At 37.6% G+C, this 576,716-nt stretch overlaps 5 protein-coding genes across 5 annotated transcripts in view; 2 read left to right on the top strand and 3 right to left on the bottom strand.

Annotated features, from left to right (window-relative positions):
* Positions 1 to 1,575, bottom strand: part of Gyg (glycogenin 1) — a 153,231-nt gene extending 151,656 nt beyond the window's left edge. The window contains exon 1 of the mRNA XM_090381883.1: positions 1,476 to 1,575. Coding sequence (XP_090238009.1) covers positions 1,476 to 1,485 — 10 coding nt within the window. The 5' untranslated portion in view covers positions 1,486 to 1,575. The remainder of the gene's footprint in view (positions 1 to 1,475) is intronic.
* Positions 1,576 to 13,688: 12,113 nt separating this feature from the next.
* Positions 13,689 to 149,556, top strand: LOC150080829 (dehydrogenase/reductase SDR family member 12-like). Its single transcript, XM_090380836.1, has 10 exons — positions 13,689 to 13,744; positions 30,781 to 30,914; positions 35,257 to 35,339; positions 42,754 to 42,849; positions 50,606 to 50,687; positions 70,204 to 70,265; positions 89,577 to 89,779; positions 105,545 to 105,555; positions 120,353 to 120,475; positions 149,444 to 149,556. Exons 1-10 carry the CDS (start codon positions 13,689 to 13,691, stop codon positions 149,554 to 149,556), a joined length of 963 nt encoding a protein of 320 aa, XP_090236962.1.
* A 39,252-nt stretch (positions 149,557 to 188,808) lies between these two features.
* On the bottom strand, positions 188,809 to 242,478 carry LOC150080828 (uncharacterized). Its single transcript, XM_090380835.1, has 3 exons — positions 242,420 to 242,478; positions 209,659 to 209,734; positions 188,809 to 190,971 (listed from the first exon to the last, which is right to left on the bottom strand). Exons 1-3 carry the CDS (start codon positions 242,476 to 242,478, stop codon positions 188,809 to 188,811), a joined length of 2,298 nt encoding a protein of 765 aa, XP_090236961.1.
* A 48,435-nt stretch (positions 242,479 to 290,913) lies between these two features.
* On the bottom strand, positions 290,914 to 529,624 carry LOC150080827 (amine oxidase [flavin-containing]-like). The gene is made up of 16 exons (XM_090380834.1): positions 529,547 to 529,624; positions 520,099 to 520,192; positions 506,108 to 506,422; positions 418,011 to 418,202; positions 415,044 to 415,138; positions 403,240 to 403,377; positions 395,840 to 395,950; positions 388,003 to 388,094; positions 381,422 to 381,563; positions 363,059 to 363,119; positions 344,299 to 344,387; positions 329,567 to 329,726; positions 319,738 to 319,834; positions 307,238 to 307,349; positions 295,337 to 295,434; positions 290,914 to 291,052 (listed from the first exon to the last, which is right to left on the bottom strand). Exons 1-16 carry the CDS (start codon positions 529,622 to 529,624, stop codon positions 290,914 to 290,916), a joined length of 2,013 nt encoding a protein of 670 aa, XP_090236960.1.
* A 779-nt stretch (positions 529,625 to 530,403) lies between these two features.
* LOC150080826 (cuticlin-5-like) lies at positions 530,404 to 576,386 on the top strand. The gene is made up of 2 exons (XM_090380833.1): positions 530,404 to 530,460; positions 574,786 to 576,386. The coding sequence occupies exons 1-2, from the start codon at positions 530,404 to 530,406 to the stop codon at positions 576,343 to 576,345; spliced, it is 1,617 nt and encodes a 538-aa protein (XP_090236959.1). The 3' UTR covers positions 576,346 to 576,386.
* Positions 576,387 to 576,716: the final 330 nt, after the last annotated feature.

Genomic DNA, 576,716 nt, shown 5'->3' with positions numbered 1-576,716 from the left:
CACGAATTCGAACGCACACATATAAATACGAGAGTTGGAATACAAATTCTTGTATATGTGTGCAGCTCATGCACAGTCAAGTTGAATTTTGTTCATCTTTCGCTCTCATTCTCCGCCGTCGCACCGTATATCGATAACATATGAAAAACGACCTTGAAGATAGTGGGCGGCAGTGCTGCCAAACGAAAAAATCAAAACCGCGTAACTCCGAGTTCGCGTAAGTCGGGGTATTACTGTAAAAAAAAAAAAACAACAACAACAAAACACTGATCCTTCTCACATTGTATTTATAATGGTAATAATTCTCCAGGCAAAATTGACTAATTTAACCTGCTGAATTCCACTCCCCCTCAAAAACACCTATGTGTAAATGTTTGATATGGGCAATATACTAGGTGGTAGATGACTCTCTCATCAGCCGGTGCAGTACCATCACTTTGCTTATTGGAGGCTTGAAGTGGCGAAACCCATGTTTAATCTCCAGAGCAAAGTTTCCGGCATCCTCTCCATCCACAGTACTAAGTACTATAGGTTTTGATACCTTTCATGTTTAGGGGTTTCATAAAAAAAAAAAAAAAAATATATATATATATATATATATATATATACACACACACACACACATATACACTCTCAAGGAAGAATTACTATGTTATTTAATTGAGTGATGTATCATCACGATTTTCGGTATTGGTGGAACATTCTTCTCTTGTCCTACAAAGTCACCTTTTTATTTGGGGTCAGCAATATGCTCACAGACCTAGTACATGCCCCCCCACACACACACACGGGATGATACACCAGTTTTAACTAATTGATAAAAACGAGGTTAAATCTTCAACTCGATAAAGGAATACCCGTTTTCACTTTGCCAGACACTGAAGTTATTTTGTCGGTAATTACAAGTGTCGCGCGGCAGCGAGAAAAGTTTACTACTTCCAACAAGCACTTGACATCTACCCAACTGAGGAAGCCCAAACACGAAGGATGCTACTGCCTCCTGCTCTCGTGGGTAGCACAGTTGGTAGAATCGCCGTCCTCCCCACGCCGGATGGAAAAGACCCGAATTCGAGTTCCATCAATGACGGAAGGAATGTTTTGAGTCTTTTTCACAACGTGGCTGAGTGAGTCGGTCTCAGTAGGAAACTCGGTTTTTCTCCCAGTAACAGAAAATCGACCACAGAATACACAGACAGTATATACGGGGCAATATGGCCTTAGTTGCTGATGCTCCTAAAACAGCCTTCTCAGCAATACGCGATCGCAGAATGCATTTTTCTATCAGCTTATTTCAAATTATGCGTATTATGTATACCTTAAATACTCCTACGATACAAATTCGAAAAATATCTTGAAGAAAACGGAACTAATCCGGCAAGTATTATTATAAGGATGAATAAGGTATTAGAAATTTTTAAAAAACAGAATTAAGAGCAATCATCATTAAAATAATAATAGCAATAATTAAAACTTACTGCTTCCCATTTTAACACTTTTTTCCCACTACTTCGATTCAAATGACACAGCTACTGCGCTGAAAAAGAGCGAAACCAACGAACACACACGGAATGAAAATGTAAGCAGACAGCTAAGTTTATTTCGGAGCAGTGATGTCAGCTCCACTGGAAGAAATGTAACACACACACACAAAAAAAATAATAATAATAAAATTATAAAGCAGCCTAAATCCGCCGGCAATATAAGTGGTTTTATACACATATGGACAAAAATTGGTTTATCTACACACGGAAACTAGAACGACTGCAAGACTTTCGACGTTGCAGTTGTTCCAAAGCTACAACTTCTATTAGAATAAGTAGCAACCTGGAGCGAGGGGTGTTAGGGTTTAAGGGACGGATGCAGTCATCGTGAAATAGGTGGATATATGGGATGTGTTAGGGTAACTAGAAATAAGAATAGGTGCATGTATACGAATGCTAGAAGTATAGTAAATAAATTTTATGAATTTGAAGTGTTGGTCAATACATCAAAGGCGGATATTGTTGGGATAGCAGAGACGTGGTGTCACCCAGATATAAGGAAAGCATAGTTGGAATTTGGGGAGTACAATGTGTACAGAAAGGATAGACAGGATAGAAAGGGAGGAGCTGTTATGCTGTTAATTAAGAAAAACATAAAATCAAAAGAAGTGCACCCAGTTGATATAGATGAACAGTGCACTGTTGAGTCGGTTTGTGTGACATAACCACTGCGAAAGCAAAAATAAGAATAGGAGTGTGTTATAGGCCTAATGACTCGAATGAGTACAATGTACAATTGTACAGAGGAAATAGCGTGGGCTAGTAAATCAGAATGTCTTATAATGGGGGATTTTAACTTCCCAGATATTGACTGGAACTTGTGGGTTGGTCACTCACACACTAGTCAGACTTTTGTGGATTTATTGGATGATTGTTTTCTGCAGCAGCATGTTCGAGAGGCAACCAGAGAGAGTAATACTCTTGATCTGGTTATCAGAAGTGATCATTCGTGTATTAAGAATTTGCAGATAAAGGAACCACTGGGTGGCAGTGATCACAATGTACTGATGTGGGATTTACTTAAAGATTTAATTACCATCAGGGGTAAAGGAAAGGGTTTTTGCTTCCGTAAAGGCGAGTACAGTGGTCTCAGACAGTTTTAAATTCTGTACAGTGGGTTCAACTGACGATGTTACTAACAGTAAATTCTAAGTGGGAAGCATTCAAGGAATTAATCGTGGATGCTACTAAAAGATTCATACCTATTAAGAAATAATGTTCCAGGTTTAGGCCTAAATGGTTATCAAATGAACTAATGAGACTCTTAACAGAGAAGAAAAATGCATGGGACGCATATAAATTATCAAGCGACTCAGAATCCTATGGCAGATATAAGCTAGTCTGTAATCAGGTCACAAAGGTGGTTAGGCAGGCGAAGGCAGATTACGAGAAATCCTTGGCAAAAAATACTAAGAAAAACAGCAAGGATTTTTTTACTTATATAAACTCTAAAAGGAAGGGAATGAATCTGATTGGTCCACTTGACATCGATGGTTCGACTGTTGTTGATCCTGCTCAGATAGCAAACACACTGAATGAGTATTTTGCATCTACATTCACACATGAGGAATTATTAAGGTTTGAAAATGGCAGAAGGTTATCAAATTGTAGAAGGGTACTTAATGTTTTTGTAATAACTGAGAGCAAAGTGGAGGAGAAATTGTTGAAGTTAAACATAAGAAAAGCACCTGGGGTGGATGGTATCTATTCTGTTATATTAAAGGAGGCGGCAAAGCAACTAAGGAAACCCTTAGCCATAATTACGAGAGCATGCCTGGACTCAGGGATGCTCTCGTAATTATGGCTAAGGTTCCCACGGACTGGAGATGTGCAAATGTTTCCCCAATTCACAAAGGGGGATCGAAGGGTAACACGAGTAATTACAGACCAGTTAGTTTAACTTCTGTTCCGGGTAAAATAATGGAGTCACTGGTTAAAGATGCATTGCAGGATCATATAGACAAGACTGCAGCAATCATTCAGACACAGCATGTGGGTTTGTTAAGGGAAAGACTTGTCTGACAAATTTGATTGGTTATTATGATGTGCTTACAAAGGAACTGGATGCAAAAGTAATTTTGATATCATACATTTGGATTTCAGGAAAGCTTTTGACACAGTTGTGCATGGAAGACTATTGTACGAATTGGAGCAGAATGGTATTAAGAGTAAGTTGCTACAATGGATAAAAGGATGCTCTTTGTGGGTGCTGCTCTTTGTGGACTAATGTTATTAGTGGAGTCCCACAGGGTTCGGTGCTGGGTCCACTGTTGTTTTGTATATTTATCAATGATATTGATGAAGGTACATCAGGCTTAATATCGAAGTTTGCAGATGATACAAAGGTTGGCAGGGTTGTTAATGACAGTAATGGCAGTGTGCTACTGCAACAGGATCTAGATAATTTTGGAAGATGGGCTAAGAAGTGGCAAATGAAGTTGAACCTTGACAAATGCAAAGTACTGCATATGGGTAGAAGTAACCCAAGAGAAAAAATACCAACTGTGTGGTACTACACTTAAGGTGGTAGAAAATGAAAAAGACCTGGGAGTAATTGTGCAGTCAGATATGAAGTTTTCTGAGCAATGCAGACAGGCTGCCAGGGCTGGTCATGGGGTTTTGTCAATGATATATTGGAATTTTGCTAGCAGGGAAAAGGAGGTGATTGTCGCTCGGTATAAGGCAGTGGTCAAGTCACGCCTTGAGTACTGCGTACAGGTCTGGAGGCCTCATTTTATTATTATTATTATTATTATTAGCCATATGGTGCAAGGAAGGCTGAGGCTTATGCTGCACCAGCCAAAAAGTATTTCCCAAGTTACCCTGAGAGAGAGAGAGAGAGAGAGAGAGAGAGAGAGAGAGAGAGAGAGAGAGAGAGAGAGAGAGAGAGAGAGAGAGAGAGAGGAATCACCATATCCAGCTCGGGACCCTGGGTGTGCCAAGCCCATACTCACCAAACGTGAGCCCCTGGGGAATGGATGTCGATTTTCTTGAGCGTGTACAGAGAAGGGGAATGAAGGGATCCCCTTACCAAGAGAGGCTTAAATTCTGCAAATGGCAGTGGCTGGAGAGTAGGCACCTGCGCGGTGATCTGATTGAGGTGTACAAGCACGTGGAATTCTGATGGGATCCTTGCACTTGTTCAGATTACGAACCGAAGTGGTATAAATTCAAATTAAGAAAAGACAGATGTAGAACAGATGTGCGGAAATTTGCCTTTAGCCAGCGTGTGGTTAATTGCTGGAACAATCTTTCATCTCTCATTGTGGAAGTTGATAAGTTGAATAAATTTAAGGAGGAACTGGACATGCATTTGGGGGAATGGCGTGATTTTTTTTTTTTTTTTTTGTCTGATGCTGCATAAGCTCATACATTTGCTTTCTTGCATCACATGCCACTACTACTACCGAAAAGGACTGGAGCACCACTTCCTGGACATTGAGGATGAATATAGGGCACTCTCCCAGTATGCGCAAGACGTATTCACCAGGAGAAAAACACTAATAGCTATCTACAGCAACGTACACAGAGATTGACAAAAATCGGCGCCAAATGTGACAAAAAAAACTGAAACCCTGCAGAGGACCAGTACTTGGACAAGAAGAGTGCTGATCACACGGAAGAGAAAAGCAAGGACGGGGGAATGCAGCACAGACAGTAGAGAACAGACTAAACGCAGCACAGTTGCAAACAGCGTGATGGCGATCTGAAGAGGACACCCTCGCCCTCTTCACCTATTATTCCCACTTCCTTGGGGGGAGGGAACATTTTTTGTTCCTTCTCCTCCACCCCCAAACTTCTACTCTGGTGGGGCATTGGCATGCCCCACTGAAAACTGGGGCTATCTACTCTATTGGCCCCATATTTCTGTCTTTTCCCCCCAATCTTCGGTCTCCCTCCCCTCTCTACCTTCATCATAGCGAAAGCCCCACACGTCAAAAACTTAATATGATAAAATTACCTTACGCCCAAAACTCGGCCTTGCAAACCAAAGCGATATTACCCCAGCGCAGATTTTTTATTTACTTATATATATATATTTTTTTATTTGTTTTTTATTATTATTATTATTTTTTTTTAATTTTATTTTATTTTATTTTATTTATTTATTTATTATTTTTTTTTAAGGTCCTAGCCACCGAAATCCCAGGAAATTAAGCGGCAGGACCTGCCAGAGTGAATCTACAGCTACTGGGTTCCTGGTCTGCCTCCACGGGGCGTAAGTGGGACAACGTTGGGCCTCAATAGGGGTCCAACGGCTAAATGACCAGATGAACAACGGTACAGAACACAACACATGAACAATTCCCACACACTTTTAAATCTCTGGCATTTCCCAGTGAACTGGTTCACCACAATGAAAGCAACGCGGAGATGGGGGAAACCCCTGGTGCCGTAAGACAACAACACACACTTACACTTACTACTTCTACTACTAGAAAGATGTGGAGGTCTATCTTCTTCAGGATAATACCATTATTGTCGGCCATGAATAAGGAATGTGTTTTAACTCCGGATATCACCGGATCCATCAGGGAAGGTCTGGACTCATGGTAACAAGTAGTGGATGACTATAAACGGAGATTGAGTCATGCACTACCACACTAACTGAATATCTTTGGTGTTCTTTTGTTATCAGATACTGGGGAAACTTAGCTGATACGATATATTGTCATCTGCCATTCGCTTGGAGACGAAAATCGAAGACGTGTGTCTTCGATTTTGGTTTCCATTGAAGACGAAAAAATTCGCTAAGGTCCTCTTCGCCTACCTATAAATTCGGTAACTTCAACCGCAGGTCCTCTTCGCCTACCTACAACTTCGCTAACTTCAGCCGAAGTTGAAGCTATTGAACTTCAATTTCGCTAAAATTGAAGTTAGCCAATTTTGGCAGTAGCAGCAGAGCTCACACTAATATAATATTACCTGATATACAGGGTGTCTCGAAAATATTGGTACAAACGTTTAGGGGAGGTAGGTAACATCCAAAGGAATGTGAATTGCATAGGAACCCATAACCGGAAACGTGGCTTAAGGCTTTTTTTTTGGCTGATGCTGCACAACCTCATTCATTTGCTTTCTTTCATGACATGCCACTACTACTACCACAACGACGACACGGGAAAGTAGTAAGAGAGGCACCAGAAGCAGAAATGACACAAGACAGTAATTAGTGGCAAACATTTATTTGACATAATTTTAACAATGGAGTACGAGATGGATGCATTTCATGTTACAACAGATGTTCGAAGGTTCCACCATGAGATGCGATGCATACGTGACACCGACGCAGAATGGATTGGCGGACACGGTCGAACACACCTGGAGTTTCTCTGACAGTAGCAGCAGCGCTGACGAGTCTCGCCACGAGATCCATTTCCGTCTCCACAGGCAATTCATACACTATTTGTTTGAGGGTCCCCCCACAGAAAGAAATCAAGGCTTGATAAATCAGGTGAGCGTGGGGGTCAGGCAATGGGTCCACCACGGCCAATCCATCGACGCCCAAAACGCCTGTTCAAATGGTCACGAACACACCTTCCATAATGGGCAGGCGCCCGTCATGATGAAAACAAATGTTGCATCTCACATTTGCTGGAACATTGCCAAGTAACCTTGGTAGAACTTGTTCAAGAAAGATCCGATATTTAGCGGAGTTCATGCGGGATGGTAACAGGTATGGGCCGACTAAGCAGTCACCGACCATACCTGCCCACACATTTATTGCGAAGCGATGCTGTGTCGCATGAGGGGCGCACACCGTGTGGGTTGTCGTGAGCCCACAAATGAGCATTATGCTGATTGAATAAGCCTTACCGAGTGAAATAAGCCTTATCCGTTAACAAAACATGGGCTGGAAAATTCAAGTATTGACCATTTTCTTGGAGAAACCACTGCGCAAAAGCCACACGTGCAGGATGATCTTCGGGGAGCAATAACTGAACCTTTTGGAGATGAAAGTGGTGCAAGGAATCGTCGTGCCACGCTGTACACTGCAACAAGGCACTCGTTGCAGTGTACAGAGGCAGAGGCACGTGTGCTGGTAATAGGATTATTCTGGACGGCATTCAACACACTTTGTTCCATGGCTGGAGTTCGCGTCGAACGTGGTCTGCCTGCACTACTCCTGTTACCTAAATGACCCACAATCGCACAAATTTTGATGCACACGCGCAACCAAACGGCGGTCCGGTACATGTCTGTCTGGGAAGCGTTCTCATAAATTCCTTGAGCGGCTCGTCCATTGCCCTCTGCTAATCCATACACTAGATGCATGCTCACAGTTCGTACATCGATGCATGCTCTTTGTGCAGCGACTACTGCTTGAATGAGTAAACCAGAAATTTTCCCTCTCGCGAAGGGATGAACAGCGCCGTGTACCGACTTACGGTGACGTTAACTGTTATGGGTTCCTATTCGATTCACATTCCTTTAGTTGCTACCTACCTCCCCTAAACGTTTGTACCAATATTTTTGAGACACCCTGTATAATGAGGACGAAGACACAGTTCACATAGAATGAACCCTGAAAAGTACAGGGAAAGAAACATCTCAGCAGCAATTTCGGCAAAAAAACATGGATTCTTGAAATTAAGAAATAATTAATGAAATCTTAGAGAGGCTACATTATTTTTGCAGAGTAAAGAGTTAATGCCACTTCACTACAGTGCTCGAAAAAATTTACATAACAAGTAGAAAACGTTGTGTAGCTCGTGCGGTTTGAATAAAGCGGGACAAAATTTGTTATAGTGGTGTACCATAGAATAACAAGGAAATGAGACAGTACGAAACTTCAAACAGGTATAAGGGACATTATAGGGATTGTATAAGAATTACCAAAAAGGTAACATTGCAGAAATCGATACAAGATGCTCGAAAATACCCCTTCCAACGGCTAAACAGACCTGACAGCGGTGAACCATGCTCGATATAAGGTGGCTATAAGATTCTGTCTCTATAGTCGAGGGGTCAGGAGCGTGAGTGCAGTAGCACACGCTCCTCACAGACCTTGTCTACGGACCTGGTCTGCGCGTGTAGCACAGTGGTATCGTCACTGTCCTGCCCACACCGGGTGGAAAAGGCCCTGGTTCGAATCATATCGATGACGCGAGGAACTTTAATGGGCTTTTTTTATTCCATGGCTGAGTTAGTCGGTATCAGGCGTAGATAGCAAGGTCCTCCCCTCCAGAAATTGTATTGTGGTTTTTCGTCCAGCAAACAGACAAATCGACCATAGAATACACGCAATTAACAGACAACAGGCACAGCACGGCATATGAATTTAATTATTCGGTGGCCTAAATATAATAGTTTGGTTTTCTTTGATTAGACCGGAGTTCAAACCCCTGACTGCTAAATACGGTCGATCTGCCAACCCACACTGGATCAGCGTGGCAGATTATACAGTGGCTGCAGTTTATTTATTTGTAAGATTCTGTGGCAACAAATCCCATTCTTTCACCAACGCAGACCTTATCTCAACGCCATTGAGAAATTAGCTGTCAGCGTGCAATGCAAAGCCCAAGAGCGTCCTTGAGGTGCCGCCTAGGGTTCTGACCTCAGAGGGGTGCAGTACTGACCTTTGATGGGCACAGTTTTATACAGATTAATTATTTAACCCAAAAAATGCAACTGACAATTTATATTTTTTAATATAAGATAAATATCACAAGAGTGCTAGGAATTATAATTAATTTTAAAGTCTTATAAAAAAATTCTACACTGCTTTTTTTATTTATCCTTTTTATACGTTATTCTATTTTTCTTTCTGAAATTTAGTGATTTTTGGCTACAAAAAAAACCTGTTATTCTTATTTGGAACATGTGTTGTTTACAGCTAGATACGTTACGTCATCGAAAGTTGCACAAACACGCTGTTAGCGTGTTTGTGCAACTTTCTTGTAATTTTGTTCTACCTTATAAATTTCTGATAATATTTTACTTTTATTTTATATTTCGAAGAATTTTATCATTGTTGAAGGTAATATCAAATGAACATGCCGAAGCTTCAGCACTTGAGCTGAAGGAATTGATGACAAAATTTGTGAAGGAAAAGCAAAGTGAGATTTTGATGTGCCTGAAACTGAAACTTTTAAGAGACTTAAAATTTAACATCACAATTCACAAAATTATTCAAAATCATTTGTGCTAAAACATTTTCTTTTGTATTTGAGAAAGATAATCAAAGATTGTTGTTTTACTTATTCTTGCAATTTAAAATAAATTCAGCGGTTTCAAGTTTTCTGCTTTTCATTTTTTTCTACAAGACACCTGTTTTTAAAAATTGAAGTTGGCAATTTTTTTTGTGGGGTGCCAGTAGCCTTGCCAAGGGAAAAAATAGCCTGGCACCCGCACTGACTGCATAACACATTAAGCCAACATGCCACTTCTGCCTGAGATTGCCCGGCTTCAAGTGGTCCATTGTTCATTGTATGCCTATCTCCAAATCTATTTAGTACCCTAGGGTGAGGCAAAACAACTGCTTTTGTATTCCTTAAGTTGTGGGAAACATTCCTTTGAAGATTCAACTCTTCATAAATAGTGTTAAGATTTTTCAAGAATAAATCTAAAAATAATAATAATACAATACAATACGAATTTATTTATCATTTGAATTTGTTTACAATAATAATAATAATAATAATAATAATAATAATAATAATAATAATAATACAATACAATTTTAATTTATCAAGAGAATTTGTTTACAATAATAATAATAATAATAATAATAATAATAATAATAATAATAATAATAATAATTTAACCCCAGGGGCTCATATCTGGTGAGTATGTGTTTGGCACACCCAGGGTCCTGAGCTGGATATCATCATCATTCTTCTCTTTCTTGGTGATTCCCTTTTACTTATCTCTCTCTCTCTCTCTGTCTCTCCAGGGTAATTCTCAGAATTTTTTTTTGGCTGGTGCAGCATAAGCCTCAGGCTTTCTTGCACATTATAGCTAATAATAACAAATAATAATAATAATAATACAATACAATTCAATACAAATAATAATAATAATAATACAATACAATTCAATACAAATACAATACAAATAATAATAATAATACAATACAATTCATTTGTTTACAATAAATGAACTTGTTAAGAAAAGTAAATTTCTTGACAAGTTGTAATTCTTCATTTACAACAGTTTTTGCATGCAAATTTGTTACGTAACAGAAAAGATAATGAAAGCACAACTCACAGTACATTCTGCACTGCAAACAGAGATAGTAATTTATCTGCATAGCAATTCTAATCTACTGTATCACTGAGTATCAAAATTTCTCTTATTAAAAATTTTAATTTGGGACTAGAATAACTTCTACTGAGCCTGAAATCTACACTAGCCAACAATTTGTTTATTATATTCATCGTATGTCTATCACCAAATCTATTTAGTACCCTAAGGTGAGGGAAAACAATTGCTTTTGGGTTCCTTAAATAATGTGAGACATTTCTTTGCAGATTCGACTCTTCAAAAATAGTGTTAAGATTTTTCAAGATTAAATTTAACTTCAGTTTTTGACTTTGATAAAGTATTTAATATTTCGACAAAATTTGCCTTCTTTTATTCAGTCATTCCAAAAGTTTGTCCCCATTAAAAGTCTCAAAATCCTGTTAATTAAGTTGTTTTTTACCGTTATTTCAGTTATATTTGCTCGTATCCATACATTTACTAAATAATTGAGTTAGAAGTCCACTAATGCATAATATAAGATAACTTTTGTTCTAAGATTTAACTTAGTTTTAATGTAGTAAAAAAAGTTATTATTATTATTATTATTAATAATGATATCTCTGAGTGTGTATGGCACAGCGGCATTTATGATATTGTTCTTGCATTCCCCATATTGTATTGCGATGTCAACTGTTGCAGTGACCTGCCGTTTGATCCCGTACAATGGTTGCATCCTTTGCTCACCAGGAACAACCGTCTTGCGTAATACTTTACATTTCTGAGGGTGGGAAATGGTTTGACCCGTTCGACACCATTTTTTGTACACCTTAACCACAGTGGGCCGTAAGAGAAAACGGACAAGATATGCTATTTCCGATATGGAAGCATTCATGCCTTTTGAAACTCCACGATGTCTTTACTACGTTTTATCACTTTGACTTGCACCAGCAGATGCAAATAACCTCTGCTCTAGCGTAGGAAGCTGTTCGGTTTTTTATGCTTTATACAGCAAGCTTTGCGGCAGTTTTGATTATCAGGGAAAATTTATTTTCCAACACACCTCAGGTAATCGGTCGTATTTAAAGTGTGGCATTTAACACCGAGGCAACTCTTTGGGAAATCTAATGTTAGCTTGATTCTCATAGTAGTAGTAGTAGTAGTAGTAGTAGTAGTAGTAGTAGTAGTGGCAGGTGATGCAAGAAAGCAAGTGTATGAGCTTATGCAGCATCAGCCAAAAAAAAAAAAAAAAAAAAATCACACCATTCCCTCCAAATTCCTGTCCAGTTCCTTCTTAAATTTATTCAACCTATCAACTTCCACAACGACAGATGGAAGTTTGTTTCAGCAATTAACCACCCGCTGGCTAAAGGCAAATTTCCGCACATCTATTCTACATCTGTCCTTTCTTAATTTGAATTTATTTATTTATTTCGTATGATGTGATCAATACACGAAGGAACCAGTTTTTTCTTGCTTCCTTCGTGTATCGTGGCCGGGATATCCAACCAACCGGTTGGTTCGGCACCATCGTGATATCCAGCCCGAGGCGGGAATCGAACCCGCGACCTTTAGGTTGCCAGGCAGGCACTTTACCTACCCGGCTAGCCCGGTCGGCATTTGAATTTATGCCCCCTTAGGTTCGTAATCTGAACAAATGGAAGGATCCCATTAGAATTTAGCGTGCTCAACCCATTCAAGGCCTTATACACCTCAATCAGATGTCTAGTCTCCAGCGCAGGTGTCTAGTCTCCAGCCACTGCAATTTGCAGAATTTAAGCCTCTCTTGATAAGAGGATCCCTTCATTCCCCTCACCAATCTTGTTGCCCTTCTCTGTACACGCTCAAGTAAATCTACATCCTTCCTAAAATAAGGCCTCCTGACCTGTACGCAGTACTCAAGGCGTGGCCTGACCATTGCCTTGTACAGAGGGATAATCACCTCCTTTTCCCTGCAAGCAAAATTCCTATATATCATTGACAAAACCCCATGACCTGCCCTGGCAGCCTGTCTGCATTGCTCAGAAAGCTTCATATCTGCCTGCACAATTACTCTCAGGTCTTTTTCATTTTCTACCACCTTACGTGTAGTGCCACACAATTGGTACGTTTCTCTGGGGTTACTTCTACCCATATACAGTACTTTGCATTTGTCAAGGTTAAACTTTAGTTGCCACTTCTTAGCCTATCTGCCCAAATATCTAGATCCTGTTGCAGTAGCACACTGCCATTACTGTCATTAACAACCCTGCCAACCTTTGTATCATCTGCAAACTTCGACATTAAGCCTGATATACCCTCATTAATATCATTGATAAATATACAAAACAACAGTGGACCTAACACCGAACCCTGTGGACCCCACTAATAGTTTGCTGACTTGCTACGTACCGATTTGTAGAATTATGTCTTAGTCTAATACGTGATTGTACAAGTATTAATCATATATTATAAAGTCCACTGAGCGTTTGGAATCGATCGGAGCACTTCAACGCCGCTCCGTTTCGCTTATGCGTCGGTAATGTCAGGTACATACGTACTTGATTATTAAAAATAAAATAGTCTGTTTTAAGAAGTGTTACTTTTGTAAAAATTCCATTTCGTTTCCCGACTTGAATGGAGCTTTAAATAATTTTCTTAGAAATACAACTTTTTTTTTTAAAGAAGATGGCGTCTTTATAAATACAGTACAGTACTGGGTATTTGAGGCATTTATGTTTACGATTGGACGTTGAAACGTGAGTTTGGGTGGGAGGGTTCTGTGTTAACAGGTGGCGTACTGTATGTTTATATTTCGGATGTTGAAACGTGCGTTACGGTGGGAGTGTTTTGCCTTACTCGTGCGTTATAGTTATTCGCTCTTCATGCTTTTACACAATAATATTGTTTAATTTCAGTATATTATTGCTCACATTTCTTTTGGTAGAATAACAATTTCATAACTTAAAAAGAAACAAACAGAACATGTCATTTTATAGAAATGCGGTGTTGTTTGTTAAAGGAATGCAAGAATATACAAAGTAGGTATAAAAAACTTTACTTCAAATGTCATTTATTGTTTTTTATTTTAGAAAGAATAAAAAAGAAGTATCAATTCTTTATAACAAAAGTTTTTTTAAACAACGTTTAAAAAAGATTCGTGATGACCAGTCCGATCGACAGCTGTCTCATGGTAAACACCTATAAGAACAATATTTTCAAGTCCATTGGACAAGGACGTTCTCTTCCCAATCGTGAATTCTCTACCACTTCATCAAATCGCAGCAATGAATCTCTTACATACAATTTTAACACGGGCCAAGAACGAATCGAAAAGGAAATGCCAGTGCACCAGAAAAATATTGTCTTGCCTGGTGTCCTTCCTATTTCAGAAAATTCCATATCGTTGAAAACGGAGGAACATATAACATCTGAAGATGTCAATTTTGACAAGAGAATGGCCAACGATTACCCAAAGATGATTACTAACTTCGTTACCGGATCAGGAGAAGTTCAGCATTGGAAATTAGGAAGAAGTCGAAAAAATAATTTTTCTCCAGAAAGGCAAGCTACCAACAAATATTTATCGAAAAATATGACTAAAGGTTATCAAAATGAAACAACGCGTTCACGTTGGTATTATATGATGGGTGTTTAATAAATTATCTACCTAAGGTACTTCGCATAGTTATATTTCAATGATTCATGATTTATCATGTGTATATCTCAACTTGAATCATACTAATTTTGATCCCGCTATGTTTTGAAGTCATGCCGCTGTAACAGAAAGACTGAGACACATGTATCAAATTATGGATTTGCTGAAATTGGAGCCTCGTTCAGTCATGAAGTTTCTAACCAAAGAAGTAAATGGGCCAAAGGCTATTCATGAAAGGATGGTGGCTGTGTATGGCAACAACGTACCTTCAGAGTAATAGGCGAAATTTTGGTCAGAACAATTAATTCAAGTGGGGTAGAGAGTCCATCAAAGGTGATCCACATCCAGGAGGGCCTTTGGCAGTGACCATTCCAGAAATGTGCAGAGCTGTGGAAACCCTTGTGCTGAATAACGTTTAAAGGTGTCCAAAATCTCTAGGGAATGTCACGTATTTGAAGGAACAGTTATTAGTATTAGCAGAGGCATATGATGCAAGAAAGCAAGCTTATGCAGCATCAGCCAAAAAAAAAAAAAAACCACTCCCATTTTACCCCTCTGTTCGTTCCAAATACCTGTCCAGCTCAGCATCAAATTTATTTAGGCTGTCAACTTCCACAACAAAGGATGGAAGTCTGTTCCACCAACCAACTACCCGATGGCTAAAGTCAAACTTCTGCACATCTATCCTACATCTGTCTTTCCTCAATTTGAATTTATGCCCTTTCAGGTGATTATTCTGAGCAAGAGGAAGAATCCCATCAGCATTGAGCATGCTCAAACCATTCAAGGCTTTATACAACTCAATCCGATCACCTCGCAGGCGCCTAGTCTCCAAACACTGTAATTTGCAAAACTTCAGCCTTTCTTTGTAAGAGCAACCCTTTGTTCCATTCACTAATCTTGTTGCCTTTCTCTGTACTCGTTCCAACAGCTCTACATCCTTCTTAAAATGAGGCCTCCAGACCTGTATACAGTACTCAAGGTGTGGCATGACCATTGCCTTATACAAGGGGATAATCACCTCCTTATCCCTGCTAGAAAAATTCCTGTATATCATTGACAACATACTATGAGCTACTCTTGCAGACCATCTGCACTGCTCAGAAAACTTCGTATCTGCCTGCACAATTACCCCGAGGTCCTTTTCATTCTCTACCACTGTCAGTGTAGTACCTCACAGTTGAAACATCCCTCTGGGGGTTACTGCTTCCCATATGTAGTACTTTACATTTGTCAATGTTAAACTTCATTTGCCACCTCTCAGCCCATCTGCTCAACTTTTCTAGATCCTGTTGCAGCAGTGTACTGTCATTAGTGTCCTTAACAAGCCTGCCAACCTTTGTATCGTCTGCAAACTTGGACATTATGCTTAATATACCACCATCAATATCATTTATAAATACAGAAAACAACAATGGATCCAACACTGAACCCTGAGGGACTCCACGACGAGCAGTGTCTATTGATTACCACTCTGTCTTCTCCCGCTCAACCATACCTTTATTCAATGCACCAATACCACACTGCTCCAATTTGTTCAGCAGTCTTCCATGTGCAACAGTATCAAAAGCCTTTCTAAGATCCAAATATATAATATCAAAGTTATTCCCTGCCTCCAAGTTCTTTTGTGACTGCATCATAGTATCCAATCAGATTGGTCAGGCAAGACTTTCCCTTAACAAAACCATATCGTGTCCAAGCTATAACTGAAGTCTTGTCTAGATGATCCTGCAGTGCTTCTTTAACCAGTGCCTCCATTAATTTTCCTGGATCAGAAGTTAAACTAACAGGTCTATAATTACTTGTGTCGCCCTTTGATCTTCCTTTGTGAATTGGGGTCACACATTTGCACATATCCATGTGTACCTCCCCTGAGTCCAAAGAAGCTCTCATAATTATGGCTAAGGGTTTGCTTACCTCCTTTGCTGCCTCCTTTAATATAACTGGATAGATCCCATCCACCCCGGGTGCCTTTTTTATGCTTATCTTCAACAATTTCTCCTCCACTTTCCTCTTAGTTATTACAAAATCATCTAGCTCACTGCCAGAGTTTCTGACCTCTGGCATTCCCCTCCCTGAATAACTCCACCTGGGTGAATGTAGATGCAAAATACTCATTTGGTTTGTTAGCCACCTGAGCAGGATTATCAACAGTTGAACTATCAATATCCAGTGGACCAATCGTATTCATCCCTTTCCTTCTAGAGTTTACATAGGTAAAGAACTTTGTTGTTTTTCTTTGCATCCTTTGCCAAAGATTTCTCATAATCTTCCTTTGTCTGCCTAATCTCCTTTGTGACTTGGTTACAGACCAGCTTATACAAAGGGTACTAGGAAAGTTTTGCAATACAGCTTTGTTTATTTAATTTTTTCAAAGTAATTTCCTCTACATTCAATACACCTCTCCATCCTCCGAAACCAATCTTTAAACCAGTTCTGCCAAGTTTCACTAGGGAGTAAAGCACACTCGTTGTCCCAAGCCCATAGAAGGTCCTCATCACTGGAAAACTGCCTCCCTTTTAGCTTCATTTTCACATGCGGGAACAGTGCAAAGTCGCAGGGAGCAAGGTCTGGACTGTAGGGAGGGTGCTCGAAGTTTCAGTCCTGTCGTGGTCAAATATTCGGTGCAGGCTTTGGCACGGTGAGCTGGAGCATTATCGTGATGGAGGTACCAGGTGTCCATTCTTGACTTTGGCCGCAGGTTCTTCATAGATCCAATGACTTTAGGCAGGCATTGTTCAGTATACCACTTAGCTGTGACTGTCTTCTGCGTGTCCAAAATGACACGTTCCACAATTCCACTCGATTTGAAAAATACAGCTATCATTTTCTTCTTTACAGATCGGGATTTTCTGACAATTACGGATGTGTCGTCATCATCAAAGACCCAAACTTTGTTTTGAGCCTTGGTCGGCAGATCGTAATAGTACAGCCAAGTCTCGTCACCTGTCACGATGTTGTTCACATACCGAGATTGTCCCTTATCAAACTTTTTTAACATCTCCCGGCACCAAGTCACACGTCGTGTCATCTGCTCTTCAGTCAGTTGATGCGGCACCCAGAGAGAACAAAGTTTCTTCACGTGCAAATGATCTTGCAGAATCGAACGAATTGCTGGTGCATTTAGGCCCAAAGTATCCTCTATCTGTTGGTAGGTCACTCGCCTGTTTTCGTCAAGCATTTTCCTCACAGCAGTAACGTTTTCCTCCGGAACTGATGTTCGTGGCCTTCCCGGCCTCTCAGAATCCTCCAGAGTGAAATTTCCCCTTTGGAATTCTCTATACCACCTGAATATCGTTGTACGATGTGGACAATCATCATCTAGTGCAAGAGTCATTTCTTCTAAGCACTGGTCTATGGTTAAACCACGCACAAAATTATACCGCAAAACTGTCCTTATCTCATTTCGTGACCACGATGCCATCGCAAGCACTTTACACTCTCACTACTAATGAATAACTGAGCCCATCGACTTGGCGCGGCGGCTACTATGCACGTATGAACATGTCTCAACATGCAGCAACAAGCAGCTTCCTGTGATTCATTGTTGCATCATATTGCAAAACTTTCCTAGTACCCTTTGTATCTATCACAGGCTTCCATGTCGCCCATTAATTTATATGTATCCCATGCATTTTTCTTCTCTGCCATATGTTCCATTAGTTCATCTGATATCCATTTAAGCCTAAACCTTGAAATACCTGTTATAACCATGCTACATGAACATTTGGGGATGACTAAAGTCAGTGCAAGATGGGTCCTCAGATTTCTGATTCCTGTACAGAAGTAATTCAGAGTATGGTGTTGTGAGGAGAATTTAGAGCTTTTTGGAAGGGATCCTGATACTTTCATCTCCAGAATTGTTACAGGTGATGAAACATGGGCTCATTACTGGCATCCTCTGACCAAGCAAGAATCAGTGCTTGTGGAAGCACAATGGTTCTCACCAAACCCAAAAACTTTTGGACACAATCTTCAGCTGGCAAGATTATGGCCACCATTTTTTGGGATGCCGAAGGATTTTTGTGCATTCACTGCTTGGAACATGTGCATCCCTACTGTACAGCCTAAGAGATGTCAAAGGAAAAATGCCGTGGAAAACTTTGCAGAGGTGTGCTGCTTCTTCAGGACAATGCACAGGTCATATGCTGTTACTGCTGTTTTAAGAGACTGAGTTTACAGAACTTACCCATCCACCTTGTCTGGATCTGGCCCCAGTGACTGTTTCCTGTTTTGACACCTCAAGAAAAGCGTACATGGACATTACTTTGTTAATGATAATAAATTGAAGTGTGCTGTTTCTACATTCTTTGATGGACAGGGAAAAAAATTTTATTTGTTTAGTATTTCTTCATTGTCTACAAAATGGAACAAATGTATTGTAGGGCACTTGCATTTAAAAATAAAAGCACATTTTTGCATCTATCTCATTTCTTTCATAGGTAGGTAATTTATTGAATGCCCCTCGTACATATAGTGTGCTTGGTGTATACCAAATACATGTTATGTGCCTAGCTCAAGTGGTTTATATGCCTCCTTTTTTTTTTTTTTTTTTATGAAAACCCCAAACACGAAAGGTATCAAAACCTATAGTACTTAGTACCGTGCATGGGTTGAAGGAGAAGTATGGGGAAAGGGGGATGCCGGAAACTTTGCTCTAGAGACTAAACATGGGTTTCACCACTTCAAGCCTCCAATAAGCAAAGTGGTGGTATTTCACCGGTTGATGAAAGTCATCTACCACCTCTAACTGAGGCATGACCATGAAATGCAGTCTTATATTGCAACACAGACCTATGCACTATTGACAAAAAGATAGCAATATTTTGTTACATTTTTAACAGCTGGTTTTGCTATAGATTTTTGAAAATCATGTGCAGACTGTTTGGATGATTTTCCTCCAAATCCATCCTTTATTTGAGACTAAACGACTTGACCACATAGTGAAAAAGAGCCCATACAATTAAAATAAAAATAAATAACAATAAAAATGCTAAAGAAAAAAAAATCTCCCTCTCCTACAAAATTTTGGGTCTTGATCTCAGGCTTGAGTATACTGAAATTGATTTACATTCCAACAGGGTGCAAGCCAGTGTCTTTTTTTTTTTTTTTTTCCTTGTATCCTGTAACTCAAGAATTTCTCTGAGCTTATTTCAAGTTTTTCTCTTTGGTACCAGGAGGTAGGATAGTTTGAATAAATTAGGGAAGAATTAGATGTACAGTTAAACTACTCCTAACGGATACCTCTCTACAACGGACATTTTCAAATTCCCCAACTCACCTCTATTGGTTTTAACGTGTTTTCAGCTTCTGTCTAGCGGATATTCTCTGTAACGGACGCAGACAGGCAATCTGCACTGTTTCGTTTAGATTAGCACTTAATTTGATCTCCCCATAACGGACAGCAGGCGAGCTTACGGCCCTTTTTCTAGGAACTTTTCTTCCATGTATTGCCTCAATCGTGTGTTTATTTTCTATTTCCGTTTCTCTGAATTTTATCAAGGTTTATGTCGCGGTTCTAAACCCGTTTTCAAGAATTTTAAGGCACGTGTAAAACTTCTGATGAATTTGGTGTGTGCGGAGGGGGGATTTTGTCGGCCTTTCGTCGTTTGAGTTTAAGTTTTCAGTTTTGTTCAGTGTCGTGTGAAGCGCACAGTGTCTTCTCGTAAACATTTAACTTTAAAAGATAAAGTCGAACTCATTAATGCGTATGATCGGCAAAAAAATAGTGTTCGCAATCTCGCTGCAAAATTCAAAATCGGGAAGATGCAGGTAAGCGACATCCTAAAGAAATAAAAATGAACTGCTCAAACAATTTTGGCAACACGGAAATGATCGGGTTCAAAAATCATTCCCAAAAACTGTTGGACTTCAAATTGACAATGTTATGTATGAGTGGTTTTGTCGCGCACGTGCTAAAAATATTCCCATTAATGGGCCTATTATTAGGGAAAAGGCTTTGGAGGTTGCGAAATCTATGGGAGTAAATGAGTTCAAAGCTTCTGTGGGATGGCTAGACAAGTTCAAAACTTGGTATAAAATTTCTTGGAAAACCGTAAGTGGTGAAGGTGGATTTGTTGATACTGGGGTTGTAACAGAGTGGACTGTCAAATTGGAAGATTTATGTCATGATTTTGAAGCTAAGGATATTTACAACTGTGATGAAACAGGGTTGTTTTTTAAAGCTCTTCCTGAAAAAACAATGAGTCTAAAAAACGAAAAGTGCCAGGGCGGAAAAATTTCTAAGGAACGCTTGACTGTACTATTGTGTTCAAATATGCTGGGAGACTTTGAACAACCTCTTGTTATAGGAAAACCACAAAATCCTCGTTGTTTCAAGGGCATAAAGTTGAATCTTTTGAATGTTGACTGGAAGTCTAATAAAAATCGTGGATGACACGAGAAAACATGAGCGAATGGATAAGTCACTTTAATCAAAACATGATTCGTCAAAACAGAAAAATTATTCTTTTCATGGATAATGCTGCATCTGACCAGCACATTGAATTGTCCAACATTCAAATCGTTTTTCTGCCACCAAAGACATCTGCAGAGTGTCAGCCCTTGGATCAAGGGATAATAAAAAATTTTAAACTTCACTACAGAAAACGTGTTTTAAGACATCTCATTGCAAACATGAACGATGTAACATGTGCGAGTGACCTTGCAAAGAAAATCAGCATCCTAGATACGATTCACTGGATTTCCTCTTCAGTAAATGCAATTAGAAAACGAACTGTCGTGAACTGTTTTGTAAAGTCTGGCTTCTCAAACGCAAAAATTGAAGTTGTGAACAGCAATGTGGAGCACCAAGAAGAACAAGAACTTCAACATCTATTGATAATGTACGATACTTCAGCTACAAGTGACCCTGGCTACAAAGATGGACTCGAACCGCACTACAGAAGATGGTGCTCTAGATATCAATGACATTATCATCGATATTTTTCAAGAATTTCCTCACGAGGATGAAGAAATGGAAGGAGGTCATTCTGTCGAAGAACATATTAACGACGAACCACCGATGAAAATAGAAGAAGCGCTCATACAAATCAATCGTTTAAAAATGTTTTTCGCCGCTGAAGAAGATACTGAAGGACTTTCGATGGTTTCTTCACTCCAAACAAATGTTGAAAACAAAATTATCAGCCGGAAGAAGGTGCAGAAGAAAATAAGTGATTACTGTATGTATTTTACTTAAGATAAAGTCATAATATGCATAGCACAATTGTATGTATATTATTTACAAAAATATTGTGCAAAATCTGTATATCATTTAATTTAATTTTACATTAAACGTTTAACGATTTTTCTTTCTTTCTTTTTTGTTTTTTCTCCCTCAGACTTCTTGTTAGCAGACACTTCTCTCTAACTTCTCTCTAAGAGGGTTTGAAATTTAAATTTTTTAAATTTCAAACCCTCTCCCTCATCTTAATGGGTCAGAATTCATCCTTTTTTTAAACTTCTCTCTAACGGACAAATTTTCGTTCCCCATGGCTGTCCGTTAAAGGGAAGTTTCACTGTATTATTAGATGGGATGGACAGATGAGGTTAGTAGTGTTTTTGTTTTTTTTAGCTGATGCTGTATAAGCTTTGCTTCCTTGCAGAATTTGCCAGTACTACTACTAATAATAATTTATTCATAACGAAACCTCTCTAAAGCAGACACCACCACCATTAGGTTAGAAGAAAATGTCTACTATAGGGAGGTGTTCGCAAAGTGAAGAAGGGAGGTGTTTACTTTGCCGAGGTCAGTGTAGCCAGTTTCAGTAATTCAGAAAAATGAAATTCACTGCAATTAGTTGCTTATTCAGTTTTCTTTTTTTTTTTATTAATTGTGTGTGTGGGATTTTCAATTAATTAACATTTAGTAAAAATGAATATAAAGAGCTTTGTTTAGACCATTTCAAATTGGCAGTATTTTGTGTATCGAAAATTATACTTACTAGTTTTAGTCTATATTCATCATTTTTACTCATAGAATTTTTATTTTTAGTAATAGGCTACACCTCACACCTTCATGTGCCATTTCTATCTTGGAGGTTGGTGGCCATCAAGCACCAGTAATCGCTTTCTCTCTACTCCTGTGAATGATTTCTTCTGTGGAAAGTCTCATCCAGTCTTTTACATCATCCATCCAGTATATTCTTTTCCTTCCTCCGGATCTTTTGCTGGGAATTTTTCCTTCTAAGGTCAGTTTAGGTATTTCAAATACCTAAACTGACTTTGAAATACCTCTTATGATATGGCCACAGTAGCCTATTTTGGATTTCCAGATTTTGTTTACTAGTTCTCTTTTGGTGCCACTGATTTGAAGGACTGTTTTATTGGGTATTTTGTCTCCATTTGATTTTCATCATTCTTCTCAAACCCTCTCCCTCATCTTAATGGGTCAGAATTCATCCTTTTTTTAAATTTCTGTATACAGCCTTGCTGCAAACACAAAACGTTTAATTTCTTAAAAAATTAGCACACAATGTAATGCCTAGGAAAATTTTGACATATATTCAAAGGGAAAATCGACATACGTGAACAAACTTTCACATGTAGTTATTTAAACTACCATTATTTCTCACTGCCAAGTGAAAGAGGTATGTAATGGCACAGGAAAACTGTCATTGTCCCCCTGGACATTGCTATTGCTAAAGCAGTTATGAAAGTAATTTCAAACATTCACATATTGTTTTTATTGAACATACAGGAATGTCGAATGTACAGGGTGTCCACAAATACCTCCTTTACAAAACTAAAATGTTAGTGTGAATGGGATACATGATACAAATCTGAAACCACTTCTAAGCGATAGAGGATTCTTCAAGTTTTTATTCCCTGATCAGAAAGTGCACTTGCTATAGTAGATGGCAGCATATTCACAAAACTGTAATTATGGAGAAAATTACTGACAAAATTCTATCCTCTAGGCTTTGCCATCCATCAACAGCTTCTATACAATGGTTTCATTCTTGGATTGCAATGTAACATGTTTACACTGTTGTCTTTTGCATATTAAGCTCACAACTGGTACATTGTATGGATTTCCCAGGGCTTTGCATAAACTTTCTTGATTTGCATCCGCTGTGTCCTCACTGGCTTTTGTTTGGCTACATCTTCTAAGATATTTGCACAAGCAAGCATACTTTATGAATTTTGCATACCATTGCCACCAGCGGCTTCTTTTAAAACCGTGTTTGAAATTTGCACATAATAGCGGTGGCAGACTGTATCTCATTGAACTAAAGCATGCACTGAACCATGGTTACAGTTTTGCAATTATGCTGTCATTTATTGCACATTTTCAGGTTTGCAAATAAAATTTTAATGTTCTCCTGTATCACTGGAAAGTGGTTTCAGATTTGTATCATGTATCCTATTCACACAATAATGTTTTAGTTTTATATAGGGAGTTTGTGTTATTCTATATTTACTTGTAGATGTGGTAAATCCCCATGGGCTACTTGGTCAAAATTATCTATGCAGTCTGTTGGTAAAAGTTTTTTATTTTTAAGAAATGTATTATAGCTCTATTCCCACAGTTTTTTATTATTTTTTTTTTTATGTACGTGCCACAAATTGAATCCTGTATACTGACTTGCAACAATAGTGTCTGTTCTCATTAATTATCATTCTGGAAACAGCATATAGTCTTGCCAAGTGATGCACAACAGTGGAACTGCATGAGATGTAAGTTTGTAAACATTCTTTACTAGCATTTGTGAGTGCATTAAAGACATTGTGCCATCTGCTTTGTGAGTAATTCATGGCCATCACAAGTCTAATTTGTCATTATTGCTAATGACCTTGATCTCTACTTGTCTTTATTGCAAATGCTTATTGACCAACAAAAATGTGTCAGTTACCCTTGAAAGTGTACCATATAAGGAGGTTGAAAATAGCAGAAGGACACCCATTAAAGTGTCCACATCTGCATTAGAGAGCCTCTCTTTTAGAGAGGTTGTTTAACATGTCATTTCTAATACTTCTGGCTGGGACCCAAACCTGAGTGTCCACAACAAGAGATGTCTCTTTCAAAGAAGTGTCCATTAAGAGAGGTTTTGCAGTGTATATATAAATTATTTTATTTTATTTTTTAAGAAAACCTTAAACATGAGGTGTTAGAACTTATAGTGCTATATATGAATTGATGCTATTTTAGCAATGAAATGCACTCGGTATGAGTGCATTGCATCACTTCCTCTCCCTTAATAATCTCTCATTAAGCAGTTTTAGGTCCCAGCAGGCTAAAGGTTTTGGGCCCAATTGGGCTATCATGGAGCCACTCGAATCTCATCCTTGCTACTCCTAAGGCATATTCATGATGACATCTCTGTACACTTTGTACATGTATGTTATGCATTGGCTGTGTTTGAAATCATTGATTGGTGTCTGTTTACTCCAGGTGGGTAGTTTATTTTCCTTATATTAAAGTATTCTCACAACAGGTCAAACTTTACCATGCTACTTTTTTTGAAATTACCACCTGAAGCTGCTGCCTTACATTTTCACCTCTGGCAGTGGCTCTCTTTATATGGATATTCTTAATTATCAGTTAATTGGTACTTTATGGACATTTCCCAGTATCTGTGAAAGTGTTAATTTATTTATGGCTAGTGGAAGTTCATGTTGCATAAATGCACAAATTCTCCATTTTGTATTTACGATTTTCATTTAATTCAGACTTAAGATAAGTGCACTCTAGTTACATGAGCTTGGTATCAACTTTTTTATGGTTTATGTTCTGATAAATTAGAGGTAGTTAGTGTGGTTAACAATTGGAACCAGGTTATGCTGATTCAGAATCACTCAATTTGGCTATACATAGTTTGACAGGTGGCAACTGAAATTTAAGGTGCCTCCGTAGTCAGGTGGGCAGGAGCAGCAGTGCATAGCACACGCTTCTTGATTAGACCAGGGTTCGAGCCCGTGACCACCAAATACGGAGGATGCGGAAAGGTCAAGGAATGACCACTGCATATCCCTGGAGCAATATGGCCTTAGTTGCTAATGCTTCTGAAAACCAAATAACAAACAGAAATTTAATCTTGTTAAATGAAGGGTTTTACATTTGGGAAAAAGAAATCCAGTGATGATATAGAGATTAGGGGACTTTGAATTAAAGCTGGTTGAGGATAAGAGTGGTTTAGCAGGTTACAAGTAGATATGAAGTTTGTCTTGCAGTGTAAGCAAGTAGTTAGGAAGGCTGAGAGTGTATTATCAGTGGTCAGTATGATCTTGCTAACAAGGAGATGTTTTTATTCCTCTTTATAAAATTATGGTGAGACCTCACCTGGAATATCATATTCAGGTCTGGAGGCCTCACCTAAAAAAAAAGTACTTCTAAGAGAGGATCCAAAGAGGAGCAACTGTTGTAGTTATTGTAATAGGATTAGGAGCATCAGTGACCAAAGTCATAAAGAAGAAAATAATACAGTATATATCCAGTAATTAGAATTTTCATGACAAAAAAAATGAAGATATGAGGGCAAACGTATACAGATTATAAAAGAATATGGACGTTATAGATAAAATTTCAATAGATATACACCGAGAAATACGACTTTAGTCGTATTGCTCAGTGTATATTGTCTGTAAATTGCATGTTTGCGTGTGTTCTGATGTCAATTTTCTGTTTGCTGAACAAAAAACCCGAGTTTCCAGGAGGGAAAACTATGCTACCCTCACCTGAGACTGACTAACTCAGCCACATTGTGAAAAAGGTCCATAAAAATTTCTCCCATTATCGACAGGGCTTGAACTCAGGTCTTTTCCACCAGATGTGAGGAGGGTGGTGAAGAGCAACTAGATTGATCAGAAGTGCCATGGGTTGCCTCTGAGGAATGTCTTATACGACCTGGGCTGCAGGGCTTAGACTAGAAAAGGAAAGCTTTTGATACTGTTGCACATGGAAGACTACTGTACAAATTGGAGCAGTATGGCATAAAGGCAAATTGCAACAATGGATAAAAGGATGGTTGAGTGGGAGAAGACAGAGTGGTAATCAATGGAAACTGCTCTTCGTGGACTAATGTTATTAATGGAGTCCCTTAGGGTTCGGTGTTGGGCCCATTGTTGCTTTCTATTTTTATCAATGATATTGATGAAGTTATATCACAGTTAATGTCTAAGTTTGCAGACGATATGAAAGTTCACAGGGTTGTTAAGGACACTAATGATAGTATGCTACTGGAACAGGATCTGGAAAAGTTTAGATGGGCTTTGAGGTGGCAACTGAAGTTTAACATTGACAAATGTAAAGTACTGCATATGGGTAGCAGTAACCCCAGAGTAACATACCAACTGGGTGGTACTACTCAAGGTAGTGAAGAATGAAAAGGACCTGGGTAATTGTGCAATCAAAATTGAAGTTTTTTGAGCAGTGCAGGCAGGGTGCAAGAGTAGCTCATGGTGTCTTGTCAATGATATACAGGAATTTGCTAGCAGGGATAAGGAGTTGATTGTCCCCTTGTATAAGGCAATGGTCACACCTTGAGTACTGCAAGGCAACTGACAATGGCCACACCTTGAGTACTGGATACAGGTCTGTAGGCCTCATTTTAGGAAGGATGTAGAGCTGCTGGAATGAATACAAAGAAGGGCAACAAGATTGGTGAGTGAAACAAAGGGTTGTTGTTACCAAGAAAGGCTTAAGTTCTGCAACTTGCAGCATCTGGAGACTAGGCACCTGTGAGGTGATCTGATTGAGATGTATAAGGCCTTGAATGGCTTGAGCAAGCTCAGTGCTTTATGGATTTTTCCTCTTGCAACTCCACCTGTCAACATATACTTTGATTTTAGTAGAACTTGTCACTAATAGCAGCACTTGCTGCATGAAATGTGAGCTTTAAACAGTTTGCTTCCAGACAATGCACGAATGTCACTAAGCCAGAGAATTACCAGTTGAAGGAAAGCATGTGGCAGTAAAGTAAAGAATTTTCTGCAAACAATTCAAAGAAAACCATTTTTGGTAACAGGAAGTTTAAGCTGTATGATTGAGTAGATGATGCACAACACTGTTAGTCGCATGGGGTTGAATTGACCCTGTTTGACTGATTCTGTTTTAATAAAATGGTTTGATGTTTGATTGTTCTGTTGTGTTATTTTCCCAAAAATGTTGGGGTGCAAGAATGGCTAGTTATAGTACTGGTTTAACCTAGGGCAGAACTTGGAGGTAATGCTGGGAATCATTTTCTGGAAGTTTCTTTAGAGAAGTAAATTTTTATACTTCCGAGCAATCAATTCTTGTCAGTCTAGAGCTATGTAGATTAGAGCTGATTGGCATCCTGTAGATTAGGGGTCCCCAAACTACGGTCCGTGGGCCGGATCTGACCTGTGAAAGAATTTTATCCGGCCTGTTGATATTTCAATTAGATTTTTAAAAATTAATGTTTATATTAGATCACAATAAAATTTATGAAAAACACATTTTACAGATTATTTTAGCATTTGTCAGTTGATTAATAGTGTTGATGTTTCTGCGTTGGTGTCAGCTTAGTCTGTTAGATTCTGTTATATTCTGTTATTTCCAATCAAAGCCATTCTTTGAAATATTGTTAAAATAATCCGTTAATCTTGATCCTGTCATTAAATAGCAATAGACGTTAGAGACAGTAAATAGGGATTTCCTAATCCCTTTCCAGCCTGCATACCAGCCCTGATGTCCAGAGTATGGGAGCAAAGGTTGCCCTGGGCTTCCACTACACAAGAAGCCGGATCCATGATAAAACCTTTCACCAGCAGCAATGTCTGATGATTAGTATTTGTAAGATCCTGAACCAGCCTGAACATGAACCCTGATGGTCAGAGTATGGGATCAAAGGTCACCTCTGGCTTCTGCTGCAGAAGAATCCTGCATCCAGAATAAAAACTTGACACTATCTTATTTGGTTAATGGAGTTAATCCCCCTGCTATAAATTAACTACTGGCAGCCTGTATGCACATAAAGTTTCTGGTAGCATCGGCAAGAGGAGGCTGTCGGCACGTATGAATTTAATCTCTTTGTATTACCTTAGAGTTCTTGTTTTCTATTGTAACAGCAATTCAAAACTTAATACTTTAGAATCGTAATTTGCAAATTGTAATACAGTATTGGTAATTGTTATATTGGTAATTTTAACTGTAATATCCTAAAATATTCAAATTTGTAGCCCTTTCTGTTCTCCCTACAGCATGGTCTGATGCTGGGTATCAGTAAGATACCTGAAACGTCACCCTTATTAAACTATATTATAATTAATAATGTAGTTTTATATTATAATAATGTAGTTTATTAGGCAAACAGCCTAATAAACTATATTATTAATTCCACCTGTTATAAGATGCTTACTGCAATATTCACGAGCATTTTTTTTTTTTTATTCCAGTGACCCCCATAAAAACCATGTCGAAGTTGATGTCGAAAAAAAGAAAAGTAGATGATGAGAGTTGCATTTTTAATGAGTAGTGGCCAATTAATTACTTTTTTGCACTGCTCAGTGATACTTGAACATGTCTTATTTGCAATGAGCCTTATCGGTGTTCAAGTAATATAATGTGAAACATCACTACACCCCAAAACATGCTTCAAATTACGATAAATTTCAAGGAGCTTTGTGGCAGAAAAAACTCCAAGAGCTAACCCAAACTTTTCAACGTCAACAACAGAAGATTAGAACTTTTACGCGTCAAAATTTATCTGCAGTTAGAACTAGTTTTTGAGCCTCTCAAATCATTGCCGAAGAAGGATGGAGAATTTGTTTGGCAACTGCAGAAGTATATCCTGAGAAAGTAAAGAATTTTTTGTCTGTAAGTTTACCTTCATCAACTGTAACGAGAAGAATTGAAGATTTAGGAGCCGATGTTCAAAATCAACTCGTAGAAAAGTTTGTAAATTCACACAATTTTTCAATAGCAATTGGTGAGAGTGAAGATACAAGTTATATAGTTCAATTACTAATTTATATCGGTGTAAATCAAAATTTTACAGTAACTGAAGAGCTAGTTGCATTAAAAAGCTTGAAAAATACAACAGCAGGTGAAAATATATTTTTTTGAGTGTGTCAAAAGCAATCGATGGCCTCAAATTGAATTGGGATTTGCTATCAGCGGTTTCGATGGATGGCTGTAAAATATGGTCGGTACTAAAATTGGGTTCATAAATATCTTGAGAGTAAAAATATTTTAAAAAAATCAGCGTGTATACTCTGTATACACAAAAGATATTTTATTTTATGTGAAAACATCTATGGCAGTGATGGTATCTATGGCAGTGATGGTAACAGGTATAAATATCTTCGGTAAAAATATCCCATTTTCTAATTATCATTATAATACTTAACACACATTACTGACAATAATCACAGTTTAATTATATCAAAATCACAGATTAAAATTTGCAAAAAATTGTACAAATTATAATCAAACGTTTAAGTATTATAATTATCTTAATAAACTTAAACAATCTTAATAATAATATTTAAAGGCTAAATCCATTATTTGGGTAACACTTGTCTCTGTGTAGTTTGCGTTGTCGTAGAATGGGTTGATTGTACGGTCGAATTCTGTGATTGGGTGATTATTGTGAAGGCATTTTCTTTCTGATCGTTTTGTGTTGAGGAGGGTGCTTAGCTGAGATACGGCGTTTTCCCCCCCATCCCGCTGTTTTAAAATCGGTAAACAAGTTCGCGATTTAAAAACAGTGTCGAGTGAGGGGATAAACATCCTAGGCATATCAACCTAGGAGGACAGTGGGCGGGGAAAGCAGTATCAAATTTTGCAATTTTTTTAACTATTTAATATTAGAAGTAACCAATTAGGTTACTAGGAGCACAACGTCTTCCAAAATTATACATTATACATTGTGAAAAAAAAAATAACAATGAAATATGAAGGGTTGGGGGATGAGCTACCAAAAAGTTAGTCAAAAACAAAAGGAAGTATCAGAATGAAAAAAAAAAAAAAAATATATATATATATATATATATATTTGAATAAATTTGATTTGATTATTATAAAGTTTTATACAAATTTTCTCTCTTACAAAAGATAATTGAAAAAATCTTATTTTGTTCTCTAGCATTTTTTCTTTCTTTCTTTCTTTCTTTCATGGAACATGTGTTGATAAATTCTAACCTACATACATACATACAAACAATGAAATTGAGGTCAATATGTTTTTGTTGGGATTTTAGCTTGTGCACTAGAGCTATTCTTACTTATACCACAGGTTCCAACAGAAATTGGAACATTTGCAATATCAAACAAGCAAACATTCAAAACTATGGATTATGAAATTTATGCCAAGTTTATAACTTTATTATTCTTAGGCATTTATCATCAGTGATAGATAAGGAGACTTTTGAAGGTGAAAAATTTACCCTTCATAGTTCTTTTATAGATTTAAAATATCCTTAAAGTTTTTGCACTGATTTTTACTTTCATTATAGAGAAGGATATCAACATGCTAGTAAATTTTACAACCAGACAGATTTAGAAGTAGACTGTACAGGACAAGTGTTTTTGGTAACTGGAGCTAATAGTGGAATTGGTAAAGAAGTTTCACTGCAATTAGCCAAAAAAGGTAATTGAAAATAGATACAGTTATTTGTGATGAGTTCAGTGAGTGCTTTTGAATAAGTAATTGTTTACTGTACACAATGTGCCTCATTATCTGAACAACCTCTAAGTTCCTCTTAGTACGAAATTACACTTCATTTATGCCTGTGAGCTCTCTGGAAAACAGTGATGCCTAAATCTAATCATTTTTGAGACAGACTTGCTCAGCAAATCTTGAATATTCAATTAAATCCATGTAGGTTTCAATATGTAACGTAGGGCTGAATTTATGTTAGGAAAGTTTTGTAGGGCCCATGATAACTCCCATGATAACTCTCAACACAGGTTCTGTAACATCAGTTGGGTTATATTTTTGAATTCGGCACATACAAGCAACTGCTTTAGACTGCATTATGTGCTGCAGCATTATACTATTTTTTAAATAAAAAATAGCTTCAAATTGTTGTTTTGCATATCATTATATGAAAAATTTTCTCTAGGAACCATCTCTAGAGGAAGTTCATATGCAGATATTTTGTCCAGGATTCACAATCTCACCTTCATACATTTTACTAACCCCTCTCAGAGCCTTATAAACCTTAATCAGGTCACTTCTGAGGTGCCTGGTTGCCAAGCTCTGTAGCCCACATAATCAGTCTTTCCTTGTATGATCATCCTTTTGCCGTTCTCTCCATGTGAGTTACCCGTCTTTGGATCCTTTCAAGAAGCTGTCTTTTTCAGATGAGGTCACCGTACTCAAATATTCAGATGAGGTCTCAACACGACATATGAACTGCATAATAATTGATTGTGTTGTCTTACCAAGCTCATTAAAATTAAATTACAGTATCCCAATAAAATTGTCATACAGTTACCAAATTGTTATGGTTATTCCAATAATGATAATCATCAGCAGAGGTCATCCGAAGACTCCAACTGGAAGAAAATTTTCTAAATCAACAACTCGTAAAACCAAAGTTCTGAGTTTGATGTACAAATGATATTCTCCTCCTCATAGGCGCCTCCGTAGCCAGGTGGGAAGGAGCAGCAGTGCGTAGCACACGCTTCTTGATTAAACCGGGGTTCGAGCCCGTCACCACCAAATACGGAGGATGCGGAAAGGTTAGGGAATGACTACCGCATATCCCCGGAGCAATATGGCCTTAGTTGCTAATGCTCCTAAAAACCAAATAACTAACTAACTCCTCCTCAAATGGAATCAAGGTAAAAAGCCAACTCAACAACTTACACCAAAACTTCAGTGGCTTTCACCACAAAATCAAATTTAAGGTAGAAACAAAATAAAATGGACAACTCCCATTCCTGGACATCCTCATCTCAAGAAACTCTGACAACTTACAGATGATAGTATAGGAGAAACCCATGGCCACAGGATGCATCCTAAAGTACAAGTCTTCAAATCATTTCTCCACCAAAATAGCTATCATTAGAATCTACATCGACAGAGCCATAAAAGTTTGCAACCAACTGGAATTACTAGGACAGGAAATCTCAACCATTAAAACAATAGCTTTAAAGAACCATCATCTTCCAGCATTAATATGACAGCATCATCCACAAAACTCTAAACTATAGTTCCAGATGCTTCCACAGACGAAAGAAGGCAAACTTAAGACCAAGCTCATTATTCCATATATTCCAGGAATTAGCAGTATCATTGCAATAGCAGCAAAAACCTACAACATATCCACATTCTATGCAGAAACCCAACCTCTGAAACAAAAACTATCCAGGAACCAACATCAGCCATTAACCCTAGAGGTCCTGTGTACCTTATCCAATGCCCGTGCAACTCAACCCACATTGTAGAAACATATAGAAGACTCGACAAAAGTATACGAGAACATAAAAAAGACACTCCACATGGCAGAATCAAAAAGTCCGAAACAGTTGCACATGCCCTTTCCCTAGCAGAGGCACATGGGATTTCTCCAACACCATAGTTCCGAAAATAGATTCATTGTATTCTACAAGAACCTTCAAAGAAGCCTACTTCATAAAATGCTTCAGAAGCTCTGCAATCAACAAGAAGCAAGGCGTTACTTCTGATGCTTAATACAACCTATTCCATGCAGATATCCTGAAGAAGTTCCCAGCAAAAAGATCCTAAACCTTTTAATAGGAAAAGTAACTCCAGGGAGTCTCAGACAAAATTATTATTATCATTATTGTGATAATCATAACAATTTGGCAACTGTAATATTGTAATTTAATTTACTTTAATTTTAATGGGTTTTGCAGTACAACACAATAAGTTTTTATATAGTTCATTTATCCATCTATCAGATCACATTTAATAATCTATAATAGGTTAGAAAGTTTAGAAAGAGCCATAGATACACTCAAGTCGGTCCTCATCCCCCCCCCCCAAGTAATTCTTCTAAGTAATCAGGGTATAGAGTGTTTATATTACGTTGGGTATACTGAAGTCAATATCATGTTCATATTACTTTATTAATATTACTTTTGAATAAATTGTTCAAATTGTTTTTAGTAATTTACTTTGGTAAATTGCATCTCTTCTCAGTAAATGATATATGGCCCTCTCTGCATAGCTTGTTCTATTGTGTGTACTGTGACCATTGCATTCCTTAATGCTGTTGAATTCTGCCAGCTGCTAAAAATAAGATTAAGCTAGATAGTTCTTATGCTTTACAAAAGATTTATTGATGTGAAACATCCTTGGGACACTTACAAAACTTCAACTGAGTAAATCCGAGTTAATCACAAAAAATGCATCATGGAAGAAGTGATTGCATCATCTGCGGCCTCTGCCAGAGGCACTTCCCACCACTAGTCTGTGCTGAGCACTTGATGCAGGAGTAGTACGATTAGAGCACATGGTGCATTTGTCGTGACGGGTATAATATCTCGAGTTCTAGTGAACTGATTTACAAAATTGAAATGTCATTCGTTTGAATTTTGTTGAACTGCATTAGAAAAACACAATAAAACAAATAATTTTTGAAAATAAAATTTGAGTGTTCAGTGATGCCGAAGTCAAGTGCAGAGCATTCTCGAGAGTATCAAGCAAGAATGAAAGGGACAAGACCTAAGAAACCTAAGAAAATAAAGATGAAGGTAAAGACTAAGGTCTCCTAATAGTGATATACAGGTTATAATTTATTTTATTCATTTCATTTTGCTGCCGTACTCAATTCAAGGTGTAGCGCTGTTAAAGAAAGATTTGCCTAAAATACCCATGATCACGAGTGATGATTTCAACATTAACTTCAGATTGGAAAAAACTAAACTGCTAATTACTTTCCCGCAAGAAATGTTTGATCTAACTCTAAACACTAATTCCTCAATTTCATCTACAAGATTGGGTACCTCAGTTGACACTGTTTTTCAGAGACATTCAACTATAATAAATCCATTTTATCTTGTCTTCCAGCTGAAATTATGGAATTTTGTGAATAATCATCTCATTTATAAAAATATAAATTATAAAAACGATGAAAACTTATGATTAAATTATATAATCATTATGTACATATGATGGTATTATAAAAACTTGGAAAAGGTGTGTATGTGCTGAGCGTGCATGGTTTTATGTGAAACATCCTTCGTGTTTCTTTTAGCTATTTTGATTTGTATATATTTATTACGAAATGGAAGGGCTCACATCTGGTGAGTATGGGCTTGGCACATCCAGGGTCCTGAGCTGGATGTTATGATTTTTCTCTTCTTGGTGATTCCTTTCTACTCTCTCTCTCTCTCACCCCCCCTCCCCAAGGGTAACTCAGAAATTTTTTTTTGGCTGGTGCAACGTAAGCCTTGCACCATATGGCTAATAATAAATTTCAATAATTTCAGCTGGAAGAAAGATACAATGGATTTATGATAGCTGAATGTCTCTGGAAAACAGCATCGATTGAGGTACCCAATCTTGTAGTTGAAATTGAGGGATTAGTGTTTAGAGTTAGATCAAATGTTTCTTGCAGGAAAGTGATTAATGGTTTAGTTTCTTCCAATCTGAAGTTAATGTTGAAATCGCTGCTCATGATTAATGATTATATAATTATGATTAAAACTAATGAAAATTTAACTTATTATATATGTATGTACATATATAATCATTTGTTTTCCAGGACATTTTAGCTATCACAAATCCATTACAAAATTTATAATGGCTTTGTGATAGCTAAAATGATTACGAAATAAAACACTGAGCTGTTTTATTTTGTAATCAATATATACAAATCAAAATACCTAAAAGAAATGCTAAGGATGTTTCACATAAAACAATCTACAGCACTTGCTGAGTATGCATATCTTTTTTTTTTTTTTTTTTCCTCATTGTGGGGGCATAAGAGTTTAGTTTTCATGGCTTCATTTTTCAGGTGGAACTGTTCATATGGTGTGTAGAAATAGGGAAAAGGCTAAGGAAGCAAAAGAAGATATTATTAATGCTACTGGTAATCAGGTTGGTGGATTTAAATTACTGTTAGCTGTTTCTAATTTTAAGTTATTTCTTACTTGCTAGAAAATTTTTTGTACATTCTGTTACTTATTATTATTTTATTTTTTTCAATTAGATCTGTTGGTTAAATCACTTTTATAATAATTATTTAGAAGCATCACAGTTCCATATTTTTTCTTATTATGCACACCATATTTTGACTATTAATTGCAAAGGTAAAAAAATGGTCTATTTACTATTGTAAAATGGGCCATTTTTTTCAAATTATAGCTATAATAAATTCCATAAAGAATCTGTATTGATCTACAAAATGGGATGCATGCTTACATTGTAATTTTTTCATGTAGAGATTTGGTTTTAGGTGATTTCAAGTTATGTAGGCAAGTGGAACAGATGAGTATATGCATGTGTTGTCATAGTGGACTTAAATTTTCCAGAGATAGACTGGGACTTGACGAGTTGCTTATATGTCAACAATATATTTCTTGATTAGTTGATTTACTATTAGGGTAATAATTTTCTTGACCTCATTTTTGTTAACTATTTAACTGATATTGAGAATATGATGCCAACTCTCAGAGAATCCATTTGACTCCTCCTCTGACTATTGTAACATATTTTTTCTCTCTTTCTTTTAAAAAAAAATAATAAAAACTATGCTAAAATCAAAATTTTTGAAAAATTCTGAAAATTTCTGTTTATTATCATTAACAAATTGACAATCAAGTATTGCTAGTCTATATTGAAAAATAGAAATGTGAAATAATAGCATTGTTCTCTGTAATGTGGGACTATTTCATCGTCAATATCTTTCAGTAAGGTGCCAACAGAATGCAGTGTAAAATTTCAGAAAATATACACAAGGTGTGATCAGAAATTCCTATAGGCTTCTCCTGGAATTGCTAATAGTTCCTGTGTCATGTCCAGAAAACTTTCCTCAGTCATTAAAAATCTGTGACCTTTGAAGAGAGATTTAAGCTTGGGGAAATAAAAAATAATAATAAAAATCACATGGAACTAAATCCAATGAGTATGGTCGATGGGGGGCACAGTGTTGGAGTGCTTTGTAGAACTGTTCTACGTCCAAACAGTTTTACATCCAATGTAGAACTATTTGTAGTATTCTGGTTCACTATTTAATCACTTGGAATAAATCCATAATGAACAATGCCCTGAGGAATTTTATTGTTGCTTAAACACAGAGCGTACAGATAAAGCAGAAATATATGAGCTTTCGGCTATATGGTAGCCTTCGTCAGAATTAAAATACATGAATGGCAGTTGGAATGAAGATGTGCACATCTTCATTCCAACTGCCATTCATGTATTTTAATTCTGACGAAGGCTACCATATAGCCGAAAGCTCATATATTTCTGCTTTATCTGTACGCTCTGTGTTTAAGCCACAATAAAATTCCTCAATGAATCCAGAGCGCGTAGGCCTGTTTCGTTATGAACAATGCCCTGTGAGTTAGCAAATGTGATAAGCATGATCTTTACTTTTGAACGAGATTGTCTTGCTTTTTTTTGGGTCTTGGAGAAGACAGAGCCTTCCATTGAGAAGACTGGGCCTTTGTTTCTGGATCATAGCCATACACTTTGCCACCAGTAATGATGGAAGAAACAAAATGTTGGTCAGCAGATGCTTGTTGACAAAGATCCTTGCATGCAAGAACTCAACTCTTTGTGCTCTCAGATCATCAGCAAGGGTATGAGGCACAAACTTGGCTGAGGCACATCGAATTCTCAAACCTTGTTTTAAAATTGATTGCCATATCCCATAAGAAATAATAATAATAATAATAAACAGGGACTTTGCAGATGGTGAAACACTAATTACTCTTGATCAGATCACGAACATGAGTGATTGAAACATTTGTTTTTTTGAAGTGGAATAGTGTCCAGAGCAAGAATCGTCTTCAGTGAACATGCAGCCCTATTCACCGAAGATGATCTGTTCACAGAAACTTAAACTTAAGTTTCAAATGACACAGAGTTTGAGTTTCTATTGCATTTTTCCTTAGTTTAGAATCAGCTAGTTAAATTGTATTTGATACATATTTGCTGCTTAATAAAATCACTCATTTTAAAAATGCAGTGAAACACATAAGCCATCTATTCAACAAGGTCTAATTAAGACCACCTGCAGATAAGCAGGTGATGCATGCATTTACTGTGTCTAGATGAGGTACCAAACATGTAAGTTGCAGCTCACTGTAATGCTCCATTTCAAGATAAAAAGTCAGTCCCCAAACTTATCTTTTCTTATAGATTCAAGTTAAGGAAAGATAATTGTGAACTGGTCAAAACCTAATGAACTATAACAGAAAAACACAATCACCTCTGTGTGTTAATTAATGCAGATTTATTGTATAATAGGTTTTTAATAGGATTGGATTTTCTTTGGTCAAAAGCTAAAGAATTATAATAGAAAAATGCTATCCATCTGTGTATTAATAGTTTTATTGTATAACAGGTATGATAGGATTGAAATTGACACCTTCAGAAATAAAAGTATAAATGGTTGGCCATAAATACTCTGAGTGCATCATATTTCATTAGCTCTTCATTACATAGAATTAGCATTAGTAGAGGCATATGATGCAAGAAAGCAAGCTTATACATCATCAGCCAAAAAAAAAAAAAAAAAAAAAAGAAGAAACCTTCCCATGTCACTATCAACTTCCACAATAACAGATGGAAGTTTGTTCCACCAATCAACCACCTGCTGGCTAAAGGCAAATTTCTGCACATCTATTCTACAACTGTCTTTCCTCGATTTGAATTTATGCCCCCTCAGGTGCATAATCTGAGCAAGAGGAAGAATCCCATCAGCATTGAGCTTGCTTGAACCATTCAAGGCTTTATACACCTCAATCAGATCACCTTGCAGGTGTTCTGATATCATACTGATCATCATAGATTTCATGCTGTAATGTAAATATTCACATATTTAAAAAATGACATTGAAATTTATATTAATATAATTCTGCAGTGCAAACAAGAGGATGAAGAGACCAATCTCGAGCTAACTGTGGAAGTGAAATGAAACAAATGCATTGGTTAGTATTGTTGGAAGTTATATTTCTGGTGTCTGTAGAAGGCTGTCTTGATTCTACAGGGTTTAACACTCCACTAAAATCAATTGGTCACTTCTCGGGGCTGCTTTCTGTTACCATGAGTTGTTCGTAGCTATTTTTTGAGTTTGGTACCTATTGTGTGGTAGTGAAATGTTAATTTTGATATTAATATTAAAATTTATTATATTTTGAAAGCTGGTGAAGTATTTTCAAGGATTAAATATTGCGATCTAAAAGGTAAGCTATGCATTTTTGAACTGCCAAACTCATTATCTTTAATTTTTGAACTTAAAACTAATTGTATAGGTCTAATATAAGGAAATAGACAAAACAAAGCAAATTTTGCTCATTATTATAACCTGACATAATGCAGAAAATAGATAAAATCTAATAAATATCCATTGTATAACTTCAAATAATGCTTCAATAGTTAATCAATATGTTATATATGTATACTTACATACATACATACATACACCCTAGGGGGGGTTGATGCAGATCAACCCCCCCTAGGGGAATGAGAAAACTGTCATTATATTGGATGTTATATCGATCGCTCATAAAATCGGCAACAAAACAAGTAAAATTGGCGCCTCCGTAGCCAGGTGGGCAGGAGCAGCAATGCGTAACACATGCTTCTTGATTAGACCAGGGTTTGAGCCTATGATCCACCAAATATGGAGGAGGCGGAAAGGTCAGGGAATGGCCACCGCATATCCCCAGAGCAATATGGCTTTAGTTGCTAATGCTCCTAAAAACCAAATAACAACAAGTAAAATTTAAGGTAATTCTACTAATACAATATAGTATAATCTTATTTTTAACATGTACTACAGTATTAAACAAGAAAATTTTGATTGTAAATTTTGCATTGCTTTGTAGAGTGCAAAAAGAGCAAAGTTTCCGGCATCCCCATCCCCCCATACTTCTCCTTCAACCCTTGCACGGTACTAAGTACTATAGGTTTTGATACCTTTTGTGTTTGGGGGTTTTCATAAAAAAAAAAAAAAAAAAGTTACAATTAAATTGTAAATTTCACTACATAGGTCTATCAGCATCTAATAAAAGAATTGTTTCATACTTTAAAATCTGTCAAAAGATGCTGTTTCAATGGTAGAGCATGATAGCAGATATTTCACTTTTGCAGTTAGGCTGTGTTTGAAAAAATCAACGTACAAGTTCTAATCCTTGATTGGCATCTTTCACTGAAATTTCTTGTTCAACCACAGTAGGTTCTGCCTCTTCACTATAAATTTCAGAAGATTTCATTACAATGAGTTTCTCTTCTTTTGTGCATATACTGAAACATTCAATGCCCCCATCCACTTCTGCGTAATCTTTGAAGCTTAAGCTTTCCTATAAGTTTAGGTGATGATGCACGCGCTCAAATATTTCTTCCCTATTATTGGACTATTCTTCACAATTAATAAAAGAAGAAGCATGCATAAATTCACACATTGCATCATTCAAGTTGGTATATCTAGCCTCTTTGATGCAATTGGTGATCACTTTTTCATTAACTTCATCCCATGCTGAAACCTAAATACGCCTGCAGGATGTCAATTTGGCATTGAATTTTTCTTTCAAGACAGCACAATTTTGCTTAATAGCATTCTTCAGTAGTTTTTCTTAAAACACTGGTTTACACCTTGATCAAGTGGCTGAAGAACTGATGTCATATTTAGTGGTAGGTACTTAACAGTGATTGCATGTTGTTTACTTGACAATGAGGGGTTGAGTTATCCACAAACAGCAAAATTTTTTTATTCTTCTCACTCATCCTGTGAGCCGGGTCTCTGATCCATTCTTCATAGATTTGTAATGTCATCCATGCCTTTTGGTTTACTCGATACATAGTGGGTAATGCTTTCACACCTTTAAAGTATCAGGGCTTCTTTGCTTTCCCAATGATTAAAAGAGGAAGCTTCTCTGTGCCAGACATGTTTGCTGCTAGCAGAATGGTAATCTATTGTTTGGCCTTTTTTTTCCAGCACTGCTTTCTCACCTTTAAATGTAAGTGCTTTATCTGGTAGCAATTTAAAGAACAGTCCAATTTCATCAGCATTGAAGATGTCATTGTGGTCGCATGTCAGCAAAACATTTAAAACTATTTTCCTTCCATTCCCTTGTAGCTTCAATATCCACGGCTGCACTTTCACCACACACTTTTTTGAATGACAGGCCAATGACGAGTCTTAAATTTCCAGAACCGTCCATCTGAACTTTTAAATTCTTTAATATCCATTCAATGCACCTTTTTAATCTTTTAAAAGCCTTGGCTTTTAAAAGATTACCATTTATGGGAACGTTTTTTGCATAAATCATCATTAGCAATTTAAAAAGTACCTTTTCAAATCCGGATACTTCCCCTTTTGTGCTCGAATCCTACCCGGTGCAGCAGATTTCTCCAGACTTTCTATCTTTTCCAATCTTTCAGAATAGTGAACAGAGTACTCTTAGAAATGCCAAATGTTTGGTGATGTCAGTCTTAGAATGCACACCATTATCTACAGCTTTAAAAATCCAAATTTTATATGCAAAGCTATTGGTTGGCAAAGCCAACCAATAGCTTTGCATATAAAATTTGGATTTTTAAAGCTTAACAAATGATTTTGTTAAGGGAAATCTTAACAAAATGATTTCTCACGGTCAGACTGCAAGCTTGTTAATTACTTCAATATATTTGAGGCATTCTCTCATTATTAAACAAGAATAATGTAATAAAAAAATAAATTCAGATTAAGAGAGAAATTTATGGTCGTTATAGAGAAATCATTTTATATTTATTGATTATAAAATAGCATTAGGTTAATGAGAGATTGGCAGAGACCAATTTCTTATTAACCACATTGGATGTTAGAGGGTCACTATAAAGAGCTTTGACTGTACTATGTATAGTGTTTAAATAAATAAATATTAAATAAATAATTGTGTAAACATTGTCATACATTTTTAGTGTAGGCCTGCTCAAAAAAAAAATTAGAATGAAAGAAATATTAGAGAGTTTAAATAAAAAAACAGCTATGATACTCAATGAGTTCTGCATTTGTACTTTGATAATATTAATGTAAAATTTTAGGGAAATGATATTCTGTAAGTGATGCTACATATTAGCATTAGTTGAGGCATATGATGCAAGAAAGCAAGCTTATGCAGCATCAGCCAAAAAAAAAAAAAAAAAAACCTTCCCATTTCACCTATCCTGTCACTTCAAATGTTTATCTAGTTCAGCCTTAAATTTATTTAAGCTATCAACTTGCTAACAACAGGTGGAAGTCTGTTCCAGCAATCAACTACCTGCTGTCTAAAGGCAAACTTCTGCACATCTAGTCTACAACTGTCTTTCCTCAGTTTGAATCTATGCCCCCCCAGGTTCTTAATCTGAGCAAACGGAAGTATCCCATTAGCATTGAGCCTGCTCAAACCATTCACGGCCATATACACCTTGCAGGTGCCTAGTCTCCAGAAGCTGCAACTTGCAGAACTTAAGCCTTTTTTCATAAGTGCACCCCATTGTTCCACTCACCAATCTTGTTGCCATTATCTATAATTGTTCTAGTAACTCTACATCCTTCCTAAAATGATGCCTCCAGACCTGTACGCAGTACTCGAGGTGTGGCCTGACCATTGCCTTATACAAAGGGATAATCACCTCCTTGTCTCTGCCAGCAAAATTCCTATACATCATTGATAAAACTCCATGACCTGCTCTGGCAGTCCATCTGCACTGCTCAGAGAACTTCATATCTGACTGCACAATTACCCCTGAGGTCTTTTTCATTCTCCACCTCCCTGAGTGTAGTACCACACAGTTGGTACGTTTCTCTTGAGTTACTGCTACCCGTATGCAGTACTTTGCATTTGTCAATGTTAAACTTCAGTTGCTACTTCTCAGCCCACCTTCCACGTAGAGCCGTGTCCATTTTATTTAAAAGTAGTGCATCATTCAAAATTCTCATGTGGTGCTCCACAACTTGTTATACCTCTGACTAAGATCATTATGCTTTCTTATAGCAGTCAAAAATCTGTTAGCTACCAAACAAGAACAATGAGTCCTCAGCCTACAGAAATTGATTTCTAAAACTATATAGTTTTTGCTATATTAATGTAGGAAATTACTTGTTTGCGGAAACTTGATGAAAAATTACATTATTACTACAGTTTAAAGCATTTCTAATAGTAAAAAAAGTTTCATTTAGTTCACCTTTTATTATCATAGGATTTCCCAATATTTAATTTTATTAAATTGATGGTACATTAAATAATACTTTTTATGGTGTGCCTTTTGTTATTGGCCACACTCATAACAGTTAACTTTTTCCATATTTCTTTTGTAGAAAATTCATGTTCACATACTTGATATGTCTGAGCCCCGACATGTTTATGGATTTGCAAGATATTTTGCAAAGACTGAAGAAACTCTAAATGTTTTGGTAAGTTTACATATATTTTTTTATTTTATTTCTAAGTAGTGTCTGTCCTCTCTTTCTTTCTTTTTTTTTTTTTTTTTATAAATTTAAATTTTCATTTTGTTGGATATCATTTTATGGAGTGCTGTTTTCAGCTTTTTTCTTTTCTTTTTTTTTTAAAACAGTCATCAAGGCAGGGGGGGGGGGGCATTTTTTTTCTGTAACTGAATCTTAAATTATTTGCTTATTATAAAAAAAATTTAACCCAATAAAATAAACATGGAAAATTAAAATAATTTGTAATTGACCTGAGTGGATATGAACTTAATGCAATGAGATAGATGTGTAAAAACTATCTGTTATTTTTCCTTTAGTTAGCTGACAGCAGAGCCATGCCGAGGGTTAGGCGAACAAGGCTCTTGCCTCATATGAAAAGCTGAAAGGGGCACCAAAAGAAAGATTAAATAATTGCTAAGGTTGCCATCATTAACAGTAGGGCACAATTTTTCATTCTTGTCTCAGGTGCTAAAATGGCTCGGCACTGTCCTGGCTGACAGTATAATACCAAACAGTGGTGTTTTTCCAATCATTTTTGGACTCCAGAAGCAATTTATATGTTCTGGAGATATTATAAAAATTTCACTGTATACCATACTGGGAACAGAATTATTGTGACATTAAAGAACTATTGTTGTACATGGCACATTACAATACAAGGCCCAGGTTTCCAGATTGGTTTGACAATCTAGAGATTTGGTGTCAGCCTGACTGTTATTAGCAACCTTTTTTTTTTTTTTGCAGTTCCTTTGCAGAAGTTAGACAGCAATATAGACAATATTTTGAGACACAAGGAGTAATAACCAAGTAAGCCCAACACATAATAGTATTATACAAACGTATATTGGGCTTACTTGGGAAATAATATTATGTTGGGAAAGAAAATAAATGTCAGTGATAAAAGAAGTAATGCAATAAAGAAGCAATCTTCTACTAGGACAGGAATGCAGTTTATACGGCAGTCACAGTATGGATTTGTTAAGGGGTGATCTTGTCTGACTAATCTGATTGGATGCTTTGACACCGTAACAAAAGAACTGTATGCAAAAAGTTATTTTAACATCATATACTTCATTTGGTTTTTGCTAAGGTTTAGTCTTGAATTAGTTAAAAAATAGTTTTTAGCAAACATAAGGTAAAGATTAAATTTTAATAGTTTTAAATAATTGTACATTAATTATTTAGTTTAATAATTAAAATTAAATAAGCTAACATTAAGTAAATGAGTAACTGAAATTAGGTCTGACGTAGCCCAGTGGTCAGGAGCGAGAGTGCATAGCACACATTCCTTGAGTGGACCGGGATTCAAGCCCGTGACTACTAAATACGATAAATATTTGTATTGACAATTTATTGTAAACTCTACTGATTTGGTTGTCGTGCCGGAGTATAAACAGTAAATTTATTATTATTACTTACATTCTTGTAATGCTGTCCTTATGACACTATCAGCCTCACATACCAAGATAGTGGTTTACAATTTATTATATTTATATGTTCTGTACTGCACTCTTAAACTAAGAATGTTTTAAATTACAGAACATATGAATTATAAACCATCCTCATGGTATGTGAGGCTGATGGTGTCATAAGGACAGCATTACAAAAGTGTAGCCTTAGCAAATAAGAAATGTGTAATTAAATGAACAACTTTATGTAAATCAAGTCACCACAATTTAGCAGTTCTGCTGTCTTTACAGTTACTAAAGAAGTGGTGCTATGAAACATCTGAGAATATTCAGTAATTCTTTAAGAAATTAAAGACAGATTATTCCATTCAGGTTTAAGTGCTCATTATTTCACCAATTTCCTGTGCAATGTGCTGCTAAGAGAATATTTAAAGTCCTAATGACATTACTCATTTGAGTTGTGAACTGTAACCTTGTTAAGTGCCTGCATTGTAGTAGTTATGCTGTTCTCTTGTAACCATTCAGTTAAATGCACATAGCATTTGTACATGGTTTAATAATGTCTTTCTTTACATTAACAGATTTAATAATATTCAGTTGGATAGTCATCCAACTGTTAGCAGTTATTCCCAGCCACAGTGTGTCTTTCTAAAGAAGAGGGGGGAAAAAAAACCCTCTGTGACAAATTTTTTGACTGAAGTGCTAATAATATGCATATTATACATAATGACAATGTTGCCAGTTAGTGCTGAGACTCAGTTGACATTTACTGGCTGTCGGAATTTTGAATAGCAGCATTTTGACATGGTCTTTTGATTTTTGTCATCTGAATTAAACCCGTAATACAAGACCAAGTCAAAAAGCATTTCACTGTTACATTCCTTTTTTTTTTTTTTTTTCTCATTATTTATATTCCTTAACAATGCCTGCAACCTGTAGGCATTGTTACCCTTTTTAGCAATTATGATTTCCCTTCCATGATGTTTTTGTGTCCTCTTTGTTTTTCATGTTTTTATCTGTTTTCCAATTTTCAGGTAATACTATTGTATTTTAAACTCAAGTAAATTTATAAAAAGGCCTCGTGCTATGAGAGCTATTTTGCTACAAAATCCATCAATCTCATATTGTGGAGGCATTTGAGTATAAGTTCTTTGGTATTGTACAGTAGACAATACCAAAAATTCAGAATAGCGGCACCTTCAGGGATTCAAGGTGCTGTTATTTTGATTTTTTCATTATCTAGAAAGTTTTATTTTTAATATATTTAATGCAGAAATAATGAGGCTAAATAAGAAATAGTGAGATTAAGAATGCAGTTTTATTAACTGCACATAAAAAAACAAACATGTTAATGATCCAAAGTTATATATTCTGCCATTAATACACTCCTACTTACTCCCCGTTCTATTTTCTTTATTGTATCAAGTTTAGTCTGCCCGGTAACAAAATGGTATTGTCACCGTCCTCCCCACACCTGGTGGAAATGGCCCTGGTTCACCTGAAAGGTTCTATACAAAATTTTCATATTAGAATATGTCATATTTTGAAATCTAAGGTCGACATTTAGAATTATAAGAAGATATTATGAAGGGTGTCACGATTTAATGCCGTTTTGATCTGAGTAGCTGTGCACTAAAGTTGCACTGGACGTTATGTGTCTGCAAAAAAGACCTGCAACCTGTAGGCATTGTCATTATGGAGCCTTTCCAGTTCAATCCCTGGTTGATTGTGTTTGCTGGAAAAAAGCAACCAAGGCTGTCCAGGTTTTTTAAGTTGCTTTGGAGAGGAGGTCTTGTATCAGCATACCTCGAGGCTTCTTGATGAGAATGAAACAGACCGTCGATCCTGGGAATCCTAATCTTCCTGTTAGCAGTTTGACTAATGTGAACATGTTTCTTGTGTTAATTGTCTGTTTCCAGGGAGGAATACTGAGATATGAAAGTAGGATAGCTCTAGAGATAGTAAATGGGTGATTAGAGATCCTGTTCAGCCTGCTGAGAAAAGCTTTCAGGTTGCTCGGTGGGGCAGAAGACCAAATATGTGAAGCATACAGTGGGATGAGAAGTATACATTTCGGTATATATTTTTTTTTTACAAGGTCTGGTTTCTAATGCCAATTAATTTTTGTTTAGTAGCCCAGCCGCATATGTTTTTGCTTTGATTTAATCAGAGTGCTCAGAGAATGTTAGTCCTTGATCTCATTTTAGGCCAAGGTCTGCATGCGATTTAACCTTTCATACTTCGCATCCGCTTACCAGTATAGAGATATTGTTCATGCTCTTTTTCTTTGTAATTGTCATCTGGGCAGATTTTCTTGGGTTTAAATGTAGTCCTATGCAGTCCAGGTAATACTCCAGTTCATTTATTGTGTTATTAGCTTTTTGATTTGTTTGTTGTTTTTTATTTTTAGATGTGATGAAGAATTTCAGGTCATCAGCATATGTTATGAAGTTATCTTTATGGGATATAAAAAAGGGTTTGAAAGCTGCAGCAAATAATATTGAGGAGAGAACCCCCTCCTCAAGGCATTCCCTGTGAAATGGAGTAATGAGCAATAAAATCGTCATGAGAGATTGAGTCATCTTTTCTTCGGTTTGTTACATAAAATCTTCAGGAGATTGCCTTGTATTTTGAAATAGCAAGGTAGAATTTGTTCTAGAGCTGTTATGGAGATATTGTAAAAATCTGCAGAGCTGTTCCTTATTGTTAAGAGCTTTCTGCATCCAGAAAGGGGTCTCTTGAGGAGATTTGTGACAGTTGTTCTTCCAGTTAAAATGGAGTGCAGGTGCAGCGGATGATGCCAAAAGCAGTTTTGGGTGAGGGCTGAGAGGAAGGGTCTTCTCAAAAATCTTCAGGAGGGTACAGCTTATGGCTACGGGTCTGTAGCCTTTGGAATTTTAGTTTCCTTTATTTTGGGAATGGGCCTGACTGTGTAGCTGTTCCATAAACAGGAGAGAGTACCTTTTTGAAGGATTTCATTGAAGGTATGCTGCAAGACCTAAATAATGCAAGGGCTACTGATTTTTGCCACGAACAGAGGGAAGTTATCAGGGCCAGTATTCTCCCCAGGGCCTACGAATGGGTGAATCGTCTGGTGAATTTAACTGACCGCCTGGCTAAAATTTAAGCGATTCTTGCAGTACCATATGGTATTGCTCACTGATATTGATCAATATTGATTCGAACATACTATGCGATCAAGGTCAATGTGATAGGAGCATATAATGTTAAATTATGCAATTAATTTTTGCTCTGAATCGCATGTCACATTTATAAATAACAGAAAATTTTATAATATTTCAAAGTATTACACTTCCCTACTTTATAATGCCACTTGGCTGTCAAAATTTTCTGGGGAGAACACTGAGGACAAACAGTTGCTTTATTAGAAGTTCATTTATGGCTTTCATGAGGTTTTCTTTGGTAACTGTGACGATTGTTAAAGGTGTCTTTCTTAATAAGTTTGAGATGGATTCTTTTTTTTTTCTGTGATTCAATAAAGGAGGTCAGTTATTTTCTCCCTGTTTTCTTTGGTTGCTAATCGGTTGGGTATAGGAGGTTGTCCAAATGACTTGGACCATTCACTAAAGACCTTGGCACTCATGAGACCCTTTTTTCTCTTATCACCAACAGTCCTTTTTTTTTCTGTTTGAGCTTTGAAAAAACAGCTGCATAATGTGCTTGTCTTTTGAGCTTTATGAAGTGAGCACACTCTTTTTTGCACTGAATGTGATCATTAGGATGGCAAGTCTTTAGCCACTTCCCGTAGAGTCTTTGTTTTTTATGAGAGTGAAATTTTATCCGTGGATTAAACCAGTTTTTGGATTTTCCAGTTATCCTAATGACCTTGATGCACCTTCATAGGCAATATTTGTGAGTTTTAGGGCCAGAAGCTGGAGAGCTTTGTCTGCTGGCTTCATGTTTAATTCTTGCCATTTGTATTCACAGAGTTTGAGGATGATGATTGTTTGATATATTTTACAGAAAAGGTCGTTCTGTGAATGCCGTTAAAATTTCTGTCATCTCCCTAATTAGCTCCAGCTACATTGAGTGTGATCTCTACAGCAATGGGATTGTGTTCTGACTTAAAGTGAAACAAGTTGTTGACTAATCCAATCCTAAGAGTATTGTAATAGACAACATCCAACCATTGATTCCCTCTAGTTGCTAAGGTAACCAGCTGTTTCAGATTGAGTTGTGAAAGAAGAGAATCAAGATTTGTTTTTGTGTCTGTATGTGCTGTGTCTGTATTGGCATGTTGAAGTCTCCTAACAGGATTGTATCAACAGCAAGATTGAAGTTAATGGCAAGCCATGCAAAAAGCTCATTTCTCGAATCTCTGGTGTGCTCAGGAGGTAAATATATAAGGCAGATTTGTAATTTTATCTTCCCATTGAAAAGGTAGCCAGGTGGCTTCAAAATTATCTGAGTTGGTGAGGTGTTCTTTAGTAGACTGATATTCATCTTTATACAGAGTCATGGTTACTCCACCTCGTTTTTCAGTTCTTCAGTGCCTACACATTTATATCCAAGCAGACTAGCAAGAATATATAATTGTCTGTTATCACGTAACCACATTTCAACAAGGCAAATGTGGTCAGTCAGCCATCATCATGCAGGTTTGTAGCACTGGAAGCTTGTTGGAAATGCTTCAAACATTCTGGAAAAAACACTCACACTGCCTCAGAGAGGAGGGAGGAGTTAGTTGCTACTGTGATGTTTCAGATGGGTTATTTGATCTCGATGTCTTCATCCATCTCTCCCTGTATGGTTTAATCAGCCACCCTGTCGGCCAGTCCTGGAAATTTAGTAGCAACGAGGACTGTCCCCTTGGGCACACGACAACAAATGAGGCATAAGCAGGATGCCTCGTTTTTAATTGTTTAACTTGTACTGTTAATCCAAACTCAGTTTTACATGTCTTTAATGTTGCTGGGCTGCATTGCAGATCCTAATCTGGAGATAGAGATCTCTTGTGTAGGAACAGCTGTTTAGTAGCTGGCCAAATATTATATTTGGCCAGCCTATTCAAATCTTAGTCAGGTGAGCCATGAAAGTCAGTAATCGGACCATTGCCATTGGAAAAGCAAGGTGCTGTACCCTGCCAGACATTTGTACTAGCAGTGCAGGTCCCATTCAAAGTGTTGCCACTTGTTTATAGCAAAGATGAATGCGAAATACTATTCATCCTGGAGACTGTGTAGAATTTTCGCTATCTTGTTTTTCTCTCTTAAGATTTTGCTGGTGATTTGTTCAGCAGTGATTGAAATAAAAGCAGGTTGGGGGGGATATATGATGGGGTCATGAAGAATCTCTGGACATGAGTGGCACGGAGCTTCAAAGGTAGAAGACCTCTTATAGTTGTCCACAGCATCTTCCTGTGTAATAAGCGAGGCTCTTGAACTTGCCAGACTGGTGGACTGAGAATCGCTTTGTTTTTCGTGGTGGGAGTGCAATTGACCTCGCGATGCAGGGAGAAATCCACTTCTTTGCTAAGCATCACACCTGGTTGATCAGTAGACGAAAGAGAAGGGGGGGGGGCCTGTAGCCCTTATTCATCTTGCAGGTGGTATTTTCCAGTCTATCGGTCTTCTCCACCAGTCACTTAATACTGTGTAGCTTAATGTGTATTATGATTTTATTATGAAATTGTATACTTACAGAAAGAAAGTATTTATAATATAGTTTATACAGGATTCAGATTATACAAGATTCTGAAAATGTATTTTTACAATCCTGTATAATTTGAATCACTTCAGAATGAGGTTCCAAAATTACAGAAGTGACAGGGAGTATCAAATGGCCCAACCATAAACTAATGTTTATTTTTTATGTTTGGGAATGAAGATTCTAGTTTATTCTCAAAATTGTTATCACTGGACATTACTGTGTGGAAATGATATGTAATATAAGCAGGTGCTGTAAATGAAGAAAATTGGCTTATTGCAGCTGAATACAAGTACATAGTTGAGCTTATGACATATAGTCAAAGTATCCACTATCACACAAATGCATTCTCCCACATTATGTAGATATAACTGTATCTGAGTGGTCACTGTGGGAATACAGTAGTGTGCTTATTTGGGTTGACCACAAAATATCGTTAATAAGATTCTTGTTAAATGCCTAATTATAAACTTCTCATGCTGGAGAGTATAAATAGAATGTTATGGTATGATCACTGAACATTTTCTCTCTCTTTTTTTGGCACCCCATCACCCCTGAAATTTTGTTAACTTATTTCAGGATTCAGATTATACATTTTCAAAATACTCTGTAATACACTGTATACAGTATTATAATTTAATTTGTAGGTAAACAACGCTGGATGCATGATGGGTATCAAAGAACAAAACTCTGAAGGTCTGGATGTAACTTTTGCTGTAAATACATTAGGTAAATTTTTTTGTTCTTTAATTCTCAGTACTATCAGATCAGGATTAACAGTATTTACAGAATCTGATTATATATTTACTTATATAATAGACAGGTTAAATATCTTGCAAGTTACATAATTTTGTATAAACTTCTGACACTTTTGTATCTTCATTTCTATATTTTTGATTAGTTTGCTTCATTGCATGCCCAACATGATTTAATAAACATTCTGAAGTTATTTCAGTGCAGATACTGAAATAATTTAAATTGCATGCACTTCTTCATTCAGAATCTATCTGCCTTACGTGCACTTGGATTACTCCAGTTGAAGAGACTTCCGTTCAACCTTCAGGGTAGAAACAACAATGTTACCCACAAATTGACTTAACTTGCTAATACCATCTAATATAAATAGCATTGCAAGTTTCATTTAAAATTAAGGGCACCATTATGACAGTTGTTTCTAGACTTGGTCTCTCATCACACAAAAGGTGGCTTCTGTTAGCAATTTATGCCATCCGGTGAATAATGTGTCAAGTCAGAGGGAACAGCCCAGTGGTATATGGAAGAAATATTTTCAGTTAAACATGTAATACAATTTATGTGTACTTTTTTAACTGTTGATACTTAGGCACATTTTCCCTGCAGAGCAAGGTAGTATAAAAGTTGCAGTCATATTTCAATTCTTGTATCGAATATAATAATATGAATAAAACCCAGCAATCTTTACTATTTTGCTGTATATGGAAAATACGATCCATTAAGGATTCGCTGTACACATAGTTGTCTTATGTGTGTGTAACCCCGGCTATTCACTCAGATTTGATACTTTATTCATAGATTGGGACAAGTTTTCTAATAGAGGCCACCCATCATCTGATGACAGATTAGTACATCGTCTAGCTAATGTCTGGAGTGCTAAGTTTTAAATAGTGGACTTGCCTTTTTGGTGATGCTATTTATATTAAAATGATACTCCAATTTAGGTTTATTCACAGTTGTCTCTAATTTAAGTCCAAGCGTTGAAGGCCTGCAAGTTTTCTTTGTTACTGGTGGGCCCAAGTTCAGCTGAAAAATATAAATTGAACGCAGAAGTGCATTACAGATTTCAGATGTAATTTGTTCAAAAGGAAAAACTGTTTGTTCTTCAGCATTGTGGCCCCAGATCCAAGCGATTTATTGGTGACTAAGCTATTCCCAGCGATTTATAGTGTTCTGAAAAATATACCAGTTTCTTTAATTTTCATCTTAAATTCCTTTTATTTTTGTGAAACAGCTCTTTGTCTTACAATCAGTAAGTAAAGACACAGAAAGGAAACTCACCTTTCTTATTTTTGCCTCTTATTCTCACTTTTACTAATCTAACTTACACAGCTGCTTGGTTATTAAGTGGCACTGCTCTTGCCTCCACGTGGTGGGGCTGGTAACCTAGGAGAGGAAAGTAACACTCCCAGGGCTAAAAGAGCAAACATGAGTAGTAAAATAACTACTAGTACTACAGGGCTTCAAGAGAAAGCCCTACCAAGTAGTGATACAGAAAACACAAAATCAAAGAGACAGAAGACAGATATGGATCCACCAAAAATACTGACATACATTGTCATACATGCGACAGGAGATCAGACATTAGGACGTATGTCTCCGTTTATTATTCAGGAAACGTTAGAGGGTCTAGTAGGATCTCCCAAGTCAGTTCGATGCCTGAGATCCGGAGACGTACTAGTGGAAACAGAAAATCCCAAACACTTCCAGAAGTTGCTATCAACAACAATTTTTGGAAGAATGCCAATAGTTGTATTCTGCTAGACAGATGATCTCAGAGTGGGACTTCTTAAATGTGTCAGAGGAAGAGCTCACAGAAGAATTAAGAAGCCAAGGAGTAACAGGGGTGAAGAGAATCAATATCCAAAGGGATGGGAATATAATTCCAACAAGAACCCTTATCATAACCTTTAATACTCCAAAACCTCCAACAACAGTCAAAGCAGGATATCTGAACTGCCAAGTACAACAATACATACCAAATCCGCTGAGTCGTTACAAATGTCAGAAATTTGGACATTCGCAAATGGCATGCAGAAACTCAGCAATCTGTGCAAAATGTGATTCTAAAGAACACGAGACTATGGTTTGCTCTGCCAACATCTCGAAATGTACAAACCCAGCCTACTCAAAAACGTGCGAAAAATGGAAACAAGAGAAACTAATTCAGAAATACAAAACAGAATACAACACAACATACCAAGAAGCAAGGAGAATAATACAGTCATGGCCTACAAACAAGCCAACATATGCACAAGCAGTAATCCAATATAAATCAGAAGTTCAAACCGAAATTTCCATGCTGCCAAAAGAATCACTTGCTGGATTGAATGCACAAAAACAGGAGAAAACAGTGAATACTTCAATTTCTATTCACACAGAACAGATATCCACAAATCCGCATCATGACGAAGACCGACCCAAACTTACAAACACCGAAGCAACCAAACAGATGGAAATAGAAAAAATAAACACATCTGAAGAACCAGTACTAGAAATTTTCACAGAAGAAGATATGGACATGGGCCAGCCAAACTGTCCTAAAAAAGATGAGACAAAGCATAAGAATGCTCCATTTCGGAAGCAACCCGAAAGCCCTAGGAAAACCAAATAATGGATCAGTTCATCCAGTGGAACTGTAGAGGACCACAAGCCAATTATGATGATGTCCAGCATCTAATAACACACAATATGCTTTTTTCTACAAGAGATGTACTTTAGACAACAGGACATCCTTTCAGTAAAAAATTATAGAATGTATAAGAAAGACAGAATAAGAGAAAGGTCAAAAATGAAAGAGTAGCCATCTTGGTCCATAACCACATTCCTTTAAACAGCAATATAGAAGCGATAGCAGTAAGAATACCACAGATTTAGAGTAACCATCTGTTCAGTGTACCTTCCACCAAGACCAGCTATACCATTTGAAGAAATAGACCAACTAATCTCCCAACTCCCATCACCTTTCTGTATAATGGGAGACCTGAATGGGCATAGTCATCTGTGGGGAAACACTGACATCAACAGACAAGGATGAATAATAGAAAGAATAATAAACCATCATAACCTTTCTCTACTCAATAATGGCAAACATACATACTTTCACTTTCCTAGTCGTACAACCTCAGCAGTAGATCTAACTATATGCACACCTTCCCTTCTACCAGAATTAAAGTGGCAAGTAATAGAAACCCATACAGCAGTGACCACTACCCAGTAATCACCATACTGAGCAGAAACCCTCCTTGCCATCCCAACAGACCACCCCACTGGAAAATAGAAAAAGACAATTGGGAAAAATTTAGAGAACTGGCAATATTTAATCCACAAATCATCCAAAAAACATTGGTTGATGAAGCTCTGCAGCATGTCACAGATACCTTAATACAAGCAGCCAAAAAAACAATACCCACAACTTCAACTTGTTTTCCGTTGCACCCAAAATCCTGGTGGAACGAAGATTGCATGAAAACAAGAAGACAACAAAACAAAGCTTGGAATAAGTTTCGGAGAAATCCTACAATGGATAATCTGATAAAATTTAAACAAGCATGAGCACTAGCTAGGTATACACAGAAACAAGCCAGAAAAACTTCCTGGATCCAGTTTACTTCCTCATTAAATAGAACAACAAACACAAAAATAATATGGAATAAAATAGGAAAAATGAATGGGAAGTATAAAAACCAACCATCACTAGTATTACACTGGAGAAAGCATTACCGAACCATCAGAGATAGCTAATATATTAGGAGACACGTTTGCTAAAGTATTGTCAAAACAATCCTACACTACAGAATTTTTGACCTATAAAGAGAAAACTGAGAAAAACAGAATCAATTTTAATACCAAAAGGATTGAACCCTATAACCAACCATGAAAATACATGAATTATGCCAAGCAGTATCACAAACAAAACCAAGTGCAGTTGGACCAGACAATATACACTATGATATGCTTAAACACCTAAAGCAGAAAGAGGTAGAAAACCTCCTTCAACTGTACAACTGCATTTTTCTAGAAAATCAATATCCTGAAGCGTGGCATCATGCAATAGTTATTAGCTTTCCAAAAACCCAATAAAGATCAGAAGGACCCAAACAACTATCGACTGATAGCCCTCACTAGTTGCTTAAGCAAAGTGCTAGAGAAGATAATCAACAAAATATTAGTCTGGTATTTTGAGACAACTAACTGGTTCACCAGTATGCAGTGTGGATTTAGACATAATCGATCCACATTAGATCACCTTGTACGAATAGAAGCAGATATAAGAGATGCATTTATAACCTCAAAGCATATGGTTGCTGTATTTTTTGATATAGAAAAGGCCTATGATGCAGCATGGAGACACGGTATATTACAAGACATCCATGATGCAGGACTCAGAGGACATTTACCACTATTCATCCAAAATTTCATGAAAAATAGAACATTTCAAGTTAGAGTACAAAACACAATGTCAAAATCATATAAACAAGAAGAAGGAGTTCCCCAAGGAGGTCTGTCCTGAGTGCCATACTATTCTCCATAAAAATAAATAGCATCACAAAACAACTACCACCCACAATGTCATATGCGCTGTATGTAGATGACTTCAGTATTTCGTATCAAGCACAGAACATGGGAACAATAGAAAGACAACTACATTGCGCAATTAACAATATCAGTCATTGGGCCCAGAAAAATGGGTTTAGAATATCAAAACAAAAAACAGTCTGCATACATCCCTGTAGAAAACGAAATTTGCACCCTGAACCTGAACTAACATTGCAAGGTAACATAATACCAGTTAAACAAAGTGTAAAATTTCTTGGACTCATTCTAGACATCAAGTTGACCTTTGTAGAACATATAAAACAACTATAAATAAAATGTATGACTTAATATTCTTAAAGTCTTAACAACAGCATCTTGGGGGGCAGACCGTTATACCCTGCTCAACCTGTACAAAGCACTAGTAAGGTCAAAAATAGATTATGTAGCACCGGTTTATGCATCAGCAAAAAAGAGTGCCCTCAGATGGTTAGATCTGATTCACCATAGTGCTATGTGAATAGCAACAGGAGCTTTCTCCACATCTCCTACATACAATCTCTATACAGAGACTAATGAATCACCACTGTTCCTGAGGAGACAACAGTTGGCATTGCTGTATGCTTACAGGATAAGACCCATAAGAGAACATCCAACTTGGACAACTTTATTCTCATTTATTCTCACCAAAATGGGAAACATATGTAGGAACCCAAAAAAGAGCAAACCAGCCTCTAGGCATCAAACTACAGGAGCTACTGATAACACATGATCTCAAAATAGATAATGTTGCAGACCTAGAAGGACATATAATTCCTTGGTGCACTATGGTCATAGTTGCCGATGCGCCCAATAAATCCCAAAACAAACAAACAAACATATAATTCCACCATGGATAAACCATCCCACAGCTTATGAACTCTTCACACAAAACTGGAATAAAAGTACTTTACCAAGACAGCAACTTTCAACAGCTTCATGCAGCACATAGAATGTAATGTCCCAATCACATACCAATATATACAGACGGATCAAAATCGGAGAACCATGTAGGAGCATTATCAGTATTCCCAGAAGCTACACTGTCATGCCAACTCCCAAAAGAATGCAGTGTCTACACTGCAGAATTAGTAGCATTTTAAAACCATCTACCACTTGAGAACAGTAATATACTGCGACTCATTAAGTGTAATCCAAGCCATACAAAACACAAGCAATATAACCCATCCAGTACTCTGGCAAATTAAACAGATACTAACAGACTTCACAAATAAAAAACAAGAGATACTTTTCTGCTGGATACCAGGACACAAAGGGATAAAAGGAAATGAAGAAGCAGACAGAATTGCAAAATCAACCACTAACCTTTAAGAACAATATTTCACAGTTCCACATAAGGACTACAAGCCAATCATTAAAAATCGCTGTCTAACCCAATGGCAAGAACTCTGGCAAAAACAAACATGGAATAAATTATATGAAATAAAACCAAAAGTTGAGCACTGGAAAACGAGCATAAGGAAATCAACGAGGAAGAAATGTTCTGACCAGATTGCAGATAGGTCATACGCATTTCACAAATGGTTATCTATTACGTGCAGAAGAACCCCCCAAGATGCCAAGTATGCAATACTATCCAAACAGTTAAACATATACTTATAGAATGCCCAACATATGAAAATGATCAACAACGAATTTTTTCATCATTATATAAAGGACAAAACATCACCCTTAAAGATCTTTTAGGTGACAAGGAACACATATCAAATATTTTTAGATTCATACAGAAACAATCAACGTATACCATCTGCTGTAAATAATATAATACCACAGAAATATTTATCCTTCTTACATTTGAACAAGATTTATATACAAAGAACATACTATAACAAATGAACTGGCACACTATGATCCTGTTGTCAATGCGCCAATAAACACCAAAACAACAACAACAACTTCGGCATTGTTTCTTAAAATTTTTTTAAGAAAAAAATTTTTTCTTGAGATAATGACACTTATTTTTTTAACCTAAAAATAGTTTTATGAACATAATATGTATATTTTCTTTTAAGAATATCCTAACAGGATGAAATGAATGCATTTATTCCATCTGTACAATCAGTAAGATAACAAATAAATTTAAATATAGATTTCTAATTATTTAATAAGGATAAAAATATAAAAAAGCTATTGAACCACTAAGCAACAGTGATCATAATGTACCGATGTGTGAATTATTCAAAGAAATAACTGCTGTTGAGGGTAAAAGTAAAGAGATTTAGTTTTTGCAAAGGTGATTAATATAGCATTTTTAAAATTATTTTCACTATGACCAACTGATGTTAACAAATCAAAATTAGAAATGTCTAGGGAAATAATGTTAGATGCTATAAGCTTTTTGTAAGTTTAGATATTGTTCAAAGTTTAGACCAAAATGAATGTCAGCTGAGCTGACATCCATTCATTTCTTCTCTGTTAAACTCATCAGCTTGGCTGATGAGTTTAACAGAGAAGAAAACGCATGGGATGATTATAAATTTGCAGGGAACCCAAAACCTACAGTAAGTTTAAACGAGTCTGTTCTCAAGCTGCTCATGGTGTTAGCTGAACACAAAGAAAAGAATTCTTGCATATGTTAACACTAGAAGGACGGAAACAAACCACATTGGTTGACTTGACATGAATGGCAGAAGTATCAATAATTGCATGCAGGGTGCTAACAAACAATAAATATTTTGTATTTACAGTTTGCACATGAAGACACCTTTGGAGATGGGAATACCGGAAGCCTGTTTATTACCAGATTGGGAGTTAAATAATTTTATGATAACTGAAAGGGATTGCTGCATTTAAAAGGAAACAAGTCACCTAGAACTTTTGGAATCTATCCAAGTATATTAAAAGAAGCAGAAAAAAATGAGTGTATCCATGGATTTAGAGAGAATCCACGATCCTACATAAATTGAAGATGTGCAAATATCTCTCCTATTGCCAAGGATGGTTCAAAAGGTGAAGTGAGTAACTGCAGACCTAAGCTTGGCTTCTCAGGCAAGGAAAATGATACTGAAAATACTGACATTAATTATAGCCCATTGGCTGCAGATCTTCTGCTTGCACCTTCAGAATGGTGGGCCTGTTGGTAACCCTGGATATAACCTCATGTGCAAGTCCTGAAATATGGACTTGCACATGGGGCAAGCACATTGTGGGTGACCACCCAGGGGTGAACCAATGTAAGCAGTGGTCAAGGTGTGGCGCCCACACCACATGGAGGATTGCCACTCCTCTATGTTATCAGGCAATACTAGGTGATAGATGACTCATCAAGCGGTGCAATACCACGACTTTGTTTATTGGAGGCTCGAATAGTGGAACCAGTGTTTGGTCTCCAAAGAAAAACTCTGGTAACCCCTCTCTCCATCTCTTCCATCATGCAGTATTACTGATGTCTTTTGTTATGATGGACATCATGGCAAGACCTAATCTTCCTTACATTTCAAGGGTAAAGTGGTGTTCGCAGGCCAGCCACTAGGTACTACACCAGACCAAACCATAACTCTTTAGGAGGCTTCTGGATCAGCTAGTGTATAATCTCGCTGCCTTTACTCTGCCAGACAGTGACTGGAGCAAGTTACGAGTAGTGTTTATGTGGGGGGGGGCATTGTCGAGGCCACTTTATGTCAAGGAGCTGGGTATATTCTTGCCATGTGTACGGCATATCCAAAATTTCATTACTTCATACAATGTGTCCTCCACACCTTTTCTTACTACTGAATGCACCATGAATTGTCAAACTAATAGAGCAAACTTATCTGCAAAATGATCTAAACCTCCCAAACACTTCATCATTCATTTCACAAATATACATGGTCCCAGTTCTAATCTAAATGATGTTCATTTCCACTTCATCATCAGCCATTTTCAATCCACTGCAGGATGAAGGCCTCTCCAGCAACTTTCCAGTTCCTTCTGTTTTGAACACTGGCCATCCATTTACTACCCACAAACTCATGAATTTCATCTATCCATCTCCGCCTTTGTCTTCCAAGTTTTCTTCTAGCTCCTCTTGGGTACCATTCGTCCATCTGTCATCATGTCTTTGAGCTATGTGTCCTGCCCAAGACCATTTTAGTTTAGTTTTGATAAGAATGTCCTTTACTTGAGTTTGCTGCCTAATCCATATGTTTCTCTTCTTATCTAACAGTCTGATTCCCAAAGTAATTCGTTCCATTATTCGCTGTGTAGTTCTCAGCTTCTCCATTCTTTTGGTGAGTGCCCAAGTATCACTTCCATAAGTCATGGTGGCAAGTATACATTGGTTCATTATTTTACGTTTCAGACAAACTGGGATATTGCTCTTAGGAATGTGACTATATTTCCTGAATGCTATCCATCCAAAATTTATTCTTCTCTTGACTTCCAGCCATTTATCATTATTACAGCTAATAACTTGTCCCAGATAAGTATATGACTCCACCTTTTCAATTACTCTGCTCCTTCAATCATTATTTGACTTTCTGTGGCATACTTGTTCATCATTACTTTTGTTTTAGCCATATTCATCTTTAGTCCAAAATCCTTACTAACTGTGCATAACTGATTAAGATTTTCCTCTAATTCTTTGGGATTGTGGCTTATGACCACAATGTCATCTGCAAATCGTAAATGGTTTAGATACTCTCTGTTCACATTGACTCCTTTCTGCAACCAGTCTAATCTTCTGAAAGCTTCCTCAAGGGCAGCAGTAAACAGCTTTGGAGATAGTGTCTCCTTGTCGAACTCCATTCTCAATTTTAAATTTCCTACAGTATTTGTCTAGTCTAATAAAGGAGGTAGCATTCTCATATATTTTCATCAAAATCATAATATGTGGGGTATCTATGCCTTGTCTTTCCAGTGCCCGAAACATTGCCTTATGCTGTATGGAGTCGAATGTTTTTTCATAATCCACAAATGCCAGGCATAATGGTAGCTGACGATGACTTATGTTAGGAGGTTGACTTTTTATCTTGTCAAGAATAGCAATTTTTTCTGAAAGTGGCAAATCTTTATGTGGTATCTTGACAAGGGTCTTAAATGTACTGAAAAAAAGGGGAGGGGGAAACCAAAATCAGTGCACTGTTTGGTACAGTTTTTAATCTAAAAACTGTACTAAATTCTAACCCACAAGATGTATACATATGTACCTAGTGTGGTCGTAAACAACTGCAAGCAAAATTTCTTTAGAATCCGATTACCACGACACAGAACAAACAACCACTGTACGGCCTGACTTTGCAATAACTGACTCGGCTGCTGCCCGCATGATCTCTTTGTTACGAACCATCTAAAATTACTTTATTGTTCAATAAACTATATTTAGATGTTTGTGCGTGCCCATCTAAATATAGTTTATTGTTCAATCACAACCTTCATTGCCCCAATTAAGCGGCTACCCCGTTAACCGGTGCCTCAATTAACCGGAGTGCTCTGTATTTGGATCTTAGAAAGGCCTTTGATACTGTTGCACATGGAAGAGTGCTGTACAAATTGGAGCAGTGTGGCATTGGAGGCAAATTGCGGCTATGGATAAAGGGATGGTTGAGTGGGAGAAGACAGAGTGGTAATCAACGGACACTGCTCTTCATGGACTAATGTTATTAGTGGAGTCGCCCAGGGTTCAGTGTTGGGTCCATTGTTGTTTTCTGTATTTATAAATGATATTGATGATGGTATATCAGACTTAATGTCCAAGTTTGCAGATGATACAAAGGTTGGCAGGGTTGTTAATGACAATAATGACGGTACACTTCTACAACAGGATCTAGAAAAGTTGAGCAGATGGGTTGAGAGGTGGCAAATGAAGTTTAACAATGACAAATATAAAGTACTACATATGGGAAGCAGTAATTCCAGAGTAACATATCAACTCTGTGGTACCACACCGACAAGGGTAGAGAATGAAAAGGACCTGGGGGTAATTGTGCAGGCAGATGTGAAGTTTTCTGAGCAATGCAGATGGTCTGCAAGAGTAACTCATGGTGTCTTGTCAATGATATACAGGAATATTTCTAGCAGTGATAAGGTGATTATCCCCTTGTATAAGGCAATGGTCAGGCCACACTTTGAGTACTGTATACAGGTCTGGAGGCCTCATTTTAAGAAGGATGTAGAGCTGTTGGAACGAGTACAGAGAAGGGCAACAAGATTAGGGAACAGAATAAAGGGTTTCTCTAACGTAACCCTTAAGTTTTGCAAATTACAGTGTCTGGAGACTAAGCACCTGCGAGGTCGAGGTGATCTGATTGAGGTGTATAAAGCCTTGAATGATTTGAGCATGCTCAGTGCTGATGGGATTCTTCCTCTTGCTCAGAATAATCACCTGAGAGGGCATAAATTCAAATTGAGGAAAGATGGTTGTAGGATAGATGTGTGGAAGTTTGCCTTTAGCCAGCATTATAATTTATATAATGTGATGTAAAAGTTAGGCAAAAGTAATAAAATATTCATATTTATTTATTTTTATTACTTTTGCCTAACTTTTACACATTATATAAATTAGTGGGTAGTAGTGGGTTGATATGCTAAATAAGCAGCGCCTGTGCCGCCATCTGTTCTTCTCCTTTCTATTATATAAGCTGGTTAAACTTGCATTATGTCAGTGGTGTGGCTCTGATCAAGAGTGCTGTCTGTTCTATAGATTATTTCTCGCTGCATAAGGACCACCGCCATGCAAATCCTCTGCATTGATTGATCTATTGGAGAATGGAAGGGTGGTTCGGTTCTTTGATATTTCCGCCTTTGCGATGATTTGTATGACGATTGAAATGCAGCGATTCCATGACCATTATTGGCCTCGTGGTCCTCTGTCGATATGGGGCATAATGGTCAGTCTATTATTTTGATATTTTAGTTTTTGTAGTTTCTTTAATCCCTTTTTGGTGATATTTCACGTCTTTTGGAACTGGTACCTTCGAGGGAGGTACCGCTAAATTATATATAATTGGCCTTATTTTAAATTTACATCATTTTTATTAATTGGGTTTAATTACTAAATTATACAGGGGATTATCGACTACCTTTTTGTCTTATCTTTACTTTCCCTTCCCTGTTTGTTTATTTTATATTATTTTGCGTTTCGTTTCGCTCTGCATTTTTGCCGTACTACTGGCTGATGTTTTTATTTTAAATATCATATTTATTTTAATTATCAGATATATATATAATAACTTAAACTTGCTAGCATGATATGTATTATTGCTGCATAATCTGTAATTAGAGACGGTATTCTCAAATTAAATTGAGAAAAGCATGCCTCAGTCTAGAGCAATATAGCAACGGGTTGAAAATAGTGCAAGTGCTGTGGCTCAGGGAAGAACTGGAAAATCACTTCTCTACTTAATTGTGGCATCAAAAATGTGCTACTTGTTTGATGTTTGCAGATTATCTAAAATGGGACATGATTCTGCCAAGAGGATGTCTGTCTGTCTGTCTGCTCAGTGCAAAATATGATGTAAAAGTTAGCATTCTGGTGGGGCTTTTACCTGCAGATTCTTAATGTATGAAGAATCACTGCTGATAACCTGATGAAGAGTATTGCTTCCTCTTGTTGCCTCTCTAACACGCTGCTGTAGAAAACAATCATCCAAGAAATCCACAAAAGTCTTGCTAGTGTGTGAGTGAGAGTGACCAACCCACAGATTCCAGTCAACATCCAGAAAGTTAAAATCCCCCATTATAGTAGTAGTAGTAGTAGTGGTATGTGATGCAAGAAAGCAAGTGTATGAGCTTATGCAGCATCAGCCAAAAAAAAAAAAAAAAAAAAAACACACCATTCCCTCCAAATGCCTGTCCAGTTCCTCCTTAAATTTATTCAACCTATCAACTTCCACAACGACAGATGGAAGTTTGTTCCAGCAATTAACCACACGCTGGCTAAAGGCAAATTTCCGCACATCTATTCTACATCTGTCCTTTCTTAAGGACAGATGTAGAATAGATGTGCGGATCCTTCCACTTGTTCAGATTATGGGCTCCCGTAATCTGAACAAGTGGAAGGATCCCATCAGAATTCAGCGTGCTGAACCCATTCAAGGCCCTATACACCTCAATCAGATCACCGCGCAGGTGCCTAGTCTCCAGCCACTGCAATTTGCAGAACTTAAGCCTCTCTTGATAAGAGGATCCCTTCATTCCCCTCACCAATCTTGTTGCCCTTCTCTGTACATGCTCAAGTAAATCTACATCCTTCCTAAAATGAGGCCTCATTCAAAATGCAAAAGCCATTCCCTTTACCTTTGACACAGTTATATCTTTAAGTAAATCCCACATCAGCACACTCACTGTGATCACTGCCACCCAGAGGGTATTTTGCCAACTAGTTCTTAATGCTTAAAGAATTGCTGCTGATAATCAGATCAAGACTATTGCTTCCTCTTATTGCTACTCTGACATGCTGCTACTGATGTAGAAAACTGTCATCCAATAAATCCACAAATGTCTTTCTAGTGTGTGTGTGTGTGTGTGTGTGACCAATCCACAAGTTCCAGTCAATATCCGGAAAATTAAAATCCCCAATTATAATTACATGGCAATCACAGCAGAGCTTTGTGAAGGAATACCCAATCTTATGAGCTACCATGATGTAGTTGCAAAAAATAATTTGGATATCATATATAAATTTCAGTAAAGCTTTGCATACTGTTCCACATAAAAGACTGCTATACAGATGAAAGCAGAATGGCATTAGGAGGAAGTTATTGGTGTGCTTAAAGGGAGCGTTATTGGGGAAACAAAGTGGTTTTAATTATCACTGTTTTTTGTGGTTTAACATCATTAGCGGAGCTTGTCCACTTGCTGATTTCTATCCACTTTCTTGTCCACTTACTAATTTGTAGTAGTAATAGTGGCATGTGATGCAAGAAAGCAAGTGTATGAGCTTATGCAGCATCAGCCAAAAAAAAATTTTTTTTTAAATTTACACGACAATTCCCTCCAAATCAACTTCCACAACGACAGATGGAAGTTTGTTCCAGCAATTAACCACCCGCTGGCTAAAGGCAAATTTCCGCACATCTATTCTACATCTGTCTTTCCTCAATTTGAATTTGTGCCTCCTTAGGTTCGTAATCTGAACAAGTGGAAGAATCCTATCAGAATTCAGTGTGCTCAACCCATTCAAGGCTCATACACCTCAATCAGATCACCTCGCAGGTGCCTAGTCTCCAGCCACTGCAATTTGCAGAACTTAAGCCTCTCTTGGTAAAAGGATCCCTTCATTCCTCTCACCAATCTTGTTGCCCTTCTCTGTACACACTCAAGCAAATCTACATCCTTCCTAAAATGAGGCCTCCAGACCTGTACACAGTACTCAAGGAGTGGCCTGACCATTGCCTTATACAGAGGGACAATCACCTCCTTTTCCCTGCTATCAAAATTCCTGTATATCATTGAAAAAACTGCATGAACTGCTCTTGCAGCCTGTCTGCATTGTTCGGAAAACTTCATATCTGCCTAAACAATTACTCCCAGGTCTTTTTCATTTTCTAACCCTCTAAGTGTAGTACTACACAGTTGGTATGTACCTCTGGGGTTACTTCTACCCATATGCAGTACTTTGCATTTGTAATGTTAAACTTCACTTGCACTTCTCAGCCTATCTTCCCAAATTTTCTAGATCCTCTTGCAGTAGCACACTGTCATTAACAATCCTGCCAACCTTTGTATCATCTGCAAACTTCGACATTAAGCCCAATATATCTTCATCAATATCATTGATAAATATACAGAACAACAGTGGACCTAATACCAAACCCTTTGGGACTCCACTAATAACATTAGTCCATGAAGAGCAGCACCCATTGATTACCACCCTCTGTCTTCTCCCACTCAACCATCCTTTTATCCATTGTAGCAACTTACCCTTAATACCATTCTGCTCTAATTTGTACAGTAGTCTTCCATGTGCAACAGTGTCAAAAGCTTTCCTGAAATCCAAGTATGTGATATCAAAATTATTTTTTGCATCCAGTTCCTTTGTAACCACATAATAATGTGGTTAATAATATTAGTCCATGAGCAGCCACGCTGTACAGAAAAATGACCTAAATGGTGTAGCTGTTAAAATGACCAAAGTTACTTCAATGTAAATTGCATGTTTAATTCATTACTGGTTTGATTTTCAGTCTCTAGCATTAACTGTTTTGTTTTTGAAGGAGTTTGACCATAAAAAAATAAAAAATCATGTTTTTTTTTAAGTATAAAATAAAACAACAATTTAAAATTATCAGCATCTTGCCTACAGTTGTTGAAGCACTGCCTTTTCATTTTCTAGCTGGTGCTCCAATTATTTAGATGCTCTGGCTTTACAATTTAGTGCAGTCTCTATCCAGAATACAATTGTATGCTGGACAGAAACTTAGACTTTTTGTTGTAGTTTACACAATGCGAGCAGTGCTACACATAGTAAGGTGTTCTCTGCACAGCAAGAGTAAAGAGATTGTGGGCAGCAGTATGGATCACAGGTGGACATGTGTGCACATGTCTGAAGCATGCCACAGGGGATATTTTGTTTTAAAAAATGAATTAATATATATTTTGTGAAGAAAAATTGAATTTTTCACACCTAATATTTGTAGTGGCAAGTGATGCAAGGAAGCAGGCTTATACAGTATCAGTAAAAAAAAAAAACCCTACTCACCTGTTTTGTACACCCCCTCTAATAATTTTTTTTTATACTTTAAATTTATTCAAGCTATCCACTATTTGCAGTACCAGATGAATGTCCACTCCAGCAGTTGCTCTCTGGCTAAAAGCAAAATTTTGCACACCCAGTTTGCACACCCATTGACTAATCTTGTTGCTCTTCTCTGCACCCAGTTTACCCATTTCATTTAAAGCCTTGCACACTTCAAGTCTCCCCACAGGTGCCTATTTCCAAGCACTACAATTTGCTGAAGTGAAGTCTCATTGTGAGAGTACACTTTTGTGTGCCACTGACTAATCTTGTTGCTCTTCTCTGCACCCATTCCAGCAGGTCTGTATCCTTCCCAAATGAAGCTTTCAGACATGTATGCAATTCTTAAGGCACAGCCTAACCATTGCCTTGTATATCTAGATAATCACCTGCTTTTCTCTGCTGGCAAAATAATAGCAGTTCACTGACAGAGCTGCTCTTGCATCCTGTCTGCATTGTTCTGAAAACTTCATTTCTGACTGTACAATTAACCCTAAAATGGAAAAGACTTAGTACCCCCAGGTCTTTATGTTTTCCACCACCTTGATTGTGGTACCACCCAGTTGGTGTTCTCTGTCGCATTGAGTGTGGTACTAGCCAATTAGTATGTTATTCTGGGATTACTGCTATGCATTTATCAATGTTAAATCCTAATTGCCCCTTCTCAGCCCATCTGCCTAATTTTTCTAGGTCTTGTTGCATTAGTACACCTTGATTTCTGTCATTAACCACCCTGCCAATGTTTATATTAACAAAACAGTATGGCACCCAGTACTGAACCCTTAGGAACTTCACTGGGTTAATCACGTGGGTTAATAATGTTAACCCATGAAGTTCGATAGCCACTAATAAACATTCTCTTAATGCTCTACTGTTCCTTTATCCATAGCAGTCACTTGCCCTTAATGCCACACTGATACAATTTGTATAACAGTCTTTCATGCAGAGCAGTCTAAAGCTTTCCTGAAATCTGTGTATAAAATGTTAAAATTATTATTTACCCACTTCCTTTTGTTACTTTATGCCAGTAGCTAATTAAATTGGTTAGGCAAGGTGACCAATATAATGGACCACACAACATGGATCAGTTAAGGTGACCCTTATCTTATCCATGCTGTGTGGTTTCTGTATAGCTGCATTCCTGTCAAAATGATCTTGCAATGCTTCTTTGTAGAAACCTGTAACTTATGCTTACAGGTTTATAATTACCCACTCTATCCTTTAATTCCCCTTTGTGAATAGGTGAGACAACAATACATTTACAATCCATAAGAACCCCCCTCCTTGAATCCAAGGATGCTCTTGTTATTATGACCAAAGGTTTGTGGTGCCTCCGTAGCCAGGTGGGAAGGAGCCGCAGTGCGTAGCATATGCTTCTTGATTAGATCGGGGTTCGAGCCCGTCACCACCAAATGCGGAGGATGCAGAAAGGTCAGGGAATGACCACCGCATATTCCCAGAGCAATATGGCCTTAGTTGCTAATGCTCCTAAAAAAAAAAAAAAAAAAACCAAAGATTTGCCTGTCTCTTTTTTCATAATTGAATAAAATCTATAAGACTCAGGTTCCTTGTTTACTTTTAGCTTCAACAATTTCCCTTCCATTTTCTTCTTAGTTATCACAAAACAATTATGCTCTTTCTATTCTTAAAAACTCATGCATATAAAATTTAGATGCAAAATATTTATTCTGTTTGTCATCAGCCTGAACAGGATCATCAGTGGTTATGCCAATGTATAATCTAGTGAGCAAATGTGGTTTATCCCTTTCCATATAATATTAAAATAAGAAAATAATATTTTTTTTCCTTGCCTTTTTAGCCAAATGCTTCTCATAATCTGCCTTAGTGACTTTATTACAGTTTAGTTTGTTTTTTTCTGCTTTCCTTGATAATTTAAAATCATTCCATGCATTTTTATTTTCTGCAATTAGGCTCATCAATTCATCTGATATCCATTTAGGTTTGAACTTTGAATGATATATCTTAGTTAGTACAAAAAGCTTTGTAGTTTCAATGATTACTTCCCCGAATACTTCCCATTTATAATTCACAGTTGGTACCATAATCAGTTGGTTCCTCATAGGTTGGTTCCAAAACAGTGTAAGACAATTTTAATTATTTTCAGAATTTAAAACTGGTCAAGACCATTATAGCCACCTTTATGAAAGCAAACTCCCCTTCCCTTTATCTTTAACAGTAATTTATATCTTTAAGTGACTCCCACATCAATAGATTATGATCCCTGCCACTTAAGATTCTTAATGCACGTGATCTGATTAGGAGCAGTGACTTAAGATTCTTAAGTCACTGCTCCTAATCAGATCAAGGGTATTGCTATCTTTTGTCTCTCTGACTTGTTGGTGCAGAAAATGGTAATCCAATTCATCCAAAAAAAAAAACTTAATTGTGTGAGGTGAGTGACTAGCTCACAAGTTTCAGTCATAATATGGAAAGTTTAAATCCCCATTATAAGACATTCTAATTTACTGATGTATTTTGTTCTGCTATGGAAACTCACTTGTGTCCAAAATAAATTTAAAAATAATGGGTGGCATAAAAAAACAAAATAAAACAAATGATTTTAAATTAATTTTTGCCAATTTTGCACTTCATAAAATGGAGTTATTTTTTTCCTTGTGTGTGATTGTTTGTTGGAAAAAGTTCCAAATCATGTTTTTCCAAGTGTCGTCTTAGAATTGCCTTCTTGTCTCTATAAGCAAATGTTTGATAAATTACTGATAGGATAGGATAGGATACTATGGGCCTCCCTTGCCACATATCTGCATTATTTGGAGAACTTTGTCTGACTGTATCATAACTTCCTAATCCCTTTCTTTCTCTACTATTTTTAATTCAACTTCACTAAGTGTATAAATTATTTTAAAACATGAACTAAAAATAGCTTCCACTCTTCTGACCATCAATACTCAGCGCCTCTGTAGCCAGGTGGGCAGGAGCAGCAGTGCGTAGCACACGCTTCTTGATTAGACCTGGGTTCGATCCCGTGACCACCAAATACGGAGGCTGCAGAAAGGTCAGGGAATGACCACCACATATCGCCGGAACAATATAGCCTTAGTTGTTAATGCTCCTAAAAACCAAATAACAAACAAACAAACAAACAAACAAACAATTAATTACTCGCCTGATCTTTACATCAACTGGAAATTTTGACATTGTGCCCTCTATGATAGAGGGCCAAAGGAATAGAGGCTCTATCCCTTTGTCAAGGCCATTTATGAAAATCAACAACAACAGCAGTCATCTCAGAACCAATCCTTGTGGACTCCACTTCTAATGTTAAACCAATCTGAAGAATAACCATTAATTACAACCCTTTGCCTCCTGCCCTTCAGTTGCCCTGTGACCCATCTTAGAATCTTATCCATGATTCCAACAAGTTCCAGCTTTGTACAGTAATCTGGATTGAAGAAAGGAAAAAATAGATAAATTGAGTGAGTGAGATGGTAGTATGTTTTTTATTTTTTGCAATTCTATACAAGCTTGTTTACTTGTATCATTATTTTGCTAATTTTGCATCCAAAAACTTGTCTTTTCTTGTGAACTGTTAATCTGAGATTGAGAGCAATTTAGGGCGATTTCTAAAATGCTTTCAAAATTCTCAATTTGTCCAAATGCAAATAGTAAGATTAATCACTGATCTCTTTCTTACAAACTCATTGTACTCTCACAGATATTCAGTTTTTTACTTCTTTCCTTTTGCTTCTTTTGAACTGTCTTCCATAATTTTCTAACTTTTCTGCCAAACTAGTCAGGTCACATGTGGGGTGCCATTCACAATTTAATTCAAACTCACAGTTTCACTCTGACTAGTTTTTATTTCTCATTAATTCATTTCCTTTACAACCATTTTTTAATCTTTGTTATGTATTTGTGGAAAATTTCAGCAAAAATTGAAGTCCAATCCAATTCCTGCAGGTTACAGTTATCATTGTTTAGTACCCTGAATCCATTCTTGGTTGTTAAAGTATTACTGTAAAAAAATAAATAGCTGTTTAAAAATTTGTTGCATGCACAGGAGTTTATTGTGGGCCAAGTATAGTGCTATAAAAGAACAAAAAACTTAATAATAAGTACATAATTACATTTAGCACAGACAGTTTGTTTATAGAATAATTACTTACATAAGCTTTACTGAATTTAACTCTTACATGGTTTTAGAGTTATTTATTTAGGTACTATAACTGATAGTTCTTTGATATTTAGTAATTTACTTCACAGGTATCCACATTCTCACATCACTTCTGATTCCAATTTTGAATAAAAGCATGGAACCTCGTGTGGTAAATGGCTTTTTTTTTTTAAAATCATTTGCTACTTTATCGTATTTTTAACGTTTCTAACAGTGTATTTTATATATTTTTTTTTAAATTTAGGTGAAAACATAAGAACTTACCTTAATTTGTTTCTGTGTCAATTTTGCCAGTCTTTAGAAACACTGGCAAAACTGATCTACCCATCTTCAAATATTTGATTATAAAAACTTGGAATTATTTTAGAAATCAATTCAGTTATGTATTAAAAGCACACTTAATTTTTAATCTTTCAGAGGAAATATTTTATCAGCTACTGCAGATGGAAGATTTAAAGGAATTACTATTACTCTTTTTGTTTTAGTAATATAAATGTATATATTAAAGATACTTGTAATACATATGTGATATTTTGTTTATTAACTTCACGTATGAGGTGGCTTAAATTTGACACAGGTAAATGTGGTAGACAGTATTAGAAACACTTTGAAACAGTAGTGTTAGGTAGGTGAGATTTTGGAGTGCTTATGGTAAATCAGAGAGCTCCCTTGTAGAGAATTGTAAGATAGCAGCTGCAGGGATACTAAAGTTTATACAGTAATGGTCATTATCAAATTCCTTTGAAGAAAAGGAGTCTGATTTTATCACTGCATGAATGCTCAATTCCAGGAGTACACTATGTCATAGAAAAAAACAAGAAACTTGAATATTAATCAAAAAAGAACAAAAGAAGCTGTTGAACATAATAAGATTGGTTCTGTAGTCATAGTCTGTCAGCTCGCAAAGATTTGGGTCGAATTTGCCCTCATACATGACCACTTTTCAGGAAACTATTCTTTGTTACTGATCTTTAGAATTATATTTCTTATTTTATTCACATTTCTTTTTCTCTGTCATACTCAATTTAAACATTGTAAAATGCATAGTGAATTGAGAACTACCTAGTCTCTCATCAGAAATTTGCAAATTGAGACTGTCTGCCCTATCTGATGAGCATTGATAAGTATCAAAACTTGTTGTCATATGAATGTCTAATTATGAAATAGATACTTATGTCAGTCAAAAAATATGGAAAGACATATGGAAAGAAAAGACAAGAAGGGCCTTAATTTGGAGGGTGCTGACTCTCTTTAAAAATTACAGCTGTGAACTACAGGCTCCAAAAAAGCAATGTGTTTGCTGTTTTATTTACCTAATTGTTTTTATATTGTACTTTATAAGTAGTCTTATATTTCTAGTTACACTGGTTATTTTTATTTTTAATTAAGATAGAGTTATTGTAGGTTACTACTTAATATACATAAACCGTTGTTTCATTCGAATCTTGCAGCCATTGTTTTCATATAGAGAATGGTAGGGAATTGAAATTTTTAATTCTGGTAAATAGGTAGTTCTAATGTAAAATTATATAGCATAATATGCATCCCTGCATTTAGGATTCTATTAGATAGTGTATTATTGATAATTAATTAATTAAATTTATTGATCTTATTAATTTTAAATATCATTCCCCAGACCAGAGTAGCAAAGCAAAGGGCACAAAATGGCAGGAGTGCTATGATTCTGAGGAAAACTGAGGGGGAGGGGGCAATTCTCCAATGAATCACAGCCTAAAAAAAAGTTCAACTTTTGAAATATTTGCCAAACTCTCTGGAACAGAACATGATCTACTCAAGGAGGATGTCTTTGTGTGTGCTAGGTGCAGAGTGTGTCTAGAAATTAGGCATCAGCTCTGCGTTCTGATGGATGTCTATGAGAGCTTGAGGTGCAGGGTAGATGCCCTTGAAGAAATTAATGAGGGGCCATTCTCTGCTCAAGTTCTGCTCAAGGCGTCAAGTTCTCTGCTGCCCAACTCCACGCCAGAACTCACTCTTGTGCATTAGGCAACACAGCAGCAATCTCCAAGGCAGAATGTGCTGGTCCCACAGGAAGTAATTATTGTTGGTGACTCTACAATGACAATAACTCTGTCAGGAAGACAGGTAAGATGAAAAGGATACATGGAATAGGACCAGGGTATGTCTTCCAGGAACAAAAGTTGATGATATTGTGGAGCAGATATCATCTTTTAAGGGCACAAAGGGTGATATTGTTGTACACGTTGGCACCAATGACATTAAGAGTAGGAGATCTGCAGATTTGCTTAACAAGTACAGGTCAATGTTGAAAAAAAGTCATGAGTTAGGGTTAAATTTGAAAGTGTCTGCAATTCTGCCCAAACATGATAGCAGGGAGTATATGATGAGAGCCTTGTCAGTAAATTCAGCCCTGGAGGGATTGTGCAAGGCTCATGGGGTAAGATTTTTTTCAGCGTGGTCTGTGCTTGTTAACAGGAAAGACTGCTTCTACAGGGATGGGATACACTTAAATAGAAAGGGTGCAAGGATGTTTGCTGATGCTATCGAGGCAGCATTAGGTGGGTCGGAAAAATGCTAGCTTGGGGGGGGATTCACAGACTAAAAGGTTTAAATTTGTCGCAAGCAGATGTGAAAGTGATTCTTGCATTACTTCTGTTAGAATGAGCAGCGGCTGGAGCAAGGGGTGCTGGGGATTTCAGCGACTAATTGCAGTCATCGTGAGACAAATAAATACATGGGCTGTGTTAATACAGGCCTCACATCGACGTCTCATGGACTCACGAAGACTATGCCAAATTCCTGGCATGTTTTGTATTGTCTCACAACATACCACAATTCAATTGTGGAAAGTTTTCACATCAGCTACAAGAGTCGAATACACCAATGACTTTAAATGGCCCCACAAGAAGAAATCTAGTGGGGCCATTTAAAGTTATTGGTGTATTAAATCAGTGAACGTGGAGGCCAGGCAGTTGGTCCACCTCTACCTATCCACTGACCAGGAAACCTTTGATTCAGGTAATTGCGGGCTAGGTGGCTGAAATGTGCGGGAGCGCCATCGTGCTTGAGTGTGCTTGTTGACGAATGATCAGTGGCGTGTCGTCCAAGAAATCAGACATGTTGTTTTCCAGTGAGTTTGTTTGGAAGTACATGGGGCCCAAATAAATTATCCCAAGAAACACCCGCCCAGATGTTCAGGCTGAACTGCTATTGGTGATGTGATGGAAGAATTACATGTGGGTTTTCCTCAGCCGATACATACTGATTGTGAAAGTTTTGGATTCCATCTGTGAATGAACTCTGCTTTGGATTCCAAAGCAGTACAGTTCATTCACAGATGAACTGTACTTCATCTGTGAATATCACTAAGGCAGGAAAGTGAGGAGTTATACCATGCTGCTGCAAGAACCACTGGCAGAACATTACTCACGTAGGGTAATCTGCTGGTGACAAGACCTGTACCTGTTGCAGATGGTAAGGATACAGTTGGTGTTCTTGCACCGCTCTTCAAATAGTTGAACGTTGAACAGCCAGTTGCATTGCTATTCTGCATGTGCTGATTCTAGGAGTGGCATACACAATATCCAAAATCTCTTCCTCTACTTCAAGAGTCGTAGATCTTGGTCATCCTCTGTTGGCAGCACAAGTTCTAAAGGTCCCATGTTCACAAAGGCAGCATTGGATACCTTCAAACATTTTCCTGTCTGAACATCTTCATTCTGGGAACCTTTCGTGGTACAAACGACAAGCCTCCAGAGCATTGCTGTCTGCCAAACCGTACATAAAGTGCATATCTGCTTGCTCCTGATTTGAGTACATGGTTGGAATGGAAAACCACCAGATTCTGTCAGTACCGTGTGATGGTCTGTGTTGGGGTTCGCAGAGACTGGACTGGTGTGAGTATGTACTGAATGTATGATCAAATTGTATGATCAATTTTGTATTTTGAAAGATCAATTCTGTTATTATTTAGTCTGAGAGGTGTCAGACAATGTTTTACTAGATAGGGCAACCTACCTCCTCGTGGTGGCGGCGGAGACGTCGTCTCCGCCGCGAGGCTAAAGGTTGTGCTTTCTTTTAATTTATAGTCATAAGTCAAGTTAGACTTTGTAATTGTTGTTTTGTTAATGTTGTTGACCAAGGAATTGTAACAAATAAAACAGTTATGAAATATTGGCAGATGGGCAAATTGCCCAGGTGGCCAGTTAGGAATAGCTTGACATATAAAGTACCTTGTGATGAAGGAAATCACCTGCGGGAGATAAGACATTCTGGTTAATAACCCAGGAACTAAGCATTTCCGGAACTATGTTGATATAAAATATTTTTATTGTCTTTTTTTTTTATGTAAACCCCAAACACGAGAGGTATTAGAACCTATAGTACTTAGTACTCTGCTTGGGTTGGAGGTTGAAAGAAGATATTTGTTGACATTAGACTGTAATTTTCAGGAAATATGTATGAAGGAAGGTTATTTCAGAAAACGGCAGTTGAATAAATAAATGAGGAAGATGAAAAGTTGGTTCTGTGAGTTTGAAATTGGACAGTAAATGGATGTTGGCTGGTGGCAGCACATGTTTGGACTGTTTTGAAAGAGAGAGCGGGAATTATAGAAGCCAATTCAGAAGAACAGTGCCCATGGAAGTATCTGTAGAAGAGGCATGCAGCAGAAACTGTACGTCTATGAGAAAGTGAGTGGAGAAACTCTGTTAGAGATGAATCATTAATTAACTGCCCTCTTCTGCATGGAATCAAGAAGCCTGAGAGAGGTTTTGGGGGCACCACCCCAGATGTGGGAACCATATTCCATGGCAGGGCGGATTTGCAATTTATACAGAGTGAGCAGCTGTTTGGAAGAAAAGTAACACCAACAGTGAAAGAGAAAACCAAGTTTTTTAGATGCAGAGGAAGCAATATTTGTAATGTGCTTGTGCCAAGAGAGATTAGAAGTCAGAGTAATCCCCAAAAGAGATATATCATTTTGTCTAGAAATCGGAGTGTCACTAAACATAAGCATAAGAGCAGAAGAATCCTTTTTGCAAGATATAAGACAAGACTGAGTTTTAGAAGGGTTGAAATCAACTAAGTTGTCTTTGCCCCACTGGAGAATTACCTGAAGATCGGCATTTAAGGAATTGGTAGCAGATTTTTGAGAAGTTGAAGCTGATTGAGCAGGACAAGGTTTCTCAAAATGGAAAGTTGAATGCAATGTGCTATCATCGGCAAAACTATGGATAGGATTTCCAGTCAATGGAAGAAGGTCATTGATATACAAGAGGAAAAGAGTGGGGGAAAGAACTGAACCTTGGGGGACACCGGCATTAGTGGAGCAGTTAGAAGACAGAGAGCCATCTACCATCACTCTCAGTGAGCGATCACAGAGAAAACTGGATAAACAGTTACTAAAAACAGTTGGCAAACCATAACATGGAAGCTTGTTTAGACCTTTATGCCAAACACGATCAAAAGCCTTTGAGATGTCAAGAGCAACTACTTGTGTTTCACCGAACCTTTCCATTGAATTAGTCCATAAATGGGTAACATAAGCCAGAATATCACCAGTGGATCGACACTGACGGAATCCATACTGGCGATCATTGATCAGACGGAAGGTTTCTAGGTAGTTTAAGAGTTGGCGGTTAATTGATTTCTCCATTACTTTAGAAAGAGTAGAGGTAATTGCAATGGGACAATAATTGGATGGAAGGGATTTGTCACCCTTTTCAGGAACTGGCTGGATATGAGCAAATTTCCAAGCAGAAGGAAAAACACCTTTGGAATAAGAAAGTGAAAAAAGGCGGCAAAGAATAGGAGTAAGTTCGGGAACACAGGTTTTTAGAACAAGTGGAGAAATGCCATCAGGAAGTGGAGCTTTCTTAGCATCAAGATTCATCAAAATCCTTCTGATATCCTTTTGATGGAAGACCACAGGAGGCATTGAATGAAGCGTGTTGGGAATGGTGGGAGGTGTTTTACCAAGATCATTAATACATGAGCTGGAAGAAAAATGGGATGCTAGCAGGTCAGCTTTATCCTTGGCTGAAGTGACAACAGAACCATCTGGTTTCTACAGAGGTGGAAGCAGAGATGGGTGAAAGTTGCGGGCAATAGCTTTGGCAAGAGACCAGAATACTCGGCTACCATTAGGGCAAGAAGCAAGTTTTCTACTCTTAGCCTGGTCAAACTCTAGTTTGGACTGATTAATAACTGCTTTACAATTGTTGCGAGCTTTGGTGTAAGCAGAAAATGAAACTGAAGAATTAGAAACAAGCCAATTACGATATGCAGTTGCTTTAAAGTACCTTTGCAGTAAATTTCCTGGTTTACCTGACGCAAAACTTAAGGAAGGAGGGTATCTTCATTGGTCCCCAAATTAGAAAATTGGTTTTAGACAATCAGTTTGAAACTGCTATGACTGAAGTTGAAAGGGAAGCCTGGATTGCTTTTAAAAGTGTAATGGAAAACTTTCTAGGAAATCATAAATCACAGGATTGTGAGAAAATTGTTCAAAATATGCTCGAAAAGCTTTGCAATTTAGATTTAAATATGAGCAGCAAAATTCACTTTTTGCATGCCCATCTTGATTTTTTCCTCGAAAATCTTGCACAGATGAGTGAAGAACAAGGGGAGAGATTCCATCAGGACAAAGGAAACGGAGCAGAGGTACCAGGGAAGGTGGAATACAAGCAGGATGGCCGACTAATGCTAGTGTTTAAAAAGAGAGAAACCTGGCACTGTACATAAAAGAAAAATGATTAAACTTTCTATTCAAACAAAGAGACGAAGGTCTGATTAATGAAAGTTTCAGAATTTTGATTAATACTTGTTGGTATTTACGTATTTTTTGATATATGAAAATGTAATCCTATCAATTTGTCATTACTAAATACAATAAAGTTATATACTTTTGTAAAAAAAACAATACTTTTTTATTTCTTAAATTGTGATGTATCTGGATGTGATAGAAAAAAAGCAGAGATGGGCAAAAGTTGCAGCCAATAGCTTTGGCAAGAGACCAGAATGTTCGGCTACCATTAGAGCAAGAAGCAAGTTTTCTACTCTTAGTCTGTTCAAACTCTGGTTTGGACTGATTAATAACTGCTTTACAATTGTTGCGATCTTTGGTGTAGGTAGAAAATGAAACTGAAGAATTAGAAACAAGCCAATTACGATATGCTACATTCTTCTCTTGAACAGCCTTAGCACATTTATTGGAAAACCAAGGTTTAGATAAAAGATGAGATTTTAAAGTGGAGTGTGGGATAAAGGATTCCATTCCTGCAAGAATAATTTCACTGACACGATCACAGTAATCCGACCAAGGAAAAGAAGAAAAGAAGTCTCGCAGGTCATCCTATTTTGCATTCTTGTAATGCCAAACAACACGAGGTTGGGAATAGCCACGAGATAAAGGTTCCATTGGAGAAGAGACAATCACCAAGTTGTGATCTGAAGTGCCTAAAGGACCTCTCACTTTGACCGTGTACTTAGAAGGGTTGTTTGTGAGAAAAAGATCAAGCGTATTGGCTGTATGATTAGGATTGTCCGGTATTCTTATAGGTAAATGAGCAATCCGTGCAAGGTCATTAGTAATTGCAAAAGCCTCAGCATCTTGACCTGCTGAGTCGGTGTGACTAGAAAACGGAAGCCAGCTGGAGTTATGAACATTAAAATCACCAAGAAAAATTACCTTACTGTTAGGAAAGTTGTACTGGAGAAAGTCAAGTTGCAAAGAGAGGGAGAACGGCAGAGACAACAGATGAATTTTTACACAATGAGGTAGAGATATTTTAAGCCAGAGAAGATCAAAGAGAGGAGATGCCAAATCTCTGACAGGGAATATCAGAACGGACATATCATATGCACAAGTACCACCATTGAGGCAAAAGGAATCATACAGCGAATAATTTGGGCATCTGAGATGAGCAGTAGTTGACTCAACCGATAACTGAGATTCTGTCAGAAAAAGTACATGGGGTTTGGCAGACTGCAAGTGGAAATGGACATTGCTGAGTTTACAATTGAGACCACGTATATTTGTGAAATGAATTAGGAAGTGCTTGGGAGGTTTAGATCTTTTCGCAGATAAGCTTGCTCTATTAGTTATACAATTCATGGTGTATTCAATAGTAAGAAAAAGTTGGTGGGACATGCTGTATGAAGTAATGAATTTTTTGGATATGGCGTACACATGGTAAGAATATACCCAGGTCCTTGACATATGAGAAACTCATATGAGATACGAGTGTTGGCATTCGAGATGAGCGGATGCGCTTCGTCAGGGCTCCTCAGTTAAGTGGATTGGATTACTGTTGATTAGTGCTTTTAAATATTTGATTTATTTAGATATTGTTGGATTATTTTGTTATAGGATTTCCTGTAGCAGTTTGATTTTAATAATATTATGGATATAGTTTTTTAAAGTTAATTTTCATTGAAATTTAGGTAATTTTATAATGGTAGTTACTAGATCTGCCTCAAACACAGGGTATCGTGACTCACACAGAAATAGCCGATGGTGATTTACGGGCGAGTCATGATTTAATCCGTTGCAGAACTTGTGGAATGTTTTCCAAGGTCGACCTGGTGACTAATCATAGCTCACCTTGGGATTCTTTTCTTTGTGATCAATGTAATGAGTGCACCAATCTTAAATTACAATTTGGTGCACTGATGGAACAATTTGAGTTCCTAAAAAAATGGGTGCTTGCCCTCGAACAATGCATCTGGGAGCTCGTCAGGGACTCGAGACTCCAGCAATCTACCAAGTGATGCACACCCGATTCGGGCCTCAAAATAGAAAAACCAAGTGCAAACTACTCTTGTTAAAAAGGACATTGTTTTATTAGAAGACTCCATTGTCAGGAAAACGGGGAATATTTTTTGTAATAAGGATAGGTGGAGTAGAACCAGGGTATGTCTGCCGGGAGCAACTATTAATGATGTCACCAACAGATTGTCAGATTTTAAGGGGGGGGGGGGTAAAGAGAATATATTATTCATGTGGGGACTAATGACATTAAACGTACACGATCTGACGATTTGTTGGAAAAATACAGGACCATGCTGAGGAAATGCTGCGAGCTAAGCCACAATGTCTGTGTCTGCAATTCTGCCCCGATATGATAGGAGGGATTATATGTTAAAAGCCTTGTGGATTAACTCAAGACTTGAAGGACTCTGCAAGGCTTTAGGGGGGAGATTTCTATCAGCATGGCCCACACTTGTAGGTAGAAGGAATTTGTTTTGTAGAGACGGGATACACTTAAACGAAGGTGGTTCAAACGTTTTTGCCAGTATTATTGAGGATACCTTAAAGATTCAGGGAAACTGCTAGTTAGGGGGGATGTGGGTAATACTGACATGCGTTTATCTTATAATATTGGTCAAAGTAACTCTTGCACATACCTCAAGAGTTATTATCTGTTTCCCCAACTGGACATATTATCTAGATGTTCTGGGGGCAGAAACATTTCAAGTGAGCAGGTAGCTAATGCCAGGGAAGAGAGCCTAAAAAACTTCAAGGGTTGTGTTAGGGTTGTTAAATATACAAGAACAGTAAGTCTCAATTGTTTATATAGTAATGTTATGTGTCGTCAATAAAATGAGCGCATTCGAACTGCTGGTTAAAACAAGTAACGCGGACATAATAGGGCTTACGGAGACGTAAGCCCTATTATGATATGATTGCAGACCATGCCACCCGGAAATTGGGGATGATGAGTTTCAGTACGGCTTGTATAATGTATTTAGGAAGGATAGGGTAGATAGAAGGGGTGATGGGGTAATGCTTCTTATCAGAAGCAGCCTCAGTGCGATGATAGCTTTCCCGGATTCAGATGTTTCACATGCTAGTATAGAATCTGTATGGAAACAAAGGTATAATAAGAGTAGGAATAATCTACAGACCAGGTGATTGTGAAGATTATGACGAACGCCTCTACATGCAAATGTAATGGGCAAGTAAGCGTCAATGTCTTATTATCGGGGATTTCAATTTGCCTCTAATTGATTGGAGTAAATGGGAAGGAAACTCGACATGGGGAACAATTTTTAAATCAACTAGATGACTGTTATTTGTATGAACATGTCAGGGAAAATATTAGAGAAAAGAATATCCTAGACCTCATCATCACCGATGAATCAGAGCTGACAGTAGAGGAACATAACAGGGCTGACAGTAGAGGAACCAGTAGCAGGAAGTGATCACGGAGTTCTACGGTGGATGATGACGAGAGAGGTAGCAGCAGTAAAAGGCAAAGGAATGGGTTTTAATTTCAGAAAAGGAAATTACGATGCCTTAAGGTACTACATGGTCTCTATTAACTGGGTAGATATAGCACAGCGAATGAATACATTTGAACTGTGGTATGCTTTTAAAATATTAATCACAGATGCCTTGAATGCGTATTTACCATTAAAAAAATACTCCATGAGGAGGCTTCCAAGTTGAATGAATAGTGAAGTTGCCACATTACTTGAGCAGAAAAAGGTGGCATGGAAAGGTTACAGAGCAATAAAAAGTATTAAAGCCTATAACAGCTACAAGATGATCTGTAATAGAGCCACAGGCAAAGGCAGTTTATGAGAAATCACTAGCAAATAGAGCAAAGGGGGGGATAAGGAATTCTTCACATATATAAATGCCAAGAAGAGCAGGACAAATCAGATCGGACCTTTACGCAAGGAAAAGGGGATAGTATTAAATACACCAGCTCCTGTTGCAGATGAACTCAACAGTTATTTTGCATCGATATTTACAAACGAAAAACTTTTTGTGGCAATGGGAAATTGTGGGAGCGAAGTTGAAAAATATGTAATTAATGATATCGAAATTTCGCAAGATTATTTAATGAAAAAACATTCGAGCGTACAGGCCAGTAAGGCTCCTGGAGTTGATGGAATATACCCTATAATCTTAAGGGAGGTGGCAAGTGAGTGCTTTAAACCATTGAGGCTAATTATGTGATCATCACTAGACTCTGGGGAGATTCTCTTCGATTGGAAAAGTGCCAATGTATCTCCCATACATAAGGGTGGTTCTAAGAGTGAAGTGGGAAATTATCGACCTGTCAGTCTGACTTCAGTGGTAAGGAAAATCATGGAGGCAATGATCAAGGGTGGAATTCAGGATAATTTGGATCGAATTGAAATTCTCAAGGGCACTTAGCATGGTTTTGTAAAGGGAAAATCATGTTTAACAAATCTGGTTCGCTGTTTTGAAAGGGTCACTCACGAGCTGGATTTAGGGAATAATTTTGACATTGTTTATTTAGATTTCAGCAAAGCTTTTGACTCAGTCCCACATGAACGTTTGTTTTATAAGCTGGAACAGGTTGGAATCACTGGGAAAATCCTTAGATGGATAGCAGGATGGCAGAAGGCAGAGGGTTGTAATAAATGGCTATTCCTCAGATTGGGTTGATGTAAGAAGTGGGGTTTCATAAATGACATCAATGAAGGGATAGAGGGTGTGATGTCTAAATTTGCAGATGTTAAAATTGGTAGAGTAGCTAATGATCACTGTCAAGCTGAGCTTCTTCAGAGATACCTAGATAGGCTTCAGGAATGGTCAGAAAAATGACAGCTATGCTTTAATCCAACAAAGTGTAAGGTATTACACCTGGGAAACAGTAATCCCAAAATAACATATTCACTTGGTGGAGTTCAACTAAACCTAGTTATGGAGGAAAGGGATTTGGGTGTTACGATACGGACAGACATGAAATTCTCTGAGCATTGTAAACAGGTTGCAAGGAGGGCCATGGTGTCCTGTCGATGATCTATCGAACTTTTGCAAGTAGTGATAGGGATGTGATAATCCCATTGTATAAGGCTTTTGTTAGACCACACTTGGAATACAGTGTTCAAGTATGGAGATCGCACCTAAAGAAAGACATCGAGCTTCTTGAAAGGGTGCAAAGACGGGTAACTCACCTGGTGAGATCAGAAAAGGGCGTCCTTATGAAGAAGGACTTCGAATACGTGGGTTGCAGAGTTTGGAAACTAGACACCTTAGAGGAGATTTGATTGAGGCATCAGTAAAATGAATGAGGATGAAATTTTCAAGATTATAAATGATGCTAGAACTAGGGGACATAGGGGGGGGGAATGTTTAGATTGGACTGCAGGAAATTTTATTTTAGCCAGCGAGTTATAAATTACTATAATAAGTTGCCTACATGGGTGGTAGAGGCTGACAGTTTGGGGAAATTCAAAGGTTATCTGGATAGTACCTTTGGGTCAGGGAAGCACATAGGATGATAGGTTTAATTTTCTTTTCTTTTATTAATTATTATTTAAATTTTTTTATTTATTATTATTTTTAAAAAAATTTTTTTATCATTGTTTTATTTGGGGGGTTTTTTTTTTTTTTTTTTTTTTTTTTTTGGCTGGTGCAGCATAAGCCATAGGCTTTCTTGCACCATGCGGACATTACTAATACTAACCCATTCCTGAAGTTATGCCGTGTATTTTTGAGACACCCTGTATTATTGAATTCTTTTGCTGATTTATTGTTGTTTTATTTGCAGTCTGATTCATATAAGTTATGTGCTTAAGTGCAGAAATTCAGTGAAGTGTAGGAAAGCAGAATCAATTCTGACTGTCAAATTTGTTAATTGTTTTTAACATTTTTTAAAATTTTTAAAAATATATTTTTAAAAAGCATGTAATGAAAAACTTAAGACTTTTAATGAAAGTTTTTATTCTTGAAGGTTTATTCTTAAATTTTTATTTTAAAACTTTAAAATAAGTTTAAAAATATATTTTTGCTATATATGCTTAAAAGATAATTTACAGGCAGTGCCGTGCCAGTCTATTTTGCACCCAGCAATGCCCTAGGCAAGGCTAACTTTATTAACTTAAAATTTTATATCATTTTCTTCATTTATTTATTTGCACCCCCCAAAAAATTACGTACTTCAATTTTCAAAAACAGATGTCTTGTAGAAAAAATGAAAAGCACAAAACTTGAAATTGCTAAATTTATTTTAAATTGCCAGAATAAGTAATACAACAATCTTTCTTTGATCATCTTTCTCAAATACAAAAGAAAATGTTTTAGCACAAATCATTTTGAATAATCTTGTGAATTGTGATTTTAAAATTTAAGTCTCTTAAAAGGTTCAATTTCATGTGCGAAAAAATTGTGAAAATTGCACAAACACACTGTTACTCGAAGACAACATGATGTATTGTATTCAGCTGTAAACAACGCGTTACCAACTAAGATGAATAAGAGATTTTTTTTAGCCAAAAATATCACTGAATTTCAAAAAGAAAAATAGAACAACATATAAAAAGGATAAATAAAAAACAGAGTATAGAAATTTTTTATAAGATTCTATAATTAATTATAATTCATAGCACCCTTGTGGTATTTATTTTAAAATAAAAAATATAAATTGTCGATTGTATTTTTTACATGGGTTAAAAAAACTAATCTGTATGAAAGCTCTCAAAGGTCAGTACTGCACCCCTCTGAGGGCTGCAAAATAGGCAGCTGCCTAGTTTGCCTAACGATAGCACCAGGCCTGTTTACAGGATACCTCTCTCTGTGCATTTATATGCTTATGAAAATATCTATTAGCTATTTTGATGATTTTTAGTCCTGGTTTAATGTTAATTTATAAAAAAAATAATTAATTTAAAAAATTTTATATCATTTTCTTATGTCCACTATAATAAAACATTAAGAATTGAGCGCGTCTTAATGAATACATTAAGAAATGCTCAATTTTTGAATCATTTATTGCCTTTTTTCGAAACATTCCACAGTATCATGAAAGATGATACCGTGGAAATGTGCCACATGTGCCAGATGGTGACTTTTAGGAATGCATCAGCTAGTCTGTGTAAACAAAGCTGTAATACACATTACATTCCATTAGAAGTAATTTGACTTCATTCAGTTCTATTTGGCACTCTGAGCTGATTACCAACATCAGTTTTAACATGCGATCTTCATACACTGGAATCTTTGTGTTACAGATTAATCAGCTTGTACAAATCTTAATTAAATTATATTCACTGATTATAAATTAGTCTGAACCTTTAACCATTGCATGGCTAGAAATATTCTGACATTCTTAATGTTTATCTGCTCACCAAGTCATCCCAAATATAGGAGGCAAATCAGGGTTTCCACAGTCCTTGCACAAACTGAATACATTTTAGGCCATGTGACATTTTCTTTCTTTTAAACTTCATTACATGTCTCATAATAATTTATTATCAGTTGAATATGGCATTCGAAATCCAGTTGTCCAGAGATGCTGGCAAGCTCCTGAGAGTCACCAGAAGAACTGGGGTCTGAAGGAGCAAACCTTGACTACTATGAATGTATCTTTCTCCCAGTAGCCACCTATGGGGCTGCTGGGAGAAAGATGCCTGGGGCCATAGAGCTGACTGCACCATAGTAAAATGATAGCTAGACCAAGCACATTGCACCATTCTCCTGATGACCTCTAGAGCCTGCAGAAGTTTCTACTTCTGTGCCGCAAGTCCTATCTGGCAAGTTACCTCTTCATCTTGAGGTGGCATACCATTATCTAATATACCAATATACCATAAGAGATGGAACTTCCCATGCAGTGGCAACAACATAGTATTGGACCTGAACAACACCATCCAAGAAGAGAAGAAAAGAATTAGATGTGAACTGTTCTGGCAGAATTCCTGGTCTGCCAACCCACTTGGAAGAACCACCCATAATTACATGCCAACAGTGCAGGAGCACCCCAAACAGTTCAACAAATGGTTCAAACCCCTACCTGCACTTGTGGAATGCCAGGGATGGCCCACCACATTACTTTCACCTGTCCAATTTACCAAGAACACCTCTTCAAATTCTCATGGAAGCATGTGCACCAGAACAGACACCTCTACTCATACAAATAAAGGAAACTTTGCAGCATTCAATGAATTCACAGAACATGTATTCAAGCGACAATGGCATCTAATGGCTCACCTGAACTTGTTTAAGTTAGTTAAACATGTCTGGGTCCTACCCAGACATGACCAGCCTGTGGGCTCCACCCATATCCTAGCAGAATTCCCGACAATAGGAACTCACTGACAATGATTACCGAACTCAGAAGACACTCCAGATCATGACAGCTAACCCCATAATGGGGCGGTATTACATAATCTGACTCTATCGTGCTGAGTGGGGAACAAGCCTTGGCCTAGTAGGCTTCCTACTAGAGAACCTCTTGTTAACCCTTAGAGCAGGGGTTCTTATAACCTGGTACTTATGAGCACCATTGTACTCTTTACAAAATAAATTTTGTTCCCAACCGATCCTAAAATGGGTGCCCTCAAGCATCTTCGTTTAAGCTAAAATTTATATATAAATCTTTGTATTTAAGAAAGGTGCTTTCTATTTCTCAACTTTCTGCAATATTCTACAAAAATCCAATCTTTGCTAGAAAATCCTTTCTTTTGTTAGTGATTGGAGGGAAAATATATATTTCACAACGTTTTAATCTCAAAAACGGTAAAAGTTTGACACTTTGACGGTATTCTTAAAATTTTTTCGTATTAATTATTGTTAATTTGATATTTATTTAGTAAGAACTTTTGGCCAAATCAGAGGATGAATTACATATATTATCACACCATTTAAATATGATAGCAAAGAACTATAATTTAAAAATATCAGCTTTAAAAACAAAATCAATGGTAATGTGTGGTAATGATAGTGAGTAAAGATAGCAATAGATGGAAATATCATTGAACAAGTAACCGAATTTAAATATTTGAGAAATAGGATTTCAGAATTTAAAAAGGATATGGAATACAAATTAAAAACTTACAATAGAATGAATGGAATAATAAAAAGAAATTTTGGCAAACAAATGACAATACAGATGAAATTACGAATACATAATATAACATCAAAGGCAGCACTTAAATATGGTAGTGAAGTATGGACGCTTGGAAAGAGGGATAAACAATGTCTGGAAGCAGCCCAAATGAAATTTCTCAGGCTGCTATTGGGATTAACATGACTAGATCACCAAAGAAACACAGATATAAGAGAAAGACTAAACACTTCCAACATAATAGAAGGAATACAAAATTATCAGTTAAAATGGAAAGAACACATAGAGAGAATGAGTAGGAAGAGACTATCAAAATTGGCAATAAACTATAAATCTATTGGAAAAAGAAACAGAGGATGTCCCAGAAAGAGGTGAATCGAACAGTTCTTTGAAGAGAGAGATAATGGTACAGGCTTCATAAGCCTAAAATCCACTAAGTGCGAGAAGAAGATTTAGTAAGAAAAATTTTTACAAAATACTTTGTTGTGAGTATGATCATTGTTGCCGTTGTATCGCTACAGACAGAGGATACTGCCTCATGCGATTCTCAGTTTCTGGTTTTAACAAGTTAGAACAGGTTTCGCTCAGTTGCACTGCTGCAATAGGTACAGTATGTGCATAGTGCTGACTTTAAAGGTGGTGAAAGTGTTATAGTAAGAAATCTTTTGATTTTGTGTGCAAATTCTCAAATGTATTTTCTTTTAACAAATTTATCTAAAGTTACTAAACACTTCTAAAATGGATAAGTTTTTTAAAAAGAAACCAAAACGGACGTGACAATAAAAAAAAATGATGCATTAACACTACCTTTGCAGTCGTCTGATTTAGACATACATTTCAGTCCTCTTGGGAATATGATTATTTGGTAATAATAATAGTGGAACTGGTGTAATTTGCTTATTATGTCAGGCTTGTTTGGCTGGCTATTGGAAGTAAAATTGTGGAAGACTTACAAAACATGCCATAGGAATTTTCATTAAGCTTTTCCCAAATTTAGTGATATTAGAAAAGCTAAACTTCAAGAAGAAAAAAAGAAACTTGAAAGACAGAAAAATATTTTAAATTTAGGTCAAGCTAATAGTAGTAAAGTGTTAGTGAATGAAGTTTCATTTATTTTATCATATATAATTAATTGCAAAGAATTCATTGCCTTACACTAGTGGTGAAATAATAAAAAATTGTGTAGTGTCATCATTAGAAGTGCTTGCTAGCATCTTACTAGAAAAACAAAGCTACCTCAATTAGCTCTGCCAAAAATATTCCTTTGAGTAATGATATGCGTTTCAAATCTAGTTCATAAAATGGCAGATGTAATATTCAATGAATTATTATGTGGAATCGAAAGTTTTTTAAATGGCTGAAGTTGTCAACCATGAATGAAATTTTTTTGCTGGCACTTGATAAGTCAACTGATGTTTCAGGCATATCACAACTCATGTGCTTTGTATATTTGATTCAACATGATGGCAGCTATGAAAAAGATTTTTTGGCTATTTTGCCACTTACTGGTCATACAACTGGAAAAGATGTGTATGACTCACTCATGAAATTCCTCACACTACACAAAATTGATCTGAGTAAACTTGTATCAAGTGTTACCGATGGTGCGCCTTCCTTTTTTTACCTATCATGGAAGGTGCACCATCGGTAACAACTTAATAGAGATGAAAGGATACCTAATTTTGTGTATTATCACTGTTTGATTTATATTGAGGCCTTCTGTTCACAAATGAAAGATCAAAAAGAAATTATAGGATGTCGTGTAGTCATTGTTAAAGTTATCAACCATTTTATTTCTAAATCCTTAAATAAGCGACTTCTAAAAATATTTTAGGAAGATCTTCAAGCACCATATTCTAATCTTATTATCCATATAGAGGTTCATTAGCTCAGTTGTGGAAAGGCACTCTCCAGAATTTGGGTGGTTTTTGAAGAAGTAAAAGCTTTTCTAATAGAAAGCAATAAAGAAAACTTTTTTAATGAAATTTTTACTGAAGATTACACTTTCATTCATGGTTGACATCTTCAGCCATTTAAAATGAGTTAAATTTGAGGCTACAAGGAAAAGATAAATTTGTGGTAGTTTTATATGAAGAGATTATTGCATTTGAGAAAAAACTTCAAGTATTTCAGAATTAAGTTTTAAAAGGAAATTTACTTCATTTTCCTTCTCTTAAAAAATGTCTGGAGGAAACTTCTGGGGAGTGCCCATCATTTGTAATGAATGTAATCAAAGACCTTAGTAACCAATTCCAAGAAAGATTTGAATACTTGAAAGAGCACCTCCCAAAATATGAATTAACAATAAATTATAGAAATTTTGAAATCAGTAACTTGGAACAAATTTTCAATCAAAATGAAGTAGTAGCTGCCAAGTTAGAACTTGTTGATATGCAGTCATCTTTAGCTCTGAAATGTCTTTTCCAACACAAAACTATTTTAAAATTCTTGGATTCTTCCAACTGCAAAAATTTTCCTTTATTACAGAGAAAAGCGTTCAAAGTACTCTATGTTCGGATCAACATTCACGTGTGAAACTTCTTTTTCATTAATGAATAATATCTATCAAAAAAAGAACAAGATTGTTGACATCACATTTGGAAGAAAATTTTAAAGGTTTGGTATCATATCTTCAAAGTCAAGGTTCACACTAATAAGGTAATAAATATTAGCACCCAAAATTTTTAATTGAGAAATATAATTCTTGTATGCATAATACAGCTAAAAATTAATTAAAAAATGCATTTTTAATGTTTAAGCAAAAAAAAAATATATTTTTTAATATATGGTGCTCGCACGTATTGTAAGCTGTAAAATCTTGCTTGCTTAAAGCAAAAGTTAAGAACCCCTGCTCTTAAAATATCCCAGGAAGGATTGATATCTTAGGATATCGACCCTTCTGGGAACCCACTACTTGGTGGACTTGCTGACCCCTTTCCAGCGTGGGATCGACTCACTGTCCAAACTGTAATCTGTTACTACTCTCATCACTTGGTTTACTATCCTCTTATCCCCCAGAGATAGTAAGGATATTTGGGATGTTTGCATCCCATCTGCTGTCACCAACTCCTTTTATATACTACTTGGGTCCCTCCCCCACAACCCTGGGACCCCAGTAAAGAAGCATTGATAGTAGAACCAGGTGTGCTTCCACACAGCTAGGGATGGGGGGGCACTAGACCCAGTGTCTGGTGCACTCTGGCTGCTATACGCCTGTTGGGTCCAGCCAACAGCAGAACAAATAATTCTTGTTCTGTTGTTGGCCAGAAGTAATGGTTTGGGCTATTCCCAGTACAGAGGACAGCGACGAATAGGGGGGGAACCCTGGAGTCTGCAGCAGAGATACTAGACACATCTAACATCTGTCCAGGCTCCCCAGTTTTAATTTCATCATCTTAATGAACTGATATGTAGGATACACTCAGTTTTTCACAATGGGTATGCTGCTTTTTAATTGCTTCACATTTGATTTTGTCACATTTGCATGTGAAAAAACCATATGGGTTAAAGAACAGAGGTATGGTATTTATTATTGTTCCTGTATAAATTATAAACATATGTGGCTTATGTGGCTTGAGATACTTAGATGTAATTTTAAATGTTGTGGCTTAAGAAAAGTGTAAATGTAATATTTTTTGTTCTTCTTCTTCACAAAGATTACAGTTTCATCAGGTGGGATGCTAGTTCAGCGGCTTAATATCAGCGATCTGCAGTTTGAAAGAATGACACCGTATGAAGGATCAGTAGCATATGCTCAGACAAAGCGTCAGCAAGTGATTATGACTGAGAAATATGCTGAACTTTATCCTGGAATTCATTTCTCTTGTATGCATCCTGGATGGGCAGATACACCAGGAAAGTAGTAATTTTGAACTGATTTTGAAATTTAAGTTCTTTTCAAAGTAATCATACAGCAACTTTGTTTCTTTATTATGTTTTAATTAGTTATGAGTGCTATCGTAAAAAAAGAAAAATGTCTGAATAAATTTGCATATATGAGGTGTGGCTATTAAATAATGAGACTGCCTGTGCAGCCACTACACACCTAGCATCACTGTGAAATAAAGTCCAGCAGTTGACCTTGAACCTTCCCCTAGTTGACTGCAAAGTAATATTCCATCACACTCATTCACTTTGCAGTAAGAGAGGTTTTTATTACCTGATTTTGTAGATTACTGGAAAAATGACAAAAGAATTGAACAATGAATCATAACAAAATTAAGGAAAACACCAACTGAAAGCTATGAGTTGTGAGTAATTATACAGCACATAATTGGGGAAGATAATATGTCGAGAGCTTGAATGTTTGGATGGCATTAAACATTTTTAGAAGGAAGAGAGAATGTAGAAGACTATGAACAACCAGGCCATCCGGTATCCATGAAAACTGATGAAAATGTGGACCGGGTAAATACATCAATTATAAGTAATCATCGTTTAAGCCAGTGTTTCCCAAACTACTGAGATCTACGGACTCTTTAAAAACTCAAATAAAAAAATAAATAAATAAAAAAAATGAAAATGAGGTCCCCTTTAAAAATAAAAAAGTTTGCGGACCCCTACATATGTGTTTCTCTGTATCTGAACACTGTATTTTCTGAAAAGAAAATTCAAAGTTTTATGTTTAAAACAACTCAACTTTATTCTTATTTTTACATAAATATATAATGTTTGGTTTTTAGGAGCATTAGCAACTAAGGCTATATTGCTCCGGGGATATACGGTAGTCATTCCCTGACCTTTCCACATCTTCTGTATTTGGTGCTCGAACCCTGGTCTAATCAAGAAGCATGTGCTATGCACTGCTGCTCCTGGCTACAGAGGCACCAATATATAAATATATAATAATATATATGTAGTTATCATCAATTTGCTATGCATAGAACAAATAATATGACTAGTTCCAGAGGGTCCAGGTATATTTTGTGGACCCCTCGAGAACTGGTCTATGAATCCCCAGGGGTCCGGCGACTACAGTTTGGGAAATGCTGGTTTAAGCATTAGAATGATTGCATCAGAACCCAGTATGGACAGAGAAATAGACAAATTCTAACCGAAAATTCTGGCATGAGAAAAGTATGTGCCAACATGGTGCCAAAAATATTGAATGAAGAACAAAGAATGAGAATATTAATAGTAATAGCCATATAGTGCAAGGAATCCACAGACTTTTGTTGCACTGGTTGGGGGGAGGAAGAGTAGATAAGAAAATACAAATTATTTGCTTCCCTCTTCACATGGGTAACTATCCAGTTGACCTTTGGATTTATTCAAACAGTCAGCCTCAACTACCTGTGAAGGCCACCTGTTCCAGCAATCAATGACTTGCTGGCTAAAAGAAAACTTTCTGTAGTCTAGTTTAAACCTCTTCTCCTGTAATTTGCATTTATGCCTCCAAGTTCTAGAATTCTCTATAACAGTGAAAATTCCACCTTCATTCCTTTTACTAGCCCCTCTTAGAGCTGTATAAACCTCAATCAGGTCACCTCTGAGATGCCTCTTTGCCAAGCTCTGTAGCCCACATAATCCAAGTCTTTTCTCATATGGCTGCATTTTTGCTGAACTCACCATGTAAGTTGCCAGTCTTTGGACCTTTTCAAGAAGTTCAATTTCTTTTTCTTTTCGGTTGAGTTCTGCATAGTTGAACATAGTATTCCAAATGTGGTTTTACAATTGCCTTATACAGTGGGACTATGACTTCCATATCTCTACAAGATAATATTCAGTAAATCATCAATTGGAATCATACGCTTTTCTAACTGCTTGTTTATACTGCTCAGAAAACTTCATATCTATCAATATTGTAACTCCCAGATCCATTTTTTCTTTACTGTTTTTAATTGAACCCTGCCAAGTGTATAATTTATTTTGGGGTTGCTATTCCCCAAGTGTAAGACCTTGCATTTTGCTGCATTAAAACATAGCTGCCACTTTTCTGACCATTCTTGCAGCCTGTTCAAGTCATTCTCAAGGAACACTGCTTGGTACTGATTATTAACTACTGTGCCACTCCGGTAGACATATCCTGGTGGAATAGGACCAGGATATGTCTATCAGTGGCAAAAGATCATGACATTGTAGAGCAGATATCTTTTAAGAGCACAAAAGGTGATATTGCCCTACATGTTGGTACTAACGACATTATAAGAGTAGGAGATCTGCAGACTTACTTAACAAGTAGAGGGCAATGTTGAAAAAAGTTGCAAGTCAGGGTTAAATTTTAAAGTGTGTGCAATTCTGGCCAGACACGATAGGAGGGAGTATATTGCAAGAGCCTTGTCAATCATTTCATGTGAATCATGAGGATTGTGTGCAATGCTCGTGGGGTAGAATTTTTCTCAGTGTGGGCTCTGCTCATTAACAGAAGAGACTGCTTCTGCACAGATGGGATACACTTAAATGGAAAGGGTGCAAGAATATATGCTAATGCTATAGAGACAGTGTAAGGTGGGTTGGAAAACTGCTAGCTTGGAGGGATACACAGACTAATAGATTAACAGTAGCTGCTGGCAGAGGTGAAAATGATTCTTGCACTGCTTCTATTGGAATGAGCAGCAGCCTGGAAAACAAGGTGCTGGAGATTTCAGAGACTGTTGGGAGTCAGTGGAATACACGAGCAGTGTTAGGATGGCTAAGAATAAGAACACATGCATGTATACTTGCATGTACACCAATTCTAGAAATTTAGTAAATAAATTTGATCAATTTGAAGTGCTGGTCAAGACATTGAATGCAGACATTGTTGGGATTTAAGAGACGTGGTGTCACAAAGATATAAGGGATGCAGAATTTGAATATGGGGAGTACAATGTATACAGAAAGGAAAACAGAATGGGGAGGATTATGCTCTTAGTTAAAGAAGCACATAAAAATATAAGTCAATGCATCCAGTTGTCATGGGTGGCCAGTGCAATGTAGTGTCAGTTTGGTGTGACATAAGCACTGGGAAAGCAAAAATGAGAGTAGGAGTGTGTAATAGGCCTAACGACTCTGATGAGTACAGTGAACAGCTGTACACAGAAATAGTGGGCCATTAAATCAATGTCTTATAATGGGGGATTTTAACTTTACAGATATTGACTGGAACTTATGAGTTGGTCACTCACAGACTTTTGTGGATTTACTGACTGACTGTTTCCTACAGCAGCATGTTATAGAGGTAACAAGAGAGAGTATACTCTTAATCTGATTATTGGATGAACAGTAGTAATCTGCAAATAAAAGAACCTCTACTCTAGGTGGCAGTGATCACAATGTATTGATTTGGAATTTATTTAAAAAATCTTACTAGCATCAGGGTAAAGGTGACTACAGTGGTCTCAGACAGTTTTTGAATTCTATACAGTGGGACCAACTGATTATGTTACCAACAGCAAATTCTAAATGGGGAGTATTCAAGTATCTTGGAAGCTACTAGGCTTTTTATACCAACTAAGAAATACTGTTTAAGGTTTAGGCCTAAATAGATGTCAGATGAACTAATGAGACTCATGTCAGAGAAGAAATATGCACGGGATGCACATAAATTATCAGGTGACACAGAAACCTATGGTAGATTTCAAGTCACAAAGGAGGTTAAGCAAGTGAAGGCAGATTACAAAAATCTTTGGCAAAGGATGTTAAGAAAAACAGCAATGACTTTACATATATGAACTCTAGAAGAAAGGGGATGAATCAGATTGGTCTACTTGATATCGATGGTTCGACTGTTGATGATCTTGCTCAGATAGCTGACAAACTGAATGAGTATTTTGCATCTACATTCACACAAGGAATTCTGTAGGGAAGGAGATGCCGGAAATTTATCAAACTCTAACAGGGAGCTAAATGATTTTGTAATAACTGAGAGGAAGGCAGAAGAGAAATCATTGAAGTTAAACATAACAAAGGGAGCTGTCGTGGATGGGATCTATCCAATTATATTAAGGGAGGCAGTCGAGGAAGTAAGTAAACACTTAGCCATAATTATGAGAGTATCCTTGAAGGCCTCCGTAGCCGAGTGGGCAGGAGCGGGAGTGCAGTAGCACACGCTCTTTGAGTAGACCGGGGTTCAAGCCCCTGACTGCTGAATATGGTTGATCTGCCAGCCCGCACTGGACCAGCGTGGCAGATTATGGTCCATTTCCCTCAGCATGAATTGTTGAGGAGGCTTCCATCCTGCAGTGGGTTGATAATGGCTGCACTTTACTTTACCTTGGATTCAAGGTACATCCCTGCAGACTAGAGATGTGCCAATCTATCCCCAATTGACAAAGGGGGATCAAAGAGTGACAAGAGTAATTACAAACTGTTAGTTTAACTTCTGTTCCAGGGAAGATAATGGAATCAGTGTTGAAAGAAGTAATACGGGATCATTTAGACAAGGCCACGATCATATACAGTATATACAGGCTTCAGATACAGTATGAGTTTGTTAAGGGGAAAACCTTGTTTGACCAATTTTATTGGATACTGTGATGTGCTCACAAAGGCACTGAATGTAGAAATTAATTTTTATATCATATACTTTGACTTCAAGTATTTGATACTGTTGCACATAAAAGAATACTCCACAAATTGGAGCAGTGTGGCATAAAGGGCAAGTTGCTGCTATGGATAAAGGGATGGTTCAGTGTGAGAAGACAGAGAGTAGTAATCAATGGACATTGCTCTTCATGGAGTAATGTTATTACTGGAGCCCCTCCTGGGGTTAGTGTTGGGTCCATTGTTGTTTTCTATATTTATCAACGATATTGATGAATATCGTTGATGAAATTAAGACATATCAGTCTTAATTTGCAGATGATACAAAGGTTGGCAAGGTGACAGTATGCTACTGCAACAATATATAGAAAAGTTAGGCAGATGACTGAAAAATTAAATCGAAGTTTAACATTGATAAATGCAAAGTACTGCATATGGGAAGCAGTAACCCTAAGGTAACAGTACCAACTGTGTGGTACTGCACTCAGGTTAGTGGAAAATGAAAATGACCTAGAGCTAATTGTGCAGTCAGATATGACATTAGGCAATTGCAAGGTGATCTGAAATAGGTGTTTAGGATTTTGGATGGATTGAGCAAGCTCCATGCTGAGAGGATTCTTCCACTTACTCAGACCACACACGAGGGGATGCATTCGAATTGCGGATGGTTGTTTGTACAACAGATGTGCGGAAGTTTGCCTTTGGCCAGCAATTTTTTGATTGTTGGAACAAACTTCCATCTGTTGTTGTGGAAGTGGATAGCTTAAACAAATTCAGGGAAGAACTAGACAAACTATTGGATAGAAGGAATAGGTGAAATGGGAGCTGTCTTTTTTTTTTTTTTTTTTTTGGCCGATGCAGTATAAGCTTGCTTTCTTGCATCATTTGCCAATGCTAATGCTAATTCACACTTGCTTGCCCATTCCATATGCATATAAAGACCCTAGTCATACTATTCACAATCTCCAGTCTGTAGATTACTTCCACTTTCATTATACCTTTGCTTCCAACAAACTCACACCACACAGATTCTAAGCTGGTTGATGTAATTTCAGACTCAGGAAAAGCTCTTTTCACACTCAGGCTGCTTTTGATAAGAAGCATGACACTACCACTCTTTCGGTCCACCCTATCTTTCCTAAATACATTACACATACCATAGTGGAACTCTTCATTCCCAATTTCTTTGTGGCCCCACATTTCTGTAAGTCCTTTTTATGTCGGGACTAGTTGTCTTAACAAAGAGTTCAAATTCAGCCATTTTATTGAGAACACTCCTGGGATTACTGTAGACACAGTAAACACTTAAGTGTTCTTCAATAGTTTACGACACTGACACACCCTTTGAAGTTATTTAGGCTTTTTTCCCCTAACTTTCCCATCACACTCATTTGAAATGTTGCTACCCTCCAAACATCTTGCCAATATCCACTATTGTGGCAACAAATCAACAAACAAAAATTCTTGAGTTGAGTGAGTGCAAGCATTACTTTGACGTGTACCATATGACAGACACGAATCTATGTTACCCTTCTCCCTCCCAACTAGCAGTTTCTCTGAACCCTTAAGGTAGTCTTAATGACACTGACAAAAATCCTTGCACCACTTTTGTTCAAATGAATACCATCTCTACAAAATAGATTCCTTCTACCTACAAGTGCAGGCCACACTGCTAAAAATTTCCTCCCTAGAGTCTTGAGTTAGTCCACAAGGCTTTCAGCATATAATCACGTCTGGGCAGAATTGCAGAAGCATACACGTGTTCTGGCCTAACTCGTGGCATTTTTCAGCATGGTCCTATATTTATCTAACAAATGGTCAGGTCATGTTCGTTTAATATTGTTAGTTCTCACATGAATAATAATGCTCTCTTTACCCCTCTTAAAATCTGATAATATGTTGGTAGCATCAGTTGTTGCTCCGGCAAACATGCACTAGTTCTGGTCCACCTATCTTTGTTACAAAAATATTACCTGTTTCTCTGACGGTAATCTGCCAATAAAACTAGATCCCCCTTCAACCAGAGTGGTATGCCCTTAACTATTCATATCTTTGACCCAAATCGGGGGTGCATCACTTGACAGGTCAGGAGATACTTGAGTCCTTGACGAGCTCCCAGTTATATTTGTTTCTAGGGCAAGTGCTCATTTCTTTAGTGACTTAAATTCTTCTCGTAATGCACCAGGTTCTAATTTGAGATTAGTACACTCCTTACATCGGTTGCAAATAAAACAATTGTCAGTTGAGCTAGGTTTGTCCACTAGATCAACCTTAGAATGCATGCCACAGGCTACACAAATGACAGACTCATGACTTGCACCTGAAATGCCCGCAGACATTTCTGTCTAGATCAGAATATCCTTGGACTTTGTATTATAAGCGGATCTTTTAGCAATCATTATTAGGGTAAAATTTGAACTTTAGAAAGATTACAAAATTTAAATTTTCAATACATTACAGAATTTAAATTACCAAAATATTACAGAAATGAAACTGTTAACAAAACTTTAATTACTAGAGAAGTTAAATTTAAGCTACCAAAGGAAAGTTGCACAGTTCCTGCCAAAATATCGATAACTCCAAGTTTGTGAGGATGTTTTGAAAAAAAAAAACTGAAACAAATCAGACTTTGATTACTGTAATTTCTTGTGAGGTTCAAAGACATTCAGTGCAATGATAGATAAAACAATCCCCCCCCCCCGGACATAAAAAAAAAAAAAAAAAAGGGAAGAATGTCAAAATCAAAAATGAAAATCTGGCTTCTTTTTCTTTGATATCAAAAGAATTATTTTGACTGAATATGTGCCACTGAATCAGATTGTCGATGAAACATACTGCATTAAAATTCTCACAAGGCTGCATGAAAAAATTCAAAGGAAGAAACCTGAATCGTAGAATGATAGTTGGATGCTCCATAAAGACAATGTTCCAGCACACACGGTGCTCTCTGTTCCCAGTTTCTCTCCAAAAAGCAAAACCCTGTGTGTGAACAGCACATTGTACTAGCCAGACCTAGGACCTTGTGACTTTTTTCTCTTCTCTAAACTGAAAATTGTACTTAAGCGAACTCATTTTCAATCCATTGAAGGCATTAAAAAAAAAAAAAAAAAAAAAAGGAAGAAATATGGCACTTCTCATTATCTAATAGCCACACCTTGTATGGTACCAACTGGTTAAACAAAGAAAATTAATTTATTTTATTCACAATTAATTTTACGAAAATGAACTTAAAAAAAAAAAACTTATGAGATTGACAGTGGTAGTAGCTCTTATTAACATTAATTTACATGAGCTATAAGTTTGCAGCTTAGTAATGATGACATTTGTGTTAACTAGTTTTGCCACATGAGAGTTTTTTTTTTTTTTTATAGTGAAGTGGGAAAATCTCATGTTAGTTCTTCCTTTTTCAACAATATGTTTCTACTTTTATAATGATAAAATTTTTTAACTTAAAAGTTATTGAATATAAAGATCATGTTAATGAGATATTCTCAGGGAAAAACCCCCTTCCCACTTCATGTGTCTGCCCCTCCAGTAACACTGAACAACAAATTTTGGGTCATATCTTGTTTTTTTTTTTTTTTTTTTTATGAGAACCCCAAACACGAGAGGTATTAGAACCTATAGTACTTAGTACCGTGCTTGGGTTGGAGATTGAGAAGATGAAAGAAGATATTTGTTGACATTGGACTTGAACTTCTGTAGATTGTAATTTTCAGGAAATACGTATGAAGGAGGGTTGTTCCAGAAAACGGCAGTTGAATGAATAAATGAGGAAGATGAAAAGTTGGTTCTGTGGGTTTGAAGTTGGACAGTAAATGGATGTTGGCTGGTAGCGGCACGTGTTCGGACTGTTTTGAAAGAGAGAGAGCAGGAATTATAGAAGCCAGTTCAGAAGAACAGTGACCATGGAAGTATCTGTAGAAGAGGCATGTAGCAGAAACAGTACGTCTATGAGAAAGCGAGTGGAGAGACTCTGTTAGAGAGGAATCATTAATTAACCTAACTGCCCTCTTCTGAATGGAATCAAGAAGCCTGAGAGAGGTTTTGGGGGCACCACCCCAGATGTGGGAACAATATTCCATGGCAGGACGGATTTGCGATTTATACAGAGTGAGCAGCTGTTTGGAAGAAAAATAACGCTGAGAGCGAAAGAGAAAACCAAATTTTTTAGATGCAGAGGAAGCAATATTTGTAATGTGCTTGTGCCAAGAGAGATTAGAAGTCAGGGTAATCCCCAAAAGAGATATATCATTTTGTCTAGAAATCGGAGTGTCACTAAACATAAGCATAGGAACAGAAGACTCCTTTTTACGAGATATAAGACAAGACTGAGTTTTAGAAGGGTTGAAATCAACTAAGTTGTCTTTGCCCCACTGGAGAATTACCTGAAGATCAGCATTTAAGGAATTGGTAGGAAATTTTCGAAAAATTGAAGCTGATTGAGCAGGACAAGGTTTCTCAAAATGGAAAGTGGAATGCAATGTGATATCATCGGCAAAACTATGGATAGGATTTCCTGTCAATGGAAGAAGGTCATTAATATACAAGAGGAAAAGAGTGGGGAAAGAACTGAACCTTGGGGGACACCGGCATTAGTGGAGAAGTTAGAAGACAGAGAGCCGTCTACCATCACCCTCAGTAAGCGATCAGAGAGTAAACTGGATAACCAATTACTAAAAACAGTTGGCAAACCATGAGATGGAAGCTTGTTTAGAAGACCTTTATGCCAAACACGATCAAAAGCCTTTGAGATGTCAAGAGCAACTACTTGTGTTTCACCGAACCTTTCCATTGAATTAGTCCATAAATGGGTAACATAAGCCAGAATATCACCAGTGGATCGACACTGACGGAATCTATACTGGCGATCGTTGATCAGACGGCTGGTTTCAAGGTAGTTTTAGAGTTGGCGGTTAATTGATTTCTCCATTACTTTAGAAAGAGTAGAAGTAATTGCAATGGGATGATAATTGGATGGGAGGGATTTGTCACCCTTTTTAGGAACTGGCTGGATATGAGCAAATTTCCAAGCAGAAGGAAAAACACCTTTGGAATAAGAAAGTGAAAAAAGCAGCAAAGAATAGGAGTAAGTTCAGGAGCACAGGTTTTGAGAACAAGTGGAGAAATACCATCAGGACCTGGAGCTTTCTTAGCATCAAGATTTGTCAAAATCCTTCTGACATCCTTTTGACGGAAGACCACAGGAGGCATTGAATGGAGCGTGTTGGGAATGGCGGGAGGTGTTTTTCCAAAATCATTAATACGTGAGTTGGAAGAAAAATGGAATGCTAGCAGGTTAGCTTTATCCTTGGCTGAAGTGACAACAGAACCATCTGGTTTGGATAGAGGTGGGAGCAGAGATGGGCAAAAGTTGCGGCCAATAGCTTTGGCAAGAAACCAGAATGCTCGGCTACCATTAGGGAAAGAAGCAAGTTTTCTACTCATAGCCTGTTCAAACTCTAGTTTGGACTGATTGATAACTGCTTTGCAATTGTTGGGAGCTTTGGTGTAGGCAGAAAATGAAACTGAAGAATTAGAAACAAGCCAATTACGATATGCAACATTCTTCTCTTGAACAGCCTTAGCACATTTATTGGAAAACCAAGGTTTAGATAAAAGACGAGATTTTAAAGTGGAGTGTGGGATAAAGGATTCCATTCCTGCAAGAATAATTTCACTGCCACGATCTGAGCAAACGTTGACATCAGAAGTTTTGAAACAGTAATCCGACCAAGGAAAAGAAGAAAAGAAGTCTCGCAGGTCATCCCATTTTGCATTCTTGTAATGCCAAACAACACGAGGTTTTGAATAGCCATGAGATAAAGGTTCCATTGGAGAAGAGACAATCACCAAGTTGTGATCTGAAGTGCCTAAAGGACCTCTCACTTCGACTGTGTACTTAGAAGGGTTGTTTGTGAGAAAAAGATCAAGCGTATTGGCTGTATGATTAGGATTGTCCGGTATTCTTGTAGGTAAATGAACAATCTGTGCTAGATCATTAGTAATTGTAAAAGCCTCAGCATCTCGACCTGCTGGGTCGGTGTGACTAGAAAACGGAAGCCAGCTGGAGTTGTGAACATTAAAATCACCAAGGAAAATTACCTCCCTGTTAGGAAAGTTGGACTGGAGAAAGTCAAGTTGCAAAGAGAAGAAGTCAAAGAGCTCCAAGTGGTTAGTGGAGTTGGGAGAATGGTAGAGAGAAAAGATGAATTTGTCATAATTTCAGGCATGAAAGTATATCTACTTTATAGATTTTGCGCTGCTAAACATGGAAATAGTGCTTTTAAAATGGCAAATTGGCTTTGTTTTTGAAACAAGTAGTTTTTTTATATTTATACAAGGTAAAGGTGAAGAGGCCTCTTGTTCATGGTTCCATACTAATAAAGTAAATGTATTGTCTGTCCGTAAAATTGTAATGAAGGTTTATTGAAAACTGAAAATGGAGTAATACAGGCAAAATACAATAAAATAAAATAAAAACAAAATAAAATGAGCACAGTAGCTTTCAAGACTGTGGGTCTTTTCCTCAGCTCTAAAACACATAAAAATGTTACAATAAAAGCTTCTGTGCTCATTTTATTTTGTTTTCATTTTATTTTATTGTATTTTGCCTGTATTATCCCATTTTCAGTTTTCAATAAACCTTCATTAAAGTTTTCTGGAAGGACAATACATTTACTTTATTTATACAAGGTATTTTTTATTTATATGGCAGTAAGATGTAGCTATGAACATACCTGTATCAAACACGGGACCTTTTCACCTTTTGCTTGTATTCAGCTTCAGGAGCATCACTTTTCACCATCCAACAATAATTGTCTACATGGCGGCACTCCATTTGATTTGTATCTTTGTCCATCGCTGCGATGTCTCGATGAAGCGCTCACCACGTTCATCTCTAATGGCAGCACAGTTTGGTGGGAAAAAATCCACATGTGAGTGCAAGAAATACACTTCAATGACATGTTGCACCAGAGTTTTTTGTAACAAGTAGTGAGATCATCTTCCACAAGTTGCCTGTAGTTGCCAGCTTTAACATTTCCTAGAAAACCAGTTGACACATTTTGAAAGGCTTTCCATACTGACTTCTCGCTATCACTAAGGGCACATTCGAACTGTTCATCTTTAAAAAGTTGCCTTATTTATGGACCAATGCAAACACCTGCCTTAACCTTCTCTGTACTAAGTCTTGGGAATTTCTCTTGCAAACATGTAGAATGCAGTGCCATTCACTTCCAAAGCCTTCACAAAAATTTTTCATGAGCCCCAGTTTGTGAAGTAATGGAAGCAAAGCTTTATTTGGATCTACTAGAGGTTCCAATGCTACATTCTTTATTCTAGGTGTTAATAATGATATTCGTTAAGGCCAACTCCTCTTCTCGCAGTGCATGTCCTTGGCACGACTATCCCACTCACAGAGAAAGCAACAATATTTAGTGTAAACCTTTTGTAGTCCTAATAAAATGGCGATTACTTTTAAATCACCACATATCTGCCACTCATATTTCTGATAGTGTACACCTAAAAGGACGTTCTCCATGTTTGCATATATTTCTTTTTTGTGGATGGCATATGCAAAGAGTTATTGAAGGCAGCATATTTCCTTTGTGTAATAACACAGCCTTAAGGCTAACCTTAAAGGTATTTATAAATAGTTGCCATTCTTTGGAACTTACCTCATGTTCATTGCTGCCATTAGACCAACAGCATCCTTACAAACAGCGAGTTCACCTTCTGTTTGATAGAATTTACCATAGTCTTTATTTTGAGTGTGACATGTTGTCACTTTCACAGAATGATCTAGAAGATTCCACTGTTGTTGCCTTCAGGCCAAAAGGTCTTCCTTATTCTTCAGCAGTTAGAGATCCCTGATGAGGTCATTAAGCTCACTTTCTGTGATCTTTATGTGGTTCAGAAGGATCAAGGTTTGTACAAAATGGTGGATCCCTTGATGTAGACAGCTACTGTACTTCTTTGTGTACATCAAGTTGATGTTCATCGGTATCTTCATCTTCATCAGAGTGTACAGAAAAATGGTAAGGTGTTTCAGGAATAGGTAGTACGGTTCGAGCCCGTCACCACCAAATACGGAAAGGTCAGGGGATGACCACCAGCATATCCTGGAGCAATATGGCCTTAGTTGCTATGCTCCTAAAAACCAAATAACAACAATAGGTAGTACTTCGCTGTGAGGCACAGGATGATTGCAGATAGTATATTTGGGTATGTCATTATCCACTTTTTCTTCATTGTCGTCCCTTTCTTTTCTAATAGGAGGCACCATACAGAAGTAACAGTCTCTGATGTGATTTGTTGGCTATCTCCATATCATGGGCACTGTGAAAAGCATAAATGCCCCCTTCGATTCACCCACGCATTGAGTTTTGATGAACACATAGTGCAGCTTGTATGTGGAGCTCAGTCCTTGTCCTGGTCTCCTACTTTACACCCAAAGTCTAGAAGTACGCCTCTTTATGGCTCAAGTTAAGGGACGCTTTCTTGAAGCTAACGTGACTTCACATACGTAACAGAAATCATTCAGACTATTCACACAATTACAGGGCATATTAATCTTACGCAACACAAATACTGCGCAAAATTAGGAATCTCACAGAGAACAACCCGTTAACTGAGAACAAATCACCCAGTACCTAGCCGCATTCGAGGATTACTGCAACAGAGTTAAAGACGCATTTGAGGTGACAACAACTTATCACATGATGCAGAGTGAGGCGGACAGTTGCTGATCACGTGATAAGAGCTTGGTGGTACTGAAACTGCTGTGTTTCCATGCGTTTTGCCAAGAGCCATAGTTGATAATATAGAGTAACTCACTAATATGAGACCCCAACTGTAATTCGGAAACAAGAGCCAATCAACAAAATTTTAATGTGATTTTCATGTTCAGCAGCATAAAATTAATCAAGCTTGGGTGTTTTGTTTCATAACACTAGTAATTTGTCTAGTTCTTGTGGAATTTATTCAAACTACTCACTTCCATAACAACTGATGGTAATTTTTTCCAATGATCAACCACTTACTGGCTGAAGGCAAACCTCTACACATCTATACTGCATCCATCCATCCTCAATTTGAATTTGTGCCCTCATGTTTAGTCTGAGCAAGAGATAGATGCTATCAGCATTGAGCTTGCTCAATCCATTCAAAGCTTTAAACACCTCAGTCAGATCACCTCGCAGGTGCCTAGTCTCCAGATACTGCAATTTGCAGAACGGAAGCTTTTCTTGGTAAGACCACACTTCACTCTCTTCACTAGTCTCGTTGTCTTTCTTTGCACCCGTTCAGCAGATCTACATCCTTCCTGAACTGAGGCCTCCAAACCTATATGTAGAACTAAAGGTGTGGCCTAACAATGCCTTGTACAATGGGATAATGCTTCCTCATCCCTGCTTGCAAAGTTCCTGTATATCATTGACAAAACCCCATGAGCTGTCTGGCACCCTGTCTGCATTGCTCAGAGAACTTCATATCTGACTGCACAATTATCCCAGGTCTTTTCATTTTCCACTATCCTAAGATTATTGCTATCCATTTCTAGTATCTTACATTTGTCAATGTTAAACTTCAACTACTATTTCCCAACTCAGCTGCCTAATTTTTTTAGATCTTTTTTTTTTGCAGTAGCCATAGCTTACCTTGATTACTGTCATTAACCACCCTTCCAACCGTTGTATCATCTGCAAACTTAGACATTAAGCCTGATATACTTTCATCAATATTATTAATAAATATAGAAAACAACAATTGGCCCAGTACTGAACCCTAGGGATTGCACTAATAACATTAGTCCATGAAGAAAGCAGTGTTCATGAATAACCACTCTCTGACTTCTCCAACTCAACCATTCCTTTATCCAAAGTAGTAATTTTCCCTTAATGCCACGCTGCTCCAACTTGTACAGCAGTCTTTTATGGACAACAGTAACAGAATATTTCCTGAAATTAAAGTATATGCTGACAAATTTTTTTTTTTGCATGCAGTTTCTTTGTTACTGCATCATTGTATCTAATCAGATTGGTTAAACAAGACCACCTGTTAATAATTCCATGCTCTGACTGGTAAATTGCATTCCTGTTTAGGTGGTACTGCATTACTTCTTTAACCAGTGGCTGCATTATTTTCCCTGGAACAGAAGTTAAACTAACAGGTTGGTACTTGCTTGTGTCACCATTTGATTCTCTTTGTGAATTGGGAATACATTCCATACATTCCCACACCTCCAATCTTTAGGAATTTCCCCTGAATCCACAGATGCTCTCATAATTGTGGCCAATTGGTTGCTTACCTCCTTTGCTGCCTCTCGTAATATAAATTGATAGATCCCATCATGTCCGGGCACCTTTTTTATGCTAAGCTTCAACAGTTTTTTCATATCAGTTATTACAAAATCATTTAGTTCCATGCTAGATTTTGATGAACTTAGGCATTTCCCTCCCTAAAGAGTGCATGAATGTAAATGCCAAATACTTATTCAGTTTGTCCAGCAACCCGAGCAGGATCATTAACATATCAAGAGGATCAATGTGATTCAAACCCTCCTTTCTACTGTTAATATAAGTAATGATGTCTTTGCTACTTTTTCAGCATTCTTTGCCATACTGTTCTTGTAATATACTTTAGCTTGCCTAGGCTAACCTCCTTTGTGATCTTATTTACAGACTTGTTTATATCTATCCTCAGTTTCTATATCATCTGATAATTTATGTACATCCCGTGCATTTTTCTTTTCAGCCACAATTCTCATCAGTTCATGACATCCATTTAGGTCTAAGCCTGGAACAGTATTCCTTAGTTGGTGTGAAAAGCCTAGTAGTTTCTACAGTTACTCCCCAGAATGCTTCCCATTTAGAATTTGTTGCTGATAACATCATCTAATTTTAAAATTAGATGATGTTATAGAATTGAATAGAATTTTAAAACTGTCTGACACCACTGCAGTCTGTTATGAACACGAAAGCTCTTCCCTTTATCCTTGACATTAGTTGTCTTTAAGTAAATCCCACATCGGCACACTGTGATCACTGCCACCCAGAGGGTCTTTTACATGCAGATTCTTAATGCTTGAAGAATTGCTGCCAATAATCAGATCAAGAGTATTGCTTCTTCTTGTTGCCTCTCTGATGTACTGCTTTAGAAGACGGTCATCCAGTAAATCTACAAGTGTGTGTGTGTGTGTGTGACCCACAAGTACCAGTCAATATATAGAAAGTTAAAATCTATTATATGTCATTCTGATTTTAGTGGCCCGTTCTTTCTCTGTATAGGTGTTTATTATACTCGTCGGAGGCATTAGGCCTATACACTCACCGGCTGCCAATGTTGACTGGATGCACTGCCTTAGAATTAATATGCTTCCCGACTTAGAGCATAACCCACCTCCCTCCTGTCCTGTCTATCATTTCTGTACACATTGTACTCCCTATGTTCAAATTCTGAATTCTGTATGCCTGAGTGACACCATGTCTCAGATATCCTCACAATGTCTGCATTTGATGACTTAATCAATACTTCTTCAAATTCATCAAATTTATTTACCATGCTCCTAACATTAGTGTAGAGGCAAGTATACATGTACCTGTTCTTAATCTTAGTTGCCCTAATATACACCCCATGCATTTACTTTTTCCATGGTGATTCACAGCAAGGCTTGAAATATCCAACTGCTTGCTTTCCAGGTTGCTTCCATTTTCCAATAGAGGCAGTGCTAGAATCACTTTCATTTCTACCTGTACTGTAGTTATATTGTTAGTCTGTATATCTTCCCAGCTATCAGTTTTTTGGCTCAACTTAACACTGCCTCTATAGCAACAATGAATATAATTGCACTACTTCTATTTAAGTATATCCCATCCCTGTAAAAACAGTTTCTCCTATTAAGAAGCACAGACCATGCTGGGAAAAAATTCTACCCAGTGAGCCTTCCACAGTCTCTCCAAGGTCAAATTGATTGACAAGGCTACCAGCATGTACTTCCTCCTTTTTTCAAAGAAAGTAGCTAAAAATTATTCACAAGGTTGATAGCTTTATGGGGATAGAATATTTGTAATGTGACATGTTGAACATTCATGGAAATAGTTTGACTGTAACTGCACAGATGTTCACAGAGTGGCATCTGTCGTTGGCACATGGAGGAGAGGTTGAGAAATATTGAACAGTTTAGGTAGATAGGCTGAGAAGTGGCAATTGAAATTTAACATTGATAAATGCAGTATACTACATATGGGAAGCAATAATCTCATAATAACATACCAACTGTGTGTTACTACACTGAGGGTAGTGGAGAATGAAAATGATGTGGGGGTAATTGTGCAGTCAGATATGAAGTTCTGTGAGTAGTGCAGACAGGCTACCAGGATGGCTCGTGGGGGTTTGTCAGTGATATATAGGAATTTTGCCAGTAGATATAAGTCGGTGATTATCCTATTGTATGAAGCAATGGTCAGCCCACATCTTGAGTACTGCACACGGGTTGGAGGCTTCATTTTTGGAAGGACTTAGATCTGTTGGAACAAGTGCAGAGAAGAGCAGCAAGATTAATGAGAGCAACGAAAGGGAACAATGAGAGAAACAAAAGCTGATAAAGGCTTCAGTTCTGCAAACTGCAGCACCTGGAGACTAGGCTGGGCCGTTTTAATGCATGGGTGCACCTGGCAGATGCCAGGGGCCTTGGCCTACTGTGGGCCTCACTTAGGGTTAGGAATGCGACTAAGAGAGACCCAGAAAAAAATTAAAACAAAATTTAAACTGAATAGGGGCCACATTTGGAAATTTGCCGGGGGCCTGAGAGTTCTTAAAATGGCCCTGAGACTAGGCATCTGCATGGAGATCTGATTGGAGTTTTTAAGGCTTTGAATGGATTAAGTAATCTCAATGCAGATGAAATCTTTCCTCTTGCTCTGACTACTTCCACATTAGGGACATAAATGTAAACTGAGGAAGGAATAATGGTTGCAGGGAACCATCATTACTTCCTCAAATTTCAGGAAGTTTGGAAATTTATCTTTAGCCAGCCAGTTGTCGATTTTTGTAACAAACTCTCTAGACAAATTGTTAGAAGGAATAAACAGATGATATTAGAAGTGGTGTTTTTTTTTTGTGTATGTGTGTGTGTAATGCTGTATAAGCTTTTCTTTCTAGCATCATTTGCCACTATTAATACTGATACTAACTATCAGGCAAAGTTGCATAAATTTTTATGTGCTGTCAGCACGTAATAAATGTAGCATTACCTAACTTGCTTGTTTTTTTTCAACATGCTCGTAAGTCATTTTGCTTGTAAGTCCTAACTGCAAAAAGCAAACAAATTAGATAAAACTAGCATTACCTAACTTGTTTGCTTTTTGCAGTTAAAAGGACTTACAAGCAAAAGGACTTACGTAATTAAGCTTAAGAGTCAGAATTAATGATTGTGCTTTCTGTATTGTCAAATTAAAGACAGATAGTAAAAATTTTGTACAAAAATTTTTTCATTAAATGTGACTTTTTGCCTAAGTTATTTAGCACGTTTACTGTTACTGACTCATGTATGCTAAGCAGCACCTAAGTGACTTATTTGCATGTCAGACTGATGTGCCCTGATGCACATATGCAGTTATTCTTAAACAGTCAGTAAGCTAGTGCTGTAAAAGTAAAAGCTCATGAAATTAATATCTGTGCAGTATTGCTACACTAATTGAATTGGGCACAGTTTGCAGTAATTCTTCTTCTTATTATTTTTTTTATTGCAAAGATAAAGTTTATGCCCTTAATGCCCTTAATTCCATATAAATGCAGTCACAATGAATTTGTAAACTCTTCTGGTCTCAGCTGTCTAGAGAATAAATGCAAATTTATTTATACTTTACACACTTGTTTGTCATATGCAACCACTTTTTCATTATTTAATATAGGAATAAACTTTTGATGATTTTGAAACCTAAAATTTAATCAAAAGTTTTTTTTTTTTTTTTTTTTTTTCAATGTATATAAAACTCACATCAACAGAAGCTAAGAACAAATAAAACTCTGTACCAAGTTTTTATAGTATACAGTTCATGAATAAAAAGAAAAAAAGCATTGCTGCAAATAGCACAGAGTTCAGTCATTGTGCCAATATCAAGCATTTGTTAATTTCTTATGTTTTTACTATCTTGTTTATTTGACTGCTTAAGACTGTGTGACACATCACTTTTGTGCATATCTGCATTGTGGCACATTACTTCGATATGCGTAACCATTAGGAAATATGTTAAAGTAATTGCATCATAAGCCTAAGCAACAATACTTCCTGAAGCATACTCACGATGAAACTTGATACACATTGTGAATCTTCTCATTTAAAACCCTGTGTTTGTGAGGAGCCGGTTCAACCACAAGAACAATTAATAATAGCATAGCTGTCAGCTCTCCAGATTTATGATGGAGAATTGGTCTTTTTTTTACTTGATTTGACTCTCTCCAACTCACCATTAAAATTTAGTTGGTGACAAATAGTTTGTCCATCTTTTTTTACAAAAACTGTGATTTTTTTTCCATCTTTTTCTTTTTGCATAAAAATAATAAAGCTATGTTAAAATGGATTTTTTTTAATTTTGCTAATTTCTTAAACAGAAATTTTAACATTAAAAAAAATAAGCAATTTTGTTACAAATTGCACATTACTACATAGAAACAGTAGTAGTAGTAATGGCAAATGATGCAAGAAAGCAAGCTTATATAGCATCACCCAAAAAAAAAAAAAAACAGTTCACTCATCTGTACCCCCTCCAGTATTTGTTTAGTTCTTCCTTGAATTTATTCAACCCATCCACTTCCATAACAACAGATGGAAGCCTGTTCTAACACATCCACTAATAGCATTGTTCTCTGTTATCAAAAATAATTTCATAGTACCTGTGTAATGCAATTCACCACCATTGTGGTGACTTTTTGTAATAAAAACAATTGTCAGATTGAAAGCACCTTGCTTTTGGTGTGAGCATTGTAAAGTGTCTCTACGGGGTACATACAAGATTGGACATCTTCTGAAGATGTCCAATGAAACCAGGCACCTCCGTATCCAGGTAGGAAGGAGCAGCAGTGCGTAGCACACGCTTCTTGATTAGACCAGGGTTCGAGCCCGTCACCACCAAATATGGAGGATGCAGAAAGGTCAGGGAATGACCACCGCATATCCCGGAGCAATATGGCCTTAGTTGCTAATGCTCCTAAAAACTAACTAACTCAACAACTCAACTCCTGTGAAACCTGAAAGCATGTAGGATTCCTTCAAAAAAGCTGTCTGGTACTTAGTGTTGATAATGCACCTGTTATGGCATGCCTGAAAACTGGAGTAGCATGGATATTAAAAGAGGAGATTGAGCACTTCATGGGCATTTGCTGTCCTTCTCATCTTATTAATCTGAATTCAAGACAAAATTTCTGAACTGTAAACTTCTGATAAAACTAATCCTAAACAGGCCAAGCATGCTGGTAACTCTAGGCATGTTATCCTCACTCATGCAGAAAGTCTGTTCGTGTCTCTTTCTCTACCAGCTTGAATAAAGCAACCTGCTTGTTTCTTTTAAATGTTATGCTAACATTTGAAAATCCAAACAGTCACAATTATATTGTTTATTTAGCTGTGAGTTACATAAACAGTGTAATTTACATCCATGTATTGAGGTCATTACTCCTAGATATCTTGAAGAATGTTCTGTGAAAATTTATTTTAATGGCAGTTTCAAATTTTCCATTTCCATTTTGGAAACTGATTACCATAGCAGACTAAACCAGAAGAATTATTCTGATATAGTCATAGGCATTTCTGTTGCCAAGGTCATGGAGAACTAAAACAAGGGATTTTGTTCTTTTGCTCATTGAGGAAGTAATTTATGGTTGCATGTGCCTATTTGGTGCTTAAGTTCCTATTGAAAAATTATGTTCTTACAAATGCTGAAGTAGAACAAATATGATCAACTAGTAATGCATTGATTTCAAATTTGAAATTTTTTGTGGCAGAGTTTCCAGTACTAATTTGGTGTCATTAAAGATAAAGAAATAGATGAATCGATAGATGTTTTGCAGTTCTCATACTGCAACTGAAAGTTGCAGTATGAGAACTGCAAAAGGAAGAAGAATTGATGTAAGAATTATGATGAAGATTGAAAAAGAAAGATGAATTGGTGGTCCTGGGTTGGAGAACTGACAAAGTGCCCAAGAAAGCCTGGAATAATTGAACTGTTAAGTGAATTGAATAATTGAAGTACCACCTTTGAAGTGAAAGGAATCATATAATGAATAATTTGGACAACTGAAATGAGCAGTGGTGAATTAACTAATAACTGGGTTTCTGTCAGAAAAAATACATGGGGTTTGGCAGACTAAGTGGAAATTGACATCATCGAGATTAGAACTGGGATCACGTATATTTGAGAAATGAATGAGGAATTATTTATAACAAATTATTACAAGTTATGCTTGGCATTTTAACAATTCCCCACAGCAGTGCCGAGTGTGAAAAAAATATTTGGCCAAGTTAGAAAAACGAAAACTAATTCAGATCTTCTATTTCTGGTAAAGCTTTTGAAATGCTCCTGGAATTCAAGTCTAGACAACAGGGCCATTGTTATGAACTATTTTTGATTCAGCATTTTTGAAGAGAGCAAAGTCTGCAAGAGTATCTGTCTTGAAAAAGCAAAATCAGTTGATGTCTAATAGAATTTCCAAAGAGAAATCCACAGACAGAAAAATGTTAGGCATGCAAATTTTAAAGCATACAATGGTAAACAATCCTATGGCTGTATTTTAATGTAAAATGTGTATTTTGCCAGTGAAATTTAATTTAATTTCTAATGCATCTTTCAGCTGTTCCCTAGAGTTCTTTGCTAATTTCCTCTTCTATGCATGTTTTAAATCTTTGATATTTTGGGAGATAGGGACAACAACTACCAAAATCCTCTTACCAAGAGAGGCTTAAGTTCTGCAAATTGCAGTGGCTGGAGACTAGGCACCTGCATGGTGATCTGATTGAGGTGTATAAGGTCTTGAATGGGTTGAGCACGCTGAGAATTCTGATGGGATTCTTCCACTTGTTCATATTACGAACCTAAAGGGGCATAAATTCAAATTAAGAAAAGACAGATGTAGAATAGATGTGTGGAAATTTGCCTTTAGCCAGCGGGTGGTTAATTGCTGGAACAACTTCCATCTGTTGTTGTGGAAGTTGATAGGTTAAATAAATTTAAGGAGGAACTAGACAGGCATTGGAGGGAATGGTGTGTTTTTTTTTTTTTTTTTTTTTGCTGATGCTACATAAGCTCATACACTTGCTTTCTTGCATCACATGTCACTACTACTACTACAATCTGCATTAGTAATTGAAAAAGCCTCAGCATCTTGACCAGCTGGATCGGTGTGACTAGGAAACAGAAGCCACCTGGAGTTGTGAACATTAAAATCGCCAAGGAAAATTACCTTACTGTTTAGGAAAGTTGGACTGGAGAAAGTCAAGTTTCAAAGAGATGAAGTCAAAGAGTTCCAAGTGATTAATGGAGTTAGGAGAATGATAGAGGCAACAGATGAATTTGATAGAATGTTGTAAACATATTGTAAGTCAGAGAAGATCGAAAAGAGGAGATTCCAAATTACCAAGTCTCTTGCAGGGAATATCAGAATGGACATATGCACAAGTGCCACCTTTGAGGCAAAAAGAATCATACAGTGAATAATTTAGACAACTGAAATGAGTAGTGGTGAATTAACTGATAACTGGGATTCTGTCAGAAAAAATACATGGGTTTTAGCAGACTGTAAGTGGAAATTGACATCATCGAGATTAAAACTGATACCACGTATATTTGAGAAATGAATGAGGAAGTGTTTGGGAGATTTAGATCTTTTCGCAAATAAGTTTGTTCTATACTGTGGTCCAGTGGTTAGTATGTGTGATCACAAGTAAGGAAATTGCAGGTTCAAGCCTTTACAGTGCCACAAAAAATGTGCAACCATTGTGACTGTGATGCTGAAAATTTAACTGACATTAATAATTTCATATAGGGCAGTCACAATGAATTTGTAAACTCTTGTGGCCTCAACTGTCTGGAGAATAAATTGGAAGTTATTTTATTTATTTATTTTTAATACATTCACTTGATTGTCACATGCAACCACTTGGTCATTATATATTCTTGGCTTCTGCAGGCGTGGCACAGTGTTTATAATCATTGTCCTACCCTCATTAGGTGGGAAGCTCCTCACATCAATGATGTGAGGAGCTTTTATGGACTCTTTTCATTCAGTGGCTGAGTTAGTCAGTCAGTTTCAGGTGTGTACAGCAAAGGTTTTTCCCTAGAAAATGGTTTTTCGTTCAGGAAAATAGGCAAATTGACCAAAGAACACACAAAATTTACATACATAATGCAACATAGACAGATGAGAGTTCTGGGGTGGCCCTAAGATGACAATTATATAATCCAGGCACTAAGTGTTGTTGATTGTCATTTCTACAAACTAAAAAAAAAAAAGCAGAATTTTGCTAGAGTTGAGAGAAGAGCAGAGGATAAATGTGTGAATGATTATAATAATAGTTGAGAACTACACTGTTCCCAAACTAATATTTTATAAATGCTGTATGGTAATAATCTGTAAAAAACCTTCCTTACAATTATGGAAGTAAGTATCGATTCTGTAATAGTGGAAAGTCATTTTTAAGAAGTTACCTTTGTTATTGTTTGTTATTTGGTTTTTAGGAGCATTAGCAACTAAGGCCATATTGCTCCGGGATATGCGGTGGCCATTCCCTGACCTTTCCGCATCCTCTGTATTTGGTGGTGATGGGCTCGAACCCCGGTCTAATCAAGAAGCATGTGCTACGCACTGCTGCTCCTTCCCACCTGGCTACGGAGGCGCCTGTTACCTTTGTGAGTTAAATGCTATTTTGACAAGGTAAGGTCTAGACCATTCATAATAGCAAGTATGTTTAAATTAGATCACTTACCAGCAAAAGATAATAAAATGATTTATGAATAACACATATACTCAAAAGTTGATATCTGTACACAAGAATTTCAAGCTAAGCCCTTTTGGATTTATATCACCAATATGGAAAGAAATCTGCTCAATTAAAAAATTGCTACCTTTTCTATTTGGAACGTTGAAGTTGGAATGAAAGAGGAATCCCAGATTTATATGTGGCATGAGTTGCAAAGAGAGAATAAGTTTTGATATGAAATGCTTTTATTTTCTGGAAATCTGTCAAAAAAAATTTTAGATTTTTTTTTTTTTTTTTTTTTTTTTTTTTTGTAGGCCACCTAATTTAGTTATAGTCATACAAATACAAAATACAAAATGTAAGTTTTCGTGTGGCACTCTCCAGGATACCCCACATACACCGCTGAGTCTTCTGTACTGGGCTAAGGCACATCTTTTTCTACTATCAATAGCTCTTACTGGCTTCCACAGAGAGTATCTGTGGGTGCTGAGTAGTGTTGAAAGGAGAGGATAGATAGTGGGAGAAGTTTAGGGTGGGGGTTTGGCTGGGGAAAGAGTAGAGTCATAGAAGGGATGAAAGTAAGAGGCATCCCCTGCAACAGAAAGAAATTGAGTCATACAAAAGAAGATTTGTGGACAGTGGGTTGATCCCATCCCGAAAAGGGGTCAGCAACTCCACCTCGTGGTGGGTACCTAGAGCGGTTGAAATTCTAACCTCAACGAGTTACCAAGTGGCTTCCTGGTAGGGAGCTTACTAGGCGAGGCCTGATTCCACTAAGCTTGGTTGAGTCAGCTTATATAATCCCACCCCATCACGGGGTCAGCAGTCGTGATCTGGAATGTCTTCCAAGTTCGGTTGTTGTCATCATCTGTGGCTTCATTCTGTTTGGAGTTTTGCTAAGCTATAGGTGGAGCCCACATGCAGGTTATGTCTGGGTAGGGTCCTGTTTTGGGTGCGCCATCAGGCGTCATCATCGCTTAAAAACACGTTCTGCAAAGTCGTTAAAAGTTATAAAGTTTTCCTTTGTTTGTATGAGCAGTGGTGCCTGTTCCTGTGCATTATCCCCATCTGGTGAGTGTGGGCTTGGCACACCCAAGGTCCCGAGTTGGATATCATCATTCTTCTCTTTCTTGGTGATTCCCTTCTACTTCTGACTCTCTCTCTCTCTCTCTCTCTCTCAGGGTAATTCAGAAATTTTTTTTGGCTGGTGCCAAAAAATAATTACTGGCTTCCACAGAGAGTATCTGTATGTGCTGAGTGGTGTTGAAAGGAGAGGATAGATAGTGGGAGAAGTTTAGGATAGGGGTTTGGCTGGGGAAAGAGTAGAGTCATAGAAGGGATGAAAGTAAGAGGCATCCCCTGCAACAGAAATAAATTGTGAGTCATACAAAAGATTTGTGGACAGTGGGTTGATCCCACTCCGAAAAGGGGTCAGCAACTCCACCTCGTGGTGGGTACCTAGAGCGGTTGAAATCCTAACCTCAACGAGTTACCAAGTGGCTTCCTGGTAGGGAGCTTGTGTATTGGCTGGTGCAGCATAAGTCTCAGGCTTCCTTGCGCCATAGTGCTAATAATAATAATAAATAATATACTTCTGTGAGAATTTGAAGAGGCATTCGCAGATCCTGGTAGATTGGACAGGTGAAGGTAATATGGTGGGCTGTCTCCAGCATCCCACAGGTACAATGCTGGAGGAGTTTGGCATTCAGGCTCTCATGTCCAGTTAGTAAGAAAGTTGAAAATAGACTTGGTATGAACCATTTGTTAACCTGTTTGGAGTGTTCCTGTACTGTTGGCATATAATTATGGGTAGTTCTATCCAGTGGGTTGGTGGCCTAAGCAGTCTGCCAGATGGAGATCAGTTCACCTTTGATTCTTTTCTTCTCTTCTTGGATAGTATTGTTCAAGTCCAGAATTATGTTACTGCTGCATGGGAGGTTCCGTCTTTTGTGGTATATTAAATAATGGTATTCCACCACCTCGGGGTGAATTGGTAACTTGCCAGATAGGACCTGCAGCACAGGAATAGAAACTGTTTTGCAGGCCCTGGAGGTCATAAGGAGAATGTTGTGTTGTGCTAGTTGTAGTTTTACTGCTATGTAGCCATCTCTATGGCCCCAGACACCAGCCTCATCAGTGGCTATTGGGAGGAAGGTGCACTCATGGTAGAGCTTTAAGGTTTGCTCCTTCAAGCCCCAGAACTTTCTGGGGACCCTCAGGAGCCTGCTGGTGCACTTCTTGATCTTCTCCTCTATGTAGTTCGCATGTTCTCTGAAGGATAGCTTTTCATCCAGCAGGACTCCAAGATATATGTAAGTAGAAACGAGTTTTATAGGTTGATGCCAATATTTAATCTGGGGGGAGGTCTGTTTGGGTTCAGGCAGTGGCGGATCCAGAAAAAGGTGGCACCATTTTGTGCACTAGAATGGCGATCACATTAGAATCAGTGCTGGTTGACAACTGTAATCAGTTCAAAATAGCTGAGACACAATGCAAAAATAGATATAATCCTATGTTAACAATGAAAAAGAATTGAATTTTTTTTGTAGCTAAAGGGAATTTAAACGATTGGTGTAAAAATGACAGGGGGAGGCATGTGCCTTGGTGCTCCTACCCTGAATCCGCCACTGGGTTCAAGTGTCCTTTGAGGAGCATCTGTCGAGTTTTTACAGCTGAGACTGTGAGCTTGTGATTTTCACACCACTGTGAGAGATCTTCTAGAACATTGTTGGCCGCTTCTTCCAGTTGTTGCCTGGAATCCCCTTGCAGGACCATGGACAAATCATTGGCATAGGCTACCTTTGTGATGTTAGGGTTGTGCTTTGATAGCCAGGTGTCGAACACTACATTCCATGCAAGGGGTTCAGTATGGATCCTTGTGGGCAACCTCTAGTTGTTTGTCTGGTAACTTCCTTGGTAGGTGTTTTGACCACAAGATGGCGGTTGTTCAGGTAACTGGACACTAGGCGATACATTGGTGCAAACACCCCTGGCCTCTTGGAACCTCTCCAGGACACTTTGCCATCAAAGGGTGTCATAGACCCTTTGAAGTCCACAAAGTGGCCAAGGGCGTATTTCCTCTGTGTTACTGGCTAGTATCACAGCCTGGATGGCATTTTCAGTGCATTTTCCTTTTGTGAAGCCGTATTGCTGGTCTGAGTGGAGGTCCTTTGAATGGTAGAGTGTGAGGAATCTTCTGGTTATGAGTTTTTACAGTACTTTCTTATAATGGGTAGAAGGGCAATCAGCCTATGAGTCTTGGTTGGGTGGCTTTTCTGAGTTTTTGATGATTATCTTGAGAAGGGTTCTTTTCCAGATGCAAGCATTTAGAAGGTTCTCTGTGACCCTTGGTCTCGTGGTCCATATTCTTTTCATGACTTCAGCTTCAAGCATGTCTAGGTCGGGGCATTTTCCATATTTGGTTGACTGGATGGCCTCCCCAATTTTCTCTCTGGTGAGGGGTTCCTCTTGTGGTGTGCTTGCATGAGCTAGGCGATCAAGTCTTAGCTTAGTCTGGAAAGTGTTTTCTTGTGCAGTGGTACCTTGATGGACCTGAATGGTTTTACAGATTCTGCCGAGGCTGTTGGCTCTGTCTGATTGGGAAGTCTGGTAGAGTAGTATACATCTCCCTGGATAACTTTTAATCAGACCCCATGAGTCTTCATTCCCAGTTTGCTCTACAAATTTTTCCCACAATTCCTGCTTCTCGTGGTAAATGGCTGTATGGAACACTCTTCTGGCTCCTTTATATGCTTCCTGTAATCTTTCCACACCTCTGGCCATTATTCTATCCCTTCTGGCCCATTGAAATTGTCTCCTGGCTGTTCTCATTGCATTCCTAAGGTTGGTGAGATGTGCTGCCCACCAAGGTACGTGATGTGCTTTCCTCTTATGTCAGGACATAGAGGTGATGTAGGCTGAAAATGCCATGAGTTGGAAAGTAGTGGCTTGTTCTTCTGCTGGAAGGCTGCTCATTCTTTCCAGATTATCTGGAGTTGTACAATCCTTGATATGTTTTTCAAAGGCATATCAGTCTGCTCTCTTGGCATTGAATCTACTAGCTTCGTATTGGGACCACTGTCTGATATTGGTGGTAAGTTTGACTGTGAAGGTGATCACTGATTGTCCAGGAAGTATCTGCCAGTTTCCAATGGAGTTACGGAGTTTGTTATTAGTGAGTGTCTATGTATGGGCTTCCAAGAGAGGGTTACACAGGCAGGAGGGTTGCTGGGAATGTTGTGGATTTGGAGATAATTTGAAGGGAAGACAAGTTTCCCTTTATGGTCTGTAAAAGGGCTATTCCTTAGCTGGCAGTGAGCATTTGCATCTGCTGCTATCAAGATGTTATGTTGTTGTAGATTGTTGATTGCGTTGTCCAGGTAGTGCAAGAATGGGCTGCGTGTCCATTGGCTGCTTGTGCTGGGAGCACTGCATGCATCTATATACATAGAGATAACATGGAGCTTTCCAAAGGGATCCTCGATCTAAGCTGCTATGGTTGTGCACCCTTCATGTGAAGGGTGCATAACCCTGTTAATTTGGTAACTGTGATGTTTGGAACAAAGACCACAATTGAAGCCCAGCAGGGCATCACAGTGTTTTCTTCTTGGCCAGTGGTTGTAGCAGTGGATGACAGCACCCTGCCCCTAGTGGGCAGGCCCATAATGGATCCTCTATATGTGTATGGTTCTTGTAGCAATAGAATTTGTATTTTCTTTTCTTCCAGAATTCTGGAGACCTGATTCATAACTGTGAGAGATTTGACAATTTAGTTGCATCACTATGAAAGTATTACTGCTTGCCAGTTGTTTCTGTTACCTTTGTTATCCATAGTTGGTTTTGGATTTAACAGATTCCTTGGCTCTCAAGTACTCTGGACATCCAGGGTCTTTAAATGAGTGGTTGGAGTCCTTCTTATGTAACTTGCAGCTGGGTCACTGAGAGGGGACTGTCGTTTTTAGGTCATTCTGAGTATGTCTCCTGTGGAGGCACAGTGTCCACAGGTGTTGGCTTCCTGTTTACAGGTTTTCACCGAGTGGCCGTATCCTAGACATCTAAAGCATCTGGAAGAAAATTCTGTTGTTTTGGTTTATGATTCGCTTTCTTATGGGGGCTCAGTTACTTCAATCACCCAGTTCATCAAGCCTTTGTTCTTTGACTTGGTAGGAAATCTGAATTTAATAGCATTCTGTGCCTCCTGTGTGGTCTTGTCAAAGCTCCTCAAGTTTTTGTTATATATCTCATCTAGGATGTTGCCCTTGGTCAGGTCTTTAGGAATGTCATAAATTATGGTTAGTCCCAACCTTTTTGGGACACCCACGTTTGGATTGAGGTCTTTCAGTTTGGATGATGTCAATATCTTGTCTGCTTCATACGAGGTGGCTGTTTCTATCAGCATTCCATTTTCCCTAATACGTTGTATGCTATTTATTCTGATTTCTTTCAGATCCTCTTTTGTTTGTGTCATTATACTCTTCTTGTTTTTTTTGCTTTGATCAGAATGATGTTATTTCCTGAGTTTTTCTTTCTTCCTTGAGTTTTATCCATTGTTGGGTCATTGGTTGCCTTTGAGGCCATGCTGTCTTCTCCTTTTCTTGTAGTGTTGCCTTCAGATAGGCATTCTCCACTTGATAGTGGATCTTTTCCATTTTTGCCCAGATATTGTCAATGTCGAGGACCATTTTCCTCCGACACTCTGGCCTTCCTTCAGTGCATTTAGGGGGGCCAGTCTGAAGTTAGTCATAAGTGTTTTTTTGCAAGCAATCTATCAGAATATTATGTATATCTTTTTTATTGTTTTTTTAAACACATTATAATTGTTTTAGCTTACAGCCAGTGTTGAGTGAGTTTTTTCCCAAAGTTATTTAGAGTAGACAAAATCGTTTAAATTCCAGTAGATACAAGAACTTAACCTCTGTATTAAAAGGGAATCCAGTACATGGAAAAATATAAAATAAATACTTGTTCTTTTGATTTTGGGATTTTTGACGCATGAGATGACTTGATTGATTGTGATTAGGGTGATTTTCACTCTCCGCCTATCTAATTACTAATTTCCTGCCTTCAAAAATGCAATATATTTGAGAGAAAGTGATCAGCTGCATGACTTCCTATAGTATATCAAATTAACAGTGTTTGCTATACAAACACCATTATGTAGTTTTGTAGTGGAGAGGGCTTTCAGCTGGTTTAGAATTGTGGCATTTTTGTTTCTTCTGCTTATCTGGAGGACCAGCATGCTCTTATATGATTTTGGAGAAAAGAGATTCATCACAGGGTGCAAGCAGTTTTTTGCTTCATGTTTCCAAAATAACTTCAACAAATGAGTGCAGGCAGTTTTGTGAAGGTTACCAATCAGCTGTGGATGTGCTGTGCCCTGACCCATTGTATGCTGCCACAATGTCCAGCAGTATTGCCACTATGGAAAGAGCAATGCATGCTAACAGACATACATCCATAATAATCATTGTAATTGACCTAAACTTTACTGTAGAAATCATTTAGATTATTATGTGTCTAGTAGCTACTGCACTTAGTCAGGAACAAAATGCTACACAGAAAACTATTTTTGGAATATGTGATATGATAAAATAGAAAGATTTCCTGCACAAAACTGTAGTTAGTGACAAAATATGTTGTCATCACTTTGAGCCTGAATCAAAGAGATTGAGCATGATTTAACTCCACTCATTCTTATTAAAATCCTGATTGTACCGTACGATAAGTTGATTTTTTTCTGATAGAAATAACTCATACTCAGTTTAACATATCTTTTCAATGTTTAATTATCTTTTCTGAAAACATTCTTTGGAAAGATTTGTAGCCCTCTCTGTAATATATATATGTTATGTGAAAATATTATTGTATTTAATTACTGAAATAACTAAGCATTTAGCACCTTTCCTCCCTCTTTATACTTTGCTAGTTTTAATGTAAATATAATTTTGAATTTAAGTTTTTATTTATTATTTTTTTTAACAGGAGTAAGATCAGCAGTGCCTAATTTTTTCCAAAAGATGCAGAATCATCTACGAACAGCCCAAGAAGGTGCAGATACAATAGTATGGTTAGCAGTAGCACACACAGCCTTAAAGTACCCAAGTGGACTTTTTTTCCTAGGTAAACTTCTAGCTGTTAAAAGATATAATATTTTGATAAAAAGTCATGAATTATGAATAAATTCATATCTTTCATTTATGTGTAGCTTACATTTTATTTTGAGCCCTGGAGCCACAATAAGGTCAGCTGATTTCTTTAAATTAGCAAGCTTTTCTAACAGAAATAAAATATAATAAGTAATGAATATTGTTGAAATGTACCATGTGCAATTACAATGTGGAGGTGCTAGATGCACCACATATATATTAGATTTAAGTTTATAAAGATTTGTGTGTACAGTACAATTAAAATTTTGCTGAAGTTGAGAAATCTAGGTATTTAAAATCAACCAAAGATTTTTACAAAGTTAGAGTGAGAGAAAGGTAATTTCAATAATGGAAATCTTTTGAGAGAAAGACAAAAATAAAATGCATATTAAGCTGGTTAGAACAGAACTTTCTGTACGTATACTACTTTCTATATCCATGCAAGTTGATTAGAAGGAACTACTTTTACACAAATAACCATCAATATCCTGTTATTTGTTTAAACTACCAGACACCACTGACAGCCTATTTTCAGAATTACTAATCCATCATCAGATAATGGGTGGTCTCAATTAGCACAACCCTGACAACTGGCGAATAATGAAGCAATTCTGTGTGCTTTCATGCACTATGAAGAAATTAAAATTTTAACTACAGTAGAACCTCATAAATTCAGCAAGGAATGGGACTTAATACTTGACCAGTTTTTGAGAATTACATGACTCTGTTGGTCATGAAGTGTACAAAATTATCAACTACTGTAAAAAGATTATGCAATTTTATGATAGAGAGTCAAAGCAGTGTTAGTACTGGGGCAGTTATAGCTATCTCCCACTTGAGGATACTTTCCTTGAGCATCACATTCTAAGTTTATAAATTAAAATAGTGATTTTAAAATAAAAACAGACCAACAGAAATCCGACAGTTATTTCTTTGTCCATCTGTCGACATGTAATAACTCAACTCTTAATGGGTGGATAGATTTTTATGAAATGTATATTTGGGTCTTTTAAAAAGATTTCTTGAACCAACCCAGATTTCATTAAACTCAGAACAATATAAATATGACAATAATTATTTCTTTGTTGTCCATTTGCATGTAATAACTCAACTCTCAGTTGATGGGTTTCATGAAATTCTGTATTTGGCTTGTTTAGAAAATTTATCAAGATAAAATTTGAAAACAAGCCAAAAATTAAATCAGCCAATCCAATATAAACCTGGCAATTATTATTTCTTTTTTTTTTTTTTTTTTAATACTTATCATATAGGCCAGGGGTGGCCAACGAGTCGATCGTGATCTACCAGTCAATCGCAGATTTAATTTCGGTCGATCATGATGAATTCTAAATATACAGTCATCCCTCGATTTGTGCACCTTGTTGAGATGGTAGATCGTGGCACATTTTGAATGAAAAAAAATAGATCACATCACAAATTAAGTAGGCCCCTCCTGATATAGGCTATCCATATACTGTATATTGTAGCTGAAGTATTGGATGTTAGGTTTGTTGCTATGTATTGGCTGGAGGAAGAATAAATGGACAAGTGTGGGAACAAAATTTTCTTGGTTCGTGCTTACCTTAGCAATGGGAAAGTTTCACAGTTTTCAGTAACAATAGCTGCCTGTCAATTAGGAGTAACTAGAGTAACTATTGAGAGAGACACATACCATGAAATTTGATTTACTCCAGGAAACCTACTACATATAGGAAAATTAATTTGATAATATATAATTATAATAACTGAAGAATAACTAAAATAAAAAAAAGAATTAGAATAGAAATAGAATAAAAAGAATTTATAATGAAATAGAGCTGTAAAGCAAAGAACTTTAAAATGCTGTTATTGCAATTCTTGGCAAAATGCATAATTTACCCATTGTAGCATATGAGGTGCATTAATTAATTATCATTAATTTGGGGGAAAAGGCCTCCGTAGCCAAGTGGTCAGGAGTGGGAGTGCAGTAGCACACGCTCTTTGAGTAGACCGGGATTCAAGCCTCTGACTGCTAAATACGGTCATTCTGCCAACCTGCACTGGACCGGTGTGGCAGATTGTGGTCCATTTCCCTCAGCATGAATTGTTGAGTAGGCTTCCACCCTGTAGTGCAGTGCTTCTCAAAGTGGGTGATGTCGTTTGAATTATCCATGGAGGTGTTAGGCATGAAAGGGGATGACAGGGGGTGGATGGAGCACCATCAATGATTGGCCATTACAAGAGTTTTATGGCTTATTTAAAAAATGCTGTGCCAAATATTATTACTGTTCATTGTGTCATTCACCGCCAGCATTTAGTTGCAAAAAAACTTGGTGATTTTCTCAACTTTCTCAACAGATTTTATGAACTCTTTGATATTGTTGTTGAGTTTTTTGAAGATAGGAACAATGACCTCAAGAAAATGAAAACTGATATTGCTTATCTTGCAGATTTATTTACTGGATTCAACTCAATGAACTTACATTTACAAGGACAAGATGTAACTCTTATTAAGGCAAAAACTCAAATTTCAGCATTTATTTCAAAATTAAAGCTTTTTTATAGTAGGATGACATGAATTGTATCAATTTCCAAATCTGTAGGAAATAGAGAAAAAAGAAAAAATAGCTGATGAAACTCTAACTTTTTGTAATCATCTAGAAATGTTGCACAGAGATATGCAGAAAGGTTCGATGATTTCCTTAATTTGAAAATTCCAGATTGGGTTATAAATCCTTTTTTAAATAATGACAATGGTGAACGTTTTGTAGAAGAAGAATTGATTGAGTTACAAAATGAAGTTGAACTGAAGCCAAAATTTCAAAATTCATATCAGGAATTTTGGTTACAAAAGAAAATCCCTGACTATTATCCTGCATTGTGGGGAATTGTAAAAAAAATTACCTATTTCTTTTCCAATATCATATCTAGTCGAAACCGGTTTCAGTGCTGTATCTCAATTGCTGACAAAACAAAGAAATTGTCTGGATGTTGTTAAACGTGGCGATTTATGACTTCTACTTACAGATATTAAACCTAATATTGATAAGCTAATAAATCTCCACCAAGCTCATCCATTGCATTAAATATTAAAATATAATTAACTATTTCCATTAATATCATGACTTATTTATGTAATTAACTTTCATTTTTATGACTTAATTTAAGTGATAACTGACTTTATTTATGTAGTTGTAATTTTTTACAAAGAAGGAATAAAGTGCAGTAAATAGTTTTCTTTATAATTCGCACACATACATGCAGGGCTGCATTTACATTTTTGGAGGCAAACAGACAAATATTCATTTCAGTTATTTAGCTTCACTTTATATTGGTGGGCTAAAAAAAAAGACCCTTAAAAAAAGCCCTGTTGAGGGTTTTTTTTAGGGGGTGGCGATCCAACCAGGGGGTGGGGGGCGATGATCCAAAAAAGTTTGAGAAGCACTGCTGTAGTGGGTTGATAATGGTTGCAGTTTACCTTTTTTTTTTTTTGGAGGAAAAGTCACAGTTCCAAATAAAGCTGGATCATTTAAAAATAACTGTTCTACATTGTTAGGACTCTCAAAACTATTTATTTACTATAGTTTAAAACATTACAATTGACTACTGTGATTTTTTACATGGCAGTTCACTAGTTATTAGATATAATGTTCCCGCCAAAATTTCCAATAAAAAAAAGCTCTGAGAATATTGAGTTGGAACTTGCTTAGCTAAATCCTTAGCTAAATACAAAAATAGGCTAACCTATGTGATTAAAATAATTCTAACTATTTTTTAACCACAGTTTAGTAATTAATTAAAACCTCAAAATTATTTCTAAAACTAACTTAATTTCAGCAACTTCCAAATTCGGCAGCTACGCAGTATAGCTTGATCCCAGAATTATAGAAAAGAATCACAAAGAACTAGTCAAAGATATAAGGATTTGAAATTGGAAGAGGCCATCATCTTGTATTGAGAAATGAACAAGTATTGAGCAAGTTACCAGGCACATTGGTGGTGAATGTCAACTCCAAAGCAGTTTAAATTTGAAAATAAACATATCTATTTGAGTGACTCTGTGTGAATTTTAGTATTCCTTCATTATTGGTTTAACTTTTGACTGTATCATTAATTCTTTTGTTATAGGATAAGTTTAGCCATAAAAAATAATAAAAGGAAAGGTTTTTTTTTTTTTTAGGCTTGCAGTTACAGTTCTTGCATATGATTATCAAGCACTCTATAGCAAGAATTTAAAATTAGTAGTATCCAATAAAAGATGAGAATTAGCATAACCTTTGATCTGAAGCCAGCAAACAGAAACACTTGCTAGCGTTAGAGGTTGTTTGTGTCTCAGTCACTGAGGCATATGGGAGTTTCAATTATTTGTTTCTTTCAAGTTTGGTAATGGGCAATTGTGAGTGTTAAAAAACATGTTATAAAATGCGCATGTGGTCCTGATTATCTTTTAATCAATAAAGGGCGACAAAAAACATGTTATAAAAAGCACATGTGGTCCTGATTATCTTTTAAACCAATAAAGGGTTAAAAGATAATTAGTGCCAAAAAGAACAGATATAACAAAGTATTAAAACTATAAAACTCAAAAAGATCTCAGATTTGCTAACAGTTACACTAGTCAACACGATTTTTACCTCCAAGAACTTAAATGCTGTTTTTAACCAATTTTTATGTATAGATTTTGAAAATCACCATTATAGTTTCACATCACATCACAGTTATTAAATATAGAGGGAATTGCGTTTTACCAAAATATGCCAATTTCGCATAATTTAGCCAATAATGTATGACGTACTGATTCATTTTAACAGATATAAGCTCATTCTCTTAATTTTAGCAATCGATTCTGGCCTCGGTTTTCTTGTGATAAACACGATCACACTTCTACTTATGGTTCTTAGGTTCAAATTCCAATGAAACAATTTAAAATTTGAAGAGAACACACTTAGCATTTTTGGTGAGAATTTTGTAGGCCGTGCCAAGATTTTACAAGTATTAACTGATCATGACATGTTCTCGGAGTTGTAAATCTAAAGTTAAATGAGTTATAGAGAACGTATAATTTTTTTTTGCACATATTACAAACTTGAATTATACGTATAAATCCCTTTATTTAAACATTAAACGTTGGTACATCTTTTGATGTAGATGTGATAGACTTTTTATGATGATTTTCGGAATCAGCATGTTTATTTCCTCCAGAATCACATATTTTCATTGCAGAGGTATGACAAAAAATATTTTTTGTTGGCTAGTGTTATTAAATATAGAGTTGCCTCCGTAGCCAGGTGGGCGGGAGTGGCAGTGCGTAGCACACACTTCTTGATTAGACCGCGGTTCCAGCCCGTGATCGCCAAATACGGAGGATGCGGAAAGGTCAGGGAATGACCACTGCATAACCCCGGAGCAATATGGCCTTAGTTGCTAATGCTCCTAAAAACCAAATAACAAACAAACAAACAAACATTAAATATAGAAATTTTTTTGCCCAAAAGTTAAATACCTTATGTTGCATTAGATGAAGAATGGCAAAAATTTAAGAGAACTTGAGTGGAAGTTGCCAAAGAGGCATGTTGGGAGGTCTGTAAAGACAAGAAATTCAGAACCATTATGTTCTGAATTTCTTGTCTTTAGAAATTCAGAACCATTATGAATTTCTCTTTTTCATTTTCTCTACCTTTTTCATTTCCCAAGAAATGAAAAAGGTAGAGAAAAGAAAAAATATAAGAAAGTTTTGACAAATAAAGCTAATAATTCCTTATTAGAATATAAAGAAAAGTGCAAGAGGACTAAGATATATATGCGAAACAGGTAAAAGAAAATTTGTTGGGAAGATTTTGGGATGGATATGGGATAATAAGTATTGGGGAGGGAGAATGTTCTGGGATTTAATTAAAAATCTCAAAATAGTGGGGAAACCATAGCTAAGATAAATGAAATCATAATGGTGAAGACTTTTTTTAGAAGTATGGAGTAAATATTTTCATGATTTGCTAAATGAAGGAACTTAATCCTCACAAAACACTCAAAAATTATATTAAACTTTTGAATGTTTGTTTTAAATTGTTGTTTTAATTCAGTTCATTTCTCAAAATATTGTATTCTGACATATCCAAATTTATCATGCTAAATTACAATAGAATCGAATTTCACAATTTACAAAAGTTAAAATAGGGTAGATAATTCAAGCATGTATATGAACATTTTTACAAATGGATGTATGCATATATAAGCTTTACTTTATGTATATGTAGTGAATCAGTATTTGCATAATTTACCTACAATATTATTGATATATTTATGAGTTTGTTAAAATTATATAGTTTTAGGCTTGCGTTAAAATTTGTAATTATATACATAATGACTTTACCATACAAACAAAAGGATAATAGCTTTGACTGTTATTAAATGGTATTTTAAAATATTGTCTTCAGTTATAATAAATTTATGTTTATTGTATTGTATGCACATTTCTGCTAATTGTTAATTCAAATTATTTGCATTATCTCACTACACTATATGCTGTGGACATAATTGAATAACTATTAAGTATTCAAATAAAACTGTATTTTGTAAAAACAGTACTGTTCTTATAGCTGTATCAGACTGGCACTACTAAAGTAAATTTGTACTGATTAAGCTTGATATATACTTTAGTTATTTATGGCATCATAAACTTTTTTTTTCTTTTTTTTTTTTTTGGCTGATACCGTATAAGCTTGCTTTCTTGCATCATATATCTCTGCTAATGCTAATGGTTCTAAGTTTTTTCTTTATCAGACCACAACATTTAATTTATTTAGGTGTGCATGTGTGGAGAGAGAGAGAGAGAGAGAGAGAGAGAGAGAGAGAGAGAGAGAGAGAGAGAGAGAGAGAGAGAGAGAGCATGAAAAAATTTGAATATATTTGAATTTTTCTTAGATTTAAAATTTTAAACATTTTTCAACCAGCCATTAAATTCTTAAACTTCTTAAACTTTGTGACTGGAAATCTAATACTTATAAATTATGGATTATTTATTGGGTCCAAATGAACTAATATATAAAACTGCAAAACATCTTAAAATGCCAGAACAACAGTTTCTTCTGCCATTTTCTAGATTTTTGGGTAACTGCATCACTGGCACAGTAATGTAGGTCAGCTGCCTACATGATCTTTGCCATCTCTAGTTTCTTCTACAGTCTCCACACAATACATTGCCATCAGTAATTTTTTCTTCACTATTGCTATATTAAACAGAAAACATGTCATTATTGTCAGTAATGATGCAACACTTCTAATAGTTTCTGAATTCTTTATCAGAAAGGCCTTTAGGAGAAGTTGACATGTTTGATCATTTCTCATCTTGAATAAAGAGAGCTGCCATCTGCTGTTGAAAATTGAATTTAAATGCCATTGAACGTCCACGTATTGCTCATAGTTGTTTTATTGTACTCCCAAGAGATGGCATAACAGAATGTCAGCAGAGCTGGAGAATAAATCTTATAGTTAGCAACAATGAGTGGTCTGATTACTGTAGCAATGGACAGGGAATGAAAGTTTATAATGTTACAGTAGATTGAACCAGACTGAAAAGGTTTAAATTAATTTAAAAATTGTTATTTAAACTGCTTAGGGGTTCAGTTTGAACCCACTGTTTTTTAATTGATTTATGCCTTTCGACTGCTGTATTCATCCAGCTGTAACTTACAGTACCTGTCAAGAAAAGTGTTTTCTTTAGTATCTCTTAAACATTTGAGAAAGTTCTGTTAAATTTCCAGCAAGCAGTTAAAAACATGGGACTAAGTGTGAAATACAATGCTAAACCTCAAATTTAGGTGGTCTGATTTTTTTTTTTTTTTTTTGCTTTAATGTTTTCAATTGTAAAAAGACATTCCTCACAAGAAGAATGTGCTTTTATGGACATTTTTTAAGCTGTGGCTGAGTTTGTCAGTCTTGGGGAAGAGTAACATGGGTTCTTCTCCTGTAAACTTTTTCATCCCACAGAATGGAACAAAATTTCATCATAATAAATGGCATGTGTTTTTAGAGACAAACAAACCTCAGAAATATATACAATTTGTAGATATGATATATTGAATTTGCTTTGACTTACTGCACAATTTGAGGACTGTCTATGTTTCAAGCTGCTATACCACAAGGAGCTTTCATATTTTGAATGTTGTCAATTAGGTAAGTCATTTGTGGTTGGCATTTGGTGATTTAGCTCTTGTTTTAGGGCTCAAGTTATTCTTATTACAATGGAAAATGAAGCAAGAGCTAAATCACCAAATACCAAGCACAAATGACTTGTCTAATTGAATGATTTGTCTATATTCTTATGGCTGTTTTGTGAAATGAAAAATGTCTTGGGGTATATGATTTGGGTGGGGGGGGGAATATATCAAGTTTCTGCCATTACCTGGTTGGGCAGAAGGAACTTTTTTTTTTACATTTCTACACAAAGAATCACAAACTGTTGGTACACAGATGGCAAGCCTCTGTGTACCTAGTTATTTTACATGGGTAATTGGCATGCACTTCAGATAAATAGCAATAGATATACTTCTCTATCGAGTAGAGCTTTTTAGTTGGTGTGAATAGTGAATTAGCAATTTCACCCTTGAGAGAATCAAGGTGTCCAAGATTTGGCTAGTGCAGCATAAGCCTCAGGCTTCCTTGCACCATATGGCTAATAATAATAATAATAATAAAATAATACCAAGTTCTCTGACATTTCATGTATTCATTATATTCTCCTACCTGCCCATGCCCCTTTCAGATTTCTTCTGCTTTTCATATTTGAAGCTTTTTTTTTTTTTTTTTTTTCCCCATATTTAAATAATTAGCACAACTAATTGTCCACATTGATAAAAAAAAATTAAAATACAATGAAACCTCTTTAATGAACACTTCTCTTTGTGAAATTATGCTTGCATCCTGGCTAGAAGTATTATAATATTTCAGCTTTCGCATACTTGGACACCTTGATTCTCTCAATGCTGAAATTGCTAATTCACTATTCACCCCAACTAAAAGGCTCTGCTCCATAGAGAGAAGTATATTTATTGCTATTTATTTGAAGTCCATGCCAATTACCCATGTAAAATAACTAGCAATATACTTCTCCCTGTGCGGCAGTGCTTTTTATTTGAGGCACATAGTGCAATACAGAAGCAACTCATGGTGAATTTCTTCCACAGTTTTACTCCTAGCTATGTATAAAGTTGTAGTCTTTATCCTAAATTTACTTGAGTTTTTAGACTTAGTTGTTTTAACAATAGTGGTATCTCATCTTCTGAGTGAGTAATAGCAAGCAGTTTTCCTGTGCACATGCATGCACTTGGCAGTGATAAATTGAAATCATTAAAGCAGCACATGAAAGTTTTTATCAAAGTTTAGCATTGCATTAGCTGTGTGTTAATTTTTTAAGAAAGGAAATTTATTGCTATTTGCAGACTTTGGTCAAAATTTACTGTTGTACACTAAATTTTGACCAAATATGATATATTCACAGTGGTGTTAAATCAATAAGCAGCATATTCCCACTGTGATATAAAAGTCTAACATTTTGTACCCACATACACATACACCTGTATTTTTTATTTTATTTTTTCTGTGTAAATAAGTTAAATCCTGTGTACAGCCTCACTTATTTTTCTCAAGGTCAGGTATAAGGTATAAGGTATGTTCGTGTCAGACGGCACCTGGGATTTCTCCCATCTCCGCGTGTGTTTCGCTGTATCGAGGACAGTACACTGTCAAGCCAGAGACTTGAAAGTGTGTGGGTCGTGTCTGTGCAGTGTGATATGTTGTGCCCATTGTTTATCCGGCTTATTGGCCGCCAGGCCCCTAGTGGGGCCCGACGTTGCCCATACCCTGCCACGTGGAGGCTAGCCGGGTGTATCCAGTATCACAACAACTTGCTCTGGCAGGTCCTGCCACCTAGTTTCCTGGGATTTCAGTGGCTAGGGCCTATTTAAAAAAAAAAAAAAAAAAAAAAAATATTAAAAAATAAAAAATAAATAAAATAAAATAAAAGTTTATGCATTTGACATTAATGCTTAATGGGATTGCTGCTAGGAAATCGCTGGTTAGGGTTGAACACTAAAGAGATGTGTTAAAGGCCAAATAGGTCGGGCAAAATTTTGATGTTATTAAATTTAGACATGTAACGCTAGATAAAAGCTGATAGTGTTAAATATCTTAGAGATTTGCACAAAACCGGTAGAATTTAGACGTTGGTTATAATTTGGCGGCATTGTTAAGGGGTGTACTCGGTCGATTTAGTGAGAGAGAGGGGGGGGAGATTGAAGACTGGGGAGGAAACAGATAGAAGAATAGGGACGGATAGAGTAGGCATCCCCAAAGAGGTCAGTGGAGACGAGCCCCACCAGGCAAAATATGGGGGGGTAGGCAGGGAGGAGAGGAGACAGAGGTCCGTCTCCTCCATTCCCTGCCTGGGGATGGGGTTTTAAAGGGAACCAGGTTAGAGTACCCAGTTCGGATCGCCAATGGCGTGTTGGCAGCAAAGACGCAGAATGTCTTCGTCGGTGTCTTGTCCAAGGAGTGTCGAATCCGGTATGAAGGTCCAGCTGCCCATCCCGCTCTGGGGGTGGGATATGTTAGCTGGCAGTGGGGAACCTACCAGGTGAAGGGGGGGAGACGCACACATTTACTTCATTCGGAATGTGCATTCTCACTCTACTTGCATTCTTTTTTTTTTTTTTTTTTTATTATTTTTTTTTTATACTTTTTTCTTATTTTATAATTTTTTTTTATTTATTTATTTTTTTTTTTATACTTTTTTCTTATTTTATAATTTTTTTTTTTTTATACTTTTTTCTTTTTTTTTTTTTTTTTTTTTCACTCAACTCATTCATCTTTTTCTCACACACCAGGAGGGGATGCAGTGATGGGTAGCGTAAATTTAAATACTAATTAAAACCAGGGTTAGTGTGTACTTAACTTAGCATTTGTGTTCTTTTCTCTCACGCTTGCACTTTTATTCATTCTTCTAGTTCTCATCTCATTTATTTGACTCTTTCTTTCTGCACTGCACTCTCTGGGCACCGCAACTCTTACTGTTATTCTTCAGTTGTGGTGCAGGCCTAGCTGCAAGGTTTTTTTTTTTTTTTTTTTTTGCAGGCCAGGGGAGAATGCAGTGATAGTGTTTATGTGATTTGTAAATGTTTGTTGGTACAGTATATATAAAGTAATGTAAGTTATTTTTAACTTTGTATTCTTTCGGCCAATTACATTTGCTCTTCTGCTCACTCCCATTCACTTTCTCTGCATGCATTCCCATCCCCCTCCCCTACATTGGTTTGGGGCCCCAGGTTCCAGTTTACACATGGCATGGTAGTCATGGGGAGTTTTGTTATGTCAGGTTTCTGTCAGGGTGCAGAATACTGCTATCCTAACAGTTTTTAAGTCATCATCTGGGCGCGGTGGGAAACTTGGGCAATTTTACTATTGATTATTGTTTAATTGCTGGGGGGCTGAAATTGCTCTGCGCATTTCGAAAACTTTCTGTGTGAAAGATGTAAAAGCTTTATAATTTTGCTCTTCTATGATGAAGAGATGTTCTTCTCCCCTGGGAAGGGGACCAATCTGTGCTATTAGCTCTGTTCTGGGGATGTCATATATTATACATTCATAGAGAATGTGTGCCCAGTCTTCACTTTCGCCACAGGTGCAGTTTGGGTCATCGGTCAGGCCTAAGGAGGTTAGTTTCGCCTTTAGGGAGCTGTGCCCTGTCAATATAAATGTTGTAAAAAGTCCAGGGGCATACCACTTAGGTGGCTTTGGGCTAACCATTGACACCAGTGGCAGAAACCGTTTGGTGACCAGACCTCTGGTTTCCTGCTCCCACTTTGTTTGCCATAGCTCGTGGAGCTTTGTGGCTATTCTTTTTCTTTCATCATTGAAGGTATTGGTTGTATCAAGGGCTATCCCCAGAAATTCTGTGGGTATGCCCTTTTTAAATCTATAATATAAGCCTCTTTTGGCTACTTCCAGGTAAAGTGGGAGAGTTCCGGCCAGCAACTGTAGTGCAGGTGTGCTTACTGTGCGACATGCTCTGGTAATAGTGAGTAGTATTGTCCTTTGTATCGATTCTAATTTATTCCTATTTCTTACTATGGCCGAGCGGATGAACCACGCACCGGCTCCATAGGTGATAACAGGCAGGAACATTGCACGGTATATGATTGCCAAGGTCTTTCTTTTGAGTCCCCAGTCTGCTCGACTGATCCTGGCAATCATACCTGCATAATTTCGCACTTTCTTCGCCAAGTAGATCAAATGGGGGTAAAAAGTTAATTTTGAATCAAAGACCACTCCAAGATATTTTAGTTCTGTTACCATTTTTATAGTGATTGTGTTAATTTTGATTTGTGGACGTCTTCTCATGTCCAAATTACCTTTTAGAAGTATTTGTTTGGTTTTTTCAGGCGATATTTTGAGCATGTGCATTTGATCTTTGCTCTACAACCACTCGTGAGTTGCCTTTTACAAGGAAAATCATGTCATCTGCAAAGGCCAGGCTTTCCACGGGGCCCAGATCCAAGGCCAGAAATTCATCCAGAACAATGTTCCAAAAGAAAGGGCCAAGGATTGATCCCTGCGGGCAGCCTTTATTCACAGGGCGTGTCAATTCCTGGAACCTTGTGCGTACTGAGACACTTCTGTCTGTAAGGTAGCTGTTTATTACCTTATAGAGGTTTTGTGGGGCATTTGCCTGGCGAAGTCTCCTAAGGACACTAGGCCACCACAGTGAGTCAAATGCCCCAGCAAAGTCAATGGAGATTGCCAGCATATATTTCTCCTCTGTGTTTTTAACTGTTGTCAGTAGGTGGTGCATGGCATCGTCCGTAGAATTGCCCTGCTTAAAACCATACTGATTGTTGGAATGCAAGCCTGCTTCTGTGTAATATTGAGCTAATCTGCTGTATATTAATCTTTCGTATATTTTCCCTAGTACAGGGAGTAGGGCTATTGGTCTATATGATTTGGGATCAGTAGGGAGTTTTTCAGGGTTTTTCAGGATTAACCTTAGCACAGCTTGTTTCCATATTTTTGGGAATATACCTTCTGTCATACAGTTATTATATAGTGCTATTAATTTATCTGGTGCTATTTCTGCTAATTTTTTGATAATCTCAACCTCTAAGAGGTCAAAACCTGGGCATTTATTGTTTTTGGTTTTAGATAGTGCTATTTCTAAGTCTTGTATTTTCTCAAGGTCAGTGATAACTTCTAGTTTTCATTGGCAATGAACAGATTCATTTCCATGATAAGTGTTACATATTAATCAGTGAGAGTTTGATGCTAACCTCTTCAAAGAAAGCTCTCTAGATTTAGTGGACACTTCATTCTGACTCACTGCTGTTTGCTACAGAAAAGGTTTCGTTACAATACCTTAGTAATGATGATTTAAAACTGTAAAGCCAGATTAAAAGTGTTAAAATAAATGATGCATTTAATCCTGTAACTTTCCAAAACTTAAGCTCGATTCATCAGTGAACAAATAAAATTGCAAAATGCAATAACTACTCCATGGGGTCAGGTACCACAGTGATGATGTATGGCTATCAGTTGATCCTGCTATAGCACCAGAAATGTCTCTATATTTAGATGGCTTCCAACAAATCAATGGTTTAGTGTCTAACAACCTTAACTACTAAACAGCATTTTTTGAGATAACTTTAGTTTTACTTTATACAAATAACAATGCATATTATGTGCAAGAGCTATATAATTAGATATATACAGATATATCTAATTATACAAATACTGTATTTGTATAATTAGATATATACAAATACTTGTATATATCTAATTATACAAATTAGATATATACAAGTTAGCTTGGGCTGTAAGTTAATTTCCTGTAAACCCCACGAAAATGTCAAATGTCTTTATGTATACATAAAGTTTTTTGACCCTCAACATTTCAAATGCAAACTACTGGGAAAAGACGCTATCTGTAGTTAACGTTCTTTGACATTAATCGTGCTGGCAAGGATTACACGAATTTAAGAGTCATCCTGCATGATGTGTTTTGAACATGTAGAAACAGGCAAGTGAATACATGTTCACTTGTATTCTCTTACCAAGCGTGTCTGTTTTATTTTCATAATGAGCATACGCAAGAACAAGTTAGTAGGGGTTAATAAATCGCTTAGCATTAGGGGAAAAGTAATGCTTGATCTAAGCTTTGAGTGTTTGAGAAAATAAAATGGCTACATGTGTGACTAGTGAATTGAATTTCCATGCTTCTGCTTCTCCCTCTTCAAAATTCGATATGGCTGCTGCCACTTCTGTTTCAGATGGCAACTGCCCCAGCAACGAGCTCACTAATGAAGTAAGTAACAATAATTCTGTCAAGTTATTGCTGTTGATATTTGCATAAGTCCAATTAAAAATTTTCTTTCTAGCTTGGATCGACATCATTAGTCGGGGAAGATGATTTTTTCAATGACTCTGATACAGACCCACACTAGCATTAGCATTAGCAGAGGCATATGATGCAAGAAAGCAAGCTTATTCAGCATCAGCCAAAAAAAAAAAAAAAAAAAAACCCCACTCCCATTTCACCCCTCCGTTCGTTCGAAATACCTGTCCAGTTGAGCTTTAAATTTGTTTAGGCTATCAACTTCAACAACAAGTGATGGAAGTCGGTTCCACCAACCAACCACCCGCTGGCCAAAGGCAAATTTCCGCACATCTATCCGACCTCCGTCCTTCCTCAATTTGAATTTATGCCCTCTGAGGTGATTATTCTGAGCAAGATGAAGAATCCCATTGGCATTGAGCATGCTCAAACCATTCAAAGCCTTATACACCTCTATCAGATCATCTCGCCGGTGCCTAGTTCCAGACTCTGTAATTTGCAAAACTTAAGCCTTTCTTCGTAAGAGCAACCCTTTGTTCCATTTACTAATCTTGTTGCCCTTTTCTGTACCCGTTCCAGCAGCTCTACATCCTTCTTGAAATGAGGCCTCCAGACCTGTATACAGTACTCAAGATGTGGCCTTACCATTGCCTTATACAAGGGAATAATCACCTCCTTATCCCTGCTAGAAAAATTCCTGTATATCATTGACAAGACACCATGAGCTACTCTTGCAGCTCGTCTGCACTGCTCAGAGAACTTCATATCTGCCTGCACAATTACCCCCAGGTCTTTTTCATTCTCCACCACTGTCAGTGTAGTACCGCAGAGTTGATATGTTGCTCTGGGGTTACTGTTTCCCATATGCAGCACTTTACATTTGTCGATGTTAAACCTCATTTGCCACCTCTCAGCCCATCTGTTCAACCTTTCCAGATCCTGTTGCAGCAGCATAGCGTCAGTATTGTCCTTAACGACCCTGCCAACCTTTGTATCATCTGCAAACTTGGACATTAAACTTGATATCCCATCATCAATATCATTCATAAACACCGAAAACAACAACGGACCCAACACTGAACCTTGAGGAACTCCACTAATAACATTAGTCCACGTTGAGCAGTGTCCATTGATTACCACTCTCTGTCTTCTGCCACTCAACCATCCCCTTATCCATAGCAGCAATTTGCCTCCAATGCCACACTGCTCCAATTTGTGCAGCAGTCTTCCATGTGCAACAGTATCAAAAGCCTTTCTAAGATCCAAATATATAATATCAAAGTTATTCCCTGCATCTAGTTCTTTTGTGACTACATCATAGTATCCAATCAAATTGGTCAGGCAAGACCTGCCCTTAACAAAACCATGCTGCGTCTGAGCTATAACTGAATTCTTGTCTAGATGATCCTGCAGTGCTTCTTTAACCAGTACCTCCATTAATTTACCTGGAACAGAAGTTAAACTAACAGGTCTATAATTACTTGTGTCAGCCTTTGATCCTCCTTTGTGAATTGGGGTTACATTTGCACATCTCCAGTCTATGGGTACCTCCCCTGAGTCCAAAGAAGCTCTCATAATTATGGCTAGGGGTTTGAATACTTCCTTTGCTGCCTCCTTTAATATAACTGGATAGATCCCATCCACCCCAGGTGCCTTTTTTATGTTTATCCTCAACAATCTCTCCTCCACTTTCCTCTCAGTTATTACAAAATCATCCAGCTCACTGCCAATGTTTACTTTACCTACATCATTCTCCTTCCTGAATAACTCCTCATGCGTGAATGTAGATGCAAAATACTCGTTTAGATTGTTAGCCACCTGAGCAGGATCCTCAACTGTTGAACCATCAATATCCAGTGGACCAATCTGATTCATCCCTTTCCTTTTCGAGTTCAAGTATGTAAAGAACTCTTTTCTGTTTTTCTTTGCATCCTTTGCCAAGGATTTTTCATAGTCTGCCTTTGCCTGCCTAATCTCCTTTGTGACTTGGTTACAGACCAACTTATATCTATCATAGGCTTCCATGTCACCCATTAATTTGTATGTATCCCATGCATTTTTCTTCTCTGCCACATGTCTCATTAGTTCATCTGACAACCATTTAGGCCTAAACCTTGAACAATATTTCTTAGTTGGTATGTAAAGCCTGGTAGCCTCCAAGATTAGTTCTTGAATGCTTCCCATTTTGAGTTTGCTGTTGGTAACATCATCAGTTGGTCCCACTGTATAGAATTTAAATACTGTCTCAGACCATCATAGTCGCCTTTACGAAAACAAAAACCCTTCCCTTTACCTCTGATGGTAGTTACCTCCTTGAGTAAATCCCACTTCAACACACTGTGATCACTGCCACCTAGTGGTTCATTTATCTGCAGGTTCTTAATGCATGAAGAATCACTACTGATAATCAGATCAAGAGTATTGCTCCCTCTTGTTGCCTCACGAACATGCTGATGTAGAAAACAATCATCCAATAAATCCACAAAAGCCTTGCTAGTGTGCGAGTGACCAACCCACAAATTCCAGTCAATATCTGGGAAATTAAAGTCCCCCATTATAAGACTCTCTGATTTACTGGCCCACTCTATTTCCCTGTACAATATCTTATTATACTCATCAGAGTCATTAGGCCTATTGCACACTCCTACTCTCAATTTTGATTTCCCTATGCTTATGTCACACCAAACTGACTCGACACTGCCCTGTCCATCGATGTCGACTGGCTTCACTTCCTTGGACTTTGTGTTTCTTAATTAATAGCATAACCCCTCCTCCCCTCCCCTCCTGTCCTGTCTATCCTTTCTATACACATTGTATTCCCCAAATTCCAGTTCCGCATTACTTATATCTGTTCTGATATCCCAACAATATCTGCCTTTGATGTTTTGAGCAACTACCTCAAATTCATCAAATTTATTTACCAAACTCCTAGCATTGGTGTACAATCAGGTATACATGCACCTGTTTCTATTCTTAGCTACTCTAACACAACCCATGTGTTTACTTGTACCGCCAATGACTACCAGCAGTCTCTGAAATATCCTGCATCTTGTTTTTCAGACTTCTGCTCATTTCAATAGAAGCAGTGCAAGAATCACTCTCACCTCTGCCACTGGCTACATGTTTAATCTATTAGTCCTTGTATCCCCCCCAACTAGCCAGTTTTCCGACCCCCACCTAACACTGCCTCGACAGCATCAGCAAAAGTTCTTGCACCCTTTCTATTTAAGTGTATCCCCAATCCCTGTAGAAAGCAAATCTCTCCTGTTAACAAGTACAGTCCAGGCTGAAAAAAAATTCTACCCCTTGAGCCTTGCACAATCCCTCCAGGGCTGAATTGATCGACAAGGCTCTCATCATATACTCCCTCCTATCGTGTCTGGGCAGAATTGCAGACACTTTCAAGTTCAACCCTAATTCACGGGCTTTTTTTCAACAGTGACCTGTACTTGCTAAGTAATTCCCGCCGGTCTCCTACATTCCCAAGTCAGAAGAAAACATTTCTTCTTCTGTCTCTTCCAATGATGAAGTAGAAATAACTCAAAGAAGAAAGTTTATGCCATTTTAACAAACATAAATCCACAAAGAGAAGGCAGTGATACTCTTTCAGGTGCTCCTAATCCAGGACATTGCACCACAAAAGGGGTCCCTGCAACATTAGATGGGAAGTCTGTATGCAAAAGAAGGAAGATCTCCAGGCCCTGATACATGGAAAAGGAATGTGATCAAAAGAAGATACAAAGGGGAGAGGCTCATTTTTCCATCATCAATGGCAAAGCAATAGCTACGAAATATGTTTTAACAAAAGACTATGCCGTAGAAAATGCCAGTCTGTTAAATGAAAGGCAAAAGGGCTTAAAGAATACTGGAACCTAGTGGAAAGAAGTCAGCCAGGAAGAGGTATTAAACTTCAAAGAAACAAGTGGCACTGTAATCAAAAACAGAAAGATAGACTCTACTGGGAACCAGTAAAATGGCTTCAAATAGTCTGTTGAAGTATTCACCAATATTCTGCAGTACTGGAAGGAAGATCCAGAAATGTTTATTTCATGTACAGCTACACTCAGGTGAAAATTTCAAATGCTTAAAATTCAAACTGATTCTTCATTGGCTTCACCCTTCTCAAATATGAAATTAAAAGAAGAAATACAATACTTAATGGCCCTCTGCCGATCCATGTTGAGAATCATAAATACTTCATGGACTTATGCCGAGAAAAACATTATTCCCAACACTATCATGGGTTCTACGAGGGTCTTAGTAAAGGTCCCAGTGAAGCCGATGATGATGATGATGGTAACGATACAGAAGAACAACAACATGGATGTCAGATGAACTAATGAGGCATATGGCAGAAGAAGAAAAATGCATGGGATACTTACAAATTAACACATGACACAGAAGCCTATGATAGATACAAGTTGATATGCAACCAGGTTACAAAGGAGGTTAGGCAGGCGAAGGCAGATTACGAGAAATCCTTGGCAAGGGATGCAAAGAAAAACAGCAAAGAGTTCTTTACTTATGTAAACTCTAGAAGGAGAGGGATGAATCAGATTGGTCCTCTTGATATTGATGGGTCAAGTGTTGATGATCCTGCTCAGGTAGCTAACAAACTAAATGAATATTTTGCATCGACATTCACACATGAGGAGTTATTCAGCGAGGGGAATGCCAGAGGTGTATTCAACTCTAGCAGTAAGTTACAGAATCTTGAAATAACTGGGAGTAAAGTGAGGAGAAACTGTTGAAGATAAACACAAGAAAGGCACCCGGGGTGGATGGGATCTATCCAGTTATATTAAAGGAGGCAGCAAAGGAAGTAAGCAAACCCTTAGCCATAATTATGAGAACTTCCTTGGACTCAGGGGAGGTACCCATAGACTGGAAATGTGCAAATGTGACCCCAATTCACAAAGGAGGATCAAGGCTGACACAAAGTAATTATAGACCTGTGAGCTTAAACTTCTGTTCCAGGAAAATTAATGGAGGCACTGGTTAAAGAAGCACAGGATCATTTAGACAAGACTTCAGTTAGAGCTCAGACACAGCATGGTTTTGTTAAGGGGGAAGTCTTGCCTGACCAACTTGATTGGATACTATGATGCAGTCACAAAAGAACTGGATGCAGGGAATAACTTTGATATTATATACTTGGATCTTAGAAAGGCTTTTGATACTGTTGCACATGGAAGACTGCTACACAAATTGGAGCAGTGTGACATTGGAGGCAAATTACTGCTATGGATAAAGGGGTGGTTGAGGGGGAGAAGACAGAGAGTGGTAATCAATGGACACTGCTCATCGTGGACTGATGTTATTAGTGGAGTCCCTCAGGGCTCAGTGTTGGGTCCATTATTGTTTTCTGTATTTATAAATGATATTGATGATGGTATATCGGGATTAATGTCCAAGTTTGCAGACGATACAAAGGTTGGCAGGGTTGTCAAGGACACTACTGACACTATGCTGCTGCAACAGGATCTGGAAAGGTTGAGCAGATGGGCTGAGAGGGTGGCAAATGAAGTTTAACATTGACAAATGTAAAGTACTACACATGGGGAAACAGCAACCCCAGAGCAACGTATCAACTCTGTGGTACAACACTGACAGTGGTAGAGAATGAAAGGGACTTGGGGGTGGTTGTGCAGGCAGATATGAAGGTCTCTGAGCAGTGCAGACGGGCTGCAAGAGTAGCTCATGGAGTATTGTCAATGATATACAGGAATTTTTCCAGCAGGGATAAGGAGGTGATTATTCCATTGTATAAGGCGATGGTCAGGCCACACCTAGAGTACTGTATACAGGTCTGGAGGCCTCATTTCAAGAAGGATGTAGAGCTGCTGGAACGAGTACAGAGAAGGGCAACAAGATTAGTGAATGGAACAAAGGGGTGCTCTTACGAAGAACGGCTTAAGTTTTGCAAATTACAGTGTCTGGAGACTAGGCACCAGCGAGGTGATCTGATAGAGGTGTATAAAGCCTTGAATGGTTTAAGCATGCTCAATGCTGATGGGATTCTTCCTCTAGCTCAGAATAATCACCTGAGAGGGCATAAATTCAAATTGAGGAAAGACAGATGTAGGATAGACGTGCGGAAATTTGCCTTTAGCCAACGGGTGGTTGGTTGGTGGAACAGACTTCCATCCCTTGTGGTGGAGGTTGATAGCCTAAATAAGTTTAAGGCTCAGCTGGACAGGTATTTTGAACGAACGGAGGGGTGAAGTGGAAGTGGTTTTTTTTTTTTTTTTGGCTGATGCTGCATAAGCTTGCTTTCTTGCATCAAATGCCTCTACTAATGCTAATGCTAATGCTAACATGGGAATGAATAAATTTAATGTACGATTGAATTTATTGTGAACAAAAGTGACATATATTTCAATAAAAATTTAATTAATACAAAAATGTAAAGTACCTTTCTCTAAACTGTTTTTAAAGTCAAAAAGCATTATCGACAACACCATAGTATTAATTAATTTATTAGTGAACTATTAAACATCATCATGGAAATCAATGTTGATATATATCATGCTATAAGTAACTATTTCTCATTTTGTATGGTTTTTTAGAAAGTGAAGGAAAACGTGATTTTGTAGTTATGTTTTTTTGACACTAAACCCTCGAAATGATCCCAATGCAAGAAGCCATTTTCAGTAATATTCTTATGAGGACTTCATGATTTTGGAGACTGATATTTTCAATGACAACCAGAAATGCATTATAAAATTTGTCTGTGGAAGTGTATCCATCAGAGACAGAAATGAGTGTATGGCTGGTGGATATGTAGATAAAGGACTAATAAATCTGCTAAGTTTCCATCTTTTGTCACAAGAGTTTTAGGTGGGTGTGAATTTTTACTGATCTACTCTTGCATAAGAGGCTTAAGTGTGGCTAGGTGTATAAATCTGTCCCTGATGATAACCATAAAATAGTGATTTTATTATTATTATAAAAAGTTTTTCTCCTTTATGGGGGTTTTCCCCACCCTCATGATGGGTACTGTTACCAAGTGTATAGGGTAGTTGATTGTGTCGTGTTACTATTATTATTATTTTATTATCTTACAGGTGTTCAGGATCGTGGCTTACTTGTGTTCCATGTAAGTGTTCTCTGGAAGGCCTATTGCTGCTAGGTTCTTATGGAGGCTCTTTGGCACCATGCCGGTGGTTGACCTGGTGATCAGGATGGTCATTACTTGTTCATATGCCACATATCTTTAACTTCCTGTCATAGATCTGAGTACTTCCTGATCTTTTCCTCATATGTTTTCTGGAAATTGCTAGTGTTGGACACCACTATGTTGATAAGGTAGATAGCCATTTACATCTTGCCAATGAGGGTTATGTCTGGTCTGTTGAGCTGGATTGTCTTATCTGTTATTATGGCACGGTACCAGTATACCATGCCATAATAACAATGTTTTGTTGATCGGTTGGTATTTTTGCTAGCTTATGATGTATTATTCTAGCCACCTGGTCGTGTCTGTAAGTGTACTCTGTCTGGTTGATCACTCTACAATTGGTGCTTCCGTGGCCAGGTGGGAAGGAGCAGTAGTGCGTATCACATGCTTCTTGATTAGACCGGGGTTCGAGCCCGTCACCACCAAATACGGAAGATGCGGAAAGGTCAGGAGATGACCACCGCATATCCCGTAGCAATATGGCCTTAGTTGCTAATGCTCCTAAAAACCAAAAACAACAACATCACTCTACATCCTGTAGTGATGTACTTGGATTTTTTCTGGGGCCAGGTGGCATCAATGACATGTCTTCTATTGCTTCAGGGTTCTTGGCGATGAATTTCCTGTGGTTCCTGGCATTGATTACCTGATCTTGGATGGCAAGCATGACTCCTTCAGTCTTGGGGAAGAGCTTTCCTTTCATTTCCTTGTGTAGGTGCATTATAGCCATAGTAGCTTATGTGCCATTAAACCCCCATAACAACAACAAATAGTCTCCTTGTTGACGTTGAATGTTGAGTGCCATTTGTCTATCTTTCTTATGGCTTGGTAGATTGGTGCTGTATTTTCCTAGAAGTAATCCCGCAGGTTCTTAATTGCCTTCTTCCCTTGTTCAGTGAGGTCAGCCAATTTCCTCCCTCCTTCTCTATAGGCTATGGTCAGTCTCTCGGTGGCCAACTTCAAGTGGTGTTGGTGCAGTCTACAATCCTGAAGGAATATGTTACTATTGAGACTGCATGAGTGTTTTTGGCTGTGACCATGTTCCCACCATTCAGCTTTGAATTTAGCAGGCTTCTCAGTCTCTGGTGGTATTCCTCAGTCAGGTGGGCGTTGATCTCCTTGTGTTCTAACTGGTGGGCCTGCATCGTTCTCAGATATTTGTACGTCATGGATTCAGTCTCTTCATACCAGTATTCTGCTGGTAATTTTGTCCAACTAGATGTCCTTGATGTAATCCATGAGTCTTGCATTTGTCTAGTCCAAATTGCATCCTGATGTCAGTGCTGAACTCTTCGGTGCTCTGGAATAGCTGTTTGAGTTGATTCTCAGTTGCAGAATACAGTTTGATGTCATCCATGTACATCAGGTGAGAGAGGATGTACAGATTCTTCCTCCCTTCTTTTAGGGTATATCCGTACTTGCTGTTATTGAGCACGGTGGGCAGTGGGTTGAGTGCTAGACAGAACCATAGTGGCTCAGGGCACCTCCCTGGAAGATTCCTCTCCTGATGGGTATTGGTCTTGTCGTGATGTTCTTGACCTTGATGGTGGTCCTCCATTTAGCCATGGTTGCTTCTAGGAAGTGTGTCAGTGTTGTGTTGACTTTGTAGATCTTCAGTGTCTCTATCAGCCAGCTATGGGGACATGGAGTCGAAGGCCTTGGGTAGTTGGTGTAGGTACAGGTTGTGGTGCTTCTTGTAGGCTTGCTCCATCAGTAGTCAGTTGCTCCTTACATCCTTTGCTTGTCTGCTTACATCCCTTTTGCTGCTTGGCCATGATGATATCCAAGTGGTCTGATATCTTCTCAGTTATGCAGCTGGTTAGGACCTTGAACATTGTTGAGAGACGAGTAATTGGTCTGTACTTTGCTGGATTTGTGGTATCTTTGTCCTTAGCCTCCAGGTAGGTGACCCTTGAGTCAGAGACTCGTGAATTGTGTCAGGGTGCCTTATTATCTGGGTGAACTGCTCCACTATGCATTTGTGTGCACAGCTGAATTTCTTGTGCCAGTAATTGTGAATGTTATCTATTCCTGAGGTTTGCCAGTTGTGGGGCTTCTTGATTGACTGTTGCACTTCCTCCCAAATCTCCCCTTCTGTTATCTATTGTACATTCTTGGTTTTCTTTCTTTATAGATCGCTCCAGGGGCACGGCCATTATGGCTAACTTTGCTGCTCCACAGGTTACCCCAGAATTCCCTGAGTGCCTTCTAGTTTGGGGGAGGAGGTCCATTGCCTTCCTTCTCCTCTTATCTGATTTTCCTATAGATGCCACTCTGGTTTCATTAAATATCCTGTTGTCTGTTTTCCTCTGGGCACTTTCCCCTTAATGGCAAAGTCTCTTGCTGAATGCCAGGAGTTTCTGCTTGAGGGTGTCAAGGTATTTTTGACGTTAAAAACGTTTTTACCAGCGTTATTTGGAAAAAAGCATTACATTACCTAGAAATCGTCACGAAACCCGATGTGCATGCGTTGTACTTGTTGCGTGCAGTGACACAACAAGTACAATGCATGCACCCAAGAAAACTCAATTGTATGTAACAATTGCAGTGACACAACAAGTACAATTGAGCAGTGACATGCTATGTTATACCATTATATCAGCATAATGATTAATACTTGAGTGACTGTGCCAAAATCTAAAGCCCAGCATTCAAAGGAATATCGTGAAAGAAAGGGAAGTTGGACATAAATGCGAATCCAGATGAAATTCAACAAGAGTGTTTCGTTATGCCTGGGAGTTCTCAAACTGCACCCAAAAAAACTCGAGCTGAAATAATGAAGGAATATCGTGAAAGGAAGAAAAGGAAATTAGAAATTCAAACTATTCCGAATCATAATGAAATTCAACCACAGAGTTCTACTATGCCTGATACTTATCAGGAATCTAAAACTACAGCAGAACGAATGAAGGAATATTGTTCACGAAAAAAAGTGAAATTAGAAATGTGTAATAATGAGATTCCTGATTATGTCCCTTTAGTGTCTACATGAGTTGACAGTGAGTTTGTAAAACTAGTGTACAAAAACCCATTTGGATTTAGTTGTAATGTTTGCGATCGTTTATGGTTTCAATTAGATTTGAAACCATTTCCAACAACTTCATATGAATTACTTGAAAATGAATTTCCTTTACAAGAAGTGAGTACTTTCATGACGTGTAATACATGTCATACTTCATTAAGAGGGACGGATACCAACTATGACCACGTCAAATGAATTTATATATCCAACATATCCTACTCATTTGCCTCCACTGGATGTTGTAATTGAGTGTTTGATATCACCACGATAACCCTTTATGCAAATTCACCATACATTATGAACTTGGACAATATGGGATCATTGGACAAGTAATAAATGTACCAGTTAACATAAATATGATGGTTTATCAATTACCTAGAGAATTAGATGACGATTATGCCATTAATGTACATATAAAATGAAGACTCATACATAAATCATATCTACAAGGATGTGTGCAGAAGAAAATAGTGAAAATATGGTTACGGTATTTGATAAATTCACCTTTGTATAAATTCCACGGCATAAAAGTGAGTGACGATTTCTTGGGGACAAATGATGATGATAGTGAACAGGAACATTCAGATGAAATTGTGCAACCTGTCAACAATGAAGATGAACTATTGTTAATTCAACAACAAACATTATTATGGTCTGAAGATAAATATTTATGTATAGCACCGGGTCAGAAATCATTTCCAACAAGTTTCATATTTGATATACATGCAGAAGAACTTTTTTTTCCCGGTGCCTCTGTAGCCAGGTGGGCAGGAGCAGCAGTGCATAGTACACACTTCTTGATTAGACTGGGGTTCGAGCCTGTGACCACCAAATATAGAGGATGCGGAAAGGTCAGGGAATGACCACTGCATATCCCCGGAAGCAATATGGCCTTAGTTGCTATTTTTTTTTTTTTTTTAATGAAAACCCCAAATACGAAAGGTATCAAAACCTATAGTACTTAGTACCGTGCATGGGTTGAAGGAGAAGTATGGGGGGAGGGGAATGCCGGAAACTTTGCTGTAGAGACTAAATATGGGTTTCACCACTTCAAGCCTCCAATAAGCAAAGTGGTGGTATTTCACCGGTTGATGAAAGTCATCTACCACCTAATGAATGCTCCTAAAAACCAAATAACAACAACAGCAGCCTCAGCTGTGACTTCGACCTTGGGGAATGTAGGCTTGGTGAAGCGAGCTGTACTGCCAATATCATGGACCCGGGTTTAAACCTCCCCCCCCCCCATGGTGCAATTTGAACCCAGGTCCATGATGAAGAAAAAAAAAATTGATATCAAATAGAAACTGCATGGGCCACCTCTTATGCAAAAAAAAAAAAAAAAAAAAAAAAAGAAGAAACTTACTTGTAAGAGGTTGGGGGAGGGGGGAGGAATATTTTTAGTCTATCTTCACTACATATTTGATCAGAGGAGATAAAATTTAATGGAAAATTATCTGTTGGTGGCAGCATTATAAACATTCCAAATTTTCCACTCATAAAAACTTCACAACTACCTTGGGTTGTGAACTCAAAAATGTGTACCTATCCATAATGGGTCCTTTTTTTTTTTTTATTTGCTATAGCCTCTGTTTATTTCATTAGAAAAAAAAATTAGTGTACATTACATGTAATAAACTTTGAAACTTGGTGTCAAACAGAAAACTTCATAGCAACCTTATGACCAACCACTTAGTTTAAGAAAGTATTTTTAAAAAATAACCACTCTGAGTATATTTTAAACTAGATAGTACTGCAGATTATCTGAGCAGGAAAAAAGTCTTGAGGAATCGTTTTGATTTATGCATGATCGGTTACAAGATTTACAGCAATTGGGGTAAGACTGCTGATGGCTTAAACTTTTGTAACAAAAGTAAATAAGACAGGAAGCAATTCAGACTCATATAATTACACCAAGGATGGCAACCTCTGCCCCCAAATTCTACAACCCCATTTCCAAATCAGAAAAACTTCTACGGTCACTGTTAAAAATCTCAAGCTAAGTTACAGAATAGAATATTTTTTGGTTACACAAGTACATCAGAAACCCTCTTTCTGATGATACTTCTTTTGTCTGCCTCCACAAAACAAATATATAAAATACTGAATATGCACAACAGAATTCTGGACAATTTGTGGTTCAAATTTCACTTAATATCCAATGATCTGCTCTTATATCTGCTCTATCCACCAAAAAAAGTTCAAAATATGAAAAAAACTGAACACTTTTTTTTTTTTTTTTTATATAATCCCATTATAATGAATATGAATACTGTTTTAATAAAACTTTCACTATAATGAAACTATTTCCAAGCCCTTGATGACTTCATTTGTTATTAATGCTTTGTAAGTTTCATTTGAATAAATTAATTTTGACAAAAAAATTTCAGTTCAGTGAATTATTTTCATAGTCCACCTATTGGTTTGCAACATATTGGTTTTCATAGTCCAAAATGCATTGGTTTGCAAATAAAAATTTTATATGAAAATTATGAATGACTATACCCATACACTGTCATTCATAATTCAATAAATATGGCTATTGAAGGATTTGCCTTAAGAAAAAATAGAAATTATAAAAAATTTGGAAAAATAATTCGGTATAATATCCCTTATTGTTTTCCATATTTTTGGAATGATTATGCCCAAATCCATCTCCCTCTGCAGTGAAACATATATACTGTCCTGTATGATGTACAACTGGCAACTTTTACCTTAAAAAAAAAAAGCAGTTAATGTATGATGACCTTTAGTTACTCCTCCCCCCTTTCTTTTATAAAGAAATTTTTTTAAAAAGTTCAAATCAAAGAAAATGTACGAAAAGCAGATGTAACACCACAAAATGAAATAGGTTCCACAAGAGAATCTAGAATCAAGAGCATCTATAAAACTTGGTTTTCTCTCTCTCTCTCTCTCGGTGTTACTTTTCTTCCAAACAGCTGTTTATTCTGTACAAATCACAAATCCAGGCTTCTAGAAGCTTCTTCTGAATGGAATCTAGAAGCCTCTCTCTCGGGCTTCTAGATTCCATTCAGAAGAGGGGCAGTTAGATTAATTAATGACTCATCTCTAACAGCATCTCTCCACTTGCTGTCTCATAGACGTACTGTTTCTGCTGCATACCTTTTCTACAGATACTTCCATGGGCACTGTTCTTCTGAATCAGCTTCTATAATTCCTACTCTCTCTTTCAAAACATTCTGAACATGTGCCGCCACCAGCCAACATCCATTTACTGTCCAACTTCAAACTCACAGAACCAACTTTTCATCTTCCTTGTTTATTCATTCAGCTACTGTTTTCTGGAACAACCTTCCTTCATATGTATTTCCTGAAAATTACAGTCTACAGAAGTTCAAGTCTAATGTCAACAAATATCTTTTCTCGTCTTCTCAACCTCCAAGCACGGTACTAAGTACTATAGGTTCTATACCTCTCGTGTTTGGGGTTTTCATAAAAAAAAAAGAAAGAAAGAAAGATCCTCATGTTTTCGTTATTTTTAGTTTTTTCTCTAGAAACATTCCCATAAACAGTTTTCACTCTTTTGACAAAAAAATGCATTAGAATTAATATAATTCAAGCAATCTTAACCTGTATATTGCACTTACAGTTACTATTTTTATTAATACAAGAAAAAAAAGTTAAACATTAAAACAAAAATTAATAATTAATATGTAAAAATTAACAGTGAGTTATATTTACTTTTCTGAACATGAGGTTTATTTAAATTTTATATGGTACTGGGCTTCTAATAACTAATTTTGTAACAAATATTTTCTTTCATAGTATGCATTTTTTTATTATTAATTTTAAAGTTTATATTTAAGTAAAATAAAGTGGAAGCTACAATTTTATGAGAAAATGGAAGCAGAACTTATTTAATTAGTTTTTTAAAAGTAATTTTTAGCAGTAATTCATTAGAATGAAATATCAGTACAACAGAATTATTCATACACCTGTGAAGTTTGTTTTACTATATGTCAGTTTTTCCCCATTTCTCAATTCAATAAAGCTAAGGCAGTGAGAGAATTAATACAGCAATTAATATTACCCTATAAAACGCACTAAATGATTACTTTCTCTTTGTATTTCTCTTTGTTTAATTTTATCTGAAGCCTTTAATCTCTGTTGTAATGAGTAAGTGTGAATAACAGTATATTTATAATACACGTTCCTCCACTCCTCTCTCTCTCTCTCACGTGTGTCTGTGTGCATGTGCATGCACACACTGCTGTAGTACTCATTTATAGTGTTTTTCTTTTTTGTATAGAAAGAGTTGCAAAATTAATGATAGTTATAATTAGATACAGTTACTATTATTCTCCAATAATTCATAAAAGACTAAAAACAAACAACGATCCAAATTGCAGTTTTATTTAATTTTTAGATCGTAAACCAGTTCCTTCTCATCTTCCTCTTGCCCAAACAAGGTCAAGTGTTGCCGAAGAAGATTCATTTATGCATATGCTAGATGAAATGATGGAAAAATTCAAAGTTTGAACATCTTGAAACAACTGTATATTAGATGCCAGTAGATATAGTTGCATCTCTAATGAGGATTTGCAGAACCATTGTATTTATCTAGATAACAGGGGAAAAAAATGTTCTATATATCCGGGAGATGTATGTTATTATTGTTCAGTTGCCATTTAGAATTTAGCATTGAGATATTATTCTATCTTGTAGCATAATTGAATACTGGAATGCATTTTAGAATCTTTACTTAAAGAAAATTGTAAAAAATGTTTTTATATGTTGCTCTTATCTTACAGCACTGTTTTAAAGAATACTTTAGAAAGATTTTTAGTTGTAAATAATATATAAAATGATTTATTTTTGAAAAGTGCAATGTTTATTTTTAAATATATACTATCCTCCATCATATATCGGGTTGCCATGCCCTAGAAAACAATGATTAATTCCAGACATCACATGACAGGTATGTGACAGACCTAGTTATAAAATAGGATATAAAACGCTTACACCCATTGACAAGCAGATAAAATTAATGGGATGAGAAAAGGACTGGATTTTTGTGAAGAGATCCATGAAGACAGGTGATAGTACTCTGGGGCATGTCCATTTGACATAGCAAAAAGAGTAGGATGCTCAAAATCAGCCATTGGAAACATTGTATGCCAGCAGGCAGGGGTGTATTCAGGGGGCAGAGGGACATATGCCCCCTTAACCATGCTTATAAGCATTCCTAGATCATCTAAAAAAAAACACTCAAAAACCTGGTCGTTATGCTCCCCCTTATGATGATACCTGGATACGATAATGCCAGGAGGAGAAGATAATGCAGCCATTCATCCCAAGCTAGGCAGACTACCATTAATGATCATTATCACTTGTTGACATGAAACAGAAGAGGAGGAACTCTAGGGATCATTGAACATATTAGTGAAAGGAAATTGCAGAGGCACCATTTATGTGCTGACTCAAGAGGCATTTGGCAGAACTCAGTTAAATGTGATGCAGACAACCAGAAATCATTTCATAGAACTGGTTACTGTGGTTGTCCAGCCACTGGTAAACCAAAGCTCTCTCAGTAATATGTCACTGCCTATCCTGGTGCAGAGAACATAATCAGTAGACATTATAGCAATGATAGAACGGAGGAAGCTATGCAGTATGATGAAATGGACCTGTTTTACATGGTTTAGACCACTGGGTGTCTAGGAAACCATGAATACAGCCATCTGTTATGACACTCTGAACAATTCTGTCTTACCTTTATTGTCGAAGTTCTTGGGAGAGGGGCCATATTTATATCAGCATGAGAATCTCCATATCATAAAGCATTGTCAGTATATCAGTGATTTGATGAGAAGACTACAGTGAACTGTCATTCTCAGGCAAGATCTGAAAATCCAATTAAACACCTATGAGTTATTTTGGAATAGTTGTTGAGAGCCATCTTAGTTCTAGCAGATTACTAGTTGCAGCCTTATTGGTGGAGTGCAGCAAGTTTCCAGTCTCCATGTACCAAAATCTTTTGGAAAATGCCCCCCCCCCCAAAAAAGGGATTATTGATATCATTAAAACCCATAGAATTCTGTTGCTTATTAAAAATTTGTTTTTTTGGGACATATGGTTTGTTTTTTTTTTTCTTTAATTTAGTATTCCATTGGAGGGTAGTGTATATGTAAATTTATGTTATTCTCTTATTTAAATGTGTATGCAGACTTCTGATATTAATTAGTGAAAAACGTCAAATTGAAAATTGGCAGAAATAACGTGTTTGAGTACTAAGTTTTACAAAAAAAATTTTTCCTGTTTAGATCTATTCAAAGCATAGAATATTGCATTTGTTATTTGGAACTATTGAGAAAAAGCCAACTGTTTTAATAGTTCTGACTTTTTTTTGTTGAAAGATTTACAGAAGTAGTATGTCCTTTAAAAAATTTTACTGGATTTCAAACAGTATATTTTTTTAATAGTTATGTTTTTCAAATATGATCGTACCAAATTTATTGATATTGATATATCTCAGCTGCTATTACAGTATTAGTATTAGTAGTGGAAAATAAAGCAAAGAAGCAAGCTTATATAGCAACAGCCAAAAAAATAAAAAATCCCATTTCACCTATCCATCCCCCTCCAATAGTTTATCTAGTTCTTTCTTGAATTTATTCAAACTAACCACTTCCACAACAACAGATGGAAGCTTGTTCCACCCATTAGCATTAGCAGTGGCAATTGATGCAAGAAAGCAAGCTTATACAGCATCAACTAAAAAAAAAAAAAAATTGGCTGAAGGCAAATTTCTGCACATTTATTCTGCAACCATCCTTTCTCAGTTTGAATTTTTGTCCCCTCATGTGCATAGTCTGAGCAAGAGGATGAATTCCATCAGCATTGAGTTTGCTCAAGCCATTCAAAACCTTACCTCAATCAGACCAACCAGGCTAGCCAGGTGGGTAAAGTGCCTGCCTGGCAACCCAAAGGTCGCGGGTTCGAATTCCGCCTCGGGCTTGGATCAGAGTAAAATGCAAAAACTTTGGGAGGTGCATTATGGCCACAGAAGCCGATGCACCAATAAGTTAAAAAAAAAAAAAAAAAAAACTCAATCAGATCAGATCACCTCACAGGTCCAGACACTGAAAATTGCAAAACTAAAGTTTTTCTTGGTAAGACATCCCTTTTTTCCCCTCACCAGTCTCCTTGCTCTTCTCTGTACCCATTCCAGCAACTCTACATCTTTCCTAAAATGAGGCCTCCAGACCTCTGGATATAGAGCTGCTAGAATGGGTACATAGAAGGTGCTACAAATTGCAGCACCTAGAGACTAGGCACCTGTGAGGGGATCTGATTGAGGTGTTTAAGACTTGAGTAAACTCAATGCTGATAAGATTGTTCCTGTTGCTCAGACTATGCACATATGGGGATATAATTCAAATTGAGGAAGGATGGTTGCAGAATAGATGTGCAGAAGTTTTCCATCTGTTCTGGCTCTGCTCGTATTTTGCAAACAGAACAGCATATATCTTAACAATCAAACAAATTCAATATCAAAACATTGATTTTGTTTTGTCTATTGAATAGTAGCAGCATCTTTGTTTTCTCTGACTCATATGTGCCACCTGTACTTGTTTAATTTTTCTAAATTGTTTTCAAGTTAATTCTCCTAATTTTTTGCATTTGAAGAAACTATTGGGAGTATGCAGCTTACCTGTAATTGAGGTATTTCCTCTGAATATTGCTTTCTCTAAGTGTATTGGGTATCAGATAACTACTCTATTATAAAAAAAATTCTGTTTTTTACATGGGTGAAAGTTTTTTTTCATCCTAAGTGGCTTTTATTCATGCCATACCAAATTTGTTCAAATCATTCATTAAGAGTATTTTTGTGTTATTGTGAAAAAGTGAGGTGATAGTTGCATTACTTAAATTGCAAACAGTGATTCAAAGCGATAAAGACATAAGCACTGGGAAAAAAGAAATTAGAGTATTCTTTGTTATAGACAAAATGATTGTAGTGACTATAATGAACAACTATACAGACAAATAGAATGGATGAGCAAATCAGAATGTCTTAATATAATGGATGATTTTAACTTTCCAGATATCTACTGGAATTTGTGGGCTGGTCACTCACACAGTAGCAGAGCCTTTCTGGATATATTGAATGTCTGATTTCTGCACCAGCACGTTAGAGGTGCAGCAAGATAAATCAATACCCTTGATTTAATTATCAGCAGTGACTCATTGTGCATTAAGAATCTCCAGGTAAAGAGATAACTAGGTGACAGTGATCATAATATATTGATGTGGGAAATACTTAGATATAATTACTGTCAATGATAAAGGGAAGGGAATTTAGTATTATTATTAGCAATGGCTACATGGTGCAAGGAAACCTATGGCTTATGCTGCACCAGCCAAAAAAATAATAATAATAACAAAAAAAAAATAAAATAAAATAATAGTAATAAAGGAAATAGACAACTTATGCATTTCCCTCCTACCGTAGGTAATTTTCCAGCTGACCTTTGAATTTCCCCCAGCTGTCAGCCTCTACCACCCGTGTAGATAACTTATTCCAGTAATTTATAACTCACTGGCTAAAATAAAACCTCCTGCAATCCAGTCTAAACATCTCCCCCCCCCCCCGTAACTTGAAAGTATTGCCCCTCGTTCTTGAATCATTTATAACCGTGAAAATTTCATCCTCGTTCATTTTGTTTATGCCTCTCAGAGCCTTAAACACCCCAATGAAGTCTCCTCTAAAGTGCCTAGTTTTCAGGCTCTTCAACCCACATATTCGAAGTCTTTCCTCATATGGATGCCCTCTTGCCTCACCAGGCAAGTTACTCATCTTTGGACCCTTTCAAGAAGAACAATGTCTCAAACAGTGCCCTTTAAGTGCGGTCTCCATACTAGAACACATTATTTTCCAAGTGTTAAATTCTAGGGACCAACTAATGATGATACCAACTGCAAATGGGAAGCATTCAAGAAAATAATAATAGAAGCTACTAACATTTTATACCAACTCAGAGATATTGTTCAAGGCTTAGACCTAAATGGATATCAGATGAACTGACGAAACTAGTGGCAGAGAAGAAAAATGCATGGGATGATTATAAATTATCAGGGGATACAGAAACCTATAGTAAACACAAACTAGTCTGAAATCAAATCACTGAGGAGGTTAAGCAGATTATAGCTAAGAATGCAAAGAATTCTTTGCTAATGCTGACACTGAATGGAAGGAAATGAACCACATTGGACCACTGGATGTAAATGGTATAGCTATCGATGATTTTATTCAGATTGTTGACAAACTGAATAAATGCATTGTATCTATATTCATGCACAAAGAAGATTTTGGGATGGAAATTAAGGTTGTTCTCTAATAAAGCCCCTTGAAGTAATTTTGAAACTGGCTAAATCTTAAGGTTCATCTTCATAAAAAAAAAATATTTGCACATTCTCTTATAGCAATGAAGGAATTAGAACCAAGAAGAGAACTGTAGATAACATATCTCCCTGTGTAAATCCTGAATATAGCTTTCCAAATGTTTTACTGTTTCCCATATCCAAAATAAATATGGTCCTATTGAACAAAGGACTGCCTAATGAAATATGTAAGTTCACTTGAGCCACTATAAAAGTTTCCTAGTAAATTTAAGATCGCATCTAGCCCAGTAGAGTTAAAAAGTGACTGAAAGGTCTAAATTAACTAAATCAGACAGATTAATGGACAGCATTTGTGGCTTAGAATGAGGTTGAAAGGAGGTTGGTTATTATGGATTTTTTTTTCCCATAATGGATTTAAGATATATATTAAGACAGTATTTAAGAAGAGTAAAAAAAAAGGATAACTTTTGGAGAAAGTTAAGTTGAAAAGAGGAATTGGTGATCAGCTTCCAGTCCTTGATAAGCGAATGTAAAGTAAGATTAAATAAATTCTGTTATAATGTATTAAAGTAAAAGAAAAAGATATTAAATAGCATGAAAAAAAATTATTTAATTTAAAAAATATAATAATAACTTATACATACATAAAATTTCACATATTATATGTATGTATATCCAAATAGGTATTTTACTACAAATTTTATGTGGAAAACAATTTAAAGTAATTTTTTAAAATAATGTTGGATCGTTTTTTGTTTCGTTTGTTGGGACCTTTTTTTGTTGCTAAATCTCTCAAGTTCCTTAACAATATCAATTTGGTTATATCGTATTCTTCCTGGTTTCTTACCCATTTCAGTACTGTTTCTAATGTCATAATAGCTTCGCTACTTGTTGGCCCTGGGATTTTCTTCGATGGGAATTTCTTCTTCATTATAATCCCCAGAAGTTTCTTCTTTCAAATGAGCCGAGACAATGTCATCATCTGATAACATTTGAAATCCTTGATCGGGAGCATCCGATAAAAGCCATTCGTCAATGTGTTTTTCGTCACAATCCTCGCATCCAGGAATGACGGAAAGAATTTTAACAAATTCTTCCCTCGGGAGTGAGTTCGGTCAAATATTTCTGCTACATGTTTTTACCTGAATCAGCCTCTGTCCAGAGTTTTCTCATTCCACGGGCAGGTGTTAATTAGGAATCATTGTTCCACACCTCAGCAATCATAAAAACTGATTTCAAATGTTCAAATTTTTATAAAACAAAATTATACCTTCTGAATCTTTGTAGAAAAGAAGCAAACATTGTAATAACCTTTTTCTGCAAAACCTTTGAAAAGTCTGTGCTTAGATCTAAAGGCTGAATGAGAGAAGGCATGATTTGGATCAGTGTTAATATCATTCTCACATGGATGGGAAGGTGCATTATTTAATGGAAGTAAAACTTTGGCAGTTTTTTTTTTTTTTGTGTGGTTTTCTTGTCTTTTTTTAACTTTAGGAATAAAAAAAATTTATAAGCCAGTTTTGGAAAACCAAAACATCCATCCAGGCATTTTTTCAATTTTTATACAAAACAGGAAAATTATAGACTTAAATGCCCTTGGTTTTTCAACTTACCGATAATGAACACAGGCAATCTGTGCACCCCAGTAGCATTTGCACACATAGCAATTGTAACATGCTCTGTTCTCATCTTAAAACCTGGTGCAGATTTCTCTTTCAGTGTCTAGGGTTTTTCTTGGTAATCCTTTCCATAATAAGCCCGTCTCATTAACATTATAAACAGTTTCTTTCTCATAATTTACTATAACTGAAGCGAACTTACTTTTAAAAAATGCCGCTGCCGATTCATCTGCAGAAAGTTTCTTACCTTGAATATCTAATTCACATATACCATGTCTCAATTTAAAGTTTTTTAAAAGACTTTTTTAAAGTTTTTAAAGTTTTTCCATGTGAGAACCTGTGCTTACCTTAAAATCTTCATTACCTCTTAATTTTCAATTAAAATCTAATGCTTTTTCACACAGCATTGGTCCAGACACTGGCTCACCTAAACTTCTCTTCTGAAGAAACCAGAAATAAAGTTCACTCTCTAAAGCAGTATTTACAGGTTTCGACAAAGTCTTTTTTTCTGCTAGATCCTCCTTCACTATCCATAATCAACACGATATAGCATTGGAATTTTTCTTGATGTCGAAAATTGTTGAAGTCCCCCACATTAAACTCTTTGGAGAGATTTCCTAAATTTTCACCTTTTTTAATTCTTTTAATAATTTCCATTTCTTGTTGCAATGTCAAAACTATGCGTTTTCTTTTCGTTAACATTTTACTGTAAAAAAACTGAGAAAAATAATAAATCGCACAGTTTCAGGAAGATATTACTGTATTCTTACAAAATCTGGACCTAAAGTAAACATAATATGAAACGAAGAGAACAAAATGTAATGGAAAATTGGGTTCATGGAAGCAAATGAATAAACTCGATCATTCATAATTTCCGAGAAAGTCCATTAGTCCTAATCTATCATTTCACCAGATATAAGACGTAAAAAAACAGACAGAAATACTCTCGTAACATAATAAACATTTGTCTCAAATATCTCTCAAATAAACAAAAAAAAAAAAAAGAAGAAAAATCAGCCTTTCAAATTATTCTGGATAATCTATGTAGATACCCAAAATAATTTTAAACAAATGTTGGTATCTGGTCAGTGCCTGTTGTATTTGATAGAGGTAAGGTATTAATTACATCAGTGACAACAGAATCAAGTGGTTCTGTTGTAAATATTCCATTATAAGTATCGTTATCATTGTACTGTTAAAGTAAATAATATGAGGCCTGTCAGAAAAGTAATGAGATTAAATCAATAAAAAATTTTATTTTGAATTTTATGCAGAATAACAATGATTACCCTCGAAATAACTTCCCTCTGCAGCTACACAACATCTCCAATGGCATTTCTAGTCATTAAAGCAAGACTTGTAGCTTTCATCCATCAACTCCTTTATAGTGTCGGTTACAGCCTTTTGAATTGTCTCTATCAACTCACGATGATTTCCTTTTAGTTTCTTTTACAGTTTTGAGAACAAAAAGTAATCACATGGAGCGAGTTCCGGTTAATATTGGTGGTTGTAAGAGGACTAGAATGTTCTTCTGCACCAGAAATTCTGTAATGGAGAAGGCAGAATGGGATGGTGCATTGTTGTGGTGGAGGATCCAATTTTGACTGCTCTCTGGTCACACACAAAGGATTCTTTTCCATAACCGTTCAAGAATTTCTCCGTAATAATTTTGGTTCACTGTTTGTTGTCCCTCTGGCAGAAACTCTTTGTGAATGATGCCTTGATAATCAAAAAAAAAAAAAAGCATGCAATCATTCTTTTCACTTGATTTGGCCATTCAAGATTTCTTCAGACGTGGAGATGTTTTATGTTTTCATGTGCCACTCCTGACTTTGGTGTTTGGTTTCTGGATCGTACAGGAAAAACCAGCTCTTGTCACCAGTAACAACTCATTTTAACATGTCTGGATTGATTTCTTACCTTTTCTAGCAAATCAAGAAACACGTTCATGCAATTTTGTTTTTGTCCATCACTCAAAACCCATGGAACCACTACACTTAAAATTTTGTGAACAGCATCTCTGTTTAAATTCAGTTCGTCAGCTATCATTCTGATTGTTAAACTTTGATGTAGATGAATTAATGCTCTCACTCTTTGGACATTGTCATCAGTTCGAGTGGATGCTGGCTGTCCGGTACGTGTCTAATCTTCCACCGTTTCACATCCCTCTGAAAACATCTTGTAACAACGGAATACTTGAGATTGTGACATGGCATCCTCTCCATGTGCTGTTTTCAATTTTTCATACACGTCAGTTGCACTTTCTTTCTTTCAGTTTCACACAAAACTTGATCACATTTTGTTGTTTAATATTTCACTGTTCCATAATTGTAACACACTTAACAAACATGCAATTACTATAACTGCTCTAGCATCAGACGGACTTCCTCTAATGAGTGAAACACACAGTGAGGTTAGGGGAAGGGCCATGCTACATGTTGTTGTATGTCACTTGTTTCCAGTGTTCTCACTATACTTGTTACAAAATTAATCTCATTACTTTTCTGACAGGCTTTGTATACCCAATGCACTTTGTCAGATTAGTGAAATCTATAAATGGAAAAGCTGTTCCAAACTACACTGCAAACAGGGGATTTGCACATCTTACACAATATTTCAATCTGCTCAAAGGGTTTATCTATGAACAGTGTGCCCGTACGCGAAAAAGGAAAAAGAAAGAAAATAATATACTAGTATATACCAGTTATACTTTTAAAATTGATATCAAAATAGATGGAAGGCAGATTCCGTTGTAAATACATAGTTATTTTCTTTATAATCTTAAATTAAAGAATGACAAATTATTGGATGGCCTACAAAATGTGTTATGCACTTGGACATTTAAAATTTTTAGATAAGTTTGATGGAGAGCTAAGCAAAAGGCCAGTTATTCAAATTTTATCTAAAATGAAATAGGTACCAGTATTCAAGAAATCCAGATGGTAAAAGGCCAGATGAATGAGAGTTTACTATATTATTGATTACGAAGAAATACTGGGTAACATTCCGATCTGTTTCCTGCTGGAAGACAGAACTATATTAACAGTTTTCCAGATTGCAGTTAAAAGTTGATAGATATGAAGTCAATGATCATATGCATACTATTGTTCTATCATGCATCTCTTTCTGATTTTCTGATCTTGTTATAAATTTGTTTTACTAATGAATTTTTTTATTATTTTTATTATTTTTTTTTTTCAGATGTTAGGAAATGAATTCTTCATAAGGATTCAAAAGTCCAAATATGACCCTCTCATGCAAGGCAAATGGCATTCCTTCATCATTACTAATAACCATTTCTTGTCTATAGTTTGCTCTTTCAGTACCTTCATTATTTTCTGAATTCTGCTCTTGTTCTGATATTTATACTGCAAGAAGATTTGTAAATTGACTGTTGTCTGTTTGTTGTGAATGATATACTCTCAGGATTTTTTCCATTTAGCTAGTTTCTAGAGAGTATGATTTTCAAGTTCATGTAGAACTTTTGACTGCTTTTATATGTGTACTTTATGAGTGCAGATATCCTTGTATATATAGTAATGTTTTTTTACTAAGCTCAAGTAGTCACTACTTGAGCTTAGTAAATAGTGCAAGTTTTTGATGGTTTATGAGGAAGCATAAATGTGTGACTTTCATTTTCAGATTTTTCTGCAAATGAAAAATTGATACACTATGCAAATTGAAAAAAATTGAATTATGAAATGCAAGCACAATGTTAAAAATTGGTTGTTAAACCCCCTTATTCCTGAGAGATTTGTTTCACTTCCTTATTTGTCAAGTTTAGGTAATGGAAGGCTGTGATGAGTGCCTTTAGCATTAGCATTAGCATTAGTAGAGGCATATGATGCAAGAAAGCAAGCTTATTCAGCATCAGCCAAAAAAAAAAAAAAAAAAACAACCACTACTCCCATTTCACCCCTCAATTCGTTCGAAATACCTGTCCAGCTGAGCCTTAAATTTGTTTAGGCTATCAACTTCAACAACAAGCGATGGAAGTCTATTCCACAAACCAACTGCCCGCTGGCTAAAGGCGAATTTCCGCACATCTATCCGACATCCGTCCTTCCTCAATTTGAATTTATGCCCTCTCAGGTGATTATTCTGAGCAAGAGGAAGAATCCCATCGGCATTGAGCATGCTCAAGCCATTCAAAGCCTTGTACACCTCTATCAGATCACCTCGGCGATGCCTAGTCTCCAGGCTCTGTAATTTGCAAAACTTAAGCCTTTCTTCGTAAGAGCAACCCTTTGTTCCATTCACTAATCTTGTTGCCCTTCTCTGTACTCGTTCCATCAGCTCTACATCCTTCTTGAAATGAGGCCTCCAGACCTGTATACAGTACTCAAGGTGTGGCCTGACCAATGCCTTATACAAGGGAATAATCACATCCCTGGCCCTGCTAGAAAAATTCCTGTATATCATTGACAAGACACCATGAGCTACCCTTGCAGCTCGTCTGCACTGCTCAGAGAACTTCATATCTGCCTGCACAATTACCCCCAGGTCCTTTTCATTCTCTACCACTGTCAGCGTAGTACCACAGAGTTGATACGTTGATCTGGGGTTACTGTTTCCCATATGTAGTACTTTACATTTGTCAATGTTAAACTTCATTTGCCACCTCTCAGCCCATCTGCTCAACCTTTCCAGATCCTGTTGCAGCAGCATAGTATCAGTAGTGTCCTTAACAACCCTCCCAACCTTTGTATCGTCTGCAAACTTGGACATTAAGCCTGATACACCATCATCAATATCATTTATAAATACAGAAAACAACAATGGACCCAACACTGAACCCTGAGGAACTCCACTAATAACATTAGTCCACGTTGAGCAGTGTCCATTGATTACCACTCTCTGTCTTCTGCCACTCAACCATCCCTTTATCCATAGCAGCAATTTGCCTCGAATGCCACACTTCTCCAATTTGTGCAGCAGTCTTCCATGCGCAACAGTATCAAAAGCCTTTCTAAGATCCAAATATATAATATCAAAGTTATTCCCTGCATCCAGTTCTTTTGTGACTACATCATAGTATCCAATCAAATTGGTCAGACAAGACCTGCCCTTAACAAACCCATGCTGTGTCTGAGCTATAACTGAATTCTTGTCCAGATGATCCTGCAGTGCTTCTTTAACCAGTGCCTCCATTAATTTTCCTGGAACCGAAGTTAAACTAACAGGTCTATAATTACTTGTGTCAGCCTTTGATCCTCCTTTGTGAATTGGGGTTACATTTGCACATCTCCAGTCCATGGGTACCTCCCCTGAGTCCAAAGAAGCTCTCATAATTATGGCTAGGGGTTTGCTTACTTCCTTTGCTGCCTCCTTTAATATAACTGGATAGATCCCATCCACCCCGGGTGCCTTTTTTATGTTTATCCTCAACAATTTCTCCTCCACTTTCCTCTCAGTTATTAGAAAATCATCTAGCTCACTGCCAATGTTTACTTCACCTACGACATTCCCCTTCCTGAATAACTCCTCATGTGTGAATGTAGATGCAAAATACTCGTTTAGATTGTTAGCCACCTGAGCTGGATCCTCAACTGTTGAACCATCAACATCCAGTGGACCAATCTGATTCATCCCTTTCCTTCTTGAGTTTAAATAGGTAAAGAACTCTTTTCTGTTTTTCTTTGCATCCTTTGCCAAGGATTTCTCATAATCTGCCTTTGCCTGCCTAATCTCCTTTGTGACTTGGTTACAGACCAACTTATATCTATCATAGGCTTCCACGTCACCCATTAATTTGTATGTATCCCATGCATTTTTCATCTCTGCCATATGTCTCATTAGTTCATCTGACAACCATTTAGGCCTGAACCTTGAACAATATTTCTTGGTTGGTATGTAAAGCCTGGTAGCTTCCAAGATTAGTTCCTTGAATGCTTCCCATTTTGAATTTGCTGTTGGTAACATCATCAGTTGGTCCCACTGTATAGAATTTAAATACTGTCTCAGACCATCATAGTCGCCTTTACGAAAGCAAAAACCCTTCCCTTTACCTCTGATGGTAGTTACCTCCTTGAGTAAATCCCACTTCAGCACACTGTGATCACTGCCACCCAGTGGTTCATTTATCTGCAGATTCCTAATGCATGAAGAATCACTACTGATAATCAGATCAAGAGTATTGCTCCCTCTTGTTGCCTCACGAACATGCTGGTGTAGAAAACAATCATCCAATAAATCCACAAAAGCCTTGCTAGTGTGTGAGTGACCAACCCACAAATTCCAGTCAATATCTGGGAAATTAAAATCCCCCATTATAAGACTCTCTGATTTACTGGCCCATTCTATTTCCCTGTACAGTGTCTTATTATACTCATCAGAGTCATTAGGCCTATAGCACACTCCTACTCTCAATTTTGATTTACCTATGCTTATGTCACACCAAACTGACTCAACACTGCACTGTCCAGCGATGTCAACTGGCTTCACTTCCTTGGATTTTATGTGTTTTTTAACTAATAGCATAACCCCTCCTCCCTTCCTATCCTGTCTATCCTTTCTGTAGATGTTGTACTCCCCAAATTCCAGTTCTGCATTCCTTATATCTGTGTGACACCACGTCTCTGATATCCCAACAATATCTGCCTTTGATGTTTTGAGTAATACCTCAAATTCATCAAATTTATTTACTAAACTCCTAGCATTAGTGTACACGCAAGTATACATGCACCTGTTTCTATTCTTAGCTACCCTAACACAACCCATGTGTTTACTTGTACCGCAATGACTTCCAGCAGTCTCTGAAATATCCTGCATCTTGTTTTTCAGGCTTTTGCTCATTCCAATAGAAGCAGTGCAAGAATCTCTTTCACCTCTGCCAGTGGCTACTGTTAATCCATTAGTCTTTGTCTCCCCCCAAGCTAGCAGTTTTCCGACCCACCTAACACTGCCTCGATAGCATCAGCAAATATTCTTGCACCCTTTCTATTTAAGTGTATCCCATCCCTGTAGAAGCAATCTCTCCTGTTAACAAGTACAGTCCAGGCTGAAAAAAATTCTACCCCTTCAGCCTTGCACAATCTTTCCAGGGCCGAATTGATCGACAAGGCTCTCATCATATACTCCCTCCTATCGTGTCTGGGCAGAATTGCAGACACTTTCAAATTCAACCCTACTTCACGGCTTTTTTTCAACAGTGACCTGTACTTGTTAAGTAATTCCGCTGGTCTCCTACTCTTAATATCATTAGTGCCAACGTGTACAACTATATCACCTTTTGTGCCCTTAAAAGATGATATCTGCTCTACAACGTCATCAACCTTTGCCCCTGGCAGACATACCCTGGTCCTGTTCCACCTATTCTTTTTACAAAGCATGTTCCCCGTTTCCCTGACAATTGAGTCACCAACAACTACTAGTTCCTGTTGGACCAGCGCATTCTGCCTTGGGGGCTGCCTCTGTGTTGCAAGATGACCAAGTCCAAGCTCTGGTGTTGATGTGGGCAGCTGAGAGCTTGATGGGCCCCTCAATTTATTTCCTTCGAGGGCATCCACCCTGTCCTTCAAGGTCTCATATAGGCCCATAACAACGCCGAGTTGTCGCCTAATTTCCTTGCACTCCTTGCATCGTGCACACACAAAGACATCCCCCATGGCAGTATCATGTCCCGTACCCGATTGCTCCGCAAACATCAAGCAAACAGTGCATCTTAAAAGGCCGTGATTCAGGGGGCAACCGCCCCCCTCAGTTCTCCCCTGAGTCACAGCACTCCCATTAGCTTGAGCCTTTTGCTTTGCTGCTCTGGTCAGAGTCATGATTTCGATTTAAATGTCAATAAAATTACAATTTCAGAACAAAATTAAAACCTTAAACTTGTATCTTAACACAGTTATAACGCTATATTTATTTTTCGGTATCGAGTGTTATCTACGAGTTCCCTTTATATAACTTCCGTATCAAGTATGTATTAATTATTTGTGACGTTTGTACTCTAAGTCGTTATATATATATATAGTTAAAAGTACAATTTAATTGACAATGAAGTTTAACAAGATTAATAGATGTACTGATTAATTGACAATATTATATTATGCACTATACTATACAAAGCTAATGCTATCGAATTCCGGATATGCTGTATCGCGCTTCAGTAACGAGTGTTATCTACGAAATCCCTTTTTATAACTTCTGTATCAAGTTATGTATTAATTATTTATTTTTACTAATTATTTATGTTCCGTAACCTAAGTGGTTATATGTATAGTTAAAATTACAATTTAATTGCCAATGAAGTCGACAAGATTAATAGATTTTACTGATTAATTTTCACGTAACAATGGCGGCCGTTTATGAACGGTAAACACGTGGATTTGATACCCTTTCCGATACTAAGTAATACCTACAAAATCTCTATCTAAGTTATTTTAACTTTAAGTACCGTAAATAGGAATATAAAGCTACTCTAGAAATAAGTTAATATGTCAATTTAAACTAATAAAGCACAAAATAAATCAGAAAAAACTTCTCTATTCCAAGAGCGGCAGAAGGGCACGTCCGCACAGGAAACCCTCGACCTCAGACTTTCATTGCAGAAGAGCAGTCTGCTAGTCTTTAAGTGCCCGCTTAAACTAATAAACTAAACAATTAGAAAAGAAGTATGAAGGAAGAAGAAACAATACACCAACAGGGCAGATTTATAAACAGGTGCATGAGGTATTAGCTGGGAATCCCCATCAAAGTGGGCCCAGGAAATTGGTTGGAGGGTTCCCTCCTTTTTGTGGAGATGCTTGTAAGAGGGTGACCCACATAATTACTTTGTCTTGGACCTTTAAGAGCTTAAACTTGTCCCTGTACACCAATTAAGGTAAAGGATACCAATTTCATTAGTCCTGCACATAAAATAACTGAGGTGATTGATTGAAATTTGTTATAACCATGAAAGAAGATAATTAAAAAACAAAAATTTAGTAGTATCAAAAAATTAATATTTATTTTCTCTTATAATTTTTACATCAATCTATCAGTCTGTCATCTTATATATATAAGATTTTCTCCCTTTAAAAAAAAAATATATATATATATATTTTTTTTTTATTTATTTATTTATTTATTTTTTTGTATTTGCATAATTGGTTCTAATTTTCTTTAAATATAAAAAAAAAAAAAAAACATATACATTTCTACTCTGTGTGGAAAATCATTGTTTTCTACAGCTTACCAACACTTTTTTACTACCATTTCAATGAAAAGGATCACATGGAGTAGTAGAGACAAATTTGTGCATTGTGGTCCCGTGGCATATTTGATTTATAAATAGTGTACTGTAATCTCAGTTTTCCCTTTATGGCCAAACAGTAGAAATTACAGTACAAAATAATAAGATAAAAAGCTAAAATAATATTTAAATTATAAAATAAAAGAAGGTGCTGCATGATAATGAAATGCATAGTTGATCAGATCACAGAAAATCAGGGTACCACTGTAAATTATGTTTGTCAAAGATCTAGTCCGGTCATTTTAGGGAAAACAGGTATTACCTTTAAAAAATTCACCAACAGGCCAAACTTAGCACATGAGTAATCCTAGGCGTTACTGAAAACATATCAAATTTGAGATCTGCAGAAGTTTTACTGGCTATCATTTTCAGAAACAGTATTTATTTTTTACTTTTTGTGACGTTGTAGCTCTACTGACATGTTAGGAAAACAAGCAAAGGAAATTAACCAATTATTTATATAACTCTACTTTGGTTTGATGTATATTTTAATATTTTCATGCTTCTTCGCGCCTCCGTAGCCAGGTGGGAAGGAGCAGCAGTGCGTAGTACACGCTTCTTGATTAGACCGGGGTTCGAGCCCGTCACCACTAAATACGGAGGATGCGGAAAGGTCAGGGAATGACTACCGCATATTCCCGGAGCAATATGGCCTTAGTTGCTAATGCTCCTAAAAAAAAACCAAATAACAAAATTCATGCTTCTTCCACCCCCCCCTCCTTTCTGCCACCACCACCTTAAATTCCCATAATGTTTTGAAGTTATTTAGGTTGAAAAATAAAATTAGTGCTGACCCTTTATTTACTACATTATATTCTAATTACAGTGAAACAGCAACTTTAACTGAAGTTGCTCTTTCACTGATTAATTAGATTATATGGCAAGTATCAGTATTCATAAAATTTGCTAAGAGAGAAACTAGGTGAAAAATGTTTCGTTGACAAATGAAAGAAAGTGGAAATGAAAAAAATTTAATACCATACATATTAATACATTTATATCCCTAAATAGCTAAGATTATTACAGTGCATCATAGTCGGATTCCTGTAAATTACAAGAGGTGAATTTTCACATGTTTTTAGCAGCTACCACGCATTGAACATTGGAATCCTGTTGCTCTACATTCATAATTCTGACAGGAAACCATACAGTTGCAAGATAAGATGTAACAATTCTTCATGTGCCAGTGGGTATAAGGCAAAGAGAAGAACATTCAACTTTCCATCCTAATTCTTTCACGGGGCCTCCGTAGCCAGGTGGGCAGGAGCAGCAGTGCATAGCACACGCTTCTTGATTAGACCAGGGTTTGAGCCCATGACCACCAAATACGGAGGATGCAGAAAGGTCGTGGAATGACCACCGCCATATCCCCTGAGCAATATGGCCTTAGTTGCTGATGCTCCTAAAAACCAAATAACAAACAAACAATTCTTTCAAGCTACATTGTGTCCTAGCTATTGAACCTGAAGAAATAGCAGTGCTAAGCAACTACAACTGTTGTAGGCAGAAGTGTGGCCAAGTCATACTTTGACTGAAGTTGCTGTTTCACTAATTAGATTATAATAAAAAAGTATCAGCACACATTAAGAGACTTTGATTTTTGTTCCAGACAATGAAAGGAGACATTTCTCACCAACTGCATCTAATTCAATTTTGGATGCAGTGCTGTAGTTAAATTTTTTTATGCTATTTTGTAATTTTTCATTCTTTTCTGTGATAGTCTCATCTTTTCTGAAAATCACAGATGTGATGTCACATCGGGCATGTGCAAAAAAGAGGACTTCCCAGCTATTTCTGAAGCTTGCTCTTTGCTGGACTACTTTAAAAATGCTCTCCTAATTGTTAGCTGTATGTGATTTTGAGAAGAAAAATGAGGTTAGCAGTACCAGAAGTTGAGTGTCTTGACCAATGACAATTAAAAAATGAACAGAAATGCCACTTTTCATAAAATATAGCATAAGGGCACTAATATGAAATTTTTCATTAGTTTTGATTGCCAGATATGTTGATTGTAAGCTACTTCAGTATTTTTGGAGAACTAAATTATGACTGGTTTGTTTTGACAGAATGATGGTTCTATTCCTCTCATTTTGTTGTCAGAAAGTTAGGGGATATGTCAAAGATAACTCATTTTTCATTAAAAGGCTGTTTTACATGAGACATGGTCTCCGTTCAGGGTGCGAGAGAGGTTGAGAAAAAAGTCACAAATTATGAACTCAAGTAGTCCAGTTAATATGTATGTTACTTTATCTTCTTCTTTTAGAATTTATTCTGTTATTACAATGGTTTTCCTCAACCTAACATCGAAAAGTCATTCTTTATTCTTTTTTTTCCATTTTCATCTATCTTCTCAATCTCCATCCACCAGTCCTCTTCTATTCATAGCTTCTCTCAGACCCTCTATCCACATTCTTCTTGGTCTTCCTCTCTTTTTCCTTCTCCATGGGGCGCCTCCGTAGCCAGGTGGGCAGGAGCACCAGTGCGTAGCACACGCTTCTTGATTAGACCGGGGTTCGAGCCCGTCACCACCAAATACGGAGGATGTGGAAAGGTCAGGGAATGACTACCGCATGTCCCAGAGCAATATGGCCCTAGTTGCTGATGCTCGTAAAAACCAAATAACAATCACCTCCATGGCATCCATGGCTCCTCTGGCTAATCTGTCATCCTCCATTCTCTTCACATGGCCAAATCACTCCAATCTTTTCTCCTCTATTTTATCAATGATAGTTTTTTGGTAGTCATTGTATTCCTTATCACATAATTTCTATCTTTTTCAGTCCTAGACTTTCTTGCAGATCTTTGCCAGAAATCCATCTCAACAGCCAATAGTTTATTTTTTGTTTCATTTAAGATCCAAGATCCATATAATAAAACACTTTGTAATATTGCATTATATACTGTAGTTGGTTAAGTTTTGTTAATAATATTTTTATTCCATAGCACAGAATTGAGTATTCCTAACATTTCTACCTTCACCCATTCTCTCAATTTCCTGCGCAGATGATCTGTCAGCCTGAATAACTGCACCCAAGTATTTAAATTGCTGTACAGTTTTCATCTGTATTCCAACTAAATCCAGAACATCCTCACCTCAATTCATGTACTCTGTCTTATTAAAATTTACTGTCAGTCCCCATGTTTTATATTCTTCTAGTAACTTTCTGCCCATGTAATTTGCATCATCATCATTGTCCTGTGCTGCCACAACTTTGTCGTCTGCAAACAGTAGATTGTAAAGGTACTTATTTTGACCAAAGGGAATACCCATTCAACTACACTTCTGTGACTGTGGTCTTAGAACAACTTCCAGGTACAGCTTAAACAAAGTAGATGACAAACAGCAGCCTTGAAGTAGTCCTTTTGAAGTTTTAACTTTTCTTGATAATTTTGAACCAATTTTGATACAGCATGTATTGTTCTTGTAAATTCTTCCAATTATATCAGTTAATTGCTGGCTTATTGACATTTTTTACCTAGCCTTTCACAGAAGATTTCTTGGCACATTGTCATTCGCTTTCTCTAAGGCTATGAACAGCATACCTACATCTTGGTTTGTAGCCTGACGTTTTTCCAGAATTTGCTTAACAGTGAATAAATGGTCTATACATGAGCGTCCAGTCGAAAAGCCACACTGCTCCTCAGAAATTATAACCTCTTTTTCTAGTTTTGCTTTTATCACTTTCCCAAATAGTTTAGCAATAGAGCTCATAACGCAAATTCCTCTATAGTTGAAGCATCTTCTTCTGTCGCCTTTCTTATCTTAAATATTGATGTAATATATCCGATTGTCATCTCATCTGGTATTTTGTCGTCATCACATAATTTGTTGAACAGTCAAGTTAGTAGATTTTATAACTTTTTAACCTCCATATTTAAGCCCCTCCGTGTTAATTCCACCTGGACCTGGTGCTTTTCCATTTTTGCCGATTTTATTTCAAGTCCCACTTCCTTAATTCGGGTGTTCAATCCTCTTTTCATGACAACTGTCTCTGTTTCAGTTTCTCTAAATTCCTCTCTTCTTTCATTCAATAGCTGTTCATAATAATTTACCCATTCCTCTAGATCTATCATTTCCAGTTTAGCATTTTGTTTTCCCTAAGATTTCCCTAAACTCTTCAGTATTCTCCACGTCTGTGCAGATCTTGTGCATCCCGGTTTGCTGTTCACCTTGGCACATGCTCTATTCCAGGACTCGTTCTTTGTCTTGATGACCTCTGCTTTCACTTCTTTATTTTTTTCTTTATATATTTTTCTATGAATTTCACTTTTTGAGCTCAGCCATCTTTGGTATGTTCCTTTTTTTTCCTTTATTAATTCCTTAATTTCCATGTTCAGCCAATCATTTTGTTTCATCTTTTGAGATTTTCCTATTGCCTCTCCAGCAATTCATTCCTCTCAAAGTCTTTCTTCCTTTTTTTGGCATACCCATGGGAATGACAAAGTATTCTTCACCAAAAAGTTATCAGAACCACAATTTTCTCCTCTCTTTGTTTCTTGGACCCATGTGAACTTATGAATTTATGAATATCTCTATGTTGGAAGAAAGTGTTACTAATCCTCAGCTTATATTGAGAGCAAAGTTCTATCAGTCTCTCTCTCTCTCTCTCTCTCTCTGTTATCATTCTTTGCAATTTCTCCATCTTCCCACCACTTCATTGTCTGCAGCTTGTCCCACTCTGGAGTTCAAATCCCCCTTTATAACTATCTCTCTGCAACATTGAGTTGCTTCTATTACTTCTGTCTTGTTTCCCCAAACATTTTCTTTAATATCTGTAGGCGACTAATTATTAGGAGCATATACCCCAGTAATAGTAATTTCTCTTCCATATATTTTAATTTCAAGTGTCATGATTTGCTCATTAACAAAGTCCATTTTTCAATAAACTTTCTGAGATTCTTTTGAATAAGAACAGCCACCCCTTGCCTTAGCTCTGACATGTCGGTCAACACTAGACCAAAGGAAAATATATTCTCCAGTCATGTTACTTTATTGACAAACTAAAAGAAATTATTAAATACATTTGGAGTCTATGTGTGTGCATAAGCAAGAATGGGTAAAGACAGCAGTAGAAAAAATAATGTTATGACAATATTTGTCATTTAAATATCTTCCCTCTAAAAATCTAGAGGGAAGCGTAGAATTTGAACCACATCTGTCAGAGGCTGATCTAATGAACATGAAGATCATAGGATTTGTGGGGAGTTTAAATTGCTGATAGTGGGGTAGTGGATAACAAGCTTGTAAGTGATGAAACAACTATTCTGCCACTGCTGGGGGAATGGCTGGTTTGGCATGGTTTTTAAGATTGCTTGGAGCCCATTTTTTTTGTTTTGCCTCTGTTGCTTGGTTTTCCAGTTTGAATTTGGATGGTTAAAAATTCTAGAAATTGAGCTCAAGAAGTGGAGTTCCATGAAATGTTAAATGGTGAAAATCAAAATAATGAATTTATAAATTAAAAATGAGTTAATAAAATAAACTGAAAATTAACCAATGTGGGCAACACCATGACAAAACCTCTGATCAGATGTCATGATTTTGCACATCAAGATTACTGGATGCCAGTAATCTTGAAGCTGTCAATTCAGTGAAAATCGACATCAACAAAATACAGGCAGACATAAGGTACAGAATAATGCTGAGCACTTAAAGTGCTTCATGCCAGCATAGGTTTATAATGTTTTTTTTTTGTTTTTCATACTGGGCAGCTAGGAACTTTTTTTTTTTAGAATTTCAGTTTCATTTCAAGCCAAGAGAAAGTAATCCATCAGAAAGTATTGGAATAAGTATATGCAGTATTATGTTTGAGTGATGTTTTGAGTATGTTATTATTTTTGTGTAATAGGCTACAAAAGAGTGAAAATTCAGATGATATCCTTGAGTTTCTTCTTATAATATGAATGAGTAGTTTTCTGAAAAAATTAGAAAACAAGTAAAAATTCACCACCTTGCAGCTTTAATTTCAAGTTTCTCTGAAAGTTGAGTGTTGTGTTACTGTGAAAGAATGGCATAGCAGTGATTTCAATTTTTCACTAAAAAGAATATGGCAATTTATCCAGTAACCAAGTTATAGTTTCAGGGAACATTCAGTCAGCAGGCGTTCGTTGTTTGATGAAGGTAGTACAATCAATTTAATTTCTCAATTTAATATTTCGTTGTTATTATTATTTAATAGTTCGTTGTTTGATGAAGGTAGTACGATCAATTTAATAATATAGAGGGATGGGAGGGGGTGTTAGTGCTATGCAGTGTTTGTGTGGATAGGAAATTCATCACAAACAGTCAGTGGTGGTAGCACACATCCATATGCATATTTGGGAAAATTTATTTGTGGGTTTTTGTCTTTAACCCACAAATAAATTATACACTTGGTGGGCTTGAATTAAAAACAGTGGAAGAGGAAAGGGATCTGAGAGTTACATTACAGGCAGATATGAATTTTTCTGAACAGTGTAAACAGGCAGCCAGGAAAGCCCATGGTGTCCTATTGATAATTTATCGAATGGTCATAATCCCACTGTAAGAGGCAATTGTAAGACCACATTTGGAATACTGTGTTCAAGTATGGAGACATTTGAAAAAAAGATGTTGGGCTTCTTGAAAGGGTCCAAAGAGTGGCAACTCGAATGGTGAGATCGGCAGGAGGACAGCCATATGAGGAAAGACTCCAATTATGTGAGCTACAGAACTTGGCAACCAGGCACCTCAGAAGTGACCTACTTGAGGTTTACAAGGCTCTGAAAGGAATTAGTAAAATGAATGAAGGTGGAATTTTCACTGTTATAAATAATTCCAGGACTAGGGGTCATAAATTCAAGCTACAGGGCTTGAGGTTTAGATTAGATTGTAGGAAGTTTTCTTTTAGCCAGTGAGTCATTGATTGCTGGAACAAGTTGCCCTCGAAGGTAGTTGAGGCTGATAGTTTGAATAAATTCAAAGGTCAACTGGATAGTTACCTGTGTGAGGAAGGAAGCACATAATTTGTATTTTCTTATCTACTTGGGGTTTTTTTGTTTTTTTTTTTTTTTGCCAGTGCAGCAAATGCCTGTGTCTTTCTTGCACTATATGCCAAATACTATTACTAATATGCATATCTAGATCAGATGATTCTAGTATACACATAAGGTATAGTTGAGCATGTTTTGATGATTATACAAATAAAATTCAGCTTATATTTTCTCTTTTCCCATTAGAACATGTAAAAATTGAACTTTGAGAAGTTATAAACAAGTTACATAATCATGATAACTTAGAATAACAATAAATAATTCTCACTGTATTATACTAATTCTCTATTATAATTGTCCTGTAGCCTCTAGTATAATATAGAATATCTACAATATTCTCTATTGTAATTGTCCTATGGTGCAGTTCCAAAAATGTGGCCTTGAGAGACTGTCTGAGTGACAAAAGTCACTCAGACAGTGTGTGCATATTACTTATATCATTGGGTGAAATTAGCTGTGGAATTATTAAAATTCAAATTTTTACTTCTGATAACTTCATTCACAGTATTAACCAGACTTTCATCAGCTGATAATTGACAAGTAATTATAAGCAAGCATTCTTTTACAAATACAATTATAGACATGACACACAATGATTGCATTGATCTTGAGCAATGATATCCTGAGTAGTATCTATTTGAAATTTTATCATCCAGATTCTTGTACCTCTTTGGTGATATGGTTTAATATTTTTTGCAATAATTTATATCATATCATATAATAGATTATTGTTTTCAATATCAAACTTAAAAGAATTTCTGTGACCTCAGCCTTTATTTATTGACATTTCTTGAAAGTTCATCTCTTTACTTTTCAGTATAAAAAAAATGTACTTGCTTTTTTGTAAAGCTTTATCGTATACATTTAATAATATTACAGTTTATACAATTTACTCTAAAAAAATGTAAAATGACTCATTACACTTCGGTAAATGATGTATATATTTTTTTTTTCTGACATTCTATATATTCATTAACATAAAATTCCAAAAATCCTACCATAAATATGTTTTTGTTCTTACTACCTCCATATGCAAAGCATATACTTATTAGTATATACTAAAGAATAGCCAGTTTTGAGGTTTACATTGATTATTTTTGAACTGAATGTATATTATTTTTGGTTTATTTGGATGATATTGAAAAAATGCTTTTATATATTTATATAATGGCTTAAGTTCTGCAAATTGCAGCACCTGGAGAGTAGACACCTGCAGGGTGATCTGATAAGGCCTTGAATGGGTTGAGCAAGCTGAATGCTGATGGGATTCTTCCTCTTGCTCAGACTAAGAACCTGAGGGGGCACAGTTTCAAATTGAGGAAAGATAGTTGTAGAACAGATGTGCGGAAATTTGCCTTTAGCCAGCGGGTAGTTGATTGGTGGAACAGGCTTCCATCTTTTGTTGTGGAAGCTAATAGCTTAAATAAATTTAAGGCTGAGCTGGCATTTGGAACAAATGGAGGGGTGAAATGGGAGGTTTTTTTTTTTTTTTTGGCTGATGCTGCATAAGCTTGCTTTTCTTGCATCGTATGCCTCTACTAATGCTAATATGCAGGTTTTACAAAATAAATGTCATTTGTCTCATCTTTATTTTCACTCTTACAGGAATATTCATATTATTATCTCACAAAACTTCTATTTTTTTTCTTGCTTGATTATTACTATCCAGTTCCTTATCTCTCTCTTCAGAATTTCACCAAGAATTACACTACCATTTCATTTCCTTTTTTTTTTCTAATTTCTTATCAACAAATGACCGCTTTCTTCTGTTCTTCAGTGCTATTAGGCCGTTAAGCTTTATTTTCATTGTTACCAGATCCTTTTCGAATATTTCTTTTATATTTTACAAGTTTTTGCATCAATAAGTTTTCGTCTTTTAATTTGTAGTTTGTCTTTATCTTTTTTTTTTTTTTTTTTACTTTTCTTCCAACCCATATTAATAACTAAATAAAAATTTAAAGTTGAAAAGGTTAAACATTTTAAAATTTGAGTGAGAATAATATAAATATATTTATATTATTTATTATTCTCACTCTAAATATATCAAAACTGTTTTTCTAATATACAAAAAAATTAAAGATATTTTAAATATTTAAAAAATCTAGAGCCTGTATAAAAGCTAATAACATTTACATGTTGGTTTGGTTTTTTTTTTTTTTTTTTAGGAGCATTAGCAACTAAGGCCATATTGCTCCTGGATATGCGGTGGTCATTCCCTGACCTTTCCGCATCCTCCGTATTTGGTGGTGACGGGCTCGAACCTCGGTCTAATCAAGAAGCGTGTGCTACACACTGCTGCTCCTTTCCACCTGGCTACGGAGGTGCCGATTTTTTTTTTTTTTACATGTTGGTAAAAGATATTAAATCCTCAGAATAAATCACAGGGTAAATCCCTGCTCCTCTCTCCATCTAAGATCAGTTGACTAGCCCTGATTGAAGATGCCGTTTAGAAATTTTTTCAGTCTTTGGCAGGATTTAAACCTAGTCCTCTCCAAAAATGTTCAAAATAAATGAAATTAACTTTATTATAAAATAAAGAGAATAAAGTTAACAATTTCTGATATACAAATTATAAGTGCAATATTCAGTGACCTACAATGGAACCAGCCAGTGCAGAAATGTCTGCACTCTCCAAATGGCCAGAAAAGAACTTACGTCTTTCTTGGATTGCTGTTACCAAGAAAGACTTACGTTTTGCAAATTTCAGCATCTGGAGATTAGGCACCTGCGAGGTGATCTAATTGAGGTGTATAAGGCCTTGAATGGTTTGAGCAAGCTCAATGCTGATGGGATTGTTCCTCTTGCTCAGGATTACTCACCTGAGGGAAGATAAATTCAAATTGAGGAAAGACAATTGTAGAATAGATGTGCAGAAATTTGCCTTTAGCCAGCGAGTGGTTGATAGTTGGTACAAACTTCCATCTGTCTTAGTGGAGCTCAAAAACTTAAATAAGTTCAAGGCAGAATTAGACAAGCATTTGGAGAGAATGGATGGGTGAAATGGGAAGGTTTTTGGGGGTTTTTTCGGCTGATGCTATATAAGCTTGCTTTCTTCTATCATATGCCTCTACTAATGCCTAATACCCTGTTTGATGACAGATTCTTCACTACGTTTTTTCACTTTGTCACTATTTTCATCATATTTCTGATTGTTTTTGTCTGAGGAGAACTCCACTTTAGTTTTAAACAAATACCGAAGTTTTAAAAATAACTTTTGTAGGTCTAGTGCTACTTCAAATGACCTTGAAATTAAAAATTTTTTTTTTTTTCTTTTCTTTTCTTTTCTGTCTTGATTATATTCATCTGTACCTTATAAATAGCTTAAAATTTGTATAAACTATAAGTTCTGTTTCTTAATTAAGAGAGAATGAAATATGCAGATTTTAACCTTCATTAAATTCCATTCTGTTTCACTCAGGGAGCTATAATTTGGAACGCATACGTATGTCGTATATGTTCCTAACAAACTTACCAAATTCATAATAATTTAAGGGGATTAGGTTGAAAATGGCCACTTTACTAGTTGATTTGATATGGAATTATCCTATGTTATTAGTAATGCTAGGATTAATCATGTGCAAAATTTAATTTTCTAGTAAAATTTCAAAAAAATCCTAAAATGACTGGGATAATGATATTTAATTATTATAACCATATAATAGACAGAGGGATCCCTAACTAACACTTAGACCACAAACTTAACCATCATTCTTTATATATTACAGTACATTTAAAATTGCAACCAAAAGTCAGATTTGTAGCACTGCAAAGATGGAAAAATGCAGACTAGCTGGCTTTTTAAATACTTTACAAACATATCAATAAGATAGCCTGTGCATCACTCGAGACATTTTCAGTTTGACAAACTGGATCACTACTGAACATGCAAAAAACACAATATTTCTTTTATCTGGGATTTTCAGGATACCTCAAAGGGTAAATTTTTCGGCAGTGTATGTAACATAGTAGTGGCAATGTTATTTGCCATCTGTAATATGAGTAACCTGCTGAGGTTACTCAAATGGCTGATGGATTCAAACCCATCAATGGCATGTAAAACTTACTAAGGTCTGTCCAGCTTCTCCAAAATTCCTCTCTTCAGTGACTGTAATCCATCCTTATGCAAATGTATATAATTAAATTTTTTTTGGTGTGTCTGCCTGTACAGTTGTAAATATTTTTTTTAAAAAAATGTCTACAACTATACTGCCAAATTTAGGCAGCAGTGGTGAATGATTTCAAACAGGAAATTCCACCAACCAGAAATTATCAAAATTCATACCATCTCTACCAAGTAATGCACTTCATTTTCAGGACATTTTTTTTTTTTTTTTTTTTTTTTTTGTTAGTTGTTAGCACATCAGTTTCTGTGGCCATATTGCACCTCCCCAGGTTTTTGCATTTTGTACTATGATCCAAGCACGAGGTGGGATTCAAACCTGCGACCTTTGGGTTGCCAGGCAGGCACTTTACCCACCCGGCTAGCTTAGTCAGCTTCAGGACATTAAACATATAGGAGATTCCCACCTTGCATGTAGTGGAAATGCTCATTGATTGTTCTGCAAATTGCAGCAGCTGGAGATTAGGCACCTGCAAGATGATCTGATTGAGGTGTATAAGGCCTTGAATGGGTTGAGCATACTGAATTCTGATGGGATTCTTCCACTTGCTCAGATTACGAACCTGAGGGGACATAAATTCAAATTGAGAAAAGACAGTTGTAGACAGTTGTAGATAGATGTGCGGAAATTTTCCTTTAGCCAGCAGGTGGTTAATTGCTGGAACAAACTTCCATCTGTCATTGTGGAAGTTGATAGCTTAAATAAATTCAGGGAGGAACTGGACAAATTTTTAGAGGGAATGGTTGTGTGAAATTGTTTTTTTTTTTTTTTTTGGCTGATGCTACATAAGCCCATACACTCGCTTTCTTGCTTCACATTACCTCTATTACTACTACTGCTATTGGCAACAGTGATTGTCTGTTCTGAGTACAGTTTCTGTTTTTAGCAGTGAGTCTTGTTACTTTTTTGAAAATCTAATTCAAAAAAAAAAATTCTATATGGTTTGTAACTATTTCCACCAACAGAAAACACATATTTACAGATGACAAACTTTGGCAGCTGTCCAAAGGTCATTGCCAAAGTTTGCTATCTGTGAGTATGTGTCTGCAGAGTGGTTATGATCAAGAAAAGGCATGGGTTCCAATCCCATCAATGAAATGAACAATTTTTATGTGCTGTTTTCACACTTTGGCTGAGTTAGTTGCTCTCGGGCATTTTTTTTTTTTTTGTCCAGCAAAACAGAAAATCATCCGGAGAACACGTGCAATTTATGGACTTATACACATGGACAGATCAAACATTCTTGGGTAGACATAAATGACAGGGTTTTTATATATATATATATATATATATATATATATATATATATATATGTATTAAATCTGTGAATTTGTCAAACCCAAATTCAAGGTTTATATGTGTAAATGATTGATTGACAAGTTATCCATAAAAGTGCTTGATGAATAAATTTGTCTCTAACACCATCCTTAACTGGTGATCATGACATCTTTGTGCCTCATTTAACTTATTAACAAACACTACCATGCATTGCTCAGCAGTAAGTTATATCAGTTTTGTTAATATACAGCCTGTTGAAGCTAGCTAACCACTGTCAGATTTATTGCAGTTTGAAATAGAGTATCAGGACTTTTCATTTCTGATTCCCTTAATTTCCCTGAGAAATCATGTTTCAGAATGCAATATTTCATGGGCGCCTCTGTAGCCAGGTGGGAAGGAGCAGCAGTGCGTAGCACATGCTTCTTGATTAGACTGGGGTTCGAGCCCGTCACCACCAAATACAGAGGATGCGGAAAGGTCAGGGAATGACCACCGCATATCCCGGAGCAATATGGCCTTAGTTGCTAATGCTCATAAAAACCAAATAACACAACAACATCACTAGTTCATAATACTGTTTTCCGTATACTGAGCTCCAACATCCAGTGATGCATTGGCAACAAATTTTTGCTACAAAAATGTGCAACCAGCGAAGTGAAACTAACAAAGTAAGTATAACAAAAGTGGGTGCCTGTTTATGTTATGGATATTTTGATAGCTTTGCATCATATCATTTTTGAACCTCACTGTCTTACAGGAATTGCCACTACTTAAGTGTTGTTTAAAAAAATAATTATATTGAAATGCTCTCTTGTCAGTGTATAATATTCTTTTTAGAAATAAAGCCTCATCAGCTACTATTTGGCCACCCCAGGTTTAAAAGATTATTTACTTAGATTTTAAACATTGTTTCTCCCAATATTGTTATTTTTTTCTGTAGTTTATTCTTTGTTTTTTCCAGTATTGTTTGTTTTTCATTTATAGATTAAAATGGCTATTCATAATGGGAGAAGAAATATGTTTAAAAAAAATAATTACATTGAAATACACTCTTATCAGTTTATAATATTCATTTTAAAAATAGTCTCATCAGTCACTAATTGGCCACCCCCATGTTTAAGAGATTCTTTAGTTAGGTTCTAAACACAGTTTCTCCCAATATTGTTACTTTTTCTGTAGCCTTTAATAAATTGAAATGACTATTCATAGTGGGAGAAGAAATATGCAGTATAATTAAGACATAATTCTATTCATACTTTTGATTAGAAATTAGTAATCTGATTCTGTCATTATATATTTCACTCAGCAGAGAATACTAGAAGCATGTTTTTAATCTTTAGCTACTTTGTATGGTTAAAGTTTTGGCATATTTATAATGGTATGTTTATAACTATCAAAAATTCTAAAAATATATTCTATTTCTGTACTTGATTTTTTTTTTTTTATCTTTGTTTGTCATAAAATTTTTCAGATTGAAAATTAAAATAATGAGAATACTATTTCTTCCTCAGAAATGTTAATTCACTGAAAACAATCTGTAGCATAGCTGACACATTACTGTACAAAACAAAATTTAGTTTTCCTTTCTTTCACTGTAAAAGGAATTGTTCCTGTTAGAAAATTTTGAAATAGTTTTGAAATCATGTACTGTATATAAAATAACTACTTCTGTTTTTTTCTCCATGTAAATTTCAATCAAGAAAGATTCATATGAGAACGTTTTTCACCTTCTAAATTCCCCAAATGTAAAAAGTGCCTTTTATTTATATTGTTTTTACATATTTGTACAAAAAAATAAATAAATAAAAAAATTATTGCAATTTTCTAGTTAAATTTTTGATGTGTTTATGTACAGCATTAACTTAATAAGGACATTCATAATGTACTATAATGCAATGGTGTAATGTTAAGCAAAAATCTCATATTTTTGTCTAACAAAGTTTATCAAAAAAAAAATTTTTTTATGTATAAGTCATCATCATTCATTAAAGACTTCCTTAGTTTTCTACTTCCTCCTGCTCAAATTCTTCTTTCTTCTTCTTAGGATTTGTTCCATTATTACAACAGTTCTCCTCAACCTAGCATCAAAAAGTCATTCCATATTCTTTTTTCAATTTTCATCTATCTTCCCAATCCCCATCCACCAGACCTCTTCTATTCATATCTGCTCTCACACTCTCTATCCACAACCTTCTTGGTCTTCCTCTCTTTTTCCTTCTCCGTGCCTCCTCTGGCCAATATGTTGTCCTCCATTCTCACATGACCAAACCACTCCAATTGTTTCTCCTGTTTTTTATCAATGATGGTTTTTTGGGCATTCATTGTATCATGTCATTTCTAACTTTTTCAGTCCTACATTTTCTTGCAGATCTCCAAAAATCCATTCAACAGCCAATAGTTTTTTTTTTTTTCCTTTCATTTAAAGTTTGTCTCACATCCATATAATAAAACAATTTGTAATATTGCATTATATATTTGATGTTTATTTGTTAATAATATTTTTATATCATAGTACAGAATAGTGTTCCTATGCCCTTTCTACCTTCACCCAGTCTTCCTGTGCAGATGATCCATCAGCCTGAATAATTGCACCCAGGTATTTAAAGTATTTAAATTGCTGTACAGTTTTCACCTGTATTCCATCTAAATCCAGAACATCCTAACCTTGATTCACGTACTCATGTATGTTACTACTCTGTGGTGGTACCCTTAAGCCTTATGCAGCCACATATCGAGAAGTCGCTAGTCAACTGCTTTTCATATCTATTTGTGTTCCCGACATGGATAATAGCCTCTGGTCATCATGTGTTGTGGTCCCAATTAATAAGCAGATTGATAAAAAATCTCCAAGAAATACAGGAAAGTGAATTTTGAGATATTTTCGGCTGTGTTGCTACCACATCAGAAAAAATGGATGCACCAGCTACATTTCCAGATGAAAGAAGAAGAAATAAAAAACGACACTACGAATCTTTGGACGATTTCAGTTTGTCTGCCGAACAATTTTGTATTGAAATTAAATACGTTTTGGATGTTCTTATGAATGACTTAAGCACTAGATTTGAAAAAAAATACTATTCAGATTTTGATTTTTTATTTGGAACTTCACTCTCATTAATTAATTAATTTGACTTGCAGAAGGCTGCTTCCACAAAGATTTAAATGTGTCAGATATTTCAACAGAAATTGAAAGTTTCAAAGATCGTGTTTTATCAATTTTGCAGGATACAAAATCTGTGACCCCTTTTAAACTTCTCCAATTAATTCATGAGTATGTTTAATAGAATCTTATCCAAGCATAGAAATAATGTTACAAATTTTTCTTATCCTGCCTGTAACAGTAGCTTCTTGTGAAAGGTCCTTCAGTAAACTAAATTGATTAAAAATCACCTTAGATCAACAACATATCTATATCCATTGAAAAACATGTTGCACAAAACAAATTATGATAAAAGTATTGACTTTGCTTCAGAAAAAGTGAGAAAAATTTAATTAAAATAATACATCTTGATTGCATATTTTTTGTTTATGTTGTAATGTTAAAAGTTGTATGATTTTACTCTAGATATTTAAACAAACTCTGATTTTTTATTCCTTTGTAATATGTATTTTCTTTTTAGTTTATATGGAAACAGTCTAGATATAAATGAATAATTGTTGGTTTCTTTGATTTTTTGCTTTGTTATATTCATTGTATTATTAATAAATACTAGGGGGCTTCCACTCGCTTCTCTTGCCAACTCTGTGTCTACTGCGCTAGCTACCTGCTTCCTCTCACTTGCTCTGTGGTCATTGAACTTATTCCCTGATTAGTTCATAACCTTTTGGCATGTTTCTCTCAATATTCCTTGCAGACTCCTGACAGTGAGGTTTTCTCTCGGAATTGGTGGTTGTCCATCTAGGTTTCAGCATTATGTTAATTACTACGTTAGCAAATCAAGCATCACGGATTCCAAAAAACTGTCGAAACGCACTGATATATCTCATCAGGAAATGATCTATGTAATTATTTGCCTGTGCATTTGTAGTGACGTAATTGCCTCACCGACTTGGACCACATAACCCGCATCCCTTTTCCCATTAGCTACCCCACGAGATAGCATCCTCAAGGTCGAATAAATATCACCAGCAGGAAAACTTTTAATGTATAGAAATATACAAATCATAGATCATTGCCAGTAGTAACTTTTATAAATTCACAAATATTGACTATATGCATGTACTGGGGGTGTACTGATATTACTTTTTCTCCAGGTGTAGGATTGTCTAGTTCCATCTCTGGGTGAAGAACTTTTGAAAACCTTTTCTGGTGGGTACACACCCTACAAACATCCGATGCACTCAGCAGACTATTGAGAAAATTCTTGACTCCCTTGCACGCTCTATGATTCAAATCTTATAATGGGTGCAGGACGGACATATGACTGGTTTTGTTTACAATTTCTTCACAACAGCAAGAGCTAAAGATGACTCATGTATACCATTTATTATTATTAGCTATATAGTGCAAGGAAGCCTGAGGCTTATGTTGCACAAGCCAAAAAAAAAAAAAAATTTCATAGTTACCCAGAGAAACAGAGGGAGGGAGGGGGGAGAGAAAAAGAGTCAGAAGTAGAATGATGATATCCATTTAAACAAGTTACTTCAATTGTAATGAGAACAAAAATACTTTATACAGTATTGGTTTTTCTGTCTGGTAATCTCACACTTTGATAAATGAAAACAGGGCCAGTCTCAGTTGTGAATTAAATTTGCCTTATTGCTAATTAAAATATTCTAACTGATGGTAAATACTGTCAGACAAGTTGCTGTTGAAGTAGGGGTTTAGGAGCATCGGCGACTAAGACCATATTGCTCCGTAAAATTGTAAGTTGTGTGTTTTGTGGTCGACTTTCCGTTTGCTGGATGAAAAATCCAAGTTTCTGGGAGGAAAAGCCTTGCTGAGACGACTAACTTGCCTCAGTGAGGCTTTTCCTCACATCAACAGGATTCGAACTTGGGTCTTTTCCACCCAGTGTGAGGAGGATGGCAATTCTACAAACTATGTTACCCACGAGGCTTGTCAAGCAGGCATTGGGCTCTGTGTGGGTGTAAAGTCTGGTTCAACATATTGCTGTCTATTATTTCTGAAGTCAATTAAATTGAGGATTTGCTGTACATAATATGCAGTAAAATAGTTACCAAAGTACATTTTAATATCATAAAACAGATAGTATTTATTCCAATTTGGCCAGACTTTTTAGGGAGGACTAATCACCCCTCCTGGACATATCCTCTGGTTTTGATGATAAAAACATATAGAGACACCTGGACAAAAACTTAGTCCTGGGTAATTTTTCAGTTAATGTGTAACCCCCTCCTTTATCATGAATGATTTCATGACTATTGGTGTTGATATAGATTCAAACCCATTTAAAAGTGGTAGGTCCTGTTTCATAACAGTTTTGAGTCTAATGTAAAAACAAAGTATCCCTTATACGAGGTGGTGCCTCCGTAGCCAGTTGGGCAGGATCAGCAGTGCGTAGCACACGCTTCTTCATTAGATCTGGATTCGATCCCGTGACCAAATATGAAGGATGTGGGGAGGTCAGGGAATGACCACTGCATATCCCTGGAGCAATATGGCCTTAGTTGCTAATGCTCCTAAAAACCAAATAACAAACGTACAAGGTATGGCAATGAAGTTCCGGACTGGTGCTGTTGTTTCACTCTCGATAAGTTTGAAAATAAGCAGAAGTGGTTTCTTTTAGTTCACACTCCCTCCAGTGGGTGGTCGTACAGAGCCAATAGATGGCTCTGTACGACCATCTGACTGGATGTTACTTACACGTTGCAAGTAACATCCAGTTTTGTTAGTAGCATTGACGTTCCATGTCACAATTTTGCAATGGAGCAACAAATGAATGTGAAATTTTGATAAACATGAAATGTTAAAACTTCATGCCGATGATATATTCATTCATAACAGTGTATTTGAATGGTATAAGCGGTTCCAAGACAAACATGAAGATGTTCATGGTAATCCATGAATAGGGCATCCGTCAACCTCTTGAAATGAGGACAGAGTTGCAGTCGGGAAATTAGGACCAGGGATCATCGTTTGACCTTGAGAATGATGACTGATGAATTGGATATAAATAAGGAGACGATTCATCATATTCTGCATAACGATTAGGGAAAAGGAAGGTCTGGGCAATTTTTTTGTCACCCAGCCTCACGGATGAGCAGAGGAAACGACGAGTGTCATCATATGACGCTCGTCGCTGGAGATGAGCGTTGGTCTTTCAGTACACTTCCGAGATGAAGTGTCAGAGCATGCAGTGGACTTCAAAATCATCGCCAAAACCCAAAACGTTTCGTTTATTGAAGTTCAGGATCAGGCATGACTGATTATTTTATTTTATTTTTTTAATAAACTGTGATTCTGTTGAAGCGCATTTCCTGGATAAGGCCGCAATTTCGAGAGAAAGGCAGCTGGTTCCTGTTGCATGACAATTTTGAGTTAGCACCAACAGCCAAAATACTTTTTCCTCTTTCTGCACTTTTATTCGTTTAATCTAACGATTTAATCCATTATCAGTCATCAAGTGATATGACTTAAACACCAAATGCAAATTAAGGACCATCAAACCTTAGCAGTGAGCATCCACTTAATGCAAATTATAATTATACACTCGTAGCCAAGAGCTGCTGTTGTTGATTTACCATCCCCCCCCCCACTTTTTATGGTGCACTGACTACTTTGATTTACGATACATCAGTTGCTTACGTGTGCAAACCCATTTGGCAAGTGTATTAAGTGCGTTTTTCAAAAAGATAGTAATAATGACTTTGAAACATGATAGAAAATTTTCTTGGAGCATTTTGGCGAATAGCTTGAAGAGCATTGTTTGTGCTTCCTGGCTACTTTACTCGGACCATGGAAGTTCGGGCTATATCCAACGAACAATTTGCTCAAACTATTTAAATCAAAATGGTCTGGTGTGTGACAAATGCAGGAAATCACTAAGAAGCTGTGTGACCTGATTAGTGTCCAAATCAATTCACCGGCAATGGGGAACTGACAGGATTTTGCAGACTTCCAAAAAAGTATGATTGCCAGTGATCAAATACAGCTGACTGTGCTGCATCTTATCACTATGGGCAGGGGCAGAGCCGTGCCGACGGTGAGGCGAGCGACGCTCTTATTATTATTATTATAATTAGCCATATGGTGTAAGGAAGCCTGAGGCTTTTGCTGCACCGGGCAAAAAAAAAATTCTGAGTTACCCTGAAAGAGAGAGAAAACAAGAGTCAGAAGTAGAAAGGAATCACAAAGAAAGAGAGCTTCAGGTTAAGAGCTGAAAGGGGCGCCAAAAGAAAGATTAAATAATTGCCAACGTTTTCGATTTTATGTTTTGATTATTCCAATCCGTTTATTATCTTGCTTTTAGACAAGTTAGTGCAAACGCATCCTATTAATACGCAGCTAAACTCTGAATTAGCAAAAATATGCAAAGGCGGCATCGTTTAAGTTATATTTCATATTGTGAATACCTTCGCACCGAGTTGTCATGATATTGCACTATTTCGAATAAGTAACGCTTTCGAATAAGTAACCGAAGGAGAAGACTGTTGTTACTTATTCTTAGCGTATACTACCACCAGACGGCACCGTTTCAGGGATCTATTTGGCCCTTCTTCGGTGGGTGGGTAGGTACCCTAGTGATGCAATGATGACAAAACAGTTAACATGCAATATCGTGACAACTCGTGAAGGTATTCACAATATGAGATATAACTTAAACGATGCCGCCTTTGCATATTTTTGCTAATTCAGAGTTTAGCTGCGTACTAATATGATGCGTTTGCACTAACTTGTACGTTGTCTAAATCTCTCGCAGCCTGAGGCTAAAGCCCTTAACGTATTTCAGTTTTATCTTGCTTTTGCAAGACGAAAATCTTTGTCCACCACTGTACAGATATCGAGCTCTGCGCAAAAGCGCTATCTAGGTCGCCACCATGGTTGTCATTTTTATAACCACAATTTTAATTTTTTATTCAAACGTATACCAGAAATGTGTTTTAAATAGGTCATATTTTTTAATTAATTTTTTTTTAAAAATATTTTAGGGGAGGGCGCAATTTTTCATTCTTTCCTCAGGTACTAAAATGCCTGGGCAGGGATACTTTCAGGATGAAAATGTAACCTTTTACAAGGCCAAATGTGGGAAAGAGTGGATTGAGGGCGATATCAAGCATCTGTCCTGCCAGTTCAATCCACAAATCAGTCTCATGGAGCATCATTGAAACGAACTGGAAGTATCGTCACCATTTTTACCATTCAAATCCGTGGACAAAATACCTCAACTTAATGAAAATGGAATATAAAGATGGACCATATTTGTATTTCTATAGACGGAATAATAATATTTTATAATTTTAACTAATACAGACAAATTATTCAGATCATTAAAAAATATAATTTATTAATAAAAACAAATGAATAGACTATGAATTTAATAAATAAATGACAATATCCTATATGGTTAAAATTAATAATATCAATTGCTAAAAATAAAGCAATTAAGCTGGATCTTCTTTAGAAGTGGCAAATTATGCAAGGCACAAGCTTTATAGAGCATCAGTCAAAAAAAAATTCTTATGTCCCACATCACCTATCCAGCCTCCTCTAATAATTTGCTCGGTTCTTCCTTAAATTTATTCAAATTATCCACTTCCATAATACTAGATGAAAGTTTGTTCCAACAATCAATTACCTGCTGGCTAAATAAAATAAAATAAAAAAAAGGAGTCAAGACATTAGGAGTTGTACAGAAGTAGGACTGTCCTGTCCTCATGTTTTTTAGTAGCCAATTGGATTTTTAAAATGGCTAGTCAATACAATGGGCTGAATGCTTACAGCAGAACCAACTTTGCCTTCATGAGTTCCCCTGATATTGTACTACTTTCAAATAAATGACATCTCTAAAAGATTACTCTGCCGTTTACTGAAAGAGTGAGACAATTGTTAAATGACAGATTAACCTTTTGGTAATGTTACCTCACCAAAAGGCTAATCTGGCTATACTTTCAAACAAATATGTTTGAAAGTAGTGCAGTGCCAGTGCAACTCATTGTGAAACCAAAATTTGTTTTGCTGTGAGAACTAAGACCATTTCGTTAATAAAGAAGTATAAATCCAACTGGCAGTAATATGAATACGATCTGGTATGTGATCATTAACCGTTTCAATAAATGAAATATTTAATACTATTGAACCGGAAAAGAATAATCTCAAGTACCCAATGATTTCCAGATCTTGAGTGTTACCTTTTCTGGACCCATTCTAAACATTGGGGACATTCTGCAGACTGCTGGAAATCGGCGATGTCTAGTAACCATACTAGAAAAGCATTGGCAGTACATTCTTCTACCTATGTCGCTTTGGAAATTGAGGACAGTTTTTTATAATATCAATGGTTCAGTGTTCCTCGTGTCACTTTTCAACACAGTTGACTCATGTCAAGTTATGTTAGAGTGTTGATTCAGGAAAACTGGTTCAACATGATATTAGTTCATGGTCCTAACGAAGAAGTGATACCTGGTAGAGAGAGATTGAACATTCACAGACCCATCTCCATTCCCATAAACTGGATACATCAATGATCTGCTATATTATATATATAAAAGATCCTTTGAACTGTAATTGCTGGTCATGTAATTAATTTGCATATGGTCTTGCTAGGTTTAAACTTGGTTTTCCAAAACTAGAACACCAGCCCTCCATATCATAGTATCAATGTAAGAAATTTTCTGTTTATACTCTAGGATGGCCACATAGTCAGAGGAGTTCACAAGATAGTGAGAGCAGCACTATCTTGTATCAAGATAGTAAAAAGCACACATATTTAGTAGTCATGTACCTTGAACTATGGTCACTCAAAGCATGTGTACTTATGCAACTGTTGCCTGACCACTTGACTATGACATGCGTTGTGAAAGTTATGCACTTTAGACATAGTTCCTTCTACTGGTGACATTTCAAGCTTCCATAACTAGAAAGCGCTTAATATATTTTTTTAACATTAGCTAAAGACAGTAACATCAATTATTAGGTGGGTTTCTAATTTTTAGTTGACAAATATTTTCATAACAGTTACATGACTTGTGATTCTTCAGAAATGCATATTACAAATTTCACTTTATCACATTTTTATCCCTATTTCCTTCACATCTGTGTTTTATTTTACCATAATTCAGAAAAATAATCAGGTTCTTTTGAATTATGGAAAGATAAATGAATCTCTCATTCGATTAGTATGTATACCTTATAAATAATTCACGTATGATAAATAACAGTTAATGTAATTTTCTCATTTTTATTGCCACTGAAAAAGTTCATAGTTCTCTTTTGCATTTAACAACAGATATCAGTGAGATTTCTAAAATGAAGTTAATCTGTTGATTTATGTCAGTGGTTCTTAACCAGAGATGTTTCACATTTCTGGGACTGTTGCAAAGGGTATAAGAATGCTTGACCTAAACACGTAACCCTAGTAGACCCATAATCATAAATTTAAAGTGGAGTTGCTAAAGGACGTCATTCGAGCTTTGGATGCATGGGGGGGAGGGGGTTCATTGGGGGAAGAGGGTTAAGAACCAATGATTAAGTATTTACATTAGATGATGATAATGTTAACAAGAAACAAAAAAAAAAATAGTAAATAAATAAAAATTTGAAAAAAAAAAACTGTAATATAAAGATAAAGCTCCAAAAGGAAAACTGTCCCTTAATATGAGCGATCAAAGTAAATTTATAAAATATATTCACATGGTTCTACTCCTGGTCTTAGGAAATGGAAAAGTTTCAGGTTAATAATGCATTTGGTCACTTAATATCGATCGTGAAATATAGATGATTCAATGTAGTGGAAATAATGCTTACAATTCTTAATGTCACATCTCATAAACTCATGATTTTCTTGTTATTGATGAAGTGAATCTATTAAAAAATGCTAAAAACGGTAGTAAAACGAATTGTGTGCAGGGAAATTTAGTCTGACGTGACTTCTTTTTTTTTTTTTTTTCCGGTGGGGATGTGGGGTAACACAAAGGTGCAAAGTTAAACGTGTTCCTAACAGAAGTGTTTTTAATGTTTGCTCTTCTTAAAGACAGGTAAGTCATAAGGAAAAGATGGAAAATTGGGTGCAGTCCTGTAACGGAGACACATAAAAGCTGAGAGAAGGCAGGCAATAATAAGTATTGCTAAAAGAACAACCAAAGTAGCTGCAAATCCGGGAGTAGACATGCAAATAATTCCGCTTTCATTTCTTTCGGAATTATAGTAGACGGGAACACTGTCATTAGTGTGAAATGAGAAGGCCAAGTCTCCAGGGGATACTACTCTGATGACACGATTCACTCCAATTTCTGTAATGTCTTGTAAAGATGGTTCTTTCTGCAAAGACAAATCACGCTCTTCTCGAGGTTGTCCTACTGGCGAGTAACTTTCTGTGGCGACATAATTATCGTGATTTGCCGAGTGAGAACTTTCCGGATGAGTACATTGTTCCTGGCATTGAAAACGACAGATCTGGATAGTGCACTGGAAATGGACGTCCATAGAATCGGGAAATTTAAACGCCTGGAAGTGGGCATATGAAAGGACCGTAGCACTGGATCCAAAGTTCTTTACTTTAGTAAAGCGACTCATTAACTTTGGTCTAACAATGCAGCCTGCACTATCAACCAACTCAATCGGTGCCCTTTTGCCGTCATGAGCAATACAATTTCTTACCAACATGTCAAATTTATTCTCCTCATCCTTGATGGCCAATACAATCGTCATAGTCTGACCGATCTTGACGATTCCAGCTACTTCGCTAGCCCAAGGACCCTTCCCTGCTTGAATCTGCATCCAACATCCCACATTATCACCAGCGAAGTCTGCCCTGACGACATCCAACATATCGACTGGGAAAGGACGAAAAGTTACTGCTTTTTCATATTGATCATGCCATGTGCAACGCAGCTTTCTAGCTTGATCCCAAACTTCCTGAACATGCGGGTCATACTGAACTATGATTGTATTTTCAAAGAAGGAACCAGTGCCGCTCTGAACATTGTAGCCATATACGCCGTTTTGTGCATTGCCCATTGTACCACAACTGTTGACTGAAATGCCAAAATAAACGCTTCGATGACCTGAGCCAGCAGGCAAATGTACACAATTGCCAAAACTGTAATGACCTTTGCTGAAGATCACACCATGAAATGGCTTATCAAAATCGACAGCTACTTTCATCAGATTCTTCTCACATTTTACGTCAATATGGACGATTTTTGGCATTTCTGGCATTGGTAGTGGCCATGAATCACTGCTGACTAGGTTAGGAAATCCTGGAAAATTACTGTTGTCAACGTTTTGGTCATACCAACTGTTTTCTTCAATTATAGCTTGTGAATTCGGTCCTGAATACACTGGATAATTAATTAACTGTGGATGAACTTGAAGAACAGCAGCCTCTTGAGATCCAGCGCCACTCAAATGCTGACCAGAGTCTTTCATGACTTGTTTAGGAGGTTGGATAACACCCATTTGAATTGATGGATCAGGTTCAACCAGACCTGGGAGAACATGATGAAGAACTCCATGAACTATTCGATGTTGAGTGTGAACAGCAGGAAATTCTCCATTTGCTACTTTCCGAAGGTTATCAGTTATAATCTTTGAAGGCAGAGGCGGTGGCTGATTTGGTGGGTTTTGCAAGACACCTTGATGATGTCCCTGTGGGATATCTGGAACTCTCACACGTGCCAAAGCAATTGCCTGAGCTTGAGAATGATGGTCTTGTCTTTCGGGTGCTAATCTTTGACTGTTTCCAAATAGGGTTGGTGCTCCTTGGATTTGCCCATGTTGTATAAATCGTGATGGTGGTAGGTCGTGGACTTGTCCCTGCTGTCCATTAAGAACACCATGGAGCAGCACCACGGGCTGGCCTTGTATGTAAGCAGTAGATGATTGGGACTGCTCATTGCCAACCCGCTGCAATGAATTGAAATGCATTTGCCCTAATGAGGGCACAATCACATGACCAGGATGAAATGGTATTGGTAAAGGAACAGGGAAAGGAATAGGCTCGTGCTTGACTGGAAGATGTTCTGGCAGCTGGGGTGGAGGAGGTATTTGATTGGCATATCCTTTTTCCTGAAGTTCATGATCCTTTTGGTCAGAATTTGGAGTTATTGTTTTTTCCTGAAAGTGTTCGACTGTGCCTTCTGTGTTATGCAAATTAACCACATGTTCATCTCCCTGAAAGTAAAAGAGAAAAATATCAGATGAATACAACAGAGTGAATTTCATGAATTCATACTACTAATTTATACTTTGTTAAAATCTAGAATGGCTGGTTTTTTTTTCTTCTTTTATCATTAAGTGGTTGTCATTCCATGCTATCAGAATCGAATATTTCAGTACGTAGTTCATAACTACAGTCAAAACTCATGTCGGACCTTGAATGAATGGCAAAAGTCGAATTAATCAGCACATATACAAGTAGAATGCTGACTGTTTAACTCTAACCGGTACATCTTTTCTTTTTTTTTTCTTTTTTTTTTTCACTTTACTAAGTCTATGGGGAGTCATTGTGAGGTGACAGCCTAGGATCAAATCAGCCGAGATGAGTAATTTTATTTTATTTATTTATTTGTTTCACACTAATAGATTGAGTCTATTTCTGGGAGTTTGCACGGTTTCCAACCACCCACAGAATCTTTTTTTTCATTGGAAAAATAGACAAGCCGATCGTAAAATCCATGCATTTTAACAGACACGGCGATCGTAATGAAATGGAGCACCACAAAGATGTCCAATTTGGCAGAACCAGAAATCAACTATACATCCCGTAAGGTATGCAGATATTCATACTCTATGAAGGATACTACTATTTCTTCGGTTGCATATCTGTATACTCTATGTTAGTGGGAAACGAAGGATGATAGCACTTCGTTTGCCACCAACCATTGACCAGATGGAGCTGAGATTGTAAAGTTCGACATGTGAAAACCAGTGAAATAATGAGCTCTTCAATCTCATTGGGGTATAATGTGCCTTTAATTTCTTAAATAATTACAGATTATTCTCAGATGTTTCATGATACTTCTTATACCACTTCTTCAATGAATTTCTGCCATGCCGTCCTTATGACACCATCAGCCTCACATAATGAGACATTAGTTTATCATTAATTATGCACTTCTCAACAAAATTAACAGAACAAAATGTTTTTCGTGAATACTTCGTTATCAATAGTGTCGCCGAAGGCGAATATTTGATGTAGTACGCATCCTGACATGCAGTTTTCAAGTATCCAATAGAAATTGATCTACCACCTTACAGAGCTGCACATTATGCAAAATTTATGACTATGAAAAATATGGGTTGCGACATCACTTCATTCCTGTTTTTTTTATTTTTTTTATTTTAAGATAAATACCACAACAGTGCTATGAATTATAGTTAATTATAATGTTTTATAAAATTCTGTACTGTCAAGGATGTTGTGCATGGTAGAACATCCTTTTTGAAGTCAATTTTACAAAATAAGGAAGCTGATTTAAATTCAGCTATAAGTCAATTACAAGTTACCAAGAATTAAATTGTGGGCTGAAGGTGTGATGATGGGTTTCAACAAGTTTTGATAGATGCTATTGAGCTAGAGATACTACCAAAGTTTGAGTCAGAACAAGTTAGAAAGAGGAGAAAGAAACAGAAGTGAGCATGAGGCCCAAGAAGAGGCAACACAAGATCCAAAGCAGATTTTCAAAGTAGGTTTCGCTTATAGTGAGGGATTCCAACAGTTACAACAGTATAATTCCCTATTTGGCTTCCTGTATGATATATACAGTATCAACAAAAAATCTACTGAAGATGTACTTAAGGCTTGCAAGAATTTGGAAAAATCATTGATGCACAATGTAAACAAAGATATTGGTGCTGAAGATCTGTGCTATGAATTTATAGCGATAGCTCGAAGACCTCCAAAGTCTATGCCGCCACAAGGATTACCTCTTCATACTACAACAAAAACTCTTGGATAATATGCCTAATGTTTCTGTTGCTCTAAGGATGCTTCTCACACTTTAGTGGCAAGTGGTGAATGCAGTTTCTCAAAGCTAAAACTTATAAAAACTTACATATGCTCAACAATGTTGCAAAAGAGACTAGTTGGCTTGGCATCAATATCAATTGAACATGCCCACTTGACCTGAAGGAATTGGTGACAAAATTTGCAAAGGAAAAGGCACTCAAAGTGACATTTTGATGTGCCTGAAATTGAAACTTTTAAGAGACAGAGACTTAAATTTTAACATCACAATTCACAAGATTATTCAAAATGATTTGTGTGCTAAAACATTTTATTTTGTATTTGAGAAAGATAATCAAAGATTGTTGTATTACTTATGCCTGCAATTTAAAATAAATTTAGCAGTTTCAAGTTTGTGCTTTTCGTTTTCTCTACAAGACATCGTTTTTGAAAATTGAAGTTGACAATTTTTTTGGAATGTGCAAGTTTTTTGGTTGGCATTTTTTTGGGGTGTATCTTGTCTAGGGCGCGAAATAGCCTGGCACCGGCACTGCACGCAGTGTCGTCTCAGCACTATGGAAGCAGTTTCAGGAGACAGGAACCATTACAAGAAGAGCTGCCCAAGGGCTGCGTCAACCAGAACAGATTACTATTTGGCTCTAAGAGCAAGATGGAACCCTACGATTTCAACTGTCTCTTGAGGTTGCTGCTGCCACAGGTGAAACTATTTCAAACCAGACTGTTAAGACGGCTCAATTCAAGTGGACTCCATGTATGGAAGCAGTGCTTTGTATCCCATTAACCCCAAACCACTGCAGAGCGTGTCGAAACTAGACTTGGAGCCCTAACAAATGGGGTACAGTTCTGTTCTCTGATGAGTCCCGTTTAGCCTACAAACAGATTCTAGATGTTATTTCATATGGAGACAATGAGGAATGCAGTCCCATCCCTCCAACATCAGAGAAAGTGACACTTAAGTTGGAGGTAGTGTTCTCGTCTGGGGCGGAATAATAATCAACAGCCGCACCTCTCTCTTCATGTTTTTGATAGGAGTGCTGCAACCGCGCAGATGTACAAAGAACAGCTCTTCGAACCCTGTCTATGATTTTTAGGGGTACAGTTGGCCCAGATTTTCTTTTCATGCACGACAATGTCACTGCACATAGAACTTAAGTGGTGGAGAAATATCTTGAAACTGAAGATATGCAACAACTGCCATGGCCAGCACAATCATCAGACTTAAATCCGGTTGAACATATGTGGGATGCCCTTGGGCGTTGCATTGCACACCGACAGCCAGCTCCTCAGTCACTTGGTGAGCTAAGGTTTATGCTGGTGGAAGAATGGGATTTGTAATTCTTATACAATCCCTGTCTGAAGTTTCTCGCTGTCTTCTCATTCCATCGTTGTTATTATTATTATTATTATTAGCCATATGGTGCAAGGAAGCCCGAGGCTTATGCTGCACCGACCAAAAAAAAAAAAAAAAAATTCCCGAGTTACCCTCAGAGAGAGAGAGAGAGAAGTAGAAAGGAATCACCAAGAAAGAGAAGAATGATGATATCCAGCTCAGGACCCTGGGTGGGTTTGCCAAGCCCATACTCACCGAATGTGAGTCCCTGGGGTAGTTCTATTGTATACCACCATACAGGACCGTACTTATAAACAGGCCCATGAGGCGCTGGCCTAGGGCTTCAACATAAAGGTTTCGCATGGCCTCTGTAATCTCAAAATTTTAAAGCGATCATTGTATTGCGACGTTTGTGTTTAAACAGATAGGTAAAATGATTGTTTTTTTCTTATTATATTTATATATGCAAGTTTTTTTTCTTTTTGGAATCTGGACCTCTGGTATCTTTAAAGGGGGTTCCGTTCATTTATCTCTTTATCCGGTCCAGCAGCTCCACATCCTTCCTAAAATGAGGCCTCCACACCTGTATGCAGGGCAGCCGCAAGTAAGTATCGCTTACGGCCGGCAGTTCAGGAGGGCACCAAAAAAAAAATTGACATATATAAGGGGGACCTCTGTTTAACGAACTTCTTTATAGATAAATTTTCTATTTAGCGATTTTTTTTTAAAATTCCCCTGGGAAATTACATTTATAATAGTTTCAGTAGAACGAAGAAAATATCCATATAACGAACGGATTGCGAGAGACTACTGGGAACACATTGTTCGCACCTCTGGCCTTCAGGCAATTGAGTCAATCAGTGCTGCTGCTAAGCACGAATCAAGAGCCAAAGGGATTACCATTCTGCAACTTAGTGTTACGCTTAAAACCTAACCAAACGCCTGTCCCATATACCCAGAAATCGCGCTGGTCATCTGATTGGTTTTGTACAATCAGATGCCCAACGCGACTTCCATCGTTTACCAGTATTCAACATGGCAGGCAAATAATTCATTTGAAATAAATACAGTACATGAAATTGCAGGCACGCTAAGTTTCTTATCTAGATCTGTGTTTTATATTTATATGTTGCAGTTGTAAAATTGTCTTTTTTTTCAAGTTCTTTGCCCTCAGGCAGGTCCATTGGCACCATGCTTCTCTATCTTGTGCTATACTTTTAATTCCTGCATAATTTCCTCTTATCATCCAATCCATCATTCCAATTCTTCTTCTCCCAACAATTCTCTTGCCACATATATACCCTTCAATCCCTTTCCTGTACATGCTTTCTCTTCTCCATACATGTCCTATAAAGCTATTTTGTCTCTTTCTTAATTCTTTACTAACGTTCTCTCTTCTACTTTCCTCAAAATCTCATTACTCACTCTATCCACCCATTTCACCCTTTCCATTCTCTTCCACACCCACATCTCGAAAGCTTCTAGGCGTCTAATTTCCTCTTTTCCAGTGTCCATGTTTCGGAGCCATACAGTCCATATTAATGTTTTCGCCATTTGCTTTCTTAATTCCTTCTTGAAATTTCTTCTCAATAGTTCTTTTCTATTACTAAATGCCTCTTTGCCCATTGTATTGTCTTTATCTTCTCCTCTCCTACTTTTATACCTCCTTTCAGCCCTTCTTTGAATTCTTTCATCAGTGTTTTTGTGTATGAATCAAAAAGTATGGAGGACATGGAACATCCTTGCCTTACACCCATACCAATGGGAAATCACAGAATAATTTCAAGAAAACAGAACAGAGGAAGCATTCCAAAAAATTCTCGATTCGACTAATAATATGACTACTATCATTGGCATTGTCGCTTAGTTTCCAGAAGTAAGCATTGTAAGGAAAAGATTGAAAAGACGTCATTTCGATTATGAGGAAACTATTCAGGGTCCGCAAAAAAATTTCAAAATTATTTTTCTTTAAAATTATGGGCACAAAAATTTTCTTGTTAACTGAAAGGTTTAGAAATATGAAAGAACATGTAGAAATACTAAAAATATTTTATAATATTTCTGAATTTAAAAAAAATGGTCATATAACGATTTTTTAATCTTTGCAAAGATTTACATATTAAATTAAGTGACATTAATCGTAATGAGTCTGATATTGATAGTTTAGCATTACTGAAGAACTTCAGAGTACTTCAAATTTATATTAAAGACAATATTACTCCATCCGAAGTGTTATAATATATTTTTAAAAACAATTTTAAAGATACTTTTCCAAATGTAGCAGGTGCATTAAGAATTTATGCTAATGAGAGGAACAAAGGGGTACTCTTACCAAGAAAGGCTTAAGTTTTGCAAATTGCACCGTCTGGATGTTGTTGTTTGGTTTTTTTTTTAGGAGCATTAGCAACTAAGGCCATATTGCTCCGGAATATGCGTGGTCATTCCCTGACCTTTCCGTATTTGGTGGTGACGGGCTCGAACCCCGGTCTAATCAAGAAGCGTGTGGTACTCACTGCTACTCCTTCCCACCTGGCTACGGGGGTACCCACCGTCTGGCGACTAGACGCCTTCGATGTGATCTGATTGAGGTGTATAAGGCATTGAATGGGTTGAGCAGGTTCAATGCTGTTGGGATTTTTCTCTTGCTCAGATTACGAACCTGATTCAAATTGAGGAAAGACAGATGTAGAACAGATGTTCGAAATTTGCATTTAGCCAGCGGGTAGTTGATTGCTGGAACAAACTTCCATCTGTCGTTGTAGAAGTTGATAACTTAAATAAATTCAAGGAAGAACTGGACAAACTTTTTCAGCTAATGGAGAGGTGAATGGGAAATGGGTTTTATTCCTTTTTTTTTTTTTTTTTGGTTGATGCTGTATGAGCTTGCTTTCTTGCCTCATATGCCACTACTAATGCTAATGCCTATTCTGAGTTTATCAGTTTCAGTTGCCTCAGGTGAACAGAGTTTTTTCAAAATTAAAATTAATCAAAAATTATTTACGATTGACATATTTCTCAACAATGACTCTCTAATTTGGCAATACAGCCAATAGAAAATGATCTTAGGATACAAATAAACAATAATTAATAAATCCGCATCTCTTAAAGCAAGGAAACAAATCTGTATAATTTTTTTTAACATTATAATTTTTCATTTATTTTATTATTGCGATAGAATAAGATTACTGTGATCTAGAATTTAAAGTTTATTTCCAGAATTTCAGAATGATTTTGTTATTTTTGTTTGTTATTTAATTATATTATATATGTGAGATATGATTCTTTTTTTTTTACAATAAATTAATAATAATTATTTACGCCTTATTTTATTTTTTAATTGAAATATTTTGGGGCGGCAAATTTGATTTCGCTTACTGGCGGCACATCGGGTTGCAGCGTCCAGCCTGTATGCGGCACTCAAGATGTGGCTTGATTATTGCCTTATACAATAGGATAATCACCTCCTTATCCATGCTGGTAAAATTCCTATATATCATTAACAAAATCCCCGTATTGCTCCGTATCACGGTTGATACACAGAGGATGCCCACAGGGTTCCGTTCTGGGCCATCTTCTTTGGAATGTCGTCCTAGACGGCTTCCTAAATCTCAACCTTGGAAACGTCACATCCCAGGCTTATGCAGACGATCTTATTCTGATGCTTGCTGAGGACTCCAGAGCACAATTAGAGAACTCCGCAAATAGAGCAGTCACTATCCTGCAAGACTGGGCTGACAACAACAAACTCACAATTTCTCCAACCAAGACATGTTCAGTCCTACTCAAGGGGAACCTAGATATTAGGAGGCCTCCCCAAATCAAAGTACAGGGGAAAACCGTCAAACTCGCAACGGAATTAAAACATTTGGGAGTCATGCTCGATAGAAATCTATCCTTCACACCACATCTGACATACATCAGGAATAAAATCAGAAACTATTCTGCACTCTTTGCAAGAGTCACCCGTAAGGACTGGAGCTTGAGGAAAAGGACCCTCGCCCTCTTCTATACGACAGTATTCCTGCCAGCCATTTCATATGCCTCCGGAGTCTGGTACCACAAAGCGACCACCGCGGTCAACAGGAGAAAACTCGAGACGATACAAAAATATACCCTGCTAACGATCTCCAGAGCCTGCAGGACGGGAGTACTCACGCGCTGCAGGTCCTTATGGGTGCCCTCCCCCTGGACCTGGAGATCGTTCGTCGCGGAATCCTACACCACCTCAGCAAAGGAAAAACGTCCACCTGCCTGAACTACACGATTGACTTAGCCAATGACCCTAAAATGGAAAAGAAGCGACTCACACTGCATCTCCAACAGACCTGGCAAACCCGCTGGGAAAATTCAATAAAAGGTGAAATCACCCGGAAATTCGTGCCGACAATTCAGACGGTATACCCATAATATCCCCACTGGCTGTCTCCAGGACTCCTGGTCACATACCTACTCACCGGACACGGTGCATTCAGACACAAGTTGTCAGGCTTCCGACTCAGTGACACTCCTCTCTGCCACTGTGGCCAAACCGAAACATGGGAACACCTCATGTATCACTGTCACCTGTATCAAGATCTACGCTGCCGGCTCATCACGGAAATTCGATTCACACTGCAAAACCAGGAACACCTCATCCTAGAAGAAGAAGACAGCTACAAAGCGCTAACAAAATTCGCTCAGGGCCTCTTCAGCAGAAGACGGACCTTCCCCCAGCCGCAACCACTGCAATGAAGAGAATGCAAGTACCCATCAAAGCTGCCCATAATCTGAAAAACAATTCGACACCACTAAGGACCACCAGAACAAATCAAACCCGCAGGGATCCGACTTCATAACAGAAGGAACAAAATGAAATCGCAAATTCACATCCAAGCTGACTGGACTAAATAACCTCGGATGGGACCTTAACCAATGAATGGCTACAAAATAAACTGGACTTTGTAAACCTCGGATGGGACAATGTCCCAAAAATGACATTCCACCGACTCAAGAAACTGCAGAGCCTCTCTGCACACTAGCCTTATTGGCGATCTGACCTGGCGCCCTTGCCTGGTCCACTTTTCTTCCCTTTCCCTGGCCGGGGGGGAGGTGATGGTCCCTCTGTCTCCTTCCCTCATTGCCACCCACACTTTACCTTCTGGTGGGGCATGCCCCACCAAATCTTGGAGTCACCCTCCCTATCGACTCCATTCTTCTGTCTGTCGTCCCCCCCAGCCTTCAGTCTCCCTCCCACTCTACCTGCACCCAAGCGAAAGCCCCACACATCCAAACTTAATTACAGACAAATTTGATTCGCCCACAATTTTCGGCCTCACAATTCTAGCACAACCACCACGCGATAAGCTCTCAAATTTTTTTTTTTTTTACTTAGTTATTTTTATTATTTATTTATTATTTTTTTATTTTTAAAATTTTTTTTTTTTTTAGGTCCTAGCCACTGAAATCTCAGGAAACTAGGTGGCAGGACCTGCCAGAGTACTTATTTAAAATATTGGTGTACCTGGTCTGCCTCCACGGGGCAAAGTGTGGGCAACGTCTGGCCTCAGCAGAGGCCTGGCGGCTAAATGGCCAGAAGAACAACGGTACACAACACTAATCATGTACAATATCCATACACTTTTAAATCTCTGGCCTTTACAGTGTACTGTATCACACGACAATGTAAACTACGCGGAGATGGGGGAAACCCCTGGTGCCGTTTGACCCCAAACACACTTTACACTTTACTTTACTAACAAAATCCCATGAGCTGTCCTGGCAGCCTTTCTGCATTACTCAGAGAACTTCATATGTGACTGCACAATTACCCACAGGTCTTTTTTCATTTTCCACTACGAAGAGCATAGTACACAGGTGTGCAAAACTTAAGGACCAACACTATTTCTAAAGGTTACCAACACAAAATCAAACGAAACAGGCTGTGGCTATTTGCATAACTGTGGCCTTTCAGTAGAAAGCTGGAGCACACGCAAAAATTTGAATCGTGATGAGAGGACTCACATAAACAGATGAAAGCAGCAGTTCAGCAGTTTGGCTGAACTGCTGAACTGCGTAACAATCGTGCTCACCATTACCGCGAATGGTGAGCACGATTGTTACACAAGTCCGATCGGTTTTATACAGTGCTACAGACAACGAAATGGCCAATAGACAACATCTGCATGACTTTATCCAGGGTCGAATATTCGGAAGCTCGAGAAAGGTCGAAGTGCGAGGAGCGTGGCTGCAGAGTTCGGTATCGCCCATAGCATCGTCTCAGTGCGTGGGCGGCCTTCAGAACGACAGGTACAACTGTTGGAAGGACCAGTGGTGGTCGTCCACTAAAAACAACGCTCAATGATGACCGCTATATACTCCTACAAGCCAAGAGGAACGGACACCAGACAGCTGAATCCATTGCAAACCAACTGCATAGGACGCAGGATTTCGCGGTTTACTGTGGCCAGGCGACTCCACAAAGGTGGGCTCTTTGCCCGACGGCCAGTACGCTGTGTCCCTTTAACACCTACCCATCGGAGACACTGTTTAGAGTGGTGCATCTAACACAAGGACCGGACAGCAGCGCAATAGGGTAAGGTACTCTTTACTAATGAGAGTAAATTCAGTCTCAGCAACGATTCTGGACGTCAGCTAATCTGGTGAGAGGTTGGCACACGGTATTGGTATTAGTATTAGTATTAGTATTAGTAATGGCCGCATGGTGCAAGAAAGCCTATGGCTTGTGCTGCACCGGCCAAACAAAAAAAAAAAAAAAACGAATAAAACAATGATAAAAAATAAATAAAATAAAATAAATAAATACAGTAATAATAATTAGTAAAAGAAAAGGAAATTTAACCTATCATCCTATGCGCTTCGCTGACCCGAAGGTACTATCCAGATGACCTTTGAATTTCCCCAAACTGTCAGCCTCTACCACCTATGTAGGCAACTTATTCCAATTTATAACTCGTTGGCTAAAATAAAACTTCCTGCAGTCCAATTTAAACATTCCCCCCCGTAACTTGAATTTATGTCCCCTAGTTCTAGCATCCTTTATAACCTTGAAAATTCCGTCCTCATTCATTTTACTGATGCCTCTCTCAGCCTTAAACACCTCAATCAAATCTCCTCTAAGGTGTCTAGTTTCCAAACTCTGCAACCCACATATTCGAAGTCTTTCTTCATATGGACACCCTTTTGCCGATCTCACCAGGCGAGTTACTCGCCTTTGCACCCTTTCAAGAAGCTCGATGTCTTTCTTTAGGTGCGGTCTCCATACTTGAACACAGTATTCCAAGTGTGGTCTAACAAAAGCCTTATATAATGGAATTATCACGTCCCTATCTCTACGTGCAAAAGTTCGATAGATCATCGATAGGATACTATGGGCCTCCCTTGCGACTTGTTTACAATGCTCAGAGAATTTCATGTCTGATCGTATCGTAACACCCAAGTCCCTTTCCTCCAGTACTGAGTTTAGTTGAACTCCACCAAGTGAATAAGTTATTTTGGGATTACTCTTTGCCAGGTGTAATACCTTACACTTTGTTGGATTAAAGCATAGCTGCCATTTTTCTGACCATTCCTGAAGTCTATCTAGGTCTCTCTGAAGAAGCTCAGCTTGACAGTGATCATTAACTACTCTACCAATTTTAACATCATCTGCAAATTTAGACATCACGCCCTCTATCCCTTCATCGATGTTGTTTATGAAAATTAAAAACAACAGTGGTCCTAATACTGATCCTTGGGGAACCCCACTTCTTACATCAACCCAATCTGAGGAATTGCCATTTATCACAACCCTCTGCCTCCTGTCCTGAAGCCATCCTGCTATCCATCTAAGGATTTTCCCAGTGATTCCAACCTGTTCCAGCTTATAAAGCAACCGCTCATGTGGGACTGAGTCAAAAGCTTTGCTGAAATCTAAATAAACAATGTCGAAATTATTCCCTAAATCCAGCTCGTGAGTGACCCTTTCAAAATAGCGAACCAGATTTGTTAAACATGATTTTCCCTTTACAAAACCATGCTGAGTATCCTTGAGAATTTTAATTTGATCCAAATGATCCTGAATTCCACCCTTGAACATTTCCTCCATGATTTTGCCTACCACTGAAGTCAGACTGGCAGGTCGATAATTTCCCACTTCACTGTTAGAGCCACCCCGTATCACCCCGCAAACATCACTGAAAGGGATCAATATGGCGGTCGAGGTGTTCTCGTCTGGGGAGGCGTTATCTTGGATGGACGTACAGAACTCCAGATACTGTAACCAGTGCACGCTACTGAACTGAGGTAATCCTTCCCCATGTGTGTCTGTTCCGAGGTGCCATTGGCCCCGAGTTCGTGTTTATGGATGATAAAGCCACACCCCATCGCACTGCAGCTGTTGATATGCTTTTGGAAAGTGAGGACATTGTTCGTATGGATTGGCCTGCCCGTTACACCGATCTAAATACCAACGAATACATATGGGACGCTCTGGAGAGACGCCTAGCGGCACGTCCACACCCACGAGAAAATGTTCACCAGCATGTCGCTGACAGAAGAATGGACGATGTTACCGCAAGAACTTATCAACAATCTAAGTATGAACAGGCCGTGCTAAACCTGCATCGACATTATGGGAGGCCATATGGGAGGCCTTCTACTGAGGACCACCTCTTCCCTTTATTCCATCTTTGGCAGTGATGCATCTGTATCATGGCAGCCAGTGCTCTGTTGCCATTTTTGAATAAAGTCCCTCTGTACCGTTTTGTTTCCGTTGTTGTGTCGGTTTTGTTTCCTTCATCATTTCTGTACCTCGAGGTCCCTTTGGTATGCTTTTCCTATATCCAGGCCACTCCTATGCGAAGCTACAGGTGAAAACCTGACTGGTCCTTAAGTTTTGCACACCAGTGTACCACACAGTTGGTACTTTACTCTGCAAATGCTACCAATTTGCAATACTGTACTGTCCTTTATGAATGTTAAACTTCAATTGACATTTCTCAGTTCATCTGCCTAACTTTTCTAGATCCTGTTGCAGTAGCATACTGTCATTAACCATCCTGCCAACCTTTGTATCATCTGCAAACTTGGACATTAAGTGTGATAAATATTGAAAACAACGGACCCAACATCAAACCCTCAGTGACTCCACTAACAACATTTGTCCACGAAGAACAATGTTCACTGATTACTATTCTTTGTCTTCTCCCACTCAACCATCCCTTTATCCATAGCAGCAACTTGCCCTTAATAACACACTCCTCCAGTTTGTACAGCAGTCTTATGTGCAACAGTATGAAAAGCTTTTCTGAAATCCAAGTATATGGTATTAAAATTATTTTTTTGCATCCAGTTCCTTTGTGACCACATCGTAGTGTCCAGTTCTAATTGGTCAAACAAGATTTCCCCTTTAGAAACCCATACTCTGTTTTTTGAAGTTTAATTGCTGCCTTGTCTAAATGATCCTGCATTACTTTTAGACAAGACCGCAATTATACTTCAAACACATTCTGAATTATAATTTCAGTCTGAATTATTATTATTAGTCGGTAGTATTGATACTGTTTTGTTATATCTTTTGCGATCTTAAACTGAATGAATACAGATTAAAACTTTTAAAGTTCTGTAAACTTTGATCCCAGTCAACTAAAATAAGTCTAACTGTTAATGTGTGGATTTCTTTTAGCCATTATTAATTTTGATATCTGGACTGAAGCTGAGAGCTTTCAACCTGTGTTTTACTTTCGGTAACCCAAGTGGCCATCACCAATTTTGCCAAGCGACGAAACAGTTAAAGGTTCTTTTTTTTTTTTTTTTTTTTTACTCTTAACTCTAAAGATGTAAATTGGGGGGGGGGGGGTTGTGTCTAACCGATTTTACTGTTTATTGCACTATTGTCTAACAATTCGAACAATGGTAAGACTTTTGTTTCAGAAAAGGATGTAGACAATATTTTCAATAATGTTAACGTATCTGTGAATTAGTGTTAATGCTTTAATGAAGAAAGGAGTAACGGTAAGTAGCAAGCTAACTTTCCTATTTAAAAGATGAGTTAATTGAAATATTTTTGAAATATCCAGGCATTCGTACTTCACATTGTTTAGCAGGACAAAAGAATCGACATCGTGAAAGACTAAGTTGTTTTATTGAAAATATTACAATTACATTGAAAGCAGCACAATGGAAATACTTAAGCAATTTGGCCACTTTTGGCGATTTCGCTGTGTTGGAGAGGCTTGGAATTTGTTTTTAAAATATCAATGTTTTTAAATAAAACACGGTGCTTAATAGACGTCACATGGGACACAAAAAAGGTTATCCTTAAAAATTTTATATGTTATTTGAAATTATGACTCCACCAATCCCAATAAACAATAATTGATAGGCAATTACAAAAAAAAAAAAAAAAAAGTTAGTAGCACTCTTAAGTTTTCTAAACACCGATGTTTATTTCTTGATTTTGTTTCTAATTCTGTACCATTGTCCTATACAAGTTTTTCTGTCTCTTGACCTATGTCTCTCATAGTCTAATGGGAGTTCGCAGAAGGGAAACCAGTTTGAGAGATTTAACATTGCTACCTAAGGGTTACATCATCCTAAAACAGATGGCCTACAGTGGATGGGAAAAGATTTAATGGACTAGAGGATAAAATGTGAGACTTCAGAACAGTCAATTTCTCATCGCCACCTATCCCATTTACGTTCCAGTGTCAGGAAGGCGGAGATGATCCATGCAAGTAACGGCGAACACTGTCCAACATCTCACTGCTCGTCAGGGCATTATGGCAATAGCCGTGGGCGCAGGCGTGAGGCAGCGTGCGTGCACGCAGCACATACCGTGCAGTGGAACAGGAAGTATTTTAGGTGAAGGGACGGACCCAAGGTCATCTCACGGAAGCCCTATAGGCTAAATGTAAGGTGCGTGTGCCTTCGTTCCGTATCATAGCGGGTTTCCCGGGGTAGCTTAGCTCACATACTTACACACCTTTCTCTGTCGGTGCTGTTAAACTCGAAAAAGCGGGAAATGGCACCCAGTACTGGAAGGTTTAAAATTGCAACCCGCGTCTTCCCAACAGACGTCACCTGGCCAACGAGTCAGGCTACCGGATGTCGGTTACCTGTCTAACCAGGGAAGTCGGTTTCCAAGGAAAGTAAACAGAGAACGGTTGCTAAGGCTATCTCTTCGTATCAGTATACAGTACTAAGTTATATTTCACAGCCTGCGTGTAATCTTTACCCGTTCGGACAAGGATGGCAGCAAGTAATGCAGCCAGAAGTCTACTCGATTATAAAGAAAACTTTTTGGACCCAGTAACACAAGAGTATTTCCAGTATTCACCACTCAAGTTTCCGCCTGATGGTTAAGTGCAAATGCACAGTTATGGACATCGCAACCTTGCATCCCAAGTGATGCAAGGTTGTTCAGTTCTTGGGTTTGGGCGGCCCAAGGCTGGACAGCTGGCACTCAACAGTCTAGCACTCTCTCTGTTGAGTGTTTAATTGCGCTTTGGCGCTTCAGCTTTTAAAGACAGAACCAGGTCCGGCTCCACGTGCCAGGGACGGGCATCAGATTGCAGTTGAAGAGTTCAGCTGCTTTCTGATGGCAAAGTGACCTGACATAAACAACATACTACACTCACAGACATCTCTCTTATATTTACTTTTATTCTTTCCTATTGTTAACATCTTTCCTATTGTTAACATTTTCTCCGCTATTCGGAATATAGAGTGCAGTTTATTAGAACAGGTGGAAAGTATTGCACAAATTTCAAACTTTCCGTTTGTTTTGCCATTCGGAATTATACCAAACAAACCTGCGGTGAGGTATAATAAGGCTTTTAACAGCATTAAAGTGTTGATTCATTTAGCACACTCACACAGTGGTCACTTTATTCGGTAATAATGAGCAGGTCCTACTTTATCCCCCAAAACAGTCTGGAGATGTATCGTGGCTAGAACTCAAAGAGTAGTTGAAAGAATGTCACAGAGATGCTAGTCGAAGTTGAGTCAAGTGCTTCCCACAGACTATGTATAAATTAAGTGCAAATGCATCATTAATACACAGCCAATTCTAAATTAGCAAAATATTTGCAAAGGCGGCATCGTTTTAAGTTATATCTCATATTGTGAATACCTTCACAACGAGTTGCCATGATATTGCACTACTTCCAATAAGTAACGCTTCACCTGAAGGAGAAGACTAATGTTACTTATTCTCAGCGGATACCACCACCCAGACGGCACCGTTTCAGGGCTATTTGGCCCTTCTTGTGGGTGGGTAGGTACCCAAGTGATGCAATGATGGCAAAAACAGTTGTGAAGTATAACTCCACAATATGAGAGATGCCTGATAGTGTATGATGTATTAAGACTATAATGCGTTTAGGGCCGATAATAACTGTGCTTTCCACGGTTATTGCAAATTGAATGGTTGCAGATTTCTGCCCTCTTGGTAGCACAGTTGGTAGAATCGCCGTCCTACCCACATCAGGGCTTGGGAGCTTCAGACCTGGAAGCTTTTGGTCGGGTCTGGGGCTCCTGGGCATGGACCACTTCAGTGGTTTTTTTTTTTTTTTTTTTTGTTCGGCTGTTGTTCAGTTCTTGGGTTTGGGCGGCCCAAGGCTGGACAGCTGGCACTCAACAGTCTAGCACTCTCTCTGTTGAGTGTTTAATTGCGCTTTGGCGCTTCAGCTTTTAAAGACAGAACCAGGTCCGGCTCCACGTGCCAGGGACGGGCATCAGATTGCAGTTGAAGAGTTCAGCTGCTTTCTGATGGCAAAGTGACCTGACATAAACAACATACTACACTCACAGACATCTCTCTTATATTTACTTTTATTCTTTCCTATTCAAAATTTCTTGTTTATACACTTAACTTAGCTTAGATTATGAACTTAACTTAACTTAAAATTTTTTTTTTTTTTTTACTTTACTTCTTTTTCCAAAAATATGTTTTGTCTTCTTATTTCTTAGCTATCTTTTTATTTATCAGGTCCACTTTACAGATTTTCTGTTTTAAATGATTTAGGTGGAGATGGGCATTTGCCTGGGAACCACCCTGAACCAGTATACACACACGTCCTACCCACACCGGGTGTAAAAGACCCGAGTTCGAGTCCCGTCGATCACAGGAGGAATTTTTCTGGACCTCTTTTCGCAATGTGGCTGAGTTATTCGGTCTCGGGCGAGAGTAGCATGGTTTTTCTCCCGGAAACTCCGGTGTTTCGTCCGGAAAACAGAAAATCGACCACAGAACACACGCAATTTACAGATAGCATACACAGAGCGATATGACCTTAGTAGCTGATATTCCTAAAACCCCAATTCAACTGAATTGCAGACTTCTACTTCGATGAGCTCGTTCCACTTCTTCCCACAGATGCTCAATTGGATTGAAATTTGATGACTGGGGAAGTCAAAGTAGTAAGCTCAAATCAGTCTCATCTTCTTGGGACTCAGTTCAGTCTCATCTTCAGTTCCGTAGAATTCTGGCCTTGTGGCATGCTGCATTATGCTGTTGGAGGAACTCATTTGCACATTGGTACACCACAGTCAAAAAGAGATGTGCCTGATTTAATATTACACAGGCGTGCAAAACTTAAGGACCAACACTATTTCTAAAGGTTACAACCACAAAATCAAACGAAACAGTCTGTGGCGATTTGCATAACTGTGGCCGTTCAGTAGAAAGCTGGTGCATATGTAAAAATTTGAATCGTGATGAGAGGGCTCACATAAACAGATAAAAGCAGCAGTTCAGCAGTTATGTGCAAAGTACCGACGTCCGATTGGTTTCATACAGAGCTACAGACAACGAAATCGCCAGTAGAAAACATCTGGATGACTTTACCCGGGGTCGAATAATTGGGAAGCTCGAAGTGCAAGGAGTGTGGCTGCAGAGTTCGGTATCGCCCATAGCATCGTCTCACGTGCGTGAGACGATGCTATGGGCGATACCGGTCGACCTTCAAAACGACAGGTACAGCTGTTCGAAGGACCTGTGGTGGTCGTCCACGAAAAACAACTCCCAATGATGACCGCTATTTAATCCTACAGGCTAAGAGGGCCCGACACCAGACAGCTGGATCCATTGCAAACCAGCTACATAGGACGCAAGATATCGCGGTTTACTGTGGCCAGGCAATTCCACAAAGTGGACTGTTTGCCCGACGGCCAGTACGCTGTGTCCCTTTCACACCTACCCATCGGAGACACCGTTTACAGTGGTGCATCGAACACAAGGATTGGACAGCAGCGCAATGGGGTAAGGTACTCTTTACTGATCAGAGTAGATTCGGTCTCAGCAGCGATTCTGGATGTCAGCTAATCTGGCGGAAGGTTTGCACACGGTATCATCCCGCAAACATCACTGAAAGGGATCAATATGGCGGTCTAGGTGTTCTCGTCTGGGGAGGCGTTATCTTGGATGGATGTACAGAACTCCAGATACTAGAAGGCGGTACTGTAACCGGTGCACGCTACTGTACTGAGGTAATCCTTCCCGATGTGCATCTGTTGCGAGGTGCCATTGGTCCCGAGTTCGTGTTTATGGGTGATAACGCCACACCTCATTGCACTGCAGCTGTTGATATGCTTTTGGAAAGTGAGGATATTGTTCGTATGGATTGGCCTGCTCGTTACACCGATCTAAGTCTCAACGAATACATATGGGACGCTCTGTGGAGACGCCTAGCGGCACGTCCACACCCACCAGAAAATGACCAGCCGAAGATGGCGCTGGCAGAGGAATGGACGATGTTACCGCAAGAACTTATCAACAGCATTGTTCTAATTATGGACAGGCGGTGCAAAACCTGCATCGACATTAGGGATGGCCATATCTCCTACTGAGGACCACCACCTCTTCCCTTTGTTCCATCTTTGGCAGTGATGCATCTGTATCATGATAGCCAGTGCTATGTTGCCATTTTTGAATAAAGTCCCTCTGTAACGTTTTGTTTCCGTTATTGTGTTGTTTCCTTCATAATTTCTGTACCTCATGAGGTTCCTCGGTATGCTTTTCCCATATCCAGGCCACTCCTATGGGAAGCTACAGGTGAAAACCCGACTGGTCCTTAAGTTTTACACACCAGTGTATTTCCAGATAATCCATGGTACCCAAATGTTACCCTGGTGGTATATAAAACCACTCTCCACGCCATTAAACTACCACCACCAACCTGCATTGTTGACACCAGAGTAGACGAATCCATGCACTTATACTGCTTTTGCTATATTTCGGTCATTTTATTAGAATGAAAAGGGGAACCAGGTTTCGTCGGACCAACCTTAATGAGTAGCACAGTGGATATAATCACTATCCTGCACACACTGGGTGCAAAAAGGCAAGAATCCTTAATGAAGCAAGGAATTTTTTTCCCACAATGTGGCTGAGTTATTTAGTCTCAGGAGAGTATCATATGGTTTTTATCTCACATAAGCTGGACTTTTCCGTCCCTCAAACGGGCAAATCGACCAAGGAGTACATCCAATTAACAGATACAATATAATGTTGCCTCATAGCCCTAGTAGCAAAATTTAATTCCAACCTTTGATAGGAAAATTCCATGGAAATGGAGATACTTACCTTGGCAAAAACTAGTAGTAGAAGGAAAAGTGCAGACGTTCTGCACAACCTCTGCAAACAGCTCATGCTCAAATCACTATAAAGAGAAATAAATCACATTTAGTTCGAGGTTTTTTTCAGTGTTAAAACTGTAGTTGTGTGGAAGCATTTTAAATATAAACTAATAATTACGTGTATGCAGGAGCACATTCGGGGGGCATATGCCCCCTCCTTAACCATGCGTATAAGTGTTCCTTGGTCTGTCTAAAAAAACACTCAAAAACCTGATCGTCATGCTCTCTGATGATTATGCAGCGCGTATGCACCTATCATATTTCCTCACATGCTAATGATCTGAATTTTCGACGTTTGACTTCATTCAAATGCTCAACAAAATCACAAGATATTAATATTCAGGAACTACAATATTTATAAACGGCGTTTTGTTTCGTTGGCTCTCATTAACCATGCAAATTAAAAATTACATGAAAATAAATATAAACAATAGCGGGGAATATGATGAAGTTAGAATTTACAATACACATAATTTAAAAAAACAAATTAAAAAATCCTCTGTAGCAACAAATCTTCTAAAACATTTAAAAAATCTGAAGAAAAAGTGCTGAGCTTAGATTTGATTCATCTTTGAAACGACTGGAACCGTTCTTTTAATAATTAACGGCTAAAAACCGGAATGGCTGTTTTCAATATTAACTAGCTAATCGCCACGTTATTCAACACAACAGGATAAAATTCAAAGTAATACATTTCAAATATTTTCCGGATAATCTTGACATAGCCAAATGAGTTCGCAGTTATCCCGACAGAAAGTCCTTGGTGTCAATAAAAAAGTTTTAGTACTTTATCAAATTGCTACATTTTGTTTCAAGTAACATTGACTATTATTAGATTCATAAGACAAATAACCAGCAGAGTTTTGCTTATGAAAACAGTTATTTTTCCGGTTTGCAGAGGATTATGTTTTTAAATGACAGCACATTATTTGAAGGAGACAAAAGAAACTGTTTATGATTCCTAGATAACTGGAATATATTTTTTTTAATTTCAGGGGAACCTTTGAATTTTTGGACTTCAGGGTTCAAATCTATTCAGTCTTAAAGCGAATAGACCTATTACATATTAGTGACAAATAAACTTAAACTTTTTTCGACACGTATTATGCCTTGTATGTGCATATTTTTTTTTTTTTTGCCTTTGACCTCCAGAAAGTAGCGAATTCTATCTGGCAAAGTGATTTCGCTTCCTTTAATATTTCATCGGTGAAAACAAGCTTTTTTACTAACGCTCGAGGAAGAATTTGTATGTGTTTCCGAATTAAAACCATTCATGTTCAACAGAAAAACAATTTAATGTTCCGAGGGTAAATTCTGGTCGGCCGATAGAGGGACTTTTATTATGTGATAAAGTTTTGTAGCAAGTAATGATTTGTTTGTGTTAAGCTTCTGTCTTTTTAGCTTGAATAGTCTAGCATTCTCCAGACAGGTTATTGTTTCCGGAAATAAAGCTGAGTGACCTAGCACAAGATTTCATATGTACATGTGTTTTGACTGACCGTGGTTCAAGCCTGCACGATTGATAAACACGGTGCTGTTTCTTGAAGTCCTTCTCTTGTGAACACGTCTGGGCATTCCAGAGTATAAACAGAAATTTTGTCTTTTCTTTATAAATGAAGTGCATGTAATGGTAACCTATTCGTTAATTTTAATTTCTCCGATTTTTCTTGCCACGGGAGACTTGCCACGCCGTGAATAATAATAATTGCTATTATATTTAGTAAGAATTATTATTCATGGCGCGTGAATATACATCTTTTAACGTCAAGTGTGACTTAAGTGTCAAAAGATTGAGGATCACCGGGTAATATCATCAAATGAGGATATTATAAGGGTATCACAAACACGATACCACTAAGACATAAGGGACAGGGAATTTGAATATGGTCAGTACGTGTGGAAAGGACAGACAGGAGAACAGGAATTGGGGGGGGGGGGGAGCTATATTTTTAGTTCAAAAACATGAAACCTAAGGCAGGGCACCCAATCGACAGAGATGGCCAATGCAATGTTGACTCGGTTTGGTGTGACATAAGCACTTAGAAAACAAGTTAGTTATACTGTGCATTACATTTCATACGTATCATTTGATTAATAGGAGTCAAAAGTAAACATATTATTTCTTATCAATTAATTTCTAGGATTATAACTTTAAAGAATACTTAAAAAAACTCTATACTTTTACGTTCCCTAAACTTCGCTGTTTATAGTCCTTTAGAGAATAAACTTTTTAACTGTTTAGAGAGTAAGCGTTTTAGCCGTTAGAGTAAAGGTGACTACAATGGTTTCAGATAGTTTTTTTAAATCCATTCAAGGGAACCAAGTGGTGATGTTATAAATTCTAGAGTAAGTGCGAAAGCATTTAGGAAAGTAATTGTAGAAACTACAAGGCTTTTATACTTATTATGAGATACTGTTCAAGGTTTACACATAAATGGATGTCAGATGAACTGATGAGACTAGTGGCAAAGAATCAAAATACATAGAATGGTCATAAATTATCAGAAGATACAAAAACCTACAGTAGTTATAGTCTAAAACCAAGCCAGAAAATAGGTTAGGCAAGTTAAGGTAGGTAACAGGAAGTCTCTGGCAAAGAATGCAAAAAAAAAAAAAAATTATTTACTTATGTAAACACTAGAAGGAAAGGGATAAACCACACATTGGCCGCTAGATACCACTGGCAGCAGTTCATTCTGCTCAATTGCTCAAAAACGATATTTTGCATCTACCTTTACGAATGAAGAATATTTTAGGGATGGATATGTAAGAAGTACAAAAAATTACAGGGATCAAAATGATTTTGTGATAACTCAAAGGGAAGTGGAAGAGAACTAGTAAAAGGGAACCTGCTCAATTAAATAAATAAGGTACATCAGTCTGATGATATGTATCCAATTATATTAAGAGAGGCAGCAAAAGTGATTCAGTACATACCTTTAAGAAGTGAGTAATTACATACCTTTAAGGTCAGTTTCTGTTTCAGGGAAATGGTGGTGTTACTGTTTAAAGAAGCAATGCAGGGCCATCTAGACGGAAATTCACTTATGCAGTTATATAGTAGTTTCAGCATGGATTTGTTACGATGCAATCTTGTCTGACCAATCTTGATTGGATATTATGACGCAATAACAAAGGAACTGCAATCAAAAATAAATTTTTAGCATCATATACTTAGACTTCAGAAAAGCTTTTGATACTGTTTCACATAAAAGACTGCTTATAAATTGGAGCAGTGTGGCATTAAATTAAACTATTGAAGAAAGAGAATGGTTATCAATGAGCACTGTTCTTAGTGGAGTCCTTGAGGGTTCATTATTGAGCCCGCTGTTTTCAATATTTATTAATATTTATTGTTTTCAATATTTATTAATATTGAAAACAACGGGCTCAATATTTATTAATAATATTGGTGAACGCATATCAAGATTAATATCTGAGAAGTGAAGAGTATTTCCAGATGATACGAAGGTTGGCAGAGTGGTTAATAACTCCAATCAGCGTATGCTACTGCAATAAAGCAGAAAAATTGCGCAGATAGTGGAAATTGAAGTTCCACATTGACAAATGCGAGGTACTGCATATGGGTAGCAGTAATCCTAGCTTAACATGTAGGCTCTCAGTGTGGCACGCACTGAGTGTCATGGTGAACGAAAAAGCCCTGGGGGTAACATGCAGTCAGATATGGAGTTCTCTAGGACAGACATGTCTAACCATACACGAATGGCTGCGAAGGCCATTTGTTTTGTCATGGGGTTTTGTCAATATATGTAAGAATTTTGGCTGTTGTATAAGGAAATGGTTAGGCTGTATCTTGATTACTGCATACATATCTGGGAGATTCATTTTAGGAAGGATATGGATCTGTGGAATAGTTGTAGAGAAGGGCTACGAGATTAGTGAAGGAAACAAAAGGATACTCTTAGCAAGAAACGCTATGTTTCTGAAAATTGCAACGCCTGGCAACTAGGCACCTGGGAAGTGATCCGATTGAAATGTTTAAGGCGTTGTATGGATTGAGTAAGCTAAATGTTAATGGCAGCCTTCCTCTTGCTCAGACAACACACATCGAACAAACTTCCACCTGGAGTTGTGGAAGTTAGTAGTTAATAGTATATTTAATGGTAGTTAATAAATGTAAGGAAGAACTAGACAAATTATTAGAGGGTTCGACAGGTAATTTTTTTTCCGTCTTTTTACGGCTGATACTGCACAAATTTCTTTCTTGCGTCATTTGCCACTACCAAACTACTCTATACATTTCAAATTACTTATATCTCTTTATTAGCAAATTCTCTTTAGTTATTTGACTGCAGTATGGCAGGCGTACTGAAGATACAAAAAGAATCGTTCTTGTTGATATTCCGGCACGACCACCAGGTCAGAGGAGTTTACAATATGAATCGTGAATACAATCCAGTGCTGGATATGGCACGGGCTGACAGGGCCCCTTGCCCGTGGCGCCAAATTTTTAAATCATGAAACATATATATATATATATCCTTAGTAAAGGGGGCGCCGAAAAATTAATACAATCATTAATCGTATTTAGCAGTTATATGCTAAAATCACAGTCCACTCAAAGAGCGTGTGTCACTGCATTCTTGCTCCATTCGGCTACCGCAGACGGCAAGCAGTTGCTTAGCTACTTCCTCTGCTCGTTTTGATGTTATTAGCTTTATCTGGACAACAATGGCCAAATGACCTCGACGAAAATGACGAAATCCAACATTGCAAAAACCTATTAAACTGGTACAGAAAAAAAAAAAAAAAAAACTTACCGGGGAACATATTAGTGAGTTTCGACATAGAGTCCATGTTCACTTATATACCTCCAAAAATTCCAAAACCCCTTCAGACTGTTTGACAACGACAAACACATCGACTATTATCTACCGTTTATCGAAGATATGTATTTATATAGACAAAAAGTAATCGAAGACAGATTTTATAAGTGATCGGCTTTACGGCTAGTCAAGCCTATTTCCAATTTGGGGATCAATTTTACTACAAAATAAGGGACTCACCTCCGTAGCCGAGTGGGCAGGAGCGGGAGTGCAGTAGCACACGCTCTTTGAGTAGACCGGGGTTCAAGCCCCTGACTGCTGAATACGGTCGATCTGCCAACCCGCACTGGACCAGCGTGGCAGATTATGGTCCATTTCCCTCAGCATGAATTGTTGAGGAGGCTTCCACCCTGCAGTGGGTTGATAATGGCTGCACTTTACTTTTACTTTTTTTTAAGGGACTCACATAGGTAGCCCGTAATCTACCCTCCACCCCACCCCCCGCAGCGGAGGTCTGTAATGGCCAGGCTTTATTCGAAGATACATGTACTAGTTAACCACTCGGTAACCATAGACTTGGTGTAGTTATGGCCGAGTGGTCAGTGCATGCATTTAGTAGTCCCATTCTCATGTGACTGCTAAATACATTTGAGCAAACACATTTACGATTTTTCTCTTAGATTCGAGTACTCAATTAAAAGGTAACATCAAATTTACCTTATAAGGTAATAAAATTTATCTAAATTTACCTTACTAGGCGGTATAGTTATACCGCCTAGTACAAACGATGCGCGAACATTTTAGAAATTATTATTATTATTATATTTTTTTTTTCCTACAAAAATAATAGGTGAAGGTTCTGTCATTCTGAAAAGGTTACACTTAAAAGCTTAACTTTATATTCTATCATGGCCCTTTTGGGCATTACAGCAGATGTGTATATGTACACATTTACTGTTATCTTGCATCTATAGGACTTTTTTAAAAAATGCTCAGAGTAGTTTGCTATTTTTCTCTATAGTGCATTCATTCTCACTTTCTCTCTTTGTGTTCCTAATGGAAATTTTAGGGCTCTGACCGAGATCCTCACTAATTCTGTATTCTTCTAAAACATCTTTCTGTGGGCAATGAGGAAAACATAAAAAGAACAAATTTGCAACTTTTCTGGCTTGTTTTCTATCTCTCACTTTCACTTTCTTTAGCAAATGCTTTTAAAGGCGACGGGATCTCCAGCGGATGGAAAAGAGCATCGGCTCTGATTTCCAAAATTTCTTCCAAGAAGCTGCTAGTGATTTAAACAGAAATCGCGCGCAGCTTCTTGCTAAGGAGTAAGGATCCTAGTTGACTAGTTTGCATTGATGGAATTTCCCTAACTTTTTTTTCATTTCTTTTTAGTGTGCCGTCTCTTTGCAGAGGTTGGCTGTCATCTTCGCAATGGACGAACTTGAGGTAGAAGCTCTAAACAAACCCTCGTTACTCTGATCATGCCACTTTCTGAGGTCTGCTAACCAAGATTTCCTTCTTTTTCCATTGATCTTGCCCTAGATTATCAATTGCAACACCTTATATTTGTCATTCCTTATCAAATGTCTGAAATATTTTAGTTTCCTCTTCTTAATGGTGTTGGTTATTTCTGTCTTTTCCTTCATTAGTCTCATGATCTCATCATTCTTTATCTTATCAGTCCATGACACTCTTAACATTCGTCTATAACACCACATCTCAAAAGCATTTAACTTATTCTGGGTCTTCTTTGTCAGTGTCCAGGCCTCAGCTCCATAAAGGAGGACAGAAAAGACAAAATATCTCAATATTCTTGTTCATAAAGGAAGCTTAAGATCAATGTAGCATAAAAGATTCTTCATTTTAAGGAAGGCTGCACGTGCTTGTTCAATCCTTGAACATACTTCAATAGAATGGTCTTAGTCCTCGCTCAGCATACAACCAAGATAGCGATAACTTTTAATCCTTTCAATTTCTTAATTACTGATTGTAATTTTTGTTTACACTTCTTTCTTATTGATCACTATAAGTTTTATTTTCTTGATGTTTAACTTCAGACAAATTTCAATTATTCTATTAACTCTAACCATTAATGCTTGTAAATCCTTCTCAGAGCTAGCCAGCAATATAGTGTCATCTGCATATCTGATCATATTTATTGTATTGCCATTAATCTTTATACCTTCTGTACATCCCTCTAAAGCTTCTTTACAAATTTCTTCAGCATACACGTTGAACAATATAGCTAATATAATACAACCGTAATCGGGCGGGACACATTACGTACAGTCCCAAGTGTGACAGCCTTGCCAGACTCTGAAAAAGAAGACAAGATGGGACTGTACCTTCGTCCCAGTTATGACAATCCAAAGCACATCTCAGCTGCTGCCATTAAGCTTCCTTTGCCACGCTCCCTTGCGTGGTTCTTTTTCTCCACCACCCAGGCAGGGGGAAGTTACCCTTGGTCGCCTTCCACCTCACCATCCCTCTTTTCCCTCTGGTGGGGCATGGGCCTGCTCCACTGATTTGGGGGTCATCTTCTCTATGGACCCCATATCTCTGTCTTTTCCCCCAGCCTTCAGTCTCCCTCCCCCTTCTCTAACTCATAACCAGCGTCTGAACCATCTCTAAATTGCCTGAGCCCTACACCCAAAAACTTAATAACAACATCAGTTGCATAATCAGTAATCCTTTTGGCTGACCCCTATCTGTAGCGTTTTTTATTTATTTTTTTATTTTTTTAGGTCCTAGCCACTGAAATCTCAGGAAATTAGGTGGCAGGATCTGCCAGAGTAAATATCTATAATACTGGTGTACCTGGTCTGCCTCCACGGGGCAGAGTGTGGACAGCGTTGGAACCCATTAGGGGCCCAGCGGCTAAATGACCAGAGGAACAACGGTACACGACACTACACATATACAAAACCCATACACTTTTAAACCTCTGGCATTGACAGTGTTCTGTTCCACACCTACAATGTATACTACGCGGAGATGCGAGAAACCCCTAGTGCCGTTTGACACTAAACACACTCTACACTCTACACTCTAATACAACCTTAACGAACTCCTCTCTTAATTTCTGTCTCTTCCGATTCTTCTCCTTCTATGCATACCTTTGCTGATTGTCTCCAATAAAAATTCGCCATTATTCTAATGTCTTTGCTATCAGTTCCAATCTTCTAAAGATTTGAAACAGTTTGTCACGTCTTACCCAATCGAAGGCGTTTTCATAATCCAAGAAGCAGATGAATACCTCTTGGTTCACATTTCAACATCTTTCTATTAGAGTCCGAAATGCAAACAGGGCTTCCCAGTCCTTGTCGGAAGCCAAATTGAGAATCTCTAAGTGTTTCCTCACATCGTTTATAAATTCGGTTGTGTATAATCCTTAGAAGTAATAAGAAGCATAATCCTTCAATGCATGGCTCATCAAATTAATTGTTCTAAATTGAGAACAACTATTTTGCATTTACATATTTCGTTATGAGGTGGAGGTGGAGGTGTTTTTTGGTCTACTCCAGTGTCATAAACCTTTTTTGAGCAGACCAACAAACACCTCCACCTTTATTATCTTTAATAGTTCTGTAGGAATTTCGTGAGGACCACTTGCCTTTTTGAGTTTAGCGTATTTAACAGTTAAAATCGCTTCTTCATTTATGATACTCGGTTCTTCCACATTTTCGGATATGTCAAACTTTTCATTTCTGTTGTCATCAAACAGTTCTCTGATATATTCTTGCCAGCACTCAATTTTTTTTTTATAAATTGAAACTGTATTCTTTCTGTTCTTCTTTTTTAGTATTCCGCTACCAGTTTTGTAGTGTAGTTCTAACTCCTCTTTCAAGACTTTGTGCATGTTGAACTTTCACTACTTTTTTCACTATAAATTTCTATTATTAAGAATTGCAGCACAACCCATTTTTCCCGAACAAAGCGAATTCCTATTCCAAATTTTTTAAAATAAATGTTCACTCGCGATTGCAGTCAGAGCCTCCCTAAATTAATATCTCCTCCATTGATTGCGAATCAACATCCTCTTAATGGCCAATTGATATTTTTGAATAAGTTCTGCTTCCCTTTTATGATCACCGTAATCCCTGCTATTGACCGCATTCTATTTATTTTGAACAATTATTTGTCTTTTATAATTTAACTGCGATTAAATTACAGCTTAGATAATTATTTAACTTAGTTATTCTTCCTTTTTTAGTTCTCTGTATTTGATTTTATTACATATACATAAATATCAAGTTAAAAGCCCTATATACATATAAACATTAGTTTCATCCCCAATTTAGAGAACACAATTCATTGCCTTTCCTTGTGGTGCGTGCAAGGCACTCTGGCACCCTTACCTCCACTGCATACAGAAAGAAAAATGATTCTGCTCCCATTCCAAACTACAAGTCAAAGCATCCACCATTCATCAAAACTGATATAGCCAAAGGACCTGACCCTGAATGCCTTAAAGAATTCAATTCTCCAAGCTAATACTACAAATGAACCAGGCGAGGCAAAGCTTGGCTTGCAGTGACCATCCATGTGACTCAAGATAAATAATGGCTGGAACCATAACAAGTGTGAGAATATCCTGTTTCTTTTGTTGCTATACGCAACCAAAGAAGCTTCAACGTACCACTTTGGAATAGGGAAATATTTTCTAGAATCGCTAAACGTCATGTTATCCGATTCTGTTTTAAAAGCAACAGAACTTATACAACAAATATTGAGACCTACATCTCTCATCTCCAGGAAGGCTAGGACACAGTTTGTATGGTGGACTACTAGTGTAGAAAGCATTATATGCGGCAGTTCTACTGTAAACTGCAGGCCTGTCTGTACCAAAGGTTCCCAAAGCGTGGAGCATGCACCCTGAGGGAACACCTGGTTTTATGCGGGACGCTTGTTGTTTTCGCGAAGCACTTTTTTTTTTTTTTTTTTTTAACGAAATATGGACCATCCCACTAATAAGGTACGAAGTCTGCGCGGGTAACGCAGTGGTATTGTCACAGTCCTCCCCACATTGGATGGAAAAGGCCCGAATTCAAATCCCATCGATGACGCGAGGAACTTTTATGGGCTTTTTGCACAGTGGCTGAGTTAGTCGGTCTTAGACGTAGATAGCAAGGTTCTCCCTTCTCCAGAAACGCGGGTATTTCGTCCAGCAAAACAGGCAAATCGACCAGAGAACACACGCAATTTACAGACACAGTATACATGGGTAGATGAAAAAGGCTCACATCTGTTGAGTATGGGCTTGGCACACCCAGGATCCTAAGCTGGATATCATCATTCTTCTCTTTCTTGGTGATTCCTCTCTCTCTCTCAGGGTAACTTGGAAATTTTTTTTTTTTTTTTTGACTGGTGCAACATAAGTCTCAGGCTTCCTTGCACCTTATGGTTAATAATAATAATAATAATAATAATAATAATAAATAACTTTCCGGGTGGTTCTAAGGAAATAGTTTTTTTTCAATCCAGATACGAAGCGATTTTTATTTATTCCTATTATTCTTATTTTATTTCTTTGAGATTAAATGTATTGAAGTACATATTAATTTATAAAAGTACAGTAAACCCTCGATATAAAGGATTTTGGATTTAACGGACCGGACAAATAATAATACAATAATGTGCATATTAATCTCGACCATATTATTTTTTAGGTTATACAAACTTCAGTGTTATTATTAATTAAAAATTAATATTTTTAATTAATAATAAAATTAATTAAAAATTGCCTACTTTTATTTTTATAATCAAATTCAGAAAATTGTTTTTTATTCTTTCTGAAAACGTATTCAAATAGCTATTTTCCCAGATAACAGATAAGAGCAGGCGGTGACTTACTAGCTGAATGTGACTCGGAATACTGTACTAAACTGCAGGTCTATCCACTCACTTTGTTTCGGTTTCAGTCTGCCTCAAGCTATCGTGCGGTCAGGATGTATACAGAGTGTTTCTGTGATTTCTGAATTGTGACTTTATTTATTAAATAAATTTGCGTCCTTACAATTTAAAATGACATCAAGTGAGAGAAGAGTTAAAAGAAAGCGTGAGAACTTAAATGTGGCACAGAAATTAGAGCTAATTGAGAAATTAGAACGAGGCACCTCAGTAGCATGTGTTTGTGAAATTTACCGCGTAAAAAAACAAACTGTTTCTGATATCTGTAAATCAAAGGCCAAATTGCAACATTTTATATTTACAACAGAATATTACATATTCTTTATTATAATTTAATAATTTTATATCGTACAGTACAGTATATTGTATAAAAGCTTTTTTTTTAAATTAAGAACAATAAAAAATGCCCCCCCCCCCCGGTTACATTCGATTCAACGGACTTTCGGCATTAACGGACACCCCTTCTACCCTATTAGTCCGTTAAATCGAGGGTTTACTGTATGTATATTCATAGCTAAATTGCAGGTCAAAATCACCCCCGAGGATTCACATCTGGTGAGTATGAGCTTGGCACACCCAGGGTCCTGAGCTGGATATCATCATTCTTCTCTTCCCTATATAAAAAAATGAATAGGCGCATTATAGCCATAGTAGCTTATGCGCCATTAAACTCCCATAACAACAACAACAAATCATTCTTCTCTTTCTTGGTGATTCCTTTCTAATTTTGTTTCTCTCTCTCTCTCTCTCTCAGGGTAACTTGGGAATTTTTTTTCGCTGGTGCAGCATAAGCCTCAGGCTTCCTTTCACCATATAGCTAATAATAATAATAATAATAATAATAATAAATCTGTTTATTTGCACTTGTTCTGGAACTTGGGGGCACACTTAAATTTTATGAAAAATTTTAAGGGGACTCAAGGTATAAAAAGTTTGGGAATCTTGTTTTTACGAACATTTCATTATGCTAGGAAATATAGTTGGGCGAAAGGGATCGACTTGGTTTTTCACAATAATTCAAAGAATATGACCTCCAGGGGCTCACATCTGGTGAGTATGGGTTTGGCACACCCAGGGTCCTGAGCTGGATATCATCATTCTTCTCTTTCTTGGTGATTCTCTTCTCTCTCTCTCTCTCTCTCTCTCTCCTTGGGTAACTCGGCAATTTTTTTTTTTTTTTTTTTTTGGCTGGTGCAGCATAAGCCTCAGGCTTCCTTGCACTATGTGGATAGTAATAATAATAAATAATAATAATAATAATATTTTCGCCTAAGATCATCACACTACACTTAAGGAATTTAAGAAAGCCGGGTACATTCAGCGTGACAAAGTGAAGAACACAGTACACATTTTGTTGGGAATAAACTTTTAATGCATTCACCCTTCGGGAATTTTAAAATAAGTTCTCATTGTAGAAAGACTGACTGGACGCTGTTTCTTTAGTATTTTATTTTTTATTTGTTTATTCTAGTCATTCTAAACATGCGAATTTGTATTTAGTTCTAGAATTGTGAATGCACTAAAATTTGTGTATTCTGCGTAATTTTTTATTGTTTTAATTTTTAGTTTATTATAAAATTCTTAGTTGTTTATTTTGAAGCCGGTAGGAGACACAAGATTCTGAAAAAACTGCTGCAATCTGCTGATAAATATTGTAAGCGATGCTGTCTTAAAAAAGTGCCATATTGTTTCTGCTTGTGAGGACTTACGAAGAAAGTGTTTCCGACTTTTTTTTCTTATTAAAATTTCTTATTTCTTCATTAATCAAGTCACGATGAGTGCATCGTGTTATTTACTTTGTTTTCAAACCCATCCAACAAAGGTATGTAACCTAAAATTTATTCCGAGCTTCATTTAAAAATAATCATATTCATATGTTCCTTGTGAGATATGCACATTATATAACAGCATTTGGAAAATAAAGGCGCAACTGAGCATCATTACCCGACATTATTTTATACGTCTGCCATGAAGTATTATATGTCTGCAACGAAAATATTACGTAATGGAATGAATAATAAAATATCTTATTTTTAATAAGTATTTGCACGACATTACTGAAGCGCATGATGAACAAGGGCGTTTCTACGTGCTTCTGCCCATTCCAATCCCTGAACATATCTATCAGTAAATAAATATGCATCCATTGAGTTCTAAGAAGCATATATAGTTCTATTACTTGCATTAATTAGAAATTGTTAATTAATTTAATTTACTTGATTAACTATTAATTTACGTTTCATTTAATCAATTTATTTATTATTGATTGTTCTATTACGTTTTATTTTTATATTATTATTTTTGAGTTGGTAAACTGCAAAATAGTGATATACAAAAATGAAACGTAAATTAATAAGTAATTAATAAAAAGCTAATTAATTGTACAAATTATAATTAAATAAGATTTAAAGTATATTAAATTTATATTATATTTAATTTATAAAATATTAATTTATTGTAATATAATTTTATAATTAAATAAGTTATAAATAAATTATACATATTAAATGACTAACAAAGCCATTCACACACTGAGGGAAATATAGCTCATGATTATTATTTTATATTATTTTATTTAAATAAATACTTAAGCAGTTCAATAATGAAAAATAGTTAAATTGTCAAACAATGCGTTATTGCAAAGAGAACTATATGGAGAGCTAGGGCTGGTTCATACACATATGCTGTTAATTAAGAGGAAGAGAACAAAATCAGAGGAAGTGCATCCAGTTGACATAGATGGACAGTGTTGAGTTGACATAGTTGAGTCAGTTTGGTGTGACATAAGCACTGGGAAAGCAAAAATAAGAGTAGGAGTGTGTTATAGGCCTAATGACTCGAATGAATACAATGAACAGCTATACAGAGAAATAGAGTGGGCTGGTAAATCAGAATGTCTTATAATGGGGGATTTTAACTCCCCAGATATTGACTGGAACTTGTGGATTGGTCACTCACACACTAGCAAGACTTTTTTGGATTTATTGGATGATTGTTTTCTGCAGCAGCAGCAGCAGCAGCATGTTCGAGGGGCAACCAGAGAGAGTAATACTCTGGATCTGGTTATCAGCAGTGATCATTCGTGTATATTATTAAGAATTTGCAAATAAAGGAACCACTAGGTGGCAGTGATTACAGTGTACTGATGTGCACTGTTTTACCTAAAGATATAATTACCATCAGAAGTAAAGGAAAGGGTTTTTGCCTCTGTACAGGTGACTACAGTGGTCTCATACAGTTTTTATATTCTATACAGTGGAATCAACTCATGATGTTACCAACAGCAAATTCTAAGTGGGAAGCATTCACGGAATTAATTGTAGAAGCTACTAGACTTTTCATACCTATTAAGAAATATCGTTCAAGGTTTAGGCCTAAATGGTTGTCAAATGAACTAATGAGACTCGTGGCAGAGAAGAAAAATGCATGGGATGCATATAAATTATCGGGTGACACAGAAGCCTATAGCAGATATAAAACTAGTCTGTAATCAACTCACAAAGGAGATTAGGCAAGCGAAGGCAGATTACGAGAAATCTTTGGCAAAGGATGCTAAGAAAAACAGCAAGATTTCTTTACTTATATAAACTCTAAAAGGAAGGGGATGAATCAGATTGGTCCACTTCACATCAATGGTTTGACTGTTGGTGATCCTGCTCAGATAGCAAACAAACTGCATGAGTATTTTGCACCTACATTCACACGAGGAGTGATTAAGGAAGGAAAATGCAAGAAGTTTATCAAATTGTAACAGGGTACTTAATTATTTTGTAATAACTGAGAGCAAAGTGGAGGAGAAGTTAAACTTATGTTGAAGTTAAACATAAGAAAGGCACCTGGGTGGATGGGATCTATCCAGTTATATTAAAGGAGGTGGCAAAGGAACTAAACAAACTCTTAGCCATAATTATGAGAGCATCCTTGGACTCAGGGGAAGTCCCCATGGACTGGAGATGTGCAAATGTATCCCCAATTCACAAAGGGAGATCGAAGGATGACACGAGTAATTACAGACCAGTTAGTTTAACTTCTGTTCCAGGTAAAATAATGAAGTCACTGGTTAAAGATGCATTGCAGGATCATCTAGACAAGACTGCAGCAATAATTCAGACACAGCATGGGTTTTTTAAGGAAAGTCTTGTCTGACAAATTTTATTGGATGCTATGATGTGGTTACAAAGGAACTGGATGCAAAAAATAATTTTGATATCATATACTTGGATATCAGGAAAGCTTTTGGCACTGTTGTGCATAGAAGACTACTGTACAAATTGGAGCAGAATTGGTATTAAGGATAAGTTGCCATGACCGTTAAAAGGGTGGTTGAGGGCGAGAAGACAGAGGGTGGTAATCAATGGACGCTCTCTTCGTGGACTAATAACATTAGTCCACGAAGGGTTTGGTGTTGGGCCCACTGTTGTTTTGTATATTTATCAATGATAATGATGAAGGTATATCAGGCTTAGGGCGCCTCCGTAGCCAGGTGGGCAGGAGCAGCAGTGCGTAGCACATGCTTCTTGATTAGACCGGGGTTCGAGTCCGTGAGCCACCAAATACGGAGGATGTGGAAAGGTCAGGGAATGACCACCGCATATCCCCGGAGCAATATGGCCTTAGTTGCTAATGCTCCTAAAAACCAAACAACAACAACAACAGCCGACCGGGCTAGCCGGGTGGGTTAAGTGCCTGCCTGGCAACCCAAAGGTCGCGGGTTCGATTCCCGCCTCGGGCTTGGATCAAAAGTACTGCAAAAACCTTGGGAGGTGCATTATGGTCACAGAAGCCTATGCGCCAACAACTACCAAAAAAAAAAAAAAAAAAAAAAAAAAACAACAACAACAATCAGGCTTAGTGTCAAAGTTTTCAGATGATACAAAGGTTGGCAGGGTTGTTAATGACAGTGTGCTACTACAACAGGATCTGAAAAATTTGGACAGATGAGCTGAGAAGTGGCAACTGAAGTTTAACATTACAAATGCAAAGTACTGCATATGGGTAGAAGTAACCCCAGAGGAACATACCGACTGTGTGGTACATTCACACTTAGGGCAGTAGAAAATGCAAAAGACCTTGGGAGTAATTATGCAGTCAGATATGAAATTTTATGAGCAATGCAGACAGGCTGCAAGAGCAGGTCATTGGGTCCTTTTTCTAAGAAAGGCTTAAGTTCTTCAAATTGCGTGTGGAGACTAGGCACCTGCGAGATGATCTGATTGAGTTGTATAAGGCCTTGAATAGGTTGAACAGGTTTAATGCTGACAGGATTCTTCCGCTTGCTCAGATTACAAATCTCAGGGGGCAGAATTCCAAATTGAGGAAACACAGTTGTAGAATAGATGTGTAGAAATTTGCCTTTAGCCAGCGGGTAACTGATTGCTGGAACAAACCTCCATCTGTTTTTGTGGAAGTTGATAGGTTAAACAAATTGAAGGAAAAACTGGACAAGCGTTTAGAGGGAATGGAAGAGTGAAATTGTTTTTTTTTTTTTTTTGGCCGATGCTACATAAGCTCATACGCTTGCTTTCTTGCATCACATGCTACTACTACTGTCCAAAGGTGGCAGACAGGTAAAATTCTACCTGAGACCGGCTGGAGAGAAATATAGCCTGGGGTAAAAAAAAACAAATTGAATTCTGTACCAGGTACATGTGTGCCCTCTAGCTTATTTAAGAGTAATTGGCAGGCATTAAAAACGTTTTAATTTTCAGATATTAATAAAATTCATGGATAATAATATAACAATGTTTATATTTCATTAATAATAACTAGAGGGGACCCGCTCAAAATGCACTGATCGATATCTAATCTATTATACAAAAGAAAATAGAACGTGTAAGAAAAACCTATAAAAAGTAAAATTTTGTGAATGTTATTAATTGTGTGTTCTACCTTAGCCTCTTCACTGGACAGACTGATGGCTATGCAGGCCCTAAGGGGCCTCGTGGTTATCCAAGCTGACACCATGCTATAGCTTTTCCTAGCAGGGTAATCCCTCCAGGCCAGTGTGGGATAGAGCTGCAAAAAGCACACTCCACCATAGGAATCTCTTTCCCCATGTTCTTTTATTCCTACCACCTGGGGTGGTTGAGTCTCCTTCCCCAATCCCTTACCCCATTTTGCCTGGTGGCTCACTCTACCACCCAATTTCAACTCCCACTCTCTGGACTAGGATGGGCGTCCTGTACCAGGGGTCCCCTTACTGTCTCCCATTTTAAATCAGGCGAGTGTCTCAAAAACTGCCCCATCTGTTCTCTACCCCTTTTATCCCACCCACTTCCCATCTCCGCACTATCTTCTTTCCAATAAAAAATATTTTTTATTTTCGGCTCTCCTTGGATGCCTAGGCTCCCCAGGCATCCAAGGAGACACTCTGCCTTTACACTGCCAGAGCTTTCTTCTGTGTCCTGGCCCACCTCCTCGTGGTGGTGACGGTAACTGGGATTTTAGTGGCTCTCCACAGCCTCCTAGGCTAAGTGGCCAGAGGAACAATACAACCCACACTAATACTTCACAAAGCACACACCCTGGCCTAATGCAGAGTATTGTATTGGGAAACACTCCCGTTGCCACCACACAAAAAACAATGTCACTGTGATCGACATCTAATCAGGAAATGACCTATGTAATTATTTACCTGTGCATTTGTAGTGCGCGGCATTTTCAAGGTCGAATGAATATCACTATGTAATTATTTACCTGCGTTCACTTCACATAGGTCACTTAAGAAAAGGCCTTTCGCTCCTGGTTCCCATAATGCATGAGGATTATTGTTGCATCCGAAAGAGCAGGACTAAAATATTTACAAACTATACAAATGTTTAAAATATTTACAAATAACTAAACTATTTACAAATATAGTATATTCATTAATATACAAAAAAGGTTGCAATGGAACATCAAATGTTAGACAAGTAAGCAACGAGGTTGGTAAACGTTATGGAGGCAGTTGTTAATAATTAATTGCATTTGTAGTGACATAATTGCCTCGCTCTCTTCTTCCATTGGCTCCAATAAATATCACTAGGAGAAAACCTTTTTAATGTATAGAGAGAGATTACATATCGGTTACTGAAAGTATTGGTTTGTAATGACTAAAGTAGAATATTTAATTTTTACATTGAAGAGTTCATAACTAAATACACCATCTATAGTTGTTCCTTTACGTGTAGTATTAATCGAAAGATCTGATGACATGTCCTAGTTGAAGAATGTTTTCATAAATGTGCACAACTCTTTTCCAGCCTCAGAGTTTAATTGTAAAGAAAAAAAAAAAAAAAAAAATTACATTCAATCTGAAAACACCACTTGACTTGAAACCAGATGCGTTTTCGAATTAACACATTTTCCAGTTTTCGAAAGTTTTTTTTTTTTTTTTTTTTTTTTGTATCTTATAATCTTAATATTTCTGTTTCTAAATTCCTTAGCTTTCCAACGATATGCTATACGTCCACATTAACCAGTTTATTACGTGTGAAAATTTCATTGATCACACGTTCATATTTTCCACTATCCTGGAAAAAAAAAAAAAAAACTACTGCCATTTTCAGAGGTTTGAAAGTTTTCCCTCTAGTATAGAGCTAAGATGAAGCTCCGTGCAAAATTTCATTAAATTTGGTCCAGTAGATAATAAATTAAACTGGAATAAATTTTCGTAACGGTTTTTCGTTACAAAATTTTTGGAATAACGCCAGTAAAAACGTTTTTAACGTCAAAAAAACCTTTATGGAATTCTCCAAATTGGAGACTGCTGTGAAAGTCTGAGCCAAGCCACCAAGAGCTCTTCTGACTCCTGGCATCTCCGTAGCCAGGTGGGAAGGAGCAGCAGTGCGTAGCACACGCTTCTTGATTAGACCGGGGTTCGAGCCCGTCACCACCAAATACGGAGGATGCGGAAATATCAGGGAATGACCACCGCATATCCCCGGAGCAATATGGCCTTAGTTGCTAATGCTCCTAAAAACCAAAAAATAACAATCTTCTGACTCCCTAGGAATAAACAGAAAGCAGAGTCGTCCCTAGGAATAAACAGAAAATTTATTTATTTTATATCGTGTATGTCTTTGCATTCTTTGTTTGATTTTCCTGTTTTGCAAAATGGAAAACCTTGCACCCTTCCCCTGCCGACTAACTCATTGTGCAAATATATATATATATATATATATATATAAAAAAGTCCATAAAAGTGCTTTCTATTCTAACTAGCTGGCGACAGGCGTCCTAGAAACAGCGTGAGCACAGCAGCAACGCTATCCATTTGCTATCCGCTTGGTTTTAAGGAGCCCATTTGAATTTAAGGTTTTAAGGAGCCCATTTGAATTTAAACTGGGATGTGTCAACCCACAACACCTATTTCTTTTCAGCCCTCTACAGACCGATCATGTCGATTGAAACACCGCTGTAGTGTTGGATCTTCGTGTCCGTTTTGGCTGAAACTAGTGGTTTCGGGATGGCGGAGAACCACATTGTTCGGACAGATGCGAATGATCTAGGCCTAGATTGAAAGCGTCATGCAGTTCCTCCACAATAGATGGTGATTCGACCTTAGTCCTACATAAGACTTACGCCTCCCCCATGTAGTATCTTCTTTCTGTTGCAATTACGTTTTCTGGAAGTGGATGCTTTTTGCACACTTCTTACACAATATAGATATTTCAACTTGGAAATCCTGCGATTTTTATAGTTCTTGCTACTGTAATCGCAGCTTCAACAGGTCCTTTTTGAAAAAAGTCGGTTATCATGAGTTTCCTTCATGTCTATGTTAATTTTTTTGTGGTGATGGCGTTTAAAGCATCAAGGTAGACACGTGATCATTCTTGTGACTCCCTAATTTGACTATACAGGTGTATTTTATTTTCACCATTTCAGTGGTTTTTAAAATTAGGCCAGGCAGTGTATAAACTTTACCAGTACTACAGTGACGGTATATTTGTATTAATAGTAAATGACTGGATATTGCAATTAGCAATTGGTAAAGCTGCAAATTGACAGAGTATATTTTGTAAAGGAGACTTTTGGACATCCACAAAACAACTTTACAAAACTAGAGTGAGCATGGTATAACCCCGAAACCACTTTTTTTTCTTTTTTTTTTATATGTAAACCTCAAATACGAGAGGTATTAGAACCTATAGTAGACATGAACTTCTGTAGACTAATTTTCAGGAAATACGCATGAAGGAAGGTTGTTCCAGAAAACGGCAGTTGAATGAATAAACGAGGAAGATGAAAAGTTGGTTCTGTGAGTTTGAAGTTGGACAGTAAATGGGTGTTGGCTGGTAGTGGAACGTGTTTGGAATGTTTTGAAAGAGAGAGAGAGAGCGGGAATTATAGAAGCCAATTCAGAAGAACAGTGCCCATGGAAGTATCTGTAGAAAAGGCATGCAGCAGAAATGAATCATTAATTAACCTAACTGCCCTCTTCTGAACGGAATCAAGAAGCCTGAAGAGGTTTTGGGGGCACCACCCCAGATTTATGAACAATATTCCATGGTAGGACGTATTTGCGATTTGTAAAGAATGAACAGTTGTTTGGAAGAAAAGTAACGCCGAGTGCGAAAGAGAAAACCAAGTTTTTTAGATGCAGAGGAAGCAATATTTGTAATGTGCTTGTGCCAAGAGAGATTAGAAGTCATGGTAATCCCCAAAAGAGATATCGTTTTGCCTAGAAATCGGAGTGTCACCAAAGATAAAGCATAGGAGCAGAAGAATCCTTTTTGCGAAATATAAGACAAGACTAAGTTTAAGGAGGATTGAAATTAACTAAGTTGTCTTTGCCCCACTGGAGAATTATCTGGAGATCGGCATTTAAGGAATTGGTAGCAGATTTTCGAGAAGTTGAAGCTGATTGAGCAGGACAAGGTTTCTCAAAATGGAAAGTGGAATGCAATGTGCTATCATTGGCAAAACTATGGATAGGATTTTCTGTGAAGAAGGTCATTAATATACAAGAGGAAAAGAGTGAGGGAAAGAACTGAAACTTGGGGGACATTGGCATTAGTGGAGAAGTTAGAAGACAGAGAGCCATCTACCTTCACCCTCAGTAAGCGATTGGAGAGAAAACGATAACCAATTACAAAAAACAGTTGGCAAACCATAAGATGGGAGCTTGTTTAGAATACCTTTATGCCAAATACGATCGAAAGCCTTTGAGATGTCAAGAGCAACTGCTTGTGTTTCACCGAACTTTTCCATTGAATTAGTCCATAAATGGGTAACATAAGCTATAATATGACCAGTGGATCGACACTGACGGAATCCATACTGGCGATCGTTGATCAGATGGAAGGTTTCTAGGTAGTTTAAAAGTTGGCGGTTAATTGATGTCTCCATTACTTTAGAAAGAGTAGAAGTAATTGCAGTGGGACGATAATTGGATGAGAGGGATTTGTCACCCTTTTTAGGAACTAGCTTGATATGAGCAAATTTCCAAGCAGAAGATTTTATTCACCAACCGGAAAATATGCGCGCTTCAGTAGAGACAGCATAATCGCATAACTGTAATCATGGCGACTTTATAAACCTCCAGAAGGAGCAGTATGCATTTTGGTTCAACCAGCTGCAGTCTTCCACCAATGTTATCGGTAAATTTCTAACAGGGTTTAAAAAGAATTCACCTATATTTCTGCAATGCAAGATCACAATGATGGCGACTTGATTTTCCAGACGGTGCTCTGCTACATTACCGCACAGAAGTTTGTGCATACTTGAATGCAGTGTTTTCTTGGAGATAGATTGGAAGAGAAAGACCCATTTTATGGCCCCAATGATCCGCCGATCTAACCCTTTTAGATCATATTCTATGGGAATTCGTGAAAGACCATATTGGCATAGTGTTTTGCGAAAGGCGTCACCCTTGGTTTCCCACATTTTCTCCATGGTACTTTGTGAAGTACAGAATCTCTGTAAAAGCCATAAAAAGTGTAATGTCTGGTTTCTGTCAGAGTAGTGTTATGTTTTGTTGTTGTGTCTCTGGCTGCTTGGTCACAGAGCGCCTAGTGGGACCCCACGTTTCCGCCACCACCACTGGGAAGTAAGCCAGGCTGCCCATCATACTCTGGCTGGCCTTTGCCAGGGTTGTCTGAGTTTCCTGACAGAGGCCAAGTTCAAAAAAAAAAAAGAAAAAAAAAAGAAACATAGAACAGGGGTACAGGTTAGAAGGAACAGAAAGAGGGGAAAGGAGGATGGACTGAAAGTTGAGGAGAAGCCCGCTCTTTGTGAGGCGAAAATAGGGGTCTGGGATTAAGAGTTAAAGTTGCAGGGAACAGGTGCCCTTGCATGATTACCAGAGGCCAGCAGACTCTGTATCCCGCACACAAAGAGTGACAGCAATCCAGCACTTGTACAGTGCCAGCAGTATCCAACCCTTGTGGGTTGGGGTCTAATTCCCGCACTCAGGAGTTTTCCAGAGTGCTAGCAATCCCACACCAGAATGGCGCCAGCGGCGTTCGTACTCTTAAAGGATTTGCAAAATGTCAGGGCAGTGTCCTCTAGCAGAGGAGCTAACCCATGCCTGTCTGATTCAGGCCTTGGGAAGCATGATCCAATGTTGTTCTCATTTCAGCAACCTTGGCTCGCGTCAGTGCGAAGATTTCCTCGCATACACGGTTAGTGCCTTGTACTTGTTTTCATCAAGCAGCAGCGAGGACTCCTGATTACGTGGATTCCTTTGAATTGCGGTAAAAAATTTGAGTCTATGTTCGTAAAAGACCCGGGTAAGTTCCACCTACTTACACACCTACATACGTACACTTGCCGGCCTTGGCCTTTTGCCATTTCAGAAGCTACTGTGGTATATAGGGGAAACCCTGCAGACCGCAATTAAACAAATACACCTTGACCTTGTGCCAAGGACCATCTGCGCGCAGTGATATCGTCACCGTCCTCCCCACACCGGGTGGAAAAGGCCCTGGTTCGATTCCCGTTGATGACCTTTACTGGGCTTTTTTCCACTCCGTGGCTGATCGGTCTCAGGCGTAGATAGCAAGGGTTTTCTTCCAGCAAAACAGACAAATCGACCGTAGAACACACGCAATTTACAGAAATAATACAGAATGCTTGGCAGATGAATTTAAATAATACAGTAGAGAGGACAACATCCAAAATCTCCTCCTCTATTTCAGGAGTCGTAGATCTTGGTCGTCCTCTGTTGGCAGCACGAGGTGTAAAGGTCCCATGTTCACAAAAGCGGCGATGGATACCTTCAAACGTTTTCCTGTCTGGACATCATCATTTGTGGTAAAAACGACGAGCCTCCAGAGCATTGCCGTCCGCCAAACCGTATATAAAGTGCATATCCACTTGCCCCTGATTTGAGTACTGTACATGGTCGGAATGGAAAACCACCAGATTCTGTCAGTACCTTGTGATGAAGGAAATCACCTGCGGGAGATAAGACATTCCGGTTAATAACTCGGGAACCAAGCATTTCCGGAACTATGTTGATATAAAATATTTTTATTGTCTACATATGAGGAACTCATTACTAAAGTTATGCCGTGTATTTTTGGGACACCCTGTATACTGTACAGTATCATTAATCTCCTTTATACGAAGGTTTCGAGCTTTGTGGATGTAATTTTACTCCGTTACTTGTATGTTTCTCTGGTGCTTCCAATACTGGAATACAGAGTACCTATTTGGTCTCCAGGTGATACTGCCAACATTTAAGTCCTGGAGAAAATACAACAAACATTTATTTGAGTCCTACCGGAAGACCAGCAGAGGCCCTGTCTTTTCATAGAAGATTTTATGTAATTTATTTACAAAGATTTTCGTTATCATTATTACACAACAAAAGTGTGTTTAACATTCCCACAAAAAATAAATAAATAAAATAAAATAAATAAAAAATAATCGTTATTTTAATCTGTTGTCATCTGTCTAATTTGTTGAAAAACGTAAAGCGGAATTAAAGAAAAGAAAAAAAGAGCTTGTTTTTAAGTTCATTAACTAATAAATAAATTAAATTTTGACATGTTTCTTGACCAGGTAGGTTTCACCCAGAGAAGTAAGTCTACGAATTGTTTTAATATAATCGGAACAGCTAATATTGGTGATTTTTAATTCCTGTCAAATAATGGACTTCACAGAGACTGCATGTGCCTTAACCCTTAGGATAGGGGATACCGAGTGGTCAACGCAAGGTGCAGCAGCACACGCGTTTGAGTGGATTATTGTTCAAACCACGCATGACTGCCAACACGTTAACGATTGTATTGGTTTTCGCAATGATTAATTGTGAACTCTGACTAAACGGTCGTGTCGGAGTATAAGCAACACTTAAGTATGACGCAAGAGCAATATTGGGTATATTCAATAGTAAAAGGCTTTTAAAGGAGGAGTTTTATAAATTATATAATAAAAAATTATTACTCTAAAAGACAATACTTCATGTTATCATAGAACTAAATCTGAATGCCTGAGAACAGTGGAGGATTATCTGGGTTTAAAATAAATATATAAAGTTGTAAATATGTAACACTATTTTAAAAAAAATAACGAACTGCTTCTTTTCATTTTTTATAATAGTCTCTCACAAAATTGTAAGAACACACAGATTATTTCATTCGATTTTTCCAACCGACTATGAACGTAATAGTCCTTATCTACAGATGTATAAATTTATTGGATACTAATAATATGGATCCATTTTTACTATACAAGATTCACTGATTTTTAAAAATCAGTGAAATCACTGTCCAATATAAATATTCTCAGAAATTAGTTTTTATTACTGTTTTAAAATTATTTGATATTAATGTTATGTTTTATAAAGAGAATTTAATTATTTAGAATACTTTGCATTGTATGATTTGCTTACAAGATAAGAATTGAATAAATTAAATTGAATACACGAAGAAAAGTAAATAAAAAAATTTTAAGAAACTACCCCCAGAATAATTTTTATTTTTTTCAAAATATATTTCGAATAAGTATTAGCTTCAATAATTTGTAACTGCTTATTGGGTCGCAGATTTTTTTTTAATCTTCTTTTTTACCAATTAACTTAGTTATAAATTACATTTTTTTTTTCTTTACATCAGACATGGTTTTGTGATAAGAACATCGCTATTGGGCAGTGAGCAACTCATCAAAAATGGAAGTTGAATCTGTTTAGTTGCCACAAATTCATGCGATTCTATGTAGTAGTAGAAGAGGCATGTGATGCAAGAAAGCAAGCTTATGTATGTAGCACAGCCAAAAAAAAAAAAAAAAACATTTCACACGTCCATTCCCTCTAAAGGTTTATCGAGATCCTCCTTGAATTTATTTAAACGATCAACTTCTACAACGACAGATGGAAGTTTGTTCCAGCAATCAACCACCCGCTGGCTAAAGGCAAATTCCGCACATCTGTTCTATGTAAAAAAAGCTAGATCTGTTTTTGGTAAAAGTAGAAACTGTTAAGTGCCAAAGCAGCTAAGGCTCTGAGGCATCTTATATGTCATTAACTTTTATAAGAATAAAACAATATAAATAGCCAAATATTACAATTTATAAAAAAGTATCAAAAGACCTGAATTAGCTAAATAGAATATTTATATTCCACTAATTTCACAGTATATTTCCGTCTGCCCTCTAGTGATTTTAATAAGCAAGCCTACTTGCGTACATCAAAGTCAGCCAATGACGAAAAGGTAGGTTAAATAACACAACACATACTAAAATGTGTATTGAAAGTGTGCTTACCTGTCTGTCTACTTTCCAGTATTTCAAAAATATCAGTAGATCCACAGTGTTTTCCGTCAGAATGAATATATCACCGGAACATGATGTGCAGTTTATTTTACAACTGTAAATACCAAATAACAACAATTCCTCTGATTTTATCCACACTTTTACAACTGTGTGTTACAAGGTTACTCGCACTATTCAAGGTTTACCATACATTATGGATATGTATTTCCTCTCAATCCGACTAGCAATGCTAGGTCACAATGGCGATGCAAACCTGACCTTACGTTTTATACGAGAGTCCGGGAAGTGCGACCTTAACATTGCTACTTTTCCGCTGAGGGGCATAACGGGACTGACAAGGTGGGTTAGCCAACGGCTGTTGGTAAGTGCTGGGTATCTTACACTTGCTCTTCTCTCATTCACAACTTCCGTTTGTGCCGACTTGAGATGTCTGATTGGCCTTTAACTCGCGGCTATTTCATTTATTTTGTGACGTTAAAAGAGATAGGCCAGTTTTAGACGCGCCTTTATCCGGGTTTAGGAATTCATTAAACTCTCCATTTGATCTTTTCTCCTCTCTCTCTCTCTCTCTCTCTCTCTCTCTCTCTCTCTCTCTCTCTCTCTCTTCATGCTGGAGTCTGTTTTCCAGACATGAACGTCTTATCGCATCTTCACTTTAACTGTGAAAATAAAGGCAGTGATATGACAGTCCCCACCTCTGTATAAATATAAGTGATGACCACAGTTATCACTTAAACTCTTAAAGCAATGGACGGCTCTAGGGTTTATGGAATTAGGCGCAATACAACTGCACAGGGTCGACGATTAATCTTCTAAACGATCTCCCCCCTCCCTAAAAAATAAAAAAAAAGTTCGTTATAGGACCAACGTGGGACCGGGTGTTGCCTGTTTAGAGCTGACTTGCTTGTAAGAGTAATTTCCAGTTTTGAATATAATAAAATTACTTCCTTTTTTTTTTTTTTTTTTTTTTCGTGAAAAGGAACGAGATAATTTATCCATATACGAGAAAAATAGATTGCATCATGAATAAGTGAACGGTTTATATATATTTTATCTATCTTTATGTCAAGTACAATTGACTTCTGTCTTAATTTTTGAGTACCACACTGTAAGAAGTTTCAAGCAAGGATCGATTCTGCGAAGTCACTGCGGAATTGCCACTGCGAAAATGTTGGGAGTGGCTGCAGTGGAGGGAAGCAGGGTTAGTTGTTGATGAATGCTCATTGGAGTTGACCGTGGTTCGAGGACACGTTACTGCCAAATAAAAGATATGCAGCAGGCCCCCGTTATAACTCGGTTCGCTTTACGCTGTTCTTATATTATAACCCGTATCTGACTATAACGCTGTCACAGATCACTATAACGCTCTTTTACAGATTGCCTTTTTGCATATCGAAATCGTTTCATTTGATGGAGTCGATAGCCTGAAAATGAATAGCAAAACAGCATTAAAACGTTTCCCACGCCGACTTGAGAAATTTTCTCGCACGTTAAATTAATTGCAGTACAGTGACTTGTTACGTAGTTCTGAGATCAACATTTTAAAAAATGATCAATTATATTGCTTGTAATATTTGCGTTATATGCATTTATCCGAAGTCTAGTCATCACTCAGTACAGTATTAAACATCGTGCGTAATGGACAGTTTACTTGAACATTGTATCATAATTGATGCAACCAACGCAGTTACATTTACGAAGAGCTAATAATGGCCGATAAGAATGAAAAAGCAACAACGTCTGAGCGCAGTACGAAGACTAGAAATGTAAGAAAAAGACTGAATTTGAAAATTAAATTAGACGTTTTGAAGCGAATCGATCCCGGTCGACGACAAGCGGATGTGTGCCATAATTTAGGAGTTGCAAGTTTAACTGTAAGAACAATTATAAAAAAATAAAGAATTAATTTTAGCAGCGGGAAAGATAGCTGTTCCACTGCAAGCAACTAAGCCTAGGCCGGCTATTAGGATTGAAATGGAAAGACTTTAACTAATTTTATTGAAGATAATATCCAAATGCAGAATTCAGTTAAGTTAAATATTATAAAAAAAAAAAAAAAAGAGAGAGAGAGAAAGAGAGAGAGATTGGCCAATATGATTATCTGAAGAAAACTCACCTAAATATAAAAATAAAAATGTGGAACCATTTAAAACTGGTAAGGGCTGGTTGAATAGATTTAAAATCCAGGGAGAAGCCGCAAGTCGGTTGACTTTATTGTTGGGTGGTAACGCTGCGGGAGATTTAAAACGAATACCCCTTTTAGTTTATTTGGAAGAGGGCCAAAGTTCAACCCAAAATCGACACATTTTTCATGATTAAATTCATCAATTAAATTAAATCAATTAAAATCAATTTAGATTAATTAAATTCATGATTTTAATTGGAATTTTAAGTTTAATTTTGATAAATAAGTAGTTACCACATAATCATATACGTATGTAATGCAGAATATTTTATATGTACAAATATTTGAATATTAAATATTTTGACCGACATTTGTGCATCTTTTCACTACCGTTTATTATTGATTAGGAAATATCCTATGGCACCGACCGCAACTCACAAATACATATGTTACCTTATGGGAATACGGGGCTCGCTTAGCGGGGATTCACTTAGCGCTGTTTTTCCGGAACGAATTATCAGCGTTAAGCGGGGGTCACCTGTATTCAACATGGAAGGATAATTCTGGACTGGATATAAGAAAGTTCTTTTTTTAAAATGAGTGGTTAGTTTTGGAATGAATCGTCACCTAATCGTGTGTAGCTGGAGAAATTATATGGGTTGTATTTGTATGGAACCTGTTGATTTAGTTTTCCATTTTTATTTATTTTTAAAGACATGTTGAATAAGCCTAGCTCCTGGGAACCTATTTGCCCTTATTATTAATATTTATTATTATTATTATTATATAAATATTTATTGCTAAGTTCCTTTATTACTCATGTTATCCATTTTTTTTCCTGTTTTTTTTTTTTTTTTTAGGCGCATTAGCATATTTGTGGCAGTGCGCCTATTGTCTTCATGTCCGTTCATCCGCTCGATGGCATGTAATAATTCACCTCCCAGTGAATGGATTTTCATGAAATGTTATTTTTGGGCCTTTGAGAAAGATTTGTCCAGCCTTAGCAAATTTAATTAAAAAGAGACCAATAAAAATCTGGAAATTATTATTTCTTTGTCCGTTCGTTTGTATCTAATAACTTGATTCCCAGTGGATGAATTTTCAAGAAATTTTATATTTCGCTCTGTTTGAAAGATTTGTCGAGGCCTTCCAAATTTCACTGGAATTTGGAAAGTATCGGCATTTATTATTTCTTTCTTTCTTTTCTTCTTTTTTTTCCCCCCAAAACATATCACACAGGCTATCCATATACCTTATATCGAAGCCAAGGCACTGTACTGGGTGAGCTTAAACTTCAGTGATGTCCATCCAGACAGTGACGCTTAGATAGTAATCAGCATTCAAATTCCACCAGAGGCATAGCCACTATGATGTAAGAATTAGCAAAGTGTAAAGGCCCTACGAAGACTTGAGATCCCACAGGGTTTGTTCCGATAATTTTTTTTTTTTTTTTTTATAAATATTAGAGAAAACTACGTTATATCAAATATTACGTATTATATAATAGTAGAGAGAGCCGCCATATGTTTTATTTATTTATTTTGTAAATTAAAAATAATAAAAGCATACAAAAGAAATTCTATAGGGTAAACGAGATTAAATGATCTCTCCGATACTAGCTCTTGAACACATAAAAACAGCCAGGGAAGAAAAATTTTTAAATAAAAACTAAATTTATAAATTAAGTTATAGATCTATATTAAAAATTATTTAAAAAGCTATAAATATGCATTATAGTTACAAAATCAACGATATATTTCGCCATCGTTTATTATTCTGTTTGCTGCATTTATATTCCAATTATTGCTAGTTCTCAGTGACACTATAGTAGGTTTTACCACTTATTACTTGTTTTTAGAGGTCTGGGTTCGAGTCCGGACTTAGTCTGGAAGTTTACCTACTTTTTTATTAGTTATATTTAGTTATATCCTGAATTTCTCTCTTCAGTAAACTTTGTAACTCGGCGCTAACTGTTCTTGCAAATCACAGCTGTGCGGCTTGTCATAGTGTTTGCATGTGCTACTGTCCATTTGACGTCACATTAGAGCAGCTGAAAGCAAAGAGAGATTGAAAAATGCCCATTGTGGGTACAACTGGATCATTATGTGTTTCATTAAATCTATGGTTAATCGCTTTCATAAACAGCAACTTGCTGACGGGCACAAACAATGGATTTTATTTCACACAACCAAAGATTTTTGCTGTAATTATAACTAGTCATACAGCTTGTCAGTGCATGACAAAAGCAGGGAGAAAAGTAATAAGCGTCTCAGGGTCATTCCTAACTTCCCCTCTACTGATGCTATGGAAGAGAAGGCCTAGTGACCTTGACCGCCTGTTTTTCTCTGAGCTATAGTTATATAATGGTGGCGAAAGCGAAACTTAGAGCGATTTTTGTTATTACTTGTGATGAGAAATTGATAGAATTTCATTACAGTAAATTATTAAAAACAAAATGTCATGTAAATTGGTTGATTGCCTCGTTGTAATAATTATTCTTCAGGAAGAATAGTTTTTTTTTTCTTATTCTCCATTGCGACCGTATTTTTCTTGCGTACAGCCACTGATATTCTGACAACATTAGCTGTATTGTGTACTCTTATTATAATTTGTTCATATTTAACAAATTGAACTGATATTTATATTTTGACCATTAGTAGCGGGGCGTGCTTAGCGTTCGTCCCTTAAAGTAATCTGCCTTTATTAGATTATTTTAACTAGGGACGGATAAAATTTATTTATCAAACTAATTTTTTGATAAGCTTCTCGGGTAATTCACAAAAATTTAACAAGGGAATCGCGCGAGCCTCTCCTCCTGCACATCCCTAACTAGTATTATCTTTTAGTTTGATACGTAAAAAAAAAAAAAAAAATACAACACTAGTAGCCTCATCTGTTCATTCATCTATTCATAAATTACCCACTTCCACAACACCAGATTATAGTTTGTTCCAACAATCACTTACTTTCCGGCAGAAAGCAAATTTGTTCACATCTATCCTGCATCTACCCGTTTTTATTTTTTGACCACTGATGTGTATTTTCCGAGAAAGAGTAAGAATATCATCATTATTAAATTTACCTACTCCATTTAAAGCTTTGGTAAAATCTCCTTGCAAGTGCTTAGTTTCCAAGTGCTACAGTTGGCAGCCCAAGTTTTTTGTGGTAAGAGTGCCCTTTTGTGTTTTTGACTAACCTGGTTGCTCTTCTTTGCACCCGTTCCAAGATAGCCACAGCTTTCTTAAAATTGAAATGCAGAGAATTTTAAAATCCGGTATCTTTCAATCCCGGAAGGTGCCAGATTTTAAAGTTTGTTCCAAATCTATCACTACTGTCAGTGATAGATTTCGCCATTCTGGGGCTCTTAAGCGTAGCATTTAAGTTTTTTTTTTTTTTTTTTTTTTTCAAATGACATATTTTTAGAATAAAAAAATTAGCATTAAATAGACTATTGCTGATTATAATTTGGGTCGTAATATGTAGTTCGTATGGCGCATTATTATTTTTTCGTCAATAAATATGCTGTTGTGAAGAATTTCGAATAATCATAATTAAACCGCATGACTTTTACTGTGTGCAAATCGTTACGGTTTGCGTAAAGTGATAAAATCCCAACCCAATACAATTACGTAGGCCGCCGTAGCCTAGTGGTCAGGCGCGCGGGTGCATAAGTACACGTGCCTTGAGTGACCGTGACTGCTGAATACGGTGCTGTTTCTTGTATTCTGTCTATCTTGTGAACTCCTCTGACCGTTTGGTCATCCCGGAGTATAAACAGAAAAAAAAAAAAAAAAAAAAACGTACTTGTAAAGAGGTGGCATTTATAAATTCCATGTTGAATCAGTTCATCAGATCCAATCAAGAAACAGTGAAAGCTGGAACTTATACAGGGAAAAAATCTGAGGAGTGCGATCTGTACAGGGGGTGAAAAGTGCATTGGACATGTTTATAAGCTCAGCCCTCTACCTTGGACGCGCTTATGATCTGGTTCAATTCTTTATTTATGGAACTTGATCATAAGTATGTCAACGGGGGAGAGACGAGAGATTAAAGTTTTTCCCGAAAACCTTTTGTTTTATATTACATTAATTGTACTGTTAATTTGTTGATTTCATTTGGGGGGGAGGAGCCCCAAATGAAATTTTTGAGTGTGCTCTAGTGAATAGATAATTATTAAGTAGTATTGTGTATATGGAGGATATTGTTGGGAATTTCTGCTACCGGGGCGCTGTGCCAGATGGCACTGTTTATTTATTTAGGGGTGTATATATATTTTGCATTACCCCCAGGAAATGCAATATATTTGCGTTTTTGTGGGAGTTTTAGCGTACTTATAGTAAACTATCTTTTGTGCACAATAAAATTCACTTAATAAATTGACTTAATCACATTGTTTAGTTAGTGCCATTCGTATTTCACATTAATCTTTTATGAACAACGACGTAATGACTTTCTCTAAATGCAGCACATTAATTTGCAATTTTAATTTTGCGATCCAGGATAATAAGCATCGCTGCAGTGTCAAGGTCATGGTTAAACCAATGATAAATTGTGCAAATTCGCTGGTTTCCACTGTTTCTGTTATTTCGGTACACTGTTAATTTTTAAGAGTGAGCCGCTCTTCCTCCATATTTGATGCTTATAAACAATGAGCTGTCAGTGATTTGCTCTACTAGCCCACTACTCCTTTTCTTAGGTAGGCTACATGAAGAGCAACAGCATCCCCAAAGAAACTTGTTTCTTTTCCCAAATCTCATCACTTCTCTCCTACGATATTTGTTGGTTTCTACTAGTAACCTGTTATCCTCGGTTGTTTGACAAACGCATTCTTTTTCTTTAATGTTTAAAAGCTTCACCTATGAATATTTCCTCCAACTAAAGGCGCCCTGCCTCTAAGACATTTCCAAAAACAAGTTAGTTGCCTTCCCCTGTTCCCTCCGCTTATTCTGATACCTTTCCTACCCTGAATGCATAGTTCCTCATACCACGTAATATTGTTTCAGACATCCAACCGGTTTGGACACGGTTGAACAACAAGTTTCGATGGCTCCTCATAAAGAGGCGAAAACAGTGTCACGTGTACCAGTATACATTCTGTGTGTAGCGCAGAAACTGAGTGCTCGAGGCAAATGCAGGTCAAAAACTCCTTCCAGACCTAACTAGCCTTGTAGAAACTGCAAACAAACCACTTGCCTGGAGAAAGCTGACCAGGTAGTGTTGTACCAGGTACTACCTGGATATCCATGTCCTACAGCAATGAAGCCTGGAAAAATTTAGATATCTGCGCCATCTGGTGTGAAATTTATAGCACCAGATTGTTTGAAATAAATTTCCCCTTGGGCGCCGTAAATCCATTCAAGTGCATAAACCACTGTAGGTATTTAATTAAACAACGTGAACTGTTTATTACTATGGGTATAACCTTCAACGTTGGTAATCCTGTACTTTAGTGTCGTGAGTCACGATCAGCCAGCAAGTCACCGCCAGCTCCAACCTGTGGTGAATCGTATTCTGACGGGAGTAGTTCCGACTTGCTGAGCATGCACGACACTGCATATTCTGACGGGGCAGTTCCGACTTGACTGAGCATGTTCGACACTCACTGTATGTACTGCCGGTCTGTATCCTTGTAATGTACTACGTACTCGTAGTAATTTTTTTTGTTTTCAGAAAGAATAAAAATAATTTTCTGACTACATAAGAATTTGATAATAAAAATAGTGTTATAAAAACAATAATGGACAAACCTATATACTTTTTTTTTTTTTTTTCGTTTTCACAAATAATAATAAAAAAAAAAATTTCCTGACAACATAAGAATTTGATTATAAAAATAAAAGTACAGTATATATATATATATAAAACACCAATAATTTTATCTTAATTTATGTTTCCTGCAACGTGAGTTTCAATGGATACAATTCATATATTGGTTAGTCGTTCTTGTCCAGTTTTTGAGTTGAAATTGATTTTTGATCAATTTCAGTTTACTCGAGAACCTTTCACAAGAAGCTACTATTGCAGGCAGGGTAAGAAAAATTCGTAACGCTATTTCTGTGTTTGGATAAGTTTTGATAACACAATAATACTCCTGAATCAATTGGGGAAGATATATATAGATAGAAAGTTAAAATCACTGGATCTATAGCATTAAGTACTATATGCATTTTTATTTAATTCATCTTTTCACAAATTATACCCATATTACTATTTTCAGGCAATACAAAATATATTACCTGAAAATAATAATTACCTATTTCCATTATCGTTTTTATAATTATCTACTTTTATTTTTATAATCAGATTCTTATGTAGTCAGAAATTGTTTTTTATTCTTTCTGAAAACGAAAAAAAAAATACTGCACGTACGTAGTACATTGCCAGTACTGTACGTATATAGTCAGTGACGCTCATCCTTATTTTGGCGTGAACCGTATTCTGACGGGCAATTCCGACTTCAAGTCGGAATTGCCCGTCAGAATACGATTCACGCCAGGTTGGAGCTGGCGGTGACTTGCCGGCTAACCATGACTCACGACACTAAAGTGCAGGATTACCCTTCATGTTTAGGAAAGTAGCAGCATGGGCAAATTATTCAAAGGTTTTCTAAAAAGAACGAACATGCAAAATACTGCACGTACGTAGTACATTGCCAGTACTGTACGTATATAGTCAGTGTCGCTCATCCTTAGTCAAGTCGGAATTGCCCGTCAGAATACGATTCACGCCAGGTTGGAGCTGGCGGTGACTTGCCGGCTAACCATGACTCACGACACTAAAGTGCAGGATTACCCTTCATGTTTAGGAAAGTAACAGCATGGGCAAATTATTCAAAGGTTTTCTAAAAAAACGAGCATGCAAAAACGGCAGTTACCTTCGTATCTCTCCCCCACTCCGCTCTCCTAACGGGATTAGTCGTTGCAGACACCGTCGCCAGAGTAGTTTAGATCTTGGTTATAACTGTTTCACGCAAACCATATACCTGCGTAAGAGTGAGTTGTGCGTTTTCCGTTGGGGTTTACGGACTTAATCTCCCAAACTGCAAGACTAAGTTGGTATACTGCCATAAGTACTCACCTCTGACAGCTTAAGGAAACTTTATTAAAAATATTTTTAATATATATATTTTAAAAAATAAAAAAAATTAAAATTATTAAAATATTTACTGAAAATTGAAAAATAAATTTTATTTATTTGAATTTAATTCTTAGGCATAGTGTGCATAGTATTAGGGTCAGGCGCCACCTGTGGTTTCCCACATCTGTGCCATATGTTTGCTGTGAAGGAATACAGTACTACTGTAAATGCCAGAAAAGTGTTGTGTGTTGTATATGACATATTGTGTTAGGTTCTGTTGTGTATTCTGGCAGGCGCCTCCGTAGCCAGGTGGGAAGGAGCAGCAGTGTGTAGCACAAGCGCTTCTTGATTAGACCGGGGTTCGAGCCCGTCACCACCAAATACGGAGGATGCGGAAAGGTCAGGGAATGACCACCGCACCGGAGCAATATGGCCTTAGTTGCTAATGCTCCTTAAAACCAAAATAACAATATCCTGGCATTTGGCTGCAGGGCCCCCTGGTGGGACTCCATGTTGCCCGCACACACCACTAGGAGGTAGCCAGTCTGCCCATTATTCTCTGGCTTGTCTCCGCCAGGGTCACCAGAGCTTCCTGGACGGAGACAAAAAAAAAGGTAGAGTCGGGGAAGTACAGAGTGTACGCAAGAAAGGAGGTATAGCTAGAAATATGGAGGATGTAGGCGAAGGCATCCTCCAGGTTATCAATGGAGCAATAAGCGCCATCAGTTGAAAGGGGAACCAAGGAAGGACGATAAATAAGACACAGCAAGAGAGCTGCGTGTAAGTTGCCACTGAGGAATGAGGTGGCCCGTATGCCAGTTGATCCTATCCAGGTTAAGATCGGTTGGCCAGTTAGATAAGGATCAGATGTTTGTGTTGGCAATAGGGTGCTCCGTCTTGTGAAGAGGCCTTGTGCAAACTTGGTAAACTCATAGTAGTAGTTTTCTTCTGTGACGAATAAGTGTTCATTTCTTTGAGGGCTATCTTGTATACGAGTAAACAGGATGCTGCGGAGGTCCTCATAGTGTCGACAGGTATATACTAGATGGTTCCAGTCTTCTATTTCACCACATGCACAGTAGGGGTTGTCAATGATTCCCATGGATGTTAGTTTATGGTTTATTGATCCGTGTCCAGTAATGAGGTAGGTGATATAAAGACCAGGAGAAAACCAATTTGGAGATTTGGGAAATACGGCATTCACATGAGGTATAAATTTCTTGGTGATTGGGCCTTTGTCGGTAGCAGTCCATCTGTCCTGCCAGGTCTGAAGTAGTAGGATGGCAATTTGTTTCTTTTCCTGTCTGATTTCATTCAGGTTATTGATGGAGTATCCAAGGATAGTTGCTGATATACTCCTGGATAGACAGTAGTGGAAGCCCCTTCGAATAACCTCCAGATCAAGCGGAAGGATGCCTGCAAGAACCTGAAGGGCTGGGTTGCTAACTGTGCAACATGCCCTTGTAATAGTAAGGATGGTGTGCTGGATGGTTCCCAGTTTATGTTTGTTGTAAAGAGTTGCCCTGCAAAACCAGACCCCTGATCCATATGTTATGAAGGGAAGGAAGATTGATTTGTACAGAACCTTAAGGGTGCGTTGGTTCAATCCCCAATCACGACAACTCACCCGTGCAATGAGAGCAGTGTAGTTTCTCACTTTCGCGTGGAGGTGTGCAAGATGCGGAAAGTGAGCTTAGGGTCAAGTACTATTCCCAGTAGTTTTAACGTAGAAACTAGCTTGATAGTGTGGCCTTGAAGTTTGATAGTGGGGTTTCTAGTAGGCTGCAGTGATCCCTTCAGGAGAATGGATTGTTTCTTTTGGGGTGAGAGTCTTAGTTTGTGTAGGGCTGCCCAGTTCTGAAGAGGCGCCTCCGTAGCCAGGTGGGAAGGAGCAGCAGTGCACCACACGCTTCTTGATTAGACCGGGGTTTGAGCCCGTCACCACTAAATATGGAGGATGCGGAAAGGTCAGGGAATGACCACCGCATATTCCGGAGCAATATGGCCTTAGTTGCTAATGCTCCTAAAAACCAAACAACAACAACAGTTCTGAAGGATTTGAAGTGCCTGGTTTCCTCTGGCTTCCAGAGAAGCTCTGCTGTCAGCCTCAATCGAGATGGTCACATCATCAGCAAAGGCTTGTATAGCTACAGGACCTAGGTCCAGTCCAAGGAGCTCATCCAGGACAATGTTCCACAGAAAAGGACCAAGGACTGAACCCTGGGGGCAACCTCTGTAGATAGACCGGGTGATTCTTCGGTACGTTGAGGAGATTATAATTTTCCTATTTGATAAGTAGTTTTCGATGCATTTGTATAAATTTAATGGAATATTTGCTTGCCTAAGTCTGCGAAGGATACTTGCCCACCAGAGCCTGTCAAAGGCTCCTGTGAAATCTATTGCTACTAGTAGGTAGTATTTGAAGGTAAAAGGTGAGACTGCAGAGATGATCCTTTGCAGTGTGTCTTCTGTGCAACGCCCCGGTCGAAATCCAAACTGGAAGTTGGACTGGAGTCCAGCTTTGGTGTAATGGTCTTGGAGCCATACTAGGAGTAGACGTTCAAACAGTTTACTGACCATGGATAAAAGGGCAATGGGTCGATATGACTCTGGTTGTTGGAGCGGTTTAGATGGATTTTTTCTGATCAGTTTTACATTTGCGTTTTTCCATTCTTCTGGGAAAGATCCATGGGACAAGCACTTATTGAAGAGGTCGAGTAGAAACTGGATGTTGATTTGGGCGGTCTTTTTAAGGACTTTGGGTTCAATGAGGTCTGGTCCGGGACATTTCCTCTCCATTTTGGTAAGAGCCTGCTGCAGTTCATCGGTGGTAAATTGGTCTTCTACAGCATTGTTGAAGTAGGTGTTGTTTGCCTGGCATATTTCTTGCTGTTGTACTGTCAGAGGATCAGTATCTGTGCCAAAAAGTGTGTCCAGAATATTGGCCATAGATTGCTCTAACGATGTAGTCATAGTACCCTGTGGTGTGAGAGTGGATTGGATAACTTGGCCCCTGGGGAGCTTGTTGGTGGTGATGCGGTACACCCCCCCACCAGGGTTCAGTATTGCCAGTCGTTTTCACGAGTTGTTCCCAAGATGATCTTTTACGCTGCCTTATAAGGGAGGTGTAGTCGTTTTCACGAGTCGTTCCCAAGATGATCTTTTACGCTGCCTTATAAGGGAGGTGTAGTCGTTTCTGACTCTTCGATATTCTTTACGGAGGGTGTTGACCTTGTTTGGGAGCCAAGAGGTATAAGCTCTCTGAAAGACTTTTCTTTTGGAGTGCACAATTCGGCGAAGGTGCTTCAGCTCTGGGGACTACCATGGGAAGGCATTAGTCATTGGACTTTTCTTTCTAATTGATTGATTGCAGGCCTGGATGATGATTTCTGTTGTGAGCTTTTGATGTTGGTTGGGGTCCAGTGCTGGAAGATCAGAAGAGTTGTGGTCCTGGATCATGGTCTGCAGCGTGGAGCAAAAGATTTCCCAATTGGCCTTGTTAATGGCATAGCGACTAATATTGTAGTGAGGTGGTGGAGTTGGATCAATGGATCTTGTGAGTTGAAATGTAATAGCTCTGTGATCTGAGGTGGTCCAGGCCTCACTGACCCTCCACCCAGAAATTTTGCTGGAAATGGATCGTGTGGCTATGGAGATATCTATTGTGGATTCTCAGAGAGTGCTGGAATAGGTAGGCAGGTTATTGGGCTTGTTCAGAACCAGGAAGGGAGAAGTGGCCAGGAAATCTTCAAGAAGCTGCCCATTGTGACACCTAGAGTGATCAGTGGTCAGGCTGTACCAGGTAGAAGAGCGGCAATTTACATCTGCCCCAAGGATAATCTTGCTGTTGGGAAGTGTAGCAAGGACTGTACGTAGATAATTTATTGTTGGAGTGATATCTTGGCCAGGTCTGCAGTAGAGAGAGAGATGAGGTAGAAGGTTCCCAACGGGCAAATTACATGGGCACACGCCGCCCATGCAGTGCATAGGGAGGAAATCCTTGTAACCATGATGTTAGGGTTACGCACAGCTATGGCAGCCCAGGGCGTGTCTTCATCTGTATGTATAATTTTGAAAGTCAGGGGGTATCCCTTGACTAGCTTTGAATTGGTATATGGCTCCTGTAGAATTAATGTCAGCATTTTCCTCTGGCCCTGATTCTAATCTGGGCACTTACTGCACGGGCTCGCTGGGCATTTAATTGGATAACTTTATGATATTGCTGTTGAATGATTTAGGGCGTGCTGCTATAATCGGTTTTTATTTGTTGGTTCCTCTTAGCTTTTAGATAAACAGGGCACTTACTGTCCCTGAGAGAATGTGCTGCATCAAGCTTTGCTGCTTTGCAGTTTGCACAAACTGCATCTGTGGATCTGTTTGGGCAAGAATTATAGTCATGCCCTTTTTGGGCACAGTGCCCACAGGTAGACACGGTTTGCATGCATGTGTGGGTGGTGTGCCCAAAACGGCAGCATCAGAAGCACTTTGGAACAGGCACGTGCACCTTGAAGCAGTGACTGCTCCAACCCATAAAGACTCTGTCCTGTAGTTTGAGGATGTTCCATGCCTGTGGAGAAAGCTCCAACACCCAATTGTATAGCTGGGGAGACTTGGAGCTAGTGTGATACTTTGGTTTGATGTGTTCCTTGGCATTACTTATGTCAATTAATTCTTGGAAGTTTCTGTTGAAGAGTTCCTCTGTGATGTTCTCTGGAGTGATATCCTTGCCCACATCAAATATACGTATGGATGGGCCTCTCTTTTTAGGGATTTCTGCTGTGAGACCTAGGGTGCTGACTGTTGGATTGGTGATGATAGAGTGAGCCTCTTGCTTGGTTGATGTTTCAATGATTACTCCAACATTTCTTGTTTTTCGGATGGGCTTTATTCTTGTGGTTTTAAAGTCCTTGGCCAGTTTCTGGACAACAGTAGTTTTTACTGCTTCGCTACTGTCTATAGTCGAGTTTTCCACTGGCTTTATTATAACCAGATGTGGTGTGCTGAATAGTGTTTTCTTCTTTGTTGATGGTGGTTTGATGCTTGCGGTTGTATCTGGAGTTGTCCTCAGTGCTTGGATGTAGGATAGGGGGCGCTGTGGCATTTCTTTTCCCCTTCCTTCAAGGTAAGCTTCTAGCTTAGTCTTGATTCTCTCATGTTCTACATGAAGATTTACCAGAACATGCTCCATTCGTGACCATACTTCTATGATTTCTTCTCTGACAATGGTAGTGATTTGGTTGCTCTGTTCTGCCATTATCGCCTCCAGGTTTAGGTGCAGTGAATGAATTTGTTCTGTTATAGATCCAGCTAGTGACTGTATGGTGTTAGCATCTGTATTCAGTGATGTAGAGTCTTTGGGGGCGTCATTCTGCTCTGGCAGCACATTAGCTTCTGTGGCAGCCCTTGGGGCAGGTTTGCACTGGCATTGGGCACAAACATAATGCTCTTTAGCTACTATTGTCATTTTAGAAATTAGTGACCGTCCTGAGCAATTTCCGCATAGGGGTCGGCCGCAGTCGCCATTGCAGATTATTACGTGTTTTACCTTCTTCAGACAGGCCTGACAGGTGTGTAAAAAATCTTCTGACAACATATTGCTCATAGAGTGGTCCGACCAATGAGAGGTGTTGCTGATGGTCACATGACCAAAATAACGGAAACAATACCCTTTGATTTTAGTGGTTGGGGAAGAAGTTATGGCTGCCGCCGATGTACGTAATTATTTCAACAAAATCTTCATGAATACCTATTTCATTAATGACAAGCAGTACTTCGTTTTATTTTTAATACTTTTTTAATTATTATTATTAGCCATATGGTGCAAGGAAGCCTGAGGCTTATGCTGCACCAGCGAAAAAAAAATTTCTGTATTACCCTGAGAGAGAGAGAGAGAGTCAGAAGTAGAAAGGAATCACCAAGAAAGAGAATGATGATATCCAGCTCAGGATCCTGGGTGTGCCAAGCACATACTTACCAGATGTGAGCCCCTGGAGTTATATAGGGTGTCCATATTAGTACACAAAACCAGAATACTTACCTTATAGCATTGTTATCTGGGGGGGGGGTCATCTCCGAAATAAATGTGCAGCATTTTTTTCATTTTTGTTTTCAAAATATAGAATTAACAAAAAAGCATAAAATTCTTAGATTTGAACAACAAAATTCATGCAATAAATATGAAAACTATTTTTTATTAATATATATAGCAGAACTCTTCACTGCACCTAACAGTTCTTTATTTTTTAATTTTATTCTTTAAATCTGTGCTGTTTAGTTCCCTCAAATTAAAAACCCAGGTAATAATTGCATTAACTGTACTTATCTAGACAAGACTGAAGTTATAGTTCGGGCACAGCATGGGGAAGTTTTGTCTGACAAATTTGATTGGATACTATGATATACAGTGCTGAATCTAGGGGGGGATGAATGGGGGTGAGTTTCACACCCAGTAGAATAAAATTCCCCCTGGTGAAAAATAGTAATTTTTATTTTATAAAATATGAATTCAATAAATATGTCAAATGAATACAACATGAGACATGAAATTTTCAAAATAATTAAATGGGCAATATTTCTGGCTGCACAAATTGTAACTAAAAGCCACTATTTTAAGTAATGGCATTTTCATTTTATGGTTTTCAGGTTCTCTTTATTTTCACTCAAACCATAGTGTTTCATACAAACAGTCTACTTGTGACTAATTCTTTGTGACTATTTTGCAAACAAGATCGCAGGCCACCAATAGGTTCACCAGAATTGTTTCCTGACAGATGCTATTGTAATTATAAAGTGTCCCACGGCTTTCAGCAAAGTCTACTGCAGCCACTAATTGAATCTTCAACAGTTTCGCTTTATGGTTTTCACATCCCCTTTATTTGTTTTTTTTCACAGAAAGCATATACATGTGGCTAATTCTTCCTTTGTATACCCCAAACAAGACATTTGGTCGCAGCCTATAAACAATACATTTTATAACCCTTTTTTTTTATTATATATGCATCTGTAATGTAATATTGCAAGATTGCATGAAGACAAGCTTAGAGGGTCCAAATGAGTTAGTGGAAAAATTAATAAAGGACGTGATTGATACACATGCAAAGAAAAAGCAAAGAAGAATAAGATTATTACAATACAGTACTTGCGTGTTTGATTATAATTTGTATAATTTTTTTTTGCAGATTTTAATCGGTGATTTTCATATTATTAAATGTGATTATTGTCAGTAATGTGGTTTTTGTGAACTGACTATTAGTATTTAGATGTTAAATAATATTTCCTTTTGTTTTCTCATATTCTCTTATTATAACATTCATAAATATGCATAAATATAAATATACAGATTTGTTTGTAACATATATATATGTTGTAAATATTAAATAATAATAAAAAAATATACATGTATACCCCAAGGTTTACATTCTTCCACCCCTGGTGCACGTACCCCCAAAGTTTCCATTTTTCCCCCACGGTGCAAACGCTCCTGGATTCAACACTGATGATATAGTCATAAAGGAACTGGATGCAAAAAAAACTTTGATATATATACTTGGATTTCAGGAAAGCTTTTGATACTCTTGCACACAGAAGACTACTGTACAAATTGGAGCAGTATGACATTAAGGGTAAGTTGCTACATGGATGAAAGGATGGTCGGGTGAGAGAAGGCAGAGAGTGGTTATCAATGGACGCTGTTAGTAGTGGAGTCCCCCAGGGTTTGGTGTTGGGCCCATTGTTGTTTCCGTATTTATCAATGATATTGATGAAGGTATATCAGGGTTAATGTCTAAGTTTGCAGACGATACGAAGGTTGGCAGGGTTGTTAATGACAGTAATGATAGTACATCACTGTAATAGGATCTGAAAAAGTTGAGCAGATTGGCTGAGAGGTGGCAGCTGAAGTTTCACATTGACAAATGTAAAGTACTACGTATGGGTTGGGTAGCAATAACCCCAGAGTAATGTATCAACGGGGTGGTACTACACTCAGGGTAGTGGAAAATGAAAAGGACCTGGGGGTAATTGTGCAGTCAGCTGTGAAGTTTTCTGAGCAGGGCAGACAGGCTGCAAGAGTAGCTCATGGTGTCTTGTCAATGATATACAGCAATTTTGCTAGCAGGGATAAGGAGGGTGATTGTCCCCTTGTATAAGGCAATGGTCAGGCCACACCTTGAGTACTATACAAGGTGATTCACTACCAGTGCGACAAACTTGCAGGAGGTGTAGGGGGCACAAAGACGAATCGGAATCACATAGCATTGCAGGGTCCGAAATGCCTTCATCATGTGGTGGACATTGAACGGGAGGTCTCGTGAACAGCGATCCCGCTGGAAGTCAGCATTTGCGAACCGTTTCTGTTGAAGAAACCAAGTAGCAAAAATCCTCCGGAGTGGATAATCCGCAGGCTCCAATGATTGGACGTGTTGCAGATGGTACAAACTCATTTGGTTTGTTGACAGTATCCTCCATACAGTGGATTGGGAAATACCCAATTGTTGGCCTGTCGCTCGAGTACTCGTACTCGGATTGCCTTCTGCAAGACGTAGGACATTCGCCTCATTGTCTGACGTCCTCGTCGTTCACTCTCGATTCATGGTACCTCTCGTGAAACAACCAGTCTCACGTAACCTTCTGTGCACACATGCAAAAATCGTATGGTGAGGAGCACGCCTGTGCGGGAAACATTCTTGGTACAAGCGCAGAGCGGTGCGCCCATTACAGTCTGCAGCTCCGTACATGAGGTGCATGTCGGCCAGTTCAACGTTTGAATACTCGTCCATCCTACTGCCTCGGGAACCAGTTCGCAAATGCTGACTTCCAGCGGGATCGCTGTTCACGCAACCTCCCGTTCAACATCCTCTACCGCATGACGAAGGCATTTCGGATCCCGCAATGCTATGTGATTCCGATTCGTCTTTGTGCCCCCCTACACCTCCTGCAAGTTTGTCGCACTGGTAGTGAATCACCCTGTATACAGGTGTGGAGGCCTCATTTTAGGAAAGATGTGGAGCTGCTGGAACGAGTACAGAAAAGGGCAACAAGATTGGTGAGTGCAACGAAGGGTTGCTGTTACCAAGAAAGGCTTAAATTTTGCAAATTGCAGCTTCTGGAGACTAGGCACCTGTGGGGTGATCTAATCATCATTCTTCTCTCTCAGGGTAACTTGGGAATTTTTTTTTTTTGGCTTGTGCAGCTTAAGACTCAGGCTTCCTTGCACCATATAGCTAATAATAATAATAAATAATAATAATTAAACATTTTGGTAAGAAATGGAAGTCCAGAGATAACAGAACTGCTGATTACAGAATTAACGTGTCTTGAAATATTGGTCACCTCATCTCTCTCTGTCATATCCTATACAGTATCAGTTTGCAGCTGGGAGTGGCCACAGGCAAATCCTGAAGTGTTTCTACAAAAACAAATACACACCTTGATAGGTAAAAATAAATAAAGTAAAATATTAATTTTGCTTTATTCATGAGACCACTGAGGCCCGAATGGGGCAAGGCTAAGGTCAGAGGTGCAGTTGTTCTAAAGCCTCAAGGTCACAGGAGATTCAGGACCAACTCAATTACTATTTGTCTGGAATCCTCTAAAAATATGTGCCAAGTCCCCAGACTGTCTAAATTTGGTAATGAGCAAGGCACACTGAACTTGGACTGTGGATCAATGGAAATTGGTAGAAAAATTTGGCAGTACAGTGGTACCTTGGTTTGCGAGCATAATTTGTTCCAGAAACGTGTTCGTAATCCAAAGCACTCGTATATCAAAGCGAATTTTCCCGTAAGAAATAATGGAAACCCAGATGATTTATTCCAAAACTCAAAAATATTCATATACTGAATATTTTTATTTTGGAAAGTTTAAAAATGATTAATACAAAATACATACATACCTTTTCATATTTTTAATATTTAAATTTAATATACATAAAGCAATTTGATTTATGGTAGGACGGCTTTTACTGTCACTAACGGAATCACTGCTATCTGTTGACTCTTTCTTTTTGTGCGACTTTAACAAGGAACCTCTCCAATGACACTTGCCTCCTCTTGAGGATTTCACGGAAATATTACATTGCATTGTCGTTAAACAGATTCATCGCTTGCACTATTACAAAATGAGGGGGCACACTTGATACACATACACAAAGCTGCGCGCGTGTAGCAATTGAATAAACAACACCGTAAAGGCAGAGATACACTATTAACACCTCACATTTTACTAAAGCACATTTCTAGGGGTTACTACCATAAAACAATAAAAACAATTTCCAGTTGCGTTTCTGCTAGTGGAATCTGTTATAAACTGGTAGTAAACTCGATCTAATTGCATTTGCAATTATTCCGATAGCTGGAATTGTGTGGGTTTTTACGTTATTATGGCAAAATGTTTTTCCCCTTCACTGATATAAAAAACATAAATACATTTTCAGAATCTCTTCATTCCTATTGTGTTGCGTTCGGTTGGGGTGATTCTGCGTTCGACTGCCATTTCTTGTAAACACAAAGGCGAATCGTGCACAAGCGAATTCGGTTCGTGTTATATAAGCTATCGTTTGCGTATTTATAAATCGTGTATGATCGAATTCGTGTAGTGTAAACACGTGTTGTACGAGGACTGACTGTACTCGTATTGCAAGACCTCGCTCGTTTATCAAGTTAATATTTATTAAAAATTTTTGCTCGTCTTGCAAAACACTCGTAGACCAAGTTACTCGCAATCCAAGGTACCACTGTACCTTCCTGCACATTTAAAAATGCATATAGCTTAATTTAGTGGTGGCCCAGTATTTTCTAAAGGAGGGGACTAAAGCATGGAAGGCAAAAGCTGTGCTCCTTGGAATCATTAAGCTTTAATCATCATGTAGCAGTGAAATAATCCACATTATTTTGTAACAAGGGTGTCTTTTCACTCCTGCCTAGGATTGTCCCCTTGCTTAATTTAACATTTAAAATGTCTCAATACCATTCTGTGTATTTAAAATGCAAACAGTTTAACACTTTTGCTGCTGGCCTTTCCAGTGACCTTTTAAATCCAGGATTGGAAACTACAGGATTGAGTTAACCTGGATTGAAGAGTGTAGAGACATCTTTGGGCTTTCTTCTCACAATGACTGAGTTAGGCATTAGCTTCATTAGTTCATCTGACATCCATTGAGGCCTAAATCTTGAACAGTATTTCTTAGTTGGTATGAAAAGCGTAGTAGATTCCAAGATTAATTCTTTGAAGGCTTCCCATTTGGAATTCACTGTTTTTAACATCATCAGTTGATTCCAGTGTATAGAATTTAAAAACTGCCTGAGACCACTGTAGTCACCTTTAAGAAAACAAAAATCCTTTCCTTTACCCTTGATGGTAGTTACATCTTTAAGTAAATGCCACATCAGTAGATTTTGATCACTGTCATCTTGTGGTTCCTTTATCTGCAAATTTCTAATGCATGAATCATCACTGCTGATAATCAAATCAAAAGTATTACCCCCTCTGGTTGCCCCTTGAACATGTTGTAAATATTGTTGTAAAAGTAAATGTTGCTGTAGAAAAGAATCCTCTAATAAATCCACAAAAGTCTTGCTGGCATGCAAGTGACCAACTCACAAGTTTCAGTCAATATCTGGAAAGTTAAAATCTTCCATTACAAGACATTGATTTTCTGGTTCACTCTATTTCTCTGCATAATTGTTCGTTGTACTCATTGTGACATAAGCACTGGGAAAGGGAAAATGAGAGTAAGAGTGTGTTACAGGCTTAATGACTCGAATGAGTACAATGAATAATTGTGCAGAGAAATAGAGTGGGCCAGTAAATCAGAATGTCTTGTAGTGGGGGATTTTAACTTTCCAGATATTGACTGGAACTTGTGGATTGGTCACTCGCATTCTAGCAAGATTTTTGTGGATTTATTAGAGGATTCTTTTCTACAGCAACATATTCAAGGGGCAACCAGAGTGGGTAATACTCTTGATCTGATTATCAACAGTGATGACTCATGCGCTAGAAATTTGCAGATAAAGGAACCATTAGGTGACAGTGATCACAGTCTACTGATGTGGCATTTACTTAAAGATGTAACTACCATCAAGGGATTTCGTTTTCGTAAAGGTGACTACAGTGGTCTCGTGCAGTTTAAATTCTATACAGTGGGATCAACTGATGACGTTAAATATAGGAAGCCTTTAAGATAAATTAATATACCAATTTAAGTCAATAAAATGGCAAAAATTTAAGAAAAACTTCTCCATTAGCTGGAGCCATAAAAATTTTGCCCACATGAAGCTACTCTCATTCCCCTAATTTGTCTAGTTCTCCCTTGAATTTATTCAACCCATTCACTTCCACAACAACAGATGAAAGCCTGTTCCAACATTCAACCACTCGCTGGCTGAAGGCAAACTTCCTTACATCTATCCCACAAGCATCCTTCCTCAGCTTGAATTTATGCCCCCTCATGTGTGTAATTTCAGCAAGTAAAAGAATACCATTAACATTCAGCTTACTCAATCCATTCAAGACTTTAAACACCTCAGTCAGATCTTCCCGCAGGTGCATATTCTTGACACACTGCAGTTTGCAGAACTCAAGCCTTTTTAAGAGCACCCTTTTGTTCCCTTCATTAATCTGGTTGTCCTTCTGTGCAACTGTTCCAGCAGATCTAAATCCTTCCTAAAGTGAGGCCTCCAGACCCAGTGCCGGACCAAGGTATTTTTGCACTCTGGGCCCCTTTACTAAGGATATATATATATATCATGGGCTAGCAGGGCCCTTGAAGAATGGTGTCCTGGGCAAGGGCCCTGCTAGCCCATGCCTTAATCCGGCACTGTCCAGACCTGTATACAGTACTCAAGATGCAGTCTAATCATGACCTTATACAAAGGGATAATCACCTTCTTATTCTTGCTAGCAAAGTTTTCATATATCATTGACAAAACCTCATGAGTTGTCCTGGCAGCATGTTTGCACTGTCAGGGAATTTCATGGATATCAGGCAGTTACCCCCAGGTCTTTTTTATTCACTACTACCCCGAGTGTAGTACCACATAGTCGATAAGTTACTCTGGGGTTACTTTACCCATGTGCAGTACCTTGCATTTGTCAATGTTAAACTTAAACTGCCATTTCTCAGCCCATCAATCCAATTTTCTACATCCTTGTTGCAGTAACTCACCCTGATGACTGTCTTTAACTACCCTGCCAACCTTTGTATCATATGCAAACTTAGACATTAAGCCTGATATATCTTCATCAATATCACTGATAAATATTGAAAACAACAATGGACCCAGCACTGAATCCTCGGGAACTCCACTAATAATATTAGTCCATGAAGAGTCATTCTCATTGATTACCACTCTGTCTTCTTGCACTTAATCATCCCAATAGCAGTAACTTGCCTTTCATGCCACATTGCTCCTGTTTGTATAGCACTCTTTTATGTGCAACAGTATCAAAAGCTTTCTTGAAATCCAAGTATATGATGTCAGAATTATTTTTTGCATCCAGTTCCTTGGTCACTGCATCATAGTAACCTGTCAGTTTGGTTAGACAAGGCTGCCCTTCACAAATCCATGCTGTGATTACAGTATAATTGCATGCCTGTCCAAATGGTCCTGGATTACTTCTTTATTCAGTGATTTCATTATTTTCCCTGGAAAAGACATTAAGCTAATAGGTTTGTAATTACTCATGTTGCCTTTTGATCCGCCTTTATGAATTGTGCTAATATATTAGCACATCTCCTGTCCATAGGGACCTCCCCTGAATCTGAGCATGCTCTCATAATTTTGGCTAAGGGTTTGGTTATCTCGTTTGCTACCTCCTTTAATATAATTGAATAGATTCCATTTTCCCCTGGTGTGTTTTTTATGTCCATCCTCAACAATTTCTCCCCTACTTTCCTCTCTCATCACAATGTCATTTAGCTCCTTGTTATATAGAGTTTGATGAACTTCTGGCATCCCCTTCTCTAAAGAATTCCTCGCTATTCGTACAATGTCTACAATGTGAGTGTAGTTGCAAAATACCTATTCAGTTTGTCTGCAACTTGAGCAGGGTCATCAACCCCAGCGGCTGACATCTGGTATGGGCTTAGCACATCCAAGATCCTTAGCTGGATGTCATCATTCTTCTCTTTCTTGGTGATTCCCTTCTACTTCTCTCTCTCTCTCTCTCTCTCTCTCTCTCTCTCTCTCTCTCTCTCAGGGTAACTCAATTTTTTTTGGCTGGTGCAGCAAAAGCCTCAGGCATCCTTGCACCATATGGATAATATAATAACATAGATATCAAATAGCCTAATGTGATTCAACTCCTTCCTTCTACTGTTAATATAACCAGAAGCATAGAAGTTTTACTGTTTTTCTTTGCTTTCTCTGCAAAGAAAAGACTTCTCTTAATATGTCTTAGATTACCTAACCTCCTCTGTGATTATTACAGATTAATTTATACCTGCCATAGGCTTCTGTATTACCTCATAATTTATATGTATCCTATGCACATTCTTCTCTGCCACATGTCTCAGTAGTTCATCTGACATCCATTTAGGTATGTCTTGAACAGTATTTATTTGTTGGTATGAAAAGCATAGTAGCTTCTTTGATTACTTCTGAATACTTCCCATTTAGAATCTGCTTTTGGTAACACTAGTTGGGCCCACTGCACACAATTAAAAACTACCTGAAACCTCTGTAATCACTCTTAAGAAAGCAAAAACCTTTACCTTCGACAGTTGTTATATCCTCAATTAAATTCCATATTAGTACACTGTGATTGCTGCCACCAGTAGGTTTTTTACCTGCAGATTCTTAATGTATCGAGAATTACTGCTGATAACTAGGTCAAGAGTATTGCTTCCTCTTGTTGCTTCTATAACATGCTGCTGTAAAAAACAGTCATCAAGAAATCCACAAACGTCTTGCTAGTGTGTGTGTGTGTGTGTGTGTGTGTGTGACCAATCCACAAATTCCAGTCAACATCTCCCCCATTATGAGACATTCTGATTTGCTGTCTCACTCTATCTCTCTGTATAGCTGTTTGGTATACATTGCACTCATCCCCCGAGTCAACTGGATGCACTCCCTTAGATATAATATTCTTCTTAAAGAGTATAACCCCTGCACTACTCCTGTCCTTCCTGTATATATTGTACTTCCCATATTCAAATTGAGCATCATTTAAGTCTGAGTGACACCATGTCTTCACTATTCCTACAATGTCTGCATTTGATGACTTAATCAGTACTTCAAATTCATCAAATTTATTTTCAGTGCTCCTAGTATTAGTATACATGCACATGTTCTTACTCTTAGTTACCCTGATACAGCCCATGTATTCTTTTGTTCCATCATGACTCACAGCAGGGCCTGAAATCCAAGACACCTTGCTCTCCAGGCTGCTGCATGAACCAATAGTAGCAATGAAAGAATCGCTTTCACCTCTGCCTGTGGCTCTAGTTAAGCCAGCAGTTCCCAAACTGTGTACCACGGCACCCAAGGACACTGCAATGACACGGCACCCAAGGACACTCAATGAACTCACAGGGGTGCCACAGGATATTTTAAATTTTTCAGGGAAACACAGCAATACTCGACATCTGTTCGACAACCCACGAACCAGTAGCTCAAAGTAGTTCACAGTTTAAACATTACTTGTTAAATTGTTTGGACCTAACTATTTAATGAACAGAACTGTTTGGCCTATGAGTACCGTGAAAAAATTACTGAGACACTAAGGGTGCCGTGAACCAAGAAAGTTTGGGAACCTCTGAGTTAAGCTATTAGTCTGTGTATCCTCCCAAGCTAGCAGTTTTTCGACCCACCTATCACTACCTCAATAGCATCAGCAAATATGCTTGCACCCCCCTTCTATTCAAGTGTATCCCATCCCTGTAAAAACAGGCTCTTCTCTTAATTCAAATTCTTGCTTCATGTGGTGTTGGATGTTTCAGAAGTTTTCTTGTTTGGCATGATTCTTGCACTGTTGGTTTCTCTTGCCATAATTGTGCTGTTCTGGCATAGTAAGTTTGGTTGTGAGACCTTAGCAACCCTGATTGGATTGTAAGGTCTGTCACAATTATTTTTATTTACATAACATAACCATGCAAAGGTTCTTCTAATGAGGACCCCTGGGGGACACCACTAATAACATTAGTCCACAAAGAGCAGTGTCCATTGATTACCACTCTCTACCGTCTCCCACTGAACTATCCCTTTTTCTATAGCAGCAACTTGCCTTTAATACCATACCGCTCCAACTTGTACAGTAGTTTTCCATGTAAAATAGTATTAAAAGTTTTCCTGAAATCCAACTATGTGATATACTTGTGGGTTGCAGAGTTTGGAAACTAGACACCTTAGAGGAGATTTGTTTGAGGTGTTTAAGGCTCTGAGAGGCATCAGTAAAATGAATGAGGACGAAATTTTCAAGATTATAAATGATGCTAGAACTAGGAGATAATTCAAGTTACGGGGGGGAAATGTTTAGATTGGACTTCAGGAAGTTTTATTTTAGCCAGCGAGTTATAAATTACTGGAATAAGTTGCCTGCATGGGTGGTAGAGGCTGACAGTTTGGGGAAATTTAAAGGTCATCTGGATAGTACCTTCGGGTCAGGGAAGTGCATAGGATGATAGGTTTAATTTCCTTTTTTTTTATTAATTATTATTATTTATTTATTATTTTTTTATTTATCATTGTTTTGTTCGTTTTTTTTTTTTTTTTTTATGGCTGGCGCAGCATAAGCCATAGGCTTTCTTGCACCATGTGGCCATTACTAATACTAACATCAAAATTATTTTTTGCATCCAGTTGCTTTGTGACCTCATTGTAGTATCCAATTAAATTGGTCAGACAACTTTTCCTTAACAAACCCATGCTGTGTCTGAACTATAACTGCAGTCTTGTCTAGATGATCTTGCAGTGCTTCTTTAACCAGTGACTCCATTATTTTCCCCGGAACAGAAGTTAAACTAACAGTCTGTAATTACTCGTGTCACCCTTTGAACCCCTTTTGTGAATTTGGGATGCATTTGCACATCTCCAGTTTGTGGGATCTCCCCTGAGTGCAAGGATGGTCTCATAATTATGGCTAAGTGTTTGCTTACTTCTTTTGATGCTTCCTTTAATATAATTGGATAGATCCCATCCACCCCAGGTGCCTTTATTATGTTTAACTTCAACAATTTCTTCTCCATTTTGCTCTCAGTTATTACAAAATCATTTAGCTCCCTGCCAGTTTGATAAACTTCTGGCATTCTCCTCCTTGAATAACTCCTCATGTATGAATGTAGATGCAAAATACTCATTCAGTTAGTCAGATACCTGAGTGTTGCTTGGTCTTTCAACATTTTTTTGACATGGAGACGTTTTATAGAGAATTTCCTTGGACTGTCTCTTGTTTTCCAGAGTGTAGTAGTGAATTCAGAATTCATTTACAATCACATTAACATTTAATGCTCCATTTTTGCTTATGAAATGGGAGGGGGGCAAATGGGGAACAAAAATTGCCAGTGATCTTTCATTCATTTTTTTTTTTTTACTGTATGTTCAAAGATGCTTTCATTTAAAACTGTGTAATTTGCAAATGGATTTCCACAGAGAATTGCTACTGTGCATGTATTAAATAGAAACTATTAGCTACATGGAGAAACTTGCTGTGTTATCTAGGGCTGAGTTTATGGATTAAGAGGCATTACTTTTTAGCCCAGCCCTGCAGTTATGTTTACAAATACATCAGTTTTTGGAGCAAATATAAGTAATCTTTTCTTTTATTTATAGTATGTATATAATTTCAGTCAACTGTGAAAAACAGTGGTACATAAGCTTCATATTGTTAAATAGCTATATGTAAGACAAAGTATTGACTGTCAGCTGCTTTTAAATGGATGGATTATTTTTAAAAATTCCTCTAGTAACCTTTTGGTTTCTATTCCTGTTAGTTACATCAAAAATTAAGTATTAGATTACACTTTGTAATAAACTAAATACTGATCTCTATATCACAGTATTCTTTATTTGTGTATGTGAGTAATATAGGAAAATACACACCTAGCAAAAATATCACTTTAATATTCTTTTGGAAAATGGAGATTCTACCATATTTACAAGTTGAAATGGAAAGATAAGGATGAGATGTTTGATAATCAATTTTTTTGATTTGCACAAAAGAGATGTTTCATATGAGGAACAGTGTATCATAAATAACAGGCATATAAAGTTTTGTTAATTCTCATTAACAGCTAATGATATCATACCACCTCAGTTGTTCACTGAGTGTGGTATGATATTATTAGCTGTTACTTTTCTCATTAATTTTAATTAAAAAAACTAAAAAAAACCGTGATTATTTTGGTGAAATACACAGTAATGTCACACACGGTAATAGGAATAACCAAGAAAACCAAGACTGCCAATGATAGATGCTGTAGCCAGACTACCCAATGTTAAAATTGTCCCAACAGAGGGAGGATGACGTTCAAGAAAAGACTTTTTGAAAGGTAAAGCAGGTACCTCCTGGAATGCATTAGAAAAAAAACACTTTATTGAGTATTTAACTAACCTGACCAAGTATATCAGAAAAGAAAATTCAAATTAAAAAAAAATAGAATTAAAAAAAAAATTCAAATAAAATAACTCTTAAAAACTTACATAAAGATTAACGAACTTGTAATAAATTTCCAGCACATATAACAAAATTATTTACTTTATTTATGCAGTAACAGATTCTTTTGGTGTGTGTATCATGAATCTCATTAAGAAAAGGTATATTAAATATATTAAAATGCACAAAATAAAATATAAGAAGAAATAAATTCTAACTAGAAATGACGGCATTTTGCCTTTCACTTCTTTCAATATGGTGACTGATGGAGAGTTTGTTTTGTTTCAAGGTAATCCAAGGAGCATAAGATTCGAACTGTGCAGTGGATGTTCCAAAGAATCTTCCACCCATACTATTCGAAATACTCGTGGGTTGTGCATAGCCGCATATAATATTAACTAAGGATGCACCAATTAATCGGTACGTAATCAGTAATCGGCTTCTTGGCCGATTAACTGTTAATCGGTTTTATTAATCGCCCATTTCCTGTGAAATTTAAGCCAGTTAATCATTACCAAGAGATTCATCAGATAGCTTTAATAAACTGAAATAGATTAAGTAAACATTTTCTGAGTTTGGCTGCTGTTATAGCCAATTTATTTTTATTAATACAGAGAATACAATAAAATATATGCAATTTAACAGGTATTTAAATCAAATTTATTACCTTTTTTTAACACAGGAAAAACAAATTAAAAGGTAGTTTTACGCAGAGTAACCAAAAAGGAATACTCTTAAATTGTAATGCAAAAACATCAGTTTCCCCATTTTAAGGACATAGTCTACTTCTTACATGTTCATACAAATTACCACCAGTACTAAATATTCTTTCACTTTCAACTGATGAAGCTGGTGCACTTAAATATTTAAAAGCCAGTTTACTTATAAGAGGTAATTTGTGTTATGTTTTTCCACCACATAAATGGGCTATTATTTGTAGGCAGTAATGGCAAATTTAAATACTGATTCAATTCAGTGCAACACTGAATAATGCTTGTTCCTTTTTTTTGAGGATTGATTCTCTTTTGAAATGTCTGGGTGACATTTCTTCTGTTCCTTCATTTTGAACACTATCTGTCTTAGCAGAAGCTAATTCATCAAACAAATTTGAAAAATCATAGTAAAGCCTGGGGTATCTTGATCTTCAGTAAAACTGGTTGAAGCATAATCTGTTGAAGTATCATCAAGAGAATCTCCTCTTACCTCCATTTGATCTTGTTCCAGAGCTTCTGCAACTCATTCCTTTATTTTATTTTTCATGTCACTTCTTTGAAATTTCATCTTAAAGAAATGTTGGTGGCTTTATCAAGGGATGTTTGAAAAGTTTGTTTTTACCTTCTGAAATGTCTGGAATGATTTTATTAGTGAAATATTTTCTACTTGGAATATTGTAATTTGGGCAAATTTTTTTTAATAGCTTTTGAAATCCAATGTCATGTGTTACAGAATATGGTTGAAGGTCAACAACTATCATTTTCTCCAATTAAATAATGGATCTCTTTGGCCTTGTGGTCATTAATATCCCAAAGCTTCTTTGTTAATACTGCTTCTATATTAGTTTGCACTTTAGCAGGAGGTTCAATGGTGCTGCTATTTCCTTAACATTCAGCATATGTCCTTTTCAACTTATCTGATGCTTCTATTTCTTTTGCCATTTCTTCTGGATGGACTTTTTGAGATGATTCATCATATTTGTGGTTGTAAACCTTTTGACTGTTTTAAAATTACATATGCAAACAGTTTTGTCCTTTGGATTTATCGAAAATATTTCCCTGCAATACTTGGTGCCATAATGGTGGGGGCCTCTGTAGCCAGGTGGGCAGGAGCAGCAGTGTGTAGCACACACTTCCTGATTAGACCGGGGTTCGAGCCCATGACCACCAAATATGGAGGATGCGGAAGGTCAGGGAATGACCAACGCATATCCCCAGCCTGGATAAAGGGTGAGGGTTGACGTTAGGAAGGGCATCTGGCCGTAAAAATGTCATGCCAAAACAGTAAAAATGCTGACCTCATATACAGGGTTATTCAAAATGAAGTCCGGGGTTTCAAACAGTTCCTGTACACACATGAGCAGACATAGGAAGAAAGAATATTTCCAGAATGCAAGTATACTAATGAAGTTTTTTTACATACCTCATAAATGTTCAATATGAGAGCCTTTAGTGAAATTGCACTGAAATCGCCCAAAATCACACATTCTGCTTATTCACTTTCCCTGACAAATGGAAGGTTGATTCATCAGAAAAAATCACTCTGTCAGCAAAGTGGCATTGCACAACGGTAACAGATTTACTTACATGAAACTCCAACACAGTAAAAGCTTTCTCATTACATTCCGAAGCCATGCCGCAACAGAGCAGGACTAGCGTCATAGGCAAACGGACGACTGCACGGCGGTATGCGTCCAATGCCATCTGGTGGTTAGCCATGCAGCACACTGAACATCGCGAGCGTGGGGACGAGACTTGAGATTTTTTTTATTTTTTTTTTTTTTGGTAGTTGTTGGCGCATAGGCTTCTGTGGCCATAATGCACCCCCCAAGGTTTTTTTTGCAGTACATTGATCCAAGCCCGAGGCGGGAATCAAACCCGCAACCTTTGGGTTGCCAGGCAGGCACTTTACCCACCCGGCTAGCCCGCTCGGCTTTGAGATATTATGCGTTCTTTCAAGATAGCTACAAATTATTATGACACATGTGCTTTCCCAAAAAAAAATTCTGAAACTCCGGACTTCATTTTGAATAACCCTGTATATAATGGGAAAAAGGCGAGGACAAAAAAAAAAAAAAAAACTTGATGCCATAATGGTCACCTTTTGACAATTACTTAAATCCAAGGCTGTATTGGAGGGTATATGCAGTATACCTGTGAATTTTTTTAGGTGAATAGCATATACCTTCTGGGTTTTGAAAGCCTTGAAAAAAACAAATATCATTAAAATATTTATTGAAAATTAAAAAATAAATTTATTAGAATTTGATTTTTAGGCAATACTTATAGTTTTATGCAACTTCTATGTGACTGAGCGAATTTGATTAATAAGCCTAATATGCACAGCATACTTTCTCCTTTTCGTAACATTCACAGAGTATACCTTCTGCTAATTTTACGACTATAATATTGCTTAAATCTTAATAAAATTTAATCTGAAAAAATATATTAAGAGGATTAGAAACACATTATGGATTAATCAGGTGCACAAACAAACTGAATACAACATGGGGCGAAGGTAAAGAAACTCGACATTAGAACCATGGGAAACTAACTGATAACAAGCATAGTTTCCCAAGAATGCAGTGAGAAACTGCAGTAGCAGCAAAGCAGTTTGTTGGACAAGTTCCCATAATTTGCCATGGTTCGCATGCTTATGTTGGCTTTTGTTACAGATTCCCCCTAGTGAACGACTTTTCAAGTTCCAAGTTTGACAAAAATAAACATCAATATGTATTCTAACACCATTATTAATACTGCAAATAACAAAATATCACTTCAATTTACCTCTAAAACCATTAAAAATCATTAAACTCATTGGAGTTGAGTAGAACTGTCAAAGTCCCCAGTGTTGTCAAAAGTCCAGAACAGTAGCAACGTAGAAAAAAAAAAAATTTTTTTCATCCACAAGTTGCAGTTAACTGGTTCAAGTGAGATGGGCAGACTATCGAAGTAGGAGTCACGTGACTGGCATTTAACTGTTTGTGTGTATCAAGGAAGTGCTTCTGAGATGCAAATGATGTATCGGTGTTGCTGGGATGCAAAAAATGCCTGCCAGAATGTGATCTAAAAGAACTAGTTATAGATACTTATAAAACTAGTTACAGATTTGTAACTAATTCTGTAATTGCACACTCTTAAGACACTGAATCATTGCAATATGCATTATATTAGTATTGTTTAGTTGATATTTGACTGTATATACAATACTGTAATTAAGCAGTAGGCTACTTTTTCAGTGGGCTGCTGACTTTCAGTGAGGTGGGAAAACATTGTAATGGCTAATCAGCTGATTAATTGGTAATCAGCCGATTAACAGAAGCTGATTAATCAGTAATCTGGAAATTTTCTTATTGGTACATCCCTAATATTAATGTTGTGTAATGGTATTGTCGTGGAGAAAGATCACTCATTTTAACAAGAGTCCTGCTCTCTTGACAAACAGCTTGCTAAACTTTTTATGGATTTGATATTTTTTGCATGAAGAAAGTAAAAGGTGTTTCACACTAAATGTTTGTATTTTTATCATCACTGCCTTATTTGCATGAAATGACATGTATTATGAATAGGTGAAGCAACTTTCTGACTCCTACTGCATGTTCAAGTGAAGAAATGATGTTCTCTATTAAGCATATTCATTGTTGGTACAGGTGCAAGGCCCAAAACCAGAAGAGGTTGCTGGTTTTGGAATTTTTTTTACAATTTTCAGACAATAAATCATTGTAATCTACCGAAGCATGAATTCTCCATGCTTGATTAGATTAACTCTATGCTTGGTTAGATTATTGTGATATAGGATGTATATAGCTTGAAAAAAAGGAAAAAAAATGTATAACTAAGATGCAAAAATATTTAGTTTCTAAAACATGTTTTTCTTCTTATATTTGCTTATATACAAGTCATAAAGTAGTTAAAAAAAATATCTGGGAAATTAAGCGTATACAATTGCTGCATTCGAGTGGAAATAGAATGAATTGTGTATATAATGGACAGCTATATATTTTATTCATAGCTCCCCTACATAATACACAATATTGTATTATAATAGCAAATTTGGAAATTACCATATTATCATTACATGCTGCAGTACTTAGTCTAACTTATCCATCATATGATCATGCATTTGGTTAAGGAGAATGTTATTTTGATTACTAGCAATTATTTTACTTTTATAACTGTACTTTCAAAACTCTGTTCTGGACAAAAGTAAAGAAGAAAGAGACTATGCAAAATGTGGGAACCATTATCAGAAGACTACTTTCCTCTTAAGCACTGATTGATCTGAATTACTAAGGCAGTCAATTACTTAAACCTGTGATGTTATGGTCTGTTATAGCCATATGTCAATATGGCTATAACAGACAGAGAGGTGCATAATCTTATTCACTATTGTGATATAGGATGTTAATTTATGCTGCTTGTCTGTGAATTATGTATATTACCAATTGTGTTTGTTTTACCATCAGGGTATTTCTTCAAACAGCTGTTTGAACATTCCCATTGGATTGCTCATTATATCAGTCGTTGAACACTGTCAAATGTTAACAACTTAAAATATACCTAGCTTTTAACTTTGTGTTCAGCAGAAATTTTTATATGAGCTATAAGAGACTTTTTAATTTAAACATCATTAGTTTATCGTATCATGTTTAATTTATAATTTTAACCTTTGTTCCTCTGTGCTGGATATTATGCCATCGTTAAAAAATTCTCAAGTGGTACATGACTTTCAAATTTCGATAAGAGCTGTTTTTCATGTGAAAGTTAGGTCTAATGCTGTAAAATTTTAATCAGTAGCATAAAAGGATATCTAATATTTTCTCCTTTATTTGGCATACTCATACTGTTGTTAAAAAATTTCCAGAAGTACATGACTTTTTAATTTCTGTTGGAGCTCCTTTACATGTGAACGTTGCATATGTTTGCTAGTGGAAAAATATGAACAAATTGTCATCATGGTAATTACACTTACTAACAGCATAAGAAGATGCCTTAGCTATTATATAAAGTATGATGCTGTAATTTTACACTGAGTGGCTACTTTATTAGGTACACCTACCTAATAGTGAGTAGGTTCCCAGCCCACAGAACAGCCTGGATTCATTGTGTCGTGGATTCAATGAGGTGTCAAAAGCATGCCACAGGGATACTGGCCACAATTTGCAGAACTTAAGCCTTTCTTGGTAAGAGTGCCCCCTTCGTTCCCATTAACCAATCTTGTTGCCCTTCTCTGTACACACTCAGCCAACCCAACATCCTTCCTAAAATGAGGCCTCCAGGCCTGTATGCAGTACTCAAGGTGGGGACTGACCATTGCCTTATACAAAGGGATAATCACCTCCATTTCCCTACTATCAAAATTCCTGTATATCATTGACAATACCCCATGACCTTCTCTGGCAGACTGTCTGCATTGCTCAGAAAACTTCATATTTGACTGCACAATCACTCCTGGGTCTTTTTCATTTTCTACCACCATAAGTGTAGTACTACACAGATGGTACGTTCCTCTAGGGTTACTTCTACCCATATGCGGTACTTTGCATTTGTCAATGTTAAACTTCAGTTGCCACTTCTCAGCCCACTGCCCAAATTTTCTAGATCCTGTTGCAGTAGCACACTGCCATTACTGTCACTAACAACCCTGCTAACCTTTGTATCATCTGCAAACTTCGACATTAAGCCTAATATACCTTCATCAATAGCATTGATAAATATACAAAACAGTGGTTGCAACACACCAAACCCTGGTGGACTCCACTAATAACATTAGTCCACGAAGAGCAGCGTACATTGATTACCACTCTCTGTCTTCTCCCACTCAACCCCCCTTTTATCCATTATAGCAACTTACCCTTAATACCATACTGGTCCAATTTGTACCGTAGTCATCCATGTGCAACAGTGTCAAAAACTTTCATGAAATCGAAGTACACTATATATGATATCAAAATTATTTTTTGCATCCAGTTCCTTTGTAACCACATCATAGTATCCAATCAGATTTGTCAGACAAGACTTTCCCTGAAAAAACCCATGCTGTGTCTGAATTATTATTGCATTCTTGTCTAGATGATTCTGCAATGCATCTTTAACCAGTGTCTACATTATTTCTCCGATCTGTAATTACTTGTCACCATTAGATCTGCCTTTGTGAATTGGGGATACATTTGCACATCTCCAGTCTGTGGGAATTTCCCCTGAGTCCAAGGATACTCTCATAATTGTGGCTAACCTCCTTTGCCACTTCCTGTAATATAACTGGATAGATACCATCCACACCAGTTGCCTTTCTTATGTTTAACTTCAAATTCTCCTCCAATTTGCTCTCAGTTATTTCAAAATCATTAAGCACCCTGTTACAGTTTGATAAACTTCTGGCATTTTCCTCTCTTAATAGCTCCTCACGTGTGAATGTATATTCAAAATACTCATTCAGTTTATCAGCTACTTGAGCAGGATCATCGATAGTCGAACCATCTATGTTCAGTGGACCAATCTGATTTATCCTCTTCCTTCTAGAGTTTACATATGCAAACTCTAGAAGGAACCCTTTGCTGTTTTTCTTTGCATCCTTTGCCAAATATTTCTCGTAATCTGCCTTCGTTGCCTAATCTCCTTTCTGTCTCAATTACACACAAGCTTACATCTGCCATAGGCTTCTGTGTCTCCTGATAATTTATATGCATCCCATACATTTTTGTTCTCTGCCATGAGTGTCATTAGTTCATCTGACATCCATTTAGGCCTAAACCTTGAACACTATTTCTTAATTGGTACAAAAAGCCTAATAGCTTCCACGATTAGTTCCTTGATTGCTTCCCACTTAGAAAATTTGCTGTTGGTAACATCATCAGTTGGTCCACTATACAGAATTTAAAACTGTCTGAGACCACTGTAGTCACCTTTATGGAAGCAAAAACCCTTCCCTAATGGTAATTATATCTTTGAGTAAATCGCACAACAGTACACTGTGATCACTGCCATCTAGTGGTTCCTTCTTCTGAAAATTCTTAATGCACAAATAAACACTGATGATAATCAGATTAAGAGTATTATTATTATTATTATTATTAGCCATATGGTGCAAGGAAGCCTGAGGCTTATGCTGCACCAGCAAAAAAAAATTTTCTGAACTACCCCGAGAGAGAGAGATAAAAGGAATCACCAAGGAAGAGAAGTATGATGATGTCCAGCTCAGGGCCCTGGGTATGCCAAGTCCATACTCACCAGATGTGAGTCTGTGGTTGCCTCTCGAGCATGCTGCTGCAGAAAACAATCATCCAATAAATCCACAAAAGTCTTGCTAGTGTGCAAGTGACCAACCTACAAGTTCCAGTCAATATATGGTTAGTTAAAATCCCCCATTATAACACAATCTGATTTACTGGCCCATTCTATTTTTCTGTACAACTGTTCGTTTTACTCATTAGACATAACACACTCCCACTCTCATTTTCACTTTCCCAGTGCTTATGTAACAACAAACTGACTCAACGTTGCACTGTCCATCTATGTCAACTGGATGCACTTCCTTAGATTTTATGTTTTTCTTAATTAACAGCATAACCTCTCCTCCCTTCCTATCCTGTCTATCCTTTATGTAGACATTGTACTCCCCAAATTCTAATTCTGCATTCCTAATATCTTTGACACCACTACTCTGATATTCCAACAATATCCACCTTTGATGTCTTGACCAGCACTTCAAATTCATCAAATTTATTTACTATTCGTCTAGCATTGGTGTACATGCAAGTATACATGCACCTATTCTTATTCTTAGTTACCCTAACACAGTCCATGTATTTATTTGTTTCGTGGTGACTCCCAACAGTCCCTGAAACCCCCCAGTAGCCCACCCTCCAGGCTGCTGCTTATTCTAATAGAAGCAGTGCAAGAATAACTTTAATCTCCGCCTGCGGCTACTTTTAACCTTTTAGTCTGTGAATCCCCCCAAGCTAGCAGTTTTTCGACCCACCTAATGCTGCCTCAATAGCATCATAAAATACTCTTGCTCCCCTTCTATTTAAGCGTATCCCATTACTGTAGAAGCAGTCTCTCCTGGTAACAAGCACAGACCACGCTGAGAAAAATTCTAACCCATGAGCCTTGCACAGTTCCTCCAGGGCCGAATTTATTGACAAGGTTCTCATTATTTACTCCCTCCTATCATGTCTGTGCAGAATTGCCGACACTTTCAAATTTAACCCTAACTCATAGCTTTTTTTTCAACATTGATCTGTACTTTTTAAGTAAATCTGCAGATCTACTCTTAATGCCATTAGTGACAACGTGTACAACAGTATCATCCTTTATGCCCTTAAAAGATGATATCTGTTTACAACATCAACTCTTGTCTCTGGCAGACATACCCTGGTCCTATTCCACCTATCATTTTTACACAATATATTAATTGTCTCCCTGACAATAACTCCTGTGGGGCCAGCACATTCTGCCTTGGAGATTGCCACTGTGTTGCCTGATGCACAAGAGTGAGCTCTGGCATTGAGTTGGGCAGCTGAGAGCTCGATGTGTTCCCCATTTTATACTTTCAAGGTCATCTACCCATCTCTTCAAAATCTCATAATTAGGCACCATCAGAATACTGGGTAGGTGCCTAATTTCTTGACACTCTCTGCATCTTGCACACAAAGTGACATCCTCTTTGGCAAGATCATGTCCTGGTCCAGAGGGTTCTGCAGACATTTCACAAGTTGCACTTTTTTTTAGGCTGTGATGCGTTGGAGAATCGTCCCCCTTGTTTCTTCCCTGAGTGACAGCTCTCCTGCCTAATTTGTGCTCATTGCTTTTCTCTCTAGTCTGGGTATGATATTGAAATTAACAATGAAAATGAATAAGATTAATAAATTTAATTAATTATCAATACTACACTATCTAATGGATTCCTAAATGTAGTGATATGTTTTATGCTATCTAGTTTTATGTTAGAGCTACCTATTTACCACAATTAAAAATTTGAATTCTCTACCACTCACTCTATATGAAAACAATGGCTGCAAGAACTATATTAAGTAGTAACCTACAAAAACTCTTATCTAAATTAACAATAAAAATTGCGAGCATAACTAGAACTATAAAGCTACTTATAAAGTAAAATATAATATGACAATTAAGTAAATAAAATAGTAAAAGACATGCTTTTTTGGAGCTTGTAATTCACAGCTGTAGCTTGCAAAGCAGCTTGAATACTCTGAGGAATGTCAGAGTCAGTCAGATTGCTATAAATTAAGATAATGATTTCAGAGAAACATTTATTAAAAAAGCTATTGAGTTTAAAGAAAGGCGTACTGTATGTATGCAGTTTTAATTTAAAAAATTCTGCAATAACTGTAATAAAACCGTTGGAAATGTTAACGAGAGTGTCATTAGACTCCAGGAAGATCTCTTTGGACTAGAGAAGTGATAATATCTTACCACTCCACAGAGGTAGTGCTAAAGGGGAGTTGGAAGAAGCTCTTGCTGGATTACAGTCTGGTTAAAGGATAGTCGACAGAGGGCTATCACAAATGGTCATCCTTCAGGATAGGCTAATGTAACAAGAAAGGTCCCTTCCTATTTCTAATTTTCAGGATAATATTGATGAGGGTATCCAGGGGAAGATGTCCAAGTGTGCTGATAATTTGAAGGTGGGGGAGGTGGTTAACAATTAGAACCAGGAAATGTTTCTTCAAAAAGACTCAGATCAGTTGCATTATGGTCTGAAAAATGGCAACTAAGGTTTAATGCTTCTAAATGTAAGGTTATGCATTTGGGAGGATCAGAAATCCTGAAGACCTGCATAAGCTGTGGGTGGGGAGTTAAAGGTGGTGTGGAATGAACAAGATTTAGGTGTTACGATTCACTCTGACATGAAATTTTCCATGCAGTGTAATCATGTGACAAGGAAGGCACATGGTGCCCTCTCTAAGATTTAAATGGCTTTTGCTAGAAGGAAGAAGGTCATCCTTATCCCTCTTTACATGGTGATTGTTAGACCACATTTGGAATATTGCATTCAAGTCTCGTGACCATGTCTGAAAAAAGACAAATAACTTCTGGAGGGGGTTCAGAGAAAGTGATCAGATTAGTGATGAGCGCAAAGCAATGCACATATGAAGAATGTGTGTACTGCAAAGTCTGACAAGTAGATTGGTTGCCGTAGCACCAATCTACTTGTCAGACGTGCCTTGAGTGACCAGGATTCAAGTCTGTGACTGCTAAATACGGTGCTGTTTATTGTATTCTGTCTATCTTGTGAACTCATCTGACCATTTGGTTGTTGTTGTTGTTGTTGTTGAGTTTAACGACACATAGGCTGCTAGGGCCATATTGTGTCTTTCTAATGGTGAATAAAATCTTAGCTTAATTGTGATAACTATATTTTATAATATATTCCTATATGGTTTAGGAAAGTAAATAGTTCTTTTTCATTAGAATCATCTCCCAGAATCTGTAATAAATTTATTGATGATTGTGTATTAGCTATTGATTTAAAGATTTTTAAGTGGATATTTTGAAAGTGGGGACAATCCACTAACAAATGGTGAATGGTCAGTTGTACTTGACATGATGTACATTGGGGAGCACTGTCATTAGTTAATAGATACAGGTGAGTGAGGTGAGTATGCCCAATCCTTAGCCTTCCTAAAATTATTTCATCTCACCTGTTTTTTTCGGAAGCTGGAGTGCCACAGCTTTGGTTCCAGTTTTATTTGGTAGAATTTATTTTCTGGATAACCTTTCCAGATTAATGACCAGCTGTTATAACATGCTTTACGGATAATGTGTTTGTAATCTGTATATGGAACTTAAAAAGTCTGTGAAATAGTGGTTTCTGGTTGTTTGGCTGCAATCTGCTCTTTCATTGCCAGCTATTCCAGAATGTTCTAGGATCCTGCAGAATGCCACAGTTTTGTTCAGTTCCTTACAGGCAAGTAACTTAGAATGAATCTGTTTTATTACAGGGTGAGAGGAGTTGGTATTAGTATTTATGGCAGCGACGGCACTGAGTGAGTCAGTGTATATTAAAGCAGACGGCATTAGATGTTCAATAATGTGATCCAGAGCTAAGTTTATAGCATAGAGCTCGACCATTTGGTTGTCCCAGAGTATAAACAGACAATGTATTATTTATTTAGATTGAGGTGTGTAAGGCTGAAGGGACTGAGTAATGAGGAGGATCTCTTCTTCCTTGTAGGTGAGATATGAACCAGGGGACATAAATATAAAATCTCAATTTGATCTCATGAAGTTCACCTACAGGTAGTGGGTTGTTGAACATTCAAATAAATTGAACCCAGCTAAGTTTAAAGCAGAATCGGAGGAATACTTTGTGGGAATGGGAACATTATGAATATTCTGTTTTATTTTAATTTTTATTATTATTTTATTTATTTTTTGACTGAAGCAGAAAGTTTGCTTCCTTGCATTATTTGGTCTTTCTGTTAATAATACTATATAACATCCCTCTGTATTTGCTTTGCCATGTTTACGTCACATGGCACAATTGTGATGCTATTTCCGAAGGCATGTTCCATTTCTGGAAAAGTTGGTGAAACGAATAAAGTGGCCACTTGGTGTATGTTATAGACCTCTGAATGCGAAAATTACTGAAACCGAGCACATTTATTTGCTACCGTAGTTTTCTTCATTTAATGCAAGTTTTCAGATAGCTGTATGAAGATTCTCGCTAGGCGGATGGTTATTTTGGCTGCCATTAAACATTTCTGATAAGGTCAGGGAATAACCACCGCATATCCCCGGAGCAATATGGCCTTAGCTGCTAATGCTCCTAAAAACCAAATAATAACAACAAAAACAACATTTCTGGCATAAAATGAAATGTTTTAAAAATAAAGCATTATATTAAAATAGGTTAGATAAATTTGTGAAATGGTCAATTATTAGAATATATTTGAATTTCATATGAATAAGCAGGTTTTTCACTGCTGATATTACAATATTCTTACTGCTCCCTAATTTTTAATTAATCACTCTGTGTTGTTTTTTAGCATGTTATTTTGCTAGCCAAGCATTGTGTTCTTCATTTATTTTGCTGTAGCAGATGCTGGAATGCTATCAACCACCTGCACATGCTCTCCATTTACTGAGTGTATAGAGAGGAAAACTTGTATATAGAGGGCTCACTGGGTACATTCTATATTAACTGAGTGCACAGTGGGAAAGTTATATATAGATTTTGTAATCTTTTTCTTTACTCTTGCCCTCTTCTGTGCTTTTCAGAAGCAGATGTCTGGACTCCTGCTGAATTTTCTTAAAAATGTTAGATATTTGTTTCCAAACAGGCCTATGAGGTTGGGAAAATTCATGTTGAAAAATTATACTTCACACCAACCAGAAATAGTAAGTTTTACTGCAAACTAAAATACGTGAATTAGATAAAACTGGTGAAAACAGATGTATTTACAATAAATATGAAATGACGCTTAAAATATGACTAAAATGGAAGTTGAAATTCCAGTGTGCAGGTTGGAATTTCCCACCTGCACACTGGAACCGGAAATGGCTCGGGAGCGCACCGATAAAAACCAATCATCTCATTCAAGAACGATGCATACAGACACCCCTATCCCTGTTGATGGTGTTACCGCTAGCCGCCCCGATGCGCAGGCTCTCAAGCCATTTGTCAGATATTTGTAGTTTTGGGATGTTGCACCGATACCTCAGTTTCTAGATCCTCCAGATAACTGAAATCTCCAAAATAATACTCTGTGAGCTGCTAATATACAAATAACTTCTTATTTGTGTGTTAAAAGCCCATGTAGTGTTTATTAAAAACATTAAAATATACAATTTATATTATAAATTTTATATTTTAGTGTCTAAATTCTTATATTTAAAATTTGAAAATAACAGCTGTGATTAACTTAGTCATTGTTAAATGCAATTTAACAATTTATCTTTGATGGATTTTTAACAGACAGCTCTTTTCAAGAAATAGCTTTCCCTTGGAAATCGGAGTGGTTAACTCAAGTAGATTTCAGTGTACCACAATTTTAGGATGTGATATTCATAATACAAGGAGTGATTAGAACATTCAGGAACTGAACTAATATTTAAGAAATGATAAAGCTTACCAACTATTCTGATAGATCTCCTTCGAAGCAGTCTCCTTGACCTGTCATTGCAAATTTGTGACCTTCTATGAATGCTTTAAGTTTGGGAAACCAAAATCACAGGGAACTATATCTAGTGAGTATGGTGGATGGGCAACCAAAGTGGTGGAATGTATCACAAGAAATTCTTGAATGGAAAGTACTGAGTGTACAGGGGTCTTGTCATGATGCAAGCACTTGATTCCTCGACACTCACTTAATTTTCCCTTCGCTTTCTGTGAATAGTGTCATGCAATCTCTGTAGAACTGTTCTGTAGTATCCATGTTTCGCTGTTCAACCATGTGAGACAAATTTGTAATGAACATATCTCTGTGAGTCAAAGAAATATGACATGCACAATCTTCACATTGATTGAGAATGCATTGCTTTTGTGTGCCTTGGAAAACACAGAGCTTTCCATTGAAAGGACATCCATGATATGTGACCGATAATGATGGAAGAAACAAAGTGTGGTCAGGAGCAGCAGCAACATGTGGAAAATCCTGGCTTGCAAGAATTTTCTGTGATCATCAGTGAGGATGTGAGGCACAAACTGGACTGAAATGTGTTGCATTCTCAAATCCTGTGTTAAAATTGACTTGCATATCTTATAAGAAATACTAGTATCATGAGCAACTTCATGGATAGTTAAATGCAGATCACTCCTGATTAGTCAATGATTCCACTGACTATGTTTGTGATCACTCCTGATCACAAACACAGTCAGTGGAATCATTGATTTTTGAAGTTGAAGGGAAGCTAGAGTGAGGATTGCCTTCGATGGACAAGCAATTTTTAACTTTGTGAACTCTTTAAACTTTGTGAATGAATGAAAAGTCTTTGAATGACATGCAGCATCTTCTCTGAAAGCTGTTTTTAACATTTTGTGAGCTTCTCTTGAACCTTTCCTTAATTTGAAACAAAATTTTATGGAAATTTGCTGCTTAGTACAATCACTCATTTAAAAATGTGGCTGAACACAGAAAACACCTATTGAGCATGTTAGATAGGAAAAACTGCAGATAAACAGGTGATTCATGCATTACTATGTCTGGACCAGTCACAGAACATGTTGCAACAAGTTGCAACTCATTCTTACACCTCAATTTGAAGATACAGAGTCAGTTTCTGAATTATTTGATCACATCTTTTGTGATCACATCTTTGATCAAAGTTATGTACCTTTTAGTGTGAAACGTATTAGCATACTTTAAAGTGTTAGTACTAAAGTCATGAATATTTAGCTCATCACCGGGCATACTAAGTTAAATATTCAGTTCACCAGTCCCATTTAAATATTAAAATGTCTATTGTAATTATGTCAATGTAAATTTCAGTATGTTTCCAATATGGTTTCCATTTTGATTTGCATCACTGATTATTTTTTAATTAGAGGAATATGAGGGTCACTCAAAACATTTCTACTTTCGGTAATAAAGAAGCAACAGTTTCCCCCCCCCCCTCATTATATACCCTCTTGAATTCAATGCATACCCTCCATTTTGAGGATAAAGAGGGCAGATGTCTAAAAGAAAAAAGTCTCTGAAACGAGCCATTTGCATCATTCTTGAGATTGCCATTACTTGAAAATCAATGCCCACGTAAGCGTTTCTTTAGATTTATAAAGAGGAAGTAATCTATGGGGACCAGGTCTGGACTGTAGGATGAGTGGCTTAACTCTTGGGATATGTAATCACTGAGAGCAGCAATTCATCATCATCATCATCAGCCATTTTAAATCCACTGCAGGATGAAGGCCTCTCCAGCAACTTTCCAGTTCATTCTGTTTTGTGCAATGGCCATCCATTTATTACCCACAAACTCTTGAATTTCATCTATCCATCTCCGCGTTGTCTTCCAGGTTTTCTTCTAGCTCCTCTTGGGTACTATTCTGTTATTTTCTTAGTCCATCTGTCATCATGTCTTTGAGCTATGTGTCCTGCCCAAGACCATTTTAGTTCTTTAGTTTTGATAAGAATGTCCTTTACTTGAGTTTGCTGCCTAATCCATGTGTTTCTCTTCTTATCTAACAGTCTTATTCCCAATATAATTCGTTCCATTCTTCGCTGTGTAGTTCTCAGCTTCTCTTTCATTCTTTTGGTGAGTGCCCAAGTTTCACTTCCATAAGTCATGGTGGGGAGTATACATTGGTTCATTATTTTACGTTTCAGACAAACTGGGATATTGCTCTTCAGTATGCGACTATATTTCCTGAATGCTATCCATCCAAAATTTATTCTTCTCTTGACTTCCAGCCATTTATCATTATTACAGTTAATAACTTGTCCCAGATAAGTATATGAATCCATCTTTTCAATTACTGCTCCTTCAATCATTATGTCCCTTTCTGTGGCATACTTGTTCATCATTACTTTTGTTTTAGCCATATTCATCTTTAGTCCAAAATCTTTACTAACTGTGCATAACTGATTAAGATTTTCCTCTAATTCTTTGGGATCGTGGCTTATGACCACAATCTCATCTGCAAATCGTAAATGGTTTAGGTACTCTCTGTTCACATTGACTCCTTTCTGCAACCAGTCTAATCTTCTGAAAGCTTCCTCAAGGGCAGCAGTAAACAACTTCGGAGATATTGTGTCTCCTTGTCGAACTCCTTTCTCAATTTTAAATTTGCTACTGTCTTTGTCTAGTCTAATAAAGAGGTAGCGTTCTCATATATTTTCTTCAAAATCATAATATATGGGGTATCTATGCCTTGTCTTTCCAGTGCCCGAAACATTGCCTTATGCTGTATGGAGTCAAATGCCTTTTCATAATCCACAAATGCCAGGCATAGTGGTTTTTATATTCATTTGCTTTCTCCATTAGCTGTGATATTACGTGAAGGTGATCCATTGAGAATCCTGTCCTAAAGCCAGCTTGCTCTTTCGGTTGATTCTCATCAAGTATTCTTTCTAATCTGTTAGTAATGACCCTTGTGAACAACTTGTAGATGTTGGATAACAAGCTAATTGGTCTATAATTTCCAATTTCTGATTTATCTCCTTTCTTATGCAGCAAAACTATGATCGCATTATTCCACTGCTTAGGCGTCACACCTTTCCGAATGCACTTTGTTAAGAGCCTTTCCAGTTTTTGTGTTATGTCTCTTCCTCCCAATTTTAACAATCTACAGTAACATCATCTTCCCCCGGGGCTTTCTGATTCTTCATTTTCTTCAATGCATGTTCTCCCTCATCAGGAATATCGGGTATGTCGTATGTGTTGCTACTTTGCAATCCATCTTCCCCACTGCTGGTATCATTCACTCGCTCCTTGTATAATTCTCTATAGTAGTCTTCTGCTATTTGAATTATGCCCTCTCTGCTGTTTATAAGTACACCATTGCTATTCTTCAGTTTCAGTATCATTTGTCTTTCTGTATTACTGCTCATGGCTGCTGATTCAAGTCCTTTGTTTTCCCTTAATGCTTGTTCTACTTTTCTTGTGTTAAATCTTCTTATGTACTCTCTGAGTCTCTTTCTAATGGCTTTGCATAACTCAGTATACTCAATTTTCTCCTTGTCAATGTTTGTCTTGCTCTTCATTTGTTGCCTTCGGTTCATTATAACAAGTGTTTCTTGACTAATTTTTTCTTCTTTGGATTTCTTTTTCCCTATAGGTTTCTTGGGCTTTATCACTTTCAGAAAGTTGTAATATTCCTCATTGATATCTTGGTCCTGAGCAGTCTGCAGAAGCTCAAACTTGTTCTTAAGTTCCAGTACATACTGTTTTTTTCTCCTCTTCTGTTATCTCAAAGAACTTCATATTATTTACCCGAGTCAGTTTTTTTCCTTTCCTACATCTATATCAAGTGTGCATCTTACCATTCTGTGATCACTTCCAACGTCTATCTTATTCAGGACGGTAACATCATTCACGATATATCTTCTGTTAGCGAGGATGAAGTCGATATCATTAGTTGTTAATCCATTTGGACTCTTCCATGTCCACTTTCTGTTCACCCTTTTCTTGAAAAAAAGTGTTCATTACTGACAATCCTTGAGATTCTGCAAATTCCACAAGTCTTTCACCAATTCCAAAATTTCCTATAGTTCCCCTTTCTGTGCTGTTTTGTCTTTTTCCAACCTTAGCATTGAAGTACCCCATAATAATAGTGTAGTGGGTTTTCTGCTCATTTAGAAGACTCTCAATTTCTTCAACATGATGGCTCGATGTTGGTGCATAAATCATTATAACCTTTAGCTTATACTTCTTAGAAATCTTGAGTATTAGTCTTGACACCCTTGGTGATGTACTTTTGAATTCCAAAATGTTGTTTTTTATATCTTTATGGACCAGAAACCCAACTCCACCTTTGCTCTTTTCACTGTTTCCATTGGTGTACAGCTGATTTCCACTTGATAAACTTATAAGTGATTCATTTCTTCTTCTTGTTTCAGCCAAACCGATGATATTCCAATTCACATGTTTTAGTTCCTTTTCCAGCTCTAATATCCTGTCTTCACCGATGAGCGATCTTACGTTGTAACAGGCCAAGTTCAGTTTCCATGTGTGGCAGCCTGGTTGTACCCAGAGATTCTTAGCACCCTCTGCTTCCACTCTGATCTTCTTGCTGCCATAAGAGGGGGAGTGAAAGCCACTGGGGACTGAGGGCCATTGGTTTTGTCATGCTGTCATATGCTGGAGGGTTTGGTCTTTTCCTCTTCACGCTGACCAGGTGTCTTGAAGAGAACCACTCTACACGTTCGTTGCCACCTAAAGTGGCATAACAGGGCTTACCATCAAGAAGGTGCGCATGAGTGGATTTTAGGGAAGCAGGCCAACCGGACTTCTCCTAAATCTTCTGTAATAGAAAGATATTTGATCCATCAGTGTTTTAGACTGAGTGTCTGATAACACACAGAATACCTGTTCCCTCTAAGCCTTTGAGAGCAGCAATTATCTCTATATAATTATGAGACATATACAGAAGCATTGTCATTAAGAAGCAGGACACCTTATGTCAACCTCTCTGCTGACCAGGCTAGGCGGGCGAGTAAAGTGCTTGCCTGGCAACCCAAAGGTCGCAGGTTCGAATCTCGCCTTGGGCTTGGATCAGAGTAGAAAATGCAAAAACTTTGGGAGGTGTATTATGGCCATAGAAGCTGATGCGCCAATAACTAAACAAAAAAAAAAAAAAAAAAAAATCAACCCCTCTGTTCCTCTTTTGACCTCTCTCTTAAATTTTTGAGAACAGTATAAGCATCTTCAGTGATTGTTTTCTTATGAGATATGTAGTCTATCAGAGGAATTCCTTCAATAATGGAAGGAAGATAGCTATGATTCTCCTTGCAGAGAGTTGGGTTTTGATTTTTGGGTGATGGTGGTTGACCCATATGGAGGTGCCTCCGTAGCCAGGTGGGCAGGAGCAGCAGCAGCAGTGCATAGCACACGCTTCTTGATTAGACCGGGGTTCGAGCCCGTGACCACCAAATACGTAGGATGCGGAAAGGTCAGGGAATGACCACCGCATATCCCCGGAGCAATATGGCCTTAGTTGCTAGTGCTCCTAAAACCCAAATAACAACAACAACAACGACCCATACGGAATCAAATCAAGGATGTATTACATGGACTCTTGTTTTGATTCTGTATCCAAGTGATGAAGCCACATTTCATCACAAGTTACAGTTCTTGAAAGAAACCCTTGTAGATCAGTGTCATGCATGTTTAAATTTTTTTTGTGGATTTGTGCTCTCACTGTTTCTGAAGAAGTGTGAGCATTCTTAGCACCCTGCAAGAACTGATCTTTGACATGGCCAAGTGATCATGAAGGATGGTCATTACCGGCCTCTCAGAAATATCACATTCTCTGCCTCTCAGAAATATTGCATTCTCTGCCTATCATAGACACCTCAATACATATATGTTGCATAATGAGGTCTTCAACTTTGTGGCACAATACTGGAATTGTTACTTCTGTTGGTTGTCCTGGGCAGGGGTTCCATAAATAACTTTTGGTCAATTCCCTTCTTTTATCAAAAATTTGATGATGATCTGATGCCCCAGAGTCATAATAACCATGTTTTCTTTTGTGCTCGAAATCATTTCATTGAGCTGAACCCGAGTGAATAAATTTTTTAAAAATTTTCATTTAAATCATTGAGCTGGACCAGAGTGATTTATGAGAGTATGATACAACTATACAGGGTGTCTCAAAAATATTGGTACAAACGTTTAGGGGAGGTAGGTAACATCTAAAGGAATGTGAATCGCATAGGAACCAATAACCGGAAACGTCACGGGAAAGTAGTAGCGGTGGCACAAGAAGCAGAACTGACATAAGACAGTAATTAGTGGCAAACCTTTATTTGTCATAATATTAACAATGAGTACGAGATGGATGCATTTCATGATGTTACAACAGATGCTCGAAGGTTCCACCATGAGATGCGATGCATGTGTGACACCGACACAGCATGGATTGGCGGACACGGTCGAACACACCTGGAGTTTCTTACAGTAGCAGCAGTGCATATGAGTCTCGCCACGAGATCCATTTCTGTCTCCACAGGCGATTCATACACAATAGATTTGAGGCCCCCCCACAGAAAGAAATCAAGGCTCGATCAATCAGGTGAGCATGGGGGCCAAGCAACGGGTCCACCATGGCCAATCCATTGATGCCCAAAACGCCTGTTCAAATGGTCACAAACACACCTTCCATAATGGGCAGGCGCCCCGTCATGTTGAAACCAAATGTTGCATCTCGCATTTGCTGGAACATAGTCAAGTAACCCTGGTAGAACTTGTTCAAGAAAGATCTGATATTTAACGGAGTTCATGCGGGATGGTAACAGGTATGGGCTGACTAAGCAGTCACCGACCATACCTGCCCACACATTCATTGCGAAGCGATGTTGTGCCGCACGGGGCCACGCACCGTGTGGGTTGTCGTGAGCCCACCCATGAGCATTGTGCTGATTGAATAAGCCTTCCCGAGTGAAATAAGCCTCATCCATTAACAAAACATAGGTTGGAAAATTCAAGTCTTGAACACTTTCTTGGAGAAACTACTACGCGAAAGCCACATGCAGGATGATCTTGGGGGAGCAGTAACTGAACCCTTTGGAGATGAAAGGGGTGTAAGGAATCGTCGTGCCAGACACGCTGTGCACTGCAACGAGACACTCTTAAGGCAGAGGCAACGGCACATGTGCTGGTAGTAGGATTATTCTGGACGGCATTCAACAGACTTTCTTCCATGGCCGAAGTTCATGTCGAACGTGGTCTGCCCGCACTACTCCTGTTTCCTCTAAATGACCCATAATTGCACAAATTTTGATGCACACGCGCAAACAAATGGTGGTCCAGTACATGTCTCTCTGGGAAGCGTTCTCCATAAATTCGTTGAGTGGCTCGTCCATTGCCCTCTGCTAATCCATACATTAGGTGCATGTCTGCCAGCTCACAGTTCATATATCAATGCATGCTCTTCGTGCGGCGACTACTGCCCGAATGAGTAAACCAGAAAGTTTCCCTCTCGCAAACTGATGAACAGCGCTGTCTACTGACTTACGGTGACGTTTCCGGTTATGGGTTCCTATGCGATTCACATTCCTTTAGATGTTACCTACCTCCCCTAAATGTTTGTACCAATATTTTTGAGACACCCTGTAGTTATTTTATATATTAAGCATATTTATAGTCAAGGTAGATAACTTATCACATGCTCTGCATATAGCTGTAAAAAAATTCAGTGTTGGTGTACAAAATGGACGTTGGATCTGTTCATACGTAATTTTCATATAGAGTTTTGGTTTCACCTTTCTCTTAGTTCATGTTTCTATATGTTGAAGTTACACAGTCGAGAATTTTTTTTGGATAAGAACTTGATGCTACTGAAGATATTACTTGTTCTTATTATTTGATATAGTGTCAGAATAAAGAATGAATTATAAAGTGTGTGATTTTAAACAGAATATTGGAGGTAAAGGGCAATTTTCCACATGCAAGTAACACGATATACCAAGAATGAAAGGTAGAACTCTACTCTCTGTGAATAAGAAATAATTTTTGATGTACAGGCTAAATAATATTAAAAATGGGGTATTTGAAAAGAAATCCGTCACACTGTTTTGGATTTCTTTTCAAATACCCCATCATCCCCACCAACAACAAGGCTGGATTAGTTAAGGACCTGATCCCAAGGGTCCAAATCTTTGTAGTCCCCAAGACTTAGCCCCCAAACTTGACAGGGTTAAAAGATGTTCTTTGCCTTAACAATTAATTCCCAAAGTTCACTAACCATATTATCAAGACATATATCCAACTTTTTAGGCACCCCTCACATCAAGAAATCCCTGTGAATCCTCCCCATTTCATATTCTTTTACTGAGTGGGGGAATCATCAAAATAGCTAAATAGTGCAACATAAAAGTATATTTTACAGGCAACTCTAAGTTTTGGTCAGATACTGAGAGCATCTGCCCCCTCCCCATCTGCTTTGAATGTGTGCAATTCTGTCTACCAAGTGGATTGCTAGTGCGGTAAATGCTATATCGAGAAATTATACTGCATGCTGGGTGCTCACACAGCTGAACATTCTGAGACAAATCCATGGGGTGGCTTGGTGGGGGTAACATGGTATTTCCCAGCACCTGTGAGAACCATACTATTAACCTTAAAGAGTCCCGAGGTCCACCAGATCTCACAAAATTGTTGCTGGATGGAGTTCATAAAATCCATCCAACAGAGCCCAGGTCCAATATCAACAGAAATATTGGCAGGTTCACCTGTCCTCTTGGATTGCCCTCTTCCCTGACCTCAGATGTCACTCCAGGAGATACCTCAGATCCCCTTCAATAATCCTCTCCCCATCTCTAGGGTCACCCAGAGGTCTCAAAGAATTCAAGCCAGATTTTCCAGACAGCTTACAGCTCGTCAGCTGAATCAAGCACCATCCATTCGATCCCCCAGTCATCCTACATAGATCACTACATATTTAAAACAGACAAGCTAGAGCCAATCATCATTGAGCAACTTTCTATTGAGCTACAAATGCCATCACATGAAATAGTTACTGTGAAAGTATGCAGATTTCACAGGTGTTCAGCTTGGACCAATCACAATCTTCCTCCATTTGTAGCCACCTTAGTTGTTCTATGGAGGTTAAAACACCCTATGGAGTTTTTTCTCCAGTCTAAAACTCCAAAACCTGCTGTTGAAGGCCATGGCACTTCAGCCAAAATGGCCCTACTCATTCTACCCTTACCTTTTCAATTTTATTTCAGGTTTTTACCTGATGTTTGTTTAGCTTAGTATTATTCTGCCTGTATATTACAAAGCAGCAACCGCTTCAATAAATTATATTTCTTATTCATTCCAAGTAGTGTTCTACCTTTCATCCTTAGTGTATTATTTGAAACTTTTTCTTACTTTTATCCCCAAAATGAGTACTCATTGTGACTTCTTTGGCACACCCAGTGGAGTTAAAATTCTTAATTTTTTCCATACTTACTGATTATGCAGTGGATAATTTCTACAGTTTAAGTAACTGAAATTATCTTCAGCTGTAGGGAGCAAATCCTTATAAAACTTTTAGGAAATTATTAAGGAAACTTATTAGTCTCTATCTCATTTATATACTTACCTCACACTCTTTCTCCTTCAACAGTATAGCAGATTCAGGAATCAGACCAAGTTTATGCATTATCTGCAAGAAACCAATCTTTATATAAAGATCTGAAATTTTGATTTCTAGAAATACATATTACTGATTTTTTTTTTGTTTTTTTTGTTTGTTGTTGTTGTTGTTAGATAAAATCGCTTTTAGTTGAACACTGCTTCTTTCAGTTTGTTAAATAATCAGATAAAATCAAAATGCACCAACTGAACATGTGCATTACTTGGAAATAAATACAAAATTTAAAACTGTTGTATAGCCGAACATCCAGTATGTTAATTTATCAAAATTTTCAGCTAAAATTTAATCATGGATCTTCCACCAAGTAGATACACCGATAAGCTTTTTATACAGAAAATCCCATCAGTTCTGTTGCATGAGTATCTCTCAAGAAATGCATGGGTATCTCTCAGGAAACATGCCAAGAAATAATTTTATTTAAAACTACTGCTGATAGTTTGCTTTCATGCAATATTATCAAACAGATTAGTGATATCACCTAATTTAAATCACAGTATAATTTAATCATTATTAGTAGTAGCATATGATGCAAGAAAACAAACTTATAGCATCAGCAAAAAAAAAAAAAAAAAAAACCACATCACCTGTCCATCCTCTCTAATAATATCCACAACAACAGATGGAAGTTTGTTCAACAATCAACCGCCCGCTGGCTGAAGGCAAACCTCTGCACATCTTATATTAAATGGTCAGTTTATTAGAATATATCAACCTAATAGTGAGTAGTACCATTGTTAGCCTGCAGAACAGTCTGGTTATTGGGGCGGGGAACAATGATCTTTGCCTTGTGAGATAGCATATTATCCTGCTGGAATTAACTGTTACCAGATGGATAAACTGTGAGCTTGAAGGGACATACCAAATTGGCAAGAATGTTCAAGTAGTTTGTGGCACTCAGACATTGATTTCCAGCATCAGGGGACATCAAGTGTGCCACAAAAACACTTTCCCCACCATCACACTTCAACCACACAGTGTTCATACCTGACATAATGGGTCTAGATTAATGTGCTGTCACCATAGCATGGTCCTGCTGGAACAACTAAAAACCAATGTTGGTATTCCTTTGCCGCTGTATCTGTAGCAGCTTGTTTAACTTACAAGAATGGAGCTCCATCAATCTCTTTCTATGCCCTATTCATGACAAGATCCAATGCATTCTGATAATATATCTTGTATTGCAGTCTAACAGATAGGCAACAACTGGTCAAATGTCGCCTATCTGTTATACTGCACAATTCTTTTTACCATCTGTCAACTTCTCACATGAAAAAGCTGTCTCCACTCACAGGAATGCTGCTGCCTGGATGTTTTCTGGTTGTTGGATCATTCTTAGTACACCCTAAACACTTTTGTGTGTGAACACCTCATCAGGGTGGCAGTGTCTCTATGATACTTGCAACAATAACTCTGGAACCGACTGTCATGCCACACTCAGTCACTTAGGTCAAGCAGTGGCCCATTCTTTCACTGAATTGGAAACACCCCCCCCCCACCTCACTAACTGGCTATCTGATTTATATAACCTAGTATGGACACAATAAAAAACTGTCTCTGATGGACCAGTCAGCTCCCTGGATGATGAAGATGTATTTAATAAACTGTCCACTCGATGTATGTATAATCCTTTACATTTTGGTTGCATGTGCAGCTAGATGATAGCAGAGTAATAATGTAAATTACAATTTTATTGGAAAAAATCTTTATTGCGATAGCAGTTATTACTTTGTATATGCAGTATGGCCTTTCATGGCTAGAAGGCCAGGGATTCAGCCTCAGTCAGGTTATATTTATATTCATTGAAGTGGGGCCCCAAAAAAGTTTTAAGATTTATTACTCTAAAATATTTTAATTGATATTATGTAAACCCACTTATGTTTATAACGTTTAAATAAATTATATATTTTTGCCAAGAATTACATTGTCATATTAACATATTTATACTTGTCTGGTTTTTGTTCATGTGTTTGAAGTGATATCTCTAATTAGAGTAGCTGTTGGGGTGAGAGGGATCCCTTTTCTCACATATTATATTTTTCATTATTTAATTTATAATTTAAAACACCCACTATTGTTTAATCCAGACTATTAATGTGAGTTATCCCAAAAGTAATGCACACACACTGCATATGCTCCTCACTCCATATGTTTGTGTAACTGACATTTGTCAGGGTAATAATCTGAAGTTTAACCCTAACATTAGTGTGCTTTAAACAGAGTTCCCTGCATTGAATGTTTGTGTAGAGAGACCTTTAAAAATGGATGGTGTTATTGCTTTGGATTAGATTGCAGTTTCAGATCAAAGATCTTTTATCAAAACTGAAACTTTACATGGTAGGTTGAATGCAAAAATTTGTGAATTGTTATGGGAAGTGTGTGGCGAGTCAGGTAGATTGTAGTACAATCTATTGTTGATTCACCACACTTCCTGAATATTGCTTGTCTTCAAGGTCAGTACAGTACTGAAGACAAGCAACACTCAGGCAGAGAAGAATCCTACAGACATCACATCAGCACTTATTATTACCACCATTTAAAAAAAAAATAGAGGACGACAGAAACTCTCCCTTCTCCAAAATGGTGAAGAAATAGATAACAAATTTGAAATACTAAAATCATCTGTTCACTGAATTTTAACTGAGGTGTTACAAAAATGAAAGGTCACTCCTCGATGGGTCCCACATTTGCTGCCAGATAAACAATAAGAAAAGAGTAAAGAAATTGTAATGCAATTACTTGCACATTACCAACAAGGTGAAGATTTTTTAAAAATGCATTGTTGCTATTGATGAGACACAGATGTGCAACTTTCAACCTTAACTGAAGTCACTATGAGTTCAGTGGAAGCAACCATTGTTGCCACACCCCTCTAAATGTTGCAGGCAACAATTGAAGGTGAAGGAAATAGTCATCCTAGTCTATGATCATGAGGGCATTATTACTGCTTATCATGTGTTACTTGGAGAATCAGTAACTGGATGAGAATATGCAATATTTCGTCATCAGAAATTATGCCCCAAAATTCGTCAGAAATGGCCACAGATGTTGGAAGCTAGCAGAGGCGGCTCATTTAGTAGGCACTGTGGAACTGTAGCACCCCAAGCTTTTTAAATCTAAATATACAGTCAATGAAGTAATATGAAGTTTTGTGAAGAACAATGCAGCGCAATGAATATTTTTATTAACAGGTCCTGCATATAGTATACTCATCCTCTATTTCCAATAATCAAAAAATAAATAAATAAATAAAATAATAATAATAATAAATAAATAAATAATTGCTTTATTTAACACGGGTATTAAACAGAGCCTGGGCCATCCAGGCTCAACCATAGACTAATAAGGCCTTTAGTTCATGGAAAAACAACTGTTTCTAATAATCATTTCAATAATAAAAAGAATAAAATCACAAAATCCTTTTCAACTTTGAAGTTTAACTGTAGATGGAACTGTGCACTAGACAGTTCCACATTTTGCATTTGGTGGTTGAGGCAATGTCTATTTGGCAGGTTGCCAATATGCATTTTTTTAGAGGTGACAACACGAGTTAAAGGAACTGCAGAGTGAACGGTGCTGATTTGGTCAACAGTGCACCAAACTTGAATGAAAAAGTTATTAATCTATTTTCAACAAATAAAAACCGAAGAATAGATTTTATTTTTAAATAAAATTTCAAGATTACCCACGTCTATTAATGGTAAGTGTCCAGTTAATGTTTTGTAGTATTATTAACTTGCTTATTATTAATACTGTCTATGTCTACATGTCTTATAACCAAGGCAATTTAATATAACTTTAAGAAGCAGCACCCCATACATCAGAGTCACGAGTTGCCACTGGACGCTAGTGTGCTCATATGCCATGGTAATGTAAGGCCTCATATCATATGGTATGTACAGCTTGTTTTCACTGATTACAAGTGAGATCACTACGTCACCCTCCCCACAGTCCTGATTTGAGTTCTTGTGATTATGATTTATTCCTCAAGCTCAAGTAACTGTTATGTGGACAAAAACCTCTCTTTAGGAAATATTAAGTACAACCATGACCAAACACATCAGGCATCTAACTCCAGAAGACAGTTAAAGCATTCAAAAATTACCTGAATGTTGGGAAGCAGTCATAAGGTGTAAAGGAAGATTTTTAACGTAAATTATGTTATAAAATAAATTCATCTTAAATTAACCGCTTTTGTGCATTCCTTTTGGGATAACCCTTATATTTAGGATACATCTTCAAGTGTTATTTGGGTGGCTTACAGAACGTTAAAATTTACATTCTGTAACAACTTTTTATGATTACTTTTATAATCATAAAATGGTAAAACAAAATCAAGTTATATTCACGTTAGCAGTGAACTTTAGATTTCCAGCAGTAAAGGTAATTACATTATTAGTAATAAAAGATACTTTGATAAATAGTTAACAGTAGAAGCAAACATCATTTGCAACTATATACTAAAGGATCCTCAAATGAAATATATGTAGGAAAATAAATAACGTAATTCCAAAAAAACATTTAATAGAGCGTTTTAAATTTTGAGAACTTTTTTTTTTACCTCTTGAGCTGCTCGTTCCCCTGCTTGGACAGCACCATTCATATAACCTGGCCATGAAGTAGCAGTTTCTGTACCTGCAAAATGAATCCTGTGGAATGGTTCCTTTAGAATTCTGAAAGGTAGAGAATTTCACATTAGGTTTAATATTTGTAGTCAAGTCTTTTGAGCAATCTTTTACAGTGTTTCACTCATGGGCTGTGAAGGAATCTGAAATGGGCCCCAAAAATGTTTTTAAGATTACTCCAAAATATATTAATTTATATTATGTCAATAACCCTATTATTTTTATATATATATTTTTTTTCCAATAATTAATAAGTGGGCTGTGAGAAGCTTACAAAAGTTTAGGGGAGCTAGATAATTAAAAAAAAAAAGTTGAGAAATTTAATGAGTGTGTTGCATAATGCAGGTTTGGGAGAAAAACCTTAACACCCACATTGTAAGATAACTCTGTTATAACTGAAAATATAATTTACCCAGTTTTTTCAAATGAATATTAGTAATGGCCATATGGTGCAAGGAAGCCTAAGGCTTATGCTGCACCAGCCAAAAAAAAAAGAAAGAAAAAAAGTAAAATAATAATAATAAATAAATTAAATAAATAATTGATAAATAATAAAAGAAAAGGAAATAGACAACCTATGTGTTTCATTCCTCCTGTAGATACATATCCAGCTGACCTTTGAATTTTACCAAACTGTCAGCTTTTACCACCCATGTAGGTAACTTATTCCAGTAATTTATAACTCAAAAATAAAACTTCTTGCAATCCAGTCTAAACTTCTCTCCTGTAACTTGAATATGGCCCCCTGTTCTAAAATCATTTATGACTGTGAAAATTTCATCCTCATTCATTTTTACTTTTGCCTCTCAGAGCCTTAAACACCTCAATCACGTCTCCTCTAAGGTGCCTAGTTTCCAAGTGACACCCACATATTCAAAGTCTCTCGTCATATGGATGCCCTTTTGCCGATCTCACCAGAGTTACCTGTCTTTGGATTCTTTCAAGAAGTTCGATGTCTATTTTTTCTAAAATTTTTAAGCCCTTTACAATTGAGCCCTTTTCAATTTTCAACCTGTCAAGTTTGCAATTGTCATGTGCTCTTCGCCGTTGCTTCGTTTAGGCCTGTAGCACGTGCAATATCACATGGTCTTTCATTTCGCTCAAAGCATTTCACAATTTTATATTTTTTCTCTATCGACAGCGGACTGGCCATAAGCCTTACCGGGGAAGCCCTGGTGGGCCAGTGTGATTTTGGCCATAAACCACTATAAATTATAAGCCACTATAAATTTTCCCCGGATAAGAATTTTTGATCCAGTCCGCCTCTGTTTATCGATAATTGCTTTTCTTTTTCTCTCTGAATCTGCAGTGTCTTCACCAGGACGCTTCCTTTTCACACCTTTTAATTAAGTATTTTACTCATTTTTAGGGAATAAAGCACAATTACAAAACGAGGAGGCACGCTTGATATGCATAAACAAAGCTGCGCGCATGTAGCAACTGAATAAACAACACCATAAAGGCAGAGATACACTATTAACACCTCACATTTTTAGGGGTTACTACCATAAAACAATAAAAATCCAGTTGCATTTCTGCTAGTGAAATCTGTTATAAACTGGTAGTAAACTCGATCTAATTGCATTTGCGATTATACCGATAGCTGGAACTGTGTTGGTTTTTACGTTATTATGGTGAAATGTGTTTCCCCTTCACTGATATAAAAAACATAAAAGCAGCAAAGTTGAATTTTGTTCATCTTTCGCTCTCATTCTCCGCCGTCGCACCGTATATCGATAACATATGAAAAACGACCTTGAAGATAGTGGGCGGCAGCGTTGCCAAACGAAAAAATCAAGAACAGCGTAAGTCGGGGTATTACTGTACTTAAAATTAAAATTTTCAGTTTCGTATAACGATTCCATGCTTCCAAATGAGACAAGGAATACACTTTACAATATAGCATATAAATAAGAAATAAGGACTCAGCTACATAATTGTAACTTCACATATGCATATTTAGCATTAGAATGATGTCACGTGGTTGGGGTTCTGTAAGTTTTGGATTCCATGAGTTTTGTAAAGGTAACAGTAACTTCATTACACTTACTACCCTTTTATGTAGGGTGATATTCTAACTTTGTGCTAACATGAATTGTTTACATTTACTAGTGTAAAAATTTAATCTTCCTTTCTGGTCACTGTTCAATGCCACGAAGCTTAGAATTAATACTGTATATCAAATTCAATACTGAAATTATTTTCAGAAAGACAATTGTTAAAAACTTTTAGAAAACAAATTGTATGGCACAAACAAGTTTGTGTGGATTAATGCTAAGCAGAGTTGAACAGTAGTGATTCCTTCTGAAATCTCTTTCAAAGCTCAAGAATACAGAGCTGTATAAAATTTAATCAGCAATCGCAATGTAATTTAAACTACTTCAGAAGAAGACCTATACTTTCCCATACCCATAGAGGTTGTGGGATCTATATTATGTGGGTAAGCAGTACCCACAATAATATACTATATGCAGTACCCTGCATTTGTGAATGTTAAACTTCACTTGCCACTTCTCAGCTCATCTGTTAATTTTTCTAGATCCTGTTAGTAGCATACTCTGATTACTATCATTATCCACCCTGTAAACCTTTATATTACTGCAGACTTAGACATTAAAGTGATATGCCTTTATCAGTATTATTAATAAATATTGAATATAACAATGGGCTCAACACTGAACTCTGAGGGACTCTACCAATAACATTAGTCCAATAATAGCAGTGTCCATTGATAACCACTCTGTTTTTTCTCACTTAACTATCCCTTTAATCATAGCAGTAAATTGCCCTTAAGGCCACACTGCTACAATTTGTACAGCAGTATTTTATGCAACAATATCAAAGGCTTTCCTGAAATCCAAGTATGTCATAACAAAATTACTTTTTTGCATACTTTTCCTTTGTTACTGCATCATAGTACCCAATAAAATTATTCAACAAGATCGCTCTTTAACAAAACCATGCTGTGTTTAAATAACTGCACTCCTGTCTAGATGGTTCTGCATTCCTTCTTTGATCAGTGACTCCATTATTTTCCCTTGAGCAGAAGTTAAGATAATTGGGTTGAAATTACTCACTTTGTTCTTTGATCCCTCCTCCCTTTATGAAGTGGAAGATATTTGCACATCTTCAATCCATAGGCACCTCTCCAGAATTCAAGGATGCTCTCATAATTATGGCTACAGGTTTGCTTACCTCTTTTGCTGCCTCTCTTAATATAATTGAATAGAGCTCATCTGCTCTGTGTGCCTTATTTACTTTTAGCTTCAACAGTATAGTCAGAATATGTTACCCCTATCTCTACAAGCAAATGTTCAATAAATTATTAGATATATATATATATGTGTCTAATGATAGGGTTATGATAACCTATATCATAACCCTAAACCTCTTTTCTACTTTTTTTTAATTCAACCTCACCAAATGTATAAGTTATTTTGGATTTGCTGTTATCCAAGTGTAAGAACTTGCATTTTGCTGCATTAAAACATAGCTGCCACTTTTTCTACCATATCTGAAGCCTATTGAATGTCATCCTTAGAAGTGCTGCTCTGCAGTGGTCATTAACCACTCTCTCAATCTTTACATCATCTGCAAATTTTAACATCACACCCTCTATTCCTTCATACTACTCCTCTACAAGATCCTTGGCTACCCAACATACAAGATGATATATTCATACAAGATCCTTGGCTACTCAACTTCTGATATTAGCCCAATACAAAGAGTAACCATTAATACCATTCCTCTGCCTCTTTCCCTTCACCTACCCTGTCATCCATCTTAGAATCTTACCTGTGATCCCTACATGTTCTAAATTATATAGACACCTCTCATGAGGTGGTTAATCAATGCTTTTCTAAAATCCAAGTACACTATGTTGAAATTATTTCCTACATCTGGCTCATGAGTGGCTGCATCAAAATAGCTATTCAGATTAGTAAGCATGGTTCCCCCTTAACAAATTAAGTTAACAGTGTTGTGTGGTGCACTTTATGTAAAGTGCACCACACAACTTTATGTAAAGTGCACCCTACTGGTCTAAATTTTTTGGACATGAGGTTAATTTAATACTTGAAATTAACCTGAGGTAACTTGTTGTAAATTAGGGTTTTAACTTGAAATTTTTAATACCTGAGGTTAATTTAATACTTGAAAAACAACATATATATGCAGTTTAATTTCACAATATAACACTGTTTCGAAAAAGCTTCTCAATTTTCTAAATGGACATTTATAACAATAAACAGGAACTATTTTGAGCACAGAAATAAGCATAAAATTAATTATCATAAGGATTAAATGAAATACAAAATAAATCTGGTAACTTACTTTCCATAACGGCTAAGGACTCCAGGTGGAAAAGTTGATACATAGCACCCACCTGAATATTGTTCTGATAACCAGTTTTTTTCTTCATAATGCACAGGCTACAGGGAAAGAGTAAGCAATAAATAACATAAATCAATAGTGATTATTATTCTAAAATATGGATTAAACATGTTTGTAAGTCACTGAATGAGTTGTCTTCTGAGAACAGTGTTATTGCAGTGTCAAGAAAAGTAACCATCAGAGAAGAGCACTGTTTGACGAATTTCACAAATTAACACTCTTCTTACATAGAAAAATCTGATGCATCGTTCTGTATTTTATATTCAAATTTAAATGCTCTCTGAGGATTGTTGTTATTAATCCTTAGTTATATCTCCCCTCCTCAGTTGCAAGGTCTATAACATTATATATTCCTAATAAAATGGAGATTTGAACAAGAGCACATTTATAAATTTATGGAGACTCTAAACTACTGTTTTGTAAAGAACTGTGATAGAGTTTTTTGTTAAACTGAGGATGGGAACCAATCAGGAGACATATAAGATGTTTCAGGGAGCCTACAACCAATTCTTTCAAAAGTTCAACATTATTTAAGTTGTGGAAATATTTTAACGTGGTAAAGTTGCAGTGATGGACCACCAAATAAGTGACTGATGAGCACTACTGTAACAGACGCATTTGTTGTAGAGAGGAACAGGTGTCAAAGGGAGACCAAAGACTATCATTACAAGAAATAGCAGTAAAGCTGAGTGTTTCATTTTAGTGATGTCACAATATTGTGATCGTGTCATTAAACCTATCCCACTTTGTGCCTGATGGTTCTGTATGCCCTTAATGGTGAGCAAAAACAAATGCAAGTTGAAATTTATTCGCTGAATTTATGCCATGGGGCGAACAAAACCCATATTTTTTTTAATCCACAGTTTTCACTTGTGATAAATCATGTATGACATTATAATCCAAAGACTAAGCAGCAAATCAGCATTTGGAAGTATAAAGACTGTCTGCAAAAAATTCCATACTGTTCAGTCTGCCAAAAAATTGATATCAGTGCTGTTTTTTGATAGTAAAGGAATAATAGGCACTTTGTAGCAGAAAATCAAGTGTAAGTCTTGATTTGGAGTCAAAGATACCATGTTAAAGGTATCTCTCTAATAATAGGTACTCCAAATAATAGGTACAATCTTTTTTTGTATGATTATGGCTACAGTAGATTCCAGGTGAATTAGTGAAGTCTGTTAGTTTTATTTCCACTCCTTTGTTCTGGTAAGTATCATCTTATTCAAACCAGTACTTTTTCAAACCAGTATTTTTAACTATAATATTATTGTAATTGTAATCTAGGGCAGAGATATTTTAAACTGACATTGTGACTTGTTCCCTTGCGCATAAGCAAATGGATTCATAACTCTGTTCAACAAAAAAAAAAAAAAAAAAAAATTTTTTTTGTACCTAGGCAGCAAAGAAAGTAAGCAAACCCTTAGCTATAATTATGAGAGGCTTTTTTGGATTCAGGGGAGGACCCTGTGAAATGCAGATGTACAAATGTATCCTCAATTCATAAAGGGGGATCAAAAGGTCACACGAGTAATTACACTGGTTGGCAAAAAAAATCCCATTTTTTTTTTCACTACCTGTTAAAATTCAGGTGATTCTTGTAGATTTGATGTTGCTAAATTGAAATATGGCAGCCATATTGCTCTAACACCCACCAATTTTAAGGGAGAAGGGATTAAAGTCAAAAACTAAGTTTATAGTAAAAATGATTTCATATATTTTAAGAAAATGTTACATCATCATCATGAACTTGGTCTGGCTTAGGTCTTTTAAGACCTGTTCCATTGTAGCTCTTGGAGGTGGCCTTGATCTCGACATCATTATCTTGGTTGATCCACATCTCTCTTGCCTAAAGGTTTGTAGTTAAAGGCTAATTTTGGGATCCGGTCTGGGTTCATTCTTTCTATGTGGTTGATCCATTTTTTCTGATACCATTTTATGTCATTTACTATGTTATCTACTTTTAATTTCTCACGAATATCTAAATTTATTTGGTGGTCTAGCCTTGTAAAGCCTAATAATAGTCTTAAAAATCTCATTTGTGCTGCTTCTAGTTTGTGTGCATCTTTCTTATTTATGACCCAAGTCTCATAGCTGTAGAAGAGGGCTGATTTTGAAGTGATGTTGTGCAGTCGTAATTTTGTTTCAGTTGTCATTTGTTTTCCGAAGTGACATTTAATTGTTCTGTTCATTTTATTATATTTTTGTAGTTTAGTGTGGATGTCTTTCCCTTCATTTGATATTAAATTTCCCAAATAGGTGAAATCAAATACTTGTTCTATTATTTTGTCATCAATAACAATTTTGACTCTGTATGTTTTTTCCACATAATCTCATTGATTTTGTTTTTGAGGTGGAGATTTTCATCTCATACTTTTTACCTATTTTATTCAGTTCATTTGCTGTTATCTGTAGTTCATCTTCGGATTTTACAATTATAACTTGATCATCAGCATATAATATAGTTTGAATTTTATTCCTGTTATTCGACTGTATTCTGTTGACATTTAGATAAGTTATAGAATTTCTTATCTAATTAGAAATCTTTGCTATTCGAAATTGAGTCTGTATTCTGTTGTTAATTGTTTGTTTCCATTCTTTAATAATTTTATTGATGTAGATATTAAATAAATTTGGTGATAGTCCACATCCTTGTTTGACTACTTTATTAGTGTTAATTGGGTCTGATAGTTGGCCATTAAAATATTTTATGCAGACTTTTGAGTTTTTATATAGGCTTTGCATCGCTTTCTGGAGTTGGGTTGGGATATTTTTTTCATATAGAATCTGCCAAAGTTTTTAGCATTAGCATTAGTAGAGGCATATGATGTAAGAAAGCAAACTTATGCAGCATCAGCCAAAAAAAAAAAAAAAAAAACCCCTTCCACTTCACCCCTCCGTTCGTTCGAAATACCTGTCCAGCTGAGCCTTAAATTTATTTAGGCTATCAACTTCCACAACAAAGGATGGAAGTCTGTTCCACCCCATCCAACTACCCGCTTGCTAAAGGCAAATTTCCGCACATCTATCCTACATCTGTCTTTCCTCAATTTGAATTTATGCCCTCTCAGGTGATTATTCTGAGCAAGAGGCAGTATCCCATCAGCATTGAGCATGCTCAACCCATTCAAGGTTTTGTACACCTCTATCAGATCATCTTGCCGGTGCCTAGTCTCCAGACACTGTAATTTGCAAAACTTAAGCCTTTCTTCGTAAGAGCAACCCTTCGTTCCGTTCACTAATCTTGTTGCCCTTCTCTGACTCGTTCCAGCAGCTCTACATCCTTCTTGAAATCAGGCCTCCAGACCTGTATACAGTACTCAAGGTGCGGCCTGACCATTGCCTTATACAAGGGAATAATCACCTCCCTATCCCTGCTAGAAAAATTCCTGTATATCATTGATAAGACACCATGAGCTACTCTTGCAGCACGTCTGCACTGCTCAGAGAACTTCATATCTGCCTGCACAATTACCCCCAGGTCCTTTTCATTCTCTACCACTGTCAGTGCAGTACCACAGAGTTGATACATTGCTCTGGGGTTGCTGTTTCCCATATGTAGTACTTTACAATTGTCAATGTTAAACTTCATTTGCCACCCACCTCTCAGCCCATCTGCTCAACCTTTCCAGATCCTGTTGCAGCAGCATAGCGTCAGTAGCGTCCTTAACAATCCTGCCAACTTTTGTATCGTCTGCAAACTTGGACATTAAGCTTGATATACCATCATCAATATTATTTATAAATACAGAAAACAATAATGGACCCAACACTGAACCCTGAGGGACTCCACTAATAACATTAGTCCATGATGAGCAGTGTCCATTAATTACCACTCTCTGTCTTCTGCCACTCAACCATCCCTTTATCCATAGCAACAATTTGCCACCAATGCCACACTGCTCCAATTTGTGCAGCAGTCTTCCGTGTGCAACAGTATCAAAAGCCTTTCTAAGATCCAAATATATAATATCAAAGTTATTCCCTGCATCCAATTATTTTGTGACTACATCATAGTATCCAATCAAATTGGTCAGGCAAGACCTTCCCTTAACAAAACCATGCTGTGTCTGAGCTATAACTGAATTCTTGTCAAGATGATCCTGCAGTGCTTCTTTAACCAGTGCTTCCATTAATTTTCCTGGAACAGAAGTTAAACTCACAGGTCTATAATTACTTGTGTCAGCCTTTGATCCTCCTTTGTGAATTGGGGTGACATTTGCACATCTCCAGTCTGTGGGTACCTCCCCTGAGTCCAAGGAAGCTCTAATAATTATGGCTAACGGATTGCTTACTTCCTTTGCTGCCTCCTTTAATATAACTGGATAGATCCCATCCACCCCAGATGCCTTTCTTGTATTTATCTTCAACAATTTCTCCTCCAATTTACTCTCAATTATTACAATATCATCTAGCTCACTGCCAGTGTTTACTTCATCTATGGCATTCCCCTTCCTGAATAACTCCTCATGTGTGAATGTAGATGCAAAATATTCATTTAGTTTGTTAGCTACCTGAGCAGGATCACGAACAGTTGAACCATCAATATCAAGTGGACCAATCTGATTCAGCCCCTTCCTTCTAGAGTTTACATAAGTAAAGAACTCCTTGCTGTTTTTCTTTGCATCCCCTGCCAAAGATTTCTCGTAATCTGCCTTTGCCTGCCTAACCTCCTTTGTAACTTGGTTACAGATCAACTTATATCGATCATAGGCTTCTGTGTCACATGTTAATTTATATGTATCCCATGCATTTTTCTTCTCTGCCATATGTCTCATTAGTTCATCTGACATCCATTTAGGCCTGAACCTTGAACAATATTTCTTAGTTGGTATGTAAAGCCTAGTAGCTTCCAAGATAAGTTCTTTGAATGCTTCCCATTTTGAGTTTGCTGTTGGTAGCATCATCAGTTGGTCCCATTGTATAGAATTTAAATACTGTCTCAGACCATCGTAGTCGCCTTTACGAAAGCAATAACCCTTCCCTTTACCCCTGATGGTAGTTACCTCCTTGAGTAAATCCCACTTCAGCACACTGTGATCACTGCCACCTAGTGGTTCCTGTATCTGCAGATTCTTAAGGCATGAAGAATCACTACTGATAATCAAATCAAGAGTATTGCTCCCTCTAGTTGCCTCCCGAACATGCTGATTTAGAAAACAATCATCCAATAAATCCACAAAAGCCTTGCTAGTATGTGAGTGACCAACCCACAAATTCCAGTCAATATCTGGGAAATTAAAATCCCCCATTATAAGACTCTCTGATTTACTGGCCCACTCTATTTCCTTGTACAGTTTCTTATTATACTCATCAGAGTCATTAGGCCTATAGCACACTCCTACTCTCAATTTCGATCTCCCAATGCTTATGTCACACCAAACTGACTCGACTCTGCACTGCCCAGCGATGTCGACTGGCTTCACTTCCTTGGATTTTATGTGTTTCTTAACTAATAGCATAACCCCTCCTCCCTTCCTATCCTGTCTATCCTTTCTGTAGACGTACTCCCCAAATTCCAGTTCTGCATTACTTATATCTGTGTGACACCACGTCTCTGATATCCCAAAAATATCCGCCTTTGATGCTTTGAGCAATACCTCAAATTCATCAAATTTATTTACCTTAGGTTATGTTAGGTTTTTCCTGGTTTACATTGTCATATGCTTTTTCATAATCAATAAACAGCAGAAATGTTGGTAGGTATTCAACCTACCAACTTCTTTTCTTCTTTTCTCCAAAAATTTGTTGTAATGAGAAAATGGCATCTATTGTGCTTCTCCCTTTTCTGAACCCACATTGTTCTTCTTCTAAGAATTGTTCACTGTATTTATTAAGTTTATTCTTTAGTATATTATACTATAGCTTTGAAGCAGTTGATAGCAGTGTTACCCTCTTTGTAGTCGCTAGGGTTATTTCTGGAGCCTTTTTTGTGTAAATTGATTACTATTCCTGTTTCCCAATCTTTGGGTATCTGTTGCTTATGCCATATGATGTTAAATAATTTTAGTAGTGTGTTTTTTAATAAGGTGCCACCATATTTAAATAGTTCTACATTCAAATTGTCTATGCCTGGGCTTTTTTTGGTTTTTTGATTTTTGTAATATTAACTTTAGTTCTTCCATTGTTATATTTTATTCATATTCGGTTACCATTCATCTTCCAATTCTGTAGTGCCAGGGTTATACCATAGTTTGGAATAGTGTTGCTTCCATTCTGCTTGAGAGATGGAGTTGGTTTTTATTTGATCATTTGTGTCTAGTTGTAATTTCTTAAAAATTTTAAAACCTCTTCTCTGTGGGCCTGTGATATCATGTTCTAAGGATTTAACAAATTTATCCCAGTCATCTCGTCGGATTCTTCTGGTTAGTTTTCTGACTTCTGCTCTAAGCTTTTTATATTTTATGTATAGATGTAGGTCTTTAGTGTGTAGGAACAGTTTATAGATCTTTTTTTCTCATTGATTGTTTGTTTCAATTCTTCATTTCAAGTTCTTAGCCAGTTTTTATATTTTATAGGTTTATATCCAAGACTTTCTTCAGCAGCTCCCAGAATTGATTTTTTCAATTCTGGGAGATTTCCTGAACATTATCACTTTCATCTGATTTCAGTTTATCTTTCAATCGATTTTCATACAGGAATTTAGTGCTTCCATCTTCCAACAAATGTATTTTTAATTTTTTAGTATTTGTTGGTATTTTCTTCTTTTTAGCATTAGCATTAGCATTAGTAGAGGCATTTGATGCAAGAAAGCAAGCTTATGCAGCATCAGCCAAAAAAAAAAAAAAAACCCACTTCCACTTCACCCCTCTGTTCGTTCAAAATACCTGTCCAGCTGAGCCTTAAACTTATTTAGGCTATCAACCTCCACCACAAGGGATGGCAGTCTGTTCCACCAACCAACCACCCGCTGGCTAAAGGCAAATTTCCGCACGTCTATCCTACATCTGTCTTTCCTCAATTTGAATTTATGCCCTCTCAGGTGATTTTTCTGAGCTAGAGGAAGAATCCCATCAGCATTGAGCATGCTTAAACCATTCAAGGCTTTATACACCTCTATCAGATCACCTCGCTGGTGCCTAGTCTCCAGACACTGTAATTTGCAAAACTTAAGCCTTTCCTCGTAAGAGCACCCCTTTGTTCCATTCACTAATCTTGTTGCCCTTCTCTGTACTCGTTCCAGCAGCTCTACATCCTATTTATTACATCCTTTTTATTAAGATAATTTCTTTTTATTTTGAAAGTGCTTTCTACTAGGTAGTGATCACTGTCAATTTCACTGCCTCTGAGTACTCTAGTGTCTCTAAATTTTGTCATTTAAATTTTCATTAATGATAATAATATAATCTTTTATAGACTTTGTGTTTCTTGCTTCCCCTGTGAATTTATGGATATTCTTGTGTCTGAAAAAAGTATTTGTAATTTTAAGTTTATTAAAAATGCAGAAGTCTATCAAGCATCTTCCATTACTGTTGACCATGGGTTTGCCTTCTGATCCTATACATTTGTTTATTGATTGAGCACCAACTCTTGCATTAAAATCTCCTGCTAGTATGAGATATTTGTTTTTGTTAGTTTGATCTATGATCTCTTGTAATTTGTCATAAAATTCTACGGTTTCATCAATGTTGTTTCTACTGGTGTGTAGATGCCAATGATTGTTATTGTATAAGATAGAATTTTTAGTCTTAATTTCAATATTCTGCGTGATATCCAAGAGTAGTCTAATATTTTGTTTTCCCATTCTTTCTTTATTATAACGGCAACTCCCGATGATGCCCACATTTCACTTGGTACACCTGAGTATATCATTATGAAGTTACGTATTTCTTTGGCTCCTTTGTTCTTCTTTTTTGTTTTGGTAATGACTGCTATTTCAATATTCCTATTTTCCTAGTTCCATGGTCAATTCATCTAATTTATGATTTATTCCCCTAACTTTCCAAGTTGCTACTGTAATGTCCCTAATTGTACAAAATTTGTAGTCCTATATCCATTGCCTAGGTCGTTATCCTTGAGATCCATCCAGTTTTTTCCTTTGAACTTATTTCGAGTATTCAGAATGTCCTCCTTACCAGCCTTTCACGGGGTAAGTCTGGTGGAGGGGATTTGAACTTAGATCTTTTCCACCCAGAACACTAAATGTTAGGGAAAATAAGATAATGGGATTATCAGCATTAGCATCAACATTAGTAGTGGAAAATGATTCAAGAAAGCAAGCTTATACAGTGTCAGTCCAAAAAAAAAAAAAAACCACTTCCCATTTCATCTATCCATTTCCTCCAAGAGTTTGTCTAGTTCTTCCTCGAATTTATTTAAGCTATCAACTTCCACAATAACAGATAGAAGTTTGTACCAGCAATCAACCACCTGCTGGCTAAAGGCAAGCTTCCATGCATCTATTCTGCAACTGACCTTCCTCAGTTTGAATTTATGCCCACTCATGTGCATAGTCTGAGCAAGAGGAAGAATCCCATCAGCATTGAGCTTGCTTGGATATTTTCAACATGAATCTTTGAGGAGGTTTCCATCCTGCAGTGGATTGATAATGGCTGCAGTCTACCTCTTTTTTTTTTTTACTCTATTCAAAGTCTTAAACACCTCAGTTAGATAATCTTGCAGGTGCCTATTCTCCAAATGCAGCAATTTGCAGAACTGAAGCCTTTCTTGGTAAGAGCACCCCTTTGTTCCTCTCACAGATCTCATTGTCCTTCTCTGCACTCATCCAGCAGCTCTACATCCTTCCTAAAATGAGGCCTCCAAACCTGTATGCAGTACTCAAGATGTGGCCTGGCCATTGCCTTATGCAATGGGATAGTCACTTCCTTATCCCTACTAGCAAAATTCCTGTATATCATTAAAAAAAATCCCATGAGCTGTCATTGCAGCCTGTCTGCACTGCTCAGAGAACTTCATATCTGACTGCACAATTACCCCACAGGTTCTTTTCATTTTCCACTACTCTGAGTGTAGGGCTACTTTTTTTTTTTTTTTTTTTATGAAAACCCCAAACACGACAGGTATTAGAACCTATAGTACTTAGTACCATGCTTGGGTTGGAGGTTGAGAAGATGAAAGAAGATATTTGTTGAAATTAGACATGAACTTCTGTAGACTGTAATTTTCAGGAAATACGTATGAAGGAAGGTTGTTTCAGAAAACGGCAGTTGAATGAATAAACGAGGAAGATAAAAAGTTGGTTCTGTGAGTTTGAAGTTGGACAGTAAATGGATGTTTGCTGGTGGCGGCATGTGTTCGGACTGTTTTGAAAGAGAGAGCAGGAATTACAGAAGCCACTTCAGAAGAACAGTGCCCTTGGAAGTATCTGTAGAAAAGGCATGCACCAGAAACAGTACATCTATGAGACAGAGAGTGGAGAGACTCTGTTAGAGAGGAGTCATTAATTAACCTAACTGCCCTCTTCTGAATGGAATATAGAAGCCTGAGAGAGGTTTGGGGGAACAATATTCCATGATAGGGCAGATTTGTGATTTCTACAGAGTGAACAGCTGTTTGGAAGAAAAGTAACGCCGAGAGCGAAAGAGAAAACCAAATTTTTTAGATGCAGAGGAAGCAATATTTGTAATGTGCTTGTGCTAAGAGAGATTAGAAGTCAGGGTAATCCCCAAAAGAGATACATCATTTTGCCTAGACATCGGAGTGTCACCAAAGATAAGCATAGGAGCAGAAGAATCCTTTTTTGCGAGATATAAGACAAGACTGAGTTTTAGAGGATTGAAATTAACTAAGTTGTCTTTGCCCTACTGGAGAATTACCTGGAGATCGGCATTTAAGGAATTGGTAGCAGATATTTGAGACATTGAAGCTGATTGGGCAGGGCAAGGTTTTTCAAAATGGAAAGTGGAATGCAATGTGCTATCATCAGCAAAACTATGGATAGGATTTCCAGTCAATGGAAGAAATGTCATTAATATACAAGAGGAAATGAGTGGGGGAAAGAACTGAACCTTGGGAGACACCAGCATTTGTGGAGAAGACAGACTGCCATCACCCTCACTGAGCGATCAGAGAGAAAACTGGATAACCAGTTACAGAAAACAATTGGCAAACCATAAGATGGAAGCTTGTTTAGAATGGTACGTTACTCTGGGGTTACTGCTACTCATATGCTGTACTTTGCATTTGTTAATGTTAAACTTCAACTGCCATTTCTCAGCCTACCTGCATAACTTTTCTAGATCCTGTTGCAGTAGCACACCATCATTACTGTCATTAACTACCCTGCCAACCTTTTTATTATCTGCAAACTTGGACTTTAAGCCTGATATGCCTTCATCAATATTTATAAAAATAGAAAACAAGAATGGGCCTGCCCAACACTGAACCCTAGGGGAGGGGGGGGGGCTCCACTAATAACATTAGTCCACAAAGAGCAGTTTCCATTAATTACCACTCTCTGCCTTCTTTCACTCAACTGCACTTTTATCCATAGCAGCAACTTGGCCTTAATGCCACACTGTTCCAATTTGTACAGCAATCTTTTATGTGCAACAACATCAAAAGCTTTCCTGAAATCCAAGTATATGATATCAAAATTAATTTTTGCAACCAGTTCCTTTGTGACCACATCATAATATCCAATAAAATTGGTCAAACAAGATTTTCCCTTAAAAAATCTATGCTGTGTCTGAAGTATAACTAGCCTTTTCGAGATAGTTCAGCATTACCTCTTTAATCAGTAACTCCATTATTTTCCCTGGAACAGAAGTTAAACTAACAAGTCTGTAATTACTCATGTCACTCTTTGATCCCTCTTTGTAAATTGGGGATACATTGGCACATCTTTTGTCCACAGGGACCTTCCCTGAATCCAAGGATGCTCTTGTAATTATGGTTAACGGTTTGCTACTTACTTTGCTGCTTCCCCTAAACATAACTGGATAGTTCCAATCCATCCCCAGGTGCCTTCCATATGTTTAACTTCAATAATTTCTCTTTTATTTTCCTTTCAGTTCTTGCAAAATCATTCAGCTCTCTGTTAGAATTTGATAAATGTCTTGCATCCACTGCCCTAAAGAATTCCTGATTCTTGCCTGAGTCTGATTATCTCAGCCACAGATTGAAAAAAAAAAAAACCATAAAAGTTCTTTGTGTCGTTGACACAATTTTAATTTAGACCTTTTCCACCTGGAACACTACATGTTAGGACAAATAAAATAATGTGATTTATAGTGCAACAAAAAATAAAATTAGAATTTTGTTACTCTTAAACTACTGTTTGTAATTTTAAATTGTTACAAGGTACAGTATTAATAAATTTAAAAATACTATACGTAAATATATTTTGTTGGCTTTTATTTCCTATGCTTAATTTATTTTATTTAACAAAATTTATTTATTTAGCAAAATTTATTTAACATTTTTTTTATTATTATCGTGTTATAATTTATGTAGTAATGTAATGGTGTGATAAACATTCTGATAAAAAGAAATTTTTTTGTTAAGTGTTAGAATATAGTTTTTTTTTTTTTTTTTAATTCCAAAATGTATTTTGTTATGTATTCATTGTTAATTACAAAATATATTACATTAACTGGCTTCAATTATTTATTAGTCTCATTGTGGATTGAGAGGTGGGGAAGGCTCCAATAAGACTACTACACAAAGGCAGCTTGTTGGCACATGGCAGTCCTGGGCCTGATGACAGGATTCAATAAGGAATGCTGAAGCATTGCCAATTATGAAGTAGTTCTGTTGTGTAGGAGTTTAACTTTATGCAATAGTTATTTTTTTACACAATAAGATGCACTTAAACAGATCATACAGTTTAATTAGTGTTATTCACCTTACTTAATTCACTTCAATATTGTTTATAATGCTTACATAGAGAGCTTCATCTGACCCATAGGCTTTGGCAAGGTCATTTACTATGGTTTCTTCCCTTTCTTCTCTAGACATTTCTTGCAGTCTGATCACATGATCAGCAAATATAAAACTGAAATAGAAAAATTTATATGGTTAAAATTCTTTAATTGTGGAACTTATACTGGATCATAGAACTTATAATTATTATATATTCAACAAAGACAAGTCTTAAGAAATGTAAGCAGCATTAATTGTTCACTGCTTCATATGTTGATATATTAATTATTACAGATATACAAAAAAAAAAATTTTAGCTAAATTAGTTGTTAAACAGCAAAAATGAAATATGTACTAAAATGCTATTACATGAGTAATAGCATTTTAGTAATAGCATATTTGTACATACTTTTTATGAGGCATATGAAGAATTCCTTCATATTCTTCACATAACAGAGGTGCTGCTCCTCCAATATCTTAATTCATTGCCATCCTATATTCAGTTTACCATAGGTAAAGAAAAAAGGGTAAACTGCAGCCATTATCAACCCACTGCAGGATGGAAGCCTCCTCAACAATTCATGTTGAGGGAAATGGACCATAATCTGCCATGCTGGTCTAGTGTATGTTGGCAGATCGACCGTATTTAGCTGTCAGGGAGGGGAATGCCAGAGGTGAGTTAAACTCTGGCAGTGAGCTGGATAATTTTGTAATAACTGAGAGGAAAGTGGAGGAGAAATTGTTGAAGATAAACATAAAAAAACCACACGGGGTGAACGGGATCTATCCAGTTATATTAAAGGAGGCAGCAAAGGAAGTAAGCAAACCCTTAGCCATAATTATGAAAGTCTTTGGACTCAGGGGAGGTACCCATGGAATGGAGATGTGCAAATGTGACCCCAATTCACAAAGGAGGATCAAAGGCTGACACAAGTAATTATAGACCTGTTAGTTTAACTTCTGTTCCAGGAAAATTAATGGAGGCACTAGTTAAAGAAGCACTGCAGGATCATCTAGACAAGACTTCAGTTATAGCTCAGACACAGCATGGTTTTGTTAAGGGACGGTCTTGCCTGACCAATTTGATTGGATACTGTGATGTGGTCAGGGAACTGGATGCAGGGAATAACTTTGATATCATATATTTGGATCTTAGAAAGGCTTTTGATACTGTTGCACATGGAAGACTGCTGCACAAATTGGAGCAGTGTGGCATTGGAGGCAAGTTGCTGCTATGGATAAAGGGATGGTTGAGTGGGAGAAGACAGAGAGTGATAATCAATGGACACTGCTCATCGTGGACTAATGTTATTAGTGGACTCCCTCAGGGTTCAGTATTGGGTCCATTGTTGTTTTCTGTATTTATAAATGATATTGATGATGGTATATCAAGCTTAATGCGCAAGTTTGCAGATGATACAAAAGTTGGCAGGGTTGTTAAGGACACTAATGACAGTATGCTGCTGCAACAGGATCTAGAAAAGTTGAGCAGATGGGCTGAGAGGTGGGTGGCAAATGAAGTTTAACGTTGACAAATGTAAAGTACTACATATGGGAAGCAGCAACCCCAGAGTGACATATCAATTCTGTGGTACTACACTGACAGTGGTAGAGAACGAAAAGGACCTGAGTGTAATTATGCAGGCAGATATGAAGTTTTCTGAGCAGTGCAGACATGTCTTGTCAATGATATACAGGAATTTTTCTAGCAGGGATAAGGAGGTGATTATCCCCTTATATAAGGCAATGGTCAGGCCACACCTTGAGTACTGTATACAGGTCTGGAGGCCTCATTTTAATTAGAGTGTAGAATGCTCTTACGAAGAAAGGCTTAAATTTTGAAAATTACAGTGTCTAGAGACTATGCACCTGCGAGGTGATCTGATTGAGGTGTATAAAGCCTGGAATGGTTTGAGCATGCTCAATGCTGATGGAATTCTTCCTCTTGCTCAGGTGACTGAGAGGGCATAAATTCAAATTGAGGAAAGACATGTAGGATAGATGTGCGGAAGTTTGCCTTTAGCCAGCGGGTAGTTGATTGATGGAAAAAACGTCCATCTGTTGTGAAGTTGATTGCTTAAATAAAATCAAGGCAGAACTAGACAAACACAATTGGAATGAATGGATCAGTGAAATGGGAAGTTTTTTTTTTTTTTTTTTTTTTTTGCTGATGCTGCATAAGCTTGCTTTCTTGCATCGAATGCCTCTACTAATGCTAACTTACCGGACAAACCAGTTTCCTGCTACCGCAGTTTCTCCTGCATTCTCGGTAAACAGACTGTGCATGTTATCGGTAGTGGTAGTTGAACTTGATAATGATGTATTGATTAGTTTTTTCTCATTATTAAATGCAGATTATTGGTGTTTATCCTTCCTTCCTGCTGTTTTAAAATAGGAAAACTGACTTCTACAGTTGGTGTGTTATTGGTAGCGGTAGTAAAAGTCGTTTTCCTATTTTTCAGCTGTGAAAACAATCATGAATTCCAATAATCTGCTTATGAGAACAAACTAATCAATACATTGTTAATAAACTTCTACTGCCACTATCGATAACACACACTGTCTGTTTACCGAGAATGCAGGGAGAAACTGCGGTAGTGGGAAACCAGTTGGTCCAGTAAGTTACCCGAAGTTTGCCACGATTCTCGTTTTGGCATTCTTTAGCTTAGCTGAAATATTCTATTTAATTAAGCTTCTGATTTAAGCTAATTATATTACCTTTCAGGGCAAGATTTATAAGCAAATTTTTGGTCTTCCTTGAGAAGCCTGATATCGGAGATTTATCTGGCTAACATCAGACACACACACACGCTTAATGCCGTTTCTTTCCCATATTACTTATTATGAGAGATATCTAGACAATGCGCTCATTATCATCGATGATAGTATCACTCAAGACATTTTACAGACATTCAATAATATTCACACAAGGCTACATTTTACACTGGAAAAAGAACATGATGAAATGAAGTCTTTAAATTTCACACTTACACATGGGATATGAATAAAATACAATCTGACATTAATCGTAAACCTACAAATACCAGTATGTTTTTTCACTATAATAGTTATCACCCATTTGCTTACAAAATGTCCATCATATTCAAACAATTCCTTAATGCTTATAAATATTCCACAGCAGAGCCCGCCTTTGACTCAGAGATTGAGGTATTAACGAACAGGTTTTTAAATAAGAGATTATCCTTTCACCACTGTTAACCAAATCAAACTACAAGCAAAAAACAGGTAAAAAAATATCACACCAATTAATAAAACCAATAATAAAAAATACTTCATTCCATTCCATTCCGTATATTGAACAATGGCACAAGCAACTTAGTAGACTCTTTAAAGATACAAAATTTAAAATTGTAGTAAGACCAATGCAGAAACTATATACTATACTGAAAAATCACACAGTCCTTTCTTCTTTTTCGGTACAAGTAAATGACCTCATATATAATATTTTGTGTAGTGAATGCGACTCATCTTATCAAGGCCCAACTCGGTGTACCCCAGATTTGAGAGTGAAGCAGCATGCTGCTTCTCTCCATACTTTGCATGCAGCTGTGTCAGAATTGGCTTTTCATGTCGTGAATGAAAGTCTTACATTTCTATTTAATGAGGCAAAAATTCTGAACATCCAACACAACCACACAAAGTTATTAATTTCTGAAACCCTTGAAATTATGTTGCATGAAAATTCTATCAACATGAATTGTCACTACCTCATTTCAGATTCATGATCTTTTATATGCATGCACCAAGACAAATAACCTCTTCATTTAAAATCTTGACACACACTTTGCATTATTTCCAACCTGTGATCAAGACAGTCTGTTGAAAAGCCAAGTCAAATTAAGGAGGGAAAGTTTCTTAAAATTGTTTTAATCTTAATGTATTTCATCGCCGTGATCTTAATTTATTTCATCTGCGAGATCTTAATTTATTTCTTCTGCGTGATCAATTCTTTCATTTTAATTCATTTTTACATAATGCCTTCTCTCACTCAGAGTTTCTGGGGGTGATTTGATGTGTTTTTGGGTTGGATTGGGGTCCTTGGCCTTCAGTCCTGGGGTGTGTCGAATCATTCATTGCTATGAGTGCAAGAATTCATTAAAATTATTTTATCCATTTATATTTGCAGAACGTCATCCTGAAGTTATTCTACAGACCACATTTTTTTATTTTTTTTATGAAAACCTCAAACACGAGAGGTATTAGAACCTATAGTACTTAGTACCATGCTTGGGTTGGAAGTTGAGAAGACGAAAGAAGATATTTGTAGATATTACACTTGAACTTCTGTAGACTGTAATTTTCAGGAAATATGCATGAAGGAAGGTTGTTCCAGAAAATGGCAGTTGAATGAATAAACGAGGAAGATGAAAAATTGGTTCTGTGAGTTTCAAGTTGGACAGTAAATGGATGTTGGCTGGTGGGGGCACATGTTCAGAATGTTTTGAAAGAGAGAGTGGGAATTATAGAAGCCAATTCAGAAGAACAGTGCCCATGGAAGTATCTGTAGAAAAAGGCATGCAGCAGAAACAGTACATCTATGAGACAGCAAGTGGAGAGACCCTTTTGGAGATGAGTCATTAATTAGCCTAACTGCCCTCTTCTGAATAGAATCTAGAAGCCTGAGAGAGGTTTTGGGGGCACCGCCCCAGATGCCGGAACACTATTCCATGGCGCACAGTATCTTCAGTGGCCTGGGAAGCTGACAGGTCTACATTATTACTATTATATAAAACTTTGATTAGATCTCGTTTGGATTATGGATCTCCTATATATGCTTCAGCAAGAAGGAGCATCTTACGTCGCCTAGATACCATTCACCATAATGCTCTCCGCATAGCTCTAGGAGCATTTAGAACTTCACAAATTTACAGCCTGTATGCGGATGCATCGGAACCCCCGCTGCACCTTCGACGAGATTATCTACTGTGCATGTATGCGGCAAAAATATACAGTCAGCCATCACATCCAAATTGGTCCATTATTCACGATCCACCATGGACAAGGAATTATGATTCCAAGCCAAACGAAAATAAACCAGTAGGACTGCGTCTCAGACACTTAGCTCAATTTTGGGAAATACATTTCCAGCACATTTCTGCAGTAGATATAACCCCAGAACCTCCTTGGATTCCGACTGTGCCTTTGTCCATATCACATTTTACAAACAGGAATAAAAAAGAGATCTCTCCAGTCGTTATACAGAAGCTTCATGCACTGCACAGTGTTTTTTGAAAATAGAAACAGTCATCAGATTTACACGGATGGTTAAAAATCGAACAACTCGGTAGGTGCTGCAGTAGTTTTACCGGAATATATTATATCTGTCTCCTTGCCTCATGTTTGCAGTATTTTCACAGCAGAATTATATGCTATTAAACTAGTACTGGATGATATTACAAGCATCAACTTCTACCTGCTCTAATCTATACTGACTCCCTTAGTGCAGTAGCAGCTTTACAGAACAGCAAATATTCCCCAAATTCTTTGATTCAGCATATCAAAAAACAACTCGGAGTTTTGCATAAAGCAAGAAAACAAGCGTCTGTTGGATTCCCAGCCATGCTGGAATCCCAGGAAATAATCATGCAGACCAAGCCGCCAAAAATCCAGATCTTAATATACAAGATAACTTTCAGTTTGTACCATTTACAGATTATAGGGATGTATTTCGTACCAAATATACTTCCATCTGGAAACAACTTTGGAGGGACCAATCGTGCAATAAACTTCGCATAATAAGTTTATTGTTAATCTCCACCCGGAAATTGGGGATGATAATAAGTTAATCTCCACCCGGAAATTGGGGATGATGAGTTTCAGTACGGCTTGTATAATGTACTTAGGAAGGATAGGTTAGATAGAAGGGGTGGTGGGGTAATGCTTCTTATCAGAAGCAGCCTGAGTGCGACGATAGCTTTCCCGGATTCAGACGTCTCACATGCTAGTATAGAGTCCGTATGGTGTGAGATAGTTGGAAACAAAGGTATAATGCGAGTAGGAGTAATCTACAGACCAGGTGATTGTGAAGATTATGACAAAAGCCTCTACATGCAAATGGAATGGGCAAGTAAGCGTCAATGCCTTATTATGGGTGATTTCAATCTGCCTCTAATTGATTGGAGTAAATGGGAAGGAAACTCGACATGGGGAACAAAATTTTTAAATCAACTAGATGACTGTTATTTGTATCAACAAGTCAGGGAAAATACTAGAGAAAAGAATATCCTAGACCTCATCATCACACATGAATCAGATGACATAACAGGGCTGACAGTAGAGGAACCAGTAGCAGGAAGTGATCACGGAGTTCTACGGTGGATGATGACGAGAGAGGTAGCAGAAGTAAAAGGCAAAGGAATGGGTTTTAATTTCAGAAAAGGAAATTACGATGCCTTAAGGTACTACATGGCCTCTATTAACTGGGTAGATATCGCGCAGAGAATGAATACAATTGAACTGTGGTACGCTTTTAAAACATTAATCACAGATGCCTTGAATGCGTATATACCATTAAAAAAATACTCCACGAGAAGGGTTCCAAGTTGGATGAATAGTGAAGTTGCCACATTACTTGAGCAGAAAAAGGTGGCATGGAAAGGTTACAGAACAATAAAAAGTACTGAAGCCTATAACAGCTACAAGGTGATGTGTAATAGAGCCACAGAAAAGGTTCGACAGGCAAAGGCAGTTTATGAGAAATCACTAGCAAACAGAGCAAAGAGGGGGGATAAAGAATTCTTCACATATATAAATGCCAAGAAGAGCAGGACAAACCAGATCGGACCTTTATGTAAGGGAAAGGGGATAGTAATAAATACACCAGCTGCCGTTGCAGATGAACTCAACAGTTATTTTGCATCGATATTTACAAATGAAAAGCCTTTTGTGGCAAAGGGAAATTGTGGGAGCGAAGTTAAAAAATATGTAATTAATGATATTGAAATTTCGCAAGATTATTTAATGAAAAAACTTTCGAGCCTACAGACCAGTAAGGCTCCTGGAGTTGATGGAATATACCCTATAATCTTAAGAGAGGCAGCAAGCGAGTGCATTGAACCATTGAGGCTAATTATGCGAGCATCATTAGACTCTGGGGAGATTCCCTTGGATTGGAAAAGTGCAAATGTATCTCCCATACATAAGGGTGGCTCTAAAAGTGAAGTTGGAAATTATCGACCTGTCAGTCTGACTTCGGTAGTAGGGAAAATCATGGAGGCAATGATCAAGGGTGGAATTCAGGATCATTTGGATCGAATTGAAATTCTCAAGGATACTCAGCATGGTTTCGTAAAGGGAAAATCATGTTTAACAAATCTGGTTCGCTATTTCGAAAGGGTCACTCACGAGCTGGATTTAGGGAATAATTTCGACATTGTTTATTTAGATTTCAGCAAAGCTTTTGACTCAGTCCCACATGAGCGGTTGCTTTATAAGCTGGAACAGGTTGGAATCACTGGGAAAATCCTTAGATGGATAGAAGGATGGCTTCAGGGCAGGAGGCAGAGGGTTGTGATAAATGGCTATTCCTCAGATTGGGTTGATGTAAGAAGTGGGGTTCCCCAAGGATCAGTATTAGGACCACTGTTGTTTTTAATTTTCATAAACGAAATTGATGAAGGGATAGAGGGCGTGATGTCTAAATTTGCAGATGATGTTAAAATTGGGAGAGTAGTTAATGATGACTGTCAAGCTGAGCTTCTTCAGAGAGACCTAGATAGACTTCAGGAATGGTCAGAAAAATGGCAGCTGTGCTTTAATCCAACAAAGTGTAAGGTATTACACCTGGGAAACAGTAATCCCAAAAAAACGTATTCACTTGGTGGAGTTCAACTAAAGCCAGTACTGGAGGAAAGGGACTTGGGTGTTACGATACGGTCAGACATGAAATTCTCTGAGCATTGTAAACAGGTTGCAAGGAAGGCCCATGGTGTCCTATCGATAATCTATCGAACTTTTGCAAGTAGAGATAGGGACGTGATAATCCCATTATATAAGGCTTATGTTAGACCACACTTGGAATACTGTGTTCAAGTATGGAGACCGCACCTGAAGAAAGACATCGAGCTTCTTGAAAGGGTGCAAAGAAGGGTAACTCGCCTGGTGAGATCGGCAAAAGGGCGTCCTTATGAAGAAAGACTTCGAATATGTGGGTTGCAGAGTTTGGAAACTAGACACCTTAGAGGAGATTTGATTGAGGTGTTTAAGGCTCTGAGAGGCATCAGTAAAATGAATGAGGACAAAATTTTCAAGATTATAAATGATGCTAGAACTAGGGGACATAAATTCAAGTTACGGGGGGAAATGTTTAGATTGGATTGCAGGAAGTTCTATTTTAGCCAGCGAGTTATAAATTACTGGAATAAGTTGCCTTCATGGGTGGTAGAGGCCGACAGTTTGGGGAAATTCAAAGGTCATCTGGATAGTACTTTCGGGTAAGGGAAGCACATAGGATGATAGGTTTAATTTCCTTTTTATTTTATTTTTTTTTTATTTATTAATTATTATTATTTAGTTATTTATTTATTATTTTTTTTTTTTTTTTTATCATTGTTTTGTTCGGATTTTTTTTTTTTTTTTTTTGGCTGGTGCAGCATAAGCCATAGGCTTTCTTGCACCATGCGGCCGTTACTAATACTAATACTAATACTAATAAAAAAAAACTATGTTCGTGCCGTTCTAGCTCATGTACAAATAGACAAGAGGAAGTTATATTAACAAGACTGCGCATTGGGCATACCTTCCTCACTCACAAATATTTTCTTTTAAGAGAAGATGCCCCGCTCTGCTCTGTCTGTCAGATACAACTTACAGTAAGGCACATTCTGATTGATTGTCCAACCTATTCAGCTGTTCGTACCACATCCTTCCAATCATTAGCAAACTTGTAAGCTCCTCTAACCCTCTCTCATCCAGTGATCCAGATCCGGTGATCCAGTCACAAATCAAATCTAAGTGAGCTCTTTATATATATTAAACATCTAGAAATAATAAATACACTCTGATATATCCATCCTAAATCATTAAAATGAACGTAATGAAGCTGACAGACACATATTGGCCACAGTTGCCCTTGTGTCGTGAAACTTTCATACCAACAACAACAACTATTCCATGGTAGGGCAGATTTGCAATTTGTTCAGAGTGAACAGCTGTTTGTAAGAAAAGTAACGCCGAGAGCGAAAGAGAAAACCAAGTTTTTTAGATGCAGAGGAAGCAATATTTGTAATGTGCCAAGAGAGATTAGAAGTCAGGGTAATCCCCAAAAGAGATATATCATCTTGCCTAGAAATCGGAGTGTCACCAAAGATAAGCATAGAAGCAGAAGAATCCTTTTTGCGAGATATAAGACAAGACTGAGTTTTAGAAGGATTGAAATCAACTAAGTTGTCTTTGCCCCACTAGAGAATTACCTGGAGATCGGCATTTAAGGAATTGGTAGCGGATATTTGAGAAGTTGAAGCTGATTGAGCAGGGCAAGGTTTCTCAAAATGGAAAGTGGTATGCAATGTGCTATCATCAGCAAAACTATGGATAGGATTTCCAGTCAATGGAAGAAGGCCATTAATATACAAGAGGAAAAGAGTAGGGAAAAGAACTGGACCTAGGGGGGACACCAGCATTAGTGGGGAAGTTGGAAGACAGAGAACCATCTACCACCACCCTCAGTGAGCAATCAGAGAGAAAATTGGATAACCAATTACAAAAAAACAATTGGCAGACCTTAAGATGGAAGCTTGTTTAGAAGACCTTTATGCCAAACACGACTGAAAGCGTTTGAGATGTCAAGAGCAACTGCTTGTGTTTCACCGAACTTTTCCATTGAATTAGTCCATAAATGAGTAACATAAGCTAGAATATCACCAGTGGATCGACACTGACGAAATCCATATTGGCAATCGTTGATCAGACGAAAGGTTTCTAGGTAGTTTAAGAGTTGGCGGTTAATTGATTTCTCCATTGCTTTACAAAGAGTAGAAGTAATTGCAATAGGACGATAATTGGATGAGAGGGATTTGTCACCCTTTTTAGGAACTGACTGGATATGAGCAAATTTCCAAGCAGAAGGAAAAACACCTTTTGGAATAAGAAAATGAAAAAAGGCGGCAAAGAACAGGAGTAAGTTCAGAAGCACAGGTTTTGAGAACAAGTGGAGAAATACCATCAGGACCTGGAGCTTTCTTTGCATCAAGATTCGTAAAAATCCTTCGGACATCCTTTTGACGGAAGACTACAGGAGGCATTGAATGGAGTGTGTTGGGAATGGTGGGAGGTGTTTTACCAAGATCATTAATAAATGAGTTGGAAGGAAAATGGGATGCTAGCAGGTCAGCTTTATCCTTGGCTGAAGTGACAATAGAATGTTCTGGTTTTGACAAAGGTGGGAGCAGAGTTGGGCAAAAGTTGCAGCCAATAGCTTTGTCAAGAGACCAGAATGCTCGGCTACCATTAGGGCAAGAAGCAAGTTTTCTACTCTTAGCCTGTTCAAAATCTAGTTTGGACTGATTAATAACTGCTTTACAGTTGTTGCGAGCTTTGATATAGGCAGAAAATGAAACTGATGAATTGGAAACAAGCCAATTACGATATGCAACATTCTTCTCTTGAACAGCCTTAGCATTTATTGGAAAACCAAGGTTTACATAAAGGACAAGATTTTAAAATGGAGTGTGGAATAAAGGATTCCATTCCTACAAGAATAATTTCACTGACACGATCTGAGCAAACGTTGACATCAGAAGTTTTGAAACAGTAATCTGGCCAAGAAAAAAAGAAAAAGAAAAGAAATCTCGCTGGTCATCCCATTTTGCATTCCTGTAATGCCAAACAACACGAGGTTGGGAATAGCCATGAGATAAAGGCTCCATTGGAGAAGAGACAATCACCAAGTTGTGATCTGAAGTGCCTAGAGGACCAATCACTTCACCGTGTAATTAGAAGAGTTGTTTGGTATTCTTGTAGGTAAATGAACAATCTGTGCTAGGTCATTAGTAATTGCAAAAGCCTCAGCATCTCGACCAGCTGGGTTGGTGCGAATAAAAAACAGAAGCCAGCTGGAGTTGTGAACATTAAAATCACCAAGGAAAATTACCTCACTGTTAGGAAAGTTGGACTGGAGAAAGTCAAGTTTCAAAGAGAGGAAGTCAAAGAGCTCCAAGTGATTAGTGGAGTTGGGAATATGATAGAGACAACAGATGAATTTGGTAGAGAGATTTTTAGCCAGAGAAGATTGAAAAGAGGAGATTCCAAATTAATAAGTCTCTTACAGGGAATATTGGATATATGCACAAGTACCACCTTTGAGGTGAAAGGAATCATACAGCAAATTATTTGGACAACTGAGATTAGCAGTAGTTGAATCAACCGATAACCGAGATTCTGTCAGAAAAAGTACACGGGGTTAGTGGAAATGGACATTGTTGAGATTAGAATTGAGACCACATATATTTGTGAAATGAACTAGGAAGATTGAGGTGATTTCTTCTATTCTTTTAAATAATGTAAGGCTATGTGAGTCATACATGGATCATACTTGGCTTACTATATGGAAGGCCAAGTAAGGAGAAATAAAAATAAACTAGTACATAATTATATTAAAAAGGAGAGGATTAATCAGGATAAGGGTGTTGCAGAAGGAATGCACTGCTGAAATAATTTAGAAGTGCCAATTAACAAAACATACCAATTAATATAAATTTATTATAAGAAATATTAATATAATTATTAATATAAAAATACTATTTACTACTAATTAATGAGTTTCTACCAATCTACTAAATTGCATGAAATATCTCTATAAATGGAAAAGAAAACCATCCACAACAGTGATGATCATTATTGAAGCAAAACTAAATAAGAAATAGACTGGCCATTGAGCCCCATATTGTTAGAAGGCCTTAGAAGGCCACAAGGCTAACAGTGGTCATGGAATCACTGCATTTCAAGCATCAAAGAAATCCATGCATCAACAACTTGACAAAGATACTAATCAACCCACTGTTGTAGTTGGTTTTTGTTTCCTTTTATAGTGATATTTCATGCAATTTTGACCTGATGCTATCAAGGCTGTGTCACTAAATTTATAATAATTTGCATTTCTTATAAAGTTATGTTATTTGGCATGTTTTATTGATTGGTATTTCATCTAAATTACTTCAGGAATGCATTCCTTTTGTTACACCCTTATCTTAATTCATTTCTCCCCATTCTTCTTTATATACTGGTTTATTTTTTATTTCTACTTAACTTGGCTTACTATATGAATGGCATATTCTTATTTTATATATATACATATATCATCTTCATTAAACAGCAATCCTTCAAAGTGTGTGTGTGTGTGTGTGTGTGTGTGTGTGTGTGTGCGCGCGCGCGCGTGCGCACGCACGCATGCACATATATGCTTTTAGAAAGATGGTTGAGGCAATCCTTCCTCAATAAAACAGTTAAAAGACAGTATAAAGACAATAACACATAAATACACAAAGACAGTAATTGCTACTTACACAGTTAAAGCTGCTAAACCGAATCCTGGACGACAGTCATCTACTACATTTCCTAATACAAGCTGTCCATCGCCACAACTCAAAAATCCATTGTATCCTATAGATAAATGACTATTTAGTATACAAAATACTAATGCATAGATAAACACATGAAATCAAAAATTATCTTAATGGGGTAACAAAAGGATGTTCTTAACCTAGAAAAGCTTCAGTTCTCCAAATTTCAGTGTCTAGAGATTAGGCAACTGTGCAGAGATCTGATTGAGGTGTTTAAGGCTCCAAATGGATTAAGTAAGCTGAGTGTTGATGGCATCCTTCCTCTTGCTCAGACAACTCACATGAGGAGGCATAAATTAAAATTGGGGAAGAATAGTTGCAGGATAGATGTGTGGAAATTTGCCTTCAGCCAGTGGGTAGTTGATTGTTAGTTTGTTGTTTGTTTGTTATTTGGTTTTTAGGAGCATTAGCAACTAAGACCATATTGCTCCGGGGATATGCAGTGGTCATTCCCTGACCTTTCCGCATCCTCCGTATTTGGTGGTGACGGGCTCGAACCCCGGTCTAATCAAGAAGTGTGTGCTACACACTGCTGCTCCTGCTCACCTGGCTACTGAGGTGCCCAGTTGATTGTTAGAACAAAATACCATCTGTTGTAGAAGTGGGTGGTTTGAATAAATTCAGAGCAGAACTAGACAAACTAGTGAGGTGGGGGGGGAATTTCCTTTTTTTTTTTTTTTCTTTTTAGGCTAGTGCTATATAAGCTTTCTGTCTTTCATCATTTGCTACTACTAATTAATTAATATTAAATAATAACTGAAGCAATATTACTTATTTCCCAAGTGGACTGATAATTGAAAATTCATAAACTGATGAAACATATCTGGAATGTATATTTATGGTTATACTGCAGGATAAGTAAAAGCTTAAATATATTTAACGCTGATTTAGACAAACATTTGGAGTGACTGGATGGGCAAAATGGGAAAAGATTTTTTTTTTTTTTTTTTTTTTTTTTTGGCTAATGCTGTATAAGCTTGCTTATTTGCATCACATGCCTCAACTAATGCTAATACCTAAAACGCAGGAGCATAATATTTTTTTCATTTTTCAATGATAAATGTTTCCAACTGGATTACAAAGTTTATTTTTGCAAAATCACAAAATATCAGGAAACTAATATGGATCTTGTTTATTCAACAGTATGGTGCCTGTTCACAGAAATGCAAACGGCTATTCAAAAATTAATAAGTCTGTGAACAGAACTATCGTAGCTATTTTAGAGGAAAGAAATGGCAACATTGCACAGAAGGAGTTCTGTTAACAATTGGGCTAACTTGTGCTATAACATCACCTATTTAAGTATCATTAATTGATGGGTTGCAGATGTATTGATTTGCACTATGAAGTGTGATTAAAAAAGTCAGGGGCGTGAAATAATATACGAGAAATTAGCATTAGCAGAGGCATATGATGCTAGAAAGCAAGCTTATACCGCATCAGCCAGGAAAAAAAAAAAAAACCCTTCACATTTCACCCATCCATTCGTTCCAAATGTTTGTCTAGTTCTGCCTTGAATCTATTTAAGCTATCTACTTCTAACAACAGATGGAAGTTTGTTCCAGCAAACAACCACCCGCTGGCTAAAGGAAAATGTCTGCACATCTACCCTATAACTGTTTTTCCTTAATTTAATTTATGCTCTCTCAGGTGATTATTCTGAGCAAGAGGAAGAATCCCATCAGCAATGAGCATGCTCAACCCATTCAAGGCTTTATATGCCTCGATCAGATCACCTCGCAGGTGACTAGTCTCCAGACACTGTAGTTTGCAAAACTTAAGCCTTTCTTCGTAAGAGCAACCCTTTGTTCCATTCGCTAATCTTGTTGCCCTTCTCTGTATTCATTCCAGCAGCTCTACATCTTTCTTAAAATGATGCTTCTACACCTGTATACAGTACTCAAGGTGTGGCCTGACCATTGCGTTATACAAAGGGATAACACCTCCTTATCCCTGCTAAAAAATTCTTTTATATCATTGAAAGGAAACCATGAGCTATCCTTGCAGACCACCTACACTCTCAGAAAACTTCATATCTGCCTGCACAATTACCCCCAAGGTCCTTTTCATTCTCTACCACTGTCAGTGTAGTATAACACAGTTGATATGTTACTCTGGGGTTAATGCTTCCCATATGCAGTACTTTAGATCCTGTTTCAGCAGCGTACTGTCATTAGTGTCATTATCAACCCTGCCGACCTTTGTATCGCCTGCAAACTTGGATGATATACCATCATCAATATCATTAATAAATACAGAAAACAACAATTGACCCAACACTGAATCATGGGGGACTCCACTAATAACATTAGTCCACGTAGAACAGTGTCCATGATTACCACTCTGTCTTCTCCCACTCAACCTTCCCTTTATCCATAGCAGCAATTTGCCTCCAAGGCCACAGTGCTGCAATTTGTGCAGCAGTCTTCCATGTGCGACAGTATCAAAAGCCTTTCTAAGATCCAAATATATGATATCAAAATTATTTTTTGCATCCAGTTCCTTTGTGACCACATCACAGTATCCAATCAAATTGGTCAGACAAGTCTTCCCCTTAACAAACCCATGCTGTGTTCAAGCTATAACTGAAGTCACTACAGGATCATCTAGATGTCTAGATGATCCTGTAGTGCTTCTTTAACCAGTGCTTCCATTAATTTCCCTGGAACAGAAGTTAAACTTACAGGTCTGTAATTACTTGTGTCGCACTTTGATTCTCCTTTGTGAATTGGGGTCACATTTGCACATCTCCAGTCCATGGGTACCTGCTCTAAGTCCAAGGAAGCTCTCATAATTATGGTTAAGGGTTTGCTTACTTCCTTTGGTGTGTCCTTTAATATAACTGGATAAATCCTATCCACCCAAGGTGCCTTTCTTATGTTTATCTTCAACAATTTCTCCTCCACTTTGCTCTCAGTTATTACAAAATCATCTAGCTCACTGCTACAGTTTAATTCACCTCTGGCATTCCCTTCCCCAAATAACTCCTCATGTGTGAATGCAGATGCACAATACTCATTTAGTTTCTTAGCTTCCTGAACAGGATCATCAACAGTTGAACCATCGATATCAAGTGGACCAATCTGATTCATTCCCTTCCTTCTAGAGTTTACATAAGTAAAGAACTGTTTACTGTTCTTTACTTATTACGAGAAATCTTTGCCAAAGATTCCTCATAATCTGCCTTTGCCTGCCTAACTTCCTTTGTGACTTGGTTACAGACCAGCTTACATCTCTCATAGGCTTCCATGTCACCCATTAATTTATATGTATCCCATGCATTTTTCTTCTCAGCCGCATGTCTCATTATTTCATCTGACATCCATTTAGGGCTAAACCTTGAACAATATTTCTTAGTTGGTATGAAAAGCCTAGTACCTTCCAAGATTAATTCTTTGAATGCTTCCCATTTTGAATTTGCTGTTAGTAACATCATCAGTTGGTCCCACCATATAGAATTTAAACACTATCTCAGACCACTGTAGTCACCTTTATGAAAGCAAAACTCTTCACTTTACCCCTGATGGTAGTTACCTCTGAGTAAATCCGTCCCCTTCAGCACACTTTGATCACTGCCACCTAGTGGTTCCTTTATCTGCAGATTCTTAATGCATGAAGAATCACTACTGATAATCAGATCAAGTGTATTATTCCCTCTAGTTGCCTCCCGAACATGCTGCTGTAGTAAACAATTATCCAATAAATCTACAAAAGCCTTGCTAGTGTGTGAGCGACCAACCCACAAATTCCAGTCAATATCTGGTAAATTAAAATCTCCCATTATAAGACACTCTGATTTACTGGCCCACTCTATTTCTCTGTACAGTTGGTTATTATACTCATCAGAGTCATTAGGCCTATAACACCCTCATACTCTCAATTTTGCTTTTCAAGTGCGTATGTCACAGCAAACTGATTCGACACTGCACTATCCAGCCATGTTGACTCTCTACACTTCCTTGGATTTTGTGTTTCTTAACTAATAGCATAACTCCTCCTCCCTTACTATCCTGTCTATCCTTCCTATACACATTGTACTCCCCAAATTCCAGTTCTGCATTCCTTATATCTGTGTGACACCATGTCTCTGATATCCCAACAACATCTGCCTTTGATGTTTTGACCAACACGTCAAATTCATCAAATTTATTTAGCAAACTCGTAGCATTGGTGTACATCAAGTATACACGAACCTGTTCCTATATACAGCCCATGTATTTACTTGTTCTGCAGTGACTCCCAGCAGTCTCTAGAATCCCCTGCACCTTGTTTTCCAGGCTACTGTTCATTCCAATATAAGCAGTGCAAGAATCACTTTCACCTCTGCCAGCGGCTACTGTTAATCTATTAGTCTGTGTATCCCCCCCCCAAGTTAGCAGTTTTCCGACCCACCTAATACCGCCTCGATAGCATCAGCAAATATTCTTGCACCCTTTATATTTAATTTTATCCCATCCCTGTAGAAGCAGTTTCTCCTGTTAACAAGCACAGACCAGACTCAGTCCTGTCTAGGGGTAGAAAAATTCTACCCCTTGAGCCCTGCACAATCTCTCAGGGCAGAATTGATTGACAAGGCTCTCATCATATACTCCCTCCTATCATGTCTGGGCAGAATTGCAGACACTTTCAAAAATCAACCCTAACTCAACGCTTTTTTTCAACATTGACCTGTATGTGTTAAGTAATTCCGCCGGTCTTCTACTCATGTGTACAATGTGTACAACAATATCAACTTTTTTGCCCTTAAAAGATGATATCTGCTCTACATCATCAACCTTTGCCTTGGGCAGACATACCCTGGTCCTGTTGCACCTATCCTTTTTGCACAATATGCAAAATAGGATAAGCATAATCTCATATTTGATTGAAAATGTTTTGCTTTTTTCGGTCTTGGAGAAGGCCCAAATGGAGTCTTCCACTGAGTGGATTTATTTTTTCCTATATAATAGCCGTATACCAATGAGTTGGCACCAGTAATGATGGGAGAATAAAAAAATGTGGGTCAGCAGCAACCACATGTAATTTAAGATCCTGACTTGTGAAAACTTGCTGCTCACTGTGATCATCAGTGAGGATGCAAGGTACAAACTTGGCTGAAATACATCACATTCCCAAATCTTGTGATGAAATTGATTGATATATCTCATAAGAAATACTAATTTCTCCAGAAACTTCAGGGATATTTAAACATCGATCACTCCTGTTCAAATCATGAACATGAGCAACTGAACCTTGGTGTTTGAAGTTTGAAAAGTGGCCAGGTGTGGATTTTGACACTCAAGCAGCAGTTCTGTTTAAACCTTGTGAACCACTGAAAAGCCTTTGAATTATGCACAGAATCTTCTCTGAAAGCTATTTTTAATATTTCTCATGTTTCTGTTCCAAATTACCCTATTTTGAAAAAAATATTTGAATAGCATTGCACAATAAAATCAATCATTTAAAATGTTTCAAAACATGTAAAACATCATCTGTGAAATGTATGTTAATTCAGCGATGCAGATAAATAAGTGACTTGTGCATTATTATTATTATATTTAAATGAGTCACCAAATATGTTGAAACTCAATACACTGCTGTGATTTCAAGACACAAAATCGGTCCCTAGACCTTTTTGATTACACCTCCTTCATGAATACAAATAGAATAAATTTAGGAACAATGTTGCATAATTAAGTTTTTTGCTTGCTTTTATACGTTCTAATTTTCAACCCTACAGTCAAGTAAAGCTTCTAGAGTCAATGGCATATACTCAGTGATTTTGAGGGCATCATTGGACTCAAGAAATTCCTTTGAATTGAGAAGAATAATTGTATTGCCTTATGTAAAAGTGGTTCTAAGAATGAAGTGGATAACTACAGACTGATCAGTCTGACTTCAGTGGTAGGGAAAGTTACGGAATTGGTGATCAAGAGGGCAGAATCATTTGGATAGAAATATAATTCTGAAGGATACACAGCACGGTTTTATAAAGGAAAAATCATGTTTAACCAACCTGTTAAACTATTTTGATAGAGTTACTCATCAGCTGGATGTAGGAAATAATTTTGACTCAGTCCTTCAGGAGAGGTTACTGTATAAGCTGCAACATGTTGGAGATCATGGGTAAGATTCTAAAATTCTAAGCTGCAGGGCAGGAAGTTGAGGGTTGTAATTAATGGTTACTCTTCATATTGGGCCAACTTAAGAATTGGAATTTCCTAATGATTTGTACTAGGACATAGTTGTTTATGATTTTCTTAAATGATAATGATGAAGGAATACTGGGTATGATGTCAAAATTTCCAGATAATGTCAAGATTGGTAGAATAGTTAAAGCACTCCTTCAGAAATGATTGGGAAAGTGGCAGCTAAGTTTCAATGCAAGGTCTTACACCTGGGGAATATCAACTCCAAAATAAGTTATACAATTGGTGGGGTTGAATTAAAAACAGTAGAGGGGGAAGGAAGGGATTTAGGAGTTATGATACAGTTGGACATGAAGTTCTCTGAGTAGTGTCGACAGACAGCAAGAAAGGTCCATGATGTTCTATCAGTAGAGATAGGGACATCATAATCCCACTCTATAAGGTAGTTTTATGACCACTTAGAGTACTGCGTTCAATTATCACTGCATCTAAGGAAAGACAACAGGCTTCTTTAAAGGACCAAAGACAGGCAACATTGCCTGGTGAGATTTGCAAAGGGATGTCCATATCAGGAAAGACTTCGAATATTTGTGCTGCAGAGTTTGGTAACTAGGCAACTTAAAGGAGGCCTGATTGAGTTGTATGAGGTACTGAGGGGAGAAAGTAAAATCAATGAAGGTGAAATTTTCACTGTTATAAATGACCCCAGAACTAGGGGGGGGTCATAAATTCAAAGTCTTTCCTGATATTGGATAGGTACCTATGTGATGAGGCAGTCATATAGTTGGCTTGTTTGTTTTATTTAATTTTATTTTATTTTATTATTACTTTTTTTTTTTTTTTTTGGTAGCTGGGTAAGCAAAAGACTCACACCACATGGCTAATATTGATACTAATACTAAAAATTTATGATGATATGAAATGAATTAAGGCAGTTAATTCCTTGGTTGAGATCTTTCACTGTCCACATTATGGGCATTTCTCAGTGACATATACTAAAACAAAGTATGCAATCCTTATTAATGAAACTACAACCTCATATAATCAGAATCCTATGGGTAGTTATTTTTAACTGATTTTTAGCTGTCGTAAGTTGTTCATTAATATGATCATAATTTTAATTAATAACTGTTAAATAAACCTACAATAATGTCACTTCCATATTTCCCCCTATCCCCCATATAAAAGAATAAAAAAAGTTCAGTAAACTAAAATACCGATTAAACTAAATTTTTACAGTTGTGTCACTCTTCCTGGCACTAAATCCTGCTGTTAATGTTGGTGTTCTAAACACCAGTATTCATCAAGCTTTTCTTATGCAATACTACTTTAAAATGGAAAGAAACAGTATTGGCACTTCATCTGTGAATGGTATTGGTGATTGCATTATTTTTTTACCCTAATTTCTCTGTAAACACGGGCTTTAGTACAGTTTTTCTGGATGATATTCATTCTAAAAATAAATTGCAGATTAAAATGGATTTTTAAAAATCCATAATTAGCCTAGAAAAGAATACCAATAAAATATAAAACAATCACAAATTTTACATTATGCCACAAGAAACAGTGGCAGAGGTTTCCTAATTGCAAAAACTTTCTTATAACCATAGTCAACTACTGTTGTCACGGTTGGTTGATTTCCTTCAGTTGGTTTTTACTAATCCTGCCTGAAAAAAAACTCTGTTAATCAAATTATATATCACATAAACATTGGGATAGTGCACACCAAGCTTTTTTTAAAGAAGTATCTTCATCATAAAAAGCACTGACAAATCTATGATACCTCTGAGACCATATCATGAAAATATATTGTCTCAGATATCTTTTTTGTATTCATTATACACTGGCTTTGGTTGTTGCTGAAGCTGATATATATATATATATGGGAATCAGTTCAAGTGGGGAAAAGAAGTGTTGCATGTCAAATTGTGATCAAAAACCTTTGGGGATATTGTACATTTCGGAATAAAATTACATTTTTTTTTTTAATTTATGCTCCTAAATGCCTAGTATCCCATTCACTCATTGGTTAACAACTAGCTGTTAAATTTTTTAGATCATCACATTCAACTAATCGTAGCATAAAAAATCAGGAACAAATATCATGCAATTTGATTGGCCAGTCATGTGACAGCAGTAGTCAGCTAAGGGAAAGTCCACAGTTTCCAAAAGGACTTTGAGCTAGAAAAGTCCTCTGGAAACTATGTTTTTGTTGAAACAACTGGCAAGCCAAGAACAGTAAAAAGAAACTGGCACTGTCGGAAACTGGCATATGGACTTGGTGGAATTGAAAGCAAAGGGAAGCAATGCATCACTAGCAGCATATTTCAGAAGGCCATAACAGCTAATGAATATTTTAACTGAAATGTTCCTCGTCATCGTCATCATCATTTGTATTTTCAAATTTCAACTGTCAAATGAAATTTGAAAATATGACATGATGGAAATATAACATGATTGCTGTAACTCTGTTATAGAAGTTATGTGATCAAATTCTGTTTAAGAGCATGTAGCACATACTTTGCATTCATTGAAAATGAGCATCCTGACATTACTACTTTATATAACTTGCTGAATCAACTTCTTCACCGTTGAATAACCTATTGGAATTTATAAGTGTGTTTTTTTTTTATCTGCACAAGATTAAATAATCTCACAAGCAATGAACTAATGCAAGTTTCCTGGTTTTACATTCATGAAAAACTTCATCTTAATTTTTCTACTAATATTTACTATGAGCAAAAGATAATTACTGCACAGCAACCTCATGGATCCTGCAATAACAGATTTGGGGGTCGGCATACAAGATTTTGAGAAACCCTAAAAATAAGGTTGGGGAAGGCTTCTATACCAAAAGTAATTTTTTCCTATTACTTCACTATTACCACTCAGTTGCTATTCTTTTCCTCCTTGGATGGCACCTGTACCTCTGTATATACCCAAAGAACTTTTCTGAAGAGCCTCAAATATTTCTCAAAAGAAATGCACTGGAATGTTCTGGAATCTCTTGTTGTTGTTGTTGTTATTTGGTTTTTAGGAGCATTAGCAACTAAGGCCATATTGCTCCGGGATATGCGGTGGTCATTCCCTGAATGACCTTTCCGCATCCTCCGTATTTGGTGGTGACGGGCTCGAACCCCGGTTTAATCAAGAAGCGTGTGCTACGCACTGCTGCTCCTTCCCACCTGGCTACGGAGGCGCCAAGGAATCTCTTGTGACATTGCCTCATTAATCCCTTCCATGTATATATAACACATGGAAGGGATATACCACACACACACCCCACCCACCCACCCACCCACCTTATTCACAGGATATTCACAAACATTTTGAAATTATTCTAACATTAACTGATTTAAACATTCCTAATTAGAAACTTTTTTTTTTTTTTTTTTTTAACAAAATCTCCATGGAATGGTCTAACAAGCAAGGCAGATGCCTATTTTTGACAGTACTCTTAAAAATCTGTCAATGATGCCATAACCTTGAAAAAAATTGGAATAAACATTATTCTTGCACAGAGCTAGAATGGAAAATTTCATGAGATATTCATCAGGGTAATACATGCAGAAGGGCAGCTAATGCAACAAAATACATGCAGTATTGAGTTAATTCAGAAGTTAATACATAACATAGAAGCTTACCTTTTGATCTCCAGAAGGGTTTTTTATAATAGACATTTGCTTTGATAACACATCCAACTGGTGTCCTCTGAATTAACTGGTTTCGCAGTGGAGGTAAAGGTGGATCATAATGAATCTTTAATTGCATAGGAAGAGGGATTGCCATTATGACATAGTCTGCCTGAAATCAAGTTTGTAAAAAGGGAAAATATTACTGTTTTTTTGTTTTTTTTAAATTCTAGACTAAATTTTTCTTTATTGTAAATCAGATTCTAAATACATGAAAAGTTACACCTTATTTGGAAACTGATTAAGACACGTACACTATTTTTTTTTTATTATATTTAATAAGATACTACATAAATTGTCTTCTTTGCATCATTTTTGTCAGTTTTAATACTAATTTATAGTACTTTAATGTATAATTACACATTTTAAGAATTTGTTGTTTAAGCAAAATATTCTAGAGAGTATACCTGAACTTCAATTTTATGAGAAATTTTAATATAAAACCATAAAATGTTTATAAAATGAAGCTTGAAAATATAATTTTAATAATATTTTGAATAATTTTATGTAAGCCAGCCAAGTATCATTAAGTATCCTTGCGATAATCCTGCTATTTTAACATAAGAAATGATTAATTTTTATACTACTCAATACTTATCTTACATGGTAAATTTTAAGGTGAGTAATAATTAGGGTTAATATTAAGGTATTTCTGACAAAATACCAAAGAATATTAATAGATTATGAGATTTGATAAAATATTGATATTTAACAAGATTATAAAAAAAAAAAAGAAAAAAAAAAAAGGGGAAATTATTTCTTTTCCAAAAACAATAAAAGTTGATTCCTGATAGCATTTTTGTTTGTAACTACATGAAAACTTTGTCTTGCAATATGCTTATAAAATAAGAAATTGACTTAAAAAACAAAAGCTGAAAGGAATATTTGGTTTTCTAATTCTACCTTAGAAATACTGCCTTAATTTCAAGGCTATTCTAACTTATCACCTACAAAGGGTACTAGGAAAGTTTTGCAATACAGCTTTGTTTATTTAATTTTTTCAAAGTAATTTCCTCTACATTCAATACACCTCTCCATCCTCCGAAACCAATCTTTAAACCAGTTCTGCCAAGTTTCACTAGGGAGTAAAGCACACTCGTTGTCCCATGCCCGTAGAAGGTCCTCATCACTGGAAAACCGCCTCCCTTTTAGCTTCATTTTCACATGCGGGAACAGTGCAAAGTCGCAGGGAGCAAGGTCTGGACTGTAGGGAGGGTGCTCGAGAAGTTTCAGTCCTGTCATGGTCAAATATTCGGTGCAGGCTTTGGCGCGGTGAGCTGGAGCATTTTTGTGATGGAGGTACCAGGTGTCCATTCTTGACTTTGGCCGCAGGTTCTTCATAGATCCAATGACTTTAGGCAGGCATTGTTCAGTATACCACTTAGCTGTGACTGTCTTCTGCGTGTCCAAAACGACACGTTCCACAATTCAACTCGATTTGAAAAATACAGCTATCATTTTCTTCTTTACATATCGGGATTTTCTGACAATTACGGGTGTGTCGTCATCATCAAAGACCCAAACTTTGTTTTGAGCCTTGGTCGGCAGATCGTAATAGTACAGCCAAGTCTCGTCACCTGTCACGATATTGTTCACATACCGAGGTTGTCCCTTATCAAACTTTTTTAACATCTCCCGGCACCAAGTCACACGTCGTGTCATCTGCTCTTCAGTCAATTGATGCGGCACCCAGAGAGAACAAAGTTTCTTCACGTGCAAATGATCTTGCAGAATCAAACGAATTGCTGGTGCATTTAGGCCCAAAGTATCCTCTATCTGTTGGTAGGTCACTCGCCTGTTTTCGTCAAGCATTTTCCTCACAGCAGTAACGTTTTCCTCCGTAACTGACGTTCGTGGCCTTCCCGGCCTCTCAGAATCCTCCAGAGTGAAATTTCCCCTTTGGAATTCTCTATACCACCTGAATATCATTGTACGATGTGGACAATCATCATCTAGTGCAAGAGTCATTTCTTCTAAGCACTGGTCTATGGTTAAACCACGCACGAAATTATACCGCAAAACTGTCCTTATCTCATTTCGTGACCACGATGCCATCGCAAGCACTTTATACTCTCACTACTAATGAATAACTGAGCCCATCGACTTGGCGCGGCGGCTACTATGCACGTATGAACATGTCTCAACATGCTGCAACAAGCAGCTTCCTGTGATTCTTTGTTGCGTCATTTTGCAAAACTTTCCTAGTACCCTTTGTATACAAACAAACTTTAAAAACTGCCTCAAGTCTATCAGCTGCTGATGTTGAAGTTAAATATTTCAATTTTAACATCTGTAGTAGACAAAAATAAGCTATTCATTTTTATCTCAAGCTTAGTTGATCATTTCATTAAATCACCTTATTTTCACTTCATGCTTTGAAGGTCACTAAAAGTCAATCACAATCTTATGATTATTTATTTACTATAAATTTGAGGTTTAAAGCCTCATATTTGAGGGGGGGGGGAATTGCCTTCAATAAATTTTAAAACAGACTATTACAGCATAACTTATAAGATCTTTAATTTTCTGTAACTTTTATATTTTTAGTACTTTTAATAAAAAAAAATGTAGCACAACACTGCATTAAAAAAATTCTGATTGCTTATATAGCTAGTCACTTGTGTATACATAAAAGGCAAAGGTTAGGGCGAAGACAAATACAGCTAGGCCTCGCATAATGCGAGTTCGATTAACGCGATATTCAGCTAACGCTATTTTAAAAATGATACCACTTTTCACTTTACACGATGCAAATTTCCAGTTAACGCGATCTTTTTTTTTTATGCAATAAGATTTTAATCGCGCGTTAAGCTTACCGCGAGTCATACGGTCAATAAACAAACGTTTGCCTGCTGCCCGCCTCTGTGTGTTCCATCAACCATCGGAAGAAGACGTGTTTGTCTCCTGCTAATAAAGCCAATGCAGACTTGCATTTAAAAATTCAAATTTTTAAATGAGCCAGATGAAAATGTTACCGCGAAGGAGATAACGGTAAAAGAATTAGATGAAATCTTTCGTATTGCATAGAACCTCAAACAAAAGGTTTGATGTTCTCTGCAATATTTATTTCGCCAGGGCCCAGAGAAGATTGTTGTCGGCTATCGGAAATTGATTGATGAAAAAAGAAAGTCAACACTGTTCAAATATTTCCGCAACAGTAATTTCTTCATTGTGTATTTTATGTCAGAGGTTCCCAAAGTTTCTCGGTTCACGGTGCCTTTAATGTCCCAGTAATTTTTTCAAGGCGCACCCAGACCAAAAGAAATACCTAACAGTTTCGTTTAGTAGTTAGGTCAAAACAACTTAATAAGAAATGCTGAAACAGTGAACTACCTCGAGCTAGTAGTTCACGCGGTGTCCAACAGATGTCGAGTATCGCTGTGTTTCCCTCGAAAATTTAAAAATATTCCACGGCGCACAGTTTAAGAACCGCTGTTTTATGCAATAAACATTTAATTCCATAATTATTTTCATTATCTTTTACATTATATACAGTTAAAAAGTTATTTCAAAGGTATTTTTAAAATTCTTTATGGACATTCCAGAAGGTCAAGGACCAATTATAATTTTTCCTATTGGTTATTATATTCAATTAACGCGTTTCCGTTTTGCGCGATGCGCTCGCGGGACGAATTAATTGCGTTAATCGAGGCTCGCCTGTACCAACTTATTATAATACAACATGCCATAAATTAAAAATTTAACAAGTTGTAAAAAAACAAAAAAAAGAAAAAAGAAAGCAAGTTATGATCCATCTTTTTTCCTTCATATGGTTGCCATGGCTGAGTTTTCCGCATGCATGTACAGAGTTCCGTGTCGTGTATTTGAGAATACACAGTCTGTTGTTTAACAGACTGTTGTATCTAGGTGAGCTCTTCTAAACCCATATGGCCATTGCAGTTTATAAACAGAAAACTTGTTAAATTAGAAAGTAATAGGATATTCTAAATAAAATATGGAAACAGGGAAGAACAAAACACAAATGGAAAACAGTAATAACAATTAATACCTTTAAAAAAGAAAATAAGAAATACTACATTAACTATAGAGGACTATCTTTATTAATAAAGAATATATCTTAACATCCTGAAAAATAAAATCTCCCCACAGACAGAAGAAGTAAAAGAGAGGTATGAAGGAAAAAAATCATATATTTATCCTACTTTCAAATTAAAAACAAATAATGGGAAAAGAGAACAGAATTTAATCTTCCAATCTATATTGGGAGATTAAATTCTGGGTAACACCAAAAGTAATGTCCCATAATTTTTTTTTTTTTTTTACAAAACTCTCTTAATTCAAAAGCATTGTAGGAACATTCTATTTTTATATATAAACACCATCATGCTCTGCACTATCTTGAGACAATAACCGGCTTGCCTTTGCTGTAAAAAGCCTTGCCTTTTGCCCTTCATTCACTGTTTCAGAGGTTTTCACAATGAAGTCATCATCTACAAATTCATTGCCACAAATTCTCTTCATCTTACTGAAGAGATGAAGGGCATTTGTAGTCTGATGGCACTAGACTGGGACTATAAGATTTTTAACTTTCCTTTGAATATCTGTGCAATAAAGAATGCTTTGTATGAAAGCTATATAAAAATTAGAACAAATAAGTTATACAAGAAAAATCAGGACTAATAAAGAGCCCATGCAAGTAAATAGATGTTTATTTATTCTTTTTAACCCTTAACCAATTGTGCAAGGATAAAATATCAAGAATGGAAAGAAAAAAAAATGTAAACTGAATCAACATCAGTGACAGATGTTTAATACACCTGCTATACACTGATAACAGTTAATAGAGCTGAGAGAGAGAATCTTTTATTGTACCACCTTCAATTGTAACAGTTACAAGATTGGTTAGTGTTACAATGTCCCTTCATGGCCAAAAGGCTAGGGGTTAATACTTACAGAGATGATGACAACCAGATATATTACAGAAATAAATAAATTCACATTAAGTGATATAGGACATTAAACAATTAAATGAAATAACATAAGACATTAAATGAAATAAGATGATACAACAAGGTACATAAAGGTACGTAAAATAAGATGATACAACAAGGTACAATGATGACATTAAGCCAAATTACATAAAAAACTGGCGTAACCTAACATTAAAATTAAATAAAGAAAATGACACTTGATACACTTGAAAGTCCCAATTTTTGTCTTTGCAGTGCATGGGAGAGAACAGCAGGAACAGAGGCAGTTGATGCACATACCACTGGCTCCTATCCCAGTATGCTGAGTAATAAACTGGAGCATTAAAGTGGTGAATGTAGGGCACATTGGTTTGGATGCAATGAAGAGAAGATTTTTCATTTTGCAGACTGTTCAGACTTTCGCTGACTTCTCTTTACTGGAGGGAACCTGGGATGAATTTGTATGTGACTAGATGGTTTCGACGATGCCCTCTGTCTATGCTGAGTGATTGGGGGACGTGGGATGTGTGGGGCCCAAAATCCCGTGTCTGTAGCATCGGTTAACAGCAAATTTCTTTAAGTTGGCATCAATGTCCTGGATTCGTCTGAGCATCTCGTAGGGTAGGAAGAAATCTGATAAGTGGAGGCATGAGTGAAGAGGGCAAATTGTTGGGGTGGCTCTGAGCTGAGCAGGTGGAATCCTCCAGCCACAGTGATCCAGAATGAAGGAGATGTGACGAGACTGGCAAGCATCTTTATCATGATTACCAGTCTTTCTTCAATGAGAGAGGGCAGCTTGGGAATTCCCAGGGCCATTTCAGTTGTATAGGCTTGGGGTGGTATCCTGTGTTTGTAGGTTATCCACTTAAGGAGCCAGTACTCTGCTGCCCAGATGGGTTTTGTGTTCATGGGTGCTGCTGAATCCCAGATTTCTGCTGCATAACGTAGTGGGGGGTATATGCTAGTCCTGACATATTTTGTTGCTGTAATCATGTCTGAGATGTAGTAGTAGTGGTATGTGATGCAAGAAAGCAAGTGTATGAGATTATGCAGCTTCAGTCAAAAAAAAAAAAAAAAAAAAAAAAATTTACAAAACAATTCCCTCTAAATGTTTGTCCAGTTCCTCCTTAAATTTATTTAACCTATCAACTTCCACAACGACAGATGGAAATTTGTTCCAGCAATTAACCACCCGCTGGCTAAAGTCAAATTTCCGCACATCTATTCTACATCTGTCTTTCCTTAATTTGAATTTATGCCCCTTCCCCCTAGGTTCGTAATCTGAACAAGTGGAAGAATCCCATCAGAATTCAGCGAGCTCAACCCTTTCAAGGCCTTATACACCTCAATCAGTTCACCGCACAGGTGCCTAGTCTCCAGCCATTGCAATTTGCAGAACGTAAGCCTCTCTTGGTAAGAGGATCCCTTCATTCCACTCATCAATCTTGTTGCCCTTCTCTATACACGCCCAAGCAAATCTACATCCTTCCTAAAATGAGGCCTCCAGACCTGTGCACAGTACTCAAGGCATGGCCTGACCATTGCCTTATACAGAGGGACAATCACCTCCTTTTCCCTGCTAGAAAAATTCCTATATATCATTGACAAAACCCCATGACCTGCCCTGGCAGTCTGTCTGCATTGCTCAGAAAACTTCATATCTGACAGCACAATTACTCCCAGGTCTTTTTCATTTTCTACCACCTTAAGTGTAGTACCACACAGTTGGTACGTTTCTCTGGGGTTATATCTACCCATATGCAGTACTTTGCATTTGTCAATGTTAAACTTCAGTTGCCATTTCTCAGCCCATCTGCCCAAATTTTCTAGATCCTGTTGCAGTAGCACACTGCCATTACTGACATTAACAACCCTTCCAACATTTGTATCATCTGCCATCAATATCATTGATAAATATACAAAACAACAGTGGACCCACTAATAACATTAGTCCATGAAGAACAGCACCCATTGATTACCACTCTCTGTCTTCTCTCACTCAACTATCCTTTTATCCATTGTAGCAACTTACCCTTAATACCATTCTGCTCCAATTTGTACAGTAGTCTTCAAAGTATATGATATCAAAATTATTTTTTGCACCCAGTTCCTTTGTAACCACATCATAATATCCAATCAAATTTGTCAGACAAGACTTTCCCTTAACAAACCCATGCTGTGTCTGAATCATTGCTGCAGTCTTGTCTAGATGATCCTGCAATGCATCTTTAACCAGTGACTCCATTATTTTACCTTGAACAGAAGTTAAACTAACTGGTCTGTAATTACTCGTGTCACCTTTCGATCCCCTTTGTGATTTGGGGATACATTTGCACATCTCCAGTTGGTGGGGACCTCCCCTGAGTTCAAGGATGCTCTCATAATTATGGCTAAGTTTGCTTACTTCCTTTGCCGCCTCCTTTAATATAACTAGATAGATCCCATCCACCCCAGGTGTTTAACTTATGTTTAACTTAAACAATTTCTCATCCAATTTGTTCTCAGTTATTTCAAAATCATTAAGCTCTCTGCTACAATTTGATAACCTTCTGGCATTTTCAAACCTCAATAACTCTTCGTGTGTGAATGTAGATGCAAAATACTCATTCAGTTTGTTTGCTATCTGAGTAGGATCATCAACAGTCGAACCATTGATATCAAGTGGACCAATCAGATTCATCCCCTTCCTTTTAGAGTTTATATAAGTAAAGAAATCCTTGCTGTTTTTCTTAGCATCCTTTGACAAAGAGTTCTTGTAATTTGCCTTCGCCTGCCTAACCTCCTTTGTGACTTGATTACAGACTAGTTTATATCTGCCAGAGACTTCTGCGTCGCCTGATAATTTATATGCATCCCATGCATATTTCTTCTCTGCCACGAGTCTCATTAATTCATTTGACAATCATTTAAGCCTAAATCGTGAACAATATTTCTTAATAGGTATGAAACTTTTAGTAGCTTCCATGATGAATTCCTTGAATGCTTCCCACTTAGAATTTGCTGTTGGTAACATCATCAGTTGATCCCATTGTACAGAATTTAAAAACTGTTTGAGACCAGTATAGTCACATTTACGTAATGTAGGTACTGTTTCGCTCTCCATTTCAGGTGTGCTGCCAGCCTCATGAGTTTGCCAATGTGATGGTTAAATCTCAACTTTGTGTCAAAAATCACCCCCAAATCTAAATGATATGAAACAGGAGGTATGGATACTCTGTTGATCTTTTGCAAGATAATTGTGGGTTCTTTCTTCAAGAAGTAGAGCATGCATTCAGACTTTGCATTGATATTAAGGCCAAATTGTTTGAGGTAGCCTACTAGTGCGAGGAGCACACTGTTAATTTTCCCTGTGATCATATTGGGGTCTGCATTTGTTTGGATGGTGGTCAATATTTTTAAATCATCAGCATAAGAAAATAATCTGATCTCTGGATTATAAAAGGGGAGATGATGGCAGTAAAGAGGAGGCTGGAGAGGACTGCCCCTTGTGGTAAACTTGTTGATATTTGCTTAGTACAGATTTTGTCAGAATTATGGAGTATGATTGTACAGTTCTGAAGGAGTGATGAGAGGAAATGCAATGCATCCCCACCTATGGAGTAAGGTCTTCAAACAGTTGTAGGAGGGCTGGTACTTGAACGGCATCAAATGTCGCTTCGATGTCGAGGTAGGTTATGAGCAGTTCTTTTTTCTCAAAAACTGCAAGGATTCTGTGGGTGGTGGTGGCAAGATTAGTAATGGTGGCTGTTTGGTAGTGATGAATGAATTTGTGGTGGAGCATTTGGAAGTATGTGACTTGTTAGAGTTGGTAGGACGGTCCTTTCTAGTAGTTTCAAAATTGGGTAATGAAGTCAACCCATCTCTGGGGTAAAGTTGCTCTGGGAAACTAGTGGTTTCTTCTGTGTATGGTGTCTTTCCAGCTGTTAGCAACTGTTCAAAATAGCTCTTGATGGACTGGGATTTTTGGTGGTTAAAAATGGCTCATGCTCTTGAAAAGGCTATCCTATCATTAATTTCTCCAGATTACTTCCGTTGCTTATGGAGTTGCTGTTTTAATTGAAAGCTGGAGTTTAGATGTGGGGGTCCACCATGCTCTAAAGTGGGGAGTGACTGTGACTGTCTTTGAGGCAGCATATTGAGCTACCATAATAATCCATTTAGTTAACAGATCGGTCACTAATAGGGTGTCACAGGACTCAAGGACATACCACGAGGTGAGAGATGTTGCTGTAATGCATTTGGAAACATCCAGATATTTTGGACTGTAGATTATTCTCTGTATCACCTGTTGTTTTGCATTAAAACTTTGGATTGGTGGTTCCAGTTGGATTGGGTCATGGTCTGAGTTAAAGTAGCCATCTTGAGGAGTCTCGAGTGTACAGGCTATAGATGTGAGGAGCATGTAAAGTTAGTCTGTACCTCTTGTGGGCCATCATTGGCTATAGTAAGGCCCACTACACTTAGCTGTGATAGGAGCAATCTTTTCATATGATCCAGACATGGAAGGAGGTTGAAATCTTCACAGACAATATTCATTGGTGAGGTGGTGAAGGAGGATTCAACCTCCTTCCATGGTGAATTCATGGAAGGAGGTTGAAATCTTCACAGACAATATTCATTGGTGAGGTGGTGAAGGATCCAGTTGGTCACATCTTGCATTGTTTCCTTTGTAGGATTGGGTGGTATGTAGATGATAATGACTTCAATGGAAATGGACCTCAATTTAAGCAGTGCATAGAGTGCTTCATAATCATCTGAGTTGCTGGAGATGCTGTTCTCAAGGGTGAGGATGGCTTGATTGTAGAAAGTGATGTTCTCCCTCCCCTTCTTTTATTCTTGGATGTGAGCACAGCACCATAGCCACTGGGAGTCATAGCTGCAATGTAATCCTCAGTGGGTTCCAGCCAGGTCTCAGTGAAGCACAGCATATCTAATTCTTTAGATAACAAAATTTTGTCAATGGTTTAAAGTTTATTCCTTAAGCTGAGGACATTCTGGTAAAGTAGTTTGACCAAGGAGGTCAAGGGAACTCTCTTAATTGTCCTAGCTCTAGTTGTTTGGTTTTTCGAGGCCAGGCTGTTGCCCTTGATGTGATTCTGGTTGTGATAGGCATCTCAGTTGGGTAGATTATAGTTTGGGGTTGTCGTTCATGAGGATCTACATAGAGTTGACATGGGTAGCATGTGAGTGCATACTGGAATGTCCACATTTGCATTGAAATGATCACTACTACTATATGTGAGGCAGATGTGTTTCCTTCTGGGGGCCTGTGCATTTCGTTGTTTGGTTTTTCGAGGCCAGGCTGTTGCCCTTGATGTGATTCTGGTTGTGATAGGCATCTCAGTTGGGTAGATTATAGTTTGGGGTTGTCGTTCATGAGGATCTACATAGAGTTGACATGGGTAGCATGTGAGTGCATACTGGAATGTCCACATTTGCATTGAAATGATCGCTACTACTATATGTGAGGCAGATGTGTTTCCTTCTGGGGGCCTGTGCATTTCGTAGCTTGTCATTATGGTGTGTTGCTCTCCTATAAAAGGGACATATGATGGCTCCAACTGGCCATACGGATGGACATTTGGTATAGTGCTACAGTTCGGAGTCACATCATTCGACCTTGAAGGAAGCATAGTTCTGGTGTTTAGCTGGAATCTGTTCGACTGTAACATTAAGCTGCCACTCATTCTCAAAGCTGTAGCAATGTTATCAGTTGTAGTCTGTGGTGTCTTGAGACATATAAGCTGCTTTTTGACTTTCCCGTAGTGCTTACTGCTCGGAGCCGAGATGTGATGGATGTTCCTATAGAATAGGAGTGGCTTGCTCTTGGTCTGGAAGGGGAAATGTGTTTTGGCTGATTATTTGCCATAGAATTCATTCCAGTTGTCGAGTGCATCTCCACAGTCTGGGCCCAGGTTATAGGCTGTAAGGGTGTTCTGTCGATTAGCATAGTCAGGGTGTTGTCACAGTTCTGAGACTGGGGGCCTGTGGGTTGGGCAGGTAGTATCCTCAGTTTGGGATCATCTATGAATGAGTTGTGGCCAAGCTGCAATAGTGTGGCATCTTTCTGAGCTGTATGGATATGCTGCGTGCTAGGTGTTTTGTTCAGCTTCGATTGACTGGGGTTAGGCTGGGTTTCAGTGCAGTCTTCTTTTCTGTGTAATTGACGATCTGTGTTACTGGAAGGGTTTGAAGAGGAACCTTTAATGCTAGTCAGGTGTACAGGTTTACATTGTGACCCCCCTCACTAGATATCTCAGTTGAGAAATGAGGTGTAAAGCACTCGGAGGTGCTCTTGCTCACCCGAGAGGATGGGAGGCGGTTATCAGACAATTCCTTCAATTTCGTTTGAATAATTTGCATTATAGATGCTTGAAAGATGTCAAGTATCGCCTGTAATTGGGCATGTCGCTGGGCATCCTGGATTTCCGGTAGCTGAGGATGTCTGTTGCTTCTGGCAGGGTACGGATCCTGGGCCATATCAGTTTGGATCTCGACACATCTCTGACTGGGAATCGGGTCTGCTGACGTTTGTGCTGCTGCATCCTTCATATCTTGTGAGCTTGTCATCAATGCTATTTTTCCATTAGAGCTATTCATTTGAAATGGCTGATGCGAATCACCCTTTGTACCTTTGTCTTTATTATGCATATCTAGGGGGGCCATTATATATGGGTGTTTGCTTGGCGTAGTTGGGGCACCTGTGATGGGGGGGGTGGAGGCTTGGTTGTGTGATGTGTTTACTAGCACAGGTACTGCATTCCCACAATGACCACAGGCATATGCAGCCCAGGAGGCACTAGTCAGCTTTGCAACTTTTACTTTGCTACATTTTGCTACAAAGGGCCCATGCTGTTGTTATTTGGTTTTTAGGAGCATTAGCAACTAAGGCCATATTGCTCTGGGGATATGCGGTGTGGTCATTCCCTGACCTTTCCGCATCCTCCGTATTTGGTGGTCGTGGGCTCGAACCCTGGTCTAATCAAGAAGAGTGTGCTACGCAGTGCTGCTCCTGCCCACCTGACTATGGAGGCACAAGGGCCCGTGCGCAGGGGCCATTGCATAGCACTATGTGTATGACTTCCCGGAAGCAGCTCTGGCAGGTTTGTTTAGCCTGAATGAGGGCACCCTGGTGTTTTTTTAAAAATATTTTCACAGTGAAACAAAACAGTTGTAGATAATCAGGGACAGAGGTAGCAACTGAACAAAAGTGTATTTTAGTTGGAAACACTCAGTATGGGTTTGAACAAGGATCATGACCTAGTTTCAATTGACACTGAGGGTACCGCACTCAGGCTGTTGTCACTCAATCGCACTAATCCTTATAGGATTAGTGCGATTCATTCTGATTGTACTAATCCTATAAGGGCTGGGGGATTAGTGGGTATGGCTGACCATGGTTGTTGGCTGTTATATACTTTGTATTAGAATATTAAACTTGAAATGTAAATACATAATTACCTGATGTTTTTGGAGCAAAGAAAAGGCCTTCTTCCTGTATAGCTTGTGATGGGGAGTATAGCGATATCAGACATTTGATATTACTACTTAATGCTTCTGAAAGAATTACTAATAAATCACGGAGCACCATATCATGTGACCAGCGTTTTCAGTCGCCAGATATACACACTACTATGACGCAGTAACAAAGGAATGCAAAAAAATAATTTTGATATACATGGATTTCAGGAAACCTTTTTATACTGTTGCACATAAAAGGCTGTTGTACAAATCGGAGCAGTGTAGCATTATGGGCAAGTTACTGTTATGAATAGAGGGATGGTTGAGTGGGAGAAGACAGAGTTGTTATTAGTGGACACTGCTTTTTGTGGACTACAGTTATTAGTGGAGCCCTCCAGGGTTCAGTGCTATTTATTAATATTGAAAACATTAATAAATGTTTTCAATATTTATCAATGATATTGATGAAGGTAAATCAGGCTTAATATTTAAGTTTTCAGACGATACAAAGGTTGGCATGGTGGTTAATGATAGTAATCATGGTAAATTATTGCAACAAGAGCTAGAAAAATTAGGCCAGTGGTCTAATAAATGGCACTTTAAATTTAATATTTAAAGATGCAAAGTACTGTATGTGGGTAGCAGTATAAGTATAGTTGGTGTAGTACCACTCAGTTGGTATTAACATATCAACTGTGTGGTAATACACTCAACATAGTGGAAAATGAAAAAGACCTGGGGTAATTGTGCAGTCAGATATGAAGTTCTCTGAGCAGTGCAGACAGGCTGCCAGGACAGCTCATGGGATTTTGTCAATGATATACAGGAATTTTGCTAGCATGGAATAAGGAGGTGATTATTCCATTCTATAAGGCAGTGGTAAGGCTACGTCTTGAATACTGCATACAGGGTCTGGAGGCATCATTTTAGGAAGGATGTGGGTCTGGTCTGCTGGAATGGGTGCAGAGGAGGGCAATGATCTTGGTGAGAGGAACAAAATGGTGCTCTTACCAAGAAAGGCTTCAATTCTGCAAATTGCAGCATCTGGATATTAGGCACCTGTTAGGTGATCTAATTGAGGTGTTTAAGGCTTTGAATAGATTGAGCAAGGTGATGCCATTCTTTCTCTTGATCAGACTACACACACATGAGGGGACATAAATTCAAATTGAGGAAGGATGGTTGCAGGATAGATGTGTGGAAGTTTGCCTTCAGCCAGCATGTAGTTGATTGTTGGAAGAAACTTCCATATGTTGTTGTGGAAGTGAGTAGTTCAAATAAATTCAGGAAAGAACTAGACAAACTATTTGAGATGATGGACAGGTGATGTGGGAAATAGTTTTTTAATTTTTTTGGCTGATGCTCTATAGCTTGCTCTCTTGAATTATTTTCCCCTACTAATACTAAAATGGTAGAAATAAAAGGTGACCACAGAGAAATATATGAATTATATATGAGAAAAACAAAATCTTAAAAGTTTTTAAAGAAAATAACAAAAAAAATATATAAATTTGTATTAAATAATAATGCCATCAAAGCAATAAGGGAATTTAAATACTTAACCCTTTCGATGCCTCCGTAGCCAGGTGGGCAGGAGCAGCAGTGCGTAGCACACGCTTCTTGATTAGACCGAGGTTCGAGCCCATGACCACCAAATACGGAGGATGTGGAAAGATCAGGGAATAACCACCGCATATCCCCGGAGCAATATGGCCTTAGTTGCTAATGCTCCTAAAAACCAAATAACAACAACTTAACCCTTACCCTTTCAGGAGGAATATGTCTGTAGATGTGTGGGCTCTGGGGAGTACATTAATAGATCTGTGCTTTGAGGGTTACATCAAACATTGTGACGATTGATGTATGAATTACCTTGAAATTATTCTAGTATGTGCTGTCATCACTTATCAGTGTTTCCAACTAATTTTAGATAGAGTTTATAATGGATTTCAGTGTGAAAATAGGTTTGAAAAATCAAAAGAGCAGGAACTCGAACCTGTTCATCTCAGTTGTTCAGATTGAGCTTAGCAAAGCCAATTCAGAATTCAGATCCCAACTCTTTGATTTGGGATTCGGACTCTTGAATTCAGATCGCAAAGCTGATAAAACTGAATCAAGTGATACACAAATAGATGTAAAGGATATTACATCAAACTTATAAAAAGAAATGATGGGTTTTATTTACAAATTTTTTAATGAATTATTTTTAAATTCTGATATCAGTTCAGTTAAAATTTTACCATGGTGCTAGGCATTCTTACAACTAATATTCTCAAGCTCTATGCTACTCACCTCATATATGTTGCCATCAATTGTTGTTACTGTGGCACCATCATCTGTCTGAATTAATTCATATACCTGAGAGTCAAGCTTTACTTTTTCTGGAAAAAGGAAAAAGTACATATATATATGAGTGTATATACTCCATGTGTGCGTGCATGTGTATTTTTCACTGTTTGTGTTCTTCTAAGTATTAATATCTTCTAAGGGATTAAAATAGTCAAGTACCACTTATTCACATCCAGATTATCTTGCTTGATTTTTTAACCTTTTGTCTTTTAATTTTAAATATTCGACAAATTTTATTGAAAGTACTTATTTATGATCTCTATCTTTCATTCTTCCTGTTTACAAATGGTTTTCTTCCAGATAAAGGAGGGTAAATTACCAAAATTAAATTAAATTAACCAAAATTAACAAAATTACAGTAACTATGAACAATACAGTAATCATAATATTCTAATATTCTCACAATATTCACAATCTGTAATTGATCTTGTGAATTCTAATTGCATTTCTGAAAAAAGCATGAACATTAAGAGAAACATCAACATTAAGAGTGACAGAAATCAAGGAAAGAGAATATCCCTTAATATAGATCTTTTTGATAACCAGTAGCCCACTTCCGTAACTTGTCTTAGCCCATTCTTAGCATTAGCATTAGTAGAGGCATATAATGCAAGAAAGCAAGCTTATTCAGCATCAGCCAAAAAAAAAAAAAAAAAACCACTCCCATTTCACCCCTCCGTTCGTTCGAAATACCTGTCCAGTTGAGCTTTAAATTTGTTTAGGCTATCAACTTCAACAACAAGTGATGGAAGTCGGTTCCACCAACCAACCACCCGCTGGCCAAAGGCAAATTTCTGCACATCTATCCGACATCCGTCCTTCCTCAGTTTGAATTTATGCCCTCTGAGGTGATTATTCTGAGCAAGATGAAGAATCCCATTGGCATTGAGCATGCTCAAACCATTCAAAACCTTATACACCTCTATCAGATCACCTCGCCGGTGCCTAGTCTCCAGACTGTAATTTGCAAAACTTAAGCCTTTCTTCTTAAGAGCAACCCTTTGTTCCATTCACTAATCTTGTTGCCCTTCTCTGTACCCGTTCCAGCAGCTCTACATCCTTCTTGAAATGAGGCCTCCAGACCTGTATACAGTACTCAAGATGTGGCCTAACCATTGCCTTATACAAGGGAATAATCACCTCCTTATCCCTGCTAGAAAAATTCCTGTATATCATTGACAAGACACCATGAGCTACTCTTGCAGCTCATCTGCACTGCTCAGAGAACTTCATATCTGCCTGCACAATTACCCCCAGGTCCTTTTCATTCTCCACCACTGTCAGTGTAGTACCGCAGAGTTGATACGTTGCTCTGGGGTTACTGTTTCCTTTACATTTGTCAATGTTACTTTACTTTACATTTGTCAATGTTAAACTTCATTTGCCACCTCTCAGCCCATCTGTTCAACCTTTCCAGATCCTGTTGCAGCAGCATAGCATCAGTAGTGTCCTTAACAACCCTGCCAACCTTTGTATCATCTGCAAACTTGGACATTAAACTTGATATCCCATCATCAATATCATTCATAAACACCGAAAACAACAACGGACCCAACACTGAACCCTGAGGAACTCCACTAATAACATTAGTCCACGTTGAGCAGTGTCCATTGATTACCACTCTCTGTCTTCTGCCACTCAACCATCCCTTTATCCATAGCAGCAATTTGCCTCCAATGCCACACTGTTCCAATTTGTGCAGCAGTCTTCCATGTGCAACAGTATCAAAAGCCTTTCTAAGATCCAAATATATAATATCAAAGTTATTCCCTGCATCCAGTTCTTTTGTGACTACATCATAGTATCCAATCAAATTGGTCAGGCAAGACCTGCCCTTAACAAAACCGTGCTGCGTCTGAGCTATAACTGAATTCTTGTCTAGATGATCCTGCAGTGCTTCTTTAACCAGTGCCTCCATTAATTTACCTGGAACAGAAGTTAAACTAACAGGTCTATAATTACTTGTGTCAGCCTTTGATCCTCCTTTGTGAATTGGGGTTACATTTGCACATCTCCAGTCTATGGGTACCTCCCCTGAGTCCAAAGAAGCTCTCATAATTATGGCTAGAGTGGGTAAAGCACCTGCCTGGCAACCCAAAGGTCGCGGGTTCGATTCCCGCCTCGGGCTTGGATCAAAGTACTGCAAAAACCTTGGGAGGTGCAATATGGCCACAGAAGCCGATGCGCCAACAACTACCAAATCAAAAAAAAAAAAAAAAAAAAAAAAAAATTATGGCTAGGGGTTTGCTTACTTCCTTTGCTGCCTCCTTTAATATAACTGGATAGATCCCATCCACCCCAGGTGCCTTTTTTATGTTTATCCTCAACAATCTCTCCTCCACTTTCCTCTCAGTTATTACAAAATCATCCAGCTCACTGCCAATGTTTACTTTACATACATCATTCTCCTTCCTGAATAACTCCTCATGCATGAATGTAGATGCAAAATACTCGTTTAGATTGTTAGCCACCTGAGCAGGATCCTCAACTGTTGAACCATCAATATCCAGTGGACCAATCTGATTCATCCCTTTCCTTCTCGAGTTTAAATATGTAAAGAACTCTTTTCTGTTTTTCTTTGCATCCTTTGCCAAGGATTTTTCGTAGTCTGCGTTTGCCTGCCTAATCTCCTTTGTGACTTGGTTACAGACCAACTTATATCTACCATAGGCTTCCATGTCACCCATTAATTTGTATGTATCCCATGCATTTTTCTTCTCTGCCACATGTCTCATTAGTTCATCTGACAACCATTTAGGCCTAAACCTTGAACAATATTTCTTAGTTGGTATGTAAAGCCTGGTAGCCTCCAAGATTAGTTCCTTGAATGCTTCCCATTTTGAGTTTGCTGTTGGTAACATCATCAGTTGGTCCCACTGTATAGAATTTAAATACTGTCTCAGACCATCATAGTCGCCTTTACGAAAACAAAAACCCTTCCCTTGACCTCTGATGGTAGTTACCTCCTGTTGCAAACTCTCTCTCTCTATCTAAACTGTTTCTGAGGTACATATTATTTCTGTCCTTCACCAACTAAATTGCATTTAAAAATAATTTAATATTGACTATTTACTTAAATTGTATAAATAAAGCTATAAAACTTTGTACAAATAAAGGCTTCACATATATAGTATGAATATAAAAACATGGAATAAAATAACTTTTTACACTTAAACACTGCATTTCTCAGTTGATTACCCTGTATTTGGCAGCATGCTTAAATATATCATCACATTGCACATTGTTCACCTGCTGGGAAATGTATCTGGGAAATAACATGTAGTATGGAGGTATATTTAAACAGGTATATCATGGCCCCTTTGCCTAGCCAATATAGCTTGCACCACATTCTAAATGGTAAATGGTACCACCCCAGTACATTTCTGGAGTGGGAGATTTAATTGTGAGAAATATAGCCACTAACTTTATTGTGTGGTAGTTGTAGCTGTGATTATGATACAAAGATATAAATTGTTTATGATTTGAACAAGAACAAAGAATGGTTTTCTTTCATAAATTAATTAGTTTTTTTTTTAATTCTAATGGTCAAATCATAAAAAATCTAGTGGCATGTAACTTGCCACTACATTTTTTTATAATTTTTAGTGTCTTGGCAAAATATCAGAAACATGCCTCTGATATCAGAAAACACTTTTATTAGTACCACTTAATATATAATAATTTGACTTAATATGACACTAAGCTGGGAGGACAGTCTTGTCTTTTCAAGTATTTTTGTGACCAGTTACATTTAAAGTGCTTAGTAATGCAATATGGTCTTATCATTCATAGCCGAACAAACTGCATTCATAAAGAGCTGCCCTGGTATTTTTATTACCTTCAAATGAAAGGAATAACCAAAAGGCAATTTATTTAAAATAGAGACTACCTACTATCTGATGAGAGACCAGTAATTCCTGAAAACATCTGCCATAATAGTGTCTCATCTTTTAAGTGAATGACAAATTAATTAGTTAGGAAATGATACTATGTGGTTGTTTTCCATTAAGGTTATTATTATATTAATACCACTCTTATACCACATGAAATTAATAATATAGTTTATTAGGCTGTTTGCCTACATTACTTTACATTAAAGTGACGTTTCAGGTATCTTATTGATGCCCAGACCATGCTGTTGGGGAAACAGAAAATAGAAAAGGTTATAAAATATTCTAAAATATTCAAAATTTGTAACCTTTTTTATTTTCTGTTTCCCCAACAGCATGGTTTGATGATGAGTATCAGTAAGATACCTGAAATATCACTTTAATGTATAGTAATGTAAGAAAGCAGCCTAATAAACTATATTATTAATTTCACGTGGAAAAGAGTGGTATTAATATAATAATAATAAAAAATTACTGTAATTAACTTTTTTTTTAAATTTTAAATATTTTATGAACACATTGATCTACATTTTCATGTATGGAAATTGAAGCATTGCTTCAAAATATCAGTTTCTTTAAATTTTTTTTTTACAGTTTTTTGATTTTTAAAAAAAAATTCTGTTTTATTTTTGGCGGTTTTACTTTAATGATGAACAATATAATCAAAATAAGAATAAATTAATATTTAAAAGCATTTATGTACAAAGTTTTCATTTTTATAAATTTTTAATATTTCATAATGACAATCACTCCACAGAGCTCACTCTTATGAAAACCCAATACAGGGAGCCCACTCGTGTTCAGGAAACTCACTCATGAAAGGATTAATATCATATCTATCAGTCATTACCTATTTTATAATTTTGAAGCCCTTAACTTTGTTCAGTTAATAAAAAAGTAAAGTTGATTTTAATAAATAAAGTGACTCTATCTTGTAGTTTTATGTATATTTATTAATTTATTATATAAAATAATAGCTAGATGAAATATAAAATAAACGGCATACAAGTACACACCAAAATTCTTGGGCAGATACAGAGACTAATAGTTTAACAATAGCCGCAGGCAGAGGTGAAAGTGAATCTTGCACTGGTTCTAATGGAATGAGCAGCAGCCTTGAAAGCAAAGTTCTGGGGATTTCGAGGACTGCTGGGAATCACCATTAAACAAGTAAATACATGGGCTGTGGCAGGGTAACTAAGAGTAAGAACAGGTTGTTCTTACTCTTAGTTATGTTCCCCCCTCCTCTTACAATGATATCTGGATACGGTACTGATGGTCAAAACATCAATACAAACATCATTGGGATTTCAGAGACATCATGTTACTCATATATAAGGGATGCAGGTTTGAATATGGGGAGTACAATGTATACAGAAAGGACAGACAGGATAGGAGGGGGGGACAGGTTATTCTTCCTTAGATTTTATATGCTTCATATGTAGAAGCACATAAAATCTAAGGCAGTGCATCCAGTTTACCTGGCCAGTGCAATATTGCATCACTTTGGTGTAACATAAGTACTGGGAAAAGCAAAAATGAGAGTAGAAGTGTGTTATAGGCCTAATGAATCTGATGAGTACAAAGAACAGCTGTACAGAGAAATAGAGTGGGCCATTAAATCAGAATGTCTTATAATGGGGGATTTTAACTTTCCAGATATTGACTGGAACTTGTGATTTGGCCACTCACAGACTAGTAAGACTTTTGTGGATTTACTGGATGACAGTTTTCTACAGCAGCACGTTAGAGAGGCAACAAGAGGGAGTAATACTCTTGCTCTGATTATCAGCAGTGGTTATTCATGCATTAAGAATCTGCAGATAAAAGAACCACTAGGACAGGAGTGGGCAGCCTTTTTTGAGTAAAGAGCAATTTTTGATCTAATTAAAAAAAAAACAAAAGAATCCGAAGAGCCAAGGAAATGGAATAGAGTGATAAGGTGTTTTATTTAAAAATATTTTTTGAAATATTATTTATTAATATTGAAAAAAACGTAACAAACATCCAATTAGGTACAAATTAATGTGACTTTTGCTACTGAATGTCTTGAGCGAGTCTGTCAACATCAGGCGAGTATGTCGTAATTTTCATCCTTAATCATGCTGAGAGACTCTCACTGTTCAGACAGTTTCTTGATTTATTTTTAATATAGTTAAGTGTTTGAAAATATTTGCTCTCAGAAATATGTCACTTGTCGTACATGTGGGCTAAAAGTTAAAGAGCTGCAGGTAGCCGATCCCTGCACTAGGAGGCTGTAATCATAGTGTATCGATTTGGGATTTACTTAAAGATGTAACTACCAACAAAGGGTAAAGGGAAGAGTTTTTGCTTTCATAAGGGTGAATACAGTGATCTCATAGAGTTTTTAAATTCTATATAATGAGACCAACTGCTGATATTAACATCAGCAAATTCTAAATGGGTAGCATTCAAGGAATTAATCATAGAAGCTGCTAGGCTTTTCATACCAACAAAGAAATATTGTTCATGGTTTAAGCCTAAATGGATGTCAGATGAACTGAGGAAACTTGTGGCAGAAAAGAAATGTGCATGGGATGCATATAAATTATCGAGAGACAGTTTATATCTACCAAAGGAAGCTTTTGGTAGATAGATATAAACTAGTCTGTAATAATCAGGTCATAAAGGTGGTCAGGCAAGTGAATGCAGACTGCTAGACATCTTTGGTGAAGGGTGGAAAGAAAGCCAGCAAAGACACCAAGAGGAATGGGTTGAATCAAATTGGTTCACTCAGCATCGATGATGAGGTTTGATTGTTCTGCTCAGGTTGCTGACAAACTGAATGAGTATTTTGCATCTGCATTCACACTTGAGGAACCCTTTAGGGAATGGGATACTGGAAGTTTATCAAACTCTAACAGGGAACTACAGCTGCACTCCCTGACATACGTAATACTCGACTTAGGAAATTCAACTTTAAGTTTTTGCCGGCTGGTGCAAATTTAAAAAAAATCGTGGAAGCATATTTTGCATCCCTTAGAAATAAATGGAGGTATCATGAAAATATCATAATGTGAACCCAATAACACATTGTTTTTTTTGGTAATTCATTCCAAGACCTCAGAAGTTGAAATTTTTGCTATATAACTAAGCTATTTATCTCTCTAAAAGGTAATTTTTATAATGGAAATTGCACTTCTCTTTGATCGTTATCATATGTTTCATTATATTAAGAATAAACTTTGAATGCCTTTATGATATTTTTCTAAAACACATTTCTGGAGGTCACTACCATAAAACAATAAAAACAATTTGCACTTTCTGGTTTATTGGGCTTTTCTGTTAGTGCATCTAATTATAAATGGGTAGTAAACTCGATCTTATTGCATTAGCAATAATCCCGATAACTGGAATTGTGTGGGTTTTTATGTTATGGTGAAATGTGTTTCCCCTTCACTGAAATCTTCAATCATATAAAAAACATAAATAAATTTTCAGAATCTTCTCTTCATGCCTGTTTACTTATTGCAACGATGAAGGGAAAGCGACCAATGGAAAGTGCAAGTGCTGGCAGTGCTAGGAAATGAAACAAAATTGATTTAGAAATGAAGATGATTAATTAAGAAGTATGAAACAGAACAAAGTTTGTCATCTATTGCATGGAATTAGGTCTCGCTGTTTCAACAGTGAATACTATTTTAAGGGACAGTGCACATATAAAAGAACATGGTAAAGGACCAATGCATTTAAGATCAACAGCGATTATGAAACAGCATTCAGGTGCTATATTGAAAATGGAACAGCTGTTAATAATGTGGATGGAGAATCAGATTCAGAAGCAAGTGCCCCTGAATCTAACGGCCATTCAAGCAAGAAGTATTTATAAAGATAACGATAAGTATGGCAAACCCCAAGTGAAGTTCGTGGCAAGCAATGGGTGATTTAATATGTTCAAACATTGTGCTGGTTTCCAAAACATTAAAGTATATGGTGAAGTCACCAGTGCTGATTCTGCAGCTGCAGAGAAATTTTGTGATGTATTGGAAAAAACCCCTTCTTAATCTCCACAGCTCTCAACTTCCACAGCTGCATGCTTATCAGCTGGAGAGTTAATTCTGGCAATGATGCTCAAAAGGTAAAACTTGCTGACTTGATGCCTGTCTCCGCTCTCTCTTTGTAATTTTATAATTTTGAAATTTTTGTAATTTTGTACACTTTTATAATTTTTCATACGCATGAGATAAAAAAATTGAATTCTATTTACATGTTCATCGAACATTTCTTTTTTTCTTCTATCAAATTCAGCGTGCATAGTTGCAATTGCGGAATTTCCCTAAATGCTTATTTAGGGAAATTCCGACTTCCGTGGAACGCAATCCTTACGTTAATCGGGGAGTGGCTGTAATTGATTTTGTAATAACTGAGAGAAAAGTGGAAGAGAAATTGTTGAAGTTAACCCCTTCATGGATTATCCTGAGATATCTCGTTTTTAGTTTTAAAAGTTATTTGAAACTACACGAAATATCTCGGGATACAATAATAACCCGAAGCAAACAATAATACCTCCAAATTTACGATTGAAACGTATTTTCTCGGGCGTTTATCTGGATAATTTTGCATTAGCCAGATAAATCCCAGGATTTCTCAGGATTTTCTTATGCCTGGCAGCAGACGACTGGCTTTCATTTTACTTATATTTACTTATTATTAAGCAATGTCAGAACAGTAGCGTGCATTCCTATGTGCCGCCAGTAAGCAAAATAAAATTTGCTGTCTTAAATGCTGAATACTGATAAGCATTAACCAATTAAAAAGCAATATTGAAAAATGTTTCGGCACCCTCTTGAACTGCAGCTCGTAAGTGACGTTTACCTCACCTATCTATCCACTTGCGGCGGCTGTGTGTCAGAATGTAGTTAGTTCATGATTATTGCTTGTGGTGGGAAGTTACTGCTTGTGCATTCCACTTGATTTTTTAAATTTATTTATATAATGAGTAGTGAAGAGTGTTTTTCTGTTCCTTTCTTTAGCTTAAGCAATAATTTATTAAAAAAATCTGTATCATTTGTGCACTTTTTTGGCATACACAAGATAATTCGGGATGGCCCAAATGGGCTAATTACTTCGATGTCTTTTCTACTAAAAATTTATAAAAAATGCAAAAAAGTATACAATGAGTATTCACATGATGCATACTTTTAAATCTGTAAAATAAAAAGGGCCGATCAGTTATAGCACATTTTCAGGAAAAAAATGTTCCGGGAAGGGGTTAAACATAAGAAAGGCACCTAGGGTGGATGAGGTCTATCCAATTATATTAAAGGTGCAGCAAAGGAAGTAAACAAACCATTAGCCATAATTATGAAGGCATCCTTGGATTCTGGGAGGGCCCCATGGACTGGAGATGTGCAAATGTATCCCCAATTCACAAAGAGATACAAAGAGTGACATGAGTAATTACAGACCTGTTAGTTTAACTTCTGTTCCGGGGAAAATAATGGAGTTGCTGGTAAAAGACGACTAATACCAGGATTATGTTGTTGTTTGGTTTTTAGGAGCATTAGCAACTAAGGCCATATTGCTCCGAGATGTGCAGTGGTCATTCCCTGACCTTTCCGCATCCTCCATATTTGATGGTGACAGGCTCGAACCCCGATCTAATCAAGAAGCGTGTGCTACGCACTGCTGCTCCTTCCCCCCTGGCTACAGAGGTGCCGCCAGGATTATCTACACCATGGGTTTGTTAACAGGAAATCTAGTGTGACAAATTTGATTGGTTACTATGATATGGTCACAAAGGAACTGGATGCAACAAATAAATTTTTATATCATATAATTGGATTTGGAGAAAGCTTTTGATACTGTTGCACATATACAGTTGTCATGTGGATTCCTGTACAAATTGGAGCAGTGTGGCATTAAGGGCAAGTTTCTGCTATGGATCAAGAGATGGTTGAGTAGGAGAAGGCAGAATAGTAATATGGATAATACTCTTCATGTACTAATATTAGCATTAGTAGAGGCATATGATGCAAGAAAGCAAGCTTATGCAGCACCAGCCAAAAAAAAACAAAAAAAAAAAAAACAAACCCACTCCCATTTCACCACTCCGTTCATTTGAAATACCTGTCCAGCTGAGCCTTAAATTTATGTAGGCTATCAACTTCCACAACAAGGGATGGAAGTCTGTTCCACCAACCAACTACCCGCTGGCTAAAGACAAATTTGAGCACATCTATCCTACATCTGTCTTTCCTCAATTTGAATTTATGCCCTCTCCATCACCTGAGCAAGAGGAAGAATTCCATCAGCATTGAGCATACTCAAACCATTCAAGGCTTTATACACCTCAATCAGATCACCCTGTAGGTGCCTAGTCTCCAGACACTGTAATTTGCAAAACTTAAGCCTTTCTTTGTAAGAGCACACATTTGTTCCATTCACTAATCTTGTTGCCCTCCTCTGTACTTGTTCCAGCAGCTATACATACTTCTTGAAATGAGGCCTCCAGACCTGTATACAGTACTCGAGGTGTAGCCTGACCATTGTCTTATACAAGGGAATAATCACCTCCTTATCCCTGCTAGAAAAATTCCTGTATATTATTGATAAGACACCATGATTATTGATAAGACACCATGAGCTACTCTTGCAGCCCGTCTGCACAGTTACCCCCAGGTCCTTTTCATTCTCCACCATTGTCAGTGTAGTACCACAGAGTTGATACGTTGCTCTGGGGTTGCTGTTTCCCATGTGTACTACTTTACATTTGTCAATGTTAAACTTCATTTGCCACCCACCTCTCAGCCCATCTGCTCAACCTTTCCAGATCCTGTTGCAGCAGCAGCATAGCATCCTTAACAACCCTGGGAACCTTTGTATCGTCTGCAAACTTGGACATTAAGCTTGATATACCATCATCAATATTATTTATAAATACAGAAAACAATAATGGACCCAACACTGAACCCTGAGGAACTCCACTAATAACATTAGTCCACGATGAGCAGTGTCCATTGATTACCACTCTCTGTCTTCTCCCCTCAACCATCCCTTTATCCATAGCAGCAGTTTGCCTCCAATGCCACACTGCTCCAATTTGTGCAGCAGTCTTCCATGTGCAACAGTATCGAAAGCCTTTCTAAGATTCAAATATATAATATCAAAGTTATTCCCTGCATCCAGTTCTTTTGTGACTGCATCATAGTATCCAGTCAAATTGGTCAGGCAAGACTTTCCCTTAACAAAACCATGCTGTGTCCGAGCTATAACTGAAGTCTTGTCTAGATGATCCTGCAGTGCTTCTTTAACCAGTACCTCCATTAATTTTCCTGGAACAGAAGTTAAACTAACAGGTCTATAATTACTTGTCAGCCTTTGATCCTCCTTTGTGAATTGGGGTCACATTTGCACATCTCCAGTCTATGGGTACCTCCCCTGAGTCCACAGAAGCTCTCATAATTATGGCTAAGGATTTACTTATTTCTTTTGCTACCTCCTTTAATATAACTGGATAGATCCCATCCACCCCGGGTGCCTTTTTTATGTTTATCCTCAACAATTTCATCTCCACTTTCCTCTCAGTTATTACAAAATCATCTAGCTCACTGCCAGAGTTTACTTCACCTCTGGTATTCCCCTTCCTGATAACTGCTCATGTGTGAATATAGATGCAAAATACTTTTTTTGTTTGTTAGCCACCTGAGCAGGATCCTCAACTGTTGAACCATCAATATCCAGTTGACCAATCTGATTCATCCCTTTCCTTCTAGAGTTTACATAGGTAAAGAACTCTTTTCTATTTTTCTTTCCATCCTTTGCCAAGGATTTCTCATAATCTGCCTAATCTCCTTTGAGACTTGGTTACAGCTTATATCTATCATAGGCTTCCAATTTATATGTATCCCATGCATTTTTCTTCTCTGCCGCATGTCTCATTAGTTCATCTGACATCCATTTAGGCCTAAACCTTGAACAATATTTCTTAGTTGGTACGTAAAGCCTAGCAGCTTCCAAGATAAATTCTTTGAATGCTTCCCATTTTGAATTTGCTGTTGGTAACATCATCAGTTGGTCCCACCATATAGAATTTAAATACGGTCTCAGACCACCGTAGTTACCTTTACAAAAGTAAAAACCCTTCTCTTTACTCCTGATGGTAGTTACCGCTTTGAGTAAATCCCACTTCAGCACACTGTGATTACTGCCACCTAGTGGTTCCTTTATCTGCAGATTCTTAATGCATGAAGAATCACTACTGATAATCAGATCAAGAGTATTACTTTATTATTATTATCATTAGCCATATGGTGCAAGGAAGCCTGAGGCTTATGCTGCACCAGCCAAAAAAAAAATTTCTGAATTACCCTGAGAGAGAGAGAACAAGAGTCAGAAGTAGAAGGGAATCATCAAGAAAGAGAAGAATGATGATATCCAGTTCAGGATCCTGGGTGTGCCAAGCCCATACTCACCAGATGTGAGCCCCCTGTGGTTACTCCCTCTAGTTGCCTCCCGAACATGCTGATGTAGAAAACAATCATCCAATAAATCCACAAAAGCCTTGCTAGTGTGTGAGTGACCAACCCACAAATTCCAGTCAATATCTGGGATATTAAAATCCCCCATTATAAAACTCTCTGATTTACTGGCTCACTCTATTTCCCTGTACAGTTTCTTGTTATACTCATCAGAGTCATTAGGCCTATAGCACACGCCTACTCTCAATTTTGATCTCCCAACGCTTATGTCACACCAAACTGACTCGACACTGTACTGTCCAGCGATGTCGACTGCCTTCACTTCCTTGGATTTTGTGTTTCTTAACTAATAGCATAACTCCTCCTCCCTTCCTATCCTGTCTATCCTTTCTGCACACATTGTACTACCCAAATTCCAGTTCTGCATTCCTTATATCTGTGTGACACCACGTCTCTGATATCCCAACAATATCTGCCTTTGATGTTTTGAGCAATACCTCAAATTCATCAAATTTATTTACCAGACTCCTAGCATTGGTATACATGCACCTGTTCCTATTCTTAGCTACCCTAACACAACCCATGTGTTTACTTGTACCGCAATGACTTCCAGCAGTCTCTGAAATATCCTGCATCTTGTTTTACAGGCTGCTGCTCATTCCAATAGAAGCAGTGCAAGAATCACTTTCACCACTGCCAGTGGCTACTATTAATCTATTAAACCTTGTATCACCCAAGTTAGCAGTTTTCCGACCCACCTAACACTGACTCGATAGCATCAGCAAATTTCTTGCACCCTTTCTATTTGAGTGTATCCCATCCATGTAGAAGCAGTCTCTCCTGTTAACAAGTTCAGACCAGGCTGAAAAAAATTCAACCCCTTGAGCCTTGCACAATCTTTCCAGGGCTGAATTGATCGACAAGGCTCTCATCATATTCTCTCTCCTATCGTGTCTGGGCAGAATTGCAGACACTTTCAAATTCAACCCTAATTCACTGCATTTTTTTCAACACTGACCTGTACTTGTTAAGTAATTCTGCTGGTCTCCTACTCTTAATATCATTAGTGCCAACGTGTAGAACTATATCACCTTTTGTGCCCTTAAAATATGATATCTGCTCTGCAACGTCATCAACCTTTGCCCCTGGCAGACATGCCCTGGTACTGGTCCATCTATCCTTTTTACAAGCAAGATCCCCATTTCCCTGTTTGTTTGTTTGTTATTTGGTTTTTAGGAGCATTAGCAACTAAGACCATATTGCTCTGGGGAAATGCAGTGGTCATTCCCTGACCTTTCTGCATCCTCTGTATTTGGTGGTGACTGGCTCGAAGCCTGGTCTAATCAAGTTGTTATTGTTATTGTTATTTTTGGTTTTTAGGAGCATTAGCAACTAAGGCCATATTGCTCCTTGAATATGCGGTGGTCATTCCTGACCTTTCCGCATCCTCCGTATTTGGTGGTGACGGGCTCGAACCCCGGTCTAATCAAGAAGCGTGTGCTACGCACTGCTGCTCCTTCCCACCTGGCTACAGAGGCGCCTGGTCTAATCAAGGAGCATGTGCTACACACTGCTGCTCCTTCCCACCTGGCTGTGGAGGTGCTTTCCCCCCCATTCCCCTAACAATAGAGTCACCAACAACTACTAGTTCCTGTGGGACCAGCGCATTCTGCCTTGGGGGCTGCCGCTGTGTTGTGTGATGACCAAGTGCAAGCTCTGGCGTTGATGTGGGCAGCTGAGAGCTTGATGGACCCCTCAATTTAGATCCTTCGAGGACATCCATCCTGTCCTTCATGCTCTCATATAGGCCCATAATAACGCTGAGTTGTCGCCTGATTTCCTTACATCGTGCACATACAAAGACATCCCCCATGGCAATATCATGTCCCGTACTTGATTGCTCCACAAACATCAAGCAAGCAGTGCATTTTAAAAGGCTGTGATTCAGCGGGCAGCTGCCCCCCTCAGTTCTCCCCTGAGCCACAGCACTCCCATTAGCTTGAGCCTTTTGCTTTGCAGCTCTGGTCTGAGTCATGATTTCGATTTCAGTACAAAATTATAACCTAAACTTGTATCCCAACATAGTTATAATGCTATATATATTTTTCAGTATTATCTACGATTTCTGTTTACATAACTTCGGTATCAAGTTATGCATTAATTAATTATGTTATGTTTGTAATCTAAGTCGTTATATGTATTTAGTTAAAAAGTACAATTTAATTACATGATATTGAAGTTTAACAAGATTAATAGATTTTACTGATTAATTGACAATATTATATTATATATTATACTATACTAAGCTTACGCTATCTAGTTCGGGATATAACGTATCATATAACAATGGCGGCAAGTTATGAACGGTAAATCTACGGACACTTAAGTATTAATTAACTTCCAAATCTCGCTGTCTCAATTCAGAATAAACTAAGGATCCTGACTAGGTCTATAGCTACTTATAGAAAATAATTTAATATAACAGTTGGTCAATAAAGCAGCTAAATATGGCTAAAAAACTTCTCGTTCAGCGGAGCTGCAACTTGTAATATGTGGATTTGATACCCTTACCGATACTAAGTAATACCTACAAAATCTCTATCTAAGTTAAACTTTAAACTAAGTATCGTAACTAGTAATATAAAGTTACTCTAGAAAATAAGTTAATATGCCAATTTAAGCTAATAAAACAGAAAAAACTTCTCTATTCCAGGAGCAGTAAAAACTTTGCCTGCAGAAGGTTACTCTCATTATTAGTGGAGTCCACCAGGGTTTGGTGTTGGGACCATTGTTGTTTTATATATTTATCAGTGATATTTATGAAAGTCTATCAGGCTTAATGTCCAAGTTTGCAGATGATACAAAGATTGGTAGGGTTGTGAATAATGGTACTCTGCTCCAACGTGAGCTTTATACCATTATAATGATGCAAGAAAGCATGATGATATAGCATCAGCCAATAAAAAAAAAAACACTTCCCATTTCACCTATCTATTCCCTCCAATAGTTTGCTAGTTCTTTCTTGAATTTATTTAAGCTGTCAATTTCCACAAAAATAGATGGATGTTTGTACCATCAACCACCTATTTACTAATGGCAAACTTCCGCATGTCCATTTTGCAGCCCTCAATTCGAATTTATGCTCCCTCATATGCATAGTCTGAGCAAGAGATAGAATCCCATCAGCACTGAATTTGCTCAAGCTATTCAAAGTCTTAAACACCTCAATCAGATCACTTACAGGTTCCTAGTCTCCACATGCTGCAATTTGTAGAAGTGATGCCTTTCTTAATAAGAGCACCCCTTTATTTTCCTCACTAGTCTCGTTGCTCTTGTCTGTACTTCCAGCAGCTCTACATCCTTCCTAAAATGAGGCTTCCAGATTTGTATGTAGTACTAATTTGTGGCCAGACCAATTCCTTTTACAATGTAATAATTACCTCCTTATCCCTGCTGGTAAAATTCCTGTATATCATTGACAAAACTCCCATGAGCTGTCCTGGCAGGCTGTCTCCACAGTTATCTCAGGCAGGTTCTTTTCATTTTCCACTACCCTGAGTGTAGTACCACACAGTTGATATGAGATTACAGCTACCTATATGCAGTAGCTTGCATTTGTAAATGCTATAGTTTAATTGTAATTTTGTCAGCCCATCTGCTTAATTTTTCTGTATCTGATTGCAGCAGCATACCTTCATTATTATCATTAACCACCTTGCCAACCTTTGTATCATCTACAAACTTAAAAATTAAGTCTGATATACCTTCATCAATATCATTAATAAATACAGAAAACCAATGAGCCAGCACTGAACACTGTGGGACTCAACTAATAACATTAGTCCAAAAAGGGCATTAATAATCACTATAGTTATTAATTATATAGTTACTCCAGAGTAGTAACTTAATGCCACACTGCCCCAATTTGCACAGCAGTCTTTTATGTGCAACAGCATCAAAAGCTTTCTTTAAATCCAATAATATGATATCAGAATTATTTTTTCACTCAGTTCCTTTGTTATTGCATCATAGTATACAGCCAGAATAGTCACACAAGATTAGCCCTTAACAAATCCAGGCTGTGACTGCAGTATAACTGCACTCCTGTTTACATGGTTTGCATTACTTCTTTAACTAGTAACTTCATTATTTTCCTGGAACAGAAGTTAAACTAACTTGGCCGAAATTACTCACTTCATCATTTATTATTAGCTATATGGTGCAAGGGGGGGGGGAGAGAGAGAGAGAGAGAGAGAGAGAGAGAGAGAGAGAGAGAGAGAGAGAGAGAGAGAGAGAGAGAGATACACCCTTGGTGTGACAGGCTCATACTCACCAGATGTGAGCCCTGGCCCTGTCAAATCCATAGGGACCTCCCCTGAAACCAGGGATACTCTCATAATTATGGTTAAAGGTTAGCTTACTTCTTTTGCTGCCTCCCTTAATATAATTGGATATATCCCACCAATTGCCTTTTTTATGTTTAACTTAGATAATTTTTCTTCCACTTTCCTCTCAGTTATTACAAAATAATTTAGCTTCCTGTTAGAGTTTGATAAACATCCACTTCCCAAAAGAATTCCTGATGTGTGAATGTAGATGCAAAATACCTATTCAGTTTGTCAGCACCTTGAGCAAGATCCTTAACAGTTAAACTATCGATATCAAGTGGACCAACCCCCCCCCCCCCTTCCTTCTAGTGTTTACATAAGTAAAGGAGTTTTTCTGCCTTTTTTTTTTTTTTTTCATTTTTGTTGTTTTTCTTTGCATTCTTTTCCAAAGATTTCTCATAATCTGCCTTGGTTTGCCTAACCTCTTTTGTGCCTTGACCATGCTAACTGATGGTGTGCATTTGTTTTTGTTATCAAAGCCTTGTAGGCGGCAGGTGTTCTATAATTCATGGCATGCAGATCTTTAATTTTTTGTGGAAATATAGGCAAACCTTTGTTTCCACAACTGCATAGCCATCTGAAGGCATTTCAGCTCATCTTATTTTACCCACACTGACATTTCTTGGGACTGTCAAGGAAGCAAAGCTTGTACAACATAAGCTAAAAAATAAAAATAAATAAATAAAATAAAAATAAAATATTACCCTTTTCATTTGTACCTTCCTTCCAGTAATTTGTCTTTTCCTTTAAATTTATTCAGCTATCCACTTCCATGGACACTAGGTGAAAGTTTATTCTAGCAATCACGTACTCCCTGGCTGAAGACAAATTTCAGAATACTTATTCTCTATCCCTTCTTTTTCATTTTAAATTTATGCCCCCTTATGTATGTAGTCTCAGAAAGAGTAAAGATGCTATCATCATTTAATATTTTTAGCTATAAAAATTTTGTTTAGGTCTCCTCACAGATGCCTAGTTTCCAGACACTATAATTTACAAAACTGCAGTCTTTCTTGGTAATAATATCCTTTCATGCTCCCAGCTAATCTCATTGCTCTTCTCTGCATCCATTCCAACAGATCTACATTCTTAGGTTACATCTGGAATACAGCGTGAAGTGTTCTAGCTATATGACCTAACTATTTCTTTATACAATGATATAATCACCTCTTTGTTATTCTGCAAAGCTCCTGACAGAATCCCCATGAATTTTTCCAGCAGCTTGTCTGAATTGCTCAGAATTTAACGTCAGATTGTAGAGTTACCCCTACGTCCTCTTTCTTACCTTCCTTGAGTCTGGTGCCGACCAAATGGCATATTATTTAGAGATTGCTGCTACTCAAATGCAGTACCTTGCATTTGTCTATATTAAATATCATGTCTTTTCCTGTGTATCTGCCTATTTTTTTCTATGCATCTACCTATTTTTTTGTTTCATGAAAAAATGAAGTTGCCTAGTTTTTATAGATCTCCTTAATGTAGTATATCTCAATTAATGACATAACAACCCTACTCACTTTAGTATCATCATCAGACTTAGACATTAAACTTCAAATATTATTATCATCATCGGTATTATCGTAAGTTATATGATGTAAGGAAGCCTGAGGCTTATGCTGCACCAGCCAAAAAAAAAAATTCCTGAGTTACCCTGAGAGAGAGAGAGAGAGAGAGAGAGAGATGATGATTATATCCAAATCTGGTGAGCCCCTGGGGTAATAAATATTTAAAAAACAGTAAAGGGCCCCAAAATTGAATCTTGTGTTACCCACTCATAATATTTAATCCACAAAGAGTCACTTATAACTACTCTATCTCTTCTAATACTTCTCTATCCATTTAGCCACGGTAGTAACTTTTCTCTAATGTCACACTGTTCCATTTTATACAACAGCTAATTGTGTGGAACAGTTCAACTCTCACTTAGTGAAACTGGTCAAAACATATTTGCCATTTATCCCTAGTTGTAATTAAATGCACTTACCTCCTAAACATTCAGCGAGCAGCTCACTAATGGTCATGGATCCTGTTGTAAATTTTCTTTCCTGAAAATTAACAAATTAGCACTACAGCAAAGAAAAAGATACATACCAAACAACCACAGAAAACACCACTTGAATGTGAAAAATCAACAGAAATGTGAAATAATCCCAAATTCTTCAGTTTTATTTTTTGCAAAGAAACCGGATATTATTTCAACACAGCAGTAAGATAGATAAAACTGAAAGTAATGCACAGTATATGTATTACTTTCAGCTATAATTGTATGGTTATTTTCTCAAACTATTTCAGCTTTATCTCTTTGTCATGGGGATGGCCTAATACAACAATCATTTAAACCAGCTTCACAGGCAAGTTTACAACCTTTTTGAATGAAGAACCTGGAATAAATGTTAGGAAAGCACCCTATACCTGAGACTGGTTAACTGCAGCCCTCAGTGTAAACCCTTCTTTTAGTCAGAAATGGGAAACAAACCCTCAGCCTTCTAAATAGATGGCAAGCATCAAAGCCACTATTAAGGCACACAAAATAATCTTGATTATAACATAAAATGGACACCATTGCTGACATTACTCAAATCTGAGTTTACATAAAATTTGCATCAAAAAATCTATAAATACTGCTGATGTGCTTTTGAGATTATTTCACCAAGATACTTGCTCCACAGAGTCTACCCTTGTCAAAAACTTACTAAGGGTAGTGATTGGTATAATTGAATGATTTTCATGATCAAATGATAAGTAATCAAGATATTTCAATAACTGAAATATTCAAATGATTAGTAGTTAGTAACTACTAATCATTTGATTAGTAGTTAGTAACTACTAATCATTTGAATGATATAATAATCAAAGAATTGAATGATATAATTCAGTTATATCCTTTGAATGATATAAACAAATTATTTGTCATAATCAAATGAATCATTCATATGATATGAAATCACAAAAATAATTCATGCCGAAGCATGGAAATCACAACTTTATGTGGAGAGGATTAAATCTCTTAACTCATAATGTCAGCACTGACCATGCAGCAATAAGTAGCAAAATGGCTGTAATGGGCTGATAGCTATCAGCCCACAATAGCCATCTGATCTGTACCATGATAAGCATGATATAGTCAACTATCGTATGCTGTGAACATTAAATTTTGAAGGCAGTGGAACATTTTAAGTAGGGTTCCAAATGGATTACCCTTGGTACATACATGGATTACTTTTTTTAAGAGCACTTCAAGTATATTTCAGTTAACATGGCCATTATTTATGAATTTTGTCCAGTACAAGATGCCATCTCTTATTTGTGTTTCCAACTAATAGTAGACACAGTTTTAAATAGATGGCAGGATGAAAATAGCTTTGAAAATTGGTAGAGGACATTGCACTTGTGGCCATTATCTGATTTTGGCTTACAAAAGCAAAAATTGAAGTAATTCTTTCAAATTCTGATCCAGGAGTTAATAAAATTGAATTAAGTGATACATAAGTAAGAACAGATGTATTATTACTTCAAAACAAAAAAATATATATGTTTGTTTTTAACCATTTTTTAAAAATTTTTTATGATTTTTAAAAAAAAAATTCTGGTTTGATTTTTGGCAATCAACTCAGAATAAGAATAAATTAATACCTGTATTTACAAGAATTTAGTATTATTATTAGTCATATGGTACATGTAAGCCCAGGCTTTTGTTTGTGTACAAAATTTCACAAAGATACTTGCTCCACAGAGTCCACCCTCATCAAAGACTGAGTAGTAATGGGTATAACTGAATGATTTTCATGATCAAATGATTAGTAATCAAGATATTTCAATAACTGAAATATTTGAATGATTAGTGCTTACTAACTACTAGTCATTTGAATGATATAATCAAATGAAACTAGTAGTATCCCTTGCAAACATTTTGCAGTTAGTAGCAGAATTTTTCTCTAGTTGTCCTAAAGAAATGTAGTCCATATTTGGTCGTGAGCAGGTAAGCCAATATGTGTCGAATCCTTTCTTATTTCTGTAAAATAAAACTATTCTTTCTTTTAAGGTAGGCAGTGTTAATAGAGAAAATTGGCCCATCCTGTAAAATAAAACTATTCAGATTTTGTACTATTTGGAATTTTTATATTTTCCCATGTTTTTGCACACCTAGGAAGAAATATCTTCAATTGAGACCAAATCGGTTAGGCCTATCATATGCAATGGCTACAGCTAGCAGTACTCATTGCAAAAATATCACAACTGGTAGCAGAGTTCTATTATTATTTATTTATTTTTTTTTTTTTTTCGGAACAAAGGACAATTGTGTGAATGTGCAAATTGTTAATCATAAAAAAAATGCCTTATCAATTTAGACAACTGTTTGTTTAACAGTTAACATCTTCCTGTAGCTCCACCTACGAAGTGAATGTTGAACTATTCTCATTTGTAATATAAACTATTCTCATTTGTTACATTCCTGAGAAATGTTGAACTATTCTCATTTGTTACATTCCTGAGAAATGTCGTGAATACCGAAAATGCGAATACTGAGTTATGGCTCCCATAGTAATAAAGGGGATCCGTTCCAAAGTATGAAATATAAGAAAAACTAGTCTAAAATTTTGTCTATGTATGTATTATATGTACCTTCATAATATGACTATGTACATAGACAGTACATAGTGAAATGCAAGCGTATGGCATCGAAATGAAAATAAGAAACAATTTAATATTAAATGTAATATTGATTAGAAATTTCAAACAAATCTTTCAAACCAGCGCCTTTGCTAGCAAAAAAACTTATCCTGCCAGTGCTATCACCAGTTCCGCTAAAGTGTTGATAGAGGAGTTTTGCCTTTTCACGAATGATGAGTGAATTTAACGGAATTTTATTTTGAGTTCGGGCTTCTACCCACAGATTTAAAGCCTTTTCCATTTTTTCTAATTTAACATCACGAGTTACAGAGCAAATTTTTGAAGCAATTAGCGCATTTTCACGGACACTACGGCGGATTTTTTCTTCTGATTTTTTGATTGATCGTACCGTTGACTCATTGATTTTATAATGTTTTGCCACTGAGGAGACACTTTCACCATTAGAAATTTTATCTAATAACTCAATTTTATTCGCTAATGTCATCACCTTCTTTGATATTTTCACATTTCTCTTGTTATTCGTAGCCATATTTTTGTAGGCTGGACAAGAAAGAACTTGTCCACAATAAAGTCACTTTCTTCCGTTAACACACTCAAAAAAGTCTGTTTTACACTGCAAAACGGTAGATTTATCATTTTTGTAAGCATATCAATTTATAAATTGATAAATTTATTCAATTTATAAGCATATAATTTCTTTTTTTTTTTTTTTTTTTTATGAGAACCCCAAACACGAGAGGTATTATAACCTATAGTACTTAGTACCGTGCTTGGGTTGGAGGTTGAGAAGACGAAAGAAGATATTTGTTGATATTGGACTTGAACTTCTGTAGATTGTAATTTTCAGGAAATACGTATGAAGGAAGGTTGTTCCAGAAAACGGCAGTTGAATGAATAAATGAGGAAGATGAAAAGTTGGTTCTGTGGGTTTGAAGTTGGACGGTAAATGGATGTTGGCTGGTGGCGGCACGTGTTCGGACTGTTTTGAAAGAGAGAGTGGGAATTATAGAAGCCAATTCAGAAGAACAGTGCCCATGGAAGTATCCGTAGAAGAGGCATGCAGCAGAAACAGTATGTCTATGACAAAGTGAGTGGAGAGATGAATCATTAATTAACCTAACTGCCCTCTTCTGAATGGAAGCAAGAAGCCTGAGAGAGGTTTTAGGGGCAGCACCCCCAGATGTGGGAACAATATTCCATGGCAGGGCGGATTTGCGATTTATACAGAGTGAGCAGCTGTTTGGAAGAAAAGTAACGCCGAGAGCGAAAGAGAAAACCAAGTTTTTTAGATGCAGAGGAAGCAATATTTGTAATGTGCTTGTGCCAAGAGAGATTAGAAGTCAGGGTAATCCCCAAAAGAGATATATCATTTTGCCTAGAAATCGGAGTGTCACTAAAGATAAGCATAGGAGCAGAAGAATCCTTTTTGCAAGATATAAGACAAGATTGAGTTTTAGAAGGATTGAAATCAACTAAGTTGTCTTTGCCCCACTGGAGAATTACCTGAAGATCGGCATTTAAGGAATTGGCAGCAGATTTTCGAGAACTTGAAGCTGATTGAGCTGGACAAGGTTTCTCAAAATGGAAAGTTGAATGCAATGTGCTATCATCGGCAAAACTATGGATAGGATTTCCAGTCAATGGGAGAAGGTCATTGATATACAAGAGGAAAAGAGTGGGGGAAAGAACTGAACCTTGGGGGACACCGGCATTAGTGGAGAAGTTAGAAGACAGAGAGCCATCAACCATCACCCTCAGTGAGCGATCAGAGAGAAAACTGGATAACCAATTACTAAAAACAGTTGGCAAACCATAAGATGGAAGCTTGTTTAGAAGACCTTTATGCCAAACATGATCAAAAGCCTTTGAGATGTCAAGAGCAACTACTTGTGTTTCACCGAACCTTTCCATTGAATTAGTCCATAAATGGGTAACATAAGCCAGACTATCACCAGTGGATCGACACTGACGGAATCCATACTGGCGATCGTTGATCAGACGGAAGGTTTCTAGGTAGTTTAAGAGTTGGCGGTTAATTGATTTCTCCATTACTTTAGAAAGAGTAGAAGTAATTGCAATGGGACGATAATTGGATGGGAGGGATTTGTCACCCTTTTTAGGAACTGCCTGGATATGAGCAATTTTCCAAGCAGAAGGAAAAACACCTTTGGAATAAGAAAGTGAAAAAAGGCGGCAAAGAATAGGAGTAAGTTCAGGAGCACAGGTTTTGAGAACAAGTGGAGAAATACCATCAGGACCTGGAGCTTTCTTAGCATCAAGATTCATCAAAATCCTTCTGATATCCTCTTGACGGAAGACCACAGGAGGCATTGAATGGAGCGTGTTAGGAATGGTGGGAGGTGTTTTACCAAGATCATTAATACATGAGCTCGAAGAAAAATGGGATGCTAGCAGGTCAGCTTTATCCTTGGCTGAAGTGACAACAGAACCATCTGGTTTGGACAGAGGTGGGAGCAGAGATGGGCAAAAGTTGCGGCCAATAGCTTTGGCAATAGACCAGAATGCTCGGCTACCATTAGGGCAAGAAGCAAGTTTTCTACTCTTAGCCTGTTCAAACTCTAGTTTGGACTGATTAATAACTGCTTTACAATTGTTGCGAGCTTTGGTGTAGGCAGAAAATGAAACTGAAGAATTAGAAACAAGCCAATTACGATATGCAACGTTCTTCTCTTGGACAGCCTTAGCACATTTATTGGAAAACCAAGGTTTAGATAAAGGACAAGATTTTAAAGTGGAGTGTGGTAAAGGATTCCATTCCTGCAAGAATAATTTCACTGACACGATCTGAGCAAACGTTGACATCAGCAGTTTTGAAACAGTAATCAGACCAAGGAAAAGAAGAAAAGAAGTCACGCAGGTCATCCCATTTTGCATTCTTGTAATGCCAAACAATACGAAGTTGGGAATAGCCATGAGATAAAGGTTCCATTGGAGAAGAGACAATCACCAAGTTGTGATCTGAAGTGCCTAAAGGACCTCTCACTTCAACCTTGTACTTAGAAGGGTTGTTTGTGAGAAAATGATCAAGCATATTGGCTGTATGATTAGGATTGTCCGGTATTCTTGTAGGTAAATGAACAATCTGTGCTAGGTTATTAGTAATTGCTAAAGCCTCAGCATCTCGACCTGCTGGGTCGGTGTGACTAGAAAACGGAAGCCAGCTGGAGTTGTGAACCCTAAAATCACCAAGGAAAATTACCTCACTGTTAGGAAAGTTGGACTGGAGAAAGTCAAGTTGCAAAGAGAGGAAGGCGAAGAGCTCCAAGTGATTAGTGGAGTTGGGAGAACGGTAGAGACAACAGATGAATTTTACACAATGAGGTAGAGAGATTTTAAGCCAGAGAAGATCAAAGAGAGGAGATTCCAAATTGCCAAGTCTCTGACAGGGAATATCAGAACGGACATATGCACAAGTACCACCTACGAGGCGAAAGGAATAATACAGCAAATAATTTGGACATCTGAGATGAGCAGTAGTTGAATCAACTGATAACTGAGATTCAGTCAGAAAAAGTACATGGGGTTTGGAAGACTGCAAGTGGAAATGGACATCGTTGAGATTAGAATTGAGACCACGTATATTTGTGAAATGAATTAGGAAGTCCTTGGGAGGTTTAGATCTTTTCGCAGATAAGCTTGCTCTATTATTTAAAAGCAAAAAAAAAATTAAAAGCAAATGATGAAACCTTCCATAACAAGCGCATAACACATACTGAACAAGGATTAGCGAGAAACATCCACGCCCGCGATTTTGTCACCCCTCTCCCCCACCCACTGAGTGCTGTTTTGACCGGGAAAGATAACTTTAGCCACGCCCATGTTTTTTTATGGCGGAAAATATTCACGGTGCTTTAAAATTCACATTTTTTTAGGTTTTATTTTATATTAAATTGGCGATCGCGAATACGCAAAACCGCGAATACGGATACCGTGAATAGCGGGGGTTTACTGTATTTGGAATTTTTAAATTTTAACAACTGTGCACACCTAGGAAGAAACGGCTTCAATTTGAGACCACTTTCAACCTGATGGTTAAGCCTATTGTTCACATTGACTGTCAAAAGAAAATGCCTTCTGTATCAAATATATAGCTAATTGAATGATATTGAATGATATAATTCAATTATATCCTTTGAATGATATAAACAAATGATTTGTAATAATTGAATGATTTTCCATAATCAAATGAATCATTCAAATGATACGAGTATAATCAAAATAATGAATTATGACCCCACCCCTCGATTAAAATAATTAATTATGACTCCCCTCACTACTATAGGGAGCCCACACACATTCAGCAAATCCACTTGTGAAAGGGGATTGTAATCTTATTTCAATCTACACATATATTTGTACCTAGCATCATTAAACACAAAGTGGTATAAACAAACAACACTTTGTGTTTTATTTGTTTCTGGATAGGTCATGCAGGACCCAGGCAATGGGTCCTGCATGCCCTATCCATTTATTAGGTAATTGCTCATCCAAAACATTTCTAGTAACATAGCTAAAATTAGGCAGAGCACTTGTGTAAATCACGTGTGACGAATGCCATCAAGTGTAACTTCATATAACAACTCATTTAAATGTTCTCTTAAAAAATTGCAGTAGGATGCTCCTGTTAATTTTCTAGGCAGAACAATAGGCCTGATAAAATTGTTGCCAATTATTCCTGCCCATACATTCATGCTGAATGTTGCTGGTGTCTTGATTGAACAGTGGCATGGGGATTTTCATTAGCCCATCGATGAGCACTGTTAAAATTGATCACACCGTCCCTAGTAAATCCAGCTTAATCAGTAAACAACAAACACAGCGATAGGAAATACCGATCATGAGCACACAGCTGCAGACATCAAGTACAAAAAGCTTCTCATGGCAAGGAGTCAACTTTACTGAGTCCTCTCTGAAGATGATGTGGATTAAGCTTTTTGTCTGGTAAAATCCTCCACACAATCATATGTCCCACATTTGCTGCTATTTTCATCTTTCGGATGCTGTCACTGTTATTTTTTTGTGTGATCTGTTCTTCCAAATCAACAGTTCTGGTGCTGATTTGTCTACCACCATCTGAAACCCATTTTCTACATGAACCAGTTTCTGCAAGGCATTCATGCATTCTCTGAAAGGTCTTATTTGGCACATGATGATTAGGGAAGTTTTCTGCATACAAACATAGCCCTGGCTGCATTGTATCTAGCAAGTCCATACATGAGATTCATGTCTACCATCCTGGGGGCTCACATGTGGTGGGTATGGACTTGGCACACCCAGGGTCCTCAGCTGGATATCATCATTCTTCTCTTTCTTGGTGATTCCCTTCTACTTCTCTCTCTCTCTCTCAGGGTAACTCAGGAATTTTTTTTTTTTTTTTGGCTGGTGGAGCATAAGCCTCAGGCTTCCTTGCACCGTATACTACTACTAATAATAATAATCACTCAATTTGAATAAAACTCCATTAACATAGCAAATACACAGTATCAAAACGTTAGTAACAAGCTCATTAAGCATTGTTTGTAAATGGTTGAATGGAGCCAGCTATGCTAACTCAGTTTGTGGAAAGAGTTGCTTGAACACAAAAATGGCTGCAACATCGGAAACAAAGCGAAATCAGACCTATGTTTATGTAAATTTTTTAATTGTTTTTAGGTCCTAAAGCTATCCCTGAAGTTGGTCCCACATGTTGTGATACTCACTGTATACATTTATGCTGAGTGATCACTGAATTATAACCGCCTACCTAATACCGTGTTGGGCCACCATTCGAACAGATAACAGCTGCTACTCACCTAGACATTGACTCCACTGGATGTCTGAAGATGTCTGTAGAGATCTGCAGAATTGCTGCCTGCAAGACTTTCCACAGTGTTGAAATAGATGATGGTTGCGTGTCCATATGCCTCACTTTCCATTCCAAAACATCCTACGGATGTTCAATTGGATTGAGGTCAGGCGAATTTGGAGGCTGTGTGTGCTGGTTCATACCCAACTAGGTTCCTAGTTCTCGCCAGCAAAACATGTCCCGTATTATGCAACCACTGCCACTTGCCTGAATAGTGGGCACCATGGGTCCATGGACTTGTGTTGCTTGAGCCACATACCTTATCTGACCAGCACACTCGTTTTGAGTCCTCCAGTGTCCAACCAGCATGTTGTTGACACCACAGCATTTGCTGTTGACATTGAGCAGTGGCAAGAAGAGAGAGAGAGAGAGAGAGAGAGAGAGAGAGAGAGAGAGAGAGAGAGAGTGTCTCTTGGATCGTCTACCCTAGTAACCCATATGTCTGAGTGTGTGGCACATCATTTAGGATAATATTCTTGCATTCCCCCATATTGTATTGTGATGCAAACTATCTCACAGTGACCTGCCATTGAGCCCATACAACTTGCTGCACCCTTTGCTTACCACAAACATCCACCTTGGGTAATTCTTTACAGTTCTGTCAGTGGGATATGGTTTGGCCTGTTCAATACCATTACCACAGTGGGCAGTGAACAACTAAGATATGCTGCAGTGAACAACTGTTTGTTTTGTTTGTTATTTGGTTTTTAGGAGCATTAGCAACTAAGGCCATATTGTTCTGGGGATATGCGGTGGTCATTCCCTGACCTTTCCGCATCCTTCATATTTGGTGATCATGGGCTCGAACCTTGGTCTAATCAAGAAGCGTGTGCTACTCACTGCTGCTCCTGCTAACCTGGCTATGGAGGCGCCAGTGAACAACTAAGACACGCATCAGGTGCATCCACATTTCCAATGTGGATGCACCTGATGTTTTTACTATGTCCCATAACTTCTACTTTATTATTTTGACTTGCATGACCAGATAAAAGTTACCACTGCTGCAGCGTAGAAGGGTGTTTGGTTTTTTATACTGCACACTATGTGGCATAGTCCATTATGTATAGGGTAGTCATAATTCAGTGATCATTCAGTGTGTGTGCAAACACATACAGTGATTCCAGTTATTTTGGCCACTGGTTAATTGGGGTAGCCGTTTATTTGGGGCAAATCTTAAGAATTAGAACCCAATTGAGAAAATATCCAGAGTTTACTTCGCTTAATTGGGACAACATGCCGTTTAAACGGGGCAGGAGACCGCAGCACTGGAGATTACCCTACGATTGTCTCCGACCATACCACGTGGTTCGGTCAGATTTCTGGAGGTCACACCATAGAACAATAAAAACAATTAGCAGTCACCTGTTTATTGGGTTTTTCTGTTAGTGCAATCTATCATAAATGGATAGTAAACTCGATCTTATTGAATTTGCAATAATACCGACAGCTGGAATTCTGTGGGTTACTATAATGAAATGTGCTTACACTTCCATGGAATCTTCAATCATATAAAAAAATTAATTTTCAGAATCTTCTCTTCATTCCTATTTTTAAAGCTTCGTAACTTATTACTCTGTTCTCACTTGCGCTTATCGTGTTACAATTTGTGTGTGTGCCTTGTTCTTTGTTATTAATTGCTTATCTTTTTACTGTTTTAAATTCATCCACAAATGTCAGTGAACAGAAATGTCATCTAGTTAGTATGTACATATTACAGTACATATTAATTATTCCGATTATCACGTATATTCTCCCGATTTTCACGTATCATTTAATTTTTTTAATTGGTAAGGTAATAAAGGGTAAATTTGTGCTTAATATAACTTAATATTTATAGCTTGTGGATAATATTCCTCCTATTTTTGTAATTAGAATCACTGTTTAATAGAATTAAAATACAATTCACAAACGTGATCACAATGACTGGTGCTTAATACACATCGTATAGTGAACGGTACTTTACTATAGAGACTCCATCATAATGTGATTTAATTGTACAGTGAACCAATTGTAAAGTGGGGGTCCACTGTATTTTTAACTTTTTTTACGTGAAACTTCAGATAATTATGGCAGCCACTTAATCGAGCCAAAATGCACTAGTCCTGATAAAAGGTGCCTCCGTAGCCAGGTGGGAAGGAGCAGCAGTGCGTAGCACACGCTTCTTGATTAGACCGAGGTTCGAGCCCATGACCACCAAATTTGGAGGATGCGGAAAGGTCAGGGAATGACCACCACATATCCCCGGATCAATATTGCCTTAGCTGCTAATGCTCCTAAAAACCAAATAACAAACACAACAAACAGCTTCTTGATTAGACCGGGGTTCGAGCCCGTCACCACCAAATACAGAGGATGTGGAAAGGTCAGGTCAGGTTTTTAGGAGCTAATGCTCCTAAAAACCAAATAACAACAACAACAACTAGTTCTGATGTGTCACAAATAACCAGAATCGACTATGTGTGTGTATATATATATATATATAGATATACACACACACACACACACACACACACACACACACACACACACACACACACACACACACACACACACACACACACATAGAGAGTGAGAGAGAGAATAACTAGTTATACTCTAGTCTCTAGAAAATTAATGTGTGCTGGTCAATTCATTGATTATATTGATTATTATAATGTAATAATAAATAATCATTGATTATTAAATTACATGTTATGTTCAAGTCTATAACAATAGTGTAGCTTGAGCTTTGATGGCCAGGACCTGGTCACACTGTAGCAAAGGAACTGACAGAACACTAGAAATAAATACAGTGGAGATATCTATGCATATGTGGTTTCCCAAATTGGATCCTTTACAAATGTGAAGCCTTGTTTTCCAGGACCCAGAAAAGGAGTGCCTGACCATTGTCAACCAGTGTGGCTTATATTCCATTTTATTCTTAATATTGCAAAAAACAGCCAAATAAAAAAGAAAAAAAAAAAAGAAGTAAACTTGACTATAAAAAAAAAAGGTAACCTGCAGCCATTATCAATCCACATTTATATTGAGGGGCCATAATCTGCCATGCTGGTCCAATGCAGGTTGCAAGATTGACCGTATTTAGCAGTCAGGGGCTTGAACCTCAGTCTACTCTTGAGGTGTATAAAGCCTTGAATGGTTGCTGATGGGATTCTTCTTCTTGCTCAGAATAATCACCTGAGAGGGCTAAATTCAAATTGAGGAAAGACAGATGTAGGATAGATGTGCGGAAGTCCGCCTTTAGCCAGTGGGTACTTGGTTGGTGGAACAGACTTCCATCCCTTGTTGTGGAAGTTAATAGCCTAAATAAATTTAAGGCTGAGATGGACAGGTATTTGGAATGAAAGGGATGGGTGAAATGGGAGCTCTTTTTTTTTTTTTTTTTGGCTGATGCTGCATAAGCTTGCGTTCTTGCATCATATGCCTCTGATTGATTTTGATTTGGTAGTTGTTGGCGCATTGGCTTCTGTGGCCATATTGCACCTCCCAAGGTTTTTGCAGTACTTTGATCCAAGCCCGAGGCGGGAATCGAACCCGCGACCTTTGGGTTGCCGGGCAGGTACTTTACCCACTCGGCTAGCCCGGTCGGCCATATGCCTCTGCTAATGCTAATACTCAAAGAGCCAATGCTACTACACTCCTGCTCCTGACCACTAGGCTATATTTCTCACAATGTCGAAATGTTCAGGACTGGTGCCATTTATAAAATTAACTGTTTAGAGTGTGGTGCAAGTGATATTGGCAGGGCCATGATATACCTGTTTAAATATAATTTCACACTACATGTTCTTGGCCAGATACATGATCTACAACATGTAATATAACGGTATATTTAAGTAGGTTGCCAAATTTGAGCTAATGAACTGAGGAAGGCAAGAGTATCAATAGTGAGTGTCCAGGTGTCAAAAGCCTATCATATATTTTATTATATTTTGTATATTAGTACATTTTAATACTAATAGTATATTTCAGAGGTTTCAAAAGCATGGGTACACCCCTCCCTTTAGGGAGGCATACTTGTTTTTTTGTGTGGGGGTTGTTTTTATGAAGCACTTTTTAATGAAATATGGACAAACCATCCCACTCATCCAGGTACAAAGTTTTATTTATTTATTGATATTATTAATTTTTTATTTCTCTGAGATTAAATGTATTGAAGTATATATTAATTTATAAAAGAATGTATATTCATAGCTAAATTTTAAGTCAAATCTGTTTATTTTAAAGATCTATTATCTTTAATTAGTTTCTCAATGCCTAGAAATATTCAACAACGGAATCTGCTTTAGACTCAGAAATACAGATATTAACCAGTAGATTCTTAAACTGGGGTTACCCCCTTGCTACAATAAACTGAATTAGAGTATAAGCTAAGGATAGGATACAAAAAACTACACCAACCAACAATAGTAACGTCAAAAAATACTTTATTTCTGTCCCATACATTGAACAGTGACACAAGCAGCTTAACAGATTCTTTAAAGATACCAAATTTAAGATTGTGGCCAGACCGATACGGAAATTACATGCTATACTGAACAATTCCATAGTCTTTTCCTCTTTCACAACACAAATAAATGACTTTTTTGAGAAATATTGAAGGGTATACAATATTTCTTGCAGTGATTGCGACTTATCTTACCAAAGATCTATATGATTCCTGCTGAATATTCGAGTAAAGCAGCAGGAGTCCTCAGTACGTACTTCTTGTTCAATAGCATCAGAATTAGCCTTTCATACCATTAACAAAAACCATACATTTTTATTTAACGAGGCCAGAATACTTAGTATCCAATGTATTTTGCAGAAACCATTGAAATTAAATTACATGAGAATTCCATTAACATTCAGCATTCATATCTAATCTCTGATTCGTGGTCTTTTGCCCACATGCACGAAGACAAATAATCACAGCCTTTCACGCTCATGCGCGAGGACAAATAATCTATATTTAAGATCCAAGCTCACATACTCTGTAATTTCCATTCCTATGATCACAAAATATGGTTGAAAAGCACTGTCAGCTTCAGGAAGGAAAATAGTTTTTCAAAATTTACGCTTAACTTTTTAAATTAATTTTTTAATTGTTTTTTGAAATTTTAATTAATTTTTTAATTGTTTTTTGAAATTTTAATTAATTTTTTTATTGTTTTCAGTTGATTTTTCTGTAATCATTTTGCGTCAATCTTTTATTCGTTTTAATTTCTGGAGAATATACGGAAGGGTTCTATGTATCATATTGAGGTAAATTTCTCTTATTCTTCTACAAATATTGATATCAACGTAGAATGTATTGAGCATCATAGCTCTGTTATATACTATTTTAAAAGTATATATTAATTTAGTATATTTTAATTGTACAGAGTTTTATAGTTTTTATTTGACATATTTTATTTATGCAATTTATATGAACAGCCAATTAAGTCAATACAGTAAAGAGTTTTTAAATGTGATTTGGTTGGTATAGGACAGAATTGTTATGTAACTCAGAAATAATTTAACTGGAGAGAGGGCATGCAACAAGAATGAACCAAGGCAAGTTCTTAATTTCCAGAGGTGATTCTGAAGGTGATTATTCTATTATATGATTGATGACTTTTGAGGTTATGATGAACGTCGTGGTAAGATCCAATATTCCTTACATTTCGAGGGTACAGCTCTAAAACGGTGTTCACAGGCCGGCCGCTAGTTAGTACACCGGACCAAACCTATTGGTAACTCTCTAGGAGGCTTCTGGATCAGCTAGTGTATAATCTTGCTACCTCTACTCTGCTAGGTAGTGACTGGAGGGAGTCCGAGTAGTGTGTATGCGGGGAGCATTGTCGAGGCCACATTATGTCAAGGATCTGGGTATATTCTTACCACGTGTACGCCATATCCAAAAATTTAATTACTTCATACAGCATGTCCCACCCACTTTTTCTTACCATTGAATACACCATGAATTGTCAAACTAATAGAGCAAGCTTATCTGTGAAAAGATCTAAACCTCCCAAGCACTTCCTAATTCATTTCACAAATATACGTAGTCTCAATTCTAATCTCAACGATGTCCATTTCCACTTGCAGTCTGCCAAACCCCATGTACTTTTTCTGACAGAATCTCAGTTATCGGTTGATTCAACTACTGCTCATCTCAGATACCCAAATTATTCGCTGTATGATTCCTTTCGCCTCAAAGGTGGTACTTGTGCATATGTCCATTCTGATATTCCCTGTCAGAGACTTGGCAATTTGGAATCTCCTCTCTTTGATCTTCTCTGGCTTAAAATCTCTCTACCTCATTGTGTCAAATTCATCTGTTGTCTCTACCGTTCTCCCAGCTCAGCTAATCACTTGGAGCTCTTTGACTTTCTCTCTTTGCAACTTGACTTTCTCCAGTCCAACTTTCCTAACAGTGAGGTAATTTTCCTTGGTGATTTTAATGTTCACAACTCCACCTGGCTTCCGTTTTCTAGTCACACCGACCCAGCAGGTCGAGATGCTGAGGCTTTTGCAATTACTAATGACCTAGCACAGATTGTTCATTTACCTACAAGAATACTGGACAATCCTAATCATACAGCCAATAAGCTTGATCTTTTTCTCACAAACAACCCTTCTAAGTACACGTTCGAAGTGAGAGCTCCTTTAGGCACTTCAGATCACAACTTGGTAATTGTCTCTTCTCCAATGGAACCTTTATCTCATGGCAATTCCCAACCTCGTGTTGTTTGGCATTACAAGAATGCAAAATGGGATGACCTGCAAGACTTCTTTTCTTCTTTTCCTTGGTCGGATTACTGTTTCAAAACTTCTGATGTCAATGTTTGCTCAGATCGTGTCAGTGAAATTATTCTTGCAGGAATGGAATCCTTTATCCCACACTCCACTTTAAAATCTCATCCTTTATCTAAACCTTGGTTTTCCAATAAATGTGCTAAGGCTGTTCAAGAGAAGAATGTTGCATATCGTAATTGGCTTGTTTCTAATTCTTCAGTGTCATTTTCTGCCTACACCAAATCTCGCAACAATTGTAAAGCAGTTATTAATCAGTCCAAACTAGAGTTTGAACAGGCTAAGAGTAGAAAACCTGCTTCTTGCCCTAATGGTAGCCGAGCATTCTGGTCTCTTGCCAAAGCTATTGGCCGGAACTTTTGCCCATCTCTGCTCCTACCTCTGTCCAAACCAGATGGTTCTGTCGTCACTTCAGCCAAGGATAAAGCTGACCTGCTAGCATCCCATTTTTCTTCCAGCTCATGTATTAATGATCTTGGTAAAACACCTCCCACCATTCCCAACACGCTCCATTCAATGCCTCCTGTGGTCTTCTGTCAAAAGGATATCAGAAGGATTTTGATGAATCTTGATGCTAAGAAAGCACCAGGTCCTGATGGTATTTCTCCACTTGTTCTCAAAACCTGTGCTCCTGAACTTACTCCTATTCTTTGCCGCCTTTTTTCACTTCCTTATTCCAAAGGTGTTTTTCCTTCTGCTTGGAAATTTGCTCATATCCAGCCAGTTCCTAAAAAGGGTGACAAATCCCTTCCATCCAATTATTGTCCCATTGCAATTACTTCTACTCTTTCTAAAGTAATGGAGAAATCAATTAACCGCCAACTCTTAAACTACCTAGAAACCTTCCGTCTGATCAACGATCGCCAGTATGGATTCCGTCAATGTCGATACACTGGTGATATTCTGGCTTATGTTACCCATTTATGGACTAATTCAATGGAAAGGTTCGGTGAAACACAAGTAGTTGCCCTTGACATCTCAAAGGCTTTTGATTGTGTTTGGCATAAAGGTCTTCTAAACAAGCTTCCATCTTATGGTTTGCCAACTGTTTTTAGTAATTGGTTATCCAGTTTTCTCTCTGATCGCTCCCTGAGGATGATGGTAAATGGCTCTCTGTCTTCTAACTTCTCCACTAATGCCTGTGTCCGCCAAGGTTCAGTTCTTTCCCCCACTCTTTTCCTCTTGTATATTAATGACCTTCTTCCATTGACTGGAAATCCTATCCATAGTTTTGCCGATGATAGCACATTGCATTCCACTTTCCATTTTGAGAAACCTTGTCCTGCTCAATCAGCTTCAACTTCTCGAAAATCTGCTACCAATTCCTTAAATGCCGATCTTCAGGTAATTCTCCAGTGGGGCAAAGACAACTTAGTTGACTTCAACCCTTCTAAAACTCAGTCTTGTCTTATATCTTGCAAAAAGGATTCTTCTGCTCCTATGCTTATCTTTAGTGACACTCTGATTTCTAGGCAAAATGATATATCTCTTTTGGGGATTACCCTGACTTCTAATCTCTCTTTGCACAAGCACATTACAAATATTGCTTCCTCTGCATCTAAAAAACTTGGTTTTCTCTTTCGCTCTCGGCGTTACTTTTCTTCCAAACAGCTGCTCACTCTGTATAAATCGCAAATCCGCCCTGCCATGGAATATTGTTCCCACATCTGGGGGTGCTGCCCCTAAAACCTCTCTCAGGCTTCTTGCTTCCATTCAGAAGAGGGCAGTTAGGTTAATTAATGATTCATCTCTCCACTCACTTTGTCATAGACATACTGTTTCTGCTGCATGCCTCTTCTACAGATACTTCCATGGGCACTGTTCTTCTGAATTGGCTTCTATAATTCCCACTCTCTCTTTCAAAACAGTCCGAACACGTGCCGCCACCAGCCAACATCCATTTACTGTCCAACTTCAAACCCACAGAACCAACTTTTCATCTTCCTCATTTATTCATTCAACTGCCGTTTTCTGGAACAACCTTCCTTCATACGTATTTCCTGAAAATTACAATCTACAGAAGTTCAAGTCCAGTGTCAACAAATATCTTCTTTCGTCCTCTCAACCTCCCACCCAAGCACGGTACTAAGTACTATAGGTTCTAATACCTCTCGTGTTTGGGGTTCACATAAAAAAAATATATATATATATAAAGCAGTATATAATGAAAGCACCTTTGGATTCAGGGAAAGTCCATCTTGATTGGAGAATGCACAAACATCTTTCCTATTCAATTACAGCCCTGTAAGCAATTACAGACCTTCTGTGGCTATGAGGTTCAATGCCCAGCATTGAACCTCAGTTGTGAGCCCATGAGATTCAGTGCTGGGCTATTATTTTCATCTGGTAGTTGACTAGTTGGCAAGGTGGCTAATGCTACAAACCTTGGTATGTTTTTTCAACAAGGCTTATATAGATCATATAGATGGAGGTGAAAAATGGCAGCTGAGGTATAATCCTGGAAAGTGCCAGGTTTTGCATCTGGGTAGAAGTAATCCTAGAGTAATAGAGCCAAACTCAAGATAGTTGATGACAGAAAGAACTGGGGATAGCTATATGTGTTATATAAAGTTCTCTCAATGGTGCAGCAGATAGGCTGTATATCACAGAGAAAACCACAAACTGTTAGGGCAGCTTGTGTGGTTTTCTGTGATTTACAGGACCATCGATATACTAGTAGAGACAAAGAGGTGGTTATTCCATTATATAAAGCAATAGTTAAGTTGTACTTGGAATAATCACAGAGAATCAGAAAGAAAGAAAGAAAGAGAGAGGGGGAGAGTTTAGAATGCAGTCAGAGTGATGACTAATGGGATAAACTCCTACCTACCTACTGTTTTGTAGTCTGAAATTTTATCTATATCTATATTTAAAGGAGGAATGGACTGCTACTTGAAAGAAATATGAAAATAAAGAGAGGTAAGGCAAAATTGGTTACACTCAGTATTTTATTTTATCTTATTTTTTTGGCTGATGCTACTTAATCTTGCTTCTATCCATTTTGCAGTACTAAGTTCTATCTTAAAATAGTTTAATAAATGACATATCTGTATGTGTGTAATATTAACTTACCTGAGCACCATTATCAACATTCCAAATCCGTCTATTGCCATCACAACATTTTGTATACCACAGGCTCCACAAGAGTGAAATATGAGCTGGATCTGATGCAAGGTTAGCTTGAAATACTGACAGACAGAATTCCAATCCATAACTAAAAAATGGAGTAATCTGCTGTTATTCAAAAATAATATTAGTAAAAAATATAAAGTTATTTAAAGTTTTCTTAATTATGCCCTTACAACATACTGTAGTGTGTTTATTTTACACAATAGAGGGAAATGTTTTTTTTTTGCTTTCAGGCATTGTTTTATTTCATCAAAATCCACTTATTGGTTTTAGTATAATAAATATTTTAAATTGGTAGAAAAGAACTGTATACTACATGAAATTAAAACCAAGATTTATTACTATTTAGTTACAAAGAGCTAGTATAACTTAATCTATTATCACAGACGTTTTGCTGATACAAATCCTATTCCATTTCTTTTGTATGAATTGGAAAGAGAAGCATAAATTATTTTTTTAATTCTCTCTCTCTGATAAAATGTAAAAATGTCTTCATTTTTACTTTTCATTTGCCTTTGAGGGCTGTCACCGCACCAAGTCACCCTATACTTTTGCCACTACTATACTTGTAGGGTGATATTCACTTCGTGTAAAAGGCTGTTTCCTTTTTTTTTTAGTGTACGCTCGTTGACGCCGCGCTAGGGAAAACAGTAGTTGAAACACTGTGCCATCTTTATGAGTCCGGCTGATTCACAGCAAGAGATCGTTACTTGATCGGATCGGATGAACATCGTAGAGGTAGTGTTTATAAAACTGTGAGAAAGTATATGACTTTTGTCAGAAAGAACTGAGTAATGTCAATTAAGGAACATACTTTTGGATGAAATCTGAACCTGATAACTATGGGGTGATTGCTGTCTGGAAATTCCTTATGTAGGAACGAACAGACTTTAGACCTAGTGACTACCGCTGGACAGTCTGGAAATGCCATCCCATGCAGATGTGAGGTTCCTCTTTCTCCTCATAAATTCCATTTTTTTATTGGGTCAGGTCTCTGAAATAACAGTCCCTGGGATTTTCTTTTCCCCACAAAATTAGCCTTTTGACCAATAGAAAGATTGGAAACTCAAAAGAGGGGGGGGACATACATATATGCAGATGGGAGACAAAGAAAGGAGAGAAAAAAGAGCACGGATGCAGAGAGACAGGACAGAGACAGACAGAAGAAAAACTAGGAGAAAAATCTGAAGAGAGACGAATGCTGAGGAAGCTTTTTTTTTTTAGGCTATCTGACCATAAGAGACGTCTCATGAATCTTGTGCCACTTGCTCCTGCTCTCAACTGCCAACCCCTGAACATACCAAGAAGTATTCTGGTAAATCTCACCCTATGTTTGTAATACGATAGCTAGCAGAACGAAAGTGTCGAACATTAAGACCTAACCCCTTATTTACTGAAGTCCATTGACAAACAACCCTCCTCCTAGGTACACACTATGGTAGCATCTATTTTATCACACTTAGAACCTAGAATTTAAGGCTAACAAGATCCACTTGTATAAATGTAATACTATCAGTTGATTGTCAAACCTATATGGCATCCTTACACTTGTACCCAGATATTCGGATGGCGAGATGACTGTCGGCTCCAGAGAGTACGAGCAGCAGTGCCAACTAAAGGTTACACGAAGAACGCAGACAAATTTATAAATATATATATCATTATCGTATTAACCTATTGTTTATCCATTAATAAGAGATAAAGAGTTCTTATTTAACTGTTCGAAAGATACCATAACTTGATTTTTATATCTATTTGTATGCTACAATTAATAAATCATGTTTTGTTTAATCATCCTTGTCTCTTAGCCATTCTCTTGCTAAACGTTATCCACAACATGAGTTTTATATTAAAAGAACCATATTATGTGGCATTTTGAGGTCTAACTAATAGAAAGATTTCAGAATGAATAAACACAACGCTGATTTTGATGTTGCGAGTCTATTCTCCACAATTCAGAATAGATCTTGAGAACACGAGAGTGTTGTCCCAAAGTATAAACCACTAGTCATATAAAACACAGGTGTTTTCTGGAACATACGTATTAGTGATTAGACTTGCCCGGAACCTTATTGTACACACTGAATGGTGAATAATAGTAAGAGCTGATGGCCTTATTCTCCATTGGCATGATGTCCAGCAAGCAAGCACACAATAACAGAGCCCTGTGGAACAAATATCTAACAACTGACTTACAGTTATATTATATTATATATATATAAAGAAATGGTTAAATGGAAACAGACAAAACATATTTGTAAATGGGCAGTGCTCTGAATGAACTAGTATTATGAGTTGGGTCCCCAAGGGTTCTGTGCTAGGTCCCATGTTTATAATTTTCATTAGTGATATTGTGATGATATTTGATTAGTGATTTCATAGTGATGATATTACAAGTTTAATGTAAAAATTTTTGAATGAAATTAAGGCAGAAGTATTGTCATTGAGAAGCAGGGAACGTTGTTGTTACAAGCTTGAATGATGAATTATACAGCTGTCCCAAAAAATGCAACTGAGCTTTAATACTAGTAAATGCATGATTTTACATCTGGATCACAGTAATCCCAAGTTAAATTATTATCTAGAAGGGGAGGATAGCACCCTTAATGTTGCTGAAGGTGAAAAGGACCTGGGAGTTGTAATACAGTGTGATATGAAGTTCATTCAATACAGTACAGCAAAGTTGCAAAGACAGCACATAGGATGTATAGAACTTTTTATATATTTTTTTCAGTCAGTGATATATAGAATTTTTTCCGGTAGATAAAAGATGTAATTACCCCACTGTACAAATAAATGGCCAGATCACATCTTCAGTACTGTATACAGGTCTGACACTTTCATTTCAAGAACGATATTGACTTACTTAAAAGAGTATAAAGGAGGGCAACATGATTAGTTATGGATCTAAAGAGATATTCTTAAAGAAAGACAAAAAAAAAAAAAAAAAATTCTAGCTCTGTAAGATGCAAAGTTTAGAAACAAATATTTTGGAATCTGACTGAGGTGTTTATGGCCTTAAAAAGGGTGAGCAAATGTAATGATGGGGGGAGGGGGGTATTTTCTCTTTCCAGAATGATGCAAACAACAAGACAAGTTCAAGAAAGATAGCTGTAGATGGGATTTAATAAAATTTACTTTTAGTCAAAGAGTAATCGGCGGCTGAAATAAGTTGACACGTAGACTTGCAGAATCAGAAAGATTATGTAGATATAAAATGGCATTAGACAAATACTTGGAAGTAGACAAAATACAAAACTGTGTAGGGATTTGATATTTATTTTACACATTAAATAAAAAATATCTAGTTAGAAAAATGAAAGAAATTTTTAATATTGAGTGTGACCCTCCCATGGGCTTTAATATCATCAATAACTTTCTGTGGGGGCACTTTCCATTAGTTTTTGCTAAGTTGAGACTAGAATCTTGCTCTGTTCCTTCAATACAGTTGTAGCTAGTTCTCTAGCCTTGTTCTTGCTCTTAATTGTCGTTCCACCTCGAGGTATTCAAACGAATTTATATCTGGGCTGTGGGCTAGATATGGCAGGTTCATCACATTGTTCTCCTCAAACTACTCTTGTATTGCCTGTGATTTGTGATACAGAACACTGTCTGTATAATGTTCTGATGAAAATATGGCTCTTCTCCAAAGAATTGTTGCCAGAATACAGGTAAGGCAGAATTGTTGTGTCACACCAATTAGCTTTATGTTTCCTCAGTGAAAATCAGTGGAACAAGTTCTAGCCATATAAAGTACCATCATACTATCACCACTGAACTTCACTGTTGGGTCAGGGTGAAACCTTTCTTTGGATTTATACCACATCCAGGTGTATTCATCTGATGCCTGGTCTGTGTTGTATGAGTCATCATTTTGCATCAGACTATTCTACTTCTGTAATGTCCAGTGCTTTCATCTACTGTACCAAAGTAGGTGGTGGTGGCACGCAGTGCTGGGAGATATTTTGGCTCTTCCACCCATTCTGTGTAGTGATTTTCTGATGGTTGTTGGTCCAGTACTTGTCCCAGTTCTGTTAACTATCTTTTGAGTCATCTCAATAAGGGTACCTTCGTGATTCCCTGTAATAGTCAGTTTTAACTGTTGATATGTTCTGTGCATCATTAATGGTGCTCTACCCAGATTGGGATAAATAGTCACATTACCTTCTATTTTTCCACTGTACTACGGTGGAAAAACAGAAAAAAGTTTACTTCGATAGCCTCTCTTTCCAAAGTTGACTCTGATAGTGTTATGCTGTGCTCCTAATATTTTTCACCATCAGTGTAGTTATGCCGTACAAGGTTCCCATGTCTCTGACTCCCTCTTAAATTGTTCATCTAATGGTAAAATAGGACTACCATCTTTATACCCTCTGTACAAAAGGAGGGCCTTACCCCTTTTATGTCGCAGTTTAGTTGGGGTATTGTGTAAACATCGAAAATCTCACTATACCAATAGCTTAAATTTTCAATGCACAATAACCTTTTTTGAATATAACTTATTCCTAACTCTGGTGCTTTCTGATGTGGTGAGAGCTTAGCAAAGAGGCAATTATCCAACGTAACAAACATTTAATATATAAAAACACATTCGTACATCATGCTTGCATCCATTAAAATAACATAAGAAAAAACATATTTATTGGTATAAGAAAGTTGATATCAGGTAGCACAGTAATTCATACTAATATTATGGTATCCTTTATATTGGTCGCTTGCCTGTACCGTTAGCATAGTGATCACACATAAGTAGCTGTTACTGCTACTTTGACTCTGCCATTAACTTTTAACATAATGCTTAGAAATGGGATATTCCAAATGTCTACTTATTGCCCATAACTTACAATAGCAATTTTAAAATCACAGCATATTAAGAATCACGAAGTATGAGAAACAAATGGGTACACTAGGAATGCACACAAAATGCTAGGAAGTAACCATTTTCTCTTAGTCGTAATTATTCCATTATTATTCCACTATGGTTTGCTTTTCATACTCATTATAAACATAGTAAAGCTCTCTTACTTACTCCTTTTCTTCTTTGTCTGTGCTAGACTCGATACCTTGGACTTCCATTGGAGAAGCTGGGCACTGGTACTCTTCTTCACTCTATGGAAAAAGCTGGGCTTTTGTCTTCTTCCTTGGCACTGGCACACACAGTAGAAGCCAGAAGCTTCTACTGACAATTATTTAATCTCTATTTCTGAATGGATGTTCAAGTGTGGGGTCAGGTCCAAAAAAAAAGTATCTGAACAAGCATAGTGGATAAGGAATTATCACATCACCCCACAAGTATTCACAAGTACATCGTCTCATAAGTACATCAAGATTGATCTCCAGCTATAACCAACAATGTAGAACTGCACAATACATAAACAAATCTTGACTATATTTTCAGAAAGGAAGGGTTATACTCAACACTGGTGGATGCTTACACAAGGCCAAAGATATTTACTTGTTCACGTGCAAGACACAGTTTTTGCCCTATGTTGCCCCTGCGTCGGCATCATCTTATACTTGTGAAGCTCTTGGATGTTTATATGTGAGCTAACTTTCCTGACCCCATCTGACCTTAACAATGGAAATCGCCTACTCTTGGTGAACATAAGCTCCAGGCTTATGTGGCACTTATGTAACTTTTTTGCCCTAGTTATAAGTGGGGTTCTTTGGCATTTTAAAATCATTGATATCTTTAAGTCATGTTTTTGAATAATCTTCACTTAATTCTGATGGTTTTCCCTTTAAACTGGTAGGTTTCAAAGATTATTGATAATTACAGGTTATAGATTATTGATAAATGGTATAGGCATTAAAAAAAGAAGGAAAACAAGCAGAATAATTATTTTAGCAAATAATAAAGGTTAATTCACATCTCATAAAGGTTAATAAAATAATAAAGGTTAATTCATGGCAATTAGGCAAGAAAGGAGTCAAATATACTCCACGTGTAACTATAGTCTCACTCTTTCTGGTATCTAGCAAATGAAAATTCAGACTATATTGCAGCCTATTACTGCACCACTTGTGAATGGATCTAGATCCTTTTCTTCGTCTATTTCACTTATTTGTCAATAAGTGTGCATATCTTTTATATCCTACTTTTTACTGGTACTGCCATCTGTCTGTCATGTGACTTTTGAAATTAACTATTACTTCTCAGGGCTGAGATGAAATATCTCAATACAAGTGGGAGAATAATGTATGTATATCTTATTATTAGTTTAATTTATTTTATTTATGACAATAAAAATGTAGTATAATTAGAAAAATATCACATAATATAAACTGATTACTAGATATCGAGAGAGTATTTAAGGAATAATTATGTTCATGTCATATCAAACTTTCTGTAGCCAGAAGTATAAATTTAGAGATTTGATTCTGTTTGATTTTTACTATATACAAGTGCTTTGCTATCATCCTATAACTTTTTTTGCATGCACAACATGTCTTTTAAAGAATTTATTATGATAAATACTTTAAATTCAACTGGCTTACAGTATGAGCTAATTTTAGAAACATACCTGGTCCAACATTCTTTCTGTAAGAATAAATAAAGTGATATATCATCCCATTCTTGAGCAAATTGGCAGTTCCAGGGTTCATCAGCAGGAATCTGTCAAAGAAGACAATTATGTGTTAAATTACCAACAAAGAAACATACCAGAAGACAATAGAAAAAGGGGAGCAGAAGAATCAAAGAAAATAACAATGAAATTAGATAAAAAAAGAGCAAAAGAGTAGCAAAATAGTATAACACAAAAGAATCTAAATCACTTAGAAATGCTTGTGTTGAAATTTTAGTTATATATTAGGTTTATGAGAAATATATTAAATAGGAAGTTTTTTCAATTAAAACAGAATTAAGGCAATAAAAAATTATTTTTGAAAAAAATTAAAAAGCTATCTTGAGCATTTATACCATATACCCCACTACTTCACCACAAAATATTCTTTTGGCTGTTGAAGGAACCAACCATTCTTGGATGGCTGTTCTGACTTCAGCATCCAAACTGAAATATCCCCTTGATTTTTTTTTTTTTTTTTTTTTCAGTAGCCTGAAAACATGAAAGTCACCTGGTGACAAATCTAAACTATATACAGAGTATTCGAGTGCTTTCCATGGCATCTTTCAAAGGAAACCCTAAAGTGAATTTTTATTGTGTGGTCATGCACTGTCATAGAGTAAAATGTCCTGGTTTCTTGCATTTGTTTCCAAGGCTTCAAATGAAATTAGATAAAAAAGAGAGAAAGAGTAGCAAAATAGTATACCACAAAAGAATCTAAATTACTTAGAAATGCTTGTGTTGAAATTTTAGTTACATATGAGTTTTATGAGAAATATATTAAATATGAAGTTTTTGCAATTAAAACAGAATTAAGGCATTAAAAAAAATCAGTTCAAAGTTTCAGCATACCATTCTGAGTTAATGTTTTTATCATTTTCTTTATCATTTATTAGCAATAGACCACAGTGGTTGAAGGAAATGGTTACCAACTTTTCCTTCAGAAATACTCTTTTTGCTATTAGGAAGGATGCTTCCACTGCATACTAGAAACTTCCTTGACCACTTTATGACAATGATTTTGAGTAGCACTCTTCAGCATACATAGCCAATATCATGTTACTAATTTTCTGTGGTTCAAAAGTTAAAACTTAAATCATCACACAGCTGATTCATTTTGAAATGCGATGAAAAATTACAAACACATTTGATTTTGCACAGCACCAGGGAAAAAAAAAAAAAAAAAAAAAAGCACTTCATTTCCCTATTCCTTACAATAATTTGTCCAAAATTTCCATAAATTTATTCAAACTACCTACCTCCACAACATTAGATAACAGTTTATTCAAACAGCTGATTATTCTTCAGCACCAATCTAAATCCCATCCGTTACACCAATCTAAATCCCATCAATTTCCACACACCCATCTATTCTACGATCATCGTTTTACAATTTAAATTTAAGGCCCTTTATGTGTTTTATCTAAAGAAAGGTAAAGATGCCATTAGTATTCAGTTTACTTAACCAATTTAAAGTCTTTTAAACTTTCAGTTAGGTCACCACACAGATATCTAGTTTTTAGAGCTTGCAATTTACAGAATCTTGGTCTTTCTTGGTAAGAATATCCTTTCATGTCTCCAACTAATCATGTTGCTGTTTTCTGCACCCTTTCCAAAAGATGATTTTCTCTTCCTAAAGCAAGGTTTGCAAATCTGTATAGTTTATTCAAGATGTGGCTTAATCACTGTCTTATGCAAGGATAATCACTTCTTTGTCCCTGTTGACAAATTCCTGTGCATCATTGACAGAGGCCCATGGACTGTTCTGGAAGTTAACATTTGCACTGCTCAGAGAATTTTATTTTGGACTGTACTCTAGATAGTTTTCCCTATTATATTAATTATCCCTAGATCTTTTTCATATTCTACTACCTTGAGTTTGGTATCAACCAAATGGTATTATTCTGGGACTACTACCAAAATGCAGTACTTTGCATTTATGACTGCTAAATCTCTAATAATTTTCAAATAGATATTTACAGTATACCCAGTATAAAATAAAATATAAGTACAAATTCAGTAGCTTTCGGAACACGTGTCCCTTTATCAACTGACAAATTTGAATACATTACAAGCAAAGTGTGGCACGTTACTCATGCGTCATTGTTGTAGCACGGACGTGTGCTGCCTTACGCCAGTGATCATCCATCAATAAAATGGTTGTCTCTAGGATGGGATGTATACGCATGCCTTTCTGGCGATTTAATGCCTTAGGGTTGTTTATTATGTTTAGTGACTCTAGCCATAGGCGGTGGCGAAAGTGTCGCGCGTGGTCCACTATCTCAAAGTCGCGCTTGGGGTCAAGATCGTGGTTGGTAGCCCAAAAATGTTCTGCAAGCGCGGACTGGTCAGTTTCGGCAAGCCGGATTGCTCTGTCGTGTTCCGTGAGGCGATCCTGGAGACGTCTCGATGTCTCACCTACGTAGCAACTGTTACAGGCCCTACAGGTGATACGGTACACTACATTGCTGCGTAAGACAGGTGTGACAGGGGTCTTCACACTGGAGACAAGTGAACGTAGGTTCCTACCTGGTAATTGCACACATTTGATGTTGTAACTTCTCAGGATCTTCGAGATACGTCCTGACACTCCTGGATAGTACGGAATGTAGGCGGATAATATGCCGACTTGCTTCGGAGGTCTTGGGTTGGAAGTAAGTTCTTGTGCCTGTAACAAGCATCTGTTTAGTACATGGGATGGATAACCGCATCTGGTTAGGTCTGCCTTCACACGGGAGATCTCGTTACGTCTAATTGTGTCGGTGCTGGAATGGCTCCAGGCCCTGGAGAACAGGGTGCGGGCAGTGCTATTGAGATGGCTTGGAGCGTGGCCGGACCCGTAGTTGGTGAATTGACCGCACCACATGGGTTTGCGGTATACTGAGGTCTCTAGATGTGGGCCTACGCGATGCACTAGCACGTCCAGAAACGGGAGCGAACCATCCACCTCTGATTCTACGGTAAACGATGAAATTGGATAGAGAGTTGAGGTATTCTAGTAGTACCGTTTCAGAACCACGTGGTATTATGGTAAAAATATCGTCGACGTATCTACACCACGTTGTAATAGGTGTAGGTGGGTTCTGGTGTATCTGCTTCTCCAGATCTTCCATGGCGATGTTAGCTACTACGGAACTGACAGGGGCACCCATAGCAGTGCCATGTACTTGTTTGTAGAGTGAGTCTTCAAAGGTGAAGATGCTGCTAGAGAGGCATAGGTTGAGGGCGGTACAGATGTCATCAGTGGATAGTGACGTCCTGGATTGGAGGCTTAAGTCGCTCTCAAGGAGCCTTCTGGCGCAGTGCACGGCCTGTTGGACGGGAATCGAGGTGAATAAAGAAACCACGTCAAATGATGCCATGACAGAGTTATCAGGGATTGAAATGTCCTTAATGATGTTAATGAATTCACTGCTGTTTTTAACGGTGTGAGATGTATTACCTATAAGAGGCGAGAGGAGGGTCGCGATGTGTTTGGACAGTTCATACGTTGGGGCACTGCAGCAAGACACTATAGGTCTGAGAGGAATACCCGGTTTATGGATCTTTGGTAATCCGTAGAATTGCGGTAGTTGGCAGCCAGTAGCACGTAGAAGATGGTGAGTCGTGGTAATAAGAAGATCCCGACCGCGACTCACCATCTTCTACGTGCTACTGGCTGCCAACTACCGCAATTCTACGGATTACCAAAGATCCATAAACCGGGTATTCCTCTCAGACCTATAGTGTCTTGCTGCAGTGCCCCAACGTATGAACTGTCCAAACACATCGCGAGCCTCCTCTCGCCTCTTATAGGTAATACATCTCACACCGTTAAAAACAGCAGTGAATTCATTAACATCATTAAGGACATTTCAATTCCTGATAACTCTGTCATGGCATCATTTGACGTGGTTTCTTTATTCACCTCGATTCCCGTCCAACAGGCCGTGCACTGCGCCAGAAGGCTCCTTGAGAGCGACTTAAGCCTCCAATCCAGGACGTCACTATCCACTGATGACATCTGTACCGCCCTCAACCTATGCCTCTCTAGCAGCATCTTCACCTTTGAAGACTCACTCTACAAACAAGTACATGGCACTGCTATGGATGCCCCTGTCAGTTCCGTAGTAGCTAACATCGCCATGGAAGATCTGGAGAAGCAGATACACCAGAACCCACCTACACCTATTACAATGTGGTGTAGATACGTCGACGATATTTTTACCATAATACCACGTGGTTCTGAAACGGTACTACTAGAATACCTCAACTCTCTATCCAATTTCATCAAGTTTACCGTAGAATCAGAGGTGGATGGTTCGCTCCCGTTTCTGGACGTGCTAGTGCATCGCGTAGGCCCACATCTAGAGACCTCAGTATACCGCAAACCCATGTGGTGCGGTCAATTCACCAACTACAGGTCCGGCCAAGCTCCAAGCCATCTCAATAGCACTGCCCGCACCCTGTTCTCCAGGGCCTGGAGCCATTCCAGCACCGACACAATTAGACGTAACGAGATCTCCCGTGTGAAGGCGGACCTAACCAGATGCGGTTATCCATCCCATGTACTAAACAGATGCTTGTTACAGGTACAAGAACTTACTTCCAACCCAAGACCTCCGAAGCAAGTCGGCATATCATCCGCCTACATTCCGTACTATCCAGGAGTGTCAGGACGTATCTCGAAGATCCTGAGAAGTTACAACATCAAATGTGTGCAATTACCAGGTAGGAACCTACGTTCACTTGTCTCCAGTGTGAAGACCCCTGTCACACCTGTCTTACGCAGCAATGTAGTGTACCGTATCACCTGTAGGGCCTGTAACAGTTGCTACGTAGGTGAGACATCGAGACGTCTCCAGGATCGCCTCACGGAACACGACAGAGCAATCCGGCTTGCCGAAACTGACCAGTCCGCGCTTGCAGAACATTTTTGGGCTACCAACCACGATCTTGACCCCAAGCGCGACTTTGAGATAGTGGACCACGCGCGACACTTTCGCCACCGCCTATGGCTAGAGTCACTAAACATAATAAACAACCCTAAGGCATTAAATCGCCAGAAAGGCATGCGTATACATCCCATCCTAGAGACAACCGTTTTATTGATGGATGATCACTGGCGTAAGGCAGCACACGTCCGTGCTACAACAATGACGCATGAGTAACGTGCCACACTTTGCTTGTAATGTATTCAAATTTGTCAGTTGATAAAGGGACGCGTGTTCCGAAAGCTACTGAATTTGTACTTATATTTTATTTTATACTGGGTATACTGTAAATATCTATTTGAAAATTATTAAACTATGGACCCCAGTACTCCAGGCCCATTTGTCACTGCTAAATCTCTATTGTCATTTTCCAGCCAGTCTGCTTAGTTTATCTAAATCCTCTTGAAGTAACATATCCTGATTACTGGCATTAATTACTGTGCCTGGCTGTGTATCATCAACAAACTTGGACATCAGACTTGAAATACCTACATAAATACCATTAATAAATATTGACAAGTAATGTATGGAGTATATTACATTTCAGATGTGTTAGCATAATAGTTTGTGATTTATAATTAAAAATAAAACAAAAATAAAATTATAAAAATTTACAAAAATATAATAAATAAAAATAAAAAGAGCAAAAAGCAAAGACTTTTATGCATGACTGAGAATATTTTGTTTATTTACCACATTGTTTGCATTCTTCCAACCAAGCATGGCAACAAACATCGTATCCAGTGCGTCAGCTATAGTATAATGTATGAAAAAAATAATAATTTCTGGATTTCTCTTAGTCAGATTTTAATAAATGGGGAAGGCTTTACAGATTTTTCTAAAAGGCCCAAATATAAAATTTCATGAACAGCCATTCAATGGGAACTGAGTTGTATATGGACAGATGGACAACAGGTGCATTATACATATATATTAATACACTTGAAAACAGTAAGGGGGCCCAACAGCAACCCCTGTGGAATCCCATTCATCACATTAGCCATTTATAACCACTCTTCCTCCTACCACTTTACCAATTTAAACATATACAGTATTACAGTTATCAAAGGCTTTACTGAAATCTAGGTATATGATGTCAAAATTATTTTTTGCTCTTTTCTGGCTCTTTTGTAACCACTTAATATTTCTAATCAGATTTTGTGAGGACTTATAGGTCTGTAATTACCACTTCACCCTTTAAACTACCCTTGTGAACAGGAGAAAAATTACACATCTAAAATCTAAAGTCACTCTTATTATGATGACTAAAGGTTTTACTACTTCTCAGCTTCATTTAATATAATTGGTTATATTTCATCAGCCTCAAGCACTTTGTTCACTGTTAGTTGCTGCAATTTCTCTTCCACCTTACTTACTGTTATTATGAAATCATTTTATTCCCAATCAACATTAGAGAAAATTTTGCTATCCCCATCTCTAAAAACTTCTTTATATGTGTGAATGTAAATACAAAATATTTATCCAGTTTATCAGCAATCTGTACAGGATCATCAGTAGTTATATGATTCATATCCAGTGGACCAATGTGATTTATCTGTTTCCTACTACACCTGTGTGCAAAACTTAAGGACCAACACTATTTCTAAAGGTTACAACTACAAAATCTTTACTTAAGGTACTCTTTACTGATAAGAGTAGATTCAGTTTCAGCAGCGATTCCAGACATCGGCTAATTTGGCGAGAGTTTGGCACATGGTATCACCCCGCAAACATCACTGAAAGGGATCAATATGGCGGTCGAGGTGTTCTCATCTGGGGAGGCATTATCTTGGATGGACGTACTCAACTCCAGATACTGGAAGGCGGTACTGTAACCAGTGTACACTACTGTACTGAGGTAATCCTTCCCCATGTGCATCCATTCCGAGGTGCCATTGGATCCGAGTTCGTGTTTATGGATGATAATGCCACACCCCATTACTGCAGCTGTTGATATGCTTTTGGAAAGTGAAGGCACTGCTTGTATGGATTGGCCTGCCCGTTACACCAATCTAAATCCCATCAAACACATATGGGATGCTCTGGGGAGACACCTAGTGGCACATCCACACCCACCAGAAAATGTTCACCAGCTGAAGATGAATTGACAGAGGAATGGACAATGTTACTGCAAGAACTTATCAACAACATTGTTCTAAGTATGGACAGGCAGTGCAAAGCCTGCATCAACATTAGGGGTGGCCATATGTCTACTGAGGACCACCTCTTCCCTTTGTTCCATCTTTCGCAGTGATGCATCTGTATCATGGCAGCCAGTGCTATGTTGCCATTTTTGAATAAAGTCCCTCTGTATCGTTTTGTTTCTGTTATTGTCGGTGTTGTTTCCTTCATTTCTGTACCTCACAAGGTTCCTTTGGAATGCTTTTCTCATATCCAGGCCACTCCTATGAGAAGTTACAGGTGAAAACCTGATTGGTGCTTACATTTTGTACACCAGTGTAGTATTAACATATGCAAAGAATTCCATTCTGCTTTTCTTTGCACTTTTAGGCAAAGACTTGTCATAATCTGCCTTAGTCTGGCCAACTCCATGATTCCTGTAGGACTCTGTGTCCTCTGGCAGGTTATAATCATCCCATGCATTTTTCTCCACCACTAAGCTCATCAGTTCATTTGACATCCATTTTGGTCTGTTTCTGTCTACCATCATATTAAAAAATGCCATGTCTTGAACATATATGAATGATTCAAGATATTAAAAAATGCCATGTCTTGAACATATATGAATGATTGCTGTTCTCCTCAATATGAAAAACTTTAAATATGCAACTTTCAGCAAAATAAATAAATAAAATACTTACCATATCCATCATATTTTCCATTTTGTTCATGATGTAATTGATATCAAACCATCCTAGAGGACTCCAAAAACCAAACTTAGCCCACTGACTATTATACACAAAACGCTTTCCCTATAAAATGTTATTAACAAATAAAGTGAATTATCAGTAGTCCTATAATTAATATTATGAAATGAATTAGAATTAATAACTGTATTTGGTAAATTACAGAATTATAGAATTTGGTAAATAATTACCAAATCCTGTAATTATTTATCTTCCTTAATTATTAGAGATTTAAAAATCTCTAATAATTAAGTAGAATTATCTAATAAGTAGCCGTGTTGACATTTCTTACATTAATTATATTATTTTAAAAACTCCATTAGACAAAGTAAACTATATCAAAAGATATTGCATGTTATGAGCAGCAAAACAGAGTAGCAAGGCTGTGTGCCAGCTTTATAATCTGATTTTGCTGTTTGGCTTATATTATTTAATTTCAATTAAAGGACTTTTTTTGTCTGGCATAATTAATCAGTTGGCTTTATTGTATCTAAAAGCTAGATAATGAATTTTTGTTTAATATACTTTGCAGTGACTGCCATTGCATAATCTCTCAAGCACTGCCATTATATAAATTGTCAGCCAGGATTACCTGCATGATAGATCTCCCCCTTTGTTCCTTGATAAGTAACCACCACATGAGGTAGTGAAGGAATTCAGTTTAGGTGAAAGCTTCCTTCCCTCCCTCCCATTTTTTTTTCAGGAAAGAAGGACTCTAGTAATCCACATTTGAAAATTTAGTATATTGGTATTAGTCATATAATGCAAGGAAGCCACAGGCTTTTACTGCACTAGCAAAAAAAAAAAAAAAAAAGGAACTAAAAAGTAGATATGAAAACAGACAAATTATGTGCTTCCCTCTTCACATAGATAACTATCTGAGCCTTGAATTTCTTCAAATTATCAGCCTCAACTATCTGCAGAGGCAACTTGTTCCAGTAATCAACAACTTGCTAAAAGAAAAATTTCTACAATCTAGTATAAACCTCTTCCCATGTCGTTTTAATTTATGGCCCCTAGTTGTGGAATTCTCTATAACAGTAAAAATGATCTTCATTTTTTTTACTAACCCCTCCAAGAACCTTATAAACCTCAAAGAGGTCCCCTCTAAAGTTTCTGGTTGCTAAGATCCATAGCCCACTTAATCATCATCGTTCCTTGTATGGTTGTTCATTTTTTGATCTCACCACATGAGTTGCCTGTCTTTGGACCCTTTCAAGAAGCTCAATGACTTTTTTTTTTAAATGAGGTCTCCATACTTGGATACAGTATTCCAAGTTTAGCCTTGAAATTGTCTTATACAATGGGATTACGACCTCCCTATGTTTACAGGATGTTGTTCAATAAATCATTGCCCAAACACAAACACGATGGGCTTTCCTGGCCACCTGTTTAACACTGCCCAGAGAACTGCATATCTATCTGTGTCATAACTCCCAGATTCCTTTTTCTTCCTCTATTGTTTTTAATTCAACCCCGCCAAGTGTATAAGTTATTTTGGGGTTTCTATTCCCCAAGTGTAAGACTTTGCATTTTGCTGCATTAAAATACAACTGAGACTTTCTTTGATCATTCTTGAAGCCTCCTCAAGAATTGCGATCAGTGTCAAGCAGTACTCATCCTGATGAGTACTGCTTGGCACTGATCATTAAAAACTTACTTCTGGGGTCAACACATCAGTCTGAAGTATATCCATTAATCACAATCCTTGAAGAGGCTTCAAGAATGATCAAAGAAAGATGGAAGTACACAACCTAAGACAGGAGATCAAAGGGATGTGGCAAATGCAATAAGTAACAACCATCCTGAACACTGTGTCAAACACTGGTATGATGCCAAAGACCCTACACAAGAGCCTAACAGTAGAGAACACCTACAAGAGACTACAGAAAGTTGCAATCCTTAACACCTGTAGGATAGTCAGAGAATTCCTCGACCAACAATAACACCAGACATAACAACCACCCTGTGCATTTGGTACTAGTACCCTTCATGGGGTAGAAACCCCATCAGGGAGAAATAATGTAATAACAATAATAATAATAATAATTTTGAAATGAATGTTTTTACTGCATTTGTCAATTAAATAAATAAGATGCATAAAGGAGAGGGATGTACAACCAAGGACTTTGGGAAACAAAGGAAAGATAAATGCTACATTGTGTTTACTAAATACAGTGAAAATTTCCTTAATGGATACTTCTCTAAAAGGGATACCTCTTCTAGACATTTAGGCTTGGGTCCTGGCAAAAAGTATTAAAAATTACATGTTGGACAACTTCTACAAAATGTATACTCTCTAATATGGACATGGACACTTCAGTTAGATGAACTTTTAGTATTTTCAATCTCCCTTGATGGGCCACTTTTTTTGGTAATTTGACAAATATGCATTTTTGTTGGTCAGCTGGCATTTGCAATGAGGACAAGTAAAGATCAAGTTCATTACAGAAATACTAATTAGACTTGCAGTGGCCATGGATTACTTATGAAACAAATGGCATATGTATTTGATACATCCACTGTTGCTGGTAAGGACTTTTTACAAACTTATTTGGGATGTCTGATCATCTAGCAATGCAATAAAATTGCCAAAATGAGAAGTACTGTTCCAGAATAAAAAAAAGAAGACAATACTGTAGCAAATCTGCATATAGGATTCAGTTTAGTATGTGCATACAAAAAAAAAAATAATAAATAATAATAATAAAAGTGCAGGAACAGAGCACTTTTAACTATAATTAGGGTGACCATATATCCAGGATTTTAAATTGTTGTCCTGGCAAGTTTAGTATATGTCCCGGTTAAAAATATTTTTATTTAAACTGTAAATTTTTTATTGGTCTATTTTTCTATTCCATAATGATTAATTAACACTAATGTCCTAAGGAATTTATGGCTTATGAGTTACTTAATAATAGAATTATACACAAATGTAGAATTTTACGCAAACAATAAATAAATTATCATGATATACTAAATCTCAAACACAGCAGTGCTATCTATTACACAACCAGACAGTGAACCAGCTAAACCATATGGCAGCCTGTGGGCACCTAGCAGTCTGCAAACTTTTCCCTAGCTACTCTCAGAGCAAATATTTTTCATTAAAAAGTATCTATTTAAAAATCCATTGGAGAAGGCTTAACTTAACTATAATAATTAATAAAATAATTTTTATTTTCAGCCATGTCACAAAAAATGAAAATGCACTTTTAATGAACAGCTACATGCAGTTTATGTGCATATAATTAAAAAGATGCGAACACTAACGTTGTCCCGGATTTTCTTATTTGGAACACATTTTGTCCTGGTTTTGCTCCAAAAGTAGATGGTCACCTTAACTATAATAAATTTTTCAAAAAAAAAAAAAAACCCCTCTATCAAGGACTGCATAAACAGTTTTTAACATTAAATCTGAAACCACTTCTAAGTGATAGAGGCTATCCATATCTTCACGTTTTTATTCACCAACTGGAAAAGTGTGCTCTGCAGTAGATGGCAGCATAATTGCAAAACTGTAATCATGGTGGAATTTACCAACACTGAGAAGGTGCAGTATGTACTTTGGTTCAACAAGCTGCAGTCTGCCACTGCTGTTATGGATAAATTTCAAACAAAAAAACTTGGTAGTGTAATAAAGCTACCAATTAGGCCCCACATTTCTGCAATGGTGTAGAAAATTCATAAAGAACACCTGTTTGAGCAATTATCTTAGCAGAGGTGAACTATGTGGCTGAACAAAAGTTACTAAAAGTCAGTGAGGGCACGGTGAAGCTGGTTTGAGGAAGTTTTGTGCAAAACCCCTGGGAAATCCATACAACATGCCAGATGGTCTTTAATATGTCAAGATCAACAGTGGGTAACATGTTATATCTGAGGATAAACCTACACAAGTCACAGCTTATACAGAAGACACTGATTAGCAACAAAACCAAGAGGATAGGATTTTGGTGGTAAATTTTTCTATGATTACAGTTTTGCAATTATGTTCCATCTTGGGAGGATACACAGACTAAAAGGTTAACAGTGGCCACAGGCAAAAGTGATTTTTGCACTACTTCTATTAGAATGAGCAGCAGCCTGGAAAGCAAGGCAATGGAGATTTCCAGGACTGCAGTGGAACAAATAAATACATGGTCTGTGTTAGGAGGGGTTATCCTGTTAGTTAAGAAACACACAAAATCTAAGGAAGTGCATCCAATTGATGTTGGTGGACAATGCAATGTTGAGTCTGTTTGGTGTGACATAAGCACTGGGAAAGGAAAAATGAGAGTGGTTGTGTGTTGTAGGCCTAATGAATCTGATGAGTACAATGAACAATTGTGCAGAGAAATAGAGTGGGCCAGTAAATCAGAATATCTTATAATGGGGATTTTAACTTTCCAAATATTGACTGGAACTTGTGGATTGGTCACTCGCACACTAGCAAGACTTTTATGGATTTATTGAATGTTTGTTTTGTACAGCAGCATGTTAGAGAGGCAACAAGAGGGAGTAACACTCTTGATCTGATTATCAACAGTGATTATTCATGCATTGTGAATTTACAGATAAAGGAACCACTAGGTAGCAGTGATCACAGTGTACTGATGTGGGATTTATTAAAGATGTAACTACCATCAGGGGTAAAGGGAAGGGTTTTCGCTTTCGTAAAGGTGACTACAGTGGTCTCAGAGATTTTTTAGGTTATATACAGTGGGACTAACTGATGATGTTACCAACAGCAAATTCTAAATAGGAAGCATTCAAGGAAGTAATTTTGGAAGCTACTAGGCTTTTTGTTAGAACTAAGAAATACTGCTGTAGGTTTAGGCCCAAATGGATGTCAGATGAACTAATGAGACTTGTGGCAGAGAACAAAAATGCATGGGATGCACATAAATTGTCAGGCGACGCAGAAGCCTATAGTAGATACAAGCTAGTCTGTAATGAAGTCACAAAGGAGGTTACGCAAGCAAAGGCAGATTATGAAAAATCTTTGGAAAAGAATGCAAAGAAAAACAGCAAAGACTAATTATATAAACTCTAAAAGGAAGTAGATGAATCAGATTCAGAAATAGATGATCAGTCTCAGATAGCTACCGAACTAAATGAATGTTTTTGTATCTTGCATCTACATTTTGCATTTAGAATGTACATGAGGAGCTATTCAAGTTTCTTTGTTTTTGTTTGTTATTTGGAGCATTAGCAACTAAGGCCATATTGCTCCGGGATATGCGGTGGTCATTTCCTGATCTTTCCGCATCCTTCGTATTTGGTGGTGACGAGCTTGAACCCCGGTCTAATCAAGAAGCGTGTGCTACGCACTGCTGCTCCTTCCCACCTGGCTACGGAGGCGCCTTAGCTATTCAAGGAGGAGAGGGCCAGATGTTTATCAAACTCTAACAGGAAGTTAAATGATTTTGTAATAACTGAGAGCAAAGTGGATCAGAAATGGTTGAAGTTAAACATAAGAAAGGCACCTGGGGTGGATGAGATCTATCCAGTTATATTAAAGAAGGCAGCAAAGAAGCAAGCAAACACTTAGCCATAATTATGAGAGCATCCTTAGACTTGGGGGAAATCTCCACTGACTGGGAATGTGCAAATGTATCTCCAATTCACAAAGGGGGATCAAAGGGTGACACGAGTAATTACAGACCTGTTAGTTTAACTTCTGTTCCAGGGAAAATAATGGAGTCACTGGTTAAAGAAGCATTGCAGGATCATTTAGACAAGACTGTAGCAATAATTCAGACACAGCATAGGTTTGTCAAGGGGAAGTCTTGTCTGACCAATTTGATTGTATACTATGATGTGGTCACAAAGGAACTGGATGCAAAAAATAATTTTAATATCATATATTTGGATTTCAGGACAGCTTTTAATACTGTTGCACATGGAAGACTACTGTACAAATTGGAGCAGTATGGCATTATGGGCAAGTTGCTACAATGGATAAAAGGATGGTTGAGTAGGAGAAGACAGAGAGTGGTGGTCAGTGGTACTGCTCAATGTGGACTAATGTTATTAGTGGTGTTTCCTCAGGGTTTGGTGTTGGGCCCATTCTTGTTTCATATATTTATCAATGATATTGATGAAGGTATATCAAGCTTAATGTCAAAGTCTGCAGATGATACAAAGGTTGGCAGGGTTGTTATTAACAGTACTGACAGTATGCTGCTGCAGCAGGATCTGGAAAAGTTGGGTAGATGGGTTGATAAGTAGCAACTGAAGTTTAACATTGACGAATGCAAAGTACTGCATATAAGTAGCAGTAATCCCAGAGAAATGTGGCAACTATGTGGTGTTACACTCATGGTAGTGGAGAATGAAAGAGCCCTTGGGGTAATTGTGCAGTCAGATATGAAGTTTTCTGACCAGTGCAGACAGGCTGCCAGAGTAGGTCATGGAGTCTTGTCAATGATATACAGGAATTAGGGGCTGATATCCCCTTGTATAAAGGGGTCTGGAAGCCTCATTTTAGGAAGGATGTAGAGTTGCTAGAATGAGTACAGAGAAGGGCAACAAGACTGGAGAAGGGAACAAAGAGGTGTTCTTATGAAGAAAAGCTTAAGTTCTGAAAATTGCAGCTTCTGGAGACTAGGCTGTGAGATGATTTGATTGAGGTGTATAAGGCCTTGAATGGATTGAACAGGATGAATGCTGATAGAATTCATCCTCTTGCTCAGATTACAAACCTGAGGGGGCATAGATTCAACCTGAGGAAAGACAGTTGTAGAAAAGATGTGTGGAAGTTTGCCTTTTTTTGTTGTGGAAGTTGACAGCTTAAATAAATTCAAGGCAGAACTAGGCAAACATTTGGAATGAATGGATCAGTGAATTGGGATTTTTTTTTTTTTTTTTGTTTTTGTTTTTGGGCTGATGTTGTATAAGCTTGCTTTCTTGCATCATGCACCACTACTAATGCTAATAAGCCAGTATATCACTAGTAGATTGGCACAGATTGAAGTTATTATTACCGTTAAAACTTATTCCATGCATTTTTTAGAGGAAGAACTTCAAGCTGTGGAAAATGTATACAGCTAAGGTACTGTATTATAGCATGATGTTGTTTGGCTGTATATTAAAAGAAAATGAAGTTTGCATAGAAGGCATTATACTACAGTACCGCTCATTCAAAGTACAGAAGTAAGACAACTCATTGTGAAGGGACTCACAATATACAAGATGTATAAGAATTCCTTCTATGTATACTTCATTTGCTTTTAATATAGAGCTATGCACATTGTTGTGATAATGTTAAATCGCAATAATATTTACATTTTTTAAACAAGAATAATTTACCTGACAACTATGTTAAATATACCCATCAAAAATGAGTGCTAAAATTAATTGTGACTCCATCATACCTGACTAAATTGGATTGAACTGAGGTCAGAAAAGACTTTGTATGTTTTTACTCCCAATTCCTTGGTCAGTCTTAAAATATGATTTTGGGACGGGCCTACATATGATCCTCCAAGATCTACCCATTCCACAATGTCATTCTGCAGAGAGATATATATAAAAAACACAATTAGAAACAAATTTTTATAGGGTATCAAACATTTTTATAGGCTATCAATTCATCTGTTTTGTATTGAAGCATTTTATTTGAAATAGCTCAATTTTTGAAATAATCGTAGTCATTTCTACTTTGAATTTCTGTATTAAAAAAAAAAAAACCCTTAATGGTAGCAAATAAATGATGGAAGTATATAAATTTAAAATATTGGTTTCCTATATTACTTCAAAACACTGAAAAACTGAAAACTAAACAGTCATTACTCAAAACAAACATGCCATCTGGTCATGTGTTATATAATAATTTAAAGTTCTCTTTAGGAAACACCCTATACATTAAGTACATATCTGTAAAGTACATTAGTAACAAGAGCCTAGTAATAGATATCTAGTCTTGTCTAGCATCAATCTGAAGGGTGCAGTCATATTTTGATCAGATTTACAGTGTGTGGCATATTTTTCAGATTGTCAGTTTAGTTAAATAAACAGGAAAAAAAAAAAAAAACTCATTTCGAAAATTCTAGAGGAACCTTACACTTAATTTGGTGAGTTTTTGATAAATTTTATTATACTGATTATGTGACTAAGATTAGTTTCTAAATTGGATAATTACTTTAAAAGTTACATAAAATTTTCCATTAAAATTTCAGTAATCATTGGAAAAACTTACAGTTTACAATAGCTTTAATATGCAATTCTATATTACAAATTATAGTGTAGCATCAGTGCTACCTTAAACATTAGGCTAAACAGACTATAGTTCAGGAACACCAGCCTTTTAAAGAGCTTTCCTCATTTGTATATTTCCTATTTTGTTAGTTTTATGAGAATTTCTATCATTTTTATTTATAAAAATTAACATTTATATTTACTTTTAAAATAAATATATAGCATTATTCACTAAAAATGTTTTCCACTGACCATAAGAGGGTATGTTATGTTATTAGTCCAGGGCATTTCCAGATTTCTTAAAGATGGTCCTTTGTGGGATATTTTTAAAAGTACTTCATATTATAATTTGTTTTTTTATTAAATATCTTGTGATTTTTTTTGTAGTTTTTAGCTGACTAATGGTTAACCATAATGCTTCTATACAGAATTACATAAATGAGATGAGAATGGATATCAATGATTTCCCTATGAAACCATAAGGTCACATGAGGTATAACCAGTGGAATGTATTCTGTGTTTAGTCCTGTAGCTAGTTGAAATGATAATTCTCTTCTATGTCCCAGATTTACAGAGTGTGGCATACTGAAATTAAAACTTGTACAATACTGGACGAAACTGAATCATTGAGGAAGTAAATAGGTGTCCTAGAGTAAAAGGAAACAGGATTCTTCGTGAGGGATTGAAGTATGCAGTAATACTTTTCAGGTGGTGCATCCATAATTCTGGCTTGAGAGGGGAACTATCAAGTGTATACTGCTCTTATTCAGAAGGATGTAGTTTTATTGTAGTTCTATTTTAATGGAAATGGATGACACGGACTAGAACATGAGTATGTCTGGTTCTAGACATATCAAGTCCAGGAAGTGGAAAATGATAATTTAGAAAATAGGATGCCAGCTTTTTATGGGCTCTAAAAAAAAAAAAATATATATATATATATATATATATATATATATATATATATATATATATATATATATATATATATTATTCTTGTGGAAATTAATGATACTAATTGTACATAGGTTGATGACCTGATGGATAAATATAGGAATGTTTAAAAAAAAAAAAAGGCCACAAGCTGGTCATGTATTTGTGTGTGCAGTTCTGCCCAGGTATGATTGGAGAGACTGTATGCTGAGCACTCTGTGGATTAAAGCAAGATCTGAGGAACCTAACAAGGCTTTTATAATAAAAAAAAAAAAAAAAGGCAAAAAGCAACAACTTTTACGCACACACCAAGAAAATTTCATTTTTGCAATTGCCCATTCATTCCTCCAATCAGCATGGAAACAAACATAATATTCACTGCTTCAGCTACACTATATGGTATATGGATAGCCTGTATGATACCTGGTGTGTCTGAAAAGTTTTGGGACAACATTCATAAAAAATCAAAATCTTAAGGGAAAAAATTTATTACCATTTAATCTTCACAGTACATCGCTTGTAACTCAGTACATCTCTTTGCACGATCATACAGCTGGATGGCTCTGTGGAACATCTTGTGGAACCCTGTTTAACTCCCTTATCATGCTCGTTTGGATCTCTGAAACACTCAAAATAAATAGTGCCCCTTCACAGGGGATTTCAATTTTTGGAACAGAAAATAATCAGCAGGTACTAAATGCACCAAATTGGGGGATGGTGAAGCACTATAATGCCCTTCTGTGTAAGAACTTGCTTGACGATGGTTGTGTTGTGTGAAGATGAATTGTCATGAAGCAAAATTCACTCAACTGACTTTGCTGCATCTGGCCTAACATGCTAAATTCTTTTCAACAGTTTGCCCATTGCTCTTCTGTAAAATTCAGAGTTGACTGTCTGTCCTTCTGGTACAAATTCTTTGTGCACAACTCCTTGTCAATCAAAACAAATTCTTTGTGCACAACTCCTTGTCAATCAAAACAAATTCTTTGCGCACAACTTCTTGTCAATCAAAACAAATTACCAATGTTGTTTTGGAACGTCAACAAGACTTTTGGAACTGGTGTTTCTTTGGACTAGGCAAATTTTCTCCAACCCATGCAGTTGATTGTCTTTTTGTTTTGGGTTTGTACACAAAGCATCTGGATTCATCACCAGTTATGATTTTTTTTTGAAAAATGGATCACTGTCTACCATCTGAATCAAACCTTGACATGCATCAACTCATTCCTCCTCCTGTTCTGTCATCGGCATGCAATACGAAGTGTGAGCATTCTTTCCTTTTTTCAAATCTTTAACAACAATCGAATGCATGATATCTTTCTGATGTGACACTGGTTTGCTATCATTCAGGGGCACAGATAGCTTCCATTAAGAGTTGCTGAGCTTTTTTGATGGTCGTCTGTACGAGACTGGGATGAGTTACCACTCTGCACATTAGCATTAGTTGAGGCATATGATGCAAGAAAGCAAGCTTATACAGCATGAACCAAAAAAAAAAAAAAAAAAAAAACCCCTCTCATTTCATCCATCCGGTCACTCCAAATGTTTGTCTAGTTCAGCCTTAAATTTATTTAACCTATCAACTACCACAACAACAGATGGAAGTCTGTTCCAGCAATAAACTACCCGCTGGCTAAATGCAAACTTCCGCACACCTATTCTACAACTGTCTTTTCTCAATTTGAATCTATGCCCCACTCAGGTTCTTAATCTGAGCAAGTGGAAGTATCCCATCAGCATTGAGCCTGCTCAAACCGTTCAAGGTGTTATAAACTTCATTCAGATCACCTTGCAGATGACTAGTCTCTAGATGCTGCAACTTGCAGAATTTAAGCTTTTTTTTGAAGCGCACCTCTTTGATCCTCTCACCACTCCTGTTGCCCTTCTCTGTACTTGTTCTAGCAACTCCACATTCTTCCTAAAATGAGGCGTCCAGACCTGTATGAAGTACTCAAGGTGTGGCCTGACCATTGCCTAATACAAAGGGATAATCACCTCCTTGTCTGCTAGCAAAATTCCTATATATCATTGACAAAGCTCCATGACCTGCTCTGGCAGCCCATCTGACTGCTCAGAGAACTTCATATCTGACTGCACAGTTATCCCCAAGTCTTTTTCATTCTCCACCTCCCTGAGTGTAGTACCACACAGTTAGTGCATTTCTCTTGGGTTACTGCTACCCATATGAAGTACTTTGCATTTGTCAAAGTTAAACTTCAGTTGCCACTTCTCAGCCCATCTGCCTAACTTTTCTAGATCCTGTTGCAGTAACATCCTGCCTTTACTAGCATTAACAACCCTGCCAACTTTGTATCATCTGCAAACTTGGACATTAAGCCTGATATACTTTCATCGATAATTACATGAAACAACAATGGGCCCAGCACCGAACCCTGGGGGACTCAACTAATAACATTAGTCCACGTAGAGCAGTGTCCATTTATTACCACTCTCTGCCATCTCCCAGTCAACCATCCCTTTATCCATTGCAGCAACTTGCCATTAATGCCATACCACTCCAATTTCTGCCATGTGCAAAAGTATGTGCAGTCTGCCATGTGCAAACATATCAAAAGCTTTCCTGAAATCCAAGTATATGATATCAAAATTATTTTTTGCATCCAGCTCCTTTGTAACCACATCATAGTATCCAATCAAATTGGTCAGACAAGCCTTCCCCTTAACAAACCCATGCTTGCATCTGAACTTTTACTGCAGTCTTGCCTAGGTGATCCTGTATCCTTTTCCAAAGATTTCTTGTAATCTGCCTTTACCTGCCTAACCTCCATTGTTATTTTATTACAGACTAGCCTATATCTGCCATAGGCTTCTGTGTCGTCTGATAATTTATATGCATCCCACGCATTTTTCTTCTCTGCCATGAGCCTCTTTAATTCATCTGGCATCCATTTAGGCCTGAACCTTGAACAGTATTTCTTGGTTGGTATGAAAAGCCTAGTAGCCTCCAAGATTGTCTCTGAATGCTTACCATTTATAATACACCGTTGGTAACAGCATCAGTTGATCCTATTTTATAGAATTTAAAAACTGTCTGAGACCACTGTAGTCACCTTTACAAAAAAAAAAAAACCAAAAAAAAAAACCCATTCACTTTACCCTTGATGGTAATTACTCCACTAATAACATTAGTCAATGAAGAGCAGTGCCCATTGATAACCACTCTATCTTCTTCCACTCAACCAACCCTTTTTCCATAGCAGTAACTTGTCCTTGATGTCATTGCTCCAGTTTGTACAGCAGTCTTTTATGTGCAACAGTATCAAAAGCTTTCCTGAAATCCAAGTCTGTGATATCAAAATTATTTTTTGCATCCAGTTCCTTTGTTACTGCATTATTGTATCCAATCAAATTGGTCAGACAAGATCACCTCTTAACAAATTCATGCTGTGATTGCCAATTCATTTCTAATTGGTTGTGCATTGCACTATTTAACCACTGACTCCATTACTTTTCTTGGAATAGAAGTAAAGCTTACACATCTGTAATTACTCAGTTCATCCTTTGATCTTTCATTTTTGAAGTGGGGAGACATTTACACATCTCCAATCAACAGGAACCTCCCTGGAATCTAGTAATTCTCTCATTATTTATAGAAAAGGTTTGTTTACATATTTTGCTGCATCCATTAATATATAATGGATAGATCCCATCCATTCCGGGTGCTTTTTTTGACATTTAACTTTGATAATTTCTCTTCTATTTTCCTCTCAGTTATCACAGAATTATTTAGCAGCCAGTTGGAATTTTGTTCACTTCTGGCATCCCTATCCCTAAAAAATTCCTTGTGTTTGAGTGTAGATGCAAGATGTCTATTCAATTTATCAGCAGCATAAATAGGATCATTAGCAGTTATATCATTCACATAAAGTTGAGCTAGTGTGATTGATCCTTATCTTTCTAGTGTTTACATAAGTGAGAAGTGTGTGCTACTTTTCTTTCATTCTTTGTCAGACTTCTTATAATGTTGTTGTTGTTGTTGTTGTATGTTTTACGGCGCAGCGGCAGCTATAGGCCATTATGCGCCACTTCTTATAATCTGTGTTAGCTTGCCTAATTCCCTCCTCTGACTTGATTGCAGAATAATTTATATCTACTGTAGGTTTCTGCATCCCTGATAATTTATAATCATCCCATGCATTTTTCTTTTATGTCACTAGTTTCATCAGTTCATTTGAAATCCAGTTGGTGCAAACACCATAGTAGCTTTACAATTTCTCCCTTAAAAGCACCCCATTTAGAATTTGCAGTTGGTAACATTATCAGTTGGTTCTACTACATAGAATTTATAAACTGTCTGAGACCATTGTAGTTACTTTTATAAAAGCAAAATTCCTCCCCTTTATCTTTTACAGTAGTTATATCTTTAAGTAAATCCTGCATCACTACACTGTGAATGCTACCACCTAGTGGTTCTTTTATCTGGAGATTCCTAATGCACAAAGGCTTTCTAGGATAATCAGATCAAGAGTATTGCCTTCTCCCATTGCCTTTCTAACATGATGGTGCAGAAAAATCATCCAATAAATCCAGAAAAGTTCTTGCTATTCTCTCTCTCTCTCTCTCTCTCTCTCTCTCTCTCTCTCTCTCTCTCTCTCTCTCTCTCTCTCTCTCTCTCTCTCTCTCTCTCTCTCTCTCTCTCTCTCTGTGTGTGTGTGTGTGTGTGTGTGTGTGTGTGTGTGTGTGTGTGTGTGTGTGTGTGTGTGTGTGTGTGTGTGTGTGTGTGTGTGTCACACAAACCCACAAGTTCAGTCAATATCTAAAAAGTGAAAATCTCCCAGTATAAGACATTCTGATACTGACTCACTCTATTTATCTGTATAGTTGCTTGTTATATTGATAACATTTGTTAGACCTATAATACAATCCTGCTCTCATCTTTGATTCAACATTGTGCTGGCTACTCACATTGAATTTCACATGTTTCTTAACCAAGAGTCTTGTCCTCCCCTTCCTTCATATCCTGTTTCTCCTTTCTGTACTCATTATAGTGAAAAATCACATCCCTTATTTTTGGATGGCACTAGCTATCATCACAGAAGCCATAAGTGCAATATATGCCACTAAAAATATAGCATGTGGAGGATGCTGAAGTGAATAACTAAGCAACTGGCTGGGTTTAATAAAGCCCATGGGCCAGTTATATAGTGAAATTCTTTGTATTTACATAATGTAATTACAAAGAAGGAAAGAACAAATCAAATTTTAGGGATATCACAGACATGCAATTTTTGAGACATAAGCAATGCTGAATTTGAATATGGGGAGTACAATGTATATAGGAAGGATAGACAAGTAAAGAGTGGAGGAAGAGTTACACTCTTAGTTAAGAAGAATATTAAATCTAAGGCAGTGCATCCAGTTGACTTGGGTGATGACTGCAATGTTGAGTCAGTTTGGTGTGATATAACATGGGAAAACAAAAATGAGAGTAGGAGTGTACTACAGGCCTAATAATTGTGATGAGAATACTAAACAACTATACAGAGAAATAGAATGGACCATTAAATCAAAATGTCTTATAATGGTGAATTTTAACTATCCAGATACTGACTGGAACTTGTAAATACACACTAGTAGGACTTTTGTGGATTTATTGGATGACTGTTTTCTACAGCAGCAGCATGTTAGAGAGGCAACAAGAGGAAGCAGTACTCCTCTTGATCTCATTATTAGCAGTGATTCTTCATGCATTCAAAATCTGCAGATATAAGACCCACTGGGTGGCAGTGATCACAGTGTACTGATGTGGAATTACTTAAAGACAGAACTTCTGTCAAGAGTGAAGGAAAAGACTTTTGCAAAGGTGACTACAGTGGTCTCATAAGTTTTTAAATTCTACGCATTGGGACCAAATGATGTTGTTACCACCAGAAAATTCTAAATGGGAAGCATTCAGGGAAATAATCACAGAAGCTGCTAGGCTTTTCATACCAACTAAGAAATATAGTTCAAAGCTTATACCTAAATGGATGTCAGATAAACTGATGAGACTTGTGGCAGAGAAAAATGTGTGGGATGCATATAAATTATCAACTGATGCAAAAGCCTCTGGTAGATATAAACTAGTCTGTAATTAAGTCACAAAGGAGGTTATGTGAGCTAAGGCAGATTATGAGAAGAGTCTGGCAAAGAATACAAAGAACAGCAGCAAACACTTCTATGTTTATATTAACAGTAGAAGGAAGGGGTTGAATCACATTGGGCCACTTTATGTCAGTGGTTTAACTGTTGATGACCCTCAAATTGCTCAAACTGAATAGGTATTTTTCATATACATTCATTCTTTAGGGAAGGGGATACCAGAAGTTTATCAAACTTTAATGGGGAGCTAAATGATTTTGTGATGATTGAAAGGAAAATGGAAGAGAAATTGTTAAAAGTAAACATAAAAAAAGTGCCTTGGGTGGATGTGATCTATCCAATTATATTAAGGGAGGCAGCAAAGGTGGTACACAAACCCTACCATATTTATGAAAGCATCTTTAGATTAGGAGAGGTCCCATTGGACTGGAGATCTGCAAATGTAATACCAATTCACAAAAGGTGATGTATAATTTACAGACTTGTTAGCTTAGTGTTTGTTCAAGGAAAAATAATGTCATCTCTGGTTAAAGAGGTGTGCTATAGAAAAAGGGATGGTTGAGTGGGAGAAGACAGAGCGTGGTTATCAATGGGCACTGCTCTTTGTGGACTAATGTTATTAGTGGAGTTCCCCAGTGTTCATTGCTGGGCCATTATTGTTTTCAATGTTTATTAATGATATTGTTGAAGTTATATCAGGCTTAATATCTAAGTTTGCAGATGATACATAGATTGGCAATGTGGTAAATGAGAGTAATCAAAGTAAGCTACTGCAACAAGGTCTAGAAAAATTGCCAATGGGCTGAGAAATGGCAGTTGACGTTTAACATTGACAAATGCAAGGTATTGCATACGGGTAACAGTAATCCCAGATTAACATACCAACTATGTGGTTACTACACTCAGAATAGTGAAAAATGAAAAAGACCTAGGGGTAACTGTGCAGTCAGATAGGCAGTTCTTTGAACAGTGCAGACAGGCTGTCAGAGCAACTCGTTGGGTCCTGTCAATGATATGTAGGAACTTTGCTAGCAAGAAAAAAAGAGGTGATTATCTCTTTGTACAAGGCCATGGTTAGCATCTTGAGTACTGTATACAGATATGGATGCCACATTGTAGTAAGAATGTAGATCTGCTGGAATGAGAAGGGTGACAAGATTGGTGAAGCAAACAAAAGGGTGCTCTTATCAAGAAGGGCTTCTGTTCTGCGAATTACAGCATCTGGAGATTAGTCACCTGCAAGGAGATTTGATTGAGGTGCTTAAAGCCTTGAATGGAGCGAGTAAGCTCAGTGTTGTTTGTATTCTTCCTCTGCTGAGACTATTCATATGAAGGGGACATAAATTCAAATTGAGGAATGATGGTTGTAGCATAGATGTGGGGAAGTTTGTCTTCAGCCAGCAGGTGGTTGCTTATTGGAACAAACTTCCATCTGTTGTTGTGGATGTTGTTGTTATTTGGTTTTTAGGAGCATTAGCAACTAAGGCCATATTGCTCCTATGTGGTGGTCATTCCCTGACCTTTTTGCATTCTCTGTATTTGGTGGTCACGAGCTCGAACCTCGGTCTAATCAAGAAGCGTGTACTACGCACTGCTGCTCCTGCCCACCTGGCTACGGAGGCGCCTTGTTGTTGTGGAAGTGGGTAGTTTGAATAAATTCCAGGTAGAACTAGACATATTCTTGGAGGTGATTGTCAGTTAATGTGTGTATTTTTATTTTTATATATTTTTTTTGGCTGATGTTCTATAAGCTTGCTTTCTTGCATTATTTCCCACTACTAATACTAAATCTTACTTCTATATAGTGCATACTGGATAGTCACTGATATCTCAGCTTATATATCTGATAAACTGAATGGGCATATATGTTCACCTGTATAGGTCTGCTGTCTGTTGCAGTTTCTTCCAATCACAAAGAGTAATCTATAAAAGTTGATGCAAAATTAAACCTAAGCACTTCAAAAGCAGCAATATGGAAATTTCGGAGGTTGCATATTGTAAAAAAATTTGAGCCTGAAGGCAAGCAGTGCCGGATTAAGGCATGGGCTGGCAGGGCCCTTGCCCAGGGCACCATTCTTTAAGGGGTGCCAAATTTTACAAATCATGAAAAATATATATATACTGTATATATCCTTAGTAGGGGGAGGGGGGGCACCAAAAATCTTTCTTCCCGGGCTGCAAAAATACCTTGGTCTGGCACTGAAGGCAAGTAATGGGCCTGCAATACTTTGCACATAACCAATTATTTTAAAGGAAACAGGAAGAGGAAATGCATCAGGCCATCACAGTTAATCATGAAGGCTTCATCAGATTCAGGGGGTAACTCCTTTTGAATGAAGAAATCGAATCCACAAAAACATATGGTTCCAAGAATACAGTGGGTAACTGTAGACCAGTCATTCTAACTTCATTGGTTTGGTTAGGAAAATAGTGGGGGCAATGATTCTTAATCATTGGCTCCATATTCCATATTCAAGAACTGCCACCTGAAAATCTATGCTGCAGACAGAGTTGCTATTCATGCCCTACCTGTGAGCGATGTGGGCTAAATTTTCACAAGGTCCAGTTGTTCTGTGAAAACCAAATCTGCTTGCACCTTTACAGTGGTAGGATGGTTAGTAAATCCAGATATCTCCCCTATATGTCAGAAATTCTGTGCCTAGTATATGGGAGGTGACCACTCAAATGTGAAGGGGTTGAGGTTGGTCCCATCTCTTCTGTTATGCACTATGAGTTGAACCCTTTCAGATTATGATTGGTATCACTGCAAGATCCAATATTCCTTACATTTTGAAGTGTAAAACAACTCTAAAACTGTTTTTGCAAGCAAGCAGCTAGCTTGTCCACTGGACTAAACTTATTGGTATGAGAGAGAGGGGGGACACTCTCGAGGCCATGTTATGTCAAGGAGCTGAATATATTATTCTTGTGTTTGCCATAACCAAAATTAATTAATTCATACATACATAATTCATGTCCCCCCCTCTACTTTTATCTTATCTGCATGATGCATAAAAAGAACAAACTAATTCCAATCTCACCGAAGTCCATTTCCACTTACAATCTGCTAAGCTCAACTTGATTTTTCTGATAGAATCTCAATTATCAGTTGCTTCAACCACTAATCAAAGTTCCTATTATTTGCTCTGATTCCTTTCACTTCAAAGGTGGTACTAGTGTGCATGTACACTCTAATATTTCTTGTCGGAAACTTCCCAATTTGGAATCTGTTCTTTTTCATATCCTCTTGCTTAAAATATCCTTATTACCATTCTTTCAAATTCATATATTGCCTCCGTTGTTCATGGAACTCTGCTAATCATCCAACAAACTTTAATAATAATTTATTGTTTATGAAACTCTATTATTTTAAAAAATCAGTTTGGATTCTATATTCTGTTTTCAATATAAACATTTCATAAAATTTTTCTTATTAAATTTGTGTTTTTTTATGAACTACAACTTGAAAATATTTATATAATAATAATATTTTATAATTAAATTCTATTTATTAAATTCTGTTTTCTTTTATGAACTTTCACTAAAAGTAATGTACACTCAAAATTATGAAACTTTACCTATTCCAATATCATTTGTCAACTTAGTTTTTAAAATCTTTTTATCTTAATCAGAGATTTTTATTTGCATATATACGTATGTATGAATCAGCAAAAACAATTGCTCAACTAGTATATAAGTGCTAATACATGTATTCAGATGTAAAAGTAGAATTACACAGCATGGTTAGTATCAGTATTAATACTAAATAATAATATTCAAATTAAATTTTAAAAACAAAAGCTAACTAAATAAGCTTTTAATGAAAGTTAATGAGAAGAAGAAGGTTGGGGGGAGTAATACCTAATCATTATTATGCATTATTAATATTTCCAGTAAACTTCAAATGATTTATTTTAGTATTAGTACAATAAAACATAAAACCTACCCTTATTGTGTGTGTTCTTCCACCAACTCTATCACGTGCCTCTAAAACAATTACATCAACACCTTTATCTGTGAGTAACTTGGCTGCAGACAGTCCTATGGTATAGAAGTATTGTTATTATATATGACACCTTCATAATGAAAATTTCATGAAGTCGTACAATTTTCTAATTGTTTATAGAAGGTATATATTTATAATACTGAAAAAGTGGCAAAAACTATGCTGTTGGAAGGATGGAAGAGTCATGTGGGGGGGGGGGGGGGGGGGACTGGCAGCTAGAATTGCATGGTTTTTAACAAGCACAGGGGATCTGTTTGTATAGGGGAACACCAGAATTTAACTTTGTTACTGCTGAAAATAATATTTTTTTCTTCTTTGAAGTACCTGAGGAAAAATATCAGTTTTATGCTCATAATAAAAGTGGTTTATAACTATGATGCATTTAGTGCAAAACATCATTTTGTTTATAGTTACAACAATTTAAAATAAACCAAAGTTTGCATTATATTACACCTCATATTGTGAATTATTCCTGAGTTATCCCACTCTTAAAGTGGCATTTCTCCTGGAAGATGTGTTTTCAGTGGAGTATCGTCACCCAGATTGCACCGTTTCAGAGATAGTTGTCTTTCCTCTTCAGTGGATGAACACGGACCTCAAATAAAATAGCTGACAACACAGTTGTGAGTTAATTACATAATTAATATGAGAGATGCCAAGAGGTATGAGAACCCTCAAAGTATGGCAGTTTAGGGTAGAAAGCCACAAGCAATGAAAATGTTATATAACTATGATGCAATTAGTGTATAGCATCATTCTATAGCTATAACAATCTAAAGAAAACAGAAGTTTGCAAAAGGGCATTACTATGTTATATTTCATTGAGTGATTTACTCTTTATGAATCACTTCACAAGTTACCCTACTCTCAAATTTCAAATAAGTAACACTTCTCTTTTGGCAATGCATCAGCTAGACAGCACTTTTTGAAGAAAAGTGCTGTCTATCTGATGCAGTTGTCTCCACTTTAAAAATGATCTACTAAATGCAAAACCTCTATGACAATATTTCTGTGCATTTCACAGACTAAACTGAAATGATCCAATAAATATATCTTTGTTTTCATTAAGTGTCATATATAATTATGACAATTTATCACATTTAGAAAATTGCTCCATGATTACATAGGAGATAACAACTGTAGTGGAGTCCCAAAACCACATATACAAGTATTACAATGTAATATGTCTGTAAATACATGTTTCAAAAGCCAGTTTGCATGGTTGGGAGGTGTAAAAAATCCTAGGGGAACCTCCTACACTTCTAATTTGAGGATAGTTAAATTAGTTTTGAATACACAAGTTCTTAGCCCCCACTCAGCAATGGTAATTCATCTAATATCTTACTAAATGGATAGCAGGTGGCAAAGATTTTATAGAGCCTTCTAAAGTGGTTGTCGCAAAAACCTTTGGGTGTCACCAAATTTTGGAATTATATCAGCATTGTTTTAATTCTAATTTTCTTTCACCACATATACAGTATTAATATAATTTATTGATTAAAATACTGTTATTGAAGATACATAAAAAATTTAAGGAAAATATTTCCTTTACATACTTCATATTTGGCAGGGTACGTGACAACATGGCAATGGTAAACTCAGCGACAAAAATTATTTTGAAAAGAAAATTATATACATGTTTTTATTTAGGGGTATTATAAATTTATTAATAGAAATTTGTTAAGTCAAATATATTAGTGCAATATGTTATTTCCACACATGCTTATTAGAAAAGAATTTATTGTGTAGTTAAGTATACATCTTTGAATTTTTAATAATCCTGGAAAATAAACTATAAAACTACAAATCCTATACATTTTTAGTCCATATTATAGTTGTAGGATATACCAGGAAGGTATTTTATAATATTTTGCTGATTATAGTTATTGATCTTATTTAAAATTCTGCAGTCAGTTTCTCCATAGTGTGTTCATTTCCTTGGATGTTCATGGCTAGCAATAATTCTTTCGAAATCTATGTCGTATGTTTTTTGAATTTTCCTTAATTTATCTATAAAAATCAACAAAGTAGGATAAGCAATACTACTACCAAAAGCTAACTGTAGTTTGTAGCTTCAGCAAAATTGTTTGTTCTGTTGCTTTCACTTAATCTTTGTTGGTATACAGACCAAATATTAGAGAGAAATGCTGATGTAGTTCTGGTACCATTATTTCTGAGATCGGGCGCCTCCGTAGCCAGGTGGGAAGGAGCAGAAGTGCGTAGCACACGCTTCTTGATTAGACCGGGGTTCGAGCCCGTCACCACCAAATACGGAGGATGTGGAAAGGTCAGGAAATGACCACCGCATATTCCCGGAGCAATATGGCCTTAGTTGCTAATGCTCCTAAAAACCAAATAACAACAACAACAACATTTCTGAGATGTCCCCTATATGTATTGGTAAACCATACTAAAATTGGTTCAAACTCTTCTGGTAAATAATTTTTTCTAGACTGGTAATTGCATGAATAATGTCTTCTTGGGGAACAAATGCAATAGACGTGATAATTTTTGAATGTAATGCAAAGTCCACATCTGTATTGTATCGTCCTAGAAGATGACATGATGCCAAGTGTTTCCGAAGATTTTTAATTAAGTGAAATAAGCAACCATTAATGTTACTTCTAGAAATACTGCATGAATAGCTTGATGGATTGCAAGTTCGTAATCCACATTTATGCTCTCTGGATTCAGTTGAGGCCAAAGTTCACATATTATGTTAAATAATTTTATATATGTTTCAGCTCTTTTATCCGGCAGAAAACAAAACAATATAGGAAAAACTGCACCTCCATTGTTTCTAGCTAGTATGACGAAAATTTGAGAAAAAAAGAGGAGAGAACAAAAAAGTGCCATCCATAAATAATTCTTTCTTATGTTCACTCCATGCTGAGTGACATTCCCTACCAAATACCAGGATGCACTGTGGGTCGGACTGGTCTCTTCCTGAATCTGAAAGAAGAAAATGCTCAAAGTTTGTTGGACTGTACTTATAATGGGAATACTCCTCAGATATAATTATTGCCTTGCGAGATTCTGGATTGGCTGGTGCTCTTAAAGTTTTAGGATTGTTAAAAATACTCAAAGATGTATACTTAACTACACAATAAATTCTCTTCTAATAAACATGTGTAATAAATAACATATTGTACTAATATATTTGACTTAACAAATTTCCATTAATAAATTTATAATAACCGTAAATGAAAACTTGTATATAATTTTCTTTCCAAAATAATTTTTGTTGCTGAGTTGACCGTGTCCATATTTGGCAACCATTGAGTTCTCTGTATGTTCTTTCTTTTGGAAACTCGGTAATTGACATTGTCAATTTCAGATGTCCTAGGTTAATCTTGTACATGTATTTAGTGGCACATATCTTCCCTCTCTCTTACTTTTGTTTACATGTTTTGGCCCAGAACAAAAGCTGTTGCATACTACTACATTTAAAATTAAATTAAAAATGTTCAGGAGAAAAAATTGTGGGGTTTCAAATTATTTTTGGAATGTACATAGTGTATTGGTGTTGAAAGAAAGTTCAGTGTGTACCGCACTATACCATTATGGAGAATATAAGTTTATATTTATTATTACATTGACAAATGTAAAGTACTACATATGGGAAACAGCAACACCAGAGCAACGTATCAACTCTGTGGTACTACACTGACAGTGGTAGAGAATGAAAAGGATCTGGGGGTAATTGTGCAGGCATATATGAAGTTCTCTGAGCAGTGCAGACGGGCTGCAAGAGTAGCTCATGGTGTCTTGTCAATGATATACAGGAATTTTTCTAGCAGGGATAAGGAGGTGATTATTCCCTTGTATAAGGCAATGGTCAGGCCTCATTTCAAGAAGGATGTAGAGCTGCTGGAACAAGTACAGAGAAGGGCAAGAAGATTAGTGAAAGGAACAAAGGGCTGCTCTTACGAAGAAAGGCTTAAGTTTTGCAAATTACAGTGTCTGGAGACTAGGCACGGGCGAGGTGATCTGATAGAGGTGTATAAAGCCTTGAATGGTTTGAGCATGCTCAATGCCGATGGGATTCTTCCTCTTGCTCAGAATAATCACCTGAGAGGGCATAAATTCAGATTGAGGAAAGACAGATGTTATTATTATTAGCCATATGGTGCAAGGAAGCCTGAGGCTTATGCTGCACCAGCCAAAAAAAAAAAAAAAAAATCCCACATTGAGAGAGAGAGAGAGAGAGAGAGAGAGAGAGAGAGAGAGAGAGAGAGAGAAAGAGAAGTATAAGGGAATTACCAAGAAAGAGAAGAATGATGATATCCAGCTCAGGACCCTGAGTTTGTCAAGCCCATACTCACCAAATGTGAGCCCCCTGGGGTGTAGGATAGATGTGTGGAAATTTGCCTTTAGCCAGCAGATAGTTGGTTGGTGGACCAGACTTCCATCCCATGTTGTGGAAGTTGATAGCCTAAATAAATTTAAGGCCCTGCTGGACAGGTATTTCGAACGAACGGAGGGGTGAAGTGGAAGTTTTTTTTTTTTGGCTGATGCTGCATAAGCTTGCTTTCTTGCATCATATGCCTCTACTAATGCTAATGCTAATTATTTTACCTTCTACTGATGATAACAATATTAAGACAGTCTCTGTTATTTGCTGGGGTGTTTGAAAGATTTCCAGGATATTTTAAAAGATTTAAGGAAAAGATGCACTGTCTAATAAAGTTGTAACCTTCAATAAATTTCAACGACTAGTAAAATAGTTTTAAAAGCAGGGTCCTTGAATGATTGAGGGGAGGCAGTTGTGTTTCAGACATATCATGCAATTACTTAAGTATTAGCATTATTAGAAGCATATGATACAAGAAAGCAAGCTTATATAGCATCAGCCAAAAAAAAAAAAAAAAAACCCTTCCCATTTCACCCATCCATTCACTCCAACTGTTTTTGTCTAGTTCTGCCTTGAACTTATTTAAGTTGTAGACCTCCACTACAACAGATGGAAGTTTGTTCCAGTATCAACCACCTGCTGGCTAACCCCAGGGGCTCACATCTGGTGAGTATGGGCTTGGCACACCCAGGATCCTGAACTGGATATCATCATTCTTCTCTTTCTTGGTGATTCCCTTTTGACTCACTCACTCACTCTCTCTCTCTCTCTCTCTCTCTCTCTCTCAGGGTAACTCGAGAAATTTTTTTTGGCTGGCGCAGCATAAGCCTCAGGCGTCCTTGCACCATATAACTAATAATAATAATAATAATAATAATAATAATAAAGGCAAATTTCTACTCATTTATTCTACGATTGTCTTTCCTCAATTTAAATTTATGTCCCCTCAGGTGAGTAATCTGAGCAAAAGGAAGAATCCCATCAGCATTGAGCTTGCTCAAACCATTCAAGGCCTCATACACCTGAATTAGACCACATTGCTGGTGCCTAGTCTCCAGATGCTGCATTTTGCAGAAATAAAGCCCTTCTTGACAACAGCAACTCGTTGTTCCACTCACCAGTCTTGTTGCCCTCCTCTGTACTTGTTCCAGGAGCTCTACATCTTTCCTAAAATGAGGCCTCCAGACCTGTATGCAGTACTCAACGTGTGGCCTGACCATTGCCTTATACAAGGGGACAATCACCTCCTTATCCTTGCTAGCAAAATTCCTGTATATCACTGACAAGACACCATGAGCTACTATTGAAGCCTGTCTGCACTGCACAGAAAACTTCATATCTGACTGCACAATTACCCCAGGTCCTTTTCATTCTTCACTATCCTGAGTGTAGTATCACACAGTTGGTATGTTACTCTATGGTTACTGCTACCCATATGCAGTACTTTACATTCGTCGATGTTAAACATCAGTTGCCACCTCTCAGCCCACCTGCTCAAATTTTGCAGATCCTGTTGCGGTAGTTTACTATCATTACTGTCATTAACAACCCTGCCAACCTTTGCATCATCTGAAAAATTAGACATTAACCATGATATACCTTCATCAATATCATTGATAAATACAGATAACAACAATGGGCCCAACACTGAACCCTGGGGAACTCCACTAATAACGTTAGTTCACGAAGGGCAGTATCCATTGATTACCACTCTGTCTTCTCTCAGTCAACCATCCTTTTATCTATTGTAGCAACTTGTCCTTAATGCCATACTGCTCCAATTTGTACAGTAGTCTTCCATGTGCAACAGTATCAAAATCTTTCCTAAAATGCAGTAGGCGCCTCCGTAGCCAGGTGGGAAGGAGCAGCAGTGCATAGCACACACTTCTTGATTAGACCGGGGTTCGAGCCTGTCACCACCAAATACGGAGGATGCGGAAAGGTCAGGGAATGACCACCGCATATCCAGGAGCAATATGGCCTTAGTTGCTAATGCTCCTAACAGGAAAAAAAAAAAAAAAAAAAACCTAAAATGCAAGTATATGATATATGAAAATTACTTTTTGCATCCAGTTCCTTTATGACCACATCATAGTATCCAATCAAATTTGTGAGACAATACTTCTCCTTAACAAACCCATGCTGTGTCTGAGCTATAACTACAGTCTTGTCTAGATGATCCTGCAATGCTTCTTTAACCAGTAACTCCATTATTTTCCCCAAAACACAAGTTAAACTAACAGGTCTGTATTACTTGTGTTACCTTTTAGACCCCCTTTGTGAATTCGGGATAATTTGCACACTATAGTCCATGGGGTCCTTCCCTGAATCCAAGCTTCCTTGGATTCAGGAGTGCTCTTGGTAAGAGCACCCTTTTGTTCCCCCCCCCCCCACCACCAGTCTCATTGCTCTTCTGTGTGCCCATTCCAAGTTTCAGATGGAAGTGAGTTAAGCTTAATTAAATTACTGATTGCATGTCTATGCTATAGCCCAATATGTATGATTTTCATTGATTTATTTTTCCTTTTCAACAGCTTTATAAGCATTGCAAAAGTGAATTACTGTGTTTGTGCTATTTACCTTTTGAAATTTTTTCTCTGTTCCAATACATACTAGACAACAAGACAACGAGATTGACAAAGATAATGATGATGAAGATCAACCAAAACTGCCCAAAGTCTGCCATTAAGAGACTGACCATAGCCTGCACAGAAAGAGAGAGGGGGACTGACTGTCCTCACTGAACAAGAGAAGGTGACTAAGAATCTGCAGGATTACTTTCAGGAAAACAGCACAAATCTACCATGCCAAAGAAATATAGACAAATGGCATACAACACTCAATCTTAACAAGGAGACCTCACTCACACTGACAGAAGAAACAGACAGAAAGGTGGGTGAAGAAGGACTCCATAGTAAGAGAATTCCTTGACTAACAGAAATAATAATAATAGTAGTAACCAGACACAACCAATCATCCCATGCACTTGGTACCAGTACCCATCACAGGGTGGAAAAAATTCCATAAAGGAGAAGGTTTTAAATAATAATACTGTAATAATAATAATAATAATAATAATAATAATAGAAAAAAGCATCATGAAAGTCGCTTTGGCAGACCTACGTCCCCAAGGTTGAAGTGATGGCTAAGGCACATAGCAGTGCCATCTGGTGTTACTGAAGAATTAATACCACAACTAGATTGAAGCCAAAGCTAAACAGGCCCATCTCCATAGCTGGATAATGTTGAAGAGAAGTAATGAACATACTGCATTGAGCATGGTGCAGGATGAAGTCATTTGCATTCAGGCCTTAGGCAGAGGGTTTGGTTCGAAAAGTCAGAGACAGTTTCCCGAGGAAGACAGTGGAGCAAGTGTGCTGTCCCTGTATGGCTACTACAAGACTATTCAGAATAACCAAATGGAACTGCTTCCTGACAACTATGTTAGTGACTACCCAGGAAGGAAGAAAATGCCAATGCATGTAGTGAAGTATCGAAATAAATACATTCATCATGCAATCATACTATGAAGTAACCAAGCTAGATACTGATATGACAATGTACAGGATGAGACTATATACCAAGTGGTTGGAATTATTCCCAGAAGTTCAGGTCACTGAACAGCAAATAGCAGACCAGAGAAGTGCTGTCATCACAAAGAACCTGGTAGCTCCTGCAATCTTGAAAAACATCAAGCAGGATGTGAGTGAGCAACTACAAAAAAAAAAAAAGAATATGGAGAACATGGAACCAGACGAGGAAAAGCAAGAAGTAATGCAATCCAGAGCACCTGAAGTGGAAACAGATGAGGTCATGATATCCAGAATAGAAGACGAGTGGAAGAAGAAGGTCATAACAGAATTTGAGGGAATGGACCCCATAAAGACCCACACTGTACCAAAGCAGAGACCTAATAGAATCCTGTGGCAAGTCATAGACCATCTCATTCAGCAAATAATACCACATGACCTTGACAACAACAGAGCAATGCTTGGTGGTCATCCACACAGCCAATATACTGTGCTGCTGTAACAACCCTAGGCTCAACAGAAGAGAGACAAGAGACTAGAAGGAATGAAAAAAAAACATCTGCTGGAAAAGAAGGCTTCAGCAGAAGATACAATTAAGAGTCAAGATGGGCTAATTATTATTATTATTAGCTGTATGATTCAAGGAAGCCATAGGCTTATGCTGCACCAGCAAAAAAAAAAAATTCCAGAGTTACCCTAAGAGAGAGAGAGAGAGAGAGAGAGAGAGAGATGGGTAGAAGGGAATCACCAAGAAAGAGAAGAATGATGATATCCAGCTCAGGACCCTGGGTGTGCCAATCCCATATTCACCAGATATGAGCCCCTGGGGTTAAATTGACCCAGTATCAATGGGGTAATAGTAAGAAGTTGATTGGAAAAATGACAAGCATCCTCAAGAGAGACAACATCCACAGCAAACATGAGACCAAAAATCAAAGAATAGGAGAATACTTAGACACACTAAAGCAGGATCTCCTTGCACTCAGCAAAAGAATGTACTGATAGAAAGAGAGCTTTCAAACACAAATAAACAACAGAGTCTTTGATGAAAACCAAAGAGCCTTCTACAGGATTATCGGATAAGATGGGAAAGGCGGCAGTGGATCACCTGAGCAGGAGACGGTCAAGGAGTTCTGGGTCAATGAAGTAAGACAACAGCTGAGCCCCTGGATAGAACTAGATCAGAAGAAAGTCAAGAATGTACAGGAGATAACAGAATGGGAGATTTGGGAAGTAGTACAATAGTTGATCAGAAAGTCCCATATTCTCAAGAATAGATAACATTCACAACTATTGGCAAGACACTCACTTGCACACACACACAAGCACCTAACAGAGCAGTTCACCTGGATGATAAGTCACCCAGAGACAATCCAACAGTTTCTACTCAAGGAATCACACACCTGAAAGCCAAGAACCAAGATACAAGTAATCCACCAAAATACATACTGATCACCTGTCTCCAATGATGTACAAGATTCTGACCAGCTGCCTGAATTGAGAATAACTTGATTTTTATCGAGCATTTCCTCTGTATTGTGAATGCTGTATTTGTTTTGATTGAAATAAGCCAGGACCTTTGTTAATATAATTTTATAGAATATTAATAGAATTATTGTGCAAGGAATCAAGTAAAATGAACAATTAATATATATTTTAGGTTCAGTTGTGTCATAAAAACAAGGTAAAAATTTGTTAAATACAGTATATATATATATTAATATGATGTTGTTATATATACAGGGTTGTTAAAATTAAAGTATCCCTACATAGAGGGCTCTGGAGTGAGTTCTAAGGTTCGTACTGAAGAGAAATTTGGACAACAGGTACAATAAAGAATGCGCTTGCCATTTATTGGGGGAAAAAAATTAGTTACAAAATTTGTCACTGTATGGTTCTATCTTAGTTACGATTATGCCACAGCACCACTACTCAGCTTTAGTGTAATTATAAAAGCAAAGCAGTCTCTTCAAAATCATACAGTAGATGTTTCCCTGAATTACAGCAGCAATGTCAACAATGTTGCAGGAATAGGCGCTATTGGTGAAGCTGTACTATCAGAACAGCAACAATGCAGCTGCAGGTATCAGAGAATTCTGGCATCAGAAGTGCATAAGGCGTGGACCTATGACTGCTTGTACTGTCCGCAAAATGACTGCAAAATTTAAGCAATAGGACATCTTGGTGTTCAATCAGGTAGCGGTCAAAAATGAGTGGACTCCTCTCGTGTTGAAGATGTGGCTGTGGCTGTCATGGATTTATCAAGTCAATCTCTGTGTAGTAGCGCAAGTATGCAAGCTGTTTCTCGTGAAGTGGACATGCCGTATTCCACTGTAAGGTTAGTAAGGCGGTGTTGCTGTACTATCCTTACAAGATACACATGCTACAGCAGCTAAAGCATGGCGATGCAGATATTCATTTCACAAACGCACTTCAGTTTCTGGCACAGATGACAATGTAATCACTTGGCCATGGAACATCCTTTGGAGTGATGAATCCCACTTCTGCTTAAATGGACAAGTGACTACGCACAACTGTCACATTTGGGCAACAGAAAATCCTCAAGTTATCCAAGAGGACCCGTTGCATTCTCCAAAAGTGGCAGTGTGGTGTGGATTTATAGCCACATTCATGATTGGGCCATATTTTTTTGAACAGGTAACACCCACTGGACTCTGCACCTGTTCCGTCACTGGACAGCGATATTATGAAATGTTGGCAAATTTCGCAATACCAGAACTGCAACAACATGGGTGCCTTCAGAATACCATATTCATGCAAGATGGTGTGCCACCCTACATCTACCATTGTGTCCAAAGGTTGCTAAGGCAACACTTTACAGACGAACGGGTCATCAGCCATTGCTTCCAGACATCTTGGCCACCCCGATCACCTGACCTCACCCCATGTGACTTCTAGTTGTGGGGTTCTTTGAAGAAACAGGTGTAGTGGAAGGGATGTCAAGCTCTGGCAGATCTGAAGGACAGCATTAGACATCATGTGCTTGCCATTCTGGTTGACATGTTACGTTCTGCTGTATAAAATGCTGTTCTTTGAATGGAAATAATGTTGTTAACCAAAATGGAGGATACATTGAACAATTGTAGTGCTGGTCAAGTGATTTGTATTGCCACAGCACCATATAGTGACAAATTTTGTAACTAATTTTTTTTCCCAATAAATGGTGAGCACATTCTTTATTGTACCTGTTGTCCAAATTTCTTTTCAGTACGAGCCTTAGAACTCACTCCAGACCCCTTTACATAGGGATACTTTAATTTTAACAACCCTGTATATTAATGTGTTGTTGTTGTTATATATAAATCTCAATATGATGTTATATATATATATCATTACAGTGTTCTCCCCAGAAAATTTTGCCAGCTGGGTGGCATTATGAAGTAGCTTGGTGGGGAAGTGTAATACTTCGCAATATTATAAAATTTTCTGTTATTTATAAATATAACTAAAGCAATCCAGAGCAAAAATTAATTGCATAATTTAACATTACCTGCTCCTGTTGCATTGACCTGGATTGCATAGTATGTTCGAATTAATATTTATTGAGATCATCGGGCAGTACCATACAGTACCATGAGAATCAATAAATTTTAGCCAGGTGGTCAGTTAAATTCACCAGATGGTGTGCCCATTCAATAGGTCTGGAGAGAATACTGCATTAAAATGTTGTAACTGATTGTTACCAAGAGAAAATTCTAAATGGGAAGAACTCGAGGAATTAATCATGGAAACTACTAGACTTTTCATACCAACTAAGAAATACCGATCAAGGTTTAGGCCTAAATGGATGTCAGATGAACTAATGAGACTTGTGGCAGAGAATAAAACTGCATGGGATGCATATAAATTATCAGGCAACACAGAAGCCTATGTAGATATAATCTATTCTGTAATCAAGTCACAAAGAAGGTTAGGCAAGCGATGACAGATTACCAGAAATCTTTGGCAAAGAATACAAAGAAAAACAGCAGCAAAGACTTCTTTACTTATGTAAACTCTAGAAGGAAGGGGGATCAGTCAGATTGGTCCATTTGATATCAGTGGTTTGACCATTGATGATCTTCGTGCGGTTGCTGACAAACTGAATGAGTATTTTGCATCTACATTCACACATGAGAAAGTCTGTATGGAAGTGGAGGCCAGAAGCTTATCAAACTCTGGCAGGGAGCTAAATGATTTTGTAATAACTGAGAGCAAAGTGGAGGAGAAATTGTTGAAGTTAAACATAAGAAAGGTACCTGGGGTAGATGGGATCTATCCAGTTATATTAAAGTAGGTGGTAAAGGAAGTAAGCAAATCCTCAGCCATAATTATTAGAGCATCCTTGAACTCGGGGGAAGTCTCCATGGACTGGAAATGTGCAAATGTACAGTATCTCCAATTCACAAAGGGGATCAAAGGGTGACATGAATAATTACAGACCTGTTAGTTTGACTTCTGTTCCAGAAAAAAAATGGAGTCACTGGAGTCAAAGAAGCATTGCAGGATCATCTAGACAAGACTGCAGTTATAGTCCAGACACAGCATGGGTTTGTTAAGGGAAAGTCTTGTCTGACAAATTTGATTGGGTACTATGATGTGGTCACAAAGGAACTGGATGCAAAAAGTAATTTTGATATCACATACTTGCATTTTAGGTAAGCTTTTGATACTGTTGCACATGGAAGACTATTGTACAAATTGGAGCAGTATTCAGGGCAAGTTGCTGTTATGGATAAAGGGATGGTTGAGTGGGAGAAGACAGAGTGGTAATATGGACATTGGACTAATGTCCATATTGCCACTCTAGCCTTTCATGCCATTAACGAAAAACATACTTTTTTATTTAACGAGGCCAAAATACTTAACGTTCAACGTAATTATACGCGACTATTAATTGCAGAAACCGTTGAAATTAAATTACACGAGAATTCTGTTAATGTTCGGCGGCCATATTTGATCTCCGATGCGTGGACCTTTACGCGCATGCGCGAAGACATATAATCACTATTTAAGTTGCAGGTTTATCCTGATTCGGTAATTTTCATTCCTGTGATCACGACAGTCGGTCGAAAAGCATTGTCAGCTTCAGGAAGGAAAATCGTTTTGAATATTTTCGTTAATTCTTTTAATTGCGTTAATTTGAATTTTAATTGTTTTGAATTGATTTTGAATTGTGTTAAATTGATTATTTAATTATTTATATTTTACTTTAATGTACCGGTAAGTTGTCGATTTTTTCGTTTTTTCCGTTCTAATTTCTGGAGGGTATCATACGGAAGTGTTCCACGTACTATATTGAGGTAAACTCCTCTTATTAATTTACTAATATTGCCACTCTGTATGGACTCTTTATGGACTAATGTTATTAGTGGAGTTCCCAGGAATTCAGTGTAGGGCCCATTGTTGTTTTCTGTATTTTAAATTATGATATTGATGAAGGCATATCAGGCTTAATGTCCAAGTTTGCAGATGATACAAAGGTTGGCAGGGTGATTAATGACAGTATGCTATTGCAACAGGATCTAGGAAAGTTAGGCAGATGGGCTGAGAAATGGCAACTGATGTTTAACATCGACAAGTACAAAGTACTGCATATGGGTAGCAGTAACCCCAGAGAAACGTACCAACTGTGTGGTACCACATGCAGAATAGTGGAAAATGAAAAAGACCTGGGTATAATTTTGCAGTCAGATACGAAGTTCTCTGGACAATACAAATAGGCCGACAGGCTAGCTCATAGGGTTTTGTTAATTATGTACAGGAATTTTGCTAGCAGGGATAAGGAGGTGATTATCCTGTTGTATAATGGTCAGGCCACAACTTGAGTACTGCATACAGGTCTGGAGGCATCATTTTAGGAAGGATGTGGAACTGCTGGAACAAGTACAGAGAAGGGCACATGAGATTGGTAAGGGAAACAAAGGGGTGCTCTTACTAAGAAAGGTTTCATTTCTGCAAATTGCAGCATCTAGAGACTAGGCACCTGCGAGGTGATTCGATTGAGGTGTTTAAGGCTTTGAATGGATTGTGCAAGCTCAGTGTTAATTGGATTCTTCCTCAGGCCACAATGGTTGTTTCTCATCTTGAGGGGGGGGGGCACATTTTTAAGTTGAGGAAGAATGGTTGTAGAAAAGATGTGAGGAAGTTTGCCTTTAGCCAGCGGGTGGTTGATTGCCGAAATAAACTTCTGTCTGTTGTTGTGGAAGTTGGTAGTTTAAATAACTTCAAGGAAGAACTAGACAAAAATTTAAGGGATGAGTGAAAATGGGCAAGGTTTTTTTTTTTTTTTTTTTTTTTTTTGACTGATGCTGTTTAAGCTTACTCTCTTGCATCATTTGCCACTGCAAATGCTAATACTGATATTCAGTTTATTGTTTAAATAGCACTGGAGCTCATCGTTCTTATCTGTATTATGCAGTAGTATGTAAGAAGTTTGTGTTCACAGGTGGAAAATCCGAAATAAGTCATGGGGGCTCTTCTCTCTCTACCTGTGATTGGCCTCAACCCATTTGAAAAGGACTTTAGAAATTGCTCTGGTCGTTGATAGAACTCGAACCCAGACATCCAAGTGAGCAGTAGATAGCAATGTATATTTTCAAGGTACCATGAAGGTCAATATACACATAACAGAAAATGTGGAGAGCATTAGTAGAGGCACATGATACAAGCAAGCAAACTTATGCAGCATCAGCCAAAAAAAAAAAAAATGCTCCCATTTCACCCTTCCATTCATTCCAAATATCTCTCCAGCTCAGCCTTAAATTTATTTAGGCTATCAACTTCCACAACAAGGGATGGAAGTCTGTTCCACCAACCAACTACCCGCTGGCTAAAGGCAAACTTCCGTACATCTATCCTACATCTGTCTTTCCTCAATTTGAATTTATGCCCTCAGGTCATTATTCTGAGCAAGAGGAAGTATCCCATCAGCATTGAGCATGCTCAAACCATTCAAGGCTTTGTACACCTCAATCAGATCACCCCGCAGGTGCCTAGCCTCCAGACACTGTAATTTGCAAAACTTAAGCCTTTCTTTGTAAGAGCAACTATTTGTTCCATTCATTAATCTTGTTGCCATTCTCTGTACTCATTCCAACAGCTCTACATCCTTCTTAAAATGAAGCCTCCAGACCTGTATACAGTACTCAAGGTGTGCCCTGACCATTGCCTTATACAAGGGAATAATCACCTCCTTATCCTTGCTGGAAAAATTAATGTATATCATTGACAAGACACCATGAGCTACTCTTCCAGACCGTTTGCACTGCTCAGAAAACTTCATATCTGCCTGCACAATTACTCCCAGGTCCTTTTCGTTCTCTACCACTGTCAGTGTAGTACCACAGAGTTGATACATTACTCTGGGGTTACTGCTTCCCATATGTAGTACTTTACATTTGTCAATGTTAAACTTCAGTTGCCACCTCTCAGCCCATCTGCTCAACTTTTCTAGACCCTGTTTCAGCAGCAGCAGCATACTGTCATTAGTGTCCCTAACAACCCTGCTAACCTTCATGTCATCTGCAAACTTGGACATTAAGCTTGATATACCATTATCGATATCATTTATAAATACAGAAAACAACAATGGACCCAACACTGAACCCTGAGGGACTATACTAGTAATATGAGCAGTGTCTATTGATTACCACTCTCTGTCTTCTCCCACTCAACCATCCCTTTATCCATAGCAGCAATTTGCCTCCAATGCCACACTGCTCCAATTTGTTCAGCAGTCTTCCATGTGGAACCGTATCAAAAGCCTTTCTAAGATCCAAATATATGATATCAAAGGTATTCCCTGCATTCAGTTCTTTTGTGACCACATTATAGTATCCAATCAAATTGGTCATGCAAGACTTTCCCTTAACAAAATCATGCTGTGTCTAAGCTATAACTGAAGTCTTATCTAGATGATCCTGCAGTGTTTCTTTAACCAGTGCCTCCATTAATTTTCGTGGAACAGAAGTTAAACTAACAGGTCTATAATTACTTGTGTCGCCCTTTGATCCTCCTTTGTGAATTGGGGACACATTTGCACATCTCCAGTCCATGGGTATCTCCCCTGAGTCCAAAGAAGCTGTCATAATTATGGCTAAGGGTTTGCTTACTTCCTTTGCTACCTCCTTTAATATAACTGGATAGATCCCATCCACCCTGGGTGCCTTTTTTATGTTTTCTTCAACAATTTCTCATCCACTTTCCTCTCAGTTATTACAAAATCATCTAGCTCACTGCCAGAGTTTAATTCACCTTTGGCATTCCCCCCCAGAATAACTCCTCATGTGTGAATATAGATTCAAAATACTCATTTAGTTTGTTAGCCACCTGAGCAGGATCATCAACAGTTGAACCATCAATATCCAGTGGACCAATCTGATTCATCCCTTTCCTTCCAGAGTTTACATAGGTAAAGAACTCTTTGCTGTTTTTCTTTGCATCCTTTGCCAAATATTTCTTATAATCTGCCTTTGCCTGCCTAATCTTCTTTGTGACTTGGTTACAGACCAGCTTATATCTATCATAAGCATCCATGTCACCCATTAATTTATATGTATCACATGCATTTTTCTTCTCTGAGCCGATTGTGGTCTCATTAGTTCATCTGGCATCCATTTAGGCCTAAACCTTGAACAATATTTCTTAGTTGGTATGTAAAGCCTAGTAGCTTCCAAGATAAATTCTTTGAATGCTTCCCATTTTGAATTTGCTGTTGGTAACATCATCAGTTGGTCCCACTGTATAGAATTTAAATACTGTCTCAGACCACCGTAGTTGCCTTTACGAAAGCAAAAACCCTTCCCTTTACCCCTGATGGTAGTTACCTCTTTGAGTAAATCCCACTTCGGCACACTGTAATCACTGCCACCTAGTGGTTCCTTTATCTGCAGATTCTTAATGCATGAAGAATCACTATTGATAATCAGATCAAGAGTATTTCTCCCTCTAGTTGCCTCCCGAACATGCTGATGTAGAAAACAATCATCCAATAAATCCACAAAAGCCTTGCTAGTGTGTGAGTGACCAACTCACAAATTACAGTCAATATCTGGGAAATTAAAATCCCCATTATAAGACTATCTGATTTACTGGCCCACTCTATTTCCCTGTACAGTTTCTTATTATACTCATCCGAGTCATCAGGCCTATAACACACTCCTACTCTAAATTTTGATCTCTCAATGCTTATGTCACACCAAACTGACTCAATACTGCACTGTCCAGCAATGTCAACTGGCTTCACTTTCTTGGATTTTTTGTGTTTGTTAACTAATAGCATAACCCCTTCTCCTTTCCTATCCTGTCTATCCTTCCTGTACACATTGTACCCCCCAAATTCCAGTTCTGCATTCCTTATATCTGTGTGACCCCACGTCTCTGATATCCCAACAATATCTGCTTTTGATGTTTTGGGCAATACCTCAAATTCATCAAATTTATTTACCAAACTCCTAGCATTTGTGTATATGCAAGTATATGAGCACCTGTTCCTATTCTTAGCTACCTTAACACAACCCATGTGTTTACTTGTACCACAATTACTCCCACAGATTCTGAAATACCCTGAATTTTGTTTTCCAGGCTGCTGCTCATTCCAATAGAAGCAGTGCAAGAATCACTTTCACCTCTGCCAGTGGCTACTGTTAATCTATTAGTCCTTGTATCCCCCCCCCAAGCTAGCAGTTTTCCGACCCACCTAACACTGCCTCGATAGCATCAGCAAATATTCTTGCACCCTTTCTATTTAAGTGTATCCCATCCCTGTAGAAGCAGTCTTTCCTGTTAACAAGTACAGACCAGGCTGAAAAAGATTGTAACCCTTGAGCCTTGCACAATCTGTCCAGGGCCGAATTGATCGACAAGGCTCTCGTCCTATACTGCATCCTATCGTGTGTGGGCAGAATTGCAGACACTTTCAAATTCAACCCTAATTCACGGCTTTTTTTCAACAGTGACCTGTACTTGTTAAGTAATTCCACCGGTCTCCTACTCTTAATATCATTAGTGCCAATGTGTAAAACTATATCATCTTTTGTGCCCTTAAAAGATGATATCTGCTCTACGTCATCAACCTTTGCCCCTGGCAGACATACCCTGGTCTTGTTCCACCTATGCTTTTTACATACAAATAAGTATCAAAAAGAGCAAAGAAATATCACACGAAAGATCACTAGCACACGGTTAAAACACTTCCAAATATACTCTGAAGTATGCTAAAAGGTGTTTTCTTCCATTTTCGTATCTCCAGAAAAACAAATATCGTCTAAAAGTTTCTACCAGGATGGTCCAGAGACCTTTCAGTATTTTGTTTTCAGGTGTGTTTTAGTTTTCATAATAATAATAATAATAATATAATAATAAAAAATAAAAACATTGCTATTAGGCCTTCCATGTTGTAATTTTTTAAAAATGGATTACCTGAATCACCAAAATTACTACTTTGGTTTTTCAAAATTAAATAAAAAAAAAAACTAATTTGAAAACAAGGTATTTTATTTTTTATAATTATTAAAGATGACTTAACTTGTGGAGAAGATATTTGATAAATGCTACGTTTTTATAGTTGCATTATACATTAAAAAATGGAAAATTGTAATAACTGAAAGCGATATTTCATTTTTACAGTGCAGAATGGCAGCTTTACTGATCTTGAATTTTAACGGTGTAAGCCGCTTCAATATTTTGTCGTCAGGTGTCGCCACGAACTGTCTCCTCCGTCGAAACGTATCCATTTTTTTTTTTCTTTTTTTTTTTGTTTTATTACCGATTCAGTTTGATTAGAAGAATGAACAATTTGTTTTAAAGAAACAGAGGAAAGAATAATAAAATTAATACTCAGGTAGCCAGTCGATAGAGCATGCGGCTGTTAATTTATGGCTTGTGGCTTCAATCTCCCACGTTGGGTAATTGTTTTGGGCAACTATCATACTGGGCTGAACGCACCGATTCTCATCAACGAAAGCATTAGGCCGAGTGAGGGGACTACATGGGAATACGGGGTTCATTTATCGGTGTTGTAGACAGAGGCGGATTTAACGGCGGGCGAACCGGGCGCGCGCCCTGGGCCCCGACCACTGAAGAGCCCCTCAAAACCCCAACTTTACACTTTTTTCTAATGACACCAAGTTTGGTTTCATATGTGCAATTTTAATTACGTACAAGTTTACAATCGGCGGTAAAACCTGATAGTATGTTTATATTCGCTTATTTTCATTATTTCATTACTACGCTGCATAGTATACACATACTACGCTGCGTAGGCCCCGCGCGGCTGCGCTACCGCTCATGGGAGCAATAGAATCGTATTTGCTGCTTTGTACTCACAAAGGTTCTCCTGCAGTGCAGACTTACGATATACGCAAATAAGTGTATATCGTATATTGTTGAAATTATATTAAGATAAAATTAATTCCTGTTGTTACATCAGCGCCTGGATTTTCGTAGTTTATGAATAATTTTTGAATTTTAATTAATCATTAATTTATTGCACTATAACGAAAAATCTCTTCTCTAGTATTCTAATCATTCAGACTATTAAATTTTATATTTTTTTTTTCATTGGTAGGCTACCAATGGCAGCTAGAAAAATGAAACATCTATCAGGGGCTGAAAAAAGACAAATTAAAAAAAGACGCGAATATAATATAATACATATATTATATTCAAATTGTATTGGAAATAAAACATTAATAGTACATAATATTTATTTATTTATTTTAAAAAAATGGTTAACATGTATTTTTATTTTCCCTGTCTCTCTCTCTCTTTTTTAAGGGGCCCAATATTTTCTTCTGCGCCCGGAGCCTCAACCGACCTTAATCCGCTTCTGGTTGTAGAAGCGGATAGTTGGAATAAATTCAAGGAATAACTAGATTAACTATTCGAGCGAGTATACAGGTGATAAATTTAAGTACTGTACTTTAAATAAAGCAAGTTTATACCTAAGCTTCCATTCTCGTATCTTTTGCCGTTACTAATATTAATAACCGCAGAGGCTCACATCTGGTGAGTATGGGCTTGGCACACAAATATTACACACAATGATGCGATTACACCACAACCGGCTCAAACGGGTTGTGATGCCCTGAGCCAACTTTGTTTTGGTGCCCTTGCAGCCATCCCTTTTATACAAGCTGAAAAATTTTTTTCAAAAATAAAATAAAATTTTCGATATAATTTTGTTTATTTCATCCAGTTAGTTTCATTAAAATCTTAAACTAAAAATATAATTTATTAATTTAACTTTAATAATCAAGTAGTTACTTGGTAGTTAATTATTTAATTAAATTATTAAAATTTCTCTTTCAAGTGTAAATCCTTAGCAGTGACATATTGCCATTGATAAAGTTGGCAATCCATCCAACCAGTCTTGTGTCATGGTGGAACGGAGTTAAGTTAATTCTCAGCTTCACAAAAATATTTGCCGACTATGCCGTTAAATTGTTTGAGCATATAAATTGATAGAGAATAACCCGAATACAAAGAATTTGCGTTATTGCCATATTTTAATTCTTTGTATAAGTCGATGTCAGAGATGTCTTTCAATCTCCAAACTGTAAGCAGAATACCTAAATCCATAAAATTGTTGCACATCTCATTTCGGTGGCATAATTGAAATTGCATAGAAATTGTAATTAATCGTTATGCTTTGTGAGCAACTGAAATCTCTCTAATAATTGGAGTGTACTGTCTAAAATGTTGAAAAAGTGTACTGTATTCTAAAATTGCCTTCTCTATCATACCAACTTCATTTTTGTTAACAAGCATTACTTTTTGGAGTGAGTTCTTGTTGCTCACCTTCAGGTTCAATTCAATTGCTAACTTTTTATTATTATTATTATTAATTTTATTTTTTTTTGTTTGTTTTTTGCATCCTCTAGAAGACGTTTAAGTTTGTCATGTGTTCTGCGGTATTTAAACTTGGCAATAGGTCAAGTTTAAAGTGTTCAGTATTGTTAATAAATACTGTAAACAGTGAAGTGCCCAGCACTGGATCGTGGGCGACTCCACTAATAACATTAGTCAAAGAAGAGCAGTGACCATTGATAACTACTCTTTTTTTGTCTTCTCCCACTCAACCATCTTTTTATCCAGAACAATAACCTGCCTCTTATGCCACATTGAACCAACTTGTATAGCAGTCTTTTATGCGCAACAGTATCAAAAGCTTTTTTGAAATCTTAGTAATATGGTGTCAAAATTATTTTTCCATTCCGTTCCTTTGTTACTGCATTATTACCTTAACAAATCCTTCTGTGACTACAGTATAATTGCATTCCTGTCTAGATGGGCCTGAATTAAATCTTTAACCGGTGGCTATATTATTTTCCCCCGCAACAGAAGTGAAACTAACAGGTCTGTTATTATTTATTACTCACCTCGTCTTTTGTTCCCCCACCTTGTGAGTAAGAGAGACATTTCCGACCTCCAGAGATTTCACCTGAATCCGAGGATGGTCTCACAATTATGGCTAAAGGCCTGCTTACGTCTTTTGCATGCCAAGGATGTTTTTTTTCTTTTTAAAAACTAAAACAGGGCTGTAGTGGAGAATATACGCCGTGTGGGGGAGGATGACGATTTTTTTTATTATTTGCTTTTATCTTATTATTTGCAATTTTGCAATTATTTTCTCTTATTAACTTAACTAAAAATTTGCAATTCGCTGAATACTCTATTGACGTCTTTAACACCCCCACATACGCGAATCCGACTACAATTTTCAGAAAATTCCAATTTCTAAGGTTTGTAAAGCGGTTGTTAGCAGAACATTAAAACCCCACATTTTGTTTACAAAAATTAACAAACCTTTAATGAGCATACAACAACATTTACATAAATACAGCATTTACATAAAAGAAACAAATAATTACGTACAAGCATCGCAATTCCCATATACATATGTAAACCATGCTACGATACACTACACTCTCTCTCTCTCTCCTCAATTATTCTCAATATACGAATTATTAACATCAGTTTGTATCAGTTATATTTTACATAAAATTGACTCCACAATGATTACTCAATCATCCTCTTACCTTACCAACTTGTTTTTCTGTCTTTCTCTTACATCAATAATATTTACTTCAGCTCTTATTACTCCTTTAGAATATTTGTTCTAGTCTCTTACACATAAAACGTATTACATCTGATACCCTCTTATCTCAATAACATTCCTTATAGGTCACTCATTCTGCCTTAATTAATATCTTAGACACTCTAGTCATCCGTCTTTACTCATGAGGTTTTTGTATTAATAAAATTTATTTCTCTTTACACCTTTACACCTCATCTGGTATGTTACCTTGTTTGGCACTTGGCCTAATTAATGTGATTTAATTTAATGGCCTAATTTAATGTTAACCCAGTGGTTTCCAAACTTTATGTTACTACACCCCCTCTTTTAAAAAAATCTAATCTTGGTGCCTCCCCCCTTTATTTCATAAAATAATACAGACACTTTAAATGGTAAAAAATGTATTAATACAAAAAATGAAAAAAACGTAATTGACAGAATAATAACAAGGTTTTACTATATATATATATATATATATATATATATATATATATATATTCATTTTTAAATTAATTTGTTTTTAATGCGATGGATATGCTTGTTTATTAGCACAAAGTTTATCAAATCTAGGTGTCATTGAGGAGAGTGCTATTCATAGCTCTTTTTCTACTACTAAACGGGCTCGATATTTGGATTTCATTGCAGCTAATGCAGAAAATCCCGTTTCGCATAAATATGATGTTTTTCCTTTTCAATAGTTGTCAATCCAAATTCATCATCTTGTTCATTGACAAATGGATTCTGTATCCACGCGAACTTTGTAAAATCAAGATCTTCGAAATAATGTGAAAAGTGCATTGGCAAACCTTCCAAGTGTTCAGTAAATAGATTTTTGTTTGCTTCAATATTAACTCTGGCGCAGAAATCATAAGTGGAAACATGTCGAACTTATTTTCTTGTAAATTTGATTTCCATAGCTCCAATTTTTTTATGAATGCTTTCACTTTGTCTTTTTGAATCTGTAGTCCTTGCATTGATTTATTCAAAACACTGAATTATCCAAAAATTTCAACCAAATAGGCAAGTTTAACAATAAAGTTATCATTCCTAAATAAATTTGCCTCTTCATTATGATTTTCATCAAGAAAAATTGCAATCTCTTCTTTGAGTTCAAACACCCTTTGAATCACTTTTTCACGAGATAGGCAGCGCACTTCACAATAGTTTTTTTATTGTCAACTCTACTGACTTGGTTGTCGTGCCGGAGTATAAACAGAAAATTTAGTATAGAAATGAGGTATAATTAGCTTCCATATCCTCACACAACTTTGCAAACAACCTAATTTTTAAAGGACTGTTTTTTATGTAGTTTATAACTTTTGTAAAAATGTTAAGTTCCTCGCTCATATTTTTTGACACAAGAGCTGCTCTGTGAAGTATACAGTGCGTCCAGATAACTTCGGGTACTTTCTTTTTAACTAATGCTTGAAGACCTGCCTTGTGTCCTGACATTGACTGTGCTCCGTCAGTACAGAGTCCAATGCAGTTATTCCACTTTGTCATTCTCATCAAAAAAAAGTGTCAGTTATATTAAAAATTTCATTGGATGTGGTTGCAAAATTGTGGCCTTTCCAGGAATGGGGTTGCAAAATAATATATCTTCCATTATATTAGTTTCTGCAACGTATCGAGCATATGCAATTAAATGAGCATCTTTAGCTATATCAGTTGCTTCATCTACTTGTATGGCGAATTTCGAAGTACTGTACGCAGTCGAGAAACTAACTGATCGCAAAGATCTTCAGATATATCATCGATTCTTCTGCCAACTGTATTATCAGCAAGCGGTATTTGTCCAAATGTTTCGCCGAACATTATTTTAACCATATCAATAGCTGCTGGCAAAACTAGAGTTTCTCCTATTGTGTGTTGTTTTTTACATTTCGCTATTCTGTAAGAAACTTGGTACGACGCTAGCAATGCATTTGATGGAACAGAAACTATTTTTTTGAACGTTTGCTTTTGTTTATTAAACTCATCTAATTTTCTTTGAAAAAATTCTATGGGCTGACCAACGTATTCAGAATGCATAGTTTTAAGGTGCCGTTTTAATTTGCTTGGTCTCATATTATCTGCAGCCAAAACTTTCGTACAAAACAAACACATTGGTTTTTCCAAGCCATCTATAATAACACTTGTGAATCCTAATGATAAATAGGGAATTGTATTTTCTTGTCTTGGGAGTTCTACCTCCTTGTTTCCTGTTGCTTGTATTCCCACTACCTTTACTTGTATCAGCATCAGTATCTTCATTATTAGTGGATTTTCTCTTGTAACCAGTCAAAATTTTATCCATTCGTCTAAAAATATTAGGATTAAATTTATATTTTTAAAAAATACAACTTCTAAATTACTAACGATTATTATCAGTAAGTAATCACGCCAAAAACAATAAAAAACACAATCGCACACAGCTGAAACCATATTTTCAACCATGCAGCTAATGCATATACTATGCAATCTATCTATATATGTCATACAAATTACGCACTAAATTATATATACAATACAGTATTACATTACATCATATCAATCATAATTCATCAATCCATTTCAGCAAAATATAATTCCCCCCCCCCCTCCAAATAAATGGGTGCCTCCGTAGCCAGGTGGGCAGGAGCAGCAGTGCGTAGCACACGCTTCTTGATTAGACCGGGGTTCGAGCCCGTGATCACCAAATACGGAGGATGCGGAAAGGTCAGGGAGTGACCACCGCATATCCCGGAGCAATATGGCCTTAGTTGCTAATGCTCCCAAATAAACAAACAAACAAACAAACAAATAAATGTTTATCTCATGTTTATATCGAAGTTAGAGTGAGATAGGTGGCGGTAAATGCTTTAAAAAATAGGTTATAAAATTTAATGTTATGTTATGAAATTTTATTTATATGTACACTTGGTCGTCGACTTACGACCACAAAAAATAAAATAATAATAAAATAAATAAATGTATAAATTAATAATAAATCAGGAAGTCACTACTAAGAACATCCATAACCCAGGTGAGGAGGCACATCGATGACGGGAGGACTGAGGACAGCACCAGGCACATACACTCAGTCGCTCTCTCTCACATACACTCAGTCGCTTTCAAGCATCTGTTGAGTGTGGTGTATTAATTAAAATTCTACTGAAATACGAATAAAATGTTTAGTAAAAGGAAAATGCTTTCATCTACATATACGCCAGCTAAGAAGTCAAGGAAAACTATTGATTCAGAGTGTAAAATGAAAATTATCCAGCAGTATGAAGGCGGAAAGAAAATGAATACGATAGCACGTGACTTGAAGTTATCACATTTCACTGTATCGACCATAAGGACAAAGAAAGAATTCGAGAAGCTGTGAAAGGTTCTGTACCTATTAAGTCTACAATTTTAACCAAACCACGACAGGAACCCATCCATGAAATGGAGAAATTGTTGTTTATGTGGATGGAAGATTTAATACAAAAAAATGCACCCATGACACACAGTGCAAGCAAAGGCTAGAAGTTTGTTTCAGAGTTTAAAATCACGCGCCCGAGACGATTACGCAGAAGATTTTCAGGCTAGTACTGGGTGGTTTAAGCGTTTTAAAAAAAGATTTGCTTTGCATAATGTCTCTATAAATAAACATCTCCTACCTCAACCCAAGAACATGACCCTGATGATGCACAACCCAGCACAAGCAAAGATTAAAAATTGATTTTGTAAATTTCATTTGTATTAATTTTTACATTAATTTTAGATTGTATTTTTGTGTTTACATTACATTATGTACAGTATTATTTTTCACATTATGTACAATATAATTATAGATTGTAGTTTTGTTTTTTTTTATAAACGGTATGAATAATAAACCAATTAAAATGTAGAGAACGTTTGAATTTAACCTCACAGAGAGAGAGAGAGAGAGAGATAGCCTAGGCGTAGAAACGAAGGTATGTACAGTATCGCTAAGTAAAAGATAAAAACATTACTGTATTTAAAATGAAAAATAAAAGATGATAAAAATTTTAACGATTATAAAAATAAATTATAAAGATGATAAAAAGATTAGAAAGGTTAAAAAATACTGTTAATAAATATATGGCCGACATACGACCAGATCGACTTACGACCTGTCAGTCAGAACAGAAGTCGGTCGTAAGTCGACGACCAACTGTATATATATATTTATTTATATATGTTATGTTATGAAAATTACATTTCTGTTAAACTTTTCGCGCCTCCTTTTGCACTAGTCCGCGCCTCCCCAGGGAAGCGCGCCTCCCAGTTTGGAAATCGCTGGGTTAACTTATCCTTACAGTACAGTACAGTTTGTTTGTACTACCCTTATAAATATTATTTCTTTGCTAATTCTTTTATATTATTACGTTCCTTTTACTACTCCTGAACCACCCTTACATTTATTCATAATCATTAACAACAGGAATGTTCCTTTCTTTTACAAGGACTATCACTCAATTGCTTACAGAGCTAGGTTATGAGTTCTTGAGTTCAGGATTCAATAGAGAAACAAGGAACAGACTTACATTCTGACATCGCCGCTATTTCCAATGTCCTTGCGTTCAGGTTTCCTACGTGGCTGACAGGTTTACTTCAGTTTCTTGGGCTCTCTGGTTTTCCTCTGAGGCTGACAAGGCTTACTTCAGATCCTTGGGCACTCCGGTTTTCTTTCGAGACTGACAGGCATGCTTTCTCTTCTGGGGCACTCTTGACATAACGCACCTTCTTGTGCAGACGATATATTCACAGGTGTACATACCTGGCTCATTCTTTTTACAAGGGCCTACATTACCAAACTCGCCTACCTCCACTTCAACCCACACTCACGACCTTCTCTTTGACCACACCACACAGAAGTCAGACACCGAATGCTCTTCTGTATTTTTCTCTCCCCGAACTTTTCTCTTCCCTTCAAGTTTGGCACGCCTCCCCCAAGCACCCAACCAATCTTCTTTTTCTGTTTAAATTTCCGTTCCTTCCTATTTGCTAACACAATTCTCCCAAGCTGTCTCCCTAGCGGGCAAACCAACCCCTTTCTCGAACTTTCTTATTTTTTTCTCACAGGCAGCATGGCCCTTTCATGTCCACCGGTAACCTCCAGAAACACTCATTTTCGTTTCACACTTTTCTCTCTAAAAGTATCCTAACACCTAAAAAATCAGTCAGCCTGACGCCGTATTATTTTGATGGGAACACTGGACGTCCACTCATTTCCTGTTTTGGTTCTAACAGTGTCATAGATCAAAGGAGGCGCTTCGTATAATCCCGTCCGTTTCATGTCCTATTGTTCTTCTCTAAGCAACCCCTTCACGCTCGTTCTCAAATGACACCCCTTTACCAAGTCCCGCTGTCCCTGTTTGCTCTCTCATATTATTTGAATTACATGTTTACCCCTTTGCTACTATTCTTAATTCTCACGCTTAAAACTATCCATTACTAAATCGAGCGTTCTTCAAACTTTAACCTCACTTTTAGCAAAAACAAATATTCTTATTTAATTTGTAAGATCTTACATCTTACAGGCGTATACCCTCTGGATTTTTTTAGGTGAATAGCGTATACCTTCTAGTTTTTGAAAGATTTGAATAAACAAATATTATAAAAATTTAATTTCTTTGACTATCAGAAGTTTTTCATATGCTGATTACCAAAATACAGAATCTCCCCGACTTACGTAATACTCGACTTACGGAAATTCGAATTTACATAAGTTTTTGCTGGCCTGGGCAAACTTAAAAAAATCGCGTAAACGTATTTTGCATCCCGTAGGAATAAATGGAGGTATCGTGAAAATATCGTAATGTGAACCCAATAACACATTGTTTTTTTTTTTTTTTTTTTTTTTTGTAATTCGTTCCAAGTCCTTGGAAGTTGAAAATTTCCTATATTACTAAGCTATTGATCTCTCTAAAAGGTCATATTTATAATGATGGCATTACATTTTCATCATTATCATATGTTCCCGTTATAAGAATCAATTTTTAACGCTTTGTGATATTTTTCTACAGCACGTTTCTGAAGGTCACAACCATAAAACAATAAAAACATTTGCACTTTCCGGTTTATTGGGCTTTTCTGTTAGTGCATCTAATTATAAACGGGTAGTAAACTCGATCTTATTGCATTTGCGATAATCCCGATAACTGGAATTCTGTGGGTTTTTTACGTTGCGGTATTATGGTGAAATGTGATCCCCTTCACTGAAATCTTCAATCATATAAAAACAAATTTTCAGAAACTTCTTTTCATTCCTATTTACTTATTACAATGATGAAGGGAAAGCGACTAACGAAAAGTGAAAGTGGTGGTAGTGCCAGGAAACGAAACAAAGTGGATTTAGAAATGAAGATGAAAATGATTAAGGGACAGTGCACGTATAAAAGAGCATGTTAAACGATCAACACATTTAAGATCAACAGTGATCATAAAACAGCGTTCAGGAGCTATGCCGAAGATAGAAAAGCTATTAATAATATGGATGGAAAATCAGATGCAGAAACATCCGGAGTGCCCCTGAGTCTAATGACCATTCAAGCAAAAGCAACAAGTATTTATAAAGATATTAAGGATAAGTACGGCAAACCCCACCTCAAGTTTGTGGCAAGCAACGGGTGGTTTTATAGATTCAAGCATCGCGCTGATTTCCACAACTTGAAAGTATGCGGTGAAGTCGCCAGTGCCAATTCTGCAGCTGCAGAGAAATTTTGTGATGTGTTGGAAAAAATTATTGATGATGGCGGCTATTCAACGCATCAAATTTTTAACGTTGACGAAACTGGGCTAGCCGGGTGTGTAAAGTGCCTGCCTGGCAATCCAAAGGTCGCTGGTTTGAATCCCGCCTCGGGCTTGGATCAGAATAGTGCAAAAACCTTGGGAGGTGCATTATGGCCACAGAAGCCGATGCGCCAACAACTAACAAAAAAAAAAAAAAAAAAAAAAAATGCTCTGTATTGGAAAAACATGTCGGATCGAACATACATTGCCAAAGAGGAAAATACAATGCCAGGTTTCAAGGCGTCAATTACAGATTAAAACCACTGCTTCTGTATCATTCTGGAAATCCTCGTGCATTTAAGGGCATCAATAAAGCCACCTTACACCTTCCGATCGAACCAGAGAGCATGGTTAACAATATCTCTCTCTTTGAAGATTGGTTTAAATGCTGCTTCATTCCCGAGGTTGAAAAATATTGTAAAGGCAACGACATTCCTTTCAAGATTTTGCTTCTATTAGATAATGCTCCTGGACATCCTACGCATCTAGATGATTTCAATTAGAACGCGAGAGTCATATTTCTGCCGCCAAACACGACTTCATTCATCCAACCTATGGATCAGGGTATTATTTCGAATTTAAAAGCATACTATTTACGTACAACATTTGCTCAGGCATTGTCTGCAGTAGACGATGAGAAAAATTTTACGTTGAGAGACTTTGGAAATCTTACAATATTTACCATGCCATCTTAAACATTAATAAGGCCTGGGCGGAAATTACTAAAAGTTGTTTAAATGGCACATGGAAGAAAATATGCCCACGGCACGTAAAAGGCTATGGAGTATTTGAAAAAGACGAATCATATGAAGAGGTTACAGATAAGACTGTAAAGATTGCAGAGCTACTTTAGTTGGAGGTTGATGCCAAAGACGTGGAGGAGTTAATAGAGGAAGAAGAGAAGGAATTATATAACGAAGAACTTATTGACTTGCAGGCAGCGATAGTGAAAGAAGAAAATGCTGACGAAGCTCACGATGAACCAAATGAGGAGCCGAGACGCTTCATCACCAGAGAGATGGCAATGGCATTTCGTGAAATTTTATCGGTAATGGCAAGGTTTGAGAAGATAGATCCTGACAGCGAACGATTCTTAAAAGTTAACATAAGGATGAATGATATGCTTGCTGCAAAGAAATCTACGATGAAAAAAAAAAAAAAAAAAAACCACCGTCCAGTAATCCATTATGTTCTTTCGTAAGATTGAGCTGCCGACCCCTTCTAAATCTCCACAGTCCCCAACCTCCGCAACGGCAGTACTTATAAGTTGAAGACGTCGATTCTGGCAACGATGCTCGAGAGGTAAAACTTGCTGACGTTATGCCTGTCTCTCTTCTCTTTTTTGTCATTTTATAATTTTGAAATTTTTTAAATTCCACACTTTTGTAATTTTTCTTGTGCATGAGATAAAAAAATTGAATAAATATAATAAATAGTTCTATTCAAATGTTCGTTGAACACTACTCTTTTGATTCAGTCAATTCAGCGAGCATAGTTGCGAATGCTGCACAAGCATGGGTGAAATTCCGACTTCCGCAAAATCCGAGTTACGTAACTTTCTGCGGAACTGAACCCTTTTGTAAGTCGGGGAGTTCCTGTATTATGTTGAAAAATCACTTGTTTTATTCTATCCGACAGAAGCAAATTCGATTAATAAGCCTGATATGCACAGAATACATGTACTTTGCTTATGATAAAATAAAACATCCGGAGTTTGTATTTATTCCGAGTGAATCTTTTATTATAATAATAATAATTTTGATATGCATTTTTTGTTATAATTATAATTAATACACATTAAAATATATAATTATAAAAAAGGCGTTTCTGTGTATGTAAAACACATACTTAAGAAGTAAGGTGAAACCCGTAAGGACAAATGAACGTTGAAATAATTTGTAAATTAATACTTTTCGGCTTTCGGAAACTGCTTAGAATCTGGACAAATAAATAAAAATTGGTCCAGTGAAGCTGTAAAATTTGACACTGTTCAGCCTTTATAAAATGTGAACTTGTTTTTCAGATTAAGAAAGAACCGAAATTTCTGTTGCTATCTTATTTTGTTGTTTTATTTAAAAAAAAAAAAAAAAGTGTGTATTGTTTCATAAGAAATAGAAGTTTTTTTAGCTATTATGTTTTTTTGATATTTTATACGATTCTTCCATCAAAAATTTTCGCTTTTTGAATAACAAATTTGGAATATATATGTGAAAGTGATTATATACATTTTTTAAATTATTATTATTTTAAATTATATTAATAATGATCAAAACTTTTAATTTTAAATTACATTTGAAAATATTTTTGATTAATTTGGTTTAAAAAATATTGTTAGTGAGATAGTTGTAATTTTCCCAGTAGGTAGCAGTGAAAACCAATGAATATCATTCACATCTGAAATTTGTTGTTTTAGTGCTGTAACTGTTTCAGCAGAGAAAAAAATTTCACTGGTAAGTACCTAATACTATGAATTTTATTGAATAATATTCAAATTATGAGTTCTTGTAAGCAAAAGTCCAAAGAAAAATATTCCCGTGAAAAGGGGGAAAAAAAAAGAAAAAAAAAAAAAAGAACTTAGTTAAACTTAATTTTCTAAGATGATTTTGCTGATCATTTAAGAATTTGTTACTTTGTATTTATTTATTGTAATATTTTTAGTTGTATCCTTAGTACCATTAACAATTCATGTTTTTCATAATATAAGTAAAGAAAATTTCCGAATGTCATCACATTAGCTATTCAAAATGATTTAGAAAGGCGGGCCTCAACTATTGTTACAATAACATAAGTACAACGGGACAGTAGTGCCAGGGTCGGAGGAGGTCACAATAGTATTACCATCTGTGTGGAAATTAGAACCAGCATATGCGAAAACAGTTTCAACAGAAAAAATAATAATAATACAATAAATATATATATGCATATATTATCGTATATATATATATATACGCACACCCACGATAATAATAAATAAATCGAATAGATTACTTTCTATAATTTTATTTTATTTTCTGTTCATGTTTTAAAAATTTTAAAATAAAGTTGCACATATACGAGTTGCATTTGAAAAGTTCGTGACCTGAATTTGAAGGGTTTATTTGTGGAGTCTGATAGCATATTACTAATCAACATAGTTCTCTTTGGAGTCAATACACTTTTGCCACAGATGCTGCAATGCGTTGATTCCAGCTACGAAGAAAGTTTTCGCTTGGGTCTCCAGGTTTGCATTCGCTGCAGCAATTAAGTTACTGTCAGTGGATAAATGGATAGCAACCAGGTATGTTTTATTTATTATTTATTTTTTGTTTGTTGTACCAGGCAGTCCCTGCCAAATTCTGGCAACCCCGTCGTATATTTATAATACCACACATACAACATTATAGATAGTGCGATAGTAGTTAGAGTTTGAGAGCATCAGCTACTAAGACACTATTGCTCCGTATATGTCTGTAAATCGCGTGTGTTCTATGGTCGATTTTCTGTTTTGCTGGACGAAAAACTCGAGTTTCCGGGCGAAAACACCATGCTACCCTCGCCTGAGACCGATGAACTCATCCACGTTGTGAAAAAGGCCCGTAAAACTTCCTCATGTTATCGACGGACCCAAACTCAGATCCTTTCCACCCGGTGTTGGGAGGAATCCTACCAACGATCCTACCAGCGATCCTACCAACTGTGCTATCCACGAGGGCAATATTACAGATACAATTCATATCATCATCGTACGAAGAATGAGGTATATCCATTCAAAAGTAGGCAACAATGGCCAAAGTCTATCCGCATAGGAACCCCTCAAGAAGAAATGCACAATCCAAGTCGTGCACAGTACAAGGACCGCATGATGTTATTGAAATCGTCCGGTGTACTTATAGTCTGAGACATACACTGAGTCTGCCACAGCACAAGGAACTGCAAATTACTACTGAACCATTTGAAATGTTTATATTCAGGTGAATAGATAATTCACCTGAATTCGATACTAAAATGCAGTTCCTTGTGAAATGTTTTCAACTTAGGAAATTGATGAAAGTCCGATGATGCTAGATCTGGTGAAATGGTGGATGATTAAAGATTTCAAAGCTATACTCACATATGCAGCCAATGCAGTGACAGACTTACGAGTAGGCGCGGTGCCTTGATGGAACAAGACTCCTTTCCAGAGTTTTTCTCTGGGTTTGTCTTTGATGTGCTTACAGAAACTCCTTACATGGTCTGTGTAATATGCCGCTGTGGCTGCCTGGCCTTTCTTAAGATAATATACTAGGAGCACTCCATCAGGATCCAAAAAACTGATGCCATCACCTTGCCAGAAGAAGGAATCGACTTGGCTTTTTTTTGAAAGGAAGAATAGCTGTGGTTCTACTCCTTGGACTGCTCCATTGTCTCTGGCTGAAAGTGATGGACCGACGTCTCATCCATGGTCGCAAATCTTGCAAGAAAATTTGCCACCAAATTTTTTTGCAACTAAGAAACAACCAGATAATTCCATAATGTTCATTTGATCGTTTTCATTACTTGGTATGAGTATGTGAGCGAGTCAGCAGTATCTCTGTTATTTATCCAATAGCTAGATCGACATTCTCCACAAACTTTTTTTTTTCTCTCTTCAATAATGTTATTTGTGTATGAATTTACTACACAGAATCGTTCATACAAATGAAATGAGACTCCGAAACCTGTACTGCATAAAGGTTTCGGAGTCTCATTTTAGGAAGCATATAGATTTTTTGTATCAGATGTAGAGAAGATAAATAGGATTAGTCGCGGGGAGGGGGGGGGCACCAAAGGGTAGACTTACCATGAAAGAATTGGTTTCTGTAAATTGCAACGTCTGGAAACTAGTCATCTGCGAGACCTGACTGAAGTGTTTTAAGCTTTAATTGGGTTGAGGGAACTAAATATAATAATACTTTTCCGTTTATACTCTGGAAATGGATTCCTCTGATCACACAGTCAGAGGAGTTCACAATGTAGAGAGCATACAAGAAACAGCACCGTATTCAGCAGTCACGGGCTTGAACCCTGGTCACTCAAGGCACGTGTTCTTATGCACCTTCGCCCTGACCACTCGGCTACGGCGGCCTAATGTTGTGAGCATTCTTTCTCTTTCTCGGACGACACACGAGAGGACATAAAATTAAATCGGAGAGAATCGTCGCAGGACAGATGTGTGAAAATTTGCTTTCATTCAAAGAGTAATTGATCGCTGGAATAAATTATCTTGGTATTGTGAAAGTGGATAGTAAATTACAAGAGGATTGAACAAATTATTACGGTCCTTGAAGATAGAGCTGCCATAAATGAAATAAATTTTCTGTTTATGTTCCAGGACGACCACATGGTCAGAGGAGTTAGTATTTTCTGAAAATAAATTAGGCCTCTATTTAAAAGTAACAGTTTCGTCAACCAAAACAGAATTGATGGAATTCAAGGATAAATTAGACCAAGAGCACCTCCGAATATAACGATTATTGTGAAGCAAATTTCCCTAGTGCAACAACAAAAATATTTATAAGTTCTTATAGATGACAAACAGCTTTCTATTTCACATTAATTACATAATCAACAAAATTGGAATATTCACAGCAGCAATAATCAGAATTACTAGATGTGATCGAGCACTTAACAAAAGAACATCAGTACTATATTATAAAATCGTCTTTATCCCTATAGCCATTTCTGCTTCAGGTGCTTGGTTTACTAAAGCCACAAATGGCAAAGGACAAGCTAACTTAATTTCACTACAGTCAGTTATGCATTTAGCGGTTCTGCTTATTTGTAGAACGGTCTCCTTTGCTGCTTTACAGGTTCTTGTTGGTGTTCTCTCTCTCTTGACATACAGTATACTGTGGAATATGCTGCAGAATAAAGAAAGCTACCCATACTGCAATTCTTGGAATTGAATGCAATATAACAAATAACATCAAGATCGAGAAGTCCAGGATCTGGAACGAGCTCATAAACGTATGGCAGAGGCGTTTTGATACCATGTCCCTTGTAATGTTACTCGGCTATTCATCCTGGATGTGACATTTATTTCTATCAATTTGTTCATCAGTCGTTTTATCCACCCATGACGGCATCATACATAATCACTGGTTATGGTTCTGTGAAGGCCAAATTATTCCAACTCAGTATCGAAAATAGCAATTTGTACAATTGCGGCCTCGAAGAAACCTGGAATCGCATTTTTCTTTCATCATTCTCAATATTCAGAATGCAGAGTTAAATTACACAACTCCGTTAATAATCTTAACAAGACTTTACTTGAAAACTTAAGTCTTCAATGCACTTATTTCAACAGTTTCCAAAGTATTTGGTAAAAGGTAATGCCATCAGCAACCCCTCAGTTGGCAACTCTACCTTGGCTACGGTTTCTTTTGGATGACTTTTCTTTACACTTATAGGACACATCCCATGTTCTTTGACTTGGATGACTTTGGGAAGGTTACTTTATCAGTGACTGTGTGCAATATTAATGGTGAACTTATGAATTTTCGTCTCTACAGTGGAAAAGACATTATTTTAGTTTATATTTATTTTTGTTATTTTATGTCCTGGCACGGGCAAAAGCTTTGTCCTCTGCAGAAGATAGTGAATATGCACATTGGACTCCTCTATTAAAGTGTATTCCCTCTAGCTTTTTCTCTCTTCTTTTTTCACTTCCCTTTTCATTTCCTGGTACTGTACTCCGATTGAGCAGCCAATGGTACAGGATTTTGGTGGAATCCACTGGTATTGCACTACCTCCATTGGATGCGGGATTATTTGTGGTACAGTATTTCCACAGAGGTAGAACAGGCCCGCCTTCTTGGCTAGAGACGGTAGATATTTAAAAAAAAAAAAAAATCAGTATGTACATGATAGTCGAGGTCAGCCACACAATTTGCTTAGTTGTGGTCCACCTGATCGTAGGGTAGACGGACACTGGGCAGGCTTTCCAGGTAATCGCTTTCCTAATGACAGAGCGACCAGAAACAACTAAATAACACACACACACACACACACACACACACACACACACACACACACACACACACACACACACACACACTCTCTCTCTCTCTCTCTCTCTCTCTCTCTCTCTCTCTCTCTCTCTCTCTCTCTAAGCATTTTACATGATCACTTTACTTTTCTTATGTTAGCATGAATTAATATTGAGGCAATATGACACAAATATACTGACACAAATATTTGTAATATTTTCTAGTATAAAATAAGACTATGCCAATCGTATGGCAAGCCAAGTAAGTAGCGAATAGAAAATAACAAAGAAGGAAATGGGGGGCGGGGTTATATATAAAGATAAAGGGTGTTGCAGGAGGAAAGCGCGACTAAAATAATTTAGAAAGAATGCCAGGTACTCGTAATAAAAATAACAAATACCATTCATTTACAAAAATGCCAATTAATTCAAATTTAGCGGTACCTCCTTGATGGCGTCATGCCCGAATTGCGTGAAATATAAATATAAACGGAGACGAAAACCAACAGACAGAAACAAAAATAAATAAGCAAATAAATAAAATAGACTGACCGTTGTGCCCCATCTCGTTGGAGAACCACAAGGCCAACAATGGTCAGGGAATCGCTGCATTTCATAAGCAAATCAACGCATCGCTGAATTTATTTATAGTACTGTACTTATTTTTGTTTCATTCTGACATAAACACTAATCGGCACAACAGATTTGATGGTCCTTATGCAATGAAAAATTGTACTTTAACAGATCAGAGTACCAGGGCAACAGAAACCACTGACACAAATGACAGTTAATAGGAATACATTGAAAGAAAATACTATAGATATTTCTTAACACAGACCCCCTTTTTATATTCTGTGTTAAGAAATATTAAATAACAACAATTAATCGGGTTTGTTACATTTGGTACAATTTTGCATACATTTAAAGAAAAAAAAATTACATTTAAATACAAAGGTGATACGTACCACTTAGACCTCCTCCGATGATGATAATTTTTGTTTTTTGCTTCTCCATTGCTCAAGGTCTATATTTTTTGAATGAGCTCTTCATTAAATTGGGTACTATTTAAAGGATCGTTCGAAAAGGAAGTTTTTGGGTGGAGTTGATTATCGTTTGATCGATTACCTGCTTATCAAGAGGACTTTGGTCGGCAGCATTTTCATAGGCTGTAACCCCGAGATTATCAGTGAAGGTTAGATGTCAACGACTGCGTTCGCATTAGGGAGTTTCGATTACTTACACAAAACATCCGAGTTTCCCTAATACAGTAAATATGATAGTGTAAGAGTTGATTTTGTAAACGTCATTAATATAGCTCGTACTTGTATTTCCACCTAATTTAATTTCTACATGTGCTGCTCTAAGAGCATGGATGAAGGGACTTTAAAAAAAAAATTATATATGATAATATGACCGAAAATAGCAAACTCTTATTTCTAGAACTTTCAGGACGCTGGCCTGTTAAATAAAATTGAAATTCAAAAGAAGTTTGTGGAATTATCTGTAGGATAATAAATTCTACTGAGGAATCAAATATTAGACTGTTTATATTAATGATCGGGATAGGCAAATAATAGATTAATAATGATTATATGCAAAGAAATCTGAAGAAAAAGAAGGGGGCGGGGGGAGGAAGCCGACAGAAGAAGGATTCGATGTGATGCTATCATAACGAAAGGTAGCCGAGTGGATCAAGCGCGAGAGTGCACAAGTGCACGTGCTCTGAGTGACGTGATTCAAGTCTCTCACTCTAAATACTTTCTCGTATTCTCTATATCTTGTGAGCTCCTCTGACCGTGTCGTCATCCTGGAGTAAAAACAGAAAATTTATTTATTTAGGTATAAAATGTTGGTACTATTCTGTTAGTAGTTCTGTTCCCATTTTATGGCTTTATTTTTCTTTCTGATGTGCATATATATATTTTTTAAATTCGTATTATTCTCCATAATTTCTTATTCTCTAATATTACAGACTGATGTAATGTTTAATCGTTTATTCCGTGAAATTAAAATTATATATACAGTACTGTATATACATATCGAATCCTTCCACTGCTCCTTTTCCGCCTTCTTCATTTTTCTTATTGTCGATTTTATAATCAGCCAGTTTGCATATAACCGATTATGATTCTCGATTATGCGCTCACCACTATTATATCCTTTCTCTTACGATTCGGTTCGTATTTCAAGAATCGGGGAACCAAGGTCGTTCTGCCAAAGTGACCTTCGAATCCAGCCATTTCAAGTGACTCAAGATAACTACGTAATAAAATGCTTTCGAAAGGATCGGAAGACGATTAGGACTATCTTGTTCTTATGCAAAGCTTATCTTAATGAGAGAGAGAGAGACATTTTAAAGCGGAATTTGAAATTTAATTGAGTGGAAGCTAAATTACTCTGGTGTGGGAAGACGATGATTTAAAGAAATGCTTTCATATGTTTTTTTTTTGAATAAAGAATATTAAATTCTTAACTATAGTATTAATTCCTAATATTTATTGGCACACAATGTCTTTTAAGAAGGTCAAATTTTTAAAAATATTTTATTACCAAATTAAGGATGTGAATAACGGCCAAAAAGTTCCAGTTAAACTTTAGTGGTTAGTTTCTTTAATCAAATTCACTTCCCGGTGACATATTATTTTTTTTTATTTATACATGTATATCCCTTATTTATATCACTTCGTGCATTTTTTTTTTTTTTTTTTTTTTTTGTCAAAAGAATCAAGGAATAATTGAAAAACGCTTATTTCTGGATCTGATCTCGCATAATCGAAGTACATGTATTAAAAAAACCAAATGAAACACTTTTATTCAATCTATGGATAAAAGATGAGCATTGAGTTTACTCAAATCCATTCTGCATCTATTATTGGTACAGAAGGGGGTACAGAATTGGTACAGAGCAAAACGATAACAATTGTTATCGTTTTGCTCATGTCTTGCTTTACAATATCAGTTAGTCATTTTTGAAAAAAACTTCAATTGCTTAATTTCTGATTTAAAATTAGCTCATTAAATTCTGATTAATATCATAAACTGGATTCCTGGTTTGACCTTTTCAGATGATTTATATGATTTATCTTTATAATAAATGGTTTATAATAATAAAGAGGATTAACAAATAAATAAATCAAATTCCAATAATTAACGCTAACAAATAAATAAAACAAATTCCAAATAAATTTGGTAAAACAAATATACCAAAACACAATTTTCAAAATAAAGAGAGGAATTACCTCAATATATGCATGTAGGACGTATCTCCACTAATACTCCCCTTGAATTCAAACGAATATTAAAATAACGAAATAAATTCTACCTTCGGAGGCAACCCATTAGCGATCCAATGTACCCAGCATTCATGGTCCGACAGCTCTAAAACTGTAGGCGCCTCCATAGCCAGGTGGGCAGGAGCAACAGTGCGTAGCACACGCTTCTTGATGAGACCGGGGTTCGAGCCTATGACCATTAAATACGGAGGATGCGGAAAGGTCAGGGAATGACCACCGCATATCCCTGGAGCAATATGGCCTTAGTTGCTAATGCTCCTAAAAACCAAATAACTAACTAACTAATCTAAACCTGTCACCAAAATACATCAAAACTCCAACGAACGACAGCGAGTAGGAAAAGACATTGTGTCTATAAATTAAAAATGAATAAAAATAACTTCCTAAAAATCTTAAAATTCTAAAACCTTATTTACTTTTCTTTAGTGGACGGGAATTTTCGACCTTAGTTGCCATCACAGGATGGTAAACTTAAAATTAATATGAATTGTTGAATTTATATATGAGAGATTACACGTATGACTGTAAACGACCAGGAATAGGAAATAGGGTAGGGCCGTCGTACGTTAATCGAATTATGAGTTAATTCGATTAACACGTAATGAGAGCAAAGTGGGGGAGAAATTGTTGAAGTTAAACATAAGGGGTTGATAGGATCTATCCAGTTATATTAAAGGAGGCGTCAAAAGAAGTAAGCAAACCCTTAGCCATAATTATGAGAGCATCCTTGGACTTAGGGGAAGTCCCCACCGACTGGAGATGTGCAAATGTATTCCCAATTCACAAAGGGGGATCTAAGGGTGACACGAGTAAATTGTAGACCAGCCTGTTTAACTTCTGTTCCAAGTAAAATAATGGAGTCACTGGTTAAAGATGCATTGCAGGATCATCTAGACAAGACTGCAGTAATAATTCAGACACAGCATGGGTTTGTTAAGGAAAATTTGTCTTGTCTGACAAATTTGATTGGATACTATGATGTGGTTACAAAGGAACTGGATGCAAAAAATAATTTTGATATCATATATTTGGATTTCAGGAAAGTTTTTGACACTGTTGCGCATGGAAGACTACTGTACAAATTGGAGCAGGGTGGTATTAAGGGTAAGTTGCTACAGTGGATAAAAGGATGGTTGAGTGGGAGAAGACAGAGAGTGGTAATCAATGGACGCTGCCCTTCGTGGGCCAATGTTATTAGTGGAGTTACACAGGGTTTGGTGTTGGGTCCACTGTTGTTTTATATATTTATCAATGATATTGATGAACGTATATCAGGCTTAGTGTCGAAGTTTGCAGATGATGCAAAGGTTGGCAGAGTTGTTAATGACAGTAATGGCAGTGTGCTACTGCAACAGGATCTAGAAAATTTGGTTAGATGGGCTGAGAAGTGGCAACTGAAGTTTAACATTGACAAATGCAAATTACTGCGTATGGGTTGAAGTAACCCTAGAGAAACGTACCATCTGTGTGGTACTACACTTATGGTGGTAGAAAATGAAAAAGACACATGAGTGATTGTGCAGTCAGATATGAAGTTTTCTGAGCAATGGAGACAGGCTGCCAAGGCAGGTCATGGGGTATTGTCAAAGATATAGAGGAATTTTGCTAGCAGGGAAAAGGAGGCGATTATCCCTTTGTATAAGGCAAAGGTCAGGCCACCCCTTGAGTACTGCGTACAGGTCTGGAGGCTTCATTTTAGGAATGTTGTAGGTTTTTTTTAGCGTGTACAGAGAAGGACAACAAGATTGATGAGGGAAGAAGGGTTGGGTCCTCTTACCAAGAAAGGCTTAAGTTCTGCAAATTGCAGCGGCTGGAGACTAGGCACCTGCGAAGTGATCTGATTGATGTGTATAACACCTTAAATGGGTTGAACATGCTGAATTCTGATGGGACTCTTCCGCTTGCTCAGATTACGAACCTGAACATAAATTGAAATTGAGGAAAGACAGTTGTAGAATAGATGTGCGGAAATTGTTCTTTATCCAGCCCGTGATTAATTGCTAGAACAAACTTTCATCTGTAGTTGTGGAAGTTGACAGCTTAAATAAATCCAAGGAGGAACTGGACAAACTTTGAGAGGGAATGGTTGTGTGAAAATGTTTATTTTTTATTTTTATTTTTTTGGTTGATGCATACGTAAGCTCACACGCTTGCTTTCTTTCATCACATGCCTCTGTGACTACGGCTACTAATTTAATTGCCAGAGTTTCAGCTATTAATGATTTTGTATAGTTATTTTGGACTTTAATAATTTTTGCGCCATTAAATGTGGTAAGGACTTGATTTGACATGATTAATCTTTTATATGTGAAGGGGTGATAGCTGTCATAATGTAAAAACATGCCCGTTTTATTAGGTTTCATATATATTTTGAACAGAATGCCTTTCTTGTTACGGGTAAAATTTTTTAAAAATTTAATGATCTATTGTCCATGTTCTCAGTTTCTAAAGTAAACTGTAGTCTAGGGTGGATATTATTGAAAGTATGTAAGATTTCTTGTATAGTAGTTGAGTGTGTAATACAAAGGACGTCGTCTAGATATCTACTGTAATAGGTGATCCTAGGAAGTAAAGGTGATAAATATAACTGTTCAATTTTTGACAAGTAAATTTCCGACATGAGGCCACTGAGATTTAGACTCATCGCTAATCCAAAAAATCTCTATAAACCTTGTTTGTAGTTTGCTTCGATTAAAAATTTGATCAAATCAAAAATTACCTTAATAGGAAATTTTGTATGGTTTATTGGGAAGGAATTTTTACTCAACATTTCCCATATGATATCTAGCGTGTATCAACATTCACATTGATGTATAGTGAGGTGACATCAAGAGAATGTAATAAATAATTCTCTTTTAACTGTATATCTTTTAAACTATTAAAAAGAGCATCAGAATTTTTATACCGAAATTTATAGCTTGGCGAAATGGTTTTACTATATTATACAGGGTATGTCAAAATTATGTTAACACTTATATGGAAAAAAACATTTATTGTAATCAACATTCTTTCTTCTAGTGTTAACCTATCTGGCAATATATCTGAGAAAAAAAAAAATAAATAAATAAAATTCAAATGTTCATTCCATATAAGTGTTAACATAATTTTGACATACCCTGTATAGATTGGTGGCTAAGGATGCTAAAGCTGAGTGATTGTACGAGACGATTGGACGGATGGGGCAGTTCACTTTATGTAGTTTAATTTGACCGAAAAGTGTAGAAGTATTATATGTTCTAGCTAGTGTTGAATCCAGGGAGGTGACGGGAGGAAAATTTCACCACCGGTGGAATAAAATCCCCCCCCCCCGGTGGAAAATGATAATTTTTATTTTATAAAACAGGAATTCAATAAATTTATATCAAATAAACACAACACGATAAATTACATCAACTAAGTGTCGTACTTGTTAGGTGGTACACGGCGAAAATAAATGACTAAAATTCCAAAGACACGAAATTTTCAAAATACAGTGGATTCCGGTTATTTGGGCCACCGGTTAATCGGGGCAGCCGTTTATTTGGGGCAAATCTTAAAAATTAGAACCCAATCGAGAAAATATCCAGAGTTTACTTCGCTTAATTGGGACAACATGCTTAATCGGGGCAGGAGACCGCAGCACTGGAGATTACCCTATGATTGTTTCCGACCGTACCACGTGGTTCGGTCGGATTTCTGGAGGTCATAACGCATAAAACAAAAACAATTAGCAGTCACCTGCTTATTGGGCTTTTCTGTTAGTGCAACTATCATAAACAGATAGTAAACTCGATCTTACTGAATTTGCGATAATACCGACAGCTGGAATTCTGTGGGTTATTATGGTGAAATGTGTTTACACTTCCATGGAATCTTCAATCATATCAATCATTTCAGAATCTTCTCTTCATTCCTATTTTTAAAGCTTCGTAACTTGTTACCCTGTTCTCACTTGCGCTTATCGTGTTACTTGCAATTTGTGTGTGTGTGTGTGCCTTGTTCTTTGTTATTAATCGCTTACCTTTTTACTGTTTTAAATTTTAACCCCCATCCACAAATGTCAGTGAACAGAAATGTCAACTAGTTAGTATGTACATATTACAGTACGTATTAATTATTCCAATTTTCACGTGTCATTTAATTTTTTTAATTGGTAAGGTAATAAAGGATAAATTTGTGCTTAATTTATCTTTACTGTTATAGTCTGTGGATAATATTCCTCCTATTTTCGCTAATTAGTCGCTGTTTAATAGCACTAAAATTCAATTCACAAACGTGACCACAATGACCGGCGCTTACTACACATTATATAGTGAACGGTACTTTACTATGGCGAGTCCATCATAACGTGATTTGATTGTACAGTGAACCAACTGTAAAGCGGGGGTCCATTGTATTTTTAACTATTTATGTGAAACTTCGGATAATTGGGGCAGCCGTTAATCGGGCCAAAATGCACCAGTCCCGATGTGTCCCAAATAACCGGAATCGACTGTATATACACATAAACACATGCTTTTTTTTAAGGGGAGGGGGCTACAGCTCCTTTACCCTTATCTCTACCACTATTGCCCCTCCACAAAAAAACAACAACAATGATTACAACAACAAAACTCAATCGCTATATACCCAATTCAATTCAGTTCAATTCTATCTCCGATGTGTACGACGATATATTTTAGTCTTGTCTCGAATTCATCTCATATTGACTCAGTGAAAAAAAATATGTTTTTTTAAATATAAGAAGTGCAAGCTATGTCGGTTTTATCCCAAAAATCCACTTAATATAATACTATTGAATTATCATGTTGATCAGGAGAGATCGGAGTTGTTGATCATTTCAGAGATCTTGGTATTACAAGACGTCGTGATCTTCATCCATCGGCACATACAAATAGAATTGTTCCGAAAGGTTTTGGGCTTCTTGGTCTCATTAAACTCACTCCCTCGGCTCTTTCAATAGTGAGGCTACTATTGTGACCTTTTTCAAGAAACTAATTTTACCTGTCGTTGACTATTGTGCCATTATTAGATCTCCGCCTCTTGAATAACTTTCGCTACTGCTCAAACATATTCAGATAAAATTTATTCGTTTCCTTTGTTTCAAGAAACACATCGGGTTCCATCCCAGAGATTGCAATGCTCTGCGCAACAGGTTTCGCTTAATTCTCCTTAATTTATGACGTAATCTTCAGTCTTTCATTCTCTTGTTTCTTTTATAATTTTATTGAGGACGAGAAAAATTCCCGTCATATCAATACACATTGTCCTTGTCTTTTCGTAGAACGAATTATTCATCTGTGAGTCTGGTATTTCATGATATGAAACTAATTTATCTTCACAGGAAGATAGCTCTGGTGTACTAAAGTAACTGTTTTTCTTTTCTTTTAAATTCTACTATTTGAACCTATTACGTTCGTTTAAGAATAATTAAATTACGTTTAAGAATATTTAAGAATATTTAGCTTCTCAGTCTTTACATTATTATTCATACGCGTAGGTCATTATATGTCGTTAAAAGTTGTAAATAGTTGCATAGTATTCATTATTGTATATTCATGTTAATTCTTATTCTGTATTTTTGTATACAGGCGAATTAGAGCTTAAGCAATGAAATGTATTCACTATTCCAAATTAAAAAAAATAATAATAACACAGGTATATTAGTATAGAAAATTATATACATTAGGGTCTCTCAATGTACGCTTGGGTTAGGTTTATGGTATCCCCACCAAATACGGAGGATGCGGATCAGGGAATGACCACCGCATATCCCCGGAGCAATATGACCTTAGTTGCTAATGCTCCTAAAAAAAAAAAAACAAATAACAAATATAGAGAATTTGCGAGGTTGCGATTCCGCCTTTCGAAAACCATTATACTAAAGTAAAACTAGGCGAATTTCTATAAAGCATGTACACGTGTATAAAGTTATTGCTTTAAACAAACGTGATTATACAGTATTTACAAAACTACAATAAAACACACACACACACACACACACACACACACTACCACGAAACGAGTAAATGCTACAATAGGGCAATTTTTAGGATACAAAGTGCAAAGTGTGTTAGTTGTCTGGCGGCGCCAGGGGTTCCCCCATCTCCACGTTGTGTGTTCTGTGTAGCACAGTGAAGGCCAGAGAATTAAAAAGTGAGTGGGGAATGGAAGGGTATGTAGTGTTGTGTACCTTTGTTCTTGGGATACATTAGGCATTTGTCTAATTGTAATAAAGTTACATTTGATAGAAACGCAACGCGGTCTGTTGCATTTTATTTTGTTTCCTCCCCGCGCCTTCAACCTCTATACTCTTCTGCCCATTTTTCTTTAGTTTGAATTTTCATGACAACCGCTTTGCTTTCTTCATTTCGTTTTAAATGATTCTGTCATTTGATTAATGTTAATTATTTGAAATTGATTTATTTATTTATTTATGATAATCCTTTTTATTATTATTTGGTTTAATGTTTATTTGCGTTTCTTTTAGACATGTCGATCAACTGAGGCTACTTCTAAATTTACATTTTGGTTGTTACGTTTCTTTATATAATCTATAAAAGTGCGCATAATGTTATCGTTTGATATAGACTATAAAATATTTAAGGGCAAAGGCCTCATGCCTTTGCCCTTAAATATTTTGCACTAACCGTATAGGTTAGTGCAAAACCATCGTTTTAACTTAGCTATCTGCCAAAGTAGTTAAATTCATTTATTAAATTTGCATCGTTTTGGTTATATCTCATATTGTGAATGCCTTCACGAGTTTCCATGGTATTGTACTACTTCGAATAAGTAACACTTCACCAGTGGAGAAGACTACTGCTATTTATTCTCAGCGGATACTACCACCCAGACGGCACCGTTTCAAAACTTGTTGGCTGCTCTTCGGCGGGTGGCAGGTACCCTGGTGTTGCAATATCGACAACCCAGTTATGAAGTATAAACTTCACAATGTGAGAGATGCTTGATGATGTGCAGTGATATAGACTATGAGATATAACCAAAACGATGCCAATTTAATTAATTAATTTAACTACTTTGGTAGACAGCTACGTTAAAATGATGCTTTTGCACTAACCTGTATGTTAGTCATTCTACCTCGTAGCATGGGGCCTTTGCCCTTAAATATTTTATAGTCTACATTACTGCACACACACACACACAGGCATCTCTCACATTGTGAAGTTATACTTCATAACTGGATTGTCACTATTGCAACGCCAGGGTACCTGCCCACCCACCGAAGAGAAGCCAACAAGCTTTGAAACAGTGCCGTCTAGGTGGTGGTATCCGCTGAGAATAAATAACAGCAGTCTTCTGCACTGGTGAAGTGTTACTTATTCGAGGTAGCACAATACCATGGCAACTCGTTGTGAAGGCATTCACAATATGAGATATAACCAAAACGATGCAAATTTAATTAATTAATTTAACTACTTTAGTAGATTGCTTCATTAAAATGATGCTTTTGCACTAACCTATATGTTATCGTTTGATTAAAATGCATATATTTAATATAACTAATTCATTATTGGGTGATTGTTTTCTACAGCATGTTCGAGAGACAACCAGAGAGGGTAATACTCTTGATCTGGTTATCAGCAGTAATTATTCATGTATTAAGAATTTGCAGTTAAAGGGACCATTAGATGGCAGTGATCACGGTTTACTGATGTGGGATTTACTTAAAGATATAATTACCATCAGGGGTAAAGGAAGGGGTTTTTTCTTCCGTAAATGTGACTACAGTGGTCTCAGACAGTTTTTACAGTGGGACCAACTGATGAGGTTATAACAGCAAATTCTAAGTGAGAAGCATTCAAGGAATTAATACTGGAAGCTACTAAACGTTTCATACCTATTAAGAAATATTGTTCAAGGTTTGGGCCTAAATGGTTATCAAATGAACTAAGGAGACTCGTGACAGAGAAGAAAAATGCATGGGATGCATATAAATTTTCAGGCGACACAGAAGCCTATGATATGTATAAGCTAGTCTGTAAAGAAGTCACAAAGGAGGTTAGGCAGGCGAAGACAGATTACGAGAACTCTTTGACAACGGATACAAAGAAAAACAGCAAGGATTTGTTTACTTTACTCCAAAAGGAAGGGGATGAATCTGATTGGTCCACTTGATATCGATGGTTCGACTGTTGATGATCCTGCTGAGATAGCAAACAAACTGAATGAGTATTTTGCATCTACATTCACACATGAGGAGTCATTAAGGTTTGAAAATGCCACAAGGTTATCAAATTGTAACAGTGTGCTTAATGATTTTGTAATAACTGAGAATAAAGTGGAGGAGAAATTGTTGAAGTTAAACATAAGAAAGGCACTTGGGGTGGATGGGCTCTATCCAGTTATATTAAAGGAGGCGGCAAAGGAAGTAAACAAACCCTTAGCCATAATTATGAGAGTATCCTTGGACTCAGGGAGGTCCCCACTGGAGATGTGCAAATGTGTCCCCAATTCACAAAGGGGGATCGAAGGGTGACACGAGTAATTACATCCCAGTTATTTAACTTCTGTTCCCGGGAAAATAATGGAGTCACTGGATCATCTAGACAAGACTGCAGCAATAATTCAGACACAGCATGAGTTTGTTAAGGGAGAGTCTTGTCTGACAAATTTGATTGGTTATTATGATATGGTTACAAAGGAACTGGATGCAAAAAATAATTTTGATATCATATACTTGGATTTCAGGAAAGCTTTTGACACTGTTGCGCATGAAAGACTACTGTACAAATTGGAGCAGAATGGTATTAAGGGTAAGTTGCTACAATGGATAAAAGAATGGTTGAGTGGGAGAAGACAGAGGGTGGTAATCAATGGGTGCTGCTCTTCGTGGACTAATGTTATTAGTGGAGTCCCACAAGTTTTGTATATTTATCCACTGTTGTTTTGTATATTTATCAATGATATTGATGAAGGTATATCAGGCTTAGTATCGAAGTTTGCAGATGATACAAAGGTTGGCAGGGTTGTTAATGACAGTAATTGGCAGTGTGTTACTGCAACAGGATCTAGAAAATTTGAGCAGTTTGGCTGAGAAGTGGCAACTGAAGTTTAACATTGAAAAATGCAAAGTACTGCATATGGGTAGAAGTAACTCCAGAGAAACGTACCAACTGTGTGGTACTGCACTTAAGGTGGTAGAAAATGAAAAAGACCTGGGATTAATTGTGCAGTCAGATATGAAGTTTTCTGAGCAATGCAAACAGGCTGCCAGGGCAGGTAATGGGGTGTTGTCAATGATATACAGGAAGTTTGCTAGCAGGGAAAAAGAGGTGATTGTCCTTCTGTATAAGGCAATGATTAGGCCACGCTTTGAGTACTGCATGCAGGTCTGGAGACCTCATTTTAGGAAGGATGTAGATTTGCTTGAGCGTGTACAGAGAAGGGCAACAAGATTGGCGAGGGGGATGAAGGGATCCTCTTACCAGGAGAAGCGTAAGTTCTGCAAATTGCAGCAGTTGGAGACTAGGCACCTGCGAGGTGATCTGATTGAGGTGTACAGTATAATACCTTGAATGGGTTGAGCACGCTGAATTCTGATGGGATTCTTCCACTTGTTCAGATTACGAACCTAAGGGCGCATAAATTGAAATTGAGCAAGGACAGATGTAGAATAGATGTGCGGAAATTTGCCTTTAGCCAGCGGGTGGTTAATTGCTGGAACAAACTTCCATCTGTCGTTGTGGAAGTTGATAGGTTAAAAAAATTTAAGGAGGAACTAGACAGACATTTAGAGTGTATTGTTTTGTAATTTTTTTTTTTTTTTTTTTTTTTGGCTGATGCTGCATAAGCTTATACACTTGCTTTCTTGCATCACATGCCACTACTACTACTACTACTATTAAATTTATATTACACTTTTTTGAATTATACGCATTCCTTAACATATAGGCCGGATTAATTCTTCTTGATGTAGCCATACTGCATATTCATTATCATAGAAACGTCACATAGACTATAAACGATAGTTATTTTGTATATAATTTAAGCATTATTTTACTTGCATGTACTCCATGTACCTTTGTATTTCTTTCAGATATTCTTTTTCACTAATTCTTAAACACATATCTCGTTAAATTTTATATTGTACATATGGTATAACATTTGAGAGTACACTGTGTGTGTGTGTGTTATGAGATATTTCTGTATATCTAGGTTCTGTAACTGGGTACATCTACTGCCTTATTTTGCGATTGTCTGCAAAGACAGAGCTTGGTAGTAAATCTTATATACATATTCATTTTTGGTACATGTGTTTTGTGATCACAGGCAATGGTATAGCAGTTTAGCTAACAGCAGGCGGAAGATTCCATTTCACATGTATCAACCAGTCAGGGATGGACCGTCCCGAGGGTGAAAGGGGTGCACTACATCCGGGGAGCGGGTACCTGAAAACCTGAAACTTGCATACACATATGAAGAAAATTTTAAAAGAGAGCGACAAATAGCCATTATGGGGGACTTCGCCGGCGCCTTCAACCATCTGTGGTGGCGCAGTGTTATTTGGAGGCTGCGGCTGGCTGGAGTTTCTTACAATCTCTATGAAAGCATGAAATCCTACCTCAACAACAGATCGGTCCAAATTGTAATCAAATATCAAATGGCCCTGTACTGGGGCCATTCCTATGGTCAATTGTCCTGGACGAGTTCCTGGGGATAGATCTCGGCGGAGTCTTACCTTTGCCGATGCATCCTTTGCCGATGATCTTGCTCTTGTAATACACTCTGACACAAGAGATGGACTGGAAATGAAAGCAAATCAAGCCCTTGGCCAGCTACAGAATTGGGCCTCACTGCACCAACTATCCATCTCAGGTGAGAAAACAAAGTCTACCATGTTGAAAGAGAAACTGAAATCCGTAGACCCTAAGTCATTAAGATGAAAAAAACAAAAAAAAAACCATAACAATTGGATTATATATTGACGTTAAATACCTTGGCTTCCTTGGCCTGAAGTACCTTGTCGTTAAAATAAAAAAATACGCAGCCATGGTCAGACGAATAAGCCGGGCTGACTGGGGTCTGAAGCACAAGGCCCTCTCTCTAATTTACAAAGCGTATTAGCATTAACATTAGCATTAGTAGAGGCATTTGATGCAAGAAAGCAAGCTTATGCAGCATCAGCCAAAAAAACCCACTTCCACTTCACCCCTCTGTTCGTTCAAAATACCTGTCCAGCTGAGCCTTAAACTTATTTAGGCTATCAACCTCCACCACAAGGGATGGCAGTCTGTTCCACCAACCAACCACCCGCTGGCTAAAGGCAAATTTCCGCACATCTATCCTACATCTGTCTTTCCTCAATTTGAATTTATGCCCTCTCAGGTGATTTTTCTGAGCTAGAGGAAGAATCCCATCAGCATTGAGCATGCTTAAACCATTCAAGGCTTTATACACCTCTATCAGATCACCTCGCTGGTGCCAAGTCTCCAGACACTGTAATTTGCAAAACTTAAGCCTTTCTTCGTAACAGCACCCCTTTGTTCCATTCACTAATCTTGTTGCCCTTCTCTGTACTCGTTCCAGCAGCTCTACATCCTTCTTGAAATGAGGCCTCCAGACCTGTATACAGTACTCTAGGTGTGGCCTGACCATTGCCTTATACAATGGAATAATCACCTCCTTATCCCTGCTGGAAAAATTCCTGTATATCATTGACAATACTCCATGAGCTACTCTTGCAGCCCGTCTGCACTGCTCAGAGAACTTCATATCTGCCTGCACAATCACCCCCAAGTCCCTTTCATTCTCTACCACTGTCAGTGTAGTACCACAGAGTTGATACGTTGCTCTGGGGTTGCTGTTTCCCATGTGTAGTACTTTACATTTGTCAATGTTAAACTTCATTTGCCACCTCTCAGCCCATCTGCTCAACCTTTCCAGATCCTGTTGCAGCAGCATAGTGTCAGTAGTGTCCTTGACAACCCTGCCAACCTTTGTATCATCTGCAAACTTGGACATTAAGCTTGATATACCATCATCAATATCATTTATAAATACAGAAAACAACAATGGACCCAACACTGAGCCCTGAGGGACTCCACTAATAACATCAGTCCACGATGAGCAGTGTCCATTCATTACCACTCTCTGTCTTCTCCCCCTCAACCACCCCTTTATCCATAGCAGCAATTTGCCTCCAATGTCACACTGCTCCAATTTGTGTAGCAGTCTTCCATGTGCAACAGTATCAAAAGCCTTTCTGAGATCCAAGTATATAATATCAAAGTTATTCCCTGCATCCAGCTCTTTTGTGACTGCATCATAGTATCCAATCAAGTTGGTCAGGCAAGACTTCCCCTTAACAAAACCATGCTGTGTCTGAGCTATAACTGAAGTCTTGTCTAAATGATCCTGCAGTACTTCTTTAACCAGTGCCTCCATTAATTTTCCTGGAACAGAAGTTAAGCTCACAGGTCTATAATTACTTGTTTCAGCCTTTGATCCTCCTTTGTGAATTGGGGTCACATTTGCACATTTCCAGTCCATGGGTACCTCCCCTGAGTCCAAGGAAGCTCTCATAACTATGGCTAAGGGTTTGCTTACTTCCTTTGCTGCCTCCTTTAATATAACTGGATAGATCCCATCCACCCCGGGTGCCTTTCTTGTGTTTATCTTCAACAGTTTCTCCTCCACTTTACTCCCAGTTATTTCAAGATTCTGTAGCTTACTGCTAGAGTTGAATACACCTCTGGTATTCCCCTTGCTGAATAACTCCTCATGTGTGAATGTCGATGCAAAATATTCATTTAGTTTGTTAGCTACCTGAGCAGGATCATCAACAGTTGACCCATCAATATCAAGTGGACCAATCTGATTCATCCCCTTCCTTCTAGAGTTTACATAAGTAAAGAACTCTTTGCTGTTTTTCTTTGCATCCCTTGCCAAGGATTTCTCGTAATCTGCCTTCGCCTGCCTAACCTCCTTTGTAACTTGGTTGCATATCAACTTGTATCTATCATAGGCTTCTGTGTCATGTGTTAATTTGTAAGTATCCCATGCATTTTTCTTCTCTGCCATATGCCTCATTAGTTCATCTGACATCCATTTTGGCCTAAACCTTGAACAATATTTCTTAGTTGGTATGTAAAGCCTAGTAGCTTCCAAGATAAGTTCTTTGAATGCTTCCCATTTTGAATTTGCTGTTGGTAACATCATCAGTTGGTCCCACTGTATAGAATTTAAATACTGTCTCAGTCCATCGTAGTCGCCTTTACGGAAGTAATAACCCTTCCCTTTACCCCTAATGGTAGTTACCTCTTTGAGTAAATCCCACTTCAGCACACTGTGATCACTGCCACCTAGTGGTTCATTTATCTGCAGATTCTTAATGCATGAAGAATCACTGCTGATAATCAAATCAAGAGTATTACTCCCTCTAGTTGCCTCCCGAACATGCTGATGTAGAAAACAATCATCCAATAAATCCACAAAAGCCCTGCTAGTGTGTGAGTAACCAGCCCCCAAATTCCAGTCAATATCTGGGAAATTAAAATCTCCCATTATAAGACTCTCTGATTTACTGGCCCACTCTATTTCCCTGTACAGTTCCTTATTATACTCATCAGAGTCATTAGGCCTATAGCACACTCCTACTCTCAATTTTGATCTCCCAATGCTTATGTCACACCAAACTGACTCAACACTGCACTGTCCAGCGATGTCGACTGGCTTCACTTCCTTGGTTTTTATGTGTTTCTTAACTAATAGCATAACCCCTCCCCCCTTCCTATCCTGTCTATCCTTTCTGTAGACGTTGTACTCCCCAAATTGCAGTTCTGCATCCCTTATATCTGTGTGACACCACGTCTCTGATATCCCAACAATATCTGCCTTTGATGTTTTGAGCAATACCTCAAATTCATCAAATTTATTTACTAAACTCCTAGCATTGGTGTACACGCAAGTATACCTGCACCTGTTTCTATTCTTAGCTACCCTAACACAACCCATGTGTTTACTTGTACCGCAATGGCTCCCAGCAGTCTCTGAAATACCATGCATCTTGTTTTTCAGGCTTCTGCTCATTCTAATAGAAGCAGTGCAAGAATCTCTTTCACCTCTGCCAGTGGCTACTGTCAATCTATTGGTTTTTGTCTCCCCCCAAGCTAGCAGTTTTCCGACCCACCTAACACTGCCTCGATAGCCTCAGCAAATATTCTTGCACCCTTTCTATTTAAGTGTATCCCATCCCTGTAGAAGCAATCTCTCCTGTTAACAAGTACAGTCCAGGCTGAAAAAAATTCTAAAAAGGCTACTAGAGACGGTCGTGTTCCAAGCCGCTAAGTGGATTTTTCTTATTTATTGATTTGAAATTATTGTTTTTCTAAAACTTTTGATTTAAATTTAGTAGTATAACATTATTTTGTGATTTTCTGATTAACTTGGTGTATTTATTCTTTTCTCGGCCTTGTAATTGCATAAAAGTATCGGTAAAGGTTTCCACGTGTTTCAACTCCGCTACCGTTCGTAAATTTTCCCGCCATTGTGATACGATAGTTGTATGCCGTACTAGATAGCGTTAGTTGAACTTCGTTAGCAGTATTCGTACCGATTATCTGCTATGGAGCCTCCATATGGTGCATTATAGCAGCACTAGAGCGAAACAGGCGTAAACTCGATTCAGTTCAGTGATTTATGCCTCTGTTTATTACCAGGGCGTGACGCACAGTCAGCACCCTTGAGCTCCAAGTCATTTTAGGATTCGTGCCCCTCTACCTGGAAGTAGTGAAAAGAGGTCTCTACCAGCGCCATAAGAAAGGCATTCCCACCCAACTACTGGATCTGCATCTGGACCTCAAAATGACCCCAAGCAGGAAAAAAGCGTATCGCCAGCCACCTACAGCATCTATGGCAGGAGTCCTAGAATGCAACAAATAAAGGAGAAATAACTAAGAAGTTCTTCCCCACACCTATATCCCAAGCCTCCTCCCTGGTATTCACCTGGACTGCAGGCAACCGTTCTGCTTACTGGGCACGGACCATTCCAACAAAAGTTAACAGCGCTCGGTAAAGTGTGTTAGTTGTCTGACGGAACCAGGAGTTTCCCCCATCTCCGTGTTGTATTCTTTGTGAGTGACACAGAACTCTGTGGAGGCCAGAGATTTAAAAAGTGTGTGGGGAGTGGTCTGTTGTGTAGCGTTATGTTCTGTTGTTTCTCTGACCATTTAGCCGTTGGGCCCCTATTGGGACCCACCGTTGCCCACACTTTGCCACGAGGAGGAAGGTCAGGTACCCAGTAGATTATTTGAGTAGTCTGGCAGACTCCACCACCTAATTTCCAAGGATTTCAGTGGCAAGGCCTAAAAAAAAAAGGGGGGGGGAGAGGGAAAGGGTGAACACTAGAATTTCACCGAAAGAGATTTACAAGAAAGCAGTAGAATTTAGTAACGTTGATTAGAATTGGGCGGCATTGTTAGGGGTGTACTCGGTCGGTTTAGTGAAAGAGAGGGGAGGGAGACTAAAGACTCGGGGGAAAACAGGTAGAAAAATGGGAACGATAGAGTAGCCATACCCAAAGAGGTCAGTGGAGACGAGCCCCACCAGGCAAATCATGGGGGGGAGACAGGGGTATAGGTATGTTGAGGGTCAAACGGCTCCGGGGATTTCTCCCATCTCCGCGTATGTTCTATGTATCGAGTGACGGTACCCTGTCTGTGCCAGAGGCTTAAAAATAATGTATGGGTCATTTGATATGTAGTTTGTTGTGCTCATTGTTCATCCGGCCTGTTGGCCGCCGGGCCCCTAGTGGAACCCGGCGTTACCATACCTAGCGACTGGTATGCCGGCTGAGTTTACCACTCTGCAGCTGGTAGTTTCGGTTGACTAATTTTCCATGATGCAATCCGTAGATCTTGCCCTTGTCTAAACCAAATTCCATCCTAATATCATTGCTGAATTCTTTGGTGATCTGGAGTAGTTTCTGAAGGTGTTTCTCAGTTCCTGCGTAGAGCTTAATGTCATCTATGTACATCAGGTGGGTGAGGGTGTACAGTTTTTCCTTCCTTCTTTGATGTTATATCCATACTTGTTGCCGTTGAGCATGGTAGATAGCGGGTTAAGTGCTAGACATAACTACAATGGGCTCAGGGCATCTCCCTGAAAGATTCCTCTCCTGATGGGGATTGGCCTGGTAGTGACGTTTCCGACCTTAATGGTGGTACTCCATTTCGCCATCGTTTCGCCTAGGAAGTTTGTCACTATCGGATTGACTTTGTAGATGTTCAGCGCCTCTATTAGCCAGCTATGAGGCACGGAGTCGAAGGCCTTGCGGTAATCGATGTAGGCTGTATAATGTTGCAGCGCTTCTTGTAGGCTTGCTCCATAACCGCGGCATCTATGGTTAATTGCTCCTTGCATCTTTTGCTCAGCCGCTTGCATCCTTTCTGCTGTTCGGCCATTATATTCTGGCTCTCCAAGTGGTCTGATATCTTTCTGGTTATGCAGCAGGTCAGGATCTTGTGCATTGTTGGGAGGCAGGTGATTGGCCTATATTTCGCTGGGTTTTTTGTATCTTCGTCTTTAGGCTTCAGATATGTGATTCCTTCAGTGAGAAACCTCGGAACTCTCTCTCTGGGTTGCCTTATCATTCGGGTGAACTGCTCTGCCGGGTGCTTGTGTGTGCGAGTGAGCTTCTTGTACCAGTAGTTGTGGACATTATCTATTCCTGGAGTTCGCCAGTTGTGAGAGTTCTTGATCGTCTGTTTTACTTCTTCTTCCCGAATCTCCCATCCTCTCATTTCTTTTACATCCTTGGTTTTCTTGCGTTCTAGTTCTATCCAGGTGGGTGGGCTGTTATGTCTTACTTCCCTGCTCCATATGTTTCTCCAGAATTACTCAATCGTCTTCTTCTCGGGTGGTCCGTTCCCTTCTTTACCGTCTTCCTCGAGATTCCTGTAGAAGCCTCTTTGATCCTCATCGAAGATTCAGTTGTTTATTTTCCTCTGGGAGCTCTCTTTGTATCGGCGTAGTCTCTTGCTAAGTGCAAGGAGGTTCTGCTGCAATGTGTCCAAGTACTCCCCTATTCTCTCATTCTTTGTCTCGTGTTTGCTGTGGACGCTGTCTCCCTTGAGGATGCTCTTCACTTTTCCTATCAATTTCTTACTTCTATTACCCCGTTGGTACTGGGTGAATTGGCCTACCTTGACTCGTAATTCTTCTGTCTTCTCTTGAAGTCTTCTTTCCCAAGCTGGTGGTTCCTTCTGTTTTCGGTTCTTCTGCTGCTGGTCTCTCGCTTATCTTCCATTAATCCTCGTGGCTGCTACCGCAGCATAATACACTACTGTGTGGATGGCCTCCAGTGTTGTACCATTGCTGTCGAGGTAATGCGGTATTATGTGCCGGTTCAGGTGGTCTGTGACTGTCCACAAGGTTCTATTCGGCCTCTGCTTCGGTATCACGTGAGTCTTTGTGGGGTCCATTCCTTCGAATTTTGTTAGGGCCTTCTTCCACTCGTCCTCTATTCTGGATATCATGATCTCGTCTGTTTCCACTTCAACTGCTGTGGGTTGTATTTTTTATTGCTCTTTCTCCTCTGGATCGGTGGTGGCATGTTCTTCCCTCTCTGGTTCCCTATTATTATTATTAGCTTTATGGTGCAAGGAAGCCTGAGGCTTATGCTGCACCAGCCAAAAAAAAAAAAAAAAAAAAAAACCCAAGTTATCCTGAGAGAAAGAGAGAGAGTGTGTCAAAACGGAATCACCAAGAAAGAGAAGGATGATGATATCCAGATCAGGACCCTGGGTGTGCCAAGCACATGCTCACTAGGTGTGAGCCCCTGGGGACGAATTTGAAAACTGATTAATAACATAGGATATATTTGAGCTTTGTTACTCTTTCATTTACTAACTACTGTATATCCAATTCCAGCAAAGTCTTGACCGTTACGGCAGCTTCCTTCCTCCCTCTCTCTTTTACAAATTAATTTCGACAATGATCGCCAACATGAGAGATTTTTTACATATCATAGTGCATAAATGCAATAATTTAACGTTAAAATATTCATCTCAGAATCACCACATTAGGTTTTTAAAATTTTGCCTTTAAACAAAATATTATCACAAAATTTGCTGTTGTGAACAAACCCATGTCTCGTCCCTGTCAAAGGGATTAAATTACAATTTACCTCCAAGTATATTCCCCAAGGAACAGTCAATTATAGATGTCGAATTTGGTCTCTAAAACATGGCGCAAAAAGACATAATCATCCAGTAGATAAATCAGCTGGTAAACAACCCTAAAATTCTTGCCTCCTAAACTAATAAGACCGAGCTTTTAGCGTTACATGACCTCAGAAGAAATAAAGACATTATACAACGTGCTGACAAAGGGGTCACTGTCGTAGTAGTTGATAAAATAAATTACGTAAACAAATTAAATACCGTAATTTCTGACGCTTATACGTAGCAAGAAATTAGTGCAGACTTGTTTCGAATTTGGTAAATCAATATAACAAATCGTTGACTTTATAGCGAAAGAATGATTACATTTCTATGGCCCAACTCAAAGATTTAAAAGCAATAACAAATGTTGAATCCAGAGCGTTTGCACCGGGGGGAGAAGAATGTAAAATTCGGGGGGGGGGGGTATATTTAGTATATGTGTATATATTTTATTATTTTTTAATATTTACAACATACACTGTGCTGCCACTTTATTAGGTACACCTACCTAGCCGCGTGTTGAGCCTCCTTTCGCCTTCAAAACAGCCTGATTCGTCCAGGCATGGATTGAATAAGATGCTGAAAACGTTGTGCAGGAATGGAGTATCATGCAGACATGAGTGTGTTCACGCAGTTCCTTGAGATTCAGCGAACAGCCCTTTCCAGCTCATCCCAAAGATGTTCAATATGATTGAAATCCGTGATCTGAGCGGGCCACTGCAGCAAAGAAAAGTCCACGTTCCTGGAATGATTCGGGCTTTGTGCACCGGCGCATTATCCTGCTGGAAGTAACCATCTGACTGAGGATAAACTGTCAACATGAACGGATGCACTTGGTCAGCAACGATGTTTAGGTACGATATGGCATTCACACGTGAATCTATGGGTATTAATGGACCCAACGTGTGCCAAGAAAACATCCCCACACCATAACACTACCCACACCACCTTGCACAGTAGTCGTCAGATATGACGGGTCCATGGATTCATGTTGTTTTCACCTTCCATCAACATGATGCACCAGAAACTTCGACTCGTCAGACCAAGCAACTGTTTTCGAATCCTCGATAGTCCACTGCTGGTGTTGCTATGCCCACAGGAGGCATGCTCTCTTGTTCTTCATTGATAACAAAGGTACGCGATGTGGCCGTCGGCTGTTGTAGCCCATTCGCGACAAAGTGCGACTAGTGGTCCGCTGCGATATTTTGTTCTGAACACCAAGGTTGTATTGTGACATGATGTGCGACATTGTGGCCCGTATGTTTGCTTGCACAATTCTAGCCATCCTCCTCTGATCTCTCTCTCTCTCTCTCTCATCAACAAGAAATTTTCTTCTATAGGAGGGTGCCTCCGTAGCCAGTTGGGCAGGAGCAGCAGTGCTTAGCACACGCTTCTTGATTAGACCGGGGTTCGAGCCCGTGACCACCAAATACGGGGGATGCGGAGAGGTCAGGAAATGACCACCGCATATCCCCGGAGCAATATGGCCTTAGTTGCTAATGCTCCTAAAAACCAAATAACAACAACATCTTCTATAGGAGTGCCGTTGAGGGGATGTTTTATGTTCATTGCAGCATTCTCGATACACCCTTGAAACTGTGGTGAGTGAAAAGTTCAGGAGAACTGCCGTTTCAGAGATGTTTGTTTGTTATTTGGTTTTTAGAAGCATTAGCAACTAAGACCATATTGCTCCGGGAATATGCGGTGGTCATTCCTGGACCTTTCCGCATCCTCCGTATTTGGTAGTGACGGGATCGCATCCCGGTCTAATCAAGAAGCGTGTGTTACGCACTGCTGCTCCTTCCCACCTGGCTACGGAGGCGCCGTTTCAGAGATGCTTTGTGCAGCACGTCTTGCACACCTACTACCATGCCACGTTCGAAGTCCGTTAGATCACTCCTTTTTCCCCCATTCTTGTTATGTACGCTTAACTGATGCTAGAAAGTTTGTTCTGCTGCATTTATATCCACAACTGTGGTCATGTGATTTGCAACGTTGTGGGACAAACCATTTGCGTGCACAGCAGGGGTGTACCTAATAAAGTGGCAGCACAGTGTATGTACATGTTACAAACAAATCTGTATAAAGGAGAATGGGCCTGTGGCACCGGTTTCTATAGTTTAAGTGAAGAATAATACACCAGGGTCGGTGGAGGCAGTAAGTAAGATAAATTTAATAAGTTAAGATTAATACAAGAAGCTTTCAGGCTGACGAACCCCTCCCTCAGCAAGTAAAAGTACATGTATACAGAAATGCAAACAATATAAATGTTAGGAATAGAAAAATACTAAATAGGCTGTGTGCTGAGATGATCTGTAGAGACCGCATATGAACGTGAAATTGTAGATACATTCATTCACTAGATCGGGTGCTCATTGTTGGTGCACAGGGCGTATATGATATTGCTGCCAGCGTTTGGCGTGCTTCAAAACTATTGACTCAAAATAGGGTGTAGCCTTGTACCTCTGCAGCGAATTAAGACTTTTGGACAGCTGGATATATTTAACGATTCTAACCATAGGCGGTGACGATAGTGTCGAGATTGGTCGATCACTTCACAATTGCGTCTGGGGTTGAGATCATGATAAGTTGACCAAAAATGCTCCGAGATTGCGGAGTGCTCAGTGTCACCCAGGTGGATCAACCTATCGTGTTCCACAAGGCGGTCCTGAAGACATCTGGAGCTCTCCCGTATATAGCAACTGCCACAATCGTGGCAAGTTACGCGGTATACAATTCCGCTGCGTAAGAGAGGGGAGATGGATGTTTTCATGCTCGAGAACAAAGATCGTAAGCTCCTACCAGGGAGTTGTATGCATTACATGTGGTACTGACGCAGGTTCTTAGAGATCTGGTCTGAGGTGCGCGGATAATAAGGAATATAGGCAGTAGGTACATTGTCACGGAGGTACGAGAGCCTCAGGTGAGTTGCAAACTGTTGTGCTTGTAGCAGGCACCTGTCTAGCACACGGGCTGGGTATCCACAATTGATTAGGTCGGGTTTTACTCTGGAAATCTCGGTGTACCTGACTTAATCTCTGAGCTGGAATGGCTCCAAGCTCGAGAGAGTAGAGCGCGTGCGGTGCTGTTTAGATGATAAGGGGCATGTTATCTAAACAGCACCTTCTCGTCTAAACTTTAGATGACGGGCAGTTCACTAACCTGTAGTTGGTGAATTGCCCGCACCACGTTGGCTTTCAGTATACTGAGGTTTCCAGGTGTGGGCCCACTCGTTTCACCAAAACATCTAGGAAAGGAAGGGAACCGTTCGCTTCCAACTATAAAGTGAACTGGATGAAGGGGGATAAGGAGTTGAGGTACTCCAACAGTGCTGCATCCGAACCACGGGGGTTGATGCTGAAAATATCATCAGTGTATCTACATCACATAGTAATTGGTACTGGCGGGTTCAGGAATATGTGTTCCTCTAACTCCTCCATTGCGATGTTAGCGACGACGGAGCTGACAGGGGCGCCCATAGCCATACCGGGTATCTGTTTGTACAGAGAATCGCCAAATGCGATGACACTGCCTGACAAAAACAGGTTAAGGGCGGCACAGATATCTTCTGTAGATATTGATGGTCTATCCGATAGGCCGGGATCATTCTCTAGAAGCGTCTGGTACAAACGACGGTCTGTTGGACTGGAATGGAGGTAAATAGAGAGAAAACATCGAAGGACACCATGATCTCGTCGTCAGGAACTGTAAGCTGTTTGATGAGACGAAGAAACTCCTTGCTGTCGGAGACCGTATGGGTGGTATTTCTCACTAGGGGCGTTAGAAGACGGGCGATGTGTTTTGACAGTTCGTATGTCGGCGAATTGCAACAGAACACGATGGACTGGAGAAGAATGCTCGGCTTATGAAATTTTGGCAGGCCATAAAATTGCAGGAGCTGGCAGCCCATGGCATGCAACTGCCATCTTTTCAACATAGAGATCTTCTCAAATTTGAACCAATCATAGATCAACTTGTTAACATTTGACTCTAGCTGCCCTAAGACTTTGATGGATGGGTGGGTGGGTCATTTACAGGCTCATAAATATAGGAATCTTGTAGGGGGGGCTAGGGCCTTTTTCAAATACTCCAAATGATCCAGTATAACTGTGCGACGTCCCTTGTTGGCGGGAAGCACGACGATGGTGTTGTCTTTCCTGATGGAGTTAAGAGCAGAGTGTAGTCGACGGTTGAGGTTGGAGTTTGCAGGCCGTGTGCACTGAAGAACAGAAGCCGTTCTGAAGCAGATGTCATTAGCAATCTCTTCAGGGAGGTTTATAGAGTAAAAGCTGACCTAACCAGGTGTGGATACCCAGCCCGTGTGTTAGACAGGTGCCTGCTACAAGCACAAAAGCTTGCAACTCACCCAAGGCCCTCGTTCCCCCGCGACAGTCTACCTACTGCCTATATTCCTTAATATTCGGGCACCTCAGACCAAATTTCTAAGATCCTGCACGAGTACCGCATGAAATGCGTACAGCTACCTGGTAGGGGCTTACGATCTCTGGTCTCGAGCGTGAAAACACCTATCGCCCCTCTCTTACGCAGCGGAACTGTATACAGCGTAACTTGCCACGATTGCGACAGTTGCTATATAGGGGAGAGCTCTAGACGTCTTCAGGACCGCCTCGCGGAACACGATAGGTCGATCCACTTGGGTGACATTCAGCACTCCGCAATCGCGCAGCATTTTTGTCAACTCATCATGACCTCAACCCCAAACGCAATTGTGAAGTGATCGACCAATCTCGACACTATCGTCACCGCCTATGGTTAGAATCGTTAAATATATCCAGCTGTCCAAAAGTCTTAATTCGCTGCAGAGGTACAAGGCTACACCCTATTTTGAGTCAATAGTTTTGAAGCACGCCAAACGCTGGCAGCAATATCATATACGCCCTGTGCACCAAAAATGAGCACCCGATCTAGTGAATGGATGTCTCTACCATTTCGCGTTCATGTGCGGTCTCTCCAAATCATCTGAGCACGCACAGCCTATTTAGTATTTATTCTATTCCTAACGTTTATATTGTTTGCATTTCTGTATATATGTACTTTTACTTGCTGAGGGAGGGGTTCGTCAGCCTGAAAGCTTCTTGTATTAATCTTAACTTATTAAATTTATCTTAGTTACTGCCTCCACTGACCCTGGTGATCCAGTATAACTGTGCGACGTCCCTTGTTGGCGGGAAGCACGACGATGGTGTTGTCTTTCCTGATGGAGTTAAGAGCAGAGTGTAGCCGACGGTTGAGGTTGGAGTTTGCAGATATAAGTGAAGAATATTATTCTTCACTTAAATCTGTATATTTATATTTATGCAGATTTATTTATAATAGAAATTTAAAATATACATAAATATAAATTTATGCATATACTGTATATAAATATACAGATTATGCATATTATATTTATGCATATGGTATTTATGAATGTTATAATAAGAGAATATGAGAAAACAAAATAGGAAACAAAAGAAAATATTAATTATTTAACATCTAAATACTAATTAGTCAGTTCACAAAAAACCACATTACTGACAATAACGACAGTTTATCCATCGCTTCTAGTGATTTGAAATCCCATCTTGCAAAACTGGAGAAGGTTTTCAAGCGTCTAAGAGAATATGATCTAAAACAAGCCTAAAAAATGCAAATTTCTGAAACATCAGTTGACGTACCCGAGTGGTCAAGCACCCGGGTGCATAAGTACACGTGCCTTGAGTGACTGGGGTTCAAGCCCGTGACTGCTAAATACGGTACTGTTTCTTGTATTCTGTCTAGCTTGTGAACTCCTCTGACCGTTTGGTCGTCCCAGAGTATAAAACAGAAAATTTAATAATATGAAAATCACTGATTGAAATTCACAAAAAAAAAAAAAAAAAAATATATATATATATATATATATATATATATATATATATATATATATATATATATACAGGGTGATTCACTACCAGTGCGACAAACTTGCAGGAGGTGTAGGGGGCACAAAGACGAATCGGAATCACATAGCATTGCAGGTTCCGAAATGCCTTCGTCATGCGGTACGTCATGCGATGTACGCGACCTGTTCGCTGTTCACGCGACCTCCCGTTCAACGTCATGCGATGTTGAACGGGAGGTCGCGTGAACAGCGATCCCGCTGGAAGTCAGCATTTGCGAACCGGTTCCCGAGGCAGTAGGATGGACGAGTATTCAAACGTTGAACTGGCCGACATGCACCTCGCGTATGGAGTGCGGACTGTAACGGGCGCGCCGCTCTGCGCTTGTACCAGGAACTTTTCCCGCACAGGTGCTCCTCATCATACGATTTTCGCACGTGTGCACAGAAGGTTACGTGAGACTGATTGTTTCACGAGAGGTACCATGAATCGAGAGCGAACGACGAGGACGCCAGACAATGAGGAGAATGTCCTACGTCTTGCAGAAGGCAGTACGAGTACTCGAGCGATGGGCCAACGATTGGGTATTTCCCAATCCACTGTATGGAGGATATTGTCAACAAACCAAATGAGTTCGTACCATCTGCAACGCGTCCAATCATTGGAGCCTGCGGATTATCCACTCCGGAGCACTTTTGCTACTTGGTTTCTTCAACAGAAACGGTTCGAAAATGCTGACTTCCACCGGGATCGCTGTTTACGCGACCTCCCATTCAACGTCCTCTACCGCATGACGAAGGCATTTCGGACCCTGCAATGCTATGTGATTCCGATTCGTCTTTGTACTCCCTACACCTCCTGCAAGTTTGTAGCACTGGTAGTGAATCATCCTGTATATACAAATTATAATCAAACATGCAAGTAAAAAAAAGGTAAACTGCAGCCATTATCAACCCACTGCAGGATGGAAGCCTCCTCAACAATTCATGATGAGGGAAATGGACCATAATCTGCCACGCTGGTCCAGTGCGGGTTTGCAGATCGACCGTATTTAGCAGTCAGGGGCTTGAATCCCTGATGACCACTCTGCTACGGAGGACTGTATTGTAATAATCTTATTATTCATTGCTTTTTTTTCTTTGCGTGTGTATCAATCACCCCATTTATTAATTTTTCCGATAACTCATTCGAGCCCTCTAAGCTTATCTTCATGCAGTCTTGCAATATTACAGTACAGATGCATATATAATAAAAAGGTTATAAAATAGTATTATTTATAGGCTGCGACCAAACCATCTTGTTTGCGATATACAAAGGAAGAATTAAGGCAGCAACACACTATTATCACCTCACGGGACTCTCGTCATGTCCCTGTCACAGAGTAATACTTTGTGGTCCCTGTTTAGTGTAAACTGCGAAGTCTGTCGGAGAAGAAACGTCACTGTAAATAAAAATTTGATCTCGAGGTACTCATGCTTATATTTGGGGTATTCATTCCTCGTTTAGGGGTACTCGCATTATACATGTATATAGTGCATTCCACTTCTTCTTATCACAGATAATGTTAACATTCATTTAATGTTATTACTTTTATGAAATCCCGATGTGACGTATACGAATATATAGAAAAAAGTCGTTTGTCGTAATTATCACTTCGGATTTATGTTAATCGCTGTTTTTCCTTATCTCGATTTACCATTTACAATCGGTGATTACGTAACATCCTGATTTGTTCTTGATCTCCGACAAGTTGCATGGCCAGTTACTCTGTTGTTGTTTCGCACAGTTCGTACGGTTGTCGGTGTTCTTCCTTCGTGAAAGTACTGTATGTGTGCTCTTACCAATCTGACTGTTTTACAATGGAGTACTGACCCTTTTTTAATTCTTGATTTTAATATTTTCTTTATTTGTTTTTAATGGTTTGTGTGGATTTCCAGAAACATTATGACAGTTTCATTTTTAATGATGAAGAGTTTGTGGACAGGGTTTCTTCGGTTATTGTTATCAGTCAAGCTGTGTCCGGAAGTGATCACAATAAGCGGTGACCACTGTATGTGTGTGAATGGATATATATATATATATATATATATATATATATATATATATATATATATTTATTTATTTATTATTTTAATCAAAAATATATCAAACACATGCAAACACTGTCTTCCAATTCATATTGGAGCTGACATTCATATGCCACAATTAAATATAAATAGGTTTGTATAATCGGCAATGACCATCTTAACATTTTGAAAAACTTTTTCCTTTCTGTGTTTAACAATTTGAATGCTTGAAATTAAATAATAAAAAAAAAAAAAAAAAAAAAAAGAGAGAGAGAGAGAGAGAGATTGCTCAATTTGAGCACTTGCTTATCCACACGTTAACATTTATAATGAAGACCCACATTATCCCATTAGAAAACACCTTACACTTTCTAAAAAACTTTATAGGAGCTCAAATTTATTATTCGGCATCCTTTCGATCTTAGTAGAGAATTTAAGATGAAGAAGAGATGAGATATTTGTCGTAACCACTATTAATGTTTTCAGTTTATAATGAGCAGATGTATATTTTCATTACTTAAAGAAAATTTTCGAATTAGAATTACTTGAAAACAGCCATATTCGCCCATGTTATGTTATGTACATAAATTTGGTGTGTTATTTAGTAAGTTTGCTTGACGAAAATCCCTCGTGGTTACTCCCCACACCGGGTGGAAAAGACCAGGTATTCGAATGTTGTCAATGACGCGAGGAATTTTATTGGTCTTTTTCACAACATGGATGATGTTAGTCTGTTTCAGGCGAGGGCAGCATGAATTTTTCTCCCGGAAACTCGGGTTTTTCGTCTTAGTACCACACTTGCAGTAATTGGCACTCGTAGCTAGCGAAGCGGCTGCAGTCTGTTCTGTCCTGGGAACAACTTTGATGGATTTGTGCCAGTCCAGACGAAGTTCCCCCCCCCCCCCAAGATGATAGCTTTTTGGCGAGAGTCGAATGGTCCCCACCCCCCCATCCCTTTGTAAACTGTTGTTTCTAATTCTTCAAAATAGGAAAGTCGATCACAGAATATGCCCAGTTTTACAGACATAATTGACGCCGCACTTTGTTTCCTCGGCAAAATTCTAAACACTGTACCCTATTCTAACAGGAGATATGATTTTTCTACTGTACTGGTTTAGATTGTAGCCATTTACCCTATATCGAAATTCACCATTAATTTAAACAGAAGGATGCACCCAATTAAGTAAGTATAACGGAAACTAGATCTCAGCAGAGACTGGCATGTGCTCAGTCATCGTGTCATCTCTATTCTGTTGATAAGCTTGACGATGTTCTTATCCTTCCGCAGCACCTTGCACGCCGTGATTAGGGGCATGTTTATGGCTAATGGTCATGCATGATAAAAGTAGGTTGTACGCTTCCCCCGGTCGAGACCGTATTGGACTGATATAAGAGTAAAACGAATTAACGTCGACAAAAATCGCCATGGCACTAGTATTTATTTAAAAAATGTATGTAGTGTATAGTGCAAGCGGCAAATCAAGAGACACCTACTTTTTAGTGTGTAAACAACTCGATTAACAATGCGCATAAAATAAGTGTGTTACTGTGAAAAGCATTTACTATGATCGTGTAATAATTTCAAGTCAGTATGATGAGCGCGTAAAATGGTAGCTACTAGCTCGATAGATTGTCACATTTTGTCATTTAAGTACTTGGGATTGGATTCATTTTTAAAAATATACCAAGTAGTTTACTGTATTAAAAATACTGTAAGCTATTTGAATTGCAGCATCTCGGGGATGAAGAAGTGTCGGACTTAAAATTTTCCTGATTTTAGAGAGGGATTCAATTTCAATCTTTTTTGGAGAAGTGTACTTCAGTTTTCATCGAAATGTGATCCTGCAAAATGTGCGCTCACTCACTAGGTACACCTAGTGGGTGAGTAGTTTTATAGAAGCACATTTCGATAAATATTAAGCACTAAAACTGATCTTATTAAACATAATCAAGATTAATCAATGACTTAAAAGTAGTGTTACAAATGTAAATAACAATTCAATTTATTAAATGGAAACAAATGACAATAAACAAAGTTCCAGAAAATGTTATCATGCGCTATAATGTCAAATTTAAATGTACGCCTAGTACAGTATCAGAGAGAATATCAATGAATGTGCTTCAGAGAAAAAATACTTTTGCATTAGAGGATAAAAAAAAATTAACTATTCTTAAGGAATAATTATAACGAGATATTCTTAGAGACAAATGCAATGGTTGATACGAGAGCCAGACTGCTTTCTTAATATTTCCGAATTGTAAAATTATGTTTTTGTAAAATGTGCCGGATTTTATAGTTTAATTTTTTAGCACATCTTAGCATTTATTGGGTTTACGATTTTTAGCATTTCTTAGGTTTACGACAAAACATACCTTCGGCAGCGGAGTCTGAGTACAGTGTTTGTGATCACAGTATTGAGATGGACGGAACGGTTGGAATTCCTTTACGACGAAAAGAATTTTTATCACTCTATTTTCCATACTGTGGCTGAGTTACTCTGCTTTGGATGAGGATGTCATCCCCTTCACCCCAGAAACTCGAGTTTATCACCAAGAAAAATAGGCAAACATCAAAAAATTCAACGAATTTACAGACGCACACTGACACTTGATAGCCTTGGTTACTAAAACAGCAAAAATACACTTTATCATTTAGATATTTCCACAGAAAGTCCTCCATGATAAGATGAGGTGTGATTAATGAAGTGTCCGGATCGTATTTTAAAAAAAAAAAAAAAAAAAAAAAGCCATGCCGTTAGTACCAAAGTAGACTTCATGAGACTTGATACCGTGAGTTTAACAGTTCTACCGTTGGATCCTTGCGGTAGCACAGTAGTTACGATCTGAACTTCTACACCGTGTAGAAAAGACTCCAGTTAGAATCCGCTGAAGACGGGAGGAATTGATATGGACGTTTTTTCACCGTGGCCGAGTAACTCGGTCTCGGTCGTGCTTTGCATGGTACTCGGATTTTTCATCCAGCAAAAGTGGCCATAGAATACGTTTTACAAATATAAAATATACACGTTTTACAAATATAACACACTGATGCCTCACAGCTTTAGCTGATTTGCCAGCATTGGAAAGATTTCAGCCCATGTTTTTAGATTTTCAGCACATCCTACAATTTTTCACAGATCTCCGAGACAAAATCTTTAGAGAACAAGAAGAAATCTCGGGGAAGTAAATTTTTGATGAATATGGAGGATGAAGTACTGCAGTTATGCTGTTCTTGACGAGAAATTATTATACGTTCAGGCTCACGTGAAGTGGTCTGTTCGAATGTCAAAAAGAAGATAATCGTGTTTTGTTTTCTGTTTTCTTTTTGATATCGACAGGATACTTTATCAAGAAATGGTTTCCCTAAACCGAATTGCCAATCTGCAGTTCTACAAAGTAATCGTACAGCGAATACTGACAGGTGTGCTATGAAAATATCTGAAAAATAGCGAGCGGGAGATTGGTTACTGCATCGCAGCTTATAGCAAAAAAAGCAAATAATATGACTATGCTCCCACCCCACCATTCTTTGTATTTCTTAGATCAACTCTTCTGTGATTTCTTTTTGTTCCCAAAACATTTCCACTCAACAGGGTGGAAATTTCATGAAATTTCAGAGATCCAGGAAAATTCGCGGCGTACTGAAGAAAATTAATAAAGAGAGACCCTGGAAGCGGGAGGATCGTGCGATTTGTTGTTTTAAGAGGATTGACTAGTTCGGTGTTTGACAGCAGGAGTATTCGGTAAATAGCATCGCATTGGCGAAACTATCATACCGCCAAGTCCGCCGCCTTCTGGGGGAGCGACGGCTGTTTTGGTATTATTATTAAAGATCTTTTTTTTTTTTTTTTTTTTTTTTTTGTGTGGGGAGGGAGGCTTTAAATCTCGCCGAATGTCCAGATGCTTCCAATTATCTATTAACACATTTAAACTTTACCTACGAAACTCTGAACTCTTTTATTTGAAGACAATAACCTGAAATCTCTTAATAACAGCATTCTGTAATAATTTTACAAGTTTACGCTGTTCATTCCAGCCCATAATGTGCTAAAACCATCAAAATAGCTGTCTGGATGGTTGGTGGAATTTACTAATGGGAAAGCTGAAATAAAAAAGATAAGCAAGGCAGAATTTATAGTTTTGCCAATACCACAGTAACAATGATTTTATTTTTTTAAATTTACAATCCGTGAAATTTGATTACACTAGCGCGTACACCTTCCTTCTTCTTCAATGGGAAACGATGTTATTCGGGTGATCAAGGGTCGGTCCTCCCATCCCCAAATGCAAATGCTTCTCCTTCCCCAGAATGATCATAGCATGTCCTTCCTTACCCCGTTCATCGGATTATGGATGGTTTCCCGTCTATACTACCAGGTACAGGCTATAAGAAAATGGCCTGTACCTGATACCGGAGTGGTTGAAATTATTATCAGGGTTAGCTCTTTCTACCACACTATACGGAAATTTACGCAGACCACACTTGAGGTCTCTCCTAAACAACAAACAAACCGGTTTTTGAATAGCGGCATACGTAATAAGAGCACACCTGAGGCAGTGATCGGTTCTTCATGATTGTTGCCAAGGTCAGTGGGATTGGGGGGTGCAGAATAATAGATTAGTGTACCGTTGTTGTTTTAGTTTGATTCTCTCTGGTGCCCCACTAAGTCGCCTTCCCCCCTTATCCACCACTGAAAGGCTGTTTATGTTTTATTCTACGGCTTGAAGTAATTTAAATATTGTCCTGGTTAGAATGATAAACCGATAACTTAGAAACTCGTTAAAGAACATTTAATAGACAGTGTAGTACTCATCATGTCGTATGCAGTATGCTACGTTTCCCGCAAGGTGTGATGAACGAGGTGTATGGTTGACCTTGTATTATTAACATTGGTTGGAATCAGTAGTTCATAAGATCATTTTCGTATAACCAGAGCGCAAAGGGATGAAATGTTGCAACTGTTTGGTGGCGCATTATATGCACTGTTCTGTGCTATTATGCGCCATTTTGTAAAGAACCGCACATATAATGTGCAAAAAAATAATTTTATGTTCAGAAAATTTTTATATAAAATTTTTTCTGTACTTTAATCGCGGAATTTCCATCACCCAAGCACAACGACCAACCGATTGAGTCCAACCACGAAAAGCTACCCCCATCCACATCATCGCGTCCTCCAGATTTCATTTAGGATAGTGCAGGATGGCATTCTCCAAAACACCCGGAGCCTGACTGGAATATTGCGTGACATGATTCGTCACTCCACAGAAACTGTTTTTACGGTTCTAGATCCCAGGAACGATGAGCTTTGCACTAGGCTAAGTGACGACTGACGTTACACGGTGTGATGTGCAGCAGCTTGACGTGAAACCATAGTCGTGTAGTTCTCTAGAAAGTACTTAGCTACACCTTTGGACTTTTGTGCATCTCGTTGCAGGTTTTGCATGGATGACCGTAGAGAGGTTATAACCACTGTTCTCAGAGCTCGACGATCTCTATCGCAAAAGTCAGTAGTCTACTAAGAACGTTGGTTACACCAGCATCATAAAGTCTTTCACTTTGAAATAGGGTATTTAAAAGAACAGCCATGAACTGCACAGATTAGCCACTGATTATGGTATTCCTCTCAAACCCCATTCGCGACGAAAGCCCAAGTTGGTTGTTAAAAGCATCTACTGATCGTAGCCTCTCACTGCATATCTTTATAGTTGCCCTGAATGGTAAGCAGTTAAATGAGACAGGCATATTCAAGTCGGAATGGGTGTCCAGTGACTTTTGATAATATAGTAGTAGTAGTAGTAGTGGCATGTGATGCAAGAAAGCAAATGTATGAGCTTATGCAGCATCAGCCAAAAAAAAAAAAAAAAAAAAAAAAAAACAATCACACCATTCCCTCCAAATTGCCTGTCCAGTTCGTCCTTAAATTTATTCAACATATCAACTTCCACAACGACAGATGGAAGTTTGTTCCAGCAATTAACCACCCGCTGGCTAAAGGCAAATTTCCGCACATCTATTCTACATCTGTCTTTTCTTAATTTGAATTTATGCCCCCTTAGGTTCGTAATCTGAACAAGTGGAAGGATCCCATCAGAATTCAGCGTGCTCAACCCATTCAAGGCCTTATACACCTCAATCAGATCACCGCGCAGGTGCCTAGTCTCCAGCCACTGCAATTTGCAGAACTTAAGCCTCTCTTGTTAAGAGGATCCCTTCATTCCCCTCACCAATCTTGTTGCCCTTCTCTGTACACGCTCAAGTAAATCTACATCCTTCCTAAAATGAGGCCTCCAGACCTGTACGCAGTACTCAAGGCGTGGCCTGACCATAGCCTTATACAGAGGGATGATCACCTCCTTTTCCCTGCTAGCAAAATTCCTATATATCATTGACAAAACCCCATGACCTGCCCTGGCAGCCTGCATTGTCTGCATTGCTCAGAAAACTTCATATCTGCCTGCACAATTACAGTACTCCCAGGTCTTTTTCATTTTACTGGGGTTACTTCTACCCATATGCAGTACTTTGCATTTGTCAAGGTTAAACTTAGGTTGCCACTTCTTAGCCCATCTGCCCAAATTATCTAGATCCTGTTGCAGTAGCACACTGCCATTACTGTCATTAACAACCCTGCCAGCCTTTGTATCATCTGCAAACTTCGACACTAAGCCTGATATACCTTCATCAATATCATTGATAAATATACTAAACAACAGTGGACTCAACACCGAACCCTGTGGGACTTCACTAATAACATTAGTCCAAGAAGAGCAGCACCCATTGATTACCACCCTCTGTCTTCTCGCACTTAACCATCCTTTTATCCATTGTAGCAACTTACCCTTAATACCATTCTGCTCCAATTTGTCTTCTATGCGCAACAGTGTCAAAAGCTTTCCTGAAATCCAAATATATGATATCAAAATTATTTTTTGCATCCAGTTCCTTTGTAACCACATCATAATATCCCATAAAATTTGTCAGACAAGACTTTCCCTTAACAAACCAATGCTGTGTCTGAATTATTGCTGCAGTCTTGTCTTGTCTAGATGATCCTGCAATGCATCTTTAACCAGTGACTCCCATTATTTTACCCGGAACAGAAGTTAAACTAACTGGTCTATATGTTCTATATTATATGAATCAGAAAGCTAAATAGTAAAGGAATATATACCGTTCTATAAAGGTAATGCAAAACGAGATACTCCAACTAACTTAAAATCTATTCTTGTTAAGAAAATAATATTTTTTGTTAAGCTTGTTTCTAGATTTTTTCAAGGCAACAGTTTGGAATAAAACACCCCAGTCACTCATACGAATTGAAAATTTGATTTGGATTGTATCTGATTTAGTTTGGTCCCACACAGACAGTGGCGCAGTATTATAGGTTGCACTACAACATTTCATGTGTCTGTAGTCACCATAAATAAATTTAAAAAATAATAATAATAAAAAAACAAAACAAAACAGGATGGGACCTATACAGACATGGGTATCTGATATGTCCACATTCTGTTTTTGTAAAGAATATTAAATAAATAAAAAAAATCGTTTATTTATTTATTCTGCAAAAAGAGCATATAGCTCCAGCGCTTAATTACTGGGATTGAATAGCTGTTTCCTTACATTAGATGGCGGTGCTTTCTTAGTTTAATATTTTAATTTTTCTCCCTTAGCTTAACAACGCTTTAGTTGTGCTTCCATTCTTCACATTAATAACTGGATTTAAATAAAAATTATAATTTTTTGTTTGTACTCCTCAACGGCCACACATGATCAGAAGGGTTCACAAGATGGAGAGGAAAAGATCATCACTCACCATATGTAGCTGTCATGTGAACTCAAACGTACTGTATTCTGGTTTTAACTCACTCCGGTATGTCAGGCCCGTTAAACCAAACGTTCTTTTGCGCCCCACATTTTGGAAGCCACTGGTGTAGAGTGCGAAAGAGAATTTCACACTCTACACCAGTGGAGAGTGCGAAAGAGAATTTCAAGATATGATCAAAAATCAGGGTAGAGCAGAAATTTTAATGATGCTATGTTATGAAATGAATTTATGAATATAGATGACAGCCGTCATGAAATTGTATTTTGTTGGCGCTAACGTTAGATCTTAAATGTTTAATTCAGGACCAGCTAATCGAATAGTGTTGTCGATATGCCTTACTGCTTTTGAATAGCCAATAGAATTAATTGTATAATTTGAATAGCATTTCTGATTATTGGGATTGTGTTTACTTCTGCCCAAAGCCACATTTATTATAAATATCCCAAGCTTCACAACTGATATAAATGGAGATCAGGGGCTTTTAGGTTTTTTCAAGAGAGAACCAAAACGAAAAGCAGTTTAGTAGACAAGTAAATGCTGCATCCGCCACAGGTTAGTAGTCATAACTATAAAACAAAATTTGTTTTGATTAATTAGCCGATAACAGAATGAATACAGTGTGGGCCAAAGTCAGTTTACCTAGAAATGATTTATATAATTTAAATACTAAAATCAGTTTAATGCCGATAGTACGTTATTAATATATAGTTACATGGTGTTATTTACGACATATAAATGAATTGTTCCAAATTTCCATCTCTTCTCGGTAAACTGACATATGGGCCATTTATAAATAGGAACTGATGAATACGTTCCTTCAAAGAGCTCTCTCTCTTTAAAGGACATGCTAATCGGATTTATTACCAATGTACTAATGAAATTTATCCTCACAATATTTTGATTTTGTCGAAGATCTTCATGGTTTGCTTCTTAAGAAGCAAAATAAGCATAAAAAGGAACATAACAAAAGTTATCCAATGTCTAATGCTCTAAAACGCGCTATATATATATATATTGATTGGCACGTGATCTTTCATTGAAACTGAAACATCTCTTGCTCTTGTTAATAGCTGATGCGGCAACAAAGGATTAAACAAGTTACTACTTCTCTATACCACATTGATTGGAAACTGAGAAAGAGGAAGGGAGCTACTTGTGATCTACAAACCAGGAGAGTAAACAAGTCACCGGGTCACTGCAATCACTAGGCCACGCCCGTCCACGAAAACTGGATCTATTTGCCCTGGAGAACGATGGCTAATGTCCAGCGGCCGATCGTGTCACAACGACACAAGGGCGAACTTAATCAAGAACCGGATTTGTTGAAGAATGCGGTATTCCGTGTGTGCGTGCAGGGAGGACTGCTCCCGAAATTGTTATATCGGTAATACCCACTACTGTCCTGTAGTAAAGAGAAGAGCAGGCGGCAGATGGTCCTACATACATTAAAAACGGAAACTCGTGAGGAGGGGATGAAGTATGCCTGTAGTCGACTTAATATTTACCTACCAAAGACGAGAATGAGATGTAGTCACACATATAGCATAACACAGATATGATTATCATGTAGATTGAATGAAATAGTAGTAGTAGAGGCATGTGATGCAAAAACGCAAATTTATGTAGCATCAGCCAAGAAAAAAAAAAAAAAAAAAAACTATTTCACACATCCATTCCCTCTAAATGTTTGTCCAGTTCCTCCTTGAATTTATTTAAGCCATCAATTTCCACAAATACAGATGGAAGTTTGTTCCAGCAATCAACTACCTGATGGCTAAAGGCAAATTTCCGCACATCCATTCTACAACTGTCTTTCATTTTATTTATGACCCCTTTCGTAATCTGAGCAAGTTGAATTTATGCCCCCTCGGTTTCGTAATCTGAGCAGGTTGAATTTATGCCCCCTCGGTTTCGTAATCTGAGCAAGAGGGAGAATCCTATCAGAATTGAGCCTGCTCAACCCATTCATGACCTTATACACCTCAAGCAGATCATCTCGCAGGTGCCTAGTCTCTAGATGCTGTTGCTGCTGCAATTTGCAGAGCTATCATTGACAATGCCCCATGACCTGCTCTGGAAGCCTGTCTGCACTATTCAGAAAATTTCATATCTGACTGCACAATTACTCTCAGGTGTTTTTCATTTTCTGCCACCCTAAGTGTAGTACCTTTGCATTTGTGAACGTTAAACTTCAGTTGCCACTTCTCAGCCCATCTGCCCGAATTTTCTAGATTCTGTTGCAGTAGCACACTGCCATTACTGTCATTAACAACCCTGCCAACCTTTGTATCACCTACAAACTTCGACATTAAGCCTGATATACTTTCATCAATATCATTGATAAATATACAAAACAACAGCGGGGCGAACATCGAACCCTGGGGGACTACACTAATAACATTAGTCCACGAAGAGCAGCGTCCATTGATTACCACTCTCTGTCTTCTCCCACTTAACCACTCTTTTATCCATTGGATAAAAGGGTGGTTAAGTGTCCAGTAGTCTTCCATGAGCAACAGTGTTAAAAGCTTTACTGAAATCCAAGTAAATGATATCAAAATTATTTTTTTGCATCCAGTTCCTTTGTAACCACATCATAGTATCCAATCAAATTTGTCAGACAAGACTTTCCCTTAACAAACCCATGCTGTGTCTGAATTATTACTACAGTCTTGTCTAGATGATCCTGCAATGCATCTTTAACCAGTGACTCCATTATTTTCCCCGGAACAGAAATTAAACAGACTGGTCTACAATTACTCGTGTCACCCTTAGATCCCCTTTTGTGAATTGGGGATACATTTGCACATCTCTAGTCCGCGAGGACTTTCCCTGACCTCCGAGGATGCTCTCATAATTATGACTAACGGTTTGCTTACTTCCTTTGCTGCCTCCTTTAATATAACTGTATAGATGTTTAACTTCAACAATTTCTCCCCCCCCTTTGCTCTCAGTTATTACAAAATAAGCTCCCTGTTAGGGTTTAATAAGCTTCTGTCCTCCACTTCCCTACAGAATTCCTCATGTGTGAATGTAGATGCAAAATACTCATTCAGTTTGTCAGCTATCTGAGCAGGATCATCAACAGTCTAACCATCGCTATCAGGCGGACCGAACTGATTCATCCCCTTCCTACTAAAGTTTATATAACTAAAGAAGTCTCTGCTGTTTTCCTTAGCATTCTTTCCCAAAGATTTCTCCAATCTGCCTTCACTTGCTTAATCTCTTTTGTGACTTGATTTCAGACTTCTGTGTCGCCTGATAATTTATATGCATCCGATGCATTTTTATTCTCTGCCACGAGTCTCATTAGTTCATCTGACATCCATTTTGGCCTAAACGTTGAACATCATTTCTTAATCAGTATGAAAAGTCTAGTAGGTTCCACGATTATTTCCTGATGGTAGTAATATCTTTTAAGTAAATTTTCTACATCAGTACATAGTGATCACTGCCATCCAGTGGCTCCTTTATCTGCAAATTCTTAATGCACGATCTCTCTCTCTCTCTCTCTCTCTCTCTCTCTCTCTCTCTCTCTCTCTCTCTCTCTCTCTCTCTCTCTCTCTCTCTCTCTCTCTCTCATCTGTTGCTGTAGAAAACAATCATCCAGTAAATTCACAAAAGTCTTGCTAGTATGAGAGAGAGAGAGAGAGAGAGAGAGAGAGAGAGAGAGAGAGAGAGAGAGAAGTAGAAAGGAACTACCAAGAAAGAGAAGAATGATGATATCCAGCTCATGTCCTTAGGTGTGCCATACTCACCGGATGTGAGCCCCTGGGGAAATCTCCCATTATTAGACAATCTGATTTACTGACCCACCCACTCCATTTCTCTGTACAGTTGTTCGTTGTACTCATCAGTAGGCCTATAACACACTCCTACTCTCATTTTTCCCTTTCCCAGTGCTTATGTCACACCAAACTGAGCACTGTCCATCTACTTCAACATAGCACTTCATTAGATTTTATGTGTTTCTTAACTAACAGCATAACTCCTCCTCCCTTCCTATCCTGTCTATCCTTTCTCCCCAAATTCCAATTCTGCATCGCCTATATCAATGTGGCACCATGTGTCTGATATCCCAACAATATCTGCCTTTGATGTCTTGACCAGCACTTCAAATTTATTTGCTATACTCCTAGCATTGATGTACATGCAAGTGTACATGCACCTCTTCTTATTCTTAGTTATCCTAACACAGCCTGTGTATATATTTGTTCCGTGATGACTCCCACCATTCACTGAAAACCCCAGCACCCTGCCCTACAATCTAATAGAAGCTGTGCAAGAATCACTTGCACCTCTGTCTGTGTCTACTGTTAATCTTTTAGTCTGTGAATCTCCCCAAGCTAGCCGTTTTCTGACTCACGTAACACTACTTCGATAGCATCAGCAAATATTCTTTCACCACTTCTATTTACATGTGTCCCATTCTTGTAGAAGCAGTCTCTCCTATTAACAAGCACAGACCACGCTGTGAAAAATTTTACCCCATGATCTCTGCACATTCTCTCCAGGGCCGAATTGATTGAGAAGGCTCTCATCATGTACTTCCTCCTATCGTATCTGCAGAATTTCAGACACTTTCAATTTAACCCTAACTCACGACTTTTTTTCAACATTGACCTATACTTGTTAAGTAAGTCTGCAGATCTGCTACTCTTAATGCCATTAGTGCCAACGTGTACAACAATATCACCCTTTGTCCCCTTAAAAGATGACATCTGCTCTACAACTTCATCAACTTTTTCCCCTGGCGGACATACCCTGGTCTTATTCCACCTGTCTTTTTAACACAATATATTACCCGTCTCCCTGACAATGGAGTCACCAACAATACCTATCTCCTGAGGAACCAGCGCATTCTGCCTTGGAGATTGTCGCTGTATAGCCTGATGCACAAGGGAGCTCTGACGTTGAGTTGGGCAGCTGAGAGCTTGATGGGTCTCTCAGTTTAATACCTTCAAGGGCACTGATACCCGACTCTTCAGACTCTCATAGGCGCCCATCATAACGCTGATTTGGCCCCTAATTTCTTGACACTGCACCTAGCACACACAAAGGCGTCCTCCTTGACTGGATCATATCCTGTTCCAGAAAGATTTGCAAACATTTCACGAGCCGCACATTTTTTGAGGCTGTAATGCGTTGGCGAACCGGCCCCCGTCGGTTCTCCCCCGAGCCACAACACTTCTGCTCCTTTGTGCTTGTTGCTTTGTTCTTTCTTTAAAGATCTAGCAGTTCTGAACAGACCTAATCAACCATCAACTTTCTCCAGCACACTATGGGAGTCAAATATAGATGTAACTCTGGCCACTCGATCGATTGTTGGGCATCTCTCCCCCTGGGTGGTACAAGAACACTGGACTACCTCAGACCACAGAGTCCTAACCTTTGACCTCCACCACTCCCTCGTAGCACAGTATCCACCTAGATTCCTCTCGCCAAGATACGTCATCCAAAAAGCAGACTGGAACTTATTCCAACAAACATTGATGGAAAAAGCCAGAAATTTCGACTCAAAATATCTCAATCCTGACCAACACCAACAAAAAGTAACGCAGCTTATAACTGAAGCAGCAAACACAGCCATCAGGAAGAAGAAGCCCATTCCCAAAGTGGTCCACTGGTGGTCACGAGAACTCCAGGCAATAAGACAGCGAGTGAATAATGCCCGAAAAAGATTCCAAAGGGCCCGCAGATCTTGGCCCCAAGCAGAGGTTGACATACTCAGACAGCAATACCGGGAGGTCAGGAACCAATATACGGCTCAAATTAAAACACGAAAGAGACACTCCTGGGAAGACTTTGTCTCCACAGTGGGAAATGCAGACCCCTGGGGATTGGTATATAAAATCACCACCAGTAAATTGCCCAGGGGAGAAGTCGTTGCTGCCACCTTAACACCTCAAGGGACATACACTAGATCCTGGCACTCTTCCATTAATAATATATTGGACCATATCCTCCTACCTTCAACAATTCCACACACGCATGAACAGAGAACTCTCTGCGAAGGGAATGATAAATACACCACCCAGACAGTGGAGCCTCCTTTCACGATAACGGAACTCAACATAGCTGCAGCCAAAATGCAAAACAGGAAAACTCCCGGCGAAGATCAAATAGAGCCGGAAATACTAAAAAAGGCAGTGGAAATTATACCGGATACTATATTAAACCTAGCAAATCAATGCCTCACAGAGGGTTTCTTTCCAACTTCGTGGAAGACAGCCCGAGTCAGACTTATTCTGAAAAACCCCACTAAACCCCAGGACATGCCAGGCTCATACAGGCCTATCGCTCTGCTGTCGATGCTGAGCAAGCTCGTTGAGCGACTCATCTACCACAGAATTGAAAACCGTTACCAGAATGCTCAATTGATGTCAAGAAACCAATTTGGTTTCAGGAGGGGATGCTCCACCACTGATGCCTTCGAGAGGATCATTGATGCAGTCAGAAACTGTAATAGGAAATATTTCCTCCTCATCTCAATTGACTTCGCTGGAGCCTTTGACTCCCTCTGGTGGCCCAGCGTTCTGGCCAGGCTCCGACGGGCTGAAATCCCATCAAATCTATTTCGATGCATGAAATCTTACCTGGAAAACCGAAGAATCACTGTCAGCACTCCCTTTACCTCTGTATCCAGACCGGTTTACAGGGGCTGCCCCCAGGGATCCGTCCTGTTGCCGCTCCTCTGGAACCTGGTGCTTGATGAGTTTTTAAACCTGGATGTTCCAAATGTCATTACACAGGCATACGCTGATGATCTGATTATGATGCTTCAAGCAGACAGCAGGGCTCAACTGGAGGCCATAGGCAATCATGCCACACAAATGCTACAGGATTGGGCCAAGAGGAATCTTCTAACAATCTCAACCGAAAAAACAAACTCAATACTCCTCAGGGGTACCCTTGACCCTGGTAGACCTCCACTAATCAAAATAAATGGAGCGACCATCAAACTCAAACAGGAACTAAAATACTTAGGAATAACACTAGACCGAAACTTGAACTTCACATCTCATCTCTGTTATCTCAGAACAAAAACAAGAAGGCTCTCGGCCCTGATAACCAAAATCACCAGGAGGGACTGGGGACTAAAGAAGAGGGCCCTCTCTCTTCTATACAAAGCCCTCTTCATCCCTATCCTTTCCTATGGTGCAGGTGCCTGGTATCAGAAAGCAAACACAGCAGTCAACAAGAAAAAGCTGGAGTCGATCCACCGATCCATACTTTTGACAACAACTAGAGCCTGCTGCACGGTGAGCACCCATGCGCTCCAGGTCCTGGCAGGCTTCCTTCCCTTGGACCTGGAGATTGTGCGCTGTGGGCTGCTACACCAACATTTGAAAGGAAGAACCACAACTTATCTAGGTTACACAACAGATCCACAAAAAAAGCAAATCCTCAGAAAATAAGAGGTTAACGGAACACCTGCAATCTATCTGGCAAAATAGATGGAATCTTACCACAAAAGGGCAAGTCATCAAAAAATTTATACCCGATGTCAGCAGGGTATATCCTATTTCCCCGTCCTGGTTTTCCCCTGGCTTGCACACCACCTTCCTTCTTACGGGACATGGCTCCTTCAGAGGAAAACTCCACGAGCTGGGAATCTCTGACAACCCGAGCTGTAACTGCGGTCAGGAGGAAACATGGGAACATCTTATCCATGACTGTGACAACTACGAGGACCTCAGATGTCAGCTATATACACGCATCAACTCCTTGCTAAAAAACCGAGAAGAAATAATATTGCAAGAAGAAGATAATTACCGGGCTTTCACCGTCTTTGCCCGCGAACTCTTTGAAAGACAAAGATCCCTGCCACATATCACTAACCTATGAAAGACAGCGAAACTCTGAACTAGTGACCACCTGAGGCAGATACAACACATGAGCGTGACGAACTGGACCTGACTTCTGGACTTGGACCACCACTGAACCAATGCAAAGACAAAGATTGCAACTTGGACTCGGACCTTGAAGATTACATCTTATGATGCCATACAGCCATAGTGCCCTGGCTCTGTCTAGCCTGCTTTTTACTCCTCTTTCCCTAGCAAGGGGGGGAGGGGACGGCCTGCTGTCTCCTCCCCCTCCTTCCACCCCTCTTTCTCCTCTGGTGGGGCATGGGCATGCCCCACTATTTCAACAGGGGTCATCTTCCCTATAGACCCCTTACTTCCAATTTCCAACTCCCCCAGTCTTCCACCTCCCCTCCCATCTTTCTCTTTACAACAGCGCTTGCCCCACACGTACAAATTTAAAACACCAAAATTCATGCCCGACCCATTAGGAAATATTATTACCTCCAGCGCTTATCCCGTATAGCCCCTCTAAGTTGCGTATAATGTACCATCTGTGCCCAAAAGAAAAGAATTATTATTTTAATGGTTTTTTTTTTTTTTTTTTTTTTTTTTTTTAGGTCCTAGCCACTGAAATCTCAGGAAAATAGGTGGTAGGACCTGCCAGAGCAAACTATAAGGGAACACCTGGCTGGCCTCCACGTGGCGGAGTACGTAAACGACAGGTCCCATCTGGGGCCTGGCGGCTAACAAGCCAGAGGAACAAGGGGCACAACATATTACACAATACATGATCCACACACTTTTAAACCTCTGGCCTTGACAGCGTACTGTCCTCGATACAAAGAACATACGCGGAGATGGGGTAAATCCCTGGTGCCGTTAAACCCAAAAAATACTCTGTACTCTGTACTCTTTAAAATGAAAATGTCAATATTAAGCCACATACTAATACAAGGTCATCCAAAAAGGTGTTCGTGATTTCCCTTTTAATTTTCTTTGGAAATATTTGATCGATTGCTGTGATCGTAGCAGCAAACAGTGTGGTAACTCACTAAGTTTTATTTGACACCTTAACAATGACCTTGGCTACACCGTGTGTGCAGAATGACTCCTACGCGCACTGCCTCAGTCAGTAAGATGACCACTGCCAGTTTTCTTAAGCTGATTAAACCAACGTATTATAGTTATGAAAAATATAGACAATGATAACCCAGTTTAATATAATACAATAGCAGAAGCTTTCGAGACTGTCGCGTCTCTTTTTAAACTGATAATTTGATTTGATATAGTGCAATGAGCTGAGAGTGAGGCACGTTATTCATTCAAGCTGGTTTCCTATTGTTGTCGCACGGACATGCGCTGTTTTACTCCAGCGTTTATCCAGCCTTAAAATGGTTGTCTCTAGGATGGGGTGCAGACGTATGCCTTTGCAGCGGTTTATGGCCTTTGGATTGTTTAATATATTAAGTGACTCTAGCCATAGGCGGTGGTGAAAGTGTCGTGAGTGGTCTACTATTTCGAAGTCACGTTTGGGATCAAGATCGTGGTTGGTGGCTCAAAAATGCTCCGCGACTGCGGACTGGTCAGTTTCGGCAAGCCGGATTGCTCTGTCATGCTCCGTAAGGCGATCTTGAAGACGTCTTGATGTTTCTCCTATGTAGCAGTTGTCACAGTCTCTACAGGTGATGTGATATATTACATTGCTGCGTAAGAGATGTGTGACAGGGATCTTCAGAACTGGAGACAAGTGAACGTAGGTTTATGCAGGGTAACTGTACGCATTTTATGTTGTAATTTCTGAGGATTTTTAAGATCCGTCCTGACACGCCTGGATAATAGGGAATGTAGGCGGACGGTATACCGTCTTGGTTCGGTAGTCTTGGGTGGGATGTGAGTTCTTGTGCCTGTAAAAGAAAGGCTTAAGTTTTGCAAATTACAGAGTCTGGAGACTAGGCACCGGCGAGGTGATCTGATAGAGGTGTATAAGGCTTTGAATGGTTTGAGCATGCTCAATGCCAATGGGATTCTTCATCTTGCTCAGAATAATCACCTCAGAGGGCATAAATTCAAAATGAGGAAGGACGGATGTCGGATAGATGTGCGGAAATTTGCCTTTGGCCAGCGGGTGGTTGGTTGGTGGAACTGACTTCCATCACTTGTTGTTGAAGTTGATAGCCTAAACAAATTTAAGGCTCAACTGGACAGGTATTTCGAACGAACGGAGGGGTGAAATGGGAGTGGTGTGTTTTTTTTTTTTTTTTGGCTGATGCTGAATAAGCTTGCTTTCTTGCATCATATGCCTCTACTAATGTTAATGCTAATGCTAATAGGCACCTGTTTAGTACATGGGATGGATAACCACATTTGGTTAGGTCCGCCTTCACACGGAAATCTCGTTACGTGTAATTGCATCAGTGCTGGAATAGGGTGCGAAATAGGGTACCAAAGTCTCTAGACGTGGGCCTACGCGATGCACTAAGACATCCAGGAACGGGAGTGCGTCGTCGACTTCTAACTCTATAGTAAACTGAATGAAATTAGAGAGGGAGTTCAGGTATTCCTGTAATGCTGTTTCAGAGCCACTGGTATTACAGTAAAAAGATCGTCAGCATATCTGCACCATGTTGTAATAGGTACAGGTGGGTTCAGGTGTATCTGCTCCTCCAAATCTTCCATGGCGATGTTGGCTACTACGGAACTAACAGGGGCACCCATAGCAGTGCCATGCACCTGTTGGTAGACTGAATCCTCAAAAGTGAAGATGCTGCTTGATAAGCATAGGTTGAGGGTGGTGCATATGTCATCAGTGGATAGTGATGTTCTGGATTGGAGGCTTAAGTCGTTCTCGAGGAGCCTCCTGGCGCAGTGCACGGCCTGTTGGACGGGAATTGAAGTGAATAAAGAAACCACATCAAATGATGCCATGACTGTGCTGTCAGGGATTGAAAGGTCCTTAATGAGGTGGATGAATTCGCTGCTATTTTTGATGGTGTGTGTGGTATTTCCTACAAGAGGTGAGAGGAGGCGCGGAATATGCTTGGATAGTTCATATGTTTGGACATTGCAGCACGACACTATAGGTGTGAGGGGAACACTCGGTTTGTGGATCTTTGGCAATCCATAGAATTGCGGTAGATGGCAGCCAGTAGCATGTAGAAGGCGCTGAGTTGTAGTCGAGATTTTCTTATCTTTAACCCATGTGTGGACGAGTTTATTGACGTGTCTCTAGACGTTTCAAGACCTTAATGGGTGGATCAGACAGAGGTTCATATACGTTTGGATCTAGTAGTAGGGCCAGGGCTTTCTCTCGGTAGGCTGACCGGTCCAATACAACGGTCCGGCGCCCTTTTTCAGCAGGAAGTACGACGATGGCGTTGTCCTTTCTTATAGATGATATGGTGTCATGCTGACGATGATTAAGGTTTGAGTAAGTTTTGCCGGGTGCTGCGGAGAATTGCGGCTGTCCTAAAACGGATTTTGTTGGCAGTTTCTTTGGGAAGGTTGGTAATACTGGCTTCTATACCCATAGCGAGTTGTGTGACTAATGGTTTAGATGGTACGACGGCGAACTTCATGCCTGAGTTGGCTTCTCTGTCTATGTTATGAACCTCCTTCTGATCCACCCATTAAGGTCTTGAAACGTCTAGAGACACATGTCAAAAAACTCGTCCACAGATGGTTTAAAGGTAAGATAATCTCGACTACAACTCAGCGTCTTCTACATGCTACTGGCTGCCAACTACCGCAATTCTATGGATTGCCAAAGATCCACAAACCAGGTGGTCCCCTCAGACCTATAGTGTCGTGCTGCAATGTCCCAACGTATGAACTATCCAAGCATATTGCGCGCCTCCTCTCACCTCTTGTAGGAAATACCACACACACCATCAAAAAAAGCAGCGAATTCATCCACCTCATTAAGGACCTTTCAATCCCTGACAGCACCATCATGGCATCATTTGATGTGGTTTCTTTTATTCACTTCAATTGCCGACCAAAAGGCCGTGCACTGCGCCAGGAGGCTCCTCGAGAACGATTTAAGCCTCCAATCCAGAACATCACTATCCACTGATGACATCTGCACCACCCTCAGCCTACACTTATCAAGCAGCATCTTCACCTTTGAGGATTCAGTCTACCAACAGGTGCATGGCACTGCTATGGGTGCCCCTGTTAGTTCCGCAGTAGCCAACATCGCCATGGAAGATTTGGAGGAGCAGAAACACCTGAACCCACCTGTACCTATTACAACATGGTGCAGATATGTTGACGATATTTTTACTGTAATACCACGTGGCTCTGAAACAGCATTACTGGAATACCTCAACTCCCTGTCTAATTTCATCCAGTTTACTGATGTGGACCAGGGACTTAAAAGACTCCCTGGTCCTTTGCAACTGAACAACACTAAACAAGAGTACTTTGTTCGTAACAGTTTGTGCACTCCATCGCCGCAGTAAAGTTACCTTTTCCCTTCTGTTTCCATTAACAAAAGAGTAGAAAGTTCTTTATATCTTCTCGGCTCGGAATGAGCGAATGGAATATTAAATTTTCCTAGGGCTCACAATCGGTTAACTCTGTCTGATGTGAGATACAGTTGTCAAAATAAAAAAAAAAAAAAAAAACAGACAAGGTGTGAAAAGGATTAGCATCTGAAAACAAGTGCATTTTTCCGAGGATAGAACTGCCATTTGCCTACCAATAAAAATGAAAAATTCTCAATCAGCCATCAAAAAGGAGTTCTGATGATGGGAAAAAAAGGGAATTAATACGTGGTCAGGGATATCAGGAAAACAAAACAAAAAAAAAAAAATAATAATAATAAAATTAATAAGTTAGTTTCCATTGGATGATAGTGTGTAGTTTTTAGGTGATATGCATTTGACAGCCTCAGATTTAGTCAGAAAAAAAAAGAAAAAAAAAAAACTTTTTTTTTTTTATCTTGTTCCATTGGACCAAATGCACAGTATAACGCGTTTCTTAGCTGCTTTATTATTGAACTTTTCTTTGTTGATTGAATTGTTACTACCTTTCGCTAATGAAATTCCTAATTCAAAATACTAATGAAATTCCTAATTCAAAATACTAATGAAATTCCACGCTTGCTGTTTCTCTGACACTCGTGCGGATTATATACGTATGTATTTCTTTTCTATCTTGTAAACTACGCAGACACTTGCGATTTGTAATCTTGGGTGTGTCGTAGTTAATGAAGATTGATCACTTTAGGTGATCGACATATGATATAAACGGCACGTAAATGTGCCATCGCTCATAATTGGAACTCGTTGGGGACGTGAAATGCGATTTTCGTTAACACTGACTGTTGGAGGCCAGTGGCTCCCTTAACTTCTTCCACACAATACGAAAAGAGTGGAACAGTACAGAACGCAGTTTATTATTATTCAAATGGATAATAATAAACTGGATTAGAGTTTCGAAAATTTAATCCCCGCCAGTAGCCCCCCCCCCTGGTTATAACGGCTGTCTTTCCATATCATGTGGAAAAAACCTGGATTCAATTTTGTCTTGGCAGAAGGAACTGCATGGGCGCTTTTCCCATTCTCCGATTTAGTTGGTTTTGTGTGAAGATTGCATGATGTTATTTTATTTTATTTTCTTTTTCCTTTATGGGAATTCGGGTCTTTTTTTTCCTTAGAATACGCGAAATTTATAGATATGATATACTGATGCTTCATGGCCGTAGTTGCCTCGGCACAGATTCACAGTAAAAATCAGACAATACCGAAGTTTAATTTGGAAAGTTTTTCACATTTTTCATCCATTTTTTGAATTTCTATGGCGGTTGTCCTTCCTGGGCAGCACAAAGTTATAATCGTTGTTCTTTCATAGAGGCCTGTGTTGGAATCCCGTGAGATGGGGAAAATTTGTTGGAAGTTTTTCGTGTCGTGGCTGAGTCAGTTGGTTCCGAGCGTGAGTAGTATATATAATATAGAACAAAAAAAAAAAAACTACAATAAAAAAAATTTCCATAAAAATTTCCATTTTACTAAAATAAACTACTCAAGTCATTCATTCATTTAAATTATATGGAGATTATTACATTTTCAGCAAAATAATGTAGGCTTTAGCACAAATAAGTAAGAGACGGTTGGCCATCTTATAAATCACCCCATAAAATCACCCCTTATCCCATAAAATAAGTAGTTTTAATTAAAAAAAGTAATTTTTTTTCATAAACCACTTAAGTGTTCATACACATGAAATTTCATGTGATTAGAGAAAATACAGGCTTTTAAACAGAAAAAAGTACCCCTCTCTAAAAATGATTTTTAAATCTCCATTGAAATTAAACACAATATTATTTTGAATTAATATAAAATATATTTTAAAAATCGATTATAACACCAAATTTATTTAATTTCCAATATTTTGCATATTTGTAAATTAATAATATTAAGTGAAATATTTTCATGTTATTTCGTTTTTATATCTATCTAGTAGATGTACTTTAGAAGTACAGTATTTTTATTATTATCAGTTTAATTTCAATCTCCATTGAAATTAAACACAATATTATTTTGAATTAATATAAAATATATTTTAAAAATCGATTATAACACCAAATTTATTTAATTTCCAATATTTTGCATATTTGTAAATTAATAATATTAAGTGAAATATTTTCATGTTATTTCGTTTTTATATCTATCTAGTAGATGTACTTTAGAAGTACAGTATTTTTATTATTATCAGGTATGGTTACAATTTTCCCTCCATATTATAATTTTACTTTTCAAATTCTTTAATTGGTTAAGGGGTATTAACATCTGAATCTTTTAATTTTTTATTTCAAGTTACTTGAAATTAGCTGATTTCTTGTAGTCTTTTTTGCAAGTTCCATTTATAAAGAAATTTTTTTTTAAAAATTAAGAAAGTTTCATTATATATAAATGTGTAAAGATTAAATGAAATTTAAAAAATTTTCAACGAATTTTCTTTATAAGTGGAAACAAAAATGAAAGAAAAATTTCGCAAGAAATATAAATAAGAAAAGATGAACCTGAATTTGATATATGTCATCCACACTGTAAAGATTGTAATAAAACATAAAAGGAATATATAGATGTAAAAATTTATGTGAGTATAGAAGACTCATTTTTTATGTGAATGTGGAAGAGAAGTACAAAAATTTTATGCAATTTTATGCGGTATGCAATCATTGTTTAAAGAGAAAGCTTTTATCAGAATTTAAAAATTATTCAGCCGATAATAAATGGCATACAGTATGTGAAGATTGTGCAAAATATTATCTGATTAACAGATGTAATTATGACGTAGAAATGTGATTGAGAAACCGCAATTGTGAAAATTTTTAATCGGTTGTCTGAGAAAAGTGTGAGTAAATCACATGTAAAATCAATTTTTAAATAATTTTTATTAATAAATATTTTGCATATTTCATTATGGGTGTTGATTTATCAACATTAAAAGTTATAGAATTAAAATATAGTTTACGCTTCAAAGTTTTTAAAGGATGTACTAACTTAAATAAAGAAAATTCACTTAATTTTATATTACATAAAAGTCAATTAAATTACGTGAGTATAGAAGACTCATATCAGGTATGGTTACAATTAAGTTTAATATATTCTTGAAAACAGAAGTAAGAGTGATTAGAAAAATTATAGTAATAGAAATGAATGTTATGGTTACACAAGAATAAGAAGAAAATAAGCTTTAATCGTTATAATGAATGAAGAGAACAAATGATAAAGGAAAATAACTGGAAATATTAATGAAGGAAAATAAGATATGATAATAATAAGATGAAAATAAGAGAGATCTAATATATTAGATCATCTCACATATTAGATCATATCGTGGTGGTTTTACATGTAATCTAGATTTTTATAATAACCACTCTTATATCACGTGAACATTATGATAGTTTATTTAATCTATTAACTAAATCACTATACATTAAAGTAACGTTTCGAGAATCTTGCTGGAATCCATCCTCAGACTTTACATAGGCTGTTGTCCCCATCGTGTTTGCCGAATGTCTCATTTCCGACTGCACGACACACACACACACACACACACACACACACACACACACACACACACACACACACACACACACACACACACACAGGAGACAGGACAGCAGAAGAAGAAAACAGCATAAAGTAAAAAAATAAATAAAATAAAATAAAACAAAATAAATAAATAAATAAATATATAAAACAAAATAAATAAATATATATATAAAACAAAAAAATAATAAAAAATAAAAATAAATAAATATATAAAACAAAAAAATAATAAAAAATAAAAATAAATAAATATATATATAAAACAAAAAAATAATAAAAAATAAAATAAAAATAAATAAAATAAATAAATAAATAAAAATATAAAACAAAAAAATAAAAATAAATAAAATCTTTATCTATGCCTTTGCCCACGTCTTTATGCAGTGCTGCCCAAAGTAGTCCACAAAGAGAAAAGGTGTACTGTCAAACAGAAGTAGGAATGTCATTCAAACAAGATCAGCAGGAACAAGTTCTAGACATAATTCTGTTAATCTGGAGTGGTATCAGAAGTCACTGGTTGATGACGGTATCACTGGCGTCACTGGTATCACTGTGCAGAGGAAGGATTTAGTTGTGGAGAGTCTTGATAAAGAATGAACCAGTAAAATTGAGCATCTGTTAAAATCTTAGTGTGTTCTTGAAAATCAGCGAGAGGATATCTTCTCGCCATCTTGCAGTGGACATAAGGTTCCTGGATAAGGAGGATGTCTGGGTTCTCTTCGTTAGCTTTTTGGTGAGTTGACCAGCTACGGCCTTTGATTGCTGCGCATTTAACTGCGCAAAGTTGATCCTGTTGAGGTTATAAGGTTTAAGGCCTGTGGCCATAATCGATCATTTGGTACGCACCATTGGCTTTACAGTAGACGGGGCACGTATTGTTCCTGAGTGAGTGATCCACTGGCAGCTTCTGAGACTTGCAATTTGCGCAAGTTGGCGGTTCATCTTTTTTAGGGTATGTGGCAAACTCGTGGCCCTTCTTCACTCAATGGCCGCAAATGGCCACAGTTTGGGCACAGGAAGTGTGTCATGTGTTCAAAACGACAACACCGATAGCATTTGGGGACAGACACCTGCTCTTTGAAGCGGCGGCTACCCCAATGTATAAAGATTTTAGTTATTTGGCTAATCGTTTTCCATGCCTCTAGTGTGAGTTTCACAACCCAGTTTGTATAGCCTCTTGTCCTAGACTTAGTTTGGAATTTTGGGGTTATCAAGGTAGCTGGTTCCACTTCCTGATACTCATGCGGAAGGTTCCTTATTTGTAATCCGTTGTGATAGGCTCTGATGTCACTTTTGGTTCTCTTTTTTGTGAAGTAAATTGAGCTGATTTTGATATGTTTATTTCCAGACCTATATGCAGTAGATATGCTACAAGGCTGTCGATCAGGACGGAGACTCGCTTCTTTAGATGTTATGTATAATTTGAGGTCGTCTGCATACGATGAGAAATCAGTGTACCTTGTGATAATGGGTATAAATATACACTCATAAATTAACTTGAGTGCCTTGCCTCGCAAGTGCCACTCACATCTTACTACTCTTTTAATTTTGCCATAAATTTTTTTAACTTTATCTCTTAGATATTTCGCATGGGGCACTAAACTCAAACGTTCATCAAGCACAATGCCCAGATATTTAGTCTGGGTACTATACCTCAGGGACCGCTCCCTCAACATGACAGTGGGATTTCATTACCACTCAGTCTACCCTTTAGTAGCATACACAGTTTTCTCGAGTGAGATCTCTAGCTTGTTCAAGGCTGCCCAACTTTCTAACCTTTCCACAGCTTCCTGCGTCTTTATCTCGAGACTAAGTCGAGAGTTCCCTTGAACTATTATCGACACATAATCTGCAAAAGCCACAATCTCAGTTTCATCCTAATCTTCATTTAATATCTCGTCAAGAACAACGTTCCACACCACAGGGCCAGTGGTGTGGAACGTTGAGTGGGGAGCGCCATAGAACCCTGTGGCGCTCCCCACTCAATCTTTCTGACAACTGAAGTATATCTATTCCTCACAACAACCTTTCTACCTGAGAAGTATTAGCATTAGTAGTAACTTCGTATCGATAAGTACAGATTATTGGGACACCTAATTTCCCTCATCCTGGCTAATATACTGTCCCATCACAACAGGTCGAAAGCGCCCCTGAAGTCAATAAACGCGCCGTGTGTACTTACACTCACTGTGCCTTACAATTCTCAGCGTCTCCGAAATGGCATCCTCAGCGGATCTCCCAGTTTTAAATCCAAACTGTTTCTGGGAATCAAATCCTCCATCAAGATACCACCTATTTATCCTCTCAATAATCATTCTTTCCAGCTTGACCGAAAGCAACGCTATAGGTCTATAAGACTTAGGGTCAGTCATCCCTTTATCTCTATTTTTAAGCAGAATTTTTAATTCCACCTCTTTCCAACAATCCGGAAAGCGTCCGTCTTGCAAACATGAATTGTATGCCGAAAGCAGCATCCATGACCACTCTTTAGCAAACTCTAAGAGTACCTCAACAAGCTGTTTAAGACAGTAAGATGCACAGATTGTTGGAGCTCTCTTTCAGCCCGATAAAGTCACTGTTGTGTCACCCTCCCCAGTCAAGTACAAAGTACCAGCGTGGCCTCCCTATGGCCCTGCTGCCAGCCACATGGTGACCAGTGTAGTCTGGCAAACGAAGGACACAGAAATTACGCTGATAGTTTGCTAAAATCCCAGGGAAATGTTAAAAGTTCACTTAGGGAATCTTCAAGTGAAGTTCTTTCAATGGGTACACTTTTTTTTTTAGCTAGATTGTACATTTTAAACTAATTAAGCACAGAAATCAGGAGCAGAAAATGGCATGTCAGCTCACAATGGCGGCCATATTGGCGATCTAATATGATTGCAACCCTGTTAGGCCTAATAATAATTAATTGAGGGAAAATAGAGAAATATACTTATCTCCGAATGTACCTTCGATACCGCGCCTATTGCGGGCTATTTAACTAAGTCTTATGAACACTATTCACAAAAAAACCCTGCATATTTAAGTGAAAAAGAAAAAATTCACACAATAGCAAAATTAACAACGGTACACAACATTACACATCTCAAGAGCCATACACTTTTAAATCTCTGGCCTTTACAGTGAACTGTTACACCCACAATGAAAGCAACGCGGAGATGGGGGAAACCCCTGGTGCCGTTAGACACGAACACACTATACAATAGCAAAATTGTGTGTAGAGCGTGTAGTGTGTTTAGGGTCTAACCGTCTCTAACGGCACCAGGGGTTTCCCCCATCTCCGCATAGCATACATTGTCGTGTGATACAGAACACTGTAGAGGTCACAGATTTAAAAGTGTATGATATTGCAGAGTTTTGTCTTGCAAAATTATGAAAAGTGTAAAGTATATTGGTGCCTAACATCACCAGGGGTTTCCCCCATCTCCGCGTTGCTTTTATTGTGGATGTAACAGTTCATTGTAAAGGCCAGAGATTTAAAAGTGTATGTGTGTAATGTTGTGTATCTTTGTGTGTAATGTTGTGTATTTTTGTTGTGTAATATTGTGTCCTTAGATGTGTGAGATGCTGCTTGAAGGAAAGATTACAATCTAATATCACTGCCAGGTACAACTGGCCGCCGTAGCCAAGTGGTCAGGCAGGTGGGTGCATAAGTACACGTGCCTTGAGTTACCCGGGTTCAAGCCCGTGACTGCTGAATACGGTGTTGTTTATTGTATTCTCTCTACCTTGTGAACTCTTCTGACCGTGTGGTCGTCCCGGAGTATAGAACAGAAAATTTATTTATTTACTTAAGCTGGCTTTGGAGTTTAATTGTGGTGTTGTTCATCTTTATTTGGGGCGGCCTATGTAATGGAAAACTCTCCCGGAATTCAGATCGGTAAAATTAAAATTTTGTTTCTTATGCGACTGCATTAAATTATGCTGTCGGCTCACCGAGTATAAGGCACATGCATAATACGAATTACCCAGTGATACTTAGGCTATATGCATAACTTTTAGAAAACTGGAAAATTCAAAATACATATGCTATGTTCCATGGATGCCGGATTTATGAGATTCTACCATTCATACTACTGGTGGAGTTTTCCAGAAATTTGGAATATTGACCATAGAATATTTGCAATTTATAGGCACGTGTCCTTCAGGTGCCTCCGCACAAATAACTGTGTTATTTTATTTATTTATTTATTTTGTTCTGTGGGAGAGGCAGTATTGTTTAAATCTAAAAGTTTGGTAATTTGTCGCCTTTTATTGTGTAACACAGAATGGAAGACAGAGTTACAGAATTCATACAGGTTATCACAAATCTTGTGGTGTCATGTAATCAATTTTTCTGTTATACTGATTCAATGAAAACCATCACACTAGGGGCATAAGGAAGGGAAATAAAGTTACCAACAGGTATCGTTACATTTCAGGTTCAAGAATCCCTTTTAGTTCAGTTATTCATTTTTGAAAGGTTTATATTGAATGCTATCTTAATCACGTGGGCAGCCATAAAACGGTGGTGGTTGAACCAGGAAAAGGAACTTGCGCAGACAGAATGAGTTCAAAACCTCCACAAGGCAGAAATAATAAAAACGAATACATTTACATGATATGCTGTATAGCCCATTCTCTCCCTCCAGTTTTTGTTATTTCTTTACAGGCTTTATTTATGTGTTATAGAGTTACGATCTTGGCGCTGTTGACCTTCCCGGAGGTGCGTAATGCTAGAATAAATCAAATGCTTTTATACATCTTTTAGTTTCGGTATCTTCTGAACGCTTGCTTGCCCGTCTTAACATAGTAACCTTGATTCTTACTCGGTCATAATTTGTGTTCGCAATCACTATCTTAATACTGCATTATCTTGGTATCATTTTTCATGCTTAATAACAATAATACAATACCGCTTTATTAACTTACAACAACAAAAAGTATACATCCATAATAATGATAATATAAAAATTTCTCATACGTAAAGGCTCCGCTGGTTTCTGTTCCTGGAGATCGCAGAACAAAAAACATTGGAGTGTTTACATACGATGAAAGGTAACAAAATAAGGTTGAAATTAATAATTTAAATAGTCAATTACTAAGTTTACAGAAAGGATGATTCTTTTTATAGATGTTTCTCTGTATTCTTTGTTTACTGGTCTAGATTGAGAATAACGTTATTGATTAGCTTTGTTCTGCAGTTTGATGAATAATAATAATAATAATTTTATTATTACAAAAGGGGACGATTAGCCCAGTGGTTACGACCCCAGACTGCCAGCATCATGGACCTGGGTTCGAATCCCACTGCGAAGGGGGAAATCGCGAAAGTCGCTTCATCGTACCTACCTCTCCAAGGTCGAAGTGACGGTTGAGACAGAGAGGGCTCCATCTGGTGTCGCTCCCATAACTGTCATCCACCACTGGATGCCAAAGCTAAAACAGGTCCCCCTCCATAACTAGATGAAAATGAGAAGTAGAAATATGGAACATTTGCATCGAGTGTGGCGTAAGATAAAGTCACTTGCGTTCTCAGACATTAGGCAGAGGGGTCGGTTCGAAAAGTCGGAGCTGGTCTCCCGTGCGCGACAGTGAATCGAGTCGCGCTGTCTCCCGTATGTCTACCACAACTGACCACCCAGCCCAACCATCTGGAAGTGCTTTCTGCACAACTCCGCTAGTCACCACCCAGGAAGGAAGAAGAAGCCAGTGCATGAAGTCGATCATCGAGTTGAATACGTTCATCATGCGAGAATACTACGAAGTAACGAATCAAGATAGAGAGAGAGAGATGATAATGTATGGGACAAAACTACACAGCCAGTTGTTGGAACGGTTCCCGACTTTTCGGGTCATTGAACAGCGAATAGCAGACCAAAAACGGACCATAGTCAAGAAGAACCTGATAGCTCCTACAAATCTTGGAAAAAAATCAAGCAAGCATGTGACTATAATCTTTGATAATACTTGGTGATCCATAGTGAGGAACAAATTAAGGATATTTGAGCCCTTGCACTTTCTCTGACATTGAGATAAGTAACAGTAGTTCAGGCGGTTGTTCAAAAACTGGCCTAGCTGGATATAAATTGTCATTTAAATGGTAAAATCATCTTTAGGATGCATTACACCTGATACAGTTTGTAATGGAGGTTGTTAGCGGATCTTTCTCATCTCTTCTACGGATTTCATCTCTTCGAGAGAGGCACGAATGGGAATTTATATCAAGAGCCATAAATTTTTGTTTGGGCCCAGTTAATAACAAAAATTGGATGTCTTCAGTTGTATATTATCTCCATGATTTTTTTGCTCATGCATAATGATTTAAAATAAATAACTTTATTGCAAAACACAATATTGCAGCATCCAATTAGGCAGCTAGTTTTTCAGACTGTAACACTGTTGACACAATAAAAACAAAGGAAGGGAAAATATTAAATTAAAATGAAAATGAAAAAGCAAGGCAGAAAAGGATGAGATAAATGCAATTCGAAAAAGAAAAGAGAAGTTAAAAGGCGAAGGCCAACATTCCTTTGATTGTGTTTACTCCTGTAAAAATGCTCTCTAATATATGCATGCCTTCTACGAAAGCAGTGTATAACGGTTTTCATACCCTTCTAAATTTCATTTTTAGCTGTACCGGGGGAAATAGTTTGTAAACATCAGACTGCAAATTTCAAATAAAAATAAATAAATAAATAAACGATGAATATATGGCTTTGACCAGATTCTTTGGTTGTGTTGGGAGATGTTGACAATATAGTAGAGATGGAGGAGTGGGGATGTATAGAAATATAAATGTTGAAAAAGTTTAAAAGAGTTTAATTTTTAGTGAAAGTTAGGAGGGTACAAGTCTTGTTTTAAGGGGCACTAGTCCCTTTTCCCCAATTGCAAGTGCTATAAGGCTACAAATCATAGCTTCAGTCAAATTAATTTAGTTTCAGAGAAGTTTGGAAATCAACTGGCAAAACCAGGCTGCTCTATTGTATTAGCAGCAAAACTTTCGTAATTTGTAAAAAATTATCTCCTACCAGATTTTCATGGTTTCATTCCCTTTCCAAGTAAGGGATAACCATTTCGAAAACAAAGCTTGAAAATCAGACACAGTCTACGTGCAAAGAGTCATCATTATGCATGCCTTCGTTATTGGCAAGTTCAAGTGACCAGAAGTCGAAGAGAAATGTAGGGCACAGCATTAGAGGTGAGCCTTACGCAATCGGAGGTGTGTGTGCGCACGCATGTTAAGCTCCAAATCAACTGGGGTTGTAAGGCGTCAGTATAATATGGTATCTGTAAATTGCGTGTACTTTGTGATTAGTTTGCCTGTTTGCTGGGGGAAAAAAAACACCCCAGTTTCAGGAGATTAAGCCATGCAACTGTCGCCTCAGACCGACTAAATCAGCCACGTTTTCAAAAAATAGACAATAACAGGCTTTTTTTTTATTTATTTTTCTTTTTTTTTCCCTTTTTCTCCTATCTTTTCACAACATCGTGGCTGAGTTAGGGTCTTCGAATTGGGCCTTTTTCACTCGGTGTGGTGATTATATGAACTGTGCTACGCGCGAGGGCCTCCGGTGGAGGAAAAAATAAGTTACTTCACTGAAGGTGTAACGTAATTATTTATTTTAATGTTGTTGTTGTAATAGGATTTTAGGAGCATTAGCGACTACGACCATATTACTCCGTATATACTGTCTGTAAATTGCGTGTGTTATCTGGTCGATTTTCTGTTTGCTGAACTAAAACCCCGACTCCTGAGACCGACTAACTCAGCCACGTTGTAAAAAAGGCCTATAATTCCTCACGTCATTGACGGGACTCCAACTGTGCTACCCACGAGGAGATAAGATGGATATCTTCACTGTGTCCCTCGAACAACTCATGCACGGTACGGGCCCTATGATCACGGCGCATTACCGTCTTAGAAGAGCCTGTTTCCGTGTCTGTCCGGAAAAAATGAGCAGGATGCACATGGATTCCTAAGACGGTGGACCTCACCAGTGAAACGTTGATCCATACGCAACAGGGTCCCAGTTCTTGCCATGCCCCATATTAACCACCACCACCACCACCACCACCACCAGGGTCGACGCTAGGATTTTTTGCGCCCCTATGCAGAAATGTATTTGGTACCCTTGAAGATTGTAATAAATACTACAATTTTGAATAAATAGAAATGAAATACCTTTTTAAAAAATTTTATTTACGTCAATTACATTCTCACTTTACGTGCTTTAATATTGTTGTAAGCCTATTGACCATTTGAACCGATTTTAATTGCTGTCACCGCCGCTAGGGGCGCCACTTGTTTGGCGGAAGTTTGAACCGATTTTGTCTCCTATGATCTTTAAATTTTTTTAGTTTTGTGGATGGCGCCGCAGAATTTTTTCATACAAGTAATTTAGGTGGAATTCGAACTGAGGTCTGCCTGCTTTAAAAATAGGTGCCCTAACCACGGGGCTAGTGAGACACTTACAAGCCACTGCTTGTAAGTGTCTCACTAGTAACTATGCCAATGCAGCCAATTCGGTGTGTTGGGGCCCACAACCGAAAGGGAGCCTCATGCTCGAAACAGAAAAAAATTTAATTGAGTAAAAATGTAAGTTTTTTCGTTAAGTTTATGATAACATTTACTATGTCTACGAATAATAATTTTTTTTTCGCACGAAGCATGTTTGCTGTTAGCTAGCTGCACAGCACAAGCGAAACTGCGGTGAATAGAGTTCAAATGGTATTAGCAGAGCTGCTGCTTCCAGGGCAATTTTTAAGCGTTTGTGACTGTGGGGACAAAAGTCGAATAGGGGCCTATTTATTAGGGGTCATTATTATTGAGTATAGTATTACTTTTGCAACTATTTTTCAGGGGGCCCACACTAAACTTTGCATTGGGGGCCCACTTTTTCTAGTTACATTAGTATTCACAAGAAGAGACATTAACTCGAACACAATTTTTTTTAAATTAATAGTGCTTAATGAATGGTGTTAGAATGTAATTTGAACACAATTTTTTTAAATTAATTATTTTAGTAGTGCTTAATGAGTGGTATTTAGAATGTAATTTTAGCATAATTATTTTAATTAATAGTGCTTAATGAACGAAATAATATTTCCCCAACTGAAAATAATAAAGTGTGTGTTTTTAAAAAGTATTCATGAATTATAAGTAAATATTTAATTTCACTAAGAAACAGATTTTTAATGATTTCAAGTTTTTTTTTTAAAGCTATTTACACAGGAATCTAATAATAAAAATGTGCACGAATCCTACGATTTACGCACGCACCTAACCTGTGAATAGACATAGGGCGCTATTTCGCTATACAATTCAATAATAGTTTGTTTCTATATTGAGATTAAAGTCGTTATTTACTGACTTTAACTGAGATACTTTTATTAAATATTATTATAATAAAAATTGTGAATTTCGGCGCCCCAAGATGTTGGCACCCCTATGTCCTGCTTACCAGGCTCACCTTGTTCCGCTGATCCTGACCACCACTGCTTGTCTGGATAGTGGGCACCATGTACAATGGATCCATGGACTCGACACGAAAGCATGAGAGATTTTATTGATCTGCCTTAAATTGCGTGTGTTCTCTGGTCGATTTGCCTGTTTTGCTGGATGGAAAGCCCGAGTCCCATTAAAGTTCTTCGCGTCATCGAAGGGACTCGAACCCAGGTGTGGGGAAGACGGTGATGATATCACTGTGCTACCAGCGCAGACAAGAGAGAGGGGGATGGGGGATGTTTTCTGCGTGTCATCGAAGATTAGCATAGGAGCACAAGAATCATTTTTGCGAGATATAAGACAGAACTGAGTTTTAGAAATGTTGAAATTAACTAAGTTAGCTTTGCCCCATTAGTATTAGCATTAGCATTAGTAGAGGCATACGATTCAAGAAAGCAAGCTTATGCAGCATCAGCCAAAAAAAAAAAAAAAAAAAAAAAAAGCCTTCCATTTCACCTCATTGGAGAATAATCTGGAGATCGGCATTTAAGGAATTGGTAGTGGATAATCGAGAAGTTGAAGCTGTTTGTGCAGGGCAAGGTGCAATGTGCTATCATCAGCAAAACTATGGATGGAATTTCTACTCAATGGAAGAAGGTCATTAATATACAAGAGGTAAAGAGTGAAAGAACTTAACTTTGGGGTACACCAGCATTAGTGAAGTTAGAAGGCAGAGAGCCATCTACCATTGTCATCACTCCAAGAGATCAGAGAGAACACTGGTTACCAAATTACAAAAAATGATCTGCAATCGATAAAATGTAAGCTTATTTAGAAAACTTTATGCCTGACAAGACCAAAAGCCTTTGAAATGTCAAGAGTAACTGCTTGAGTTTCACCAAACTTTTCGGTTCAATTTGTCCATAAGTGGGTAACATAAGTCAGTATATTACCAGTGGATGAATCTTGGCAGAATTCACAGTGGTGATCATTGATCAGATGGAAGGTTTCTGAATAGTTTAGGAGTTGGCGGTCAATCTATTTCTTCATTACTTTAGAAAGAGTAGAAGTGAGTGCAATATGACAATAATTGGATAGAAGAGATCTGTCATCCTTTTTAGGATCTGACTGGATATGAGCAAATTTCCGAGCAAAAGGAAAAACAGTGGAATAAGAAAGCGTAAAAAGACAATCTGTAAAATGGCAGTTTGTTTAGAGCACCTTTATGCCAAACGAACGATCAAAAGCAGAAATGTCAAGAGACATTTCATAGTCACTAAGCTTTTCTATTGATGGAATAAGAAAGTGTAAAAAAAAAAAAAGCGAAACAGGATAAGCTTAGGAGCACATGTTTTGAGAACGAGTGGAATCACCATCAGGACGAGTCGAGATTATTGAATGGATGGGATTTGTCACCCAATTTAGGAACCGATGGATATAAGCAAATTTCCAAGCAGAAGGAAAGCCAGCAGTGGAAAAAGAAAGTGCAAAATAGCGACGCAGAACAGAATCAAGCTTGTTCGTTGCTTAAGAGCGCAGGTTTTTGAGAACTAACCTGTTCTCCTGAAGTATTTCTTCACCTGTTGTCATAACTTGTGTTCAGAAGCACAGGTTTTGTGAACCAGTACGACCTGGAGCTGTTACCAATTATTTATTATCAGTTATTAAAATGATACATCTACTATTTATTAAAACAAAGCAAAGTACTTTCATGTGTACAGAAGCGGCCCCAGGTCTGTCAGCGCCCTGTGCGAGATTTTTTGGTGCACCCTCTCCGACTTGAAATTTACAGCAAATCAGTGAATTTTCGTGGCATTTTGAGCCCCCTAAATTTTGGTGCCCTGTTCGGGAGAACCGCTCGATCGTTCCTTAAGCTGGTCCTGCTTGTGTATGCTGATAACTACGAATATCCTTCGAGAAAGCTTAGAAAAATTGGAAACAGTAATGGATTTAGAGGGCGGATGTGTGTGGGGATGACCCTCCAGTGTTGTACTTCAGTAACTGTATTTTACATAAATAAAAATGGAATGTAAACAGCATCATATTATAATCAGTTTTATATTGTAAAACTCATTATACTATGAGGAGAGAATATAATACGAGTGCCCCCCCCCTCAAATTTGCGCAAAATCTACTTTTAGAGGAGTGAGGTGATTCCAAAAATCTTATTTTGCTGTTTTTATAGGAGACAGAGATTTTAACCGAATTTAAAGATGTAAGAGTTCAATTCCTGACACAGCTAAAAACCGTAGATTATAAAAATAGCTAGCAACGATCAAAAATAGTACATGTATTTTTAAGTCATTAAATTCATTGCCCAAACTAATTTGCCTTTTCAGGGAAATGCAAAATACACCGAAGGTAAATACTGTCCCTTGTTTTTAGCTATTCTTCTCCTCCTTGGAAAATTCTATTCATTCATCGAGGAGCATAATAAAATGATGGAAGATCGTACGAAAAGTAAAGTTTCTTATTTAATCAGAACTGTTTATGTAGAATTGATAAATAAATTGGCAGGGAAAATAGTGTCGGAAAAAGTGTAACAAGTATAACAAAGAAAAATAAATATTTCTCATTTATCGTTGACTCAACTGATTGTTCAAATGAATGAGAAACCCTGCTTGGTAATTCAATACCGAACTGAAGACGCAGAAAACTAGCATTATCATTTTAAGGATTTGTTGATTGTGGAAGAAAGGCATGCTGGAAAATGTTTGGCTGAAGCTATTTCAACTGAAAAAGAACTTGGAAAAAAAAAAAAAAAAAAGGCTGCGACTGCCTGTTTGTATAATGGAGCTAAAAACCATTTACACTTATAAATACAAATGGGCTTGTTGTACTGGATTCCATTGTGTAAGGAGATTAATGATACTGTATATATATCCAGTAATAAATTTAATGACAAATGACAAGAATGTAGCTTTTAGGGTAAAATGGACCCCTTCATCAGCGATATACAGTTTCTGACGGAATAAGACATTCAGACTTAATTTATCAAGTGAAAAAGTTAGTAAAGCAACTTAGTTTTAGAAAAGTGCTCACGCATTTTTTAAAATTTTTTTTGCAAAATTTGTGTAATTGGTTCAATTCTTCAGATCGATGGCAAAAGCTTTATGAATGAAAAGTATTAAAACCTTTATGGATTACACGATTTTTTGAAGCAAGCTGTAGATGCTTTATTCACTGGTTATGTTGATCTCGTTCAGTTGCACGGATTGCTTTATAGACGACAAATCCCGCAGGACAACAAAAGAGAAGCTAAAAACCCTGAAGAAAGAACTGATGTATATACACAGCAACAGAAACGTTTTCTGTTATTGTAAAGGGCCTGCTGAAAAGGATCGATGCAGTCATCACTTCTATACAAAATACAAAAATTAACTTGAATCAATGTTAAGCTTCGCTATTGGGCATTAATGAATATGAATTGAGTAAACGTATTGAAGAGATTTTCGTTACTTGTGTTAAAATGAGAAAGGAACTACTGTATGAATTTTAAGAGAATCATAAGACATAAGAAACAGATTTTGAGACAACATTTAGAGGCAAAGGAAAAGGTAAACAGTCAAGAAAGGTCTAAATGTGTAGAAAATTATGATAATTTTTCAGGACGGTGTATCTTGCATTCCGAGTAAACACTTTTTATGAAGTGATAGTTACTCTGAGTTTATGGTTCAAAGAACAAAGTGAAAATTATTAAACATTAATTAACCTGCTCGTATACCTGTGGGGTAAATAAGTTTCACTAGTGGAGGTTCATATTTATGATGAAAATTCTTTGAAAGAACATATAGTGCAGTTTAATTTGTACAGAGATATATTGTTTCCAGTCCAGAAATTTCACTTCATTGCCCTCTTAGCTAATCTCAAAGAAACGTGATTATTTACAAATATGTATTCGGATTTCATTCAGAATGTATTTTATGCTTGCACGTCTTCTCTGATGCAGAAGAAGAGAGGTTATTTTCCAAATTAAAATTAATAAAGAATAATGTAAAAAAAAACTATGATCAAAAACGCTCGCAAAAACCTTGCCCTGCTTAAGTGTTATCAGCATAGTAAAGCAGACAGTTCAACACGTTTCCACAAACAAAATTTCAACCATAAAGAATTTGAATTTAACAAAAAATATTTAGAAATTATATCACAGCTACAGTTTTGATTATTGGATTTTGTAATATATTTCTTTCGGTAGTGACAAGCAGAGACGTAACTAAGATATCTCGATTGCGAGCGTGGTCCCCGGCCACAGCAGCTGATTCATCCGATGTGATAAAGAGCTAGACTTTGCATAACTAAATTCATTATTTATTTCAGAACCATTACAATTGTTATTATCTAAATCGATTAGAATATTATAATATAAATATAATTTTAATCTAATTATTTTTATGAAAAAAAAAGCACATTTCTGATATTTGACCATTGGTGTCAAAATTTCTAGTTACATTTATGGTGACAAGGTTTTCTAATGGTGCCTAAATTATCTTGATCGGATATTCGTTTCAAGAATTAGAGCGTTTTCAAGCCCACATACATGTATCCACTAAAGAAAAGATCTCACAGGATCTTTTCTTTTATGAATATGTGGGTTTGAAAACTCTCTATGCTCCTCTTAGTCTGCCCATGATCCTCTTAATCCGGTTCTGCCATAGACTAATTAACTCGGACACACGATGTGGTGTGTGTATGGGGGGGGGGGGGAACCTACAAAAATCGCTTCCCTCTCAACAGATTCATACCTTAAGCTTTTTGCACGTGCTGTGGAAAGACAGCGATCGTAACAACTGTGCTATCGGAGAGCGTTGTGTATATTCGCTTATATTTTGTCTTTTATATTTTATTTTCCAACAATAAAAAATATAATAATAATAATAATAAAGTTTCAGTGATCACTTTAATAGCCGCTTCATAGTTTTCAACCTTTGCTTTTTCCTTCCGACACGTCCGCACTACACATATACACAACATAGAGTTTCAGCCTTTGATGACTATATTAATGGCTTAAACTTCGATAAGTCGGTTGACTGCTCCTTCAAGGACCATCCCAAGTATCCAAAGGCAAACAGCTAACTGAAACCTCCTACCGGGAATAAGTCCCTGAACATCGCCTAGAGCAGCTATTTGCGTTCCGGACTGTGGAGCCTTGGTTGTTATTTATCTGCGTTCGTTTTGGCGTATCGCTTTGTGGTACGACAACAATGAGATGTCATCATATATGGCGTTAAAATAATAAATAATAAAATGAAAATAAACAAATAAGGTACCTACTACTATTGTTCATAAGAACAACAACAGAAAAAAAAGTTTATTTGAAACCGTATTCAATGAAAGAACGAAATTCCTTTCTGAAAAGAAAGAACGAATTACGGAAGGACGAAGGGGTAAAACGGACGGATGAGTAAGTAACGGGAGTGTGACATCCCTAAATAGTAGCATATACAACATGGACGAAGTATTGTTAGCCTGTAACCATTTCGACAATCGGGTAATCGGCATACAGTACTAGAAATTGGACAATGTTGACTAAATCTAGAATAAATGCAAGTTTTTAGTGTGACGAACAGATTTCATAGCAGTAAATGTGCAAATCTGCATCACAAATCTGTCATGAAAAAAAAAAAAAAAATAAAAAAAAAAAATATATATATATATATATATATATAATTATAAAATAAAATAACGGTTATAAATATATTATTATGTAGATGATTTCAGCTAAAGTTAACTTCAGAAGATCGAATTTGATGAAAATATACATGCTCGACGAATCTGATTTGCAAATTTCATATTATAGGAGCCATTTTCGAAAAAGGAAATCTGAATAAATTGTATTCAGTAACTTAAAATTAAGACTTGTATTAAAATCATACCTCTTATTAAAATCGAATTTCTCACTGTAACATAACGTTAATGTAAGAAAAGCAGATTAGAAAATATATGCCGACTTCTTTCTAAATAAAGCAGCTTTCTTCATGTAGCTATGAATTTAATGGAAAATATCTCGAGAAGATTGACTAAACGCCGAGAGTTTTTATCCAGGGGCCTAAAAAAGATCTACGACCAGTTATAATTGGAAGTTCATTCTTTGTAAGATTTTCACGATTGTTTCTCTTTCAGCTATTGCATACCATTACTTCATTTGTCAACCTCCTTACTTTCACACAGTTATCCCGAATAGGTCAACAAATACCAGTCTTCTGGATACCCCATTTAAAACTCAACATACGTTTGACACAAAATCTCAGTTTGACATAATTATTTCTCGATTTTAAATCAGCTTTGACAAAGTTCTTATTCCAACTCTGATTTACACTCTGGAAGTCTACTTCGGTGTAAAGGGTATATTCATGTCCACGATAAATGGCATCAGTACCAAAACCTGCATAAGCATTTTGTCATCACCACTAGTGTGCCACAAGGATGGGTGTTCCCTTTCCACAGCACGTGCAAAAAGCTTAAGGTATGAATCTGTTGAGAGGGAAGCGATTTTTGTAGATCCCTCCCCCCATACACACACCACATCGTGTGTCCGAGTTAATTAGTCTATGGCTTTCACCTCTTTTCAACAGTTCTTGAACCTCTCCTGTCGATCCACTTGAATGTACAGTCCCACACCGTTGTTTATGTGCTGTAGAGACCCTTCTGTAGTCTAGTTGTCAAAGAGACTGACTGCTAACTGATGACGATGATAGCTATTTTGAAGTCTATTGGATCGATCATCAAATAACAGCCCTTCTTACCTTTTACAAAAAGCAATATTCCGAAAATATTCATTGTAAGAGTAGAATACGCATACATTAAGAAAGTTATGTTGCATACTGACCTTGGCCTGACCTGGGAAAATACAAAATAAAATTTATAAAAAATAATAATATAAATGTAAGGTTTGTGTCACGATGTGGAATATCCGACAGCTTCTTGGAATTTACACCACTCAAACAGTTCAGTATGTCCAGATATATCTTCTGCATATTGTAATATAATATGTATTGTACTTGACTATAAGTAATATACAATAATGTTGTAATGTATGCTGCTGTCATAATGCTTCTCTTCCTCCCATTCATGTGAAGAAACATTTTGGAGTAGAGTGTAGAATATGTATTGGATTCTGAAGTGGTTTAATAGTCACCTTGATTCCATTCTCCATTTTCTAGGTCCGTCGATCTCAGTTTCCAGTTTTCATGTAATCCGCTATTCATAATGGCCATGAATATTTATGTACTGGCTAGGTTTTTATTCTAGAATTGACATCCCGGATACAATTGTTATTGTATCAATACAGTTGTTATCAGCCAGAGACTAATTGTTGATCTCAACGTTACCCACTAGTACTGCCGAAGTAAATCACCGGCAAACGTAATCACCGCTGGTACTGATTTTGTTTCCCAACAAGTTGTTGACGTACAGTACCATAGGGATTGATAGTGATAGATCTGTGATATTATGCCTGTTCGTAGTTACTCTGAATTCCATACCTTAGCATTCACCGAAACTTGGCTTTCTGATGCTGCTGTGTGCGTTTTCGCCGCTTCTCATTTCTAGGTGTTTTCCAAGGAAGTTGCAGCGTGGCCTGCCGGTTCGTCAGTTTTATCTCCTTTATTATCATGATGAATTATTGGATTTGGATCCTTTCATGGATTGTACCCTTTAATATAATAATTTGCTCCCTTAAATTGCTGTATTTTATTTTAATTTACTTGTGTATATATTATTTTATTTTGCTATCATTGTTTTTCATTATGTGTTATTTTATTGTAAGCATGTACTTGACATGCGAACTTATAATTGATAATTGATTAATATTTCCTCTCTGTGGAAAATTAACAAACAACAACAACAAAAAAAAAAAAAAAAAAAAAACTAAGACGTTTTCAGTGTTTCAGAGAATATACGTATTTATCTATTTTGATTTTTGAAGAGATTGGAACTCGTCTTTTAATGGGTATGAAACAAAAATAAAACTGTGATGTGATAGACTTGTTTAATCGTGCACACTCCGACACGGTGGAATGCGCAGTTGACATAATAGTTCATTTCCCCTTCTCCTTCCCATTATTTTTCCATTACTTCTACTGTCATACTGTCTCATGCATATTTTTGAAGTGGATAGTGCGCATTACCCACTTAAATACTCTCGGGTGATGCTGGGCACAATTTTGTGATCCCTAAATTACTCGATATAAAAGCAAGTTATAATATGAGTAAATTATTGGGTCTCTTATCGCAGCTCGGGTTGGAACGATAACCCTCTATTCCTTCAACCCCAAAAGAACCCCGGCATTAGAGTGCTTACACGAAAACAGATGACCTGCTTCCTGGTAACCTGGATCTTCAAGCAGCCTAAATGGAAGGGAATGGAAGTTCACACAGTGACAGCGTGTCAGGACTGGTTGTGTTAATCCATTTGCTTACTGGTTGCCAGTAGCTGAAGCAGTGGATACTGTGCTCTTAATGGAGAAACGAATGGGAAGAGTGGTGGATGATCAGGAACGAAATGTTCTTGGTTCTAGATTGACGCAGTTCGTTTCTCCTTTAGTTTTTACTGTTTAAGTCGGTTAAACCGTACGATAGAATATTTTTTTAAGAAAAACGTTTTCCCAGAGGATGAATTCTTCATCTGAAGAATAGAAATTGAAAGATATGTATGTACACAACGACTCAATTCATGCATGAATTGAGTAGATTGGCTATTTTCTGGCTTTAATGCCCTTCCTAGTAAAACGTACCCACCAGCATATTAGCGACAATACTAAGAACTCGCACTGGTCAACTTGCTTTCTATGTCCATAGCCAGTAAGCATATTAAGGCGTGTTCTCGATTCAGAAAATAGACGTTTGTCAACCTGCTATATACGTGTAAGCACCCTTAACTCCAGCATTACAAGCCGCTTGTGCAACTAAGCACCAATGCGTATTTCACATCGTTTTTCATTTTTCTCGTTAAACTTGGAAGAATAACCTTTTAAGCAATCTTGATACTATCTAAATATGTGTGTGCATTTTTTTTTTATCTGTCTTTAAAAATTATTTTTAGTGGTTGACAAATCTGGAATAGGGATCCTGTTTTTTTGTCGTGTTCTCAAATGCTAGAGTGTCTGCCGCCTTCCACGTCTTTCCTTCCGTCCGCACGTAACAATTCGACTACCACTGGACAAATTTTCATGAAATTATATATTTGATCTTTACAAAAATCCATTCAAAATTTCATTCAGATCAGAGAAATACACATCTGCTGTTTTTTTCTTTTTTTCTCTTCTTTTTTTTACCTCTGTAAAATTGCAATTTCTATATCTGTTACGAATATGGAATCATGTTTGGGATGTTTAGGCATTATTAGATAAGGAAAAATCTGATTCAAAACCAAATTTTAAGTATTTATTTTGTTATTCTCTTTGAAGGTTTTAGGATCAATTCCGATTTGACAGTCTCCACCATCTACATAAATCTTTATCTGTTTTAGTTGTTTGAGCGTTTCCGAGAAACAAAAGTCGGCTGACATGAAATTATCAGCCTATATTTCGTTGGTCCCGTTAAGACCAGTTACGATTCCATAGCTCTCCCCATTACCTCTACAGAAATCCACAGATATACATGAAGGAAAAGTCGGATGGACACCAAATTTTCAATGCATGTTTTGGTTTCTGTGGGGTTATAGGTCCAATTCCGATTTCAAACTGCTCTCCCTTATAGAAACATTACAATAAATTCGGATAGATTTCTAAACTTCAAGACCTGTTTAAGATTATTTTTCTGAACGGTTCGAACATATATAATGTCAACAGATTAACCCATATCCTCTCTCCCCCCCAAAAAAAAACTTTTACACATCTCGCTTCACTTATCCACCACGTGAACGTGTGAGGTTTACCAAAATCTCAAGGGTTAAAAATGTGTATACCGTATTTAAGAAGTGTATTGGTACATACTTCTGCTAAGTGCAATATTGAAGTTTTTAACACTGCGGCACGTTATTTTAATACTCGAACGTGCCTGAAATGTAACACTGCGTTCATTACCTAATTTCTCTCTCTCTCTCTCTCTCTCTCTCTTTCTTTCTCAGGAGGAAGCAGTGCGTTGAATACCACGTTAATGGTAGTTTTTCGTGATACAGATGGAACAGGAAAGCATGGTATTCATTTTCCAGCACGATAGAGCACCATCAAATTGATCGTTTAGATGTCCCCAATTATCCTGACGAAGCATTCAGCAACAACGGGTGGATGTTGTCGCAGCTGACCTCCAGACTCGGTCACCTACTTCATCAAACTTCATGCCGACCAATTTATTTGTATGGAGTTTTGTGAAGAACGTTGTGTGTGCTGAATGATCATGGACATTAATGACCAGAAGGTAAAGATTTCCCCAACTTTCCAGCAGATCATACCAAAGATGTTGACCAACACCTGGGAAAATTTGGTCTCATGTTATGGCTGCATGTTGTCCGCTAGGGGAAACACATTGAGCCCGAACGAATCTAATTACAATCTTCTAGTTTTATAGACAATCTGTGCCACAATTTAAACAATTGCTATCTCAAAATAGTTAACTTCTATGCATACTCACACAGATCATTCTATATATATTTGCATCTGTTATCTCTCTATTATTCGCAATGAAGAGAGCAAAACAAATACATGAAAGCAAAACAAATACACCACTTTTCGCAATGGTCACGGAGAAAGCAAAGAAGTTCGGTTTTTCACTTTTTAATTCGGTGCAGCAATGAAAAGAACAAACACAGTTCCAGCATTTTCGAATTGATGCACAGGTAGTTGTACATAAAGCATAGTCTCAGTTTATGCGTAGCATTGTGAGCACACTTATGTTTACTACCAAGTGTATCGATCTGGTGTGGAGAAATTTCACCACGAGTTGCTTGGTATTGCACTATGTACATTGTATAAAAAAGTGTTGTTCCAATGAAGAAGTGTATTCACTGGGCTTTTTAAATTTATTAAAATTATAATGTTTGAAACAAATTTAAAATAATCCGATAAAAGATGTAACATAAATGTAGAACTCCGATAACAGTGTAAACAGAAAAATAAGTGAGAGAGAGACTTTAACGATTATATAGTTGAAATAAGTTTGTTCCTCGAGCAATGGAAATAGCGCAAAACCGTTGGGCTGAATTTTCTTCGTATGCTCTAATTGGTTCCTATTTTCTCTTGAATACAAATATCAGCAGAAACAGAGGGGAGGGGGAACCCATTTCTAATGCTTCGATAAATGTCGTCTGACTGCTGATGTGAATGTCTTATGCATGGAATAGAACATATTGGTAACCTGAAAAAAAATAATAATAAATAAATAAAATAAAATATATGTATATATATACAATGTGTATATAATTAAAGTTCACTTACTCCAACACCAATGCAGGTAAAAACAAAAAACTATTTATTTTAAGAGTTTTTACATTTGTTGCGTACACTATCGAGAAGATGATTAAGAAAAATAGCAAAAAAAAAAAAAAATAAATAAATAAAATAATAATAATAAATAAATAATAAAAAAAATAAATAAAATAAAAAAAATATCCCACTTGGTAGTGTTTTTGGATTTTTTTTTTTTTTTTCTTTTTTGATAATGATTGCACACTTAAAAAGTGTTGCTTAAGTTCGTAATAAGCAAACTTGGCTAGTTATTTCAAAGTTTGCACGTTTGCCATGGGTATGCGAATAAAGAATGATGCGTACCGTAGTTCCAAAATTCAACATAATGGGATTCACCAGACTGATACTTTGTTGAGGTGGTATTTGGAATATGACACTTCAGAAATTGTTCAGTATTGTATCTATATTGGTTCGCGACATGCACAAGGTGGAGAACAGTGTTTACAGTGGTCGCACATAAGATATTGAACATGATGTTGACATCGCGTCTGGTGATGTTTGCTTTAAGGTCTGCTAAAGTTTATTGCAACCAAAGTAAACATTTTTCTTCAGGAAGTCAAAAATCGCCAGAATTAAAATCCGATTTGGCTACACTGTAACCAATAATCCTCCCATCCAGTAGTGAGGGAGATCCAGGTATGGGGCGATCGGGGGGAGGTCGCCTCCCCACAGCCTGTGTAAATTGGAACAGTATTATGCGTTTTATGATGTTAAGTTGTATGGCAACTGTTCGTACTGTATGTATATTATATAAAGGCTAGATGTTTTGAAAATAAAACATCACTCTTCATTGCTGATGTCGCTTCTGAAATCTGTACAAGAAAGAGCAAATAAAGAGAATATAAATGAAAATAAATTAATGATATAAATAAACTCACATCAGTTTATTTACTTACATAAACTTGTATAAAGGCTAGTTAAAAATTCGACAGAAAATTGTGCTAAATTCGAACTTAACTTTCATAACTATCATTTACACTGGTGTTCAAAGTGCATCACCGCTTAAAATTGTAATTGTCGTCCAAATAACTTAAGTATATGGAAATATTTCTTACATATTGCATCAGATAAGATTGACACGTGATAGGAGATGGCGTAATATTGCATCAGCTGTTACTTTCAGCCCTATAAGCAAGCTCTGCAAGAGTTGCAGTCATTCCTTGCTTGTGTCAGGATGGCGAGTTACGTGCAGTTGACGCCACGAAGAAAGAGTGCTGTTGTTGCTTTACGTGAGGATGTTCTTCCCGTCATATTGCTTATAGAGTGTCTTGTACTCAGTCGACAGTGAGTAGATCTCTTTCCAAACTCAAGAATACTGGTTCTGCTGATAGGAAAAAAGGAATCTGACGCAAACGTGACTCTACGCCAAAACAGGACCGCGTTTTGAAGCGCTTATGCCTTAAAAACCGTAAAGCTTCTTCGTCTGAGCTGAAAAGAGAATGGGAAGAACATACAGGAGTGGTAGCAAGTGCGGTAACAGTCAGAAGACGCCTGTTCAAAAATGGACTTGTAGTCCGTCGTCCTAAGAAGAAGCCCATCTCCACACAAAAAATGAAAAATTTCAGATTAATTTGATGTAAGGAGCATGTCAAATGGATCCCCGAGTAGTGGAAGTCAGTTATTTTTTCGGATGAGAAGAAATTCAACCTGCATGGCTCTGATTGGAGACAAACGATTCGCCGTAGACCTGGTGAAGAATATTGTGTGAAATATTGTCTACAATGAAATTCCTTACCAGCCAAATTATATGGGGGTGCATTGCGTATCGCGGAGTAGGTCACCTGCAGTTTATAAAAGGTTCCGTAAATGCCAATGGATACTTGGCTATATTGAAATGCAAATTGCTGCCAACCATTAGAGACCATTTCAACCTGCCAAGTAACTGCATCTTTCAGGACGACTCTGCTCCTTGTCATCGAGCGAAAAGTGTAAGTAGGAACTTCTGTAGTTACTTTAGCTTCATTTCTGCATTAGAGGTTCGACAGTAATATGTTTACATTTGTTACAGGTGAAATATGGTTGGAAGAACGGTCCATTACAACCCTTAGCTGGCCAGGAAACAGCCTGGACCTGAATCTCATAGAGAACTGTTGGCATCGAGTGGAATCTGCGGTTGCCAGAAAGAAACCAAAGACCCTTCGTGAACTTCATGAAGCCATAATTCGTGTTTGGAACCACGAACTATCAGTTGATTATCTTCAGAAATTGATCTTGGCAATGCCTCGACGGTGTGCTGCTGCCATCGGGGCCAGAGGCGGTTCAACTAAATATTAATTTGCATCTGGTGAACTTTTCATTTTGTTTTCCATTTAAAATGATAAACTGAAGCAAACGGAGGGCTTCTGATAACATTTCAGCCATAATTGTCGTGTTTACCAAAACTGTTGTATAAAGGTTGCAAATGCTCATTTTGGAATATTTTGAGAGCACCTGTTAAATGTTACTTAGCTTTGCCTTAACTGTTAATAAATATCTTTTGTTTATATTTCTATTTGTGATGCTAGTCATTAATGTAACGTACCATCGCGAAAAATGGTTAGAAATGTGAAATTCCTAGGTGATGCACTTTCTTTGAACACCAGTATAATTATATCATAATTATATTGTCACTCTAGAAAACATTTTGGATCCTCATCGGTGCAACACATTCATGACAGTGGTAGAGATATGCGGAAGCATATCTTCTGTAGAAATCGATGCTGTTATACAAAGGCTATCATAAGCGTTCGCCATTATAGATAAATAAATTTTCTGTTTATATTCCGGGACGACACAACGGTCAGAGAAGTTCACAAGATAGACAGAATAAAAGAAACAGCACCGTATTTAGCAGTCACGGGCTTGAATCCCGGTCACTGAAGGCACGTGTACTTATGCACCCGCACGCATGACCACTTGGAAGGATCTCTTCAAAAAAAAAAAAATAATAAATAAATAAAATAAAATAAATAAAAAAATAAAGGCCAATGAGGAAGGAAGGAAATCATCCGTGAATCCACACCAAACAGTAACTTCAGATGAGTACAGTGGAACTTCCTAAATCCTGTAGCGATAATCTTTTGCTCAGATCCAACAAGGAGAAATGAGCATTTTTATACCTATACTTGTAAGGTGTTCACTGGCCATCCATACTTCAAATTCCATTCGTGCGAGGAATTGGAGTGCAAATATGCCTCTTGCAGCTGGATCATCTAGAAGTTGTAGCAAGTAGTATCTAGTAGAAGTTGCTGCACATGACCAGTACTTTTCATCCGACATTATAGGACATGCTTAAAGGTCGTGCAACTCCTGTCGTTTAATCAACTATAGCAGCTTTTGATTGAGCTCGGTGCACTTTATTAGTGAATGCAGCCTGTAAGGTATTAATGTTCTGTTGAACTGAGTACTGAAGGCATGCGGTTACAATCTTCATCAGTTAGCGAAAAACTGAAAATAATTCAGATGCAAAAAAAAAAAAAAAAAAATCGGAAATATTGTTGCTGGTAGAAACCTAATTTTGTTTTCGTGCCTTAAAAAAATGGGGTGAGCGACTTGTTGAAGGGCGCTGTGTATTCACAACATAAACATACAATATTTTACAAAAAAGCAATCATTACTAGCATTAGCCCTCGTGGGCTTGAATCATGGTCAACTCAAATGCAAGTGCTGCTGCATTCCCGTGCTGATTATTCGGCTCCGTCAGTAGTGGGTCTCAGGCGAGGGCTTATGGTTCCTCCTGGATTTTTGCGCAAGTTTTATCATCCTGCAAACAAACTGAATTAGAACGCATGTAATTTAAGACATAATCGAAAACAGTCCGACGAATCGGGTTCCCAACTTCCTCAGGTGGACAAGTGACATCATTAAACATGTAACGGCGGTGCATATCTAAAGAAAAACAGTTCGAATAGTTTAGTAGCAATGATTGTACAGAAATTCTTTCTAGTAGCTATATATAAGAAATACATAGTTAAAATAGCGAACAAATTTATTTGCCATTAAAGTAGTCTGCGTATGATTTATTCAGGTTTTTGATTTCTTCAGGGAGGTAATAAAACTTTCTGGGTTTACTGTAATCATCCATTCATTACTGTTGAAACTACCGGAAAATAGATATATTCTTTTGGATTATCTGATAAAACAATGCACTGTTTTTTAGGATAGTCAGAATTTCAGGTATTTGCTGATTTTTGATAAATTCAGTATGTGTGTTATTAAATTATATAATAGTAATTAATGTAACAGTAATCACAGATATTGAGTCCGACATTAATAAAAGCATCTTTGTGGATTACTTAGTTCTGTAATGAATTTACATTACAGGACTAAGAAGAACAGATTAGTTGAAGGGAAATATATAACTTGTCTAAATTATTTATATTTCCCCATAACTTCTTTAAAATATCTGGTTAAAAAAATTCTTGTCCGAGATATGCTCTGTGCAGCCGGATATCTCTGTTTAAGCAGATCTAGGATGAGTCAGATGAAATATCTTAACCATGAAATTGCTGCCAACTGGTTCACAATGAATATCACGAACACTGGGGGAAATGCACGTTCTTATCATCACCACAATAACACATCAACGTACAAGACCTGTTTGATCTCCTTATGGGAGCCACCGGAAATATTATATTTAGAAAAGTCGTTCTCGTAAATTCATACTTTTTCTCTAATCTCTTTAAGGCTATCATAGAAAACAAGGCCTCTTTAGAAAATAGGAAAATTCCAATTCACTAATCCTGGGAAAAAGCATAATTGGACCATTTCTATTGTTATTTTTGGGTCTGGATGCGCCATTCTTTCTCACCTCATTACCTACTAGCACAAATTTCCCTATTTCGGTCCCAGCAACTTCAATTTTCTGCTTTAGTGATGTCATGAACATAGTATCTTTATCCTGAAACAATCGGAATAGTACTGGACCGTTAAAAATCAGGCAAACGCTTACATTTTTATGGTCTCAAGAAACGCCCTCGCAGCATTGAAATCGGATTTGTACGTTCTGCAGTGTCGGTGGAATGCTGAGCACAGTTTTTCGGAGCTGATATGACCCTAATGGCACTAACAACCAAAATTGTCATCATTGAAGGGCGAAGTGATCTGCATATCTCAGCTATCGTTTTGTAGGACTTGTTTCATGCCTGACAGCATACGGGACTAGGTCGTTGGGACGTGGGCCTCTTAGGCCAGGGTACCTGGTCAACTTGTTTACGGATTCATATTAGGTGTAGTCCTCCCACCGTCTCAATTGCAACCTTGGTAATCCTGCCTTGCCGGTGGCAATTTTTTTTTTTATTTATATATAAGCCACCGCTAGGGGACTCTGACTCAACCTTCTTTATGACCAGTATACAACACAGACCTTCTGTAATGTGGTTGCTATTGCGTGACGTCACTGAGCTTGCTCGTGACAACAAGAACGGGAAATCGTGATACGGTCACCATTTCATAGCGTCGCGTGTGCCACGATAGGAACTCCTGTCGATACACTGCAAAACATCGCAACACGTGCTAGAATAAAGTGTACTTCTCTGTCGGACGCAGTGGCTGAAAAGCCTGTTCTGTGAGGAGCTGTTGTTACGCCACCCTGTTCATTTTATGTTTGATATGTCTCTGTGGAGTCAAATTTTGTGCTGTGAACACGCGTGAAGGAGCATAAACGATATGATCCACAGAAGAGCACCCTTTTCATCTTTACTTATTGCAGTAATCTTCAGTCAGGTAAGTACACAGAGAACTTCACAAATAAACTTAAATATAAGTTGAGTTGTATTAAAATTCAACGAGATTATTATTATTATTATTATTATTATTAGCTTATGGTGCAAGGAAGCCTGAGGCTTATGCTGCACCATCCATAAAAAAATTCCCCATTTTCCCTAAGAGAGGGAGAGAGAGAGAGAGTGTCAAAAGGGAATCACCAAGAAAGAGAAGAATGATGATATCCAGCTCAGGACCCTGGGTGTGCCAAGACATACTCACCAGATGTGAGCCCCTGGGGTTAAATTTCAGTGCTCCTTTTATCAGAGAATTGCGATATAACACATTAATTATTCCATGGGCTTTCCATAATTTTTGGATAAAATACATAATATTTTTGAAAATAATGTCAAGAAATTTCATAGTAGACATAGTCAATTTTAGTGGGGGGGGGGGGGTATTGTGAAATCTGTAATTCGTTGCACCGTTCACATAGCCCTGCTTTTTACGTCAAAATTGATTCAATTTGGAATCAATAAACAACGAATAGCGATTGATGAAAAGGAAAATATTGGTCTATAAATGTTAGCTACGTGCATCTGAGTGTTCATTACAATTTCATTCATTGATTCCCAACTACGTACGTCTATACTGGTGTTCAAAGAAAGTGCATCATCCCTTAAAATTGTAATTGTCGTCCGAATCACGTAAGTATATGGCAGTATTTCATACAGATTGCATCAGATAAGATTGACACGCGTAGGTGGAGAAGCATCCAGACTGTATGATGTCTACAGTGAAATTCCCTACCAGCCAAATGATATGGGGATGCACTTCGTATCGCGGAGTAGGTCACTTGCAGTTTATAAAAGGTTCTGTAAATGCCAATGGATACCTGGCTATATTGGAATGCAAATTGCTGGCAACCATTAGAGACCATTTCAACCTGCCAAGTAACTGCATCTTTCAGAACGACTCTGCCCCTTGTCATCAGGCGAAAGTAGGAACTTCTGTAGCTACTTTAGCTTCATTTCTGCATTAGAGGTTCGACAGTAATATGTTTACATTTGTTACAAGTGAAAAAATGGTTGGAAGAACTGTCCGTTACAACCCTTAGCTGGCCAGGAAACAGCTCGGACTTGAATCCTATACAGAACGGTTGGCATCGTGTGGAATGTGCAGTTGCCAGAAAGAAACCAAAGATCCTTCGTGAACTTCAGGAAGCCATAATTCGTGTTTGGAACCACGAACTATCAATTGATTATCTTCAGAAATTGATCTTGTCAATGCCTCGACGGTGTGATGTTATCATCAGGGGGCAGTGGCGGTTCAACTAAATATTAGTTTGCACTTGGTGAACTTTTCATTTTGTTTTCCATTTAAAATGATAAACTGAAGCAAACTGAGGGCTTCTGATAACATTTCAGCCGTAATTGTCGTGTTTACCAAAACTGTTATATAAAGGTTGCAAATGCTCATTTTGGAATATTTTGAGAGCACCTGTCAAATATTACTTAACTGTTAATAAATATATTTTGTTTATATTTCTATTTGTGATGCTAGTCATTAATGTAACATACCATCGCGAAAAGGGTTAGAAATCTGAAATTCCTAGGTGATGCATTTTCTTTGAACATCAGTGTAGTTACTAACGCAGCAATCACCCGATTTACGAACTGAAAAATGAATCTTAAGAACTTTTTTCAACTTAAGCAGCCCACATGCTGCTGTGATCTTATGAAAGTAAAACAACAAGATTGAAAACGTTTAATATTTATGTATTAATGCAGATTGTACACATGTTGATGGTTACCTTGTGGGAATGGGAATAGTATATGAATGAAATACAGGGTGTCTCAAAAATATTGGTACAAACGTTTAGGGGAGGTAGGTAACATCTAAAGGAATGTGAATCGCATAGGAACCCATAACCGGAAACGTCACCGTAAGTCGGTACACGGCGCTGTTCATCAGTTCGCGAGAGGGAAAATTTCTGGTTTACTCATTTAAGCAGTAGTCGGCGCACGAAGAGCATGCATCGATATACGAACTGTGAGCTGTCAGACATGCACCTAGCGTATGGATTAGCAGAGGGCAATGGACGAGCCACTCAACGAATTTATGGAGAACACTTCCCAGACAGACGTGTACCGGACCACCGTTTGTTTGCGCGTGTGCATCAAAATTTGTGCGATTATGGGTCATTTAGAGGTAACAGGAGTAGTGCGGGCAGACCACGTTCGCCGCGAACTCCCGCCATGGAAGAAAGTGTGTTGAATGACTTCCAGAATAATCCTTCTACCAGCACACGTGCCGTTGCCTCCGCCTAAGGAGTGTCTCATTGCAGTGTACAGCGTGTCTGGCACGACGATTCCTTACACCCCTTTCATCTCATAAGGGTTCAGTTACTGCTCCCCCAAGATCATCCTTCACGTGTGGCTTTTGCGCAGTGGTTTCTCGAAGAAAGTGTTCAAGACTCGAATTTTCCAGCCTATGTTTTGTTAACGGATGAGGCTTATTCAATCAGCACAATACTCATGTGTGGGCTCACGACAACCCACACGGTGTGCGCCCCCATGCTGCACAACATCGCTTCGCAATAAATGTGTGGGCAGGTATGGTCGGTGACTGCTTAGTCGGCCCATACCTGTTACCATCCCGCATGAACTCCGTTAAATATCGGATCTTTCTTGAACAAGTTCTACCAGGGTTACTTGACGATGTTCCAGCAAATGTGAGACGCAACATTTGGTTTGAACATGACGGGGCGCCTGCCCATTATGGAAGGTGTGTTCATGACCATTTGAACAGGCGTTTTGGGCGTCGATGGATTGGCCGTGGTGGACCCGTTGTCTGGCCCACACGCTCACCTGATTTATCGAGCCTTGATTTCTTTCTGGGGGGGGGGGGTCTCAAATCTATCTTGTATGAATCTCAAATCTATCTTGTATGAATCGCCTGTGGAGACGGAAATGGATCTCGTGGCGAATCTTGTCTGCGCTGCTGCTACTGTCAAAGAAACTCCAGGTGTGTTCGACCGTGTCCGCCAATCCATGCTGCGTCGGTATCACTCATGCATTGCGTCTCATGGTGGAACCTTCGAACATCTGTTGTAACATCATGAAATGCATCCATCTCGTACTCCATTGTTAATATTATGTCCAACAAATGTTTGCCACTAATTATTGTCTTGTGTCATTTCTGCTTCTTGTTCCTCTGCTACTACTAACAACGTGACGTTTCCGGTTATGGGTTCCTATGCGATTCACATTCCTTTAGATGTTACCTACCCCCCCCCCCCCTAAACGTTTGTACCAATATTTTTGAGACACCCTGTATATATGCAGTATATTCTTTATGAAATATATATATGCAGAAAATCTTGTATCATTTGGCCTTATTAATACTACATATACAAGATGGTTTAGAAAAAGGAAACGCTAGTCCGATTCACCAGAACTGACATCTCTTCCCCCCCCCCCCCTTTACGATGTAACGGCCCGTCGCAGTACAGTAACGGTCGTTTTTCTAAAAATTGTGCCACTGTTACGAGCCCGTACACTTCCACAAAAAAAGTATATACAGTAGTCCATTGATAACTGAGCGTTCCTCTGGCCTCCTTCGGAAGTTTACAAAGAAATTTTATAAAAATTTAATTTCCTAATATTTTATATGTTTATTGTAAAATATATTATATATTGTAATATAGTATATAAGGTATAAGGTATGTTTGTGTCTAACGGCTCCTGGGATTTCTCCCATCTCCGCGGTGTACATTGTATCGGGGCCAGAGATTTGAAGTGTGTGGGGGTCATGTGCTGTATATTGTGTTGTGCCCTTTGTTCCTCCGATATTTTATTGTAAAATATATTAATAATTATTAATATTAGTTAAGGTTAAACGACGCAAGGAATTTAGGATTTCGTGCATCAACCAAAAAAAAATTTGCATGGACAACCATTATCCTTCATACGCTTTCCTTTCCACTGCCAGGTGCCGCTCTAGTTTCCCCTTAAATTCACTAGGTTCTCAACCTTAACCGCCTAGGTAAGCAAATCTACAACAGGCTCACTAAACGTAAACTTCATTAAGGTCAGTCTATTCGTTTTCCTCACTAATTTATATTTATTTATTTATATTTGTTTCATTTCAAATGTAAAAATTCCACCGTCGTTCAGCTCCTTAGTGCCTTCAGTTAGATTATTCTTCCCCACTCCTCAAAATGCCTAGTCACAAATTGTAACAAGTTCTTAACCACTTCCCTTTGCTATTCTCACCAATCGCCTCCCTTTGAGCCCTCTCAAGGGCTCAAAGAGAGGCGATTGGTGAGAATAGCAAAGACTCAATTCACTACTTATATAAATGAAATATAACCTCCCAATTATATTCAGGAGAAAATGAACAGGCGGGTAAAGGTTGTTCACCAACTTCTCCGCTTCGCACTCACTTTCTCATCAACAAACTGTTGATGCAAGAATCGCAGTGCTTATTTTCAGCAATTGATACCACGAATCATGTAGTGAAAGGTACACGGAGCGAGAAGGGGAGCTAGCGAATTACAGACTCGGAACGGACAAGTTTTTGTTTTCATGTCTATAAGTAGCTGTATACTCTTAGTCACGCTCGTTAGTTTTTTTTTTTTTTTTTTTTAATTTATAGATTTTGTAAGTTACTACTTATTAGGAAGGCCGATGCTGCTTATGAGAAAATATTGGCTAAGATAGCAAAGAATAGGGATAAGGAATTTTTCATTTATATGAATACAACGAAGAAGAAAGCCAATCAGATCGGTCCCTTGTGCACTGGGTGTGGGAAATTCTTAGATAAACCAGCTGAGGTTGCAGATGAAGTGAATAGGTACTTTGCATCGGTCTTTACTGATGAAAGACCCTTCATGCTGCGAAGAGGCTTGCGATTTAGACTGAGCCATATGAAATAAGTAATTTAGTAATTACAGATGATTGTTTATTAGTATTAGTAGAGGCGTATGATGCAAGAAAGCAAGCTTACGAGCATCATATACAGCATCAACCAAAAAAAAAAAAAAACTTCCCACTCATCCATCGCTCCAAAAGTTTGTCCAGTTCTTCCTTGAAGTTATCATCTTCCACAACGGCAAATGAAAGTGTTCCAGCAATCAGCTACCTGCTGGCTAAAGGCAAATTTTCGCACATCTATTCTACAACTGTCTTTCCTCAATTTGAGTTTATACTCCCTCAGGTTCGTAATCTGAGCAAGAAAAAGAATCCGATCAGCATGGCATTGAGCCTGGTCAAACCATTCAAGGTCTTATACACCTGAATCAAAAAAAAAAAACTTTTGAGCATAAAGGCAAGTAAGGCTCTTGGAGTTGATGGCATATACCTTTGAGGGAGACCACAAGGGAAGCACCTCCGTAGCCAGGTGGGCAGGAGCAGCAGTGTGTAGCACACGCTTCTTGATTAGACCGGGGTTCGATCCCGTGACCACCAAATACGGAGGATGCGTAAGGTCAGGGAATGACCACCCCATATCCCCTGAGCAATATGGCCTTAGTTGTTAATGCTTCTAAAAAAAAAAAAAAAAAAAACAAATAACCACAAGGGAGCGTATTGAACCATTAAGTTTAATTATGAGGGCATCTTTGGACTCGGGAGAGATTCGTTTGGATTGGAGAAGTGCCAGTGTATCACCAATACATAAAGGCGGATCTAAGATTAAAGTTGGCAATTACAGACCGATTAGGCTGACTTCAGTGGTAGGAAAAATCCTAGAGGCAATGATTAAGAGTGCAGTCTAGGGATATTTAGATAGACATGGCATTCTCAAAGACAAACATGGTTTTCTTAAGGGAAAACCATGTTTAACTTAGTAGGCCATTTTGACACAGTTACTCATGAGCTGGATGTAGGGAACATTTTCGACATAGTTTATTTGGATTTTAGCAAAGTATTTGACTTGTTCCCTTATGAGAGGTTACTGTATAAGCTTGAACAAGTTGGGACTAGTGGTAAGATTCTAAGATGGATTGCTGGGTGAAAGCACGGCAGAAGGTTGTTATTAATGGATATTCTTCAGATTAGTGTAACGTCAAGAGTGCGGGCCCTCAAGGATCGGTTCTTGGACCACTGTTTTTTCTCTTTTTCATAAATGACATAGATGAAGGGATAGAAGGCGTGATATCAAAATTTGCAGACGGCGTAAAGATTGGTAGAGTCGTTAATGATTAGTGCCCAGCAGACCTCCTTCAGGATGACTTGAACAGACTTCAAAGATAGTCAGAGATGTGGCAGCTAAGTTTTAATGCAGCAAAATGATGCCCTCATATTTAAACTTAATGGTTCAATACACTCCCTTGTGGTTATTTGTTTTTTTTTTTTTTTTTTTTAGAAGCATTAACAACTAAGGCCATATTGCTCCGGGGTGATTATTCCCTTGTATAAGGCAATGGTCAGGCCACACCTAGAGTACTGTATACAGGCCTGGAGACCTCATTTCAAGAAGGATGTAGAGCTGCTGGAACGAGTACAGAGAAGGGCAACAAGATTAGAGAATGGAACAAAGGGGTGCTCTTACGAAGAAAGGCTTAAGTTTTGCAAATTACAGTGTCTGGAGACTAGGCACCAGCGAGGTGATCTGATAGAGGTGTATAAAGCCTTGAATGGTTTGAGCAGGCTTAATGCTGATGGGATTCTTCCTCTTGCTCAGAATAATCACCTGAGAGGGCATAAATTCAAATTGAGGAAAGACAGATCTAGGATAGACGTGCGGAAATTTGCCTTTAGCCAGCGGGTGGTTGGTGGAACAGACTTCCATCCCTTGTCGTGGAAGTTGATAGCCTAAATAAGTTTAAGGCTCACCTGGACAGGTATTTCGAACGAACAGAGGGGTGAAGTGGAAGTGGTTATTTTTTATTTATTTTTATTTATTTATTTATTTATTTTTTTTTTTTTTTTGGCTGATGCTGCATAAGCTTGCTTTCTTGCATCAAATGCCTCTACTAATGCTAATGCTAAAAATGCATGGTCTTACATTTGGGGAAGAGCAACCCCAAAATAAATTATACACTTAGTGGAGTTGAATTAAAAATGGTAGAGGAAGAAAGGGATCTGTGATTTATAGTACGGGCAGATATGAAGTTTTTTGAACAGTGTAAACAGGCAGCCAGGAAAGCCCATGGTGTCCTATCGATTATGTATGGAACGTTATCCTGTAGAGATAGGGAGCTCATAATCCCACTGTATAAGGCAATTATAAGACCATTTTTGGAATACTGTGTTCAAGTATGAAGACCTCATCTGAAAAAAGACATTGAGCTTCTTGAAAAGGCCAAAAGACTAGCAACTCGGATGATGAGATCGGCAAAAGTACCACCGGACTAGGAAAGATTATGTGGGCTACAGAACTTGGCAACCAGGAACCTCAGAGGGACCTGATTGAGGTTTATAAGGCACTGGGATAGATTAACAAAACGAATAAAGGTGGAATTTTGACTGTTATAAAGAATTGCGTAACTAGGGGCCAGAAATTCAAATTACAGGGGTTGAAGTTTATATTAGATTGTAGATGGAACAAATTGCCCACGCAGATAGTTGAGGCTGACAGTTTGAACAAATTCAAAGGTTAACTGGATAGTTATTGTATGAGGAGGGAAGCATATAATTTGTATTTTCTTATCTACTTGTTCCCCCCCCCACCCCACACACACACCAGTGCAGCAAAAGCCTGTGGCTTCCTTGCACTATATGGCGAATACTATATTTCTCGACATGATTAACAGAGCAAAAATGTTTTTCATGAATATTTTATTGTGAGCAATGTCGGCGAAGCCGAATATTTGATATAATAGGGGCATCCTGGCATGCAAATTCCGATTATTCAATAGAAATCGATCTACCACCTAACAGAGCCGTACATTATTCAAATTTTCATGCTTATAAAAACACGTGTTGCGACCACATAACTTCATTCCCATTTTTTTTGGCTTCCTCAGTCGGATAGCCACATCTCCAGTACTCAGGATGGTAAGTCATCGTTCTTTAGATGATTCTTTGAGATGGCAGGTCTTTGGATGATTTGAAGCCGGGCAGTCGCAGGCGGAGGTGGCACGTTGGCTTAATGTATCCCGGCATTATGGAAGCAATTCTTGGAGACAGGAACCGTTACAAAAAGAGCTGGCCAAGGTCACCCTGAGACGACGTCAACCAGAACAGACCGCTGTCTGGCTCTAAGAGCAAGACGTAACCCTACGATGCCCTATCATCAACTGTCTCTTGAGGTTGGTGCGGCCAAAGGAGAAAAGAATTCCAACCCGACTGTCTTAATAAGGCTCCATTCAAGTTTACTGCGTAAGAAAACTAGTGGTTTGTATCCCATTAACTCTCCCGTCGATGACGCGAGGAACTTTAATGGGCTGTTTTCACTCCGTGGCTGAGTTATTCGGTCTCAGGCGTAGATAGCAAGGTCTCCCCCCCCCCAGAAACTGGGGATTTTTCGCCTAGGAAAACAGTCATATTGACCAGAGAACACACCCAATTTACAGACACTTGCATCATTTGCCAATGCTAGTTACTTTCAATTGTCTGTTAATTTTCTCCTGAATATAGATGCAAAGGCAACTTAAATATGATAAAACGTTGTGCCCCCCTCCCCCTCCTGGCCACCTGCGCACGCTTTATGCTACCCTTCATACCTGATTGTATCAAAACATCGAAGTATTTTCCCTCATTTACAGCCCTCAACTTGATCCACTCATAACGAAAAATAAAACACATAAAGTACATAGACACCATTTCACTGATTCGCCTTATTTAGCACGATACGTTACGCCCCAGATCTTCCCTGCTGTGCCATAGCACTGCATATTACAAATGAACGCTAGTGTGCAACCTAATCTATAAAGTATTCTCGGGTTATAATTTCCAAAATGTAGAACTTTAATATTGGATAGCCTTAAAGCATAACTGCCATTTTTGAACATCATAAAGCGGATGCATGTGTTAAATAAATGATATATTATATGATATGATACACAATAAATAAACAATTCATTATATAATAAGCATTAAATAAACAATATACACATGTATACATACACTGTGCTGCCACTTTATTAGGTACACCCCTGCTGTACACACAAATGGTTTATCCCACAACGTTGCAAGTCACATGACCACAGTTGTGGATATAAATGCAGCAGAACAACCTTTCTAGTATCAGTTAAGCAGAGGTTAAACCGTAGCAAGAATGAGGAAAAGGAGTGATCTAACGGACTTCGAACACGGCATGGTAGTAGCTGCAAGACGTGTTGGACAAAGCATCTCGGCAGACTATCTTGCTAGCAGCTTTGAAGAAATTTACAAAACAGATGCAGCAGATGACGGGATGGAAGGTAACGAAAATTTTCCCCTCAACTACACTACATTGATACACTAACAGTATTTGAAATCAACTAAGCAGAATTGTTGAGCAATTCACAGTATGAAAAAGGACCTCACACGAGGCCCGGACGGTATCCCTACTGTTTTATGGAAAAAATGTGGAACCACACTTGTAAAGCCATTACTTACTTCACTTAATAAAATTGTTCTTTGAGAGTGGAATCTATCCAGCTCAACTGAAAAAGGCTTTTGTTGTCCCTCTTTACAAAAAAGGAGACCCATCCTCACCCAACAACTACAGACCAGTTTGTCAATTAAATACACTCTCAAAGATAATTGAATCCATTGTAATGAAGCAGCTATTTAATTTTATGAAACTTAATTAGTCAGATTACTCTCACGGATTTATCAAGGATCGTTCCACCTGCACAGATGTGATTTCGTTTGTCTTGAATATATCCCAGGCGCTTGACGAAGGAAAACAAGTCGACTCCATCTTCCTTGATTTAAGCAAAGCCTTCGACAAGGTAGTCCATCAGAGACTAATCAATAAACTGCATCGCTATGGTCTCAGAGGACAGGCACTAACTGGAATGCAAACTATTTGATAGGTAGAGAAATGTCGGTGACATTTAAAGGTAAAATCTCATATCCTTTCAAGCCTGAAATTGGTATCCCACAGGGTTCATCTTTAAGCCCGCTATTATTTCTTATCTACATCAGCGACCTGCCAAGTACCCTTGGAGACTACCAAATCAAAATCAACATATTTGCAAACGACATAAAAATTTATAAAGCAATTCGCAGTACCAGTGACTGCATCATCCCAAACGAAGCTCTTCAACGAGTTATTCAGTGGCTGAAGGAGAACAAAATGGTAGTCAGTGAAAATAAGTGTGAGCTGATGAGCTTTGCTAATGCACACAAGAAAAACTTAATTTTTCTTATTGTGTCAACAACACTACAATCAAAAAAGTTAGTACAGCCAAAATTTTAAGTATCTTTATTAAAGAATCATTTTCCTTTGATGTCTCAAACATTGTGAAGGCAGCTAGCAAAAAGCTAGGTTTCCTGAAAAGAATTAACCGAGACTTCAATCGATTTACACTTTCCATCTTTCTCTACAAAATCTATGTCAGGCCAGCCCTAGAATTTGCCTCACAGGTCTGGTCCCCACATGCAGCTTACCAATATTCAAAAAAGAGCAATACAGTACGTTTGCTTTAAAAGTGGCCTAGAATACAATGAGAAATCCTACCAAGAGTGGTGTGTATTCTTTGGACTTGAAATGCTGGAAGAAAGAAGAGATGAAGCCGATTTACTCCTTTTTAACCAGCTGTTAAATGGTACCCTGAATTGCCCTCTTCTCGTCTCACAAATAAATTTCAACGCACCGGCAAGAGCTTTAAGAAACCATCCTTTAAGAAACCATGAGAGAACAAATTATGGATACTACAACTTCTACAACAGGACTGCAAGATCAATCAACAAAGCAAATCTGGAGATATTTGACACTCCTGGACACTTCAAGAGGCAACTTAAATTGCTAACCTCATCCGTTATCTGAACCTTAAAATTGACTCTTCTTGCAAGTTCTGTGACTCTGATTGTGTAATGTGTGTAAAGAAATACCAGTGCTATATCTTACTCCTACCTGTTCAGTTAAATAGGACGGATCAGTCCTATTTTTATTTAGTTAGTTTTATTTTTATCTGTAGATTTGAATTTACTGATTTGTGTTCTCTTTATGTACATTTACTTTTCGCTTTACTTTGGAAATCTATACTCCAAGCTTCTGCTTTGAAGCTGTGTAATAATGCTTTGTAGCTGCACCCTCTGGCACGTTTGATTGCTATTTTGTAGCTGTTAACAATAATAATTTATTGTGGTTGCTTCACGAACTGGCTTAGCGTAACGAGTCTCAATCAGCGGTGTCAAATGTACCACCAGCAAAACGCGAAAGCTCGTGCAGCGTGTAGTGGGTCATCTGGCGTACTAAATTCAGCTGCTTGTCGAAGCAGGAAGATTACTTCAAGTTTGTAAATCGCCGCAGCCTTTGACTTCCGGGTAAGGAATTTGAGACGGAGAGCAAGATGCATTATGTTGTCAATATGGGAGGACTGCCTTGCCTAAGACCCGCATAGGTGAGCAAGCAGATGAGGGCTTCCTGAAAGTGACGATGACAGATAGCTAATTGTTCCTAGAAGGTTCGAGCTAAGTAAACAAAAGTATGAAATAACGAGATCAAGTTGCTAACAAAAGCTCAAGAAACCTTATATTGTAAATTATTGTTACAGAGTAAAAAAAAAAAAAAAAAACTATGTCCAGTATCATGGCATTAAACGTATATGCAATGTGACATTAATATCTTCCCTTACGACAATTCTTCATTAAAAGCGTTCTTAGTGACAAATGGCATATTGTGGTTACTAATACAAAGTATGCTTCTCAAATGAAGGCAAAGAAAAGTCTCAGGCGCGTTCCATTTTTTCCTTAAATTAATTGAATATTTTTGTTTTCAGTGATTAATAGAAGTGAAAAGTAAATAAAGTTACTCCTTACCAATTAATTACTAAGATTATAACTAATAAGCCCTCGCGGTAGCACAGTTGGTAGAATCGCGGTCCTCCCAACACGGAGTGGAAAAGACCCGAATTCGAGTCCCGTCGTTGACGTGAGGAATTTTTATGGGCCTTTTTCACAACGTGGCTGAGTTAGTCGGTCTCAGGTAGCATGGTTTTTCTCCTGTAAACTCGGATTTTTCGTCTAGCAAAACAGAAAATCCATTTCAGAAAACACACAATTTACAGACAGTATATACTGTATATACGCAATTTACAGACTGTATGTACTGTCTGTAAATTGCGAAGATAGTATATGTGTTCTCTAAACTAAGCAATATGGCCTTAGTCGCTAATGCTCCTAAAAACGTACTACAACAGCACTTAATAAAACTCTATAGTTTTACGTTTTCTAAACTTATCCATTTAGTTTAATTACCCAACTGTATATTTATTACTCTTCTCCCTTATACTCATTTTTTTTTAAGTTTCTATACTATGTTGTATATACTCTCTATATGCTGTATATGTATATAGATATACATATCTATATACTCTTTCTATACTGTATATTTATCTGTTCACAAGTGATACCACATTCACGAGTCGTATTTAACAATAGACGTAAAGCTAACAATATTGAATTAAAACTACATTTAATCTGTGAAATTCTTTTTCTCACTAAAAATTGTATGAAAAAAAAATAATAATAATTGCTGGCTTTCTGTTTGCCCAAATTTTAATGAAATTTGGTTTTACTCGACGGATATTTTTTAACAATCCAATACAAAATTTCTTGAAAATTGGTCGACTGGGAGTAACATGTGGACGAACGGACAAGGTGAATATAATGGGCGCATATGCATACATATGCGAACGCGCCTAAAACATAATTTTATTTTAGTAAATAACATTATGCTTGAAAAAAAGACCAGTAGCAAATTTAAAATCTGTAAAGAGCAGAAGAGATGAAAACCTAATTCAGTTTACTAATTTCGATTTTAAATTGAGCAGATTTTAAGTTTAAAGGGCATACCTGTTTTGAGTTATCTATAGCGGTATTTCTTAACCTATGTTTTCGCATCTATAAAAGAAAAGTAAATTCTGTGTTTTAAAATAGAAGGATATATCATGGCAATTTGTTTGTTTCCATGTTCGATATATATATATATCCAAATCCATGTTAATATTACTTCCATGATTATAAATTAAGATTATTTTCATCAAAAAGCAAAAGTGGAAAGTTAAGACTCACTTGGATTGGAGCACTGGACGTTTAGATAATAAACCCAAAATAATTCCCAAATAACACTGAAAAACACAATTTTTACCTCAAGTAATATATCAGTTGTTTGCAGTTAATTATTATGCGTAGATTTTGATGGTTCTTAAAATTTTACATCACGTCACACTACCTACATACACAAGTTTTTTTAGTTTACCCATAATACGTATATCTTTAAAGTTAAGGGAATAGCTATCACTGATCTGTTATATTACCTGCAAATTTTTCAGGTACGTGTATTATTTAATATTAATGTTTGTTTGTGCTAATAGATGGCAGTGATATTGGGGAGGGTTAACATTCTTCAACTTTGTCAGCCTTCCCCACTTTCAGTTGCACGACAGTTGTAGGTGGGGACGTGTACAGTTTATCTGCGTACGTATGATTGCTTCTTATGAGTTTTTGCTTCGCATTGTTTGGCTTTATTGAGGAAGAAAATCTACAGTATTACTCAACGTGCATATTCTTTTTTATTTTGGTTGCAAAATTGGTGAGCAGGACAAAACGCGCTCCACATACGTGCTGTGTTACCTGAACTACAAATGGCTAACTGGGAAAATTAAGAGTACAAGGGGTGATCATTTAATTTGCGGACTGGTGCAAGATCTTATCTTAATTGTCATCATCTGAATCTTCTGTGGATTTCTTCTTCTCAAAATACTCTCCCTTGAACTTTACACACTTTCGCCCACGCATTAAATGCTTCTTGCAAGTCATTTTTTGAAAGACTGCGCAGTGCTTCCGTTGTGGCCCTGCGAGCATCATTGTGTTGGACGCTAAACGCTTGCCTTTCAGAGCTTTCTTTAGACATGGAAACAGAAAGAAATCACACGGGGCTCATAAAATTAGTTAGTGAATAAGGGGGGGGGGGTGGCAGAACCTTGGCACCTATGGCAGTGATCACTGCCTGCACAATATTAGCCCTATGGGGCCTGGCATTGTCTTGATGGAGAAACCAGTTGACATCGGAAAGTTCGGTCACACCGGAATTGGCCGTCCTACCAAGACACTCATTACTATACTCAATTCATGCAACACTAGCTGGTCAAATACTGGCATGCGCACACAGTCTGCTCAGTAGCGATCAGGGAGAGCGCCTCTAGCGGCAGTCATGGAAAGTTCACGCGATAAACATAAAATATTGCACCAGTCCGCGAATTAAATAACCATTCCCTGTATGTGTTTTACCGTTTCTGTGGTGTGGCAAGAACCGCGCAGCCACATTGGCGATCGTTGTTTCTGCATGAAAAGCATATCAGGGATGTCCAGGAACACAAGCACAGCATCGAATATTCTAACGAGTTTGTAATAAGGCCTACTCCACATAATGAAGAACTGCCGACACTAGATCCCCCCCCCCCCCAGAATAATGGGTTAAACCCCAGGGACTCACATCTGGTGAGTATGGGCTTGACACACCCAGGGTCCTGAGCTGGATATCATCATTACTCTCTCTCTCTCTCTCTCTCTCTCTGGCCCCTCCGTATAGCCAGGTGGGCAGGAGCAGCAGTGCGTAGCGCACGCATCTTGATCAGACCGGGGTTCGAGCCCGTGACCACCAAATACGGAGGATGCGGAATGGTCAGGGAGTGGCCACCGCATATCCCCGGAGCAATATGGCCTTAGTTGTTAATGCTCCTAAAAAACCAAATAACATACATAACATCTCTCTCTCGGAGTAAATCAGAATTTTTTTTTTTTTTTGGCTGGTGCAACATAAGCCTCAGGCTTTCTTGCACCATATAGCTGATAATAATAATAATAAAGCAAGCCGTGAGATGAATATAGCAAGGATTCTTGCGGTGCAGACGTTGCTTGACCGCCCACTTCGATAGATTTGGACTACCAACCGGAAAATTATAACGCGGGAAGTTAATTAAGCAAGAATAGTTGAATAACTTACTTCGTGATCTAAACTTACCTAAACAGCAAGTAGAACTCCTTGGTTCTAGGTTGCGACATGGAAATTACTTGAAGTAAAAACTAAATGATGCAAAGAAAAACGGCAAAGAGTTCTTTACTTATGTAAACTCTAGAAAGAAAGGTATGAATCAGAGTGATCCACTTAATATAGATGGTTTCACTATTGATGATCATGCTCAGGTAGCTGATAAACTGATTGAGTATTTTGCGCCTTCATTCGCACATGAGGAGTTATTTAAGGAGGAGAATGCCAGAAGTTTACCAAACTCATGGAACTAAATGATTTTGTAATAATTGCTGAAGTTAAACGTAAAGAAGGCACCTGGGGTAGATGGAATCTATCCAGTTATATTAAAGAAGGCAGCAAGGGAAGTAAACCCTTAGCCATAATTATGAGAGCTTCCTTGGATTCAATTCAGGGAAGGTCCCCATGGACTGGAGGTGTACAAATGTATCCCCAATTCAAAAAGGGAGTTCAAAAGGTGACACCAGTAACTATAGACCTATTAGTTTAACTTGTATTCCTGGAAAAATAATGGAGTCTCTGGGTAAAGAAGCATTGCAGGATCATCTAGACAAGACTGCAGTAATAGTTAAGACACAGCATGTGTTTGTTAAAAGGAGATCTTGTCTGATAAATTTGATTGGATACTATGATGTGGTCACAAAGGAACTGGATGCAAAAAAATAATGTTGATATCATATACCTGGTGCTTATAAAATAAGTTTCCTTATTCAGGAGACCCTAGTGTCAAAACGATTAAAGTGTAAAGTGTTTTTGGGTCAAACAGCACCAGGGGTTTCCCCCCCCCCATCTCCGCTTAGTATACAGTACATTGTTGTGTGATATAGTAAACTGTAAAGGCCAGAGATTTAAAAGTGTGGGGATCTTGTTTATGTGTAATGTTTTGTACCGTTGTTCATCTGACCTTTTAGCCGTTGGGCCCCTAATGGGACCCACCATTGCCCACACTTGGCCTCGTGGAGGCAGACCAGGTACACCCAGTATAGTTATATTTACTCTGGCAGGCCCTGCCACCTAATTTCCTGAGATTTCAGTGCCTAGCACCTAAAAAAAAAAAAAAAAAAATACTATATTTTATGCTGAAAGGGGGTAGGCTGAATGGTAATAGGATTGTTGCATGGTTGACTTAAGTTTTTGAGTGTGGGTTTGGAAATTTTTGGTTTCATTAGACGTGGTCGCAAAGTTAGAGATTGGGTGCAGAGACTGAAGACTGGTGTGGGGGGGGGGTAAGACAGAGGTTGGGTCAATAGAGAAGGCAACTCCAGATGGTCAGTGAGACATGCCCATGTCCCACCAGATGGAAGAAAAAAATGGGGTGGTGAGGAGGGGAGGAGCCATTTGACTTCTCCCCCACCCAGAAAGTAGGAAGAAAGTACCGTGCAAAAGTGCACTGGTACGGGGAGGCTAATGGCCTTAGCAGCAAGCTGCAGCAATAGTCATGTCCGGTGAGTTTGTTTCAGAGGTCATAGCCGCTGGTGTCAGGTTCAGGAGATGTGTAGAGTCAAGTCGGACTTGGTAATCACTGGTGTGTTCCTCCGGAAAGGGATCTCGAGACAGGTGAGTAGTGGACTGCGTCAGTTCCGTGTCCAGTCGTGGTCCTGTTGCAAAAGGTCCTTAGTGTGGTTAGCTCAATCTTTCCGTTTGAATGTTTCTGTTCCATTAGGTTGAGTTGTTTCATTCAGTTACTGTCTTTAGTCGTGATGAGTAGCAATAAGTGTCCTCCGCCTAGAAACACCTCTTGCGCAAACTTCGAGGGAGGAGTTCCTGGCGTGAAGGCCAGGAACTCCTCCCTCGAGTCTAGAAGGTGATGCTCCAGTCCTGCTGGTAGATATGTGAGTTCTATCATAAGTCGACAGCGGAGGTCCTCATAATGGTCGCAGCTGTACCTAATGTGGGACCATGTTTCTGTGTTTGTTATTTGGCTTTTAGGAGCATTAGCAACTAAGGCCATATTGTTCCGGGGATATGCGGTGGCCATTCCTTGACCTTTCCGCATCCTCCGTATTTGGTGGTTACGGGCTCGAACCCCGGTCTAATCAAGAAGCGTGGCTACGCACTGCTGCTCCTGCCCACTTGGCTACGGAGGCGCCACCATGTTTCTGTCTCTCCACATGTGCAGAGGGGGGGGGTCTTCCCTTATTTGAAAATAAGTTAACTTTGCATTGAAGGCACCATGGCCCGTCAGGAGAAACGTTGTAAATAGACCTGGGTGGAACCAATAGGGGGGGCTCTAGGATACACGCGTCCAACTGTAGGCAGGAACTTCCTGGTAATTTCCCCTTTTGTTGAAGCAGATCACCTTTCCTGCCAAGCCTGCTGCACATGATTCTCAAGTCTGGTCCTTTCTTCTCTTCTATTCTCTAATACGCTGATGATGTATTCCCCTAGAGTGTAGGGTAATCCTTTGGTCAGGTGGTACGTCATTCCGCAGCGTATAACTTCTAGGTCGAGGGGTAGGACCCCTGCCAGGACTTTGAGGGCATGCGTACAAACAGTACTTCAGGCACGGGTGATGACCAGGAGATAGTGTGCATAGTGTTAGGGTCAGGCGCCACCTGTGATTTCTCACATGACCAGGAGAATTGAGCGTTGTATGGTGTCCAAGATGTTTTTGTTAACCACTTTTGTGGTTCTATGGAACCACATGGGGGAAGCGTACGTAATCGCCGGTGTGAAGAAGTCTTTATAGTACAGTGTTAGTGTGCTTTTTTGAGTCCCCAGTCCTTTCTTGTTATTCTGGCTATTAATCCGGCATATCTTCTTATTTTTTCATCTCAAGTATTTGTGATGAGGGTGGAAGGACAGGTTAGTGTCTAGAATGATACCTAGATGCTTCAGTTCGGCGACTAGATTGATTGTCTGGCTATGGATTTTAATTTGTGGTGGTCTTCTTAAGTTTAGGCTGCCTTTCAACAGTATAGATTTAGTTTTTGTAGTTGATATTTTTAAGAAGTGGACAGTGGCCCAGTCTTGAAGCAATTTAAGTGCTTGGACTTCCATATGTGCTCGGCTTTCAGCAGCGACTGTCAGTATTAGATCGTCTGCGAAGGCCTGGGTGTTTACTTCCCCCAGGTCCAGGGCCAGGAATTCGTCTAGGATTATATTCCAGAGAGTGGCCCTAGAACTGAAACGGTTAGAGATAGCGCTGTGAAAATTGGTGGGTATATCATTTAGGGCAGTGGTTTTCAACCTTTTTTAATAACGGCACCCCTAAGTAATTTATTTTATTTTGCGGCACCCCTACTCAATTTTCTGCCTGTTAGATCCGATTCTCTCTCTGTATATACTGTATATATACATATATATAATATTAAAAAATATATATGTTATATGATATTTATTATAATAATATAATTATAAAAAGTACATTTTTTATAATACATTACTTAATACAATTACATTCATAATAAAAATTATATATATACAGTATATAATTTTATTCTTTATATAGAGGTACTAAGTAAACATCAATTTTAGATCACCACAAAATTAAAAAGATACTGTATACCTTTTTATAATGAAATAAATATATAAATTAAAAAATAACAATGTTTAAGTAACTTAAACCCAAATTACTTGGCACCCCTGGAATGTTGTTTCGGCACCCCGGTTGAAAACCACTAATTTAGGGTATGGGGAAGCGATTTGTCGAAGAAAAAAAAAATACCCGAAAGATAGGTAAATTCTGTCTTTCAGGTATTCCCATAGCCAGAAATCACAGGAATTAAGATCTGTTGATCAGGCTGGCCAGAACTGCGGTAAGTCTCTAGAAATGATGCGATCATTTCCGAATGTTGAACGGAGCAGTTCCTTCATTTGTCGACCAACGTGGGGACATGCACCATCTTGCATGAACACTACGGTCTCCAAGCATTGCCTTTCTTGTAGAGCGGGAATAATGTGATCTCTTAGAAGAGCGCAGTGCCGTACAGGGCCATGTGGTGTAGACTCTTCAAAGAAAAATGGTCCGATTATAAACTTTGTGAATTCACAACATACTGTAATGTGTGAACTTTGTAGTGGTCTTTCATGCACAGCAGATGAAGGAGAAGTTCCCAATATTCGGCAGTTTTGTGCATTTACAGCCCATGAAGAGTGAAATGTACCTCATTAGACCACAAGATCATTCGAGTCCATATATCGTCAAGTTCCAAACGAGCCAGAAATCGTAGAATAAAGTCTATTCATTGTTGCTGATCACAAGACTTTAGTTCTTGCACTACGTGAATCTTGTATGGAAACCAGTGTAAAATTATTCGACGCGCTTTATATACAGTAGACCAAGGAAGGTTCAAGTCTCTTGACACATTTCTGGCACTACTAACTGGTAGTGTTTTGCATTCTGACCTGGAGGCCATTTGCAACCGCCACTTCATCCACTACCTCTTTTCCGATATGTGCTCGTCCCCTGCCTGGAATTACACCTAACTCCCCGTTCGCTTCAAATTTCTTTATTAGTTTTCGAAGCCCCACGTCAAAGGACCTTTACGCAAACCTTTAAGTTTTACTAAAAGAGCACGTTCCTTTTTTGTAAGAACCATAATGGTTATTGACGGTGGCGTTGGCTTTTCTGCTTTTATCTAACAGGATAAAAGACATTATATTAATACCTCAAAATTAAGTTTCGGCAGGTTTTCCGCACAGTAGAAATGCATTCCCATCAGTTCTTCTGTTGTTGTTTCGACTAAGGCCATATTACTCCGAATGTACTCTCTGTAAATCGAGTGTGTTCTGTCGTCGATTTTCTGTTTGCTGGACGAAAAACCGAGTTTCCGGGAGAAAAAACCATGATATCCTTGCCTGAGACCGACTAACACAGCCAAGTTGTGAAAAAAAAGGCCCATAAAAATTCCCATCGTCATCGACGGGACTCGAACCCCAGGTCTTTTCCATCCGGTGTTCGGAGATTCTACCAACTGTGCTACCCACGATGGCCCGTGATGATCTTAAGGCAAGGTTTCCCAAAATGTAGTCCGCGAACAACTTATTTGAAATATACTTACATAAAACTATAAGAAATTTTTCTTATTTCCTTTCCTAAAATATGTCAATTTTATGCAAACTTTTCATAATAAACAAAGAAATGAATTACCTATCTTTTATTTATATTTACTGATGGTAATGAATACCTATTTGTATTATTACTGGTATGTTAAATGTCCTAATGGTAGTATCATTATTTCCTGAACCTATGAGTATAATTATTGAAAATACATTAATTTATAGCTATACAGTATGTGGGCGACGAAAAAAAAAAAAATCTGCAAACATCGGTCCGCGCTTGAAAAAGTTTTCATTGTATGGAAAATTTCCTGTCAGATTAAATAACAACTAAGTGTCATAACACCTAAGTGTTTTTCATCTTTAACCACTTTTAGCTTCTCTTTCCTTGTACATGACTCCAGGAATTCTCTCTTCTTATACATGACTCCAGGATTTCCGCTCTCCAGATGCATAACATTTTTTTTAGAAGCATTGAACTTTTTTTCCTCGTTTCTTTTTGAACTTTAGTAGTTGCCATTTTTCGGATCATATGTGCAATCGATCCAATGTCCTTTTGAAGAAACATGGATTGGCTTAGGTTGTGAATTAGCTTCTCACCTTCAGATCATTAGCAAACGTTGACAGTTTACCTCGGATACTGTCAATATCATTTATGAAATACGAAAGAGAAGAGGACCCAACACTGATCCATGATCTCCATTTGTTATGCTGGTTCACTCTGATGAATGACTATTTATAAGTCTCTGTCTCCTCTCCTCTCTTTTAGCCAATATGGAATCCAGCGTAGGATGTTAACAGTAGGTTGTTGTTGTTGGGTTTTTAGGAGCATTAGCAACTAAGGCCATATTGCTCCGTAGATATGCGGTGGTCACGGGCTCGAACCCCGGTCTAATCAAGAAGCGTGTGCTACGCACTGCTGCTCCTGACTGTATCAAAATATTTTACTAAGTTCAGATATATACACTGAGTGATCACTGAATTATGACCACCTACCTAATACTTCGTAGGTCCACCTTTTGCCCTCAGTACAGCAACTATCCGATGTTGCATTGATTCAACAAGATGTCGGAAGCGATCGGGAGGTATGGCTAAGCAAGCTGTGTGTAATGTCATGTAAGGTCAGCAATGCAGTGATTGGTGTATTCAGACGCTTGATATGACAAGTGCTCTATGGGATTGATATCGAGGAGTTCGGAGGCCAATCGATATGCTGGAAGTCAGAACTGTCTCAAACCATTCCTGCACAACAAGTGCCCGATGGCTCGGGGCATTGTCATCTTGGAAGACACCATCGTCATTCGGGAAAAAGTGTAACATAGCGGGGTGTACACAGTCAGCAAACGGTTGACGATAGCGGAGACCACTGATACGTTGTTCCACATGCACCAGGGGTCCAAGTTCCTGCCAGTGAAACATGCCCCATACCATACAACCGCCTCCACTGGCCTGCACTTTTGATAACATGCATGATGGATGTTGACGCCAAATCCGTACAGAGTCTTTTATGCCGATGAACTTTGGTTAGGAGAGGATGCTGTAGGGGGCGTCTGCTGGTATAGCTCATACGTGCGAGCGTGCGACGCATGGTCATGCCAGATATTGTTCCGGGTTGGTCCATGTTGTATTGGGTAGTCAACTCTTCAACAGTGCTGCGCCTGTTCGCCTGTACGAGTCGTCGGACCCGGCACTCACCTCTAACATCAACCTTTCGCTGACCTTCGCAGTTTTGCCGTCGGGTCGTTGTTTGACCATTTTGACGCCAGTCCTGGTACACTTTAACTACGGCGGCTTTCGAACACCCCACCGGTTCAGTCGTTTGGGAAATCGAAGCACCAGCTCGTCGAGCACCCACAATCTGTCCTTTATCAAAGTCCGATAAATCCTTCCTTTTACCCATCACGCTCGGAATTTTACGACCTACTGAACCACTGACACCTTATCAATGCTACGTAGGTCGACTAACTCCGCACTCTCGTTCCTCACGTAGTGAACGTGGCCATTCAATTTTCATAGGGGTGGTCATAATTCAGTGATCACTCAGTGTATAAGTCAAAATTGTTACCTACATCCAACTGCTTAATGTCTACATCATAGTATTTTATCAGATTGGTTAGGCATGCCCTCCCTTTGCTGTGATCTATGCCATTCAGAACCATCATTCTTTTCGAGATAGGCCCGAATGGCAACCGTAACCGTGGACTCCATGATATTTCCTATCACAGAAGTCCGACTCACTGGCCTATACCTCCTCTTTGGACTAGGGAGATATTAATACTATACTGTACTTCTCTGGTCAAGGGAATCTTCCCACAGTTCAGTGATGCTCTCTTTACCATTCCCAATGGTTTGATACACTCAAATACCACTTTCTCTTCGGGGCTTGCTCTTCTGTAATCTCGGCAAGATTTCCATCATTTTCTTTTCGAGATAGTCCCGAATGGCAACCGTAACCGTGGACTCCATGATCTTTCCTATCACAGAAGTCAGACTCACTGGCCTATACGTCCTCTTTGGACTAGGGAGATATTAATATTATACTGTACTTCTCTGGTCAAGGGAATCTTCCCACAGTTCAGTGATGCTCTCTTTACCATTCCCAATGGTTTGATACACTCAAATACCACTTTCTCTTCGGAGCTTGCTGTTCTGTAATCTCGGCAGCTTTTCCAACAAAAGTTTGTCCGAGCTGTAAAATAGGTGATTTTTACAGCAACGCGATACCTTAACATACCCCAGAGTTTCAAGCTTGTTTTCGACTATAAATGTCGATGAAAAGTACGTTCCATTTCTAAGAAAATAAAATTACGTACATTATAAGTTTGATTAAAGTATTTTAAAATTAGACTCATCTTAAGATAGCATATGTATTATTGTATGATATTTAAATTTGTTGGCACAATAGTTTACTAAAATTTCAGTGTATTTTTAAATGGAGACGTATTAGAGACATAATTTTGGTATTTTTGGGATCGGCGGATCAATTTCTTTTAGAATCAAGGTTTGCTCCAGAGGTAGAATTTTTTTTTCTTCTTCCAGCCTGTTGAGGCTTGACAGGTTAGGAGAAGAGGCCAAGGGATGACTTGATGGAAGAACTGCAAGCAGAGGAAATAAATGCAGTGGAGTTTGATGCACTGAAGATCAGTTTCAAGAACTGTGTTCGAAACTGCTGATCTTTGTTTTCAATTTCTTTATAGAGTTCTTTAAGGTAATACTGCAACTTAGGGATTTTCAATTCCAATGTGAAAATCGGCCTGTGCACACGCTTGTACAGATATAATGCACGATGAACCGTTTGAACCAGTGCGCTATGAACGAAATGGTCAATATCTCAAATATCTCCAAAAAAAAGAAAGCCTTAATAAATTTATACTGTATCTGTTTTTAAACGCGTTCGCATATGCGTAAAGTGCCTGTTGTCTTCATCATGTCCATCTCCGCATGTAACAACTCGATTTGAAACTCGTTTCTTTTTGAAAGCTCATTTTTTGTCAGCGATTTAATAAATATAGAAATCATGAATTACTGTTATTTTCGCATAATATTAATCAGAGCAGAAACGTAGAATGCGAAATTTCAATTATTAAAATATAGGAGGAAATTAATAAAGTATATTACAAAAATATTGACCGCATATTACGATCCGAAGTACGTTGGCATTTGTTTGTTTCATAAAATTACAAATCCGTGAAATGCGTGTTACATTTCAATTTTTATTGGAAATTCAGGAGGAAATAAGTAAAGTATTACAAAATGAAGAGTGAGTATTACGTTGTGAGGTACGTGTATTGAATGAAAACAGTTATATATTATTAGTTAATTAGTAATTAATTGTAACAAGATAAATTAGTTATTTACTTTTCGCTTCTATTAATCGCAGAAAAAATGAAAATTTCAATTAATTTAAGAATAAAAATCGAACGCAACTGAAATGTAAACGCAATGGGTACCTTACATAACTTGCTACAAGCATTTCTCCACAGATTTAAGAACAACGAAAAAGTTTAAAATTTGTGCGCGTATACATTGTTTTCGTTGTAAAAGTAAACTCAAAACTATTAAAGGAGAATACAACTTATTACCAGAATAATTAAAAAATAATAATTATAAACAGTACTCTATATGTCCTCCGTGGTTAGAAATACATAAATTCGTTGCTTTGATGATGTTGCGAAGGTGCGACAAACAGTTTCTGTCGATGCACTCCAGATTGCATTTCAGTACTCGCTTTGAGCTGCTGAATGTTTATGGATTGCTATCGTATACTTTAATAACCCTCATAAAAAGAAGTCTGGGGATGTGTTAAATCAGGAGACTTAGGTAGCCAGACTCCTTTTGATATAAGTCGATCCCCAAAAAAACGTGTAACATTTCAGTGGTCGAGTGTGCCGTATGTCAGGTTTTCCCATCCTGTTGGAGCCATATGCCTCTTGCATGCAGTTTCCTCTAAAGTGCAATAAACTGCAATATGATGTTTTGGTAAACAACATCACTGGTGACAGTTTGTTTAAAAAACATGGGCCCAACATGTCCCTCTTCGACATATGTGTACAGCGAACATCGATTTTTACTTTTCTTTTCTTTCTTTCCTCTTTTTTTTTTTTTTTTTTTTTTTGCATATAAAGGGGTTTTCAAAAAAAAATTTACGGATTTGCAGCCATACATATTCTTCAATTTCGACTTGATGTAGCCACTAAGGTGAAACTGCCCCTCGTCAGTGAAATAATTTTATCCAAAGTATCAATACCTTCATGGCAAAGTGAAATTTTAAAGTTCACTGTAAGACTGTTTACAAGAAAAATTCCACTAGAAAAGCAAGTTGCTCAATGATATACGGCATGGTGTTTATTCACCAGTAATGAACCGTGCGACTTCAAATGCGGATTGTAACAAACTGAACACTTGAAATGCAAATCTGTCACGGCCTCTAGTTATGAAACATGCCCCACTAACGCCCTTACACAATTACATCAGCAATGGCTGGTAATGTTGTATTTAATGTAAATGACGTGAGTTTACTTTTAAAATGTACACCCTGTATGGGTTCCAGTATGCTATGACTTTTGTTGTATGGCCGAGTCTCGCTATATTTTCCGGGTTGTGGAATGGCAGAGAGAGAAAAAAAAAAAAAAAATTCATACCATTTGGAGGCAAATGGAAATCATCACTTTAACCTCGAGGGAATATACACATTGTACCAAATCTTTTAAACAAGAGACGCTGTATGAGTTGCATCACGAATCGACCTATCAGTTTTTTATAAGTGTATCTCTATTTAAATAACATACGCTAGCTGTAGAATTATTGTAACTTTTATTATAAAGAAAAAGCACATTAGGTAGGCATATAAAAATTTTATGTAAGCTTAAAATAAATCAGGCAAATAAGTAATAAGATTTTTAGTATTCGTTCTCCAAAAAGGTCCTGGTGACCCTTTCTGCTACTGCACATACCTTATCAGTAAATACTCCAAGTCGCACGTAAGTCACTCGTACGAGGTTTGCTATTAAATAACGAGACTACGTGCGCAACCACTACACACCAAGTGTCACCCGTGAAACAAAAGCACAGCAGTTCACTTGGAATCTTTCCCTAATAGTCGGCCCTAGTAGTCTTTGCATTTAGACAGGTTTTCATTATTTTGTGTTTTTGCAGTTTGCCGGAAAAATGACAGACAATAGAATCTAACGAGTCAACTTAAAATTTTTAACAAAATACCAACTGAAAGTTATGAGTTGTAACATCAAATTTATGGGGAAGATACTATGTCAAGCGATCTCGTGTTTGAATTGCATAAAAGAAGAGAGAATGTGGAAGACGATGAATGACCAGGCCGCCCGACATTCATGAAAACTGATGGAAATGCGGACCGGGGAAGGACATTGGTTAGAATTGATTGTCGTTTAAACATTAGAATGGTTGCATCAGAACTCAATATGGACAAAGAAACAGTTAGATTTTAACTGAAAATTTAGGCACGAGAAAAGCCTGTGCTAAGACGGTGCCAAAAGTTTTCAATGAAGAGTAAAAAATTAGAAGACTCCAAGTTTGTGATAATGTTTTAAAAAAAAATTGAAGATGATTCAGCCTTTCTGAGTTTATTATTCAGTTTAGCATTTGGTATTGCAGGCTAGAAAACCAAACTGTAAAACTGTGAACGGAAACTTCGCTTATACTTAAGCTTGTATCATTTTTAATCTCGACAGCACACGCTTAAGTTAATATGTCGGGTCAATATTCGACGTATGAATCATAGATTTGCTATCAATTCTAGAATATTATTAAAATTTCGTACTATTATAGGCGATCATACATACCTTTTTTGAAATAAAAGCTACCATTATGTACAATGAGCAAAATGGTTCCTGAACGTTATCAATTTTTGTGAAAGTAACTGTCGATTTAATTTCATACCCAAAATAAAACATATCGCTTACGGCACTGCAGAGAATTTTTTCAGCTAATGAAGCAAAGTACAGCCGAAGCTCTATATAACGACCCCCCATGGAATGAGAAAACGATCGTTATATCGGAAGAGCGTTATATCGATTGTTCATAAAATAGCATTAGTTTAATGAGAAATTGGCCGGGACCAACCGCATAGGGCGTTATAACGTGTGGAACGTTAAAAAGAGGGTCACTATAAAGACCTTTGACTGGATTATCATTATAGCTATTATTTTATTTTATTTTATTTATTTATTTTCTTAATATCTAAAATGGGTGTCCAGCCTTTGCCTAGTAATCTTACTTTTAATTGTTACTATTATGAAAAAAATTATAATTTTATTATTATTATTATTTTTTTTTTTTTTAAATACAGATTTAGGGTAGCTAAACTCGTTTCCCTCCTCTTCTTCCCCTTATCTTTCAGGTCAGTTTAATTATTACGCCGGCACTCTAAAAAGCCAGTTTTTCATTATTATTAAAAACTATTACATTAAAAATGTCAAAGGTTCTAGTACACTTGCAGTTCTGTGCCTTTATACCGGGGGATGTGGAGGCTGACCAGCGGGCTCGTTCCTTAATATTATGAGATCCGCGACCATAAGCAGCTCTTTTTTTTTTTTTTCGTTTTCGAGTTTAAAATGAGTGTCACAAAATATCCGTTTGCAGTAATATTCGACATTTCTTTAGTGCTTGTATTAAATGTAAAAAAAAAAAAACCCTGTAAATATAAACGTTGATCAATTTTTGAAAATTGCGTAATTATTGGTAAGAAATTGTTCTTGCTGCTGGCGACATTCAGCATTTTATTTGTTTTGGCCTCCTAGCCAGAAGAAGTTGGACGCTTCTGTCAGACATTGTCCTGTAATTTTTTTTTTTTTTTTTTCCATTTGATTATTATTTTTTTTTTATACAGACCGGTATCAAACATCACAACGCTGGTGCTCAGCAGTGCAATTTAGCATTGTCTCCGAATATGGACCGTGCCATTGATTGAAGGCAGTTCCATCGACTGCCAAGATACATTACATTATAAACCCAAGGTGTTTTTTTTTACTGGATGATGAATATGGTCAAATAGGATAACTGGGATTACACCTCAGAACACTGTTCAGTTAAAGCGTAGCTGCTCTAATCAGCAAGAATTAGATCATTTAGTTGAAGGATATGGGTTAATCAAATCTATTGCCGACCTATTCATCGATTAAAATAATGGAATCTATTGCTGCCAAGACTTCACATAGAAAATGACATGCACGTTTAAAAAGTGCACATATGTACGATTTTACACTTTGCAGAATCATTGGGCTGGTTTGATTTCATTGTTCTTTATAAAGAAACTGATATTAGTCAAAATCTAAAAGAGTGGCGTTTTTAGGCGCTTTAGCATGTATATATGTATATATATACCTCAGTGCCTGTTTCATTAAAATTGGACGAATAGAAATTTGGCAATCATTATTTTATTTTTTTCACACAAATTGTATAGCAAAAAGAGATTAAATTAATGCAATTTTGCTAGCTTTGACAGTCCATGCATGCATGCATGCATGCATGCCTCGAGTGTATTGTAAGACTCGTGAACATGGTGTCTGTTGTGAAGAGATACATACATATAGAGAGAAGAAAGAGACTTTAAAAAAAAAAGTATACCTACCGAAGGAGAGTTATAAATATTATACAGTTGTAATTAAACTGAAAGGCTAAGTTTAAAGAACGTAAAAATATGGAATCTTAAGTGTTCTCTAAAGTTATAATCTTAGTTATTGATTGATAAGAAGATAACTGTGTACTTTCACTTTAGTTAATCGGGGGGGGGGGGGGGGGAATTCATTTAATTTTAAGAAAAACAGAATGTGCTTAAAATGTAACGCACTGCGTACATTATCTAACTTGTAATGGAAGTATGATATCGGATGTTTAGACGTTACTTAATAAGAAAAAGTTCAATCGACATCACATTTTTAGCGTGTTTCTTTGATCCCTGAAAAGCTTTTAAGGTCAATCAACTTTTCCTGCCCCCCCCCCCCGACCATAGAAATCATTTTCATATAAATGAAAGTATTTTTCATATATTATTCTAGAACGAAAAGTCGGATCGAGGCCAACTTTTCAACCTATGCTCTGTTGGTCCTTGGGAAATTTTCGGATCCAGTTATGCTTTCACAGCCCTTAATACCCTCCCCCCTACAAAACTCGGCATAAATTAAATTATGTTTTCGCATTAATCGACGAGAAAAATGCGGATTTCTACCAAATTTTTAACATATATTCTGTAGGCCCCTGGGATGGTTCTAAATTCAGTTCCGATTTCATAGTATTCTCTCCCCAGTTTCCCCCCTACAGAAATATTACTATAAATTTGGAACAGTAACTCTGATCCATTTCAAAATTTAAATGCTTACTTAGAATATTTTAGGAGGCTTTGTATACAAATTTTCATGTCGATGGGTTGACTTAATTTGTTGTAAATCATGAATTATTACTATTTGTTAACGCGTCTGAAATGCAACGCGCTGCGGACATGACTTTTTCATAGAAGTTCAAGTAAAAGTTTGAAAGTTGTGTTGCGCCACAGTTTCCGTTGCATATTCTGTTCATATTGAAGAAGACTACGTAAATGTGAAGCACGTGTTAGAGAAGACCAAGTATGACCAATATAAATGGGATGTCTGTGGGGACTTCAAAATTCTGGATTTCCTTCTGGGTTTGTAAGGTGGTTTCACAAGTTCCCTTGCTTTCTCGACCTCGGTTGTACTGATCTACAGCAGGGCTGTGGATCAGCACTACAGAAGAAGAGAAAGATGTGCCAGAATTTAGTTCGGTATGGCGTACACAATGGCATAAAGTCGTAAACAATCCCTTTGTTTCAGGAAACGAAGTCTCCACTCTGTATTAAGCTGTGATTGGTGAAACAATTTGTCAAAGCGTGTCATAAGCTTCAAGATGACACTGAAGCATATATAATTTGTTTCCAAAATAGTTTATGTACCAAATATACCAAAAACGGTATATTTATTGATCCACAAACTGGAAGACAAAATGAAAGAAAACACACAGAAACTGACAAATCAGTACGTGACGAGAAGGGAATAGTATGGTGCGGCTTTAAATCCACTTTCATAACGAACCATATTTTTTGAAAAAGTTTTTAAGGACACTTTGTTACTGTTTCCGCGAATCGACAGAGATATGCGCAAATATTTCATTCTAAACTTGAGAGAGGTATTGGACCAGATGATCTTTCAACAGCACGGGCATCACATATTCACAGGATAGTTTACTGCATTTTTAAGAGAACATTTTAGTAGAAGCAACATCGTTAGAATTTTTGAAATGTGGCCACCTCGTAATCCAGATTTCAGGCTTGCTTGGCATTGATCTGCAGGCGTGACCCAAAAGATGTAGTAGACTAAAGACAACAATCCGTATAGAGATAATTAACGCCTACCGAAATCAACTTTTTGCTATTCATAAATTCATTACTCGAATCGGAGTTGTTAATTCAGTGTAACAATATTTGAGTAGTAGTTACAGCGATGTAAATTGTGTTTCCCCCTCCCCAGTAAAATTTAGTTGCGTTTCCTTAATCTTAATATAGTTACGTCAAAACATTTATATATACAGTATATATATTTTTTGTTGTTGTCAGTTTATCATTATCATGTACACTAAAGTACATATACAGCAGCTTTTACACTACTTTTACAACAGCTTACGTACATGTATGTCCTTAAGAATCTGTAGACCGGTGAAAATCACCTGAGACAAAAATTTCGTTGAAACGCAACACTAATGTGGTGTACCTACAAAGGACAAAACAGTATTACGATTCTTTATTAGGATGACTTAGTGTCATGCAACAACCGATATATTTAACGAAAAAGTCAAGTCTGTTTGTTTATTTGTATATTTATTAGGCGAGTGCAGTAGCACACGCTCTTTGAGTGGACCGGGGTTCAAACCCGTGACTGCTAAATACGATTAACATTTATATTGATTGATTTATTGTAAACTCCACTGACATTGGTGGTCTTGCCGGAGTAGAAACAAGAACTTTTTTTTTATGTGAATTTATTTCAATAATTTATTTTATGCTCATTAAGTGATATGACTATCATTTGTTGTATTATGAATCCAAGAATTAAACGTATAATTGACAGAAAAGGTTAATTCCAAAATCTTTAATTGCAAATACGTGAATTAGCATACATTGATTTTGATTATAATGCTGCATAGGGTCATAGTACGAAGACACTTAAGTACACGTACTTGGGTGAGTTCAAGCTTGCGTGACTGCTAAACTACAATGATTTTTCTTGTATTCTCTCATTCTTGCGAACTCCTCTGACCTTATGGGGTTATCCGGGAGTAAAATAAACAGAAAATTTATTTATTTTTTTATTTCTTTGCATTGATTGTAAGTTGTTGATAAGTTGTTTTCCTCTGCTCAGTGGATAAATAAATCCAAAACGTCTTGTATTACTGTATCGTGAGGTACAATGTAGATTAGTCAAACGCCAGGGTACAGAAGCACATGCGTTCTGAGTGCACCGTGGTTCAAGCTCGTGTGACTACTAAATAAGGTTAGTGATTGTATTCATTGTCAAAATTATTGATGTAAACTTCCCTAAGTTAGTGTTCTTGACAGAGTATAAAGAAGACTTTTTATTATTGTTTTAAAGATTTTTATATCATTTTCATAAATATATAAACGGACATAACTATCTTTATCCGCTTAAATTGTGCTATTCAGATAACTCACGAACAGCGGAAGTCCAAGGGAGGAATTCTGAGGGATAACGAATTGTGATATAAATCTAATAATAAGCATAAAATCTCCATAAGAAGCAACTATTGCGATTCATTCACAGTTAGTCTACGTTTAGGTTGTCTAGGTCCCTGGAACACGTTTTTAAAAGTCTTGAAAATGAGGTCGCGGGGGAGGTTGCACTTATTTTCTATAGTTAAGGGGCCCTGCGCCCCTGAGGCCCAACAACAATTGCAGCACTGCACCTCGGTGAATCCGACATTGACAGCAGGTTTCGCGTGATGTTATAATCCCACGAGTTCTCTCACGACTAGTTTTCTCAGTTCGCCTTCTCTTTTGCTTCCTATTCTCACACGGTAGTGTGGACTTAATTAGCTATGCCGGATTATTCCAAGCCCAAATTAATTCAAAACAGCTTGCTGCTTGTACTCTATAAAAGTAGCAAGTTAATATTCAATTTAAAAATAAGAATTTACACTGAGACTGTTAGAAATTTAACCTTTAAATTAACACCAAGAAATCAGCACTTGTGATCTGTTCTTTGAGAAACACGTTTTCTCAGTATTAAAGGCACTGTATCTTCATAACGGTGCATTAAGGAATAACTTTATACTTATTTTTAAACTTGATATTTATAAATATCAAATTTTTGAATTTCTTTATTATCGAAATTTAATATTTGACTTTTGGAAGGTATGCATCATATTTATTGCATTTATCAGTTTTTCCTTTCTTTTCTTTGTCGAACGGGCGTTGCTTATTATTATTATTGCTCTTATATTATTTCTCCCTGATTGGGGGTTCCACCTCGTGATGGTATTGCTACCAACTACATAGGGTGGTTGTTGTTATGTCTGGTGTTACTATTGGTCGAGGAACTCTCTGACTATCGTACAGGTGTTGCGACTTTCTGGAGTTTCTTGTAGGTATTCTCTGGGAGACCTATTGCTGCTAGGCAGTTATGTTGGGTGTTTAGCACCATACTTGTGGTTGTCACGATGATGGGGATGGTCGTAACTTGTTGCATATGCCACATCTCTTTGATCTCCTGTCTTAAGTTTGTGTACTTCCTGATTTTTTACCCATAGGTTTTCTGCATATTGCCAGTGTTGGGTACCGCTAACCACATAGGTAGTCTTTTTCTTCTTGTCCACAAGCGTTATGTCCGGTTGTTGTGCGGGATTGTCTTATCTGTTATTTTGGCGCGGTCCCAGTACAGCTTGTGGGTTGGGGTCTCTAGTACTACCCGGGGTTCGTACTTGTAGTGCGATACACTTTCTTCGTTCAACTGGTATTCCTTTGCTAGCTTCTGATGTATTATTCTGGCTGCTTGGTCGTGTCTATGAGTGTACTCAGTCTGGGTGATGTGTTGGATCGTTTCTGAAGCCAGGTGGCATCGTCGACATGTATCATCGGACACTCCGGGCTCCTTGGCAATGCATTTATATTTTCTATTGTTTCTGGTGTTGATTACCTGGTCTTGGATGGAGAGCATGAATCCTCCAGTGTCGAGGAAGAGCGTCCCGCTCGTAAGCCATGCATTGGAAGCAGTTCTATCTATGTGATCTTGATGGAGTTCATTGTCGTGTCTGCCATGGAGTGTCTTCTCTGCACATCTTTCTAGGGTCGTTTGTGCCTCCTGGTTGGGAGGGGACTCCTCGCTTAGGTTGAGTGGGGTATACCGCTTGTCTATCTTCCTTATGGCCTGGTGGAGTGCTGCTGTGTGTTTCTGGAAGTAATCTTTCGTGTTAGCAATCGCTGTTTTCTCTTGCTTGATGAGGTTTATCAGGCCCCTCCTCCTACTTTCCGAGTAATTGTCAGTCTCTCCACGGCTGACTTCGTGTGGTGTTGGCGGCTCTTGGTCATCATTGTCCTTGTCTTTCTCATGATATCCTCCAACTTGGTGTTAGTCCAATCTTTGACCCCGGAAGGAGTATGTTAACAATGGGACTGCATAAGTGTTTATGGCTTTAACTGTGTTCCCTCCGTTCAGCTTTGCTTTCAGCAGGCTTCTGAGTCTGATGGTATTTTTTGACCAGACAGGCCTTAATTTCCTTGTGCTGTAACTGCTGAGCCTGCATCATCCCCAAGTATTTGTAGGCCTCTCCCTCTGCTGTGGCTTTGATTTCTTTACCTGAAAAGGTAAAGAGATCAATTATTATTATTATTATTATTATTATTATTATTATTATTATTATTGTTGTTGCTCTTATATTATTTCTCCCTGATTGGGGGATTGCACTCCGTGACGGGTACTGCTACCAAGTACACAGGGTGGTTGTATGTCTGGTGTTCCTGTCGGTCGAGGAAAATCTCTGACTATCCCACAGGTGTTCAGGATTGCGACTTTCTGGAGTTCCTTGTATGTATTCTCTGGCAAACCTATTGCTGCTAGGCTGCTATGTAGAGTCTTTGGTACCACACCGGTTGTTGACACGATGATTGGGATGGTTGATACTTCTTGCATATGCCACATCTCCTTGATCTCATATCTCAGGTTCGTGTACTTTCTAATTTTTTCTTCATGGGTTTTCTGGACATTGCTAGTGTTCGGCACCGCTATGTCAATCAGATAGGTAGCCTTTTCCATCTTGTCCACAAGGGTTATGTCCGGTCTGTTGTGCGGGATGGTCTTATCCCTTATTATGGCACGGTCCCAGTACAGCTTGTGGGTTCGGGTCTCTAGTACTGCCTGGGGTTCGTACTTGTAGTATGGTACACTTTCTTTGGTCAGCTGGTATTTCCTCGCTAGCTTCTGATGTATTATCCTGGCTACCTGGTCGTGTCTCTGAGTGTACTCAGTCTGGGTGGTCATCTTGCACCCCGCGGTGATGTGTTGGATCGTTTCTGAGGCCAGGTGGCATCGTCGACATATGTCATCTGACATTCCGGGCTCCTTTGAGATGTATCTTCTGTAGTTTCTGGTGTTGATTTCCTGGTCTTGGATGGCCAACATGAATCCTTCAGTCTCGGGGAAGAGCGTCCCGATTGTGAGCCATGCATTGGAAGCAATGTTATCGATGTGATCTTCATTGTAGTGTCTGCCATGGAGTGTCTTCTTTGCACATCTCTCTATCTTCGTTTGTTGTACCGTTTGGGCCAGAGGGGTTTCCTCGCTTAGGTTGAGTGGGGTATACCACTTATCTCTTCCTTATGGCCTGGTGGAGTGGTGTTGTGTTGTTCTCGAAGTAATCTTTCAGGTTAACTATCAATTTTTTCTGTTGTTCTGTCAGGTCTATCAAGCCCCTTCCTCCCTCTTTCCGAGGTATTGTTATTCTCTCCACTGCTGACTTCGGGTGGTTTTGGCGACTCTTGGTCATCATTGTCCTTGTCTTTCGCATGATATCTTCTAGCTCGGTGTTAGTCCAATCTGTGACCCCGAATGTGTATGTTATTACTGGAGTTGCATAGGCGTTTATGGCTTTAATTGTGTTCCCTTCGTTCAATTTTGCTTTTAGCAGGCTTCTGAGTCTCTGATGATATTTTTCGGTCAGGCACCTCTTGATTTCCTTGTGTTCCAACTGCTCAGCCTGCATCATCCCTAGTTATGGTGTACTCTCTCAGACCAACCCCTACAATAATAGCCCCAACACTCGACGGAACTGTAATATCTGCCACTCCTACACATGTGGATTTGGGAATAGTATTTGACCCAAAACTCCGGTTTCATGATCATGCAGACAAGCTCACTTCCAGAGCAGCCTCTCTCCGATGGCTAGCTAAACAACAACTAATTTATGTTAAGGAGCTGCGTGTAATTAAGAAATATATCAGAACAGTAGTTTATTCTCCACTCCTCTATGCTGCTGAAGTGTGGGCATCAGCAGCTACTACAACGAAGAAACCAATCCTCGCAGCAGAATTCTGGCTACTTAAATGGGCTAACTGGAAAGCTTGTCTCCCACCACAGGACAGAACTACAGCCTTAGCTACCTCACTGGGGATGCAGCGACTGCCTGCTGGGGATGCAGCGACTGCCTGACATCATTGAAATACAACGACTGATAGCTACAGTGAAAATGATCACGGGCCAGATCTCCACACCGTCCATTTGGGATTCGTGTTACTTCATATCTCAGACCGCTTCCTCCCAAACCAAATGCTACCGGAAGTACAGCACCTCGACGCTGACCTCCAGAAGTTTTGCAGCAATAAAACCTACAGGAAAGAAGTGTTAGCAGCTCGCTCCAATCCCAGAATCTAATGAGAACAAGTTCGTGCATCCTCCACACCAGCTGCCAAGCTATCCTGTGCCACGACAGAATTCGTTTTACAGAGAAGTGCCATTCATATATATTATATATTTTTATTGAAAATAAAATTGTAAATAAGATATTTTATTGTAAATATAACCGTACGATGTCACTTGTAAATATAGTTAATACTGTGTAATGTGAGGAAGTGTAATGACGTTTACATGTTACATTTTTAAATTTAGAATGTGCATTATCCATTATATATATCCTGATTTAAGCATTACTATTATCTAATTATCTATTCTGATGTGAGCCCCTGGCCGTTGGCCGTGATGGGACAATTGCAACTTTACTTAAATCTATATATGTATTAATCTAGTTGCAATAAAGATGTTCTCTCTCTCTCTCTCTCTCTCTCTCTCTCTCTCTCTCTCTCTCTCTCTCTCTCTCTTATTTGTAGGTCTCTGCTTCTGTCATAGCTTCGATCTCTTTACCAGTCAGCAACTGGTAGTTTCAGCCAGCTAATTTTCCCTGGTGCAGTGTGTGGGTCTTGCATTTTTCTAGACCAAATTCCATCCTGATGTCCTTGCTGAATTCTTCGGTGATCCGGAGTAGTTGCTGGAGTTGCTTCTCGGTTGCCACGTAGAGAGCTTGATGTTATCCATGTACATCGGGTGGGTGAGGGTGTACAGGTTCTTTCTTCCTTCTTTGAGGTTATATCCATACTTGCTGCCGTTGAGCATGGTGGATAGCGGGTTCAGTGCTAGACAGAACCATAGTGGGCTCAGGGCATCTCCCTGAAAGCATCCTCTCCTGATGGGGATTGGCCTGGTTGTGATGTTTTCGACCTTAATGGTGGTACTCCATTTTGCCATCGCTTCTGCTAGGAAGTTTGCTACTATCGGATTGACTTTGTAGATGTTCTCTATTAGCGAGCTATGAGACACGGAGTCAAAGGGTTGTGGTAATCGATGGTGGCTGTGTACATGTTGCGGCGCTTCTTGTAGGCTTGCTCCATAACCGCGGCATCTATGGTTAATTGCTCCTTGCATCCTTTGCTCAGCCGCTTGCACCCTTTCTGCTGTTCGCCCATTATGCTCTGGCTCTCCAAGTGTTCTGATATCTTCCTGGTTATGCAGCTGGACAGGATATTGTACATTGTTGGGAATCAGGTGATTAGTCTATATTTCGCCGGGTTTCTTGTATCTTCGTCTTTAGGTTTCAGATATGTGATTCCTTGAGTGAGAAACTTCGGGATTGTCTCTGGGTGCCTTATCATTCGGGTGAACTGCTCTGCGAGGTGCTTGTATGTGCAAATGAGCTTCGTGTACCAGTAATTGTGGACGTTATCTATTCCAGGAGTTCGCCAGTCGTGAGAGTTCTTGATCGTCTGTTTTACTTCTTCCCGAATCTCCCACCCTCTCATTTCTTGTACGTCCTTGATTTTCTTGCGTTCTAGTTCTATCCAGGTGGCTGGGCTGTTATGTCTTACTTCCCTGCTCCACATGTTTCCCCAGAACTTCTCAATCGTCGTCTTCTCGGGTGGTCCGTTGCTTTCTTTCCCGTCTTCTCCGAGATTCTTGTAGAAGCCTCTTTGGTCCTCATCGAAGATTCAGTTTTTTATTTTCCTCTGGGAGCTCTCTTTGTATCGGCATAGTCTCTTGTTAAGTGCAAGGAGGTTCTGCTTAAACGTGTCGAAGTACTCTCCTTTCTCTGATTTTTTGTCTCATGTTTGCTGTGAACGCTGTCTCTCTTGAGGATGCTCTTCACTTTTTTTCAATTAATTTCTTACTCCTAATGCCCCGTTAGTACTGGGTCAATTGGCCTATCTTGCCTCTTAATTCTTCTATCTTCCTTCTTTCCCAAGCTGGTGGTTCCTTCTGTTTTCGGTTCTTCTGCTGTTATTCTCTCACTTCTCTTCCATTAATCCTCGTGGCTACTACCGCAGCACAATACGTGGCTGTGTGGATGGCCTCCAGTGTTGCACCATTGATATCGAGGTAATGCGGTATTATGGGCGATTCAGGTGGTCTGTGACTCTCCACAAGGTTCTGTTCGGCCTCTGCTTCGGTATCACGTGAGTCTTTCTTTGTGGTGTCCATTCCTTCGAATTCTGTTAAGGCCTTCTTCCACTCGTCCTCTATTCTGGATATCATGACCTCGTTTATATCCACTTCAGCTGCTGTGGGTTGTATTTCTTCTTGCTCTTCCTCCTCTGGTTCGGTGGTGGTATGTTCTTCCTCCTCTGGTTTTGTATTGATCATATTCTTTATCCTTGGTAGTTGATCGCTCAAGTCCTGCTTGATTTTTTCCAAGATTGCAGGAGCTATCAGGTTTTTCGTGACGATGGTCCTTCTCTGGTCCGCTATTCGCTGTTCGGTGACCTGAATATCCGGGAATCGTTCCAGCCGCTTGGTATGTAGTCTCACCCTGTAAGTTGTCATATCGGTCTCCAGCTTCGTTATTTCGTAGTATGCTTGCATGATGTACGTATTAATTTCAATGCTCCATGCGTTGGCGTTTTCTCCCTTCATTGGTGATCACTAGCGCAGCTGCGCAGGAAGCACTTCCAATTGGTGGGGCTGGATGGTCTTGCCCTTCTCGTGGTAGCCATACGGGGGACAGCGCCACTCGGTCCACTGTTTTCCTGGGCAGTCCGTCTCTGATTTTTCGAATCAACCCCTCTGCCTAAGGCCTAAACGCGAGTGACTTTATCCTGCGCCACACTCGATACAGTATGATTAGTATTATTAATCATACTGCATTATAATAATACTGATTATTATTATTATCAGTTTCATTTTGATATTCTTAATAGTAATAGCCGTATAGTGCAAGGAAGCCACAGGCCTTTGCTGCACTGGACTCAAAAAAAAAAAAAAAAAAAAAAAAAAAAAAGAGTAGATAAGAAAATACAAATTGTTTCCTTCCTACAATCTGCTTTATACCTCTTCTCTTATAATTTGAATTTATGCCTCCGAGTTCTGGAACTCTCTATAACAGTGAAAATTCCGCCTTCCTTCTCTTTACTAACCCCTCTCAGAGCCTTATAAACCTCAATCAGGTCACCTCTAATCTAAGGTAGCCCACATAATAGGAGTCTTTCCTCGTATGGTCACCCTTTTGCGGATCTCACAATGCCAGTTGCCCGTCTTTGGATATTTGCAAGAACTTCAATGTCTTTTTTTCAGATGAGGTCTCCATATCTGAACAGACTATTCCAAATGTGGTCTTTTCAGATAAATAACAATAAAAAATCCTATAAAATTTCATATTCTGAAACTGGAAAGTATGAAATTTTGTGACCAATTTGCCTTTTCCTAAAAAACGAAGGCGTCTGGTTTGTGAAAAATTATGGAGATACAGTATTCTTTAATTACAGTTTAGAAACAAATATACAAGTATACTGCGAAGACACCAAAAGGATTACAGAACCAAAATTCTTAATACTGTGTTCCAATGAACTATATTTTTGGTAACCGCCTGTCCCGAATTTTGCTGAATTGCTGGTCTTTTGATACTGTGTGACTATATAAAGTTTATTTACAGCATTTAATGGCTTCCTGCAAATTCCTGTATAACTGGATGAGTACAGCAGTTTTTGTTCAATCTATGTCCTGTTCTGTGTGTGTGCAGTGGATGACTGCATTTTAACCTATTAAATTCTCTCTCCTCGGGCAATTTAAAATTAAAATTTTTTTTTTTTATTTGCTTATTTTTCATTATCTGTAGATCGCTCTTGTTTTAAATTCCTCCTTTGAGAAACTCAAGTTAATAAATCTTTTGTACCAAAAATTAAAAAAAAAAAAAAAATAAATAAATAAAAGTGCTATGATAATTTTAAAAAATCAAAAAAATTTCGACATTTTCAGTTTTCTGAACTTGTTAAAAATTATTAACAAGTAAATTACCAAAAAAAAAAAAAAAATTGCAACAACACACTTCATTCCGAAACGGTCACAATCGCAGAAAGAATAATTCCGAATAGCATTAACAAATTAAGACAGGAATTGTACTATCAAACAATTATATCTTAATTTGCTATGTAACATTCTCGAGAATATTCTCAAAATCATTGAGAATTTACGAATTTTCTTCATAGCCAGATCATATGATTGAAATTTGCTATTGAGATGGATTCCTTATTCTTTAAATCACTAATAATTTCCATGAAGGTTGATTTTTTCTGCTTTATTTCATGTGTACAGAGGCGATTGATTTCTCAACAACTCGTCGATATCATGATTTTATCGCTCCATCGCAGGTCCGAAAGATGTCTGGAAGTTGCTAAGGTACATACTTAAGTCGTTCGGGGGACATGCCCTCCACAATAGTGACAACAACTGTTCCTACAGGTTTAAAATACTGTACTTCGTTTCTGATGTTTCACTAAAGCTGCATTTATTGTCACTCTGTAATTTCTTTGAATGTTTTGGATATACACTGAATGGAACTTGGCTTCGGCTACATCATGATGTACATGTTATTTTTATACAAACATCGTTTGAATATGCTATGATCTCCTAATTATTTTGCATAAATATAATTAGGAGATCATAAGCAAAGATACCATCAATATAAATGCTGGTGGTATCTTTGCTCTTTCTCAGGTGGTACACATAAGGGGACATAAATTTAAATTAAAAAAGGATGGTTGCAGAATTGATGTGCATAAATTCACATTCAGCCAGAGAGTAATTAAACACTAGGTGGAACTGGACAAGCTTATCACCTAGTTGCGCCCTCTGTTCACGCAATAGTCAGAATTTTATAGGTGTTCAAAATGATGAAAAATTGAAATTCTGTGAAAGCGACCAAAAATCAAGATCTAAATTGTGTTTCAGAAGTAAGACTAAGAAAGCAACAGAACTGTATGAAAGGCGCAGAAAAGTGTAATGCAAATACTATACAGTCAATCTACGAGGACTGCCTGCCTCAGTGTTCCTAGGTGAATGTTTCAAAATTCTACTTAAACTCATAATGAAAGCCTAACTAATGCTAATTATTGTTTATGATATCGGAGGTGGACTAAAATCATAACTGTGAATTCTGGGATGCTAGGTGGTGTCTGTATTTTACGGTTAAAGTATGCTTTGAAATTAAACATCGTTGATATTAATATCGGAAAAGGAACATATTAAATTCACTCCTATTTATATTTTGTTTCTTTTTGAATACCTGTCGATATTTTCATTCTGTAAAAATATAATTGTGTAAAAAATATATAGAAACTATACAAAAAATTAATCACTTGTGGTATTACGGCATATACAGATTGAACACAAGTATCTATGCTTATTTGTTTACAGCACTGAAATTAGAGTATAAGGTTAACCCGTTTTCTCTATTTACAGATATACCAGCTGTGACTAAAGAAGGAAAATTTCTAAATTAAATGAAGACGCAAGAAAATCTTTCCTCCACGAAAGATGGTACAGAAATGATGTTAATGAATGCCAAGAAGGATCGATAGCATTTGACAGGTCTAAAGGAAACCCAGTGGGAGAAGTAGCTGAAACAACAAGAAATCAGTGGCAGAATTGTGATCGAAAGTCTGCGCTAAGTGATCGTGATCTGCGACGAATACTGCATCTAGTGAACAAAAGATAAATTCAGACCAGGCAAGAACTACCGCAAGGACCTCATTAGTCACTTTCTGAGAGAAGCTGTGAAGAGAATTGCGCAACATGGATATCTGGTGTGGAGTACCCCGAAGTTGACCACGCTTAATAGCTGCTCATTTGAAAACTCAGCTAGTATGGGCCAAAAGGTATAAAAACTGGACTGTAAATTACTAGAAAGGCTCACTTTTTCTGACAACTCCAAATATTGCCTGTATGCCAGGCAGAGAGTTCATAGTAAAAGCAATGAGGCATTCCATCCAGAGTGTGTGCGAGGTGTCGTACAAGCTGGTGGTTGGTGAGTAATGCTTTGGGGATGTTTTAACTGTTAAAAAGTGGGTCCGTACTTGGAACACCAACTAGGATGAATCAGCCAGCCTAATTCATCCTAGCTGGATGATCAGATTGTGCCACTTGCTCAACATTTTAGGGACACTCGTGATATTGATACTTCTGTATTCTACGATGACAACTGTTTAGACGACAGGTTGTCTACTGTTTTAAACTGGCATAGGGAACGAATGTAGGGCATTTACATTGACCAGTCGAGTTACTTGATTTAAATCCTATAGAGAACTAACTTGAGCGGAAAGTGAAAACACGATAACAGCATCTACGAAACCTGAATGAAACGAACTATTTTTTTTTTTTTTTTGGAGAATGGCCTAATATTGATATAAACTGTTTAAGGGGGTCTAGTGGAATCCCTACCAATGAGAATTCATGAAGCGATTCATGCTTCACACGCACAAATTATTAGTTAAAATTACAGTGGCTAATTTTTGTCTGGTATTTGTACATCTCTTATCGTATCTTATTTTTTTTTTAAATCTTATTATTTCATCGCTCAGTGCTTCTATGATATAAAATAATGTGTGAGATACTTTTTTCTCCCACACCACTGCTAACGTTGGTCAGGGGCGGCGCCATCTCCCGGGTTAATATTAAGCAGAGAATGAGAGAAGCAAACAGCATTACACACTCTGGCAAAAATTTAGCCACCTGTGTAAATGTTTAATTAATAATATGTAATCCCTCCGTTAGCACGAATAACTTTACGAATTCTCGTTGTTAGGGCTTCAGCTAGACCCCTTAAATAGATAAATATTAGGCTACTTTGATAACAATCGAGTCCGTAATTCGTTCAGGTTTTTCGTGGATGCTGTTGCGTTTTCATTTTCCATTCAGGATAGTTCCAAACGTATGAGATTTAAATCTGGTAATTTTTGTCTAGTTCCTTGTCCCAGTTTAAAACTGTCCTGTGAACTGGACAGTTGTCCTGGAATACAGTAGTATCGAAATCGTGAGTGCCCCTCAAATGCAAAAGGTACAACCTAATCATTCAGAATATTTGTACAGTGAGCCTGGTTTGGTATATCAAGTAGGGAACCCAGTTAATAATAAAACATTCCCAAAGCCTCACTAACCCACCACCAGCTTGAGCGCCACCTTGCGCCCACTCTGAATGAAATGTCTCATTGCTTCCTCATAGCGCCTGGCATCGTTTGGGTAAGGGCAAAATTTTAATTCGTTAGATCACATAACAGTTTCTCAATCATCATCGGTCCAATTTTTATGCCTTTTAGCCCATATTAAGTGGATTTTTCCCCTTTCTTATTTTCCCCGGGGATTGTACTCAACTTCCCACCACAAATCTGCTGCTGATTTCTGATTGATTTCGACTCGCACCATTCCTTAAAACTGTTATTACTGTTCTTTCTGAAACACCAGCAAATTCAGTTACATTCGTTAAAAGAATGTCCTTAAGACCTGCTATTGTCACTTCTTGTCACTCTACTCCATTTCGTTGATGTTAGTGCTGCTCAGTAACACCTTTCCGGCGTCCTGTTTTTCGTGGTGGAAACCCTTGCCTCTTCAGTCACAGCTGGTATATCTATAAATAGCGAAAACGGGTTAACATTATACCCTAATTTCAGTGCGTTAAGCAACAATTTTAATGACACTGATCTTCCTGTTGAAAAGCCGTGTTGATAAAGGAATGAAATAGTCAGAGAGGTGCTTCTTGGGCTATTGTGTCAAAAATTTTAGTAAGCGCTTTAAGTAGACTGATGGCAAGTCGACCTTATAGTTTTCGACCTTTTTGCTTAGAGTTAGCTTTGTGAATAAAGACCACACTTACCTCTTGCAGTGATCAGGAGAGGTCGAAGGGATACAGCAAATACTTTCCTCTGGACTCTAGACTAGAGGAACAGTATCGTTCTATTAACTACACAAGCGCCATATTAAACACGGCATTGAAGAGAAGTGCGACGAAGATATGAAAAGGAAGATATGTTGCAGTTAATGAGTGATATATTTGTCAGATTAGCAGCAAAGGAGTATTTTGTTCCCCCCCCATGTTACTTTCAGTACATTAACTTCATAATTTACTTGAGTTTGAACTAAAATTATTCTGAAGAAAAGCTGAGAGTTTCAATTTATTGGAGTATACTCAGTTAAATCGACACATTCCAGTGTATTATATTTGATGTATAGTCAATATATAAAATCCAGGCCGTCAGTGAATTGCACTTTTATTACAGACTGGAGGTAGATTCATAAACTAATCAACGATCACGAAATCGGAAAGTATACAATTATTGCTCAGAGGCTCACATTTTAACGTTGGGGCAAAAAGATGAGAAAGAGTTACTATATGATGATCAAAACCGATAAAATTTTTTTAACATGATGCAGATAATGGAAAGCTGATTGGAAAATTGAAGTCGCAAGAAAAAATACCGTAACCTCATATAAAGATTTTTAGAACCGCTCATCAAATAGAATTTAAAACTAAAGAAATTTCTTTATTGTTATTGACCTGAAGAAGTTATCTTTCCTTTGATCATATATTTAACCAAATGATATCACTATCAAAAGAATAGTTCTGTCCACCACTTCTGATATCACCGATGATCGACAGTAATAAACTGATTTAAAACCGGTATCCTTTTGTATTAAAATTGAAAACAGTTTATAACGAAACAGGAAAGTTCATAACGTTTTATGGATCCAATTAAGTTTTGTAATTTCCCCTTTTCTTTTAACATAAAATTAGTTATTCATTACCACTGTGATCGAATTTTACTTATGTGAAGTAAACTATATAAAAATAGAGAAGTGCTGCAATAATGATTCTTTTTTTCTTCTTTTCAAGGTAATCGCTATTGAAATCGACAGTGATCAGGACTTACAACAGGAGGAATCCTTGAAGCTTCCTGCTGAACATCGTTCATACGTACCAGATGACGATGAACTGGTTCACGGCCCGCAAGAGTCTTGGCCAGGTGGCCGTCCGGATATGCCCCAGATCAAGGCACTCAATGTAAAGTGTGAGAAGAATCACATGAAAGTGAACGTCGAGTTCAACAAGCCATTTTATGGAATCATATTCAGTAAAGGCCATTACGGTGATCATCGCTGTGTTCATTTACCTCCTGGCACAGGACATCTTGTGGCTAACTTTGATATATTCATTGGAAACTGTGGAATGACTAGCAGCCAGCAGAACAACCACGGTCATAGTGGAGGACTGTACATCGAAAATACAGTAATAATTCAGTATGATCCACAAGTGCAAGAGATCTGGGATCTGGCCCGCCGTCTTCGCTGTACATGGTACGATTACTATGAGAAAGCGGTGACTTTTCGACCATTTCACGTGGATATGTTAGATGCTATCACTGCAAACTTTCTAGGAGACAGCATACAGTGTTGGATGCAAATCCAAATGGGAAAAGGGCCATGGGCAAGTGAAGTTGATGGCATTGTCAAAATTGGCCAAACCATGACTATGGTCCTGGCAATTAAAGATGATGAAAACAAATTTGATATGCTTGTACGTAATTGTGTTGCACACGACGGGCACCACCAGCCTATTCAGTTGGTAGATAACCGTGGATGTATCCTTAGACCTAAGATTATTAGCCGCTTTAAGAAGGTGAAGAATTTTGGTGCTTCAGCCTCTGTTGTTTCGTATGCCTATTTTCAAGCTTTCAAATTCCCTGACTCAATGAACGTACACTTTCAATGTGTAATTCAGGTTTGTCGCTATGAATGCCCAGAACCACATTGCGCAGGCGAGCTCAATGGAGGTTATTTGCCAGCTCCTCGAGATCCATCTGCAGCCTATTCAGAAATAAAAACAACTGTGCGGGAATCCGACAAAACGATTGATGATCACACACGACAGTCTTTGGCAGTGCTACAGACTAAATATAAGACTGCTCCTGGAGGCCATCTTATAGCCAACATCAATAGGAAGAACGAACCTATTCCTTCCAAGGATGCTGATATTACTGTTTCTGGGAGATATGCTATTGCTAAACTGGGAGGTATGCCTAGGGCAAATAATGCTCCCATAATACGTCACAGAAGACAGGCAACCCAGATGACAAATATTCAAACACAGAAGGTTATTCAAGTAGTTTCCCCTGGTGATGTTGCGTTCCGGCTTCCTACGGGAGATAATGATACATTCTTGGATATTTTTGCTACTCGAGACTTTCCCGATAGCTCAAACATATGCATGTCGACCCCTGGCTTTGCAGCTGGAATTGTGTTTTTTATCCTCTTGTTGGCCATGTCCACTATCGTAGCAGTATTTTTGTTTTTAAGACTGCGTCATATGACGGGAAAAGACAAAGAAATTTGTGAACAAGTGATCTCTTACGAAAGCCACATAACGCCTCAGTTAGTTGCTACACTAGCTCAGTGAATAGTTAAACTCTAAAGAGATATTCCAAATAAACTGAACAAGGAGGGCGATGAAGTTTCAAATGTGACAACAGAATCCTGTGAAAATGGATAATAATGTGTAATCGCACATTTTATTTATATTGGTGTCTCCTAATCCGTGTAATGAATAATGTTTAACTGTAAATAAGACTGGATTTTTTCCTTCGCATAAGGAATTAAAATGTTCCTGTTTATACTCCGGCACGACCACCAGGTCAGAGGAGTTTACAGTAAATCACGAATATAATCATTAATCGTATTTAGCAGCCAAGGGCTTGAACGACGGTTCACTCATAGAGTATGTGCCACTGCACTCTCACTCCTGACTACTCGGCTACGTTTCTTCAATAA

The sequence above is a fragment of the Mastigoproctus giganteus genome, chromosome 9, assembly GCF_048544385.1.
Source record: "Mastigoproctus giganteus isolate SK-2022 chromosome 9, ASM4854438v1, whole genome shotgun sequence".
Classification (NCBI taxonomy): Eukaryota; Metazoa; Arthropoda; class Arachnida; order Uropygi; family Thelyphonidae; genus Mastigoproctus; species Mastigoproctus giganteus.
The sequence above is the reverse complement of the archived record's forward strand: the minus strand, read 5'-3'. Positions and strand labels throughout refer to the sequence as shown.

Excerpts from the sequence above, each read along its gene's own strand:
- LOC150080826 (XM_090380833.1), top strand. The coding sequence starts at position 530,404 with ATGATCCACAGAAGAGCACCCTTTTCATCTTTACTTATTGCAGTAATC. Across the intron at positions 530,461-574,785 it reads TTGCAGTAATCTTCAGTCAG|GTAATCGCTATTGAAATCGA; the intron begins GTAAGTACACAG and ends CTTCTTTTCAAG.
- LOC150080829 (XM_090380836.1), top strand. The coding sequence starts at position 13,689 with ATGTCATTTTATAGAAATGCGGTGTTGTTTGTTAAAGGAATGCAAGAA. Across the intron at positions 30,915-35,256 it reads ACTGCAATTAGCCAAAAAAG|GTGGAACTGTTCATATGGTG; the intron begins GTAATTGAAAAT and ends TTCATTTTTCAG. Across the intron at positions 42,850-50,605 it reads AAGAAACTCTAAATGTTTTG|GTAAACAACGCTGGATGCAT; the intron begins GTAAGTTTACAT and ends TTTAATTTGTAG.
- LOC150080827 (XM_090380834.1), bottom strand. The coding sequence starts at position 529,624 with ATGTTCATGACATCACTAAAGCAGAAAATTGAAGTTGCTGGGACCGAA. Across the intron at positions 506,423-520,098 it reads AATATTGCTTTTTGTAAAAG|AGTTTGCTAAAGAGTGGTCA; the intron begins GTAAGAAGGGCT and ends AGGTACTCTTAG. Across the intron at positions 291,053-295,336 it reads GTCCTTAGCCGTTATGGAAA|AATTCTAAAGGAACCATTCC; the intron begins GTAAGTTACCAG and ends TCTACCTTTCAG.
- LOC150080828 (XM_090380835.1), bottom strand. The coding sequence starts at position 242,478 with ATGGATATCCAGGTAGTACCTGGTACAACACTACCTGGTCAGCTTTCT. Across the intron at positions 209,735-242,419 it reads CAGCTTTCTCCAGGCAAGTG|TGATTTGAGCATGAGCTGTT; the intron begins GTTTGTTTGCAG and ends TTCTCTTTATAG. Across the intron at positions 190,972-209,658 it reads TACTACTAGTTTTTGCCAAG|GGAGATGAACATGTGGTTAA; the intron begins GTAAGTATCTCC and ends TTTTACTTTCAG.